We start from the raw sequence: 550182 nt of genomic DNA on the forward strand, positions 1-550182 counted from the left end.
CATGGCTATATACCTGCCACCACTTCCTAGAGGGTCAATGTGTCTCCAGAATCTGGGGGAAAACATTAGCTTCTTATTAAAACATATGAGGATAGTCCGGACTTGACGGCTCACACTATAATCCCAGCTCTTTGGGAGGCCGAGGTGGGTGGATCACCTGAGGTCAAGAGTTTGAGACCAGCCTGACCAATGAAGGGAAACCCTGTCTCTACTAAAAATACAAAAATGAGTCGGGCATGGTGCTGGGCACCTGTAATCCCCAGCTACTTGAGAGGCTGAGGCAGGAAAGTCATTTGAACCTGGGAGGCGGGGGTTGCCGTGAGCAGAGAAGGCACCATTGCACTCCAGCCTGGGCAACAAGAGCGAAACTCTGTCTCAAGGAAAAAAAAAAAAAAAAAAGAAACGTGCATTTACTAACTACTTGGGCCATGGATGCCGGATACCTCAGAGAGTACAAAAATCTATTATTTTACTTTATAGAAAAGTTTTTAAGCAGAGAAGTAAGCCTTCAAATAGGCTCCACAAATGTATCAGCTCTATTTGTGGAGGTAGGTCTGTAGCAAGTAGGAGAGGGACACTATCCTTGTTTCCCTTGTGCTGTTATCATTATTATTTGTTATTTGTAGGTGTGACCAGTGCACAGAATATAAAAGAAAACACTTAAGAAGCCTCTGTGAGGTTACGGGTCTGGTTACTGAGACCTCTCTATAATATGCAGATTTGGCTGGGCGCAGTGGCTCACGCCTGTAATCCCAACACTTTGGGAGGCCGACATGGGTGCATCACCTGAGGTCAGGAGTTCGAGACCAGCCTGGCCAACATGGTGAAACCCCTCTCTACTAAAAAATTAGCCAGATGTGGTGGCGGGCACCTGTAATCCCAGCTACTTGGGAGGCTGAAGCAGGAGAATTTCTGAAACCTAGGAGGCGGAGGTTGCAGAGAGCCAAGATCATGCCACTTCACTCCAGCCTGGGGGACAGAGAGAGACCTTGTCTCAAAAAAAAAAAAAAAAAGCATATTCATTCATTTTAGCTTTCTGAGGATATTGGTCAGTCCTTCCCAAGAAGCCGGCTGCATGATGGACCTTCATTTCCATTGCCTGTAGACTGGCTTTACTATCTGTAATTAACAGTGAGGAACTTCGTGGATGGTATTCTTTTATAGGCATGAATTTCTAACCGAAGAACATCTTTCAGCTCTCAGCATTGTTCAACTGAATGTTGCTATGAGACTGCAGCTATTTATTCCTCTAAAGATCTCTTGCGTGGCTCTGGTGAGAGAGTGTATTTTTCATAGCTACGCAGTCTTTCTTCTTATTTAAAAAAGAAATAGGAGACTCTTGTCATTTATTTAACATCGCCTATGAATACATAAGAATATTAGATGGGGGTGGACACCAGAGGTCTTGGGAGAGTAGAGGCCCTTTCAACTGTTTAATTTCTGTTTTATTCCAATGACGTGGTAGAAAGTTGATTTGCCTTGAAGAATCAAAGATCATCAAGCTCTCACTGAATGTTCCAATAATGTGCTTAAACTGTTAAAAATAGATATGTTTTGGAATAATAATAATCAATGGGTTTGGAATAATAATAATGGGTTTTAGAGTAAATAGGCTATAAATATTCTTATCAATCGATAGTATGGGGGATACCTATCTCACAATAGAGAGGCGTGGTTTCACCTGCCTATTAACCTTTTCTTCTTTTCAGCTTGAAAACCTCAATTTTCTTTTTCTTTCTTTTTTTTTTTTTTTAAATAGAGTTTCACTCTGTTGCCCAGGCTGGAGTGCAGTGGCATGATCTTGGCTCACTGCAACCTCCGCCTCCCAGGCTCAAGCGATTCTCCTGCCTCAGCCTCCCAAGTAGCTGGGATTACAGGTGCCCACCACTGCATCTGGCTAATTTTTGTATTTTGTAGTAGAGACAGTGCTTCATCACGTTGGCCAGGCTGGTCTCAAACTCCTGACCTCAGATGATCTGCCCGCCTCAGTCTCCCAAAATGCTGGGATTACAGGCATGAGCCACCACACCCCGTTGAAAACCTCAATTTTCCTCTGGGGATTTACCCCTCTCTCAGGGTGATAGTCAAAATCTGTAATAACTGGAATGACTTGGGCATGACCACATTCAACCAACCAGAATGGATGCTCAACCCTGCCTTTCTCCGCATACACTTTTGGGGAGTCCTGAAATCAGAATGTCCTGCCCTTCTTTATCCAAAGGCTGGACATGAACCAAGCGAGGCCTAACAGACTCTCTATCCCCAGAATTTGTATACTGATCAGTGACACAGGCAGGGCTGAAAACAATTGTCCCAAAGGTGTTGCCCTGGAAACACCAGCTTCCTGGACACCTAGTACCCTGTTTCCTGTCCTTTGTGAGATGTCATTGTTCAGCTTGTACTCTTTTTCTATAAGCTACCACCATCTCCATCTAATACATTTCCTTTGTTTATTTCTTTTTTGCTTATATTACCTAGAATCTATTTCTATTTACAAACAAGGCAACAGAAATGAATGTATCAGGTGTTTGTGGGGAGAGCACCAGTCTTGCTTCCCTTGTGCTGTTATTATTATTATTGTTATTATTATTATTGAGATGGATTCTCGCTCTGTGGCCGAGACAGGCGTACAGTGGTGCAAGTTCAGCTCACTGCAACCTCCACCTCCCGGGTTCAAGTGATTCTCTTGCCTCAGCCTCCTGAGTAGTTGGGACTACAGGTGCATGCCACCATGCCTGGCTAATTTTTGTATTTTTAGTAGAGACGGGGTTTCACTGTTGGCCAGGCTGGTCTTGAACTCCTGACTTCATGATCCACCTGCCTCGGCCTCCCAAAGTGTTGGGATTACAGGAGTGAGCCACCACGCCTGGCCGTGCTATTATTATTATTTGTTATTTGTAGTTATGACCAGTACACAGAACATTAAAAAAAAAAGCACAAAAACACTTCTAAGAAACCTTTGTATTTTGAAAAATACGATCTTAAAGCAAATTTTCTGTAATGGGAATCCTGTTTTCCTATCATTTCGTTATAGAATCGTAGGAATATTCCTCTGGGAGGAAAAATGTGTTCAATAGAATAAGTAGAAAACAGGATAAAAATGAAATAAGAAAAACTGTTGTGGGGCGATAGGCCTGTTTATGCACTGGCGTTAACGAAAGGCTTGGACCAGAAACAGCAGAAGTGCCAAGCTTTCTGTGAGTTGCTAGCCCTATGTGCAGCTAAAATTCTTTTTTTCAGCCAGGCACAGTGGCTCATGCCTGTAATCCCAGCACTTCGGGAGGCTGAGGTGGGTGGATTGCTTGAGCTCAGGAGTTCAAGACCAGTCTGGGTAACATGGTGAAACCTTGTCTCTGCAAAAAATACAAAAATTAGCCAGGTATGGTGGCTCGTGCCTGTGGTCCCAGCTACTCGGGAGGCTGAGGTGGGCAGATCGCTTGAGCCTGGGAGGCGGAGGTTGTAGTGAACTGGGATGGCACAATAACACTACAGTCTGGGTGACAGGGTGAGATTCTTGTCTCAAAAAAAGAAAAAAATTTTTTTTCTTTAACGTAGCTTCCTCCTTAGAGTCCCCCTTTGACGCTTAATCGCTAGATTAAGTCCTCTAGAACACTAGAACATGTTTCTTTCACTCTAAAGCACACACGAATCACTTGGAGGATCTCATGAAAATGTAGAGTCTGAGCCAGTGCCTGTAATCCCAGCAACTCAGGAGGCTGAGGCGGGAGGATTGCTTGACCTTAGGCGTTTGAGACCAGCTTGGGCAACATAGCAAGACCCGGTCTCTAAAAGAAAAGTGTAGAGTCTGATCCCACATTTACAAGCTCCTAGTGATCCTGATACTGCAGGCCCTAGGACCACACTTTGCGCAGCAAGATTGAAGGTCAGGATTTCTCTCCAGCCTCAGCTTCCCGGGTACTCTACTCAGGTTCCAGACCATCTCCGTCTGTCTAGACTAGAACACACTTGTCACACCATGCCTAGCCAGCAGGTGTCATCAGAGTGCTCTGAGAGTCACACCAGATCACATTTCTAAGGACCCTTGATATGTTTCAAAAAGATTCATGTATAGGAGCTTTAAGAATCTCCCAGGTAAGCATATTCCATAGCTTTGGGTTATAATTTGAACCCCCAAGCAAAGTGACCAGTGAGGGAGACTCTCACTAAGTATTTATTTTTATTTATTTTTGAGACGGATTCTCGCTCTGTCACCCAGGCTGGAGTGCAGTGGCGCGATCTCAGCTCACTGCAACCTCCGCCTCTGGGTTCAAGTGATTCTCCTGCCTCAGCCTCCCGAGTAGCTGGGATTACAGGCATCCGCCACCACACCTGGCTAATTTTTGCATTTTTAGTAGAGACGGGGTTTCACCATGTTGGCCAGGATGGTCTGGATCTCCTGACCTCGTGATCTGCCCGCCTTGGTCTCCCAAAGTGCTGGGATTACAGGTGTGAGCCACCACGCCTGGCCAAATCTCACTAAGTATTTTTATAACTGTTTTTTTTCTTTCTGATTTTAAAATCATCTGTCCATGCCGTACTGTGGAGATTTGGCTCTAGACATTTGTAATTGGTAAGAAGTGCTTTAGCAACACTTGCTACAGTTCAATTTTTAGACAGCTTTCTCATGCATTTATCTTATTGCTAGAAGAATCTTTGCTATTATTATTATTCCCACTTTACAGATGAGAAAACAAAGGCAGAGAGGAGGATGTAGTGATCAGTTCAGTGCAACAAAGATAGAGATGAGATTCAACCTCGAGCTTCTACTTATAAGTCTCTTCTTATCCTAGTGTTTATGGAGAAGGAAAAAGATGGCATTTGGGCTTTCTTTTGCAAAGAAACTTTATTCTTCTTACCCAGATTGAAAGTTAACTAATCTCTGTAGGGGATAATGGTCTACACTTTAGGAGTTCCTGGGTTCCTGATCAAAGGCGCTGGGATACTGATAGTTCTCAGCATAAATCCTCCCCAAATAAAATTACACAGTTTGAATTGAATACAATGATCTGAGATGCAAGAGTTCTATAAACATTGTATTTATTCATAATAACCAAGGACTCCCTCTCCTACATATGGTATCAAAACCCCCTTACAAATTTTCTGGGGAGATTAGAAATTAGTGAAGAGGTAACTTTTTTTTTTTTTGAGATGGAGTCTGGCTCTGTCACCCAGGCTGGAGTGCAGTGGCGCGATCTCGGCTCACTGCAACCTCCGCCTCCCGGGTTTAAGTGATTCTCCTGCCTCAGCCTCCTGAGTAGCCGGGACTACAGGCATGCACCACCACGCCCAGCTAACTTTTTTTGTATTTTTAGTAGAGACAGTGTTTCACTATGTTGGTCAGGATGGTCTCAATCTCTTGACCTCATGATCCACCCATCTCAGCCTTCCAAAATGAGCCACTGTGCCCGACCGTGAAGAGGTAACATTTTGAGTGTATTGAAACAAAGGATTTCATGGTGCCTGAGTGGAGAGGCATTTAGGGGAGGTGAGAAGTTATCTTTGAGAACCTGCTGCAGGTTTTGCAACCCCAGTAATCTCCTCCCATGCCCCACACTCATCAAATCCGGAAGAAAAGACATCACTGTCATCATCAAGGCCAAGAAGAGCAGGTTTGTGAGCATCCAATCTCAGGGCAGGAGGGGCTGCTGTGGGTGGCTGCTAATGCCTCTTCTAGCTCCAGGGACCTCAAGACCATCGACTTCAAGCACTTTGCAAAATGGGTTATATGGGGTATTAATATGGAGAATTGGGGAAAAAATGTTGCTATGGTCAAATACATTTGAGAAACTGGTTGAAATGAAGGCACATACGTTTCTTGCTTTCAACAGGGCTCTCTGGCGCAGTTCATGTGCATTTGGAATCTTCAACGAAGGGATGGGGAAATGTGCCCCACTTCTTAGAGATGAGATTAAGGAATCTTTTGTTTTTGGAATATCTGGAGTTTATAAAACACCTTCTGAAAATCCTGATCTAATTTATTAGAGCCGGCTTCATGGGCATGTGACCTTCACGGTCGCACAGGGCCCCACAGTTGGTTTAATGCTGTGCTGCTGCTGCTTCCAAATGTTGAATACATTTTGAACAAAGGGCTCCACATTTTGATTTTGTATTGGGCCCTGCAAATTATGTAGCTGGCCCTGCCTATGGATGCCCCAGAGGAGGAAATGGAGGTCCAGAGAAGAGAAGGGTCTTGAGACGGAGTTGCACTCTTGTTGCCCAGGCTGGAGTGCAATGGCATGATCTTGACTCACTGCAACCTCCGCTTCCTGGGTTCAAGCGATTCTCCTGCCTCAGCCTCCCGAGTAGCTGGGATTACCAGCATCTGGCACCACACCTGGCTAATTTTTGTATTTTTAGTGGAGACGGGGTTTCACCATGTTGGCCAGGCTGGTCTTGAACTCCTGACCCAGTGATCTGCACACCTTGGCCTCCCAAAGTGCTGGGATTACAGGCGTGAGCCACCTTGCCTGGCTTTTTTTTTTTTTTTTTTTTTTCTGAGATGGAGTCTCCGTCTGTTGCCCAGGCTGGAGTGCAGTGATACGATCTTGGCTCACTGCAACCTCCGCCTCCCGGGTTCAAGCAATTCTCCTGCCTCAGCCTCCCCAAGTAGCTGGCACTACAGGTGTGCGCTACCATGCCCAGCTAATCTTTGTATTTTTAGTAGAGATGGGGTTTCACCATGTTGGCCAGGCTAGTCTCGAACTCCTGACCTCAGGTGATCCACCCGCCTTGGCCTCCCAAAGTGCTGAGATTACAGGCGTGAGCCACCGTGCCCAGTCAAGAGGAGTCTTGATCTAAACACTCCCTAGTTCTCTCCTCCTTTTCAGACTTGGCTTCCTGCTTCTGCCTATGCTTGCTCTATTCTCTCCTGTCTTCTACTGCAGCCCTTCTTTCCACCGCCATCTCTTTTTCTCATTTGCATTTTCTATTCTACTCCTTCTCTCTTTTTATCCTTTCTCTTCCACCTCTAGACATAGGAGATTTTCTCCAGCCCAGTTTTATAAGTCACTAGAATAATGTTCTCTGTGTTTCCTTGGTTCCCTTTTGGGCTTTTAATTATGAGAAGAGCCCGCATACTTTATCAAATGTCCACAGTTTAGAGGACGGCCATTTATATAAAACTGCTGTTGTAATACGGCTGGATGTTATAACTCTGCTCTGGGCATTGCAACATTCCCTAATTTGCATGTGGGCATTCAGGGAGGGAAGAATAGAACATAGTAGAAAGCAGAAAAAGCACATTTCAACGATAATGAAAGCAACACCTTCTGAGGCTAATAAACTCTTCTGTCTAAACTTATTAAATTAATGGTTTGGAGTGAAATGTGGCTGTTACCCTCTTCTTACAGTTAAAGGAAAGAGTCTTCTTAGTGCCCCTCAGCACATCAAGGGAAGAATCAGAGCTAAAGGTGGATAACAGCATTTCTCACCTCTTTCCAGAAAGGATTTATGTATCATAATAAGGCAAGCTTCTCTGCCTGGCTTTTAGAGCCCTCAGAGACTGCCCATCCTGTCCAACCCAGTCTCCATCTTTCTCCTTTACTTTCCATCTTTGTCAAGGTGTTTTTTTGTTTGTTTGTTTTTTGGGTTTTTTTGTTTGTTTGTTTTTGCTGGTGATATAAATGCAATTCAAACCACTGTAAGGAAAAAAAGAGATGTATTAGTTCCCCATATCTGGGCAGCATAAGTAAGGAATAGGAATGGCTTCAGGTAGAGTTGGATTCAGGAAGCCAAATTATGCCATTTAGACCCCTTTCCTGTATCCCTGCCTCTCTGTCATCTCTGCTTTCCTTTGGGCCATATTCTCTGGCCAGATAGCTCCACATGGAAGCCACAATCATCTCTGACAGCTTTCAGCTTAGCTTAGCTTCATGGCTTCTGCTCTAGAGAACATGTCATTCTCCCAAGAGTTCCATAGGAAAACTGGAGGAGCAATTCTGACTGGCCCAGCCAGGTTCTGACTCACAGCTTTTGAGCCCACCTCTCAACCCATCACAGTAACCCGGAAAATGGCATGCACTCTGATTGGCCTGGGAGGGTTGGCTACGTGCCCACTTGTATGATGCTGCTGGAAGAACTCCAGCTAAATCACACGGGAATGGGTTAATGGGTTCTCCGTGAGAAAGAGGGTTCCTAATACTAGAAGAAAGGGAGGAGATATGTGCCAAGCGGACAAAACAATGACACCTCTAGCCGACTGTACCCTCTCTGTCTTGTTCCTTAACGGGAGTTAAGAAGAAATTACTTTGGGAGGCCGAGGTGGGTGGATTACATGAGGTTGGGAGTTCGAGACCAGCCTGGCCAACATGGTGAAATCCCGTCTCCACTAAAAATACAAAAATTAGCTGGGTGTGGTGGCGGGCGCCTGTAATCCCAGCTACTTGGGAGGCTGAGGCAGGAGAATCACTTGAACCCAGGAGGCAGAGGTTGCAATGAGCCAAGATCGCACCATTACACCACAGCCTGGGTGACAAAGTGAGACTCCGTTTCAAAAAAAAAAAAAAAAGAAGAAATTACTTAGGCAGATAGTAAGGGCATGGGAGTTCTCCATAAGGCTTTTCTATTGATTGATTGATTGAGATGGAGTTTCGCTCTTGTTGCCCAGGCTGGAGTGCAATGGCGTGAAACATATAAGGAAAAGTCACTCATCTTTTAGATTTCCATCAGCTGGCCAGAGAAATGACACAGGAATGAGAAGTAAATACAGGGGAAAATGCCTGGCTAGCTGTGGTTTGCTACGCTTTTCAGCTACCAGCTTATACGTCAGAATACTGAGGCTTGACCTGTCATTTGCAATGACAGGGCCTGGAATGTTGCTTCTTACATACCATGAGTTTTGAGAGGATAAAAGCAGTACTTGTTTTAGACGGGGAAAAATTAACTTACATGCTGAAAGGAATGAATAATGTAGCTATTGAAGGACACCTATAGACGGTAGCAGAGTCACAGCCATGGATTAATGCGAGGTATGTGGAGGGCAGTCAGAAAGGGCTAGGGCTCCTTTCCCAAGCAGAGGAGGTCTCTGCCCTGAGGCTCCCGGCACTGCGCTCCTGCACCCTGCCTTGGGCTCTTCTCTTTTTTGATACGAATCTTCATAACCATTGTTCTCCTTTACTCACAGGCTTTTAAATGAAACCCTTGAAAATCTCAATAATGTATTTTCCCATTCTTTTTTTTTTTTTTTTTTTTTAAAGAAACGCCTCTGAGAAGAGAGGACACTTTTTCCATGACCCTTTGCTAACCAACCAAAGAATTCAATTCAGTTCAGCAGTTACTCAACTAAAAAAAAACAGGAAGAAACCCGAAGGGAAGGGGTATCTATATAGCTCCAAATACTCAGTTGTGGTGTCTTTCTTCTTTTTCTTCTGACTTCTTTCCTCTTCCTCCTCCTTCTTTTTTTTTTTTAGACAGAGTAGTTTCACTCTTGTTGCCCAGGCTGGAGTGCAATGGCGCCATCTTGGCTTACTGCGACCTCCACCTCCCGGGTTTAAGTGATTCTCCTGCCTCAGCCTCCTGAGTAGCTGGGATTACAGGCATGTGCCACCACACCCGGCTAATTTTGTATTTTTAGTAGAGATGGGGTTTCTCTATGTTGGTCAGGCTGGTCTCAAACTCCCAACCTCAGGTGATCCGCCCACCTCGGCCTCCCAAAGTGCTCGGGTTACAGGAGTGAGCCACCGTGCCCAGCCTATTCTTCTTATTTATTTATTTATTTTGAGACAGGGTCTCACTCTGTTGCCCACACGGGAGTGCAGTGGCACTATCATAGCTCACTGCAGCCTCAACTTCCGGGCTCCAGCAATCCTCCCACCTCAGTCCCCCAAGTAGCTGGGCCCACAGGTGCACGCCGCCACATCTGGCTAATTTTTCTATTTTTGGTAGAAACGGGGTTTCACCATGTTGCCCAGGCTGGTCTCAAAACTGCCTAGGCTCAAGGGATTCACCCGCCTCGGCCTCCAAAAGTGCTGAGATTACAGGTATGAGCCGCCACGCCCAGACTGCATGCTTATTCTTTACAGCATGTAGAAGACACGGGTGGGGTGTTGGGTACTTGTTATGGCTTGAATTGTGTCCCCTCAAAATTCATCTGTTGAAACCCTAACCCCCAGTTTCTCATAATATGGCTGTATTTGGAGATAAACCTTTTATTTATTTATTTGAGATGGAGTCTTGCTCTGTCGCCAGGCTGGGGTGCAGTGGCGCAATCTTAACTCACTGCAACCTTTGCCTCCCTGGTTTAAGGGATTCTCCTGCCTTAGCCTCCCAAGTAGCTGGGACTACAGGCATGCGCCACCACACCCAGCTATTTTTGTATTTTTAGTAGACATGGGGTTTCACCAGAATGGTCTCGATCTCCTGACCTCGTGATCCGCCCACCTCGGCCTCCCAAAGTGCTGGGATTACAGGCGTGAGCCACCGCTCCTGGCCGGAGATAAGCCTTTTAAAGTGGTGATTCAGTGAAAATGAGGCCATGATGGTGGGCCCTAATACAATCTGACTGGTGTCCTTATAAGAAGAGGAAGTGGACACAGAGAGACACCTGGCCACGTGAGGACACGGCGAGAAGGCCTCTCTTCTTGCCAGCCAAGAAGAGAGGCCTTGGGAGAAACCAAATCTGCTGGCACCTTGATCTTGAACTTCTAGTCTCCAGAACTGGGAGACAGTGAATGTCTGTTGTTTAAGCCACGTGGTCTAAGGTACTCTGTTATGGTAGCCTGCAGCAAGTAATATAGTACTTAACGAGTAAACTCAAACCTCAACAGAGTGAGATTCAGTCTAAAAAAAAAAAAAAAAAATTAAAAGGCATACTAGGATTCTCTTCCTAGAGCCCCCAAAAGTCTCCTGAAATCAACCTGTCCATCATCTCATATCCACCCCACCCCATTCCCCAAACAAGAACAAACAAATCCCACTGATCTCTTCTTTGGTTTCCCAGGCAGGCAGTTCTTAGCCTTACCATCTAAGGACCCCGCTGTTGGGCATGATCATCGGGAGGGCATTGCTGATGTGGGAAACTGAAGAAAGCGCCCACCACATCAGCCCTTGTGCAGCACTGAGCTGCCTGGCCTGGCAGTATGTTAGTTCTTGCTTTCCCTGCTGACCCTCCTCTATCACCGCATGTGTCTGCAGTGCATCTCTGTATTTCTCCTTTCCTTCAGCCCCGGTCTGTTACATTGCACAAAACAGGCAGTTTTAAATGTTTGTTAAATCACCACACATCTCTAATCAGTGCACATTCTGTACCTTCTAAAGAAGGCTCAGGGCGTGGTGTGTCACACCTGTCATCCCAGCACTTTGGGAGACGGAGGTGGGAGGACTGCTTGAGCACAGGAGTTCAAGACTAGCCTGGGGAATCTAATGTGACCTCCCTTTCTACAAAAAAATTAAAAAATTAGCCAGGCTTGGTAGCTCCTGCCTGTAGTCCCAGCTACTCAGGAGGTTGAGCTGGGAGGATCACTTGAACCTGGGAAGTTAAGGCTGCAGTGAGCCATGATCGTGCCACCGCACTCCAGCCTGGGTGACAGAGCCAGATCCTGTCCTAAATCTAAAATCTAAAATAAAGGAGGCTCAGGGAGCAGCAGAAGCTTGTGGAGAAATGGGGTCCAGAGTCATTCTGAAGAGAGATCCAGAAACTGCTTCAGCATTTATTAGATGAGAGGTAAAGGGGGAGGTTAAGTCAAAGCTGCCTCCCATTCTTCCAGCCTGGGCAGTACCTTGTTAGATGGTAAGGCTAAGAACTGCCTGTCTGGGAAACGGAAGAAGAGATCAGTGGGATTTGTTTGTTCTTGTTTGGGGAATGGGGTGGGGTGAATATGATGAGATTATGGACAGGTTGATTTCAGGAGACTTTTGGGGGCTCTAGGGAGAGAATCCTAGTACACATTTTTTTTTTCTTCTTTTTTGAGACTGAGTCTTACTCTGTTGCCCAGGCTGGAGTGCAGTGGTGCAATCTTGGCTCACTGCAACCTCTGCCTCCCAGGTTCAAGCGATTCTCCTGCCTCAGCCTCCTGAGTAGCTGGGACCACAGGTGTCTATCACCATGCTCTGCTAATTTTTGTATGTTTTGTAGACATGAGGTTTCACTATGTTGGTCAGGCTGGTCTCGAGCTCCTGACCTCAAGTGATCTGCCCACCTTGGCCTCCCAAAGTGCTAGGATTTGGGAGGCCACCACACCTGGCCTTAGTATGCCTTTTGATAGTGAGTCTGGCTTTTTGTAGATGAGCCAGGGATCCATAGTGTCTCTAACATGGGCCAGGTACTAAGTTCTTTACTGTATCAACTCATTCCATCCCTATAACATCCCTATCAGAAGTACACTATTATAAGCCTCATTTTTTTTTTTTTTTTTTTTTTGAGACCGAGTCTCTTTCTGTCGCCCAGGCTGGAGTGCAGTGGCCGTGATCTCAGCTCACTGCAAGCTCCGCCTCCCAGGTTCACGCCATTCTCCTGCCTCAACCTCCCGAATAGCTGGGACTACAGGCGCCCGCCACCACGCCCGGTTAGTTTTTTGTATTTTTAGTAGAGACGGGGTTTCACCGTGTTAGTCAAGATGGTCTTGATCTTTTGACCTCAGGTGATCCGCCCGCCTCGGCCTCCCAAAGTGCTGGGATTACAGGCATAAGCCACTGTGCCCGGTCTATGAGCCTCGTTTTACAGATGAGGGCAATGAAGCACAGAGATGTTAACTAACTTGCCAAGGTCGCACAGCTGGTAAAGGACAGAAGAAAGGTCTGATTTAGGGAAGAGTCTGCTTTTTAATCACCAGGCTCTTTGCCTTGAACTACTACTGCCTCTTTAGGGAGAGGGAGAGAAGCAGAGAGGTGGGAGGGAGAGAGAGAGAGAGAGAGAGAAATAACTATATAGATAGAAACTGAAGCTGTCACTTTACCCCCAAGAAGAGGCACATTTCTGTGGCTCCACTGTCCCAGTTTGCCTGCCTGTGGAGAGCAGCGTCTCTAAGCCTAGCGATTGTTTTGCTGAGGCAGTGTGGCTACATTCCAGCCTTTTCCATGTCATTCGGTTAGGCTGGGGGAGCGATGACACTTCTACAGGATAGAGAGTAAACACATGGTTTGAGGCAGGTGGAGCTGCAGGCACGTGCCCTGCGTGTCCCTGCATCATGCCTTGTCCAGGTGCTGGAGGAGGTGGGAAAGGGGGCAGCTTCAACTCTCACCTCAAAGTGGAGGGGCAGGAATATTGAACCTTGTGTGTCAGTGAAGAGAAAGCCCATTAGGCCAAGATCTGCAACATCATCATAGAAACCCACCCCATGTAGTAGTTACAGTTTGTTCAGAGGAGCTTTTGTTCTGTCCCATGCTGATGAATTAATCATCAGGCAGGAGTGCAGAAGCAGAAAAAATGAAACCAAATTGGTTTTCTTTTGGAGACCCAGGGGTCCCTTCCCAGTGAAAGTTCTTTCCTCTGAAAATACATTTTGAGGGTGTTTTTGTTTTTTGTTTTTTTTGGTTGTTTGTTTGTCCCTTTGCCTTGAAGTTTCTGAAATATTCCATAGCACTGTCCCTGCCAATTCTGCAGAAGTGTTGCTGTTGCTTAGAGCCTGTTCGCAGCCAAGTGGGAGAGTTTCTCCATAAACTGCCATTTCAGTGAAAACACAGAAAATAAAATGCAATAAAGCAAATTACAAAGAGGGGGCACTGCTTAGCTCTGTGAATGTAGTGTGGTCTATTTACCCAGCCCTGCCTCTCTGACCTTGAGTTTATCTGTATTAGTTGGATATGCTACTTTGCATATTGAGGATTCCTTGGTCTCTTTTTTATAATTGAAGACCTATCATTGCTGGGAAAATATCCTGCCTTCTTGATTTCTTTTCTAGGTCCTTTCACCTGACTCCCAAAAATCTGTCCTCAGGTAAGAAAGCCTTGATTAAACACATTCCTTTACCAAGCAATTGTTTTTAATATTTTTGTTCTTCCCAGGTGGTTTTGCATTTTCAAAGAAGTGATGATGTGGCCTGGCGCGGTGGCTAACACCTGTAATCCCAGCACTTTGGGGGGCCGAGGTGGACAGATCACTTGAGGCCCCGAGTTTGAGAACAGCCTGGCCAACACAGTGAAACGCTATCCCTACCAAAAAAAATACAAAAAAATTAACTGGGCATGATGGCACGTGCCTGTAGTCCCTGCTACTTGGGACGCTGAGGCAGGAGAATCGCTTGAACCCAGGAGGTGGAGGCTGCAGTGAGCTGAGATCACACCACTGCACTCCAGCCTGGGCAACAGAGTGAGACCCTGTCTCAAAAACAAAAACAAACAAACAAAAAACCCCAAAGTGTCCAGGTGTGGTGGCTCACACCAGTAATCCTAGCACTTTGGGAGGCCGAGGTGGGCGGATCAGCTGAGCTCAGGAGTTCAAGACCAGCCTGGGCCACATGGTGAAACCCCGTCTCTACTAAAAGTACAAAAAATTAGCTGGGCATGGTGGCATGTGCCTGTAATCCCAGCTACTTGAGAGGCTGAGGCAGGAGAACCGCTTGAACCAGGGAGGCAGAAGTTGCAGTGAGTCGAGGTCCGCCACTGCACTCCAGCCTGGGTGACAGAGCAAGACCCTGTTTCAATATAAATAAAAAATAAATAAATAAACCCCAAAGAAGTTATGATGTACTTCTCAAACTTTATACACACGTATATCACCTGAGTGTTAAGACGTAGATTTGAGTTCAGTGTCTGGCTTGGTGTCTGGGATTGTGTTTCTGACACCAGGCGATGCCACTGCTGCTGATCCACAGACTACACTTTGGGTAGCAAGTCTGCAGAGGAATATTGAATGGTTATGGGAAAAACTATTGGGATGTGTATTAGGGTTCTCCAAAAAAAAAAAAAAAAAAAAACAAAACAGAAGACACACACACACACATATGTCTATATATATAATGTCAACCAAAATTAAGACTGAAATAATTTGATAATGCCTTCTTGGAAGCCAAATGTGAAGACTGATGATGGGGGAAGTCACATCAACAAAGTCGGGAGTGTTCTGGAGTCTGTTACAGGGTGTTTGGGAGAAGGGAGGGAGACTCCTCATACCGGGTTGTCCTTTTTCATTAGAGGGTGCAATACAGAGGTTGTAAGAACTGGCTACAGACTGCAACATACAGGCTAAAATGTCCCCCTGAAAGACAATCAATGAAACTTTATGACTCAGAAAGAAATCAGCATATTTTTCAGTGTCAGTGGGGTGTGCATTAATCAGCACATCAACAATCTCAGGAACTCGCGACAAGGTTCTTTACCCAGGGAAAAGACGTTGCCATGCATCACAAGAGCCTCCCAAGGAACGTTAATTTGGCTGCCTGTGTATTTTTTTTTTTTTTTTTTTTTGAGACAGTGTTATGTTACTCCATTGCCCAGGCTGGAGTGCAGTGGCGCTACCTCGTCTCACTGCAAGCTCTGCCTCCTGGGTTCAAGTGATTCTCCTGCCTCAGCCTTCCGAGCAGCTGGGATTACAGGCACCCGCCACCATGCCTGGCTACTTTTTTTTTTTGCATTTTTAAGAGAGATGGGCTTTCACCAAGTTGGCCAGGCTGGTCTTGAACTCCTGACCTCAGGTGATCCACCCACCTCAGCCTCCCAAAGTGCTGGGATTACAGGCGTGAGCCACCATGCCTGGCCTTTTTTTTTTTTTTGAGAGTCTTGCTCTGTTGCCAGGCTGGAGTGCAGTGGTGTGATCCTGGCTCACCGCAACCTCCGCCTCCCAGGTTCAAGCGATTCTTCTGCCTCAGACTCCCAAGTAGCTGGGAATACAGGCACCTGCCACCATGCCCGGCTAACTTTTGTATTTTTAGTAGAGACGAAGTTTCACCATGTTGGCCAGGCTGGTCTTGAACTCCTGACCTCAGGTGATCCACCTGTGTCGGCCTCCCAAAGTGCTGGGATTACAGGTGTGAGCCACCACGCCTGGCCCAAGATCTATTTTTGTATAAGCTGCCTCCTGTCCTTTCTTCAAAGAGGGCATCACAAATAGATGACAGAAAATAAAATAATTAAGTGCCAAACTCCTCGTAGAGAGTGCAGAAGGCTAAACTTCAGTCATCCAATTGATATTTATTGAGCATGTACTATGTGCTTGGCACTGTTCGAGACACTTTATGAATACAGCAGTGAATTAAACAGGCCAGAGTCTAACCCTGAGGGAGCATCTGTTAGAGGGAAAGACCAGCTCAGGAACACAAGTGAGGCAGGGCTGCACAGCACGCATGTGTAGGTATCTTCGTACTGGGGAAGACCATTTGTTGTACCTCAGCTATGATTGTTTAGTCAGCCTTTCAATAATCAGTGGGGAAGAAAATGTTGACTCTTAGTTGCAGCTAGGGTCATGTACTAGAAATGTAACTTCTGCTCATTCTCCTGCCCTAAACCTTGATTCTGCCTTTGACCACCCCATTTTTTCCTTTAATTCCAATTCCATGTTCTCTTTAGATGTCAACAGTGCCCTCAGGAGACAAGATGTCAGAATACTCGGCCAGATGGCATTTGTCTGTATTTTAATCAAAATGCCCCATTCTCTTTGCCAGTGTGAAGTAGCGATGTACCGTGTAGGGCGGAGACAAGAAACAGCACTGAAGCCCGCAGTAGCTTTTTAGGTTTGCGAGGTCAAGAAAGATACCCAGGCCGGGCGCGGTGGCTCACACCTGTAATCCCAGCACTTTGGGAGGCCAAGTGGGCAGATCACAAGGTCAGGAGTTCGAGACCAGCCTGGCCAACATGGTGAAACCCCGTCTCTACTAAAGATACCAAAAATTAGCCAGGCCTGGTGGCACGCACCTGTAATACCAGCTACTCGGGAGGCTGAGGCAGGAGAATTGCTTGAACTCGGGAGGTGGAGGTTGTGGTGAGCTGAGATTGTGCCATTGCACTCCAGCCTGGGCGACAGGGTAAGACTCCGTCTCAATAAATAAATAAATACAATAAAAAATAAAGGTACCCAAAGGCTGGATTGGCATAATTCTATCAACCTCAGTGGCAGCACCCAGCACCACGATTGTGGGAACGAAGCCTCCCACAGTCAGCTGTGAGCAGATTCTGAGAGCCAAAGTACTGACATGTTGAAGTAAGTGGGGTTCAGGGAGAAAGTGAATGAGAGAAAGGGCCCGAACGGTGGTTTCCTATGTATCTATCTCCCCTATGGGCAGTGAGTATTTCTCCTGCATCATCTCATCCAGGTCTTTCTTTCTTTCCTTCCTTCCTTCCTTCTTCCTTCCTTCTTTCTTTCTTTCTTCTTTTTTTTTTGAGACAGTCTCACTCTGTTGCCCAGGTTGGAGTGCAGTGGCCGGATCTCAGCTCACTGCAACCACTGCCTCCGGGGTTCCAGCGATTCTCCTGCCTCAGCCTCCCGAGTAGCTGGGATTACAGGTATGCACCATCACGCCCGGCTAATTTTTGTATTTTTAGTAGAGAAGGGATTTCACCATGTTGGCCAGGCTTGTCTCTAACTCCTGGCCTCAAGGGATCTACATGCCTTGACCTCAAAAAGTGCTGGGATTAAAGGCATAAGCCACCACACCTGGCCTCATCCAGGTTTTTCAACCATTTAATGAAATGTTATTATCCCATTTTTCACTAACTTAGCTGAACCCGATCACCAACTTTGATGAGTTCGTACCATGTGCCATGCGTGACCTCTTTTTAACTGTCTCCATATCCTTATGGGTTAGGTGTTACTCCCCTTATTTTAGAGATCAGTAAACTGAGGCTTAAGAAAGATTAAGTAACCTTCTCAAGGCTACAGAGCTGGTAGGTGGTGGAGCTCAGATTCAACCCAGCCAACCTACCGCCAGGATTCTGCATCTCAAAGTGCTTTTCAGACGTCTTAGGCACAAGGCAATCAGATGGCTGCTGTGATGATTCATCTGAAGCTCACCTTACAGTAATGTCACCTCCTTAACAGGAGACCCTAAGGCAGCAGCCCTCAGATGAGGCAGGGAAGAGAGATGCCATTACTCACCTTCAGGGAAGCCTCTAGTAACCCGCCACTCCCTACCCATCTGGGTAGTAAGGACTCCCTACCCATCACACACATGTCCAGTGGAAGCTGTTTATTTATTCAGTAAACATTATTAAATGTTACTATGTGCCAGGTACTCTTCTAAGCACATTTTTTAAAAAATTGTTTTTTTTTTTTTTTTTTTGGAGACGGAGTCTCGTTCTGTTGCCCAGGCTGGAGTGCAGTGGCGCAATCTCGGCTTACTGCAACCACTGCCCTCAGGGTTCAAGCAATTCTTCTGCCCTCAGCCTCCTGAGTAGCTGGGACCACAGGCGTACGCCGCCATGCCCGGCTAACTTTTTGTATTTTCAGTAGAGACGGTTTCACCGTGTTGCCCAGGCTGGTCTCAAACTCCTGAGCTCAGGCAATCTGCCCATCTCGGCCTCCCAAAGTGCTAGGATTACAGGAGTGAGCCACCGCGCCTGGCCAGCACATTGTTAATATTAACTCATTCATCCTCGTGCCAACTGTATGTGGTATGAAGCACTATTGTTATCTCATTTATATAAATGGGGAAACCAAGGCACGGAGGTCTGAAGTAACCTGCCCTAGGTAACAGCTAGAAAGGAACCCAGCTTGAAATTAGGCAGCCTCACTCCAGGGTCTGTTCTTTTAAGGATGGCCAGATGTACTTCTAAACTTCCTTAGGGAAAAACCCTCTACTCATTTTCAAATATATGTATTTCCCCTAGATGGTGGCTTGTAACAGGTGAAGAAATGGCTCTTTGTCCTGGGATGAAAAGCTTCTCAAGGGAATTATTCTCCATTCCAAGCTGTTGGCTGAAACGAGGCTGGTTTTGGAAGGGATGTCTTTGGAAAATCTCTCAAACTTGACTCAAAAACCTCCCTGTAATACTGATCATGGAACCTGGTGGACGCATCTGTTCAAGAGCTACCATGCTACCCATTCTTCTCAAACTGATGTTTTAGAAGCACTTCACATCCTTAAAGCTCTTGCCTATAATTATAGCTCCTCTATAATTCATGCATTCCATGTTTTTTCAGTGCCCCAAATCTGCCAAACACTGTGCTAGGACTGGGATCCAGCAGGGAAGATAGATAAGATTCCGGCTTCCATAGAGGGCTGCAGTGCAACAGGCAACTTCAGCCCCGTGTAATACAGGCTGTGAGGGGAGTACAGGGGGTGGAAGCACTGGAAGTGGAAACGTGGCATCTAACCTTGACAGGGTACAGGAGGCTTCCTGGGGTCTGTAAGAGCAGGTACTGCACAGCAGGGGTTCAGCAACGCCTACTGCATGGATGCCTTGGCGGCCAAGCTGGAATCTGAAGAAGGGTAGGAATTAGTGAAGGGAGGGGCTGGGGGTGGACGTGTTCTGGGGAAAGAAGAGACCCAGAGTTGAGAGCGCAAAATGAGACTTTTCTGCTTAGAAGGATCATTCTGCAAAGTGGAGAACAGATTTCAGGGGGCAAGGCCTGGGACAGAAGGACGATGGGAGCCCTTTACTGAGGTCCAGGTGAGACAGGATGGGAGGAAGGGGTTTGGGAGTTTAACAGAAACGGATGGGAGAGGGTTAAGGAGAAGGAGGAATCAGGGATGACTTTCAGTTTTCCGGTTTAGGTTTATCTTCCACAGCGTGGGCAATTCTTTTTGTTTTCAACAAGATCACCCCGGGAGCGCAGACCTTCCCAGCTCCCGGGGCGAACATGTGTGTATGGAATCAAGGTCTAAGGAACATACATCGCAGCCTTTGTTGTAAACGGGGAAGTCTAGAGCTCTTCAGGAGAGGAGGAAGCTCTGGCCTCGTGTAGGTAAAGGTTTCGCTCGAGGCTCTACCGCCAGCGTCTCCGTTTCCGCGTTCCCCACAACCTTGCGAAAGGTAAACTGCAACTGTCGTTTCCGGATTTTACAGAGGAGCCCAGGAGGTCTGCGTGAACCCTGCCCGAGTCACTTACTCTGCCCAGCAGGTGAGCGTAAGGCCCAAACCCCACGCTGTTATTCCAAGTTCGCTTGCTGGGCACGGTAAGTGAACCCTGGGAGTCCTGGACTCTGGTGAAGGCCACCATGCCCTACCTGGAGGCTGCTCAGGGTCTAACATCCTCTAGCATCCACGGGAAGGGACTGCGTTAGGATTTTTTCCTCTCGTAAAAAAGTTCCTGTCTCCCCCTAGAGCCAGGCACACGCCTCCCGAGCCAGACCACTTGTCCCAGGCACAACGTTTTTCGCCTCCCCCGTTCCGATCCCCCTTCCTCTCCGCCTTAGTGGTAGGAAAATCCTTTACCTCCGACCAATCCCACCGATGCCGAGCCGCGCGCGCGCGCCAACTCGAGCTCCGTCTGTGCACGCCATTGGCCACCTCCACCCATGCGGGGTGACAGGCAGCTTCGCGGACCTATCGCCGAGGGAGGCAGAGGCCTCCGGCCCTCCCAAAGCTGCTTTGTTAGGGGCTCCCTGGTCGTCCCCCGGCCCGCCGCGCCTCCGCTGCCTGCGGGCGATCTCCCCGGGCCGCGCTGCCGGAGCCTCGCAGGAAGGCATCTCCGGAGCGTGCGCGGCCCGTGCCCCTCCACCCGCGCGCTCCGAGCCTGGCTGCGGCACGGATACCCGGCGTGCGCCCGTAGTCGCTCTCCAGCCCAACTCCGAACGCCCCGCTCCTGCATCCACCGCCTCGGATTGGCTGGCCGGAGGCGGAGCGATTGTCAGGCGGCCCAATCGGAGCTCGGTTTCCCACGGGCTCCCGCGGCCCGGCCCCTGAGGCCGCAGGCGGAGGCGCCCTGACAGCTCCCATTGGCAGACAGCGAGAGGGTTCGAGCGCGGCCGGCAGAGCAGCGCCGCCGCCGTCGGGCGCGCAGCTCTGCAGCTCTGCGAACGCCTTGGCGCCCGCAGCCCCAGGGGCCCGGCTGCCCCGCATCGTGCCCGGCCCCTTCGCGGAGATCCCGGACGACCGTCGCGGGTGAGTACAGCGGGCCTGGGGGGCGCGGGCGTCCGGCCGGAGCCGCCCCGGGGGACGGCGGCGAGGATGCCCGGAGCCTCGGTGCCCGTGCCGGGCACGTTCTGACCCCCGTCTCCCGCACACTGGGGCTCCCGGCGGGTCCTAGCTCCCCCCGATCGGGCTTTCCACGTATTGTTTTCGTGTTCACACACACGGGAGGTCGGGAGATCCGGGGAGGGGAGGCAGGAGGAGGCATCCCTCGAGCGAAGGAGGGAGACGAGACCGTGCAGCCCAGGTGCCTTCGCTGGATGGAAATGACAGCGTTCGGACGTCGGCATTCGGTCCTCTCGGCAGCGGGAGGTCAGCGCTGACCTGCGGCGGCCGCGGCACTTTGTATTTTATCGGCTGATTTTTGTCAACTTCGGGGAGGGCGTGCGTGTGCATGCCTGTGTCTCTGTTTGCTTCTTGGTCCCTGATCTAGGCACCTCCGGGCCTGGCTTTTCGGCGACGCTTCCTGGGCGCTCACCTTGGCGATCCGTGCCGCGCTCCGGGCCGGGCTCACCGGGCGGAAAGCCCAGGGGCCGGCGCACGGAGCTGGGGACCCGCGACGAACCCCCGGAGGGGGGCATTAAAAGCGGAATCCTGCGGGTGCGGAGACAATGCCTCATCCGGGCGGTCGGGTCCCGGGGGCTGTGCCCTGGGTCCCCGCGCCCGATCCCGTCCCCGCCTCGCCCTCTCACCAGCTCTGCCGCTGCGATGCTGCTGCGCCGCGCCCCTCGCCACCCGGCTGGGGACCTGCGTGGGGCCCGCTTTTGTTTACAGACCTCGCCATTGGGCGAGAGCAGCGCGCCGTGCGCCCCCAGCCCGGGCGGCTGCCGCCTGCCCCCTCCAAACCTGGAGAAGTTGGTGCGCGCTGTCAGGTGACGCCCCCTCCCCCCGGCCGCGGGGCGGGATGCTGCAGGGGAAAGATGCCGTCTCGGCGCCTTCGCGCCCAGCCCCCGCCGCGCACGGCGCCTCTAGGTCCCCTGCACCCGGGGGCGCCCGTGTCCCAGCCTGGGGCCCAGGCTGGCGGCCCTCGAGGCGCCGACTCGGCCACACTCACCCGGCTCCAGTCGTCGCATCTCCTGGTCGTGCCCCCGGGTCAGCCCAGGTGGTCTCGGAGCCTACCTTTTCCCGCGCGCTGGCAGGTCTTGAAGGACGCGCGCGAGCCCCTGGGCACACTGTGCAGTCTGTGCCCGTCTCGGTGACACCCGCGCGGCCCCGCGGGGCAGCTGTGCCGCATCCCGAGTCAGAGCCGTCCGGATCGGGTTACCCATGCACGCTGACTTGGCGCATACTTTGAGTTGGAGCAGAGGTTGGGAGCCTGTGCGCTGAGGTCAGACAATCCCGGGTTCCAGTACCTGCTCGGTGTCACTCACAAGCTGGGTGATCCCGGCCGAGCTATTCTATCTTCCTTCGTCTCAGTTTGCGCATCTGTAAAGTGGGGATAAGGAGTAACCTCTAGTGGGGCGGGGCTTAAACGACGATATAGATTAACTTCGTAGCACAGTGACTGACAGCCACGTATGAAACATTAGAGTCCTGTTGATTCTGTGTTAGAGGAAATCTGTAATGGAGGATGGCACCTTGTCGTTTTCCTTTTCTGCGTTCTTCACTCCCCCAGCCCCGATTTCTTTTTATTATAAAAGGCATGAAGGACTGCTGTTCTCAGCTTCAAACAGGACTTGTTTTACTTGGCCTTAGGTTTACTTAGATTTATCTAATCGCTTGCAGCCTTTTTAAAAATGTGTTTGAATTTCCATTAGGTTTTAGTTGTTCTTTCTTCTTCAAGATTCTGCTGGGACCCAGACCTGGGTTTGGAGAAGGAAAAACCCTTCCAGGTGGAAAGCAGTTGCCAGTGAACCAATGACTGCTGTGGAAAGTGATGAAGTCCAGGAAGGAGGGAGGTTTGAACAAAGAGATGTCTGGAGGTTAGGAGGGAACACTTTCTAGGAGAGATGAAATTTAAGCTATGCTTTGTAGCTGAAGAAGTTTGGTAAATTGTTGGTCTCCAGCATATGCTTTTTTGTATCTCAAGGTAAAAAGCTGTGCTAGGGAGGGTGGATGCCTTTGAGTGGTAAACATCGACGTTGCTAAGTAATTATCTTTGACAAATAGAGGAAAAATAAAACTTAAGGAAGAGGCTGTTGACTAAGCAGGGAAGGTAGAAGAAGAGAATCAGTTTCATTGAGTATCTTCAAAATGTTGTGAATGTGTTTTGACTTGTTTTTCCTCCACTAACTCTGCACTGCTACTTTTCTTTAGGCAAAAAGAGAAATCAGTTTCATATAGAAATAAACAAAACAAAATAATAACAGTCCATAATCAGATAAATAGTTTCAAAAGATGATCTCAGGCTTAACGACAGACTAAGATTTTACTGAAAAAAAAAAACCAAACTTCCTGTTTTAACACCCTTTTGCCTGTTGGAATAAATTATTGGGTCCAACAACACATTTTTTGAATGTAGGCCCCAGGGGCCATTGCCAGCCGAAACAAGCAAACAAACAAATATAAACTCGACTTGTAGGCTGTCCAGTGGTTGGAGAAGCCCTCAGGATTGCGCTCTGTCTCTTCTGTTCCCCTGGGCCTGCCTCAGTTACCTCAAGTGGAATCTGACTCCCGTGAACCCCTATTCGGCTGTTGATGTGGAACGCGGCCAGTAGCATTGTTGCTAGATGTCAATTAATAAATATGATAACCTATTTAAAGTTGAACTCTCAGAAATGATTCCCATCCTTCTTGTACTTGTTCTGGGAATTCTCGCGCCCTTAGGGATGCTGAAGGCCTCTTTTCCCCCTGCTGTTGTGTGGGGATCAAATCAGTTGGGGGCCTAGACTTAAAAGGGAGCACGTGGTTAGGAAATCTCATTAGCTGACAATTTAACTCCACTCTAATGCTCGTCCAAAGAGCCTGGACAAAGACTTCCTCTCCTTTCCCTTTGCAGTTCTCTCTCCTTGCTCCTCTCTCCTCCCCTCCCCCTCTAAACCAGAAAGGAAAAGCAGCGTTGGGCCTGTCTCCTTCCCCTCAGATTCCTGCAGTTCTAGTGTGCCGACTGAACCCCAGGCATTCTGGAGCCCTGAGCAGGAATTCCTTGGAAGAGTTTGCTGAGGGCCTACTAGGTGTATGTGTTAACACTTCTGCGATTTCCGCAAGGATCATACTGTCTAAAGGAGAAACACGTTTTATGAGACAACACTTTCATAGATGTGCAGCAGAAGCCTCTGGTTTTTCCAGATGAGGAAGGCAGGTGAGAGCATGGGAATCACATCAAAGCCTTGCCTAGAAATCTGTGCCGGGAGAGGGGGCTTCTGTCTGTTTGAGGAGGACAGAGGAGTGGGAGTGAGAAGCCAGAAAGAGAATTCAGTTCCTCTGGGCCAGGTACAGATTCTCATGAAAGTGCTGAACACCACGGACTCAGGCTTGTGGTTAAAAAAGAGCCTCGTTTTACGATCTCCAGTCATTTGGTCTTCTGTATCAAAAACACACTTTCACTGGGGATGTGTGTGTGTATATATTATATACACACATGTATATTTACATGTACATTTTCTTTCTAAATTAAGCAAATAGGTAGAACGTATGTTTCTGATGGTATCTCTCTTTTTGTTTTTCCTCAATTCCAGACCAGAAAAATCAGATTAGCAGGGCTCTAGTAAACGTTTCTGTTTTTCCCAATTCCAAACTTCAGGTCTTTTCATCTCTAAATACTCCATTTTATATCAACTATAACTCCTGTGTAAAAAAAAAAAAAGAACAAATTCTCTCTCATCATCATTGTAGGCCAAATCATTTATTAAAAAAAAATAAAAGAGACATTCAGAAATAAAGCAGTACTCAGCAAGGAACAGAGTGTTTTTAAAAATAAAACAATGTTCTAGTGTAAAAGGGTACACGATATTAATAGTTAGGTGGAGTTTTCCCCTTCCATTCCCTTCCCAACCTCTGGCACCGTCCTCCACACCCTCCAGCATAAGACATTCCCTGTTCCTGCGGTCTCTAGGGACCTCATTAAGACATTCATAAGGGCCTAGACTGTGGGCATGGGAAGCCACAGAGATTCCTCCAGTGCGTGTGTGAGATTCTTCTAGAAGACCTTGAAGCTCTTTCACTAGGTGAAGAGGTTTTTCTCCCTCTGGGCTGAGGCAGAGCTGGGAGACTTTGCATCCTACCACAGAGCCCTGGAGTGGGGTCTCAGCTCACTGAAACGATTGCAGAGCTGGAGGGGGTGTGGGTACTACGCAGGCATGATCTGAGAGCCGATCAATTGTCTGCTTTCAGAGGATGTTAAACAAAGAGTGATGATTCATCGAAGAACTCTGTGGGAGGAAGTTTCTTTCAGCTGAGCACAATCTCAGTTTCAGAATGGGCCCAGGGCGCTTTGAGGCTTGGTCCTGTCACCAGGTATTTCTTTCCTTAAAGGAAGACTTGGGTGTAGTTGGAGCGGGGGCATCCTAGCCTTTTGCAACCCAGCAAAACCGAAGTATAATATGGATGTTTTCTGTTTGGGACCACTTTGAATTCATGAAAGAAAGATGAAAGGGAGGGGGAAGTGTCTTTGGTTTTAAGAAAATAACACCTGTATTATTTATTCCAGCTTCTGCCCCACTAGAGTATGATTTTATTAAAGAGCAAAGGATTCTAATGCAGTTGTGCTGGGAAAAAGATCTAACTGGGAGGCAGCGGGGCTGAGTGTCCAAGCTTGGAATGGGTGGAGAAACTGATTGGAGATTGGGCTATGAGGATTCAGTTGCTTTTCCTTAAAGACCCAAAACACGCTTCTCTGTGACCATGAGGAAGACAGGATATCCTGCCAAAAAATCCTGCCTTTGCAAAGCCTGTTTCCAAAGGAGTGTCCTCCTGTCTCCCTTCCACTGTCCCTCCCACCTTGCCTGAGCGCTGCTAACCTTGTAAACATAGATCAATCCATCAATCCTAGTTCCTGCTCTTGGTTTCCTCTGCCCACTCTGCAGGGGTAATAATGAGCCCCAGAAAGCCACCACGTCATCTGGGGGCAGGGGGAGGTCACGATGAGGAGTGGGTCTTGGAATCCTCTCTGCTAGGGGAAGGGGAGATGTCAGGACCATGGAAATGGGGTGAACAGGATTTGCTACCCATTGCTTGCTCAGGAGGGAAGGTGGGATCGGGACAATAGTGACGTCTGCTTGTTGAGGGGCCTTGGGGTAGGGGTGAGGGTCTGCCCTGCAAAACCTCTCCTCTGAGCCTTGTTGGAGGCCTCCAGTGTCTGTTGGGAAAGATTGCAGCCCAAGGCCTCATCTTCCAGGGCTTCTTCAGATCCTGGGGACAAGATCTCTATCAACCCAACCCTCTTTTGGCCATCACCTGGGCTGGGTGGCCGCATTCCAGGCAAATGATAATTTCTTGCAGGAAAGTCCAGGAGGGTCTCATGAGCTCGTTCCCACTCACTCTTTGGGCAGTGTTTTCAGAGGCTCAGAACCATGGGGCTTATTCTTGCCATGACCTTATGTGGGTTTTGTTTTGTTTGAAACCTAACAGGACCCTCACCCAACCAATTGGAGTAAAGTGTAAGTTCTTTCCTTCTTGCAGAATGTGCATCTCCGTCTCCTCACAGGACACAGGATATCTTTGGAAAGTGATAATTTGGAGGGCAAGTTCTTCAGCATAATGTGGGCTACCTGGGTTCTGATAACCACAGGGGTGCATCTCCACACTGCTAAGGCCCCAAGCTCCCTGGGGTACCCCAGGACACTCCTCCTTATGCCTGTTGCCTGGTGTCATTATTAATTCTATCACCTGACATGCTGAAAAATGACCCACTTTGGTCTCTCAGAATCCTGTGTCCCAAGTGTCCCAGCTCTCACTCTGAGTATGTTTTAAATAACTCTGTCTGGTGCTGTTCTGATGGCAAATTCGGCTTTGTTCTGGTGGTTAGCAGCATCTGCCTTTTGGTTTCAAAATGTGTTCTAACTGGGGTCGGCTGTGCTGGTTGGTGGAGAGATGAAGGTGGTGCCACGGTCACTTCCTTTCACCTAAAATTTTCTTTGGATCCCAAAGTTATTAAGGCATTTGGATGCTCATTCTTGCCATGGCAGAGTTTTGACCTTTTTATGATGATTCTTACTGTCTGCCCTACATGTGGTGTGGTAGAGACTTTCGACAGGTTTCTTATTCTCTCTCTCTTTTTTTCTTTTTGGAGATAGAGTCTTACTCTTGTCACCCAGGCTGGAGTGCAATGGCACAGTCTTGGCTCACTGCAACCTCCGTCTCCCAAGTTCAAGCAATTCTTGTGCCTCAGCCTCCCTAGTAGCTGTATAGGCGCCCGCCACCACGCCTGGCTAATTTCTGTATTTTTAGGAGAGGCAGGGTTTCACCATGTTGGCCAGGCTGGTCTCGAACTCCTGATCTCAGGTGATGCACCTGCCTCGGCCTCCCAAAGTGCTGGGATTACGGGTGTGAGCCACCGCCCCTGGCAGAGGTTTCTTGTTCTCTTAAGGATCCAACCTACATCTCTCAGCTACCTTTGTAGTAGGGACACAGTTTTTGTCTATCAAACTTGAGTTGGTTTTGCTTAAATCACACTTAATTCACAATTTTACTCAGTAATAATGATCTAGTTTAATATTTTTTCTGACATAAATTATATTTTTATTTCACGCAGATACTTCAACTCAAGTAATGCAAAGTTCGATTTGATTCTAAAAACAATGTGCAGGCTGGGCGCTGTCTCTACTAAAAATACAAAAATTAGCCGGGTGTGGTGGTGCACGCCTGTAATCCCAGCTACTCAGGAGGCTGAGGCAGGAGAATTGCTTGAACCTGGGAGGCAGAGGTTGCAGTGAGCCAAGATCACACCACTGCACTCCAGCCTGGGCGACAGAGTGAGCCTCCATCTCAAAAAAAAAAAAAAAAAAGGCAGAGTAATAATTCCATATAGCATTAAGAGACTCAGAACAGATGCGCTTCTCTTGAAAAGTATTGTAACAGTCTTCTGCCCCGGTCCTGTTTTATTCCCATCCAGCCTGATATTCTCTGGAAACAATTACATTTGTTCATTTTTGTTTTTAGTGCCTCTAGTGATTATCTTTATATCTCTAAATAATATGAATATATGATTTAATTATCAGCTTCCTGTTATAATGAGTGACAATTGCATCTCACCTGCTTCCTTCATTCTCCACATTTTTGATAATTATATTTATGGTTCTTTTTTTCTTTTCTTTGAGATAGGGTCTTGCTCTGCTGCCTAGACTGGAGTTCTGTGGCGCAATCACGGCTCACTGTAGCCTCAAGCACCCAGGCTCAAGCGATCCTCCCACCTCAGCCTTTGGAATAGCTGGGACTACAGGTGCACGCCACTATGGCTGGCTAATTTTTAAATTTTTTGCTATAGAGATAGGGGTTCTACTATAGTGCTCAGGCTGGTCTTGAACTCCTGGACTCAAGCGATCCTCCTGCCTCAGCCTCCCAAAGTTCTGGATTACAGGTGTGAGCCATGGCATCTGTTTTTTTATGGTTCTTTTTCTTTTTTTTTGAGACAGAGTCTCACTCTGTTGCCCAGGCTGGAGTATAATGGCACGATCTCGGCTCACTGCAACCTCTCCACCTCCTGGGTTCAAGCAGTTCTCCTGCCTCAGCCTCCCAAGTAGCTGGGATTACAGGCGTGCGCCACCACGCCCGGCTAATTCTTTTGTATTTTTAGTAGAGACAGGGTTTCACCATGTTGGCCAGCCTGGTCTTGAACTCCTGACCTCAGGTGATCCACCCGCCTCAGCCTCCCAAAGTGCTGGGATTACAGGCGTGAACTACCATGTCTGGCCATTGTTCTTTTTCTTTTATTCTTTTTTTTTTTTTTGAGACAGAGTCTCACTCTGTTGCCCAGGCTGGAGTGCAGTGGTGTGATCTTGGCTCACTGGCTCACTGCAACCTCTGCCTCCCTGGTTCAAGTGATTCTCTTGCCTCAGCCTCCTGAGTAGCTGGGATTACAGGCACCTGCCACCATGCCTGGCTAATTTTTTTTGTATTTTTAGTAGAGACGGGGTTTCACCATCTTGGCCAGGCTGGTCTTGAACTCCTGACCTCATGATCCACCCTCCTCCAAGCCTCCCAAAGTGCTGGGATTACAGGCATGAGCCACTGCGCCTGGCCTTATGGTTCTTAAATTGATTATTCTTCAGTCTTTATATTACTGACATAGACCTTTAATTTAGTTCCATCAATCAATGACAGTGACTTTTAATCCCTCCCTGCCATTGTGAAATTAGAAATGGATGTCCTGATCTTCTCTTTTTCTCCTTAACTTTCTTCCTGGCTCTACCCCCAGCTCCATCAGTGGTCAGGAGTGGTAATGTTGTGTCGGTACATTGTATTTCTGTAATTATGATTAAGTCTTCTAGGTTTTCTCTATAGATTGTTTTTATTTTTACAACCGTGTTATTAAAATATACTTCCACCTCTTTTTAAAGTAGACATTTCAGTGGTTTTTGATATATTTACAGAGTTGTACAACCATCGCCACAGTCGATTTTAGGACAGTTTCATCACCCCAAAAGAAACCCTGTACCCATTCACAGTCACTTCCTTTCTGTACCCTTCCTCCCAGCACTTGGCTACCACTAATCTACTTTCTGTCACCATGGATTTGCTTAGTCTGGACATTACCGAGAAATAGAATCCTATAATATGTGGTCTTCTGTGACTGGCTTCTTTCATTTAGCATCATGTTTTCAAGGTTCATCTGTAGTGTAACGTGTATCAGTACTTAACTCCTTTTTCTGGCTGAAAAATACTCCATTGTATGGGTATACTACATTTTGTTTATCCATGTATCAGTTGATAGACATTGGGTTATTTCCACCTTTTGGCCTTTGTGCATAGTTACTGTTATGAATGAATATGGCACAAGTATTTGTTTGAATATCTTTTTTTTTTTTAATTCTTTTTTTTTTTTTTTGAGACGGAATCTCACCCTGTTGCCCAGGCTGGAGTGCAGAGGCACGATCTCAACTCACTGCAGCCTCTACCTCCCAGGTTCAAGCAATTCTGCCTCTTCCTCATGAGTAGCTGAGACCACAGATGCATGCCACCATGCCTGGCTAATTTTTGTGTTTTTAGTAGAGACAGAGTTTCACCATGTTGGCCAGCTGGTCTTGAACTCCTGACCTCAGGCGACCTGCCCGCCTTGGCCTCCCAAAGTGCTGGGATTACAGGCATGAGCCACCACGCCTGGCCTTTTAAAAAAATACTCTTTTTGATGTAAACCTAAGAATGGAGTTGCTACGTCATACGTAATTCTATGTTTAACGTATTGAGGAGCTACCAGATTATTTCCCAAAGTGGGTGCACCATTTTACATCCCACCAGCAGTGCATAAGGAGTCCAATTTTCCTACATCTTTGCCAACACTTGTTATTGTCTGTCTTTTTGATTATAGCCATCCTATTGGATGAGCAGCTGTATCTCCTCGTGATTTTGGTATGCATTTCTCCAATAAATAATGTCATTGAACAGAACATCGTTTCTTGTGCTTGTAGGCTAATCGTATATTTTCTTTGAAGAAATGTATCTTCAGACATGTTGCTCCTTTTTAATTTTTTTGTTTTTTATTAGTGAGTTGTAAGAATTCTTTATCTATTCTAGTTATAAGTCCCTTATCAAATATATGATTTGCAAACATTTTCTCCATTCTGTGGGTTGTCATTTAATTTTCTTGATGATGCCCTATGCATATTTATTTTTAAAAGCTGAAAGTCAATAACAAATGTTTACTTAGTCATGATTCTGCCAGTACTTTTCACTACATATGTAGGTGGTGTGCTAATTTACATTTCCTTTTCTACACTTCTGGTGTGACTAATTAAGTTATAGATCAAGAACAGGAACACAGGAAACATTTTGTTTTAAAACATCAATTTCACACTTAAAAAAAGCAAAACTTTGTTTACTTAAAAAACTGAATCACTCAGTTATTTTATTTATCAGAGCTTCTTGAAGGAAATATTTGCAATGAGATTCGGAAGTGAACTACATTTGGGTATCAGCTTTTGGGTGTTAAACTTTGGCAGGGTGGTAGTTTTTGTTGTGTTTTATTAATACAGAGGTTCTCAACTGGGGGCAGCCTTGCCTCCAAGCATTTGGCAATATCTGGAGATATTTTTGGTTGTCATGGCTAGAGAGGTTCTAGTGGCATCTAGTGGGTAAAGGCCAGTGATGCTGCTGAACATCCTCCAGTGCATAGAACAGCCCACCAGGACAGTGATCAGGTCCATAGTCAATGATGTTCAGCTTGGCCTGGCATGGTGGCTCATGCCTGCAATGTTGGCACTTGGGGAGGCTGAGGTGGGGGGATCACTTGTGGCCAGGAGTTCAAGACCAGCCTGGCCAACATGGCGAAGACCCATCTCTAGAAAAAAATACAAAAATTAGCTGGGCATGGTGGTGCATGTCTGTAGTCACAGCTACTTGGGAGGCTGAGGCAGGAGGATTGTTTGAGCCCAGAAAGCAGAGATTGCAGTGAGCTGAGATTGTGCCATTGCACTCCAGCCTGAGTGACAGAGCGAGGCTCTCGTCTCAAAAAAAAAAAAAAAAACAAAAACAACAAAAGGTTGAGGTTGAGAAACCCTGCATTTAAAAGACACAGATGGCCTGGCATGGTGGGTCACGCCTGTAATCCCAACACTTTGAGAGGCTGAGGTGGTCGGATCACTTGAGGTCAGGAGTTCGAGACCAGCCTGGCCAACATGGCGAACCCTGTCCCTACTAAAAATACAAAAATTGGCTGGGTGTGGTGGCACACACCTGTAATCCCAGCTACCGAGGAGGCTGAGGCACATGAGAATCGCTTGAACCCAGGAGGCGGAGGTTGCAGTGAGCTGAGATCTCGCCACTGTACTCCAGCCTGGGTGACACAGCGGGACTCTGTCTCTGAAAAAAAAAGACACACATAGCAAATACTATTCGAGATCACATGTTTAAATGTCTTAGGAAAGAATCTTGTACTTTCTAGATATTTGGAACTGAGCTATCTTGAGGCATCAGCTTTTGGTTATTATTTTAGCTGGAATTAAGAAAGTATATCTTCCTTTTATACAATAGAAAGTTCTTTAAAGCTAGATAATAATTTCAGGTGTTTTGGGCTTTTCTGTGCTTGAGCAAGTTCTTTCAGTTAATGTCTGGATATTGCTAATAACTGTGTCATGCAAAGCTCATCCTTAACCCTCAAATCTGTTATGGTTAATATATCGCTGGGTGATTATTACAGAATTACTCCTCTTAAGCAGTTTATCGAGCATTGAAAATATTTTCAGAAAACGTTCCGAGTGTGGTGCATGGTCTACCATGACATTTTAGAAAAGATGTATGAATGCTCAAATAATTATCTCATCTTGAAATCTCTGTGATTAGAAGTTACAATTTCAGTGCAACAATTATATCAATTGAACTTTAACATTTCATTGTAATTATAAAAATTAAAACCTTGTAACTGGTTCTTAGTTAGCTAAACAATTTAACAATCGAATTCCTTAAAAGTAGATTGAAAATCCTCACCCTGAAGTTTTTTTCCTTTTTTTTCCCCCTCCTGATGGACGGCTAATTGCTTTAATTTTGAGGGTTGGATCCGCCTGCCACCTTGGCCCTGTGAAACCTCACCAATTGTATCAAACAATTCAAATTATCTTAAAGGTTTGTGGGAGTCTGTTGCCACAATTTCAGTGCACTTCAAGTAAGAATACACAAATGACTGTCTCTTTCTTGGAAGATGAGCTCAAAACCAGGTATACTTCGTTTATAAAAGTTGCTGGTTAGCATGAGGAACCGGCAGTCTTCATGCCAAAGACTTGAGAGATCCCAGTTAACTGCCCGTTCTTTAAAACAGGACCAGTTAATGTAGCTTATTAGAGTGGGAAGGGCTAAAATTGTTCCTTTTGGACAGACTGAATTTTGATTGTAGTAATCCATGTCTTCTCAGCCTGTGATACAGCAGTTCTGAATCTCATCCAAGTCAGGAAAAGTGAATTTATGAGCCTCCTAGCAACTAGCAACTAGTAAGCTGGAGTGCCTGGACCTTATCTTTATTACAACATAGGAGCCAGCCCCACTATGGGGCACAGCCCTGCAGCCGAGACAGGGCTTTGGGGAAACTGGTTTCAAGGGTATAAGATATGGTCTTGGTTGCTGCATTATGGTTGCTAGAGAACTTTAATTTGGGAAAAACTTGAAAACTCTCAAGGTTTTTCAAGCTTCAACAAGTTACTTTGTGGAATTCTGGAGCAGAGGGGAGTCGGGTTTAATAGTTTTTACTCCCACTGTAGATGCTGTGACATGCATATCCTTGAATTTTTTCCTTTGCCATGAATAAAGTATTTCTGATCTCTAGCAGTGTTAAAATGGTTAATAGCCTTTGATTACATGGGCCCACCCTTCTCCATTTTTCTCAGGCATGCTCTGGTTTCTTTCTTTCTTTTTTTTTTTTCTTTTGAAATGGAGTCTTGCGCTGTCACCCAGGCTGGAGTGCAGTGGTGTGATCTCAGCTCACTGCAACCTCCGCCTCCCAGGTTCAAGTGATTCTCCTGCCTCAGCCTCCTGAGTAGCTGGGATTACAGGCGTGCGCCACCATGCCTGGCTCATTTTTGTATTTTTAGTAGACACGGGGTTTTGCCATGTTGGCCAGGCTGGTCTTGAACTCCTGACCTCGTGATCTGCCTGCCTGAGCCTCCCAAAGTGCTGAGATTACAGGTGTGAGCCACTGAGCCTGGCCTGTGGTTTCTTTTTAACATTTTTTTTCCTTCTTCTTTTTTTTTTTTTTTTTTTAGACAGAGTCTTGCTGTGTCACCAGGCTGGAGTGCAGTGGCGTGGTCTTGGCTCACTGCAACCTCCGCCTCCTGGGTTCAAGCCATTCTCCTGCCTCAGCCTCCCGAGTAGCCGGGATTACAGGTGCCCACCACCACGCCCAGCTAATTTTTGTATTTTTAGTAGAGACGGGGTTTCACCATGTTGGCCAGGATGGTCTCGATCTCCCAACCTTGTGATCCGCCCGCCTTGGCTTCCCAAAGTGCTGGGATTACAGGCGTGAGCCACCATGCCCGGCACATTTTTTTTTCCTTCTGCCTGGGTAATTCTTCTGGAAGATTCCCTCACAGTTTTTTTGTTTTTTTTTTAAATTACAAATCCTTCTTTTCATTACATAAAGTGTGCCAGAATATCCATTATAAATATTCTTTAGTGTTGAGATTAAGGGTGGTTATTTTCTTTTATTTAAACAACTAAAAAAAAATTAATTAAAAATTTTTTTTTCTCTTCCTATATAAAAGCAGCTTATTTTCTTCTGTATGATTTTCTCTAACTTTGAAAGATTTTGCGATGAGTAGGAGTTACTTGTATAATCAGAAAAATCACATTAATGAATATACACCTTCATCTTTGAATGGGTGTGACTAGTGGACACTTAAGCCCCCCAAAGTCATATTTTCTTGTTTTGTAATCCACTTTACACATGGAGATTAATCGCAAAGTGCTCCTCTTAACAAGGAAGAATAAAGAATATGTGGGCTCTGTCAGAGTGAACAAAGATGAGAAAGCCAGTTGGGGCCACAGAGGAGCCCAGTGATTGAATCTCAATAGAAGGATTAGCGCTATTAATGGATCCTTTCAGGCTGGGATTGAACCAAGACCCTCACACATCAGAACATTGTTGACCTTGGAAGGTTGAGTGCCTCCCCTTTTTTCCGCTTTCTCTTTAGATACTAGTCTTATATCCACAGTCCCAACCAAGGTTGTGTCTCATGACCTCAGCTTTTCTCTAGGATTGTCTCCTGGTTGGTGAATGATCCCATCTTCTCTGAATGTTCCAAAGCATTGATGATTTCCAAGACATTTAATTCATGTCTGTGTTAGTTTCCTCGCTGTAACGAGGTACCTCAATCTGGTGACTTAAGACAACAGAAGTTTATTCTTTCACAGAACTGGAGGCTAGAAGTCTGAAATCAAGGTGTCAGCAGGGCCACACTCCCTCTGGGAGCCCTAGGGAAAATTCTTTTCTTGCCTCTTCCAGCTTTTGGTGGCTCCGGGCAATCATTGGCTTGTCACATTATCACTCCAATCTCTGACATTATCATATGGCTGCATTCTCCATGTGTGTCTGTGTGTCTGTTTCCACATCTCCCTCTTTCTCTTATAAGGTTATCAGCTATTGGCTGTAGGGCCACGCCTAATTCAGTATGACCTCTTCTTAACTTGATTACATCTGCAAAGACTCTGTTTCCAAAGAAGCTCACATTCACAGGTACCAGGGATTAAGGTTTTGACATATCTTTTTTTTTTTTTTGAGATGGAGTCTCACTCTGTCGCCCAGGCTGGAGTACAGTGGTGTGATGTTGGGTCACTGCAAGCTCTGCCTCCCGGGTTCACGCCATTCTCCTGCTTCAGCCTCCCCAGAAGCTGGGAATACAGGCGCATGCTACCACGCCCGGCTAATTTTTTGTATTTTTAGTAGAGACGGAGTTTCACCGTGTTAGCCAGGATGGTCTCGATCTCCTGACCTTGTAATCTGCCTGCCTCGGCCTCCCAAAGTGCTGGGATTACAGGCGTGAGCCACTGCGCCTGGCCCGGATTTTGACATATCTTTTTTTGAGGGCTGCAGTTCAACCCATAACCATGCCCAGCTGCTCTGTTAGACTGCCTGTTTGTTTGTTTGTTTTTTTATTTATTTATTTTGAGACGGAGTCTTGCTCTGTTACCCAGGCTGGAGTGCAGTGGCGCGATCTCAGCTCACTGCAGCCTTCACCACTGGGGTTCAAGTGATTGTCCTGCCTCAGCCTCCTGAGTAGCTGGGATTACAGGTGCCCACCATCGTGCCTGGCTAATTTTTGTATTTGTGTAGGGATGGGGTTTCACCATGTTGGCCAGGCTGCTCTTGAACTCCTGACCTCATGTAATCTGCCCGCCTCGGCCTCCGAAAGTGCTGGGATTACAGGCGTGAGCCACTGCACCTGGCCCATTTTTAAATTTTTATTTATTTATTTATTTATTGAGACCGTCTCCCTCTGTCGCCTTGGCTGGAGTGCAGTGATGCGATCTTGGCACTGCAGCCTCCACCTCCCAGGTTCAAGTGATTCTCCTGCCTCAGCCTCCTGAGTAGCTGGGATTACAGGTGCCTGCCATCACGCCCAGCTAATTTTTGTATTTTTAGTAGAGATGGGGTTTCGCCGTGTTCGCCAGGTTGGTCTTGAACTCCTGACCTCATGTAATCTGCCCGCCTTGGCCTCCCAAAGTCCTGGAATTACAGGCGTGAGCCACTGTGCTGGGTCTTAGGCTGCCTATTTAAATTGGTTAAGGACGTGTAATATGGATGTGCCCTCAATGCTAAGAAGCTTGATTTTCTGAAACCTTAGCTCTGATATGCCACCTTGTGTTTTAAACTTTCGGTGGCTATGGCTAGCTCCCTGGTCCAGACCTTGGTTTTCAATCTTGTCTGACAGGACTCCTTGTTCAAATCCTTTGAGCCAGTGAAACAGGAGTTCCTTCTCCTCTGCGATATATCCTGTTTTCTTATTCTTTTGCTCACACGGTTTCCAGATCTGGGACATTCCTATTTCTGCATGTCAAAACTTACCTCCTCTTCTAGGTCTGGTTGAAATCAGCCATCTTCTTACAGTTTTTCTCGATGTTCTGCTTCCTCCATGACTTGAAGTCGTCCCTTCCCTTCTGAATCGTCATAATGTTTCATGACTCTTTTCTGTGTGTTGTTATAGTCTAGCTTGGGTCTCTGTGGACACTTGCTAGACCGCAAACTCTTAGATGGCAAGTTCTCAGCCAAATTCATCTCCCACGGCACTGCTGTGGAGGGGCTTGGCCTGTGTTTGGATAAACTTGCCCCGATTTGTAACTCAGCAGTCTGTATGTACGCATGATGCACAGATCATTGCCAAGAGTGTGAGCTTGGAATGGTGGCGGCTGTGGGATGAGAAGCCCAAAGTGAAAAGGGGATTTTACTCAGGAGAGATCAGAGAGGGCAACTTTCCTATGGGCCCATTGGAGAAGAAAGTTTCTCTTAGTTGCTGATGAGCAGTTTCCAGCCAGGGTGAAACTGATGTATAGGAAGAGGCAACATGAGGCAGCATGTACTCTGAGGGGGAAGCAGGGTAGGCAAGCAGTTTGGAACTAGCAGATAAACAGAAACCAGAAAACCAAGAAAAACATTGCACCGATATGCCTTTGATTCCAAGGTGAGCTCTTCTGGACCTGTTTTTATTTTTATTTTATTTTTTATTTTTGAGATGGAGTCTTGCTCTGTCACCCAGGCTGGAATTCAGTGGTGCAATCTCGGCTCACTGCAACCTCCGCCTCCCGGGTTTGAGTGATTCTTCTACCTCAGCCTCCCGAGTATCTGGGACTACAGGTGCGCACCACCATCCCGGCTAATTTTTGTGTTTTTAGTAGAGACGGGGTTTTGCCATGTTGACCAGGCCTTGGTCTTGAACCTCTGACCTCAAGTGATCTGCCCTGCTCAGTCTCCCAAAGTGCTGGGATTACAGGCATAAGCTACTGTGCCCAACCGTGGACCTGGGTTTTTAAAAAGTGTCACAGGGACTGAGCAGCCCAGGACCTAACCTGCAAATGGTTGCAGAAGAATTTGTACCTGGATACTGAGACTATGTGTAGAAAATCATGGATGATCCTTGAGGGAGTAGTAAGGGTTGGGAGGCAAGTAGAAATAGAGAGAAGCTGAGTTCCCTAACCTCAAGGAGAAAACATTTTGCCTCGGAGGTGAGATGATCCCACAATGCTGTACCTATTACTTTTTTTTTTTTTTTTTTTTGAGACAAAGTCTCGCTCTGTCTCCCAGGCTAGAGTGCAGTGGTGTGATCTCGGCTCACTGCAAGCTCCGCCTCCTGGGTTCACGCCATTCTCCTGCCTCAGCCTCCCCAGAAGCTGGGAATACAGGCGCACACCGCCACGTCTGGCTAATTTTTTTTATTTTTATTTTTAGTGGAGACGGGGTTTCACCGTGTTAGCCAGGATGATCTCGATCTCCTTACCTCATGATCCGCCGTGATCCACCCGCCTCGGCCTTCCAAAGTGCTGGGATTACACGCGTGAGCCACCGCGGGCCCGGCCTGCTGTACCCATTACTAAGCATTCAGAAGAATGAGGGAGATCTTCATGGGAGGAGCCTGGCTTGAATGCCTGTGGTTGGGTCAAGGGTTGAGGGCATAGTCTTCATTGCGCATGACCACAGAGGGAGGGGTGAGGGCATTGGTTTTAGGGAAAGTGAGGAAATTGGTAATTGAGATCTGATAAGGGTTCAGGCCTTTGCTTGACTTTCCCAACCTATTTTTCTAGGCAGCTGGGCAAGCACTTAGTTTCTAAAGGGATTTTGTGCTGCACATCCATCAGCTTACTCTTTTAAAATGTATTTTTATAGACTGCATGATTTTTGTAAGAACAATAAAATGCATTTAAAAGGCGACATTCTTCTACATTCCTAGGATAGGAACACATTGGTTGCTTTTGGTTTTCTCTGTTTTTTCTTATCCATATTTTGGATGTACTTTTTATATAATTGTAACTCTTAAATAGATACAGCTTTGTATTTTGTTTCTTTTCAGGTAATGTTGCACCATCAGTCTGTATATTGTAGCCACTTTATCCTCATACTTCTCATTTATAATGGTCATACATTTCAGTGAGTTCATCATTTACTTAACTATTCTCCTGTAATTGAACATTTATATAGTATTATTTTCATCACTATTTTAAGAATCTTTTTTGACCTTTTTCTTTTCTTTCTTTTTTCTTTTTTTTTGAGACAAGGTCTCACTCTGTTGCCCAGGCTGGAGGGCAGTGGCATGATCTTGGCTCAGTGCAGCCTCAACCTCTGGGGCTGAGGGGATCCTCCCACCTCAGCCCTCCGGGTAGCTGGGACTACAGGCGGGCACCATCACACACGGCTAACTTTTGTATTTTTTGTAGAGAAGGGGTTTTGCCATGTTGCCCAATCTAGCCTCAGACTCCTAGCCTCAAGTGATCTGCCCACCTCAGCCTCCCAAAGTGCTGGGATTAAGGCATGAGCCACCGCGCCCAGCCTGACATTCTTTAAGTGTGTATTGTTTGCTTGCTTTCTTTTCTAAGCATATTTTTCTCAGGATAAATTCCCAGGATGTGGGGTCTGTATTCAATAGGTATTAAATATGACACTGTAAAAAACAGCTCTTGATTTGAATTGCCAAACTGCCTTCCAGAAGTCTTGATTGGTCTTCATCAGTTGATGTATATATCCATATATGAATTTATCAATAATAAGTATATTGGACTCACCACAGCCTAACTAGCAACGGAATCAATCATTTCACTTTATTTCGTTGCTGTTAATTGAACAATATCTCCGGCTCTCTCTCTTTCTCCATTTCTTTACTTTTCAGGTAGACTTTACTTTTCATGTTTATTACTTTAAACATTGTTTTAAACGTTTACAAAACACTATCATTATCTTATCACTTAAATCATTCTTACGCCTCAGAGCAAAAAAAACAAACAAAAGAAAACTATAAACAACTGTCTTTGGATTCCTCATCTGTGAGACGTTGTTTCTGAGGTCCTTTCTAGCTTCCAGTGTCTTGAGCCTTTGATTTTATGAACCAGAAGTTTAAGAAGTGAGCAGGCTGGACATTAAGAGAGCCTCATCTGCAGAGATGGGGGTCCCTGTATGTTGTCCAAGCTGGTCACAAACTCCCGGGCTTAAGCGATCCTCCTGCCTCAGCTTCCCAAAGTGCTGGGATTATAGGTGTAAGCCACCTCTCCCAGCCACTTGAATACTTTTATAAGTGGTGTTTAGGACTATAACCATTATACTCGCTACCTTTTTTTTTTTTTTTTTTTGAGATGGAGTTTTGCTCTTTTTGCCTAGGCTGGAGTGCAATGGTGTGATCTTGGCTCACTGCAACCTCCTCCTCCTAGGTTCAAGTGATTCTCCTGCCTCAGCCTCCTGAGTAGCTGGGATTACAGGCGCACGCCACGACACCCAGCTAATTTTGTATTTTTAGTAGAGATGAGGTTTCACCAGGTTGGGCAAGCTAGCCTTAAACTCCTGACCTCCAGTAATCCACCTGCCTTGGCCTCCCAAAGTGCTGAGATTATAGGCGTGAGACACTGCACCCAGCCTGTACATCCTACCTTTTATTGATCCTTTCCTTTCTGCTAGGCTTTAATTTTTTTTTTTTTTTTTTTTTTTTTTGAGACGAGGTTTCACTATGTTGCCTAGGCTGGTCTTGAACTCCTGGGCTCAAGTGATCCTTGTGCCTCAGCCTCCCAAGTAGCTGATACTACAGGTGCGTACCACAGCTTGCACTGGGCCTTTTTGATACTTTACATGTTATCATTAAGAAGTCTTCAAAAGGTGAGTACTGCCATCCCATTTTGCAGATGAAAAATTGGAGAAGCAAAGAGATTAGATCTGTGACAGGCCACACAACCTGGATGCGATAAAATCCACTCTTATCAACTGCTAGCAGCACTTGGGTGGTTATGTGGCTGGGATTCACTGATTCTCACCCTCCCCTTAATTCTGCGTCTGTCAGGGCCACCACATTCCCCTCCCCCTTCTCATTTCGTGTCCCTCTGTGAAGCAGTCCGGAGTGTCCACGTGACTCTGCTAAACTGAGCAGAATGTTTAGTACAGAATAACTAACCCATTCTGGCCGGGGTGCGGTGGCTCACGCCTGTAATCCCAGTACTTTGGGTGGCCGAGACGGGCGGATCACAAGGTCTGGAGATTGAGACCATCCTGGCTAACACGGTGAAACCCCGTCTCTACTAAAAATACAAAAAATTAGCTGGGCGTGCTGGTGGGAGCCTGTAGTCCCAGCTACTCGGGAGGCTGAGGCAGGAGAATGGCGTGAACCCGGGAGGTGGAGCTTGCAGGGAGCCGAGATGGTGCCACTGCACTCCAGCCTGGGTGACAGAGCAGGACTCCATCTCAAAAAAAAAGGAAAAGAAAAAGAATAACTAACCCATTCCCTCTTCCCCTGTCATTTAATACAATCCAGTGCCTCAGAATACTCTGTCAAAGGTATTTTATTTAGTCGAGACCATTTAAGAATGGAAGAAATTTCCTGTTGAGAGATTTAATGTATGTGGTGTGTGTGTGCTCTTGGAGGCAAATGGACGTTTAAGAGTGTGTGAGGTGAAGGATAGCAGACTCCGGAAGTCTGGGGACCACTTAGGTCTGTAACCTTCCCTTTCGCACCAGCTGTCCAGCTCCGAGAGGCCTCCTGGGTTTCCCATTTATGGGGCCCCTTTACTGTTACGACACCTGTTTAAATGTGGTGTTTCCATTACGGGAGGCATGGTAGGTGGCTGGAATGAGCGGCCGTGCAGGGACGATGTGTGCAGCCTGCCCCTCCTCCCACCACTTCTTGGGGAAAGTCCATTTTTGGTCTTTTGTTTCAGCGAGAAATGCATAAAAACGTTTTCAGGGACCCCTCCCCCTTGCTTTGCAGCTAAAATTTCAAGCTTTGACAATAGGGGCCAAATCTCTTTCGAAACCAAGACAGCATTAATGAAAACATTGTCATGTCCGTATTTCTTTTGGAAAAATCTTTTAGAGCATGTGACATGGACATGCATGACATTGGGCTTGAATGATGACAGCCTTCTGTGTTCTCCCTTGGAATTCTGGGCGTCCTCAGGCAGGAGAGCTTTGCTGTAAACGGGATGATATCATCCCCATTTTACAGATAGGAAGCTATACACTAACATTATGTATATATTTACTTATTTTAAAAAATACTTTTTAATTTATATAGAGATACGGTCTTCTCCCATCTCAGCCTCCTGAGTAGCTGAGACTACAGGTGCATGCCACGACACCTGGCTATTTTAACATTTTTTTGTAGAGACAGGGTCTCACTATGTTGCCCAGGCTGGTCTCAAACTTCTGGCCTCATGCATTCCTTCTGTCTCAACCTCCCAAAGTACTGGGATTACAGACGTGAGTAACCGCACCTGGCCACATATTTATTTAATTAAAAAATTATTGAAATTAAATATAACATACATACAGAAAAGTGTACGTTATTGTATTTGTACAGCTTGATGAATTCTTACAAATGGGATAAAACCATGTAACCAGCACATGGATCTAGAAACAGAACATGCTGAGACCCCAGAAACTTTCCTGTTGGGCCTCCTTCAGGGCAACCCCAATCCTGATTTCTAACCCCATAGATGTATTTTTGTACTTGATAGTAAGGAATCGCACAGGATGTACTTGATTGTATTTGGTGTCTTTCGTTCACTGTTACGTTTGTGAGATTCATCCATTTGTAATTTTCACCTCCAAAACATTGTTTTTAAGTTTTCTTTGTTTGGATACATAATGCCTTTACATGGTTTCATGATTAAAGAGATTATAATGAAGTACACATAGAGCAGTCTTGTGCTCACCCCCTCCCTTAATACCCTAGTTTTCTATCCCCTTGGGTAAATATTAATTCTTTCTTTTTTTTTTTTCTTTTGGAGACAGACTTGCTCTGTTGCCCAGGCTGGAGTGCAGTGGTGCGATCTTGGATCACGGCAACCTCCGCCTTCCGGGTTGGAGCAATTCTCACGTCTCAGCCTTTCAAGTAGCTGGGAATACAGGCATCCACCACCATGCCTGGGCAATTTTTGTATTTTTAGTAGAGACAGGGTTTCGTCATGTTGTCCAGGCTGGTCTTGAACTCCTGGCCTCGAGCGATCCACCCACCTTAGCCTCCCAAAGTGCTGGGATAACAGGCATGAGCCACTGCTCTCGGCCCTATTAATACTTTTTTTTTTTTTTTTTTTTGCGATTTCTTGCAGTATTGGTTTATATAAGCACAGGTATGCTAATTTTTGCACCCCCCCCAACCAAAAAGATAGCGCATCTTCTTTACTGTCGTACACCTTGCTATATTTTTTCCCTTTGTTTGCTCCTCTTCAGTCCCAAGACCCATGACCTATGTTCAGCCATATGCGGGTGAGTTGAATACTGTCCCTCCAAATACTCATGTCGCTGGAACTTCAGAATGTGGCTGCCTTTGGACATAGGGTCTTTGCAGGTAGAAATTAAGATTCTTAAGTGCTGATTTTGGATTCTTTTTTTGAGAGAGAGTCTTGCTCTGTCGCCCAGGCTGGAGTACAATGGCGTGATCTCGACTCACTGCAACCTCTGCCTCCCGGGTTCAACGATTCTTCCGTCTCAGCTTCCCGAGTAGCTGGGATTACAGATACACACCACCATGCCCAGCTCATTTTTGTATTTTTAGAAGAGACGGGTTTCACCATGTTGGCCAGGCTGGTCTTGAACTCCTGACCTTGGGTGATCCACCCACCTCGGCCTCCCAAAGTGCTGGGATTATAGGCATGAGCCCAGTTGATTTTGGATTCTTAAGTGCTTCTTTGGTTTGTCCTGGAACTTAGAACAAGACAGGCCATTAGGCCAGGGAGCTCCGTTTCCTGTTGTTAAGTCTGGTTGTTCTCGATGTAGGCACTGGATTTAATGACTTTTTAATAAGGCATAGAGATCCATAGAAGACAATGTCTCCTGGCCAGCATGTTAGGCTTACATGTTAATGGTGAGTTTGAATATGCTTAGTGTCAGCCCTTAGCATGGTTTTTGTACCTTGGAGTTACTTGCTTTCTCTTCATTGTGTTTTCCATTATATGGAGCGGATGAGGTTTTGGATCTGCAACTCAGAGCCCTAGAGAGATTCTCTGGATGCCAGGCGGGTATTTCTGAAAGACCACAGGGCGTGTGTGTCCTTTGGAGGGGCTGTGTGAAAGGAAAGCTAAGCACATCCTGTAATTGAGCACTTAAGAGATCCTGAATCCCTCATGCTTAGGAACTTCTTTATCTAACCTTATTCCCTCCTGTCCACACATTTCCATCAGAGGGTCTGTAGCTGTACTGGCCACTATGTTGACATGTGGCTAGTCTGAATTAGGAAGTGCTGTCAGTATAAACTACAAACCACATTTCAAAGACACAGGAAGAAGGAGAAGAATGTTTACTATCTCAGTAATAATTTTTTATTTTATTTTTTTAGAGACAGGGTCTTGCTCTGTCACCCAGGCTGGAGAGCAGTGGCATGAACACAGCTCGTGCAGCCTCAAACTTCCGGGCTCAAGTGATCTTGCCACCTCAGCCTCCCTGGTAGCTGAGACTACGGGTGTGCACCACCACCCCTGGCTAATTAAAAAAAATTTTTGTAAGTGGGCTTGTCTTGAACTCCCGACCTCAAGTGAGCCTCCTGGGTTGGCCTTCCTAAGCGCTAGGATGACAGGTGTGGGCCACTACACCCAGCCACGTGAATAATTTTTTGTGTTGATTATATGTTGAAATGATAGTATCCGTGATATACCTGGTTGAATAAAATAGGTTATTAAATTCTGTTTAACCTTTTAACTTTTAAAAACATGTGGCTACTAGAAAATTTATTTTATTATTATTATTTTTGAGACAGAGTCTCACACTGTTGCTTAAGCTGAGTGCAGTGGTACTATCTTGGCGCACTGCACCCTCTGCCTCCCATGTTCAAGCGATTCTCCTGCCTCAGCCTCCTGAGTAGCTGGGATTACAGGCACGTGCCACCATGCCTGGCTAATTTTTGTAGTTTTAGTAGAGACAGGGTTTCACCATGTTGTCCAGGCTGGTCTTGAACTCTTGGCCTCAAGTGACCTGCCCACCTCGGCCTCCCAGAGTGCTGGGATTACAGGCATGATTATGTTGACATATGCCTGGCCTGGAAAATTTAAAATTATGTTTTCCCCTGGCCTAGAGAAAGGCTGTCCACCTATCTTGCTGGGATAACCTGCTAGGGTAGGTATATTTATTTATTTTTTTCTCTTTGTTGCCCAGGCTGGAGTGTAGTGGTGTAACCACAACTCACTATGGCCTTGACCTCCAGGACACAAGGATCCTTTTACCTCCCCATCCTGAGCAGCTGGGACTGCAGGCATGCGCCACCATGCCGGCTAATTTTTTGTAGAGATGGGATTTGGCCATGTTGCCCAGGCTGGATAGGATGGGGAAATTTCTCTTATGTCAGGAATTTCTTAATTTTAATGCGCCCCTTCACCCCACAAAGCGTGTTTGAAGCTAGAGTGTGGGGAGATTAAAAAGTACCAGGCTAAGTGGTTTCCAAAAATGAGTTTTCATCACCAGCCTATTGGAAAGATAGGAATTTTCTCTGCAGCAAAATTAATGTAGGCACATTTAGAAGATTAGGTAGACATTATATCAGTGCCTATTGTGAGTAACAATAGCTCTGTGTATTTAATTGCTTGACTCCCCTTTAAAAGTCTAAGAATAAAGAAGTAAGAGTAGTCATAAAACCCTAAAATAGTTTAGGAAAAATTAATGAAGGACATAAAAGCAAGCAGCATAGCATTCGAGGGGGAGGCTCAGCCTATCAAGAAGAGATTTTGTATGTTGGTTGGTCATGTGTGTAATTACCTTCAGCACTGGGCTGTTTTGGTGTGTGTAGCCAAGGCTGTGCCTAGTTTTAGTTGGACCATGGAGGTGCTTCTGTGTAATCTCCTCCACTCTTACTCCACAGCCAGAGATAGCATGTAAGTCGTTGCATCATTAAATGGCTCTGTAGAAGAGTGAACTGTAGGCCTGTTTGCATTGCTTGCTGTTGGTTTCTTTTTTTCTTTTTGAGACAGGGTCTTGCTCTGTCACCCAGGCTGGAATGCAATGGCGCAATCATGGCTCATTGCAGCCTGGAACTCCCAGGCTCAAGCAATCCTCCTACCTCAGCTCCCTAAGTAGCTGGGACTGCAGGCACACGCCACCATGCCTGGTTAATTTTTTTATTTTTCATAGAGATGGGGTACCCCTCTGTTGCCCAGGCTGGTCTCAAACTCCTGGACTCACGCAATCTGCCTGCCTTGGCCTCCCAAAGTGCTGGGATTATAAGCGTGAGCCACCGTGCCTGGCCTTCTGTTGGTTTCATATTTGTTTCTCTTGCTGTTGATTTTGTTTCTCTCAAGGAGGCATCTTTTTTTTTTTTTTTTTGTAACTCCTGTATAGTTGAATGTAAAATGGATATTCAGTTTAGTGGTTTTTAATTAGTATACTTAATGGTGAGTAAAAAAAAAAGCAGATTGTTCCCTTCCCTTCTCTCCTGCCCTCCTTTCTCCTCTGGGTCCTCTTTGATCCTCCTTTGTCCATTTCTTTCACCATCTCATTCCCTTCTATAATTTATTCTACTGTTTCTTCCTCTTTTTTTTCTTTCACGATAGGGATCACATGGAGAAGTCAAGAGAAATATGTGTTTAGCCAGTTTGTCTCTGTTCCCTGACTTTTACTAATAATGCCTTGCTTACTAGGGTGTCGTTTTTTGTTTTTTTTTTTTTATTTGGTCACCTCTGCCCTTCCTTCCATACAGTCTCCTCTCACTAGGCAGCCCCCAGGGGTTGCAGCCCTTGTGTGGCACCAGTGGCTGGCTCACAGCATAGACCTGCCTTGGACTGGGGCCAATCCTACGGTTGGAGCTGGGCAAACACTGTTTTTCACTGGGGAGCTGATTGGACAGAGGCCCAGGGTGGAGTACCCACGGGCTCAGTGGAGGCCTGGTTTTACTTAAGATATTCCAATCAGAGAAGGGGGGAGTAAACAGTCTGCTAATTAAATCTGTGGGTGGCAGTAAATTTGGAGGTGTTGCAAAGCCCTCTGTGCACAGAGAGGACGCTGGGAAAACACAAAGAGCTGTAGAAAGGTGAGGCAAGGCTTGGGGAGATGAGATTCTGCCTGGAAAAGTACAAGCCGCCATCTGGAGAGAAATTAGCCATGGTTGCTGCTCTGTGGGGCATAAGTCAGTGGCACTGTGATTGACTTGGAGCCAGAACTGTTCAATCCTCTTTCTTGTTCTTGATACTCACTAGGAATCATTTTTTTTTTTAACCTCTAAATTTATTACTCAGGAATGAAGCCAATCCTACTGTATTCTGGGGATTATAAGGCTTGGGTATTCAAGTGAACAGATAGGAGAGTGTCTTCCAGAAACATTTGCCTACCCACTTACATTTCCAGGCCAGGGGTCTGGGGTCTTGGAGGTTGGTTCTAGGGATGCGAAGTGCGGCTGACCAGCTGGTGGGGACAGCTGATGACTCAGTGTGGATCAGAAGGCGCCTTGCTTCCACCTGGAGGCGTCCAGGTGTGTGCCCACCGGGGTCTCATACAGTCGGGCGCTGGGGTGCCCCACAGTTTCATTTGTAGATCTCCATTCATCTTCGTGGCTCTGCTTCCTCTGGGAGTTTGGTAGCCACACAAATATGCGTTAGTACATTGAGCTGGTTTCCATTTGCCAGCCTGAAAACCTACACTGTTGTGATGGGAGACAGAATAGCATTGACGGTGAAGAGCAGGGATTTGGGGATTTGGAGATTTTTGGAATTCCATCACTGTTCAAGCCTCTGGACAGTGTTCAGGCCTCTTGGCCAAGTTGCTGAATGTCTCAGCCTCAATTGCCTTGTCTAAAAAGTGGTGCTGAGAGGGTTAAAGAAATGTTGTGTAGAGATAACTTTGCTTGGCAGCAAACTTCAGGTAGATCGATGATAGTTATTCTTGAAATACGTGGAGGTCATCTTCAAAACCTTTTCAGTATGAATTCAGAGGAGACCCTCCCAGATGAGGTTGCCCTGGGAGATGGCATTGACGGTAGCCTGGAACTGGGAGAATAGTGGTGACATCAGGCTCTAAGAAAGGAGTTAAGTTCCTCCTTGAGTTTCCTGATATGGTTGTTTGAATGCCAAGTTATCTTCTTGCCTTCCAACATGTTAGTAGAAATAAACATTTGCAGGGGGGTCGCAAAAGCAGTGCTAGGTCCTGGCTCCAGCAAAGATGGCAACAAGAGAATGCTGTAATGTCCGTGACACTTCCCTGGAGATGACAGAAACTGACAGGAGGCCAAGCAAGGTGGAATCTTCCCTGGTGAGAACATCTTACATTGTCTCTGCAGACCTTCCTCGAGAGGGAAGGGGCATGAGGTGAATTTTCTCTGGAGTTAAAAGAGGAGAGATGCTACCAGGTTGGAGTTCATGGACTTTAAGTTTATAAACACGTGTCTGCACAGCTGTCTTGCAATGACAGTTGCTCTCTGCATTTGAGGAGGAGGTATTTGGGAAGGAGTGATGCTGGATGGGTGACCTAATTTATCGCCTTTGTTTCCTTCTGGCCTGAACTGGGCAGGTAGTCGTGACCCACAAGGTCTTCAACTCCCTGAAAGGAAATCCATTTGCTGATAAAGAAGATACATTGAAGAGATAAAGAAGAGAATGTTTGGTTTCCTGCTTCCTTCTCTGTTTACTCAAGGTATTCAAGAGCTACTGAAGGGAACATACTCCTCGTTTCTGAAATCTTATCCTTGGAACTCAAAATTACACTAGTAATTGTTACAGTAGTAACAACCCATAACTACACTAGTTATTGTTTTCTAATTGTTTTACCCGCATTAATTTTCTCTCCCCAACCTAATAGAATGGAAGGCTTTTTGAGGACAGGTTTTGTGACTTTTTTTTTCCACCTTTCCCCATTGGACTCAAGTATCTGTTTGAAAGAATAAAAAGACATTTCGGCTGGGCGCGGTGGCTCACACCTGTAATCCCAGCATTTTGGGACGCCAAGGCAGGCAGATCACGAGGTCAAGAGATCGAGACCATCCTGGCTAACACAGTGAAACCCCGTCTCTACTAAAAATACAAAAAAATTAGCTGGGTGTGGTGGTGGGCGCCTGTAGTCCCAGCTACTCGGGAGGCTGAGGCAGGAGAATGGCGTGAACCCAGGAGGCGGAGCTTGCAGTGAGCCGAGATCGTGCCACTGCACTCCAGCCTGGGCGACTGAGTGAGACTCTGTCTCAAAAAAAAAAAAAAAAGAATAAAAGACATTTCATTTTCATAATACCTATTCTTCCAGTTTCCTGAAAGGACATGATAAATAGAACTGAATTTTAATCTTGAGAGTTTTTTGTTTGTTTGTTTTTGTTTTTTTTTTTTTTTTGAGACGGAGTCTCGCTCTGTCGCCCAGGCTGGAGTGCAGTGGCGCAATCTCGGCTCACTGCAAGCTCCGCCTCCCGGGTTCACGCCATTCTCCTGCCTCAGCCTCTCCGAGTAGCTGGGACTACAGGCGACCGCCACCACGCCCGGCTAATTTTTTTGTGTGTGTGTTTTTAGTAGAGACGGGGTTTCACCGTGGTCTCGATCTCCTGACCTCGTGATCCGCCCGCCTCGGCCTCCCAAAGTGCTGGGATTACAAGCGTGAGCCACCGCGCCCGGCCAAGAGTTTTTTTTTAATTTGTTTGTTTACTTATTTATTTAGAGTCTTGCTCTGTTGCCCAGGCTGGAGTGCAGTGGTACAATCTCCACTCACTGCAACCTCTGCCTCCCGGGTTCAAGCAATTCTCCTGCCTCAGCCTCCCGAGTAGCTGGGATTACAGGCACATGACACCATGCCTGGCTAATTTTTTTATATTTTTAGTAGAGACAGGGTTTCACCATGTTGGCCAGGCTGGTCTCAAACTCCTGACCATGTGATCCGCCTGCCTCAGCCTCCCAAAGTGCTGGGATTACAGGTGTGAGCCACCGTGCCCTGCGTATTTATTTTAATTTTTATTTCTGTTGCCCAGGCTAGAGTACGGAGGCGCGATCCTAGCTCACTGCAGCCTCCATCTCTTGGGCTCAGGGAGCTTCCTGCCTCAGCCTCCTGAGGAGCTAGGACTGAGTAGCTAGGTGCATCACTATGCCCAGCTAATTTTCAAATTTTTTGTAGAGATAGGGTCTTGCTGTGTTGCTCAGGCTGGTCTTGGACTCTTGGCCTCAAGCAATCCTCCTGCCTTGGCCTCCCAAAGTGCTGGGAGTATAGGGATGAGCCACTGTGCCTGGCTTTGAGAAGTATTTGAAATAGAGGTCACATACTTGGTGCATTGATAGTCCTGCCTATTCCCTGGAAGAAATCTTTTCATTGATTGGCATCCCCCCTCCCTGCTCCCTTAATCTCCCTAGTTATCTCTTTCTCTTTGTCAATGAATGTGGTTTAAACACTGAAGTCTCATCAATCTTGTTGTATGCTGGAAAGCCTAGAATCACTAGTTTAGGGCTTCCCATCTCAGCTATATTAACACTGTGACACTTGTATCAACAACAGTCTATCACTCTGTTGGAATTAACACACATGGTGCTCCCACTCTGTTCCTGTGTAGGGAGAAGGAGACATTTCCTTGGGAGCAAATCTATTTCTGAAGGGTAGTGATGGGCTTGATCAGGGGACTCAATGTGATCAACATTGAGAGACTGTTGACCACAAGTGGCCCAGGTGAGTGGAGACTGGGACACACTGAGGAGATTCTAAGCATTGGGTTGGGACTGGTGACCTTTAAGATCATATCTGTATTTTAGGCTTTTGTGACAGGTGACAGGGTGGGATGGGGTGGGGCAGGTGGCTGATAGATGGGTGATTTTAGCCCCATCCCTTCCCTCTTCGAATGTCTTAACACCCAATCAGAAGAAAATGGTTAAAACTGGAGAGTCAGCTGTGAATTTAGTAATCCATCAGGGCAGATGGAGAGCTGGCAAAAATGCATGCTAGGTCCCCATGCTCTTCGAATGACTCACTCATCTTTATCTTGATCTTTTAGATACTCAATGTAAGTGTTTGCTATTTAAATAATAGATTGTAGTTTAAAATCACTTCTGCTTGAAATGAGGCCCTCTATTTTTGGAACTTTCCTGCAAAGTTGAGAAGCACCTAAATGTGGTCTTTTTGTGTCTCCGGGCCTCCTCTAAGATTCTGATAACCTGAGTTTACCCTACTCATTCTCTACCAAAAATTTCTATTTAGAAAATGCTTGTGTGTCAGCATGAGTAAGTCCCACGGAGGAGTTTCAGCTTAAGACAGGGGGAGGAAGCTGAGTTAGCAGAGGCTGGGTTAACAGAGGCAGGAGGCATGGAGAGTTTTGCAGGCTCTGTATTGGTGTGCAGAGCTTCTAGGCTCTGGCTGTTGCCAAGCAGGAGTGGGTTAAATCTAGTCTTTGTGTTGGAGCCCAGTTTCTCCAGTGTTTGTTCCACAGTGTGTGGCCCGGACATCTCTGGAAGTCTTTGGAAGCTTGATGGAAGATCAGAAAAGAGTATACAGCTTTTGGCCAGGTGTGGTGGCTCACACCTGTAATTCCAGCACTTTGGGAGGCTGAGGCAGGTGGATCACCTGAGGTCAGGAGTTCGAGACCAGCCTGGTCAACATGGCAAAACCCTGTCTCTACTAAAAAAACAAAATTAGCTTGGCATGGTGGTGCGTGCCATTAGTCCCAGCTACTCGGGAGGTTGAGGCAGGAGAATCGCATGAACCCGGGAGGCGGAGGTTTTAGTGAGCTGAGATCATGCCCTTGTACTCCAGCCTGAGTGACAGACGGAGACTCTGTCACAAACAAACAACAAAAAAAGAGAATACAGCTTTTGAGATTCCCATAGATATATGATGAAGGTAAAGTACATGATGAGATATGTGACCCCAGGCTCGCTATCACGATTCCCACCTATGGCCATGCGGGGTCTGCATTGTAGTGGGAAAGCATTGTCATGTTGTCTTAGAAAAAAACGGAGTTTTCTCATGAGATTTCCTCTCAAAGTGATTTGCTGAGCAGTTCTTTTTCTGTTTAGAATGACTTAAAAGGTTTAGAAGGTCATTAATTTGCTAAATGAACTCAGCTCATGGAGCCCCTGAGCATAGAAAACATAGTTACGGAAACCAGAAGTTTCTAGAAGTTTCCGCCGTGCATGCACTCATCAAAGTCAGCAGTAACAGTCAGTGGAGCCTTTGACCTCTTTTGGTTTTGCTGCTTGCTTCCCGCTGCCTTCCGTCTTCCCTGGTCACTTGTTTCTTGTCCTTCCCTCTTCAGTCTCCTGCTATGAAGACCCAGATCTGATCCTGTTTGCTTACTCATCTGCCCCAGGGCTCAGTGCTGCTATGGGGGTGCCACCCCTGCCTGCCAGGCCTGAACACACAGCATGGTGGTGAGTGCCCAGACAGGGAGAACTGCAGACCAGGTTCAAAGCAAGTTGTGCTCACTTGGATGAGATAATTTTTTTTTTTTTTTTTTTTTTTTTTTTGAGATGGAGTCTTGCTCTGCCACCCAGGCTTGAGTGCAGTGGCGTGATCTCGGCTCACTGCAACCTCTGCCTCCCAGGTTCAAGCGATTCTCCTACCTCAGCCTCTCAAGTAGCTGGGACTACAGGCGCCCGCCACCAAGCCCAGCTAATTTTTGTATTTTTAGTAAAGGCGGGATTTCACCATGTTGGCCAGGCTGGCCTCGAAATCCTGACCTCAAATGATCCACCCATCTCAGCCTTCCAAAGTGCTGGGGTTACAGACATGAGCCCCTGCGCCCGGCGTCGGATGAGATAATTAATGTCTCACCCTCTCATTTTATTTCTTCATATAATAAGAGTCCCTGGTACGGGGGTTAATAGCATGGACTCTGTCGCCAGACTGCCTGGGTTTGAATTCTGGCCCTGCTAGCAGTGTGACTTTGGGGAAGTCACTTGGCTCTGTGCCTCAAGTGCTTGTCTATAAAGTGATGATTCCTAATAGTTGGGGTATTTGTCCCCTCCAAATCTCATGCTGAAATTTGTTTTCCAGTGTTAGAGGTAGGGCCTAGTGGGAGGTGTTTGAGTCTTGGGGGTGGATCCCTCATGAATGCCTTGGTGCCATTCTCACAAGGAGCAAGTTCTCGCTCTATGAGTTCCCGTCAGATCTGATTTTTTTTTTTTTTTTGAGGCGGAGGCTGGCTCTGTCGCCCAGGTTGGAGTGCAGTGGCGCGATCTCAGCTCACTGCAACCTCTACCTCCTGGGTTCAAGTGATTCTCCTCCCTCAGCCTCCGAAGTAGCTGAGATTACAGGTGTGCGCTCCCACGCCTGGCTAATTTTTGTGTTTTTATTACAGACGGGTTTCACCATGTTCGCCAGGCTGGTCTCAAACTCTTGACCTCAGGTGATGGGCCTCCCCAAGTGCTGAGATTACAGGTACGAGCCACCGCGCCTGGCCTCAGATCTGATTATTGAAAAGAGTCTGGCCCCTCTCTCGTCCTCCTCCTTGCCATGTGACATGCTCGCTCCCCCTTTTCCTTCCATCATGAGTGGAAGCTTCCTGAGGCCTCCCCAGAAGCAGATGTTGCTGCCATTTTTCTGGTACAGTCTGCACAACCATGAGCCAAATAGACCCCTTTTCTTTATAATTACACAGTCTCAGGCATTCCTTTATAGCAACACAAATGGACTAAGACAAGGATGTATCTGCCTCCCTGAGATGTTGGGAAGAGCAGATGAATCACATGACAGAAGTTTGGAATGGTACAAGGCACACACTAAATGCTATGTAAGTTTTTGCTGTAATTATCTAGCTAAAGGAGCGTTGCATGATAAAATGGATATAAAACTCTTGGGCATAGTGCTCAGTACACTTTAGCTCTTTTGCTTATAACCTTGGCAGAGAGTAAACTCTGATTATTCCTCCTGATTTCCCATTAGATTTTCCATTTTTCTATTTCAAAGCTCTCAGGATCAAACCTTCACCAGCAAATGCTTTTTGCCATCTAGCAAGAGAATATACTTTTGAGTCCAGGTTCTGGGATTCACTAGCTAATATAGTTGGATGTCCCCTCCAAATCTCTTGTTGAGATTAACTCCTGGTGTTGGAGGAGAGGCCTGGTGGGAGGTGTTTGTGTTTTGGGGGCGGATCCCTCCTGGCTTGGTGCAGTTCTTGCCATAATGAGCCAGTTCTTGCTAGATCTGGCTGTTGTAAAGTGTGGCACCTCCTCCTCTACTCTCTCTTGCTCCTCCTCTGCCATGTGAGACTCCTACCCCCACTTCACCTTGCACCATGAGTAAAAGCTCCCTGAGGCTTTCCCAGAAGCCCTGCTTCTTGTACAACCTGCAGAACCATGAGCCAATTAAACCTCTTTTCTATATAAATTACCCAGCCTTAGGTATTTCCTTACAGCAATGCAAAAATGGCCTGACACACTAGTCTTGGAAGTGTATCCTGAGTCTTAGCTTTTTTTCACCCGAGCATTGGTAATTATCACGCCTGCAGAGCAGGCAGAATACATACTATTTTTTTTTTTTTTGAGTTGGGGTCTGGCTTCGTCACCCAGGCTGGAGTGAGCATTGGGAATTATCATGCCTGCAGAGCAGGTAAGAGTACATACTAATTTTTTTTTTTTTTTTTTTGGAGACAGAGTCTGGCTGTGTCACCCAGGCTGGAGTGCAGTGGCACAATCTCAGCTCACTGCAACCTCCGTCTCCCGGGTTCAAGTGATTCTCGCACCTCAGCCTCCTGGGTAGCTGAGATTACAGGCCACCATGCCCGGCTAATTTTTGTATTTTTAGTAGAGATGGGGTTTCGCCATGTTGGCCAGGCTGTTCTCGAACTCCTGACCTCAGGTGATCTGCCCGCCTTGGCCTCCTAAAGTGCTGGGATTACAGGTGTGAGCCACCTTGCCCCACTGAGTACATACTATTATCTCCAGTTTATTGATGAGCAAACTGAGGTTCAGAGATGAAGAGATTTGCCCACAGTCACACAATTAGTAAACAGCTGGGTGGAGCCTAGAGGCACTTCAGGCTGTATGCCTCATGGCTGGGAGCTTTTGCTATTTCATGCTGCTGCCCTGAACTATTAGTCTTCCTTCCTCACTTTCAAAATCCAGACATCTTTCTGCATTTTGAAGAGTCTCAAATGAATGGTGCATATGACTTGTTCTCAATTGGGAAGAAGATTTCTGCTGCTTATATAAAATCATTGTGTTGTTTTAGATTTTTCTTAATTGCACTACTTGGGACTTTTTCTGCAAAAGCATTGAACTATTCAGTTCATTAAGCTACATTTAGTGAAAACTGCACCCAGTAAAATTTCAAGGCATCCATTTTATGTCTCGATGCTGTAGCTCTGTACTTTGATACCGTTTGTAATGGAAAAATAAACATAACTTATATGTTTTGTTTGATTTACCTCTCTTTGCAGGTACCTTTTGTAAGGTGTGAAAAGTTGCAAAGAGAAATATTGCTTTGCAGAGGAGTTACTGCTGCTTAAAAACATGGCATTGGGTGCTGTTGAAATCTGTGAATGATGACAGTTTATTGAGAATGATTGAGATGTGCTAAAAATTTATTTTACAGCTGGACGGTGAATTATTGTGACTGCTCCTAAATTTAAATGACAGAATTTGTGGTTGTAGCTTAAAAACTTATCACATTGAAATACGGGGTAGTATTAGATATGAGAATGGGAAAACAACATTTTAATTTGTTGTTTTAATTGGTCAAATCAAAAGAAACTTCCTGGTCATCACTATTTTCAATTCTTTTTTTTTTTTTTTTTTGAGACGGAGTCTTGCTCTGTCGCCCAGGCTGGAGTGCAGTGGCGCAGTCTCGGCTCACTGCAAGCTCCGCCTCCCGGATTCACGCCATTCTCCTGCCTCAGCCTCTCCGAATAGCTGGGACTACAGGCGCCCGCCACCACGCCCGGCTAATTTTTTGTATTTTTAGTAGAGATGGGGTTTCACCGTGGTCTCGATCTCCTGACCTCGTGATCCGCCCGCCTCGGCCTCCCAAAGTGCTGGGATTACAAGCGTGAGCCACCGCGCCCGGCCTATTTTCAATTCTTGATATGTTATAGCCAGTGATCCCTTTTGGATAGAACTTTACAAAGGACTACTTCGGTTGGACAGATGGGCCTTAAAGTGTTGTGGAACATTCGTGTTAGAAGCCTCCTTTGAGAGAACTGGTGGTCTGGCCAGTTTACTACGATGGGAAGCCTGAGGCCCAGCCCAGGAACACGGGCTCCCTGACCATAAACAATTATGTTTAATAGTTTCATGGTGGGGGCGTGATTAATTATTATTATTTTTCGTTTTTGTTTTTTTATTTTTTGGGATGGAGTTTCACTCTTGTTGCCCAGGCTGGAGTGCAATGGTGCGATCTCGGCTCACTGCAACCTCTGCCTCCCGGGTTCAAGCGATTCTCCTGCCTCAGCCTACTGAGTAGCTGGGATTACAGGCATGCGCCACCATGCCTGGCCGAGTTTTTTTGTATTTTTAGTAGAGACGGGATTTCTCCATGTTGGTCAGGCTGGTCTCGAACTTCTGACCTCAGGTGATCCGCCCACCTTGGCCTCCCAAAGTGTTGGAATTACAGGCATGAGCCACCGTGCCCAGCAATTTCTTAATAATTAAAAATTATTAAGAATAAGAATTATTAAGAGCCAAGATCCTGCCACTGCATTCTAGCCTGGGCCACAGAGTGATACTCTAACAAACAACAAAAATTATTAGAGTTCTTACTGTCCTTTGTGTGTGTGTGTGTGTGAGGCAGGGTCTTGCTCTGTTGCCCAGGCTGGCATGCAGTGGTACAAGTCATGGTGAGAGGTGACAGCGTGCTGGCAGTCCTCAAGGCCCTCACTCGCTCTCGGTGCCTCCTCTGCCTGGGCTCCCACTTTGGTGGCACTTGGGGAGCCCTTCAGCCCACCACTGCACTGTGGGGCCCCTTTCTGGGCTGGCCAAGGCGGGAGCCGGCTCCCTCAGCTTGCGGGGAGGTGTGGAGGGAGAGGCGCAAGCGGGAGCTGGGGCTGCGTGCGGCGCTTGCGGGCCGGCTGGAGTTCCGGGTGGGCGTGGGCTCGGCGGGCCCTGCACTCGGAGCACCCGGCCGGCCCTGCCGGCCCCGGGCAATAAGGGACTTAGCACCCGGGCCCGTGGCTGCGGAGGGTGTACTGGGTCCCCCAGCAGTGCCAGCCCACTGGCGCTGCGCTGGATTTCTCACCGGGCCTTGGCTGCCTTCCTGCGGGGCAGGGCTCGGGACCTGCAGCCCGCCATGCCTGAGCCTCCCACCCCTCCATGGGCTCCTGTGCCGCCCGAGCCTCCCCGACGAGCGCCACCCCCTGCTCCACGGCGCCCAGTCCCATCGACCACCCAAGGGATGAGGAGTGCTAGTGCACGGCAAGGGACTGGCAGGCAGCTCCGCCTGCAGCCCCGGTGCAGGATCCACTGGGTGAAGCCAGCTGGGCTCCTGAGTCTGGTGGAGATGTGGGGAACCTTTATGTCTAGCTCAGGGATTGTAAACATGCCAATCAGCACCCTGTGTCTAGCTCGAGTGCACCAATCGACACTCTGTATCTAGCTGCTCTGGTGGAGATGTGGGGAACCTTTATGTCTAGCTCACGGATCGTAAACACGCCAATCAGCACTCTGTATCTAGCTCAAGGTGTGTGAACACACCAATCAGCGCCCTGTCAAAACAGACCACTCGGCTCTACCAATCAGCAGGACGTGGGTGGGGCTAGATAAGAGAATAAAAGCAGGCTGCCCGAGCCAGTACCGGCAACCTGCTCGGGTCCCCTTCCACCCCGTGGAAGCTTTGTTCTTTCGCTTTTTGGGTCCACGCTGCTTTTATGAGCTGTAACAGTCACTGTAAAGGTCTGCAGCTTCACTCCTGAGCCAGCGAGACCACGAATCCACCAGAAGGAAGAAACTCGGAACACATCCGAATATCAGAAGGAACAACTCTGGACACGCCACCTTTAGAACTGTAACACTCATCGCGAGGGTCCGCGGCTTCGTTCTTGAAGTCAGTGAGACCAAGAACCCACCAATTCCGGACACAGTGGCTCACTACAGTCTTGAACTCCTGGGCTCAAGCGATCCTTCACCTCAGCTTCCTGAATAGTTGGGACTACAGGTGCACACCACCAGTACTGGCTAAGTTTTTAAATTTTTTGTCGAGATATGGGGTATTGCTATATTAGCCAGGCTGGTCTTGAACTCCTAGCCTCATGTGATCCTCCCGTCTCCACCTACCAAATCAGTGGGATTACAGGTGTGCACTCTTTTACCTTTTTAAGAGACTCAATTGTGTGTATCTGGTTTACATCATTTGTGATGTAAATATCAAGGCTCTGAGGATAAGTACTTTGCCCAGGGTCATGCAGCTAGTGACTGCCAGAACCTTAGGTTTTCTGGATCTCTAGAATGTGATCTTGGAGAGAAACTCTAGAAACCTTTTTCTAATTTAAATGAAGCCTTCCAGCTTGATATTTTGCCAGCTCTCTGGTCATTTCCAGTTATCTGGCCATAAAATAGAAAGCTGACCTCATGAAGAGTTTTAGGATGAGGGTTTCTTTTTAGAGAAGGTGGCGGAGTTGAGGCAATTAAGAGTAAATCTGGCAATCTGTTCCTTCTTAAGAAGTTAAGGAACAAGCATAAAGCCACCTGACGTGTGAGTGCCTGCATGGATGGAGTGAAAGGAAGCAAGCCTTGGGCATTTATTAAGCACCTGCTCTGTGGCAGGCTGTGTTCTTTCACACATGCTGTGTCTAAACCCCTGACATTTGCCAGGCGTGAGTTTTTTGCAGGATTTACGGTTACCTTATGAAGCAGGTGTTCTTTCACCTTACGGAAACGGCAGCAGAAGCCTGGGGAGTTTTTAATTGGTCCAGTGGTGGGAATTGCAGGGCGAAGCACGTCTTGAATTCAGCTTCTGACCCACGCCTCCTGGCCCACAGCTTAAGTTACATAATGTTTCTTTATGTTGATGTGCAATATAAATCTCCAATCACACGGCTGGGAAGTGCTTTTGACTGGCTTTGTTGCTTCAGCTGTCCTAAAGGAATGGCTTTCATAAACACAGAGAGGGAATTGGATTTTCGCTTTGCGATCATTCATATTACAGAAGTGGGGAAGGTCATTGCCACAGGAATTCCATTAATCCCTGAAGCTGTGGGTCCTAAATGAGTTGGCCTGCTGTAGGACAGCGCATTTCTTTCCTTTTGCTGTTTATACCACAAATGCCTTTTCTTTTTTTAAGAGAAATTTCATGAATGAAAATTTAGGACTCAAAGGAAAAAGCAAAACCGCACTCAAAAACCTATTCTTAAACAGTTATTGCTAGTACTTCCTTTTTTTTTATTGCAGTAAAATATGTATAACATCATTTGTCATTTTAACCATTTCTTTTTTTTTTTTTTTTTTTTGAGACGGAGTTTCGCTCTTGTTGCCCAGGCTGCGGTGCAATGGCGTGATCTCAGCTCACCGCGACCTCCGCCTCCCGGGTTCAAGCGATTCTCCTGCCCCAGCCTCCCGAGTAGCTGGGATTATAGGCATGCGCCACCATACCCAGCTAATTTTTGTATTAGTAGATACAGAGTTTTTCCATGTTGGTCAGGCTGGTCTCGAACTCTCGACCTCAGGTGATCCGCCTGCCTCAGCCTCCCAGAGTGCTGGGATTTAAGGCGTGGCCACCGTGCCCGGCCCATTTTAACCATTTTAAAGTGTCAAGTTCAGTGGCATTAAGTACATTTAACAATGTAACGTTGCCTCACCACCAGCCATCTCCAGAACTTTTCATCTTCTCAAACGGAAACTCCGAAACTCCGTACCCATTCAACAATAACTCCCACTTCCACCCTCCCTCCAGGCCCTGGCATTACCGTTCTACTTTCTGTCTCTATGTATTTGACTGCTCTAGGGACCTCATATAAATGGAATCTTAACAGTATTTGTCTTTTTTGGCGTATTTCTCTTAGCATGATGTTTTTAGGGTTCTGTGTTGCAGCATGTGCCAGAATTTCCTTCCCTTTTAAGGCTGAATAGTATTCCATTGTATGGATATGCCACATTTTGCTTATCCGTTCATGTGCCAAAGCACGCTTGGGTTACCTCCATCTTTTGGCTGTTGTTAACAGGGGTGTACAAATATCTGTTCAATTTCTTGCTTTCTTTTAGGTGTTTACTCTGAAGTGGATTTGCTGGATCATATCGTAATTCTGTTTAATTTTTTTTTTTTTTTTTGAGACAGAATCTCGCTCTGTGGCTCAGGGTGGAGTGCAGTAGTGCGATCTCAGCTCACTGCAACCTCTGCTTCCCAGATTCAATCAATTCTCCTGCCTCAACATCCTGAGTAGCTGGGATTACGGACACAGGCCACAACGCCTGGCTAATATCTTGTATTTTTAGTAGAGGCGAGGTTTCTTTCTTTCTTTTTTTTTTTTTTTTGAGACATAGTTTCGCTCTTGTTGCCCAGGGTGGAGTGCAATGGCACGATCTCGGCTCACCGCAACCTCCGCCTCCCAGGTTCAAGCAATTCTCCTGCCTCAGCCTCCTGAGTAGCTGAGATACAGGCATGCACCACTACGCCCAGCTAATTTTGTATTTTTAGTAGTCGGGGTTTCTCCATGTTGAGGCTGGTCTCGAACTCCTGACCTCAGGTGATCTGCCTGCCTCAGCCTCCCAAAGTGCTGGGATTACAGGCGTGAGCCACCGTGGCCGGCCAAGGTGGGGTTTCACCATGTTGGCCAGGCTGGTCTCGAACTCCTGACCTCAAGTGATTCTCCTGCCTTGTCCTCCCAAAGTGTTGGGATTACAGGCATGAGCCATTTGTCTTTTATTTGAAATCCAGACTACATTTTCTGTAAAAACAATGTTACCAGGATGATTGTTTTCCAGGCTATCCCTAAAGGCCAGAAAGCAACATGTGGATTCACTGGAGCCAGCCAGGCATGCTGGGAAGATCAGATTGCTGTTGCTTGCACCTGGCTTTGTCCCATCTGCATGATGTGAGCTGCCACCCCACCTTCCCAGTGTAAGCATTCCTGTGCTTACAGTGGGGGTGATACTGGCTCGCCTGCATTATTGTTGAAAAAGATGAAGTGACTGATGATGGTATTCGTTTCCTAAGCCACAAATTCAGTAGCTTAAAAAACACTCATTTAGGGCCGGGTGCGGTGGCTAACACCTGTAATCCCAGCGCTTTGGGAGGCTGAGGTGGGTGGATCGCTTCAGGTCGGGAGTTCGAGACCAGCCTGACCAACATGGAGAAACCCCGTGTCTACTAAAAATACAAAATTAGCGAGGCGTGGTGGCGCATGCCTGTAGTCTCAGCTACTCGGGAGGCTGAGGCAGGAGAATCACTTGAACCCGGGAGGTAGAGGTTGTGGTGAGTCAAGATTGCACCATTGCACTGCAGCCTGGGCAACAAGAGTGAAACTTCATTTCAAAAAAAAAAAAAAAGAAAACCCACAAAAAAACCCCACTCATTTATTCTTTTTAAGTTCTGAGACCAGAAGTTCCAAATAAATACCACTGACCCCAACTGTAATTGGCAGGGCTATGCTCATACCCAAGGCTCCGGGGGAGAACTGTTGCCTCTCCAGCTTCTGGTATGAGAGAGGGAGAATCTTTTTCCTCTACCCATCTCAGGATTTCTGGCTGAGGCCTTATACGTTAGACTAGCAAAAGACAGATTAACAGGAGAAAAGCATGCATATTTTATTGAGTTATTTTTACAAGTCCATGGGAGCCCTCATGAGAAAAATGAAGACTCGAAGGGGCAGTGAGAGCTGAGAGCTCATATACTTGTTTGGACCAAGTGCAGTAAACTATGGAAACGTGGCTAGACAGAGGGGTTTGGGCTAAGGAAGTTGATCATGGAGGAGTGACTAGGAAGATAAGGGTTAGTTTAACAAGGTTTGTTTGTACAGATTTCTCTTGGCCTCGACTCGCCATCTCTGTTGATAAGAAAGTTTCCTTCCTCCTGGTACAAGAAGGACATCTTTTGCATGGTTTTATTTCTGGCTTGCAGGAAGAAAATGGAGGTCAGAGTGCCCTTCTTGCATCTGCTGTTTAAGTGTCTTTAATTCAAAACTTTCCTTAAGCCAAAGTGGCATATTTGGGGGTTTCATAGTCTACCATCGTACCAGCATTCCTTGGCCTGTGGCTGTATTGCTCCATCTCTGCCTCTGTGGTCACATAGCTTTTTCCTCTTCTGCGTGTGTTTTCTTCTCTTAGATCTACGTGGAATCTCCCTCTGCCTCCCTCTTTAGGGCCTGGGGATACCTTTGGGGACAGTTTTAGTCTTCCACAATGAGTAATCATAGTAATAGTATCATCCATTAATATTTTTATATTATAGAACCGTTTTAAAGTTTTAACTATTTATTTACAGAGATGGGGTTTCGTCATGTTGCTCAGGCTGTCTTGAACTCCTGGCCTCAAGTGATTTTCCTGTCCTGGCCTCCTAAAGTGCTGGGATTACAGGCACGAGCCATGACCCTCAGTCTGTTTTAAAGCTGTTTACACAGGTCTCCTGAGATCGTGTGATGGAGCAGGGAACACTTGTGTCGTCTGCCTTTAGAGTTACAGCCTTAACCGCTGCACTGTGAGCCTTGAAGACCCTGACATAGTGCCTGGCAAAGAGAGAAGCCTAGAACATGTGAATTCATTGTATTCTTTTCTTTTTTTTGAGACAGAGTCTTGCTCTGTTGCCCAGGCTGGAGTGCACTGGCGTGATCTTGGCTCACTGCAACCTCCGCTTCCTGGGTTCAAGTGATTCTCCTGCCTCAGCCTCCCGAGTAGCTGGACTACAGGCGCCCACCACCACGCCTGGCTAATTTTTGTATTTTTAGTAGAGATGGGGTTTCACCATATTGGTCAGGTTGGTCTTCAACTCCTGACCCATGATCTGCCTCGGCCTCCCAAAGTGTTGGGATTACAGGCGTGAGCCGCCAAGCCCGGCCTGAATTCATTATATTTCTAAGGATTTTGTGCTGTGCTGCCCTGTTAGATACTCAATTTTATTCTGATTTTTATCTATCTTTTCTTCTTCTATCTTTTCTTCTTCTTCTTCTTCTTCTTTTTTTTTTTTTTTAGGGTAAGTCCAGTTGTATGAGCACCAATAGTGTGCTGAGTTTTGCAGGGTGGAAGCTTGGAATCAGTGGCTGTAATGAGGCAAGAGGACATTACACCAAATACTGTGGGTTAATTTCTCTTAGAGAATTATCTTCCTTAGGGAGTGGTTCAGCTCTGCTGTCCCGATGGAGCCAGTGAAGACTCCTTTTGAGACATAAACCAGTGTCATTCCCAACATTTCCCTAGTGTGTTTTATTTTTTAATTTTATTTATTTTTTTGAGACAGAGTCTCTCGCTGTCACCCAGGCTGGAGTGCAGTGGCGAGATCTCAGCTCACTGCAACCTCCACCTCCTGGGTTCAAACAATTCTCCTGCCTCAGCCTCACTAGTAGCTGGGATTACAGGCACACGCCACCACTCCTGGCTAATTTTTGTATTTTTAGTAGAGATGGGGTTTCACCATGTTGGCCAGGCTGGTCTTGAACTCCTGGCCTCAGGTGATCTGCCTGCCTTGGCCTCTCAGAGTGCTGGGATTACAGGTGTGAGCCACTGTGCCCAGCCCCTATTTTTTTTTTTTTTTTTGAGATGGAGTCTCACTGTGTCTCCCAGGCTGGAGTGCGGTGACGCCTTGTTGGCTCACTGCAACCTCCGCTTCCTGGGTTCAAGTGATTCTCCTACCTCAGCCTCCTGAGCAGCTGGGATTACAGGTGCGCACCACCACACCCAGCTAATTTTTGTATTTTTAGTAGAGACGGGGATTTGCCATGTTGGCCAGGCTGGTCTCGAACTCCTGAGCTCAGGTGATCCGCCTGCCTTGGCCTCTCAAAGTTCTGGGATTACAGGTGTGAGCCATGTGCCCAGTCCCTAGTGTGTTTTAGAATCTTACTGCAGACAATCGTCATGAACAGGAGCCACACATTAATTTTTCTCAAATCACTTGCTCCATGGAAATTCTGACCGAGTCCGGTTTTATTCTGCAGGATTTTATTCTGCAGGATTCCTGGGTGCTGCTGGCGCTGCATGCCTGAACATGGTGGTGGAGGTTCAGTAACCTGTAAAGTTGTCGATTTCACACTGCCCTTTCCAGTTTTAGAAGAGGTTATTTAGCTTAATTCAACAATTGGGTGTTTATAGGGTGCCTAACTTGTGCCAGGCTCTGAGGGACTCACAATGACAAGAGTCCTAAGCTAAGCAGGGAGGAGGTAAAGCAGTGATTATGACTTGAAGTGGGCAAAGCTTGAGCGGGCATCAGCACCCCCGGAGGGCTTGTGAAAGCACAGATTGCTGGTTCACCCCAAGCTTCTGTTTCATTAGATCTGGGATGCAGTGCACAGATTTTGATATTGATGCCACTGGCCCAGGGACCACACTTTGAGGATTTCTGTGCAATAGGATGGAGGATAGAGTATCTAACTCAACCTAGAGGATGGTGAGATTTTCCTAGAGAGACAAAAGAAGAAGCGGCATTCCAGGCACATGAGGGCTGCGTGGGGAGGGTGGGTCATGATTTTGGAGTCAAGGCCTGTGGGTCGATAGCGAAGAAAGGGAAAAGGTGGAGAACAAAGGGTAGGAGTAGTTTATGGTCCAGGGCCAAACTTGGGTTTCTGCAAAAGTGTAGTCAAATCCACAGTGTCCTTTGGCAAAGAGTCACTGAACCAGGCAAGGCCCGTCTGCCTACTTCTGGGTCTGGAAGCTGTCGTGTGCCTGTGTAATAGACATGATGAGAGTTGGAAGCAAGAAATAAAGTGACTCTATCTTGCTTTCCATCTCTCCCAACTCCTAACATCGGCTTTCCACTGGAACAAAGTCTGCTTTGTCCCGTGGTTCCACCCAGCTGCGGGCTGCAGGAGGCCTGTTTCTTGCAGAGAGAGGGCAGCGCAGCTGGATCAGCAGCGACCACACTCCAGACCTCCTGGCATGCACTCTGCAGTTCAGAATGCTGGAGGTTTTGAGAACTGTGGTTGTATCCAAATTCAGGTCAATGTGATTTTTTTTTTTTTTTGAGATAGAGTCTCACTCTGTCGCCCAGACTGGAGTACAGCGGTGCAATCTTGGCTCACTGCAATCTCCACCTCCCAGGTTTAAGTGATTCTCGTGCCTCAGCCTGTTGAGTAGCTGGGATTACAGGCGCAGTGCCTGCCACCACACCTGGCTTTTTTTTTTTTTTTTTTTTTTTTTTTGTATTTTTAGTAGAGATGGGGTTTTACCATCTTGGTCAGGCTGGTCTCAAACTCCTGACTCCAGGTGATCTGCCCATTTTGGCCTCCCAAAGTTCAAAAATCAATATGATTTTTTTAACTTTCCAGCTTGTGACTTAACATTTTCGGCAGCGGCTTTGCTGGCCCTGAGCAATTGGTGGCTAATCTTTAGAACCCTAGAAGGAAGAACCTAGAATTTGTAAATTCTCTCATTAAACCAGATTGGTTGGATAATTGCCTTTTTGGTCTTAAACAGTTTTTACTTTCTTTAATCTTGGGTTTGCATTACGTTTGGGGGCAAACATCTTTGATTCTACAAGTCAGGGAGTCTGTTCTTAATTTCACCTCTTAGTTCATGAAATACAATTGAAGGTGGGATGAGGCAGGAGGATGGGGTCAGAGCCGCTTTTGAAATACAAGGGAATTTTCCTTCCAGAAATGTCCCTCTGTCGCAGGCCTTTGGGGGATGTGCCAGAACCTTATTATTATTTTTTTGAGATGGAGTTTCGCTCTTGTTGCTCAGACTGGAGTGCAATGGCATGATCTTGGCTCACTGTATCCTCTGCCTCCCAGGTTCAAGTGATTCTCCTGCCTGAGCCTCCGGGGTAGCTGGGATTACAGGCATATGCCACCATGCCCGGCTAATTTTGTATTTTTAGTAGAGATGGGGTTTCACTATGTTGGCCAGGCTGGTCTCGAACTCCTGACCTCAGGTGATCCACCCGCCTCGGCCTCCCAAAGTGCTGGAATTACAGGCGTGAGTCACTGCATCCGGCTCCAGAACCTTATTTTTACAAGTAGGTCCAGATTGACCCTAAAGAAAATAACTGAAGGGCATGGTATCTGTACAAGAGTTTCCATTAAAACAGATCCAGAAGTTAGCTCTTTCAATGTAGGTATATTCTGGTTTCTAAGGAGCTGATTTTGACAGTCTGATTCTACTGCTAAAGAACATGGAAGGGATGACGACTGCTGAAAGGGTGAGAGCTTGTGGGTCACCCTCCTGAATGGCAGGGCTGTTTGTTTAAGAGTTTGCATTTCACAACATGGTAGCATTGAAACTCAAGAGGAAGTTCGCTTAATAGCGAACAGGGGCACCTGAGATAGTGAGAAAATTGATGAAGAAATCAATTAGAGCAGCACAGACTAGTGGACTGGAATCCCAGCTCTTAACTTTGGGCAGGTAGCTTCTTTGGGCCTCAGTTTCCCCACCTGTAAAATGGTGTCCTATAGTTTACCTATTTCATAGGGTCATTGTGAGGATTAAATGACTTAATATTTGTGAAGTGTTTAAAATAGTGTCTGGAACGTGGTACGGGTATATGTATGGAACATATATATGGCACGTGTGGAAATGTTTATTAAACAAAATAAATAGCATTGCTTTAGACGTTAAGAATTATGTTAAAAAAGAGTAAATGTTAAACTGCACTGAATTTTTAGCATAGAGCAGTTAGCCCTCTGGAAGCCCTGTTTCCTCATAGTCTTTAATGTCCAGTTTCATATTGTTTATTTTAGAACATTATAGTTTTCCCTATGGTTAGAAAAGACTGTCTTTGGCCAGGTGCCTTGTGTCGTGCCTGTAATTGCAGCACTTTGGGAGGCTGAGGCAGGAGGATCACTTGAGCTCAGGAGTCTGAGACCAGTCTGGGCAACATGGTGAAATCCCATCTCTACCAAAAATACCAAAAAAAAAACAACACCTAACTAGGCATGGTGGCATGCAATGGTTGTCCCAGCTACTTGGGAGGCTGAGGTGGGAGGATTGCTTGAGCCTGGGAGGTGGAGGTTGCAGTGAGCCAAGATCACGCCACTGCACTTTAGTCTGGGTGACAGAGTGAGTCCCTGTCTCAAAAAAAAAAAAAAAAAAGAAAAAAGAAAAAGACTGTCTTTGACTCTGGAAAAGAAAAGAAGGTCCCAGGAGTTTTCCTCAGAATTTAGTCCCTGGAGTTAAATATTCTGAAAAAATGAAGTAGGAAGGATTTTGCAGAGGGCCGTGTCCGTAGTTTTCAAACTGGGTCACAGGCCATTCATTGGTTTATGTAGTGCTGTTGTGACAATAGTAAAAATAAAATTGTGGCCAGATGAGATGGCTCACACCTGTAATTCCAGCACTTTGGGAGGCCGAGGCGGGTGGATTACTTGAGCCCAGGAGTTCGAGACCAGCCTGGGCAACACAGGGGAGGCCCCACCTCTACAAAAAGTGAAAAAAAATTAGCTGGGCATGGTGGTATGTGCCTGTAGTCCCAGCTACTTGGGAGGCTGAGGTGGGAGGATCGCTTGAACCTAGGAGGTCAAGGCTGCAGTGAGCCAAGATTGTGCCACTGTACTCCAGCCTGAGCAACAGAGTGAGACCCTATCTCAAAAAATAAACTAATAAAATAAATTGCAGTAGGATAAGGAAATTCAGTGCATCCCAGGCAGCTTAGGTAAATCTCTTGTCAACGTTTTTGTGTGTGACGTACCCAGGAGTTTGTGCAGCAGGTTGCCACGGGCTGTGGTTTGCCACTTGACCCTAACCTGCCACTCTCCTTCGTGCCCATGGCTGAGGTGGTGTCTCTCTTGTCTATTTCTGCCTGTCACTTCCAGCTGATTTTTCAAATAGATTCTCAAATTAAATTTTGTTGTTATAATATCTTTCCCTTGCCCTAGTAACGAGGTGTAAACTTGGGACATTTTAATCATTTAGAAATATTTCCTTTGTATTATTACATTTTCCCTTTCTGCAAAGTGCCTTCCTGGAACTTTGGTGAATTTTAAGGTTACACATGATCAGTCCAGGATCGGGGAGGCCCGACCCAGGATTCTTCGGGATGTCACATACAACTGAGAGAAGCATACTTCGGTGGCATAGCTCTTTGTCAGGACTTATCAAACCCTTGCATAGCTTGGACTCGGTGCCAGGCATTGATTGCTGCGTAAGTATTGCCTCCTGTGATTTTCCTGGCAGGATGAGCTAGATACTATTATTATCATGCCCTTTTTACAGATGAGGAAAACTGAGGCCCGGGGGGTGTGTCTTGGCCAAGGTCAGATGTCTGGTAAGGGACAGAGCAAGGTTCTGAACCCAGGCAGTCTGGCCACAGAGTCTGCACTGAGAATTCCTCTGCTAGGCTGCATTGCAAGTCAATCATGGAATTTTATTAGAAGGAAATAATGTTGATGGAGGCTTTGTATGTGTGGCTAAGTGGCCTCAGAGGTCTGAACCTTTAGTGCCCAGCCAACTGCTCACCCTCGTTTCCTAGGGCTGAGTGTCCTAGGGTTGCCCTAACAAAGTGCCACCAACAGGGTGACTTGGAACAACGCAAGTTTATTCTCTCGTTGTTCTGGAGGGCACAAGCCCAGAATCGGTGCCCGCGGCACTGGTTCCTCCTGTGATTCTGTGTAGAATCCTCCTTTGCCTTTTCCTAACTTATGGTGCTTCCCAGCAACCTATGGCATTCTTTGACTTGTCTCTCTTCTGTTGCCACACGGCGTTGTCCTGTGTGTCTCTGCTTTCAAATGGTTACCTTCCCTGTGTGTATCTTTGTGTCTTTTTTCTGCCTGCAAGGACACCAGTCATAGGAACTGAGGGACCACCCTACTCCAATATGTCCTCATCTTAATGAATTACATCTCCAAGACATGATCATAAAATGTGAACAGTTTTTTTTTTGTTTTTGTTTTGAGATGGAGTTTCACTCTTGTAGCCCAGGCTGGAGTGTAGTGGCACGATCTCAACTCACTGCAACCTCCGCCTCCTGGGTTCAAGCAATTCTCCTGCCTCAGCCTCCCGAGTAGCTGGGATTACAGGTGCCTGCCACCACGCCCGGCTAATTTTTTGTATTTTGAGTAGAGACAAGGTTTCACCTTGTTGACCAGACTGGTCTCGAACTCCTGACCTCAGGCGATCCACCCGCCTTGGCCTCCCAAAGTGCTGGAATTACAGGTGTGAGCCCAACAGTTTTCAAATGAGATCTGTTGTGGGCTGAAATGTGTCCCCCAAAACTACCTATGTTGAAACTTCATATGTTGAAGCCCGAACCCTCATTATGCCTGAATGTGATTGTATTTGGAGATAAGACCTCTAAAGAGGCGATGAAGTGCAAATGAGGCCCTTAGGGCGGGCTCTAATCCATCTGACCGTTGTCCTTAGGAGAAGAGGAAATTTGGAATAGAGGCACCAGGGATGTGCACGCACAGAGGAGAGGCCGTGTGAGGACACAGCGAGAAAGAAGGCAGCCATCTGCCAGCCGAGGACAGGCCTCAGGAGAAACCACCCTGCTGGCCCCTTGGTCGTGGACTTCCAGTCTCTAGAACTGTAAGATAATAAGTTGCTGTTGTTCAAACCACCTGGACTCTGGTATTTTGTTATGGCAAGCCTAGCAAACTGATGCAGTTACATTTACAGGTACCCCGGGTTAGGACTTCAGCATATCTTTTTGGGGGACACACTTCAGAACCATGGCACCAGGGTTTGCTGTTAGGAGGTCCTTTGATGGCTGTGCCTCATAAAAGATGCTAGTTCTGGTCTGGGGTTATGATTTTCATGTCTTTTCTGCCTGGGCACTAATACCTCTGCTTGAGATAGATAAACACACTCTCATGGTGGGGAGGTGCCCGGCGGTAATCGGGTGACTCATCCCTGAAGTTCAGCGGCTCTCCAGGCACGTGGAACTTACTGGGAGAAAAAACTGTCCTTCCAGGTAGGGGGTGCCCCTGAGAGAGAAACATGCAGCCCCGTCTTTGTTGCAAGGGAAGGGCCTCTGACTTTTATCCCTTTTAGAGATGATCTCTGTCTGACAGTGTAGACAAAGCACAGGGCATGGAACTGTCTAACTCCCTGCCTCTCTCCCCTCTCTGTGGTTCCTTGATGCCTGCAGGGGACTGAGAGAGGCGTGCCTTGGGAAGGAGATGAGGCATGAGACATGCTATGAAACGGCTGGTTATTTTTACTTCCTGCCTGGGTGTGGGTGTTTGTGTTGACAGTGGCGGAGGAGGTGCGGTGATGGGTGCTGGAACAGTTGGGTGCCCGAGGAGCGGGTGGGAAGTGGTGCCTGTGCCAGGCAGGTGACTTGGCGCTCACATGGCCCTTGAGTGGGTCCTGGGGGCTTTGCAGGACTCCAGGAGAGCTGGGTTTGCACCTCTGTGCCGGGGGATGTCTGCTTCCTTTTTCCATGTCATATTCAGGAGGCTTCCCCATGCCATGCTTGATGCATCCAACAGGGTGAGACACTCCCAGCTGTAGTAGTGGTTCCTTAAGTGGGTGATTCTCCCTGGGGTGACCTCCCAGTCTCAGCAGGTAGGGTTTGTTGGGTAGTCCTGAAGAACCATTGTGCAGGGTGCACTCCATACCCCATAATGTCCACCACTGAGGCACGCAGATACTCCAAATGTATTCAAACATAGATCTCATGGAAAATCAGTGGCCTGCTCTATGACCCAGCTTTAAGACTCATTCCCTCCAGGGGGTCTCACCTCTTGCTGGCTTCTCTAGAAATACGGGTGGAGGCATTTTTGTTCATGACAAGGCACAGGGAAGGGGCAGGGTGAGTTCCTAGCACAGCCCAGTTTGCTAAATGTCCTGCAGCAAGTCATATCTTAATACCAATAGTGTGCCCATTGGTCTCCCATGGGGATGATCGGGAACTGCCCTGTGGGCCAGCTTGAAAAACATTCCATGGGAATCTCAGGACCACTTCAACGCTAGGTTCTCGGATATAGTCTTTTAAGGGCACACTCACCCTACAGAGTCGGAAGCTGAGATTCAGGTCCAGGTCCACAGGCCAGGATCGAAAGCTGGTTAGAAATTTCAAGATGAGTCTGGGCGTGGTGGCTTATGCCTGTAATCCTAGCACTTTGGGAAGCAGAGGCGGGCAGATCACCTGAGGTCAGGAGTTCGAGACCAGCCTGACAACATGGAGAAACCCCATCTCTACTGAAAATACAAAATTAGCTGGGTGTGGTGGTGGCTCATGCCTGTAATCCCAGCTACTTGGGAGGCTGAGGCAGGAGAATCGCTTGGACCTGGGAGACGGAGGTTGCGGTGAGCCGAGATCGCGTCATTGCATTCTAGCCTGGGCAACAAGAGCCAAACTCTGTTTCAAAAAAAAAAAAAAAAAAAGAAATTTCAATATGAAAACCTAGTTCTTTATTTCTCTCTCTCCTCCCCACTCCAGGGAAAGGTAGAAAAGAATCCAACCTAGGACTACGTTCCACCCTGTAGGGTTTCCTAGGGCTGTGCTAACAGAGTACCACGGAGGGGAAGTGTCAAGCAATGGAAATGTAGTCTCCCACAGTTCAGGAGGCTCGAAGTCCACAATTGAGGTGTGAGCAGGGCCACGTTCACTCTGAAGGCTCTGGGAAGAACCCGTCCTTGCCTCTTCCAGCTTCTGGTGGCTTCCTCAGTGTGCAGCTGCATCCTTCCTGTCCCTGCCTGTGTCTTCCATGTCCTCCTTCCCCATGTCTGTCTGTGTCCAAGTCTCCCTCTTTTTATTAGGACATTGGTCATTAGAATAGGGCCCACCTTAAGCCAGTATGACTTCATCTTAACTTGATTATGTCTACAAAGACACTATTTCCAGTTGGGTTACAGTCACAGGTTCTGGGAGGTAGGACAGGTAGGACTTCAGCATATCTTTTAAGGCACTCAGTTCAACCCACAGCACAGACGCACCCCTGGGCTACCACTCTAAAACACCTTCCCATAATATGATTGATGGCAGAGTTACTGCTGCCTGCGTCAGTTTCACTGTTGTCTGTCTGCTCCAGATAGCTGCCTGTGATCTCATTCCTGTCTGTCCCTCCTGCTAGACTGTGAGTCCCAAGAGGACGGGGACCATGACTTTAGGTCATGATTGATCGTATCCCTGGTACATAGCCCAAGGCCTACCATATAATTGGTGTTGAATAAACATTAGTTGAATAAAAAACATACTTTGCTATTAGTTGTAGTTGTGGAGGAGTGTGATATAATTTTAAAAGGGACCAGGTATGGTCCCTTTTACAGGCTCACACCTGTAATCCCAGCACTTTGAGAGGCGGAGGTGGGCAGATCACTTGAGGTCAGGAGTTCAAGACCAGCCTGGCCAACATGGTGAAACCCCGTCTCTACTAAGAATACAAAAAAAATTAGCGGGGCATGGGGGCAGGTGCCTGTCATCCCAGCTACTCAGGAGGCTGAGGCAAGAGAATTGCTTGAACCCGGGAGGCAGAGGTTTCATGAGCTGAGATCCTTGCATTGCACTCCATCCTGGGTGACAGAGAATGACTCTGTCTCAAAAAAAAAAAAAAAAAAAAAATGAAAAAGGTGCATGCACCTCAAAAAATTAAAAATAGAATTACCATATGATCTAGCAATTTCACTTCTCGGTCTCTACCCAAAAGAATTGAAAGCAGACACTTAGAGAGATATTTGCATACCCACGCACGTAACAGCATTATTCACAATAGCCAAAAGAAGAAGCAACCCAAGTGTCTGCTGATTGAATGGGTCAACAAAATGTGTATACATACAGTGGAATATGATTTAGCCTTAAGAAGGAAGTTTTTTGTTTGTTTGTTTGAGACAGGGTCTCCCTCTGTCGCCCAGGCTGGAGTACGGTGGCACGATCTCGGCTCACTGCAACCTCTGCCTCCCGGTTAAAGTGATTCTCCTGCCTCAACCACCCAAGTAGCTAGGATTACAGGCTTGCGCCACCATGCCTGGCTAAGTTTTATAGTTTTAATAGAGACGGGGTTTCACCATGTTGCCCAGGCTGGTCTTGAACTCCTGACCTTGAGTGATCCAACTGCCTCAGCCTCCCTGAGTGCTGGGATTACAGGCATGAGCCACTGTGCCTGGCCAAAAAGGAAGGAAATTCTGACCCATGCTACAACATGGATGAACCTTGAAGACATTACGTTAAGTAAAATAAGCCAGACACAAAAAGAGAAATACTATGTGATTCCACTTGTATGAGGGACCTAGAGTAGTGAAATTCAAGGGAGTTTGTGTTGGATGGGTATAGACTTTCAGTTTAGCAAGATGGAAAGAGTTTGGAAGATGGATGTTGGTGATATTTGCACAATAATGTGGCTGTACTTAATAACACAACTGTACACTTAAGAAGGGTTAAGATGATAAATGTTATGGTATATGTATTTCCTATACCTTAAAAAAAGATATGGAAGGGAGGAAAAAGATGCGTATGCATGTGCGTGTGTGTGTGTGTGTGTACGTGTGTGAGAGTGCGTGAGTTTAGAGAGAGTGCTATTAAGGATGGGAAGAGAGATGGAAATGGGGAGGGAGCCTGTGTAGGTGGCTGATTTCCTGCTGTGAAGAGAAGGAGTCGTGCTGGGCAGAAAACCATGAGGGCAGCCATCAGTGCCTGGGTTGTAATCAGAGCTCTGTCTCCAGCAAGCTGGGGGACCTTGAGCAAGTTGGTCGTTTCCTGTTGTGCACATCAGCTTTTTTTTTTTTTTTTTTGAGACAGAGTCTCACCATGTCGCCCAGGTTGGAGTGCAGTGGCCCAAGATCTTGGCTTACTGCGACCTCCGCCTCCCGGGTTCATGCATTTCTCCTGCCTCAGCCTCCCGAGTAGCTGGGACTACAGGCACCCATCACCACGCCCGGCTAATTTTTGTAATTTTAGTAGAGACGGGGTTGCACTGTGTTGGCCACGCTGGTCTCGAACTCCCGACCTCAGGTGATCCGCCCGCTTCAGCCTCCCAAATTGCTAGGATTACAAAAAAAAAGCTGATGCCGTGCCCGGCCTGGCATCAGCTTTTAAAAGGAGCTGGAATAGTAACCTTTGATGATCTTTCCAGCTAAGAAAACTGCAGAGGCTTTAAACATCTAAGATGGTAATGCTGATTCACTGATTTTTTTCACCACAATTCTCTGCAATATCTACACTCAATGGGTGCTCTCCCAATCCATGGGCTCCAGAGTGTGCTGGCTGAAGTAGTTATCTTAGTCATCTTTTTGGTCAAGAATTCCTTGTGTTTGTGAATGACCCCAGTGAGCTTGGCTTAAGAAGAATACATTTACTTTTTTTTTTTTTTCTTGATCTCTCTTTACTCTTTGTTTATCCAGTTTCCAGGTTCTTCTAGTTTTGAAATTTCCTTGACTTTTCATATCTTTTAACATTTATACTTCTTGGTCTTAGAATCTAATTATTCATGCTGATGATAATATCTCCTGTAGAGAGCTAAGCTTTTTTGCATGAGTTATATCATTGAATCCTATGTCAACACTGTGAGGTGGATTCACAATCTCTACCTTGTAGGTGAGGAAACTGAGGGTTAAGTAGCTTGCTTGGCCTTGTGGTCACCCGGCCAATCAGTGGCTGAGTTGTGATTGAATCTGGTTTGTTCTTAGCTACACACCATGGGATGCTGCTTTAGGCCCATGGGGTCCTCACTCCTTCTGCGTCCTAAGTCCCTGTATGACAGGGATCGTATCTTTTTATTTTTGGTGCCTCTGAGGTCTCCAGTGCGGGGCTGTCAGAGGCTAATAACAAATTTGTTGAACGTACTTGCTAATTTCTTTAAAAGAGGTAATTTCTGTCTTGCAGTATCAGGGCAGGAGTATCTATTATGTGGAGGAGACCATAGCTGCTAAGTTCTTAGCTTCTGGGAAAAGGGTCAAGTTTCTCTAAAAGCTTTTTTTTTTTTTTTTTTTTTTTAAGTAAGAGTGGTTATTAGCAAGCATGAGATAATAAAAAAATGAAGGCTGATGAGTACTACTTTAACATCCAAAGAAGAAAGGGATGACTTGGGATCTGAACGTAGAGAAACCAGATTGAGTTCCTGCATTTCCCCCTCACTGCAGAAGTCATCAGCCCTTGGTGCAGTCAGAGACATTGACCTGGAGAGCTAGCCTTGGTTCCACTGGGTTGAGCTAACTGGGGAGTAGGAGCTTTCCCAGCTTTGGAAGTTTTCATGTTTTAGTCTTTTCAGATCTAACAGACGAGCGACCTAGATCCCAGCTCCCCATATTGCTTCTGCTTCTTACAGTGGAAGCAAGGAGGGGTGCATTGCTCTCAAGGTGGCTTCTGAAATTGCCAGGTAGCGAACTTGTTGTACCTTCTTTCTGACATAGTGGCAGCCCATCCTTGAAAATTATCGGGGAATGAATTACCCCAAAGGGTTGGATTCCTCGCTTCTCAGCAGACATGCCCACTCTTCTGGATGCACCCTTGCATTTCTGTGAAGATTAAATCAGATCTCCCTTTTACCTGCAAAGGCAACCCCTCTCAGGCTTGTTCGTTGTAGGCCTGGGTTGCCTTGTAACACATATGCCAGCAAGCAGGAACCTGTCAGTCCTCAGCAAGTCAAGACAGACAGCATGCCAGCCCTCTGCACGCCCATGCTTAACTTGGAGAGCGCCCATGCTTCATCTGGAAGATCTGGGCTCCTGTTCACTCTAAGATTGGGCAGGGATTGGCAGGAGGGACAGTTACTCTTTTATCCCTTTGTGAATGATACCATGTAAGCATTAGAGATCTGCTCTGGGAAAGTGGATGGGCTGATCCCAACTCTTCCATTGGAATACCCAGGATAGTTAGTGTACCAAATCGTGCTTAGAATTTTGGACGTGGAAGGGGTCATAGTCTGGTCTTCACTTTTTTTTTTTTTTTAACATAAATTAACCTATTTATTTTAGGCTAGTGATGTCTCAAATGGTGGTGTTTCTCCTAGTCTTTCAACCTCTCCAGTCTTCTGAGGTGGACTTTACTGTGATGATGAAGAGTTATTGTGGGTCCTGACACTATCAGCCACTGTTTTCATGCAGGATGCACAGTGCTGGATCCCTATAGCCTGCCATCTTGGTTTTGTCAGAGAAAAAGCAAGTGCATTTTGGAGTGCTGATTTCAGGTCCCTCCCCTCCCCTCCCCTCCGCTCCCCCTCCCCTTCCCCTTCCCCTTCCCCTCCTCTCTTTCTCTTTCTTTCCCTCTTTGCCTCCCTCCCTCCCTTCCTTCCTTTCTCTTTCTCTTTTTCTCTTTCTCTCTTTTTCTTTCTCTCTTTCCCTCCCTCCCTCCCTTCCTTCCTTCTTTCCTTCCTCTCTCTTTCTCCTCTTCTCTTCTTTTTCTTTTCTTTCCTCAGTTTGTTCTGTTTGCCAGGCTGGAGTGCAGTGGCACAATCTCAGCTCACTGCAACCTCCACCTTCTGGGTTCAAGTGATTCTTGCGCCTCAGCCTCCTGAGTAGCTGGGATTACAGCCACGCACTACCACACCTGGCTAATTTTTTTTATTTTTGGTAGAGATGAGGTTTTGCTGTGTTGGCCAGGCTGGTCTTGAACTCCTGACCTCAAACGACCCACCCACTCAGCCTCCCAAAGTGCTGGGATTACAGGCGTGAGCCACTGCACCCAGCCTTCTTCACCATTTTCCTAAGGGAGACACGATAGCGGATTACCAACAATTTTGACCTTGGTGCATTTAGCCATGTCACTGCAACATACATCAGAGCCCAGGTTGTGGCTCTCACAGCAGGCATGAGCCACTGCACCCGTCCTTTTTTTTCTCTATTTTTGAATTGGCCCCTGCCAAGTCAATTTCATCATCCTAACTCAAGTTAAGAGCTTGGAATGTGAGGGTGCCTTGCTTGACTGATTGGCTTTCTTTAAACTTCCTTTGCTCTCCCTTTGATGAGATGCTCCTAAGCAGAGAAATGGCAGGCAGCCAAAACTGGAGAGTATGGCCACCTGGATTAGCAATCCTTGAATCATTAGGATCTGAGCGTAAAGGGAAACTATGAAATGCTTTAAAGGGTGCAATCCAGAGTGAACCAGGAAACTCAAGACAGATGATCTAGGCAAAATACATCTTAAGGCGGCTTCCTGAATGGAGCAGAAACTCCTCTCACCTGACTCATTATCTAGGCTTTGTGATCTCCTTTTTTTTCTAGCTGAAATCCTGTCCTTAGTTCCGTTTTCCTCATGCTTGGTGCTGACCCAGATTTGGGGGAGGGAGGTAGGAAGTGGTGGGTGATGGTGGTGGTTGTGGTAGTAATGGCCATGGAAGTCAGTCCTCTCTTAAAATTGCTTCCAGGCTGGGTGCGGTGGCTTACACCTGTAATCCCAGCCACTTGGGAGGCTGAGGCCGGGATAATTGCGTGAGCCCAGGAGTTCGAGGCTGCCGTGAGCCTAGATTGCCTCACTGCACTCCTGCCTGGGCGACAGAGCGAGACGCTGTCTCAAAAGATAAATAAAAAACAAATAATGAAATTGCTTCCTTCCTGACAGTGTTTGTCGGCCCCTAAAATGTCCTCTCTGGTATTTCTCCTTTTACCTTTTTTTTTCTTTAAGATACGTTACTTGGCAGACTGGTTTGGTAACCTTATTAGAACTGAAGCTATTGAGTCATTAATTCTGCCAGCTGAATTCCTTGACACTGGAACTTTCCCCCAGCTCTCAAAACAGCTAAGTGAAACCTGGGGGAGAATAAATAGGATGGACAAGGCAGTGCCTACTCTTAGTCTTACTCTGATTGAATTCCCAGGTGGCTGCAGATGGGGCATTCAGCCCGTTGGTCTCAGTTTTCAAGCAAATGGCTTCTTTCTTATTGGTAAAAACCACTTTACGAGGCTGAGCGCAGTGGCTCATGCCTGTAATCCCAGCACTTTGGGAGGCCAAGGTGGACAGATCATCTGAGGTTAGGAGTTCCAGACCAGCCTGACCAACATGGTGAAACTCCGTCTCTACTAAAAGTACAAAAATTAGCCGGGCATGGTGGTGGATGCCTGTAATCCCAGCTACTCTGGAGGCTGCGGCGGGAGAATCGCTTGAACCTGGGAGGTGGAGGTTGCAGAGAGCCGAGATCACGCCACTGCACTCCAGCCTGGGGAACAGAGTGAGACCCTGTCTCAAAAAAAAAAAAAAAAAAAAAAAACCCTCTTCATGGATTTGGTGGGTTCCAGTGAGAAATACCAGCTTTGTCTTGAGAGAACAACAGGTAGATATGAAAGGCCAAAGAAAGCCGTCGAGCTTGGGTCACTTTGGTCAATCAGGCTCAAAGGTCACTTTTTTTCCTCCTAGCTGTGTAGATGCTTAGAAAAGTGATTTTCTGCTTTGCATTGACTCCGCCTCTCTTCTTTCCATCCTGATTGACCTGTGGCTTGCTGAGAGCCCATTACATTAAAAAAAAAAAAAAAAAAAAAAAAATCCAGCCCCCCGGTTCTTCACCGTTGTAACTAAGCAGCATTGGTAAGGGGCTTCTGGAAGGTGCAATGTATGTGCGGTGTGAACCAGCCTCTGCAGTAATGGAGTGTGTGGTCCTGACCTTCTGGACTGCATTTGAAGGTCCTTGTTTAGCTGTATCTTTATCCCTTGGGGGAATCATTAAACAACCTCAAATGGTGGCAGGTCCAATATGAGAGGGGCAGGGAGGAAGAGAGAGGGGAAAAATAACCAACAAAACACCCACATTTCTCTTTCTATTGCCAGGGCGTGTTAGCAAAGATAGCCTTTCCTGAAATGTTACTTATTAGTTCCTTTTGTAAAAGTGTCCTGTTTTCTCAGGCAAGTCAAGAGTTTGTTTTTTGTAGAGGGGAGGAGGATGTAGCTGTTTCCTCCTACTGCCGTTATAACAGCACAAGCTGGTAGCTTCCAACAACAGAAACGGATCCTCTCACAATTCTGGAGGCCAGAAGTCCAAAATCAAGATATTGGCCAGGTAGGTTCATTCTGACGGCTCCGTGGGACCGTCAGTTTCATGCCTCTTCCTAGTTTCTGGTGGTTTCTCTGCAAGCTTTGGAGTTCCTTGACTTGTAGAGGCCTCCCTCCATTTTGTGCCTCCATTGTCCCTGTGTGTCTCTGTCTCTCCTTCTCCTCCTTCTGAGGATGCTAACCATACTGGATTAAAAGACTGCTGTGCCCCAGTGTGACCTCTTAACTTGATCACATCTGCAGTGACCTTATTTCCAAATAAGGTCACATTCCAAGCTACTGGGGATGTAAAGTAAGGACTTCAACGTATCTTTCTGGGAGACCCGGTTAAACCCCTAACAGAGGACTTAGGTGCTTGGCCTGATGTCAGCTGACAAAGGGGAAGAGCCTCATTGGCCAAGGGTCTACTACATGGCGGATGCTGTGTTAGACCCTTGCAGCTTCACCTTTTTGAAGGTCGCTGTTGTTCTTTCCAGAGAAAACTGAGTTTCAGGAGTGAAGTAGCTGGCCCAGTCACATGCTGCCTGTCAGTGAAGAGCTGGGCTCGAATCCAGCTTTCTGACAGCGAACTGACCTTTCCAAGGGTGTACTTGTCCTCCTTTGCTACCACTCCTCTTTGTTTTTATTTATTTTATTTTTTGAGATGGAGTCTCGCTCTGTCACCCAGGCTGGAGTGCAGTGGTGCGATCTCACTGCAACCTCTGTCTCCTGGATTCAAATAATTCTCCTGCCTCAGCCTCTGAGTAGCTGGGAACACAGGTGCCCGCCACCATGCCCAGCTAATTTTTGTATTTTAGTGGAGACGGGGTTTCACCATGTTGGCCAGGCTGGTCTTAAACTCCTGACCTCAGGCGATTTGCCGCCTTGACCTCCCAAAGTGTGGGGATTACAGGCGTGAGCCACTGCGTTCAGCTGTTTTTTTTTTTTTGTTTTCTTCTTCTTTTTTTCCCCTAAGATGGCGTCTTGTTCTGTCGCCCAGGCTGGAGTGCAGTAGCTCGATCTTGGCTCACTGCAACCTCTGCCTCCCAGGTTCAAGCAATTCTCCTGCCTCAGCCTCCTGAGTAGCTGGGATTACAGGGGCACACCACCACACCTGGCTAATTTTTGTATTTTTAGTAGAGATGGGGTTTCACCATGTTGGCCAATCTGGTTTTGAACTTCTGACCTTGTTATCCGCCTGCCTCGGCCTCCCAAAGTGCTGAGATTACAGGCGTGAGCCACCGCGCCCAGCCTTTTTTTTTTTTAGTCTTAATTTTTTTTCAGAGACAGGGTCTTGCTTTCTGGTCCAGGCTGGAGAGCAGCAGCGCAACCGTTGCTCACCGTAACCTTGAACTCCTGGTCTCAAGTGATCCTCCTGCCCCCGAGCAGCGTGTACTGCCATGCCTGGCTAATTTTTGGTATTTTTTATAGAGATGCAATTTCACCGTGTTGCCCAGGCTGGTCTCAAACTCCTGGGCTCAAGTGATTTGTCCACCTCAGCCTCCCAAAGTGCTGAGAGTACAGGCGTGAGCCACTGTGCTTGGCCGTATCTTTGTTAAAGTATGTCATTTACGTGTAAATGTGCCTCCTTCGTAGCACCCCAGGGAGATGGGTGAGGACCTTCCCCATCCATTATGATTGGTGTTTGTCTCCCTCCACTGGACTAAGAGCTCCTCAGCTGTGTCTTTCCAGGCTTTGTTCACTGACTGACAGAGCCAATGCTCAAGGTCTCTTTGCCAAATAAATAGATCCCATCATCTTAATGTTCTGGGGCAAAAGGACCCCGTTTCCTTTCTTCCTTTCCCCCTCCCCTCCCTTCCCCTCCCCTCCCCTCCCCTCCCCTCTCCTCTTCTCTTTTCCTTCCTTTTCTTTCTTTTCTTCTTTTGATGGAGTCTCGCTCTGTAGCCCAGGCTGGAGTGCAGTGGCACGATCTCGGCTCACTGCAACCTCCGCCTCCCAGATTCAAGCAATTCTCCTGCCTCAGCCTCCCAAGTAGCTGGGATTACAGGCACCCGCCATCACGCCCGGCTAATTTTTGTAATTTTAGTAGAGATGGGGTTTCACCATGTTGGCCAGGCTGGTCTCGAACTCCTGACCTCAGGTGATCCACCTGCCTCAGCCTTCCAAATTGCTGGCAGTACAGGGGTGAACCACCCTGCCTGGCCAGGACCCTGCTTTCTCATTCCATGTCCCACACCTTTTTTCAAATACAAATATCAATCACATTTCAGGCTACAGTTCATGTGGTACAAACATACACAGGTGTGCCCAATCAAATCCTCCCCCAAAACACTAGAGACTGGGTCATGGAGCTGGAATCTTGGCTGGGAGAGCAGCTGTGGGTTTCCTTAAGGGAGAGTGGGGTGCTGCGGGGAGTCCCTTGCCTGGTGTTCTGACAGTTGGAAAGCCAGATGAGCTCACCATCTTCTCAGTCTGGCTTCTGCAGACAGTAGTACCTTCTTACCTTTCTATGGTTGTCTGAGAGCTTGCTTAAGTCCCATAAAGTTTAACATGGTGAGTCTGGGCTGGTGAGAAGGTTCATTTCTCCATTCACAATTGCTCGCTGCTGGAATCATCTGTGATCATCTCGGAAAGCTCTTGCATAGATCCAAGAATCTCTTTCCTTCAGTGACACACGACCAAATGGCTTGTTGGCTGTTATCTCCAAAGGAGGGAGGCTGCCACTGAAGAGGGTTGGATGCTGTTTACATTTGGGTGTGTCCTTCCAAGGAATAGGATATCCTCCTGAGGGCTTAGCAGGTTGTGACAGTCAGATGGAGGACAGAGGTGCCAGTGTGTCACATGATTCAGACACAGTACCAGCAATAATCAGCTTGGGGGAACAGGGCTATGGGGAATTGGTGGCTTGTAAGTCAATCACATGATTTATTTTATATGAAAGTTCTGTCCAATTTAGGCTGAAACTTGATAGAACATGTTTTTCCAAGCCCCCAGCTTTACTTGTCTGGAATGAGCCCTTTCTAAACAGGCAACTCTCCAAGCACAGTGGCTCATGGGGTCACATCTGGGCAGCACTCTGCCAGGTGGCTTTTAGCTGATTTCTCATGTGTCTCTGGCCTAAGCCACTCCAAACTGTCTGCTCACGCTATTATTTTATTATTTTCCTTGAACATATTTTCAAAGTAATTGTATTTCCTTTATTTATATTTTGAATACACAATATGTTCACATGGTTCAAAATTCAAAATATATAAAAGTAAATAGTGAAAAATCTCCATTCTACTCCATCTCCAACTACCCTGTTCCCTTCTACAAAGAGGTAGTAATGGTACCAGTTTCTTATCTGCCATTATGGATATAACATCCAAATAAATACATATCAGTAGCTTTTCCTCTCCACTTCTGAAATGAATGGTAATATTCCATACATCTCGTTTTGCATTTTTTTATTTTGCATATTTTAAAGATCTTATCAGTATAACGCTTCCTTACTCTTATAACTATTTGTTTTGATATTTCAATTTCAGACTTACATAAAAGTAGCAAGAATAATATAAAAAACTTTCATACAGAGTTATGCGTTGCTTAACGCTTGGGATATGTTCTGAGAAATGTGTTGTTAGGCAATTTCATCATTGTGCAGACAACATAGGGTGTATTTTCCCAAACCTAGGTGGTATAGCCTACAACACACCTACGCTGGATGATAGCCTAGGGGATCCCCAACCCCTGGGTATCGACTGGTATCGGTCAATGGCCTGTTAGGAACAGGGCCGCACAGCCAGAGGTGAGCGGCGGGTGGGTGAGCATTACCGCCTGAACTCCGCTTCTTGTCACATCAGTGGTGGTATTAGATTCTTACAGGAGTGCGAACTCTATTGTGAACTGCTCATGAGAGGGATGTAGGTTGCGTGCTCCTCATGAGAATCTAACTAATGCCTGATGATCTGAGGTGGAGCAGCTTCATCCTGAAACCATCCTCCCCAACCCCCACCCCAGTCCATGGAAAAATTGTGCATCTAAACAAAGGAAAGATACAGCAAAAATACAGAATCAAAGAGAAAAAGTGCTACACACGTATAGGGTGCTTGCCACGAGTGGAGCTTGCAGGACTGGAAGTTGCGGTGAGTGGGTCAGTGAGTGAGTGGTGAGTGAATGTGAAGGCCTAGGACATTCTGGACACTAAAATGAGACTATAAATATTGGACACTTAGGCTACACTAAATTTTCTTTAATAATAACAATAGCTTACTGTAGCTTTTTAACTTCACAGACTTTGATTTTTTAAAAACTTGACTCTGTTGTAACCCTGTTTAAAACATAAGCACAATGTACAGCTGTACAAAAGATATTCTTTTTTTTTTTTTTTTTTTTTTGAGACAGAGTCGCCCAGGCTGGAGTGCAGTGGTGCAATCTTGGCTCACTGCAAACTTCGTCTCCTGGATTCAGGCGATTCTCCCACCTCAGCCTCCCAAGTAACTGGGACTACTGGTACATACCATCACACTCAGCTAATTTTTGTATTTTTGGTAGAGATGGGGTTTCACCATGTTGGTCAGGTTGGTTTCGACCACCTGATCTCAAGTGATCCACCTGCCTCGGCCTCCCAATGTGTTGGGATTACAGGTGTGAGCCACCACACCTGGCCAGTATTCTCCTTCTTTACATCCTTTTTCTGTACACTTTTTTCTATTTTTAAACATTTTATTTTATTTTTTTAACTTTTTAAACTTTTAGTTAAAAACCAAGATACGGACATACTCATTGGCCTAGGCCTACACAGGAGCGGGGCCAGCGGTATCACTGTTGTCCACCTCCACGTCTTGTCCTTGTCTTTTGGGAAACTCTTCGGGGCAGTGAGAACTCCATTGTAATCTTTTTTTTTTTTTTTTTTTTTTTGAGACCCTCACTCTGTCACTCAGGCTGGAGTGCAGTGGAGCGATCTCGGCTCACTGCAACCTCCAACCCCTGGGTTCAAGTGATTCTCCTGCCTCAGCCCCCTGAGTAGCTGGGATTATAGGCGCCTGCTCCTGTGCCTGGCTAAATTTTGTATTTTTAGTAGAGACGGGGTTTCACTATGGCCAGGCTAGTCTTGAACTCCTGACCTCAGGTGATCCCTCCGCCAGCCCCGCCTCGGCCTCCCAAAGTGCTGGGATTACAGGCGTGAGCCACTGCGCCTGGCCTCCATTGTAATAAGACCACTGTCGTATATGGTTCAGACCACTGTCAGTGACTGAAATGTCATCGTGCAGTGCATGAATGTATTGCTGTGGTTTGAATGTGGCCCCTCCAAAATAAAGGTGTTTCTAGTATGATGGTATTGGGAGGTGGGGCCTTTAAGAGGCGATTAGGCTGTGAAGGCTCCTCTGCCATGGAGACTCCTCTGTCATGAATGGCATTAAGGCCCTTATAAAGGAGACTTTATGCAGCATTTGGCTCTCTTGCCATTCCACCTTCTTCCAGGTGAGAACACAGCGCTGCTCCTCTCTGGAGGATGCCACATCAAAAGGTGCCATCTTGGAGGCAGAGAGCAGTCCTCCCCAGACAACTGAATCTGCCGGTGCCTTGATCTTGGACTTCCCAGCCTCCAGAACTATGAGAAAATAAATTTCTTTATAAATTACCTAGTCTCAGGTATTTTGTTGTAGCTGCACAAGCAGATTAAGACATACACGTTACCAAAATTCACCAGTTGTTTGCATTTCATCCCATTTGCTTTATAATTCTCTCTCTATATATATAAATATGTATCCACACACTTTTACGCCTAACACATTTATCCTCATACACATTTATATATGCACACTTATACACACACTGTTTTTTCCCTGACCTATTTTAGAGTATTTTGGCAACATCACGTCCCTTTGCTGCCTAAGTACTTCAGCGTGGTGGCCTGAAGAATGAGGACATCCTTGCACGTTCTCAGAGAACCTCTAATTCTATTGCACTTTTCTGCAGGTGTTGCTTTGTGCTAGTTAGGTGAGTATACATTTTTGTTAATTTTTAGGACTCCTTTTTTTTGAGACACAGTCTTGCTGTGTTGCCAGGCTGGAGTTCCGTGGCGCGATCTAGGCTTATTGCAATCTCTGCCTCCCAGTTTCAAGCAGTTCTCCTGCCTCAGCCTCCTGAGTAGCTGGGACTACAGGCATGTGCCACCATGCCCGGCTAATTCTTGTATTTTTAGTAGAGACAGGTTTTCACTGTGTTGGCCAGGATGGTCTCGATCTCTTCACCGCGTGAGCCACCTGCCTCGGCCTCCCAAAGTGCTGGGATTACAGGCGTGAGCCACTGTGCCCGGCTGATTTTTAGGAGTCTTCTATGCTGACTTTTCCTGCGTAGGGAGCAGAGAGGTGGAAAGCATCTTACTTTTTCATATCAAGCTGATAAGGTATTCTTTCTTGGACCCATAGCCCTTTCCTGGAGTGTTTGTTAAGCTTCTGTGCTTTCCTCATGTTTGCTTTGGGAGAAAGAGGATTCTTCATTGGAAATAGGAAAAGGGACGGTTTGTCTTGATCTTGGTGCTTCATCTGTGTGCTTTTTGGATTGGATCACTTGTAGAAGAAGAAGGGGGCAAGAGGAGCTGGCATCATTAGTGCCTTATGTGTGTTCAGAGCCTGTAGAGGGTAGAGAAATAAATTATTAGATGGGCCAGGCATGGTGGCTTACACCTGTAATCCCAGCACTTCGGGAGGCCAAGGTGGGCGGATCACTTGAGGTCAGGAGTTCGAGACCAGCCTGGCCAACATGGCAAAACCCTGTCTCTATAAAAATACAAAAATTAGCTGGGCATAGTGGTGCACGCCTGTAATCCCAGCTACTGGGGAGGCTGAGGCATGATAATCCCTTGAACCTGGGAGGTGGAGGTTGCAGTGAGCTGAGATCTCGTCACTGTACTCCAGCCCGGGCGACAGAGTGAGACTCTGTCTTTTTTTTTTAAAAAAGAAATAGATCTAATTCCTGCCCACAAGAAACCTAATTCACTTTAACAAATATCTGTGGAGATGTCTATGCTTTACCCACTGTGCTGCCAGCCGTGGTTATACACTCCCTACTTCTGCCCTGACTGAGTGCAGATGCCACCGGCTGGTCCCTTCTCCAGCTCCAGACCAGGTCACCTGCTGCTGCTGGATCCATTTATTTCTAAAGTACAGCTCCGATGTGTCACTGCCAAGCCAGCCTGTTCTCCTAACCCTTCGTTGCCTCTCAAACCAAGGCAGCCTGGCATCTGGTCCTGCAGGTCTTGCCATCTGCTTTTTTTCTGAACCCATGACTTGCCTATACATACCCTGCACTCCAGCTTATCTTGATACTCTACATTGTTCCCAGAATTCTTGTTAAAGTTTTCTGTTTTTGTCTTTGCTTAAGCTGTTGGTACCCTCTGAAAATGCCAGTCTAGGTACCTAATTTCCATCCTTTGGTTTCCATTTACGATGCCGCCTCTTCACGATACCTTTCCTGAAATTCTCCATGCGATCTCTTCCTCATTTAAAGCTATCATTTCATATCTCTTTTTATCATTGATTGATTGTGTGTCTTACGTTATATTTGTCTGTATTTACCCTTCACATACTCCTCCCTGCTCCTAATTAGATTATGCATTCTTAGAAGGTAAAATTCATCTTCCTTCATGCTTTCCCTCATTTCTCACCTTCCAGAAAGAGTTCAAGGCCACTAGGGCTGTATGTGAAATATAATTGAATTCTTTGCAGAGCCTGCGTGGTACCTGGAATGTAGTTGGCCCTCAGATTATGCAGGATTGAGCTTAATAAAGGTAAGAAGGTCAGTGAGTGGTTTTGATGAACTTACAATTCCAAGCACTGGAGATGTCTGAGAACATACTCATCATCAGCTTAACTTCATTAAAAATAAATATATATGTTAACTATTAACTTCGTTAAAAAGGCAACTTCATTAAAACACACCTTAAAAATTATTTATTCCTCCAGATTCTTTCTGGTCTTTTCACTGAGCACATATGTATTTTCTTTTGGAATCAGTATATATGTGATAGATGGATTTTTTTCACTTAACATTTTTATGTGTATACGTGTGTGTGTGTGTGCGTGTGTGTGTGTGTGTAGAACCCAAAATATCTCAGGTCTCAATCAATGTAGAAAGTTTATTTTGCCAAGGTTAACGACGTGCCCATGACACAGCCTCAGGAGGTCCTGACGACCTGTGCCCAAGGTGGTCGGGGCACAGGTTGCTTTTATAGATTTTAGGGAGAAATGAGACAGCAATCAATATGTGTAAGATGTACATTGGTTTGGTCTGGTAAGGTGGGAGAACTCTAAGCGAGGGGCTTCCAGGTCATAGGTAGATAAGAGACAAAAGGCTGCATTCTTTTGAGTCCTTGATCAGTCTTTAAAGTTTTCTGTTCTTTGTTTAAATTTACACAATTTAATCTGGCTCAGTGAATCTGCATTCTTACATAAACAGTGTGGTGGAGGAAGCAATCAGATATGCCTTCATCTCAGGTGAGCAGAGGGATGACTTTCCTTCCTGCACCTGTGAAGATCAGCTTTCAGTTCAGAACTGTTTTAGGGTCAAGATCTTGAGGCCCACCAGGAAATTCCAAACTGTGAGGGAGGTATGTAGCTTTTAAAAATCTTTTTAGCTATCTTATTTAGGAATAAAATGGGAGGCAGGTTTACCTGATGTAGTTCCCAGCTTGACTTCTCCCTTGGCTTAATGATTTTGGGGTCTTGAGATTTATTTTCCTCTCTTTCTTTCTCTCTCTGTGTGTTTATATACATATACGTATGCATATACATACATATATATACACACATATATATATACACACATATATAAGTAATTATTTTTAATGCTTATGTAGTCTCAGGAAGTTAGTTCTTGAAGAATAACCTTGCAGACACATAGTAGAGAAATTTTCTATCCAGTCAGATGGTGTTATCTTTTGTTTACGTCTGTTTCCTGAGCATGGAGAGTCCTACGTGAAATTCTTTAACAAGATGATTCATGTACTGATTTATCTAGCACTGTCTCCCCCACCAACCTCCATCCTTGAAAAAATTGCTTTGGAAGATTTTCTTCTCCACAGTCTCATAGATTCATCAATCAGTTTTATTTAATGTCTAAACTCGGGGATGACATTTAGCAGTGGGTAGTCTATAAACTGCGAAAGCAAAGAGCTTTTGAATCCTGGCTTTCACTGCTCCTTCTCAGATGGCCACAAAGCATCAATTTTCTACCTCTTGAATATGTCATAAAAGATATCAGTTGGTCAGCCTTCTGTTAGGATGAGTTACAGTCAGAGTGTGAAGAAAGGAGGGTTGGAAAACAGGTTGGTGACTGACAAGAAGTCATCATGAGGTCTTGGTCACCTGTCCTCTCCGTTCTTCTCTGTGCCTTGCTGGGGATCTGGTCCAGACAATCTGACACATTGTCTTGGCTTTAATATGTTTGTAAGATTCCAGACTCTTAGTAATGAGCCTTGGTATAGGGTTGTATCAGTTGGGATGGTTTTGGCTGCTAGAAACAAAAGACCCAACCAAACATACCTTAAACAATATGGGGTTTAGTATCTCACATGATGGTTCCAAGGTTAATTCATTAATGCAGTGATGGCATCAGAATCATGAGTTCTTTCCACTTTTCTACTCCACTGTCCTCAGGTTCTTTGCTTGATCCTTGGGCTTTCTTTCTTTTCTTTCTTTCCTCTTCCTTTCTTCCTTCTTTTCCTTCTTTCTTTCTTTTGACAGAGTCTTACTCTGTCACCAGGCTGGAGTGCAGTGGCGCCATCCCGGCTCACCTCAACCTCCGACTCCCTAGGTCAAGCGATTCTCCTGCCTCAGCCTCCGCCTCCAGAGTAGTTGGGATTACAGGCACGAACCATCACACCCGGCCAATTTTTGTATTTTTAGTAGAGACGGGATTTCACCATGTTGGCCAGGATGGTCTCGATCTCCAGACCTCACGATCCGCCTGCCTCGGCCTCCCAAAGTTCTGGGATTACAGGCGCGAGCCACCACGCCCGGCCAATCCTTGGGCTTATTTCTACACAGTAGCAGGGGTGGCAGCTGGAGTTGCAGCACTGCCAGTAATTGCAACAACACTTGAATGAAGAGACAGGCATTTCTACCACTTGGCCTCTTTTCATCTGCAAAGAATCCTTCCTGGAACTCCCCGGTCTACTTCCTGTCTTGTTCCATTGGTGGCAGCTGAGTCACATGGCCAGCCCTAACCCAATCACAGGCAGAGTAATGGGAGGCTCCCATTGGTTTATATCTGGCTTATTTCTGGCTGGGTCTGAGCAGCGGTGGTTCCCTGAGTCTGTCCTGGCCTGAGAATGTGAACTTGGATGATCAGTGTTCTGTTGACAGGGAGGGAGGCATCCAAGGGGTGCTCTTGGGAAGGCAACTAGAGATTTATTATTATTATTACGTAAAGGCTAGGTCTAGTCCTGCTGGCAGTCTAAAAAAAACCATTTTATTTCGTGCTTTAATCAGTGGTGACATTTGGGTATTTTTTATCTCTGCATTTTTGGGTGCGGTATCTTAAACTTTAGAGATTTTTCTTTAAACTTGAGGATGTCTGTAAGAAGTTTTTTATAAAGCCACCTAATTATTTTACATAAAGTAGAATTAGAGAGGGCCTCACAGTGACCCCAAGTCATGGTCACAGGGCAGGAATAGAAGAACCCGCCTCTGTGAGTTAACAATAATAATAACAAAAAAGATTTATTAGATAATGGGCACCTTTGCATACAGTAGGTTTTTATGGTGGAAGGAGACTCCAAACAGAATTAAGAGTAACACATGTACAAGTTTTTTGGGAAAAAATTGGAAAGGCACACTTTTCAGTGAATGCTAGAATTCTTTTCCTTTTTTTTCCTAAAACAAACTTTCACATGAAGGCCTGGATAAAAAAGTCTTCTTTTTCCTCTTACTCCTGCCAGTTAATAAAACTGCTGAAAGACAATTGTAATGATCTGGAAACCTTGTTTTTCTGGAGGTTTCTTCAAGTGCTTTGAGCATGGGCATAAACAGCCAGATGAAGTGGGATGGGGAGGGGAGGGGGATTTGACCTTCCCCTCCAGGGCTCTCCCTCTGGGCACTTTCTGCCCTGAGATGGATGAGGAGCTGACATGCTGTCTCAGACTCCAGGGAGTGTTTTTCTTCAGGACCGGATCCCTTACAGGTGTGTTGTGAGCGTGGCCTTCTGAGGATGGCTTCCTAAGGTCACGGTTGTGGAGCTATGATGGGTCCAAGCAACCCAGGGTGGCCCCTCCCATCTGCCAAGGTGGGGGTCTGCACTTTTCCCTTAGCACAATTTTTCCTTCCTTCCTTCCTTCCCTCCCTCCCTCCCTCCCTCCCTTCCTTCCTTCCTTCCTTCCTTCCTTCCTTCCTTCCTTCCCTTGCTCCCTCCCTCCACCACTCTCTCTCTCTCCCTCCCTCCCTCACTCCCTCTCTCCCTCCCTCTCTCTTTCATCTCCTTCTCACTTACTTTCTTTTTCTTTCTTCTCCTCCTCCTCCTCGTTCTTCTCTTTTCTTCTTCCCTCCCCCTCCCCCTCCCTCTCCTCCTCCCCCCCCTTCTCTGTCGCCAACACTGGAGTGCAGTGGTATAATCATAGCTCATTGCAGCCTTGAACTCCTGGGTTCAAGCCATCCTCTTGCCTCAGCCTCCCAAGTAGCTGGGACTGTGGGTGTGCACCACTATGCCTGGCTAAGGTTGTAAAAGTTTTTGTAGAGATAAGGTCTCTATGTTGCCCAGGCTGTTCTCAAACTCCTAGACTCAAGCATTCCTCCTGCCTCAGCCTCCCAAATTGCTGTGATTGCAGGCGTGAGCTACTGCACCCGGCCTACAGTTATTATTGTTACCGTTTAGTTGGCTGGTGCTGATGAAAATCTTGAAATATATGCTTGGCAAGTATTTTTTTTTTTTTTCTGATTGTAGCATGCATTTTCCTTGGAGAGAATACAGACAATAAAGGAAGGCATAGAGGAGAAAATAAGAGTTATCCATAATTTTGCCACTTATAATAGCTGCTGTGAACATTTTCACCTATGCTTTTGCTGTCTTTTTTTCTCCTGTATATATCTATGTTCTTCCCTTGTTCTCCTGTTTCCTCCTGTCCCCTCTGGATAAGGTTTGTGTCCCCACCCAAATCTCACCTTGAATTATAATAATCCCCACATGCCAAGGGTGGGGCCAGGTGGAGATAATTGAATCATGGGGGGCGGTTTCCCTCCTGCTGTTCTCCTGGTAGTGAATAAGTCTCACGAGGTCTGATGGTTTCATAAATGGCAGTTCCCCGGCATACGCTGTCTTGCCCGTCGCCATGTAAGACATGAGTTTGCTCCTCCTTCACCTTCCGCCGTGATTGTGAGGCCTCCCCAGCCATGTGGAACTCAGTCCATGAAACTTCTTTCCTTTATAAATTACCCAGTCTCGTGTGTGTCTTTATTAGCAGTGTGAGAGCAGATTAATACACCTCCCGTTTCCCCTTCCTCCCCTTCTTTTTCTTTTTTCTGTCTGTACATATGAGGATCACACAGAATACAGATATAATTTTGTATCTCCCTCCCCGTCCCCCTGAATACACTGACTGGGGTCGGACTGCCTGGATTCAAATCCCAGCTCTTCTAAGCAGAATGTGATCATTATGTGCCTCAGTTTCCCAGTCTGTGAAACGAGAATAAGGGTAGCTATGAGGACCAATTGTAAAGCTCTCTGGAGTACTCAGTCCTGTGCCCAGTGTCGGCATAGACGTTCCTGGTTGACAGTCTCCTGCGTTCTCAGCGACTGCTCTTTCACGTGCCCTCCCTGTGCTGTGAAGTGGGGATGAAAACCCTGGTTTCCTTTAATCCCAGAACTTTGGGAGGCCGAAGTGGGTGGATCACCTGAGGTCAGGAGTTACAAATAGACTGTAGATTTCTTCATACATTTTTGTTTTTTAAAAGGATCAAGTGGCCGGGCACAGTGGCTCGTGCCTGTAATCCCAGCACTTTGGGAGGCCAAGGCAGATGGATCACTTGAGTCCAGATGCTTGAGACCAGCCTGGCCAACATGGCAAAACCTCATTTCTACTAAAAATACAACAACAACAACAAAAATTAGCCGGGCGTGGTGGCGGGTGCCTGTAATCCCAGCTACTTGGGAGGCTGAGGCAGGAGAATTGCTTGAATCCAGGAGGCAGAGGTTATGGTGAGCCGAGATCGCACCATTGCACTTAAGCCTGGGCGACAGAGCAATACTCCTTCTCAAAAAAAGAAAAAAGAAAAAGAAAATCCTGGTTTCTGGCAAAGGAAAACTGGATGTCACGGGTTGCTTAGACTGGGATGTGTGAACCGCGGCAGTATTGAGCTTTTGGGCTGGAGGATTCTTTGTCGTGGGGGCCGTCCTGTGCCTTGTACGGCTCTGCTCATTACTAACAGCCCCCACCTCCAGCTGTTTTCAGATACCACCAATGTGCCCTGTTGGAAAAAGCTCCTTGAGTTTTAAACCCCTGCACTGGACCAGTCGGGATTTATCACCTGGATTGCCCACAGCCCTGAACAAAACTGATGGACAGCCAGGTTGTCAAGCACCTGTGAAGCCAGGCGTGACGTCCGACGCCTCCTTTCCCAGCCTCTGAATATCTGCCACCCCACATTCCAAGGAGAGACCTGCCGTGGCTGTGTCACCAAGTCTTAACTAGCACCACTGCCTGTCCTCTCCTGACCCTAGGTGGAGACTCCTGTGGCCCTGGTGAGGAGTTGGGCGAAGCGGCCACACAGCAGAAAGGTCTCAGTGCTCCCTCATGTGACATCTGGGGGCCTGAGTGGTGATATGACTCTCATTACATCTCAGGCTGTGGATGAGGCAGCTTTGCACAAAGTGCTTCTGCCCTGGGACTGCCCCACATCAAAGACCACCAGGCTTTACTGGTCCTTGGGCTTCCCATCAGGAAGGATGGCCCAGCCTGTTGCCCTCCTCAGTGGAGAGGGCGGATGCAGGAAGCTTCCACCTGAGCCTGGCTGCCAAGCCCGTGACATGCGTGATTGGTAAGTGGTCACTGAGGAGCAGTTGAATATAAAAAAGCACAACCAAGCCCAGAGCAGCACCTCAGGACACAGAATATTTGTCAGACCTAAATGAAATGCTTTGTAAATCTTGCTGCCCAAGGAGGGACAGGCTGGTGGAGCTGCTGACGCACCCTTTGTCCCCTTCGTCCTGACCCTGTAGGATGAGGCAGGACAGCGGGATGCTCATTTCTGCTGCTGCAGGTTCTGAATGCAGCCTCAGACTTGAGGGCTGGATGATGGCAGTGCAGCTGGCTTTCAGAGGGATGGTGGGGAGTTCCTTGGGGGCCGCTGATTGGCTGTCAGAGGGCGAGGGTTTTCATTTTTTCCCCAGGATGATCCAGAGTGGAAAGTGTCCTGTGTTCCAGTGCTGGATGGCTGGGACTCCCAGTCCTTCTAAAGGGACACTGGTTTCACAGTGCCCCATGGCACCTCCCTCCCCACAGTTCATATTTTATTGTGGGCAAGAACTGGTTTTGAATGGTGAATCCTCGGGTGGAAGAGGGGTGGGATGTGCTGTTGTATTCCACTCAGTGGCGTGCAGCTTGTTCCTGAGCCCACAGGGAGCAGATCGTGTATGTGAAGATGGTTGCTTGGAATCAGGGAATCAGAGAACCAGGCACTGCGAACATGTGGTTAGGCGGGGCGTAGAGCTAAGAGGAAAGGTTCTGGAGCTGGACTGTGACCTTGTACAGGGAACTCACCCTCTTCATGCCTGGGTTTCCTCATCTGCAAAGTAGGAACATTAGTAGGACCTACCCCTCAGGCAGGTGCGAAGCTTTAGTGCGCCAATACACATGGGGGCTTAGACCAGTATCTGGCCCTGGTTGGCACCCAGTGGCTGTTGCTTGTGGTGGTGTTGGAATTGTTGGCACCTTGCTGCTTCCCTGGGACACAAGCCGTGCAAGCCCCTCCCTTCAGGAGTGTGCTGTCTCTAGAGGGCAGGCTGTCTTTGAGGATGTGAGAGCTTATTGAGGTTCCTGGCACAATGGAGGCTGCTGGAGTCCAGCAGAGAGAATATGGTCATTAGGTGTTGGAGATTCCAGGTCTGAATTTTGATCTGTTATCGCAGAGTTAGCGTTTTGCTTTCTCTCTGCCTCCTGTCTCCACACTCTCAGGCAACAGTGCATTAAATGTTTTCATTTTTTGTCTCTGGATTAGCATGTGAATTTTATAGGCTCCTAGACAATGCTACAGTGAGTTATAAATTGTCCACCCAGCAGCGCCATCTCTTGGTGTCACAGTCATTTTATGTTCTGTGTTGTAAGATGTGAGGATGAGAATAGCCCATGTCTGAGAAGCCCCTGGGACTCCTTTCTGGGGATCAGTTGGAATGTGTGCGAGCCATGGAGTGAGGCATGCCCTGGTTGGTGGGAAGGCAGCGTGGTGCCCTAGACTTGCTCTTCAGTCTCTGTTCCTCAGTGGATGTGTTATGCTACGATTGGTGCTTGTCTTAGTCTGTGTTTTGCTGCTCTGAAAGAATAGAAATTATTCACAGACTGAGTAATTTATAAAGAACAGAAGTTTATTTGGCTCATGGTTCTGGAAGCTAGAAAGTCCAAGATCAAGGGACTGGCAGATTTGGTGTCTGGTGAAGACCTGCTTCCTGGTTCATAGAAGACTGTCTTCTCACTGAGTCCTCACATGGTGGAAGGGACTGGCTTGTATTCTGAGGCCTCTTTTATAAGGGCACTAATCCCATTCACAAGGGCTCTGCCCTCCTACCCAGTCACCTCCGAAAGGCCCCACCTCCTCATACCGTCACCTAGGGGGCTAGGATTTCAGGGAGATAGGAATTTGGAGAGGTGGGGCACAAACATTTAGGTCACAGCACTGGCTGTACTGGGGGAGCCTCAGAACATGAAGATGGCCATGGCTGGTGTCAGGGTCCTAGAAAGTCTGTCAGGCCTCCCTTCCTGGAGGAGCAGGAAGCTGAGATTACAGGACGCACAATGCTGTGGACTTTGGGGCCTGCTTTAATAGCTGGGCCTTGAGTAGGTTTACTACTAGAAAGTGGTGGGCAAGGATTTGAAACCCATAGTAGTTTGCTCTTTCAGGCTTCCTCAGTCTTTTCTTTGTGTGTTTCTCCCTGATTTTCACATTGGTTAAGAGTTGCTGTTTAAGTAATGTCCTTGCCCCGGAGGCAGAGGCAAGCTGGGTTTGGAGGCCACCCACAGTGCTAGCTCCGTGGTGCTAATTCAACCAGCAGGTGTTGACGTATTGAGCTCATACCTGCGGGTATGTGCCTGCAGATGAACCGGGGAGCAAAGCACACACAGTCCCCACCCCAGAAGCCTCTTTGTGGAGTCCTGTGGGGGACACACAAAGTGACAGGCAGTTGGGGTACAGTGTTCTTAGTGGGTGTCTTCATCTATTTGGGTTGCTGTCACAGAATACCACAGACTGGGTGGCATATAAACAACACAGTTCTGGTGGCTGGGAAGTCCAAGATCAGGGAGCCAGCAGATTTGTGTCTGGTGAGGGCTGGCTTCCTGGCTCATAGCCAACTTTTGCCGTGTCCTCACGTGGTAGAAGAGTGAGGGAGTTCTTTGGGGTCTCTTTTATAAGAGCACTAATCCCATACATGAGGATTGCACCTTATGGCTGATCACCTTTCAAAGGCCATCACATTTCAGGTGAGGATTTGAAAGTGTGAGTTCTGCAGGGGACCCAACCTTTCAGCCTATGGCAGTGGATTTTCTGACTCCTTTTCCAGCAATGACCAGGGTTCCATAATGCCTTGGTTCACTCCCTTTTTCCAAGGCTGCCTTGGATCTGCTTGGGAGTTTCTTATATTGGACCCTACTTTCCCACCAGATGGGGACAAGGGACATTGTCTCTGGTCCTATGTGCAGATTTGTCAGGCTGCTCCTCGACTGGATGCATGGACTCTGTCATGAAGCAGTGCCTCTTGCGATATCAGCTAGATTGATGATAGTGTCTCATTTTTCTTGATTTTGTAGGTATCTTGAGTGCTCGCAGAGCTCGCATTGCTCTTGCCCTGCATATAAAACCAATCTTGGCCCCTTGGGATCCTCTGGCTGTCCTGAAATGAATGGAAGAGACTGTCAGTAGAAGCAGCTGCTTCTACTCTTAGAAATCCACATAGCAAAAAATGAGTCTCACCATGTTGAAACTGTGACATGTGTTTGAAAATAAAGTTTTAATTAGAAGGAGCATTTCTCAGCCTCAACCTGGTGCTGGCTGTCTTAACATTGAGACTAAAATAAACTGGCTCCAACTTCTTGGCACAAGACCCACTCTGTCTTTTACACACTGAATCTCGGGTTGAAGCGTGGGGTGCAGTGCGTATGTGTCTTTTCAAGACCTCAGATTTCATAAAACAAAGGAGTGGGAGGGTGCTTGATCCCATGGTGGTGGGGACTGCAGCACCATTTGCTGCAAGTCCTGTTAGTTTTGGCCTACTTATGTTTGCTTATGTTTATAAAATATCTCCTTCTTTCTAAACATAAGTCTGAGGACTTCATGGAAGGAGCCAGAGAGACAGCCCACCATGGTGTGATGCCAAGACCATGGCCTTTGCAGCCAGATACACTTGGGTTCCTGTCCTTCATTTACCAGCTGTGTGACCTGGGGCAGGCTGCTTAGTGTCTGAGCCTCTGTATCCTTATCTGTAAAATGGGTGCAACACTTTCATTACAAGTTTGACAATGATTATATACACACAGTGCCCAGGGCCTGGCACAGTAGCTACTCAGTAAGTGGTATCTGTTCTTCTTATAATCTCATGATTAGCACAGTCCTTACGTTGCTCTGGGTCACTACCAAGGGCTCCCACGCTGTTTTCAGTGTTACGTTGGCCTTGACTAGGGGTGCCTCTGGTTCAGCTGAGGACTGGCAAGCTTCAAATTCACTTTACCAGATGCACATGGGCAGGCAGGGGGGCGTGTCCTGAGCGTCAGCTTGCATATTGCATCACCCTTCTGTTGTGCTTCTGGGCTCCCACTCTGCACTCTGTCCTCCCACCTCCCACCAGAAGCCATCACCAGACAGAAACAAAACAAACTGGTACTGCTTCAGAGCCAGAAAATAAGCCCTTTCTTGATTCCCTCATGCTAGGCTGATTAAGCCCAGGTGAGAAGAGGGTACCATCTTTAGGTTGGTGTGCAAGGCAGAATTTCTGGTTAAGATGGGTGTGATGGGCCAGGTGCGTGCCTGTAATCACAGCACTTTGGGAGGCCAAGGTGGGTGGATCACCTGAGGTCAGGAGTTTGAGACCAGCCTGGACAATGTGGTGAAACCGTGTCTCTACTATAAGTACGAAAATTAGCTGGGCATGGTGGCGGGAGCCTGTAATCCCAGCTACTTGGGAGGCTGAGGCAGGAGAATCACTTGAACCTGGGAGATGGAGGTTGCAGTGAGCCAAGATTGCACCACTGCACTCCAGCCTGGGAGACAGAGCAAGATTCCAACTCAAAAAAAAAAAAAAGGAAAAGGATGTTTGTTATAGTAAGAAAAAATATATATATATGTATATAAATATCTATGTGTGTATATATATGTATATATGTATACACACACACACACACACACACACACACACACTTTGTCCCAGTTCCTGGCACACAGTTCTCCAAACCCTTGGAATCTCTGGAGCGATAGAATGTCTTTCTTTTGTACACTGGGGACCTCCTGATAGCTTCAGGATGAGGGCTGGTCTCCCGAAAGACCAAATCATGTGATTAGAAGGTTGAAACTTTCAGCTCCATCCTCTCCTTAGGGAGAGGAGAGAGGGGCGAGAGAGAGATTGAATTAATCATCAGTGGCCAATGATTTACTCACTCATGCCGTAAGATCTCTAAACAAACAATTCAGAGAGCTTCTGGGTTGGTGAACACATGTTGGTCCTGTGAGGTGGCATGTCCAGAGAGGGCGTGGGAGCTGGGTGCTCTTCTCCACACCTTGCCCTGTGCATCTCTAACATTTGGCTGTTTCTGAGTTGTGTCCTTGATCATAAACCAGTAATAGTAAGTCAGGTGTTTTCCTGAGTTCTGCGAGCCATTCTAGCAAATTATTGAGCCTGGGGAGAGGATCATGGGAACCCCAGAATTTGTAGTTGGTCAAGCCAAAGTGTGGCCACTCCATTTGTAGCTGGTGTCTGAAATGGGGGCGGGCAATCTTGTGGGAATGAGCCCTTAACCTGTGGGTTCTCTGCTAACTGTGGATAGTTAGCGTCAGTCTTGAATTGAATTGTAGGACCCCCCAGTTGGCGTCCAGAGAGTTGGAGCATTGGTTGGTGTGAGGAAAAACCCCACACATTTGGTGTCAGAAGTGTGAGTAAAAGCAGTTCATGATGTAGGATAGAAACAGGTACCCCAACAAGGAGCTATGGCTTAACTTGGAAATGTTGACTATACCTTAGGCATCTGGGTTAAATCTTATTGTTGAGTGTATAGGACCTGTACACACTTTTGTGTACAGAGGAAAGGCCATGTGAGGACACAGAAAGAAGGTGGCTGTCCACAAGCCAAGAAGAAAGGCCTCACCAGAAACCAATGTAGACAGCACCCCGATCATGGACTTCCAGCCTCTAGCACTGTAAGAAAATAAATGTCTGTTGGCTGGGCGCAGTGGTTCATGACTGTAATCCCCGCACTTTGGGAGCCCGAAGTGGTGGATCATATGAGGTCAGGAGTTTGAGACCAGCCTGACCAACACGGTGAAACCCCATCTCTACTAAAAATACAAAAAAATTAGTTGGGCGTGGGGGCTCATGCCTGTAATCACAGCTACTCCGGAGCCTGAGGCAGGAGAATTGTCTGAACCTGGGAGACGGAGGTTGCAGTAAGCCAAGATTGTGCCAGTGCACTTCAGCCTGGGCAACAGAGTGAGACTACTCTGTCTCAAAAATAAATGAATGAATGAACGAATGAATGAATGAATGAATGTTGTTGAATCCCCCAGTCTGTGCTATTTTGTTATGGCAGCCCAGGGAGACTAAGACACTTTCCCTCCTTCCTTCCAAAGGTGATAGAAGGGTGTGGCTCCATTTGCAGCCACTGCCAAGGTCAGGGCTGGCTGGTGTCCCTGCCTTTACTCTGGCATGGGGCAGTGTGGTGGTTTCTTTTTTGTCTGTGCTATTTCTAGTCTTCTGTCTTCATTTAATGGATTGGGTAGCTAAGGATGAGAAAGCTTAAGCAGTTTGCTCTAAGTCACTTTAGTGTATTAGGCAGTAGAGCCCAAGGGTGCATCCCAAGCCTCCCTTGGGTAAATCCAGGACAGAGATAGTTAATTCCTTATTTAAAAATGTAACTCATAGTCACATGTGGATGTCATTGAGTAGCAAAGAAATGAAACAAAGTGGGCCAGTGACACACTACACTGCTTTGTGACAAGAGTAGGTTAACTGATTTAATGGCAAACCACAACGTAAGGGAAAGTGGACCTGAAAAGCTTAAGCTACCCAATGATGACCAGGATAGAAGTGCTGCTCTTGGAGGCTGAACCTTTTATCATCAGATGTTTTTGCTCTGCCTTGCAGCTAAAACCATTGCTTTAATTTAAAATCGATTGATTGGATGGTGGCTATGTGCCTGTCTTTGTGCTGGGCGTTAAGCACCAAGAGCTAAAATGCATAGTTGCTGTGCAGAATTAGCTGATGCTTTAGCAGGGCTGACTAAATGGACAATGGCTGCACTGCGTAGTAGGTGTTCCCTAGGAAGGTGGAGAGGGGTAATTACTGCATGCTGTGAGAGCACGTGTAGGGGCATCTCAGGTGGAGGGCAGATGCCGGGAATGGCTTTTCTAAAAGAGGCAAAACAGGCAGGGAATCCCAGTGGGGAATAGGGTTTCAAGCAGAGAAAACATGAAGTGTATCAGTGTGGAGAAACGGGGGAACAGCCCACTTGGAGGACTTTGTAGGCACTTACAGGTACTGTTTCTTTGTCTTTCTTCTCCCTTTCTTACCCTTCCTTTTTCACTTCCATCAGTGGCGTGTTAGTAAATTGGCTCCCAAGGTGAATAAAGAGGCCTGATTTGTAGTGTTTTGTCGATTTCGATGGTATAAATTTTCCCATCATGGCCAATTCCAAGCTATCAGCATGATATCAACTGGTCTACAAAATTCCTAAAACTGTAACAATTGGTCACAAGCCTATATGGTCCCACTCCAGCAGACCTCTGCCTCTCATCCATCCTTCCATCCATCCATCCATCCATCCATCCATCCATCCATCCATCCATCATTCCACCCATCCATCCATCCATCTTTCCATTCATCCATCCACCCCTCCGTCCATCCATCCATCCAATCATCCATCCACCTGCATAATTATAACCAGACAGAATCACAGGAATAAATTATGTTGCAGATTTTAGAGTTTTTTTTTTTTAATCAACTCCTCTCATTTTATAGACAAGAAAACTAATGTCTAGAGAGGGGAAGTGGCTTTTTAAAATTCTGTTCATTGAGCTATTAGGACCATTTTCTCCAGAATTCAAGTAAAGAATATGGTTTAGCAATTCTTGAGTTGAAGCAATGTGGAATCTAAGTTGTGCAGACCACAGTTGTGACAGTCCTAATGCTCACGAAGCTGTTTTTGTGCTTGTCTCAATAGTTGCTTGTTCCCAGCAGGCTCACGATTTCTTTCGCAGGTGGTTAAAAATGTCCTTGTAGAAATCACATTCTTTTCCTAGTGCATAGCAGATAGTTTCAGAATCTAATTTAGCAGTTGGCTCTTAATATTTCTTGAGTCTTCGGTGTTTCTGGGTTGCATTTATCTCTTTTTGGGTGACGTAGTCATCTTTCCTTTAGGATTCCAACTTAAGCTACGCATTTGGGATGTCAGCTAGCTGCCTCTACCCCATTTGTGTTGGGCTGGGTTTCCTTGACACATCTATGGGGTTGAAACGCTTTGGCTTCTAACAGCCTGCTTTGGAACTTTTGGAAACATGAATAGTTAATCATTGTTTTGGTGATCTTTAAATTGTTGTAAACTCATGGGTAGGGGGTGATTCTTACCAACTAAGAAGCTTTATTTTGAACAAAAAAGACAAAAAAAGAAAAACAAAAAGAAGCTTTATTTTGAAATTGTGGACACATTGGCTGGTGAATACTGAATGTTCCAGAGGACTCCATTTACAAGTAGTTTCTGTGCTATAATGTTGAGTGAAAAAGCAAGTCGCCAGGATATATATTACGATGTGACTTTTGTAAAAAGTAGGCAAACAAATTGGCAGTTACCTCTGGGGAGTGACAATGAGGATATAATTTGTTCACTTTTAACTCTACATGTTTCTGTATGGATTCATTTTTTTAAACTTTGTAATTACAAGTAGGTAGTAAAGCAAATCCAGACTAAACAGAAAGCTTGGTTCTATTTTAAGAGGCCTCATCTGGGAATGGGTGATAAACTTTCTATTGTCCTTTTAAGGCAATTTGCCATTTGCTCAATGCAAAGTTTATATGTGTCTAGTTTATAAATTGTTACGTAGTAATCCTAGAAACAATTGATTTTGCTTGCTAAAAATTAAAATTGCATAGCTGTTCACATCTGCTCAATAAGGCCAGCAATCTAACCTTAAACTTCACTGCGAGTTCTCCCTTCACCTCATAATTTTTTCCCAATTCTTTCCTAATGAGGTTAATCACCTGTGCGCACGCACTGCCTAAGCTGGTTGTTATTCTGTACTCCCAGTGGTAATTCATTCTAAGAACCTCCTGGAGATATTCTGTAAACTAACATAGGGCCATTCTGTTTCTTTAGCATTTCTTGACTGTGAGGCTGTCAGCTGCCTGGGACACGGAGAGTCATTAGACTTCACTTGCTTCCCAGGAATAGCATCATGCCATGATACCAACGTGCTGCCTTCCTTCCTCTTTCCTCCTAAATGAACTTCTTTCATGCAGTTGGCAGTTTCCGTCCTCATCTTCAGGATGTCCTCTGGGGTTCCGGATCTCAATTTAAAAAAAATGCATTTAGAGTTCAAGACCAGCCTGCTGGCCAACATGGTGAAACCCCGTCTCTACTAAAAATACAAAAATCAGCTGGGCGTGGTGGCGTGCACCTATAATCCTAGCTACTTGGGAGGCTGAGGCAGAAGAATTGCTTGAACCTGGGAAGCGGAGGTTGCAGTGAGCCGAGATTGCGCCACCGCACTGCAGCCTGGGTGACAAAGCAAGATTCCGTCTCAAAAAAAAAAAAAAAAGAAGAATGCATTTAGTTCCCTTTCCTGAGTCGCTGAACCTTTGAAAAGGTAGGGAATGCATGGATATTGTACAAGAATCGGTCAAATCAGATTGTGTTAGTCTAAAATGGAAAAATAACTGTGACTTCTTATTCAGGCATTTGCCAGCAGATTCCCTCTCCCAACTCTTTCTTATAAAAAGAATTTCAGGAAATATGTGACTTAGGTAAGTGATGTGTTATTGATGCAAAGCCCAAATATGATTACGCTTGTGGAGGAAAATAGTTCTTCTATTTCACAGACTCTGGAAGCCTCCCTCTGATTAGGTTGACCCATATGAATTGCCAAATTGAGCTACCAAAAGGGCAATTTCCCCCAGTTCAACCTAAGATTGCTTATTTGCTAAGTCGTAAGCGCAGGAAATACATGTCTACATTAAGAAAGGACATGAGATGGATGTGCTCTAAGGAAGTCAGACATCCCTTTTTTATTTGAACCTGTCTCTAATGGTTAGTGTTTACTTAGTTGACACTTGGTTGTTGCCTCACTAGCTTTCAGAAAATATCTAGAGCAAAATTGGTTGCCTAGCAACATGTTCCAGCCCAGAAGCGTTGGAGAATGGGTCAGTGATTAACAATTATATACAATCAAGCTTAAAAATGCATAGCAGCCGGCAACATTTCTGCTCTGACCACCAGGAAGCATCAGCATTCTACTGCCCTGGGTTTTGGGCTATTGTAAGTAAATTTATTGCAGTTGTGATCTTGACCTCATGGTGGCAATTAAGAAAAACTGTTCTGGACTGAAATAGGCTCATGGCGCCCCTCCGTGCATGGATCGATTTTGCAAAAGCATCTGACACCCATCATTTGGTTGGCTGCCTGTCTGGACACTCATCCCCATGGAAAATGAGAAGAGAAAATGAAGAATCTGGATATTTATGATTGTTGTCATCTCAACAAATTGGCCCCTATTAGTGAATCTGTAATTTACTAAAGAACAAGTACACACAAAATGAGTGACAACAGCTCCCTCGCTCAACCCAGATCGTTCTTTCAAGAATTACCAATGCAGTGCAGATGTTCTTCCTGAAATGGCCCAAGCCCTTAATCGTTTTTCTTCCTTCCGTTACAGCAAAAGAGAAGACAAATTTTGCATCAGCCAGTCCTTAATCTTTCTGTCAGCACAAATATCAATGGTGTAAATCGTGAAAATGGCAGTAAAGCTAGGAGACATTTTTATAACTCTGGCAAAGCTAATAATGCACATTTCATTGTTGAGAATCATTGAGTTTAATTGGCTAATCAATTTTTAGGCCCTTTCCATTTGTATTTTGTTTAATCAACAAAAATAAATCGCCCTGCCAACCTTGAAAGACCCAAGTTGGAGAACAGTGGCAGATATTTCGTTTGTCCTGCCAAAAGTGCTTTTCCAACAGAAATGTCTTAATTGAAGATGATTTATATTCAGAAGTGCTGATGTTTTATCATTTGTCTAAAGAAGGAAAAAGCTGTGTAAGCAGGCAGTAGGCAGCCATTTTAGGCATTGTTTTTGACATTTATCTACACTCTTTATCCTTCAGATGCTTATATAAAAATGACCTGCCCTAGCCTTTCTTGCTAATGATTCGGACATCACCTCATGAAGTAGTTGTCAAGTTGTTCCCATAACTTTAGGTTAGAATCAGGATTTGCTCAGGAGGACTCCAGGCCCAGATCGTTTTGCTGTTTCCTCTGCGTTTCCTGATTCCTGCTCTCTGGGCCATGGGTGGAAAATGGCTGACATCTCAGCACTGGAGGACAGGCCACATGGGTGTGCCCTGGTGAAGTGCTGTGATTCTTGGTTTCTTGGCAAGAAAACATCACTAGTCCCAGCTGGCCATGATGTATCAGGGCACCCTGAGGCCTTGATCTGGGAGGGTGACAAGCTTTCTGAGAGTTGCAAGAATGTAGCGTTTGCTTTGATTGCCTCCTTTGCACCCCAAGGAAGGGGAAGAGATGAAGAAAATAACATTTATTTAATACCTACATGGTGTAGTCTCATTTCTTACAACAATTCCAGGAAGTCGCCAAACCCTATGTAGCTGGTGAAGAAGAGGAGTTTCAGAGAACTTCATAACTAGAATAGCTCAGTGCCGGATGCAGTGGCTCACTCCTGTAGTCAGTAATCCTAACACTTTGGGAGGCTGAAGAAGGTGGCTCACTTGAGCCCAGGAGTTTGAGACGAGCCTGGGCAACATGGAGAAACCCTGTCTCTACAAAGGAATACAAAAATCAGCTGGATGTGAGATGTGCACCTGTAGTCCCAGCTACTTGTGGGGCTGAGGTGGGAGAATCACCTGAACCTGGGGAGGTCAATGCTGCAGTGAGCTGTGATCAAACCACTGTACTCCAGACTGGGAGACAGAGTAAGACCTTGTCTAAAACTAATAATAATAATAATAATAATAATAAACTAGCTCACAGTAAGTTATATGTGGAACAGCTGCAATTTGAATCCTGTTCTGTGGGTCTCCAATTATCTTCCCATTTCACCGGCTGCAGGAAGCTGGAAAAGTTCCCCGCCTTACCCTAAACAGGTTTTCCCTGTAGGACTCTCAGGGCGCAGGAACTGAAGAATAATAAAGGCTAAAGGTTGGCTGGGAGCGGTGGCCTGTAATCCCAGCACTTTGGGAGGCCAAGGCGGGTGGATCAACTGAGGTCGGGAGTTCGAGACCAGCCTGACCAACATGGAGAAACCCCGTCTCCACTAAAAATACAAAATTAGCCGGGCATGGTGGCGCATGCCTGTAATCCCAGCTACTCAGGAGGTTGAGGCAGGAGAATCTCTTGAACCCGGGAGGCGGAGGTTGCAGTGAGCCGAGATTGCATCATTGCACTTCAGCCTGGGCAACAGGAGCGAAATTTCGCCTCAAAAAAAAAAAGACTAAAGGTTTGTGAGTGCTTGTTGTGTGTCTGCCACTTTTCCAAGAGCTTCATATATATTAATTCATTTACACCTCACTTGCCTGTTAGCTGCTGCCATCCTCATCTTACAGATGAGGAAACTGAGGTACAGAGTGCCTGGGGCTGGACCATGGTTGCATGGTTAAGTGTTGAGGGAACCAGGATTTGAATCCAGGTGTCCTGACCCAGAGTCCATGCTCTTAGGATTCTGCCTTTCATTGACTGTACCCTTATTGGTTTAATATTCTCTGATACGGTTTGGATGCTTGTTCCCTCCAAATCTCATGTTGAAATGTGATCTCCAGTATTGGAGGTGGGACCTGCCAGGAGGTGTTTGGGTCATGGGGGTGGATCCCTCACAAATGGCTTGGTGCCATCCCCATGGTGATGAGTGAGCTCTCACTCTGTTAGTTCACAGTAGAGCTGATTGTTTGAAGAGCTTGGCACTTCCTTCTCTCTCTTGCACTCTCTCGCCTTGTGACATGTCTGCTCCCCCTTGGCCTCTGCCGTGAGTGGAAGCTTCTTGAGGCCTCACCAGAAACAGATGCTGGTGCCATGCTTCTTGTGCAGCCTGCAGAACCGTGAGCCAAATAAACCTCTTTTCTTTGTAAGTTACCCAGTCTCTGGTGTTTTTTTATAGCAATGCAAGAACAGACTAATGATTCTGCAAGTCTCCAGTGCAGCGAGGCACCAGCTAAGGTGACAGAGGAAGAGAAAATAGTGATTTTATGGAACTTATTTCAGACTTTGTTATGGACAGTGGAGGCCACTGATTTACTGATTGTCTCATTTCCTGGCTCACTCACTGATCTTTGACTGTACTGGGATCCCTTTCCTGCTACTTTTTCTCTCCACTTCCGGTTGTTTTCCTTGTGTGCCCCTGCTAAAGGTTTATTTTCCATGAGGCCCTCAGACTGACGGGAGGCCAGCTGTGCTCCAGGGGCCACCAAGAAGCCAACATAGTGACCTGAAAATTACTCCAACAGCAAAAAAAAAAAAAAAAAAAAATTAACCTTAAATCAACCTGGGCTCTAATATGCAACTAAGCAACTTCTAAGCCATGTTCTTTTTTTTTTTTTTTTTTTTGTTTTGAGATGGAGTCTTGTTCTGTCCCCCAGCCTAGAGTGCAGTGGCACGATCACAGCTCACTGCAAGCTCTGCCTCGCAGGCTCACGCTATTCTCCTGCCTCAGCCTCCCGAGTAGCTGGGACCACAGGTACCCACCACCACGCCTGGCTAATTTTTTGTATTTTTCAGTGGAGATGGGGTTTCACCGTGTTAGCCAGGATGGTCTCGATCTCCTGCCTTCGTGATCCGCCCGCCTTGGCCTCCCAAAGTACTGGGATTACAGCGTGAGCCACCGTGCCTGGCCGCCATGTTCTTTTTGTAAGTAACTAATTCTGGGAAGCCAACAGAATGGGAAAACCCCAGAAAATGCCTGAAACTCCACAGCATCTTTCTGTTTACCGAGGCCATTCCCTTGGCAAGGGAAGAGGTGGCATTCCTGCTCATGGAGCTGACCTGGGTGCCCACCACCGCTGGTTCCTCTCTCTTCTCCTGGGGAGGCAGTGGCCGTTTCTACATGGTTTTTCTAGCAGCATTGTCTCTTAAAATTTTTGGTCACCTTTTGAGGATTTAGAAACATTTTGACCTTTTCCTTTCTGGATTTCTCTTTTCAGAAAAATGCACACATACACACAATTTTGTGTAGAAAATTCGAGGTTTTAGCCAGGTGTGGTGGCTCACGCCTGTAATCCCAGCACTTTGGGAGGCTGAGGCGGGTGGATCACCTGAGGTCAAGAGTTCGAGAGGAGCCCGACCAACATGGTGAAACCCTGTCTCTACTAAAAATACAAAATTAGCCAGGCCTGGTGGCATATGCCTGTAATCTCAGCTACTTGGGAGGCTGAGGCAGGAGCATCGCTTGAACTCCGGAGGCAGAGGTTGCAGTGAGCCAAGATCGTGCCACTGCACTCCAGCCTGGGCAACAAGAGGGAAACTGTCTCAGGGAAAAATAAATAAATAAATAAATAAATAAATAAATAAATAAATAAATAAATAAAATTTGAAGTTTTCAGCCCGGCGCGGGGGCTCACACCTGTAATCCCAGCACTATGGGAGGCTGAGGTGGGCAGATCGCCTGAGGTTAGGAGTTTGAGCCCAGCCTGGCCAATATGGTGAAACCCTGTCTCTACCAAAAATATAAAAATTGGCCAGGTGTGGTAGCATACGCCTGTAGTCCCAGCTACTTGAGAGGCTGAGGCAGGAGAATCACTTGAACCTAGGGGGCAGGGGTTGCAGTGAGCTGAGATCGCGCCACTGCACTCCAGCCTGGGTGACAGAGCCAGACTATGTCTCAACAAAAACAAAAATTCAAGGTTTTCACTGACACTCTTAACACTTGGAGCCTCCTCAGACAGTGCTCCACACCTGCCGCCTACCCATGCCAGGAAATCTAGCTTGAAAATCAGGTTTTCTATTTCTTCCCTCTCCATTGAGGACAAAGATAGAAAATTGATTTTTTTTTTTTTTTTTTTGAGACGGAGTCTCACTGTGTCGCCCAGGCTGGAGTGCAGTGGCGCGATCTTGGCTCACTGCAAGCTCTGTCTCCCAGGTTCACGCCATTCTCCTGCCTCAGCCTCCCGAGCAGCTGGGACTACAGGCGCCCGACACCACACCTGGCTAATTTTTTTGTACTTTTAGTAGAGACGGGTTTCACCGTGTTAGCCAGGATGGTCTCCACCTCCTGACCTCGTGATCCGCCCACTTTGGCCTCCCGAAGTGCTGAGATTACAGGCCTGAGTCACCTCGCCCGGCCTTCTTTTGTTTTTTTTTTTTGGGAGGTAGTCTCACTTTGTTGTCCAGGCTGGAGTGTAGTGGTGTGATCTTGGCTCACTGAAACCTCCACCTTCTGGGTTCAAGCGATTCTCCTGCCTCAGCCTCCCAAGTAGCTGGGATTACAGGCACGAACCACCACGCCCGGCCTTCTTTTGTTTTTTTTTTTTGGGAGGTAGTCTCACTTTGTTGTCCAGGCTGGAGTGTAGTGGTGTGATCTTGGCTCACTGAAACCTCCACCTTCTGGGTTCAAGCGATTCTCCTGCCTCAGCCTCCCAAGTAGCTGGGATTACAGGCACGCACCACCACGCCCGGCTGATTTTTTTTTCTATTTTTTCAGTAGAGACGGGGTTTCACCATGTTGGCCAGGCTAGTCTTGAACTCCTGACCTCCAGTGATCCGCCTGCCTTGGCTTCCCAAAGTGCTAGGATTACATGCGTGAGCCACTGCGTGTGACCAACCCTTCTGGATTCTTAAATAACTTCTGCCTAGCCAGTAGATCGCACTTTTGAGATCAAGGAAGGCAGTTGTATCGTCTTTACTTATTTCTACTTTTTTTTTTTTAAGAGTTTCGCCCTTGTAGCCCAGGGTGGAGTGCAGTGGCGTGATGATCCTGGCTCACTGCAACCTCCACCTCCCAGGTTCAAGCAGTTCTCCAGCCTCAGTCTCCTGAGTAGCTGGATTACAGGTGCCCACCACCACATCCAGCTAATTTTCATATTTTTAGTATAGACAGGGTTTCACCATGTTGGCCAGGCTGGTCTCGAACTCCTGACCTCAGGTGATCCACCTGCCTTGACCTCCTAAAGTGCTAGGATTACAGGCATGAGCTGCCACACCTGGTCTATTTTTACTTTTATTATTATTTTAGAAATGGATATTCTGTAACCTTGAACCCTGGACTTGAGCAATACTCCCACATCAGTGTCTCAAGTAGCTAGGACTACAGGCATGCCACCATGCCTGGCTAATTTTATTTATATTTATTTATTTGTTTATTTTTGAGACAGAGCCTCGCTCTGTTGCCCAAGCTGGAGTGCAGTGGCGCGATCTTGGCTCACTGCAACCTCTGCCTCCTGGGTTCAAGGGATTCTTCTGCCTCAGCCTCCCAAGTAGCTGGGATTATAGGCGTGTGTTGCCACGCCCAGCTAATTTTTGTATTTTTAGTAGAGACGGGGTTTCACCATATTGGCTAGGCTGGTCTCGAACTCCTAACCTCATTATCTGCCCACGTTGGCCTCCCAAAGTGCTGGGATTACAGGTGTGAGCCACTGCGCCCGGCCTTATTTTTATTTTTTAAGAAACAGGGACTCTCACTCTGCCACTCAGGCTGGAGTGCAGTGTTGTGAAGGTAGTTCATTGCAGCCTGTAACTCCCGGACTCAAATGATCCTCTTGCCTCAGCCTCTGAAGTAGCCAGGGCAACAGGCATGTGCCACCACATCCACTTAATCTTTAAAAGAAGTTTTGTGGAGATGGGGTCTTGCTATGTTGACCAGGCTGGGGTCAGCTTTAAATGCTCTCCTTTGGATTTTAGGATCATGGAACTTTGTTTAACTTTGCTAGGGTAGTTTAGTAATTCTGTTAGTGATTGCAAGCTTCTTGGTTTTTGCCAGAGGCTTTTAAATCCAGTCTTTTAGTTTCAGTTTTTTTTTTTTTGGCCTATTTATATGCCTGTCATTACAAGGCCACTTTGAAAAGCCTCGTTATCCTCATGATGATGAATCAATCTGCCTCGATATCACAAGAAATTGTATATAAATTGCTCACACGGCATTATGTGCAAAGGTAGTTTCCCCTTATTGTATGGTAGCTTGATGTTTAGAAACGGCCATTTCTAGATTTTGCAAAAAAGCGCAATTATATGTGGGAAGAAATGGAGAAACTAGAAGGTGTTATGCGGTGTCAGGTATTACTGGGCACCAGCTATAACTCACCCCACTGAGGTTGGGGCTGGGACGTCTGGATTCTGCTCTTTGCTCTGGCTAGTACTTCCCTGTTGCCTTGGGCACCACCTCGAGGTATCAGGACCTCTGTTCCCTGGAGTTACTATTACTGATGAAGACTTGCTCCTTGACCAAATTTGAATCTGGCTTCTCTGAGCCCCCTTCTCAGCTAGGCCTTTAGCCCACCTGAAAGGGGCCGGGCGGAGACCAAACTACACCAGTTGCGGTCAAGAGATCTTCATTGGAGGTATCGAGCGGCACCACGCAAGGAGAAGGAAGAGGAGAGAGAGGGCTGCTGGTGTGCTGGGTTTTATATCCCTTGGGCCTACATGGATTGGGCTAGGGGCGGGCCCAAGGGAAGGCGGGAGATGCTTCTTTCTGATTGGCCCTCCTTTGGCGGGTTCAGACAGTGCCCAGTCAAGGAGGGGAGAAGAACCCAGAACCGGCCGCATCTTAAGGTACGGCGCCATTTTAAGGTACCCCATGTTACCTAACATTCCTCCCTTTTTGTTTTCTTAAATGGGGGAAAATGGGCGTCGTGGTTCATCTGGCTGCTTCCTGCTGAGTGGGGGCGCTGTGGGGAGGGGGCACAGGGAGAACTGTCAGGGTTGTGCATGGGGTAATGTTCCTTGTAGGTATAGGTCCTCCAGTGCCGTGAGCCAGTTGAGGGGCAGGGATGGGTTGGCGATGAGCCAGCTGTCGGCACAGAGAACGTTGAGAAATTTGTGGAATCGGTTGGCGGTTGTCATGACTGGCTTGGGTTAGCAGGTTGTGAGCCCGTCTGTGGAATCTGTCCCGTCCTCGCTGGTGGCTAAAAGTTGGTAGTTTCGGAGGAGAAGCTGGTTAAATGTTTGGTTAGATATGGAAGAGAAACTTAATGAGGCAGGGGAGTAGTGCGCAGAAAGCGAGGATACCCATTAGGGGGCCTAAAACGGGAAGGAGCCAAGCTAAGAGGGGGGTTTTGAGGGTTTCCCAAAGGGAGGGAGTAGTGCTAGCATTCATTAGTTTACGTTTTATCTGATGTAGGTTTTAATGCTAGTTTCAATTACTTGGGACTCATTAATGTAATAACAACAGTTCTCCTGTAAGAAGATGCAAGTACCGCCTTTTTCGGCTGTGAGTAGGTCGATGGCGCGGCGGTTTTGAAGGGTGACACCAGCTAGAGATGTGATTTGTCGTTGGAGGGCGGCTAGAGACTGAGCCGTTTCCTCAATGGCCGTCTGAAAATTGGGATACGCTGTATACCTATGAGAGAGGTTGTTAGATTCCAAGCATGATAGGTAGGAAGATTGCTTTTTTTTTCCGACGGTCCTCGGGAGAGTTGGGTTTAGGGTGATTAAACTTATAGGCTTGAAGGCCTTCAGAGAAGGAGAGCAATGTGAGTTGAGGGAAAGTTGGGGGGGGCGGTGACAGTTTGTTTGCATGTTACATTGTGGGGCGATGGGGGGTGGTAGCTGGTGTTGTAACAGGTAGGAATAGGGACGCTGAGGTTGGCAAGGAGGGGGACATGGGTGATTACAAAGCCGGTGGTCCGGGGCGGGGAGGAGTTGCTTGTGTTTATGGAGAACCGCAGCAAGAGGGGTTTGTTGATGTTTGCGCATAAGAAACAATCGGAAGTAGGGACCTGAGAGGTGTTGTGTTAATTTCAGCTAAAACCTGTTGGGAGTCAGTTTTTAGGGTACGGGTGATGGTTACGGTTTGTGCTGGATAAGACCAGGCGTTGCTTGGGTATATTCCCCCTGTGGCTGCCTGGCCCCAGATTGCGTTGGCTGGGTCGGTGATGTGAATTGCTTGAGATGAGGCATTGTTTTGGTGACATAATATATGAATGGGGTCTGTCTTTTTTTTTGGTGATTTAATTCATATCACAGCTGGTCCAGGGACACCCATAGTTTTGGGGCCATTCTGCGGGATTGTTGGTGTGGAAAGCAAATGGCAAAGTGGAACATGCGGAAATAAGGGTCCTGGTTAGGGTCCTTATTTATTATGGTGAGTTTAGGGAGGGGAAGGTTTACTGAGGATGCGTCGATGGCGCATCGGGTGTAACTGATGACATTGGTGTGTGACCTCTGGTTAGCGTTGTAGATTTCTTTGAGGGTGAACGGTAGTAGGGTTGTGAAGGGGGCCTGTTGGTGGAGGAGGGTCCGTAGAAGATGTAAGAGGTGGAGAGCCAGAAGAGCGGGCTCGGAGCAGGCATGAGGGCAGCAGCTTGCGCCTTAGGAATAGTAGGAAGGGAGGGCGTTTTAGAAATGCGAACTTTGAGAGGGTTGTGGGGTACGGGTGTGCCTGGCTTTAGAGGGGTTTGTGGGTTCATGTTTAAGGAGAGACAGGCAGGAGGGTGGCGGGATTGAGGGGTGCACATGTTTGGAAAGCTACAGTGGAATTGTGCAGGAAGGAAACTAGGAGAGAGTACGCGGCAAGGGGGAAGGGTTTGTAGACTTTTGTAGGTCAGGAGTTCCTTGAGTTGACGGGGGGAGGTAATGACAACAACTGCCCTAAACGTTAATTTCTTTGACTCTTGAAGTAGTAGGTAGGCTGCAGCCGGGGCCCGAAGGCAGGGGGCCCACCCTCGCACGGTGGGGTCTAGTCGGCCGGCAGGGATGCAGAGCCTCCCATGGTGAGAGAGGAAGGGGTATATGTATATGGCGGCTGGCTGAACAGGGCGTCCCCTATTAGCCGATGGCCGTGTTGCGAGTCAGAACCTTCGAGCTAGTCGTCACCAAAACGAAAGAACTGATGGGCCTCTGTAAGGCCGAGGGCCGTGGGTTACCTGGTGCCGGGATTTTTTGAGCGAGAGAAGGGAGGAAACCCAGGCCGGACGAGTGAGGAGGGAAAGGAGAAAACTCAGTTCCCTGCGGGCCAAGTTCGCTCTCAGAATTGTTTGGATAGGTATGCAGCTGCCGCAAAGGTGGGTCCGTGCATCTGACCTACGACTCCAAGAGCCAAGCCATTGTGCTCATGTACATATAGAATGAAAGGTTGTTGTAAGTCTGGAAGATGTAGGGCCGGGGCTTTGAGTAGTGCCTGTTGGAGTGACAGGAAGGGCTTCTTGACTGTGGCCTCTACAGGCTCGGATGGGGTACCTCGGGAGAGATCACATAGGGGCTTTGCTAATAAAGAGTAGTTGGGGATCCAAGTTCTAAAGTAGCCTGCTAGTCCTAAGAAGGGGAGTATCTCTTGTTTGGTTTTTGGGATGGGAAGACTTCTAATGAAGCACTTTCGGTCTAGGGTGATGGCCTTTGAGTCATGGGAAAGGAGGACTCCTAGATAGGTGACTTGAGTGAGGGAGAGCTGGACCTTTTGGGGGGATACTCGGTAGCCTCGGTCAGCAAGGAAGTTGAGAAGAGAGGTGGTGTCAGTTTGTGAGACAGAGAGGGACCGCATAGGAGGAGGTTATTAATGTATTGTAGGAGGGGTGGACTGGGGAAAGTGTAATTTTTGTAGGTCTGAGGCAAGAGTTTAACCAAAGATATGGGGGCTATTTTTGAACCCTTGGGGAAGCACTGTCCACGTGAGCTGTTGTGACTGTTTAGTGTCTGGGTCAGTCCAAGTGAAGGCGAACAGGTCTTATGACTGAGGGGAGAGGGGAATGGTGAAACAGGCATCTTTAAGATCTATGACTGAGAAATGTGTGGCACTAGGAGGAATAGAGGATAAGAGCTGAGATCTTGGATGAGGTGGAACGTACCATTGGGTTTTTTTATTGCTAGAATGGGGGTGTTGAATGGCGAGTGGGTTGGTCTAAGGAACCCCTTCCTGAGGAGATTGGAGATAACTGGTTGTAATCCCCTCAGACTAGAGGTGGGGAGAGGATATTGGGGTTGGCTGGGAAAGTGATGTGGATTTTTGAGGGAGATTTGTATGGGGGTGCATAGTGCTAACGAAGCAGTGGTAGTATCCCAAACTACAGGATTGACACCTGTTGGGAGTGAAGGTGGAGGAGGAGCAGGAGCCTGGTATATGGAATGTAATGAGTGAGGTGGATTTTGGGGGGGGTGGCTGGATTAAAGGTGAGAGGATGTCCCTTCCTAATAGGGGGAGAGGGCATTAGGGCATGAGTAGGAACCGATGAGAGAACATGTGACCGGAGAAGGTGCAGGAGAGCGGAGGGGGTGGCTCTTGGACGTATGGTTTGGCCTCCAACCCTGACTATAGAAGATACAAAAGGAGAAATGGCGTCCCAAAATTCCCTTAAAACCGAGAAAGCAGCTCTGGTGTCTAGGAGAAAGGTGATGGGACGTCCATCCACTGTTAAAGAGACCCTGGGCTCCTGTGTGGTGATGATTTGTGTCGGGAAGGAAGTCCCAAGGCCCCATCAGTCTTGAATGGCCAATCCTAGAAGATCGGGAGTTGGGATGGTGGCCGTCCCGGCCCCCCTTCGGGAGCCGGGGCAGTCTATGCCCCAGTGGCCAGATTGGTGGCATTTAGGACATGGCCGGTTGGGGGGTCTGGGATTTGGGCACTCTCGGACCCAGTGCCCTTCCTTTCCGCATTTGAAACAGGGCCCTGGGGGCTGACATTGGGATGGATGGGCAGATGACAACTTATGGCCGTGTGATTGAGGGGAGGCTTGAAGGGCTTGTGCCAGTAACTGGTACTTTTGCCTCTTTGCCTTCTCATCTCGATTGTGATACACCTTAAATGCCGTCACTAAGATCTCGGTTTGAGGGGTGAAGGGGCCTTTGTCCAGTTTTTTTTAGTTTACCTTTGATATCAGGAAAACTCTGAGCAAAAAAATGGGACATGAGGAGTTGCCTACCGTCTGGGGTTTTGGGATCTATGTTGGTGTATTGTTGGAGTGCCTGTGTAAGACGATCTAGAAAAGCGGACGGGTTTTCATTTTTTTTTTTTTTTTTTTTTTTTTTGAGACGGAGTCTCACTCTGTCACCCAGGCTGGAGTGCAGTGGCGCGATCTCGGCTCACTGCAAGCTCCGCCTCCCGGGTTCACGCCATTCTCCTGCCTCAGCCTCTCCGAGTAGCTGGGACTACAGGGGCCCGCCACCATGCCCAGCTAATTTTTTTATATTTTTAGTAGAGACGGGGTTTCACCGTAGTCTCGATCTCCTGACCTCGTGATCCACCCACCTCGGCCTCCCAAAGTGCTGGGATTACAGGCGTGAGCCACCGCGCCCGGCGGGTTTTCATTTTTATCCTGTATGACTTCATGAAGATTTTCAAAGTTAACTGCCTTTTGAGCTGCCCTCCGTAGACCAGCTATGATGCAAGTAGCGAAATGGTCTCGGGCTGATACTCCATTTTGGGTGTTATAATCCCAATTGGGCTCATGCTCAGGTACTGCCTGCGCTCCTAGCAGTAGGGCTGGGGTTGTTTGATGAACATCATCTGCGTAAGTTTGAGCTTGTTCCTAGACTCACCTACGCTCCTCGGGAAGGAGGGTGTTAGAATCATATAGATGTCATGGAAGGTAAGGCTATAAGCTTGGATGAGGTATTGGAATTCTTTGATATATAAAGCAGAATTGGAAGTGTAGGAGCCTTGGCGTTTTTCTATTTGTGATAAGTCAGCCATAGAAAAGGGGACCTGGACTCGGAGAATACCTTCAGCTCCTGCCACCTCTCCAAGGGGGGCAACGTGGGGGGTGTGTGACTTTGAGTGAGTGGTGGGGGAGCTGAAGGCCGGGGCTGACGGGATAGGTGGTTGAGGGCGTGGTGGGGGAGGGCAGCAGGAGGCTGGGTGACTTCCGGTTGGGTGGCGGCCGGAGGGTGCGTCGGAGGGTGGTGGTATGCGGGGGCGGGGGGGGGGTTCGTCGGCTGGGTCGAAGTTAGGGGCAGAGGGAGAGGTTGGCGGTTTAAGAGCGTCAAGGAGCTGCTGCAGTTTGCAAGGGAGACAAAGGTTAGGTCTATCCTGTAGGAGAAAGAAGCCGTGGATATATGGGATCTCTACCCATTTTCCTGTTCGCTCGCAATAATTGTAGAGATCCTGGAGAATGTTAGGATCGAGAGACCCATAAGTGGGCCATTTGCTTTGGTTGTCTAGGGGATATGTGGGCCAGTTTTGCTATTTGGGGTCTACCGTGGCCTTAGGGGCTTGAGGCGAGGCGCTTCGTGGGGTCTCTTGCCTGCCTAGAGAGGTAGACCCTGGAGGGGAAGACTTACCGAGACGAGGCCGGTGTTGGGCGAACAGCTTGGCGAACAGGAGAATGGGTGAAGGCCGGCCGGGGTCTGGACTGAGCCCGAAAGGGATTGGGGTCCCACCGAGGGGGGTGGGGAGTCCTGATCCGAGTCACGGCACCAATGAAAGGGGCCGGGCGGAGACCAAACTACACCGGTCGCGGTCAAGAGATCTTTATTTATTGGAGGTATCGAGCGGCACCACGCAAGGAGAAGGAAGAGGAGAGAGAGGGCTGCTGGTGTGCTGGGTTTTATATCCCTTGGGCCCATGTGGATTGGGCTAGGCACGGGCCCAAGGGAAGGCAGGAGATGCTTCTTTCTGATTGGCCCTCATTTGGTGGATTCAGACAGTGCCCGGTCAAGGAGGGGAGAAGAACCCGGAACCGGCCCCATCTTAAGGTATGGCGCCATTTTAAGGTACCCCATGTTACCTAACACCACCCCCACCTTCCAGGCCTTACCAGTTAGTTTTAGCAAGAATCCTGCTAAAGTTAGAGAGCTGCTAGATGAGTTTAGAGAGATATCCTCTATTCTGGAGATCTGAATACACCTGATGAAGTTCCTTGTCCCTATCCTTGTTGTCTAAGTCAACCTGCCTTCAGCAGGAATCATGTTAAGTTGATTTAGCAAGAATCCCCCTGACTTTAATGTCTCTTCTTAGTAATTTCCCCTCCATGGACGCCTCCCTCTGCTCATTGGCTACCGATCTCCAGATGTCTTTGCTGTATTTGGAGTTGAGCCCGATCTTTCTCCCTGTTGCAATGACCTTGACACCTGTTGTTGTAATCCTAAATAAAGTCTGCCTTACCATTTGTAAAAAGTGTCAGAATAATTTTTTGCTTTGACATGACCCATCATAAAACCTTGGAATTGATTGAGATCCTCAAGGACCTCCAGTTCAACCTCGCCTGATATCAAGACCTGTAAGAAGATCTCTACTCACTGCCAGGGGACCAGTAACCGCCCTTATAGGCTGCTTCTCATTGTTAAGAAGCCCTGCCTTGGTCTCAAGCCTGAAATCTGCCTCAGCTTTTATTCATTCATCTTAATTCTGTCTTTCTTTGAAAGCTGTTCCCTCCCTTATTAAGAGAATATATTAGCTTTTAACCAAGCTTAGTGGCACAGGCCTGTAGTCCCAGCTGCTTGGGAGGCTGCGGTGGGAGGATCGTTTGAGCTCTGGAGTTCGAGACTACAGATTGTGCCACTGCACTCTGCACTAAAAATAAATAAATAATAAAATAAAATAAGAATATATTAGCTTTGAAATTTTTAACCTTTTTTTTTTTTTTTTTTTGAAACAGGTTCTTGCTCTGTCGCCCAGGCTGAAGTGCTGTGGTGCAATCACGCAATCACCGTTAACTGCAGCCTTGACCTCCCAGGTTGAGGGAATCCTCTCACCTCAGCCTTCCTAGTAGTTGGGACTACAGTTGCACACCACTGCACCAGGCTGATTTTTTTCATTTTTATTTTTAAATATATTTTTATTTTTTTAGGCAGAGTCTCACTCTGTCCCTCAAGCTGGAGTGCGGTGGTGCCATCTCAGCTCATTGCAACCTCCGTCTCCTGGGTTCAATCGGTTCTCGTGTCTCAGCCTCTCAAAGTACTGGGATTACAGGCGTAAGCCACCACATGTGGTCTTTTTTTTTTCCCGAGACGGAATCTTGCTCTATCGCCCATACTGGAGTGCAGTGATTCGATCTTGGCTCACTGCAACCTCTGCCTCCCGAGTTCAAGGGAATCTCCTGCTTCAGCCTTCCAAGTAGCTGGGATTACAGGTGCGTGCCACTACGCCTGGCTAATTTTTGTATCTTTAGTAGAGATAGGGTTTCACCATGTTGGCCAGGCTGGTCTTGAATTCCTGACCTCAAGTGATCCACCCACCTTGGCCTCGCAAGGTGCTGGGATTACAGGCATGAGCCACTGCGCCCGGCGTATATTTTTATCTTTTGTAGAGACAGTGTTTTGCCGTGTTGCCGAGACTGGTCTTGAACTCCTGGGGTCAAGTGATCTGCCAGCCTCAGCCTCTCAAAGTGCTGGAATTAGGGGTGTGAACCACTGCAGCTGGCCCAATTTTAACCATCTTAAGAAAATAAAAATAAAAATAGAATAAAAACGTATTACTCATCTTGTGTCCTTGGACAGGATTCTGAGCCTGGTTGAACCTGTGTTGCCGACCTAGGAATATTATTACTGTAGAAGGCTGTTAGGGTGATGCGCCGGGGTTGACTCTGTGTGGACTCCATCTTTATTTCAAGGTCCTGGATGGTTCTGCTCCTCTGCTTCTAATTTTAAGGCCTTTGTTTCTTTCCTCTGTTATTAGCAATGGCTGTTGCCTCCTCTGGTAGAGTTTTATAAATGATGTACTTCTTTTTTTTCTATGGAATAAAATGGATGGGCTTTGTGGAAGCTGTTTGTCACTCAGAAGTTTTTTTGTTTGTTTGTTTTTCTTAACTTCCAGGTTGAGGGTCACATTCCAGATTTAAACAGCTTCAGAAGCCTGACCATCATCATATGGTGAGCAGTTTACACTCTCATATACGCCCTGTCATGTGCTTTGAAGGACTTTCTAGGGGCATCAAGGGTATGTGAATAAATTTGCTTTTTCACTTACTTGTCTGTTATCTAGCCCCAGATCTGTGCCTGCTGTTTGCTGATTTTCACCCCCTATTCTTTTTTTTTTTTTTTTTTTTGGAGATGGAGACTTACTCTGTTGCTGGAGTGCAATGGCGCTATCTTGGCTCACTGCAACCTCCGTCTCCCGGGTTTAAGCCATTCCCCTGCCTCAGCCTCCTGAGTAGCTGGGATTACAGGTGCCCACCACAATGCCTGGCTGATTTTAGTATTTTTAGTAGAGACGAGGTCTTGTTATATTGGCCAGGCTGGTCTCGAACTCCTTACCTCAAGTGATCTGTCTGCCTCGACCTCCCAAAGTGCTGGGATTACAGGCATGAGCCACTGAACCCAGCCTCTTACTTCTTTTTTAACATGAAAATATTCTGTTGGAAGTGAGGCAAGGGCAAAGTCAGGGAGACCAGTTAGGAGGTGACAGTGATGAGGGTGCTGGCGATGTAGCTGGTACTGGTGATGGAGATGCGGCAGATTCTGGAACCCTTTGAGTGTCGAATTGACAGGGTTTGCTCCGGGTGGAGTGTGAGGTGTGAGAGGAAGATGTGTCCAGGAGAAGGAAGAACCCATGTATTTGGGGTTTGTGAAGTGACAGTGGTTGATCACGGCTGCTCTGGGCTCCCTGGGCTCTTCTTGGCCCTTCAGCAGGTAAGAGTTCAAAGCTGGAGTGGAAAGGCTTATCTCTTGAGCTCTCATCAAGTTGTTGATTAGTTCCTGGGTAGGGTAATTCCCTGGTAGACCAGTTACCTCTTTTGAATTGGTGACCACAGCCTGCATCCCCAGCTCTGGTGTGCTGCTAGACACAAGAAGAGGCAGGCTGGCCGGGCGTGGTGGCTCATGCCCCTATGGTCCTAGCACTTTGGGAGGCTGAGGTGGGTGGATCACCTGACGTCAGGAGTTTGAGACCAGCCTGGCCAACATGGTGAAACCCTATCTCTACTCCAAATACAAAAATTAGTTGGGCACCTGACCCTATCTCTACTCCAAATGCAAAAATTAGTTGGGCATGGTGGCAGTTGCCTGTAATCCCAGCTACTTGGGAGGCCGAGGCAGGAGAATGGCTTGAACCTGGGAGGCGGAGGTTGCAGTGAGCCAAGATTGCGTCACTGCACTCCAGCCTGGGCAATAGAGTGAGACTCGGTCTCAAAAAAAAAAAGAAAAAAAAAAAAGTGGGGTTAGGTAGGCAGTTTGGAGAGGTCACTATAGAATCTCCAGTGGACATGCAGTTCAGGGGACAAACCCCGTGACGGAATGTTGCTGCTTCTGTGAGGGAGAGGCCCTCGTGTCTTGAGAGTTCTGGTTGTTGAGAAATGATGCCTCCCTGGTATTAGATTGGTGCAGAAGTAATTGCAGTTTTTCCATTATTTTCAGGGGCAAAAACTGCAATTACTTTTGCACCATCCTAATACCTCTGGACTTGGTTTTTGTCTTACAAGAATACTCCTGGTTGTAATCGGCTATGCCTGGTGGATACATTCGGATCAACTGGATCTCTTTGCCTATTCCTGCTATATTCTTACAGGAGTGTCTTAAGTGTATCTTTGCTTCACTCCTCCTTTCTACCACCCTAAGAACTAGAATAGGGGTCAGCAAATCACAGCCCATGGGGCTATTTTTGTAAATAAAGTTTTATTGGAACACAGCCATACTCCTTTGTGTACGTGTTATTTATAGCTGTGCCTTCTTGGTACAACAGCAGAGTTGAGTAGTTGTGAAATATGGCCTATAAAGCCTGAGATCGTTACTATTTGGCCCATTATTTAAAAAAAAAGTTTGCTGATCTTTGGGTTAGAAGAGAAACAAAGGATAAAGAATGCTGTAGTAGATGGATCACACAGAAATACTCCTCGTCCCCGACACATTGTTCAGCCTTAGTACATGTGAATGTGAAATTTGTAGCTCACAAACTGTGGCTTTAAAGTATCAAAACTGGCTGCAGATGGTGGCTCATGCCTGTAATCTCAGCACTTTGGGAGGCTGAGGTGGGAGGATCGCTTGAGCCCAGGAGTTCGAGACCAGCCTGGGCAACATGGAGAGACCCCGTCTCTACAAAAATATAGAAAAATTAGCCAGGCATGGTGGCGCATGTCTGTGGTCCTAGCTGGCCGGGAGGCTGAGGTGGGAAAATCACCTGAGCCTGGGAAGTTGAGGCTGCAGTGAGCCATGATCACACTACTGCACTCCAGCCTGGGCAATAGAGCGAGATCAGGTCTCACACACATACGTGAAAGGATCAAAATTATTTAATTTTCCTTGTTTACTGTTGTACATGTGAGACATTATCCTTATATTTGAAATGTAATTCAGCATGGATAGGCTCACGCTAAATAATGGTGTCCTTTTACTTCATCGATAATTGAATGCTGGCAGTCCCCAAATTCAGCATTTTTAATTTTTTTAACTTTTATTTTTTTGAGAGAGGACCTCTCTTTGTTGTCCAGGCTGCAGTGCACTGGCGTGATCTAGGTTCACTCCAACCTTCGCCTCCCGGGTTCAAACAATTCTTCTGCCTCAGCCTCCCGAGTAGCTGGGATTATAGACATGCACATCACGCCCAGCTAATTTTTTGTATTTTTAGTAGAGACGGGGTTTCACCATGTTGACCAGGCTGGTTTCAAACTCCTGACCTCCAGTGATCTGCCCGCCTCGGCCTCGTAAAGTGCTGGGATTACAGGTGTGAGCCACCGCACCCGGCCTCAAATTCAGCATTTTGAGACCAGATTTGCTGTCCCCTCTTCATTTACAGAGTAAAGCTTTCTCTTTCACAGGAGTATGCTACCATGTGGTTTGTTTTATCTGTGTTTGGTTGGGAGTTCCCCATATTTTTATTGACTGTTTCATGCTAAGGGCTTTCAAAGTAAGTAGACTCTTATTTTTTTCCTCCTAAATGGAATTCATCTTGTTTTATCTAAGTTATTCATTTTGTCCTTTGGCTATATTGTGTGCTACATTATAATGGATGGCTATTGAATTCTTTATGTAAGAAAAAGAAATAGATTGAAAATTTAAAGGACTTTTCTTTTTTAATTGCATCTTAATATAAAAACAGGAGTTTAATTATTAAAAATGGTGGAAGCAAAGAATTAAAACAGTAAAATTGCTTAGCAAAGATTCTGTTTTATAATGCATTCAGATATAATTGGTGTCATAATGTGTAATTAACAGTCTTTGAAGTGTGAAGCTTAAGTTTGGGTGGATGAAGGACCTCTTAGGATGTGGGGATGTCTATACTTGCTCTTGAACAGTAGCACTTCCTTTTTCATTTTTGTTTTTGAGACAGTCTCGCTCTGTTGCCCAGGCAGGAATGCAGTGGTACGATCTTGGCTCACTGCAACCTCTGCCTCCCAGTTCAAGCGATTCTCTAGCCTCAGCCTCTCAAGTAGCTGGGATTACAGGTGCCCACCACCATGCCCGGCTAATTTTTGTATTTTTAGTAGAGATGGGGTTTCACTATGTTGACCAGGCTGATCTCGAACTCCTGACCTCAAGTGATCCACCCGCCTCAGCTTCGCAAAGTGCTGGGATTACAGGTGTGAGCCACCACGCCCAGCCTTGAACAGTGGCACTTCCGAAGTGGTGCCCAGATTGTGGGGTTTTGCTACCTGCCTTTATGTGTGTGTGGTCGAAGGAGATGGTAGAAGAAAGGCTAGGACAGAGGATCATCCTCCGATGCTTGACCACCCACCCACTACTGCCTGGGGTTTGTCAGGGAGGAGAGGACAAACTCCTTAATATGGGCAGTGGCTTCAGCTTCAGATCTCAGGCTAACTTCCTGGGGAGTTGGAGTCTACCATGTGCTAGACTGACCTGGGGCTTGTCGTTTAAAACCTGCAGAGGAGCCTCCTTGGTGCATTTTCTAGATCCACACCGTAACCTGGGTGTGGGTCCCCCATGGAGCTTGTTGCTATGCTGGCTGGGAATAAGAAGTATGAGGAAAAGCACCCTGAGGAAAAAGGGGGGAAGATAATGGAACCTCAGGCTGAGAGTCTCAGCCTCCGTTTTTCCCATGCACCATCCGGCTCCAGTTGGCTCTTTGAAGACTGGGAGACCAGAACACTCAAGAACACAAATAAAATATGAGAGAGAGTATACCACGCAGATCTGAACTTATATTCACTGTTACTCTGGTCCAAAAGTTCCTTGTGCATTGCTCCCTCTGGCCAGGCTTCTCCCAGGCGGTAGGTGCTCTTCACCACCCCCTGATGGTCAAATCCCAGAGTCCCAGCCTGTTGGAGAAAGTTATTAATAGCTTCACACCAGAGTTTCTGGTTGTGGACGCCATCTAGGGTGGGGTGGAGAGGCAACACTGCCCAGCACCCTTACTGGAAAGAGACCACTAATAATTAAACATCTGGGGCCTTTTCTCTTCTTTTGAAATAGCTTTTAGAGTGTGAATTCTTCTTTGGAATATCTTCATCAATGGCAGATATTTCTCTTTTTGGGTGGTTTTGATTTTCAGTAAAATTCTTAATGCAGTTGCCTCTCAGTTGGTTTTCTTCTTCATTCTTGTCTGCATAATGTCTATTCTCCACAGAATAGCTAGACGGATCTAAATAGTTGGCATCCAGAAGTTCGAGACCAGCCTGGGCAACATAGCCAGACAATCTCTACGAAAAAATAAAAAAAATTAACTGGGCATGATAGCACATGCCTGTAGTCCTAGTTACTCAGGAGGCTGAGGTGGGAGGATCGTGTGAACCTGGGAGGTTGAGGCCACAGTGAGCTTTGATCTGCAGTCAGCCTGGGTGACAGAACAAGAGCCTGTCTCAATCAGTCAATCGATCAATAGCAACCCAGTCTCCTTACTCCTCCGGTTGAAATTCCAATGGCTTCCCATCATAGTTTGTTTGAAAGCTAGACTTTCTGCTGGGACTAGGAGGCCTCAAGGGATTTGGCCCCGCCTCTCTCTCACCTCCTATCCTGCTCATTTAGGGCACTTCAGAGGCCTTCCTTCTGGGACTAGAATACACGCAACGTGCCCCTGTTGCAGGCCTTCTCACTGCATGCCCCCAATACTCTCCTTCCAAGCTCTGCCTGGCTAGCCATTCACTTCCTTCAGGTCTTGGCTGAAATATCGCCTCCCCAGCAGGCTTCCCTGAGAACCTAAGCTGAAGTAGCAGCCCTCTCCTCTTTCTCCAACAGGCTGGGACTCTGGGATTTGACCATCAGGGGGTGGTGAAGAGCACCTACCGCCTGGGAGAAGCCTGGCCAGAGGGAGCAATGCACAAGGAACTTTTGGACCAGAGTAACAGTGAATATAAGCTCAGATCTGCGTGGTATACTCTCTCTCATATTTTATTTGTGTTCTTGAGTGTTCTGGTCTCCCAGTCTTCAAAGAGCCCACTAGAGCGGGATGGTGCATGGGAAAAACGGAGGCTGAGACTCTCAGCCTGAGGTTCCATTATCTTCCCCGCTTTTTCCTCAGGGTGCTTTTCCTCGTACTTCTTATTCCCAGTAGTAGACCCCTCCCTCCCCTCCCCTTCCTGTTCCGGCTCTGTTCTCATCATGGCACTCATGGCCATCTGACTCTTTCTCATGGACATATTCATTGTCGGTCGCTACCATTAGAGTAACAGGTTCCCAAGGATGCAGGTGCCCATTGTCTAAATCAGCGCAGGTGCTGTCAATTCAGAGACAGGTCTGCTAAGCAGGTAAATTCTTCAGTTGGACAGTGTCTGGTAAGTACAGTTTCCCAAGATGAATACATTGAGGGAATAGTTCAGATTCAGAAATATATATTGTGATCTATCTCAGTAACAAAACCAAACCAGGACAGTTTTCTTTTTTCTTTTTTTTTCTTTGAGATGGAGTTTCGCTCTTGTTGCCCAGGCTGGAGTGCAATGGCGTGATCTTGGCTCACTGCAACCTCCATCTCCCAGGTTCAAGCGATTCTCCTGCCACAGCCTCCTGAGTAGCTGGGATTACAGGTGCCCACCCCCTATGCCCAGCTAATTTTTTTGTATTTTTAGTAGGGACGGGTTTCACTATGTTGGCTAGGCTGGTCTCAAATTCCTGACCTTAGGTGATCCACCCACCTTGGCCTCCCAAAGTGTTGGGATTACAGGCATGAGCCATCGCACCCGGCCAATTTTTTTTTATCGAACCTCCTGTGTTAGGGTAGCCCACAGTGTGGAGGATTATAATGCAGGGTGTCTGACTTCCTGTGCCTTCAGGCCTCAGTAGCCTCCCCAGTCCCCTTGGCCTAGTACAGTTTCACCTGGGTAACAAGGGGACTTGCCTATCTCAGGATCTCTAAGTTTCTGAACTACTGACATTATGGGCTGGATAATTCTTTGTGGTGCAGTCTGTGCCAAGTATTGAAGGATATTTCAGCGCAGCCTTGGCCTGTGCCCAGTAGAGGTCAGGACACCTTCCTAGCTGGGACAACCAAAATGTCCCCAGACATTGCTAAATGACCCCTGGAGGCAGGAGGTGGGACATAAGATCACCCTGGTTGAGATCCACTGGCTTAGTGAAACACCTGCATACCCAAGGTTCCACCATTATTAACCTTTTATACCATTCTTTATCATTTACCTATTAGTGTGGCTGAGATTTGCTAATGTATAAGAAAGTGCTTTGAAACATAGCATGTTATTCAAATTTAGATATGTCAATGACTGTAGTTTTCTTTTGTCATCTACATTCGTGGTCTCCGTTCTTTTGTTACCATTGTCTTACTTTTCATTTGTGGTTTATGAAATATCTCCCCCCTAACCAGAATGTTGCTCTTCACTAATATATTGAAGTGTGTTTGATACTGAAAATCACAGAGAAAGTCTTGACTAGAAGGAATCTTGAGGGACCTTTGGACAAATATTGAATGTCCTGTTAATGTCGTTGTCATTGCTGTCATTATCATGATCTTTTTCAATGCCTTTAATTTAAAGATGAGGAAGCTAAGAGGGACAGTGGTACACGCAAATCTTGGCTAATGGTAGAGCAATGACCATCTGGGTGTTTCTGTGGAATTTACTTGCACTTTTGTTTTCTGTGAAGTTGTTGCTGGGATTAGCAGAGCTCTCTACCTCCTCCTCTGAGCTCCCTGCCGGAGCCTGAACATAAAGTGCCAGTATTCTGGGCCCATGGAAGATTTGTTAATAAGAAATTTTCTAAAAAAATGATCAGGGAGGAGATATGGGGAGTCAGTAGAAAGGAGGGAGAGAGGAGCATCTTAAACTGCAAAGATGTTGAACTAGAAAAGGAAAACTATGAAAAACATTGCAAAAGGAAAAGCAATAGAAGGAATCGGTGGAAGGAACTGAAGAATCAAATCAACCAAGTGCAATGTTGGGTCTTGTATGGATCCTGATTTGAACACAACAACTATGAGAGAAGGAGAGAGAGGGAGACAAAATCAGGGACATTTAAACAGGGAATGGTTAAGTGGTGGTGGTAAGGATTTTTGGGTGGTGGGTGGGATGATGTTTAAGTAAAAGGTCCTTCTCTTTTAGAAATAAGTGTTGAGGTGTTAATGGATGATAGAATAGGATGCTTATTTTCTTCAAAATAAATAAGCCAGTGTTGGGGGAGTATAGCAAACTAGGATTGAATAGTTGAAGCTATATCATGAGTACGTGGGGATTATGTACCTACCATAAAACATTTCCAAGTAAAAAGTTTTAAAAACATGAAAGTTGATCAACTGTAGCACATCACAAACCTCTTTTCAACCTAAAATAATAAAGAAACAGTGTGAGAAATTTGCCAACTTTTTCATCTTATCTTAAAAAATCTTCCAAATGCAGCAGACGTTTCCCAGTTTCCCTGGCAAAGGCCCTTTGCCCTGAGTGACAAGCGGATATGGGAACAGGAGCTTGAGGAAGCTCACCTTTGCCAGGGCAGCAGGGAGGCTACTGATCCTCATGCACCTGGTCCTGGGTTCCGCCAGGTATGACCCTCTCTGTGCCAGCAGAGAACCCACAGTGTCCCTGTGGAGCTGATAGGAGATTCTTCCTTCCTGAGCCTCCTCCATCTCTCCTGCACCCTTCCAGAAATGATCTGTGGACCAGCCTACCTTTTTTTGCAAATGTGTTATTCTTTAGAAAATATGCAAATTTTAAACAGTCACAGAAAGATAAGAATATAATGCAAAAGAGATTTCTCTTCCAACAACCCCCTTCTGGAACCACTTGAGTGTAGTGACATATTGATGTTCTGCTACCCTGGAATTATCAGTGTGTGCTTCCCACAACCAGGAACGTTCTCCTACGTAATCGCAAGATAGCCATTGATATCCAGAAATTAACACGGACACATTGCCACCCTCTAGTCCTCAGACCCCAGTCAGATTTCTCCCGTTGTTCCTGGAATATCCTTTGTAAGCAAAAGGATCTAGTTCAGAATCATGCATCACATTTAGTGGTTTCCTTCAGTTGAGATCAGTTCCTCAGTTTTTCCTTGACAGCCATGATTTTCCTTAACACTTTTGAGGATGGCAGGCTATTGTTTTCTAGAAGATTCCTCAATTTTGGTTTGCCTGATAATTTTTCCACAATTAGAATCTGGTTCTGCATTTTTGGCAGCAGCATCACAGAATTGCTGTGTTCTAGTGCTTCCCATCTGGTGGTCCAGATTTTGAGCTGTTCTACTATTAACTCATAGTTGACTGTGTCTTGTTCAGTGGCCTATATTCCATTACTCTCATTCTACTAAAAATACAAAAATTAGCCAGGTGTGATGGCAGGTGCCTGTAATCCCAGCTACTCAGGAGGCTGAGGTAGGAGAATAGCTTGAGCCTGGGAGGTGGAGGTTGAAGTAGGCTGAGATCATGCCACTGCACTCCAGCCTGGAAGACAAGAGTGAGACTCCATCTCAAAAAAAAATTAAAAAAAATTATTTTGATACTCATATTGCCACTCATCTGGCTGAGAGGAGCTTGTTTCTCTGTGCTATCATTCTTTGAGTACTTCCTTACTTTCCAGCCTATGTTCTAGGGTCTTTTTTTTTTTGAGGCAGAGTTTCACTCTTGTTGCCTAGGCTGGAGTGCAATGGTGCGATCTCGACTCACTGCAACGTCTGCCTCTTGGATTCAAACAGTTCTCCTGCCTCAGCCACCCAAGTATCTGGGATTACAAGCATGTGCCACCACGCCCGGCTGACTTTGTATTTTTAGTAGAAACAGGGTTTCTCCACATTGGTCAGGCTGGTCTCGAACTCCTGACCTCAGGGAATCTACCTCCCTTAGCCTCCCAAAGTGCTAGGATTACAGGTGTGAGCCACCGTGCCTGGACTCTAGGCTCATCTTATTCTTTGCTTGCCCCAGCAGGAGAACCAGCCATTTCTCTAAGGAGTCGTGGTTTCTTTTAGTGGACACTGGGATGTAGAAACCAAAATCTGGGCTTAAGGTGTGCTCACTGCTTATTGGGGAGTCATTGTCCCGAGATGCTCACTAGGGCGTTACATCTTCACACACATGAATTCACACTGATGCCTTCAATTCTGATTCAGCTCCACAAGGTTCATTCTAGGTTCATTCTAGTTTTCTCCTTTTCCACATTTAAATGGCTTCTCCAACAAGCAAAACTCTGGTGGTGCCCATTATCCTTTATATCTGTACTTATTTGGTCAATTGGCATGTATGTAACCAATCTCTCTTTCCTGGCTCTACCTCCTCCCACGTGGATGCCCTCCTTGTCATGCTTGGCATGGACATGTGTGCTGGGCTGCTGTTCCACATGGCCCCTTCCTCACCCTGCTGGGTTGGGTTGGACACCCTACTCAGTGACACTATGGCCTCCCCTTCCTGTGTGAACGCCTACTTTGCTCTGGCCCATGTTAAGACTTCAGGAATGGATTGCTTGGAGAGTTTTTGTTTTATACATATATAAGAAAGGATCATAGTACACATATTGTTTTTTGACATGCTCTTAAAATTTTTAACCTTATGAGATCTCATGGACATCTTACTACAGTAATACATGTAGACCAATCTCATTGCTTAATGACTGCCTTGAACCATTCAGTAAATATTTTCCTGAGCACGTGTTTTGTACTATGTATTGTTCTGAACTCTTGGAATTTATCAGCAAAAAAAATAGACAAAAATCGGTCTTTGTGGAGCTTGCATTCTAGCAGGGGGAGACAGAAAAACAATCAACATAACAAATAGTAAATCTTATAGCATGGCAGAAGGTGATAAATGGTCTGGATAAAAGTACAGCAGCTCATGAGGTAACTGGAGTGCAATTAAAAATACATTGGTCAGGGTAGGCATTTATGGGAAAGGCTTTGGGCAAACAATGGAAGGAAATGTGGCTATGGAGGAAGAGCATTCTGGAAAGAGGTAATAACAGCTCGTGCTGGAGTGGGAGCAACAGAAAGGTGGCCAGTGTGCCTGGACCAGGCTGAGCAAGAAGGAGCATATAGAAGGTTCAGTGAGGTCAAGCAGGCCAGGTCATGTTGGTCTTTGTAGCACATTTATTTTTCCCCCTTTTTTGACCATTTCCTTTTTAACCCACGGAAATGTATTCATTTTACTGCACTTTATTTTTTTATTTTTTTAAATTTTATTTATTTATTTATTATTTATTTGGAGATGGAGTCTCACTCTGTTGCTCAGGTTGGAGTGCAGTGGCGCAATCTCACTACAACCTCTGCCTCCCGGGTTCAAGCGATTCTTCTGCCTCAGCCTCCCCGAGTAGCTGGGACTACAGGCATGCGCCACCATGCCCGGCTAATTTTTGTATTTTTGTAGACATGAAGTTTTGCCATGTTGGTCAGGCTGGTCTCAAACTCCTGACCTCAGGTGATCCCCCACCTTGGCCTCCCAAAGTTCTGGGATTACAGGTGTGAGCCACCAGGCCCTGCCCCCTGGCTTCTTAATGGCTGTCAGCTGGAGGCCACCTCAGTGCTTAGAGGCCATTCTCACTACCTATAGACACCCACAGTTCCTGCCACGCAGCCCCTTCATGGGCAGTTCCAACATGGCAATTTTCTTTTTTTCTTTTTTTGGCCCCTTCCTCTACCACTAGAAAGCAGCTTTATTGCTAAAAAGCAATCTATTTAGACATTCTCTTCCTAGGCAACTTTAAGTTTTTCCACTGCTATAACACCACTATATTTTTCACTTTCAGTCTTCAAACACTTTTTTCAGGAGAATCCTCATCACTATCTCGATTCCTGCTTCTTTATCCTCTCCAATGAGAAGATCCAATATATCTCCCAGATACACTGGATCCAGAAGATCTCCAATGAGAAGATCCAGTGTATCTCCCACTTTGACCGTTCTGTTTTTCTTCCATAACTTTTCCCCATTCAGCCTGAGTTCACTTTTGTAGAACGCCATCTTCCACTTTGTTTCTCCCAATATCTAGGCCTGTCTTCAGGACATCATCGTACCAAAAAGACTGCACTGCTTTTTCCACGTCTTGATAGTCTTTGACTATAATAGGGTCATCCTCAAGCTCCTCTTCCTGCTCACTCATCTCATCATGATCGCTTTCTTCATCAGAGTCCTCTTCATCTTCTACTTTTTGCGGTGACTTTGTAGTAGATTTATTAGAGCTTTTATTACTTCTGAGTCTTATGGAAAATGGAAAAATATATTCTGGAGATATTAAAAGCCCTGAGAATTTCAGTGAGAAAATATTATGGATAAGTCTTTTATAATTTGGTGCATGTAACTTAGTGCTGTATCGATTCCAGGAAGTACAGAGTTTGTGTGATGAAGGTGTCCCTCGGAGAACACCCCAGAGTCCAATCGAGGTATCTGGCTTTCTTAAAACAATGGCAGGCAATTTGACACTAATCATAGCCATGGTGCTTATAACCTTTCTTTTGTTGTTGTTGTTTCAAAATAGGGTCTTGCTCCATGGCCCAGGCTGGAGTGCAGTGGTGCAATCTTGGCTCACTGCAATCTCCGCCTCCCAGGCTCAAGCGATTCTCATGCCTCAGCCTCCCGAGTAGCTGGGACTACAGGTGTGTGCCACCATGTCTGGCCAACTTTTTGTATTTTTAGTAGAGACAGGATTTCATCATGTTGGCTCGGCTGGTCTTGAACTCCTGAGCTCGGCAGTTTGCTTTTTCAAGGCCCAGCCTGCTTAGATAAGTCTTACATAATGAAATATATCAGTGGAGTGACACCTCATCATTTTGTCATGTCCTGCCCACATTCAAGGGGAGGGGTTATACAAGAACATGGATCATTTGGGATCGATCACCTTAGGATGTGCCCTCTGTAAGGTGGTCTGCCAATCTTGGAAGTTCAACCTGAAACCCAAACTTACTGTTTTCCCTCTTCTAACTTCTTCATCTCTATTAGCATCACCTCCAGTCTTACAGCCACCAGATTTTTAGTCTGGGTATTAGCACTGACCCTTCTTTTTCTTGATCATTTTCAGTATCCTTGCACTTACGAAGTACTCTCAAATTTTCCTGGGCATGTCCCTTGTAAACCATCTTCCTAAACACTAGTTTTTGTATCTCTCACTCTCTCTTTATCTCTCTTTCTCTCTCTCTGACACACACACACACACACACACACACACACACACACACACACACACACGCTTTCACTCCGTCTGGTACTGAGTTGCTTCCAGAGCCTGGTGCTGGTGTTGGCTTAATTGTCCACCCTTTTCTCTATGAACAAATTGCTTCACTTCCACATTTGTGCTGTGTTGGTTTGGAGCTTGTCTGTCCTTCCCTGGGATGTCCTTGGCCACATTTCCCATTATCCCTCCCAAGCCACTGCGTTTGCTCTTTCTCTGAACTGCAGACTCCGGTCCACTTAGGCCCAGTGCCTTTCTTTATGTTAGAATCATCAAGGTCATTGAAATTGGATTACTCAGCCATGTGTAGACTTGGCTAACTTCCCTGTATGCAGTGTGTATATATACATCTATAAAAGCAATGCAGGGTGAATTATCTGAATTTAAAAATTCATGAGAAAAATATGATAATACTAAATCAAACATGCTGCTGTTTGGCAGCTGGAGTCACCAAGCCCTCCTGTCCCCGTGACCTACTCTGCTGGTGGCCGGGCAGCCACCATGTGATGGATGGCACTGTGGCATGCCTGTGGCCCGGTGGGCTGGCCGCGCCTATGGCTCTGTGCGTGATTTATGCTGGCCTTGGAGCCGCATATTGCTCCATGGCATGACGCAGATGCCGGGGCCTGTCCTAGCATGTGGGACCTCAGCCATATCCATCCAGCTCGAACCTTTTTTTTTTCCTCTGAGAATCTCAGTTTAGCTTCTTAGCTTAATTGACCACTAGATGGATTAGGAGCTGCTTAATGATGTCTGAAGCCCACAAGGACTGTTTTGATGGACTCTTGATATGGTTTGGCTGTGCCCCACCCAAATCTCATCTTGAATTGTAGCTCCCATAATTCCCACATGTTGTGGAAGGGACCCGGTGGGAGGTAATTGAATCATGGGGCGGCTTCCTCCATACTGTTCTCGTGATAGTGAATAAGTCTCACGAGATCTCATGGTTTTAAAAGGGGAAACCCTTTTCGCCTGGCTCTCATTCTCTCTCTTGCCTGACACCAATGTAAGACGTGCATTTCGCCTTCTGCCATGATTGTGAGACCTCCCCAGCCATGTGGAACTGTGAGTCCACTACACTTTGTTCTTATAAATTACTCAGTCTCAGGTATGTCTTTATCAGCAGCATGAAAACAGACTAATACAACTCTCAAGGAGGGAAGAGAGTCCCCCTGTCCCCCTGGTGCCTCTGTGGGTCAATGCTGCCCTTCACTGAGGTCCTTTGAGTATGTGCTCTGCATATTCCCAGGCCCAGGAAAGCAATGTGCAGAGAGAAAGCACCTGTTCTGCCTTGAAGAATCTCAGATCTGGGTGGGAGGCAGGATGCCCAGGGGCAAGAGTGACACTTCCTAACAATAGAGCTACAGGAGGAGCTGGCACCGTTAAACACGACCTGCTTCTTGCAGAAAGTCAAGGAAACATTCCAAGAAAACATCTCGGACGTGCTTCTCTTTGGAATAGGAGAGAGGCACTGTTGTTTCTGTAGGGAAGTTGGATGGGGCCTCTCTGAAAAGAGGTAATTTGGAGGATTCCATTTATGATAGGATACAGAGTTGTCTTGTATATTCTGGGAAGAAGGGAAATTGCATCCTGCCCTTGTCCAATAACAGGCAGTGGGGAAAAGGGTAGCAATGCTTTCGGGGCCCAGGAGGCCTGTTTGCTGCAGCTGCACGATTCATGAGCAGCTCCTTCCATTATCCCTTATATTCTGTGGGGAGGGAAGTGGCAAGGCCAGTTACATGGTTGCTGCCTGATTATCGGCCTGGCTGCCCAAAGGAAGTCCCCCAGGCCCCTCTGGCCTTCCTCTCAACCAACCTGCCAGGTATTTGCTTTTCTGCCTAATTCATTTATGCCTGAGTGTGAACATTTTCTGCCTAGGCTTGGTCAATCTGTAGGGACCTCTCTTGGTACTTGACATAGTCAGTTGCCTGACTGCAAACCAGGCCTACCATGGATAGAAAGAAAAGGGAGTTGTGACAGTTGTCAGGAAGATTTCTCTGTGGAAGTGGCTGGTGTTTTTCTGGGCAGAAACTTTGTGGAGGGAACAAGCATTTAATTAAAAAGCAGACTGGGCGCAGTGGCTCCCACCTGTAATGCCAGCACTTTGGGAGGCTGAGGCGGGCAGATCACCTGAGGTCAGGAGTTCGAGACCAGCCTGACCAACATGGTGAAACCCCATCTTTACTAAAAATAAAAAATTAGCTGGCGTGGTGGCACATGCCTGTAATCCCAGCTACTCAGGAGGCTGAGGCAGGAGAATAGCTTGAATGTGGGAATTGGAGGTTGCAGTGCACTGAGGTTGTGCCACTGTACTCCACCCTGGGAGACAGAGCAAGACTCTGTCTCAAATAAATAAATAATTAAATAACTAAAATAAGAAACAAAACAAAAAGAACTATGACTGTTTTTTTGAGCACCTAGTATGTGTCTGGTATTGGGCTAATTCCTTAGTATCCATTGCTTCTTTCTCATCTCATAACAATCCTGGCCAGTCACGGTAGCTCGCATCTGTGATCCCAGCACTTTGGGAAACAGCAGTGTGAGGATCACTTGAGCCCAGAAGTTCAAGACCAGCCTGGGCAACATGGTGAAACCCCATCTTTACAAAAAATACAAAAATTAGCTGGATGTGGTGGTGTGTGCCTGTAGTCCCAGCTACTTGGGAGGCTGAGATGGGAGGATCACCTGAGCCTGGGAAGTTGAGGCTGCAGTGAGCCATGATGGCACCATGGCACTCCAGCCTGGGCGACAGAGTGACCCTGTCCCAGAAAAAAAAAACAAAACAAGCCAATCCTGGCAGATGGGCACTGTTATATTTGCTGTTGCAAATGGGGAAACTGAGGTTGGGAGAGGTCAAGTACCTAGGCCACAGGGACTTTCAGAAGTAGATGCCAGGGGACTTCACTTGGTAGAGCTGGACTTTCTGACCCAAAACCCACGCCTATAATTTGGGGATTTGCCATCCTGTCTTGTAGAGGTTCTGAGAGCTCCACAGTTCTGATTGTGGAGTCTTGAGTGACAGGGAAGTTGCAGAGTTGCAGCCTGAGGTCTGTGGTGGAGCTGGGAAGGAATATTTGCAAGACACTTCCATGCTCAGCACCTTCCTTGGGCTTCTCCAAGTTGCCAATCTCTGCTGCCTGGGCTCAAGCAATTCTCGTGCCTCAGCCTCCCGAGTAGCTGGGACTACAGGCACACAATACCACGCCCGGCTAATTCTTTCTTATTTTAATAGAGATGGGGTTTTTGCCATGTTGGCCAGGCTGTTCTCGAACTTCCGACCTCAGATGATCCACCTGCCTCCACCTCTCAAAGTGCTGGGATTACAGGCATGAGCCACCGTGCCTGGCCTCCAAGTTGCACTTCTAATTTAGATTCTGTCCTCTAATCTTGGTCAATGTAGATGTTTTAGGAGTCACCAGTGTTCCTCATGTGTCTTTATTGGGGCCTATTACACAATGAGTGCTGTGATGGTTAATTTTGTGTGTCAGCTTGACTGGGCCACAAGGTGCCCAGATATCTGGTCAGATATTCTGGTTGTTTCTATGAGGGTGTTTTTGGATGAGATGAACCTTGAAATCAGTAGACTGAGTGAAAGAGATTGGCCTCATCTCTCCTCCTCTCCTTTCAGTTGAAGGCCTGAATGGAACAAAACTCTGGCCCTACCCCTGAGTGAGGGGGAATTTCTCCTGCCTGGCTGTCTTTGGAGCTGGCACATCATTTTTTTCCCTCCTGCTTTCAGCCTTGGACTGGAACTCCACCATTGCTCTCCTAGTTCTCCAGTTTGCCAGCTGCAGATCTTCAGATATGTTAACCTCCATAATCATATGAGCCAATTCCTTATGATAAATCCTTTATGCAGATATATACATGTGTGTTGTGCATATATGTACATATGTATAGATTCTGTTTATCATGAGAACCCTGACTAGTACAAGCACTCATCCCTGGTCACTGTCCACCTCCTCATTTCTCAGGCCGGCAGGCATCTGACCAACATTCCTGCAGATGCTTCAGGGAAACACGTGAGCCACAGTCTCTTCACTTCCATTTGCTTTTGCCCCTCTTATCTCCGAACTCACAGCTTAGTTTTTAACACATTCAGACCGTTCTCATATTCTTCCTCCTTTATTCTAGTTTATTGATCTTAAGAGAATTTCTTTCCTCTTTCTCTACTTTCTCCATTTTTCTTTCCTTTTTTCCTTCCCCTTGCTTTTCTTCCTTTTTTTAATCTCCTTGAGATAGAGTCTTGCTCTGTTGCCCAGGCTGGAGTGCAGTGGCATGAACACAGCTCACTGCAGGCTTGACCTCCTGTGCTTAAGCAGTCTTCCCACCTCAGCCTCCTGAGAGCTAGGACTACAGGTGCACACCACTACACCCTGCTAATTAAAAAAAAAATTTTTTTCCCAGTTGCTAGCAGCTATAGTAAAATAAAGAAAGAAAAATTTTGTAGAGTTGGGGTTTCCCTTTGTTGGTCAGGCTGGTCTCGAACTCCTGGGCTCAAGTGATCCCCTTCCTCAGCCTCCTAGAGTGCTGGGATTACAGGTATGAGCCACTGTGTCTGGCCTACTTTTCCATCTTTCTTATTATCCTACCATATCCTGTCCTACCTTAAGGCCCATAATGGCCGTAATAATTGTGGTTCATAGTGGTAAGAATGATACTGATATCATTTGTCTTAACACAAAATCCCTGACAGTAAACAAAACCAATGGTTTTGCAAACCAGAATTTCCAAGAATGTCTCCAGCTCCCCTACTTTCTTCAAAGTAAATCTTTTCTTTAAGATGAATAAAGTATTTCTATTTGAACTTTACTGTTTTGCTTTTACTGCAAGATTTGCAACTTTTCTGTGCTTAGCACTTGTTCTCACGGAAGATGTGCAGCACATCGATAACATTTTGCACGAAAAGGCTCTGGTGGGTTGGCTGAGAGTGGCCCGGCTGCTGCTATGGTGCCTGCCACTGTGGCTAGAGGTCTTCCTTGTTCTATTTCCTGTTTGTGGTGAGTGATTATCTCCCATCGTTATGTCAGGGACATATGCTTTGTGTTTCTTTTCTGGTTTCCTTGCCTTCTCTACATCTTTTGTATTCATACTTCATCACTCTCCCTGGCCTTCTCTCAGTAGTGCCCATAAATGCTGACCTTGCAGTCCACCATGAAAGTGTGGTGTGTAAGTTTTCAGTGTGTAAAGTTTCACTGGAAGCTCAGTGTGCTCTCTGAAAGTGATCACCAGTGAATCTTAGCATGAGACAGATGGAATTATGCATGCTGCCTGCTGCCTGTGCCCCTAGAATGGCTGGGTCATGAGGCATGATGTAGCCAGGACTTACATACCTATCTTAAGTAGAAAGCAACTAGAGCTTGCTTCTATTTTTCAGCTGCAGAAATTTCAGCCAATGGTAGGGTTAGTTAAAAAACAAACACAGTGGCGGGGCGAGGTGGCTCACACCTATAATCCCAGAACTTTGGGAGGCCGAGGCAGGTGGATCACCTGAGGTTAGGAGTTCAAGACCAGCCTGGCCAACATGGTGAAACCCTGCCTCTACCCAAAATACAAAAATTAGCCGGGCGTGGTGGCGGGTGCCTGTAATTCCAGCTACTCAGGAGGCTGAGGCAGGAGAATAGTTTGAACCTGGGAGGCGGAGATTGCAGTGAGCTGAGATCATGCTACTGCACTCCAGCCTGGGCAACAATAGCAAAACTCCGTCTCAAAAATAAAAAATAAAAATAAAAACAAACAGAGTCCTCAAAAAACAAAAGCAAAACCATGAAACCAACCTTCCCAAAACCCAAATGTTAAAATACAACCAACAAAACCCCAATCTCTCTTTTATCATCTCTCCTCCCCTCCTCCCCCTGGCTGTACTCACGTCCCTGAGTCAGAGAGGGCTGTTAAAATGTAATGGGTAGAGTCCGCTCCAGGAAACAATGGTTGATAGTCTTGAATAAACTCTTGAATTTTACAAGGATTAGAGATCTCCTGGGTCTCCTGATGAAGAGAACAGGTCTTTGGATACTGCCTGCAGTTTGAGTGCCTGAGATTTCTGCAGGGTAGGCAGTGAGAGGTGAGCATTTGGGGTGATAGAATTCCGTGCAATCACCAGTGAGCTGTGTCCCTATTAATTGGAATTATAGACGACATCCAGAATGGCAAGTGGGAATATAACATCTCCTGGATTTACTGGATTACTTTCCACAAAGTTTGGAACTTACATAAAGGAGTCTTTTGGAGTGGCCATTGCCCCTCTTTCAGCAAAACCAGAAGAAATGTCATACAGAAGAACCGTGGTTAAAGAACATTCTGAAAGACACATGTATTAAACAGAGTAAGGCTGGTCTTAGCATTACAGAAGGTTGAAGCCAGCAGGGGCACAGTAATACAATGAGCCTAGATTCTTTATTTTTATAGATTTAAAAACAAAACCTGAGGCCTTGGAGTTTCCATGTCTTGCTCAAAGTCAAGATTCACTCATCATCATAGACTGTTTCTCACATTAGCCTGTGACATTTGATGTTGTATCTCATATGCTAGGAGACATTTCCCACAGAAACATTATCTACTTGTTATTGGGCATAAAATTGCCTGTAGCAAAAGCAGTAGTTGTCTTTGCATTCTGTTATTTCTTTCTTTCTTTTTTTTTTTTTTTTTGAGATGTAATTTCGCTCTTGTTGCCCAGGCTGGAGTGCAATGGCACAATCTCAGCTCACTGCAACCTCCGCCTCCCAGGTTCAAGCAGTTCTCCTGCCTCAGCCTCCCAAGTAGTTGGGATTACAGGCATGTGTGACCACACATGGCTAATTTTGTATTTTTAGTATAGATGGGGTTTCACCATGTTGCTCAGGCTGGTCTCAAACTCCCGATCTCAGGTGTTCCACCCACCTCAGCCTCCCAAAGTGCTGGGATTACAGGCGAGAGCCACCACACCTGGCCTGCATTCTCTTATTTCTTAGAAAAGTTTGCTGACTTTTTAAAAAAAATTGTCACATATTTAATGGCAGACTGCAGTTCTTTGGATATTGGACCATTATTTGCTGAGGTCCTGATAATTAGTCCAGTCTCATTTCCCTCAAGCTGACAAATTTTGCTTCATGTCTTATGGGGAATGTAAGTATGAAATTAATATTATAGCAATTAGTCGTCTATCCCTCATTTTTTTCTAGTAAAGTCCCAGAGCACAAACATGAAATTCATCAGATCCAACCCCTTATGCTTAAAAACCATTGTGGCATTCTAGATATTTTACCCCTCCTTTGAAATAGAATGCAATAAGGAATTTAGCAGAAACTTTCAGTAGAAATTTACTGATTTATTTTTAAATCAGGAAGCTGTATTTCTCAACAGCTGTTTTCTTGTGTGGTTGCAGGCTGACTCAGCGCCACGCTGTGAACGACAGAACAGCCAGTGCAAATTCTAAATTTTAGTGCCTCTACTTAAGAGTGCATTAAAGTTGTTTGATAACTGCTGCTGTAATTTCCGTGGGACAGCTTATCTTTAATGCTGTTCATATAAACACAGGTCCCACTGCTGGGAGCTACAGAGGTTAGGATTGATTTTCATGAAATTTTTTACTTAATGAAATCTCATCAATTTCTATCCTCCTGGATATTTTAATTTGAGACCAAGGAGGGTCTAAGGATGAACTGCAGCTTTGCTTTGGCTTTGAGAGGCTGCCTCCCATGAGGTTCAGCTTTTATGGAACATGTTCTAAATGACTTGAATGGAAGCCAGCTCTGTCTGATGTTTTATATTATGTAACCAGTCAGATTTATATTGCATACAATGAATTTCAAATTCCAGTTTTTAGGGATTTGCAGGAGGAATAGGGATGCTCTGAGCTTATTTGAGAATGAAAACTTGGAAAACCACAATAGTTCAGGGCTCATTGTAGAAACTGTGGCTATAAAATATGATTCTTTTTGCCTCTAATAAATATCAGAAATTATATTTCAGAAGCTAAAAGAGATTCACCACTGATGGACCACAGGAGTCTGGTATCAGGGGATTTTATTCTAGTGGTGGTTGTGGGTCAGGTGAGACTTCTTACATGAGGGCATTTAAACTGGTCCTTGATGGTCAAGGAGGGCTTCAACAGGCAGATTTGCAAGGAAGGCAAGAGAGGCTAAAAAGCAGGAGAATGCATCAAAAGAATATTAACACTTAGCTCTGCATGATAACATTTAAAAAACCATGAAAATATCAGATCTTTCCTTAAAAGGAAAAGAATTATACCACTGACATAGCAGCATGGTCCATAGACTCTGAACCTAATTCTATAAAGCATTTTGGGTTGTGGGCGCATCTCTACTGTAATTGTCTTGTGGGAAGATGTTGCCTCCCCTACTTCCCATGCTTTTATAATATCTGGGGAGCTGGCCCTGATATGTCTGTTCATTATTTCTTGTCTGTTACTAGGGGGTTTAATTATTCCCAATGACCAAAGCAGCTGGGGAGTCCAACAGGCCTGGCCTTGTCCCACATTGGGCACTTTTGTAACCCATTCCTTTCCATCTTCTTTTCCCTTTGTTTTTTTTCCGAGTTAAAGTTGTAAAATGAAACTCCACAGTCCAAGGTTTCTACTTTTCAGGCAGATACACTGTCTGTGGAAATTGCTCCAAGGCAGTTCAAAGTTGCTTTCAATCCTGGGTAACATGTACGTAGGAGCCGTATTGCAATTTGGTATTTAATACACTAGTTCATTGAAACACTGGATCCAACCTGACCAATCCCTGGGGACTTCTTCAGGTCCTGGCTGTCTCATATTTGCATATGTGACCTGGTGCACGGTCTTTCTCCTTCCTCAGCTTATTTTTCTTCCTAAATCTTAATGAGCTTGTTAAAGACAGAATTCCAGACCCGTACCTTGACCATAATTCCCTCCTTGATGAAACTGTAGTCAGGCTCCTCTGAGCCCTCTTTTTGACTAGGCTGTGACCCTGGCCCCATCCTCTCTTTGGCCTATCCATTCCAGTCTTAGCAAAGAATCCTGCTAGGTTATCCTCTCATTCTTGATATCTGACCACCCTTGATAATCTGATCAAGTTCCTCATTTTCCACCTTTGATGTGTAAGTCCTTGGCCTGTCTTTAGCAAGAATTCTGTTAGACCAGTTTTGCAAGATTGCAGGAATCTCCCAGCTGGGCGTGGTAGCTCACGCCTGTAATCCCAGCGCCTTGGGAGGCTGAGGCGGGTAGATAACTTGAAGTCAGACGTTCCATACCAGCCTGGCCAACACGGTGAAACCCTGTCTCCACTAAAAATACAAAAATTACCCAGGCATGGTGGCATGCACCTGTAGCCTCAGCTACTCAGGAGGCTGAGGTAGGAGAATCACTTGAGCCCAGGAGGCGGAGGTTGCAGTGAGCCAAGATCGTGCCACTGCACTCCAGCCTGGGCAACAGAGGGAGACTCTGTTTAAAAAAAAAAAAAAATCTCCCTACTCCTGATGTTACGTCTTAGTAATTGTCCATTGACTGACCCTCTCAGCTTCACTCCTTGGCTGTAAGTTCCCACTTGTCCTTGCTGTGTTTGGAGTTGAGCTTGATCTCTTTTCCCTGTTACAATACCCTTATTGTTTTATTTATATATATATATATGTAACAAATATATATATAAATATATATAACAAATATATATATAAATATATATATAACAAATATATAAATATATATAACAAATACATATAAATATATATAACAAATATATATAAATATATAAAAAATATATAAATATATATATAACAAATATATATAAATATATATATATAACAAATATATATAAATATATATATATAACAAATATATATATACATTTGTTTGTTTGTTTTGAGATAGGGTCTCATTTCATTGCCCAGGCTGGAGTGCAAAGGCACTGTCTCAGCTCACTGTAATTCCCACCTCTTGAGCTCAAATGATCCTCCCACCTCAGCCTCCTGAGCAGCTGAGACTCCAGACATGTGCCACCCTGCCTGGCTAATTTTTGTATTTTTTTTTTTGTAAAGATGGAGTTTCACCATGCTGCCCAGGCTAGTCTCGAACTCCTGGGCTCAAGTGATCCACCCACCTTGGCCTCCCAAAGTGCTGGGATTACAGGCACGAGCCACCATGCTCAGCAATAGTTTTGAATTAAGTCTTCGTTACTCTTTTAATGTGTCAATTTTTTTCTTCAGTGACCTCCACATCTTACTTGCTATATCTAAGACAGGAAGCCTGTATGTTAGGTAGGGAAGGCTCACTCCTGGAACAAAGTCTGAAATTACAGTGGCTTAACCCAACAAAAGGTTATTTCTTGTCCACATAAAAGTTCTTTACCAAATGGTGATTCCAGGACCCAGGCTCCTTCCATATTGTGGCTCTGCTGTCGCCAACTTGTTGCAGGTTTGTGAGAGGGAAAGACACATCTTTCCCACTCACATTCCTTATTGGCTAGAGTCAAGCCATGCAGCCACATTTAAGAAGGAATGAGTTTGTTGAATACCAACACATGAATCTGCATTTTAAACAAGTGTCACATATGATTCTTAGGCAGGGGGATGCTTGGGCCACACCTTGGTAAATGCTGTTTATAATATTTGCTAAGTTCCTTCCAACCCTAATGGGCCATGATTCTGTTGTGCTGTGACTTTTCACATGGAAAAAGGCAAGCATTTCCCTCTAAGATGAAAAGATAAATTGAACCAGTAAAATCACAATGGATTCTTCCCATATCCTGAGTTCATAAAAGCATGGTGACCTGTTAAGACCAGCTGATTAAATAGGCACCATAATCATCTTGCTGTGACTCTTCTGCTCTGGGAACCCACTGAGATATTACCTTATGTGTTTCCTTCCATGGTGGGGTGCTGGGAACTAGAATGGGGAACACAGAAAATGTAAATGCTTGTTTTCCTCTGCAACTAATTAAAGTGGACAGTTTACCACTTCATTTGTCTTTTTTTGTTTTTTTTTTGAAACGGAGTCTCCCTCTGTCACCAGGCTGGAGTGCAATGGCATGATCTCGGCTCACTGCAACCTCTGCCTCCCTGGTTCAAGCGATTCTCCCACCTCAGCCTCCCCAGTAGCTGGGATTACAGGCACACGCCACCACACCCAGCTAATTTTTGTATTTTTAGTAGAGACGGGGTTTCACCATGTTGGCCAGAATTGTCTTGATGCTCTGACCTCGTGATCTGCCCGCCTCAGCCTCCCAAAGTGCTGGGATTACAGGCATGAGCCACTGTGCCCAGCCATTTGTCTTTCAATCCATTGGAAATCTAAAGGTTTTCTTAACCTATTCTGCTAAGAATCACTGATCTGGGACCAGAACAACCCTGATAGCATCTGTATTAACTTGGTCATTTGTGTTGTGACTTTTTTTTAAAGGCCAAGAATTTAGGTTTATTTTGTGTCAGGAATTAGGCTATAATCAGATATGTGGGGCTTGGGGATTGGGGGAGTCAGCAGTGTGGTGATCAGATTTTCTTAATTCCACTAAGGACTAGGTAAGAAGAAATATTTGGACCTGCATGAGATGTAGTTTGAGCACACTGAAATTATAAGGGAAGCTAGATTGTGAATACAGCCTTTGAGTGAGACTTTTTCTGAGTTTCTCATTTCTTAACACCTTCAGTTGCTAAGCCGCTGGCAAATATGACACAAGCTGTTGGATGCTTTCTCGATTGAATATGGTTCTGACATCACACAATATTAGCTAACATTTGTAGAATACTTACTGCATATGGCTTTTGTTATTCTCTTATTTCTTCATCCTAACAACACTAGGAGGTATGAGTACTATTTTATCCCTGTTTTACCAAACGAGGGAAACTGAGACACAGAGAGGTTAGGTAACTGCAAGGTTACATTGCTGGTGATCAAGACCCTATTGACAATCGGAAGCATCAGCCATCCATGGTTTTGTTCCATCTCAGTCTGGTTTGTTCTACACTAGCCGTTATATTCTTAGACAACCAGTGGTTCTTCGAGAGAGCCCTCCCTCTGTTTTAAACATAGATTACATGGTTCAGCAGAAAGTGGTTCTATTTCCTTTCATGATAATTATGGTTTCTGGGTTAGCACTCAGTGCTGCCAACTTTTTGAGGATGTGGGTAAAGTAAGTTCTATTTCTTACCAGCCTTTGATGGCATACAGCGTGCTTGGATAGAATAGGAAGCTTATACATATTAATGACTGGTCAACTGTAGTTTCTTCCGGGGATCATTTCGTAGGATGTTACAATCAAATGCATGTTAAAGAATACAATACTGTATGGGTGTGGTGGCTCATGCCTGTAATGCTAGCACTTTGGGAGGTCAGTGCGGGTGAATCACTTGAGGTCAGGAGTTCAAGACCAGCCTGGCCAACATGGTGAAACACTGTCTCTACTAAAAACACAAAAATTAGATGGGTGTGGTGGTGCATGCCTGTGATCCCAGCTACCCGGGAGGCTGAGGCACAAGAGTCGCTTGAACCCAGGAAACGGAGGTTGCAGTGAGCCGAGATCGTGCCACTGCACTCCGGCCTGGGCGACAGAGTAAGATGCCATCTCAAACAAACAAAAACAAAGAATACAATGCTTTTTAAGGTTTCTGTTATTCTTCTGTGGGTTCAAGGGAAGATGGCATTGGGTCTGGGTCTCTTGGGGCCAAGTCTAGTTTTAATCACTGTTGCCACCCCCTGTTCCTGTTTAGCTGCCTCTGGTGAGGTGGTGGGGACGGCAGGCTGCCCTTCACCAACCTGTGGCAGACATCCCCAATCAACGGTAGCACTTTCCCCCGCATGATATCAGGTAATTGCTACCAAGTGATTATAGTCAGCGTGTTAATATAATTGAAACTGAATTCTCACAGCTCTAGTGGATCTCATCCTTGCCTTTATTATCAAATAAGTAAATGATCAATTTAGATTATTGTTTCTCAACTGGGGATGAAACTGCCTTCTAGGAGACAGACAGTTGGCAATGTCTAGAGTTGGTTTTGGCTGTTATAATGGGGTTGTTGTGGGTTGCTACTGGCATCCCAGTGGATGGAGGCCAGGGATGCTGCTAAACATCCTACAATGCACAGAACTTCTCTCTTTCCCTGTGACAATGAATTATTCAGCCCAAAATGTCAATAGCACTGAGACTGAGACTTTTGACCTTTGGAGGGTTTCTTAACAGGTAATTGGTAGTAAGAAGTGGGATACAAAAGAGGACTTGGGGGAGAGAGCAGGACACATGCAAGAAAAAGAGGGAAAAGGGTTACATCATAACAGGTTAGCTTATGGTACGTTTGTGCACAGATCTTTTCATTCTCTCCAGTGCCCTATTTGACAAACACAGCACAGAGTGTCAGCTCAAGGAAAAGATCACAAATATGCTGGGTGCAGTGGCTCACACTTGTAATCCCATCACTTTGGGAGGCTGAGGTGGGTGGGTCACTTGAGGGCAGGAGTTCGAGACCAGCCTGTCCAACATGGCGAAACCCTGTCTCTACTATAAATACAAAAATTAGCTGGGCATGGTGGCAGGTACCTGTAATCCCAGCTACTTGGGAGGCTGAGACAGGAGAATCACTTGAACCTGGAAGGCGGAGGTTGTGGTGGGCCCATATCGTGCCACTGCACTCCAGTCTGGGCAACACAGTGAGACTCTGTCTCAAAAAAAAAAAAAAAAAGATCACAAATATGCAATTACATATGTGTGGCCTAGTAACATGGTCACGTCTTGGGACCTTTTGTTGTCTTGTGCTTAAGGGGTTAGTTAGTAAAAAGTAGTTGATGAGGGTAGCTGCTCCATTCATGAATTCCTGCACCATCATCTTGGAAAGGTTAACCTCTTACTAAGAAAGCAAGCTGAGATAATTTTGTGAATGTTCAACTACCAGAGATGATCTCACTGTCCAAAAAGAAAGAAATGGTTAAGTAAGTTATGGAATATCCATATGTATTAGTCTGTTCTCACACTGCTATAAAGAAATATCTGAAATTTGGTAATTCATAAAGAGAAGAGGTTTAATGGGCTTATGGTACTCCAGGCTATACTGGAAGCATGGCTGGGGGATCTCGGGAAACTTACTTTCATGGCAGAAGGTGAAGCGGGCAACTCTTACATGGCCAGAGCAGGTGGAAGAGAGAGACGGTGGAGGTGCTGTACACTTTCAAACAACCAGATCTTGTGAGAACTCACTCACTATCATGAGAACAACAAGGGGGATGTCCACCCTCATGATCCAGTCACCTCCCACCAGACCCTTTCTCCAACATTGGGGATTATACTTCAACATGAGATTTGGGTGGGAACACAAATCCAAACCATACCACCTTATTATGTAGTTGCTTTTTTTTTTTTTTTTTTTGAGACAGGGTCTCTGTCACCAAGGGTAGAGTGCAGTGACACAATCATGGTTCACTCCAACCTCAACCTCCCAGGGTCAATTGATCCTCCTACCTCAGCCTCCCTGAGTAGCTGGGATTACAGGTGCCTGCCACCATGTCCAGCTAATTTTTGTACTTTTAGTAGAGACAGGTTTCACCATGTTGCACAGGCTGGTTTTGAACTGGGCTGAAGCAATCCCTAGGATTACAAGTGTGCACCCGTGTGCCCAGCCATAATATTTTAGTGACATGGGAGTATGTTTAAGATATTGGATATAAAATAAATTAGATCAATAACTATGTATAATATGAGCTTAACTTTGATATATTTACATTAAAAATAGACTGGAAACCTATAGTCTGAACAGTGGAGAACTATTTTCTCCATAATGTGCTATTTTACTAATTTTTTTCTTTTACAAAGACATTACTTTTGAGATGAGAAAAAAGTAAATATTTCGGAGTTTGCTACAGTGGTGAAGTTTTTATATTGTATCGTTTTTTATTTTTATTTTTATTGTTGAGATGGAGTCTCACTGTGTCACCCAGGCTGGAGTACAGTGGAGTGATCTCAGCTCACTGCAACCTCCACCTCCTGGGTTCAAGCGATTTTCCTGTGTCAGCCTCCCGAGTAGCTGGGATCACAGGCATGCACCACCACACGCAGCTAATTTTTGTATTTTTAGTAAAGATGGGGTTTCACCGTGTTGGCTAGGCTGGTCTCAAAACTCCTAACCTCAGACGATCTGCCTGCATTGGCCTCCCAAAGTGCTGGGATTACAGGTGTGAGCCACTGCTCCTGGCCTATATTTTTTAAAATTAATTAATTAATTAATTTTTATTTGAGACCGAGTCTCGCTCTGTCACCCAGGGTGGAGTATAGTGGTGTGATCTCCATTTCGGCTCACTGCAACCTCTGCCTCCCAGGTTCAAGCAATTCTTGTGCCTCAGTTTCCTGAGTAGCTGGGATTACAGGCATGTGCCACCAAGCCTGGCTAATTTTTGTACTTTTACTTGAGATAGGGTTTCACCATATTGGCCAGGTTGGTCTCAAACTGCTGACTGCCTGCCTCAGTCTCCCAAAGTGCTGAGATTACAGGCATGAGCCACCGCACCTGGCTCTGGCGTATACTTTGGATAAATAAATTTATCTTTTGGGAACAAGAGTCCTTTGCTTATTAAGTGGCTGCCATGTGCCAGAGGCAGTGGTGGACACTGGTGATTGAATGACATGTGTATATTACATGGTGCTTGTCCTTGGAGGAGCCTGCAGTCTATAGGGGAGGCTGATAAATGAATAGATAGATCCCACCATAGTGCAGTAAGTGTTGCTGTAGGGATGAGAATAAAGTTCTATGGGACAATAGAGGTTGAATAGCCAAGTTTCTTCACAGATACAAAATGAGGCTTTATGGAGGAGGTGGCATATGTGAAGGATCTTGTCTTAGTTTTGGGCTGCTATAACAAAATATCATAGACTGCATAATTTATAAACAATATAAGGTTATTTGGCTCATGATTCTGGAGGCTGGGAAGTCCAAGATCAAGGGGCTGCATCTGGCAAGGGCTTTCTTGCTGCCCTGATGCAAGGCATCACATGGTGAAAGAGAGTGAGAGAGAACAAGAAGGGGCCGAGCTTGCTTTTATAACGAACCCACTCCCGATTCAGTGACATTAATCCATTCATGAGAGCAGAACCCTCTTGTTCTAGTTACCTCTTAAAGGTCCCACCTGTCAACATTGTTGCATTGGAGATTAAATTTCTAACCCTTGAATGTTGGGGAACATATTCAAACCATGGCAGATCTTGATGGCAGTGTAGAAGTTTATGAACCAAAGAGGGGCCAAGAAACACTAGGCCAATTTTTCATTTGCTTTCTGTAATATGAATGGGAGCTGCCTACTTAGTTTCATCTCATAATCTATAAATTGCTGTGTGAATGAAAATTAGTACTATTGTCATTAGTACTACATGCAGCAAACGTGTGTGAATGATGCAGGGCTCAAATTCCACTGGGCCTTTTTATATGAAAATTAGATTAATCAATTTCCTGGAATTAATTAAAATCTTGTTTACAACAATTGACAAGGCATCTTGTGACCTTATAAGCATGTATCTTTAGAGTAACTTTAAAGTTACTCTATAAGCATGTATCTTTAGAGTAATTCCTGGGTGCATAAAATAAACCCTTTTTATCTTCTTGCCTTAAACTTGAAGACGAAGAGCGTTTTAAAGACTAACTTGAATGAAGCAGGATGTTAGTTTTACAGACATGAAGGCTGAGACTGCTGGTGTGCAATGTGGGTTCCAGTGTTCTTCTACAAACAGGTTCAGTTCAGGTAAAGGGGTGGTGTGGCCAGTGGCCCCGAAGTTCTTGGCAAGAACCTTGGGGATCACTCTTAGGGAAGGAAGCCAAGAATCTGCTCAGTACCAAAGACATCTCTGTAGTCTGTTTAGACTGATCTAAACATGAACAGCATATGAATTTAGCAAAGAGGATACATGCTGCCTGAGAGTTTTAACCATAATACTTTATTCATTTACTAAGTAATTAATTAATTCAGTGGTTATTCATTGCATGCCTACTGAGTGCCAGGTCAGAAGTCACTTGTTGGCAAAAGTCTCCCTGGGACATTACAGAGAACTGGGACGGCCAAGCTGTTAACACAGAGATCACCACAGTCCTTGTAGTAGCGCTTCACCCTGGAGAGTCACTGTGTGTCTCACCTAGAGCCTGTCCACACACTCAGAGCTACTGCGTTTGGGACTCAAAAGATGGAAGGTGCAATTAACTATAACGGCAATGAAAACACTCTTGTGGTTAGTTGCAGTGATGGCCTGTTAGGAAGTGAGGAAGTAAAAATTCATTATAAGAGCATGTCTGAATTTTAAAAAGTTCAGCAGTATTGAGAAGAAATCTTTCCAGCTCTTAACCATGGTCTTCACAATATTCGAGCATAACATAGTATACAAGTGACCATTTGCCATCAAGAAGCAAATGCTTTAGCATGCCCATTTCAAATGGTGGCATGGTTATCTATTTCAGCTTCAACTTCTCAACTCCAGGGCACCACAGGTTCTATTCGAGTTCCCTCTCCCTGTGCTAAGGCCTAGCAGCCGGGACACTGGGGCAGATCATAATGCTCATCTGCTTGGTATTTAGTCTGTTACAGATCAGTGTCCTGTGCTACCTGTTGTTCAGTGTCTGAAAACCATTGTTTCCTAGATTTTGTCCAATTTTTAAATTGTTTCAGGTGGGAGTATAAATCTGGTCCTTGTTAACTTCATCTTAGCTGGATGTAGAAGTTCTGCAATATATTTTACAATGCCTTTTTTTTCTTTAAAAATAGGGATTTAAACACATTTAAACAAATAGTTGGACATTTAGGCCAGGCACGGTTGCTGTAATCCTAGCACTTTGAGAGGCCGAGGTGGGTGGATCGCTTGAGCTCAGGAGTTTGAGACCAGCCTGGGCAACATGGCAAAACCCTGTCTCTAACAAAAATACAAAAATTAGCCGGGTGTGATGGCACATGCCTGTGGTTCCAGCTACTTGGGAGGCTGAGGTGTGAGGATCTCTTGAGCCTGGGAGGCGAAGGTTGCAGTGAACCGAGATCAAACCACTGCACTCCAGCCTGGGAGACAGAGCGAGACTTCGTCTCAAAAAAAAAAAAAAAAAAAAAAAAAAAAAAAGGACATTTAGAAATATTAAGCTTCAGTTACGTGGTAAATTCACGTGTGTGGAATAATATATTCCCTGACAATCTGATCATTAAGTTGTGTCTGTGTATGAGCGCTGAGTTAAGATGTTTCAGAGTATAAGTCAATTACCACCCTCATCTTAAAGGATAATTAAAATCTCTCAGCCTCCGAGGGATCAATCCTTTTTTTTGTTTGCTTCCTCTTATTCTTATGTTCTGAGAAATTGTTCTAAAAGAATTATTTGAGTTTCCAGAGTTTGGTATGCATTGCCCTAGCTTCCAACTAAAAGAATGGACCATAAAGCATTATTGCAGTTGAAGTATAAATCTAATTATCTAATTATTCCATTTACTTTCAGAGGTTGTATCTGCAAATGGCATAACTGATGTATTCGTTTTCATTCTCCTTCTACCCAGTTTGCTCAACCTAATCACCTGAATGATGTTAATTTGGGTTTAAGGCACATTTCAGAAGATTTTGGCTGTAAAGAGCAAGGCAAACTTAGCTCTTCTGCATAGCTCTAAATGATACCAATAACTATAAATGGCATCGTTCATCCTGGTGAAGTCTTTCTTACTTTTTAAAGGCTAGGATCAAATCTAGGAAGGCTTGGGCGACTCCCCTGCTCCGAAGAGCTCTGGCTCTCAATTTCTGTAGTACCTATTGCTTCAATTGGTTATTTATCTACCTTATGTTGTTTTGGAAATGAAATGAGAGAGACTGAAAAGAGAACACAAAAGGCCTTTACTTCAATGTTGGATAAAGACATACCCACATACATTTTAATTTGTTACATGTTTCCCTTGCAGTTTCATTTGGCATTTCTTTATCTGTAATGCACAGAATGTCCCCTCCAATGCCCCTTTAATCATTCATCCAGCCATTAGAGTTGTTTTCCAACATGTAATTCTAATCATTGCCACTCCCCTTTGACGGGAGCGACCACATACAGATTAAAGTCTGATCTTTGTGATAGGGCACTTCAGACCTTCCACAGTCTGGCCCCAAATTATTTTCTGCTCCCATCTGCCATCACACATTCTATTTCATCCACAAGGCACATTTCTTGACACTGCAGGGGCATGTCATTTAACACCCCTGTGTTTGTTTCTACTGTTTCCCTGGAAAATCTTTATCACTGTGCCTTCCCCTCCCACTTCATGCATGTTGCCACATCTTTCCAGCCTTTACAAGTGGAGTTGCTTCTCTTCTCTGCATTCCTATGGCTTTTTCACAAACTGGCCGGAGGGTGTGTCTGGGAAGGCCATGGTCACTGTTACCAGGAAGGTAATTTAGAAAGCAGGCCAGAGCACCCGAGTCTGGCTCCTCACTTTTGTACTGCCAGCCTGTCATCATTATAGAGGTAGAAACGCAGGGGCAGAATAAAGAGTATGGAAGGGCCAGGTGTGGTGGCTCACGCCTGTAATCCCAGCACTTTGGGAGCCTGAGGCGGGCAGATCATGAGGTCAGGACATCGAGACCATGCTGGCGAACATAGTGAAATCCTGTCTCCACTAAAAATACAAAGATTAGCTGGGCATGGTGGCATGTGCCTGTAGTCCCAGCTACTCAGGAGGCTGAGGCAGGAGAATTGCTTGAACCCGGGAGGCGGAGATTGCAGTGAGTTGAGATTACGCCACTGCACTCCAGCCTGGTGACAGAGCGAGACTCTGTCTCAAAAAAAAAAAAAAAAAAAAAAAAAAGAATCTTAGATTTTTGACATTTTCACCCCATATTTATTAAAGTTTCCAGATTTCACAAAGATATGATCAAGGAATTAGTTGTAAGATGGCATGTAGTTCTGCATAGCATGCGATGTGGCATTCTAGTGATGGCAGCCATATGTATGGGAAAGGATTTTGTTTACAGTCGTTTTGCAGTGCATGTTGCATTTCGGTTGATGGATCACATACATGATGGTGGTCCCATAAGATTGCATATATAATGGTGGTCTCATATTTTGACTGTATTTTTTTCTTTATTGGGATATGTTTAGATACACGAATACCATTGTATTACTGTTGCCTACAGTATTCAGGACAGTACCATACTGTACAGGCTTTGGCCTACAAGCAATAGGCTGTACCATCTGGGTTTGTCTAAGTACACTCTCTGGTGTTCGTACAGTGATGTAATTGCCTAACAGCATTTCTCAGAACGTGTATCTGTTGTTAAGTGATGCGTGACTATATATGACTGTATTTTAAAAAGTAAAATAAATAAAATGATTTCTGAACGATCTTGCACTAAGTGTCAGGTACTGTTCTTGGGCCTCAGGATGCAAGATTGAATAAAAGTCCCCACCTTCACGAGTCTCAGAGTCTAGCTCAGTGGTTCTCCCACTGTGGTTCCCAGACCATCAACATCAGCATCATCTGGGAACTTGCTAGAAATGCACATTCTTGCCCACCCCCACCCACCCCCAATCTACTGAATCAGAAATTCTAGGGGTATAGCCCAACAACTTGAGGTTTAACAAGCCCTACAGTTGGAGAGATGGACACATTCAGTACAGTCTGGTAAGAGCTACTGAACATACGTGGAGTGCATCTCAGAGTAGTTTGGGAGGTGAAGTTGAAGGCGGTGCAGAATTAGGTAGGTCTTCAGATGAGCCAAGTTCAAGTTAAGTCCCAGATGATGAGTCCCCTTCCCTCAGAGAGGAAGGCACAGTGAGAAAGATTTTCCAGGGAAACAGTAGAAACAAACACAGGGGTGTTAAATGACATGCCCCTACAGTGTCAAGAAATGTGCCTTGTGGATGAAATAGAATGTGTGATGGGAGATGGGAGCAGAAAATAATTTGGGGCCAGACTGTGGAAGGTCTGAAGTGCCCTATCACAAAGATCAGACTTTAATCTGTATGTGGTCGCTCCCGTCAAAGGGGAGTGGCAATGATCAGAATTACATGTTGGAAAACAACTCTAATGGCTGGATGAATGATTAAAGGGGCATTGGAGGGGACATTCTGTGCATTACAGATAAAGAAATGCCAAATGAAACTGCAAGGGAAACATGTAACAAATTAAAATGTATGTGGGTATGTCTTTATCCAACATTGAAGTAAAGGCCTTTTGTGTTCTCTTTTCAGTCTCTCTCATTTCATTTCCAAAACAACATAAGGTAGATAAATAACCAATTGAAGCGATAGGTACTAGAGATATCCGGTGGATAAGGGGGAGAAGGAAAGCATTTTCAAGCCAGGAGACCCATACATGCAGAAGTACAGAACAATCAAAGGGCTTGGTCACCTCTGGGGATGACAATCATTATTACTGTCATTATGTCCTTATTATTACTATTACATATTCTTAAGTCAGGGTTATAAGATGAGCTAAGCTTGCAAGATCATGCCAAGAAGTTTGGCTTTTCTTCTGGAAAATAACCAAAGATATTTTTAGCAGTGAAATGAAGTAATCATATTTGCAATTCTGTTGCATATATACAAAAAATAGGGCTTTTTTTAAATTAGAAAAATTACTTTATGATACACTCAAAATCTAAGGAGAGTGGAGGAAAAGATACAGAACAATAAGGAATTTAAATGAAGAAAACAATAAGGAATTTAGAACCTAATTCTTAGAAATTCATACAAAATCTTCAAAGAATTTTAATTCTAAAACAAATCCATACAGAAAATCTACAGAAAACTTTAAGAACGGAAGAAACAAAAGCTAACTCAGTTCAGCCTAGACTGAAACTATTTTTATTTTGCAGGTATACTTTGATTTCATCTTTTTTTCCCCTTTGTCTGGTCTTTGTTTATTATACATAATACATAAGTATAAATGCTAGCTTGATGTTTTTCCCATTTAATGGTAAAAATGGTTATGTTGCAGGTGGCCTTAAATCATTTGTAAATATTCATTTAACAAGTGTTTCCTATTCCATGGGTGCTGCACTGGGGTTTACTTAGCTCTTGTTTGCATGCATGGTAATTATCAGTTAGGGTTCGGTGAGGGGCATGGCAGAGGGATTTATCACGGAGATTCCCCACTGTGCAATATATGTCTGTGTGTGTGTGTGTGTGTGTGTGTGTGTGTGTGTGTGTGTATATATATTTTTTTTTTTTTTCTTTGAGACGGAGTTTCGCTCTTGTTGCCCAGGCTGGAGTGCAATGGTGCGACCTCGGCTCACTGCAACCTCCACCTCCCGGGTTCAAGCGATTCTCCTGTCTCAGCCTCTGGAGTAGCCAGATTACAGGTATGCGCCACCATGCCCCGCTAATTTTTTGTATTTTTAGTAGAGACGAGGTGTCACCATGTTGGCCAGGCTGGTCTTGAACTCCTGACCTCAAGTGATCCACCCGCCTAGGCCTCCCAACGTGCTAGGATTACAGGCGTGTGCCACCACGCCCGGCTCCCCCTGTGCAACTTGGGAGCTGAAAGAAGTCTGTGGAAGACTGTTGTCTCTGCCTCTGGCTGGGCCAGGAGTCAAGAAGAAAAGTAGCATGTGGAGTGGGCGGAGCCAGTTCGCCGTGGAGCCCATTTCTGTTTCTTCCACTTCCCATCTGGATGACTGGGAGCGGCACACAGAAGACTCCACGCCCTGGCCGTTGGACTGCACAGTGCCTGACCCAGGAGCCCAACGGACTGTGGGAGGCTGCAGCCACAGGTGGTGCGCCCCCGCCTAACTCTGCTTGACCTGCTTCTCCCTTCCTGCCTTCACATACTGTGCAAACTCCCCCATGGCTGCCACTCACTCCCTGCCGTCCAGGAGAGGGAATTCTGGGAAATGAGGTCCCACTTACCTACAGTGGCAGGGCATACTCCTCCCCCTCCCCAGGGGGTACTGACAATTTTTATTCTCTTCCTAGGAAATACTGCAGTGGATGTCTTTATTTCCATGTGCAACATTTTCTAAATCTTGGATCATTTCCTTGGGACAGATTCTCAGAAAAAGAATTAATGGGTCAAAGGTTCTGAATATTTTTGACTCTTTAGATGTTACCAATTTACTTTCCACAAAGGTAGGTTGGCCAGCGCTGTGGCTTACGCCTGCAATCCCATGCAATTCCAACACTTTGAGAGGCCAAGGCAGGCGGATCACTTGAGCCCAGCAGTGCGAGACCAGGCTTGGCAACATAATGAAACCCCGTCTCTACAAAATATACAAAACCCAGCCGGCCGTGGTCGTGTGCACACCTGTGGTCCTGGCTACTCGGGAGGCTGAGGTGGGAGGATGGTGTGAGCCCAGGAGGCGGAGGTTGCAGTGAGCCATGATCGCACCACTGCACTCCAGCCTAGGGGACAGAGTGAGACCCTGCCTTAAACAAACAAACAAACAAAGTTAGGTTGTATCAATTCCGCCACCAGAGTAGGATATGAAGCATGTTATCTTACCTCACCTTGGGTAGTACTGAGCACTGTAAATGCTTTACTTTTCCTTTTTTTGTTGTTGTTTTTTGTTTTTTGAGACAGGGTCTGGCTCTGTCACCCAGGCTGGAGTGCAGTGGCATGATCTCAGGTAACTGCAGCCTTGACCTCCTGGGCTCAAGAAGTCCTCCCATGTCATCCTCCCCAGTAGCTGAGACTACAGGCATGTGCCACTATGCCTGGCTAGGATTTTTGTATTTTTTGTAGAGGTGGGGTTTTGCCATGTCGCCCAGGCTGGTCTCAAATTCCTGGCCTCAAGCCATTTGCCTGCCTCGACCTCCCAAAGTGCTGGGATTACAGGCATGAGCCACTGTGCCAGGTCTGTCCTTTTACATCTTGAGGTTTCCATTTGAATTGTTTATTTCCAACCTTTAAAGGGAAGAGTTGTGTGTATTGTGTGTATATATATTTAATTAAATTGACTTTGCGACAAGTAAACATTACTGGCTTTGAACCTTGAGAGAATTGCTTAATATATATCATGAGTAATAGGTATACCACCCTCTCCTGTCCTGGGGACTTACTAATCATAATAACAATAAAACGAGAAGGTAAATTAGCTGACACATATATAGGAAGGGGTATTAACAAGTGCAGTGGAAGTTAGAAGCTTATTTGGTGCAGAGTTAGTTTGCCACATTCAGTCTTTCCTTCCTTCCTTCCTTCCTTCCTTCCTTCCTTCCTTCCTTCCTTCCTTCCTTCTCTTTTTTTCTTTTTCTTTTTTTTTTTTTGAGACGGAATTTCGCTCCTGTTACCCAGGCTACAGTGCAATGGTGTGATATCGGCTCACTGCAACCTCCGCCTCCTGGGTTCAAGCGATTCTGCTGCCTCAGCCTCCCAAGTAGCTGAGATTACAGGCCACTAGGCCTGGCTAATTTTGTATTTTTAGTAGAGACAGGGTTTCACCATGTTGGTCAGGCTGGTCTCGAACTTCTTACCTCAGGTGATCCACCCACCTCAGCCTCCCAAAGTGCTGGGATTACAGGCATGAGCCACCGCGCCTGGCCACATTCAGTTTCTATAGAGGATTTTTGGGCTGGTTTTTGGTTGCAAGGAATCAATTATTTGCTTTCTGTTTTTAAAAAGTTTTTCTTTCCCTTTCTACAAGAAGACTGGTTTTAATTTAATGTATTTAAATTTATTTATTGTTTTTGAGATGGGGTATTGCTCTGTTGTCCAGGCTGGAGTGCACTGGTGTGATCACAGCTCACTGCAGCCTCAATCTCCTGGGCTCAAGCAATCCTCCCGCCTCAGCCTCCTGAGTAGCTGGAACTATAGGTGCACACCACCACACCTGGCTATTTTTAATTTTTTAAAAAATTTTTCATAGATATGAGGTCTCGTTATGATGCCCAGTCTGGTCTTGAACTCCTGAGCTCAAGCAGTCCTCCCACCTCAGCCTCCTAAAATACTGGGCTTATAGGCATTAGCCACTGTGTCTGGCTCCATAATGTTTTAAATTTTAATTGGTGATCTTTAATCTTTTTTTAAATTTATTTTAATTTATTATTATTTTTTTGAGACAGAGTCTTGCTGTGTTCCCCAGGCTGGAGTGCAGTGGCATGATCTCGGCTCACTGCAACCTCCGCCTCCCGGGTTCATGCCGTTCTCCTGCCTCAGCCTCCAGAGTAGCTGGGACTACAGGCGCCCACCACCACGCCTGGCTAATTTTTTGTATATTTTAGTAGAGACGGGGTTTCACCATGTTAACCAGGACGGTCTCGATCCCCTGACCTCATGATCCGCCTGCCTCAGCCTCCCAAAGTGCTGGGATTACAGGTGTGAACCACTGTGCCCGGCCGATGACCTTTAATCTTAAAGACATAGTATATTGCCAAGGCGGCAGGATTGCTTGAGGCCAGGAATTTGTCCAGCCTGGGCAACATTGCGAGATCCTGTCATTACAGAAAATAAGACATGAACCAGGCATGGTGGCACACACCTGTAGTCTTAGCTACTCAGGAGGCTGAGGTGGGAGGATTGCTTGAGCCCAGGAGTTGGAGGCTGCAATGAGATATGATTGTGCCACTGCACTTCAGCTTGGGCGACAAACACTATGAATAAAAAAGTAGTAATAAAATTAAAATAAAAACTAAAAACACCCACCCCAAACCCCCCAAAAACATAGCATGTTATTAAATATTCTAATTTCCCTCAAGTGCTTCTCTTTACAGCATCTGTCTTGTTGGTTGATGAGGCTCTGGGCCTTACAAATCGCTTTTTCTTGCTGTTCTGATGACTTTTCTTTCTAGTTAATTTTCACTAAGAACTGGCATGGAACCCCAGACTTCATGAAAACCAAAGTTAAAAAAAACCGTGCTATGACTCTCTGCAAAGCGGAATGTTTGGTCTCTCTTTCAGTTGTAGCTCTTGACATTGTGGCTTACCAAGGAACCTGAGTGAGTTTCTGAATCAGTTATTAGACCACATTCCACTGACTTCTGAGTTTTAAGTCCTATTTCATATTTCCTTTAGAAACAGACCACAGTTGGTTTCTTTCCTTCCCCTGCAATCAAGCAACCAATCCACTGGCCTGATTTTAACATAATGAAGATTTCATTTTCACAAACTGTGGAAGTAAATATGTATGTTTTCTAACTCAACCTAAAGTGAGCTGAAATGTATTGGCTTGTCATTGTGTGCTTAGATATACTGAAAATAGAATGATCCCATGGAGCCCCAAGTCTGAGAAGGTGGCTTCTCATTTGGGGTGAGGAATGTGATGTAGTTTCATTGCTACCCAGCTACTCAAAGTGTCAAAAAGTGGGCCCTTATGCAAAGACATAAGAATGATACAATGGACTTTGGGGACTCAGGGGAGGAGGAAGGGTGGGAGGTGGGTGAGGGATAAAAGACTACATACTGAGTACAGTGTACACTGCTCGGGTGATGGGTGCACCAAAATCTCAGAAATTACCACTAAAGAACTTATCCATGTAACCAAAAACCACCTGATCCCCAAAAACTATTGAAATGGGCTGGGCCCGGTGGCTTACGCCTGTAATCCCAGCACTTTGGGAAGCCGAGGCAGGTGGATCACCTGAGGTCAGGAGTTTGAGACCAGCCTGGCAAACATGGCAAAACCCTATCTCTATTAAAAGTACAAAAAATTAGATGGGTGTGGTGGCGTGTGCTTATAATCCCAGCTACTTGGGAAGATGAGGCAGGAGAACTGCTTGAACCTGGGAGGCAGAGGTTGCAATGAGCCGAGATCTCGCCATTGCAACCCAGCCTGGGCGACAGAGTGAGACTGTCTCAAAAAGGAAGAGAGAGAGAGATAGAAGAAAGAGAAGGAAGGAAGGAAGGAAGGAAGGGAAGAAGGAAGGAAGGAGGGAGGGAGGGAAGAAGGAGGGAGGGAGGGAGGGAAGGAGGAAGGAAGGAAGGAAGGAAGGAAGGAAGGAAGGAATTGAAATAAAAATTTTTTAAAAAAAAGCGCAGTCCCTGGACCAGTATCATCTAGGAGTTTGTTAGAAATGTGTAATTGCAGACCAACTAAACCAGAATCACAGAATCTCAAGATCCCTAGTGGACTTAAACTCATTTAAGTCTGAGAAGCTGTCTGACCTGCTCGGCACTCAATACCAGATTCTCTTTTGCTGCCATCCAGTTACCTCTTGGCAGGGCTGTGTTTTGGGAAGACAGACCTGTGGAGTGACCTCCATTTTATTGATCTGTGTACTGATTGGTCCTGCTGAGAGTTGTTAAAATTCTTGAAATTCCTTGGAAGCAGTGACTTGGGCCTCTCTGATTTCTCCATTGTGAAGTCTGAGCAAGCAGCCTGCTTTCCTTTCCATCTGTGCATTCCACTGGGTCTGGGAAGGGCCACCGTGGAAGAGAGTTCAGGATGGGAGTTAGGAGACTTGACTTTGGATTTTAAAAAATTGTTTATTTTTAATTACTGTAAAATAATATAAAATTCACCATCTTAGCTTTTTTGTTTTGTTTTCTTTTTTTTCGTTTGAGACGAAGTCTTGCTCTGTTGCCTGGGCTGGAGTGCAGTGGTGTGATCTTGGCTCACTGCAACCTCTGCCTCCCCAGTTCAAGCGATTCTCCTGCCTTAGCCTCCCTAGTAGCTGGGATTACAGGCATGCACCACGTCACCCAGCTAATTTTTGTATTTTTTAAGTGGAGACAGGATTTTACCATATTGGTCAGGCTGGTTTCGAACTCCTGGCCTCAAGTGATCCGCCTGCCTTGGCCTCCAAAAGTGCTGGGATTATAGGCGTGAGCCACTGCGCCAGCCCATCTTAGCACTTTTGAGGTGTATAGTTCAGTAGTGTTAAGTTGATTTACATTCCGGTGCAGTCAGTCTCCAGAACTCTTTTCATCTTGCAAAATGGAAACTCCGTGTTTAATAAATAATTACTCCACATTCTCCCTCTGCTCCCCCAGCCCCTGGCAACCACCATTTTCCTTCCTTCTCTATGAATTTGGCTACTCTAGGTACCTCATACAAGTGGAAGCATACAGGATTTCTCTTTTTGCAACTGGTTCATTTCAGTTAGCATAATGTCTTCAAGGTTCATCCATATTGTAGCATGTGTCAGAATTTTTTTCCTTTTAAGGCTGAATAATATTCCTTGGAATGTCTATACCGCATTTCGTTTATCCACACACCTGTTGATGGGTACTTTGGTGGCATCCACAAATCCACCCTTTTTCTTCTGTGAATAGCTGTGATTGAGTTGGAATCTTAAGCTTCCTCACACTGGCTGTGAGATCGTAGACAAATCACTGAACTTCTGAGTCTCAGTTTTTATTTCTTTAGAAATGAGCAGCTCAGACCAGATGTTCACAAGCATTTAAGCTCTAGTTACAGGATACTAAATAAAACCGAATCTGCATCTATTAAAAACAAAAAAGAAAGAAGACCATGCGTCTTCTGAAAGATTTCCATGGTTTCTCCCAATTAGACCATTTTCCTTTTCTGAGCAGACTTAATTTTCAAATATCTGTAACAGCAGAACTTCTATAACTTTAACAGCTTTATTGAGATATAATTCACACACCATGCAATTCATGCATGTAAAGTGTACAATTCAGTGGTTTTTTAGTATATTCTCAGTGTTGTGCAATCATCACTACAATCAACTTCAGAACACTCTCATCATGCCCCAAAGCATTCCCTATTTCTCCCCAAACTCCCTTGATCCCCAGATAATCATTAATGTACTTTCTTTCTCTGTGGCCTTGCCTATTCTGGACATTTCATATAAATGGGATCATAAAATGTGTGGTCTTTTGTGACCGGCTTCTTTCACGTAGCGTAATGTTTTCAAGGTTTTTTTTTGTTTGTTTGTTTTTTTACAACTTTCTAGGATGCCAAATGATCTCACATGTGAAGGATTCATTTATCACCATGAGCTCGTTATAGGGCTAGGGCCTAGAGGTACAGCAGTAAATATCAGACACAGCCCCTGGCTGCAGAGAGCTCACAGGCTTGTGGGGAAGATGGACATTAAGTGAATTAGTACACTGATATTAATCACAAGTGTGCTAGTTTCTATAATGGAGAAACTGTGGGTTCTCTGAATGTGTATAATGATGGGGCAGGGACAGCGAGGGTAGGCTACTCTTGACTTTTATTTCACATCTTCAAGATAGTGCCAGGCCGGGCGCGGTGGCTCACGCCTGTAATCCCAGTACTTTGGGAGGCCAAGGCAGGCGGATCACGAGGTCAGGAGATCGAGACCATCCTGACTGAAACGGTGAAACCCCGTCTCTACTAAAAATACAAAAAATTAGCTGGGCTTAGTGGTGGGCGCCTGTAGTCCCCGCTACTGGGGAGGCTGAGGCAGGAGAATGGCGTGAACCCGGGAGGCAGAGCTTGCAGTGAGCCGAGATTGCGCCACTGCACTCTAGCCTGGGCGACAGAGCCAGACTCTGTCTCAAAAAAAAAAAAAAAAGTGCTGTCACAGTTCTGTTATCAGGAACCCCCTCAATCAGTGTGTATTAAATGACTTTTAAATGACTCTGTTAGGTGACAATGATACAGTAAAGAGAGAGAAAGAGACTGTGCCTGCAGGGAGCTCCCCGTGTCATGGGGCAGACAGCTGTCTATGCTGCAGGCTGGTCCAGTGTGCTGCAGGAGCAATGGATGATTCTCCCTTAAGCATGCTAGGGAATCTTTAGGGAGTGATGATGCTTAATTGGGATTTTGGAATGTGAACAAAATTTCTTTAGAAAGCCAGTATGTCCATGGGGAGGAGAGGAACTTCTGAGTAGAGATCATGAGCAAAGGTACAAAGATACTCAATGTGTTCATGAGAGGTGCCCATTGGTGCAAAGGTGGAGTGCAGGTGGAGGCACAGGACATTGCTGGCGGCAGTTGTGGATGGTGTGAGCGCAGGCATCGAGGGGTTATCTGGCTTTGGGTTGCTGGATAGGGAGTTTGATGAACATCCCCAGAGGATGTTTTTGTTATATGTATGTTCAACTCCCAACAGACTTCTCGTAAATGTGATCAGGAGGCCAGTGTCACTGGAATCTAGGGTTCCTTGTTAAAAATGCCATCCGTTGCATCAGGATCTTGGGTGGGGGCTTGGGAGTCTGCACTCTAATGCTCTTGCCACGTAACACTTATGCACACCGATGCTTAGGAACCACCGCTCGGAGGAACAAGAAAACCGCTTATAAAATCTTAATTTTAGCTTTCAGCATTTCTTCAGAAGTATCTTCCATCCTTAACACGTATCCTGAGACGGAGCTGTAAAGTGACATGTGTTGTTAATATTCTCTCCTCTCAATAATCCCTCTTTTGTGTGATTTTCTTGTCTTTACTTTGAGACTTTTGTTTGTAGGTTGTATTAGTTTTCTAGGGCTGCCATCACATATTACCACCAACTTGGTGGCTTACAAAAGCAGGAATATATTCTCTCGCAGTTCTCTGGAAGCCAGAAGCCTGAAGTCAAGGTGTTGGCAAGGCATGCTACCTTTTTTGTTGTTGTTGTTGTTTGTTTTTTTTAGAGACAGGGTCATTCTGTCACCTATCTAGGCCTGTGGAATTCTTCTTTACCTGCAGCAACTCGACTAGAGTGCAGTGGTGTGATTATAACTCACTGCAGTCTCGACTTCCTGGGCTCAAGAGATCCTCCTGCTTCAGCCTTGCGAGTAGCTAGGAGTACTGGCATGCGCTACCATGCCTGACTAATTTTTTTTTCTTTTGTAGTAATGGGGTCTCACTGTATTGCCCAGGCTAGTCTTAAAAGTCTGGCCTCAAGCCATCCTCCTGCCGTGGCCTTCCACAATGTTGGGATTACAGGCGTGGCCGCTGCAGCCGGCTGGCATGCTCCTTCTGAATGCTCTAGGGCAGTGTTCCCCAAGCTTTTTGGCACCAGGGACAAGTTTCATGGAAGACAGTTTTTCCCACGGACCCAAGGTTTCAGAATGAAACTGTTCCATCTCAGATCATCGGCATTCGATTCTCATAAGGAGTGCACAACCTAGATCCCTCGCATGCGCCGTTCACAACAGGGTTCATGCTCCTGTGAGAATCTGATGTCACCGCTGATCTGACAGGAGGTGGAACTCAGGTGGTAATGCTCGCCCGCTTGCCCACTGCCCACCTCCTGCTGTGTGGCCCCACTCCTAACAGGCCATAGACTGGTATCGGTCAGCAGCCCGGGGGTTAGGGACCCCTGCTCTATGGAGGAATTCTCCTGACTCTTCTGGTGGCTCCTAGCAATCTTAGCGTTTCTTGGCTTGTAGCTGCAATGTCTAGTCACTGCCTCTCTCTTCACTTGGCCTTGTCTGTATGTCCTCTCTTCTTTTTTTTTTTTTTTTTTTTTTTGAGACGGAGTCTCGCTCTGTCGCCCAGGCTGGAGTGCAGTGGCGCAATCTCGGCTCACTGCAAGCTCCGCCTCCCGGGTTTCCGCCATTCTCCTGCCTCAGCCTCTCCGAGTAGCTGGGACTACAGGCGCCCGCCACCATGCCCGGCTAATTTTTTTTTTTTGTATTTTTAGTAGAGACGGAGTTTCACCGTGGTCTCGATCTCCTGACCTCGTGATCCGCCCGCCTTGGCCTCCCAAAGTGCTGGGATTACAAGCGTGAGCCACCGCGCCCGGCCTGTCCTCTCTTCTTTGAAGGCCACTAGTCATTGGATTTAGGGCCCATTCTAATTCAGTATGACTTCATCTTTTTTTTTCTTTTCTTTTTTTTTTTTTTTTTAAGAGGAAGTCTCACTCTGTTGCCCAGGCTGGAGTGTAGTGGCACGATCTCGGCTCACTGCACTCACTGCAACCTCTACCTCCCAGGTTCAAGCGATTCCCCTGCCTCAGCCTCCCAAGTGGCTGGGATTACAGGCACCCGCCACCATACCCGGCTAATTTTTGTATTTTTAGTAGAGACGGGGCTTCACCAGGTTGGCCAGGCTGGTCTCGAACTCCTGACCTCAGGTGGTCCACCCACCTCAGCCTCCCAAAGTGCTGGGATTACAGGCGTGAGTCACTGCACCTGGTCAACCTCATCTTAACTTAATTACACCTGCAAAGACCCTATTTCCAAGCAATGTCACATTCTGAAGTTCTGAGTGGATGTGAATTTTTTGGGGAGACCCTATTTGACCCACTATTTTGGGGGAGACCCTATTTGACCCACTGTATAGAAGTTTGAGTTCTGAAGGCAATTCTGCTCTGCTGGACAAAGTTTGAAAAGTACACACTTGGTTAAAACCACATCCAACACTAACGATGATATAGACAACAGTAAAACAAGTCAGGTGGTCATTTCAATGAATTCTAAATTGTTGCATCATTCTGGACAATCTTATATGCTTTGCTTTGAGGCTTTATTGCATGTACTCACCTTTAGACTCTTTAGGGTCTGGGATACTGGAAAAGTTTTTCACAAATTTCCCTTAAGTAAGCCTCCCTGGAAAGGTCAACTGGTTCTTTCTATTAGGTCCTGGAGTTTCTGTGGAGCTTGTATTCACTGATGTCCAGAGGAGATGCAACAGAAGAGGAGGAGGCTCTGGCGCATGGGTATTTTTTACAGACGTGGAGGCTGATGTGGCTGTCCTGGGCTATGAGGTGTTTTGTTCCTTTCGAGGCTTGTTTTCTATACTATGACATATCATTATTATTATGTGGCAAAGTCAGGAAATTGCATCTCATCCAACCTTGCCCATTTGCTAGGTTCTCAGGTAGCTCAGGTTCTCCTGACAGATATTTTTCCTAAAGTCACTTTTTCAAAAATTGCAGAGAAGTTTCTTATAAGGATGTTATATAGTTTATTTATTTTTTAGTTTTAGTTTTTGAAACGGAGTTTTGCTTTTGTTGCCCAGGCTGGAGTGCAACAGCACGATCTTGGCTTGCTGCAACCTCCACCTCTCAGGTTCAAGCGATTCTCCTGCCTCAGCCTCCCAAGTAGCTGGGACCACAGATGCGCCACCACGCCTGGCTAATTTTTGTATTTTTAGTAGAAACGGGGTTTCACCATGTTGGCTAGGCTGGTCTTGAACTCCTGACCTCAGGTGATCCACCTGCCTTGACCTCCCAAAGTGCTGGGATTACAGGTGTGAGCCACCGTGCTCAGTCTAGGACGTTATATAGTTTATTTAATTGCTTCTTTTTGCTCCTCATTTTGTTTTCCACGTTTGTTTTTCTACTTGTGGGGTGTATTAACTTCTTTGTTTGTATCTTTTATTCTATCCTTAGATTAAAAATTTTAAACACAGATTTACTGGATAAAGAATTTAAACTGTTAAATGCATCTAATGCATATTATTCCTGAATTAGTGTCCAGAAATAGGGTTTTAAATGCTGTCATCAGTGTCTGAACATACTAGTATTAACAGCTCACTTGTAAGTGTTGCTGAAGATTTTGTATCTCTGAAGGATCAAGATCTTGGGGAGGATGGCATTTAACTGAAGGTGAGTCTTCTGTTCTTTGAATAGATGTTTTAGATGACACATCAGTATACAAGGTGCGTCACCATCCTGTTTTTATCACTCTATTGTTTAATGATGATACATCTATTGCTTATGGTACCAGTGAATGTTTCCATTATTTTACTTTACTTAACATGAATTTCTCACGCATTCATGTGCAGGTGAAGAGAATTAGCAATAATGATCCCAATAATAACTCCCCGTTGCTGAGTACCATCCTTGTGCTGAGTGCTCTTCATATGTGAATCTCATGGAATACCGAGTTTTGGAGGAGAAGCGAAGAGGTTAGAGGAGTTTAGTTACCAGGGTCTCAGGCTGAGTTGATTCCAGAGTTGAAGCTCCTTCAGGAGGGTCACTGGCCAGCCCTGGTGTGCCCGGCAAATCTCGTGGAGACCATGGGAGGCGCAGAGAAGAGCAATTTGCATACATCTTCAACCTAGGATTACTGGCTAGACTGCTCGGTGGGGGGGCGGGGCTTCAAAGCCACCTGAGTGTGTGACCTTGACTCCTTTTTCTTTCCTTCAACTGCAGTAAGAGAAGCGGTAGTTCTAAGAGGCCTCGCCACCCTGCTTGCTGCAAAGGGCCTCTCTCTGAAGCTGATTCTGTGCAAAGTCCAGAGTCGTTGGTATTTTCAGGGCGCCTTTCTTCTCTGGCGGTGTGTGTTTTCCTCTGTTTCCAGAGGAGCTCCCAAGAGAAGGTTGTCTCTCAGTCTCCTTTTCATTTGACGTGACCCCTCTAACTCCTGTGTTTAAAGCTGGGCCATGCTTATTGCTTACCTTTCTAATAGCTTATGTGGAGTTGGCCTAAAAAACTACAGAGAGCTCTCCTTTCATCCCTCGCCAGGGTGCTGCAGGTCTTTGTATCTGCAGCCGCCGGGGTAGGGGAGAGTGGACACCCTTGGCCATTTTCTTAAATCCAAGTTGGTAGCTGGTGTTTTCAGTCCCTGCCTGAAAACAGAAACTGTTTAATTTGCATTTGGATGCTGCTTTTTCTCTTGCCTTCCCACCACCCTGTCTCTAAACAGTAGCCAGAGGGCAACTTTTTTTTTTTTTTTTTTTTTTTTTTTTTTTGAGACAGAGTCTCGCTCTGTCGCCCAGGCTGGAGTGCAGTGGCATGATCTCGGCTCACCTCAACTTCCACCTGCCGGGTTCAAGTGATTCTCCTGTCTCAGCCTCCTGAGTAGCTGGGATTACAGGTGTGTGCCACCACGCCCTGCTAATTTTTGTACTTTCAGTAGAGATGGGGTTTCACCATGTTGGCCAGGCTGGTCTCAAACTCCTGACCTCAAGTGATCTGCCAAAGTGCTGGGATTACAGGTATGAGCCACCGCACCTGGCCTAGAGGGCACCTTTTTAAAAGTCAGGTAGTGTCACTCTGCTCAGTACATTTTGGGCCTTTCCAATTGCCCCGAAATAAAAACTGGAGGGCTCACTGTGGTTCCTGGCTGACTTGAGCTGCCCCTTCCCATCTTCAATTTCTCTTTCTCTCTCCACTCAGCTGTTGCTCAGTCATATGGCCCCAGGCAAATGCCTGCCTCAAGCCTCTTGTCCTTGCTGTCTCTCTACCTGGAGCACTCTTCCCCAGGTAGTTACATAATGTACCCCCTTAGGGTGTAGGTTCTGTCATGTTTCTTTTTCAGCGAGACTGTCCCTGGTCATCCTGTTGAAAACCTCCATGTCCCTGGCTGCGCAGGTAGAGTGCGGCAGGAACTGACCTGCAGGTGTACATCTGTTCTTTTCTGTCCCTCATGGCAAGTGCTTGCTTTCTGCTTATTAGGGCACTGATATGGTTTGGCTGTGTCCCCACCCAAATCTCATCTTGAATTGTAGCTCCCATAATTCTCATGTATTGTGGGAGGACCCAGTGGGAGATAATTGAATCATGGGGGTGGTTCCCCCGTGCTGTTCTCGTGGTAGTAAATCTCATGAGATCTGATGTTTTTATAAGGGATTTCCCCTTTTGCTTGATTCTCATTTTTTTCTTTTGCCTGTCACCATGTAAGGCGTGCCTTTTGCCTTCCGCCATGATTGTGAGGCCTCCCCAGCCATGTGGAACTATGAGTCCATTTAAACCTCTTTTTGTCTATAAATTACTCAGTCGGCCGGGCGCGGTGGCTCACAACTGTAATCCCAGGACTTTGGGAGGCCAAGGCGGGCAGATCACCTGAAGTCAGGAGTTCAAGACTAGCCTGACAAACATAGTAAAACCATGTCTTTACTAAATACAAAAAATTAGCCGGACGTGGTGGCGCATGCCTGTAGTCCCAGCTACTTGGGAGGCTGAGGTAGGAGAATTGCTTGAACCCGGGAGGTGGAGGTTGCAGCGAGCCGAGATTGTGCCATTGCACTCCAGCCTGGGCAACAAGAGTGAAACTGTCTCAAAAAAATAAAACGAAATGAAATAAAATAAAATAATTACTGAGTCTTGGATGTGTCTTTATCAGCAGTTTGAAAACAGATGAATACAGACAGCGTCCCCATTAAAGACATTCCTTTGACTCGTGTGATTCGTTCCCACACCAAGATCTTTGCTTGGATCATATCAGATGTTAATTTGATTCACTTTAGGGCCCACTACATGATGTCCCAACATATTTTAAGGAGTACCCCTTAATATGTGTCATGTAAGCAAAGTGGTTGATAGCCCTGAGCAAGTGATCACTTTTATGTGGATATTAAACTTCACTTTGTGTGCACATTAGCCAATGAGTAGATAAAGAAAACGTGGCATATATATATACCTTGGAACAGCCATAAAAAGGAATGAAATCATGTCTTTTGCGCAACTTGGATGGAGCTGGAGGCCATTATTCTAGGTGAAGTAACTCAGGAATGGAAAACCAAATATTGTATGTTCTCACTTGTAAGTGGGCACTAAGCTATGAGGATGCAAAGGCGTAAGAGTGATATAATGGATTCTGGGGACTTGTAGGGGAAAGGTTGGGAAGGGGGTGAGGGATAAAAGACTACATATTGGGTGATGGCTGCACTAAAATCTCAGAAATCATCACTGAAGAACTTATCCATGGAACCAAACACCACCTGCACCCCAAAACTATTGAAATTTAAAAAATTTCACTATGTGGAGTGCACAGTATTTGAGGCATATCTTGCAGGGTGCTTCGAAGACTAGCCAGAATTGGGAGGCATGGGGTGGCAAAGGCATGCAGGGAAATGGTGGAGTGTGAAGGTGCGGGGCACGATAGGAGAGGAGTTGTCCTATGGGGCTGGTATGTAGGATTTGTGAGGATTTGGTGAGAGGGGAGAAGAGAAAGCCCCGTTGGCATCACATTATGGAGGCCTTTTTAAAGGTAACCCCAAAGAGCTTGAATTTTACTAACAGAAAGTTAAAGCCACTGAAAGCTTCTCATTAGGAAAGAATGAAATCTATGTCCTGCCTTGGAGAGAAATCCCTTGGGTAGCATTGGGAAGGCTGGTTGGTCAGAGGAGGCCTAGAAGGCAGGGATGTCTGTTAGGAGCCTGTGGTCATAAACTAGGATAAAGATGAGCTTGACCTGGGAGGTGGCCGAGACAGAGACATGGAGGAGACAGTGTGGGGAAGGCATTCTGTTGGGTCATGGCCAAAAATGAATGAGAGGCCAGTTTTGTCCCCACATCACCCAGGAGCTCAAACGTTCAAATTATCTTCCCTGACCAGTAAAATGTAGTCATGGAGCCCTTGGAAACAAAGCAATGTGAAGAAAAGGGCGTGGAAGCTGAGAATGGTAAAACCAGAAGAGGCCACAACAATCGTATCATTTCTTCATATAGTGGAGAAGCAAAAGAGGAGAGAAAAATTGTGGTGACAGAGAAAAGCAAGCTGGGTGAAGGTAGTGTGTTGTATTTTAGTTGCAATGAGGACATTGGGTCCTAGCATCAGTAACTGATCACCCATATCCCTGATTGCTGGGTTAGAAATGGGAGGGGAAGAAGGGACAGACACTGTGAGTGTTTGCACATGGGTGATACTTGGCTTTGAAGGAATATTTTGAATAGCTATGATTTCCAGAAAGTGGTTCATTAGCTAACTCAATGGGTTTGCTTAGACGGTAACTGAGTTTTTAATCTCCGGAGGGAACACCTGCTTCATTGGCAGCTATGAATATTATTGTTGTTGTTAATAAGATAACCAATAACATTATAAACTTTTGTTAACTTTACTGAGAATTCCTGACCTTGTGCTAAGCACTTTGTAGAGACATCTTATATGGGATAGTGGGATTTTCTCTTACGCTTTGGGGCCTTTGTGTAAGAAGACATTCTATAGCTGAGGCTCTCCCATTTGTTTTATATGGACTGCTGATTTTGCCTTAGCTTTAGTTTTATAGGTGGAAGGAGACACTCAATGTTGGAAGAGTCACAGAACATTCCTCATCCCTCACGGGTACACCCTTTCTGTGACTTCCTGCCTTCTAGGGCCATCTGACCACCTGACCACACAAACTTTCCCAGGGGCCATTTGTGGGAATGTTCCTTGGAGTGTGTGATGATTTCAAATCAGTGGTGGCTTTCTCCTATTGTGGGCGGTGTGTGTCCGCCTGTGCCTTTTGGGACTCTCTTCGTTTGGTTGACATATTTGTTTGGACGTGACCTTTTTCCAGTTCCTCTTCCCTGGGTTTTTGCCTGCTGAGGAAATGATCCTCGGATCTCATCCATCTGCACCGGTGGCAACAGAAGAGAGAATTTCTTTTTTCTATGGTTCGGGTCCAACTGCCCAGACACCTGTCCTTCAGAGGCTCATATTGTTCTGGTTGATATCACTTCCTGACATAGACACTCTTTAATATTCTAGTTCTGGAAGTCATCAAGTTGGACAAGAGACAGGAGGAAACGGTGGAGGGTCCTCAGCTGACCTGGGATGCTTTTTTGATTGTTGATTGGCCACATAGAAAGGGGCCGTTGCGCCCACCTCCATCTGCCACTGGCCCCTAGAAGTGGCCCTGTTAGTAAGCTTTTCCCAGTGGTGGCTGATTCATTCTGAGAGCTTTTCATATCCTTTGGGATTCTTCACTGTTAGATTTGAGAAGAAAAAGGACCGCTTCGCTTTTAAGTCTGATGAAAACCACCTGCAGAAGACATGTGTACATAAGCTGTATATTTATGCTTTTCTTACGGACACTTGACTGCTCCCTTGTTGTTAAGGAGATTCACAAGAGGACAGGTACCTTTACATGGGGACCCTTAGCTTGTGTGTTCTGCTGTCACAAAGAAAATGAGTTCTGGCCATTTTCGAGGCTTGCCAAAGATTTTTCTCTGCAACTCTGGAATTCTCTTTCTTGCGCTTTCAGACTGGCAAAATCCATGGGCTCCTGAGAGCCTGAGGTGGTAGGGGATGAAGTACAGAGTTGAACCAAATCCCAACTCTCCTTTTAGGCCTTTGTCATCTGCCAAGTGTCATGTCTGCAGTTACCTTGAAGTTGGAAGAATGCTCCCTGAGCACCACTCCCATCCCCGCGGTTGCTCTGCTGCTTTCCAGATGTTGACCTTGTGCAGGTGACGTAACCCCAGCTAATGTTGCAGGGGGGCTGGCTGAATCACACTCACAACTTTGGGACTGGATCTTCGTCTCATTTAGCGGCATTGGAATCCTGTGGAAGGAGATGGCACCTGCTTGGTCTGTTTGCATGTTCTTTGCCTGGGACTTCAAATCTGATCTGGAGCTGGTATCAAGAAACAGCATATCTGTGATGAGGGGTCTGGCGAGTGCTAGATAATACATTTTACCCATTGTTTTTTAATGAAGCAGGATGATAATCAATTTAATCGTATTCCTTTCTCAGGGGCACAAAGACAGGAGCAAAACTGAGGGAGAATGGAGTGCAATGAAATATGCAGAAAAAGGGCTGGGCGTGGTGGCTCACACCTTATAATCCCAGCACTTTGGGAGGCTGAGGCGGGTGGATCATGACATCAGGAGATCGAGACCATCCTGGCTAACACGGTGAAACCCTGTCTCTACTGCAAATACAAAAAAATTAGCCAGGCGTGTTGGTGCGCGCCTGTAGTCCCAGCTTCTTGGGAGGCTGAGGCAGGAGAATGGTGTGAACCCAGGAGGCGGAGGTTGCAGTGAGCTGAGATCACGCCAGTGCACTCCAGCCTGGGTGACAGAGCAAGACTCTGTCTCAAAAAAAAAAAAAAAAAAAAAAAAAAAAGAAATGTGCAGAAAGAGGAAGACGTGCACAAGCCAGGAGTAAGGGAGATACAAATTAGTGGATGTGGGGAGACCTTCCCATCCAGGAACAGAAGCATCTGAGAAAGGATTACGATATTTGTTTCTTTATATTTTAATTTATTGGTCTAAATTTATGGAATACATGTATGATTTTGTTACATGCATAGATTGCAGCATAATGTTGAAGTCAGAGCTTTTAGGGGAGGGGTCCGCAATCCCCAGGCCATGGACCAGTACCTGTCTATGGTCTGTTAGGAACCAGGCCACGCAGCAGGAGGTGTGTGGCCTGTGAGTGAGCATTACCATCTGAGCTCTGCCTCCTGTCAGATCGGCATTAGATTCTCATAGGAGCACGAGCCCTATTGTGAACTGCACATGCGAGGGATCTAGGTTGCGTGCTCCCCATTTTTTTTTTTTTTTTTTTTTTTTTTTACCTGAGACAGTCTTGCTCTGTTTCCCAGGCTGGAGTACAGTTGCGTGATCTCAGCTCACTGCAACCTCCCCGTCCCAGGTTCAAGTGATTCTCCTGCCTCAGCCTCCCAAGTAGCTGGGATTCCAGGCGTGCACTACCACGCCCAGCTGATTTTTGTATTCTTAGTAGAGACAGGGTTTCACCATGTTGGCCAGTCTGGTCTCGAACTCCTGACCTCAGGTGATCCACCTGCCTCAGCCTCCCAAAGTGCTGGGATTATAGGCGTGAGCCACTGTGCCCAGCTTCGTGCCCCTTATAAGGATCTAATGCCTGATGATCTGAGGTAGAGCAGTTTCATCCCATCCCCCACCCCCTCATCCATGGAAAAACTGTCTTCCATGAAACCAGTCCCTGGTGCCAAAAAGGCTGGGGACTGCTGTTACGGAGTGCCCATGGCCCAAATAACATACATTGTACCCATAAGTAATTTCTCGTCATCTACCCCCTTCGCACCCCGCCATCCTTTCAAGTCTTCGTTGTCTGTCGTTCCACACTCTACAGCCATGAGTACACATTATTTAGCTCCGACTTAGAAGTGAGAACTTTCTGTGTCTGACTTAAGATAACAGCATCCAGTTCCATTTAGGTTGCTGCAGAAGACATGATTTTATTCATTTGTACAACTGAATACTATTCCATTGTGTATATATATCACATTTCCTTTATCCAGTCATCTGTTGAGAGACACCAAGGTCGATTCTGTATCTTTGCTACTGTGAATCCTGCCGCAATAAATATAAAATGCAGGTGTCTTTCTGATATAATGATTTCTTTTCCTTTGGGTAGCCGTCTTGCTTCTTTAAAAGAGCCGAGGAAATTCACTTTCTAGTGCTGTCCGATTGCCCATTACATACATTCTTACACTTGATACCCAGCAATCGGCAAACCACAGCCCGCATGCCAGATCCCACCTGTCATCTGTTTTTGTAAATAATGTTTATTGGGGCCGGGCACGGTAGCTCATGCCTGTAATCCCAGCCCTTTGGGAGGCCAAGGCGGATGGATCACTTGAGGCCAGGAGTTTGAGACTAGCCTAGCCAACATGGTGAAACCTCATCTCTATTAAAAATACAAAAATTAGCCGGGCATAGTGGCAGGCACCTGTAATCCCAGCTACTCAGGAGGCTGAGGCAGGAGAATTGCTTGAACCTGGGAGGCAGAGGTTGCAGTGAGCCGAGATGGCGCCACTGCACTCCAGCCTGGGCGAGGCAGTGAGACCCTATCTCAAAAAAACAAACAAAAAAAAGCTTCTTGGGAAATGGCCACATCTATACATTTATCTTCCATGGCTGCTTTTGCGCCTGTGTGGCAGGGTTGAGACATGCTGAATGGCTCCTGGAGTTTGAGATACTTCTTTGCTGGCCTCTCACAATAAGTTTGCTAACTTCTGCTCTGTAGTCACCTTTATCCAGACAGTGAAATCTAGGACATCCCTTGTATTTAAAATCTCTAGCTTTTAATATTTGCTGCGTTTTGTTATTATTATTATTTTAAATTCAAGGCACAGCCCCAGCTTCTTACTCTCCTCTTTGCCCTTGGATTATTTCAGGAGTTTCATTTTCTGTGGGATGCTACTTCCCTCTTGAGGACATTTATGATTATGAGGTGGGTGCTTTTATGATTGAGGTGAGAGGCAGAGAGAGGTTCTAAATCATCCCTAGTGTGCAGGACAGTCCCGTCCTCAATGTCAGGAGACCACTCACCCTTGGAGCCACTTGCCTTGTGGCCGTGATGTAACATGGAATGTTTTTCAGGGGCTCTTTGTAACATCGTCCAGTGAGGGGCTGGCCCCTAATGCTCTCACTTCAGCTGAGTTCATGCTTTTGTATGCCTTATTTTAGTTGCTGTCAGACACAGGAAACCACCAGGTAATTTATCTGCCTGCCAGTGGGAGGACTCACGTTGACCGGATTCAGACTCTCCCTTTCTGTTGGTCCCTCTCTTCTCTCTGCCCTCCCTCTGCCTCTCTCTCCTCCCTTTCTTTCTCTCTGTGTCTCTCTCACATACACACTCACACACACTCTCACACCCTGTCTCGTACATATACACATGAGCACACACGCTAACACTCATACACTCTCACACACAGTCTCATACGCGTATACACTCACACATACACACACTCTTACACAGTTGCTCACACATGCTCACACTTATACGTAAACTCAGTCTCATGCGCTGTCTCACATACACGTACACACTATCAGACACACTCTTATGCAGTCGCTCACACACGCTCGCATCCATAACACTCACCCTCACACAGTCTCATACACATACGCACCCACGTACTCTCACTGTCTCATTTACACACCGTCACACAGTCTTACACGCAGTTGCTCACACATACACTCACACTCGCAGTCTCATAGTCACACACACACTGTCTCATATTACACATACACTGTCAGACACAGTCTAGACACACCCACACAAATATATACACTATCACACACATGCTCACAATCACATAATGCAGTCTCACACAATCACTGTTTCACACTCACACACCCTTTCTCACACACATATATACTCTTTCACATATACACTCACACTCTCCACACTGTCACACTCACAGTCTCACACTCACACACACACACTGCTACGCCCTCAGTGCTGCCTCCATTGACCTCAATAACTGCTTCAGTCAGTTCCCAGGACAGGATGTTGCTGCGTTTCCCTGGCTGTCTCGTGTAGTGCCAGAGAAAACTTGGATCTCCTTTTTTCTCTCAAAGGAATCAACAGCCAGTCTTTATAAATCCTGCTTAAAACAAAACCCCAAGCCCCCAAATAAAAAAAAAAAAGGCCTCCTTAACCCTTTGCCCTTCACCTAGCTGTCATTGCTTTTGGGGACAGGGTTAGAACTTTTAGCCAAAAAAAGCCAGCTGTCCCCTGCCCCCCACCAGGGAGGGAGGCCTTGGGGAGAGCATGGATTTTTCCTGCAGCCCAGAGAAGGCCCCAAGGCCACTGGAGGAGAGATGGAGAGGGGCAGGGGTGTACTTGCAGAAGTGGGGGGTCAACCTCGGCTGCAAGGGAGGCGGGCCGGTGGTGTGGAGGTCTGAATGGGGCTTTGAGAGGGGTGATGATGCTGATGTGTGGAGCTGAGTATGGAGTCCCATGTGCTTGGCATCCGAGGAGCAGGAAGTCAGTGTGCAGAGTGACTGTTGGCTGTGGAACCCCAACTTAGAGAGATGTGGGGAGCAGGAGGTGGGATGGAGGGGCAGCCTGTGAGGAAACTCAACTTTGAGACTGTCAGAGAGATCTAAGAAAGGAGAAGGTCTGGCTGGGCATGGTGGCTCACGCCTGTAATCCCAGCACTTTGGGAGGCCGAGGTGGGTGGATCACGAGGTCAGGAGTTCAAGACCAGCCTGGCCAACATAGTGAAACCCCGTCTCTACTAAAAATACAAAAATTAGCCGGGTGTGGTGGTAGGTGCCTGTAATCCCGGCTACTCGAGAGGCTGAGGCAGGAGAATTCTTGAACCCAGGAGGTGGTGGTTGCAGTGAACCAAGATTGCACTCCAGCCCGGGTGACAGTAAGAGACTCCGTCTCAAAAAAAAAAAAAAAAAAAAAAGGAGAAGGTCTGAGTTGCTGCCATTTAGGGGAGTGAGGAGCATGAGTGTGGGAGCAATGTGTTTACAGAGACATTCTTAGGACCCACCACACTGATGAAGCCTGGGGGGGGCGGGGCATGTGGGTGACACAGGTGATGGTGTTTCGGTGGCTGAGAGCAGTGGCACTCAAAGTGTGTTGCATCACAGCCACCTGGAAGCTTTGTAAACCATAGATTGCCCCACTTCTAGGTTTCTGATTTATTAGGTCTCAGGTCAGGCCCGAAAATGTGCATGTCTAACAGTTCCTGAGTGATGCTGACGCTCTTGTGGGGACCATACTTAGAGAACCACTGTCCTCGTTTGAGAACAGTAAACAGAGCTCATCAATGTCCTCAAAATAGAACTAATCTAAGACATGGGGAGAAGATGCAAAATAAAATTGATTAGATATTAAGAATAGGAATTTGCTCCCCATTCACGTTGATGAGAGTGTCAGAATTTTCTAGGTTCTGGAAAGGGTTAAGCCAGTTTAACCAAAATGTTATTGAGCAATAGCATGATAGTGGAGACTTTCATTAAAATCTAATTCCTCTGCATTTGGGGAATTTATTCACTATAAACAGGAAGAGTGTTTCAAAACTGGAGTTTTGGCTCTTTGTAATTTTGAATCCTTTTAGCTGACTCGGGAAAGAGAGTCCGTCATTTGAACTTCTCTTTATAAAAGAAGAGAATTCAAGGGCCTGAGCGGTTCCCATCTTTCACCGTCCTGGCTTGTCCCCTTGGTATCAGGATGACCACTTGATGTCAGTGACCTAAATTTTCCGTTGACAGACTCTCATTTCTTCTCTTTTTCTTTCTCTTTTCTTTACAAGTGTAAGATTTTGGCCACAAGTGTAAAAATAACTAAAATATAAACAAAAGAAGGATAGACAGACACATAGTAAACAGTGTAACCCGGTGCTTCAAGAATGCCCTGAATGATTTAGAAGTAAATCCTAGGTTTTTAACAGAACTGATGTCTTTGCCCTAAGTTTGGATTTGTTTTCTGTAATGTGAGATACAGCAAAATTTCAAGGAGCCTTTTCAATTGCAAGCATGCAGATTTCCAAAGAGCTCTTACTTCCTTCTGTGGGCACATTGGACAGGTCAGCAGCCATTCACTGATTCCTTAAATATCCTTAAAAGGATTGATTTAGGCCGGGCCCGGTGGCTGACGCCTCTTATCCTAGCATTTTGGGAGGCTGAGGCTGGCCGATCACCTGAGGTCAGGAGTCCAAAACCAGCCTGGCCAACATGGTGAAACCCCGTCTCTACTGAAAATACAAAAAAATTACCTGGGCATTGTGGCAGGCGCCTATAATCCCAGCTACTCTGGAGGCTGAGGCAGGAGAACTGCGTAAACCGGGGAGGTGGAGGTTGCAGCAAGCCAAGATTGCACCACTGCACTCCAGCCTGGGTGACAGAGTGAGACTCCGTCCAAAAAAAAAAAAAAAAAATTTAAGAGCAAATGACTTATTTGAAAAGGACGTATTGAAATCCTTAACCTTAGAACTGGAGCCTGCTCCCGATAGCTTGAGCCACGGACTTTCTTTTGTTTTTGTTTTTTGTTTTTTGTTTTTTTTTGAGACGGAGTCTCGCTCTGTCCCCCAGCCTGGAGTGCAGTGGCGCGATCTCGGCTCACTGCAAACTCCGCCTCCCGGGTTCACGCCATTCTCCTGCCTCAGCCTCCCGAGTAGCTGGGACTACAGGCGCCCACTACCATGCCCGGCTAATTTTTTGTATTTTTAGAAGAGACGGGGTTTCACTGTGTTATGCAGGATGGTCTCGATCTCCTGACCTCGTGATCCACCTGCCTCAGCCTCCCAAAGTCCTGGGATTACAGGCGTGAGCCACCATGCCCGGCCCTTTCTTTTGGTTTTAACCAGGGTATCCAGTGGCTCACCTCAGCACCAGTGGTAGCAGTAGTGCTTGGGAGGGGAGGTTGAGACTTCTGGGTCTTTTAGAGCTACGTTTATTTACAAGTTGTTGGGATCTTTGCCGAGGTGCTTGAGCCACTTCTTCGTGTTTCGGTCCCACCATCTGTGAACTCCACTGATGGTGTGTAAATTAATAAAATGCTCCGTGAGCCCAGGATAAGAGACTTTGGAGGTGCCAAGAGGAATCGTAATAAATAATATTAAACAACTCCAGGGATTTTAGCAGCGTTTACAATTTTGGCTTCACACACTTAGAGGTTTGGAATCGTTTTATAAAACTGACTTGAAAACCATGCATTAGGCTTTCTTTGTGTGATTGGCAACACTTCAGAAACCGCAAAGATCCCTGCTTTTGAGATGTTTCGAGAGAACCTCATCAGTATGGCATGGAGCTCTGCCTCCTTGTGAGAGCTGTCACTTTCCCAGGAATCCTACCCTTGCTCATGAATGTTGGGGATGTCATTGGTATATGACCATAAAAGTGTCCTGGGAAAGAAGGACAAGAAGGGAGGAGAATGGTTGTGGCCAGTAGTTGCAGTGTTATTGGTACGTCTGGTGTTTTAATAGAATGATCTGCAGAACTTCAAAAACTCGTCTGATGGCACAAACTTTGTGTGAAACAGGGCAGTGTATTTGGGAATTTGTTGTTTTTTTTTTAAGGTGAAAGTTGAATGAAGAGGGGCAGGGTGACGCATACCACTGATATTTCACGTCTGCTTTGTTGGAGTTTTATTTGTGACTCGTAAGTTCTACCTAGAGGGCTGACAGCTCCGTTGGGCTGGCGGCACCAGCGTGGTCTGACTTTTCTCTGTCTGAATATTTAGTAACATGCAGATTCTTCCAGAATCATGGCAGTGCTTTCTTTTATCTTGGATTCGTAGAGTTTGGGACCCAGGTGCTTGATGAAAGTTTATTGTGTTAGTAATGATAATAGACAACACGTGCTTGCTATAGGGCGGGCCCTGTTCTAAAGCTGTTTTGTATTAATTATTTAATCTTCCCGAGAATTATAATGAAGCAGGATTCTAACTAATCCTATCATCATCTCCATTTTGTAGAGAAAGTTGAAGTAACTTGCTAAAGGTTATTCAGGTCTTAAAGGGTGGGTTATATATGCATCTGGCTAAAGGGTTTGACCTCTTTAGCATCAAATTCCTTCCCTTAATCATTGCTCTATAGGCATAGTATTAAAGTTCTCAAAAGTTTAATAAATGATAATGACGTCTGGATTTTATCTTGGGAACCTGCTCAAGAGTGACAATGTTAGGAGTCATTTTTTTTTTTTGTTTTAAGATAACATTTAAGCCATGGGACTCAATTTGTGTTGAGTGGGGTGGGGGTGGGGGTTGAGCCATACTAATGACTGCTAAGCCAGTGATCACCAGCAGGGCTTGCACGTTTGTGTATCTTTGAGAAGAATTTAGGATGACGGCAATCTCTTTATGTCTTGTGTTTTGAATTCCACAGGAGCCCAGTCTTTTATACTCTTAAAGCAAATATGGTTGAGGTTCATTAGAGTTAAGGCTTAGGAAGGTGGACGTGAGTTTTGTGGTTGGAGACTCTGACTTGGTTTTGCTTTTCTTAACATCACTTTTAAATGTCTCCCATCTGTGTTGTGTGTGTTGGGAGGTGATATGGTTTGGCTCTGTGTCCCTACCCAAATCTCATCTTATAGCTCCCATAATTCCCATGTGTTGTGGGAGGGACCCAGTGGGAGATGATTAAATCATGGGGGCGGGTCTTTCCCTTGCTGTTCTCGTGATAGTGAACGGGTCTCACGAGATCTGATGGTTTTAAAAACGGGACTTTCTCTGCACGAGCTCTTTTTTTTTGCCTGCTGCCATCCATGAAAGATGTGACTTGCTCCTCCTTGCCTTCCACTATGATTGTGAGGCCTCCCCAGCCATGTGGAACTGTAAGTCCAATAAACCTTTCTTTTGTAAATTGCCCAGTCTCAGGTATGTCTTTATCAGCAGTGTGAAAACGGACTAATACAGGGGAAGTGGGCTCGGGAAGGGGAATTAGTGGCAGAGCAAAGCAAAGGAACTGGTCCAGGGTGGGGATAAGCTGAGGACATTGACTTTCTTGGACTCTTGAAGAGAGTGAACTGTGCTGGAAATGCCCCTTTCTGGCTGCCCCTCCCAGGAGCCAGGGTCATGTGTTTGCTGAATTGTAGCTGCAAGTTTTTTGTTATTGTGATTTATCATTTATTTATTTTTGAGACACGGTCTCGCCCTGTCACCCAGGTTGGAGTACAGTGGCATGATCATGGCTCACTGTAACCTTGACCTCCTGGGATCAAGTGATCCTCCTGCCTTTAGCCTTCCGAGTAGCTGGGACCACAGGTGTGCAACACCATATCTGGCTAATTTTTTATTTTTTGTAAAGATGGGGGTCTCACTCTGTCACCCAGGCTGGTCTCAAACTCCTGGGCTCAAGCATTCCTCCTGCCTCGGCCTCCCAAAGTGCTGAGATTACAGGCATGCCCACTATGCCTGGCTTGTATCTGCAAGTTTTAAGGGCCAATATCAAAGTATTAGGATCTAGGAGGAAAAGGGAGCTGTTGGATATTGGTAGAGCTCTGCAAAATGATAAATGCCATGAGTGTTTTTTTAAACTTTTTATTTTGAAATAATTGTGGACTTACTTACAAGAAGTTGAAAAATAATAGAGAGGTCCTGGGTACCCACAACCCAGCTTTCACCAGTGGTGACATCTTACTTAGCTATACTGCATTATCAAAACCAGGAAATTGAAATTGGCACAATGCAAGTCACAGAACTGCAGACAATAGGTGGAAGTGGTGGCTCAAGTCTGTAATCCCAGCTACTCAGGAGGCTGAGGTAGGAGGACCACTTGAGTTAGGAGTTCCAGACCAGACTGGGCAATATAAAGAGACCCCATCTCTTAAAAAAAAAAAAAAAAAAAAAAAAAAGACCATACTGGAATTTCATTAACTTGACATACACTTTTTTTTTTCCTCTTTAAAATAGGATTTGGTGTAGAATTTGACCAGTGTTTTTTGATGAGGGACAGAACCTCTGTCTAACTGTAATAAATGTTTTACAGATACATGGCTTTTTAGCATAGCTCTGTTTGCTTAAGTGTTTTTAACACGGCAAACGGTTGAGTGGAATGTGAAGTCCAGCAGCTCAGTTATGGGATAAAGACCAAGCAATTCGGTTATTTTCATTTATGGCCTTGAACTCTTTGGGGATATTATCTTCACTTTTTTGTTGCCTTTTCAGAGGGAGGATATTTTCTAAAGATAAAAGGATAATTCAAGGTCATTGTGTCATCTTAAGAGCTCTTGGAGGAAATGATAAACAAATGTTGTTTTTCCTGGAAAAGGGTGGGATTTCAATTAATCAGATAAAAGGTATGGACTGATGAGACTCAAAGATCATGGATGCAATTTCATGATAACTGTTGAGTGGATTTCCTTTTACAGTGACAGCCCTGTGTGAGTTGCGGCTAAGTGTCGCCTGCCTGGCTTGCCGGTGATTAATTGCTCCTGCCTCCGTGATCCCATCACACTTTGCTGAGACTTCCAATTAGCCTCTGTCACTATCTGCCCTGGATTTGAGCTATTTGTGAGGGTGACTGTCTTCTCAGCTAGACTAGGAAGTCTTTGAGGGCAGGGACTGTCTAATTCATTTTTTGACTTTTCTCCTCATTCTTTCTCCCAGTATCAAGCAAGATGCGTCGAGCAGAAGGGATCTCTCTATTCTCCAGCCCCCAGCAATTTTTAGACTATTCCTTATTCTAGCTTCACTTCTTTATGTATTTATCTGGGCATCTGTTTGTATGTTATGTGTATTTGAAACCAGTAAGGCTGAATCCATGGTAGATTATTTTATAATTTTGAGCTATCATGAGTCAGACTGGCCTTGTTCTGTAGTGCTACCTGAATAGCCGAAAAACAGCCTGAGAGCTTGGTAGATTTTCTTCAAAAAAAGCAGTGGGGAGTTGTTTTTGTTTTCTCTGTAATATGGAATTTTTTCTTAAAAAAGTATGTCATCGGCCGGGCGCGGTGGCTCACACCTGTAATCCCAGCACTTTGGGAGGCCTAGGTGGGCGGATCACGAGGTCAAGAGATCGAGACCATCCTGGCTAACACGGTGAAACCCCGTCTCTACTAAAAATGCAAAAAATTAGCCAGGTGTGGTGGCACGCATCTGTAGTCCCAGCTACTCAGGAGGCTGAGGTAGGAGAATCACTTGAACCCGAGGGGCGGAGGTTACAGTGAGCCGAGACCGCGCCACTGCACTCCAGCCTGGATGACAGAGTGAGACTCTTGATGTCTTAAAAAAATAAAAAAGTATATCATCTTTATACTTAACTGTTAACCTTGGGATAATTCAAATTCTTCTGAGTCATGCCGCCTTTTGGGATTTGGCATTTCAAGGATGTTGGCAATGGTCTATAATTATGAGCCCTGCACATCAGCCATGGTGCTGTGAGCCCCTGTCTTCTTGGAGATATACAGGAAGATACATTTTTTAGTCACTTTTTCTTTTTGAGACGGAGTCTCACTCTGTCACCCAGGCTGGAGTGCAGTGGCACGATCTTGGCTCACTGCAAGCTCCGCCTCCCAGGTTCACGCCATTCTCCTGCCTCAGCCTCCCGAGTGGCTGGGACTACAGGTTCCTGCTACCATGCCCAGCTAATTTTTTTGTGTGTTTTTAGTAGAGACGGGGTTTCACCGTGTTAGCCAGGATGGTCTCGATCTCCTGACCTCATGATCCCCCTGCCTCGGCCTCTCAAAAGTGCTGGGATTACAGGCGTGAGCCACCGCGCCCGGCCTTTAGTCAGTTTTTCTAATGGGGAGAAACTGAGGGGGGAAATACTATGTTCTTGGGATCTTTTGGTTATGATGAAATGTGAAGAAGCTCTCTCAAGTGAACTCATGTAAAAATGGTGTTACTGAAGGGATATGGGAAATGCCGTGGACGGCCAGGGATGTGCGGGCCTTGTAAAGCAGGAAAATCAGGAAGAAACGCTGGTCCTGCATCTCTCAGAGGCCCACATAGTGTAAATTTTTGCTTTTCTCTGCAAGATTTTGCCATTTTCTTGTTCCTACTTGCAGACTGACTTTCTTGCTTGGTCTCTGATGACATCTCAGATTTACTGCTTACCAAATGGCTTTGATTTGGTGCAACGTTGCTCTAGTCCAATACTACCTGACCTTTCCTCTAGGTAACTGTCTTAGTCTCCCAGTGTCTCAATTCCAATTTTGTTTGTTTGTTTGTTTGTTTTTTGAGACAGAGTCTCACTCTGTCGCCAGGCTGGAGTGCAGTGGCTCAATCTCGGCTCACTGCAATCTCCGCCTCCTGGGTTCAAGCGATTCTCCTGCCTCAGCCTCCCCAGTAGCTGGGATTGCAGATGCACACCACCACACCCGGCTAATTTTTTGTATTTTAGTAGAGACGGGGTTTCACCAAGTTGGCCAGGATGGCGTCGATCTCCTGACCTCGTGATCCACCTGCATCAGCCTCCCAAAGTGCTGGGATTACAGGTGTGAGCCACCATGCCCGGCCTCCAATTTTTTTTTTCTTTTTTTTTTTTAAGAGATAGGGTCTTGCCTTGTTTCCCAGGCTGGAGGGCAGTGGTGTGGTTATAGCTAACTGCAACCTCGAACTTCTGGGTTCAAGCAATCCTCCTGCCTCAGCCCCCTGAGTAGCTAGGGTTCCAAGCGTGCATACCACCATGACCAGCTAATTTTTATATTTTTTGTAGAGATGGGGTCTCGCTGGTCTCGAACTCCTGGACTCAAGCGATCCTTTAGTCTCAGCCTTTCAAAGTGCTGGGATTACAGGCATGAGCCCAATCTTTATTCCAGATTTTTAAATGAGAGTCTGTTTGGCCAATACTGAGTCATGTATTCACCTAGCTTCTGCTGGGATGCAAGGGTATATGTATGATGGGTGGTCTCAGACTTGCCCAGGCAGGCTCTCCAAAAGGTGGGATTGTTGGGAAGCAATGATAGACCTGGCTGCCATATCCCAATAAAGGAACAGTTTACCATTGTTTATATTCAACTCTAGGTTACAATAGGAGGGCAGGGCCCATTTTTTCCTGCCTAGTGTTAGCTTCCAGCTTTTCCCAGTTAAAATTTCAGGTCTAGACAGTAGAATGAGGAAGAGGTACAGAAGTGCTGGAGTCTATCTGTAGCTGATGAAGAGCTGGTTACTAACACTGACTAGGGACAGAAGTCATTGGATACATGACATCACCAATGAATATTTAGTTTAAAAAATACTTTCATTCATGCTTTTGAATTAAATTAGTGCATATGAATTCATCTTTTCATATGCACTTGTTTACTTTTTGAGTTCCTAACTTCGACTTAAAAAATGCAGACTCACCCTGCAGTGATTCCACTTTATTTATTTATTTTGAGATGACGTTTTGCTCTTGTTGCCCAGACTGGAGTGCAGTGGTGCCATCTCGGCTCACCACAACCTCCGCCTCCTGGGTTCAAGTAATTCTCCTGCTTCAGCCTCTTGAGTAGCTGGGATTACAGGAGCCCGCCACCACGCCCAGCTAATTTTGGTATTTTTAGTAGAGACGGGGTTTCTCCGTGTTGGTCAGGCTGGTCTCGAACTGCTGACCTCAGGTGATCTGCCTGCCTCGGCCTCCCAAAGTGCTGGGATTACAGGCTTGAGCCACCGTGCCCGGCCGGGATTCCACTTTAATAGTCAAGGACTTCTGATGTGTGTTGAAGTCATTGGATGACAGGAATACAGTAACCAAATGGTAAAGACAGAGAAGAGGACTGGGCAAGACCTAAAGGCTTCTATGCCCCACTAACCAGCTGTGTCACTTTGGTTACAAAGTTCTTTGAATTTCAGTTCCTTATCTGTAAAGTGGGGTAGGAATAGTACCTGTCTCATAATGTCGTTGAGAGGATTCCATGAGCTGAAATCCATTCAAAGGCACTTTACTAGGCAGTTGGGATACAGGAGTGCACAAAATTCACAAAGATCTTGCTCTCCTGGAGTGTATATTTCAGCATGTGCTGCCACCGCTCTAATTTATAAATCAGGAAGTGTGGTGTCCGGCCGGGTGCGGTGGCTCATGCCTGCAATCCCAGCACTTTGGGAGGCTGAGGCAGGCAGATCACCTGAGGTCAGGAGTTTGAGACCAGCTTGGGCAACATGGTGAAATCCTGTCTCTACTAAAAATACAAAAATAATTTGCCGGGTGTGGTGGCAGGTGCCTGTAGTCCCAGCTACTCGGGAGGCTGAGGTAGGAGAATTGCTTGAACCCAGGGGGTGGAGGCTGCAGTGAGCCAAGATCACGCCACTGCACTCCAGCCTGGATGGCAGAGCGAGACTCCATCTCAAAAAAAGAAAAGAAAAGAAAAAAAGAGTGGTGTCCTTATATTTCCCCTTATATTTCCTTCCAATTCTTTAAAATTCTGGTTTAGCTTTTGTTTTTTGTTTGTTTGTTTGTTTGTTTTGGTAGATAGGATCATATATAGCTGACAGTCAGGCTTCTCTGACTTAGAAAAATCAGGATGTGTGAGTGAGCGTATGTGTGTGCCCACACGCTATCAGGAGCCCTTAGAAATCAATGAAAGTGTCAACATTTCTCTGAAAAAGGTCTGTTTTCCAAGGCAAACGCGAAGTTAGCTTTATTTGAGTTAGGGGAATAAAGAGAACTTGTGAGAGACATTTACAAGCTGGTATATTGGCTTTGATGATCCAGGGAAAGGCATGCCTATTTGTGCAGGGGGCCACTCATTTCGCTTGTATCAACTCAGAGTCAAAAATCTTAATGGGTTTTAATAATCCTAAATGTCATATTGAATTTAAGCTTGGAAAATTTCAGATAACACCTCTTTGTAACAGCTATGGTTTACTCATCTCTTGGGCTATAACATATATCTCAAGACACAAAATTCTCCCCCGTTTTAGAAATGTTCACATTTTGCAACCTTTGCTGTGAGCAATAGAAACTTTTGGGGCAAGCTCTTTTAGATGAAGAAAGTATTTCCCACCACAGTGGATGCATACAATTCATTCTGTCAGCCAGAAGAAGCAATTTCCTTTCTTTGCCTTGGGATTTAAAGCAATAATGTATTGTATATAATTATTTAATTTAGTTGACCTAAACGTTAATTTATTATTTTTAAAACTTTACTAGATTGTAATATATCTTAAATCAAAATCAGTTTGAAATGGCACGAAGTATTTAAGGGTATTCTGGTATAAATTTTAAAGAGAGAACTTATCCAAGCCAATATTTAAAAAAAAATTTCCTTGCTTTATAGACAAATTTTAGTATATCTCAGGGGGCATTAATGTTATATCTAAAATGTCAAAGTAAGATTTATAATAATAGAAATTTATTACTCTTTATTATACATAGTATAAATGAGTAAAGCAATCAATTCTGCCTTGTGGAATTAATTTTCGCTTTGCTGTTTCTTTTTAGTTCCTGGCAAAGGCTATTTTTATTTTATTTATCTATTTATTTTATATTTTTAGTGGAGATGGGGTTTCTCCATGTTAGCTAAGCTGGTCTCGAACTCCTGGCCTCAAGTGAGCTGCCAGCCTCAGCCTCCCAAAGTGCTGGGATTATAGGCGTGAGCCACCGGGCCCATCCCAAAGGCTATTTTTAATAGTTTGAGAAGAGACAGAGCCTGGGTGATAAGAGATACTGACGTTTACATTTCTCTTTCTTCTTCAGTTTCACAAGATAAGTGATCAACTCTGTATTCTCATATCACGCTAAATAGTTCTCCATATCTGCTCAGGCGCAGACGAAAGCCTGCTTAGATATTTATCAAAGTGGCTAATGCCCTTGTTATTGTAATTGGTCATAATTTTTCTCCTTTACTGAGGGAGCACAAAGAATTTTCCTGTCTGGGAACTGTGTACTGTGCTATGAGGGTGGCAAAGTTCTGCCTGTGTACTGTGCAGTGATAGCACATCTGCTATTTCTTTACGTGCTTGGTCAGGTGTTTAGATATTTGAAGTGTGATGGAGAATACAAAAGATGTGGGCTACTTCCCATGGCTATGTTATTTCTCATTTTTAGTGGAGTAAAATTATGTGGTGGTTTATTTAAGAAAAAATTTTTGACATTTTCTTCAGTAACACAAACCATTACCACTGTGTGGGAAAACTGACCAGGTCTCCCCCAGGCCCAGCTTATCCACAGTTCATCATTCAGAAGGATGGCATAAAAAGTAAGATTGTTTTACAATTTTCCATGCCTTTCTGAAAACAGGTGCTTCCTTTGTGAATTCAAGTTAGTGGATTTATGTGGTCATTTCAACCTAGTTTCAACTCTGGTTCTAAAGAACAAAGCTTTTTTTTTTTTTTTTTGCCCTGAAGATTGACATTTGCTTGCAGAGATTAGGCACTTCCTGTGCCCCTGGGTCCCATTCTGCTGGTGCAGAGGGGAGGTTGGGGGAGGTTGTAGGGGGGAGGTCAAAGGGAAGCCAACACATTGGTCCATGTACATCCCATGGCAGTGGGAGGTACTTGGAGTCTGTGCAAATCTGCACAGGGGCAGGCTGAAGCTTGCTTAGAAGTGTATCAGGTATTCCGTGGTTCATCCATTCTACAAGGTAGCAGGGAAGAATTCTCCAGTTCCTTTGTTATCCGTAAATGGTTAGTGTCAGACCTGTTGCCTCTGCCCCTTCTCATTTTCCTGTTTTCCGTGTCTTTCCTTCTGCCCTGGCAGAAAGCAGCCCAGCATCTTCACATTCTGACTTCTGGAATGGAATGAAAGAGTTTCTTTCTGTATAGAGAGGTTTGTTTTACACAGAGCTGCCTTTGACTGGGAAGACTCACCCTAACAGATTTGGATCATAACGTGTTGGCACCAAGCCAGGAAGGATGGCCATAAATTGTCATTTGAATGAGGTTTCACCAACTTTTTGTCCTGTTATCTCATTTCTGGCGCGGGGATATTGGGCAACTGAAACCAGGAGCTGATTTGGTCAATGTGATTTTCATGATTTAAATTAGAAATGTTCATTTTGGGTGGCAGTTATCAAGATTTTTGTATATTGGTTTCTACTTCTGAATTTTTTTCAAATGAATTAAAATGGGAGGAAAAGAGGAGAGAAAGGAAGAGAGGAAGGAAGCTGTTTGAAACATGGACCCTTAGAGCTTTTGGATGCAAAAAGATCTGTATAGGAATTTGGCACTTGCTGTATATGTGACTTTGGCCAACCTCTCTGCCTCAGTTTTTGCTATTTATAAAATGACACTTATAAATGGGCATGGTAGTTCTTTGTTAAGAGATCATATCTTTTCAGAGCCAAACATAGTGCTTAGTATATAAAAGATACCTAAAAAATCCTAATTCCCTTTCATTACCTCTTTGATGTTACATCTAAAGATCTGCTGCTAAATTGAACACAGACTTTATCACTTCCAGGCTGGTCTGAATATAGGTCTTGCTAGAATGTTGTTCACTTAAATAAAATCACATCACAGCGATCAAAGGATCCCTTTGCTTTGGATCCACTATTAGAAAAGTGGAAGGGCATAAAATATTATTTAATTTTTTTTGTGTGTGACAGAATCTCATTCTGTCGCCCAGGCTGGAGTACAGTGGTGCGATCTCGGTTCACTGCAACCTCCACCCCAGGTTCAAGTGATTCTCCTGCCTCAGCCTCCTGAGTAGCTGGGATTACAGGCATCTGCTACCAGGCCCGGCTAATTTTTGTATTTTTAGTAAAGGCGATGTTTCACCATGTGAAGCCAGGCTGGTCTTGAGCTCCTGACCTCAAGTGATCCGCCCACCTTGGCCTCCCAAAGTGCTGGCATTACAGGCGTGAGCCACCGTGCCTGGCCCAATATTTTGCGTTATATTAATATTATTAAATATAATATTGTTATAATTGATAATATAATTAATATTATATATTTTATTATATTAATATTAAACATTTTACATTTATTATTATCTTTTTAAATATTTATCGAGGACCAACTCAGAGCCAGACAGTGTTTCGGGAGCTACAGTGGGGCAGGTAGGAGAATAGACATGGAGGGGGTGATGGGTGTCTATTTTAGACAGGGTGGTCTGTGGATAGTTCTCCCAGGAGGTGTGATCCTGAGGTCTGCATGGAGGGAGAGACCCCGTGGAAATCTAGAGAAAGAGCATTCCAGGCAGAGGGACCCGTGAATGTATTGAAGATTGGCAGGAGGCATGCGTGGGAAAGGCAGGAATGGGGCAGGCGCCGAGGTCACAGCCCAAGTCACCTGCAGGAGCGAGGTTCTTGTTTGGATTTTGGGCAGTAGGAATCGGCATAAGTTGAACCACAAAACAAGCCCCTCTACTCCTCTTAAGAGACTTTGTTAGATGTGTTTTGCAGAGAAGATGGAAAATAATAGTGTATCTGTTACTTTGATTACAATTCCCATCATATAATAATTAACTGCTAGCTGTAATTATAGGACTTCCTCTAATTTAGTTTAGCACTCTGGGGACCTCCATTAGCCTATATCCCAATCAATTTCACAGCCATTACGGAAGAAAAAAGCCATGTTCCTGTTGAATTTTAAATCTAGCGGGAGAATGATGCCCCCGTTTGCTAGACAGCCTTATTTTGTTTTCGCTCCTTATTTTCTTTCCGTTCAGGCCCTCCCTGCTGGCCTGCTGTTTCAGGCATGTACATGTTGTTTCCTAATTAGGATAGATTTTCACAGATAGTTGTTCATGAATTCCATGCATCTCATGTCCTTTTAATAACTTCCCCAATTTATAAAGCAAAAATTTTCACGTGACAGCCAGGAGAATGCATGCGTCCCCTCCCCAAGATAGATGTTTTAGTCAATATTTATTCTCTCGTCCAGCACCTTTTACTACCCCCGTGCCGTCTGTGTCAGTTTATTTATGTGGAGAAATGTAACGCAATCTGCTTTCTCAGTTGGAGAGAACAATACATTCTCCTGTGGCAGAAAATGCAGGGTTGGGCCTTCTCTTCGCCTCTGTGGCGTATCTGGTGATTGGCTGTGTTTAGATGACCTCGATCTCGAGGGCCCCTCTTGTCCAATTTTCTCTGCTGCTCTGGTGTGAAAGCCATCCTTACTGTCACATGGCTGCAGCGGCACCGTGTCCCCAGTGGTCTGCTTCTCTCTGGAGGCAAGCAGTGATCTGTGTGTGGGGCCATTTGTCACTTCTCTAGAAGTAGCCCTGTGAGATGTAGTGACATCTCCAGAGAGCTCCACTTACTAGTTTTGTTCTCCTCCCTTCTCCTTTTTTTTTTTTTTTTTTTTTTTTTTTGAGGCAGAGTCTTACTCTGTTGCCCAGGCTGGAGTGCGGTGTCGCGATCTCAGCTCACTGCAACCTCTGCCTCCCAGGCTCAAGCAATTCTGGTGCCGCAGCCTGCCAAGTAGCTGGGACTACAGGCACACGCCACCATGCCTGGCTAATGTTTGTATTTTTGGTAGATACGGGGTTTCACTGTGTTGGCCAGGCTGGTCTTGAACTTCTGACCTCAAGTGATCCGCCTACCTTGGCCTCCCAAAGTGCTGAGATTACAGGTATGAGCCATCATGCCCGGCCCCACTTACTAGTTTTATAATAATGCCTGTAGCTCGTGGGTAGCAACTAGAATCGCTTTATATTATAGAAGAAGAAACCAAGGCTGTGGGCAAGGAGGTGGAGGGGATGGTTGCCCACTGCTTCAGGCAAGTGGCCATAAGCATGAGCCCTGTGTGTTTGCCCTGGCTCCTCTGGCAGTGTGTGTGCACGCGCGCGTGTGTGCATGTGAGAGAGAGAGAGAGAGAATGAGTAGATTTTCATTTTTAGAGCAGTTTTAGGTCGCCAGCCAAATTGGATGGAAAGCGCAGTGTTCCTATACACCCCTTCCTCTCTCACTCCTGGCCCACCTCTCCCACCACCAACGTCCTGCCCCAGACTGGTGCATTTCTTACAAACAGAAAACCAACATTCAACTGTCATCGCCACCCAGAGTTCATAGTTTACACCAGGCTTCACTCTCAGTGTTGTTCCTTCTGTGCGTTTGGACCAATGTATAATGACCTGTGTTCACCACGTAGTATCCCACAGAATTAGTTTCACTGCCCTAAAAATCTTTTGTGCTCTGCCTGTTCATCCCTCCTTTCCCCCATCCCCTGGCAGCCACTGCTCTTGTTACTGTCTCTATAGTTTTACCTTTTCCAGGATGTCGTGTAGTTGGAGTCATACAGTGTGCAGCTTTTTCAGATGGGCTTCTTTCACTTAGTAATATGTCTTCAAGATTCTTCCATATTTTTCTGTGGCTTGCGAGCTCATTTCTTCTCAGTGCCGGATAATATTCCTTTGTGTGATATACCATTGATTATTTATCCCCTCACCTACTGAAGGACATTGTGGCTGCTTCCGAGTTTTAGCAATTATGAATAAAATTGCTATAAGCATTCACATGCGGGTTTTTGTATACACATAAATGTAAACGTATATTCACATAATATATAAATGAAGTTTATTTGTTTCTGATTATGAAAAAACGTGCTTTATTGTATAACATTTGGAAAATATTAAAAAAGAAGAAAATCTTTAAGAATCAGTATAAGCCTATTTATTTATTAATTTAATGTAATAAGATACATGAAATTGGAACTCTTCTGGAAATGCAGGCCATATGGTTATTATATAGTATAACAGTCAGTGGTAAAGACAGGAAAGATTTAGGGCATTCCGAGTGCTGGTTCTGTTTCCATTAAAACCACTTCTTAAGTGACTTTTTTATGATACCCCACATTCAAACAAACACTCTCAGCTTTAGAAAATGCCTAAGTTAGAAGTCCTCACAAACAACTGAAGTCCAAGGAGGTACTGAAATTCTTCTCTTAAAAAATTCAGATATACTTTAGCCATGGTTCTCAGTGGTGGTGGAGGGGATTTCCGACATTCATGCGGAATCTAGCAGTTCGGACACACAGGTTTTATAAGGCTCGATGTGACTGCATTCAGCTCTGGGAACCTCCGTGTCTCTTGGGCATGTTCTGGGTGCAGAGGCAGAGGATGCTGCTGGGGAGGACAGGGTGGTGTTGAGCTCATGGAATAGTAATGCCTCAAATGCAGCCTCAGAAGTGGATGTCAGTGGGCAGCCTGTTGCATTCATTTTTCATGTTTAAGAATTCTGGCAAAGTACTGTGTTAATCGGTTTTTCATTGCTATAAAGCAATACCTGAGGCTTGGTAATTTATAAAGAGAGGGCTGGGCACGGTAACTCATGCCTGTAATCCCAGCACTTTGGGAGGCCAAAGTGGGAGGATCACTTGAGGTCAGGAGTTCGAGACCAGCCTGGACAACATGGTGAACTCCTGTCCCAACTAAAAATACAAAAATTAGCCGGACATGGTGGTGGGCACCTGTAGTCCCAGCCACTTGGGAGGCTGAGGCATGAGAATTGCTTGCACCCAGGAGGGGGAAGTTGCTGTGAGCTGACATCGCACCACTGCACTCTAGCCTGGGCAACAGAGTGGGACTCAGTCTCAAAAAAAAAAAAAAAAGAAGACAGGTTTATTTGGCTCACGGTTCTGTATAAGCAAGGCACCAGCATCTGCTCGGCTTCTGTGAGGCCGCAAGAAGCTTTTACTCATGGCAGGAGATGAAGGGGCAAGCATGTCACATGGCAAAAGGGAACAAGAGAGAGCGTAGGAGGTGCCAGTCTCTCTTAACCCACTCTCGCTTGACCTAATAGAGCGAGAACTCACTCATGACTGCAGGGATGGCACCAAGCCAAGGGATCTGCCCTTGACTTGACCAGAACACCTCCTACCTGGCCCCACCTCCAATATTGGAGGTCACATTTCAATATGGGATTTGGAGGGGACAAATGACAACACTATATCAGGTATTAGAGATCATTTTCGACTTTTTTTTTTTTTTGAGACAGAATTTCGCTCTTGTTGCCCAGGCTGGAGCGCGATGGCGCGATCTCAGCTCACCACAACCTTTGCCTCCCGGGTTCAAGCGATTCTCCTGCCTCAGCCTCCTGAGTAGCTGGGATTACGGGCGCCTGCTACCATGCCCGGCTAATTTTGTATTTTTAGTAGAGACGGGGTTTCATCATGTTGGTCAGGCTGGTCTTGAACTCCTGACCTCAGGTGATCTGCCCGCCTCGGCCTCCCAAAGTGCTGGGATTACAGGCGTGAGCCACCGCGCCTAGCCTCATTTTCGACTTTTTAACAAGGCAGACAATACCAAATTAACCTTAAAATACCGTGTTTTCATGGCTTCTGAGAATGGGAGTACAAATGCTCATCAACTTACAATGAGGATATGACTCAGTAAACCCATCGTAAGTTGAAAATATCTTAAGTTGAAAATACATTTAATACACCTAATCTACCGAATATCCTAGCTTAGCCTAGCCTACCTTAAATGTGCTCAAAACACTTATATTAGCCTACAGTTAGGCAGAATTATCTAACACAAAGCCTATTTTATAATAAAGTGTTGAATATCTCATGTAATGTATTAAGTACTGTACTGAAAGTGAAAAACAGCATGGGTGTGTGGGTACCTAAAGTATGATTTCTACTGAATGCTTATTGCTTTTGTGCCATTGTCAAGTCAAAAACTGTAAGTCTAACCATCCTAAATCAGGGACTCTATATGTCTAGCAGAAAGGGGCGTGGCTGGTAGAAGGCCAGAGAAGTCCCTTTGATGTGAGTGCCCAGGTCCTACTACGAATCTTTGAATGCTGGTCTGGTTTTGATCCTGGAAAAGCTAGTCATCACTTTCAGCATGAAGAAAGGAGAATGAGAAGCCTCCATTTGGAATGTATGAGAATTCAGCAGCATGCAATTAAAAAGTTGTTTTTAATGGGTGAACATCAGTGTTTCCTGGCGTAGGTTCATTTAAAAAGCTCTGGGCTTGATCAAACAGCAAAATATACAATACATTTATACAAGGTGGTTTGTTGTTTTCAGACTTTACTTTTCAAGAACCATAATGAAGTTTTGCTTAAAAACTGTCAGTCTTTGATCCCACGGATCATGGCTCTCTTCTGAGTTTGGCCTTCTTCCTGCTCATAACATCTGTGATTGTATAGGTGCTCCTGCATTCTTAATTCTTACTTTCGAGGGGATGCTGATGAGAAGAGCTAATGTAATTTCAATACGTAGGAAAAGGCAAAGCTAAGATCAAGTTTAAATTGGAAGATATTATCTTAAATGGTATGATGGTGAAGTGAACGTGTATACTGGTAAATCACTTGTCATTTTTGATAACAGTAATACAAAAGTTTTACAACTTGTCCATTAGTGAGATTCTCAAATTGCTTTAGAGAATACAGAAAAACAAGAAAGTTGGAGTCCTGAGGTTCTGTTCTCCTGGTGATTGGAGAGAATTTAAATAATACCTTGTTTTTACATCATTAATTATTTAATCAAAACTGAAAACATTATGTCCCTAATACTGCATCCACAAAGTGGGTACTGAGGAATGAGTAAGTGTAAATTCTCCAAAAATCTTTCACGTTTTCTTACTCTTGCCTAAGAAAGTCTTTGTGCTTTCTAAAAAATTCCTCTTAATGGATTTTTTAAAAATATATCTTTAAAATGAGGAAGCTATACTGAAAAGTGATATGTTCCAAGGCTTTTTCCCACCACTGGAAATATTCCTGATTACTGAATGTAATGAAATAAATTTGTCATGTTGGACATAATGTGTGGTGGAGTGCAGAATGAAGAGCCCAAAACTCAGAGTGGAGGCTTGACATTTATAGTTACAAATATGTGCTTTAGGAATTGATTTATTTAGAGAAATACCAGGGCTAAGATAGATAAATTGAAGCTTGTTCTCACTAAGTAGGTTAGACAGTTCATCAAATATTGGTTAAAATCTTTCTCTCTCTAGAGGTCGAAAATAAGAGATTAAATGGCAGTGTCCAACGCATGGGACTTTGATTGTCTAGCCAACCAGTCTGTTCATATGAATATAAATGTAGTTGGGCAGCCTGTGTATACCTGGTGTGTGGCATGTGGCTCAGCAACCTAGCTAGCCACTGCCTTGTTTTGATACTTAGGCTAAGAATAGACTTTATGGTTTTAAATGATTGGGGAGCCTGGGGGCAGTGGCTCAGCCTGTAATCCCAGCACTTTGGGAGGCTGAGGGGCGGCAGATCACCTGGGGTCAGGAGTTCCAGACCAGCCTGGCCAACATAGCAAAACCTATCTCTACTAAAAATACTAAAATTAGCTGGGTGTGGTGGAAGGCACCTGTAATCACAGCTACTTGGGAGGCTGAGAATTGCTTGGACCCGGGAGGCGGAGGTTGCAGTAAGCTAAGATCACACCACTGCACTCCAGCCTGGGTGACAGAGAGAGCCTCCGTCTCAATAAAATAAAATAAAAATAATAAAATAAATGGTTGGGGAAAACATCATGAGAAGAATACTTTGTGATATGGGAAAGTTATATGAAATTCAAATGTCAGCATCCACGAATAAAATTTTATTGGAATGTAGCCACACCCTTTCATGTATGTATTACCCGTGGCTCGTTTCATGCTCCAGTGGTGGAGTTGAGTGCATGTGACACCGACCTTATGGCCAGGAAGGCCTGAAATATTTACCATCTGGCCCTTTGCAGAGAAAGTTTTCTGAACCCTGGCTTAGCAGAGCCAGTGCTTCTTGCTGCTGGCATCCTGTGGCCAACCCTTTTTTCCCCTTGTCTTCTTGCTTTTACCTTAAATTTGTGTTAAATTACAGTGATAGGTAATGCTTTTGCTGAGTGCTTACTATTTTTAATTTATTCAATTCTCATGTGAACTCTGTGATGTAGATTCAATTATTATCCCCATTTTACAGATGAAGAAATTGAGGCATAACAACATAAGCAGCAGGGCTTAATGTCCAGCCTCCTGGCTGCCTCCACTTTCCCTGTTTTTATTTTTATTTTTTATTTTTTAAGAGACAAGGTTTTGCTCGGTCACCCAGGCTGGAATGCAGTGGCATGATCATGGCTTACTGTAGCCTCCAAGTCCTAGGCTCAAATGATCCTCCTGCCTCAGCCTCTTGAGGAGCTGGGACTATAGGTGTGCATCACCATGCCTGGCTTTATGTTATGTTATGTTATGTTATGTTATGTTATGTTATGTTATGTTATGTTATGTTATTTTTTTGTAGAGATGGGGTGTTGCTTTATTGCCCAGGTTGGTCTTGAACTCCTGGTCTCAAGTGATCCTCCTGCCTCAGCCTCCCAAAGTGTTGGGATTATAGGTGTGAGCCACCATGCCCGGCTCTGCACTTTCTCTTGACCACCTTGTCCCCTGCATCTTGGAGATCAACTTCTGGCATTTGTACCCTTCTTTATCAGATTCAATGTATTCACGTAAGAGGTGTGCGTGTACGTGTGTGTGTGTGTGTGTGTGTGTGTGTGTGTGTGTGTGTATTTGGGTCTTCTTGCATTGGATAAAGAAATACCTAAGACTAGGTCATTTATAAAGAAAAGGGCTTTAATTGGCTCGTTGTTTTGCAGACAGCACAAGAAGCTTTTTGCTGGCGTCTGATAGGCTTCTAGGGAGGCCTCAGGAAACCTATAATTGTGGCGGAGAGTGAAGGGGGAACAGGCATGTCACATGGTGAAAGCCTGAGCAAGAGAGTGAGAGAAGGTGCCACACACTTTTAAACAACCAGATCTCATGAGAACTCACCACTGTGTCACAGAAGTCGTGCTCGGGCAGCCTGCGTGCTTGCAGCAGGAACCAGGCTGTAGGCCTCCTCCTCAGGGCCACTGGGGGGAGGCGACTTCACTCCATGCACCTGGCCCTGGGGAAGGTGCACGTGGGAGAGACCCACACACTGCTGCTGCCGGCTTCCCTCCAGGCCCACCTCCTCTCCAAGTGACAGTCACCACGGGCCACCATGCATGGCCACCTGGCACCAACTCACTGAGCCTCCCACCACTGGGGCTGGCACCCTGCGCCTTGGATCAGCGACTGCAGCCGTGGAGAGAAGTCCTTGGTCTTCCTCTTCATCCTCGCTGGCTGCCTCTACGGGACAAGGACTGATTCCGACACAGGTTCCTCTTTTCCCCTCCCCAACATCGTCAGAAGACAGTGTCCCTGCACACCATCCATATATAGCCCCTCGTTGAAAAAAGACAGAGGCCAGGCTCAGTGGCTCACACCTGTAATCCCAGCACTTTGGGAAGCCAAGGCGGGAGGATCATTTCAGGTCAGGAGTTCGAGACCAGCCTGGCCAACATGGCGAAACCCCGTCTCTGCTAAGAATGTAAAAATTAGCCGGGCATGGTGGTGAGTGCCTATAATCCCAGCTACTCGGGAGGCTGAGGCAGGAGAATTCGTTGAACTTGGGAGGCAGAGGTTGCAGTGAATTGAGATGGTGCCACTGCACTCCAGCCTGGGCGACAAGAGCAAGACCCTGTCTCAACCACGCCCACCCCCCCAAAAAAAAGAAAATAAGCTTCTACAAAAGCCCTGTATTGAGCTTCAATCTGCTCACGGTGTGGGATGGGGGCTCCCACATCTCTGGGAGAAGAGAAGGCTGTAGCCACCTGGGGGGCCCAGGGTGGTGGGTCTGGCAGGTGGTGCCACAGCTAAGAGAGCAGATACCAGAAGTTCTAAGAGGTGCTTAGACAAGGGCTGGTGCCAGGCCATGGGTGCCCAGCCCAGCGGGGCCATGCCACAGCAGATAAAGCTCAGGACGTCAAAAACAGCCTGGACACCAAGGCAGAAACCAAGGACCTTCCGTAGGCAAATAAGCTCCCAGTATCCATTCCGGCTGTCAGTGCTCCTGTATCCTGTAGTTATTCTTTGAACAATAGCAAAAGCCGTTTATGGATTCCACCTAGAAACAAAACCTTGTTTCAGTCACCTCTCTCTGGCTGTTACTTTCCTTCCACCCGCGCCCTCCCTAGGATGTGTGTACCTGGCCTGTCCTCCCTGGGCCATACCTGTGGCACATGTTGCACATGTGCACAGGCACAAGGATGTCTTTGGGTCCCTTGCCCTGCAGTTTCCAGGGGTCTCTGCTCCGAGTTCCCGAGCAGGCCCCTCAGGGAGAAATAGTCTCATATGCAATATGGGTGTCTTAGTGGCCCGTCTGGAAGGGCCACGGCAGTTCCTCCATGTCTCCAGGTAGCCACTTACCTCTTGGGCTTACACACCTTTGCACACGGTTGCATTTCTTTAGTCCTCTATGGGTCTTTTGGTGTGGGTTTGATTTTGCTTTTGCTTTTCTGGGTGAGATTTCCCAAATGCATCCTCAGAAGCTCTGGGCATGCCAGAGGACCCCCAGAACCAAGAAGGGAGGGTGAGTGGGTCTCCATTACCTGAGAAGCCAGGGGCAGAGTTGAGCCTCACAGAAGCCAACACAAGTCTCTGCTCAGCACCCGTGCCAGGGCTGCGGGCCCAGGGAAACAGCCCTATTTCATCTCAGCCCCTCTCAGAGCCTCGAGATGGCTGGCGCAGGCTGCTGGCAGGAGAGGGATGCCCTGTCCCTGGCAGCCCCTCCACATAGCATACCCCAGCATCTGCCACCACCTTCGTCCTTGCTTTGACCTTGAAGTTAACTCTCTTAGAGTTTAACTTTGGTTCATTTCTGCATAGGTACAATAGATTTATTTGTTTAAAATGTTTATTTTATATATTATATATAATATAATATATTAATACCAGTATAAATAACATTAATATATTATCAATTAACATATTAATTATATTAACGAATATAATTATATTAACTAGTTAATTATATTAACTAATATAATTAATATATAATAAACAATATGCATTATATATAAATATATAATATATTAAACCTTTTAATTTTAAATTAAATATTATTAAAAATTTATTATATATACATATTTGTTCATAAGATTTATGTTTTAAACAGCTGGTATAGGGTACCTTTTTTAAAAAAAAAAATCTTCCAGTGCAGTATATTTTTTAAAGCACAAAATTGATACCAAGACTGGGTGAGGAATATACATTTCCCCCTTATTATTTTGTAGTTTTGGGACCTTACCTGTAAGACTCTTAAAGATTTTCCTCCCTCCTATTTCAGGGTGGGTCACATTCTGATGCATGTTTCACTTGTACAGATCCTAGCTTATTGCCTTGACCCAACTGTCCCCACAGACACTGGGTGACTCTCAGGCTGTCCCTGCATCTCCCACCCCAAAACGCCTTGGGACCCTTGACCCCACCCTTCTTTCGTACCAGCCCATAGCCTTGTGGCTTATATGATTTTGAAAGTCCCATTCTATTTTATGATGGTTGATAATAGTCATTAACCTCATAAAGTTTGTTTTTTAAAAATCTCTATCTATCTATCTATCTATCTATCTATCTATCTATCTATCTATCATCTATAAAGAACACACTATTGAAAGGACAGCATTGCCTGGTCAAATGGTGACACCCCGTCTCTACTAAAAATACTAAAAATTAGCCAGGCATGGTGGCAGGTGCCTGTAATCCCAGCTGCTTGTGAGACTGAGGCAGAAGAATTGCTTGAACCTGGGAGGCGGAGGTTACAGTGAACCTAGATCGCGCCATTGCACTCCAGCCTGGACAGTAAGAGCGAAACTATGTTTCACACAAAAAAAAAGACAGCATGAAGCCATGTGGAATCTCCTCCTATGACCCAAACACCTCCCACTAGCCCCCACCTCCAACAGTGGGGATTCCATTTTAACAAAAGATTTAGAGGGGACAGCATTCAAATCATATCAGTGTGTGTGTGCTTGTGTGGGTGTGAGGTTACTTTACCTAGTCCTGATGTCATGGGCTTAATGTGCTACTAATACATTTTTTACACATTGAAAAATAATTATAACTATAAAGATGAAACATGGTTTTCCATGTACCACTAAAAATGGTTTCCTGTTCCATTAGTGGTATGTGTAGCACTTCTGTGCAACCCTCTTGGGTCTCCACTCACAGCTCTTGACCTATTTGTGGGACTTAAGGTAAGATATTTTGTAGATTCTGGTTTTTAAATTTAAAGCAAATTCAAGCTGTATGATCCTGAAGTACAAGAGATGATACAGAATAATCCAAGGGGGTTGGGAAAGCTTGCTTTCTTTTGTTTTTTAGACGCAGGGTCTTGCTTTGTCACCCAGGCTGGAGTGCAGTGGTGTGATCATAACTCACTGCAGCCTCAAGCTGCTGTGCTCAAACAATCCTCCCACCTCAGCCTTCTGAGTAGCTGGGACTACTAATGCGTGCCACCATGCCAGCTAATTACGTTTTTTTTTTTTTTTTTTTATAGAGATGGGGTCTTGCCATGTTGCCCAGGCTGGTCTTGAACTCTTGGCTGCAAGCAGTTCTTCTGCTTTGGCCTCCCAGGAAAAACATTTTTAATTTGGGTACCTTCCCCCTTGATCTTTGACATTTTTTTTTTTCATTTGATGATGTGTTTGCTTGATTACTTCTATTTCCATCCTCTTCAGATGTTATATATTTCCTTGAGTATCTTAATTGCCTTATTCGTTCATTAAACTTACGAGGTGCCCAGTCCCCTGCTTGAGACTGGAAGTGCATCTATGAACACCACAGGATATGTGGCCCCAAAGTGCGTTACAAGAATATGGTCATCAGCCAGCAAATGTCTTCACCTGCTCTACTTAGATTTTAGCAATTTGCATTGCTCCTGAGGTGCTCGATTGCATATGATAATTTCAAAACAGCAGGTCCCAGCAGATAGAGGAGCAGCTGTCAGATCAAGAAACCTGTCCATTGGCCCAGATTGTTCTGATGATTTGCAGCATAACCTTGGAAACGTCGTTTCAGTTTCCGTTCCAGGTTTTCACTCTGGAAAGTGGAAAATCACAGCAAATGAAGCTGGTCTTAAAGAAATCAAGTGCCCCCCATACTGTAATGAGCTCGCTTTTCATTTCTCATGCCTGCCTGCTTTACATGGACTCGGCCTGTTGGTGTGTAACCTTATGTAGTAGATAGATACAAGGTATGAAGATACATATATACAATGTGATACCTGCAGTCCCGTGTAGATACAGGAGGTTTTCTTTCCCAAGGCACGTCAGGAATTGTCCCTGGAAATGACAGCCTGAAAGAGATAGGTGTGCAGTGTTGGTGGACAAGGCCAGTATCAGTTTGGCGAATCTGTGAAAGCCCATTTTGAGCCTGTTTGTAAGGTTGAGTGAAAGAACTGTTGAAGTGTGAAGAGGTGCCTAGGAAAGGACTCATCCTACCAACTTTTGAGTTCCTGGGGAGTGATATATAGCCTAGGGTCGGGCACATAATAGGTATTCACTGAACATCATTTTGCACAATTCTTGTAATGCTCAGTGGCCCCTGGCACTGAGAGAATCACTGTATGTTTAGATCATGACAGGGCTGGGATTAAAAGCTTTACTCTTTTAAGTATTCTGAATTTATGGAACTATTATGTTTAATACATTTTTTTTTTTTTTGGAGAAGGAGTCTTCCTCTGTTGCCCAGGGCAGACTGCAATGGCACGATCTCTGCTCACTGCAACATCTGCCTGTTGGGTTCAAGTGATTCTCCTGCCTCAGCCTCCCGAGTAGCTGGGATTACAGGCGCCTACCACCACGCCAGGCTAATTTTCATAGTTTTAGTAGAGATGGGGTTTCACCATGTTGGCCAGGCTGGTCTCAAACTCCTGACCTCAGGTGATCTTCCTGCCTTGGCCTCCCAAAGTGGTGGGGTTACAGGTATGAGCTACCACACCTGGCCTATGTTTTACACTTTTAAAAGATATTGATAATATTGAGACATCTAGTTTAAACATAAGTGCATAATGGTTATTTGCCAAGGTGAAATTGATTACTTTTCCATATTGAAGGCATAAAAGCATAGTTCTTGAACCAATAATGACACATGGGTTGTTGTTTTACACTAGAATCACATGCTTTCATTAATTTTTTTAGTTTGCCATGTTTTTTGTAGCAAAGACCTTGACTTTTGTGATCTCATTTAAAATATCACCAATTGACTGACATGTTAAAAAAATCTGTTTTATAAACTGTCAAAAGAAAAAGCATAGGTACTTCAATCCTCTCATTCAGTGTGCTACATCTGTCTCATTAATTGCCTTTTCAGAGAGCAGTGTCATTGGAGGTAATCAGTCTTTCGGAAAAAAACAGACCAAAGAGTTGTCAGGAGGTTGTTTGGTTCTGAGATAATTCATTTTTTGCTTTCTTTCATGAGATACATAGGAGTGTGGTAGCTAATGATCAGAAATGTGGAAATTGGACATTGAAATTTATGTATTTGATCCTTGTACCTTGGTCAAAATATACAATTAATCTGTCTGCTTTTCATTTTCTTCTGCTCTTATGTTCTAGACATGGCGTAAATCTCAAGTCATGCCTTTTGTCACCTATAATTTTAGCCAATGGTTTCTAGTTACCTTGTGGTTTTTCATACGGATATACAGTGCGCTGATAAGCGTTGAAACATCTAGCCCCAGAGGTCTCTGGTGTTTGGATAAGAGTTAGCAAAAGCATATTGCATGGGAGATGTGCTTATCATTTTGTTCCTTTCCTTCCCTGTTTTCATTCTCTAATTCAAGAATTTCCGCTTGACCCAGTTTAAATGTCTTCTGCACAAGTCTCTCCTCATAATGCTTTATTGGTCTTTGTCTTACGCAGTTTGAACTGCTGTAATGAAATACCACAAACTGGGCAGCTTAATCAACAAACATTTATTTCTCACAGTTCTGAAGGTGAGGAAGTCCAAGACCAAGGTCCCTGATGATTGGGTTCCTGGTTTGAAGACAGCCTCTCTCTCTCTGTATCCTAACATGGCAGAGAGAGAGGATCTCTCTAGTGTCTGTTCTTTTTGTTTTTTATTTTTGAGACAGGGTCTTACTCTGTCACCCAGACTGGAGTGCAGTGGTGTAATCATGGCTCACTGCAGCCTCGACCTCCCAGCCTCAGGTGATCCTCCCACCACAACCTCCCAAGTAGCTGGGACTACAGGTGTGCACCACCATATCTGGCTATTTTTTTGTTTTCTTTGAGAAAGAGTCTCACTCTGTTGCCCAGGCTGGAGTGCAGTGGCGTGATCTCAGCTTACTGCAACCTCCGCCTCCCATGTTCAAGTGATTCCTATGGCTCTTGAGTAGCTGAGAGTGTAGGCATGTACCATCATGCCCAGACAATTTTTGTATTTTTAGTAGAGATAGGGATTTACCATGTTGGCCAGGCTGGTTCCGAACTCCTGGCCTCAAGTGATCCACCTGCCTCGGCCTCCCAAAGTGCTAGGATTACAGGTGTGAGCCACTGTGCCTGGCTGCCTGGCTAATTTTTTCTATTTTTTGTAGAGGTGGGGTTTCAGCATGTTGTCTAGGCTGGTAGTGTCTCTTCTTATAAGAGCACTAATACCATTCATGAGGGCTCTACTCGTGTCTAATCACTCCACAAAGGCCCCACCTCCAAACACCATCACCTTAGGGATTAGAATTTCAACATACGGATTTTGGGGGGACACAAATCTTCAGTCCATAGCATTCTTATTATTGCAGCACTAAACATTCAGCTTGGTGTCATAATCTAATTGAAGAAAGGGACCGTATTATCTGTGTCTTCTAGCAAGGTTTAGTATATTGCACACAAGTACTTGGTTTTGTTGTTGTTATTTATTTACTTATAAAGTTACTGTTTGAGTGCTGCGCTGTGTCAGGTACTCACTCATTGGTGAAAGAAGCACTGTTATTTTCCTCATTTTACATCTAGAGAAGCTGGGGCTTGGAGAGGGATCCAAGGTCATTCAGCATGTGAGTAAAGGGGTTGGGACTTAAACCTAGTTTTATTCCAAAGCCCCGTCCCTAACCAATCTGATACAAGGCAAATTATATGGAATTAACTATGTAAACTGCTTTATGAATGTTGTGGATATGTTAAATTTAGGATTTTGACCCACATTTTAATGAAGTAAAAAAACTAGGGTGTTGAGTCTATTCCTTTCCTTTATACTGTGGTAATAGATTAATTATCCTTTAATGGATTTTTTAAAAAATAGCTTTATTGAACTATAATTCATACCCCTTCCAATTCATCCATTTAAAATGTATACTTCCATAATTTTATTTTTTATTTTTATATTTACTTTATTTTATATTATTTTATTTTTTTGAGATGGAATTTCGCTCTTGTTGCCCAGACTGGAGTGCAATGGTGTGATCTCAGCTCACTGCAACCTCCACCTCCTGGATTCAAGTGATTCTCCTGCCTCAGCCTCCCAAGTAACTGGGATTACCAGCATGTGCCACCATGCCCGGCTAACTCTGTATTTTTAGTAGAGATGGGGTTTCACCATGTTGGTCAGGCTGGTCTCGAACTCCTGACATCAAGTGATCCACCCACCTCGGCCTCCCAAAGTGCTGGGATTACAGTGTGAGCCACTTACATTTTTTGTCTGAGACAAAGTCTCCCTATTTCGCCCAGGCTAGAGTGCGGTGGCGTGATCTCACTGCAACCTCCACGTCTCAGGTTCAAGCGATTCTCATACCCAGCCTCCCGAGTAGCTGAGATTACAGGTGTGCACCACCACGCCTGGCCAATTTTTTATATTTTTAGTAGAGACAGGGTTTCACCATGTTGGTCAGGCTGATCTTGAACTCCTGAGTCAAATGATCTGCCTGCCTTAGCCTCCCAAAAGTGCTGGGATTACAGGCATGAACCACCATACCCAGCCGGTTCCATAATTTTAGTACATTTATAAAGTTTTGCCACCATCCTCAAAATTGTTGTTAGGACAGAAGAAACTCTGTACCCTTTACCAGCCATCCCTATTTCCCTCCACCTCTTCCCACCCAATCCCCAATCCCAACTGTTTAATTTGTCTCCATAGCTTTCCTGTTCTGGACATTTTATATAAAAGGAATGATGCAGTATGGAGTCTTTTTTGACTGGCTTCTTTCACTTGGCATGTTTTTGAGGTTGATCTTTGTTGTATTGTGTCTCAGTACTTCATTTCTTTTTATTGCTGAGTAATACTCTATTGTATGGCTGTACCATATTTTATTTATCTACTCATTAATTAATGGACATTTGGGTTATTTTTCTTTTTGGCTATAACAGCTAATGCTGCTACGAAACATTTGTGTACAAGCTTTTGTGTGGACATACGTTTTCACATTTTTTTTTTTTTTTCTTAAGGACAGGGTCTTCTATTATCCATTTGGAGTCTAGAGTTACTTATAACTTGTCTAAAGTCCAACCTTGGGTGATTCTTTGGCTAGGGCACAGTGCAGTGTTTTTGGAAGCAGAAATTATTCATTGCTATTATTTCATTAATGTCACCGTATAGTCATCCCTCGGTATTCTTGGGGAATTGGATCCAGACCTCTGCTCCCCCACAGATACTAAAATCCACGGCTGCTCAATTTCCTTATATAAAATACTGTAGGCCAGGCGAGGTGACTCACGCCTGTAATATCAGCACTTTGGGAGGCTGAGGCAGGCAGATCACCTGAGGTCAGGAGTTCAAGACCAGCCTAGCCAACATGGCGAAGCCTTGTCTTTACTAAAAATACAAAAATTAGCCGGGTGTGGTGGTGGGTGCCTGTAATCTCAGCTACTTGGGAGGCTGAGGCAGGGGAATCGCTTGAACCCGGGCAATGGAGGTTGCAGTGAGCCAAGATTGCACCATTGCATTGTCAACTGGGTGACAGAGCGAGACTCCATCTCAATTAAAAAAACAAAATAAACCAAATAAAATAGTTTAGTATTTGCACAAAACCTATGCACATTCTCCAGTATATTATAAGCAATCTCTAGATTACTTATAATACCTAATGCAATGTAAATGCTATGTAAATAGTTGTTATACTGTATTATTTAGGGAATAGTGACAAGCAAAACAAGCCTGTACATATGCAGTACAGACGCAATGCAACCGTCTATTTTTTCTTGTTAAAAATATTTTGGATCTGTAGTTGGTGGAACCCAGGGATGCAGAACCTATGGATACCGAAGGCCAACTCTCTTGGCCAAATTGTGTGGCAGCAAGTATGAGTGGGAAAAAGATTGTCTTCAGGGAATCAGGGAAGCCAAGTAGAAATGGGAGTAAAATGGTTAAAGGCCTTGAGGGTTAAGATAATAAAACGCCCTTTGGAGAACAGGGATCCTTGTGGATTTGAAGCAGGCTGGAACGTACCAAAGAAAGTTAACTAGTGAATCACACTGGCAGGACAGACTGCCCAATACCTTAATAGTAATTGGCAAGGTACCTTATGTGGGACACTGACGTTTTCTACCAGAATAGTTTCTATGTTAGATAGGACTCCTGTTTGCAAATAACATACATCAAGCCAAGATCAAGTGAATTTTTTTAAAAGGAGGTTGGTGTTAATTTTTTTTGAAGACATAAGGTGCCTCCTGGCCAACATGGGCAGTAATGTCACCCGTCCAGGGATTGTGCTGGATGGTGAGGTCCCAGGATTCTGGGCTCTGTGGCGCTTTTGGCTTACCTTGTTTCTGCTTATTTATGTCATTCTCTCTCCTGCAGCTTTTAATGCTTTTTTTTTTTTTTTTTTTTTTTTTTTTTTTTTTTTTTTTTTTGAGACAGAGTTTCGCTCTTATTGCCCAGGCTGGAGTGCAATGGCGCGATCTCAGCTCACCGCAACCTCCACCTCCCAGGTTCAAGCGATTCTCCTGCCTCAGCCTCCTGAATAGCTGAGATTACAGGCATGTACCACCATGCTTGACTAATTTTGTACTTTTAGTAGAGACGGGGTTTCTCCATGTTGGTCAGGCTGGTCTTGAACTCCCGTCTTCAGGTGATCTGCTCATCTCGGCCTCCCAAAGTGCTGGGATTACAGGTGTGAGCCACTGCGCCTGGCCCACTTTTTTTTTTTTTTTTTTCTCATTTCTCAATGGACACAGTCAAAAATGTAGCTGCTGATTGCTTCTGAACTGGATATCGCATCTGGATGGGAGATGTGGTATCCAAGAAGACCTCTGCAGGATCTTCAGTACAAAGTCTAAATACCCTTAGTAGCCCAGGATGGCAGACAGAAACCTGCTAGATAACCTTTAAAAAGCAGGAATGTGATGTCCTGTACAGTTTGAGGACAATGAGACAAAAAGAATAAATTGTTTTACATATACGGAAGGGTTTGGCTTGGCATCAGTGTCTGTCAGAGGCGTGATGTAGTCACTGCAGATGAATGAGCCCACTCTTGGGCTAAGGGGAGCATAGTGTCCTGATCCCACTGACTTTTCAGGAGAGCACTCCAGCCCTTGAGGACTAGAGCCAGCTCCATGGTCAGCGTTTTAAGGAAGACCTTGAGTGAGTTGAGTAGTCAGACGAGCAGAACCAAAATGGTGACAGGAAACCCTCCCAAGGGTAGCAGCTTACCCGGAGGAGGAAGCAGTAAGGGAAGACAGGACCATTTTCTTGTTTTATTTGAAGGCTTACCATACAGAAATGATAGAGAATTGGTCTGAGTTTCTCCAGCAGGTGGGAGTTGCAGAAAGGCATCTCTTAAATCTATCTAAAAAAAAAAAAAATGTTTCAGCCGGGTGCAGTGGCTCACACCTGTAATCGTAGCACTTTGGGAACAGGGATCCTTGTGGATTTGAAGCAGGCTGGAACGTACCAAAGAAAGTTAATTAGTGAATCACACTGGCAGGACAGACTGCCCAATACCTTAATAGTAATTGGCAAGGTACCTTATGTGGGACACTGACTTTTGGGAAGGTGAGGCGGGCGGATCACTTGAGGTCAGGAGTTCAAGACCAGCTTGACCAACATGGTAAAACCCTGTGTCTACTAAAAAAAAGAAAAAAAAAAAAAAGAGCCAGGCATGGTGGCATCTGCCTGTTATCCCAGCTACTCATGAGGCTGAGGCAGGAGAATCGCTTGAACCCGGGAGGCAGAGGTTGCAGTGAGCTGAGATCGTGCCACTGCACCCCAGCCCGGGTGACAGAGTGAGACTCTGATTCAAAAAATAAAATAGAATAAAATAAAAATTTCTATCTCAGAAGCAGAGCAAGGAGTTGCCTAAAATTTTGTGCTTTCTAGATTGGAGCTCCATCACTTACCATTCATCCAGGATATTATAGAAGGTATTCTAGATTGCCTCTGCACTTTTAAGACCAGTTGAACATGACATTAGTCAGCAGGTAGGCATTGAGTATGGAAAAGGTTCTTTTATTTGAGGCCGATGTCACAGTTTAGCCATCCCTCCATCACCCACAAGTCCTTTCAATTGGCATCTCCTCCTCCCTCTGCTGTGCGTGTGTTTGGGGGAGCACTAACTAATTTTGATGGTAGCCTAAGCAAAATGCTATTAGGGAAATCTCGTGCCAAACACGCATCTGTGCCAATGTTTGCCTTCATTAGCGTGCATAATCAGGAGTTTGCTTTAAACACTGTATGTCTTTTCCTGTGGAAACATGAAATGGAGAGGGTGCAGAGGGAGACCTGGGTACCCTGCATACCGTGCAGTGCGAGACAGTGAGCCCAGGAGCCCGAGATAGCACCTGTGGTTTGGGAAGAATCATGTTCTTGGTGGTTGGTGTTATGGTCAGAGACTGAGATGCACATATCAGGGATGGTGTGTGAGTGTGCACACGTGTACATGCATGTGTGAGTGTGCACATCCGTTCATGCTACTCATTTTAGCTCTATGTGGGGAAGCACAATTAAGGAAATAGAGAACCAGAGATCTCAAAAAACAAAGGGTAGGATGTGGCGGTATCATTTATGAAACAACTTGAAGGATACACATAACAATTTGACACAAAGGACTCTATCTTTTTCTACTCTTTTTTTTTTGAGGTGGAGTCTCACTCTGTTGCCCAGGCTGGAGTGCAGTGGCGCAATCTCAGCTCACTGCAACCTCTGCCTCCTGGATTCCAGTGATTCTCCTGCCTCAGCCTCCTGAGTAGCTGGGATTACAGGCGCCCACCATCACGCCCAGCTAATTTTTGTATTTTTAGTAGAGATGGGATTTCACCATGTTGGTCAGGCTGGTCTGGAATTCCTGACCTTGTGATCCTCCTGCCTCAGCCTCCCAAAGTGCTGGGATTACAGGTGTGAGCCACTGCACCCGGCCTTTTTTCTATTCTTAATAAAAAGGTTTGCATATAGTAAAAAAAGAGAAACTCAGCTTCACTTCCCAATTTATGGGTTTTTTTGGTGGCACAGGGTGTATGGGTTTCTATTTAGTGCCTGGCTTTTTTGATACAAGAAGATGAGCATACCTTATAAAAACATACATCTTCATATGTGTGATAAAAATAAAATTGTTGATTTTTCCTTTTCTATATATGAATGATCATGGTGGGAAGTTTGAAAAAACAGAAACAGTGGAAGAGGGGGAAAATAATTGTTATTTACTTACCACTGAAAGTGATTCTAATAATTTTGGTATTTTGCCCATTCTTTAGTCTTTATTACTTGAACATACACATGTATATGTGTATACTACACGGGGATATATACATATTCATGCACAAATGCATGTACATTTCTGTACCCAAACACCACATTTGCCTGGATGTAGATGACTTTGCTCTGTTAGTGTTTGTTAGAATGTTGGTGGTAATTGGAAATTAGTTTTTTTTTCTATTAAACAGTGACATTCTGATGTTTTATTTATCTGAAATGTTCGTGAAAGCCAACCCCATACTGGATGTTTCTTAGAATATTATTTAGTAGTAAAGAATAAAGAGCCAAAATTAAGAGTTCAAAAGTGGGCATATTTCTCTGCTGTGTGTAAAAAACAGAGAATTCTAGTATAAGGTCAAAAACTAAAGAATCTGAGTCACTGTGTCTAATGTAAAGACCATAAATTTCACCCTTTCTCTGCCATTTCTTGCTAAATTTCTCTCTGCTTCTCCTCATCACTGAACTTATGCCAAACTTCATTTTTAGTGGTTGAAAATAGAAATTTAATCTTTTTTTAAAGGAGGGTATTATCTGTTTAAAATAATTTAATGGCCCAGAGGAATAACGAATATTTGTTTTTGTTTTATAAATATATTCCAAGATTATCAGTTGGCTGGTTGTCGCTTTGGTCCTAGAAGTTGAATAAATAAATTCTGGGAACCAAGTCTTATCCCATATTGCCTTGGAACAATCTGTCCCCCTGCTGGGAACCTGATGTTTTCCTTCACTTTGATGGGATGAACTTCTTTGCAGGAGCAGCGTGATGGGTGGGAACCCACAGCAAGTGTCAGCTTGCCCCAGGGAGTCCTGGGTTTCACAGCCCCTCCTGTTCCTGTCCATCTCTTCCTTCCACCCTGAGATTCAGGTCAATTTGAGGAGTCAGGGAGGGAGATACCTGATCCTTTAGTCCTGAGTGCTGGATTGCAGTGGATGTGTGAAGTTGCTGAGAGTTCCAGTGGGCATTTGGAGGGACAGATGCAGAATATTCCGTATATGTAGGTATATGAGGTGGGAGAAAGAAAGGGAGCCGGGGGAAGTTTGGGAAGAAATTGTCAAAGCTATAGGAAGGAAACTTGGATGCTGTAGTGGATATTTTTTGATCGTTTGCCCAGTGGTTGCTTCCCATCCTCTTCTTACCAGCACCTAGTATCTGTTTTTATGGGATCGCCCCCTGCCCGCTGCACACCAGCTGTGCCATTTGGGAGGAATGGGTTCCATACTCGGTGTTGGCATTCTTCACAGCGCCAAGCACTGAGCGAACTGGGCCTGGAACTTACATGGAATTTTCTGTAATTGGTACAGAATTTAAATGAGAGGCTTCCCCAACAAGGGCATGGCTGGTGGTTTCAGGGGCTACCCAGATACCAAGGAGGGGAAAGGCCATTTAGAGTGACAGATGTGGTGGGCGTGGGGCTTCTGGTGACCTTGGTTGGGGCTGTGCTTGAGTGAGAAGAGAGGATGCTGCTACTTCCAGAGGGAGCTGTTGTAGATGATGGCGGCTTTGAGGATATGGGAGGAGTGGGGAAAGGAAGAGGGAACGACCAGATAAGAGGAATTTTGATTTAAACGATGGGGGAAAAGGAAGTATATTTATGTAGACGCATGGCTAGATTTGATCATTTTCTTGAATTAGTTTTCTCTAGCTTCTTCTGCTCATCAGCTTTCTCTTTAACTCAGCATCTCTCTGAATGGGCTTATTACTCTTCTCTCATCTCTAGTACTCCCTTGAAAGAAAAAAATTCCAGACACCCTCCTGCCTCTCTTTGTTTCTTCCCTGTTCTTTTCTGCTGTCTCTTGTATCTTAGTGTTTTGCACAGTACCTGCCATATGTTAGGTGCTCAAGACATATTTGTTATATGAGCATGATATGGTTTGGCTTATAAATAAGTCTCACGAGATCCGATGGGTTTATCAGGGGTTTCCACTTTTTCTCTTGCCGCCACCATGTAAGAAGTGCCTTTCACTTCCTGCCATGATTCTGAGGACTCCCCAGCCATGTGGAACTGTAAGTCCAATTAAACCTCTTTTTGTTCCCAGTTTCGGGTATGTCTTTATCAGCAGTGTGAAAACAGACTAATACAGAGCAAAAGAAAGGAAGTTTTATGACAGAGTCTCATCCTGTATCCCAAGCTGGAGTGCAGTGGTACAGTCTCACCTCACTGCAACCTCTGCCTCCCGGGCTCAAGTGATCCTCCTGCTTCAGCCTCCTGAGTAGCTGCGGGACCATAGGCACATGCCACCATGCCCAGCTAATTTTTGTGTTTGTTTTTGTTTTTGGTAGAGAAGGAATTTCTTTTCTTTTCTTTTCTTTTCTTCTCTTCTCTTCTCTTCTTTTCCTTTCTTTTTTTTTTTTTTTTGACGGAGTTTTGCTCTTGTTGCCCAGGCTAGAGTGCAATGGTGCAGTCTCGGCTCACCACAACCTCTGCCTCCCGGTTTCAAGCGATTCTCCTGCCTCACCCTCCCGAGTAGCTGCTATTACAGGCATGTGCCACCACGCCTGGCTAATTTTGTATTTTTAGTAGAGATGGGGTTTCTTCATGTTGGTCAAGCTGGTCTTGAACTCCCAACCTCAGGTGATCTGCCTGCCTTGCCCTCCCAAAGTGCTGGGATTACAGGTGTGAGCTACCGCACCACTGAGTTGCCCAGGCTGGTCTCAAGTGATCCTCCTGCCTCGGCCTTCCAATGTGCTGGGGGATTACAGGTGTAAGCCACCTACGCAGCCAGTTTTGTATCTTTTATGTCATGTTGGTACATAGCCTCTCTAGCTACCTAGTTTTTCAAACCCTGCCCCCACCCCTACCCTCCCCTGCCCCTTCCCGTCCACATCTTCTCTTCACTTCTGTGGCCACTGTCTCAGTTTCAACTTTGGCCCTCTCTTGCCAGACTGATTTCTGTGGCTCCTCTCCCACTGCTCTTGAGGTTCTTAGGTTCTGGCTGAGCAGGGATTGGCCACAGATGCCCCCCTAAGGCTCCAAAGCCTCCAGATTTCCTACTGGGCACTCAGTTCAAACCTTTTCAGCTTACAGTGGTGGTGAGCGATTATGAGTCATAACCCGTTCATTTGTCAGACTAATTAATGTGATATAACCTGTGACCACTGGCCCAGACGGAGCTCCTCAAGCCCAGTTTTTGTTGCCCAGAAAGCTGGGGAACCCCAGCCAAGTGATTGCTATGGTGCCTATAGACCTTGGATGGCAAAATCTGATGAAGTTTTCCTACATTTTTAATGGGAGAAAAGAGTTGCTAACTTAAAGCCCATCAGAAGTGATGAGAAAGCTGATCGGATGTGCCAGCCCATGAGGTGGAACTAGAGGAAAATGAGCCTTCCACGTTGGGGAGCTGGGAGTATTACATGTATTCCACTGTCCAAACCCATATTGCCTCAGGGTTGCTTTAATTTCTCTTCTTCTGGCTTGTCTGCCATTGAATTAATTAAATTTCAAGAATAGTCTATTGTTAACTGGGTGAGTTCATTTTGGGAAGAACCCAAGTTCACCGAGGGTGGGCTCTGCAAATATGGCGGCCACTGTATGACCTTGAGAATTTCCTTTGACTCAGCTGGGCTGAAGGGGTGAATGAGTCTGAGAGTCATTATGAAGAGCCTAGGATCTAAAAGAGTCTTCAGAGAACCTGAGGAGTTAGAAGGACTTTCCTGTCCTTCCTCTTATTTGTCTTCTTGCTTGGTGACAAGTAATTGTGCAAGTGAGGAACATCAGTTAGGTGCTAGGAGACCTCATCAACAGTCATTCCTCTTAGAGTGGTCCATTAAACAGGAATATCAGGACCCAAGTGGTTCAACCCTTAGTTCTTTTTAAGGTTGAAAATCTATCTTTTTCTAGAGAAGCGTTGTTCTTGTTCCATAATCATACTGGAAAAGTATTTTGCAGGGAGTAAAAACGTGCAGGAACAAATTGTCATCCAGTAACTCTGGGATGTGTATAGGAGCTGTCAGCGCTCCATCTCACATTACATTTTCATTCCCATCTCTTCCTCCAGAGACCCCTTGGAAAGTGGTTGGGTGAATTACTCAACCTCCCTTGGCTTGAGTCTCATCGTAAAATGAGGAGGAAGGTACTAAATGAGCTCTTAGCCCCCTTCCTGCCTTTGCATTTTGGGAGTCTGTGGAGCAAGACAGGAGCCAGTCCTGTTGCCTGAATGATAAGGAGAGTCGGCGGAACCGGCCGGAGATCCTCAAGCCAAATAAACTTCAGAAACTCTGGGGTTTTCTTTTGCAGTCTGTTGACTACCCATATGTTTTGAATCACCGCTTTGTGTAATATAAACTAAAACTCTTCAAGTGCTTGAATTGAAGTTGTTGTCAGGAACTTTTGATGACTGGTCAGAAAACAAAGCTCTAGGAGTCTGGGCTGAGAGAAGAACACAGTCATTCTCGAAAGTTTGTCCCTGGAGGTTGGCACTGAGTTGCTGCTCTGAAAAGCCCGGGACACTGGGGGCTAAACTCAAATAGCCACAGACCAGGGAGGCCCCAGAAGTGTGTGGGTGCTGGGTCTGAGAGAGGGCGGCACAGGCTGCATTCCAGGGCTTGTTGCTATAGCCTACTGTTGCCAGATCTTTCTGTTTTTTCAAGATTAGTTGGAAATCCTAATTTTTATGTGAAGTCTTCTTATTTTTAAATATTGGATCAAAAAGGGAACAACATTTTTTTAAACAGTCCACTGTCCAAACAAAATATGTCTGTAGGCCACACACACCCTCAGGCCACCCAGAGGTATAGTCTGGGCATATAGACCACAGTATGTCTTGTACATATTGTTTTATGAAAACCTTTTTATTGTGGGTAATTTCAAACATTTACACATTGAGAGGATAGTATATAAACCCCCACAGAAACTCTCACAGACTCATCACCCACCTTCGGGGAATATCAACCTGTGGCCAATCTACTTTGGCCTGCAGTCACTACACACACATGCGTGTGCACACACACAAACACACCCACATACCCATACTGGATTGTCTGGATACGAATCACAGATACGCTCTCATTTCATCTGTATGTACTGCTAAAGATAAGAACATAAAAAAGCCATATTGTTCCAGCCTCTGTCTGGGTTCAAAAAATAAAAAGAAAAGCCATATTGCCTATATAGCTCAATATTATCATGCATATGGTCAGTTTTCAAACTTAACCTCTGTCTCATAATTTTTTAACAGCTTATCTTTTTGAATCATGATCCAAATAACACTCATACATTGTGTCTTAGTCCATTCGGCTCCTATAACAAAGCACCCTAATGTGGGTAACTTAGATACAACAGAAATTTATTTCTCATGGTTCTCGGGGATTGGAAGTCCAAAACCAAGGTAGATTCAGTGCCTGGTGAGGGCCTGCTTCCTGGTTCATAGACTACTCTCTTTTCACGGTGTCCTCATGTGGTGGAAGGGAAAGGGGTCTCTCTTAGGCCCCCTTTATAAGGACACCGATTATTTCCCAAAAGTCCTACCCCAGGCTGGAGTGCAGTGGCACGATCTCAGCTCATTGCAACCTCTGCCTCCCAGGTTCAAGTGATTCTCCTGCCTTGGCCTCCTGAGTAGATGGGATTACAGGCACGTGCCACCATGCCCAACTAATTTTTGTATTAGTAGAGACGGGGTTTCACCATGTTGAGCAGGCTGGTCTCAAACTCCTGACCTTGTAATCCACCTGCCTCAGTCTCCTAACCCTTCTTCTTCTTTTAAATGTATTTTTCCTTTTATTTTTAGTTGACATGTAATAATTGTACCTATTTATGGGACATAGAGTGATATTTCGATACAAGTATACAGTGTGTAATGATCAAATCAATGAGCATATCCATCATTTCAAACATAATTTTTTTTTACGTTGGGAACATTCAGAATCCTTTCTTCTAGCTTTTTGAAAATGTACAATAAATTATTGTTAACTATAGTCACCCTACAGTGGTGTAGATCACTAGAACTTATTCCTGCCATCTAGCTGTAATTTGGTATCTGTTCAGCAACCTTTCCTTATCCTCCCTTCCCTCCTACCTTCCCCCCATCTAATATTTAACCTTCTAATACCATTGCCTTGGAGGTTAGGAGTTCAGCATATGAATCTGAAGGGCACACAGACATTGAGACCAAAGCACCTTGCAACTGATGCGTACGTACCTTCAGTCTCATGTAGCTTCCTCATTATCATCTCTTTCTTTCTTTCTTTCTTTCTTTCTTTCTTTCTTTCTTTCTTTCTTTCTTTCTTTCTTTCTTTTTTTTTTTTTTATGGATTCTCGCTCTGTCGCCCAGGCTGGAGGGCAGTGGCACAATCTCGGCTCACTGCAAGCTCCGCCTCCCGGGTTCACCCCATTCTCCTGCCTCAGCCTCCTGAGTAGCTGGGACTACAGGCGCCCGCCACCATGGCCGGCTAATTTTCTGTATTTTTAGTAGAGATGGGGTTTCACCATGTTAGCCAAGATGGCCTCGATCTCCCGACCTCGTGATCCGCCCACCTCGGCCTCCCAAAGTGCTGGGATTACAGGCGTGAGCCACTGTGCCTGGCCTATGATCCCTTTCTTTCTTCTCTTTTCTCTTTACTTAAGAGTCCAAGTCCTTTGCTTTGTAAAGGATCTTACATTCTGAAGTTTGCTGATGGCATTATTGTAGATTTGTTCAAAATTGACATGCTAATTTAATATCTTTAGTTTTATACTAAAGAGAGTCTAGATGCTTGTATTTTACCAGTTTTGCCATATTTCCCCCTGCTGCTATTCTATGTAGTTTATCATTATGAGCTGCTGTTTTACTGAGTTTTTCTCCCGTCCTTTTCCTCTTACAAATATAAGTATACCAGAGACGGTCAAATCTGAAGTCTTGTCAGCCTATGCCTGCCTTTTGGGATCTGTTCATGAATCTATTTGAAGCTTGTACGCTTTCTTGAAATGCTTTTTTCTGCCTTGTGATGTGAAAGTTTGGTCGCTATTTTTAGCTTTTTAGACTCCTGGCAGCAAATCCGAAGCCTCAGAATAATTTTGGATTGGGATATTTTGGATTTGAAGTCAACTATGGCACTCTAATTAAAAATGTTATGCGTGTGGCTCAGCCAGCTCAAATGAATAATTTGTTGAGCTACAAACAGTAACAAATTGCAGAAATGATTCACCTGGAGTTTGAGAGAAGGTTATTAAGAACGCGTTAAATAAATTATTATGGAATATTAAAGCCGTTTTAAGAATGGGGCCTATGGAACAAAATAGGGAGTTATTAATATGTCTTAAATAGTTCCCCTTAAAACCTTTGATGAAGTTAAAATAATTGGCAGACATCTTTTGTTAGGTTTGCCGTCAAGTTGGTTAAAATCCCTTTAACATCATATAAATAACTGAGTTTAAAATCAGAGAACGTGTTTTAAAATGAATTCTTTGAAAGTGAAACTTGGTATGAAGTTTCCAGTTATACTGAGAGGCCTCTCATGAATATTCTAGAGTGGTTATTTTTGGGTTCAGCTTATTGATCCATTGAAACTGAGCATCAGATGTTGTTTTTTAGGTCTTCTTTTGTGGTCCATGAGCAGTTTAGGGAAGATAAACACCCAGTAAAGTAATATTGATTACGTGATTCCAAATTAGATGTCATTTGAAGTTAAAATATTATAATTTACTGGCCCATGAGGATGTGGAAAATACAATACCAACACACAAGAACAAATAGGTGACGAATGGGAACGAACCTGTCAAGGACTGTAATTGATAAAGGACGGAGTTACCCAAATGGCGAAGAAATGGAATGTTGCTGCTTTTGCTGATAAACAGGTCTCTTGGTTGTCTGCTGTTTGGTCTCAGGTAGAATGCATGAGGCCTGTCGGAATTTCTGGATCCTCTTAAATGTGGCCTTTGGTACGAAAAGAATAAAAACATTCTTGCCAAACTTATTAGGTAGGTAAGCTTGGGTTCAATACCAAGGTATTCAAGTTCAGTTGCTATGGAGACTTCTTCACAAAGAAAAAAAGAATCAAAATACCATTTAAAATGGATAACTAGTGAATTTCAAAAATGTGCAGAATGAGGTTATTTCAGCCTGTTGGTCTGGGTACTTCTAGTCCCATTCTGTTGACCGGGAAACTAAGTCTTGGTGCAAATCAAGCAAAGAGTTACTGACAGACCTACCTAGGGAAAGGCAATAGTGGCATTCTTTAAGCTCTGTGTCCCCTTTGCTGTTCATAGGGCTTTCAACTGAAAGATACTGCTGGGGCAGGTGGGGGTTGAGGATGAACCAGGTGAGTTGCTCTGTTTGTGCCCTTCTTGTCTTCTTCACTTCCTCCATTCCTGTCTCCCCTCCTTCCTTCCTTCTCTCCTTACTTCTTGCCTGCTTACCTGCCTGTCTGGGATTGCAGTTATGTTTCTGGAGCTATTTTCTGGGACCCATCTAAATCTGAATACTCATGAGCCATTTTCCTTACAGATTCTCCTGTGGTTCTTTGTATTCCCTTTGTATACAGATTTGACCCTTGCATACTTCTATTCAAGATTTCCAGTAAAGTGTTAAAAAGAGGCTGGGCATGGTGACTCATGCCTGTAATCCCAGCTCTTTGGTAGGCTGAGGCGGGTGGATCACATGAGGTTAAGAGTTCAAGACCGGCCTGGCCAACATGGCAAAACCCCGTCTCCATTAAAAATAGAAAAATTAGCCAGGCATGGTGGCGCATGCTTGTAATTTCCAGCTACTCGGGAGGTTGAGGCAGGAGAATCTCTTGAACCTGGGATGTGGAGGTTGCAGTGAGCCAAGATCGCGCCACTGCACTCCAGCCTGGGTGACAGAGCAAGACTCTGTCTGAAAAAAGAAAGCCCCTGAGCATTCTCTTTTTAATAGTCTTTGCCTTCCTTGGAAACTTAAGTATTGCAAAGAAAGCCTGTAGGATATGGCTACCTAGTGCTCACCATGAAGATGACATTGAGCTTTCTCCTGATGGATGGCCTGGAGGGAGAGACGGATGGCAAAGAAAAGGAACCAGGAGTGTGTTCATTGCCCATCAATTCCCAGACTGAGGAGCCAAAGGGTGACATGTTTTTCATGCTCTGCTAATGGATGGATACGTTTCTTTCCATTTGGGATATGCATAAATTAAGTAACATCTGTGTGGTCATGGCAAGAATAAGGTAACTGGTTTCCTGCCTTTTACAATGTGACAAACTAAGAATTGCTTTTTGCAAAGGGTGAAATCCAACTTCAAGGTAATGAGTACGGTTTACTTCCTATGACCTCTGTCAACTATCCCAAGGGCATAGTATTCATGGCTGTGATATCAGATAGGGGATGCCTGGTATCAAGGTGGATTGCCCTTCAAGTCACACTTTTTTTTTTTTTTTTTTTTTTTTTTTTTTGAGACAGAGTCTTGCTCTGTCTCCAAGCTGGAGTGCAGTGGCGCTATCTCGGCTCACTGCAGCCTCCACCTCCCGGGTTAAGCGATTCTCGTGCCTCAGCCTCCTGAGTAGCTGGGACTATAGGCGCAGCTAATTTTTGTATATTTTAGTAGAGACGGGATTTCACCATGTTGGCCAGGATGGTCTCGATCTCTTGACCTTGTGATCCACCTGCCTCAGCCTTCCAAAGTGCCAGGATTACAGGGATAAGCCTCTGTGCCCGGCCTTATGTCATACTTTGACAGTGAAATCTTGCAGTTGTTGGGGAATATGGTTTGATTCAGGGAATATCTCTCGAGCACCTGTTATGTTCCAGGTACTGTGCCAAGTGCTGAAGATTTAGAAATATGTGAGACACAGGCTGGGCGCAGTGGCTCACGCCTGTAATCCCAGAACTTTGGGAGGCCGAGGCGGGTGGATCACGAGGTCAGGAGATAAAGACCATCCTGGCTAACATGGTGTGAAACCCCATCTCTACTAAAAAATACAAAAAATTAGCCAGGCATGGTGGCGGGTGCCTGTAGTCCCAGCTACTCGGAGGCTGAGGCAGGAGAATGGCGTGAACCCAGGAGGCAGAGCTTTCAGTGAGCCGAGATCACGCCCCTGCACTCCAGCCTGGGCAACAGAGCAAGACTCCCTCTCAAAAAAAAAAAAAAAAAAAAAAAAGAAATATGTGAGACACAGACCCTGCCAGCAGGTGCTTCCTATATCCCAGTGGGCAAGACAGAAACATCAGCACGTCCGTGGATAATTATGCAATAAAGACAGAAGGAGAAGTATATACAGAGCACAGAACAGAAAATGTGCGTTGTGTTAGATCTCTTCCCAGGATCTGCTGGTGAGATCTTCTTTCCTGATCACTATCCTGAGTGACTGGCGTGTTTGGAGACTAGATCTGGGGTCGTTGAATTCTGGCCTGAGGGCTAAATTCCACTGATTCTTATAAGATCCTTGAACTAAAAATGTCTTTTACATTTTTAAGCAGCTGGGGGGAAAAGAAGAATAATTGGTGTCATGTGAAAATCATATGAAATTCAGATTTCAGCATTCATGAATAAAGTTTTATTGGAACAGTCATTTTCATTTACTTACTGTCTTTGGTTGCTTTTACATAACAAGGGCAGGGCTGAACAGTCACAATAGAGAGTATATGGCTCGCAAAGGTTGAAATATTTATCTGGTTCTTTAAAGAAAAACTTTGCCCACTCTGGACTGTGCCATTACTCAACAATTATGGTGTGGTTGACCTGTCCTCTGTCCTTCCTCCCCCATCAGCACACACCCACTCAGTTGTAACTGCCACCATTCTTTACTCAGTCTATCCGTTCATCCATCCATCCATCCATCAATCAATCCATGCAGCCATCCATCCATCCATCCACCCATCCATCCGTCCATCCATTCCCTGGCCATCATGGTGTCAGCTGTTCCAAGATTTGTTAATAGAAATTTGTTATAGAACTCTTATTAACAATTCCTATAGGTAGAGCTGCTCTTTCCTCTCCATCTGTGGCTGATGTCTCAGTGCTTTCTCAATTCTACCATCACGTGCTCAAACATAACCTTCTCCACTCCCCCACAGCCACTTCAGTTGCTGGGGGCTCATTCATTGGCTCCCTCTGCAGAGGCTTGAGTGTAAGTGAGGTATTCAGCAGAGGTCTTTGGAGGGTTCTCATTTGATCACAATCTTAGTTTGAGAAATGGAGCCTCATTCATGCTGTAAGAGATCTCTCTACAAGCAATTTTATTTTTAAGTAGCCCTTTGGTTGACAAGTTTACTCCACCTGGGATGCTTTTTATTTTTGGTGGCCCACAGAAATCTGAAACAGTGCAGTGCTGGGGCCTCTAATCTGTCTTTAGGAATGGGGGATACTGTGAAGCTCACCATGCAGTTACTTAAGAAAGCTACTGGCTAGTGCTATTGTGAATGTGTTTTTACCTTCCTGTAAAATGCTGAAATCACAGACTTTATTACTAGGATAATGGAGAAATGTATAAGTTCAATGCAAGTGACACCAGCAGGCCTGTGTGTTGGGCAGAGATGTCCTGGGGTTGTTTTGCTCTGCACTTTTCCTCATGGGTGTTTCTTTCTTGAAATTGAACACCACTGATCTCTCTTAAAGCAAAATGCTTCAGCAAATACACAGGAAGAGCCCCCTCCCCCTTTTTTTCCTGTGGTTTCATTGCATGTTGTGTGGTTTCAGAGGTACTTCCTTGGGTTGCCCCCAACCAACCAGAGTTTCCTCAGAAACAGAGAGCTTTCTTCTGGAAGAACTCTAAGATTGTAATCTGGATGCTAGCAAAGCGTCTGCAGCTGCTCCATTTTTAATTCTTAATTTGGGAGTGATCAGCAGTTTCACAGAAGAGAGAAAAATCTAAGACGTTCATCTTGTGATCATTCAGCATTTGGAAAAGGGAAAAGGAGGATTGAATGAGGTAATAAACAAGGGTGTTAATCAAGGAGAAGACATGTAAGGTGCAGTTTTAAAAGACATCATTAGAGGAAGCTTAGGGACTAACAAGATGTTTTTGCACAAATATGTGGTATGGAGGAGTGTTGTGGATCACAGGAGCAGATCTTCTCTGCTTCTTACCCCTGCAAAACAACATCAGCAATAAAACCGTTTAAAAAACCCAGAAAAAAACAAAATCCCGGTCCTGTTAGAATGTTGGGTTGTAAGGATCAGAAACCTACGTTGATTTAGGGCCAAAGTGGGAATATGTTTGGCTGTGTACCGATCAGGGTAAGGCTGGGGTTAGGGGGCAGTTGGACCCAGGGAAGTTGACACGATCAAATGCTGTCTGTCTTTCATCCCTGTTTTCCCTGGATCAGATTAGTTCTTCTCAGGCCAGCTTGAACCAAACAGAAGCAAGGCTGCCAGCAGTTTTAGGCTGACGTCCGCAGTTTTAAAAGAAAAAAATTCCCAAGGAAGTTCTCTGATTAGCTAATATCGATCGTGAACCCACCTCTGGACCAATCACTGTGTACAGAGCTGGAGGTTCAACGACGATCCCAGCCAGATGCTGTGCCCATTCTGCGGTTAAGGATGGTGGAAGAAGTATGGAGGTACAGTACAGAGGGAAACATTACGAATAAAGGGGGAATGGAATGGTCTCTTCCACCAATCCTGTGCAAAAAAAAGTACCCATCAGAGAACTCGATGTCCTGTTCTGTAGGGCATCCTAATCAGAAAATACAATGATAAACCGCCTCACAGTGTAAGTAAGAATGAGAGTGAGCGCTCCCTGCCCTAAGGGGTGATGGACTAGCATTGCTTTAAAAATAATTGTTGGCTGGGCACAGTGGCTCATGCCTGTAATCCAAGCACTTTGGGAGGCTGAGGTAGGTGGATTACTTGAGGTCAAGAGTTCGTGACCAGCCTGGCCAACATGGTGAAACCCCTTCTCTACTAAAAATACAAAAATTAGCCGGGTGTGGTAGTGGGTGCCTGTAATCAGCTGCTCAGGAGGCTGAGGCAGGAGAATTGCTTGAACCCGGGAGCCAGATGTTACAGTGGGCCAAGATTGCACCACTGCACTCCAGCCTGGGTGACAAAGCGAGACCTTTTCTCAAATAATAATAATAATAATAATAATTGTCACCATATTAATGGGTAATGGATCTATGACTCTTTGTGAAGAGTGAAGGTGAACCTTGGGTGGCTGGTTTGAATCTCTGGGCTCATTGTGGGATAAGTCATCTGCCCCCTTCTCCCTTACTTTCTAGTGCCTTGGGCTGGAAGTGTCATGTCCATAACTCATCCAGTCCAGTGACACCAGAGAGAGAGTGAAGGAAGAGGGTGGATGCACTGAACTCACTCTTATGCTGTCTTCATTTTCAAATAAAGTCACAGGAAAGAGTATATATATATATATACACATATATACATACACATACTGTGATATATATGCACATATATATATCACAGTAAAGAGTATATATATACACATATATATATCACAGTAAAGAGTATATATATATATACACACACATATATATATATATATACACACATATATATATATATATATATATATATTTTTTTTTTTTTTTAAAGGGACAGGGTGACAGCTCTGTCACCCAGGCTGCAGTACAGTGGCACAATCATACCTCACTGTAACCTTGAATTCCTGGGCTCAAGCAATCCCTCTGTCTAGCCTCCCTGGTAGCTGGGACTATAAGCATGAGCCACTGTGCCCAGCCAAGGAGCATGTTTTTATGTCAGTCATATATGTATACTTGCATGCACATACATGTGTATATGTATATACACTTGCATGTATATGTATATATGTGTATATGTATACATGCCAAATGCATACACGTCTGTTTGTCTATCTATCTATCTATCTATCTATCTATCCATCCTTTCTTCCTCAAAGGAATCTATGATAATATCATCTGCTATTAGTTTAATAGTTGGAAGAGGAGAATGTCTTAATGAACTAAGTATCACCTTTATTTGTCTTATCTGTCATTAAATATCTTACACATTGGGCTTTTGAGTGGTTTAATGAAGCAGTGATATTTATACAAGATGTTATATCTATAGCCAAAATCTAAAAGGCTTTCTTATTTGGGGAGGGGTTACTATTCAGTGGGAAATACTTGTCTACAAGATAGTTTATGTGGATTTTATTAACTCTTCTTAAATTGTGAAACATGCCACACATTCAGAACAGTGCACAACACGTGACTGTACAGCCTACTGGGTAATGTGGCCATCACCAGCTCGAGAAATGCAACATTGGCAGCCCCCAAGAAGGCCTCCCCTCCCATCCTCAATCACAATTTTCTCCCTGCCTCCTACAGATAACAACTGGGCTTGATTTTTATGGAATCATATTTTTGCTTCTTGTCACACATTTAGTACTTGAGTGTACATTCTTAAGCACTGTAGTTTAATTTTGCTTGTTTTTGAACTGTGTATCAGTGGAATCATACTTTATTAAGTATTCTGGGTCTGGCTTTATTTCCTCAACTTTTCTCTTGGGTGTAGCTCTAGTTTGTACACTTTAATTATCATACAATTTCATGGTATAAATAGGCTATAACTTCATAATCCATTCTACTGCTGATGATCATTTGGATTAGTTCCAATGTTTGACTATTGTGAATAGTGCTACAATGGGCTTTTTTTGGAGATACCTTCCCTAGCACTCATGTCCATGTATTTCTTGGGGTCTATTTCTAGAATTGAAATTGCTGATTTTTCATCTTTACTAAAGTGCCTGACCCAATTACACTCTCCCTAGTAGGATAAGGGAGTTCCTCTTGCATTATGCCCTCAGAAAACCTTGGTGTTATTAGTCATTTCAATTCTAGCTCTTCTGGTAATAAGTGGATTTCCTGGTTTGAATTTACATTTTGTAAATTGAAAAACCAGCATGGCCAAGCTCCTATTCATAGGTTTATTGGTCATTGGAATATTTTTTTTTGCAAACTGCCTGACAAATGTCACTTGTCATTTTTTATTTGGTAGTTGATGTTTTTCTTATTGATTTGTACAGTTGTGTGCATGTGTGTGTTTTAAATTATTCTGCATAATATCTCCTTGCTGGTTGCATGAGTTGCAAATATTGTCTCTCCGTGTGGCTTGCATTTTATTGTCTTGTTTATTTTTTAAGTAAATAACTAAGTCTTTACCCGGAATGTAGTCAGAACGATCAGTTACTGGCTTTTTAATGTCTATCCTATTAAAAAAACCTCAGGATTACCCATAGCTACCTTGGATTGCAAAGTCTAATATAAATTAGTACTTTGAAGCCTTCCTAGATAATACAAGGACATTAGAGTATATTAACTCCTTTTAGTTTCTACTGGATTATAATATATAGTAATTTTTTTTCTATCATACTATTCTAAACATCTAAGACATTATTGGTAATTACTATTATTATTATACTTATGTCCATCTTAAATTATCTTTATTTCTGCTGCATATAGAATTCTCAGTTGGCAGTGATTTTCTTCAAACACTTAGAAGATACCAGTTCATTATCTTCTGGCATCTGTTCTTGCTGAGAAGTCGGCTCCCTGCCTAATTGTTGCTTCTTTGTACAGTAGCTCATCAGTCTCCTTCTTGTTGCTTTTATGGTTTTTCTCTCTGCCTTTGGCTTTCCAGTTCCACTATGACATGTCTAGGTGTAAATATATTTTTATCTTCAGTCCAGTTCTCTTTTTTTCTTCATATTACATCCTTTCATTGTCTTTCCTCCCTCCCTCCCTGCCTTCTTCCCTCCTTTCTTTCCTTCCTTCCTTCCTTCCTTCCTTCCTTCCTTCCTTCCTTCCTTCCTTTTTCTTTCTTTTTCTTTTTGACAGAGTTGTGGACTGTCTCCCAGGTGGTGTGCAATGGTGTGATCTCGACTTGTTGCAACCTCTGCCTCCCGGGTTCAAGCAATTCTCCTGCCTCAGCCTCCCGAATAGCTAGGATTACAGGCACTCGCCACCATGCCCTGCCAAATTTTTGTATTTTTAGTAGAGACAGGGTTTCACTATGTTGGCTGGTCTCAAACTCTTGACCTCTTGATCCTCCCGCCTCGGCCTCCCAAAGTGCTGGGATTACAAGCGTGAGCCACCACGCCCGGCCCTTTCACTGTATTTTCTATGTCTCCTATCTTCTCTTTCTTTCTTTGTTTTATTTTTGTCCCTTTATGCTTCATTCTGCCAACCTAATCTTGTGAAGAAGAAATATTATTTGTTCACTCAATGAATGTATTTATTTTTAGGTCCTACTGTGTGCTAGGCAGTGTCCTAGGTACTTGGGATACTTTGGTGATCAAAAGAGGCAAAGACTCTTGTCTTTGTGAATTACTATTAAAAAATAAATAATTGTTTATTAATTGTAATGAGTTATGTCTTCATTTTAAATGAATTAATTAAGTTTAACTTAATGATTCAGTGTGTTGGAAGTGGGAAATGATATTTTAAAAAAGCAAAGTAGACCTGCTTTGGGTGGGTGGGCAGTTCTGGGAGGTAAGCGGGGTAGATTAGTGATGAGATGGTACCATTTGAATGAAGACTAAAAGAATGTAAAGAAATTAGCTAGCAGCCTACCTGGAATGTTCCAGAAAGAGGGAGTGTGTCTGGAAAGTTCAGGGAACATTGAGGAGGCCAAGTGTGGCTTCAGTGGCATGAACAAGGGGAGAAGCAGCAGGAGATGAAGACAGAGAAGTAATAACGAGGCCAGAGGGGTGACATGCTTTGTGGGTCCCTCTAGGGAATTTGGCTTTTACCCCTTGAGCAGAGGAATGATGTGATCTGATTTATACTTTAAAAGGATCCCCATGGTCCTGGATGAGGATGGATTGTAGAAGGACAAGAGTAGAAACAGGGAGACTTGTTAAGAGGCTTTGTCGTAATCTAGTAGAAAGAGAATGGTGGCTTGGATTATAGTGGCAGCAGCAGGAGGGGGTGAGAAGAGATTTGGATTTGCACATATTTGGAGAGTGGGTGCAACAGAATTTTCTGACTGATTTGATGTGGGATGTGAAAGAAAGGGAAGGCAAGTATGGCACCAAGTATTTTGGTCTGAATAGTTGGGAGGGTTCAATTGCCCTTAGCTCAGCTGGGAAAGGCGCCTGGAAGATACCCAGAGGGTGTAAGTGCACAGTGTGGTATTTGATTGCGGAGTCTAGGGGAAAAAGCACTGGCTAGAGACATGCATTGGGAGTTGTTAGCATGTGGACGGTATTCACAGTCATGAGACTGGAGGGGATCTCCGAGAGTTGTAGGTTGATTTCTCCAGAAACAGGCAAGAAGATGGCATTTAGATGATCTGCAAAAGAAAGAGGAAGGAAGCAGGACTGTGTGGAGAAGTCAAACAGTGATGTAGAACAACCTGGCTGGAAGCTCTGGAATTAATACTGCCCATCATCCTTGTCCTGAAGAGGCTGATATGACCAGTCCTTTATCCCTACCTCACTCAGTCACCAGATATGGGCTACCCTGGGATGCCGCCCTCTGCCCTGAGACAGATCCTGTAGGAACTGAAGGCTCGAGGCTGCCTTCTGACCACAGCCCCCATAGCTGGACAGCAAGTCTTTCCTTGGGTTAAGATTGGGACAGTGGATCTACATATCTCCCTCACTGAGGACCGCAGTGTAAAGAAAAGAGAGAAGAGGGCCAAGGACTAAGCCCTGTGGTTCTCCAACATTAAGAGGTCAGAGAGAAGAGGAGGAACCAGCAAAGGCAGCCAGCAAGGCAGAAGAATTTATGGTGTCTTGGAGGCAGTTGAAGAAAGTACACCAGAGCAGAATGAGTAATCAGTGGTGTCAAATGCTGCTGATAGAATAGGTCAAGTACAATGAAGACAAGAGAGAAACATTGGCTTTACAAACCGGGAGGTCATTAGTGCCCTTGAGAACAGCACGTGGTTGGATGGAAGACTCACTGGAGTAGGTTTAAGAGAGAATGGGAAAAACAAGGGAACATGGCAAATACAGATGCCTCTTTTAATATTTCTGCAAAGGAGAGGGAGAAAGCAGCAAATTTTCATACTTATAATTTGATGATGTGACCAAGTAAAAGATGGGCCAGGGAGTTGAGGGAGGGAAATTAATGACAGATGATGGAATCTACACTTCTTTTTAAAAAATTTTAAAAATGTTTATTCATTCATTTATTTTTTAAAGATGGGCTTTTGCTGTGTTGCCCAGGCTGGTCTCGAACCCCTGGGCTCAAGCCTCATCCTCCTGTCTCAGTGTCCCAAAGTGCTAAGATTACAGTCCTGAGCAACTGAGCCCAGCTGGAATCTACATTTCTTAAGGAGGAGCATGAAACATCGAAGATATGAAGGGATTCTTGGAGTGTGTCTTATACCATTGGTGCTGCTATAACAGAATACCACAGACTGGATAATTTATAAACAACAGAAATGTATTTCACAGTCTGGAGGCTGAGAAGTCCAAGATCTAGGCAACAGCAGATTGAGTGTTTAGTGAGGGGCTGCTTCCTCTGGACAGCGCCTTGTGGCTGTGTCCTCATGCAGCGAAAGAGATGAATGAACTCTGAGACCTCTTTTTAAAAGAGCACTAATCCCAATCCTGGGGGCTCCGCCCTCATGATCTAATCCTCTACCAAAGGCCCCCACCTTAGAATGCCATCACCTTGGGGGTTAGGATTTCAACATATGAATTTTGAGGGGACACAAACATTCAGACCCTAACAGTATGAGATTGAGTGGTCTGCAAAGATGGGAAGTGTGAGCTGTGGGGGGGATGCATGACAATGATGACACACGGGCAATTGGTATCTTTACCTCTTTTTGTTAATAATCTGTGTATTTCAGAGATTTGGCATGCGGTATCTTGAAAATCCTTAGTGAATGTATAAGTAAGTGTTTGTGTATTATTGACATAAATGTCTATTTCTCCTATTATTCCTTATTTCTTTGTTTGCTGTTAAGGATTCAGAAGGAATTGGTTAAAAGGACTTTTTTTCTATGGTTAAAGAAGAGACCTCAGACCTAGGTGGTTTTGATCATGCTTCTTATCTTGTATTATCATCACGGGGTAATGAATGACCGTTATTCAAATCATCCAATATTTATTGAGAATCTACCATGTATGAAGCCCTCTTCTAGGCACTTGCAATAGAATTGTGAGCAAAATGGATAAAAGCGCCTGCTCTTGTGGGGCTTATATTCTAGTGGAGGAGAGAAACAATAAACAAGAAAAAGAGTAAAATAAGAAAATATTCAGTATGTGTATAAAGGAGAGAAAAATAGCCGGGCACGCGGTGGCTCACGCCTGAATCCCAGCACTTTGGGAAGCCAAGGCGGGCAGATCACTTGAGGCCAGGAGTTTGAGACCAGCCTGGCCAACATGACAAAACCCTGTCTCTACTAAAAATACAAAAATTAGCTGAGTGTGGTGGCACATGCCTGTAGTCCCAGCTACTCAGGAGGCTGAGGCAAGAGCATTGCTTGAACCTGGGATGTGGAGGTTGCAGTGAGCCGAGATCACGCCACTGCATTCCAGCCTGAGCAACAGGGCGAGACTCTTTCTCAATAAATAAATAAATAAATAAATAAATAAATAAAGGAGAGAAAAACAAATCAGGGAAGTAAGAAAGGAAATGTGCCAGGGATGAGGGGCGGAGGTGGTGGGGTGGGGCCACTGGCCAGGAGGACACCTTCATTGAGAAGGTGATGTTGAACAAAGACTTCAAGTCTAAGGTTACCTTTATATTCGGAAGAAGAACAAGTTTGCACGGGAGCAAATAGACCAAGTTGGCCACTATCCTTAAGAAAACAAAAGCCCGTATTCATGCCAAAGGCCATATTGTTTTTGGTTATTGAAATGGAATGAGTCAGTAGTATCTGTGTGTATGTGTCTGCCAGACGGGTAACGGGCAGTTCATTAGCCGCTACCTTTTTTTTTTTGGTGGTGGGGAACAGTGTCTGGTGGGTGTTTCTGCAGGAGACTGCTGACCTCAGACCCAGCCGACCTGACTAATTTTTGCCAATGGAAAGTTATGTGTGTAAGGGATTACAGCTGTTCTTTAATGGGCTGAGTTCATCTGTGGCCAGAAAAAGAACAAAGGCTCCCAGGGTACAGGGCTTTGGGAGGGGTGAGAAGTCTGAATCATAAGCCTGGGCCTAAGCAAGGTGTGTGAAGTTGTTGAGGCTGAGAAAAATAAAAGTCAGAGATGGCTTATCTTGGCGTCCACCAGCCCACAGCAAGGATTCTCAGCTGGGCAGGTTGTCAGCGTCATGGCCCCATGCTGAGAAATTCCCTTTCTCAGAAACCAGGCATCCGAGAGTATAGGGTTGAGCTTTGGTGTTTTAGGTAATGTGAAGTGTTTGTCAACTTGCTGGCTGAGCCTACTCCACACCAGTAGTAACTCTTGGTGCCTGTGCCAGGAACTGTGTCATCCCCGTGAGTCACCTGTCATGTTTTACTGGGAAGTTGGGTGGTTCAGCTGCGAGCAAGATTCTGTTCAGTATGTATTTCTCTTGATTGTGAACCAACATTAGTACTTCAGGGAGGTATTATAAATAGGTCAGTGTAAAATATCCACCAGCCGTTAATTATCTCAGTCCAGAGTTTGAACTTGCCTCTTTGTGTGGTGGGGGTGTGGAGGGGGGGTCCTTGGTTCTGTGAAAGGGCCCCGGGAATACATTTAGGAATCTCCCACACATGCATTATGCATATTATTTGCCTCTTGTGCAATTTAGCTGGCTCACGTTAGATACCTTGTTCACTCACCTTTCTCGGACGGAGTGACGATTAACTTCCAGGAGCTTCATGACAAACCCTAAAATATGTTGCTTGCCTGCCACATTTGTCCTTAAGAGGGGATGAGGTTCTCCATGAGTAAGTGTAGGCTTTGGGAGTCACACTCAGCCCTCTGACTTTGTGAACCCAGAAGCTGAGATTCATGATACAAAGGGTAATATTAGTAATAATAAGGCCGGGCGTGGTGGCTCACGCCTATAATTCAGCACTTTGGGAGGCTGAGGTGGGCAGATTGTGTGAGGTCGGGTGTTCGAGACCAGCCTGGCCTACATGGTGAAATCCCATCTCTACTAAAAATACACAAATTAGCTGGGCTTGGTGGCGGGCACTTGTAATTCCAGCTACTTGGGAGTCTGAGACACAAAATCGCCTGAACCCAGGAGGCAGAGGTTGCAGTGAACTGAAATCACTCCACTGCACTCCAGCCTGGGCAACACAGTGAGACTCTGTCTCAAAAAAATAAATAAATAAAATAAAAAAATAAATAAAAACAAATAAATCAAATGTACGGATGTCAAGGTTGATAATGACAAGATTGTAGCCCAAATGCAGTAGTGAGGTTGGAGAGAACCCAGCTTCTCAGAGACTAGGTTAGAATTTTAGACCTGCCTCTTACTTGTCGAGTGGCTTTAGGCAGTTCATTTAACCTCTCCGTGCCTCAGTTTTCTTTATCTGTTAAAGGGGTCTAGTAATAAGTAGTACCTTGCTGAGTTGTCTTGAGGACCAGGTATAAAATTGAATGAGCAGCCCCTAGCCTAGTGGCTTTCACAGAGAAAGTGCTCAGGAAATGTCAGCAACTCATTGTCATCAAAGTTGTCTTCACATAGCTTTATGAGGGGGAAATGCTCTTATTCCCATTTTACAGATGAGGGACTGAGGCTTTATGAAGATTAAGGGATAGGCCTGTGACTGGAAGAGGAATTCCTGGCTGACCCACAATTCTCACTTAGACTGCCTGGCACCCCTGCTTAAGTCTTAACTCCTGAAATTACTGCGGGTTGAGGGTACACCTAAATGTGGTCAGTTAACATGTGTACCATTTAATATTTGCAATTAAGAATTTGGGTTTGATTCATTTCCCCCACTGTTGGGGTTTTGGACTCATATCTGACCCTTTTTGGTTTCTTGATATGCTTTGAAATTTGGGGTTGGGATGGGTTGGTGGAAGCAGCTGTTCCCTACTACTGTGCCTCCAGCATACTGTGCAAAGGTGTGCCTTGTTTTATCTTCATAATTGTGAAAGATTTACCTTGATAGGTGAGGCAATGTCATTTTATCTCTTACAATCAGAGAAAATCACTTATCTGGGCGTGCGAAGATCATGGTGATATGACAGGAAGAGTTGGCTTATTGGAAGGCTTGTGTGTAAAGTTTTGATTACTTTTGTTTTTAGTAGCACCTTTTTTTTTTTTTTTTGAGACAGAGTCTTGCTCTTTTGCCCAGGCTACAGTGCAGTGGCACCATTACAGCTCACTGCAACCTTCGCCTCCCAGGTTCAAGCTGTTCTTGTGCCTCAGCCACCCAAATAGCTGAGATTACAGGTGTGCATCACCATCCCTGGCTAATATTTATTTATTTATTTATTTATCTATTTATTTTTAAGTAGAGATGAGGTTTCACTGTGTTGGCCAGTCTGGTCTTAAACTCCTGACCTCAAGTGATCTGCCCACCTCGGCTTCCCAAAGTGCTGGGATTTTAGGCATGAGCCACTGCACCAGGCCAGCAGCTTTTTTTTTTTTTTTTAAAGCTACATATATGTGAGCCAAAAGTTATTTTTGGAATTTTTTTTAAAAGTTGTGGTAAAATATATATAACATAAAAGTTGGCATGTTAACTATTTTTAAGTACATACTTCATTGGCATTAATGTACAGCATTCACAATGTTGTACAACCATCACCACTATCTATGTCCAAAACTGGGATATAAGTGGAATTATGCAATATTTGTCTTTTTGTGTCTGACTTCTTTCACTTAATATTTTGAAGGTTGATCCATGTAGCAGCACAGATCAGAACTTCAGTATTTAAATGGCTGAGTAATATTCCATTGCAGAGATATACCACATTTTGTTTATTCATTCGTCTGCTGATGGGCACATAGATTGTTTCCACCTCTTGGCTATTGTGAGTAATGCTGCAATGAATATTCACAGACAAGTGAAAATGATGGTATTTTGTAGCATTAGCAAAGATGCACTTTTTTTTTTTTTTGAGACACAGTCTTGCTCTGTTGCCTAGGCTGGAGTACAGTGGTGTGATCCTGGCTCACTGCAACCTCTGCCTCCCGGGTTCAAGCGATTCTCCTGCCTCAGCCTCCTAAGTAGCTGGGAGTACAGGCACACACCACCACACCTGGCTAATTTTTGTATTTTTAGTAGAGATGGGGTTTCGCCATGTTGGCCAGGCTGGTCTTGAACTCCTGACCTCAGGTGATCTGCCCACCTCTGCCTCCCAAAGTGCTAGGATTATAGGCATGAGCCACCACGCCGTGCCAGAGATGAACTTTAATTTCTTGGTATTCCAGGGGTAGAGCTTTCCTACCTGAGGAAGTCTGTATCTGTGACCAGGTTGCTATCTTAACCCCTTGGGCACATGTGGATCTTTCCCCTGCATTCTTGCTGAGCCTGCCACTGTAATTTGTTTGGGAGGACGCTGGCTGCTGGTGAGTCAGACTGCCTCCAGCCATCCGGGTTTGACTGCGTCCTCCCTCCCAGGTCTCTGGGCCCCTTGCTTGCTTGTCTGGGGCTGAGCCAAGAATTTCTCATGTACCCACTTTTTATGGTTTGCTTATTAATTCTAGATGGGCTCAATTTATATTGTTTTTTATTTGTATGTGCCTTTTGTACTAGGTTTGGGCCCCAAATTATGAGTTCATACACTGCATTGAATGTTCATTTTATGGAAATATTTTTTTAAAGGAGGTAATAATTGAGTGGAACATACAGCAAGTTTATTTCTGTTGACCTGGGTACTGGGCTGAAGCTGTCACGGTTTTATTATGTGAGCTTGAACAAGTCACTCACTCCTTCTGACTTCAGATGAATGAGTGATTTATAAGACCTCCTTTCTGCTCTTACATATAGAGGTGTATGACCCTAAATGTGTCACCCCTATGTTAGGCCCTCTAATATTTTGAGATACAAGTTTGTTGTATTCTCTGACTGAAAGGAACTTTTACATGTTTAGTTTTCGTTTACATTAGGGAAGATGGCAGCAAGTACTCCTAGAGTGAAATCAGATGCCTATGTTAGTGGAAGGGAACACAAGACAAGTGGATTCTCATCAACATGTTTCCCTAGCCATTATTCATTAGAAGTCACCTAATTTTAATTGATTATGTGCCTGTGGTTAGTACAAAACTCTGTAAGGTGTCATGTGTTACAAGCAGGTCTATAGGTGGGGTCCTTTTCACTTCACCACCCTACCCCTGTGCTAGATGTCTCCTGGCGTATTGGGCCATTCTTGCATTGCTATAAAGAAATACTTGACATTGGGTAATTTATAAAGAAAAGAGGTTTAATTGGCTCATGGTTCTGCAGGCTGTACAGGAAGCATGGTGCTGGCATCTGCTTGGCTTCTGGGGAGACCTCAGAAAACTTACAGTTATGGCAGAAAGAGAAGCAGGAGCAGACATGTCACGTGCCAGAGCAGGAGCAAGAGAGAGATGCGGGGAGATGCCACAAACTTTTATACAACCAGATCTTGCAAGAACTGAGTATCACGAGAACAGCACCAAGGGGATGGTGCTAAACTATACATGAGAACTGACTCACTATCACGAGAACAGCACCAAGGGGATGGTGCTAAACTATACATGAGAATCCACCCCCGTGATGTAATCACCTCCTACCAGGCCCCACCTGCAACACCAAGAATTACAATTCAATATGAGATTTGGGTGGGTACAAATATCCAAACTATATCACCTTCTTAGCCAGTGTCATTCTCCACTCCCTGCCCCATTATGTTTTGGTCCCCCAAAATTTTAAAGTGACAGTTACTGTATCTTAGTATAAAATAAAAATCAAAATGATTCCCACCCATGAATACCATTAAATACCATTAAATTGGTTGGACCTGGTTAGTGCCGGGCCTTTGTGGCTCACCGTGTCCACCTTCACAAGGGTGGCCTGCTACTTCCCCACAGTAGGGACTCTCTGGGGAAGGCTTAGGGCTCAAGAGGGTGAGCCCTCAAGAGGGTGACTCCACCGGGAAGGGCCTCCGTTTTGTTGTCCGACACATAACTAGTGCCAGAACTGCACTTTTTACCAAAATAGCACTGTCAACGTGAAAACATTGAGAACATTATAAACGCTAAGATTGTTTAAGATACAGAGTTGGCTTATTTCCTGATTGAAAATTGTCTTGACAAGTTTAGTGCCCATTTGCCCATTTAGAGACAGTGTTGGGCATGTGCCCAGTCCAAAGCCTGTTAACCCATGCATTCCATTGCCAATAGGCATCTATTTTTTTTTTTTTTTTTTTTTTTTTTTGAGACGGAGTCTCGCTCTTTCACCCAGGCTGGAGTGCAGTGGCGCGATCTCGGCTCACTGCAGGCTCCGCCCCCCGGGGTTCACACCATTCTCCTGCCTCAGCCTCCCTTGTAGCTGGGACTACAGGCGCCTGCCACCTCGCCCGGCCAATTTTTTGTATTTTTAGTAGAGACGGGGTTTCACCGTGTTAGCCAGGATGGTCCCGATCTCCTGACCTCGTGATCCGCCCGCCTCGGCCTCCCAAAGTGCTGGGATTACAGGCGTGAGCCACCGCGCCCGGCCCGCCAATAGGCATCTATTATTTTAAGTTCCCACTTTACCGAAGGGTAGGCAGAGGGTCTTGCTCTGAGTTACTCTTCTGCTTGTTGTTGGACCCTGGACTTGAACCAGCTCTTCTCATTTTGTATCCTTGCTTCTCTCATGACCAAATGAGGCCTCCCTGATGGGATACTCCCTGACCCAGCTTTTTCAAGAGGCTATACTGAGGATTATAAAGCTATCCTGGCATTCTTTGAAGAAATGGCAGGACTGAAATTAGAACTTGACTTTTTGTCTTCTTAGTTATTCTACATTATCTTACTTCTAGTGCCAGTAACAATTATTATTGTTTATTGCTGCCGAGCAGGGAGGTATCTGAAAGGTCCCTAGGAAAAACTTTGATGCTTTTACCCCCATGAACACATGCACCATTTGTGCAAGGCACCCAGGGCCCTTGAAATCAAAAGCCTTACTGTGTGTGTGGGTGGGACAGCATCTGGCCCCGTATTGTTTATTGCTGGTGGGAGCTAAGAGCTCACGGATGTTTCCTCGGCCTTCTTTGTTACCTTTGTCTAACTCTGGTTGCGCTTCCTCCCTTTTCCCTTCACCCTTTCAGTTACAAACCTGGCTTTGCTTACAAGAATGTGGGCTACAAAGGAGTCCTGACCCTGTTGACTTTGACTTGTTTGGTGAAAGTTGTTCTTCTGTAAGGAAATCTAATTTGGGGTAATGAAAGCAATGGGGGCTTTAAAATCATGGAAACATACACTTGGAAGATAGAGCTCAGAAGGCAGAGAAAATTAAATCGAACATCATCATTTTATAGTCAAGGAAATTGAAGCCCTTGGATTTTAGGGAATTTGCCACACAGTCCCTGCAATGCATTCTGGAGGTGGTGTTTAAAAGCTATTAGAGTTTCCTGGCCTCTTTTTGGCTGGCCCTCTATTTTTTAAGAATATCTCCATGTATTTGTTAGGTATTCTGTTTTCAGATAGAGAAAACTATGTAAAGAGTCTCTAAGTTTGGTTGGCATAAGGTTTACTTTGAAGTTGTAAAACATTCTTGTATCAAATCAGATTTAATGAAGACTGTGTTTTAAAACTTTGCCTAAAAAGGTGAACCTTGTTTGTCTGTCAGAGAAAAGAAAGACCCCATCCAGGGCTGAAACAAGTGTTTGCAGTGTTTTCAAACAGGTCCGTATTCCCGAGCAGACCCTCAGATTACCTAGCATGGGAGTGTGTCGGATGGATCCATATTTAGACCTTTCATCAGTTTCAAATATAAAAAATTGATTTTGGCAAACCGTTGGTAGTCAACCACAAAATGTATTTATGAAAAACCTTCTGCATTTCTGTAGCAGTTCCAAATATGGATTCCATTAACAGGATGCATATTTGGAACTGCAGTTATGCTGGGAAATCATGTTTGGATTCAGGTAATTTGACGGTGTTAACACCCCTGTTGCCTATCACCTAACATGAGGAGGAGGAGGAGACCCTTCTCTGGCCTTGCTGCTGATAACATTGTTGCTAGGTGACATAGATGAGGACAGGTTGGTGCCAGCACTTCTTACCTTGTTTTTGTTCAATGAAGGCTTGAAAAGGTGGAGGTAAGCTCCATTGTGGCTGATGGCTTCAAATTCGCAGATCTTGAAGACACCTTGATTCCTGACCAAGTTGGTTCTGGAGACCCCTGAAGAGAAATCCAGAAAATGCTTGCTTTAGGAGTCATCTCTGTCACTGAGAATGGAATTTGAAAGGAATTTCAAAGCCCAGCTATTGTAGATCTAATATATATATAGAGAGAGTGAGCAAGCTAAACACTGAGTTAAAATTTTTGGAGAGAATACGCTTAAATAAGCTCTCCATACTTTTTCATTTCTGAGTGTAAATCCACTTGACAAAGGGAAAAAGAAGTTTAACCCTTTGTGACCTTTTCCCCACATGCCACATATTGTTTTCCAACATGAATTTATTTTTTATATAGTCCTCTTCTGTTTAGCCAGCTCTTGTGCAAATATCCACTAACAATTCACATACCTGCTAAGGGTGTCCTGGTTTACAGTTTCTCTAAATGTTCGTGCATAAATCTTTTCTTTTGCGGTGATGTGTATTATTTTTATATCATTTAGCATCATCCCCAGGTTCATCTCGATCTTGAGAAATTAACAGCAAAAGGCAGGTGTGCTCCCTCTACTGGTTGCATTTCTTTGGAGCAGAAATACTGTCCATTTGTGTATAAGTTCATTGCCGCTGATGGGGCTTGGACCTGTGTTCACATTTGCTTTTCCAAAATTCGCATGACTTTTAAAAAGCAAAACTAGTGGCTTTCAAAACTGCAGGTTGAGAAACTGGTACCTTTAGAGGGATAGGCGTCTTCCTTACTGCCCACTTGTCTACTAGTGTTGTGAGGGAATCTTCCTGGGCAGGAGGACACAGCCCTTCTGCTATAAGAGTAAATTCTTGGATGCTAAGTCCTGCTTCCCTCTGAGGTCCAAGGCCAATGCCTGGGGCCTCTCCAGTTCTGATATTGCTGTATTTTCACCACTGTCAGGTAAGCCGTTCTGTTCAGATCTGTGAAAACCTGCCCGCCACTGTATGGAGCCAGCAGGGTTTATGTAACGTGTTCACATGTTGCTCGGACTCTTGATCTCAAGGTGTTCTTCTCTAGAAGCATCTACAGGGGACCCTTTATTTTTAGGCCTGAGAGATAGGGAAGAAGGTGGGGACTATTTAGTTTAATCCAACATGTATGTATTGCGTCCCCACCGTATATGTGGCTTTAAGAAAATTCAAGATGAGCAAACCTACTGTTTCCTACCTCCCCTTTTGAGAAACACTAAGTAACAACAAAAAGCCCTTCTCCTCCTCCATGCAGAAGTTAAATAATAATATCAGAAAGAAGGGGAAAAAAAAGTATATGGCCCCCCCCTCCCACCCAGAGCTAAAAGAAACCTTCTTAGATAATCATGAGACCAGAAAACCTGTAGGCAAGATGTGCTCCCTGTGTAAGCCCACTGCTCTGTTGCTGTGACCACTGACTTCATGGTGCTTACCTTCCTCTTCCCACGAGTGATTTGTAACATTCTTTTCTATGTGCTGTAATGAGATGAAGCGCCTTCCTGTTCTGTGTGGAGTAGTTCCAGCATAGACTCATAATTGTCAATGGAGAAATGACTGATGGGCCTCGATGAGGCTGCTTTGTCTCTGTATCTGTCACATGTCTCGCTGCACACCATGTCGGCTTCCCCGAAGTACGTGATCTCTGATTCTCAAGCCAGTCCTGCCTGGCTTCACATCCTGCTTCTCCCATCCCCTTCATGATTGTTTTCATCCAGATTCAGCGTAAGTCAGTAGCTTGGTGAGTGCATGGATGCCAAGGCTGCACCCAAAACCACGGGATGCTTTCCTGCCTCTGATCTCAGTGTCTGCTTTCTTCTGACCCCATATGTATGGTTCTCAGCGATTGAATGCTGCACAGTGGAAAAGGAGAAGTGTTGTTTCATATTTTTTAAGTCCCTGGAGAGTCTCTTCAAATTGATGATGCTATATGGAATAGGTGGAATACATTAATTAAATGACAGGTGATAGTGAAACTTCTAAATCAGAGTTTCTCAGCAGCAGCACTATTGGCATTTGTGGCTGGATAATTCTTTGTCATGGGGGCCTGTTATATGGCCTGTTATATGCATGATAGGATGTAGAGCAGCATCTCCGGACTCTACCTACTAGATGTCAGTAGCACCCCCCAGCTGTGACAACCGAAAATGCCTCCAGATATTGCCAAATGTTCCCCGGAGGCAAATTCACCTCCAACTAAGGACCATTGCTCTATCCAAACATTCTTCTCTTTCTTCATTCTGTTTATTTATTTATTTATTTTCAAGACAGAGTTTCACTTCGTCACCCAGGCTGGAAGTGCAGTGGTGTGATCTTGGCTCACCTCCGCCTCCCAGGTTCAAGCAATTCTCATGCTTCAGCCTCCCGAGTAGCTGGAATTACAGGTGCACATCACCATGCCTGGCTAATTTTTGTAATTTTAGTAGAGATGGGGTTTCGCCATGTTTCCAGGCTGGTCTCAAACTTCTGACCTGAGGTGATCCACCTGCCTCGGCCTCCCGAAGTGCTGGGATTATAGGTGTGAGCCATGGTGCCCATTCTGTTCCTTTAGATGTGTTTGTGGGCACTCTTTTGTTTATTTGCTTAATTCATTTATCAGGTAGTTATTAAATTTTCTGCTATACCAGCCTTTATACCAGCCTATATTCTTTACCAAGAATATAAAGATGAACCAGGCATCTCTTTCTTCATGTTCATATACATATGAATATATATATGTGAATACATGTGGATATATATGAATATATATAAAATATATATGGATATATATACATATATATTTGAGTCAAGTTTAAATGTATCTGAAAGTTCCCTTTTTGGCGTACTGTTTCCAGGCTGCATCCCTGGCTGGCATTTGAGTCATTATGACTTCTTTAATGAATGTTGGGTTTTTATTTTTGCAGCCTGTGTCTTTGAGGAAAATCCCTTGCAGTATGGATGAGTATCCTTAGTTTTTGGCACAGCTTTTAACCTTATAAAATGATAATACTCTATTAATCTATCAATTTCATCCATGAATGCTTCAACCCTTTCAGATACAGCCTCTCACTTGTCACTTCAGATTTACTGTTTTCTTCTTTTGTGATTCCTTTCATTCTCTTTAACCAGCCACCTGAGGCTTCATTTAACCTGAGGTCATTTAAAGTTTTATTTAAAGAAACTTCTGTTTGGAAACCAAGGTCAAGCACAGCAGAGGGATGTTCATTGCATGGCTTTCTGGTAAACTTTAAGTTAGCATGTTCCCTTTAACATTTTTAGAAACTGATATATAAATTGCTCATGGGAAATCAAATTTGGGGCAGTTTTCTTTCCAGGGGGAAGGAAAGACGGATGTATTTCAGCAAGGAAGAGGTTCACAGATAGTTTCCACTATGTGAGTAATTTTAATTTTTTATGCTACATGGTGGGCACGTGGGTGTTCATTATATTCTTTTCAAATACATGTTATATATTGGAAATACTTTCTAGTACATATTAAAGAAAAGGCAGCCAACTGAAAGTTTGGTTTCTGTTTTTCTGCCCTCCACTCGTTTTCAATAGATGTTTGGGAGTTAGGTCTCCACTGAATCAACTACCCACGTTTCTGCCCGTGAAGGGGGCTGGTGGGGGGCGCTTATGTTAACATTGCTGGCCTTTTATATCTTTTAAGAGGCGCTGCTTTTTTGCCATGTGCTGTAGAAAATTATTTGGCAGGCACTCATGCTTTGTGCAGGGTGACCAGGTTCATCTGTAAAATGGTGAAGACCTTTTCGAAATACATTGCCCTCAAGTATGTGGTGGGGAGGGTGCTGGGATTCTGAGTGACAGCCGGCGAATGCCAGAGGGAAGAATTAAATTGGAGAGGGAGGCGGAGAGGAGGGAGGTGATGATGGGAGGAGGAAGGGAGGAGCGACCAACCCTCTCCAACACACCCAAGTGACCAGATTCATCATAGCACGAAACTTCACAAGTTACACCCACTGCCTCCGCCAGCAGCCGGGGAAGGCTGCTGCTTCCTCATTTCTGTTACTGGAAGTTTGAGACATGTGAAGCCAGACGGGGAGAAACGTGCGCGCCTTGTTGAGCAGGGGTGAGCTTGAATTTTGAAATCGATTCTTTCCACCGGCGAATCTCTTTGTGTCGGGTGGTCAGGGGAGGCAGCCGAATGTGGCTCTGAACGAGGATAGGTGAGAGCCCCGAGCTGAGATGTGCAGCTGGGGCGGGGGAACCGTGCGCCCCGGTGCCCCTTCCCAGAACGAGCAAGCGCGTCTCCAAGCTGCGCCCCGAGGCTCGGCGCGCGTTGCCGGCTGAGCTGCAGGGGACGCCGGCGACGTTCGTTCTGGCTCCAGGGTAAAGAGATTCGGGCTTTGAAAGTCATCTTTCCCCCTTGACTTCTGTAAGCGAGGATCATTGTATGGGATATGGGGTCGGGGAGGAGATTGCGGGATCACGTCACCCACCCAGGATGCGTCCTGCCCGGGGCTGTCCCGCTGCGCGTTGGGTAATTGCAGGTCAGTGCCATTGAAAAAGAACCCCATGACGGGCTTGGGAATCAAGTGAGAAAAAAGTTCCGAAGGAATATTCAGAAGCTGTGGCTGCCGACCGCACCTGGATGGGAGTTCTGGAGTGGGACATCGGAAGTCTCGGGGTTCTCATTAATTTTACATCTGATTAAATTAGTTCGGCTCTAGGTTCCTGGCTGTGGAGGTGTGATTTGTTTATCTGGATCACTTTTTTTTAAATGTCTGTCTTTCTGTGAAAGCTAGCTTATCTTTGGATCGATTGCCTAAGTCAATTTTGTGAGAGGAAGTTTGGGTGGAAGGTGGCGCTGGGGGCTGGGATCATTGCAAGCGGCAGTATGTCCCAGCAAAGGATAACCTTAGCTCAAATGAGGCTTCTCACAGACAGGCTTTAGGTTTTATTTCAAGTCTGGAGCTGTTCAGTGGGCTTCCATCTGGCCTGTGTAGCTTTTGCTCAGTGTGTAGGGGTCAGAGGGAGGCTATTGGGTTAACTGTTACCTGTTGCACTTATTTCATACCTGATCAACAACTTAGTAATACACCAGCAGTTGGAGCTGGCTTTTGTTTTTTTGTAAGCGAGTCCTTCATGAGAATGTTTACAGAATCATCTTACTTTTAGGGGAGGAAATGAAGGTGGAAAATGTGTGGTTCCTGTTGTATTTATAGCAAGCCAAATGTTCTTTCCCGGGTCTAGGGTGTGTACAATCAGGAAAATGTCAGTAGCTGATTTTATCATTTTTCTAATATCAAAGTGGAATTGCCTGACTCTCTCAGCATACCTTCCCTTGAGCTTTGGGGGTCGGGAGGCAGGTTGCTGGGACCGCAGTTCACTTAGCTTGCTCTGACTCTCCCACTTTCTTGAAGTTAAAGATACAGATGGAAAGGAAATTACTTTTAAACCAAATCAGACATGGCTTAGGGAAGAACAACAGGTTGCATGATCCAGGGCTAGAGCCCTGAGTTCTAGCTCATTTTGGGCTCAAGAAAGGACCCAGCAGCAGGTAGTTGTGAAATTGATGCAGACATGAGGTCTGTGACCTACTCCCTCACACCCCTCCACCCCACAAGGAACCTTTAGTAACTCACTCAACAAGAAAGACAACCAAATTGGATCTCATGATAATGCTGGTGAAACTGACTAATAGACAGAGTTTTATGGAACAATAATTCTTAGCTACAAAAAGGGGAACTGCATTGTGCATAGAGCAAAGGTTTTTAGATATTGTCACATGTGACTGTTAGAAGATACCATCATGAGGACATTTGAAATTGGGGTTAATGCTACTATATGACCGTGTAGATGTGAGAGAAAGTGGCAATTTCTATGTCATTATCTTTTCATATTGTCTCCCCACCTCTCCCAGTAAATAAGCTGGTTTGTCTCTGGTTGGTTATATTTTTAAATTTTATTCACTTATTTCTTCTTTTTAGAGATGGAGTCTTGCTCTGTTGCCCAGGCTAGACTGGAGCTCCTGGGCTCAAGTGATCCTCCTGCCCCAACCTCCTGTATAGCTAGGACTATAGGCATGTGCCACCTTATCTGACTGTTTTTGAATTGTAAATTTGTTTAATAGATACCAGATCATTAAAATTGTTTGTTTTAATAACTAATTTTTACAGAAATGTTCCCATTTTATGTACAATTTAAAATTTTTTGGTATAATATTGAACGTGCTGTCTCATAATATTTTTAAAGACTGTAGTATCTGTAGATATGTTTCCTTTTTCATTCATGGCGTTATTTGTACGTTTTCCCCATCAGTCTTGCTAATGTATTATCAATTTTATTGGTCTTTTGGAAGAACCAACTTCGATTTTTGATGGTATCTTAATTGGAACACAAAGGCCGCCTCCTTTCTTGAGTTTATATTCATTTTTAAAATTCTGCCCAGTGGAACTCTGTCAAAAAAGGCCTTAAACAGCCTTTGAAAATGAGCAACTGAGTTCTTTAGCTGCAAGTAGGAGGACACCATGTATTTGTCTTTGTATCTTTGACATAGATTATGTTTTTTCAGTTTTATTAAAATATACTTTCTGTTTGGAAACACCACACACAGTGGACCAAATTGTTCCAAGGTGGGTTTTTTGTATTAATTGAGGTACACCCTGTGATATTGTTCTGGAAAAATGTAACTAGAATTTACATAAGACTTACTGGTAATTTAAAGTGAATTGTAGGTACTTTCAACCCACTTGACGATACAGATTTACCTTGTATGACAGCAGAACAAATTTGCTGTAATGACTGGAGAAGACACTTCGTTTTGGTTCATATTTAATGCATGAGTCTGAGCATTTTAAAGTTTTCTCAGAACAGATTCTTTCTGACCATATCAGAAAGGATGCTGGAGTGAGAAATACCTGGCTTTGAATTCTTGCTCTGCCACTTTTGACTGTGTGGCCTCAGGAAAATTGCCTAACCTCTCTGAACTTGTATTTCCCCAAATGTGATCTGGAAACTGATTGTGAAATTGCACTGTGAATTCAGCGTATAATGAGATTTCATTATGAATATTCATGTAAGGTTTCTATCCTTCATTTGGCACAAAGTAGGCATTTAATAGTGACACTTAGTGTTTTCAGTGTAACGATTAGTCTTTTCTGCCTCCTACCCTTTCTTGTCCTACCTCCAACCTTACCACTTCTCTCAATGGAAGGTGAAGGAAGGTGAAGTTACTGCCTTAGAATAAAACAGAAACCACTTCCCCCATTTGTTCTCTCTTCATTATGGGCAAGTTCCATATTTTCAGTATTTTTATCTTGTTTTCCTAGTTGATTATCTTACCATTTCTTCCCTCCAATTTTTATCTCACTTTCCCAGGGTTGTTTTTTTTTTTCCTCTCAGTTTGTCTCATCTCCTGAGGATCTTACCCGCTGCTCTGCTCTATTATTTTTTTCTTTCCTTTTTTTTTTTGCCTGCCTTTAGTGTAAAAATGAAATCAGTACAAAGCCCGAAACTTGGCAGCGACTGAGATGTAAGTTAGTGGGTTGCTTCTATGAAGGCAAAGTGTGTTAAATTTAGTTACTCAAGAATTTAACTTGGAAGCTGGTCATGGCGGTGTGTGCCTGTAGTCCCAGTTACTCAGGAGGCTGACATGGGAGGGTTCCTTGAGCCCAGGAGTTTGAGGCTGTCCTGGGCAACATAGTGAGACCCCATCTCTAAAAATTAAATTAAAACAGGAAAAGCATTAAACTTGAAGATGGATGATGCTGGTGACTGCCATAGCAGTTTCGTGCCACAGACCTTGGAGTACTTTTTCAGACCTTGGAGTTTCCAAGCACTTTTGGGGAAGTGTTGATTGTTTGATATTATGGTTGATGCTGTAACCAAAAAGGGACAATAAGAGCATAGGACAGAGGAGCTTGGCTGGTTAGTATTCCCCGACAAGGGAATATAGCATTATTGAGTTTAACCGACCCTGAACCACTGGTTCTTCCTAGGGTCTCTCGGTTGACAAGGTCCTAGGGCATTAGGACCTTGTCCTATGTAATGGCATAATTACTTAGCATTTATTTATGCATCTAGTATTGCAAGGGACTGGACTGGGGATGGGAAGGGATTGTGAGCTGGGAAAAGGCTTCATTTGCTTTATGGTGCTATGCTAAAGTCATTCTGCTTTGCTCAAGGAGTGAGTCTTGGTTTACATTTTGGGTAGTGAATCAGCTTCAAGTGTGGAATTATTTTCAATGAAGACAGATTGACTAGCTGCACCTGGTCTGGCCTGCCCGCTATGACTTGGTGGTGCTATTTTGTTCTAGCCAATGCTTTCATGAGAATAGAGAACAAGGAGGCGTAGTTTTCATGAGTATTTTGCAACACCCGCTTCTCCAGTTTATTTTGATGCCGTTGCTTGAAAACAAGTGTTAGCATGGCTTTCATTGGTAACACTTTTAGGGAAGAGATCTTCACTTTTGGAAAGTTTTGTTTCTTGAATGGTTCACGGTGGATTGATTTGTGAGCTCTTGTACTGAATCATAGAGCTTCCTCTAGTACCTTGCAGCCACATGCTTCAGTGTTTCCATTAACTATGAGATTTTGGTGGGCAAGAATCTCTACAGTCGAGGTGCTTTCTACAAAGCTATAGATAACTAAACCTGGTAAATGCTTCTTTATTAAAATATGAACTGCTTATCAAAATATCCATACTCTAATGTATTGAGTGTCTACAACATGTAAGGTACTTTTCCTGTGTTATCACGTTAATGTTTCTGAGGATAATCTTGCAATCTCTAGAGGTATATAAAAAAGAAGCACAAAACCCATTATTTTCTTATGTTGCTCTTATAGGTAGAATCACTGTGGACTGAGACCCACCTTTCTAGACCTGAAGCCCAGGAGGAGGGAGAGGAGGCTGGTTGGTACCATGGGGCATAATGCTCTGAATCCTAGTCTCTCACCTAGTATGTGAGCAGTCCCTGCAGATGGCACATTTGGAGATCTTGACAAAGCCTCTTCTGTTTCCAATGGGGTAAGTGTGGCGTTTGCAAAAGGCTGGGGAATGAGGATTGAAGCTTTTAAAGTCTTTATTATCTTGATCCTGCCCAAATCCACCTTTTTTGGGACAATAGAAAGTTCATTGTTTGTGACGATTGTTTTGGTGGTTAAAGGGTTGCTGAGTCTCCCCACTTGCAATCTGAGGCTTTGAAATGGGTTTCCTGGGAAGCTTTCCCATTCTTCCTGGGTGGTTCCCATGGTTATTTTGTTTTGGAGTTGGCTGCGGGTAATCCTCTGTCTTTCTGACTTCTCTTTTGTCTGTCCCCATGATACTAGGAAAGGGGAAGAAGGAATTGATTTGGATGCAGCTGGGGAAACTTGGTATCAACGTGCTGGTTTGGGGGCTCTTGGGTGTGGGTTCACATCACTTTTAACGAGACAGGGTGAATATTGATGTAAACTGCTAAGTGGTTTTGTTCAAGTGGAGTATTTCATGCGGCCTCCCTGCTGCGGTGAAACTGGACGTCTTTATTGCATGACAGGCTTGGGGCTTTCACAGAATGGATCAAGTGGTCGCCGTGCAACGTTCGCAGTTACTCCAAGAGAACAAATATCCTGCAAAGACACCCTCCCTACTTCCTGTATGTGGCACAGACCCCTTCTAGGGAATTCCAGCAGAAAGGACTGTGCGTACTTGAGTTTCCCTTCTTCTAAGTGGGAACGGTCATGTTAGCTCATGCAGTCCCCGTTTACTTCCTAAGAAGAGAATGACAAAGACCAAAAGGGGCTTTCTAGCTATGCGAAGTTGCTCTTGTTCTTTTCAACTTTGCCTTCCTCTCATGGACAAACGTACCTCGACCTTGTTAGCAGGTGACATCGGGATGCATTATTTAACCTTTACCAGGTTTGGCTCCTATGTTGGTTGGTACAGAAATTGAACACAATAGGAGACTGTGGACTTGAGAGAGAGCAAGAATCACAGATGCTTCCTGAGGAATGCATGATTCCTGTAACTTTTAGAGTTTCCCACCCTGCATTCCGGGTCCTGCTTTGCAGATCTGCGGTGACTTGTTCCTCCAGTCTTACCTGCTGCTCCGCTCTGCCTGCATCCAGACGCACAGCGGCGTAGCCACTCCTTTCTCTGCATGTACACAGTGGCTTGGAGAAACCTTTTTTTCAAGGGCTGTCTGGACACGGAGCAGATAAGACCTCCGGGTTGACCTGGAATATGTGCATCCTCTTCAGGGTTAGCCCTTGCTAGGGATGCCCTGGGGGTACAGGAACTCCCAAGTAGCTGGTTAAAGGGAATCCAGCCCCTAAGGGCACCCTCCAACAGAGAGTGGAGCCAAAGCACTCACTTTCCCTGTGATAATACAGATACATTGTATTATCATAATTAGGTTACATGCCTTTTTCAAGGGGTAAAAATAATCATATAAATAATAGTAGGCTGGGTATGGTGGCTCACGCCAGTAGTCCCAGCAGTTAGGGAGGCCAAGGTGGGCGGATTACTTGAGGTCAAGAGTTCGAGCCAGTCTGGCCAACATGGTGAAACCCTGTCTCTACTAAAATACAAAATTAGCCGGGTGTGGTGGCGCATACCTGTAATCTCAGCTACGTGGGAGGCTGAGGCGGGAGAATTGCTTGAACCCAGGAGGTGGAGGTTGCAGTGAGCTGAGATCGTACTACCGCACTTCAGCCTGGGCAATAGAGCAAGATTCTGTCTCAAAATAATAATAATAATAATAATTAATAATAATAATAATAAAAACAACAACAATTAACCCTTTGGAGCACCAGCTGTCCATGTTCAGCCCCTATCCCTTTGGGGTCCCCTTCACCTGTCTAGTAAATTCCCTCTCCCTGAGTGCTTTCGCTCCTGCTGTCTTTGGTGGAGGGTACCCTTAGGGGCTGGATTCCCTTTGGCCAACTACCTGGTAGTCTCTGTACCCCCAAGGCATCCCTAGCAAGGGCTGACCCTGAGAAGGGTGCACATATTCCAGGCCAACGCTGAGGTCTTATCTGCCCTGGGTCTACAGTGCCCCCAGGGCTTCCTTCCCTTCAAGATCTCCCCTACCTACTTTCTGGTTTTCTCTGAAAACACTTCCTAATCAAAAATGTATACATGACTTCTCACCTCTGGCCTAAGTAACCTATTCAAAGCAATAGCATTGGAAAGTGAGGTACCGGGATTTGAACCAGGCAGCCTGGCCTATGGAGTCTAGTCTCTTGATCACTGTGCTATTGTGTGTTCCTCCAGTGTGGGCTGCTTGGATTCTCTTTATACTTGCGCCAGCATGGCTACAGTGACTGCCATGGTGTGCCTAGTAAATGTTAGCTGAACGAGTGGCCACACAGCCCGCCAGAGTCAGCTTTCCTGAGTCCTGTCTCAGGGCACCTGTCCTTGTTGGTTACCCCCATTGGCCTCCTGCTCTCTGCCAATTCAGATTTTACCTCTCCTTCAGGGTCAGTTCAAGTCCACCTCCTCCCGGCTGTCTTTCTGGACTGCCCCAGCCACTGTGATTTTTGCCCCTCGGAACCAGTGTTCCTTCTCAGATGAGGTTACCCGTCCGAGCTCTCCCTGAAGTGGGATCATGAGTCCCTGAGAGCTGTGATTGTGCCCTGTGCCACATGTGCCACAGTGTTGAGGGATTCTTTTTGGGAATAAAACCCGGTCAGAGCTGTCCAAAGAAATGTCAACATTGCTTCCAGGTTCTGTGAGCAAAGGAAAATAATGAGGTTAAAGAGCAAAACTAAAAAAAAAAAAAGCAAGGGGCAATTCTAAAAATGGTTAGCCCATTTCTGTGTAAGCCTGTTGTGTATTTTCACACTGCAGCTGCTCAAGTTGAGTCATAGAATGGATGTGTCATCCCTTGGCTTCAGGCACAGTGGCTAGACCATCTTCCCCCTGGAGGGAGTTTAAGCACATTTATGTGATGAATAATGTGGATTCTCCCCCAATACTTGGGATGTAGTTCAACAGATTTCATGCAAATGGTAGATGAAACATGTCAAGCATCTTTTGTCCCCATTCGAAAGATAACAGAAATATGTCCCAGCACAGTCAGTGCACTGAGTCTTAGCTGATGGCCGGCCGAACGCTCCCCAGTGGCATCTCTCTTCACTTGTGCTGTCTTGGACATCTTCTGCCTCCTGGGTGCGCCTTCCCATTGTAAGGCTATGGAAGGAGGGCCAGGGCTGGAAAGGAAGATGCAAACATTGAGCACCTACTGTGTGCCTGGCATTCTTCTCTTTTGTAATCTCTAACAGAATACATGATTGCACCTCACAGCCCCTCTGGGCCTGTGGGTATTCTCATCTCCAAGTCTACTTGGTGGAAACTAGGTAGCTTGACTAAAATCACTCTATTGTGGCAGTGACCCTGGAGTTGAACTGTTTTATCTGATTTCCAAACTCATGACTGTTCCCACACATCTTGACCTCTGGTTCTGAATATAAACAGAGACATTTAGATGAGGATGTCTAATGGTCATATTAACTCTAGAATTTGGAGACTCTTGAGTTTATTTCTTTTTTTTTTTGAGACAGAGTCTCGCTCTGTCACCCAGGCTGGAGTGCAGTGGTGTGATCTCAGCTCACTGCAACCTCCGCCTCCCACGTTCAAGCAATTCTCCCGCCTCAGCCTCCCAAGTAGCTGGGATTACAAGTGTGCACCACCATGCCCAGCTAATTTTTGTATTTTTAATAGAGACAGGGTTTCACCATGTTGGCCAGGATGGTCTTGAACTCCTGACCTCAGGTGATCCACCCGCTTCGGCCTCCCAAAGTGCTGGAATTACAAGCATGAGCCACCGCACCTGGCTTGAGTTTATTTCTGATCTAAATCTTTTCTACATTGGCCAATTCCTCCTACCACTTCACTGTTCATGAACTTGTTGAAGTCATTATTGTCTGAAATACCATGTTTATTTTAGGTTTAACTTTGTTGGGGGGGGGGTCAGGTAATATTTTAAAAACTGCAAAATTAGGGATCTCATTTTAGTTTTAGATGCTCATCCACAGATGAAACATATCAGGCTGAACACCCTCAGGAAAGTTAAGGAGATTGATGCTTCTCTTTGGGAACCAGGAACCTCTCCGGTTAGACAGAGGACTCTTCTTTCACTGACTTGTTTTGTGGCACAAACGGCCTGGGATGTTGATGCCTTGGGTCTGATGCAAGATACCCTGGAGCCTTCCCTGGCCTGTCCTTCTCCTACCCATGTCGCGTAAACATTGGCATGGCAGGGACAGATGGCCACTCCGGGAACTCCTTGGATGTCACATTTGGTTGCCTGGGTGGGGGGTCGGGTGGTTGCAGCCAGTCTCCACTGGAGGGAGGAGAGACTGACTGGGAAATAGTCCCGTGGCAGTGGGTAAACACAAGCTCACATCCGGAAAGGCTGGGCGCCCTGGTACGTGTGCAGGCTGGGGCGGTAATGGAGTCAGATGCACATAAGTGTGTTTAGCTTGGGAAGGAGCCAGTCTGCTCAAAGCACACAGCCTTTTCTCTCTGCCCCTAATTGATGCTCAGCAGAGTTCGGTTTGCTTATGGGGATGGGAGTGAAACGTGCGGGGTCTGCGAAGGGAGGGATGGGCTGCAGATAACTACTTTCAGAGCTAGAAAAAAATTCTTTCCAGAGGCCTGGGTTAGCTTTACTGGAGGGGCAGGTGAGGGTATCTGAAATCCCCGAGGAGTCAAGATAGAGCAGTTAGGTGCCCTTATCAGTGGGATTTTTTTGCTGATCAAATAGCATCAGTATGTTAATGAGGACTGAAGCGTTGATGAAGAACAGCCGAGTGCAGTGTTTCCTGCATAAAATCCCATGGATTCCGGAGGCTGAGCAGGGGGAGAATCCCTTGAGCCAAGGAGCTTGAGGCTGCAGTGAGTCAGAACCATGCCATTGCACTCCAGCCTGGGCAACAGAGTGAGATCCCAAGTCAAAAAAAAAAAAGTGGGGGTGGGGATGATAAAGAAACAGCACCCAGGTGGGGAGGGCTGGAGGCAGCAGAATCCCTCTTCAAAGAAAGCACAAGAGTTGACATTGGATGAAAATAAAATGGGTTTTTCGTGGTTTCAGCTTTAGGATGGAACACTAGGGGCTGTTGCAATTGCCTGCATGCAAACCAAGCGTGGGGTTGAATCGATGTGGAAAAGCCTATAGCCATAAGCGTTGATTGGAAGCGTTTCCGATTCTCACCTCTAGGTAGTAACTGTTGCTATTTATCTTTCTAATGTATTTGCAGAAGTCTCAACAAGCCAAGGTAAGGTAATGTATTCAAGTTAGCAGAGTGACATCTAGTTACTATGCTTCATATTAATTTTTTGGGGGGGTTAGGGTGGTGTGGTTAGCTCATTTATTCTTTCAACAAGTCATTTGTTGGGTAGCTATGAATATCATCTTTGGGGTACAGTGTAGAATATCATCTTTGGGGTACAGTGTAGCTTACAGTGTAGAAGGGAAGAAAAGATATACCATCAAGAATTCCTAAGTGTTCAGGCCAGGCATGATGGCCCATGCCCATAGTCTCAGCACTTTGGGAGGCTGAGGTGGGAAGATCACTTGAGCCTAGGGATTCGAGACCAGCCTGAGCAATAAAATGAGGCCTCATCTCTACAAGAAAATAAAAAACTTAGCCAGGGTGTGGTGGTGCATGCCTGTGGTCCAGCTACGCAGGAAGCTGAGGCAGGAGGATTGCTTGAGCCCAGAAGGTTGAGGCTGCAGTGAGCCATGTTTGCGCCACTGCACTCCAGCCTGGGAGACAGAGCCAGACCCTGTCTCAAAAGAAAAAACAAAGAGAGAGAGAGTTCATATAAGGGTTCAAATGAGAGGTACAAACTAGAAGTTTGATAAATTTGAAGAGTCAGGACATTTAATCTTCAAAGTAATCCAATGAGCTGTTATCATTCCAGTTTTACTGCTGAAAAAAACGGAGGTGGAGAGAAGTGCCTCAACTAGGCTCAGCAGCCCCCAGGCAGACAAACCACACCTACCCAGATCCTCAGCCCTCTGGGCAGCCGAGAAACCCCTGGCTCTGTGGTCCTAATTTCCCTGTGTTGGTAGCTCAAGCAGTGAACAGTGAGTGCATCTACAATCTTTAATTATTTATTTAAAATAAAAATTGCTTTTGAGAGATGAGGTCTTGCCATGTTGCCCAGGCTGGCCTTGAAATCCTGGCCTCAAGGAATCCTCCTGCCTCAGCCTCCTGAGTGGCTGGGACTGCAGTCACACATCACCATGCCTGGTTTATTTAGTTCTTTTTAAGAGTTGGGACAGAAAACCAATGTGGACTCTTAGTATTTCTGCTTCACCTTTCTCAATATTTAGAGGAATCTAGTTTGCGCAGATGTCTGATGAGCCATTAAGTCATGAAGAGCTCTAACCAACAGACTTTTTTTTTGTAGGTCATTGGAGGGTGATTTTAATGATCACGTACATTGTGTGAATGTGAGTGTGGGCGTTTTATCGCGAGTTCCCTGGTGGTGGTTTGAGCATTTTCTCTGGGTGGTTCCAGTGGCAGTGTTGATACTGCTAGAAATGGTTCCTGCTCAGGGCACAGTGATTTTTCTCTTTTGGTGGAAAAAAAAAGTTTTTTTGAATGAGGTGAGTGAGGGTATTTCTGGTAAGCTCAGTCATGTATGTTTAAACAAAATGATTATCATTATTTGCTAGTTAGTATTTCATTAATATGAAATATGAGAGGGTGAGCACTGGACTAGAAAGAGGTCAGGAGACCGAAGTTCTTATCCTGGGCTCTTCCTGACTCTTCAGCCTTAGTTGAGCCAGTTACTCAGGGCTGTGAGTTGCATCCTTAGGTTCCTTGAGATGTATAGAAGTTTCTCTCTGTATAGTTGGCAAAGCCTGTAATATGGATATTATGGACCAAGACTCAACTTTTAGCTTGATAGTGCTGCATTATTTATTTACACATTATTTATTTGTTTCTTTCAGTCTCAGATGCCGTGGCTGGATTTTATATTTTTGGTGTTGTATTTTAAAATACCGTGTTAACTTCTGGTTGTTTTCTCTTTCTTTCTTTCTTTCTTTCTTTCTTTCTTTCTTTCTTTCTTTCTTTCTTTCTTTCTTTCCTTCCTTCCTTCCTTCCTTCCTTCCTTCCTTCCTTCCTTCCTTCCTTCCTTCCTTCTTTCTTTCTTTCCTTTTTACTCCAGGAGTAGGGGGTTTCATGTAGGATGAAAATGAAAACTAAAGAAAAAATAGGATCTGGAAGTAATTTTGAGAGCAGAAAAATTAAACAAAATGGAAAAATATACCGTTTTGTTACTAGCCAGGTGAAGAGAACACAGGAGCGTGTACGTGCTTTTTCTCAGTAATTGGATACGTTAGACACGGATTATGTTTTCACTGGGACCTTGCAGTTAAAAGAAAGCAAAAAGCAGATCTGGATGTTCAATATTTCCCTTTTCTCAAGAGCACGTGAAGTTGGTATTGAAATGCGAGTTGCCTGCCTCATATTTCCATCGTTTGAAATCAGACTGAAATCCGGCACGTGGGACCCTCATTCTGTGACCCCTGTCTGTGTATCCACCAGGCTTCCTTGCCAGCCCTCTATTTGACTCACAAATGGCAGTGGGTGTGAGTGCCCAGGAATACTTAGAGTGGTAAATACAGGATTTGGGAAATTTATCTGCAGAATGTCAGCCGTCAGTGGGAAAGTAGTGCTGTCCAATGGAAGGCCTGTCAAATGCCTTTTGGTTGGATGTTTCAAGCTGGTGTGGCGTAGCCGGAGATTCCCAGTCCTCAGGAGTGTGGTAGGATAGGCTCTGTCCTACCAGGAATGCATTTGGATTTTAGAGATAGTTGAGAAGTAGTTTCTTTTGGAATAATATTTAAGACACGTTTGGGTTCTGGGACATCCTCCTTCCTCATTTTTCCCCTGGGAGTCATTGTGGCTGGTTGGGCCTATGGTCCTGCAGGCAGTGTTTGATGTGGTGAGCTCCCCTTTTCCAAGGGATGAACCTATCTGCCTTGAGATGCCTACAGTTTTGCAACTTTGGTTTAATAATTATATATGGATTTTGAGACATAATTGGTGGGATGGATGCTTACTTTCATAATTCATTTCTACTCCTATGTCCAGAAATTTGTAGGCATCTTTGTTTTAAAGTTTGTCATCATCTTCGTTGACTACTTGGTTGAATCTTTGAAATGCATTCAACCCAGCATTTTTTTTTTATTTTAGCACTGGCTCTGTATTTCAGAGCAGTGGGTCCTTCAGAGAACATGTGGGCTGGTAGTACCAGTTGGGAAAATACAGCCTAAGTATAATGGAATCTACAGCAAAGTTCCACAGACATGTTTATTTAATAGGGACAAAAGAAAATATTCAAATCACATTTTACCTTTCCGAGTTTATAAATCCATCTGAAGTGCTTGAAAAAAAATCATAGTATTAGAAATGGATGCATGTATATATAAAACTAACACTAGACTTCTTTGCCAAATTTAACTTCTCAAAAGTGTTCTTAGAAAGAGGTACTTTCTTGGAGAGTACGAAGTCTATTTTGTCTCTAACTCACTAAGGTCATTCTTTTCATTTCTCTTTTGGTGTGTCTCCCCACACCAACTGCTATTAAAAACATACAGAGAACCTTGGGAGGCTGAGGCAGGTAGATCACTTGAGGTCAGGAGTTCAAGACCATCCTGGCCAACATGGTGAAACCCCGTCTTTACAAAAATACAAAAATTAGCCAGGCATGGTGGTGCATGCCTGTAATCCCAGCTACTTGGGAGGCTGAGGCACGAGAATCACTTGAGCCTGGGATGGGGAGGTTGCAGTGAGCTGAGATTGCTTGCACCACTGTTACTCCAGCCTGGGCAACAGAGGGAAACTCTGTCCCCCAAAAAGAAAAACAAAAACAAACAAAAAATACAAAGAACCATGCAAAAAAACAAAAACAACCCTGCACACGGATGCTTATGGCAGGTTTATTGGAAACTTGGAAACAACCAAGATGCCCTTCAGTAAGTGAATGTATAAACTGTGGTACATCCAGATAATGGAATATTATTCAGCACTGAAAAGAAATGAGCTAGTCATTAAAGAACATGGAAGAACCATCAAGGTGGTTGCCAGGGGCTAGGGAGGAGGGAGAGATGAACAGGCAGGGCACACAGGACTGGTGCTCCCAGGGTGGTGAAACTACTCTGTATGAGACTGTGATGGTGGATACAAGTCATTATACATTCATCCAAAGCCGTGGAATCTACAGCTTCAAGACTGAACCCTAATGTAAACTATGGACTTCGGGTAATAATGATGTGTCAATATATGTTTATTGATTGCAACAAACAGACCATTCTGTTGAAAGATGTTGGTAGTCGGGGAGGCTATGCGTATGGGGCAGGAGGTATACGGGAAATCTCTGTGCTTTCTGTGTAATTTTGCTGTGAACCTTAAACTGTTCTATAAAATGGTTTTATGAAACAGCAACAACATTCAAACCAAAGTTGAGGAGACACAGCACTGCATTCTACTCATGACATCTAGTGAAGTGTCTTTTGACCTATAGTACTTGAAGTTCTTTGCAGCCCATCGGCTTGGGCAGCAGTCACTGGGCAGCAGGGGAGAATCCCTCATCAAGCAGGAGGCTGTGATACTCTAAGAATGGGATTTTCCCTGGTGGCTTCATAGCTGTGAAAGCACTGACTTCACGTTCCTGTTTTCTTCCTTCTGGCCATGTGCCGCGCTGTGGACACTAAGGATGCATTTTCTGGTGAGCTGATTCGTATGGTAGATGCCGTGTTAGCCACATTTTCCTACATCAAGGGTGGTTACGGAGAGCAGGGATTTGGTCATATTTGAAAGTACTGTGACATGGGGACCAGAAATGGTCAAATCCTGCCTCAGTCTTATCACCCTTCCCACAAGGAGTCGCCAGGACTGTGCACAGGCACCTTAGCACGAAAGTGAGCAATTATGAGGATTTTTCTGGGAGCCGACCTCAGTGTTTCTCCTTGTGGATTGTCTTTGACTTTTGAAGTCAGCATCTGTGTGTTCACTGCGTTCACATGCTCAGTTGCAGGTAGTAAGGAGACAATAGGGCAGAAGGCTGGGAAGCATCCTTACCCTCAGGGAACTGACATTCTGGATACAGACATATCAAGAGATGTTGTCCCTGCGTATCTGTGGGGGGTTGGTTCCAGGACGTCCCCTCCCTGCCCTGAGGACACCAAAATCCACAGATGCTTAATCTCTTATGGAAAATGGCATAGCATTTGCATATAATTTAGGCACATCCTTCCACACATTTAAAATCATCTCCGGATACCTAAAACAAAATAAATGCTATGTAATAGTTGTTATACTGTATTGTTTAGGGAATGATGACAAGAAAAAAAGTCTGGGCTGGGCATGGTAGCTCACACCTGTAATTCCAGCACTTTGGGAGGCCAAGGCAGGAATATCCTTTGAGCCTGGGAGTTCGAGACCAGTCTGAGCAACATAGCGAGACCCCACCTCTACAAAAAATAGAAGAATTCATCACAGGTTCTCACTCATAAGGGGAAGCTGCTCAATGAGAGCACATGGACACAGGGAGGGGAACATCACATACCCGGGCCTGTCGGGGGGTGGGGGTCAAAGGGAGGGAGAGCATTAGGACAAATACGTAATGCATGCAGGGCTTAAAACTTAGATGACGGGTTGATCAGTGCAGCAAACCACCATGGCACATGTATACCTGTGTAACTAACCTGCACATTCTGCACATATATCCCAGAACTTAGAGTAAAATTAAAAAAAAAAAAAATTAGCCAGGCGTGGTCCCTTGTGCCTGTGTTCCCAGCTACTCAGGAGGCTGAGGTGGGAGGATCATGTGAGCCTAGGAAGCTGAGGCTGCAGTGAGCCGTGATTGTGCTGCTGCTTTCCAGCCTGGGCGACAGAGTGACACCTTGTATCAAAAAATAAAATAAAATATTTACGTGTTAAGTACAGGCACAATCATTTCTTGATTTATTTTGAGTATTTTTGATCTATGGTTGTTTGAGTCCACGGATATGGAAGCCATGGATACTGAACCCGTGGTTAGGGAGTGGTGACTGTAGTTACAACATGTACCATGTGGGAAGGTGATTGTTACGGTGGAGGCCCTTGAAGCAAGGAAGTGTTGAGTGTGTGAGCTTTTGAACATAGGGGAGTTAGGAAGGCCCCACTGCATGGGTGATATTGCAGCCAAGATGGCAAGGGGTTGACGAAGCAAGCCCTGTGCTGACAGAGGGAGCATTGACGCAGGGCTGGGCTGGGCATGTTGGGAGTTTGGGTGGAAAGAGCAAAGTGGGAGAGCCAAGGAGATGCAGACAGAGGAGGGTCGTCAGGGCAGGGTCTGCAGGACTGCTGGTGAGATGGGAAGGCTTTGAGGGTTGTGGGTAGGACTAGGGAGACACGATCTGGTTTAGGTCCATAGGTTCTCCCTGACAGCTGCGTTGGGAGGTCCACACCATTTCATGTGGACCATGGTTCTCAGTAAGCCTGTGTTTGGGCATCGATTAGGCTTTGTTATTGCTCACACAGTCCGGATCCCACTGGTGCAGGGTGGTGGAGGAGTGGTCTTTATTTTTGCAACTTCTCTAGGCACAAATCTTTTTTCTTCTTTTCTGTTTTCTTTTCTTTTTCTTTTTTTTTTTGAGATGGCGGCGTTTCACTCGTGTTGCCCAGGCTGGAGTGCAGTGGCGCATCTCAGCTCACTGCAACCTCTGCCTCTCGTGGGTTCAAGCGATTCTCGTGCCTCAGCCTCCCAAGCAGCTGGGATCACAGGTGTGCATCACCACACCATGCTAATTTTTTCTATTTTTAGTAGAGATGGGTTTTGCTATGTTGGCCAGGTTGGTCTCGAACTCCTGACCTCAAATGATCTGCCCACCTCAGCCTCCTGAAGTGTTGAGATTACAGGCGTGAGCCACTGCGCCCAGCCCACAGATCTCTTTCTTTACATAAGATGAAGAAAGGGACTTTTTATCCTATAAGGATACTTAGCTGATGAATTCTAGAATGAGTTCAAGCGTGGCTAAAAAATACTTGAAGATAATTTTGGGTTCTCCGCAGCCCAATGTTTCATTTACCTTCGAAACAGAAAGCTCCTCCTCCCTGCACATGCTCTGTGTTGCCCCCTTGCCTTGCCCCTGAGCAAATTTGACCCTCTTTTCCATTGATCACTTCCCCTTTTGGTTCAGGCTGCTCCTCTGGGGTTTTAGTTCTGAAATAAGCAAACCATTTGTCATATCTGCTTCCTTCTCACTGGAGCCGCATGTTAAATCGCAGCCAGAACACATCTGTCAGATCTCTGAGCTTTTCAAAAATGCAAACCTGAACGTTTTGGCATATGACCCTGTTAGCCTGTTTTAAGTGGCGTGTGGTAAACTTGCCCACAGATGTTAGTGTACCCGTCTACTTTGAACAAAATAATAATAACTTTCACATCTGGTCCTCTTTTCATCTAGGGATCTTAAAACCCCAAGTGCATATTAATTAAACTTCACATCACTGGAAGGTAGGGAAGGGATGGAGGGCAATCACTTTAATCACCACTGCAAGAAACTAAGAGGGATTGCCCCTGGGTAACACATGCCTTTCATCTAGCATCTTAAATACTTCCCGAGTATTACCTGGTGGGAAGTGTATGATCACGCACATCTGCAGGGCGTGGGGAATACCCTGAGATACTAGGGACTTGCCCTATCTTTTTGTTGTTGTCATTGCAGAAGCCTTCTTTCTTTCCAGTTCATGGGCTTTTACCACTTAATATGGATTATTTGGAGTCTGATGGTGTGCACTGAAGGATGGTATCGTTAACTGGTAAAGCTGTTTGGTTTTCTTTCCATCTTTTTAGTTTGGTATACAGATAGGCAGGAAGTTCCTTTGAAAATTTCAGCTGCCTTCCAAGCTGGTCATTGGGAATTCTCCATGAATGGCATGGTACATCCCCTTCCCTCTAAGAGTCCCTTCCCAGGAAGTCTCTCAGGTGAGCTGGGACAACAGAAAGATAGGAGAGGACCATGACTGATCAGAGGACAGAGTGGCAGCTGCTGAGGTCCATTCCTAGAGAATGGGGTGTTCTATAAGAAAAATGGAACAAAACAAAATCAGGAAATGGTATGGTCATGTCATTAATAGGTGAGGAATTCAGCTGCTCGCCTGTGGGAGGGGAGTTGGGGTCTCGCTGAGGTCAGGATGTTTAGATGCACAACAGTTGTTCTCCAGGGGGACTCTGCCTGACAGTGGAAAAGCAGAGGCCTCAGCAGGGTCTGGAGGGTCTGGAGGGCGTGAGATACATGGTTGATTTGCAAAGGGATGCGCTTCTTCAATTTTAAATGGAAAGTCTTTAGCTCCATTTTAAACAATTTCTAAATGCCAGTGTGTAGTATATCTACTGCTTTTATTTGCAGTTGCATGTGAAAGTAAACAGTAAAGGGGAAAAATATTGAAAAGTGTGGGTTCTTCAATGCCCCCTCCATGTGATACCTCTTGACTCACTGATGGCTGGTTTCTTTCCAGCTTTATGACTTAAAAGGTAGAAACATATCTATATTTCCCCAGATACACGATGAATATTTATGTTATTTTAGATGAACATTCTTCTGAATACATTCCTTTTTTTTTTTTTTGAGACAGAGTCTCGCTCTGTCACCCAGGCTGGAGTGCAGTGGTGCCATCTTGGCTCACTGCAACCTCTGCATCCTAGGTTCAAGTGTTTCTTATGCCTCAGCCTCCCGAGTAGCTGGGATTACAGGTGAGCACCACTACACCTGGCTAATTTTTTTATTTTTAGTAAAGACAGGGTTTTGCCATGTTGGCCAGGCTGGTCTCGAACTCCGGACCTCAAGTGATCCACCTGTTTCGGCCTCCCAAAGTGCTGGGATTATAGGCATGAGCCACTGCACCTGGCCCCTTCTGAATAAATTCTAAAAACATACTCTATGAGAATGTACCTTTCCATGATTCTTCTCGGTAGTATGAAACTAAAAACTAATTTTTTTTTTTTTTTTTTTTGAGACAGGGCCTCCCTCTGTCACCCAGGCTAGAGTGCAGTGGTGTGATTGATCACAGCTTACCGCACCTCAACCTCCCAGGCTCAAGTGGTCTTCCTACCTCTGCCTCCCGAGTAGGTGGGACTACAGGTGCACACCACCATTCCTGGCTAATTTTGTATTTTTTTTTGTAAGATGGGGTCTTGTCATGTTGACCAGGCTGGTCTCGAACTCCTGGGCTCAAGTGATCTGCCTGCCTTGGCCTCCCAAAGTGCTGGAATTACAGGTGTGAGCCACCGCGCCTGTCCTGTAAAAAAATACTTCTGTTCTTTTCTTTGGTTATTATAGTGTTGGTGTACTCATTGTTTACCCTTGTGGCCCTACTGAGGGATGCTGGTGTGGAGTAGGTATTCACCATTTCCCTGTACTTTGGGGGCAGTACAGGGAAACACTACCAAAATATTTCTTAAATATTTTTGAAATATTTAAAGAAATGATTTTGTTGTTTGGAAACCAAATCAAGCGAAAATCTTTGTCTTCAGCCTGACTGTCACATATTCTAGTTGGGCAGTTAATCTCTTTGCTTTTGGCAATGTTAGGGGCCCTGTGGATGGAATCCTAGAATTCAGAGGTAGGCTAGAGGCAGCTGTCTGAAAGGTACAGGCAGAAAAGATGGCTGAGAGCAGCACCATGGGAGTAAAAATCACTAGCCCTTGGATAAGTTGCCTAAGTTCTCTGTGCTTTGGATTCTTCATTTATAAATGGGGATAAATACTTTCCTGATAGAATTGTTAGAAAATTAAGAAACTTCTTCAGCGTCTGACTTATAGTAGGTCCTCTACAAGTGTCAGTTACTATTACTGTTGTTATCACCATCATGGAGAGCATCCCTCTGCCCATAAGCAGGCACCAAATGAATTGTTTTTTTTTTTTTGAGACAGAGTTTCTCTCCGTTGCCTAGGCTGAAGTGCAGTGGCGCCATCTAAGCTCACTGCAACCTCTGCCTCCCAGGTTCAAGTGATTCTCCTTTACAGTATCCACCCACAGTCTGCCCATTGAATTGAGTTATTGTTGAGTGTTAGGTCCCAAACGCAATGAATTAAACTTATCCACACATGCAGTCATGGTTCTGTTTTTAAGGGGGTCAAGCAGCCATTAGAGTACCCACCATTACAGTATCATTCAGAATAGTTTAACTGCCCTAAAATCCTCTGTGCTCCACCAATTCTTCCCCTTTCTTGCTAATTCCAGGAAGTCGCTGATTTTTTTTTTTTTTTTTTTTGAGACAGCATCTTGCTCTGTTGCCCAGGCTGGAATGAAGTGGTGTGATCATAGCTCACTGTAGCCTTGAACTCCTGGGTTCCAGTGATCCTCCCACCTCAGCCACCTGAGTAGCTGGGACTACAAGCACACACCACCACACCCAGCTAATTTTCAAATTTTTGTTTCTTTCTTTTTTGAGACAGAGTCTCACTCTGTCACCTAGACTGGAGTTCAATGGCGCAATCCTGGTTCACTGCAACCTCTGCCTCCCAGGCTCTAGCGATTCTCCTGTCTTAGCCTCCCAAGTAGCTGGGATTACAGGCCTGCGCCACCACCCCCAGCTAATTTTTTTATTTTTAGTAGAGACGGGGTTTTGTCATGTTGGCCAGGCTGGTCTCAAACTCCTGACCTCAGGTGATCAACCCACCTCGGCCTCCCAAAGTGCTGAGGTTACAGGCGTGAGCCATCATGCCTGGCCTAATTTTTGAATTTTTTATAGAGGCAGTGTTTTACCTTGTTGCCCAGGTTGGTCTTGAACTCCAGGGCTGAAGTGATTCGCCCATGTTGGCCTCCCAAAGTGCTGGGATTACAGGCATGAGCCACTGCGCCTGGCCTACCACTGATGTCTTTAAATAGTTTTGTTTTTTCTGAAATGTCATAAACTTGGAACCCTACAATGTATGGTCTTCTCAGACTGGCTTAGCACCACTTTTTTATGGCTTCATGCACTTTCTTTTTTTTTTTTTTTTTTTGAAGTCTCCCTCTGTTGCCCAGGCTGGAGTACATACAGTGGCGCGATCTTGGCTCACTGCAAGCTCTGCTTCCCGGGTTCAAGCAATTCTCCTGCCTCCCGGGTTCAAGCAGTTCTTCTGCCTCAGCCTCCTGAGTAGCTGGGACTACAGGCGGGCACCACCATGACCTGCCAATTTTTGTATTTTTAGTAGAGACAGGGTTTCACCATGTTGGCCAGGATGATCTCGATCTGTTTTTTTTTTTTTTTTGAGATGGAGTCTCGCTCAGTCACCCAGGCTGGAGTGCAGTGGCGCGATCTCGGCTCACTGCTAGCTCCGCCTCCCGGGTTCACGCCATTCTCCTGCCTCAGCCTCTCCTAGTAGCTGGGACTACAGGCGCCCGCCACCACGCCCGGCTAATTTTTTTGTATTTTTAGTAAAGACGGGGTTTCACCGTGGTCTCGATCTCCTGACCTCGTGATCCGCCCTCCTCGGCTTCCCAAAGTGCTGAGATTACAAGCGTGAGCCACCGTGCCCGGCCTGGTCTCGATCTCTTGACCTCATGATCCACCTGCCTCGGCTTCCCAAAGTGCTGGGATTACAGGTGTGAGCCACTGCGCCCGGCCTCTCATCTTTCTTTACTTCGGCTCTGGAGCCCTGAAGTGCACCTACAGCGTTCTACCATGGACTCCACCAAGGAACCGAGTTCCCTGAGGGACGCTTTGTCTCACCTGCGGGAGTTCTGTGGGAAAACCGTGAAGTAGGCCCCGCCTTGCTGAAGTGACCAGTGGCTGCTTGACCCCCTTGTGGAAATAGAAATACAATTGCATGCGTAGATAGGTTTAAAATGTCATTGCGTTTGGGACCTAACATTCAGCCATAACTCAATTCAGTGGACAGACTGTGGGTTAGCTATTTCGGGTAGGGCCACAGCCCCTGCTTCACAGTGTGGTGGAGGTGAAAGAAAAGTCAATGCATCGTGACACAGAGACAGGCAGTGGCAAAAGTAGGAACACCCACAGGAGGGGCCAGGTTGTTGAGGCAAGAGGCTGGGTTCAGGATTCAGTGTGGGTTTGAAGCCAGGTCTGTCACAGGCGAGCAGGGTGCCCGGGGGCAAGTTGCTATCATTCTCTGGGCTTCAGTTCCATCCCCTATAAGATGGCAGGTGATGGCACCCCCCCACAGAGGTATCGTGAGTAGGACATGAATTTACGTGTGTCATGACTTAGAGGAGTGCTCTCCACAGGTACACCTTTGTGAATACGAGCTAGAATTGTCCTCCCCATCATTATGAGGCAGATGCAACACACAGAGTGAGAGGGAAGACTGTGGTCAGGGAGGAGAAGAAGGAGCAAGGAGACTTGGGAGAAGCTGGACTCCAAGCTAGTGTTTTCTTTCCTTTTTGTATATGATATTCTTAGATAATCATGCACATTCATTATAGGAACACTAGAATATATGGCTAAGCAAAAAGATGGCAATCAAAACTATCAAACGTATTCACTATTCCTATTTAGATGATTTCTTTCTAGATTTTTATTTCTTTCTCTGCTGAGTTGGTTTTTTGTTTGTTTGTTTGTTTGTTTTGATATGGAGTCTCATGCTGGTGGCACAATCTTGGCTCACTGCAACCCTGCCTCCCAAGTTCAAGTGATTCTTGTGCCTCAGCCTCCCGAGTAGCTGGGATTACAGGTGCCCGCCACCACACCTGGCTAATTTTTGTATTTTTAGTAGGGATGGGGTTTCACCATTTTGGCCAGGCTGGTCTTGAACTCCTGACCTCAGGTGATCTGCCCACCTCCCAAAGTGCTGGGATTACAGGTGTGAGCCATTGTGCCCAGCCTGAGATGGTTTTTGAAGGCTGTCGAGGAGGGTTGAAGTTTCAATCAGTTTGGCTTCTTATGTTATAAGGAGCAATTTTTACTTGCTTTTAAAATTCTGTCCTGAAATATTTTTAAAACACAGAAGAGGCTGGGTGTGGTGGCTCACGCCTGTAACCCCAACATTTTGGGAGGCCAAGGCAGGTGGATCACCTGAGGTCAGGAGTTTGAGACCAGCCTGGCCAACATGACAAAACCCCGTTTCTACTAAAAATACAAAATTAGCTGGGTGTGGTGGCACGTGCCTATAATCCCAGCTACTCTGGAGGCTGAGGAAGGAGAATCGCTTGAGCCCAGGAGGCGGAGGTTGCAGTGAGCCAAGATCACGCCATTGCACTCCAGCCTGGGCAACAAGAGCGAAACTCTGTCTCAAAAACAAACAAACAAACAGCAGAGCATGGGAAATAACGTACTCTAAGAAGGCAATGTGGACCGGCCTCAGATTATGTGGAGGAGCCTCAGTCTGAGGCGGAGGTGTAGGCCTGCTGATGCTGAATGGCTTCTTTGGCCAGTCCCTGCACTGAGCGCATCACTTAGGGAATTTCCTCTATCTGTCCTGTAACTCTCAGGTCATCCCCCCCTCCCCTTTTTTCTGTGGCCCAGGCTGGAGCGCAGTAGCACAATCATAGCTCACTGTAGCCTCAAACTCCTGGACTCAGGTGATCCTCTTGCCTCAGCCTCCCAAGTAGCTGGGACAACAGGTGCACACCACTGTCCCTAGATCTCCTTTTTTCTTTTCTTTTTTCTTTTTTTTGAGACAGAGTCACTCTGTCACCCAGGCTGGAGTGCAATGGTACGATATCAGCTCACAGCAGCCTCCACCTCCCAGCTTCAAGCAATTCTGCAGCCTCAGCCCCTCAAGTAGCTGGGATTACAGGTGCGTGCCACCAGGCTGACTAATTATTGTATTTTTAGTGGAGACAGGTTTCACCATGTTGGCCAGGCTGGTCTCAAACTTGTGGCATCAAGTGATCCGCCTGCTTCGGCCTCCCAAAGTTCTGGGATTACAGGCGTGAGCCACTGCGCCCAGCCCAACTCTCCTTTTTTTCAATTCCACATTTATTGAGGCTCTGAGAGGTAGAGGGAGTCACCTACCATTGCTCACTGGTCAGTGTGCAGCTGGGGTTGTCCTAAGCTTCTGATACCACATACCCTGAATGCCATTTTCTGGCTCACTCCTGCCTGGGAGACCTCAGACTCAACCATCGTTGACCAAAGCCATTATTTTTTTTAATGTCGTGGATTTTTTTTGACTAATGATATTTAGAAGTACAAAGTGACTTTTGTGCATCTGATAAAATATCTATAATAAAATTTACCACTGGAGCCATTTTTAAGTGAACAGTTGCACAACCATTACCATGATCTATTTCCAGAACTTTTTCATTATCCCAAACAGAAAATGTACCCAGCAAGCAATAGCTCCCATTTCTCATCCTCCACCTCCCTGCCCCTGGTAACCTCCATTCTACTTTCTGTGTATGAATTTGCCTATTCCAGGTACCTCGTATAAGTGGAATCATACATCATACTTAGCATCGTGTTTTTAAGGTTCATTCATGTTGTAGCATGTGTCAGAATTTCATTCCTGTTTTGGGTTGATGATATATATATGTATCTTTTATATATATGTTTATATACATGTAAGCATAGGTGTATATATACGTATGTTTTGTTTATTCATCTGTAAATGAGCATTTGGGTTGTTTCAGTTTTTTGGCTATTGTGAATAATGCTGCTATAAACAGTGATGAAACAGCTCAGCAACAACAAAAAGACATGTAATTTAAAAAATAATCATAGGACTTGGATAGACACTTCTCCAAAGAAAATATACACGTAGCCAAATCAGCACATGAAAAGATGCTCAATATCTGTAGAGGATTACAAATCAAAACCATGGTGACGTACCACCTTATGCCTACTAGAAAGGTTATAGTAATTTTTTTTTTCTTTTGAGACAGTCTCACTCTGTCACCCAGGCTGGAGTGCAGTGATGCGATCTTGGCTCACGGCAAGCTCCTCCTCCCGGGTTCACGCCATTCTCCTGCCTCAGCCTCCCGAGTAGCTGGGACCACAGGTGCCCACCACCATGCCTGGCTAATTTTTTTTGTATTTTTAGTACAGACGGAGTTTCACTGTGTTAGCCAGGATGGTCTTGATCTCCTGACCTCATGGTCCACCCACCTTGGCCTCCCAAAGTGCTGGGATTACAGGTATGAGCCACTGTGCCCGGCCAGGTTATAGTAATTTTTTTTAATGGAAAATAGTAAAGTATTGGAAGGAATGTGGAGAAATTGGAACCCTTGTGCATTGTTGGTGGGAACATAAAATAGCACAGCTACTGTGAAAAACAATTTACTGCTTCCTCAAAATGTTAAACATAGAATTACTGTGTGACCCACAATTCCACTTCCACGTATATGCCCAAAATAATTGAAAATGGGGACTCAACTATGCACTTGTACACCAGTTGAGCAGCTTTGGAACATGTATTTTTTTTTTTTATCAGTTTACCTTTCTCAAGGCTGGTTAGTCACTGGGTGTTTAGCCTGTTGCACAGCAGAAAGTAAAGCTCCAGAAACAAGAGGCCTGGCAACCTTTATGCTGTACTTCATGATGGGAAACCAAATGAGTAGAAACTGAGGCCCAATTATGATGCGCTGGAGACACAAAAAAATTTGATTCAAAACTCAGAGGTTTAGCTGGGCATGATGGTACAGGCCTGTAATTGTAGCCAGCTGGGAGGCTGGAGCAGGAGGGCCTCAGGAGCGTAGGAGTTAGAGGTTGCAGTGAGCTGTGATTGTGCTACTGCACTCCAGCCTGAGTGACAGAGCGAGACCCCGTCTTTGTGTAAAACAACAAAAACAAAAACCACCAACTCGAAGGGCATCTTGTAATGTTGTGTTACGGAGGAAGCATCCTGAATGAGAAACCAGGCTGAATCAAATTTTATCTTTCTAGTAACATTATCAAGATAAAGACAAAATAACATCAAGAAGATTTATGTGCAGAACTCTTTCCATTTTTTCCCCTCCCAGACTCAAAGCCAGAAAGAACTATTTCCAAAGTAGTAAATTTTGTTGGCTTTACCATGATGAAATTGACAGATTTTGCTAATCAGATTCATAAATAGAAAATCTAAGTAGGAACCAGTAGGTTTTGGGTTCTTGGATGCTCTATATACAGAGTAGAGTCTCTTGACTGCCTACCAAATTGTTGATAATTCATCCTGGATTTTATTAGGCTGTGGGAATGTCTTGGGACACTCACCCTTGATATTTGTTATTTTGGAAATTCACTTTGAATGATAGAATTTGATCCTCTGGCTGGGCACGGTGGCTCACGCCTGTAATCCCAGCACTTTGGGAGGCTGAGGCAGGCGGATCACTTGAGCTCAGGAGTTCGAAACCAGTGTGGCCAACATGGTGAAACACTTTCTCCTGTCTCTACAAAAAATACAAAAAGTAGCCGGGTGTGGTGGCGTGTGCTTGTGGTCCCAGCTACTCGGGAACGTTGGGTGGGAGAATCACTTGAGCCTGGGAGGCAGAAGTTGCAGTGAGCTGAGATGGTGCCACTGCACTCCCACCTGGGTGACAGACTGAGACTGTCTCAAAAAATAAAAAGGAATTTGATCCTCTTTCTGCGAAGACCTGGGAGCTGTACCCAAAGTACTGTTTAACTCACTCTGCAAAGCTGCTGTTACTCTGGGATTGTGCAGTAACCTAAAGAAAAATGTCTTCTTTTTGAAATCCTTTTGAGCTGGGTCATTAGTTATGTTTTGATTTCTAGGAACTTCTCTGCTGTATTGGGGCTGCCTGAAAATATGAATAAGACCTATAGTTGTCTCATCAAGTAGGCATATGTAGTTTTGTCCTAAAATTGGAAAGTCACAGATGAGTTAAGCAGTGGTGGGGTTTTTCTTGTTTGTTTGTTTTTGGGGTTTTTTTTTTGAGGCAGAGTCTCACTCTGTTACCCAGGTTGGAATGTAGTGGCGTGATGTTGGCTCACTACTCCCTGTGCCTCCTGGGTTCTAGGGATTCTCCGGCCTCAGCTTCCTGAGTAGCTGGGACTGCAAGTGCCTGCCGCCACGCCCGGCTGATTTTCGTATTTATAGTAGAGACTGGGTTTCACTGTGTTGGCCAGGGTAGTCTCGAACTCTTGACCTCAGGTCATCCACCCACTTCAGCCTCCCAAAGTGCTGGGATTACAGGTGTGAGCCACCGTGCCCGACCAAGCAGTGTTTTTTTTTTTTGAGATGGAGTTTCACTCTTGTTGCCCAGGCTGGAGTGCCATGGTGCGATGTTGGCTCACCGCAACCTCCGCCTCCCGAGTTCAAGCAATTCTCCTGCCTCAGCTTCCCGAGTAGTTGGGATGACAGGCGTGTGCTACCACGCCCAGCTAATTTTGTATTTTTAGTAGAGACGGGGTTTTTCCATGTTGTTCAGGCTGGTCTCGAACTCCTGACCTCAGGTGATCCACCCACTTCAGCCTCCCAAAGTGCTGGGAGTACAGGCTTGAGCCACCATGCCCGGCCAAGCAGTGTTTTAAGTGTTGTCAATCCACTTGAAATTGAGAAGATGGAGAGGACAGCGCTTACTGGGATTTGAGAAGCTCTTTTTCCTGCTTAATTTCTAGACCAACTGAGACAAACAAAGGGTTCAGCAAGTGGAGACCAAAAGCTCAGCTTTATTATTGGTAAATATAGGATTTGAGGTTGTGACTCAGAGGTACAGCAATGTAGGTTTCCTGGACATTCCTGACCATTTGAGTTAGGTAGACTTACCCACCTAGGCAGACCTGGCAGTGGATAACAGGCCTCCCTCTCAGGGGGGCAGGATCTCTCCAGTTACCTCACGATCCACGGTGGTCCAACCTTGAGTTCCCCAGAGGCCTGGATTCCTAAGCAAGTGGAATAGAAGGGCTTGATCTAGGCATGTGTGGGTCATTCTCCCGAACCCTCTCCTCTTTTCACATCAATGACTCACCTTCCCAGAGCCATCCTGAGGGGTCAGAGAGGCCAGGAAGTTTACTGTAGTTGCACATCCTTGATGTGGAAGGAAACGAGGCATAGGCATGCCCATCACACAATCCTATCTTGGCTCAGAACACCTTAGATCCGATAAGGGTCAAACTACACAGTCTTGATTGCTTCTTAGCGACAGAGCTTATTGTGCCCCAACCATAGGGTGAGGAGAAGAATGCACTGTTAGTGTTTTAATGGACCTTCAAGTGGAAATGCAGTTTTTGATTTAGCCCTCACAAAATATTCTCCTTTATGAAAAATGCTCATGCCTTTTCATCTGAGGGTGGCTACATCTCACCATTGTCTCAATCGGTATAAACCTTTCCTTGAAATACTTTGGCTGTTAATTGGGAATAAGTGGTGATAAAATGATATGATTTTGGGTTTAAACTCATCCTCTTTCAGAGCATTCTGTCAGCTTCTCTGTGGGAGGCAGGAAATGGCTAGGTGACAATCTTCAATTTTGTGGATTTCAGAATTGTAGTGTAATTATACTAGAACACTGCAGAGGACATCAGGATACCTCTCATTTAACTTCCTCCTTTTCCAGTTTAACCCAGAATCTTAATACAGTGGATCACCCTTGGTAGGCACTCAGTATGTAGAAGAAATGAATGAAGGTTATTGACAGTCGGCCGTATTGCCACTCTTTGTTTTGTGACACAATTTCAGGGTCGTCATGGTTGGGATGATCTCCTCTCATTGCAGGTTTATTTTCTGAGATGGAGTCTCACTCTGTCTCCCAGGCCGGAGGGCAGTGGCACGATCTCGGCTCACTGCAACCTCCGCCTCCCAGGTTCAAGTGATTCTCCTGCCTCAGCCTCCCGAGTAGCTGGGATTACAGGCGCGCGCCACCACGCCTGGCTAATTTTTTTTTTTTTTTTTTTTTGTATTTTTAGTAGAGATGGGGTTTCACTGTATTGGCCAGGATGGCCTCAATCTCCTGACCTCGTGATCCGCCTGCCTCAGCCTCCCAAAGTGCTGGGATTGCAGTTGTGAGCCACTGCACCTGTCCTTTTTTTTTTTTTTTTTTTTTTGAGATGGAGTTTTGTTCTTGTTGCCCAGGCTGGAGGAGTGCAGGGCGCTATGTTGGCTCACCTACAACCTCTGCCTCCCTGGTTCAAGTGATTCTCCTGCCTCAGCCTCCCAAGTTGTTGGGATTACAGATATGCGTCACCACACCTGGCTACTTTTTTTTTTTTTTTTTTTTTTTTTTTTTTGAGAGGGAATCTTGCTCTGTTGCCCAGGCTAGAGTGTGGTGGCGTGATCTTGGCTCACTGCAAGCTCCGCCTCCTGGGTTCACGCCATTCTTCTGCCTCAGGCTCCCAAGTAGCTGGGACTACAGGCGCCCACCACCACGCCTGGATAATGTTTTTGTATTTTTAGTAGAGATGGGGTTTCACCGTGTTAGCCAGGATGGTCTCGATCTCCTGACCTCGTGATCCACCCGCCTTGGCCTCCCAAAGTGCTGTGATTACAGACGTGAGCCACTGCACCCGGCCATGTGCAGCTACTTTTTTGTATTTAGTAGAGATGGAGTTTCACCATGTTGGTCAGTCTGGTCTCGAACTCTTGATTTCAGGTGATCCATCTGCCATGGCCTCCCAAAGTGCTGGGATTACAGTGAGCCACCACGTCCAGCCTCATTGCATGTTAATTTTATTTATATTTAACCAAAATGTGGTTTTGATGTGAAGTTTGGCGACTCTAACCAAAAAATTAAAGTAGTTAAACAAATAAATACGTGAAACTTGGATGGATCCCACTTTTATAAAGCTGGTAGAAGCCATGGAACTGCTCTTTATACAAATGCAGGTATGTCCCTGCACATAATTTTTACACTCAATTCCAGAAGGTTCAGATACCTTTGAAAGTCCTCCAGGGATTGTATGCTAAGCATCCTTGTCCTGGGTCCATTCCCAGGGCCTATGCAGAAGTGCTGAAATTAGCAAGTCTGTGTGACCCCTACCCTTTACAAGCATGCATATTTTAAAAATACAAATAGCTCCGTGTGCAAAATTGTAATTTCTGTCTGGGTAGCGCTTTTCAGCTGAGGGTTGAAACCTTTTTGGAGTTTATAAAATAATTTTAGTGGTTTGTAGCCAATACTTCTAAAAAATATATTGGAATAGGATAAAAAATAAACCAAGCTATTATGTGTGTGTACTGGGGTTGAGAAATAAAAATATGGGTCCCTGTTTAAGAAAAACTGATGTATGTGCTGCTTGTTTTACTATATATTTAGGGCAGTGGGAGCAATTTAAAGAAATATTTGCTTTCTTTTCATTATATGCTTTGACTATGTTGGCCCTTTTTCTTCTTCATAAGTAGGGTCAAAGAGTTTAGTGGGCTTACTAACGTTTTATATAATATATCCTACTGCCAATCATCATTTATCCACAGTTATTCTCAGGATACCTCTAATATCAGTGAGCTTAAATCTGCTGAATGTTCTGATTTTCTGTAATAGTAAAACTTAAAAAAAAAAAATATCCTCGCCAAGGATTCAGTGTGATCGGCCACTAGTTACCATTTCATCTGGGAGACTTCTCCTCCTTGGCCTCACTTTTCTCATTTGTAAGTGAGAAATGGTCCTGATGATAATGATATTTTTCTCTCTGGATTGTTGGGAAAACTGAATGAGCTTTTATATGTAAAATTCATAGCGTAATTCCTCCATAAACATTATTCTTCTTAGTAGTAGTTGTACTGTTTGTCTACCATGCAAGAATCACATCTTAGACTCCCTTTAGGATTTCTGAGAATCTGTTAAGTTGTCCATTCTGGCTGCATTAACTAAGTGAATGGGCACTCTGGCCTTGTTTCAAAAGCATCTGTTTAATCTTTTTTTAAAAAGTGTGCTGGGCACAGTGGCTCATGCCTGTAATCCCAGCACTTTGGGAGGCCAAGGCGAGCAGATTACTTGAGGTCAGGAGTTCGAGATCAGCCTGGCCAACATGGTGAAACTGCGTCTCTACTAAAAGTACAAAAAATTTGCTGAGTGTGGAGGTGCATGCTTGCAAATCCCAGTTACTTGGGAGGGTGAGGCAGGAGAATCGGTTGAACCTGGGAGGCGGAGGTTGCCGTGAGCCGAGATTGTGCCACTGGATGCCAGCCTGGGCGACAGAGCAAGACTCTGTCTCAAAAAAAAAAATAAAGTGTGCTCTATTGAACTCCTGAATTTTGGTATAAATTATTTTGCCCCCACACATCATGAGTGACATTAAAAGAACAATCTGTCTTTCTTTTCTCTATATTGTGAACCAACAGTCTGTTCACCTACAAATGGTGCAAATGGTGATTATTTGGAACCCAGATGGGAGCCTCCCAGAAGACTCAGAATAACATTGAAACTCGACTGCAAGGATTTGTTATTAAAGTAAATGTAGTGGAAAAAAAACACACACAGAGCTAAACATTTTTCCTGGTGTACTCCTCTCCACCCCCGTCCCCCTCCGGAAGTACTTTTTGTAGGTATCATGTTGATTTTTAAGGAAAGAAACATACTGAATTTCCAGGATTATTAAGTACACTAAAAGCAAATGTCTGCTGCAAATAAATGTATTCACATTCTTAGAAAAGAAAATTACGCATGAAAACTTTGCTTCTGCACCACTCTGAACAATTTGCAAGAAGAATGTTTGGGCTTGTCATATCTTATTAAATAATATATAGGACACACTATGCACAGAAACATTCTTTTTGCACCGGGCAGGTGAGTAGCTGCCGTAATTTAAGGGTTGTGTGTGATGTGGGCTGGAGAAGATTGCTGAGCTATGTCTCAGAGGGCCTGACCTTTGTTAAAAGGATGCCCCCCGACGCAAATTTCTGTATCATAGCTTAACCTCTTTCATTAATCTTTTTTACCTATTTTCATATTCTTTTTTCTTTTCTTCCCGTCATTCTGTCTGGCTATAAAAACCTTCCCTTAGGGAGAATGCAGTTACTGTATCTAGCAGAATCCTCCAGGAAAGGAGCATGAACTTAAGAGCAAGTGGACCTGCATTGGAATTTCTACTCAGCTACTTTCGAGAACTTGGGCAATATAGTTGACCTCTCCAAGCCTCAGTTTGCTCATTGTAAAGTGTCCCTATTACTATGGATGGATTCAGTGAAAACACCTTCATACGGATAAGGCTCAGACTTTTTTCCTTTTGGGTGTATGTATGTTTCTTAAGAGGAGAAATAATTTAAAAATCAAACAGTGAAATCTTTGGTTAGGGAAAGTGTTTTGTGAACAAGGAGGGTCTTTTTTAGAACTCCTGAAATCTCATTATTCCTCATCTTCCCATGATCTGTAAGGGATCTGCCACTACATGCTGCATATACTAATGACGCTAACTCACCTGTTATATTGTTTCCCTTCCAAGACCAGTATTATGTGCTTAACTCTCATAGCTCACCTGGGAGGTGGTCATTATTAGGAAACTCATATATGGATGAAAAACTGATGTTTAGTGTGGTTAACTCCCTTGTATTAGGGTTCTCTAGAGGGACAGAAATAATAGAATAGATCTATATATGAAGGGGAATTTATTGGGAGAATTGACTCACACTGTCATAAGATGAGGTTCCTCAATAGGCTTTCTGCAAGCTGAGGAGCCAGGAAGCCAGTTTGAGTCCCCAAACCTCAAAAGTAGGGAAGCCAACAGTGCATCTTTCAGTCTGTGGCCAAAGGCCCAAGGGCTCCTGGCAAATCACTGGTGTAAGTCCAAGAGTCCAAAAGCTGAGGAACTTGGAGTCTGATGTTCGAGGGCAGGAAGCATCCAGCATGGGAGAAAGATGGAGGCCAGAAGGCTTAGCCAGTCTAGTCCTTCCGTGTTCTTCTGCCTGCTTTTATTCTGGCCGTGCTAGCAGCTGATTAGATGGTGCCCACCCAGATTGAGGGTGAGTCTGCCTCTCCCAGTCCACTGACTCAAACGTTAATCTCCTTTGGCAACACCCTTGCAGATGCACCCAGAACAATACTTTGCATCCTTCAATCCAGTCAAGTTGACACTCAGTATTAACTATCACACCTCTCATCGTCTTTCTGGCCGCAGAGGTTAAATTCTCAATCACTGCTCAGTCCATATGAAGAAGTGGGTACTAGAGACTTTTGTAGAAGTAAGTACCAGGCATAAATAGGCTGGTGAGGAGATGTAGTGAATCCTCTTCTCCCCCTCAATTCATGGACTGATCATCACACACTTATACATTCCAATGTGGCAGAAATGGAGCTGTTTTGGCTTTCTTTTTTTTTGAGACGGAGTCTGGCTCTGTCACCCAGGCTGGAGTGCACTGGCGTGATCTCGGCTCACTGCAAGCTCCACCTCCCGGGTTTATGCCATTCTCCTGCCTCAGCCTCCCAAGTAGCTGGGACTACAGGTGCCCACCACCACGCCCGGCTAATTTTTTGTATTTTTAGTAGAGATGGGGTTTCACCATGTTGGCCAGGATGGTCTCGATCTCCTGACCTCGTGATCCGCCCGCCTCAGCCTCCCAAAGTGCTGGGATTACAGTCGTGAGCCACCGTGCCTGGCCCTGTTTTGGCATTTTTGCTTAGACCCAGGTAGGTGTCAGATGGTCTTCAGGAAATTATTTGGGCAAGGGTGATGGTAAATCACCTTCCATTCTGTTTGGGCCATAATCCCTGGAACCCATGGTGGGCATATTTGAAATGATTTGACTTAAATATTTAAAGATTTAGTCTTTCATTGGGTAGTGTCTTAGAGAAAACAATTTCTTAGTAATATGAATTGTTCCCAAACTGAAGTCCATCCCCTTTTTAGGAAACTGGCAGGCCCTCCTGCCCGCCTTTGGAGGGTCTTCGTTCCCCCTCGAGTTAGCAATTTTGACAATATTCCTCCAAATTTGAGAAAAACAAACAAACAAACAAACAAAAAAACATTTCCTGACGGCAGAGACATCAGGGAGAGGAATCAAATTTATTCTCCTTTGTTCTGGAACAAGCTTATTGGCGGTTCATTATTTACATATCGTGAGAGAGTCCTGCCAAGCCAATGCAGGTGTTGCTGACTTGCTAAGACAAGTTTGCACTCTATTTTCTCTTAAGAAAAATTGGAATGCGTCCCTTTGTCAGAGGATTGCATTGCGCGAGTCACTGAGCTAAATGTAAATATCCGAAAATGCAAATTATGCTTTGCTGTAGAAATAAACATTTTGACATCCTGCCTTAAACGATTTTCCTCAATGATGGTTGTTAGTGCTATCCTTCTTCTCTCGTCCTGTGTTGTGTAACCTTTCCTTTAGGGTTTTTGGCTACGCTAACAAGAGCACTTTTCTAACTTGTCTGCTTTGTCATTGTGGGGTCACCAAATTGGTAGTAGAAGGAAATGCAGTAGGTAGCGTTTTCCATCAGGGAGTGGTTACCTTCTGCGTCTGAAAGGCAGTGAGTGACCTGGATTTTCAGGAATCTGGTGTGTCCAGGTTGTAAGTCTGTGAAATTAGTTTAACCTCCATGGGGGTAAATTTCCCAGACTTTATTGGAGTGGTTTTGGTAGCTTTGTGACTACCTAGAAGATTCTCACAAAAGTTCCTTAACCCAAGGCCATTTTTCACCCAGGTGGGCTGACTCCTGTAACGCACAACCCCAAATTTCAGTGGCTTCGTGGATTTATAGGTTTACTTACTGCCTATGTCACAGGCCAAAGCTGGCTGGCTGTGGGAGGGGACTGCTTTCTTTCTTGCCATGTGGTCATACAAGGACCCAAGCTTCCTCTATCTAATTGGTTCTAAGCTCTCAGAATCCTCACCTCGCTTCTCTGCATTTGGTGTGCAGGGAATACTAGAGATAGAGCTTGGAGGCCTTCAGGGACGTGACTGGGGCAGGGTCTGGAAGTGGCCATCATTCCTTGCACCCACATTTCACTGGCCTGAACTCAGACGTGTGGTCCCCACATAGCTGTGATGGGCCTGGAAATGTACATTTCCTTACTTCCCAGGTAAAAAAGGAATTGATTTAGCATCTCTGCCACTGTTGGATATTTAAACTTAATCTTAAAGCGAAGTGTATCTATTAGGAAGACATTAGCTGTGCGATTTACTTCACTTGGTAGCTGGGTATTTGATTTGCATTTCTGGACTTATTTTTGCCTTAGGTGGTTATGAGCTTCTCACAGATAGGAAAGAAGGGGATTTGGGTTTTTTACTTTTTAAAATGCTGTACTGGAGACTTTTCTTCTTTGCCTGATGATGTCTTTATATCCAGCTCAGAGAGCCAGAATGAATGTCTGGTCATGCATGATGGATTTTAGTTGAAATCAGATTTGGTTTTTCATATAGTTTCTTATAGGGATCTATGCTGACTTCAGAGATGCCCTTAAGTTTGTCCTGAGTTTCTCACTGATCCTAGCTTTCCAGGGCTTGTGGGCTGCATCTTCATTTTTTTCATTTGTGAAGCATTCTCATGACTTTTCAGGAGGACGCCAGCCAGACTTTCCAGTTTAGGACTCTAGAATTCTAGGTACATGACTCTTCCTGCTGAAAGATTTTTTTCCCAATAAGTTTGAAAGCTTTTGACCTTTGAAATAATTTTACAAGAGTTTTGTTTTATTTATTTATTCAGTTTTGAGACGGAGTCTCACTCTGTCGCCCAGGATGGAGTACAGTGGTGCAATCTTGGCTCCTTGCAACCTCAGCCTCAGAGGTTCAAGTGATTCTCCTGCCTCAGTCTCCTCAGTGGCTGAGAGTACAGGTGCATGCCACCGTGCCCAGCTAATTTTTGTATTTTTAGTAGAGACAGGGTTTTACCATGTTGGCCAGGCTGGTCTCGGACTCCTGACCACAGGTGATCTGCCCGTCTCAGCCTCCCGAAGTGCTGGGATTACAGGTTGAGCCACCACACCCAGCCCAATTTTGGAAGACCTTTAAACCTTTCATCTGTTACTAGTCATCTTTGACAGAATATGTTAAATTACTCTAAATTGATCTTTAGTCAGATTTTCCCCCCTCCCACAGGATTGATCGGTATATCATGCAGAGATTTGGTGAGGTGGAGGTCGCTGAGCTTGTAAGGCCCAGAATGGTGACGTTTTCAAGCTAATTGCATTTGCTTCCTATAGTTGCTTCATTTTTCATCCCTGTTTTCTCCTCTGCATCAGCACTAACCCCCCCAACTCCCAGTATTTAGTTTGCTTTAGGCTGTCAAACCAGATAACCAAGCTTGTTAAATTGAGAATCAATAGACTGTACATAGGGACTACAACAGAATGACTCTCATTATCGACAGAATCAAGTTCAAACTCCTTGTCCTGGCATCTGTTGGCCTCTGGCAGCTGGATCATCTGGCCTTAGCTGGTTGCATGAGTTGCTGCAACCCTCCCACCCCCATCATGCACACACTGCATCCCCTTCCCAAATCACACCAAATTATAATGGATATTATCATCATAACAAATTACAACACATTTATTGCGTGCATACAATACGCCAGGTCCTTTTATTGAGTATACTATAGTAAACATTCCTGGTGACTGAAGCAGTTAGAATATAGTAAATTATGAAATACAGATTAAATTATGAAAGGTTTTGAAGGGCGACAGGCTAGTCAGAGACGACACCGGTGGCAGCCAAGAGATCTTTATTGGAGAGGTAGAGGTCAGGTTGCGCGGGGGAGAGAGAGAAGAGAAGAGAGAGAGGAGAAGAGAAGAGAAGAGAAGAGAGAGAGCTGCTGGTGTGCTGGGTTTTATATCCCTTGGGCCTACGTGGGGTGGGCCCAAGGGAAGGCGGGAGATGCTTCTTTCTGATTGGCCCTCCTTTGGCAGGTTCAGACAGTGCCCGGTCAAGGAGGGGAGAAGAACCCGGAACTGGTGCCATTAAGGTACCCCTGTTACCTAACAGGTTTAAAATAATTATATGTAATTAATATATAATATAAACCATATATTAGTGATTTAATAAATATAGGTTAAATATTAAATATATAAAATATATAGGCATATGGAATATATGAAAACATTTAACCCTCCTCCCAAGGATGAGTTAGATAATGCCATTATCTTCCTTATACAAATGAGGAAATGAGACGGAGGTTACCTACCTTACCTAAGGTCATGCAGACAAACCATTGTGCAGCTTTTAGTTTTTTGTTTTGAGATGACATTTCACTCCACCTCCCAGGCTGGAGGGCAGTGGCGCCATCTTAGCTCACTGCAACTTCCACCTCCTGGGCTCAAGCAATCCTCCCACTTTAGCCTCCCGAATAGCTGGGTCTGCAGGTGCACACCACCACGCCCAACTACTCTTTGTAGTTTTAGTAGAGATGAGGTTTTGCCATGTTGCCCAGGCTGGTCTTGAACCCTGACAGGGATTCCGATTTCATTTCTCAAGCGATCTGCCTGCCTTGGCCTCCCAAAATGCTAGGATTACAGGTGTGAGCTGCTGCACCCAGCCCATTGTGTAGTATTGACTCTGACTGAAGTAACTTGGCTCTCTTCTCCCCATCCTTTTATTTCACTTAGGGAAACCTCTATTTTTTATCTTGTAAATTCAACTGAGATTCTCCATCTTCTTGTAGCCTTCCCTCCTCTCCAGTGTCTTCTTGCTGAACAGGATGGAGCCTGTGCTGTCTAATGAGATAATGACCCATCTCCCCTTACCCCTCAGTTGTCCAGAGGCATCTGTTTGCAAGCCTGTCCTTGCTAGACTTGAGCTTCTTGAAGACAGAACCAGGACCTGGCAAAAGGGGAGACCTTTATTAAATGCTGGTGGAGTTGATCAGAAGTAGATGATTGCACCCACCTCCCCAGTTTCCAGATAGCAAAACCAAGGCCCATTGCGATACTGCCACAGGGTTCTCTGGGGTAGATTCGGGACTAGAAGCCATGTGACAGTCTGTGACAGCATGGCCTTGGAAAGCAGAAGACCTGACAGGGATTCCGATTTGGTTTCTTAGTTCTGGCTGTGTTCTGGATGGTGTCCCGGGACTCTTGGATGCAGGAGGTGTTTCTGAGCCGTCCGTGTACTCGGAGGGTTGGTAATGGTCATAAAAGTGGCTTGGCATGAAAAGACAGAGCAAAGCCCTGAATTTGCAGAACCTGCTGGCTGAGGGTGTGGATACTCTGGTGAGGACAAGAAGAGCACGTTAACCCATGTGGCTAAAGGGCCTTTTGTTTTTTCTAATATGAAATTAGCAAATTTTATACATTGTTGTTAATTCTCACGTTAGTAAAATAAGTGATGTGGTAATTTGTGCCTCATTTCATTATATCAGTTATCCATATCTGTTTTCACCTGTATACATAACTAAGAATAAATCAGCTGTCAGGTTTAACATTTTGTTTTTGTTTTGAAATTGCCACAAACTTCTAGAAAAGTTGGCGATGCAATACAGTAGGAAGAATTTTATTTTCTCTAAATCATTTGAGAGTACATGGCTCTTAGCAAAGACATTAGTGTTTTTCAAGGCCACTGTTGTATACAGCCACCATACAGGGGTCAGAGTCACAGCATGAGCTGACCCATTCCTGCCAGTCGGTCGGGGGCACTGGAAAACAGCGAAGGTTTCCAGTGGAGGATCATGCCTTGCATGTGACTGTCTCGTGTCTTTAGACTCCTTCAGTCAGGACCAGTTGCACAGTCTTTCCTGGACTTATGACCTCGATACTTTGGGAGAGTCCAGGCAAGTTGTTGTGTAGAATGCCCCTCAGTTTGGTTTGCCCAGATGTTTGCTCACGATTCACCCCACATTGGATCGTTGCATCACTGGCAGATGCATCACAGGCCACGATGTAGGGTGTCCTCCTCCTGTGTCTTCTCTGAGTGCTCCCAAAGTTGGCCTGTCCCACTTCTGATGCTGTCTACTCACCTTGGCCACTTGGTTAAGACAGCATTGCCAGCCTTCCCACTTGTGAAGTTATTCTTTTCCTCTTTGTGAAGGAAAGAAATGTTAGTAAATGTTTTGTGGGGGGATACTTTGAAATTATGTAAGTGTTTTCTTTCTCATCAGACTTCCAATTTTATTTCTGTCTATATGGACTCTTGGTTTCCTGTTTTATTCAGTGGGTTATAATTTGCTAGAGGTATTATTTATTGATTTTTTTTAGAGACAGGGTCTTGGTCTTTCACCCAAGCCAGAGTGCAGTGGTGCAATCAGAACTCACCACAGCCTCAAACTCCTGGGCTCCAGCAATCCTCCTCCTTCAGCCTCTTAAGTAGCTGGGACTACAGGTGCATGTCACCATGCCTGGCTTACTTTTAAATTTTTTGTAGAGATGAGGTCTTGCTGGGTTGCCAGGCCATTCTGTTTTTTATTTTGATACTCAAATTGTCCCTGATTTGGCCTGTAGGCACCCCTTCAAGTGTGCTCCTCTGTCTCATTGTGTCCCACCATCCTGTGCTCTGCCTGGATTGTGAGGACACTGGCGGTTCCTCCACTGGGGGGGCTTGCCCTTTGGGGCTTCTGACACCACCATGGCAGTCACTCCCGTGAGCAGACACCTTCCGGCTTCAGTCACCACGTTTTTAAAAAAAGTATATCTTGTGGTTAGGTTGGGTTAAATAAGCCATAGACATTTCTTTTTTTCCTGGAGATTTTAGGGAGAATTGTTTTTGTGCCTAAATCGAAAAAAATGAGGCCTGTTTAGAATTCATAAACTGGCACAGAAGGGTAGCTCTGCGCCTCCAGGCAAATTCTCATACAAATTATTAAAAGACTCAGGAGGGGTTCAGTCATGTTAAAACCCCAGTTTGAAAATGTCGTAATCACTTTTCTCTCAGCAACTGGGTGTTGATAAAATTTCCAGGGAGCTAGGAGGGCAGCTTTTTAAAGAGAGGTGTGGGTGAGAGAGAGGAAGGTGAGCCCCGTGAGGGGCAGCTATCAGTGGAACCTTTGGGGATTGTTTTAAAATTCTCATCCAAGTTCCTGTAAGGAAGGAAACAAGCTGAGAACTGTTTTTTTTTTTTTTTTTTAATTTCAGGAGCCCATCGCTCCTTCCCAAATCCATTTGCTACCCCCTTACTGCTAAGTCCTGAGATCCAGCCTTTTTGGCCAGTTGTAGAACCAATCGCTCATTCAGTATCACCTAATTTTCTATATGGTTTATTCTCATTTATCACATTGAAAGTAATCAGTGAAAACTCTTGGCTCCAAATTTAATTTAAAACATTGCTTATAGATAGATTTTTTAAAAATCAACATTTTAGTGGAGTGAGGTCCTAATGAACACTTCCAGTTGCACATCTTTGTTGAGTAAAATATTTTAAATTTTTACCATTTATTTTATAAATGTTGTCTCTCTGTCTCTTGCACATATATACAGTTACTACAGAGCAGTGTGATGAAAGATATTTATTGGAGACAGGAGTTGGGTGAATTTAGAAATTCAATGGGCTGGGTGTGGTGGGCTCACACCTATAATCCCAGCACTTTGGGAGGCCGAGGCGGGTGGATCATTTGAGGTCAGGAGTTCGAGACCAGCTTGGCCAACATGGTGAAAACCCATCTCTACTAAAAATACAAAAATTAGCCGGGCATGGTGGTGGGCACCTGTACTCCCAGCTACTTGGGAGGCTGAGGCACGAGAATCGCTTAAACCCAGGAGGCGGAGGTTGCAGTGAGTAGAGATCGCGCCACTGCACTCTAGCCTGCGCGATAGAGTGAGACTCAGTCTTAAAAATAAATAAATAAATAAATAAATAAAAAATTCAAGACATACCAATGATACAATATTCTAATCTGTTGTCAGGATTTACTAAGACTGAAAAATTCTGTTTGTTTTACTGAATTTTCAGCAACCACAACCACATTTTAAAAAGAATCTCAACCATGTTCATATTTTAGCACAATGCTCTTACCTGTGTCACACGGTACTTGCTTGGCTGAGTGGAATTGAACTGGGCCCCTAATTTTGAGGCTGTAAGATGGATTTCTTAAAAGCAGCTTTTCCTGATAACTTCCAGTGAATAGAGAGCATTTCAAAACTTCAGACTGAGATTTAATCTGTGTATCCTGATTCCCTTTTGACAAAAGCTTCCAAGATTATTTTGTCTTTTACTTTTTAATTTTATTTTCTTCCTTCTCTTCGTTTTCCTTCCCTGTAACTACATATTTGCATGGTTGCTATATTTACCATTTCTTATGCCTCTGGTACTAACTTAGATAGGAAACCTTTAAGTTGGCCTGGAGTTTCTGAGAAAATTGGAAAAAGAACTTTTTCTTTGCTAGAGGAGTAAATGAAGTATATGAACATGTGTGTAGCTCTCACAGCCAAATGAAGGCCAGAGCTCTCAGAAGCCCCATCAAGCCAGCGTCTTTTATTTCATTGCTTTTGGAAAGTAGAACCTTGGGACAGAGCTGTGTCATATTCAGTATCTCATTTGCTTTTTCTTTTCTCTTTCTCTTTTTCTTTTCTTTTCTTTTTTTTCTTTTTTCTTCTTTTTTGAGATGGCGTCTCACTCTGTTGCCCAGGCTAGAGTGCAGTAGTGTGATCTCGGCTCACTGCAACCTCCGCCTCCAGGGTTCAAGCAATTCTCCTGCCTCAGCCTCCTGAGTAGCTGGGATTACAGGTGCATGCCACCATGCCTGGCTAATTTTTGTATTTTTAGTAGAGACAAGGTTTCACTATGTTGGCCAGGCTGGTCTCAAACTCCTGACCTCAGGTAATCCACCCGCCTCAGCCTCCCAAAGTGCTGGGATTACAGGTGTAAGCCACCATGCCTGACCACTTTTTGTTTTCTTTTGGTGATTTTTTTCCCTAAGGGTATTTTTTTAAAGGTCTAGTTCTTTTTTGTTTTGAAAATTATAAATCATTTTGATGCTAATTATAATGAAGACAATGCTGCCCTGTAAGCCAGAAGGTTTAAGTTCAAAAGTTACTTAAATATGACAACATTACAAGAAAAAAAATAAACCAATTCTTTGTATTCAATTTCCTAACGTGGTGCCATCAATAAGCTGTGATACAGCCCTGGAACTCAATCAGCCACACCTTCCAGCATCCTATTGGCCTTATTCATTTAAAATGAGTTAATGAATCCGCCAGATCCGTGAATGACAGAGATTATGCTAAATTAATGCTGATTCTTTGTGTGTGTGGGAAACCTCTGTAGAGCACCTTTTCTTTCTTAGAGTAGGTAACCCAGTACAGTAGTTGTGAAACTGAATAATTAAAACTTTGGCTTCTCTTAGGAAAAGAAGAGTTCCTAGTCATAGGTGTCCTATGGGGAAATTTACTTTTTTTAATGTCCTGTGCGTTATTGCTGCAAATTGTCAGTATTTATAAAGTAACTGATTTTATATCACTTTTTTGTTAGTGTGAACAATGTCTCCTAGACTATGTCTATGTAAACTTGTTAGAATGGTATCTTGTTCGTTTTAGTGATATGAAGATCACAGCTAGCAACTTACACATCAGAGTTTGCCAGTTCAAATTCAGCATGGCTGCAGCTGATTAAGAAATTGATATGATTATTCTTTGCTAGTCTGTCTTACTAATGGAATTATATATTGGCCAGTAAAATGGGCCTCCCAATTGCTGTTTCAGGAGATTTTAAAATCTTCAAGGAACACCAGTTAGGAAAATAGCTCCAGAAAATATAGATAGATTTTATTTTTATTAAAATGGCAGTCTACATCATAATTATCTTTTCCTGAGACTGTCTTTACCAGAATCCGTGTGAAATAATTCATCTTTTTCTACAGAAAGCAGTGAAAGCAGTCTAGTCTCCTTGAAAAGAAAAGCTCTTGGATGTTTAGGAAGGCAGACTTGGCCGTGATGCGGCATCCTGGCTTTTGTGGTGCAGTGCTGTGCATTTGGAGTTAGTGTGAAAACACGGATTACACTAAGTGGAAGAAATGTCTTCTTGCCCAGCTCATTCTTAGAACTTAAACAACACAACAGCTTCCACTTTGGCAATTACGTTGCAGCACTAGAGCCTTTTATGTGGAGGACAATGAGGGGTTGCGGTATGTCAAAAACAGCATTAATACAGCATTAATGTGTTACGCTTGCATTGGAATCTGAAGGTCCTTAAGACTTCTTGGGTTTTGTTTTTAAACAAAACAATGTGAAAACATTCAAGATTGAAATGTTGCATTTGAAGTTATGATAGTTAAATATATTCATATTACCAAGACTATTATACTGGAAGTGGTTTCTTTTTGTGTTATAAAGATTTAATTTTATATAAGACAGTTACTTAATGTGATTTTTAACCCTTAAAAAAGTGGAGATGTATACATTTGTTAACAATGCCATGAAAACATTTTCTTTCTCCTGAGGAAAAGTGAATTTCTTATCAGAATATCAGGCTGGCCCTGTAATTTAAATTAAAATACAATTTTGGAGAAACAAAAAGTAACTTAAAATTGACTCTGGATAGCATTGCAGGCTATTTACATCTCCATTTTATATATGTTTTATAAATACGCATATATACACACACATATATATACACACACATTTTATATATATTACATATGTATTTATTACACATATATACACACACACGTTTTATATATATTACATACATATATTTTATTTATTTATCTATTTATTTTGAGATGGAGTTTAACTCTCGTTGCCCAGACTGGAGTGCAATGGCGCGATCTCAGCTCACTGCAACCTCTGCCTCCTGGGTTTAAGTAATTCTCCTGCCTTAGCCTCCCGAGTAGCTGGGATTACAGGTGTGTGCCACAATGCCCAGCTAATTTTATATTTTTAGTAAAGAGGGGATTTCACCATGTTGGCCAGGCTTGTCTCGAACTCCTGACGTCAGGTGATCCACTCTCCTCTGCCTCCCAAAGTGTTGGGATTACAGGCTTGAGACACTGTGCCTGGCCTCTATTATATGTTGAGTAATATTTTTATTCTCTAAGCCAAAATCCCACCTAGATTGCACGGATGGATAACTACCTATTTATTCTATGTTTTGATTAATTTACCTAGAATGTAATTCCTGTCTGGTCTTATTTTTGTGCTGTAGAATCCCAATGGTGTCTTGTTTTAATACCTTCATCTGTGTTCCGTAGTTATGGGCTGCTTATTAAGAGAATCTAGAGAAGAATGAGAAATTGAACTCAGGGTTTTTATTGTAGAATTTTAAATTCCACTGTATTAATCTCGTTCTTAGGAATTAGGCCTTCTAGAAACAGGCCACTGGCTTCCTGGCCTTGTTGTGGTCTGGGTCCTTCCAGGAGAACTCGTGAGGATAGCACATCTGTATTCGAGTTGATACAACTTCCATTCTCGCCCCTGTCCTAAGCACTGGGAATATTCATAATAGCTGTTGTGTATGGTTGTTAACAAAAAGTCATTACATCTCATAATCTCACTCGGCTCCAAAATTCACAATGCAGTTTCATCCTTACTGTTACTTTTATACATAACTGGGGGTTGTCTACTGTAAGCCATGTTTTTGGTGCTGCCTTTCTTGAGTCAACTTAGCAGCAAATACATTTTACTACTGGCACCTCCTACCATGAGATAGCTGGAATTTGATTATGAGTTGATTTGATTATGAGCCTCAGAGGTGTGACTTTTAAAATCTAAATATTATAGAATTAGCATTTTACTATATCTCTGTTTGGTAACTCTGATTTGCTTTGTGCCTTTCTGATAAGTTCTGGAGCAATAAATAATGTTTGCCGTTGGCAATGTTCTTTCCAAGATCCTTACATTTTTGCTTCTATTTATCTTTAGTCAACAATGGTTACTTATGTTTAGAAGATGAACTGTCTGTGACTTTAATCTTGAGCAACAATAATCTTTTGCAAAAACTTGTAGTAAAGATGTGAAGAAGCTAGAGAATTGATGTATTATTACTTTACAAGTCAGTGGTCCTTTGCATTGTCACTTCTTATCCTTGACGTTTATCATTGACGAGGGGTTCAGGATGCCCCCATCTCTGTTCTATGTTGTGCCTTCCTCTGGCCATGAAAGAGTTTGTGTATTTTCATTGTAATCAATAAGGAATGAGATTCTGTGAATTCAGGCACTAATTTCAGAGAGCATTTTTCATATTTGTTTATTTTTTGAAAAATTCCAGTTATTATGGCTCATGCCATTCTTCCGTTGCTATAAAGAAATACCTGAGACTGGGTAATTTATAAAGAAAACAGGTTTAATTGGCTCACGGTTCTGTACAGGAAGCATGATGCTGGCATCTGCTTCTGGGGAGACCTTAGGAAACTTCCATTCATGGCAGAGTGTGAAGTCAGGGCAGCAGGAGCAAGATACCGAGTGGGGAGGTGTTACACATTTTTAAATGAATAAATCTCACGAGAACTCACTCACTGTCGCAAAGACAGTGCCAAGGGGGGTTGGTACTAACCCATTCATGAGAAATCCTCCCCCCTGGTCCAGTCACCTTCACCTGGCCCCACCTCCAACACTGGGAATGACATTTCAATATGAGATTTGGGCAAGGACAACATCCAAGCTGTCAGCTCAGGAGACTGGAGATTCTGATGACCAATCAACATGCAGATGTAAGGAAAGATCCCACATTTTTTTTTTTTCCAGGCTGCCATTTATTGATCACTTCTGTGGCTCAGGCAGTGGACTGTGATTTGCAACAGATTGTTCCGTGTACTCTTATTATTCCCATTTTACCAGTGAGGAAACCGAGGCTTGGTGATGTGAAGTGACTTTCCCGTCATGTGAGCATCAAGCAGCAGAGGCAAAATCCCCACCGATTCTGCCTGGCTCTGAAGTCCATTCCCCAAGCACGGATCCCTTACTCCCTACCACGTAATGGCTGATGTCGTGCCGTGGGGTTTGAGGCTGCTCTCGTCTGGGAACAGTCCCTATTTGGACTAATGCTGTTGGGTCTCTTTCACAGTTGCTCAAGACCTGTTCATTATCTGTTTCAGATTTCAAGATTAATAATTAACCCGTAAGGGCTTTTCCCATTGTGTCAAGTTCAAACAAAATAAGCTGACAAACTCCATTATAAATTGAACATACGTAACAGACAGTGCAAGCCCCAACAAGAAATAACAGTTGATAGGTTTAGTGTTTCCTCCACTGAAGCCTGGGCCAGTGTCAGCAGTTAATGCCTTCTCAGAAATGTCATGGAAGGGAGAGGGTGGTGACGTGGTAGCATGGCCAGGTTTACAACTTCAAAAGGAGGGCTGCGAAAGGCATAGGGAGGGGCATTTATTTTTAACTGAATCCCAGAAGGAGCTATTGAAGTCTCTTCAGTAATTAAATATGCCTATCATATTATAAATTATTTTTGAACAAATTGCTGCTTTGTCTTAAAGGTTTTTGGATGCACAAACAAAACAAGACGAGAAACCCATGATTAGAAATTTTGGTCTGTGGTTGTTGATGTTTTTGTTTCCATTAGTGTGAAGAAACTGCTAATGAGGTATATTAAACTCCAAATCTAAGTATTGTTGTTGAACCTGTGTTCCTGTTCGCCCTACGCCTCCCTCCTCCGATAACATTTATTTAACACGGAGTGATACATTTGCTTCTTTTTCTGATTCATTTGTAGCAGGCCCGTGAAAAGAGGTTTGAGGTGGGGAGGATATATACCATTATACTTCTCATGGCCCAGTTCTTTCTCTGTCTGTTTCTCTCTCTCTCTCTCACACACACACACACACACACACACACACACACACACACACGAACCCTCAATTGGATCTGATCTGATCCATGCTTGGTGAGTAAGAAGTACAGGAGCCAAGGATGACGTCTGTCAGGTTAGTGATTACCTTCTTCATGGTCTATTATGCGTGGTACTTTTATGGTTGATGGAAAGTTTTAGATGAGGGAAGACAGATAATTAGAGAGGGAAGAATACCAGATGAGAGTAGAGCTGGCCAGCCATGACATTGATATTTGGAAATGCCAATTAAGTAAACACCTTGATCACTTGATTATTGCAAGTAGATGGAATCTGTAGGAGTAGAACTGAGCACATTTCATTAAGATTATTTCCCACAGTAGTCACCATGACACATTAACTCTTTCACAGGTTTTCAATAGACAGTTTACAAAATCAGTTTTCATGATTAAGAAAGTTTAGAAAACACTAGGTTAAATAAAGTGAAATCCATTTCTTTACTGTTGGAGTTCCCAACTTTGGCCATAGAATGCATATTTCTTGGAGCACCTGGTAACATTCCTGTATTTCTACAGAAATATGCACAGTTACTGGAAGGCAGGGTGGAGGAGTGAAGTGGGTACTGCAGGTTTGGAAGGAAGCCCACCTGGGTTCTGATGACAGTCAAGCCACTCCATCCACTCATCTGTGGACAGGCCACTTACACAGAAATGGGTGTAAGAGTAAGTCACGTGCCCTCCCCCACCCAGGTGGCTGTGATGATTAGATTATCTAATGTACATAGAAACCTTTTTCAAATTATGAAGCACCCTGCAAATAGTAGTTATTATTACACCCTCTAATGTTTTTATTGCCATAATATATGTATCGTCATGCTCGGGCAATTGGTATTCCTTTTGAGCACTAGGATAACCTGTTAACTGTTCATCATAAAGAATTTCATTAAGTTGCACCCCTCCCTCTTCATGGCCCTCTGAGTTCATCGTATGGCACTTAACTCTTGAGCATTATATTTTTGGGGTCTCAAAACCCTAACATAAAACACAAAATTGGCCATTGTAACTGTTTTCAGGTGAACAGCTCAGTGGCATTAAGTACATTCCCACTGGCCGGGCGTGATGGCTCACGCCTGTAATCCCAGTACTTTGGGAGGCCGAGGCGGGTGGATCACAAGGTCAGGAGTTCGAAACAGCCTGGCCAACATGGTGATACCTAAAATACAAAAATCAGCCGTGCGTTGTGGCGGGCGCCTGTAATCCCAGCTACTCAGGAGGCTGAGGCAGGAGAATCTCCTGAACGCAGGAGATGGAGATTGCAGTGAGCCGAGATCTCGCCATTGCACTCCAGCCTGGGTGACAGAGCGAGACTCCGTCTCAAAAGAAAGTACGTTCACACTGTTGTGTGGCCATCACCACCATCCATCTCCAGAACTCTTCTCACCCTGCAGAACTGAAAATGTGTACCCATTCAACACAGCTTGCCATCCATCTTTCTATTTCTGCCTCAATGAGTTTGACTGTTCTAGGTACCCCATATTAGTGGAATCATACAGTATTTGTACTCTTGTGTCCGGTTTATTCAATTAGCATAATTTTTTCAAGTTTACCCTCTAATGTTATATAATGTGAAATTTTAAGTGAGTTTTATTCATTTTCTTAATTTACTCACCCCTAGTGCCACTCTTTTACATAGCATGAAGTTGGAAGGGTGCATGTATCCCTAGAGTGTTCCTCTAGAACAGCCCTGAAGAGTTAGTACCATGAGTTTAGGAGAAGGGATGTCAAGGATATGCCTTTGAGAAATGCAGATCAGAAATCCAGTCCAGGCTTGATGCAATGGCTCATGCCCATAATCCCAGCACTTTGGGAGGTCAAGGCGGGCGGATCACGAGGTCAGGAAATTGAGACCATCCTGGCTAACAAGATGAAAACCCATCTCTACTAAAAACACAAAAAATTAGCTGGGCATGGTGGCACATGCCTGTAGTCCCAGCTACTCGGGAGGTTGACGCAGGAGAATTGTTTGAACCCAGGAGGCAGAGGTTGCAGTGAGCTGAGATTGCACCACTGCACTCCAGCCTGGGTGACAGAGTGAGACTCTGTCTCAAAAAAAAAAAATTCACTCCAACCTCAAATTGAAACTAAAAGGACCCTGGACTCCCCTTATAAGAAGACTCATTTTGTTTCTTCTTCAGCCAGGGATTTGAAAGGGAAGAGACATGAGTGTCAGCACCTGTTACTTTTTCTCTTGTGGATTATCTTGCAGATGATTCATGCATAAGCGGGAGTTTTTAAAATTATGTATTTTGCCATTTCTACCTGTCTTAAAATGGTTATTTTTGATTTGGGGCTCTGTTGGGGAAGTCCTCTGTCACTTTTAGGTGAAGATCATCCACTTCAAATTTAAATAGTCGAAAATTTGAAATTGTCTGTTTTTGTTCATTTAAATAAAGTTTAAACCTTTTGAATATGTGCATATTTTTTTGGAATGAGTATTCTCTTCTATACCAGGATTTTAGGGTAAAAGTATATCCAAATACTCCTTATTGCCCCCAGAAATAGAACAGTTTCCTTTCCCAAGGATTTCGATAGTATTCTGATTATACGTTAAATAGTATACCAAAATGATCATATTCTTTTCCTGAGTAATCATCAAATCCAGGTTAAAAAAAATCAGAGTTGGCCAGGTGCAGTGGTTCATGCCTGTAATCCCAATACTTTGGGAGGCTGAGGCGGGCAGGTTACCTGAGGTCAGGAGTTCGAGAGCAGTCTGCCCCAACATGGCAAAAACCCATCTCTACTAAACATACAAAAAATTAGCCGAGAGTAGTGTTGGATGCCTGTAATCCTAGCTACTCAGGAGGCTGAGGCAGGCGAATCGCTTGAACCCGGGAGGCGGAGCTTACAGTGAGCCAAGATCGCTCCGCTGCACTCCAGCCTGGGTGACCAGAGTGAAACTCCATCTCAAAAAAAAAAAAAAAATAATAATAATAATCAGAGTCAAGAATCTTAGAATCCTAATGTGCATATTCTCAAAAGCTACATGTATTCTTTACCTTTGTCCTGTTAAGGGCATCTATTGAATTGTAGAGACTCTCAGCTGTATTACCACACTGTGGCAATTGGTATTCCTTTTGAGCACTAGGATAACCTGTTAACTGTTCACCATAAAGAGTTTCATTAAGTTGCACGCCTCCCTTTTCATAGCCTCTGAGTTTATTGTATGGCACCTAACTTTTGAGCCTTAGATTACATTTTTGGGGTCCCCATCTCATTTCTTCATTGCTACCCACCCAAATAATTTTTTTTTTTTTTTTTTTTTTTTGACACGGAGTCTCACTGTGTCACCCAGGCTGGAGTGCGGTGGCGTGATCTCGGTGCACTGCAAGCTCCACCTCCTGGGTTCACGCCATTCTCCTGCCTCAGCCTCCCGAGTAGCTGGGACTACAAGCGCCTGCCACCACGCTCAACTAATTTTTTGTATTTTTAGTAGAGACAGGGTTTCACTGTGTTAGCCAGGATGGTCTCTATCTCCTGACCTCGTGATCCGCCCGCCTTGGACTCCCAAAGTGCTGGGATTACAGGCGTAAGCCACCGCACCTGGCCCTTCAAGACCCTTTAAGAAGTCTTAAGCCTTCCTTGTCCTACCATCCTGTGTGGAATCTTGAACCATGCCATCCACAAGGTGGGCGCTAAGCATATGGTAACAGTGAATGGGGTTGAGTTGAATTGAGATGGAGGTTTGGAAGCCATAAATTGAAGGGAAATTTTTAGATGAAAAATAGCGCCAGGATCTTATTTACCTTTATGGAAAACCGAGCTGTACTGGGTGGTGCAGCACAGATGGCAGGCTGTTCCTGTGAGTGTGGGGATGGAGTGAGAGAAACAGAACCAAACAGGTGGCCCAAGAGCTGCCACCCTGGTGCCAACATGCATTCAGGCCATATGCGGGGCCCCCTTCCCCGTTCTTGTGCGAGTGAGGCAGCCGCAGATCCAGAAGGCTGATGTTATTTTGATCACCAAGCTCTATTTAGTGAATACACTTGATTAATTTCCCTCCTTCTCATGGATGCTATTTTGAATGGAAAATCACTACTGGAAAAATAAATCTCTACATTAATGATGCCCACAATCCTGTTTTTTCTCTTTACATACCATACCCAACGGCTCTCTTTTCTGTGAAGCCCAACATTTTTAAAGCCCTTACTAGGTGCTAAATTTTACTGAGGAAGAACCTGAAACCATAGAGAAATTAACTGATTTTCTACAAGTTAACAGGTTACCCTAGTGCTCAAAATGGAATACCAATTGCTTGCCCACTATGTATGTTCTTTGATTTGACCCTTGAAAATTCAAACTCCCTGCTCCGTGGTGGAGAAGCAGAGTTAGAAAGGACTCCTAAGCCAACACTCTCAGCTTGTTTTCTCTCTAGATGGATATTTTCAGAAAGAGGTATACTTAGGGCTTGGAGGGGCTGAGTTTCTCCTGAGCCTTCTTGGGATTGGTTTGGTTTAAATGTGACTTGTCAGTTCTTACTAGCTGGGAGGAAATGCTCTCCCAGTGTGATGCATTAGTCATGAGCAGGGAGTGGGAGGCTGTTGAACAATATTCCAACCTCCCTCCCCACTGCTGGCCTTTCATGCTGAACTTTAAGCCCAGCTGCATTGGAATTGAGGGCTTGCTGGGGACACCCCCCACCCGCACCATGCTGTGTGCTTGAAGTCTTGGCTTACAGGTGGGAGACGGTGATGATTTCAGATCCAAGACTAGAGCAGAAATAACACCAACAGGGTAGCTTATGTACCCAGGGCCTCCATAATTTATGTTGCTTGAGAGGGGAGGGAGGGTGGTTAAAAGTAGGGGCTGTTTCAAGAACCAGAAGCTGTGGTTTAACTACCACATTGTTCCTGGATATGTGTGTTTTCCAATCTGTAAATATATTTTAATACAGTTTTCCATGTTTAAATAAAAGGTAGTCACCACTCGATGATGTTGGCTACCAAGAGACATAAGCTTGGATGGTTGCAATTGTCTTGAAATATATGGAAAGGAAGACATTCTGCAAGCCTTGCCGCCCTTCTCAGCGACCTCTTCATGCCCCGGAGACTGTGGCTACCTGGAATACCTGAGCTGACCTCCCTTCAGAGCACAGGACAGGTGGCCTTGTGGGATGGAAGAGAGTTTGTCAGGAGCACCTGTTGGATATTGCATTGCAGACATTCTGTGGGAATAGATTTTATTCTCTTTCTTCCTTTGGCTAATATTGATGGCATTACTAGGCACTGGAGAAAAAGTCTGTTGTGTGGGGAATGATGGTTCTTTTGATGTGTCAACTTGGTAGGTTGTGGTGTCTAATTGTTTGGTCAAATACCAGTCTAGATGTCTAGATGTTGCTGTCAGTTATGTTTGGATGTAATTAACATATACATCAGTAGTGGTTGAGTAAAGCCAATGACCCTTCATAACATTGGTAGGCCTCATCCAATCAGTCAAAGATCTTAAGGCAGAACACTGAGGTCTCCAAGAAGGAAGAAGTTCTGCCTCCAGATGCCCTTGGACTCAAACTGCAGCATCATTTTTTACCCTGGGTCTCAAACCCTACCTTGCAGATTTCAAACTTGGCAGCCCCCACAAACGCATGAGCCAATTCTTTAAAGTAAATCTCGGCTGGGCACGGTGGCTCACAACTGTAATCCCAACACTTGGGAGGCCCAGAAGGGCGAATCACTTGAGGTCAGTAGCTCAAGACCATCCTGGCCAACATGGCGAAACTCCATCTCTACTACAAATACAAAAATTAGCTGGGCATGGTGGCGGGCGCCTGTAATCCCAGCACTTTGGGAGGCTGAGGTAGGTGGATCACCTGAGGTCAGGAGTTTGAGACCAGCCTGGCCAACATGGTGAAACCATGTCTCTACTAAAAATACAAAAATTAGCTTGGTGTGGTGGTGCGCACCTGTCATCCCAGCTACCTGGAGGGCTGAGGCATGAGAATCCTTGAATCTGGGAAGTGGAGGCTACAGTGAGCTGAGATCATGCCACTGTATTCTAGCCTGGGCTACAGAGCAAGACTCTGTCTCAAACAAACAAGTAAATAAAGTAAATCTCTTTCTTTCTCTCTTCATATAGATGTAGAGGTGTAAGTACATATCTCTCTATATAGGTTTTCTTTAACACAGAGGGGCATGCGCCATCCAGCACTATGACAAAAAGTGATGAGCTGTGGTCCCTTCTGTCATGGAACTTGTGATTCTACCAGATGATAGGATTAAGTCAAGTATTCAAATATCTGATAACCATAGGGATTCAGAGGAGAAAAGTGATAAAGACAGTTTTGGAAGGTCAGAAGTTTGCAAAGTTTTCCAGTAAAACATCCCGACATAAAAAGAGAACGAGCTTCTAACCATTCCATGTGCCATCTTATTTTTAGGGGAAGATAGATATTTCATTTTAGAAAGTCATACATATTTAAAATTGTATTCAAGCATCAATCTGCCCCACCTCCCCTGCTCACCCTAACTTCCAAGTAGATCTTTGAGTAAAATGGATTCTTCTGAAAGATGCTGCCCCTCTCTGCTGTGTATGCTGTGGTTGTTTGCACCTCAAGTTTGCAGAGCGGGGATGGGAGTGGTGGCATTTTTGAAGACAGTCAATGCACTTTGAATGTGGATTAGTTTAGTTGTACAGTGGCATATGCATTGGGCAAATAGGACAGAAAAGAGATATTCACAATGGCAATTGAGGTCTGGGCATGGTGGCTCACACCTATGATCCCAGCACTTTGGGAGGCCAAAGTGGGCAGATTGCTTGAGCTGAGGAATTTGAGACCAACCTGGGCAATATGGTGAAACCCCGTCTCTACCAACGATACAAAAATTAGCTGGGTGTTTTGTGTGCACCTGTAGTCCCAGCTATTTGTGTGGCTGAGGCATGAGAATCACTTGAACCCGGGAGGTGGAGGTTGCAGTGAGCTGAGATCATGTCGTTGCACTCCAGCCTGGGTGACAAAGTGAGACCTTGTCTTTAAAAAAAAAAAAAAAAAAAAAAAGCCAGGCACAGTGGCTCACGCCTGTAATCCCAGCACTTTGGGAGGCTGAGGCGGGAGGATCACTTGAGGCCAGGAGTTTGAGACCAGCCTAGCCAACATGGCGAAACTTCGTCTCTACTAAAAATACAAAAATTATCCTGGCATGGTGGCGCATGCCTGTTATCCCAGCTACTCGGGAGGCTGAGGCATGAGAATCACTTGAACCCGGGAGGCAGAGGCTGCAGTGAGCCCAGATCGCATCACTGCACTCCAGCCTGGGCCACAGAACAAGACTCTGTCTCACAAAAACAAAAAACAATGGCAATTGAAAGCAAGGTGACCTGGATTAGAAGGGTGGGAATAGAAGGGACAAGATGTAGAAGATACTTCAGGGACCTTGTGGGGGGAACAAGGGGAAGAAGGAGACAAGAGGAAAGAAAGAAATGAACATTCCTGAAGCCCCGACTAAATACCAAGGAAAGGTGTGTTTACATACATTGCCTCGCTTAATTCCCAGCACAGACCTGCAGGCAGGTATCCTGTTTTGCAGATGGAGAAAGTGATTCATAGGGATGTTAAGTGGCTGGCTTAAGGTCACAAATGCAGTGAATGGCAGGTTAGGGTCAGGTCTCAGATCCTAAGCCTGTGTTACATTTACCAATCACGCTGTCCTCATAAGCGTGGAAGGTTTTGACCCTAAGTGGTGGATCATCAATAGGATAATCCCAGGAGGTGAGAAAGAGGGATTTGTGCTGAAGAAGGAGAGTCTGGAAGGAACTAGATGGAGCCACAGAAGGCTGTGGGCAGAACCTACAGTTGGGGCAAGAGGAATATCTGAGGGGTATACAGGCATGGAATTCAGCCGGGCACAGTGGCTCACGCCTGTAATCCCAGCACTTTGGGAGGCCAAGATGGGCAGATCACCTGAGGTCACGAGTTCAAGACCAGCCTGGCCAACATGGCGAAACTCCGTCTCAACTAAAAATACAAAAATTAGCCGGGTGTTTTAGCGCGTGCCTGTAGTCCCAGCAACTCAAGAGGCTGAGGCAGGAGAATCACTTGAACCTAGGAATGGAGGTTGCAGTGAGCTGAGATCGCGCCATTGTATTGTCACCTGGGTGACAGAGCGAGACTCCATCTCAATAAATAAATAAATAAATAAACAAATAAATAAATAAAGGCATGGAATTTGAGGGAAGGGTGTGTATTTTGGAGGGGGTGCAGATCAGCAGGATCAGATGCAGATGGGAGGTCATAGCCATATGAGTTCCTAAGGAGAGCTCCTTCTGTCATCAGCAGTGACTTTCTGGATTGGAAGCTGGCCAGAGACAGGTTTCTGGAAGATTAAGCTTTTTTGTTGTTATTGTTTTTTTCTATGTATGAGGAGAAAAGTTCTGTATAACTTTTTTTAAAATAATTTTTCATTGCCTGTTATTGTTAGCCTTTATTCTTCCAGACTATAGAACTGAAATTTCTTGGCTCCTTACCCTGGCTGTGTCTGAAATCACTCACACTGAGAAATACAGTTATGGTTGGAAAGGTGCTTTTTTGTTTACTGCATCTTGGTGAATCACAATACACAGTATTGTCTTGACTTGTGGTGGGTGGGGATGAGTCCTTCTGTCTTATAATTTTCTTCTTCTACATATGGTGTGGTTTTATTAACTACTGGTGAAGGGATAATTTGTTATTATCGTTGTTGCAAAAGCACAACTGAATTTAGTGGTCCCTAGTGAGCGCTAGTGCTATCACCAGATGATTTCAGAGCAGCCAGAGGATTTCAGCACATGTCTCCTGAATGGTGATGTGCTACCTTCCTGAAGATTCTGGGAGATTTTGGCTCTCGCACATCATGTGACTTCGTAATAATGCTAAAATGTGGATAATATTTTGACTGTACAGATGGGGAAACTGAGGAAACACAGGTGGGGTTTGCTAGTTGCAAAAGCAGTCTCCATCAGCAGAAAACAGATCCTCTTTGGTAAAAAGCTGTTCCACAATCTGTTGTTAATTTTTTTTTTTTTTTTTTTTTTGAGATGGAGTCTTGCTCTATTACCCGGGCTAGAGTGCAGTGGGGCAACCTCAGCTCAGTGCAACCTCTGCCTCCCTGGTTCAAGCGATTCTCCTGCCTCAGCCTCCAGAGTAGCTGGGATTACGGGCACGCGCTGCCATTCCTGGATAATTTTTGTATTTTTTTTTCTTTTTTTTTAGTAGAGATGAGGTTTCACCACGTTGGCCAGGCTGGTCTTGAACTCCTGACCTCAAGTGATCTACCTGCTGTGGCCTCCCAAAGTGATAGGATTATAGGCGTGAGTCACCATGCCCAGCCAATGTTTGTTTTTTTGAGCCTGAGTTCTCCACAGGTTGCCTTTCCTGATTTTTTTGGTAGGTCCCAGATTGGCCCTGTATTTCCTTGAGCACTAGCCTTCAATATCAGATGAATGTGCAAGATGAATTCATCAGGGCATGAAAGGAAATTTCAAAATTTATGTTTCTTTTTATCTTTTGCCTTTAGATTTCTGTTGGTTCAAATAAATTATGTGCTATATAAATACATACAGAAAATTGAAATGTGCATAATGCATTTGAACAGTACTTCATGTATATATACATTAAATAAATAAGCAGTGGTAGACATACTCTTTGGGGTGGGCATGCTTAGAACTGTTTTTTTTGAATGGTGATGGCAATGAAACCATTTGCATCATAGTGCCCTGGACAGGAGTATACTCACTGATTCTTGGAGGGCAAGCCTAGTGTCTATTTCACTTGCCTTGTGTGTGGTCCCATAGATATTACTTGGCAGTGAATGTCAAGCTTTTAAAGCCTCTTGCTGTCATACTAGAAACAGATTTGCTTTGTGAGTTTATGTATTGGTTTTCTGCATGGGGACTTTGATGTATCACTATTTGAGAAACGTTCCCATGACTCCCCAGGAATTGCCTTTATATTAAAAGAGGCTGATTATCCTCTTACGATTTTTAGGGTGGGGAATATGGGCTCTGTTTGGTTTTTGTTTTCTTCTACTTTAACAAATCTGATTTGCAATGACTTCATGTGCTTTTTATTCTCTCCCAATTTGTCATTTGGCTAGGATGAACAGTAATTGTTGCACAGCCAAAAAATCTTGCACCGGCTTTTAAATGAGCTTAGGTCACTTTTCTGGGGTCCAGCTCAGTGGTACTTTTGCCTTAATTGAATCACCTATATACTGAAAAAAGAATACCCAGTAGAGAAAAATCTCATGGTGGTTACCATTGTGATGCCTGTGGGTTTTGACTTGAGCAAGTTAAAGAAATATGGACTTCTTTGCAGGTGTAGGGAGCACAAAAATTTCCAGACCATCCTCCTAACTTTAAAAAGAATGGGTGCTCAGGAGAGTTGGGCTGAGTCACTTGTGTCCCATAGTTAACCCATGTCTTTCTTGCCATCCCTCTGTGCCCATCACCATGTGCTCCACTCTCAACCTTTGCTGGTCTGGTCACTCACATAAACCAGAGCATTGCCTGAGATCTGCTTGGTGTTGCAAAGCTATTGACTTCTTATTTTATACACTCACAGAAAAGTTAAATGATCGTTCTTAAATGCTACATGTGTTTAAGTGGCACTTGGGCATGCTTATTTATGCATTGCAGATATATCGCACTGTGATTTGTACAGCTTTGATCATTGCCTGCATTCAGTGATCTTATTTAAATAATAAGAGTGAGTTCAAGGTGTGAGTCAAGAGCATGGTGGGTTTCCTGCAGCCTGAGAGTATTTTGGAGGCTGAATCCAAATCTGATTTACTTTTTAACTTTATGACGCCAAGGTTGAGGCATCCCATTTTTATTTTTGCATTAAATTATTGAAGCTGTTAAATCCATTTATTATTACAGGTATTGATTTAGTCCATACAAAGTCTGGTTGAGATGGTGTTTGAAACTTCTGGCCTCTCATGGAGAATTAGAGGGTTTGGTTTTTGTTTTTTTGTGTGTTTTAAGTTCCATAAATCTGCATTGGAATTGGCCATTATTTGTGTCTCCATTCCAATATCCTTCCTGATCTAAGCTTTTTGGGAGGTGCTATGCTCTGAATGTTGGTGTACATTCATATATTGGAACCTAATGTGATAGTATCATGCGGTGGGGCCTTTAGGACTTAATTAGGTCATGAGAGCTCTGCCCTCTTAAATGGGATTCGTGCCCTTATGAAAGAGACTTGAAGGAGCCTGTTTGCCCTTTCTGTCAGGAGAGGATGTAGCAGGAAGGTGCTGTCTGTGAGCAACAGGCCCTTATCAGATGCTGAATCTGCTGGCAACCTGAACTTGGACTTCCCAGTCCCTAGAACTGTGAGCAAGAAATTTCTGTTGTTTATAAATTACTCAGTCTAAGGTATTTTGTTATAGCAGCCCAAACACACTAAGGCAGGAGGGTTTTTTTTTTTTTTTTTTAACTGTATTGCTGTTCTAGTGGGTTCCAGGCCTCTGTTTTTGAGGTCCTTTGTGGAATGGACACCGAATTTCCAGTAAGATCACTGTAAGTGAGTTGTGGCCTCTCAGGGATAACATTTGAATCCGGTGCTTGAATATACCCCAGAGTGGAAGGTGTTATTGTCACCTTCCATTTCAGTTACCAAGCCAGGAACTTCAGAGAAGTCTATACCTCCTTGTTCTTCCTCCTTCTTTCCTCAAAGGATGTATGTGGCCACCGAGTCCTGGTGATCCTACCTGTCATTCTCACTACTCCAAGGCACTCACTGTCCCCGTTGGGCCATCCCATGTGATTGATGGCTTGCAATAAGTCTTTCCCTTCTCTCCCAAGCTACCCAGGTGGGAAAACTATGTTTGATCATGTAACTCCCATAATAAAATCTCAACTCGCCTAATCCCATCAAATATAATCATGTTCAGTTCCTTTGTGTAGCATCCATAGCCCCAGCCCATCTTTTTAGCTTCATCATCTCCAGCTTTGTCTCATGCACTTGCCTCCGTACGACATTGAGCTAATGATACTTTCATTCCTCAGAGTCTTTGCTTATACCCTTCTCTTTTACTGGAAATTTCTGTCCTTTTCTTTGTGTAAACTCTGTCCTATCCCTGTTCATTTCCTCTCATCCTCCTAAGCTAAGCCAAATCCTGTTAACCTGTTAGGACCAGGTTCAACCGAGAGCCTCTCCTTGCAGAATTAGTCTATTTCTTCACATCCTTCACTATTAATAATGCCAGACTAGCTGTTACACCCCTGTCTGAGTGGGTAAATGTCCACTGTCTTCCCAGATTATACACATCATAAAGAAATGGTCTATTTCCTCATTCCAAACATATAACAGGTGCCCAGTAAAATGTTGGTTGAGTTGAACTGAATGTATGATCATCAGTAAAATTCTACATACTCTGCCTTACCCAAACAATTCGTAAGCAGTTTTTAGATAGTCCTAAGCGTAGCTATTTAGAAGCCTATTTTTATATACTCCTTTTCATAAGATGCTGTCATTTGTAAAATGCACCACTATTTTGCATACCACTAAGAAGCAGAGAAAATGGCACCACTAAATCCCAATACACCATTGTGATTGTAAGATATATTCAATTTCAGAGATGTTAAGAGTGAAAAATGGTGTTTCTTAAAATCAATGAAATAAAGAATTAGTTTTTACATGTTAGAGCTTGTAGTCTTAATTGTATAACTGTGAAGCAACTTGAAATGATTTGCAAATAAAAACTTAAGGTCATTTTTTTTTTCTTCCATTTTAAAATGAGGAGTGACTAAAGGAGAATTTGGGACCAAGTGCCCAGGGAGTGACTTGGGACTCAAGGCCTTTTGACCATGGTTACGTCACTCTATCTTGTGGTACCTCTGACAAAGTCCTCAAGTTTCGTTCTTCTCTTTCAAAAGAGGAGGATTTATGGGTAAAGAATCACCTGTATTTTGAAAATGTGTGGGAAGAATTTCTTTAAATAAATAAATGCACATACACAAACACACACACACATTTGTTGAGACAGGATCTCTCTCTGTTGCCTAGGGTGGAGTACCATGGCACAGCCACAGCTCATTGCAGCCTTGATCTCCTGGGCTTAAGTGATCCTCCCAGGCTAGCCACCCCAGTAGCTGGGACTACAGGTGCATGCCACCACATCTAATTTTTTTTTAATTGCTTGTACAGATGATGTCTTATGGTGTTCCCCAGGCTGGTCTCGAACTTCTGAGCTCAAGTGGTCTTCCTGTTTCGGCCTCCCAAAGTGCTAAGATTACAGGCATGAGCCACCAAGCCCAGTCCTTTAAATATTATTATTTTAAAGAAATAGAGATGAGGTCTTACCATGTTGCCCAGACTGGTCTCGAACTCCTGGGCCCAAGTCATCCTCCTGCCTCAGCCTCCAAACATGCTAGGATTACAGGCATGAGCCACTCACTGTGCCTAGACCCTTTAAATACTTTTTTAAATCATTAACTTTAAAGTGCAGTATTCTTTGCTGCACTGTGATGTTTATTTGGTTTTTGATTAAAATCCTTCTGTTAGGTTATGCCACCTAAACACATATCAAGGTTGATGATGTTCATAATATCCCCCTAGCAATGGTGCAACACAGGATCCTATTACAATTTCACTTTTTACATATGGCAACTCTTATTTCCCAGCTATCATACTTGCCCAGTGCCTTTTAGTTATTAAATTAAGTTGCTGATCAATTATATACACACACTTACACACTTAATATTTCTAGATTCTCTTTCTTCCTCTCCACTCACAATGTCATAGCCTTAAAAGCTTTCTCATTATCTGGAAGATTGAAATCTCTGTTTTATTTTAATTAATTAATTAATTAATTAATTCATTTATTTATTTGTTGAGATGGAGTCTCACTCTGTGCCCAGGCTGGAGTGCAGTGGCGCAATCTTGGCTCACTGCAGCCTCCACCTCCTGGGTTCAAGCGATTCTCCTGCCTCAGCCTCCCGAGTAGCTGAGATTACAGATGTGTGCCACCACACTCAGCTAATTTTTGTATTTTTAGTAGAGACAGGGTTTCACCATGTTGGACAGGCTGGACTCTTAACTCCTGACCTCAAGTTATCCATCCACCTTGGCCTCCCAAAGCGCTGGGATTACAGGTGTGAGCCACTGCGCCTGGCCTGAAATCTCTCTTTAACCATGTTCTGTTAAAAGAATTTCATGCTGTCAACACAAGGGCAACAGCAGCAGAGACAGCCCCAAGGTGGAAGCAGCAAGTCCACGGAGGGAGTGATTCTTTTTGGATGGGCCCTTTAGGCTCAAAGCATCCAGGGACAACAAGGCAGATTTTCACACCCCATCCCTGTGACCTTTCCAGCAGGGCTTGGGATTATCTTCTCTGTTGTCTGGATGCAGGCAGTCCCAGCCCTTGTTGCCAACAGGCTTAGTTGCCACACTGGCCTCTCGAGTGCATGGCCTCACTCCCTTCCGCCCCACAAGCTCTTCCCTGATTCCAGAGTGGCCACACCCCTCTGTGTGCAAAGGCAGCTCTTGGTCAGGAATTGGCTTGGGGGGTGGCTTGGGGAATGAAATCATGGCTGATGACCACATCCTGTTCTGCTTCCTGATGAAGGAAGGGGACCTCTTGATATCCTGACTGTATTTTTGGGTGAAAGACTTTCCTCTTGGCAGCATGGTAAGGAAACAGGTTATGGGAAGCCAGGCTGTAGGGGTCAGAGGCCATCAGGGAAATTGCAGGTTGCACTTCCATGCTTTTGGGTCACTGGGGCAGGTCTGGAGAATGTCTTGGAGGTAGACAGAAGCTGCTGAGTCTGAGAGTCCCTTGCGGTGCCTTTTTCCCTGACTTCCCATGTTGGGCCATGTCCCTTAGAATGGAGACTCCCTTGTCTCCAGGCTGGCTCAAGGCTGAACTTCAGGCTTGGAAAACAGAGAATTAGAACCAAATTCCTCACTTTGGGAAGCCAAGGTGGGCGGATCACTTGAGGTCAGGAGTTCAAGACCAGCCTGGCTAACTTGGTGAAACCCCATCACTACTAAAAAATTACGAAAAAAAATTGGCTGGGTGTGGTGGCACATGCCTGTAGTCCCAGCTACTCAGGAGGTTGAGGCAAGAGAATCGCTTGAACTTGAGAGGTGGAGGTTGCAGTGAGCCAAGATCACACCACTGCACTCCAGCCTGGGTGACAGAGCGAGACTCCATCTCAAAAAAATAAAAAATAAAAAATTCCTTTCCTGGAACTTCGGTCTTTGACAGTGAAAGAGGAGCTGTCTTTACCCTCCACCCACCCTGCTGTGTGTCCTAGGAAGTGTGGCTTCCTCCTATGCCTGCTGCAGCTTCTACAACTTACATGGGAGTGGGAGGCAGCTCTGTCCAAGGGAAGAGATCTAAGGGTGGCTCAATTTTGGAAAATGAGTTGTTGGGTAAAGTGATTTGATTTTGAAATCTCTTCTAAACCAAGGTGTTGGTATGTTCTTGAGGCGATTATTTTGGTGTGCGGTTTAAGGATTATTACTCTCCTATGTTTCATAGGAGGTATGAAAACACTGAGAATGAATACTGTCCTCTCCCACTGTCTTCTTGCACAAGCTTAGATTACCTAGTTCTCTCACAGGGAACACCATGTACATTAAGCCACAGTGTGGCGAAATAGCAAAGGACAGATCTAAGCATTAGAAATTAATGACATTCAGCTCCATTTCTATTTTCTTTGGGGATCAAATGTTCTACCCTGCCTTACAATGTAAGCGTGCTTTTTTGATGTGACTGAAACTTGGAATTTAGGAGCCAAGAGCGAGCCCAAAGCTGTGTTCTAGCATTCCATGGAAACTACTCTTGGAGTGTTGGGTGGAATTCCCAAGTGTTCAGTAGCTTTGCGGCTTTAAGAAATGGGAAAAGGAGAATGGGCACGGTGGCTCATGCATGTAATCCCAGCATTTTGGGAAGCCGAGGCGGGTGGATCACCTGAGGTCAGGAGTTTGAGACCAGCCTGACCAATATGGTGAAACTCCGTTTCTACTAAAAATACAAAAATTAACTGGGTGTGATGTGCGCTTGTAGTCCCAGCTACTTGGGAGGCTGAGGCAGAAGAATTGCTTGAATGCTAGAGGCAGAGGTTGCAGTGAGCAGAGATCATGCCACTGTACTCCAGCCTGGGCAACAGAGCAACACTTCATCTCAAAAAAAAAAGAAAACGGGAAAAAGAGATGCTGCTTGGATTTTGGAGAAAGCACATGATTCTCATGTGTGTCCTGAGAAAGTTATTACATCCATTTCAGCGACCTGGGGCCCATTTGAACCATTCCTAGAGTCAGGCTGTATGAGTATTTGGGAGATTTGGACACTGGCCGTGTGACACAGCCCTTGGGGGTCGGGTGGCTTCCAAACCCTGTTGGGAGCAAGCTTTGCAGGAAGTGATGTGGTGTCAGTGTTGCAGTACATTGGCAGCTGTCAGTCAGAGATGTAGTTGCAAGGTGATAAACACCAAGAACTTAGGGGAAGTCTAAAGGGTATTTTGGCCTGATGCCATGAACACAGTGCCAGCCAGATAGTGAGCTTTCCATAAATGGTAGCTCGCCCTAAGTTGAGATACATATTAACTTCACTTTGAAATGTACCAACTTTACTTCTAAGAAATATGGTAATGTCTGTCCTGGCTGAGCCTGTTGGTTAAGTATTGCCAAAGAGTTACTGCTCTAAAATTAAAGTTATGATTTTAGATAGTTCCCGACTTGTGGTTGACTTAAACATATTGATTGTATAAATCTGTTTTCTTGCTTAGTTTATTTAGGATATATTTGGATACATTAGGAAGTAACATTGCCCAAAACTAGGGCAGCCTATGGATATGGAAAGTTCTGGGGACTTTTTAATAATTTTCTGATTTGGGTGTCTTTTTATACCTGCCTTTGAAATATGGTGGGGCTAAAACTATTTCATTCATGCTTTATGGAGTAGGAACTTAGGGCCCTTATCATGGCTCATTCATCTGTTCGGAGGGATTGGTTTTTCACTGGGAGTGCTGGCCCTGCCCCAGGGCCGTCAGTGGGAAGGCAGGAAGCTTTGTGCATGAATCCTTATTGCTATCTCAGCTTTCACAGAAGCCAGACAAACACACCCTTGGTGAAACAGTGGCTTTACACCAGATGGGGTGTGGTCATCTGTCAGCATGTCCCAGCTACAATCAGCTGTGAGCCAGAGAGTCCATCTCAAGGTCACCCCCCTTCAGTCATGCTTCTGCACTCCATGGAGGGCAGACAGTGCTCAAGAAGAATTTCCTGGAAGGAACACTGTCTGTCCACTCTGCAGCAGTATCCTACATCTTCAAGACGGCTGCTTGCTGCTGAATTGCGGTTTTTAAAAAAAAATTGTCAAGACAAGAAACATTCCTATGAAATTTGTCACTGAGCCTTCGTGGAAGGATGAGGTCTAGAGCATTGCTCATCACATCACAGTGGCCTCAGAGGACCAGCAGTGGAGGCGCCTGTCTGATCCAAGTACCAAGAACCAAGAACTCCTGTGCTTCCTTTGAGCCATCGATTTGGACATTGTGAATTTTACAACTGCCATGTTTTTCCTATTTGACTTGGCTATTATAAAGCTTACTGTTAAATGGAGCTAGGTATGTAGCTCAACAGGATATGCATGGTTACCATCATTCCTCCTATTAAATTGTGTATCCTTAGAAGTCATTCCCAAGTTTTTTCTTAAGTAACAGTTTAAAAAGTGATGAAACTTCTTTAATTTCTGAGCCACTTAAAATTTTCTAATGTGCTAGATCCATCCATCTACATCCATCCATCTGCCCATCTACCATCCATCTATCCACCTACCACCCATCAGTTATCCATTCACCATCCACTATCCCTCTATCCATCCATCTACCCATCTACCATTCATCCATATCTCTATCTCCATCCACCACCCATCCATCCATCTACCATTCATCCATATATCTATTATCCATCACCGTCTGTCCATCCACCATCCATCCATCCATCCATTCATCCCGCCATCCATCCATCCACTTATCCGTCCATCCGTCTACCCATCTACCATCCACCTATTTATCTGTCCATACTGATTTGGGGTCTAAGTATGACTATTAAAAACTAAAGGCGGTTGGTGCTTATTGCATATGAAATAAATGTTTAAGATTTTGATCCAAGACCTCTGCCCCCACCGTTTAAGCTCAATGTAAAGGAAAACCTCCTGATTGTCATTAAACTACTGGTTATGGAAAATTTGGGGACACTAAATCATAGTAAACACAGTAAGAATTTACATACTTATATAAATTTTATAGTTTATAGTGTTACATGTTGATTATCTAATTTCTTTCCTGTAAGAAAAGATATTAGAGGTAAGTATTGGTAAGGCAAATAATATTACGTCCTCATTTTTTCTGATGGTTTTCAGAATGGGTAATTTACTATCCAAAAGTCACTTATGAAGTAATAGCACCTGGTAATTGAACCTGGGTATTTTGAGGGCAAATACAATACAGTATCCTTTTCTCTATACACTGATGCCTGGAACTTGCAAGGACTTAAAAATGACAGAATTTCCCTTATGAGTATGTTTTTTTGTTGTTGTTTGTTTGTTTTTTGAGTTAGGGTCTCACTTTGTTGCCCAGGCTATAACCTCAAACTCCTGGGCTCAAGGGATCCTCTGACCTCAGCCTCCCAAGTAGCTAGGAATACACATACGCCACCATGCCCAGCTAATTTTTTTTATTTTTTGTAGAGGTGGGTGTCTCACTGTTTTGCCCAGGCTGGTCTTGAACTCCTGTCCTCAAGGCATCCTCCCACCTCGACCTCCCAAAACACTATGGTTACAGGCATGAGCCACTGTGTCTGTCCCCTGCCCCCCATCTGCAAGTGTCTTTGACACTTTGAAGGTGAAAAAGAAAGTTCTGGTTTGGCAGACATTTTTGGAAAAGCCAAGGATTAAATGCTGTGGACACAGTATTTCTTACACCATATTTTCATCTTAAATAATATTACAGGAGTGGAGCAGTGGGACTTCTCAGCCCCATCAATTTTTGCAGGTATTTGAAGCCTGAGATTAGTTTTGGTAATACTCACTTCCAGTACATGCATTTTCCTGTGAAAACTGGTTATTTGACACGTGACACAGAAATTGACTATATGAATTGAGGATTGTATTAGTCCATTTTCATGCTGCTGATAAACACATACCCCAGACTGGGCAATTTACAAAAGAAAGAGGTTTAATTGGACTCACAGTTCCACGTGGCTGGGGACGCCTCACAATCAAGGCAGAAGGCAGGGAGGAGAAAGTTACATCTTACCTGGATGGCCACAGGCAAAGAGAGAGCTTGTGCAGGGAAACTCCTCTTTTTAAAACCATCAGATCTTGTGAGACTCACTCACCAATTGGGAGAACAGCACAAGAAAGACCCACCCCCATGATTCAACTACGTTTCAGTGGGTCCCTCCCATGACACATGGGAATGTGGGAGTTACAATTCAAGATGAGATTTGGGTGGGGACACTGCCAAACCATATCAAGGATGCCTCAGAGTGAGACTGAAAAACTTGGTAATTTCAGCATTCGCTTCCCTAGGAGTCATCTTAACGTAATGTAAGCAGGCCTACTGGTACTGCTGGATTTCGTCAGTATGGCTGTGTGTGTGTGTGTGTGCGTGTGTGTGTGTGTATGTGTGTGCTGTAGCCAATTGAGTAGACCACATGCATCTTCTAGCTGGATTAGTTAATTCTCCTTGTTCCACAGCAAATTTAAGGTGACTGATGTCATTCAATTTATAACATATGATTCAGTTTCAATGAGTTAGATATCATTTTGTTAAGGAAGCCTGCATAATAGTGGCCCATTCTGTAGCACATTCCTTATGGTTTAAACATTTTAAATAGTCGTGGAAATAATAGCTAATGTTTATTGAGAACCGATCCTGAGATAGAGTAACATTTATTGAGAACCGATAACGGGATAGGCACGAGGCAAATTCTGTAACATAGATGATCTTATTTAATGCTCATGACAACCCAATGATTTAGGAATCTTATATCCTCACTTGTTAGAGGGATAGGACATTTAGAGTTTGCCCTAAGTCATACTGAAAGTAAAGATTTGACTTGCAAAGCCAAGATATGACTGGATGCGTGCAGCCCGACTCCCAGCTTGGACTCCCAGCACTGAGCTTGGTACGTAGCTGTCTCCCAGTGAAACTGAGTTCTTTGCAGCTCTTGGAGAAAACCCAGAGTACTGATAGTTCCCAGATTGCCATGGTGGCATCCATTCACAAGGCCATGATACAATTAACCTGCTGTAAGGGAAATGGATACGTACTTGTTGGCACATTGTGACCTTAGCATATCTGCTGATTGTGGAGCTCTTCATTAGTCCACATTGTGGATCAGTTCCACAACCAGGGTCATAGGCAAAATTTTTCCCTACCAAAATCAGAAAGAAGTTATACCAAATCAACTCCGTTTTGCTTTCTTTCGTGTTTTTCAAATAATGCCCTTTCTCTCTGTATAGTTTTTTTTTTTTTGTTTATGTATTTATATATTTTTTTGTTCAGGGACTAGAAGAATATAGAGAAAAAATTTTATTCTATCTGAATATGTAATTTTTTTAAAGTATAGAAAATGCATTATCAGCCTCCGTTGTGCAGGTGGAAGGACAGCCGCCTGCCGGCCTCCTTTGCCAGCAAGAATCCAGCCTTGCAAATTATTGGCAGCTGGCATCGTAATGAGTCCATTTCAGCATAAATGGGCTATTGCTTATTAATTTCTGCCAGTTCCTAAGCAATTCAGGAACTGCTTTGGAAATTTGGAAATTTGCAGAGAGCCATTTAAGGAGGATGCCCAGGGAAAGGGAGCGAACCGGTTAGCAATGGGGGAATTGTGGAAAGGGAACATATTGTGGGGTAATAATGGGGTATTGCTGAGAACTCGTGCTCCTTTCCCTGCAAGCATGAGTCACTAACTTCATGGTTAAATAGCATATTTTCCAAGATAAGGAAGAACTGTCTTTGCTTATTGTTCCATTCTGGATAGACATACATATTTATTTACTTACTGCCTATATGTGGCTCCTTTCCACAAAATAGGCAGTTTTCTTCATATTCCTTCTCAAAATATTTGTCATCTCAGGTTCCCACCTGCTGAAACCACCAGCAGCGGGCAGCCCCAGGGGAATGTCTGGGAAGAAAGTACCAAAATGAAGCTACCCAAAGAGGCCCTTCAGGCCTTTCTCTTGCTTGTCTTAGTATTTGTAATTTCCCCTCTACCAGCAGGCTTTAAAAAGATGAAGGAAATAAAACAACCCCATTAACCCCACGTGTTCTTGGAGCTCTTGTCCATTGATTTTCCATGTTAAATTACGGTTTGGGTCTTTTACCTAAATTTTTTCCTGTGCATATTCTTCATGCATTTTCTCTGAATTTGATGTTTGCCTTCGTAAGAAAACGTGTATACAATGGAAAGTTCTATGTAAGTGATTTGGGCTTCTATTTTACTCTATTTCAGCATTTTCTTCAATGTTTGTTATAAATACAGCACTACTTTGAGAATAACTGAGGGTTGCTGGTTTCCTTTCATTTCTGTTTCTTGAGACTCTGAAGATTGAGTGGGACAAGGGAATCATTCTGTAGTAACCTGTTTCTGTTGTCCAACACCTTAATATACACAGATAGATTAAAATAATAAGATAACTTAGTCTGTAGGGCTATGTATTACCCTAAGTGTAAATAGGCTGGTATGTATGTATTTATTTATCTGATTTAAGCCTGTCATTTTATACCTGTATCCAAATGTTACATCATTTGATTTGGGATGTCATATTGTTACAGGAAAGAGGTCCCGATCCAGACCCCAACAGAGGGTTCTTAGATCTCGCACAAGAAAGTATTCAGGAAGAGTCTATAAAGCGAAAGCAAGTTTATTAAGAAAGCGAAGGAATAAAAGAATGGATACTCCATAGACAGAGCAGCCCCGAGGGTTGCTGGTTGCCCATTTTTATAGTTATTTCTTGATGATATGCCAAACGGGGTGGATTATTCATGCCTCCCAGGCTGGAGTGCAAAGGTGTGATCTTGGCTCACTGCAACCTCCATCTCCTGGGTTCCAGCGATTCTCCCGCCACAGCCTCCTGAGTATCTGGGATTACAGGCATCCACCATCATGCCTGGCTAATTTTTGTATTTTAGTAAAGATGGGGTTTCACCATGTTGGCCAGGCTGGTCTTGAACTCCTGACCTCAGGTGATCCGCCTGCCTTGGCCTCCCAAAGTGCTGGGATTACAGGCGTGAGCCACCAAACCCAGCCCATGCCTCCCCTTTCTAGACCATATAAGGTAATTTCCTGACATTGCCATGGCATTGTAAATTATCATGGCGCTGGTGGGAGTGTAGCAGTGAGGATGACCAGAGGTCACTCTTGTCACCATCTTGGTTTTGGTGGGTTTTAGCAGACTTCTTTACTGCGATCTGTTTTATCAGCAAGGTCTTTATGACCCGTATCTTGTGCTGACCTCCTGCCTCATCCTGTGAGTTAGAATGCCTTAACCATCTGGGAATGCAGCCCAGTAGGTTTCAGCCTCATTTTACCCAGCTCCTATTTAAGATGGAGTTGCTGTGGTTCAAACGTCTCTGACAGTATTTCACAAAAAGTTGATGTCATAGAATTGATGAAATGGGTTTGACAGAAAATGCCCATTTCCTTCCTTCTGCCTCATCATTTTCTTTCTGTTTTTCTATCTCCTCTGACCTGCTTCTCTCCAGGTTTTTGGCACATTCTCACAGACTTAGATGAAACTGTGATGGCCACCGCAGGAGGCAGGTGCTGACATCGTCCCCAGCCCTGTGGCTGTTCATCCAGACATCATTTCCAACCTCAATATCTAAATGCCACAGTGCTTTTGGAGCAAGCCGGGCTGGGGACCACTGTTGCCTTTTAAGGTAGGTTTGCATATGTATATTTGAGCCTATATGTTTGTATGAATTAATGGAAATGCTTCAAAGGTGGTGGGACAGATACATTTTACTATCATTGTTGTGTGTAGCTCATGGGAAAAAGAATTTGGAATCACTTCCTTGGATTAGGGTTACACCTATCTGACAATTCAAAAGCATTAGCGTTAAAACAAAACAGAAAAGACAAAGTAGGTGCCTATGAAATCCTTTTCTCCGCTGTGAATTGCCCTCAGGATCTCGTAAATTTATCCCTGGGCTTCACCATCTTTATATCGGATTATGTTTGAAAAAAGGCAAACCCGAGCTTCAAAATCTGACTTGAAAACAATGATATGTTTTGTTTCTGCTTTGGATAATCTTTGAAAAGTAAAAATAAACACAGTCAAAATAATAATCTTTTCAAAATCAAAGATCATCTTATATTTGTTGCAAAACTTTCCTGCTTAGTCTCTGGTGTTCAGGGTATTTGTGTGTGACTTGGCAAAACTCTTTTCATGGGTTGTAACGATTTAGTGAAAACTTTCAGAACTTTGTCTCAATTTAATCTTAGCTCTCCCTCACCCCCACCCCCCAACACCGTCTTCAAGCTCAGCCTCCAGTAGAGAAAAAACAGGCTTGAAACCAAGACCTCCCACTAGAATCTAATTTTAAATTTGCAATCTGTTGTCTTGTGATTTCGCTTCAAATTTAACTTAGAAATAAATACATTTCATCCTTTCTCCTGCAGTTTTGGAGGCCTGTTTTCAAGTCATAGAAGGGTAATGATTACATTTATTTTAATAAGTTTTTAAATACCTCAGGGGAGTGAAAATTTATATTATTAATCATTATAACTTACATCATTAAATGCCTTATGGTCAGATTTCACAATGTCCTTCCCAACGACAGAGAAACCTTGCTTTCACGGTTAACTTTTGGCTTGAATATGATATGAATTGGATTATCATGGGCCCATCAGTGAGATCTAAGGTTTTATGTATTTGAAGTGCCCTTGTTATAAGGCAGTGTCGGTGTTGAACATTCCCACTCAGAAGAGCTAGACTAAAACTTCCGTATATTTAGGTTACCATCACAAGTAAGATATGGTTTCTGCCATTGAGATTTTATAATAAAATGAGAAGAAGGTACTTAAAAACAAGACAAATGTGCCAGTGTACAAATAACCCTGCCATAGATACAAGGAGAGGAGGTCAGTGTGCCATTGAAATATAGCGAAACAGTAGAATAAGTCCAAGCTAGGTAGTATTTTCTTCATCTTAGGTAATTTTCCCAGGCCATCTGTTTTAGAGTTTGAGTTTGATGCCGTTTTGTTGTAGCTGTCAGCATAGTGCCCACATCCTTACTCTCTTCAACTGTAAAAAAAAATACAGTGACTTAAAAACCTGTTGGCATGTTCTATTTATTTTACTTTCCTTAAAATGAATTACGTATTTAGTATAAAAACATTAGAAAATACCAAAAAAAGGTATAATTGTGAAAATTAAAATGCCCTACAAGCAATCCATCCGGAATAATTGCTTTTTAAAATTCTTACACAGATTTATCATGTGTATATGCATGTGAAATATTTACATATTAATATTCTTTTTCTTTTTTTTTTTTTTTAACCTGAGACAGCATTTTGCTCTGTCACCCAGGCTGGAGTGCAATGGTGCAATCTCGGCTCACTGCAATCTCCGCCTCCAGGGTTCAAGAGATTCTCGTGCCTCAGCCTCCTGAGTAGCTGGGATTACAGGCACCCCTGCCCACCCCCTCCACCACACCCAGCTAATTTTTGTAGTTTTTAGTAGAGATAGGATTTCACCATACTGGCCACACTAGTCTCAAACTCGTGACCTCAAGTGATCCACCTGCCTCAGCCTCTCGAAGTGCTGGGATTACAGGTGTGAGCCACCACCCCCAGCCACATCTTAATATTCTTGGAGAAAATTTTTAGCTGTCTCAAGGTCTGTATGTTGAATGTGCATTTCAAATCTAAGATTTTAATTCTGGAAGATGAGAAGAATTTTGCACTAGAGATGTTTGACCCCAGTGGTAGAATCGCCTTTTGGATTATTTACTCCCACGCAGGGCAGGCCCTGGCCAGCTGACCCACAGGGCTGGCCATTGTTCATGTGGAACTTTCCTATTCTTCAGCTAGGGGGTGAGGCATCCTGTCCTGCTGTCTGCTAGGAGCACCACTGGAACCTCTAGTGTAATTGAGGGCATTAGACATCCTAAACCATAAAAATATTATTATAACCTCCTTAGTCCTCAAGGTGATGAAGTTGTTTCCAGATTCCCTTGTGTCTTTTTCTTTCCTTCCCTGTTTTCCCTCAACAATCTGTGGTTGTGGAAATATTTTTCTATGTTCTTTATGCCCAGGACTTTGACCACAGGGTGGCTTTCTATTAACTGGAATATTTTCTTATGCAATACATGTGGTTTAAAAATGCAAGGTACGTGCTGTATCTTGGGTCATATAGGGTTGACCTTTCTTTTTTATGTGCGTTCTATTTGTTTACTCATGTATTATTTTTTGAGAAGGAGTCTCGCACTATTTCCCAGGCTAGAGTGCAGTGGCAGGATCTTGGCTCACTGCAGCCTCTGCCTTCTGGGTTCAAGTGATTCTCCTGCCTCAGCCTCCCAAGTAGAGCTGGGATTACAGGTGTGTACCATGCCTGGCTAATTTTTGTATTTTTGTAGAGACGAGGTTTTGCCATGTTAGCCAGGCTGGTCTCGAACTCCTGACCTCAAGTAATCCACCCACCTCGGCCCCCCAAAGTGCTGGGATCAGGCGTGAGCCACCATGCCTGGCATTTACTCATGCATTAATATAATCATTGATGTTCATAATGATTTTGCACAGGCATTGCAAGCAGTTAAGTTTCTCATTAATTTCAAGGGTGTTTACCTTTACTCAGGAAGCACACTTGTAATAGTTGCTTTAAAAGTCCTTGTGTGATAATTCCAACATCTGGGCGACCTTGGGATTGGCATCTATTGATTGTCCTTACCCATGAGAGCTAATTAAATTTTCCTGGTTCTTTAGAATGTATTGTGGGCATTTTGAATATTATGTTGCGATACTCCAGGTCTTGTTACATCATCTGGAGAATATTGATTTTTCCTTGTTGTTATTTTGCAGGCAATCAACCTGACTGGGTTGAGATTGTAAGTGCTGTCTCACCTCCGTGGGTGGAGGCTCTAATGTCAGTTCAGTTTTCAAAGCCTTTGGTATACTGCTTTGAGTTTGTCACGTTTGTGTGCCAGTCAGGGGTTAGTCTGAGGGTTGGGCTGTGGTTTATGTCGTGATTCAGTTCTCAAAGCTTTTGCTGTCTTGCTTTGGGTCAGTCCTAGGCATGTGCATCTGAGGAGTGAGCCTGGCACTTGTGCAGATTTAAACACACCATTATGGGATGTCCTTTCCCAGTTCTCTTTTCCCTAAGATCTCCACACTCTCTCTGACTTACAGGGACCATTCTTGATTCCTCTGGGTGGAGCAACAAGGTCTGATCCAGAGTTTTTGTTGCCTGTGCCATAGCGTCACTGGAGCCGTACTCACCCTTGCTATAAGGCTGGGTGAGAAATTAGGACAATAAAAACAAAATAGGAAACTCACCCTTAAATGGGTGGCATCCTCAGGTTTTGATCTTTTTTTATTTTTTTTATTTGTTTGCTTTTGTTTACTTTTTGGTCCAGAGTTTTTAGTTGTCATTAGCTGGGCCTTAGTTGGTTTACTCCAACTTGCTGGCAGCAGATATTAACAACTTACTTTTTTTTCACTAGTTTATTAAGACAGAAGCTTTATCCTCAGATAATCAACCTCACCTCTTTATTTAACCTCATTTTGGACCACTGTTCTGTTTGCTTTGTACTTTCAGATCACATTTTGCTAGATGATGCTAAATGCTTGCTTTTTTGTTGTTGTTGTTGCCTAATTCATTGAAATTATGTTAGAATATTCTAGATGCTTTTCAGCTAAAAATAAGGGGATTCAACTACATTTCTTTTGGAAGAACCCTCATTTTAAACTACAGTTTCATTAGAATATTCAGTTAGTTAGCTAAGACTCGCTTTGTTTGTTCAACTTTTTATTTCAAAATAATTATGATTCACAGGAAATTGTATGCAGGAAATGTAACCATCACCCAGTTTTTTCTAATGGTTGCATCTTACATGATTATAGTAAAATACTAAAGCCAGGAATTTGACATTGTTTCAATGTATGTATATAGTTCTATATCTTTTTTTTTTTTTTTACAAAAGGCTTAGTAGCCTAATAAATCTATAAAAGCAGTCCCTGAGAAATGACCACCTACCTGATATATATATGAATCACCCTAACTAATAAGTATTTCTGCATATTGATAAAGTTTCTTAAAATACCTTTGAACTCCTTTACTATGTATAGACAGTCCCCAACTTCGGGTGTTTTGACTTGTATTTTTTTAACTTTACGGTGGTACACATACAATCTTTTGTTTTTCACTTTCAGCACAGTATTCAGTAAGTTACATGAAATATTCAACACTTATTATAAATAAATATTCAACAAATATTCAATACTTAAAATAGGCTTTGTGTCAGATGATTTTGCTCAAGTGTAGGCTAATGTAAGTGTTCTGAGCACATTTAGGGTAAGCTATGCTGAGCTATGATGTTTGGTAGGTTAGGTGTATTAAATGCATTTCTGACTTAGGATATTTTCACCTTACAATGGGTTTAAGAGGATATGACCCCATCATAAATAGAGGAGCATCTGCATTTAATTTGATGGGATTTAAAGGCCTTTAAGGTGATTACTTATTGAAAAGTTTAAATCATCACTTTAAGAGAGGGATCATGGTGTTGGTAAGAATAGAAAAATCACACTCATCCTATTGTCTTTGATCCCTGGCCCTAAGCACTCCCCTGGGAACTCCTGATGCTTTGACCCCATACCACTTTCAGATGACACTCTTGCCCATTATGCCACTAAGCCTCCTTTGCCCTCACTTTCTCTGGATCGTCCTAGGCCTGAGCAATTCTGCACTTATTACCCTGACTATGGGGAGAGGCGCCCTCTCAACTCTTAACCTCATTCCTGAGCCTCTGCACCGCGGCTCCAAAAGGAAGAGGAAGATAGGAACTGGAGGTAAGAATTCAGTGGAATGAGACAGGTGCAAGCCTTAATTCTTTCCTCAGGAAGAATTGGGGGTGGGGAGGGGAACACACTGGAGCACAAGCTGAACACCCTCACCCCTAAGTTCATGGATCAGGGTGACCTTCAACCCAGTGGTCCAGAGTAAGAGACTGACACAGACCTGCAGGTGGAAGAGACCCAGAGAGCAGCGAGCTGATTGGGATGTTCTTCCAGGCATCCTGAGAGAAGGGGCTAGTGTATTTAAGACTGATGTGTGCTGTGTCTCATTTGCATTGTGGCCACGTTCTCACCTGTGTTTCATTGTAGTTGTATGAGTTTTCACATCTTAGATTAAAGCGTCTTTGTCATTCATTCATTCCAGTATTTTTTTTTCTTTTGGGTTTTTGGTGTTTTTTTAATGGACCACCTACAACCTTTCAGGCTGGGTTCTAGGCAATGAGGATACAGCAGGAAACAAGACACTTCCCGCCCTCCTGAAGCTTAGGCTTTAGTGGGAAAGGATAGAGAATAAGAAAGACCAGTAAGTGAAATATATGTTGGTTACAATTATGATCAATGGGAAGGCGAAGCAAAAGAAGAGGGGTAAGAAATGTTGAGTTCTGAAGCACTGGTTGTCATTTTAGATGGAGGGGTCAGGAAAGGCCTCCTTGACTAGGGGACATTTGATTGAAGGTCTGAAGGAACTTGGTGGAGTAGGTGGAAAGGCAGAGCGTTCTAGGCAGAGGGACAGGCACAGGCCCTGAGGCAGGCTAAGGAAGCCAGAACTTAGAACAGGGATGTCCAATCTTTTGGCTTCCCTGGGCCACATTGGAAGAAGAATTGTCTTGGGCCACACATAAGATACACTAACATTAACGATAATGGATGAGCCAAAAAAACCAAAATCGCACTTTTAAGAAAGTGTACGAATTTGTGTTGGGCTGCATTCAAAGCCATCCATGTGGCCTGCGGGGTATGGGTTGGACAAGCTTGACTTAGAAGATTGGAAAGAAAGAAAAGCATGAGAAGCCAGACTTGAGGTTTGAATATGCAGAGTTGTTCTTAGGCTAAAAGCTTGTCCTACCTCCCTCCTACCTAGTCCCTAAACATGAGAGCTATCTGGGACCACTAACATTCTATATAAGTAAATCATAGTTTGAAATTAAGAGTTTAATGAATTTAAAACTGGTAATGTTTCCAAGCTTGAGATCTAGTACCAGTTTTCTGGCATCCTCCTTTTCAATGTCAATCCCAATTTTTGCATTTCAGCCTGTCCTCCTTGTCCCAAATATTCTGTCTCCTACCTAGTGACTGTGTGATGATGTTAGTGAGGTGCTGGTCCTTCACTTTTTGCTTTTGTTACTAACATGCACCAATATTTATTGGTTCTTTATCATTCGTGGAATATTTCTAGTTTTGTGGAAGCTGTAAAAAAAGTAAAAGTTAATTTCTGCTCTGAATTTGCTTTCTTTGTGCTACAGGAACAACAAAACCCACACAAATATAAAATGCAAATCAGGTTTTGTTTGTTGAAGATAAAAATAAAAAGGGTTAAGTAAGAATCGGAAGAAATTAAGATGATGGAAGTAGCTGGCATTTTACATTTGTATATGGAAAGGTTAAAACTTACAATTCATCAGCCGGGCGCGGTGGCTCACGCCGGCTCACGCCTGTAATCCCAACACTTTGGGAGGCCTAGGTGGGCAGATCACAAGGTCAGGAGATTGAGACCATCCTGGCTAACATGGTGAAACCCTGTCTCTAATAAAAATACAAAAAATTAGCCAGGCGTGGTGGTGGCCGCCTGTAGTTTCAGCTACTCAGGAGGCTGAGGCAGGAGAATGGCGTGAACCCAGGAGATGGAGCTTGCAGTGAGCCAAGATCGCGCCACTGCACTCCAGCCTGGGCGACACAGCAAGACTCCGTCTCAGAACAACAACAACAACAAAAAACTTAAAGTTCACCAACTTTCTGGGGGTTGCCAGTGGGGCAGGGGTTGTCCCTGAAGCGGAGATTGTGTCTCCTGTATGCAGTGAGCAATTTCAACTTTTCATGCTGATGTTATTTCAGAGTCCTCCACTGATCCCACATGGGCTTTCATCGTTCTTACTAACCTCTCAGGAACAGCTTTCAAACTGAAGGGTGTTTCAGCAATCCCTAGAAACTTACTTTCCTTAACTTCAGTTGCTTCAAACTCCCTGCTCACTCTCCTTAGGCCATCCCCTGAGAGTTTCTCTTAGTAGGATTTAGGAGATTTGGCATTCCTCTCTACATTCTAGTTCTGAAGATAAAAGTGGCTTTCCTACCTTGGCCAGCTGAAAAGAATCTTGCTACTAAAAATGCTATTAATATAACAGACCCATCAGCGTGATGCATGGAGTGCGGTAATTCTTGAAGGTTGGGGCCATTTACTTCAGGAAACATCTCCTGAGGCTTTTAACTTGATGAGTTTTCTGTTGGCAGAAACAAGCCTTACCAGAAAGCTGTTGTTGAAAATATATGTGTCAATTTATATTTGCAAACTTTTGATATATGTGCTAGAGGAGGGTAAATCTTAGCATATTTGAGGCGACAGTTTTGCCTTTTCTTTTACTCAATTTATTTCATCATAGTTCTTTGCTCTTTTAAATTTAAACCTATGTGATTCTTAAAATGGGGCTGTGACTAACATTGGTTCTAAGTCTTTATTTATTGGCAAAACATATAGTTACATAGGCACATCCAGGTATCTTAGTATATACTTTAAAAAAATAAAGAACTCCAAGGCCTTGGTCAAAGCCTTTAGTGTTATTGAAATGCATATTTATTTATTTTACTTGTAAGAAATGTAGCATGTGCCATTCTTAGGAATTTAGATAATATAAATGGTTGTGCACAGACCGTTGATCTTTTTGTTTTTATCTTTTTTCTTGCTTCTTAAAGATACCAGAGAAGTGTGAACATATTGCTTTGAAATCTACTTGCTGCTAGTAAAAAAGAGATTGTCTTTCTTGGAAAATTCCCTCTGAGATTCCTGTGATGTGTGACCTGGTGGGGAATATTCCAGCCTGGGAATAGCTTAACATCTGGTGTCTGTATGAGTTACCCCTGAACTCACTGGAACATTCAATGGAGGGTTTCCCTTTGTGTTGCCACAAATTTTATTTCAGGAAAGATGTGCTGGTGATAGTTTCAGCAACGTTTTAGCCTGAACAGTGGAATTATAGAGTAAGTCCAGGATCAATGTGAAGGTATATTGTGTTCCAGGCTCTTTCGATCTCTTTGCAATGATCACGGTAATATCACTTCCTGCTTCGCCACGATGCCTTTTACTTTTTTGTCTATTGCGTGCCTTCCCTGGCTAGAAATTAGCTTCATGAGAGTAGGGGATGTGTCCCTTTTGTTCACTGCTGTATCTCTGGCTTCTAGAACATGGTACGTGCTCAGTGTGTATTTTCTGAATGAATGGCTCTATAGGTGGTTAAAAGAACCACTTCAGAGATATGCCCAGTTACTCTGTTTTTCTTCTTTCCTTTCCAGCTATTTTCATGTGCGTTATCTTAAGTGCATATAATTTGAAGTGCGCTAGAGAGACCTCATGGAACAAGAACAGGCTAAGTAGAGTCACAGTTGTCGAGCTTTGAAGATTTTTCTCTTTCCCACTGTGGGTAACAGAATTGTGTCATCAGGTCAGTGAGAGAGACTGTAAAAATATTAAGGAGGGACTTGAATTAACCTGGGGGGCCCCAGAAGGCTGAATCACACTTAGTGGTTTCACAATGTGAATTTCTGTTTGCAGGGCACGCTGTACCAGATTAATGTTCGCAGGTTGGATTTGCTCCCAGAAATAAACCCATTAATCTACTGCTAAGCAGAGAGCGGAATTTCTATTTTTTTCTATTTTATTTTGCCCATCCCCACCACCCCTCCATAGCCCTCCCAAAATGCCCCTAAAATCCAGGTTCTCAGAAGGCTGTGACCTTAAAGGGCAAGGCTTTTTTTTTTTTTTTTTTTTTTTGACTTTGATTTACTAGGAAAAGTTGATCAGACTTACACCTTGAGGTTTTCCATTTTTGATTGATTTTGAAGTATCATTAGAGCTCAAATAGAGCCAAAAAAACCGAAAAGTACTCATTGGCAGGGAGGGAAGGAGGTTACCAAATGCACCTCTAAGTTTTGTTTTTTGAAATATGTATATCATTTCAAACAGAAATTACTCCTTTGGTGAACATTTTGGTTTGTACTTTCAGAGTTTTCAATGTATAGATAGGAGCAGAACTTCAAATGTTTAGTAAGGAAGACAAGGTCAGCGGAGTTTCTGGCTGTCCAAAAGCAGTGCTCTCAGCTGTGGCCTGTGTCCGTCTTCCCCCTGGGCAGAGACAAGGCTAACTCCCTGATGCTCATATTTATGAGCTCATTTCATATCTCAGGGGACAGTCTCAGTAGATGATGTTATTGTTCACCTGCTCCCAGGTAAGAGTCCAAGAACCTACCAGGTGCATATAGGAAGTGATGCTGTTACTTACCCAACAACCCCTGTGAGCCAAGGTGTTCTGCCCTCCCTGCAGGCTGAGCTCTTTCTCTAAGATGCCTATACCTGTACTAATAGTAACTCAATTCTCCCCTTTTCCCCCGCTTTGCTGCAGACCATAAAACCATGGGAAACGCAGAAAGTCAGCATGTAGAGCACGAGTTTTATGGAGAAAAGCATGCCAGCCTGGGGCGCAAGCACACCTCCCGCTCCCTGCGCCTCTCACACAAGACGCGGAGGACCAGGCACGCTTCCTCGGGGAAGGTGATCCACAGGAACTCTGAAGTGAGCACCCGATCCAGCAGCACCCCCAGTATCCCCCAGTCCCTGGCTGAAAATGGCCTGGAGCCCTTCTCCCAAGACGGTACCCTAGAAGACTTCGGGAGCCCCATCTGGGTGGACCGAGTGGACATGGGCTTGAGACCTGTGTCTTACACTGACTCTTCTGTCACTCCCAGCGTAGACAGCAGCATCGTCCTCACAGCAGCCTCTGTGCAGAGCATGCCAGACTCTGAGGAGAGCAGGCTTTACGGGGATGACGCTACATATTTGGCTGAGGGAGGCAGGAGGCAGCATTCCTATACATCCAATGGGCCCACTTTCATGGAGACGGCGAGCTTTAAGAAGAAACGCTCCAAATCTGCAGACATCTGGCGGGAGGACAGCCTGGAATTCTCACTCTCTGATCTGAGCCAAGAACATTTAACAAGCAACGAAGAAATCTTGGGTTCCGCCGAAGAGAAGGACTGTGAGGAGGCTCGGGGGATGGAAACGCGGGCGAGTCCGCGGCAGCTCAGCACCTGTCAGAGAGCCAATTCCTTGGGTGACTTGTATGCTCAGAAAAACTCTGGAGTGACAGCAAACGGGGGGCCAGGGAGCAAATTTGCAGGCTACTGTCGGAATTTGGTGTCTGATATTCCCAATCTTGCAAACCATAAGATGCCACCAGCTGCTGCTGAAGAGACTCCTCCGTATAGTAATTATAACACACTTCCTTGTAGGAAATCTCACTGTCTCTCTGAAGGTGCCACCAACCCACAAATTAGCCATAGCAACAGCATGCAAGGCAGAAGAGCTAAAACAACTCAGGTAAAGTGATTGAAATTTGTTTCAATATTTTGGGAATGGTGCATGACTCTTTAAGTGCATGACTTTGCTCTTAGATTTCCATCTTTTAATCGGGTTTTACCCTGTTTGCCTGGTAGTTGCTGCAGCTGGTGCTGTTTTGGGAGGATTTCTCTTTCTTCTGCTTTGCCCCTCTTAGAGTTCTGTGGTTAAGAGGTGGGGATTAAGGGAAGTGTGTGGGGGGAGTGGCGATGTGATAGGAGTGGGAAAAAAGCTAGTAAGTTCATATTGGGAAACTGCTTCTACATCTTAGTTCTTCACCAGCATCCCACTTACTCAAGCTTCCTTTCTAACTTGGTCCTTCCCGTAGAAAAACAGGCATGGTGGGTTGCAGACTCTTGGAACTTATTTCTTCACTGCAGCAGGTGGGAGGAGGTTAGTCGGCAACTCCTCTGAGGAGGCATTTTAAATTCTGGGTGGGTTTGGGTCACTTGTCAGCTTCTCTCGGTGGTTGGCAGGCTCGCTGCCTTACCGGGAGCCATTTCAATTTCCTGTTCCGTGCGATGCTGGCCAGCCCTGTCTCTGGAGGGAGGTGTAGCGGAAGGAATAACATGGGTAGCTTCCAATTCTTACTTTGCAACCAGCTAGTTGTTTGACCTTGGGCAAACCCTGACTTCTAGTCATTCCTCTGAAAAATGGGGATAAAGATGCTCAGCTTGCCTGCTTCAGGGTCTAGTGCACGAAACCGTGGGGAGGAAACTAAGAGACTTCACTCCAGCCTGGGCAACAAAAGCGAGACTCCATCTCAAAAAATAAAAATAAAAAATAAAAAAGACTTTGAAAGTGTTTTCCTAGTGAATGGAGGCACCATTACCTTAGTTGGCAGTGATAATTAAAATTAGGATAATAAAATGTTGGGCAATTGAGCCGGCTTGGTGGCTGAGGCAGGGGGATGCTTTGAGCCTAGGAGTTTAAGTCCCACCTGGGCAACATAGTGAGACTCTGTGTCAATAAAAGAAAGAAAGAAAGAAATGTGGAGTAATCCTGCATGCATTGGGCCTTTCCTGGTACTTCTGTTCTCTGAGGCAGAGTTCAGGGAGTCTTGGCTTTTGCTGAGGATGTGGTGGTTTGTAGATGGTGCTTCAGGTTAAAATTCCAGACTGGGCCCGTTTGCCTTGAATGGCGGAGCAGCCTCAAGGTTGACCAGCAAACTTCCCTGCAGCTAGCACTCTGATTGCCCAGTAGGAGGTGGTGCTGCACCTTCTAGCCTTGCTCCAGTGCAAATCAAATGGGCATTTCAAGGGTATGTTCTGCTGGAAAGGGGGTCTAAATATAATGGGCATAGGATGGAGGACGTAGGGGAAGCCGAGAAAAAGAAAATTGGCATTAGACTCTCTGTGTTCCTGCCTGAGGATAGGTTTTGCTGATGGTGTCCAAGCCAGGTATCTTGGCTCCACCTCTTCTTACCTGAGTGACTTTGGGTAAGTTGTTCACGTTCTTGTAGCCTTAATTTCTTCATCTGTCAAATGGGGATGATAAGGTTTTTTGAGAAAGTAGAATGAAATAATATGTGAAGCATAGTGCGTGGTTCTTAGGAAGCAGCCAGTAAGGGCAACTTTGTTAGCTGTTGTAATTTTCATCATTGTTAGTGGAGGCATATGGGTTGAGGACCCGGGATAGTTGTTTGGATCAATATCCTGAGTACCTCATAAAGGTGGAAACAGTAGACACTGGGGACTCCAAAAGCTGAGAGGGAGGGGAGCAAGAGTTGAAAAACAAATTATTGGGTACTGTGTTCATTGTTTGGGTGATGGGTTCAATAGAAGCCCAAATCTCAGTATTGCACAATATATCCGTGTAACAAACATGCACGTGTACCCCTTGACTCTAAGAAAAGAAAAAAAACACTTGTGTCCTAGAAACCAAGTTGCTACCAAGGCTGCATCTGTGGTCTGAGAAGGTAAGCCCGAAGCTTGCCTCTAGATGCACTCCCTGAATTTTAAACCCATCTCTTCTGAATTGAGATTATGACACAAATGACCAGATAACCCACCTGCAGCCCCTCTGTCTACCCTACAAGGGCTACTTCTGCACTGTCAATTGGACAGATCATGAAGATATGTGACCTATTAAAGAGTCACCTGAAAGGGATTGAAGGGCTGTCTTGAAGGCATTGTCAGATTGGTACTGCAAGGCTGATTCAAAGAGATGATCTATGGGGCCTTCGGAGCTTAGAGAAGGATACAGTGACACAGACTGTTAAAAACAGAACAACACCTTCGACTTTCACTTTTACCTGAACAGTGCTCAGTTAGTGCATATGCTATGTAAGATTTGAGAGGGGTGCCCTGTTGTGTTTTGGCTCTCTGTGGTTCTGACACTAGGGATGGCTAGACCCCTGCTCTCCCCCACACTCGATGACTGATGGGGATTTGAGCCTTTGAGTTATAGCTACCCCCAGAAAATGGGCAAAGCAAAGGATAGTTCTCCCCTCCAGGTCTGGTACCACTGAAAGCTCTCATGTGTTGTTGTTATACGAAATTTCTATTCTTTGGCTTGTCACCTTCTAAAATTGTGAATATATGGAAGTGAGATCATCTAAAGGTGGTGGCTCATAAAATCACTGCTTAGGCAGCTTAATGTAATGGGAAGTGCCATTGGCCATGAATCCTAAGAAGTGCATTTGCATCCTGGCATGTGTGCTTACCCAGTGGTGACCTTGGGCCAGTCACTCCATCTTCTGTGCCCCAGGATCTGTTGCTGTCCAGTCTGAGTGACACCAGCCTCCCACAGGGCCATTAAGAGAACCAAATAGGATACCATGCATGGAAAGCTCTTGTGGAGCCTATAAAATGCATGGAAGTATTATTTTTGTATTGACTTCATATGTTGAGTGAGGATCTTTAATGACTTGAAACAAACCCCAGAATTATGCACAACACTATCCACCCGCCCACATTTCCTAGTCTAAGTTTGGCGTGTTCATCCAACGCGATTTCTTGAGAGCCCACTATGTTCCAAACAGTGTATTTTAAGAGGCAGTGGGTGTGGAAGCTTCCTTGAAAAGAATGCTTTTTTAAAAAAAATTTTTTCTTTTTTTTGGTAAAAGTTTTTGACCCAGGGGACCTCTCCAGTGAGCTTGAATCATAGATATTAAAGTCTCCTTGGCTGCCCTGGTGATGTAGTTGAATCTGTGATCATCCTGTCAGCAGTTTTACTCCCCAGAAAAGAGTTCCTGGCAGACATTTGACCCAAGAGCATGACCTCTAAGCCTGGAAGAAAACACATTTTATCTGAAATAATGTGAACAACTTCATTTGATTTGAAAATGATCAAAAATGGGTTTTTGGCCCTTTTTCCTGTTTTTGGATTTTTTCAGTAGTTGGATGGATTATTGAAATGTGAAGTCACTGGAGTTCACATTTAAGTCTTGAACGGTGGCACATACGTGCTACAGGGTCTGCTGGCAATTTTTGGTTTAATTCATGTATTTTATGAGCATGTTTGTTGTGCATACACATGTGCACTGTGCAGAAAAGTTTGTCTTGGGAGTCAATATGAGTAAAGCCTCATGCTATTTGAAGCAGAATTTATTTCTGTTGGTTTCTGTAAAAGTACTTAATAAGTTACTCCTTAGATTTAATTGATGGCTAGTTTGTCTTTGGGCCTGAACTTTATGAATTTCTTTGGTTACAGACAGAGGAGGGGGCTGCCTAGTGTCAGACAAAGAAGTTAGCAGCATATCTGAGCTTGCAACTTTGAGGTTGTTACCTCTTGGTTATTTGACTTCCATGGATCTCAGTGCCTCTTAAATGAGGCTGGAGATACTGCAAGGGAATGAGTGGAAAACTCTGGCACAGTTTTACACATACAAATGCTTAATAAATAGGAGTTGTTAGTTGTGATGGTGAAAATTGCCCTCATTGTTCTAGGGTTCAGCTCTCCCGTGTCTCTGAAACTTTCAGCGGGTGAGTTGGAGAGAGAGAGAACTCTGCTGTTTGATGGAGTCTTATAGCCAGGTTCTGTGTTCTGTGGGAAGCTTTGGCGTGGAGCCGTTGGTGCATGCTTGTGAGGAGAGCTTCATTCATCCACTTGGGAGATGAAGGAACACGGCCAGGTTGTACTGAGCATGTCTCTGGGAACCTCAGCCTCAGGAGAGCAGCAAGGAGCCCTGCTCTCGGAGCGTCCCTAGCCAGGTGTGGTGCTGGTGAAAAGGTTTGTGAGTTTCACTGGCCAGTTTCAGACACAGCAGCATTCCCAGAAAATAAAGAGATTAGGAGATAAGGTGTCACAACTGGACGAAAACCCAGGTATTGTTTTTTTTGAGACAGAGTCTCACTCTGTTGCCCAGGATGGAGTGCAGTGGCACAGTCTCGGCTCACTGCAACCTCTGCCTCCCAGGTTCAAGCGATTCTCATGCCTCAGCCCTCTGAGTAGCTGGAATTACAGGCACGCACCACTGCGCCTGGCTAATTTTTTGTATTTTTAGTAGAAACAGGGTTTCACCATGTCGGGCAGGCTGGCCTTAAATTCCTGATCTCTGGTAATCCTCCCGCCTCAGCCTCCCAAAGTGCTAGGATTACAGGCATGAGCCACCGCACCTGGCCAAAAACCCAAGTCTTCTGACTTGCTAATCAGGGAGGGCCTTTTCTTCCAAAGCACACACCCACACTGACTACCTCCCCCTGCTTGAAAAGGTTTCAGCTCAATATCCTCAGATTTTAAGATCAAAACCCTCAATTGTGGTACAGACATGAAAAAAAAAGGACTTGGCTGAAAAGAAAATTGTTACTGCCCACTCTTGTCACCTAAACCACTGATTACGGAGATAGGATGACTATAGCACAGCCATCCCTCACGGCTGCTTTCTTTGATAAGCAAGTAGTCGCATTGATGATTTCATTAATAACAAGGTAAAGAGTGCAGCATTGTCAGAGGAGGAGCTTGGGTTCCTAGAAAAATTGTCTTGATGTTTAAAATTTTGTGTTATTTTGCAACTGAGCTTCAGTGACTCAGAGATAAGTTTGTTTCCTGGGCTGAAAATGCACATCAACAACCATATGATTCTTGACCTTTGGTCACAGACTCTTGAGAATCAGATGAAAAATGTGGACGTTTTCCTTAGATAAAGACAGGGACCACCCTTATGCATATCATTTCAAGGAATCCATAGGTCCCGTAAAGTCTATCTAGAGGCTTCTTTCTGGTTAAGAACCTCAGGTTTTTATAAAACAAATTTTTTCATGTAAAATCGATTTTTAAAACACCCCCCTTTTTTTTTTCCCTTCTCCTCTGTCTTCTGTTTGATGCTTTTTTTTCTTTTCTCTTTATCTTTCTTTTTCTGGCACGTAAGTTAAGCAATGAGATATTTATTTTGCAAACAAATCCATGCATTTTTCAACAAGAATATATATCTTCTTTGCCAAGATATTTTTTTGGGAAGTGGGAAGGTGGGTAGGTAGTTGAGAGACAGCTTATGTCAGCCATTCTTAGACCTTTTTATACTCTTAAAAAGTAATTCAGGAGGCCGAGGTGGGCAGATCATTTCAGGTAAGGAGTTCGAGACCAGCCTTGCCTACATGGTGAAACCCCCGTCTCTACTAAAAATACAAAAATTAGCTGGGCGTGGTGGCGGGTGCCTGTAATCCCAACTACTTGAGAGGCTGAGGCACGAGAATCATTTGAACCCAGGAGGTGGAGGTTGCAGTGAGCCGAGATTGCACCACTGCCTTCCTGGGCGAGAGAGCGAGACTCTGTCTCAAAATATCTATATATATTTTATTAATATATATTTATATAAAAATATATATTTATTTATATTAAAAATATATTTTTTGACCAGCCTAGGAAACATAGTGAGACCTTGCCTCTAAAAAAAGAAAAGGAAAAATTAACTGGGCATGATGAGTACCTGTTGTCCCAGCTACTTGCAAGGCTGAGATGGGAAGATGGCTTGAACCCAGGAATTCGAGGCTTTCATGAGCCAGATCACACCACTGCACTCCAGCCTGGGTGACAGAATGAGAACCCTATCTCTAAAATAATACAATGTTTTATTCTCTAAAATAAAAGATGTGGGACAGAGGCATTGTTTTCCATTTTTGCAGATATCTATGATTTCTAGCTTAACAGAAGACACTAGCGTCTCATACCTACTTTTGCATTCACTCTCTTGCTATATGCTGTTTGGTTGGACCCTATGAGCAGAACCTGGACTTGCACAGGGTAGTTGGAAAAGGAAGAGCCTCACGGACTCCCTGGAAGTTTTTTAGGGACCCCTAGTCCATACTTTGAGAGCTGGTCATTTATGCTAATACAGGTTGGGAACATTCAGGATTATTATTATTATTATTATTTTTTGAGATAGGTTTCACTGTGTTTCCCAGGCTGGAGTGCAGTGGCTATTTACAGATATTATCATAGTGCACTGCGGCCTTGAACTCCTGGGCTCAAGAGATCCTCCTGCCTCAGCCTCTTGGGTAGCTGGGACTACAGGCATGGACCACTATGCCCACCAGTTCAGCTTTTGAGGATCACATTCTTAGGTCGGGTGCATTGGCTCATGCCTATAATCCCAGCATTTTGGGAGGCCGAGGTGGGAGGATCACTTGAATTCAGGAGTTCAAGACCAGCCCGGCCAACATAATGAGACCTTGTCTCTACCAAATTTCAAAAAAATTAGCCAGGTGTGGTGGTGTGTGCCTGTAGTCTCAGCTTCGTAGTGGGCTGAGGTGAGAGGATTGCTTCAGCCTGGGAGGTTGAGGCTACAGCAAGCTATGATCATGTCACTATATTCCACCAGCCTGCATGACAGAATGAGACCCTCTCTCAAAAAAGAAAAAAGAAAAAAAAAAAAAGATGACATTCCTAGTATAAGAATAGAGGAAAGTTGAGCTCCTTGACTCAAATTGTGTCATAACAACGTGTAATCATTGGTTTTTTACAGCATAACTGTAAATGTGTGACTGTTGGATGTGTCCATGAAGCCAGCCTGCCCTAAAGGCCTGACAGGGTCTCCATGGATCCCAATGGAGAACTTAGGAAACACCTGACAGGCCTGTCACATTGTCATTTGGGCCCAGTTGGCTTTGGACCACCAGTTGACCGAGTATCTAGCTTGGGCCATAAGATAGTTCAATATATCTTTCTGGTTTGTTTGGTTTTTTTTTGAGACGGAGTCTCGCTCTGTCACCAGGCTGGAGTGCAGTGGCGCAATCTCAGCTCACTACAACCTCCGCCTCCCGGGTTCAAGCAATTCTCCTGCCTCAGCCTCCGGAGTAGCTGGGACTACAGGCGCATTAATATTTGTATTTTTAGTAGAGACGGGGTTTCACCATGTTGGCCAGGATGGTCTAGATCTCTTGACTTCGTGATCCACCCGCCTTGGCCTCCAAAAGTGCTGGGATTACAGGCATGAGCCACCACGTCCGGCCTAATATATCTTTCTTACTTTCTCAATTTTTTTAAAAGAGTTTAAGAACAAAAATTTAAGTGAACTCCGATTGCATCCACACAAGACATAATCCAACTAGGCTGCTTGAAGCCTATAAATGTAAGCTTTATAGCTAGGACTCATTTGTCACCTCAACTTTAGTTGAGCATGAGCTGAGTTTGGAAATGACAAAACCTTTAACTCCAGCTGCATGCATTCCATGAGAAACTGTTTTCCTTGTTTTGAGATTGTGGTGGAAAATGAGCAGCAGTGAGTTCATTCAGCAATTATTTTTGAAGTGCCTTCCCCATGCCAGGCTCTATTCTTGGCACTTGGGATGCGTCAACGAGGAAAGATCCACAAGCTCGTGGAGCTCGTTGGGGTGAAGTGGGTGTGTGTGTGGCAGAAAACAGTTAGCATAATAAGTAAGCGATGTGCTGTGGAAGAAAGGGCATGTTGAGGAAGATGGGGTGAGGGGGATGTGGGGGGCAATTTCTGACCGGGTGGTCAGGGTGAGGGCAGACCTGGATAGGGACTTGAAGGAGAGGAGAGGAGGAGGGAGCTGGCTCCTGAGTTGCAATGTGGGAGGGTGCACAGCACATTCGAGCAAGGATGAGGAGCTCAGTGTGGCTGGGGTGGGGTGGGAGTGGGAGAGGAGATGCTGTGGAGAGGTTGGCATGGCAGTTGGAGGAAGCACAGAGAAGTCTTCTGGTTGTAGTAAAGGGGGGGACGTGAGTATTCTTGGGAGCGAGAAAGGTTGGGAGTATGCCCTGGAATGAGTTCTTCAATTTCACTAGTGGGTGGGGACATAGAAGCTCAAGTGCTAACGCGGGACACTGGGGGAGGGTCTTGAACAGCAGTCTGAGTCCTCCACATTGCTCCTGGAACATTTACCTGGCAGTGGTGTGCCAGATGGATTAATGGAAGGAAGATGGGTTAGGAGAGAGAGCTTATTGCTCAACCAGTGATGTGGCACTCGGAAGGGAAGAGGAAAAACTGAGTCTCTGATATATTATGGATAGTGAGGAGGGAGGGGAGGGATGACCGTAAGGTATAAGCACATACATAGAACAGCAGATGAAAGGAGAGGCAATGATTCATTTAACTTAGACATAAAGCGTCTCCAATCAGGAGTTAACCTGAAGGAACATTTCAAGCTTTTGCCAACTTACTTTGGAATCTCTTTTTAGTAACAGTAAGAATTTTGGTTCCAATGCTTGTAGCTGAAATTGTGAGTCACTCCCATTGGAAATTGTTAGAAGAAAAGGAATGGGTATCGGAAACATAAAAAGAAAGGCATAGAGATTTTGCCCTAAGAAAGGAAGGGGAGGAAAAATAGAGTTGATTTCCTATTCTGGCAAATCAGGGATGGCAATTATTAGTAATTGGTAATAGTGACCAGTAGTTACTAATTTACAACGTAGAGAACATCACCATTTTCCTAGTTTAGTGTGCTGTTTTGTGAATGTGAGAACAATTAACAAGCCTAATTCGTATTAGGCTGGCACCAGCCTTGGTATGCCTGTGTTTTTCCCAGGTTTCTCAGAGACCTTTCTTCCATGTTGGTGCAGGAAGTTAGCAACTGAGTTCAGGCAATGCCTTCTCTCCTTGGGCCAAGATGTAAGTAGGGCTGAAGGTAGAGATGACCGTAATTATAGTTAACATTTTTGAGCAGGTACTATGTACTGGGCTCAGTTTAAGACACTTTTCCTGGGTTAACTCAATCTCACAGTGTCTTATAAAGTGTCTTACAAAGTAGATGTGTTGCTCTCCCCATTATACATATCAAGAAATTGAGGCACAGATTGGTTCAGAGTCATTTACCTAGAATTGATACTTGCTGTACTGAGATTATCAAAGGAGAGTATACTGAGAATACCAAGGAGATAATACTGAGAACCAAAGATGATATTCGTGTGTGTGTGTGTGTGTGTGTGTGTGTGTGTGTGTGTGTGTGTGTGTAGTGAGGGGTACTTAACATTCTGGGGTTAGGAAGATGATAAATCAGAGGAAGGACATGTTAGAATTTAGCAAGCCAGAAACAGTTCTAATTCAGGGTTTCTGCAGGTCCACATCTTTTTACCCCCTGGAATTCAGTGAATTCTGCATTATAGTTAGCATCTTAACACAGGTGTATTCAAGCTAAGCTGGATCTATCAGGGAAATTCAAGTGACAAAGGAAACAGTATCTAATTGCATTCGACTTATAACTTAACTACAAGTGGCCAATTGATTCTACTGGTCCTGGAATTGTCCCAGAGCCTTTGCACTTTCTGGCTAATTGCATTTTCAAAATTGTGTTCGCACATCATTAGCACAGAAAACCTCTCCCTTTGGTAGTATTTGAAGTCTCCTGTCAAAACAACTGGAGCCTTACCACAATGTGTCATTAGTCTACATTCATGCTGCGTGACCCTCCAGTTTTCAAGGCAGTGAAAACAGGCTTTGAATTTGCCTCTTGCCTCCCTCATTTTAGCGTGGGAGCTCATTTAAGCATTTGTTGCCCAGCTCAAATGCTAAGAAAACTCTTGCCCACAGCTGTTGTATGTATTAGGCTACAGCTGGCCACTTGTGCATACATTCATTTTTGGGGAAGCTGCCAGTGGAATGGAAACTGGTGAGTGCCCTGAAAATCTGGCTTCAGAGAATTTGTCCTGGGAGAAGAGGATTGAAGAGCCTCTTGGCCCCGTCAATGTTGTTCACGATCGGAAATCTCTTCAACAGAGTGGTTCTAACATGGAGAATTTATTTTGAGCTGTTTTCTGGAAGTCTCGGCTAGATCATGAACCATGTGTAGAATTATTTCTCTGTCTAGCCAGGATCTTACCATCTCCCTTGATGTCCTCTGCCTTTTTTGATTAAAATTTAGTATTTGACTCTAAGAGGGAACCTACCTTGCAGTTTTTACAAAAACTGCTGAGGCTCCCCTGGGACTATTCCGTGGTGTCAGTCTTCTGTATTCCTCACTGCTGGGAAGACTGGGGAGGTTTACACGTGCTTCTGGGGTAGGGGGGAGGATCAGGATTCTCAGGTGGATAGTAGGAGGAGCCCCTCTGAAAGATGACCACTAAGTAAGTTTGCAACACAATGAAGGAAAGAAAGAACGGTGTTGAGTATCACCTCTGGCTGGGTCATCACCATTTCCAGCAATGCTGGAGAATGGACTTCTGGGAATTTGGGACATCCCAAGCTTCATGACTGAATAAGGGCTGGGGCTGGGCAACCTGCATCCGTTTCTCGATGGGCTGGGTCACATATCAGTGGGGGCATGTGTACCACTGAGCCTGAATAACCACTTAAGGAGACAAGGTGGAGTTGTCTTGGATCACAGATGACAAGAGCATTCCCTGGTGATGACACGGAGCTGTGTGCTTCCAAAGCATGCGAGCTCACCTGGGGCCCGCAGGTCTTTTACCTGGAGTAATCACTTCCTTGCTCGGTTTAGTGGTTGTCCCAGAGTTGAACGCACATAGTCTGGCCATGGCAAAGCTACAGCGTCAGTTGGCATGAGCAGATGTTCAGGTCTTATACAGAGGTGAGTATCCATTGAGGCCTTACTCTTAGTTTAAATAGAGACAGATGTCGAGAGCCTTCTGTAAAGGGATGGATGGTGTTGGCAATGTAGTGAACTCTTATGAGTCATGCTCTTGAGAGTTGGTCTTTCGGGTTTCTGCCTCGCTTTTCCTTATCCTCTCTTCCCATCCTCCTTCCCCTTTCTTGCACTTGCAGGTTTTAGCTTTTTGCCAGGCAGGTCAAGGCAACTGGATAAACAGTCACTCAGCTTTTGCTGAAAAAAGCTAGAAGAGCCATTGTTGGTAAGAAAAGGGGGAAGGCATGGGATTGATTTGTTTGTTTGTTTTGTTTTGTTTTGAGACAGGGTCTCGCTCTGTTGCCCAGGCTGGAGTGCAGTGGTGCAATCTTGGTTCACTGCAACCTCCACTTCCTGGACTCAAGCGATCCTCCCACCTGCCTCAGCCTCCCGAGTAGCTGGGACTACAGGTGTGCACCACCATGTGCGGCTGATTTTTTGTAGTTTTAGTAGAGAGGGGGTTTCACCTTGTTGCCCAGGCTGGTCTCAAACTCTTGACCTCAGGTGATCCACCCGCTTCAGCCTCCCAAAGTGCAGGGATTATAGGCATGAGCCACCATGACCTGCTGGGATTGAATATTTAGACAGAATCTGGTCAGGTGCTACCTGCAGCTGAGCCATGAGGTCGCCATGTAATAGTGGAAAGTGTACTTGGAAGGATAGGTTTCAACTTCCCATCTGCCACCAACCAGACTTGTGATTTCCTAAGCCACAGGCTGTTAATCAATGAGATGGCTTTGCCAAGTCCCTTCCTCTTCTGGAGCTCTGGGAATTACAAGATGCCTGGGATCATTTTTTCTCCTTTGTACCAAAGTCTGTCTTATGGAATAGGGATGTTACCTGTGTAGCTAAATTTCCCTGTCTTGTAGAGAAGCATTTCACCTCATTGCATTTTAGAGGAGAGTACTTAATAGCTGATTTTTTCACGCATACCAAACCTTCTTCCCAGAAGGACTGAGACATGAAAATGAATCCAAAAGTTTGGAAAATTCACGGACTCATCTTGTATAACTCAGTGGTTATCCTGAATAATCAACAATTGTCAAATTTTCTTTTGTCTTATATCAAGAGGGAAGCATATGGTCAGTGTCCCTGCCAAGGAGAAATGTGGGTTGATAACAGTATTTTCCTGTTTGTGTAGAGGATTTTTACCAATTGGCTCTAGGTCTTTCATGACCACCCGTGGATGTTAATAAGCAGGATAGCAGATAGCAAAGCTGTGGGAACCAGCAGTTATAGGGGTCTGCATCTGAGCTGCATTCGTGGTTTCTTTCTTTCCCTTAAGTCCCTCTAACTCCCAGGGGTCTATGCTCCATTTATAATGGAGTTGATCCCTAGAAGCTCACCCAGCATCTCCTGCTGCCATTCTACTCCCACCACCCTCTTTTATCCATGTCTTGCTATGCATCTCTTTTAGTTGCTCACTTAGTATTTCTTCATGATGAAGGTGAACTTTGAACAATTCTTAGAACTAAGTGAGGTTCGTGGAGATATGGGCACAGTGTCTGTCTGGGGCCTTGTGTAGGCCAGTATTAGTTTGTGGCATGGCTCATACTGCCCCCATTGCCTCTCAGCAAAGATAGGAGCCCAGAGCATTCATTTGTATGGTAATTCAGAATATCTGGCTAGTTTTTACATGTTTGAACCAGAATTAGCCATTTGTGAGACTAAAGGCCCCCAAATTGGTGAAACCGCCAAACCATGTATTACTTTGGCATCTTCTATATTAGACTCAGCCTCCCGTTCTTTTCCTTGGAGAACAATTAGGCTCCTTTCTTATGCATAAGACTTTGAGCTGTTCTGTCCAATATTGCAGTGAGTATCCTTCCTTGATGACTACCATTATTTAATTATTGTTTATGGAAATGCCTGTAGCTCTTTAGAGCAATTAAGATACTGATTTAAGAACAGACCTGTCTGTCCCGGAAATGTTCAACTTCAGAGCAGAAGCAGCTTTGGAAGTTCCCAATGTTTTAAAACTGGGAACTGATACCCCCAGTATCTTGGCAGTTGCCCTGAGCTGTCACTTGGCCCTGGGGCAGCAAGTAGCCTGCCCAAGCCTCCTAGCATCCCAGCTTTGAAAGGGCAAGGTAATTGGAGAGCTCAGTGGAGCTGTGGGCCCCACACACTTATTTAGCACAATGCAGAGTGAGAGGCTGCTTGTTTTCAAGAAGCGAATCTGATTAGAGGATGAGGATTCTTGCCTGCTCCTGGAACACGGGGCCGTGCTGGGTGAGTGGGTGAGGCGGTGCACTAGCTATCTTTTCAGTCACTCCATTATAAAAGAGACTTCTAAGCAGGCCTTTTATTTATTTATTTTTAAAGATATCAGCTATAAAGACCTAGTTATTCATTGTCACCCCCTACGTCTGGAACAATTAACTCATCTGCCTGCAGAATTTCCTGGAGTTCAGGGCAAGCTGATGAGGCTGAGGGTGCTGGGTTCTCAGCATGGCAGTGGTAGAATCTCAATCGCGAATTTGTCAATTCGTTAATTATCTTAGAGAAATAATAAGCTCTTTGAAGTGTTCCTTATTTCTTTTATATTTCTTGAACATTCCAAATCGCTTGCTCTCACGGAGGGCAGCTGAAGGTTTCCTGAGCAGCTCTGCTGGGTCTGTGCGGGTCCAGGTTTGAGCAGGACCTAGTCCAGGAGCTGTCGGGAGTGGCCGTGCCTTATGTGTATCCCGCTGCTACAAAGCCCTGGCTGGACCCACAGGAGCTCCTGTTTCCTTCTCCACGTGACGCTTGTCTTCTTTGCTCTCTCTTTCTGCTCCCAAGGATGTTAATGCAGGCGAGGGCAGTGAGTTTGCAGACAGTGGGATTGAAGGGGCCACTACTGACACGGACCTCCTGTCCAGGCGATCTAATGCCACCAACTCCAGCTACTCACCCACCACAGGCCGGGCCTTTGTGGGCAGCGACAGCGGCAGCAGCTCCACCGGGGATGCGGCTCGTCAGGGGGTGTACGAGAACTTCCGGCGGGAGCTGGAGATGAGCACCACCAACAGCGAGAGCCTGGAGGAGGCCGGCTCGGCGCACAGCGATGAGCAGAGCAGCGGCACCCTGAGCTCCCCAGGCCAGTCGGACATCCTGCTGACCGCCGCGCAGGGCACAGTGCGCAAGGCCGGCGCCCTGGCCGTCAAGAACTTCCTGGTGCACAAGAAGAACAAGAAGGTGGAGTCAGCCACCCGGAGGAAGTGGAAGCACTACTGGGTGTCCCTGAAAGGTGAGAGCGGGAGGGCCCTGACTGTGTGCCAAATGCACCAATAGATGTGCCCCGTTGTGCACATACTCACAGGATGGGTGGGTTTGTTGTTGTTATACAGAATTTGAAAATCATACTAATTTAAAACATTTATCATGATAAGAGCAGTTCACATGAAATCTACCCTCTTAACACATTTTAAAATGTGCAATATGGCATTATCGACTACAAGGGCAATGTTGTAAAGCAGATTTCTAGAATCTAGTCATCTGGGCTGGGCATAGTGGCTCACGCCTGTAATCCCAGCACTTTGGGAGGCTGAGGCAGGAGGTTCACTTGAGCCCAGGAGTTCAAGACCAGCCTGGGCAACATAGCAAGACACCAGCTCATAATAAACAAGCAAATAAACAAACAAATAAATAAGCTAGAACCTATTCGTGCAACTTAAGTGAAACTTTATGCCCCCTGATTAGTACCTCTCCCATCCCCACCCCTGCAAATGCTGTTTTATTTTCTTTTTTCACAGTTATGCTAGAGGAGCATCTCATGTCTAGTTTTGGCATATATGCAACTGGTTTGATGACAATTTCAAAGGATGAGTTCCAAAAAAAACAAATCTTTTTGGACTCATTCAGCTTTTTGTCTTTCAAAGTGACTGTTTTGGAGGGAAATTTATTAGCTTGAATTCTATGAAATTGCCATTTTTTAAGGTAAAAAATTGGTAGAATAATGTTAATTTCATAGGCCTCAACCCGATATTAATGGATTGTATAGACCGTCATGTTTATGAAAAAGTAAGTCACTATTTAATAGTCAAACTTTGTGTTTTTGACTGTGTATATATAGATACAGACATGCATGTGTAGATCACTTTATTTTCTGTTTATATAACCATGCTTGTATTTGTCGGTATTTGTTGTCATTTTGCACATTTTTGTGAAGTATATGTACGTATTGTTGCACGTATCTGCATACGTCCTGGTAGCCTAGAAAATGTAATATATTTGTGAGCTCTATATTTTAAAAAGAAAAACACTTCTCAAACACACAGAGTTTTCGTCTCAAGCTAGACTTGAAACAGGGTTAATACATGGCAGGCTAGGTTAGATAGGTCAACAGGATTGATGGAAGGGCACAAGAGGAAGAAGCCTGGGCTTATCAGTATCAAACTAGACCATTTGATACTGGATTTCACAGACTGTGGTTGGTTTGGGAACATTCAATCCTAGAGACATGGAGCAGCTTAGAGCTCTGCTCAGTGAGGTGAACACAAATGCCTATGCAGTGATGTGCAGGTGCAGGTCAACCCTTGCACAAGTAGGACTTGGGTTGGCCCAATTATTCTTGGTGCCAGCTGTTGCTCAGATGCCTGATGACACAGGAAGGGAGGATATTGGTCAGGATATAGGTTTTGCTGCATGTGCCAGAGACTCGCAATGCCAATCCCAATGCCATAAGCAAGACAGAACTTTATTTCCCTCCCACCTATCAAAAATAGACGATCTAAGGCTTGTGTGATAACTCTTTTCTATGAAGTCACTCAGAGGCCCTGGCTCCTTCTGAAGTTTTGTTGCTCAGCTATTCCTACAGCATTATCTTTTTCTTTTTTTTTTTTTTTTCTTTTTGAGACAGGGTCTCACTCTGTCTTCCAGGCTGGAATGCAGTGGCACAGTTATAGCTCACTGCAGCCACAAATTCCTGGGCTCAAGTGATCCTCCTGCTTCAGCCTCCCAAGTAGCTGGGACTACAGGCATGTGCCACCATGCCTGGCTAATGTTTTTATTTTTTGTTGAGACAGGGTCTTGCTATGTTGCCCCAGGCTGATCTCCAGCTTTTGGCCTCAAGCGATCCTCCTGCTTCGGTCTTCGGTTTACAGTTGCATTGGTGCCCGGCCTCCTAGAACATTATCTTTTGATGATTTTTTGCCGTAGTGGTCTTGCCTATGAGACATAGATGTGCATCGTATGGAAGCATCTTGGAGAACTGCAGTGTTCTTTCTCATGTGTGACGTGCCTTGGCTTAACTTGGAGGTGCTATAGGGTTATGTCTGAGGGGCCTGGATCACACCAGCTGCTCTGTTCTGGGGGAGTGAGAGGAGATGAGGGGAAAGGCTTCTTCCTCTTCCACTTCCCGCTTCTCCCCTAGATGGGCACACCACTGGATGCTGCAGCCTCTTATCCTTGGCAGCCCACCTTAGCATTCATTTTATTAATTAGTGCCAAGTTCTTAATAGCTTGATCCGAAGATCACCTTCATCACAGCCTCTTGAGGGTCTTTCTGGGTTGTACCCCATACCTGCTGAATCACAAGATTTGGAGGTAGGCCCTGGATGAGTTTGCTGGGGCTGCCATAGCAAAGCATCACAAAATGGATGATGGAAATAACAGAAATGTATCATCTCACAGTCCTGGAGGCTGGAAATCCAAGATCAAGGTGTTGGCAGGGTTGGTTTCTTCAGAGACTGCTCTCCTTGACTTGGAGATGGCTGTCTTCTTCCGGTGTCTTCACACAGTCTTCCCTTTACTTGTCTGTTCAAATTCCTTCTTCTTATAACGGCACCATTTATATTGGATCAGGGCCCACCCACGTGACCTCGTATTATCTTAATTACCTCTTTAAAGGCCCTATTTCCAAATATGATCATATTCTGAGCTAACTGGATTTAGGATGTTTGGAGGGCACAATTCAGCCTCCAACAGACCCTGACTTTGTGATTTAAACAAGCTTACCAGGGGATTCTCACTCTCAGGTTGACAGCAGCAATGTTAGTGGCGTAAAATAAAAATGATTAGTTAGCTTTTTTTACTTGGGACATATCAGAGGGGTTTATTTTGTTTCTGCCATTCCCTCAGAGAGTAAATGACACAGAAGTCAGGGTGCAGGTGTCCAGGAGCACAGCCCACAGGCCCTTTAGGGAAGGGAGTCTTTACTTTCTTGGTGACGCAGATCTGAGTGACACAACCTGTTGGAATTCAGGCCCATAACATGGAGCCACCGAGTTCTTTGCTTCATCCTGATGGGTTCCCAGGATTTGTTGACATCCTCAGGGCTTTGTCCTTGCTCAAAAGCAAGTCTTGCAGCTGACTTTTTCTTAGCAATGCTTGAATATTGGGAAATAAGAAGCAGAACACGTTGGAACTGTGGGATAGAGATTTTTATTTTCCCAAAGATTCTTTCCCACTAGGCAAAGTAATTGATTTTTTTTAAAAAAGATTTCATTTGGAATTAGTCTCTGGAGTGTTTCCATGGACAACGGAAGAAGGTACAGATTATGTTCCAGGGAAGATGAAGGTAAACAGACTTTCATCAGGGAGAACGTGGTTCTCAGATTTGCTGCTTTGCGTTCATCTTAAAATTGGAACAAGTTGATCATTGAGTAAAAGCTGATTTTAATCACCTTTGGTGGTGCTTTGTTGTGGATGATTCTAAATCAAAGTTGAAAAAATATACGAACAATTACCTGATAGGACCATACAACATTCAATAGGTGCATGTGTTAGATTTGTGAGTGTCCCCTAATTCATTATCCACAGGCTTCTTTCTCTCTTCTTAACCTATGCTAACGTGTGTTGCTCCTTTTATGTTAGGAATGTACTTTTCATTAGTGTTGAATTAGTCGTAAAAACTATTTAGAGCAGGGTTTCTCAAAAGTGACACTGTTGACATTTTCTGGATAATTATTTGTTGTGAGGGCTGTCCTGGGCATTATAGATGCTTAACAGCTTCTTTAGGCTCTGTCCACTAGATGCCAATAGCACCTTCCCCTAAGTTGTGACAACCAGAAAGGTCACCAGACATTGCCAAGTTTGCCCCATCATAAGAACCTCTGACTTAGAGGAAAACGGTTTCCCCCTCCCATTTTTGTTATTTCTTTAGCTCTCTAATCTGTGCTAGCCTAAGGCATGGAAATAGGAGGTACAGATGATTCTGCTTTTTGATATAAGTGTTCGCGAAAAGCCTTGAGATCCTCAAAATAATTGGGATTTGAGAAAAATAGAGTTGGGGCAGACTACTCTACAGGAATGTATTTAAATTATACCATGCAACTTTTAAACCCCAAACTAAAAAAAATTAGCTTGGTGTGGTGCCTCACTCCTGTAATCCCAGCACTACAGGAGGCTGAGGCAGGAGGATCACTTGAGGCCAGGAATTTGAGACCAACCTGGGTAACATAGTGAGACCTTGTCTTTCCAAAAAAATACACAAATTAGCCAGGTATGGTGGTATATGCATGTAGTTCCAGCTACTTTGGAGGCTGAAGCAGGAGGATCACTTGAGCCCAGGAGTTCAAGCCTGCCGTGAGCTATGATTGTGCCACTGTGCTCCAGCCTGAGCAACAGTGGGACCCCATATCTACAAAAATAATGGTAATAAAAAATAAAAATAACCGTGCAGAACGCCACTAAAATTTTTTAACAATAAGCAACATAAAACTTTATGTTTCATTTTTATTTTTTTGTGAAAGGGTCTTGCTCTGTTGCCCAGGCTGGAGTGCAGTGGCATGATCATGGCTCACTGCAGCTTCAACCTCCTGGGCTCAAACAATCCTCCCAGCCACCTGAGTCGCTGGATCCGCAGGCATGTCTGGCTAATTTTTTTTTATTTTTGGTAGAGATGAGGCCTCACTATATTGCCCACGCTGGTGTCGAACTCCTGGGCTCAAGTAATCCTTCCATCTTGACCTCCCAAAGTGCTGGGATTACAGGCGTAAGCCACTGTGCCTGGCAAACTTTATCTTTCAAAAAAGCATTAGCATAGGGCTTTACCTTTGAAAAAACAAGCAACTGTAACTTGAATGGGTAGAAGGAATAATTGAGACTGCTGAATTATGGAGACAAGGACCACAAGTATGAAATCATGATGCTCAGCAGCACCATGCAATAAGGACTCGTAAGCAGAGCCCATGGTCAAACTGTGCCAATAGAAAAAATGTGAAATGAATGGGCAGGGCATATCAATATGCTACATTCATCTGTGTGGAGGGACGTAGAGTTCAACAGCTGTTCTGTGGTAATGTGAAATATTATAGGCTAGGAAAAGTTGCCCTTGAACCAGTGTGACCTTTCCATTGATCTGCATCATTCTACACTACTAATCACATATAAGCAAATTTGCTTTACAGATTCCCATTGTAGCTGAATAGATTGAACTTTCAAGGGTTGTGCAGTTCACAGGAAGTGTGGCACTTGTTTGTGGTAAGGAAAATGATGAAAATGGACGGACAGCTTATGTTGAAGCTGAGGAAGAGTCATAAAGTTATATACCCTGGCTTCCCCTGAAATTGATTTCAGTTAGTTCAGAGTAAGTGTTCAGCTAATAATTGCTATTAAAGTGAGCCTCAAGTTTAGATGATAATGGAGGGAATCTATGGAAGCAGCCATCTTGCCACAAGTCTATAAAATATTCTGTTGCTACCGTCTTGTTAGTTTCACAGTGCAATTATGCATGGACCAGGACTCCAGCTTCTCCAAGGCCTCTGTATGTGTGCCATAGATTTCCTCTTTCAGTAGGAACAAGGGCATGGTTGGCTTCTAGAAAAAAAAAAATTATAGATGTGAGACCAAAAATGTGTCATTGTTTTTCTTATCCTTAAAGTACTTAATGCTGGTATTATATATTGTTTTATCCAAGGGCATGGTCTGGAAACTAAATACATTTTCTAGATTTTTCTGGTTGCATATCATATGAGACATATTTGAATGGGCTTTAATCAGACGGTAGTGACTTCTAATCCTCACATAGTGCCAGGCAAAGTTCTGGCCTGGAGGACCATGTTTGTATTCGCCTCGGAACAGAGGAGTCACAAGACCCTATGTCTGTGAGGAGACCTGTAATGAATCATTCTAAAACCCAAAGGAAGGGTTTGGGAGAACTTGAGGGCATGCAGGAAGGAATCCCGGGCAGGCTGAGAAGCTGCAATTTAAGATCTTTGTCCTTCTTTAGGCCCATCCAAGACTTGAGTCCAAGCCTGGCTCCATTCTCTTTACTTCCTGGGTTCCACGTGCTTTGATTTTCAGCCTCTGACAGGGTGCACGTGTTAGGTTCCACTATGGGTTCTTTTGTTTCCCAAGCACTGAATACTCATGCACACCCCTGTTCTGTTTCCTCAGGATGCACGCTATTTTTCTACGAGAGCGACGGCAGGTCTGGGATAGACCACAACAGCATTCCCAAACACGCCGTCTGGGTGGAGAACAGCATTGTGCAGGCGGTGCCTGAGCACCCCAAGAAGGACTTTGTCTTCTGCCTCAGCAATTCCCTGGGTGATGCCTTCCTTTTTCAGGTTTGTTGGGCACTTCCTTTGCAGGGCATTTCAAACCTCTGAACTGGCTACCGTCTTTTCTTGCCTAGGTACCCAGTCTCCCTCCACTGCTTTTTTTTTTTTTTTTTCAGTGGTGAGATTAATCTGTTGCTCATTATAAAAACAAAAACAGTGAATGACAAAATGAACATTTATACTAAATTCCAGGAATAGGTACATTCAGAAGTTTTCCAAGTGAAGGCTAAGGAGGGCTATGAGTTGGATGTGAGAAACTTGCTCTGTTTGTCATAAGTAGGATATCTTTGTGTGGTCTCAGTACCATTTCTGTTGCATTTAAGAAAGGGATCATGAATTTCTTCCTTTAGACATGATTTGAGCTGTCAAAAATTTTTATTTATAATATGTTCTTTTCTAATATTAATCATAAAGTAAAATAATGACATCTCAGAAATGACTGGCATCACCTAAACAGTTTCTCTTCCTCATCTGATCAGAACTTTCTCCTCAGCATCCTTGAATTTCAACATTTTTTTTAAAAAGGTACTTCTCTGCTAACTGCTTCAGGATTAACATTTTCTTTGATAGGGAATCTTTTGAGTTTGGAATAGTTGTAATATACTCTGCAAGAACTTTTTTATGTTATGTAGGAAGGCTTTCTTTATTGATTCCATTGAAGAATTAATTTCTCAAACCTTTACTCTGTGCTTCCTATGTGCTCTGCATAGTGCTATTGAGAATACTAAGAAGATTTTGACAGTTCGTCTTTTTTTTTGAGATGAAGCCTTGCTTTGTCACCCATGCTGGAGTGTAGTGGCATGATCTCAGCTCACTGCAATCTCTGCCTCCCAGGTTCAAGCAATTCTCCTGTCTCAGCCTCTTGAGTAGCTGGGACTATAGGCACCTGCTGCCACGCCTGGCTAATTTTTGTATTTTCGGTAGATATGGGGTTTCACCATATTGGTCAGGCTGGTCTCGAACTCCTGATCTCAGGTGATCCACCCACCTCGGCCTACCAAAGTGCTGGGATTACAGGTGTGAGCCGCTGCACCCAGCTGACAGTTCATCTTCTTAAAAGTGTTTGCATATAACGGAGGGGACAGACATAGCAAGTCTTTATAATGTGGTAAAGCCTACCAATGACTTATTAAAGAAGAGCACGTATAAGTGGCGTGACAAGGACAGTAAGAATATAACATGCAAGGAGGGGGCTGGAACAAAGGTATAGAGGAAAGAAATCATTTATTTCACCAAGTTTCTGGCTTTGGCTTCAGAAGCTGTTTCTATTTGGACAATTAAAGTAAGAAATATAAAGTGCTAATTTTGATTATATAAAGACAAAGCATCTGTGTTTTCTTTTTTAAAAATCTGTGATGTAAAACACAGAAAGAAGAGTGCACACAACATAAGTGTACTGCTCAGTGAGCTATCATAAAGTAAATTATGCAACCACCAACCAGGACAAGAAATAGAAGTTTCAGGCACCTAAGCCACCTCCCCCAACCCCACCCCACTCACAAATGCAGCCTACTAGTTGAATTGAGTATGTCTTTTATTATCTAAGTCAGGACACTTTTATTTATCTGGGAATGACTTAATTTCCCTTTCATTTTTGAAGGACAGTTTTGCTGGATATAGAATTCTTAATTGACCATCTTATTTCACTGCTTTGAAAATCCCACTGCTTTCTGGCCTTCATGGTGTTTGATGAAAAATCAGCTGTTTATCCTGTGAGGCTCCCTTGCTGATTTGAAGATCATGACTTTGTCTTTAAACAGTTTGCGTATTATGTGTCTAGGTATCATTCTCTTTGAGTTTACTTTACGTGGAATTTATTGTCTTTCAGATATGTATCTTTTAATATTTTTAAATTTTAAAAATTGTTGTGGGTACTAGTAGCCACAAAATAAAATGTGTATATATTTATGGGGTAGTGTCTTTTGGATCTGTACATTTGTGTGCATGTGTTTGTGTATTTAAATCACATTTGGAAATTTTTTAGCTATTATTTCTTCAAATAGTCTTCTTGCTCATTTATCTTGCTCCACTTGTTTGGTGACTCCTGTTCTGTTTACATTAGTATGCTTGATGAAGTCCCACAAGCCTCTGAGACTCTGTTCATTTTTTTTTTCATTCTATCCCTTAATCTCACTTGATCTGTCATAAGTTCACTGGTTCTTTTTTCTTCCAACTCAAATCTTCTGTTGAGCTCTTCTGGTTATTTTTTTTATATTTATATATATGTATATAAAATATACATATATATATATATTTTTTTTTTTTTTTTTTTTGAGATGGAGTTTTGCTTTTGTTGCCCAGGCTGGAGTGCAATGGCATGATCTCAGCTCACCACAACCTCTGCCTCCCAGGTTCAAGCAATTCTCCTGCCTCAGCCTCCCAAGTAGCTAGGATTACAGGAATGTGCCACCAAGCCCAGCAAATTTTGTATTTTTTTTTCTAGTAGAGGTGGGGTTTCTCCATGTTAGTCAGGCTGGTGTCAAACTCCTGACCTCAGGTAATCCACCTGCCTTGGCCTCCCAAAGTGCTGTGATTACAGGTCTGAGCCACTGCACCTGGCCATTTTTTCTTTTCTTTTCTTTTCTTTTTTTTTTTTTTTTTTTAGACAGTCTTGTTCTGTCCCCCAGGCTGCAGTGCAGTGGTGCACTGATTTTGGATCTGACTTTTCTGAAACAGTTTCTGTTGACTACTATAATGTCAATAGAAGCAGTCCTCCCATTTTGGTCTCCCAACCCACTTTATTGTTGTTTATTGTTTATTTGCATGTCTCATAAATTGCCAAGTCTCTGCTCAGCAAGTTTAGTAGTCAGCTAATTATTAGAAAGAGATTTCCTTAAATGTACAGAAGCAATAAGTTTCCTAGTCTTTCCTAAGAACAGAAGTTTGCAAGTTCAAGCATATCATCAATACTCAGGCAACTAGCTTCCATCTCTGCCTTAGCCTTCATCTCTGCGTTCACTGAGCAGTAGGGTCAGTAGTGCACTGATCACAGCTCACTGCAGCCTCAGCCTCCTGGGCTGAGCAGTCCTTCCAGCTCAGCCTCCTGAATAGCTGGGGCTACAGGTGTGCACCACCACAGCCAGCTAATTTTTTCTATTTTTTGTAGAGATGGGGGTGTCACTTTATTGCCCAGGGTGGTCTCAAACCTCTGGCCTCAAGTGATCTTCCTGCCTCAGCCTCCTAAAGTGCTGGGATTACAGGCATGAGCCACTGTGCCTGGCCTGGTTCTTTCAAACAAAAATTATATTTCTTTATTGATATTCTCTAATGTGATATTAGTCTCATACTTTATTTCTTTAGACATGGTTTATTTTAGTTCTTTGAATACGTTCAAAATAGTTGCTTGAAATCTTTGTCTAGTATACTCAACATGGGACTTTTCTGAGACAGTTTCTATTGACTACTTCTTTTTCTATATATGGGCCATACTTTATTTAATTGTTTTAGAGATGGGGTCTTGCTCTACTACCCAGGCTGGAGTACAGTGGTGCAATCATAGCTCACTGTAACCTTGAACTCCTAGACTCAAGCAATCGTCCCACCTCAGCCTCTCAAGTAGCTGAGACTACAGGTGTACACCACCACACCTGACTGATTTTTTAAAAATATTTTTTAAAGACAGAATCTTGCTATGTTGCCCAGGCTGGTCTCAAACTCTTGGCCTCAAGCAGTCCTCTCATTTTGGTCTCCCAACCCACTGGGATGATAGGCATGAATCACCATTCCTGGCCCATACTTTATTGTTGTGTATTGTTTATTTGCATGCCTCATACTTTTTTGGTTTAAATTGTACATTTAAAATAATATAAATGTGGCAGCTCTGAAAGCAGATCCACCTCCCAGCCTCCAGGATTTGCTATTGTTGTTGATTATTGGTGGTGATAGTGCTTCTTTTGTTTAGTGACTTTCTTAAAATCTGTAAAATATTTAGGCTTTGTTATGTGTGCCCACTGAAGTCTCTGCTCAGCTAGTTTAGTAGTCAGTGAATTATTAGAGATTTCCTTAAATGTACAGAAGCAATAAGTTTCCAATCTTTCCTAAGAACAGAAGTTTGCAAGTTCAAGCACATGATCAACGCTCAGGCAACTAGCTTTCATCTCTGCCTTAGCCTTCATCTCTGCTTTCACCAAGCTGTAGGGTCAGTCATAGGGTGAGCTTAGGAACTTCTTGGGACTATCTGGGCTTGTGGACAGCCTTATACATATTTGTGACTATATTAGTCAATTCTCACACCACTAATAAAGACATACCCAGGACTGGGTAATTTATAAGGAAAAGAGGTTTAATGGACTCACAGTTCCACATGGCTGGGGAGGCCTCACCGTCATGGCAGAAGGCAAAGGAGGAGCAAAGTCTTCTTACATGGCAGCAGACAAGAGATAGCATGTGCAGGGGAACTCCCCTTTATAAAACCATCAGATTTCATGAGACTTACTATCACGAGAACAGCATGGAAAGACCTGCACCCATGATTTGATTACCTACCACTGGGTCCCTTCCACAACACGTGGGAATTATGGGCATTACAATTGAAGATGAGATTTGGGTGGGGACACAGCCAAACCATATCAGTGACCTTCCAGATTCCAAGGACCGTGTCATAGCTTTTCAGAGCCTTTTGTGGAAATCGTATTCCCCAACTTTTCCTCAAGTTTCTTGGTCAACTTCTTACTTGTTCGACTGTTATCACTGCTTCAGGTGACTGCAGTGTTAAACAATTGTCATTAATTGTTTTTCACAAGCACCCCCTGGAGTGAAGAGTGTTTGCATGAATGAGGTCTGAGTCAGGTCAAATAGCAACAAGCTCGTGAAGAGGTTTTTCTGGGACCTGCTAGACAGGTTGCTTAGCGATGTTTCTCTGAGAAAGGTGTTTTGGGGAAGATGTAGAGATCTACATTGGAATGCCATGTTTAGTTCCATGTGTCAGACTTGAGGAAGGTTGTTCCCTCCTGTGGTGCTACACAGCTGGTTTTCATGTGATTGTATAGATGAGGAGACAAAGATGGAAATAGAGCAATTTAAAATATCACAAAACTTGCTGTTTTTACTGAGGTTCAGCCATTTGTCTTTAATAAATGCAGCTCAGATTGTTGCAGAACTTAATTAATCTAATTTCTGGAATTGTGAAAAAGTTGATTTTGACCATTTTTTTACCACTGTTCTTGTTGCTTTTGTGAAGGAATGGCTCTTTGGAAGTTCTTAACCCTCCTACCCCACCCCAACCCCCTTTGATGTTGATGGCATTCACCAGGACACTTTAGAGAGTAGACACTATTAACAGTTATGCCAGTATACCAGGTACAAGCGAGGACAGTCCCAGGCCAACTGGAACATATAGCAACCATTCCATAGGTACATTTGAGTTGTTCCCAGGTGTTAAGGATCACAAGCAATGTTGTTGTGAGCACTCTTGTACCTGTTCTCAGGTTGTGTTTGTCTACATTTCTGTTGGACAAACACATATACCTAGGAGTGGCATTGCAGGGTCATGGGTTAGGCACATATTCAGGATATGCCAAACAGTTTTCAAAATGATTAATGTAATTTATACTCTCATTAGCAGCCTAGGAGAATTCTAGTTATTCCTCATCTTTGCAAACTTGATATTCAGATTTTTAAAAATCCTTCTTAAGATATTAATATGAAATTGAGCACATATTCATGCGCTTAATGACCATTTCAATATCATCTTTTGTGAAGTGCTTATTTTACTCCCTTGTCCATTTTTTTTCCATCAGAGTTTCTTTGTTAATGATTTATGGCAGCTCTTTGTGTATTTTATATATCATTGCTGTTGATTATATTCATTGCAAGTATCTTTTTCTACTCTGTAGCTTGCTTTTTACTCTCTTAAAGGTGTCGTTTGCTGCAGTGAAACTTAATTGTAACCCATTCTCACTTCTTAAGCCTTCCTTAATGGGTAATGCTTTGAGTATCTTATTTTTTAAATCTACATGCTATAATGTCATGAAAATTTTCTTGTATATATGTTATAAATAATTGTTTTGGCTGGGCATGGTGGCTCATGCCTGTAATCTCAGCACTTTGGGGGGCCAAGGCAGGCAGATCACTGAGCCCAGGAGGTTGTGACCAGCCTGGACAACATGGAAAGACCCTGTCTCTACCAAAAAATAAAAATAAAAAAATTAGCTGGACACAATGGCATGTACCTGTAGTCCCAGCTAGTTGAGAGGCTGAGGTGGGAGGATCACTTGCACCAAGGAGGTCAAGGCTGCAGTGAGCTGTGGTTGTGCCATTGCATTCCAGCCTGGGTGGCAGAGCGAGACCCTATCTAAAAAAAAAAAAAAAAATTGTTTTTCTGCATCTGACATAGTTTTTAATTGTTAATTGGAAATCTTGCAAATGAGGAAATGTCTAACTATCTGACAGCAACAGTAACATTATTATGAGATTGGTGGCTATGTTTTACTTAGCCCTTATTGTATACCACCATCTTAATGTGAGTCACATGTAATTCTTAGAGGAGTGGTTAGTTGGATTATGTATCCACATTTTAATCCATTGATGTGTGTTGTATACCCCATTTGTTGAAGTCGAGGCTTACAAAAGCTAGTAATTGAACCCAAACTCAACTCAAATCAAGCCTATGTTCCTCCAAAGCCTTTTATTGTCTGAGTATACTATTTGTCCTATTACTATTGACCCTAAGAAGAACATGGGCAAGAGTCAGTGGCTACAGTAAAAAGTGACTAGCTTTTTCTCATTCCTACAATTAAGCTACTCATTGGAAATATTTCTAAAGTGAAACCTGATTTTGGTTATTCTTGCCTTACTACATAGGTTAGATGGTTATCAGATGGATTTCAGAAAGGCTTGCTTAGACATTTTTTTAACCCTCAAGTGGAATCAGAAGGTTTTCTTTTTCACTTACACATTTCTGATGTGAATTCCTTTTGAAAGGACCTTCATGGCCATAAAATTACTAGTAGAATGTAAATACCCAATAGATCACATGAAGTAAACTTTTTTGTATGTGACAACATAAGATCTTGTTTTTGAAAACCTTTGTGTCTTCTTGCTATGGTGAAATCTTTATGCTGTTGATGAGGGATAGAGCACAAAATGAAACTTTTGAAGGAAATTACTGCTGTTTGGATACCATGAAGGCATTCTCTGCCTTCTGCTTATTATAAATCCATGTAACTCTGGAGCAGCCACATCAGAATGAAACCTGTTTGTGTAGGGGTGAGGCTAAAGCACAGGCGATCAGCCATGATTATGGAAGTAATTTGTAGGTTATTCCAGCCCCAGGGCTCAATTCAGTGCACACAGTTTCCAGAGCCTGTGTGCTGCTGATTCGACACTGTTACTCAAATACCCACAGATGCACCCATGGAAAGGAGATTCATGTTACCAACAAAAGTAGAAAAGGAATTTATATGTGTGAGGCCGGGGGAAAGTGGGAATGAGCAGGAATGTTGGAGTCATGTGTACGGAAGAAGTGCTATGCTGTCTGCACTATTTTAATTTAAGCTCTTTCCTTCAACTTGAAGCCAGAGACAGTACCTACCACCTACAAAGTACAACTTCCTATTGGGCCTTCATTCATTCATTACCTTAGGATGTCACATACGATTCCAAAAAGCTCACCCACCTTTAATGGTAACATATCCTAATATTAGCTATTAATTTGTCTGTTAAACGCCTTGGGAACACAGCTACCAGGCAAATAAGAAAGATGATAGAGTAGAAAATCATATGCAGTTATATATCTAAAGGGGTATAGAAAATGTTATCTCTAGGAATTGATTGCCTTTTCCTTCCATAGAAAGTTTTCTCATCATTTAGAAAGTCACTTGTGCAAGAGTATTGTATGCATATTAAGAGACTCATATGCCATTAAGTTGAGTTGAAGATTAAGTGTGATAATGATGGTAAGTGTCTGATAGATAGCGAACGCTTAACAGTTACCATTTTAGTAACAAAGAAAAAAAGACTAGTTCCGTGGGCTCCTCTTAAATAAGCATCTTTACAAAAATTAAGTGTGGCTTCACTGTGAAAAGGCTAAGGTCTTGAGTTTCGTCAGGCTCAAGAGAACTACCTTGGAAGCCATGTCTAGCTGTGTGTGTCAGACTTGAGGAAGGTCATGACCACATGCCCTGGACAAGGGCAGCCAGGTTAGGGAAAAACCTGTAAATCATCTTTCATAAGGAGGTGTCAAGTGGACTTGTGGTAGAAAAGACTTTAATGGGGATTTGGCATCTTGACCCAGTGCCCCTCGCAAAGGAGGTGCGGTCCCTGCAAGACCCTGGCCAACAGGTGAGCCTGCCCACTGGGAAGCCGCTCCCATTCCTGGAGATCTCCCAGCTTTCAACCATCGGTTTTGTTAGGCAGCCCTAAGTCCTTGAAAGTTCTTCATCATGTTGAGATAATATGTTCTTTCTGGTGAGTCTTGCCATTTCTCTTTGTTTCTATATTCACCCCCAGAGTCCTGTGCAAGTTTTCTGCTTATCCTTACTCATCACCTTTTAGATACTTAAAAACAGCTTTCATTTACCTCCTGCCACGTCTCTTTGGGCTACCCTGCCTACGGTTCCCAAGCCATTCTCCCTGTTCTTACTTGTAAGCGTGCCCAGGAGCTCAGCATCCTGTATGAGCCTCTGTGTGGTCTGCCCCATGCAGGCTGCAATGAGGTTCCCATTGTCCTTGTTTCCTCTAGAGTCAATTCCTTTTATTAAAAGCCACATCAAACTGTTGACTCAGACTGAGCTCGTGGTATCTTAAACCCTCAACATCAATTCTTACCCAACAAGGCCTTCCCCATCTTACTTTAATAGATTTTTTTTTCAAAAACCCAACTCAGAACTTAAATGTACCTCTTTGATATGTTATCCTTGTGGCTTTTATCCTTCTAATAAACTGTTGAAATCCTCTGGGATCCTTATTTGATCTTCCCTAGTGTTTATATTCCTCTTAACTTCACATCATCCACTGATATGACAAGCTGAGTGCGAGGTCTTCGTTCTCTTTGTTGGTTTCCGTGTTGACTTAGTCTGTAGCTAAGTCCTGTTTTCCCCACACCGTAGATTATATCCCTGCCCCTAGCCAGCCACTGTAGAAATATTTACCTTTGATTTTGGCATGGATTAGTTGTGGAGAAGGGCCAACTCTAGGATATGTGGAGCCCCAGGCAAATATTTTTTTATGGAGGCTTTATCTATATAAAGAATTTGGCTCACTCTGGATCAACTGTCAGCACCATTCTGGTGGCCCAGTCTCAAGCAGTCTGGTGAAAGAAATACCACACAGTCTGGTGGGTGCAACTCACTAGCCACAGACTCAAGTTCAAGAGCTTCGGGCATCTTTTTGACACTGAATAGCTGGTACAGGGTGAGAGAGCTCCCTGAAGGGGAGAAACCTCCTGAAACCTCCCCTTTCCAGGAGACAGAGGACGACTTGGAAAATTTCAAGAAAAGCCCTCCAAACTATGGGACCTCCTGAGGTGCAGAGCCCTGGCAGGGGCCCCACTTGCCTACCTCTTAGGAGACTATTAATGGAGAATGTGGATGTTGAAGTGCAAAATGAATATACAAGGCTGGAAATCAGCTAGATTTTATGCCTTCTTGTGGGTGCCTCAGAGGTTTCCCCACACTGCAGAGGTATAATTGTGGTTGAGCTAGATCTTCCTATACAATTTCTATACTGTTATGTATCATACAAATTATGTTACTAACCGTATTCTTCCTTTTCTTACATTAGTTTAAATTTGTATTAAATCAATATCCCAGCATAGTTTAAAAGAATTCAGCTAACATTAAAAGGCTTAAAGTGAAATTATTTTCCTCCTTTTGCCCTCTTCGCCTCATGAGGCTTATTCCCTAGAAGCAACTATACAAAACTACTTTAGCTGATGTTTTTGTTTCTTTGTTTTCTTGCATTTGCCCTCATTAACATGTTTATACTGCTGTTTCTAATGGATTTTAGATAATACTTCTATTATGATAGATGAACATTTAGCTGTGTTAGCTATAAATTCTTCTTCTTCATCTTCCCATATAGGTATATGAACATTTAGGATTAAAGCACTAATCAGTGTTATTACATTGTTACGACCATATAAATAGTATTGGCTGCTGAGTCAAGTAGTGTACTGTGATCTTATTTCTTTTCTGTAACAATTTCTTAATTGTTTGTTTTTTTTTCTGTAGTTAATGACTGCCCCCCTTTTTTTGGAGAAGGCTCATATTGCTTATTTTCCTGGTTACGTGGCAGTGATATTTTCTAAATCTCCAGCGTGTTAGCTTGTTCATCAGTGATGTTTTCCTTTGAAGCCTGCCCTCCCCTGGCACATTGTCCTGCTCCCATATGGCTGCTCTCCGGGCCTCATGTACAACAGCCTCCCTAGAATTACCAGCTGCTTCGTTTTCATGAAAATAACCTGTAGTAACTTCCTATAAAATGATGCATATTTAAAAAGTCTTCATTCTACCTTTTACTTGCATAATATTTGAGTAATTTGGAATTTTGGCTTGGAGATCATTTCCCCTTGGTTTAATTATTTTCTGATAATGTTCCCATTTCTGATTAGCATGTTTGTGTTTTATTTTCTTTTTTTCTCTTTAGCATCATTTCCTTATCACTGGTGTTCTGATCCTTTTTTAGTATATATGCTGCCAAAGCAAGCACAATTTCTTTTCTTTTTCTTTTCTTTTTTTTTTTGGAGATAGGGTCTCACTCTGTCGCCCAGGCTGGAGTACAGCCTCAGCCTCCCAAGGCTCAGATGGTTCTCCCACCTCAGCCTCTCAAATAGCTGGGATGACAGGTGCACACCACCAAGCTTTGCTAATTTTTGTGGTTTTTGTAGAGACGGGGTTTTGCCATGTTGCCTAGGCTGGTCTTGAACTCCTGGGGTCAAGTGATCCACCTGCCTCGGCTTCCCGAAGTGCTGGGATTACAGGTTTAAGCCACTGCACCTTGCTGGTGTTCTGATCCTTCGTAGTGATTTCCTTCTATTGACATTTTAATTTTTTTTTTTTAATTCCTGAAAGAAGCTTTCTCTCTCTCCTTTCCTTCATCCCTCCCTCCCTTCCTTCCTTCCTTCCTCACCTCCTCTCTCCCTTCCTCCTTCCCTCCCTCCCTTCCCCTCTCCTGCTTTCTTTTCAATCTCATTGTTCCTTTTTATTGTAACCTGTACTTTTCATTCACTTGTTTATAGCTTTAGATTCCCTTGCATCTCCAAGGGTTGTGTAGATTTTAGGGAAGCTTTCTCTGTTTCAGGCATGGCTTCTCCTTTCTCCTAGTACATTTTCTCCTGTGTGCTTTAGTCTCTGCCTTTCATGCTGGGGGCTTTCAGCAAATGTCTGGTGATCCTTGACTGGTCAGATTTACATGGGAGATACGAAAAAGCTGCGTATATCATCTGTGCACATTAGAAGTACTGGGACCTTTCATAGCATGGACAGATAGTAAATGGCCTTGTGGAGAGACTTCGGTTGACAGTATTTGTGAGTCTTTTCTTGGAGGCAACTGAGCTTTGCCAGAGATGAATCCTGCCACTGCCCTCCATCAGGCAGGCTGCCATCTGTTTGCCTCTTTGCAGCACACGGACCCTATTTTCCTTGTGTCTGTCTTCCTGGAGTCCAGAGTTTCCCTTCTTTTCCAAAGAATGAACCTGGCATGGGTGAAGGTGAGAGGGATCCATTATATCACTATTTTCAGTGGGGAAGGGAAACCTTAAATTTAAAGTTGTCTTTTTTTTTTTTTGAGACGGAGTCTCGCTCTTGTTGCCCAGGCTGGAGTGCAGTGGCGCCATCTTGGCTCACTGCATCCTCTGCCTCCTAGGTTCGAGCAATTCTCCTGCCTCAGCCTCCCAAGTAGCTTAGCTTACAGGCATGCACCACCACACCTGGCTAATTTTGTATTTTTAGTAGAGATGGACTTTCACCATGTTGGTCAGGATGGTCTTGAACTCCTGATCTCAAGTGATCTCACCTCAGCCTCCCAAAGTGCTGGGATTACAGGCCTGAGCCATCATGGCCTGGCCTTAAGTTCTCTTTACAGATATTAAAAATAATAGCTTAAATAAGTCTTCTGTAAACAAAATATGATGAGTATAGAATCAACAAGAAAAAAGCCTTTTCAGAATTCACACTGGAGCTTTATTCCTATCTAGCCTCTTAAAAAATGGTAACTTTCTTTTTTTTCTTTTAAAATGAAAGCGTTTGACCTACTTTACAATTATTCTTGTGCTTCTATAAACTTGAATTATCTAAAATTTTAGTTTCCTAGATTTGGCATATATTCCCTAGTATTTCTCGTGTTTAAAATGAATTTCCCTTTTCCTGCCACTTACGTAAACCATTGATTATCTGAAATCACCAAGTGTCCTCCATGCCGTTGGATAATTGAAGCTGGATCTATTTAAATACATAATGAAGCCCTGAGCTTCATCTTATCTCTGCACTCAAAGGGGCTGTTATGCAAAATGCATTTTTTTGCTGATTATATTTGTCTGTTGGCAAGAACTTTGCTTATTCCCTTCACTGAACTGTATACAGTATTTATAGCATCTCCAGAAGGCAAAGGAAGAATCACAGAATTCACTCTCTCTTTACCTGTCTGCTGTTGTTTGTTTAATGGAAGGTGATTTGTAGTTAGCAAGTTGAGGGGGCACCATTGGGTGGTCTCTCCTTCCTGCCTTCTTGGCCTCTGGATTCTGATGAAGGGACCCATCATGAATCTGATGTCCCTAACTAACCTTGCCCAGTTCAAGAAGGGGAGGCAAGGTTAGTGGCTTCGGATGGCTTTTTCTAGCATGTCAGAATTTAAATCCTGGAGAGACCTTGAGGAACAACATTGTGTCAGGTCAGGAGTCCACTGTGAGCAGTTGAGGTGTTAAGCCAGTAAATGGTCATGAAATGTTGCAAGACTTTTCTCCACCCAACTAGCTTTTGAAAGCAGTCAGCGGAGAGTTTGTCTCCTCTTGTGGACACATAGCTCCCTGTGTGCCGCTGCAAAGGGACAAACTTGCAGAAAAGCTCATTTATTGAATTGTCCTTCTGAGAAATTGATTTGGCTTCATGATAGAGAATGGTAGGGACTGTCGTTTTATTTAGACAAGACAGTGGGAGCAAAAGTTCTCTCTAATGGAACTGCCTTCAGCCATTGACAGGTTTTTAAAAAGTTTGGGGGGCTGAGGCATACTTAGTTGAAAGGGCTGATGGCTAAGTGTTTCATACAGCTGTCATCACACGTTTCTATATATGTTTCTCTAGGTTTTGGGGATTGTTATGCTTTTTCTCTTTTTATTTTATTATTATTTTTTCTTTTAAATTGAGGTACACCACACATAAAATTTACCATCTAGCCATTTTTAAGTGGACAGTTGAGTGGCGTTAAGTACATTTACACTGTTGTGCAACTATCACCATTATTCATCGCCAGAACTTTTTTTTTTTTTTTTTTTCAGATGGAGTCTCTCTCTGTTGCCCAGGCTGGAGTACAGTGGCATAATCTTGGCTCACTACAACCTCCATCTCCTGGGTTCAAGCGATTCTTGTGCCGCAGCCTCCCGAGTAGCTAGGACTACAGGCATGTGCCACCATGCGCAGCCAATTTTTGTATTGTTAGTAGAGACAGGGTTTCACCATGCTTAGGCTGGTCTCGAACTCCTGGCCTCAAGTGATTCGCCCACCTTGGCCTCCCAAAGTGCTAGGACTACAGGCATGAACCATTCCACCCGGCCCATAACTCTTTTTCATCATGCAAAGCTTAAACACAGTCCCCATTACATAACAACATTCCATATCCCCTTCACTCTGGCCCATAGCAACCACTGTCTTTCTTTATAAGTTCCAGGACAGCTGCTTTGTCAAAATTAAATATATACCATTCAAAGGGTGTTTAACGTTGGTCAGCTTCCTTCATTTTTACTTCTTAATTGGAAGACAAACGTGAACTCTCTGACATCAGAATGGATTGTGTTGCTATTGGCTGAATTTGGCTGGGGTCCTCACGGGGGGAATAAGACCCACTTTCATTAAATAAGGAGAGCAAAAGGCTGCTGTTCCACAGAACATATCAGATTGTGGTCTTTGTTGGGATTCCAAGCGCACTACACAGACTCCGTTATTTTTGAGGCATCCCCTGTTTTGCAGTGGAATTCTTACTTTGCTGGTAGATCAGTCAGGATGGGTAGAATTAGGCTGAAGTAAGGAGCACTTAAATCTCAGTGGCTTAACATGCTTTCTCCTTCCTGGCATGATGGAGGCTGGCTCCAGAGCCGTACTCATCCTGGACTCTTATGGATCCAGGCAGACAGAAGCTCTATCTTGACACAGTGCTTCTGTGACTGTGGCAAAGGGGCAAGAATGGGGCGAATCAGGCTTTTGTTGAGTAGTGACGTCACTTCTACTCACATTTTACTGGCCAAAGCCGAGTGCCATGGCCATGCCTGGCTTCAGAGGGGGCCAGAAAGTTCTATTCTCCCATATTCCTAGAATGCAAAGAGCTCAAAATATTGAATGGTCATGCCTGTAATCCAAGCACTTTGGGAGGCCAAGGCAGGGTGATCACCTGAGGTCAGGAGTTTAGGACCACCCTGGCCAACATGGTGAAACCCGTCTCTACTAAAAATACAAAAATTACCTGGGCTTGGTGCTGCATGCCTGTAATCCGAGCACTTTGAGGCGGATCACTTGAGGTCAGGAGTTCAAGACCAGACTGGCCAACATGGTGAAACCCTGTCTCTATTAAAAATACAAAAACTAGCTGGGTGTGTGGCTCCCTAGTAGCCTGTAGTCCCAGCTAGGGACTAGGGAGGCTGAGGCAGGAGGACCACTTGAACCCAGGAGGCGGAGGTGGCAGTGAGCTGAGATTGTTCCCAGGCACTCCAGCCTGGGCAACAGAGTGAGATTCTGTCAAAAAAAAAAAATAATAATAATTATCGAATGGGTAATGCTTGTGACCCTGCAGCCTGGCTTTCAGAGCAATTAACAAGAGCTGGGGGGTCAGGATCAGTATGTCATATTAAATAAGAAGAAAACAGAACCAAAACCTTTTTTTTTTAGGAACAGGGTTGGTGGAGATTGCGATTTATAATAAATGACTGTGTTCTTCCTAATTTTTCTGGGCTTTTTTTCCCTCCATCTGTGAAAAATGGTCATCTGAGTCCCTTCTGGGTAAATATTTTTATTTAAATTCTTAAGTTCATAACATATATTCAGCCGAGCTTGCTGTCAGAAATTTCAGATCTTTCTATCCATTGCTCAGGTATTAGGTCAGGGTTGTAGGTATTTCCTTTTCTTACTCCATGAGTTAGGGGGTGAGGGTAGGGGCTGGGAGTTTCTAACTGAGGCAGAGATGAGAGAGGTTTGCCTTGAAGAGATGGACGTGGACCACCCCTGAGCTTCCACCTGCCAGGTGTTTGTGCAGGAACCATAGCCTCTCCTTAGTGCTGCGTGCACCTCTGCAGGGGATTGCATCTGGATGCCCACACATTATCCTTTAAAAATGGGTGAAGATGGCTGGGCGCGGTAGCTCACGCTTGTAATCCCAGCACTTTGGGAGGCCGAGGCGTGTGGATCGCCTGAGGTCAGGAGTTCGAGACCAGCCTGGCCAACATGGAGAAACCCCATCTCTACTAAAAGTACAAAAATTAGCTGGGCGTGGTGGCGGGCACCTGTAATTCCAACTGCTCGGGAGGCTGAGGCAGGAGAATTTCTTGAATTCGGGAGGCGGAGGTTGCAGTGAGCTGAGATTGCACTGCTACTGCACTCCAGCCTGGGCAACAGAGAAAGACTCCGTCTCAAAGAAAAAAAATTTCTGTTCTTTTACATTTGCTGAGGAGAGCTTTACTTCCAACTATGTGGTCAATTTTGGAATAGGTATGGTGTGGTGCTGAAAAAAATGTATATTCTGTTGACTTGGGGTGGAGAGTTCTGTAGATGTCTATTAGGTCCACTTTATGTAGAGCTGAGTTCAATTCCTGGATATCCTTGTTAACTTTCTGTCTCGTTGATCTGTCTAATGCTGACAGTGGGGTGTTAAAATCTCCCATTATTATTGTATGGGAGTTTAAGTCCCTTTGTAGGTCACTGAGGACTTGCTTTATGAATCTGGGTGCTCCTGTGTTGGGTGCATATATATTTAGGATAGTTAGCTCTTCTTGTTGAATTGATCCCTTCACCATTATGTAATGGCCTTCTTTGTCTCTTTTGATCTTTGTTGGTTTAAAGTCTATTTTATCAGAGACTAGGATTGCAACCCCTGCCTTTTTTTGTTTTCCAGTTGCTTGATAGATCTTCCTCCATCCCTTTATTTTGAGTCTATGTGTGTCTCTGCACGTGAGATGGGTTTCCTGAATACAGCACACTGATGGGTCCTGACTCCTTATCCAGTTTGCCAGTCTGTGTCTTTTGATTGGAGCATTTAGCCCATTTACATTTAACGTTAATATTGTTATGTGTGAATCTGATCCTGTCATTATGATGTTAGTTGGTTATTTTGCTCATTAGATGCTATAGTTTCTTCCTAGCCTTGATGGTCTTTACAGTTTGGGATGTTTTTGCAGGGGCTGGTACCGGTTGTTCCTTTCCATGTTTAGTGCTTCCTTCAGGAGCTCTTTTAGGGCAGGCCTGGTGGTGACAAGATCACTCAGCGTTTGCACTCACTCAAAACCGCTCAACTACATGGAAACTGAACAACCTGCTCCTGAATGACTATTGGGTACATAATGAAATGAAGGCAGAAATAAAGATGTTCTTTGAAACCAATGAGAACAAAGACACAACATACCAGAATCTCTGGGACACGTTCAAAGCAGTGTGTAGAGGGAAATTTATAGCACTAAATGCCCACAAGAGAAAGCAGGAAAGATCCAAAATTGACACCCTAACATCACAATTAAAAGAACTTGAAAAGCGAGAGCAAACACATTCAGAAGCTAGCAGAAGGCTAGAAATAACTAAAATCAGAGCAGAACTGAAGGAAATAGAGACACAAAAAACCCTTCAAAAAATTAATGAATCCAGGAGCTGGTTTTTTGAAAAGATCAACAAAATTGATGGACCACTAGCAAGACTAATAAAGAAGAAAAGAGAGAAGAATCAAATAGATGCAATAAAAAACGAAAAAGGGGATATCACCACCGATCCCACAGAAATACAATCTACCATCAGAGAATACTACAAACACCTCTATGCAAATAAACAAGAAAATCTAGAAGAAATGGATAAATTCCTCGACAAATACACCCTCCCTAGACTAAACCAGGAAGAAGTTGAATCTCTGAATAGACCAATAACAGGTTCTGAAATTGTGGCAATAATCAATAGCTTACCAACCAAAAAGAGTCCAGGACCTGATGGATTCACAGCTGAATTCTACCAGAGGTACAAGGAGGAACTGGTACCATTCCTTCTGAAACTATTCCAATCGATAGAAAAAGAGGGAATCCTCCCTAACACATTTTACGAAGCCAGCATCGTCCTGATACCAAAACCTGGCAGAGACATAACCAAAAAAGAGAATTTCAGACCAATATCCTTGATGAACATTGATGCAAAAATCCTCAATAAAATACTGGCAAACCGAATCCAGCAGCACATCAAAAAGCTTATCCACCATGATCAAGTGGGCTTCATCCCTGGGATGCAAGGCTGGTTCAACATACGCAAATCAATAAATGTAATCCAGCATATAAACAGAACCAAAGACAAAAACCACATGATTATCTCAATAGATGCAGAAAAGGCCTTTGACAAAATTCAACAACCCTTCATGCTAAAAACTCTCAATAAATTAGGTATTGATGGGATGTATCTCAAAATAATAAGAGCTATCTACGACAAACCCACAGCCAATATCATACTGAATGGGCAAAAACTGGAAGCATTCCCTCTGAAAACTGGCACAAGGCAGGGATGCCCTCTCTCACCACTCCTATTCAACATAGTGCTGGAAGTTCTGGCCAGAGCAATCAGGCAGGAGAAGGAAATAAAGGGTATTCAATTAGGAAAAGAGGAAGTCAAATTGTCCCTGTTTGCAGATGACATGATTGTATATCTAGAAAACCCCATTGTCTCAGCCCAAAATCTCCTTAAGCTGATTAGCAACTTCAGCAAAGTCTCAGGATACAAAATTAATGCACAAAAATCACAAGCATTCTTGTACACCAATAACAGACAAACAGAGAGCCAAATCATGAGTGAACTCCCATTCACAATTGCTTCAAAGAGAATAAAATACCTAGGAATCCAACTTACAAGAGATGTGAAGGACCTCTTCAAGGAGAACTACAAACCACTGCTCAATGAAATAAAAGAGGATACAAACAAATGGAAGAACATTCCATGCTCATGGGTTGGAAGAATCAATATCGTGAAAATGGCCATACTGCCCAAGGTAATTTATAGATTCAATGCCATCCCCATCAAGCTACCAGTGACTTTCTTCACAGAATTGGAAAAAACTACTTTAAAGTTCATATGGAACCAAAAAAGAGCCCGCATCGCCAAGTCAATCCTAAGCCAAAAGAACAAAGCTGGAGGCATCACGCTACCTGACTTTAAACTATACTACAAGGCTACAGTAGCCAAAACAGCATGGTACTGTTACCACAACAGAGACATAGATCAATGGAACAGAACAGAGCCCTCAGAAATGATGCCGCATAGCTACAACTATCTGATCTTTGACAAACCTGACAAAAACAAGAAATGGGGAAAGGATTCCCTATTTAATAAATGGTGCTGGGAAAACTGGCTAGCCATATGTAGAAAGCTGCAACTGGATCCCTTCCTTACACCTTATACAAAAATTAATTCAAGATGGATTAAAGACTTATATGTTAGACCTAAAACCATTAAAATCCTACAAGAAAACCTAGGCAATACCATTCAGGACATAGGCGTGGGCAAGGACTTCATGTCTAAAACACCAAAAGCAATGGCAACAAAAGCCAAAATCGACAAATGGGATCTCATTAAACTAAAGAGCTTCTGCACAGCAAAAGAAACTATCATCAGAGTGAACAGACAACCTACAGAATGGGAGAAAATTTTTGCAACCTACTCATCTGACAAAGGGCTAATATCCAGAATCTACAATGAACTCAAACAAATTTACAAGAAAAAAACAAACAACCCCATCAAAAAGTGGGCAGAGGACATGAACAGACACTTCTCAAAAGAAGACATTTATGCAGCCAAAAAACACATGAAGAAATGCTCCTCATCACTGGCCATCAGAGAAATGCAAATCAAAACCACAGTGAGATACCATCTCACACCAGTTAGAATGGCCATCATTAAAAAATCAGGAAACAACAGGTGCTGGAGAGGATGTGGAGAAATAGGAACACTTCTACACTGTTGGTGGGACTGTAAACTAGTTCAACCATTGTAGAAGTCAGTGTGGCGATTCCTCAGGGATCTAGAACTAGAAATACCATTTGACCCAGCCATCCCATTACTGGGTATATACCCAAAGGACTATAAATCATGCTGCTATAAAGACACATGCACACGTATGTTTATTGCGGCACTATTCACAATAGCAAAGAGTTGGAACCAACCCAAATGTCCAACAACGATAGACTGGATTAAGAAAATGTGGCACATATACACCATGGAATACTATGCAGCCATAAAAAATGATGAGTTCGTGTCCTTTGTAGGGACATGGATGAAACTGGAAAACATCATTCTCAGTAAACTATCACAAGGACAAAAAACCAAACACTGCATGTTCTCACTCATAGGTGGGAATTGAACAATGAGAACTCATGGACACAGGAAGGGGAACATCACACTCCGGGGACTGTTGTGGGGTGGGGGGAGGGGGGAGGGACAGCATTAGGAGATACACCTAATGCTAAATGACGAGTTAATGGGTGCAGGAAATCAACATGGCACATGGATACATATGTAACAAACCTGCACATTGTGCACATGTACCCTAAAACCCTAAAGTATAATAAAAAAAAAAAAAAAAGAAAAAAAAAGGGGGGTGAAGACACGAACTCCCCTAAAATCTAAAAGCTCCTCATTTCCACTGAGCCATACAAACAGAATGGAAAGCATGTTTCGGGTCAAGGAACCAGGTTTTTATCAGGTACTACCAGGCACTTGGGAGGACAAAGAAATAGATGGTGGAGAAGGGTGAAGCTTTTTGGAACTTCCTTTTTAGTTTTGTAAGGACAATTTTTAATGAAAACTGGAATATGAGGTATCATATTTTTAGCATAGTTATAGAAAAATTTTACTAAAATATTAGGATAATATACCTTGGAAGGATGCTCTTTGAAACTTTCTATGATAGTTTAACATATACACAGAAAAGGCATATTTTGATGGTGTTTAACAAACTGAACACACCCGTGTCATACACCAGCACCCAGCACCATGTAACCAGCACCCAGATGAAGAAACAGAAGGTGGCCAGCACCCCAGAAACCTTACTGTGCTTCCTACCAGATTCTACCCATTGCGTCTCATCCCATCAAAAAAACCTGCCCTTTCGACTTCTAATAGTGTATATTAGTTTATCCGTGTTGGTGCTTGATATGGTTTGGCTGTGTCCCCACCCAAATCTCATCTTGAATTGTAGTTCCCATAATCCCCACTTGTCGTGGGAGGGACCCATTGGGAGGTAATTGAATCATGGGGGCGGTTACCTCCATGCTGTTCTTGTGATAGTGAGTGAGTTCTCACTAGATCTGATGGTTTTGTAAGGGGCTTCCCCCCTGCTTTGTTCTGCACTTCTCGCTGCCACCATAAGAAGAAGGATGTGTTTGCGTCCCCTTCTGCCATGATTGTAAGTTTCCTGAGGCCTCTTCAGCCGTGCTGAACTGTGAGTCAATTAAACTTCTTTCCTTTATAAATTACCCAGTCTTGGATATGTCTTCGTTAGCAGCATGAGAATGGACTAATACAGTACTTTATATAAATAGAATCCTACAGTATATACTGCAGTGCATCTGATTCCTTCCCCAACAAGATGTGTGCAAGATTTATAGGTGTTAATCTATAGTTATAGGTCCTTCATTCTTGCTGTATAGTATTTCATTGTGTGATTATCTCACATATTCATCCATTCCCCCATTGGTGGCATCTGGATGGTGTCCAGTTTCACCTATGATTTGCTGCTGGGCATGTTCTTATGTGTATATTTTTGTGTGCATATGAATGCATTTCTCTTGAGTGTGTACCCAGAATGCATTTTCTGGGTCACAGGGTATGCATATTTTCAACTTTAGTAGGTAATATCCAACAGCTTTCTAAAGCAGTTGTACAAGTTTACTTTCCAGCCAGTGGCCAGCAGTGCATAGGAGTTCTGGTTACTCCATATCTTTGCCAACACTGGGTATTTTCATCTTGGAAGTTTTTTTTTTTTTTCTTCCTGTTTTTCTTTTTTTTTAAAGGAAAAATCCTTATCAGATTATTTTTCCTCCTTTTTTTTTTTAAAAAAACAAAGGAGGCCAGGCACGGTGGCTCACACCTGTAATCCCAGCACTTTGGGAGGCTGGGGTGGGCGGATCACGATGTCAAGAGGTTGAGACCATCCTGGCCAACATGGTGAAACCCCGTCTCTACTAAAAAAAAAAATACAAAAATTAGCTGGGCGTGGTGGCACACACCTGTATTCCCAGTTACTCAGGAGGCTGAGGCAGGAGAATCACTTGAACCCAGGAGGCGGAGGTTGCAGTGAACTGAGATAACTGAGATTGCTGAGACTGCACCACTGCACTCCACAGACTCCGTCTCAAAAAAAAAAAAAAGGGGGGGGGCTGGGGGTATAACCCCACCTAATGAGATACCCATTTATTGTGAGGCACTGGGAGATCCAATGATCAAGCTTTGTACAGTACACCAGCAGGAGCAAGCTTGGTGCTCTCATTAGATGCAGGAGGGCCTCTCTTTTTCTGTTGGAACTTCAGGGTGATACATAAGGACAAACTATAAGATAATGACCTGCAAAGAGGAGATAACTATAAAATAAAGTGAAGCAAATTTAATCTCATAAATAGACATGCATTTTTTCCCCCTAAGTTTCTCAATCTACAAGTCCTCACCTGTGGCTTCCAGTGTCTTTATCGCCTCTCCTCCTCCCACTCAGTCTTTACAAAGTGATTCCATTGGCTTTGTCGGGTGGTACTTCTGCTGTTTCTTCTTCAGATTGTCTAGCGTATTGAAATCTTCTTTATCCACAGGCAAAATATTTGTTATCCGCATAACAACTGCTAGACCAGTTAGGTTTGCCCAGTGGGAGGTGACTTTGTTGGCTGACACCATTTTTAATATTTGATGCTGTTTCTTCTGTGGAATACAAAACTGATGAGATTCAGAAATAATAAAGATAAAGTACTATCTTGACTTAAATTCCAGCTGCCAGCCAGCACAGATTCACGTGCTTGTGGGGTCCTGTTAATAGAATGTTGTTTACAAGTGGCTGGGCGAGGTGGGTCACATCTGTAATCCCAGCACTTTGGGAGGCCAAGGCCGGTGGATCACTTGAGGTCAGGAGTGCAAGACCAGCCTAGGCAACATGGTGAAACCCTGTCTCTACTAAAAATACAAAACTTAGCTGGGCCTGGTGGCACACGCCTATAGTCCCAGCTACTCGGGAGGCTGAGGCATGAGAATTGCTTGAACCTGGGAGGCAGAGGCTGCAGTGAGCCAAGATCGCACCACTGCACTCCAGCCTGGGCAACAGAGCAAGACCCTGTTTCAAAAAAAACAAAAAAACAAAGCAAAAAAACCAGAATTGTATTTACAAGCCATCACTCAAATGAGTTAGAAAGCTAAGAAGGTGCTTCAAAGGAAAAAACAATGAAGTGTTTTTGTGCATGAAAAATGATGTTAGTAGCTCCTTTAGTATTGTAATGGCTGGATAGACTATTTCTTGAGATGGGCTAACTTCTGAGCATTTATTTCACCTCTCTGGGCTTAAGGGAATATCTAGAAAAGTCCAGTATCTCCTCACTTGTAAAAATTCATTGATTGAATTCCTAAAGAATCATTACTAGTGAGTTATCACATATGTGCTGTCTCTTGAAAACTATTCTGACTTTTGCCTTTCAGAACACCAAGTCACACCAAGCCCACGTAGGTCACTATTGGTGGGTGTTGCTCCGCATTTTCTTAATGCCCTTCTCAAACAGGCCACTTTTAGCACATGGAGTGTTGTTGGGCGGCTGCAATTCTTAGAGGCTCCCGTGGAGTCCCCAAAGACAGTATTTCTTCTGGCTACCTGACCACTTCCCCAACCCTAGTTCTGTCTTGCTGCTTAGCACCAGGATAGGACCTTTGGATTTGGGTGGCATTGATTCACGAGGGGCAGGGCTGTTGTAGCTTCCTCTGTCAGTAATGTCCCTCAGTCCCACTCATGCCCTGTAACTGACCAATCCTATCTGGACGCTGACGTTTGCTTCACAGCAACCCTCCTGAGTAGACACCAAGTTGTCTGTGTTAGGAGTATCACTTTCACAAGTGAGTTCAATAAGTACATTGAGTGAGCAGACATGGTGGCTTGATTCAGGACAGCCCTTGAAAGGGAGGAGGGGAGAGTGGGCATCTGACCTGAGACTCACTTTTTGTTACTGATTTCCTGAAGGAAGAAGAGGTCAGGTTAGCCTTATCCATGGGTGTCCAGACCTGTCATCTCTACTCCCAGGCATTGCTTCTCTGGAAATGCTCCAGTTCATTTCTCTTAAGTTCCTAAGAGGTGCCTTTTTCTTCCTGCCCCTTCTTCCTGGTACAGACCACTAGCCAGACGGAGCTTGAAAACTGGATCACCGCCATCCACTCTGCCTGTGCCACTGCAGTCGCGAGGCACCACCACAAGGAAGACACGCTCCGACTCCTGAAATCAGAGATCAAAAAACTGGAACAGAAGATTGACATGGATGAAAAGATGAAGAAAATGGGTGAAATGCAGCTGTCTTCAGTCACTGACTCAAAGAAAAAGAAAACAATATTAGATCAGGTAATCGTTCTTCCATGTTTAGATCCAGACAAAATTGTTAGGTCTCTAAAAGGGTTTTATTTTATTTTTTTTTTGCTGTTTTGGAATCGTGAAACATCATCGGATATCTCCTCGACAGCCTGTCATCCAGGATGCTAAGTTCTTTATTGTGACTGTCAGTGTTCTTCACCCTTTGTTCATAGCTAATTGTTAACAGCTAAACGGAACAATATTACATTGAATGAAAGACAGAAACCCAGTAGAGGAGCCTGGGCCCCCACCAATGATGTGCTGTTCTAGGGGATCTGTGTAATTAGAAAGTTTGCAATTTCATTTCCCATGTTATCAGACTGACTTGGAGTTCTCTTATGGTGGGGACTCATAGTTCTGACTCCTCAGTAAATTTTGAATTCTTAATTTGGAAAAGGTAATGTACATTCAAAAAATATATCTGACGGGGTGTGGTGGCTCATGCCTGTGATCCCAGCACTTTGGGAGGCTGAGGTGGGCATATTCACTTGAGCCCGGGAGTTCAAGACCAGCCTGGCCAACATGGCAAAACCCTATCTCTACACAAAAAACACAAAAATTAGCTGCAGCTGTAGTCTCAGGAGGCCGAGAGGAGAGGATCGCCTGAGCCTGGGAGGCGGAGGCTGTGGTGGGCCAAGATTGTGCCATTGCACTCCAGCCTGGGTGACAGAGCAAGACTCTCTCTATATATATGTAGATATATCTAGAGATATATCTCTAGATATATCTAGAGCTAGATATTTATATGTGCATAAGTATATTTCATGCTAAACAAAAAAGATTTAGTGAAATGAACAAAGCACATTTTTGCCTGCTATTCAGCTGTCAGTAACAGCCATCTGGTAGTGCTTTGACACTTTGTCCTAATGCTTAGGAAATAATTACATGAATAAATGATATTTGAATCATTGAACAATTGACATGGGCCTTCCACATTTGTCTCCCTCTGGGGTTTCCCTTTGTTACCTGACGTTATATTTTTTTAAATTGAGGCAAAACTCACATAATGTAAAATCAACCATTTTAACACGAACAATTCAGTAACATCGAGTACGTACACGATGTGCTGCAACCACTCACCCATCTAGCCCTGAAATGGTTAATCTGCCCAAAAGCTAACCCCGTACCTGTGAAGCAGTTGCTCCCCTCTGCCCCCGGCACTCTGTCTTCGTGGATTTGCCTATTCTAGATATTTCGTATGAATGGAATTGCACAGTACATGGCCTTTCGTGTCTGGCTCCTTCCCTGAGCTTCATGTTTTGGAGATGGATCCACATGGTAGCATACATCAGCACTTTACTCCTGGGTTCTGGCTGAATCGTATTCTGTTGCATGTATACACCATGGTTTGTTTATTGGCCATTTGTTGATGGACATTCAAGCTGTTTCCACCTTTTGCAACCAGTGCTGCTATGAACATGTGTATACAGTGATATATATTTTGTTGAAGCAAAAAGGGAGATTTCAACCATTCGTCATTATCTGTACCACTGTCAGCATCACTGAGCCTTCACTCTATGCCAGACCTTGTACTTATGCTTATATTATCTTTTTCAAACATCCCAACAGCCTAAGGAGATAGGTATTATTTTGCCACTTCGAAAAATGAGGGAATGTCTCAGAGACATGCTACAGTTGGAACTTTGTATTCCAGAGTCTAGGTCTCTACCATCTCATGTTCCACTTCCACCCTGTGTTCCAGGCTACCCTCCTCTTCCCAAAAGCGCTTGGTCGATTGCTTCTAGCCTTTCATTGGTCTCACTTTTCTTTGTATGAAAACCTACCTCTTGTTAAGTCATATAGTTCTATGGTGATGGAAATCTCTCCATTTTTACTTCTTGAGTCTAGAGTTTGTGGCCCAGATCTTGGAGTTGATAAGCCTATCATGTCCCCAGTACGAACTCCAAGATAGGAGGGAACAGAGGAACTTGTCACTTCCTATTTATGATGCTGAATTTATGGCTATAGATCTTTGCAGAAGAAACATAAGTAACTAAGAAACTTAGGTACCTGTTGTTTATTCCTTAGGATTATAATGAATGCCTTTACTACATGTAGATCTGTACAGGATAAAGATATTAGCATTTGTTTCCCATTTTCTCACTTTTTCTTTTCCCTTGTTTTCACTACCATAGATCTTTGTCTGGGAGCAAAATCTCGAGCAGTTCCAAATGGACCTGTTTCGTTTCCGCTGTTATTTAGCCAGCCTTCAGGGTGGGGAGTTGCCAAACCCCAAAAGGCTTCTTGCTTTTGCAAGTCGACCAACGAAAGTGGCCATGGGCCGCCTTGGAATCTTTTCCGTATCATCGTTTCATGCCCTGGTGAGTAGAAGCTAATGAATTTTTGAAAAACATTAAGCTTGACGCTTAATCGTGAGCAGGAATTGACAAGAGTCTCTTAAGTGTTTTTCGAGCTTTCTGCTCTATGTGGATTTCTGAAATGCCCTCCCTTGGCATTGGATGCAAATTTCCATTTAAACCTGTCTGAAATATATTACTTAAGCATCTCTTGATGGGGAGGCCTAAGCTATTGTGCAAAGAAAATGTGAAAGGTACCATCTTCAGCGCTGTTCACGTGTAGTATTTGTTGATAGCTCTTGTCATCTTTAGGCAGTGTCATGTTTGGAACCCAAATACATATTTTTTTATATAAACTTTGTGGGAATGGTGAGTGGAGTGCTCACTCTCATACATCAATGCATTCTCAGGCTGGGCGCAGTGACTCATGCCTGTAATCCCAGCACTTTGGGAGGCCGACGCAGGTGGATCACTTGAGGTCAGGAGTTCGAGACCAACCTGGCCAACATGGTGAAACCCCGTCTCTATTAAGTGTACAAAAATTACCTGGGTGTGGTGGCATACACCTGTAATCCCAGCTACTCAGGAGGCTGAAGCCTGAGAATCACTTGAACCTAGGAGGAGGTTGTCACAGTGAGCCAAGATTGCACCACTGTACTCCGGCCTGGGCGACAAAGTGAGACACTGTCTCAAAAAAAAAAAAAAAAAAAAAAAAAAAAATATATATATGTATATATATATACACACACACACACATACACACATACACCATATATGGAACACATATCTCTTTGGAGATCTCCATTTTACTTTATTTTTACCATTGTTTTGATGACCACGAATACCCGATGCATTAGAGCAAGACGAAGAACTCTGTGATTCGCCAGCTGAACATATGCATTGCTTGAGGAAGGGAATTTCCATCTGACCTCTAGGGCGGCAGATTGTATAGTTGTGTTGTGTGTTTATAATCTGTAATTTCATGTACTTGCTAAATTGCGAGCAGCTTTGTGTACTTTTGGCTCCTTCTCAAAAATTGCTGTATGAGTAACATGGTTTTAGTCTATCCAAGTCGACACCCACTTAGAATGTACTGCACCTTAGCACATTTGCTAGGGAATTAAATGTTAAGTCTCAGGTTCCAGAAACTGCTTTGTAAAACCTTAGCTGTGCTGTTCTTCTCTTGCTTTGTCAGCTGTACCCTTCAATTGCATTCAGAGCTATAATTCAGTCAGAGGCGTTTGTATTCTTTATAAATAGATTAGCATCATCATTCAGATAATTAGGGGTAGATTTACATTTTTAAAGAAGTCTTAAACCAATTTCTGGAGTTATTGAAACTGGCATCCTGATTTGTTCTGCTAATTACAGCTCAGCTCTTGGTCTCCCTGGCTACCACCTCTCCATACAGCTATTAAATCCTGTTTTTTCAGTAGTGATGGGACAAAGTGCTGTGTTGAATAAACTTACAAAAGGTTTTCAGTTTTTGACTCCGGATCTATTTCTCGGAGACCTGGACACCAGTTTTTAACTTAGCCAAATCTCAGTTCACCTGTTCTGCAAAACAAAAACAAACAAAAAAACTAGGATGGAAATTCTTCTTTATCTCCTTGTGAGAATATCATCCACTGAGGATGCATTTTTATGAAGGGAACTCGTGATGTCATCGAGGTACCATCTGTATTAATACCAAACTCTGAGCATCGAAGTCGCTCCCTCCTCTTACTGTACCTTGCTAGATTTTGGAGAAAATAATTTTGCTTTCTCCCTAAAACTCGTATGCTTTCATTATTTTCTTCAAAGCCACTGGGCGCAGCCTCCCTGAGAAGGTTACTGTTTTACTCTTCCATAATTCATCTCGGACCCTCTAATTTCCTTCATCTCAATGTCTGTGATGTGTGTGTACTTTTCTTTCACGGGGTAGGCTATTAAAATTTGGCCAGCTGAAGATGGGGACGGGAGAGTTAGTTACTCTGAGGTGTTTTGGTCAGTGGTTTTAAAGAACGTTGAAGTCCATATGTTCAGCTCTCTGTTCCTTTCTTGGGTTTTTGCTCGCTTTGTCAGTGATACAAGTCTGGGTATTTCAATATGTTCCTGCAACTTCTCTTTTCTATGAGGGGTTTCATTTCAGCCAGAACAAGTCAGGCGAGCGTGTTGGGTGTCTGTTCCTATTTGTTGCTTTAGCTCCTGTGGAAGATCCCGGGCAGGGAGTTTTGCAGTCTGATTTATTAGGCACTCTTATTTTCTTTCCCTCCCCTCCTTGTCATTTGACCCCTGGGATTTCTTTTTCTCCTTGGGGTTGAAACAGTCTTCAATTTAGTCTTTGTCCAGAAATTTTTTTTTCTTCTTTTTAGTGGGGGAGGAGGAAGGAGGAGGTGTGAGGGTAACAGGGCTGGGTAGATTGGGGAGCTACAATTGAAGTAGCATTCACTGAGAAAGCTTCCCATAATGCTGAGTGATTTGCCGTAATTAACTGAAGGGTCCTCGCTGTACTCTTTGAAAGAAGGTTATCATTGTTCTTGTTTGCACAGATGAGCAGAATGATAGAGTAATCAGGTTCAGGCCACAAAGGGAGGCATTGTCTGGGCAAAGATCATTGAGAAACTCTTGAGCTCTGGTCCGGCAGTTCTTCTGCCAGCCCTTTTCTAAATCCCTTTGCTCATTTTGAGTTATTATTGTCTTGGGGATAGTGGTTACTTTTGCAGTTTACAAGGCCCCAAGCAATTTAGAATACTGCTTATAAGAAACTTAAGTAAAGTGTTTGTTAAAACAGACTAACTAGTCAGCTGATAACTGAGAATATTTATGGGTGTATGAATTTCTCTTTCATGCTCTCTTTGTCTGGAAATTATAAACTGAAGAGTTTTCTTTTTTCATTTTTTAAATTATACTTTAAGTTCTAGGGTACATGTGCACAACGTGCAGGTTTGTTACATATGTGTACATGTGCCATGTTGGTGTGCTGCACCCATTGTTGTCACCATGTTATATAGGATATGCTTTTGCTTTGTGGTATTTATGTATTTATTCGTTCAAGCAACAAATATATGTAAGTGCCTGGCATCCGTCAGTTTTATCCTTGTAATTAGGACTATAGTGAACAGCACAGAGATCCTGTCCTCTTGAAGCTTATATTCTTGTGGGAGAGAAGGGTAAGAAATAAGTAAACAATTAACTAGACACAGTAAGTACAGGTATTGCTGTGTGTGTGAAGAAAGCAAACGGTAATATATGTCGACGTATTTATACAGCTGCCTCTATGTATGTGTCACTATTAATGACTGGATTTATTTATAAAATGACTATATGACTGTAAGGCCAAATGGACATTTTTTTCCTCTAGAATTTAAAATATTTTAACACCATTTATTCAGTGTTGACATAGTCATATGAGCATATGCGTGTCTGCATGTTATAATTTATTCCTTTTACAACCTTTGTTTACCTTTAACTGAGAAAGTGATGAAAATAGAGAAGAGAAAATTTTTACATATTTTACGGTGTGTTTGTCTTGTGATTTTGTTCCCTGTGACACCTCCAGTGTAATCTTAGAATAAGATCTTTCTCATGAAAATTCCCACCAGTGTCTTGGATACCACATTTTTCTATACCCTGACCTGGGTTTTTTTGTTTTGTTTTTTTTTGTTGTTGTTGTTTTAACGTGCTAAGCTGAGAAAATGCAAAATGCAAGACCTCTCATCTCCCTCATCTTCCTATTTTCATTTGGGTCCAAAAACCTTCCCTCTAATACCCTTGTAGAGAAGCTGTTTTGATTCCTGTTTTTAATGTACATAGGGGTCCCTGCCACCCATGGGGCTTCTGCGGTGTTTACATTGTCAGTACTGAAGCCCCAGAGAGGCATGCCTTCCAACCAACACGCTGACTGCTGGGGAGGCCCCTCATGTTACCAACAGTGCCTCATCCCCTGCATTGCTGCCAGTTGGCATCTGTCACATCAGGAGTTGCCTGTGTGGGAATCTACAAGTAGGTTCCAAGACATTCACCTCTGGCAACAAAAGAGTGGGTGGAGAAGTTTCATTTCAAGTCTGACTTGCTGTTCCTCCTGCCACTCCCTTTTTTGAAAGGCAAGCCCGTGGGTGGCCCATGGAGACCTTCTGGCAGAAGTTCCCTTAAGTTCCTGGGACTTTGCTTGCCACCTGTAGGATAAAGTTCAAGCCTGAATGTTTTGCCTGTGAGGACTTTCTGGAGTCTTTTTGGAGATTCTACTTGAGCAATTATCCTGGTGACAGATTTACATTTAGGGTGTTCCCTTGTGAAATGCTTCTCTGGGATCACGCCACTGGACCCCAGCCTGGGCGACAGAGCGAGACTCTGTCTCAAAAAAAAAAAAAAGAAATGCTTCTCTGGGTTTCTGGCACATTGTAATACCTCGACAGAGTTTAGCTTTTGTTTAACAAAAAAATACAAGTTTTCTTTCCCATTTACTTAAACATAGGACATGTAAGTGATGCAAGTCTGGTAAGGTGCCTTCATCTTCAGTGAGCCCGGTCCCTTTTGTCTTGTTATTCTGCCATCCTTGAAAAGACTTAGGTAGGGACATCCTAGACCACACCACAGACCTTCCTTTTATCAGGAAAAAGAAAACAGATAGGATAGCGGAAAGGATAACAGCAAGCCCCCTCCCATTGAGCACAGTTCCTGGAAGTTGTAAATAGTTTTTTTGCTTATATGCCATTGACCAGAACTTAAGCCCAATCCATGCCCTACTGCAAGGAAAATAAGTCGTCTTGGACTTAGTGGCTGCATGCTCACTTACATTTGGGATTCCCCTCCCTGCCGCCTTTTTTTTTTGAGAAAGAGTTTCACTCTGTCGCCCAGGCTAGAGTGCAGTGGCGTGATCTCAGCTCACTGCAACCTCCACCTTCTGAGTTCAGGCAATTCTTCTGTCTTGACTTCCCAAGTAGCTAGGATTACAGGTGCCTGTCACCGCACCCAGCTGATTTTTGTATTTTTTAGTAAAGACGAGGTTTCACCATGTTGGCCAGGCTGGTCTCGAACTCCTGACCTCAGGTGATCTGCCTGCATCTGCCTCCTAAAGTGCTGGGATTACAGGCATGAGCCACCGCACCTGGCCTACGTTTGAGATTTTTCTGACTAAGATGGAATAGAGAATGGATATTGGGGGCCAATGATCACTTGTCTGATTTTAAAACGTGATTTTATATATCCTAAGAAAACAAAATAGTAGAGATTGGTAATTTTAGATTTAACCTGGAAACCCAGGAACCAAAATCTGTTGTTTTTCCACTATTGTTGCTGACGCTTGAGCACCATTTTTCAATAGAATGCAGAAACAGCTCTGTAGCATTTGGAGAGAAAGCCTGGCTCATTTCCCTTGCTGTAGTTCAAGCCTATGACCAGAAGGACATGTCATTTTTGGAAACAGAACATATATATTTTATTCCTATATCATGTATTTTTGCTGATGATTTCAAACAAGGATTGAATTTGCCAACTTTTCATTTCCATTCTGAATCCATGAAGGGCTCTCAAAGTCCCAATATGTCTAGGTCATGGATTGAATACTTTAGGCATTGGGGTCAGGGTTGGCTGGCATGATGGAGGAGGGTTTTTTGAAGAGTGGGACTTACGAGGACCTCAAGTCACAAGTGGGTGGTCCTGACGCATCTCCCTTGTGGCTGCTTGTCCTTGCCATCCTCAGGTGGCAGCACGTACTGGTGAAACTGGAGTGAGAAGACGTACTCAGGCCATGTCCAGATCCGCGAGCAAGCGAAGGAGCAGGTTTTCTTCTCTGTGGGGTCTGGATACTACCTCCAAAAAGAAGCAGGGACGCCCAAGCATCAATCAGGTAGGTTCCAGAGCAGATGAAAAGCGAGACCGCACAGATCGCTTCTGTGGCCACCTCAATTTGGGATGTGTGTGTTTCTTTAGTGAGGCTGAGTGTTATTTAAAATCAACTAGTTGGCACAAAGAAGCTAGCTGTGGTAGACACTTTTAATAGATAATGCATACCCATAACATTGAACTCTGCTATTAGTCTATCACCAAGCTTCAGTTTCCCACCTGCATCCTTTCCAAACCCTCATTAATTACAGACCTACTCAAAGCGCACAATTCACCCTGAGTCTTCAGGAAAAAGCAGGGCTCTGCAATGAAGCCAAGTGCAGTTCTTTTTTTTTTTTTTTTGAGACAGAGTCTTGCTCTGTCACCAGGCTGGAGTGCGGTGGCACAATCTTGGCTCACTGCAACCTCTACCTCCCTGGTTCAAGTGATTCTTCTGCCTCAGCCTCCCGAGTAACTGGGACTACAGGCGCCTGCCACCACACCCAGCTAATTGTGTTTTTAGTACAGATGGGGTTTCACCGTATTGGCCAGGCTGGTCTTGAGCTCCTGACCTCGTGATCCACCCACCTCAGCCTCCCCAAGTGCTGGGATTACAGGCGTGAGCCACTGCGCCTGGCCATTCAGAGTCTTTTTAAGCTGCCTCTGGCACTGGATGAAAGGCAGCCTCCAGGGAAATCTGATTATTCTCTGCCCTTTACTTTTTGGAGCTGACATTAAATGCGCAGATCCTCTGCTTACTGGAATGAGGAGCCAGGAATCTGAGAGTGCTCGCCCACTGCCACAGCCCCCTTCTGCTCGGGTCCAGGGGCTGGAATGGGATCTCGGTATGTCATGAGGGTGCAACATAGCCTGGTGCCATGACGGGTGTCCGCTGACCATGTACAACTGCCCAGTTCTTGCCCATTAATTTGACTTCTTCACTCTCCAAGGCCAGTCTCCTGCTGGGGTTACTTCCGGGAAGCTCACTGTCTGTTGTTATTGTCTTCCTTGTCCTTTGGCTTTGAGAAATGAGTAGCTGCAGAACTGCTTGCTTAGATTTCAGGGACTAAAGGAACATGAGCGTCTGTAGTCTTTCGGAAGAAGAATGTCCAGTTTGTGGGCTACAGTGGCTGGAAAGTTAGGCCTTCGGCATTTTGGAGGTCATGACTAAGACTGCTAGTTTGACCTATTCACCCCGTGCCCTTATGCAAAGTGAGAAGACGTCATCAACTGACTTGATAGAATGATCTCTCCTTGTTCGCTCTGACAGTTCCAGCCGTTAATTTACTTAAGAAATGAATTTTAGAGAAGAGATTAGTCCTGAAAGCTGATGCACTGAGTCCCTTAGCTGACTGTGATACTCATTGGTTTTTTTGGTTTTGTTTTGTTTGTGATAGAGTCTCGCTCTGTCATTCAGGATGGAGTGCAGTGGTGCAATCTCAGCTCACTGCACCCTCTGCCTTCCAGTTCAAGTGATTCTCCTGCCTCAGCCTCCTGAGTAACTGGGATTACAGGCACTCACCAGCACGCGCAGTTAATAGCTAATTATTTTTATATTTTTAGTAGAGATGGGGTTTCACCATGTTGGCCAGGCTGGTCTCGAACTCCTGACCTCAAGTGATCTGCCCACTTCGGCCTCCCAAAGTGCTGGGATTATAGACGTGGGCCACCGTGCCTGACTGATACTCACTGTTTTAATGTGGCATTTCCCTATCCTTGATGGAACCTGCAGAGAGCAGATGAGAAAATGCTAAGCGAGTGTGAGACTGAAGCAGTTTCGCAGTTTGTCCTGTGATCTTTGGGGAGAGCAGATCATCAAACTTGCTTCCATGGGTTTTGCTTTTATGTAAATCTAAAGAAAAAACTGTGGAAGAAAGTCAACATTTCATCAGAAAAATAACATAAGAGACTTGATAGTTCTCAGTTAAAACCTGCAAAAGGAGGACATGAACGATCAGCATTTCTCTTCTTTTTTTCTTTTTGAGACAGAGTCTCACTCTTTGCCCATGCTGGCGTGCAATGGCGCAATCTCAGCTCACTGCAATCTCCGCCTCCCGGGTTCAGGCGATTCTCCTGCCTCAGCCTCCTGAGTAGCTGGGATTACAGGCGCCCACCACCACGCCTGGCTAACTTTTGTGTTTTTAGTAGAGACAGGGTTTTACCATGTTAGTCAGGATGGTCTCGAACTCCTGACCCTGTGATCTGCCCGCTTCGGCCTCCCAAAGTGCTGGGATTATAGGCATGAGCCACAGTGCCTGGCCCATTTCTCTTCTTCTTTTGGGAGGTGGTGGTGTCGTTGTGTATGTATCTTCAGCCCACTGCTTCTGGACTTCACAGTTTGGACTTGTTTTCTAGCAAAACCCTTTGTTCATGTGCATCTGCTTGATTGGCACCAGGTTATGTTACCGCCCATTTCTACTGAAAGATATAACTGAATTTAAATGAATTCAAGAGAATGTTTTAACATTTTTCTAAAATCAAAGCACAATGTAATGTCTTAGAAACAATTCTTTTAATTGTTTTCTTAAAGTATGAGTTTTTAAGAACCTTTTGCTTAGCCATAAACATACCAGTAGAAATTTAGTCATTAATTCTGTAATTTGAAATGGACAAAAACTACGTCTTTTTGGCCAGGGGTGGTGGCTCATGCCTGTAATCCTAGCACTTTAGGAGGCCAAGGTGGGAGGATTCTTTGAGGCCAGGACGGTTTGAGACCAGCCTGGGCAACACAGCAGCACCCTATCTCTACCGAAAAAAAGTTAAAAACATTGTGTGTTTTTGTATGTTTTATTTGCATGGAGGAAAGGCTTTTTCTTAATTGTGTACATTATCCTGATACTACATTCTTGTTTTAGGGATAATCACAAAATTCCTCATATCCATGAGTTTCCTTACCTAGTGACATTGTTACCCTATTCTAGTTTTCATGGTATCTTTAAGTTAGCAGGATTGATTACATTTCAAGGAGGAGACAATTTTCTTTTTTTTAATTAAAAAAGCCCCTATGTTGCCATGTTGAGGTAAAAAACTATAATATTCTCACATTCTACTTAAGAAAGTATTACAAAGCAAGCAGACTTTTACCTATAAGTATCTGGTCGGGTATATGAGGCTATAGGAGAAATGCTTCGTTGTGAGTTTATCTAGCTCATTGCTTTTGCTAGTTTCTTTTTCTTCTTCTTCTTCTTTTTTTTTTTTTTTTTGATTCAAGGTGTCAGTCTGTTGCCCAGTCTGGAGTACAGGGGTGTGGTCTCAGCTCACTGCAACCTTGACCTCCAGGGCTCAAGTGATCCTCCCACCTCAGCTTCCCAAGTAGCTGGGACTACAGGAGCATGCCGCTATGCATGGCTAATTTTCAAATTTTTTGTAGAGACAGGGTCTCACTCTGTTGAGCAAACTGGTCTCAAACTCCTGGGCTCGAGCAATCCTCCTGCCTCAACCTCCCAAAGTACTAGGATTACAGATATGAGCCACCACGCCTAGCCTATTGTCTTTCTTTCTTTACTTTTTTTGAGACAAGGTCTCCCTCTGTTGCCCAGATTGTAGTGCAGTGACGTGATCTTGTGATCCTCCTGCCTTAGCCTCAGGAGTAGCTGGGACCGCAGGTGCACACCACCACGCCTGGCTAATTTAATGTAATTTTTTTTTTTTTCTGTAGAGATGAGGTCTAACTATATTGCCCAGGCTGGTCTCAGACTCCTAGGCTCAAGCAGTCCTCCCGCCTCAGCTTCCCAAAGTGCTAGGGATTATAGGCATGAGCCACCATGCCCAGCCTATTTTCTTTAAGTAGAGATGAATTATCCAGACTTGAGAGCAAACTTTTTTTTTTCCAGCTGTCAAAGACGTAGGGAAGTGGTCTAGATAGAGGGATGTGTTTTTCCAGATCTGCTCCCATAAATTATTGTACCTGCTTTGGGATTTGATGTAGGAGTATCTGAACACGTGTGTAAGGTTTCATCATAGCCATGCCCATTTCTTTCCCCCTTCCTACGTTTCGTTTGCCCTGTTGCCCAGATTCCTTTTTAAGATGGTACTTTTGTATATGCAGGTGTTTGGAGAGGGAACCGAAGCTGTAAAGAAATCTTTAGAAGGAATATTTGATGACATTGTTCCGGATGGCAAGGTAAAAATAAACATGTGTTTTCTTTTCTAAAAGTACCGCAAGTGCATCAACATATACATGGTGCAGGGTTGTCTTGAGCTACTAAAATTAAGTAAACTCAATATTAAAAACTGAAATGATCAGTTTTTAAAAGTTATGTAATAAGTCAACAAGAGATGGAAAATCATTTTATATTTAAAACTGAGTGGTAGGGGGAACATTCTCTTGCTGACATAACATTTCCCATACTTACCATTTGATGTGTGAGTTTCTAACTAGAATGTAAGAGGAAATTTGGGTTCTGAATAGCTGAATATTTTATGCCATTGCCAATTTCTTTCCACGTACAGCTTCTCTTCCCAAGAGGTGTGTTCTTGCTACCCTCCCTCTCTGCCCACACATGCTGTTTTGCTCCCATTAGTTTCAAAGAACTGTTCCAATAGTGTGTTATTTAAAAAAAGAAAAACAACAAAAATGCATTTGCCTCCCAAGTCAAGTATTCAATTAAAGATTCGGCCGGGCATGGTGACTCACACCTGTAATCCCAGCACTTTGGGAGGCCGAGGCGGGTGGATCACGAGGTCAGGAGATCGAGACCATCCTGGCTAACATGGTGAAACCCCGTCTCTACTAAAAATACAAAAAAAAAAAAAAAAAAAAAAAAAAATTAGCTGGACGCCTGTAGTCCCAGCTACTCGGGAGGCTGAGGCAGCAGAATGGCATGAACCCAGGAGGCAGAGCTTGCAGTGAGTGGAGATGGAGCCACTGCACTCCAGCCTGGGCAACAGAGCAAGACACTGTCTCAAAAAAAAAAAAAAAAAAAAAAGATTCACAGACTTGGTTCAGCCTTGTGCTTGGATTTAACAGGGGCTTTCAAACTGCTCTGATTGAAAGCCCATAAAAATACTGATTTTTGGGGGTGGAGCCAAGATGGCCGAATAGGAACAGCTCCGGTCTCCAGCTCCCAGCCCCAGCGACACAGAAGACGGGTGATTTCTGCATTTCTGCTTGAGGTACCGGTTTCATCTCACTAGGGAGTGCCTAACAGTGGGTTCAGGACAGTCGGTGAAGCGCACTGTGCGCGAGCCGAAGCAGGGCGAGACATTGCCTCACTCGGGAAGCGCAAGGGGTCAGGGAGTTCCCTTTCCTAGTCAAAGAAAGGGAAAACAGACGGCACCTGGAATATCGGGTCAGTCCCGTCCTAATACTGCGCTTTTCCAACGGGCCTGGAAAACGGCACACTAGGAGATTGTGTCCCGCACCTGGCTCGGAGGGTCCTATGCCCACAGAGTCTCGCTGATTGCTAGCACAGCAGTCTGAGATCACGCTGCAAGGCGGCAACGAGGCTGGGGGAGGGGCGCCCACCATTGCCCAGGCTTGCTTAGGTAAACAAAGCAGCCAGGAAGCTCGAACTGGGTGGAGCCCACCACAGCTCAAGGAGGCCCGCCTGCCTCTGTAGGCTCCACCTCTGGGGGCAGGGCACAGACAACCAAAAACTCAGCGAGAACCTCCACAGCCTTAAATGTCCCTGTCTGACTGACAGCTTTGAAGAGAGTAGTGGTTCTCCCAGCACGCAGCTGGAGATCTGAGAACGGACAGACTGCCTCCTAAAGTGGGTCCCTCACCCCTGAGCCGCCTAACTGGGAGGCACCCCCCCAGCGGGACAGACTGACACCTCATTCAACCGGGTACTCCTCTGAGACAAAACTTTCAGAGGAACTATCAGACAGCTGAATTTGTGGTCTCACGAAAATCCGCTGTTCTGCAGCCACCGGTGCTGACACCCAGCCAAACAGGGTCTGGAGTGGACCTCTAGTAAACTCCAACAGACCTGCAGCTGAGGGTCTTGTCTGGTAGAAGGAAAATTAACAAACAGAAAGGACATCCACACCAAAACCCATCTGTACATCACCATCATCGAAGACAAAAAGTAGACAAAACCACAAAGATGGGGAAAAAACAGACCAAAAAAACTGGAAACTCTAAAAAACAGAGCACCTCTCCTCCTCCAAAGGAACGCAGTTCCTCACCAGCAACGGAACAAAGCTGGATGGAGGATGACTTTGATGAGTTGAGAGAAGAAGGCTTCAGACGATCAAACTACTCTGAGCTACGAGAGGAAATTCAAAACAATAGCAAAGAAGTTAAAAACTTTGAAAAAAAATTAGAAGAATGGATAACTAGAATAACCAATGGAGAGAAGGGCTTAAAGGAGCCGATGGAGCTGAAAGCCAAGTTTCGAGAACTACGCGAAGAATGCAGAAGCCTCAGTAGCAGATGCGATCAACTGGAAGAAAGGGTATCGCTGATAGAAGATGAAATGAATGAAATGAAGAGAGAAGGGAAGTTTAGAGAAAAAAGAATAAAAAGAAATGAACAAAGCCTCCAAGAAATTTGGGACTATGTGAAAAGACCAAACCTACGTCTGATTGGTGTACCTGAAAATGATGGGGAGAATGGAACCAAGTTGGAAAACACTCTGCAAGATATTATCCAGGAGAACTTCCCCAATCTAGCAAGGCAGGCCAGCATTCAGATTCAGGAAATACAGAGAACGCCACAAAGATACTCCTCGAGAAGGGCAACTCCAAGACACATAATTGTCAGATTCACCAAAGTGGAAATGAAGGAAAAAATGTTAAGGGCAGCCAGAGAGAAAGGTCGGGTTACCCACAAAGGGAAGCCCATCAGACTAACAGCTGATCTCTCAGCAGAAACTCTACAAGCCAGAAGAGAGTGGGGGCCGATATTCAACATTCTTAAAGAAAAGAATTTTCAACCCAGAATTTCCTATCCCGCCAAACTAAGCTTCATAAGTGAAGGAGAAATAAAATACTTTACAGACAAGCAAACGCTGAGTGATTTTGTCACCACCAGGCCTGCCCTAAAAGAGCTCCTGAAGGAAGCACTAAACATGGAAAGGAACAACCGGTACCAGCCCCTGCAAAAACATGCCAAACTGTAAAGACCATCGAGGCTAGGAAGAAACTATAGCAACTAACGAGCAAAATAACCAACTAACATCATAATGACAGGATCAGATTCACACATAACAATATTCACGTTAAATGTAAATGGGCTAAATGCTCCAATCAAAAGACACAGACTGGCAAACTGGATAAGGAGTCAGGACCCATCAGTGTGCTGTATTCAGGAAACCCATCTCACGTGCAGAGACACACATAGACTCAAAATAAAGGGATGGAGGAAGATCTATCAAGCAACTGGAAAACAAAAAAAGGCAGGGGTTGCAATCCTAGTCTCTGATAAAATAGACTTTAAACCAACAAAGATCAAAAGAGACAAAGAAGGCCATTACATAATGGTAAAGGGATCAATTCAACAAGAAGAGCTAACTATCCTAAATATATATGCACCCAACACAGGAGCACCCAGATTCATAAAGCAAGTCCTCAGTGACCTACAAAGGGACTTAAACTCCCACACAATAATAATGGGAGATTTTAACACCCCACTGTCAGCATTAGACAGATCAACGAGACAGAAAGTTAACAAGGATATCCAGGAATTGAACTCAGCTCTACACAAAGTGGACCTAATAGACATCTACAGAACTCTCCACCCCAAATCAACAGAATATACATTTTTTTCAGCACCACACCACACCTATTCCAAAATTGACCACATAGTTGGAAGTAAAGCTCTTCTCAGCAAATGTAAAAGAACAGAGATTATAACAAACTGTCTCTCAGACCACAGTGCAATCAAACTAGAACTCAGGATTAAGAAACTCAGTCAAAACCGCTCAACTACATGGAAACTGAACAACCTGCTCCTGAATGACTATTGGGTACATAATGAAATGAAGGCAGAAATAAAGATGTTCTTTGAAACCAACGAGAACAAAGACACAACATACCAGAATCTCTGGGACACATTCAAAGCAGTGTGTAGAGGAAAATTTATAGCACTAAATGCCCACAAGAGAAAGCAGGAAAGATCCAAAATTGACACCCTAACATCACAATTAAAAGAACTAGAAAAGCAAGAGCAAACACATTCAAAAGCTAGCAGAAGGCTAGAAATAACTAAAATCAGAGCAGAACTGAAGGAAATAGAGACACAAAAAACCCTTCAAAAAATTAATGAATCCAGGAGCTGGTTTTTTGAAAAGATCAACAAAATTGATGGACCGCTAGCAAGACTAATAAAGAAGAAAAGAGAGAAGAATCAAATAGATGCAATAAAAAACGAAAAAGGGGATATCACCACCGATCCCACAGAAATACAATCTACCATCAGAGAATACTACAAACACCTCTATGCAAATAAACTAGAAAATCTGGAAGAAATGGATAAATTCCTCGACAAATACACCCTCCCAAGACTAAACCAGGAAGAAGTTGAATCTCTGAATAGACCAATAACAGGTTCTGAAATTGTGGCAATAATCAATAGCTTACCAACCAAAAAGAGTCCAGGACCTGATGGATTCACAGCTGAATTCTACCAGAGGTACAAGGAGGAACTGGTACCATTCCTTCTGAAACTATTCCAATCGATAGAAAAAGAGGGAATCCTCCCTAACACATTTTACGAAGCCAGCATCATCCTAATACCAAAACCTGGCAGAGACATAACCAAAAAAGAGAATTTCAGACCAATATCCTTGATGAACATTGATGCAAAAATCCTCAATAAAATACTGGCAAACCGAATCCAGCAGCACATCAAAAAGCTTATCCACCATGATCAAGTGGGCTTCATCCCTGGGATGCAAGGCTGGTTCAACATACGCAAATCAATAAATGTAATCCAGCATATAAACAGAACCAAAGACAAAAACCACATGATTATCTCAATAGATGCAGAAAAGGCCTTTGACAAAATTCAACAACCCTTCATGCTAAAAACTCTCAATAAATTAGGTATTGATGGGACGTATCTCAAAATAATAAGAGCTATCTACAACAAACCCACAGCCAATATCATACTGAATGGGCAAAAACTGGAAGCATTCCCTCTGAAAACTGGCACAAGACAGGGATGCCCTCTCTCACCGCTCCTATTCAACATAGTGCTGGAAGTTCTGGCCAGAGCAATCAGGCAGGAGAAGGAAATAAAGGGTATTCAATTAGGAAAAGAGGAAGTCAAATTGTCCCTGTTTGCAGATGACATGATTGTATATCTAGAAAACCCCATTGTCTCAGCCCAAAATCTCCTTAAGCTGATTAGCAACTTCAGCAAAGTCTCAGGATACAAAATTAATGTACAAAAATCACAAGCATTCTTGTACACCAATAACAGACAAACAGAGAGCCAAATCATGAGTGAACTCCCATTCACAATTGCTTCAAAGAGAATAAAATACCTAGGAATCCAACTTACAAGGGATGTGAAGGACCTCTTCAAGGAGAACTACAAACCACTGCTCAATGAAATAAAAGAGGATACAAACAAATGGAAGAACATTCCATGCTCATGGGTTGGAAGAATCAATATCGTGAAAATGGCCATACTGCCCAAGGTAATTTATAGATTCAATGCCATCCCCATCAAGCTACCAATGACGTTCTTCACAGAATTGGAAAAAACTACTTTAAAGTTCATATGGAACCAAAAAAGAGCCCGCATCGCCAAGTCAATCCTAAGCCAAAAGAACAAAGCTGGAGGCATCACGCTACCTGACTTTAAACTATACTACAAGGCTACAGTAACCAAAACAGCATGGTACTGGTACCACAACAGAGACATAGATCAATGGAACAGAACAGAGCCCTCAGAAATGATGCCGCATAGCTACAACTATCTGATCTTTGACAAACCTGACAAAAACAAGAAATGGGGAAAGGATTCCCTATTTAATAAATGGTGCTGGGAAAACTGGCTAGCCATATGTAGAAAGCTGCAACTGGATCCCTTCCTTACACCTTATACAAAAATTAATTCAAGATGGATTAAAGACTTATATGTTAGACCTAAAACCATTAAAATCCTACAAGAAAACCTAGGCAATACCATTCAGGACATAGGCGTGGGCAAGGACTTCATGTCTAAAACACCAAAAGCAATGGCAACAAAAGCCAAAATCGACAAATGGGATCTCATTAAACTAAAGAGCTTCTGCACAGCAAAAGAAACTATCATCAGAGTGAACAGGCAACCTACACAATGGGAGAAAATTTTTGCAACCTACTCATCTGACAAAGGGCTAATATCCAGAATCTACAATGAACTCAAACAAATTTACAAGAAAAAAACAAACAACCCCATCAAAAAGTGGGCAGAGGACATGAACAGACACTTCTCAAAAGAAGACATTTATGCAGCCAAAAAACACATGAAGAAATGCTCCTCATCACTGGCCATCAGAGAAATGCAAATCAAAACCACAGTGAGATACCATCTCACACCAGTTAGAATGGCCATCATTAAAAAATCAGGAAACAACAGGTGCTGGAGAGGATGTGGAGAAATAGGAACACTTTTACACTGTTGGTGGGACTGTAAACTAGTTCAACCATTGTGGAAGTCAGTGTGGCGATTCCTCAGGGATCTAGAACTAGAAATACCATTTGACCCAGCCATCCCATTACTGGGTATATACCCAAAGGACTATAAATCATGCTGCTATAAAGACACATGCACACGTATGTTTATTGCGGCACTATTCACAATAGCAAAGAGTTGGAACCAACCCAAATGTCCAACAACGATAGACTGGATTAAGAAAATGTGGCACATATACACCATGGAATACTATGCAGCCATAAAAAATGATGAGTTCGTGTCCTTTGTAGGGACATGGATGAAACTGGAAAACATCATTCTCAGTAAACTATCGCAAGGACAAAAAACCAAACACCGCATGTTCTCACTCATAGGTGGGAATTGAACAATGAGAACTCATGGACACAGGAAGGGGAACATCACGCTCCGGGGACTGTTGTGGGGTGGGGGGAGGGGGGAGGGACAGCATTAGGAGATACACCTAATGCTAAATGACGAATTAATGGGTGCAGGAAATCAACATGGCACATGGATACATATGTAACAAACCTGCACATTGTGCACATGTACCCTAAAACCCTAAAGTATAATAAAAAAAAAAATAAATAAACCATAAGATAAAAAAAAAAAAAAAAAAAAAAAAAAAAAAAAAAAAAAAAAAAGTACTGATTTTTTTTTTTAATTGGCCACTTTTTTCAGCCTCTAAATAAATAGACGTCTCTTGTTTTCAAGACCCTGGTAGTGATACTGGGAGCCTGTTTGTGTGGGGGATGTGGGGTGGTCTGATGTTGATAATGTGACCTTGGTGTGATCCTCTGGTTCTCGGGCTCAGAATCAATATGACAGAATTCAGCCCTCAGTTGCCATGCAACCAAGTAGTGTCAGTCATCAGTGGCTCAGCCCCGTGTTGTAGATGCAGCTGAGCTTCAGAATCCAGAGTGCCATGGGGAGTTCTGCTACTGGAGGGGGAAGAGAGAAGAGTGGCCATGGGAAGGCCTTTTCTTTCCTTCATACCCAAACTACTCATGAATGATGCTACCCTGGATATAAAGGCCACTGTCCTTGGAAATACTTATCCATGGCCACTGTCTGAGCATCTGTCTCTGATGAAATTTGAAGAAATTCAGTTTTTGGGCCTATGTGCAATCCAAGCAGTTTTTGATGTTAACTTGGTCATTTCTGAGGTTGGCCAGTTCATCTTGCATACCATTATTAGTCCACATTTAATACTGAGATATCTTCTCTAGACCACAGAACTTGGAAACTGCCAAAGTTTTTCCATTGGATTTCTGTGTAACATTTTTGGTTTTCCATTTTTCCAAGATACGTCTTTCTCCCACATCCTGGCTAGAATGCCTTGTTCTCAGAGTGTTTCGATGCAAAACTTGGGTTGCTCCAGTGCTAAGGGGCATTTATTTAATGTGGCACACTGGAACAGAGTCTGAATATTCCAATTATAGTTAATGGGATTTAGGTATGTTGGTTGCTTTTTGACAGTTCCTTCCCTGGAGTCCAACTTATCTGCTAAAGCAACTCTGTTCAAAGGCGAGGCTGAAATTATCTTCCCCAGTTGGATTTAGTTTAATGGCTTTTACGAAAACGTTCCCCCGATTCTTGGATCCCATTCTTCTTTCGAATGGAGATTATATTACCACCTCTCAGCCTTCATTGGGAAATTTCTTCCTTCTTGTAATTTGCTGATACCAGCCTTGTTCTTGGTCATCAGTAGATACATATTTACCAACTAGTGGCCTGGTTATAAATCAATAATGAAGGCCTATTACTTAGCATATATTGAGCATCAATATTATGTTTACATTGCTGAAATCGAACATCATTCTTTCCTTGCTTATTTCGGCGGGCTCCTAACATTGTATCAATCTAAGGAACATAACATTGTATCAATCTAAGGAACATCCTCTGCTTCATCTGCTTAGCTTGCTTAGGTTTAACCCAGCTGCTAAAGGAGAACTTCCGACCCTTCTCCCACGTTCACAAACTTCATTCCACTCCCTGGTCCTCAGGCAGAGTGATGGAGAGGATACAGTGATGGCAGCAAAGGAGGCTTGTTTTTTCTACATTGTGCCATGAGGTTATCCGTTAAGTTCTTTGACCTCCAGAAAATGGAACTGCCTCTGTCCCCGGGTCGGGTCGTGCTGAAGGTCCAAGGAGAGCACAAAAATGATGCTGTCTATAAATATAAATATGTAGTGCTAAAACATTATCTTTTTGAAAAAAATTGAATGGGGCTTCATCATTGCCTTGAACTGTGAAGTTCTCATGGCAGATGTGCTTGCTTTAGGAATTCTCTGCTTGAAACTTGAAATGAGTTTGTGGAAGAAACAAGAACTTAAAGCTGAGCTGAATGGTGACTTTCTTTCTCTTTCTTTCTTTCTTTCTTTCTTTCTTTCTTTCTTTCTTTCTTTCTTTCTTTCTTTCCTTCCTTCCTTCCTTCCTTCCTTCCTTCCTTTCCTTCCTTCCTTCCTTCCTTCCTTCCTTCCTTCCTTCCTTCCTTCCTTCCTTCCTTCCTTCCTTTCTTTCTTTCTCTCTCTTTCCTTCCTTCCTTCCTTTCCTCCTTTTTCTTTCTTTCTTTCTTTCTTTCTTTCTTTCTTTCTTTCTTTCTTTCTTTCTTTCTTTCTTTCTTTCTCTCTCCCTCTCTTTCTTTCTTTCTTTCTTTCTTTCTTTCTTTCTTTCTTTCTTTCTTTCTTTCTTTCTTTCTCTTTTTCTAAATTTTGATGCCCACTCAATTCATGCCGTGATCACCTATGGATGCTGTGGGCCAGGTGTGACGCCTGCCTCACACCTGAAGTTTGCACCATAAATCTGCTTTCTCAGTAGTTTCTCTCTCTCCAAGGGTTCCCCTGCCTCCCACCACTGCCTCCACTTCTGCCCTGGGCTGTTTTCATGGGAATCGGTGATTCCTGTGTGCAGTCTGGGGATCTAGGGTTGTCAGAGCCTCACTGCTGCTGCCCTGCTAACTTTATTTCTTGTTATAGAGGGAGAAAGAAGTGGTCTTACCTAATGTTCACCAGCACAACCCTGACTGCGACATTTGGGTCCACGAGTATTTCACTCCATCCTGGTTCTGTCTGCCCAATAATCAGCCTGCTCTGACAGTCGTCCGGCCAGGGGACACTGCACGGGACACCCTGGAGCTGATTTGCAAGGTATGGAGCTGCTTTGGGTTGTTTCTCCAAGAAGAGCAGAATGGGGTGTAGGAATCTTCTAAGGCACGTGTGGAAACCCAGAGTTATGTGGGAGAGGAAGGTGCTTAAAACACACCTCCCTTTCATTTCGGAGCAGCATTGCATTCCTTTGTGATAATATTCATAATTGTATTAGTGAATGCTTCACCTTTGAGAGGAGAGGAAGTCTTCTCAGCATCTTTCAACGTGTGTGTTTGATAGATTTCTAATGCACATATCACATGCTCATTGCAAACCTTTTATAAAATCTAGGTGAAGAACACAACAGAAAATTAAGGCCACTCTTATTCACGAAATCCAGAAATAACCATTGCAAACATTTTGACGTTTGACCATTCATTCTTTTTTCCACACACATACAGATACATGTGTTCAATGGCATCATATTATGGGTACTGTTCTGTCACCTGCTCTTTAATCAGTAACCGATACACTATGGGCATCTTTAGAATTGGGGAAAATGGAAGGAAATATAAGTTTGACCTTCATTGGTGGGAAATTCTTCTTTTGTAAACACAGAATTAGCCTTTTTAGAAACATGACAAATGATTGAGCTCCTTTTCTCTACTTTCACCTTAAACCATGGAAGAAATGCCTTGATATTTTTATTTTTATTTTATTTATTTTATTTTTTTGAGACGGAGTCTCGCTCTGTTGCCCAGGCTTGAGTGCAGTGGCGTGATCTCAGCTCACTGCAAGCTCTGCCTCCCAGGTTCACGCCATTCTCCTGCCTCAGCCTCCCGAATAGCTGGGACTACAGGTGCCCACCACCACACCCGGCTAATTTTTGTATTTTTAGCAGAGACGGGGTTTCACTGTGTTAGCCAGGATGGTCTCGATCTCCTGATCTCATGATCCACCCGCCTCGGCCTCCCAAAGTGCTGGGATTACAGGCGTGAGCCACCGCGCCTGGCCGCCTTCATCTTTTTCAAAGTGAACCTGGTTTCATTTTTCCCCCTGAAGGGGCAGCCAGCTGAATAGCCCTGAGTGAGGGGAGAGAGAGGAAAGAATAACTTTACTTGTATGCTTGTTTTTATTTTTACATAATGAGTAGCATTAATAGTTCTATGTTGCAGTCACATCAGGTCTGAGCCTGAGAAAGAGCTGAGACTTTGCCATTGTACACATGGAGGAAGTGAAGCTCAGAGGGCCTTAGCTGCTTGCCTGAACTCACATCACAGTCAGTTGCGAAGGAGAGACTGAGCCCACGTCTGGCTTCTCTACAGCTGTGTGCATCCTGCAGTGCTGGGTGTCCACAAGAACTCTCAGAACCTGGGTTAGTCTTCAGGAAGGAAAATCAGTAAGGCTCAGAAGAATCTAGAATATATTCTTAGGGGAGTGAATTGGTCTTCTTTGGGGCTGTTAACAATAGAAATGAAAAGCTTTTCTATCACAATTTTATCCTAGAAGAAGTTGGATGGATAAAATGACGTTTTAAAGATCTCATCATTCAACACAATGTTTGTAAATACGGAATGACTTTCACAACCTCCGCAAGTACCTCAATTTTGTAGTTCTACTATCAGCAATTTTTGTATTTTTAAAAAAGCAAATCACAGATGGCTTTTTAAAGAAAAAACATGGCTCTTCATATGAATCAGGGAAATGGACAGTCCAACTCAAATTAGCCTCTTAAAATGTCTTATGTATGTGGAAGAAAAATAGAAGAATCACTTGTTTTGGGCCATAACCAAAGTCAGCCCTGACATGGATGTTAAAAATAAATGATATCACCTCTCTGTGTGCTTTGAATCCTTCATGTATGGGGGTTCTAGCTTTTGGAGATAATGGTATCTCAGTTCACAATTTTTTCATGTTAATTACTTAACAAAATTGGTCTGTAGAGGATTTCTGCATTTCTTTATTTATAATTAGCACAGTTCTTTAGAGACCCATTAACATTCTGCAGAGCTGAAGAGTTATTGTCAGATCTGCAGATGAAGGTGTTAGAAGTAGGACTTTCTGGCTTTTTTGTATAAGCCCAACTCTGGAAGGTGTTTCCAGAGGAAAAACATGGCTTTGGAGCATCCTGTGCACATTGGCTTTAAACTCGATCAGGAATCGAAAGTTAAGCCAAAGTTTTCCAATTACCATTAATTGGTGGAAGATTGATCAGTGAGTGAAGCAATGAATGATTGGCCCACTTTACGTATGTTTCAAGGTTTTGCTTTGGAAAAAACTAGGGGAATGAAGAATAATATTGTCATTGCCAGTTAGAGACCATATCTAGATAATGTAGTGGACCTGATCCCCTTTAAAGTGTTTATTTCTGTCACCTGAAAGGTTTCCGATGGCATCATTAAGGTACAAAATCCCTTTCTCCAACAGTGAAAGTTAGTCCTGTCCAATTTTCCCTGGGCCTTCTTTCTTTTTACCAAGACACAGAAATAAAAGCAAAGACAACGTGGTGTGGAACAAGCTTCTATCTCATGAGTTTATGCTGGGCACGGTGGCTCACACCTGTAATCCCAGCACTTTGGGAGGCTGAGGAGGGCAGATCACTTGAGGCCAGGAGTTCGAGAGCAGCCTGGCCAACATGGCAAAACCCCATCTGTACTAAAAATACACACACAGAGAAAATCTCATGAGTTTAAAACTGGAAGACTTGTGTGTGCATTTCAGAAATTGATGGTCTTTGGAAAAGCACCCATGTAGGAAAAGTGATATAGTATGCTCAGGGCCAGATGCCTTCTAAAGCTTGCTTCTTCCTTGGAAAACACCTTATTGTAATTAGTGGATCTGATTTTATTCTTAAGAGGGAAGGAGATAATGGGGAAAACAGTGCCCCATGTTATTAACAATCTAATATAATGGTGAATGGTTTTTTTTTTTTCCCCATTGAAAACAAAGATGATTGTAAAAATGCCTGTCTTTTGTTTCATTATTGTTATTCTCAATGTTTGGTGATAGATGCCTTCTCTAATATTTAATAATCAATCTGTTTCTTCTGTCTCCTGCATTCAGCTCATTCTCTTTCCTATTCTATCTGATCCACATCATTTCACATCAGTTTGCCATCTGCCATCTGAGCACCAGTCAAGTTCTGGTATAGTAAATGTTTCAAGATCGTCATTTCATGTACAATTCATGTCAGAGATGTTACTGGAATGATTGTTGCTAACTATAGCAGGTAACCATGTTGGCCTATAGGTTTTGGATATATTCTGATCGTTACAACTACAAAAATAATTGCAACATATTTTCATTCATTTATACCTACTGATATTATTCACATATGACCATGTGTCAGTTTTATTTCATGCTTTTACTACGTCAGCCATGGCTTTGGATATGCTATAACCATTGGCATTTAAAGAAAGAAAAGGTTACTTTGAAGGGGAGGGAAAATATCTTTAGAAATTCTACAATAGCACTTTGGTGTGTGTGTGTATGTGGATACATATTTCTGTATGCAGTGACTACATGTTTGTATTTCTGTATGCAGTAATTGCATGTTTGTGTGTCTTCTAGAAGTTTGACTGAAATGGAAGAATATGAAGAGAAATAGAAGAGCAAAACATAATGGATTAGGAGCTCTAAGGCAGTAAATTCTGAGACATGTTATCTATTTTAATTGGTGCAAACTATTTACTGAAAATATCTACATTGTGTTTTGCTGTTTCATCCTTCGAAATAGTCATAGTAAGATGCGAATTTAAAAAATTATGCCAACTAAACTAAAAATTATTGTACTATATTACTTAGGGTATAATTTGTGGCTGCATTGCCTCAAAATGAATCAAATGCTAAGTAACTTAAGTACATGTACATTGGAAAACAAATTTATACCATTTAAATTATTTCCTAACTGAATTTTCCTTGAATGTTTTACAAGTCTCAATTTTCTTTTGAATTTTCACTTGAATGTTTTATGTCTAAAGCAAGGCCACACATTTATGTCTATGTCTAAAGCAAGGCCACACATTTAGAATTACTATGTTTAAATATTCATTAAGGAAATTCTTTTGCACAAAGATGTATTCTGAACATGGTTAGTTGTTTGACTTGCTTTGATATTGACTAACAGATATCTAAGGAGCATAAAATTCTTCTTGATCGTTCTGAGGATCTGATTTAATTAATTCATTAGGATTTTCTTTTTATGTTAGACCAGCCGTGATTAACAAGGGCTCATAATTCAGAAACTTTTACCAAAATAATAAGACACACTGGTATATATTTTGATCCAATGTCCTGTTTTGAGAGTAACTATTTACTGACCAAAATTAGGGCTCTTAAGTTACAAGTAAGACCATTATAATTTTCATGTTTGCCGCTTGTGCTGATTTTTATTTTTTAAAGTTATCAAGACATTATCGTAACTTAAAGAAGTTTGAAAAATATGATGGTTGGTGGCAAGAATCTTTTTTTCCTTTTACTTATTTATTTATTTTTTTTGAGACAGGGTCTCACTCTATCCCCCTGCTGAAGTACAGTGGTGCAGTCATAGCTCACTGCAGCCTTGCCCTCCCAGGCTCAAGCAATCCTCCCGCCTCAACTTCCTGAGTAGCCTACAGGGACTACAGGCTCACCCCACCATGCGTGGCTAATTTTTGTATTTTTGATACAGACAGGGTTTCACCATGTTACCCAGGCTGGTCAAACTCCTGGGCTCAAGCAACTAGCCCACCTTGGCCTCCCAAAGTGATGGGATTACAGGCATAAGCCACCGCACCCAGCCAAGAATCATTCTTATTACCATTGCTATATTTATCATTCTTTAGTTCTCTGCAATGCATTACACAATTTAAATGAGGTGCCTTGACATTCTCTGTATGTTTGTATAAATGTTTTCAGTACTGTAGCATTTAGGGGATGCTGGAGTTCTCCGCGGTCCACACCAGGAACACCTTAGGCTATTTGTGCCTGACAGTGGGCTGTCTCTCACACTGAAGTTTCAGGAACCAGAATCTTCTTAGGTGAGGTTGCTGTTTTGGCCTGATTTCTGGAAGACAGTCTGTTTCAGTGGCAGTCTCATTAAGGAGTGCCCACAAAGTGTTTATTAATGATGATGATAAGGTTTCCAAGTGAATTGGTTCCTGTTACTAAGAACCCATGAAATTTCATTTCTTTCCCTTCCGCCTCAGTCGGAAACAGATGGTGAACCAAAATTTTTGCTTCTAATTAAAGATTTCAGTGAGGGCCTGGGTAGGTGGGAAGCATTTGCAGCTTCGATCTCTCTTAGGAAAACTTTTCTTGCTCATCACTTCACCCTAAATATTAGTATTTTGTTGTTGTTTATTTATCTTGATGATTCTCCGGCAGTAAGTAGCACACTTAAAAAGTCCCTGTTTTATGTTTCCCTGGGCTTTCGCCTCCAGCCTTATTATCTTTGACATCAACAATCTTGGATCTGTCAGACATTGAGCATCTGGTCTCAAATATAGGCAGTGAAAGGACAAAAGCCAGGTGCACTGGGACTTGTTCAGTGAATGGCATCTGTGTCTGGCACAGCAGGCTGCAAACTATCATATTACTCAGGAGAGGAGAAAGGTTGGGGTTCCCAAGAAGCACTGATAGAAAACTTTATCCTTCTGCTATGTGTTCAGAGTGAACTCATTTCCACTTTCTGGAAATGTGCTTTTGCAAGAATGCAGGTTGCCTGTCCTGCATGTACATATTTATTTAAAATGCTAAACCACTGCTGCCTCACCTCCCACATCTACATAGCTTTTACCTGCAGCTGCAGACACTCCTGAAGACTGCATTTATGTTGTATTAGTTTCTGTATTCTCACTACTGCACACGATATCTGGTGTATCTAAGAGTTTGTTAGGTGTAACTGAATATATATTACTGGAATAATTATTGGAATGCTGTTAGTTTGGCTTTAAAAATATTATTTTGAGGGTGGGGTAAGTAGAAAGAGTACTGAACCAGTTAAAATTAATTTTATTTATTTTGAAATAATTCTCACCTGCAAAGCTTTGAATGTGAAGAGGTTTTATATTTATTTTGTGAAAAATGTCCAATTTGTATAAAAGTAGGGAACAATGTAATAAACTCTCATGTATCTATCACCTAGCATCTGTAATGATCAAATTAAGTTTTATCGATTTACTCACTCACTCCCACCCCCAACTCTTACTTATTTTGGAAGCAAATTCCAGACATTATATAATTTCTATCTATTAGCGCTTTAGGATGTATCTCTAAAAGATAAGGACGCTTAAAAAAATCACTTGGTTTAAACATTTTCTCTCTAGCAATATATTTTCATGTTGCTGTGTAACTTTCGGAAAGCATTTTCTTTTTTCCCTGTATCCTCTTGACGCTCTACTGAGAATGATTTATAAAACCATGTTGGTATTATTACTTATTCCTCAAAATTAATTCAAGGATTACTTTTTAGACAGAAAAAAAAAAATCTATTGTCCCATCCTGGACCAAAGGAGAAGCCTTGAAAATTTCAATTTTAGAATTGTTTTCTTTGAGCGAGTCATTCAGTGTGTTTCCATAGTTGGACACATGCCTATTAGCACTGCCCCCGGAGGGAGCCTCACTTGGGGAGTATATAAATAAGACTGAAGTCCAAAAGCCTTGTCTTCACACTGACTCGCTTGCAAATGAACTGTTAACAACTGTCCCACTGTCCCCATGTGGTTAAAAAAACAACTTTGCCCGGGCACAGCTTTTTTCTCTCATTGTAAATACAGTATTTTCTTGCCTTTCTTGTTACCCTTTTCTTTAATCACCTATCTATGAAGTTATATTTAAGAACCTTTTTGATCTGCTCTGTTTTGTTGAAAATTTTACCAGTGTTAGAGAGCACAATGAATCAAATAAGGAGACGTGGAGATGTGAGTCCCTTGTTTCCATTGAATCCTAAGATACCCTTGGAATGTTACCAATGTGTTCAATGAAAGTTATTTTAAAAGTTTGCATTTACGATGCAAACTTTTTAAGAAGTATAGAAACCTTATATCCCCATTTAGTATCAAATCTCTATTGGGCCGGGCGCAGTGGCTCACACCTGTAATCCCAGCACTTTGGGAGGCCAAGGCGAGTGAATCACCTGAGATCAGGAGTTCGAGACCAGCCTGGCCAATATAGTGAAACCCCATCTCTACTTAAAACACAAAAATCAGCTGGGCATGGTGGTGGGTGCCTGTAACCCCAGCTACTCAGGAAGCTGAGGCAGGAGAATTGCTTGAACCCAGGAGGCGAAGGTTGCAATGAGCCGAGATTGTGCCATTGCACTCCAGGCTGGGCGACAAGAGTGAAACTCCATCTCAAAACAAAAAAACAAACAAAAAAAAACTCTGTTGGTCGTGGGAATACATAATATGTTGGTGGAGAACTAATTATGCCTATTTACTATTGAACAGGCATTGTCTTTCTTTCTTTCTTTTTTTGTCCCAGACACATCAACTGGATCATTCTGCTCATTACCTGCGCCTGAAATTTCTAATAGAAAACAAAATGCAGCACTATGTTCCACAGCCCGAGGAAGACATCTATGAGCTGGTAATGTTATGACTGTGGTCCAAGCACATTTTATGGCAGATTATCTTCAAATTATGAGTGTTCTTGTGTTAATTGTAGTTGGTGGAGTGGAACGAGTTCAAAAATAAATGAGCTTCATTCATAGCGCTTAAGTTGGTGGAGATGGCCTTACTTAGCTCAGTGTTCCAGAGTGGAATGACCACCTTTGTTTACGCACGAAGCAGTGCAGTGCTATCATGAAAAATCAAAATCTAGAGCTATCTCTTAGATAGAACTTTAGTCATTATTATAATACTAGCTTTCCTTGCACTGGCAATCTTTTATTTTATTGTATTTTAGTATTTTTATTTTGTTGTTTAGAGAGAGGATCTCATTCTGTCACCGAGGCTGGATGGAGTACAGTGGTGTGATCATAGCTCACCTCAACCTTGAACTACTAGGCTTAAGTGATCCTCCTGTGCCAGCCTCCTGAGTAACTGGAACCACAGGCACACAGCTCCATGGCTGACGAACTTTTATTTTTTAATTTTTTTTTTTTTTTGTAGAGGCAGGATCCTGCTTTGTTGCCCAGGCTGGTCTTGAACTCCTGGGCTCAAGTGATCCTCCCACCTCAGTCTCCCAAAGTGCTGGAATTACAGGCGTGAGCCACTGCGCACGGCCAGTCTTTTATTTTAAATTGGTGACTTAAAAATCAGCTGGTTGTCATTACAGAAAACAGTGCTAACTCTAATTTTGTGTGACATCCGTAGGCATGTTGAAACTGCTGGGTCAAATCTTGTTGGGTGAAAAAAGCTGCCATCTATGTCCTAGTCTTTTGGAACTGTATTTATGTAGCTTCTTGGGGACATTTACATATATTTGAGTTTGAACATACTTATGGGACTGGGGTTCTGAATTAGACCTGCTTACTAATCATATGGAACTGGCCAAGAAAAAAAATGAAATGCTAATACTCAATTTCTAGGATTTTACAAAGACTAGAGATAATATGCTTATTTGGTAAATTACAATGGTTGTTATTGCAATAAGCCCAGTGACAAGCTCTTTGCTCTTTAGCAAAGTGGTGTGTTTGTCAGTTCCAGGAAAGGAACATTTTGGGAGCAAGGCGCCTCTATTTTGGAGTTCCTGTGTTCTCTCTGTACTTAGTCATTCCTCTGGGGGCTCTGACTGCTTGCCATGGATGTGTGAATAACAGTGACTTCAGACAGGGTTTCACTACAGAAAGCGGAACTGAGCATTTAAACCCAAGTATTATTCTCTTTTTGGAAAAGGGAAGCATGATTTAAAAATGAGTAGGAAATTGTGTTTTTTGTCAACTTTATTGAGGTATACTTTACATTTAAGAAAACTCTCGCCAACTTTAAGGACACAGCCCGATGAGTTTTGACAGATGTATGCAGTCTTGTTTCCACTGCTGCCATCATGCTTTGGAACATTTCTGTTACCTGAAAAGTTACCTTGTGCCCCTTTAAGGGCTTTTAAGGAAATAGAAGAGAGGGTGTGCTTTTGTAACACTTTTAGCATATTATGCAATAGATTATCAAAATAATGAGCCCTTTTTCAACTGTCACTTAAATCAGTAACTGTTCTGTGTTCAGTACATTTAACAGAGAGGGCTGATGTATTCTTTTTTTTTTTTTTTGAAACGGAGTCTTGCTCTGTCGCCCAGGCTGGAGTGCAATGGCGTGATCTCGGCTCACTGCAAGCCCCGCCTCCCAGGTTCACGCCATTCTCCTGCCTCAGCCTCCTGAGTAGCTGGGACTACAGGCACCCACCACCACACCCGGCTAATTTTTTTTGTATTTTTTGAGACGGGGTTTCACCGTGGTCTCGATCTCCTGACCTCGTGATCCACCCGCCTCGGCCTCCCAAAGTGCTGGGATTACAGGCGTGAGCCACCGCGCCCGGCCGCTGATGTATTCTTTTTCTGGCCTGGGGAAAAGGCCAGTCTTGGTGCTGCTGTATGAGTAAAGGAAAGAAAACCCTTTTTTCTTACTTAAAAAAGGGAAGTGCTTTCCTGCTAACACTGGAAGAGTTACTAGATTATATATTTTGCATCTTGGGGTTAATGAATATTTTGCATCCTGAATTACAGGGATCATACCTAACCAGGTTCCATGTTCCTCATATTTTACACATAAGAGGTATAGGTACTTCAGACATAGTTTTTGAAATTATATGGACTCATTTATTATTTTTAAGCCTTGCCCATTGTGTGGTCTCCTTCAACATAGGAAACTAAGGTGTGCCAAGCTTAGTCTGTTTGGATCTACAATTTTTGTATGCAGATAGCTATATATGTATTTTAAAAGAATCTAAAGTACAGAGAGACCATCGTATTATTTCTTGGCCTGTTGCAGAAGGTCTCCAGCCCATAGATCTCTAAGGATACAAATGCCACAGTCTTGCAAAACCTCTTTTTCGACCAAGGTTCTTAACTATTTTGTCCTTTGGATACTTTTGGTAGCCTGGTGGAGCCTCCAGACTCCTTCTCAGAATGATATTTTCAATCGCATAAAATAGAATACATAGGATTATCTGTGCCCTAAATATATTGAAATCGTTCTCAAAAATATTTTTTGAATTATAGGTAATATATGTTCTTATTTATTAGCTCATTAAATTATAAGACTTAATAGGTAGACATAGACCTAATAGCTAGACCATTAAGTTACAAGACCTAGCGGTAGATCTAATAGCTACCACTGTTCTGAGGTAACGATGAGCATAAATAATATTTTGAGACATTAGCAGCAGCTAAAACATTATATGAAAATAACTGTGATTTCTATTCGTGATGGAGTCACAGGCACTGCTACTATTACTATGTTTGTTGCCTACATTCATTTAGGATAAAAGGAAATGCTGATTTTCAGTTTAAGGTTTGTAAACATAAAGATATCACTTTTTTTTTTTTTTTTTCTGTGATGAAGTTTTGTTCTGTCACCCAGTCTGGAGTGCAGTGGTGCAATCTTGGCTAACTGCAACCTCTGCCTCCTGGGTTCAAACAACTCCCTGCCTCAGCCTCCCGAGTAGCTGGGATTACAGGCGCCCACCACCACGCCCGACTAATTTTTGTATTTTTAATAGAGACGGGGTTTCACCATCTTGGTCAGGCTGGTCTTGAACTCCTGACCTCATGATCCACCTGCCTTGGCCTCCCAAAGTGCTGGGATTACAGGCGTGAGCTGCCGCGCCCAGCCAATATCACTGTTTTTTATCATCCACATTCACACACCACTTGAACTCTATCCATGGGTCCCTGGTTTTCAATCCCTGCTTTAGGCCATTAAGCTGGGCATAGCATCATTCTGAGACTGGGGGTTTCTGAACAGCATTCCTGGATGCTTTTTGAGAGTCTGCAGGTATTCAGTGTCTTGTCCCTTACTGAGTATGCATCAGACCACACACGGTTAATTGGTTTCCCTGGCTCACCTCCATTTTGATTTTGATGGACATGGGAAGCTTCAAGTGTTACAAGCCATTTCCGTACAAATGACTCATTCATGTATGACTCTCCCAAAATATTTTATTCTATGCCATTGTTTTGTCAAACAGTCTTTAGTAGTAAGACCAATAGTTATTAGCAAAAGTATGTACTATATTTTAAAGATCTTTTTGGAGGGTCTAGTATGTTTATTTTGGGGGTCAGGGGATTCTCTTGCTTATGAATAACCAGGAATAGTTAGCCGTTGATTTATCTGCTTTGCTGGTTGTGTTTCTAATAGAAGTAATACCTGTTTGGCCACTTTTTCACGATGACTTGTTTGTTGGGTCCGGTCCACGGAATGATCATATACATGATTGTAGTCTATGGAAGCTCTTTTCAAAAACCCACACTAAATGTGTTTTTTTATAAAGTGACAGGTAGAAATAAAGTTTGCAGAAACACTGATCAATTTATTTATTCACTCATCCAGCAAATATTTTTTTAATTATTTTTTATTTTTTTGAAATAGAGTCTCATTCTGTCGCCCAGGCTGGAGTGCAGTGGGACAGTCTCGGCTCACTGCAACCTCTGCCTCCTGGGTTCAAGCAATTCTGCTGCCTCAGCCTCCCAAGTAGCTGGGACTACAGTTGCCCCACCACCACACCCAGCTATCATCTAGCAAATATTTATTTAGCATTTGTATGCCTGGCTCTATTGTAGCTGTTCTAGGCACTGGGGATACACCAAAACAATTCTGCCCTGGTGGAATCTGTATTCAAGTTTGCAGAAACAAGGAAAAATACATGTGAATGTGTAATATGTCAGGGAATGTTCAAAGCCTGGAGAGACAAGAAGTTGGGGCAAGTAGAGAGAGGGAGATGGCACATCTGCAGTGGGTCTTGTTGCTATTTTATTTTATTTATTTTTCGTGTTTCTTTTTTTTAATGTGATGTTTGAACAGGGTGAGTGAGTGAAGTGAGGGAGTGGAATCATAGAGGTATTTTGCAGACAAGTGTTCTAGGCTGACCAGGCACGGTGGCTCATGCCTGTAATCCCAGCACTTTGGGAGGCTGAGGCAGGCGGATCCCCTGAGGTCAGGAGTTCGAGACCAGCTTGGCCAACATGCTGAAACTCCGTCTCTGCTAACAATACAAAAATTAGTCAGGCATGGTGGCACACGCCTATAGTTCCAGCTATTCAGGAAGCTGAGGCAGGAGAATTGCTTGAACCCGGGAGGCGGAGGTTACGGGGAGCCAAGATCGTGCCACTGTACACCAGCCTGGGTGGCAAAGCCAGATTCTGTCTCAAAAAAAAAAAAAAAAAAAAAAAAAAAAAAAAAGTTCTAGGCTGAGAGAACAAAGCTGGCTACGGCCCAGGCAAGGGGAGGGTGGCGATGGTGGAGGTGGCTTACCTGGTGTTTGAGGATTGGTGGAGAGGGCACGAAAGGGGGATGCAGGAGATGGTGGGGAGAGGGAAAAAGGATAGGCCATGTAGAGCCTAAGTGCCGTGGGAAACCCTAGAGAGAAACGGCATTGTTGGCTTTGAAAGGCTCACTGTGGCAGATGAGTGGCCCATAGGGCATGAGAGGATGAGCAACCAGGGCCCATAGGAGGCTGTACAGAGTCATCGTCAGGCAAGAGCGTGACGGTGGCTCAGACCAAGCCACCCAAAGGAGACAGAGGAAGAAACGATCCTGATTTTGTGAGAACTCAAGAGTCCTAGGTAAGCAATTTGTTTCTTAAAATCTGGTGATCTTCTCATCCAGTTTTTGAAAACAGGGAAAGTTGCAACATTATCGATTTAATAAAAGAAAGGGAAGATGTGAGCTATTTCATCATTAAGTGCATTTATGTATAAAACTACTGAATTTCCAGATTTCTAGTTCCAGATATTGTGGTTGCATTGAAAATATATTTTAAAGTACAAACCCTTCTTGAAATTTTATATAGTTTTAGTTTTGTTCACTAAACCTGGCTTTAGTCCAACCAGCCTAAGGATGTTGTGGCCAGCGGGCCTGTCTATATGATACTGAGTTATTGTCTGAGACCAGCAAAAGACACAATGATATTCACACTAATTTCAAAGAAAACTAGGAAGTAGTATTATGAAAATATAGGAAAGATTATGCACAAAGCTCTATTCCCACTAGATCCTGTGGAAATGATTAAAACAAACAGTTATATACTGCCACCTGGAGGAAGGATTTGGCTCTTAAAGTTTTAAAAAATAAAACTAAGGCTCCTAATAAGTTGAAGTGTACGTGGTTGATAACGTTTCCTTGAGCATTCTGTGGTGTTAGGTTATATATTGTAAACCTTATTGAATTTAGTATTTAGAGTTTTGGTGGCTATTTTCTGAATGAAAAAGTGGTATAACTGATTTCTTCTCATTTGTAAATTTATTTGTATGAAACATTTCTAAAGTATAACACTAAAACCACATTCAGTCATGCCCTTGACACGTTGCATTTGGTGGAAGTTGCATTAAATTGAGGTGTTTAAAAGGATCCAAGCTGTCCTGTCCACGTTCCTATCCCCCACATTCCTTGGCATTCTATTATAGCAAATGCTTTCTCAGGCTCCTGAGTCACAAGTATTATGCTGACCTCTCAAATGCCCCAAGCAAATAAAGAGAAGAAACTGGCCACTCTTTTCTACCTGCCTGAATAAAACTGTTTCTGGACGAATGGCTGTGTGGTCAGGGATGCGGGCAAGTTTAGATCATCATCAAGACTTCTCTTTAGTGTTAATGGCCACATTTTTTGTTATTGACCTTAGCTCAAAATTGGTTTTCATTTCAAGATAGAGTAATAATTTAAAAAATCTATATGAGCATTTGACACATCTATTCGTTTGTGAGTTTTTATTATAAATTTTGGATTTGAACCTTTGACTGACCTAAGAGGGTAGGTTCCCTTTGCTTTCATACCCTGTGTTCCAGTGAAGGCTGATCTGGGAGGCATCGTAGTGTAGTGGAAAGAACACGGCCCTAGAGCCAGTGAGACCTGGGTTCATGATCCCAGCTGTGCATGAACTGGTCTTCTGAATTTAGGAAAGTACTTTCTCTTTAGGCTCTTGCCTGTATTTGTAAAATGGACATCACGCTTGTCTCATGGAGTTAGTGTGAGAGGCGTGACACATGGCCAGAACTCCGTATGTTATTGTCTTGATAGATCTTGACATATGAAAATGAAATATCCGGCCAGGCGCAGTGGCTGACGCCTGTAATCCCAGCACTTTGGGAGGCCAAGGCGGGCGGATCAGGAGGTCAGGAGATCGAGACCACGGTGAAACCCCGTCTCTACTAAAAATACAAAAAAAAAAAAAAAAAAAAAAAAAAAAAGCCGGGCATGGTGGCGGGCGCCTGTAGTCCCAGCTACTCAGGCGGCTGAGGCAGGAGAATGGTGTGAACCCGGGAGGCGGAGCTTGCAGTGAGCTGAGATCACACCACTGCACTCCAGCCTGGGCGACAGAGCGAGACTCCGTCTCAAAAAAAAAAAACCAAACAAAAAAGAAAATGAAATATCGATTAATTTAAACAACGTTTATGATGTGTGAACTCTGCATGATTCTTATCTTGACTTTGTACAAAGCTCTTTTTCCAGCCTTTTTCGTTTAAAAAAATTTTCTAATAATTTTAACTCTTACTTTAGATTCAAGGGGCACATGTGCAGGTTTGTTACCTGAGTATGTCGCATGATGCTGAGGTTTAGGGTACTGTTGATCCTGTCACCTAGGTAGTAAGCCTAGTGCCCAGCAGTTAGTCTCACAACCCTTGTCCTCCTCCTGCCTTCCCCCTCTAGTCATCCCCAGTATCTATTGTTGCCGTTTTTATGTCCATGAGTACTCATTGTTTAACGCCTAGTTGTAAGTGAGAAGGTATTTGGTTTTCTGTTCCTGTGTTAATTCAAGTAGGATAATGGCTTCCAGCTGCATCCATGTTGCTGCAAAGGACATGATTTTGTTCTTTTTCACGGCTACATAGTATTCTGTGGTATACACATGTACCACATTTTCTTTATCCAGTCCACCCTGGATGGGCATATAGATTGATTCCACATCTTTGCTATTGTGAATAGTGCTGCAATGAACATACAAGTACACGTGTCTTTTTGGTAGAATGATTTATTTTCTTTTGGATATATACCAAGTAATGGGATTGCCGAGTCAAGTGGTAGTTCTAAGTTCTTTGAGAAATCTCCAAACTGCTTTCCACAGTGGCTGAACTAATTTACATTCCCACCAACAGTGTGTAAGCGTTTCCTTCTCTGCCGGGCATGGTGGCTCACGCCTGTAATTCCTGCACTTTGGGAGGCTGAGGCGGACGGATCATTTGAGGTCAGAGTTCGAGACTAGCCTGGCCAACATGGCGAAACCCCGTCTCCACTAAAAATACAAAAAAAAAAAAATTAGCCAGATGTGGTCCAAACGCCTGTAATCCCAGCTACTCAGGAGGCTGAGGCAGGAGAATTGCTTGAACCCAGGAGATGGAGGTTGCAGTGAGCCGAGATTGTGCCACTGCACTCCAGCCTGGGCAACAGAGCGACAATCTGTCTCCAAAAAAAAAAAAAGAAAAGAAAAGCGTTCCCTTCTCTCTGCAGCCTCACCAGCATTTGTTGTTTTTTGACTTTTTAATAATAGCCATTCCGACTGGTGTGAGATGGTATCTTATTGTGGTTTTGGTTTACATTTCTCTGATGATTAGCGATGTGTACATTTTTTCATATATTTATTGGCCACATATATGTCTTCTCTTGAAAAGTGTCCATTCATGTCTTTTGCCCGTTTTTTGATGAGATTATTCATTTTTTGTTGATTTAAGTTCCTTATAGATTCTGGATATTACACGTTTGTCAGATGCACAGTTTGCAAATATTTTCTCCCATACTGTAGGTTGTCTGTTTATTGACAGTTTCTTTTTCTGTGCAGAAGCTCTTTAGTTTAATTAGGTCCTACTTTTCCATTTTCATTTTTGCTGCAATTGCTTTTGAGGACTTAGTCATAAGTTATTTCCTTTCTTTGGCTTTTAGAGGGCTGATTAATTTGTGTACTTCAGTTTTCTAGCTAATTTCAATACAGTTCAGTGGCTAAAAAAAGAATACTCTCCTTTACGTAATTTGTTTTCTGTTTCAATGCTATCATTTGTCTCTTATTTGTACTATGGTGAACTTTTTGAATGGAAGCATAGAGATTTATCTTATTTCCATGAATTCCATACCAAGATCTTTATAACCTCTAACTGATTTTAATAAACTTTTTTTCTCCCCACAACTAGAGATCTCCATTACTTTAGCATTATTTTTCAGGTCTGTGATAGACATTGGGTAGGAATAGACAGAGAGAGTGATGTGGAGGAATTACTTAGAAACCAAACTGTGCTACGTTTGAGGATGACAGCTGGAAGTTTTTACTTTTAACTTTTTACTTTTAATGAGTTCCGTTTAATGATAAGATTGTAAAGTGCAAATTCACGTATTAATTGTGAAAAAATAGATTTATGAAATGATGACCATTTTTAAAAGTTAGTTATAATGAAATTCTAATTAGATTCCCCTTTGTAACTTTCAGCTGTACAAAGAAATTGAAATCTGTCCAAAAGTCACTCAGAGCATCCACATTGAGAAGTCAGATACAGCTGCTGATACTTATGGTAAGTTTATTTTTCTTTGTGTTTTAAGGTAAAGAATTTCTTATGTAAGCGTGCATTTATTTACAGTTCAACAAAATGCCTTTGAGTCCTATCTAAAACAGATAGTATATCTGGTTCCTGTTCTGTGGAGGGCAGCCACACTAGGGAAAAAAGGGATATTTACTCTGGGTACGATGTAGACTTTGGTGTTAAATTTCATAACTTTAATTATTGGGGTTCTACTGTCCTAAAAAGGAAGTGGGTAGATTATTTTATATGTCAAAAGATAAAATTACAACAAGTTTAGTTACAAATCTGATTGGCTTTTATTTGTGATTCATGCATGGGACAGCCTCCATTCTACAAAATAGAATGAGAGCTCCCTCTGGGCAATGGCAGAACAGTGATTTTTGTAAGGTGGCGACAAGAAAACAGAACAGTGGAAGAAGGAAACTGATTGTTTAACATTAGCTTACTTCGGGTTACTTTTTTGTAAGGGTTAAAGCAGAGGGGACCTACTTATTTTGTTGACTCATGTAGACTGGAATCTCATGTTTTCAGGAAAAACTGGTCTGTTTGGGGATCTACCTGCTTCCTGAAAGTTTTAGTTTGATTATGTGGCATCCAGCATGAGTGATTCCATTTTTATTTGATCTAGCCTTTTGGGCGTAATGCAGGAACTCACTTCACAACAATGGCCTCCCATAATTTTTGTTTAACATATACTATGGTGTACCTTAGTAATGTAGGAATTATTCTTTTACACCCCTCTCCCAAAAACATAGACATTATCCTCCCTTCCCATACAAATAATGTTAAAGGAGCTATTTTGGTGGTGTGTTGGGGAGTCCCCAAGACCATCCCTAGGTTTGCTGATTCACTAGGAAGACCCACAAAGCTCAGCATCTGGTCATACTCACAACTATGATTTTTTTTATAGCAAATTATACTGAAGTGGCTTCGTTATCTTGGGTAAATACCCACGGTTCATTGTCTCATGCCAAGGGAATCGAGGATGTGGACACACAAGAAGTGGGTTTAGGAGTAGAGGTTTAATAGGCAAAAAAGAGAAAAGGACAATAGCTCTGTCTCCTGCAGAGAGAGACGGGTGCCCGAGTGGGTCTTCCGGCCAGCAGCGGAATGCACCGGATTTTGTAGCCAGGCTTGAGGAGGCAGTGTCTGATTTACATAAGGCCCACAGATTGTTTGGACCAGGTGTGACGTCTACACAGCACGCATGGAAGCTGGCTGCCCTATCCTAATCTTTATTATGCAAATGGAGTCTTTGCCTGGCCGGGCCACGTTCACTGCTCCTTACTGTATACGTGGCTGGCAAAGAGAAGAGAGGATGGAGCCACCATTTTGAACATGTTTAGTCCCAGCTAGCTTTTTCCTATTGGCACAACTGCCGGCATTCACCAGTGTAAGCTTCCAGCTTGCTTGTCTATGTGTGCAGCTTGATTTTACAGGCTGCTTTTTGTTACAAAAAAAAAATTATTTGGGGGCTGCTTTTCATTAAAAGGAAAATGTTACTGAGGTCTTTCTTCTCCTCACACTCTGCCTAAATCATTTCATTTTAACTCCTATATCAATACAAAGCAAAGTCAGCAAAGGGAAAAGGCGCATGGAGCGAAGTCTAGGGGAAACCAGGTGTGAGCTTCAGCGAGCCGTGTTTCAGTGGAGTCACGTAGAATGAGGATAACTCCTCCAGCACCAAGTTGTGATGACACCTGAGAAATGCTCCCTCCTAGGGAAGGTGGTTAGAGACTCAGTGCCCAGGGCTTTTCTGGGGAGGCTGGTTCCCTAGGCACCCTCTGCCTAGCATGCACCGAAATTCCAGACTCCCAGGAGGAAAGTAGGCATTCACCATAAATCCCATTGTTTGTACCACAGTTTAGGCACTGTGAGCCACTCAGGGTGTTGGGAACCCTCCCAAAATCCAAGTTCTCAGGATGCCAGCCAAGGTTCAAATCTGTAAGCGGGCCTTTCAAAGAATAGCAGTCATGCCTGCTGTGTTAACGCTTTCCTATGCGGTTGTCTACATTCTGGCAGAGTTAAATATATATTCCTTTCCATATGTTTAAGACCAGTCTTCTTTACTTAGCATTACACTGTATGGCTTGAATAGTAACAGAGTTGGTGCCTGAGTAAATTAAGTGAGGAAAATCCACACTGTGCTATATCAGTCAGGAGCGGTGAGGTTAGCTGAGGTAACAGCCAGCCACCAAAGCCCCGTGGCTCGAAACAGTGACATTGATTTCTCACATTCACCACGCGTCCCTTATGGGTTGGCTGGGACTCCATACGTTGTCCTCATTCCACACCCAGGCCTGGAGCAGCTGCCACCTGGGACAGTGCTTGTCACTCAGGAGAGGGGGAAGGGGAGGTGGGAAAGCAGGTGTTGTCCCACTCCCAATTCATTGGCCAAAGCAAGTCACACAGCCATACCTACCTACGAGAGAGCACAGAAGTGTGATTCTACTGTTCGGTAGAAGGAGAACAAAGTTCTGGGTGGAAAGACATAAAGACTACCGCATGTGCTTACTTAAGATTTCTGTCTGAATCAAGTTATTAAGCTTTCTTTTTTTTTTTTTTTAAGACACAGTTTCCCTCTGTCGCCCAGGCTGGAGTGCAGTGGTGCAATCTCAGCTCACTCCAACCTCTGCCTCCCAGATTCAAGTGATTCTCCTGCTTCCCGAGTAGCTGGGATTACAGGCATGTGCCACCATGCCTGGCTAATTTTTGTACTTTTAGAAGAGACAGGTTTCACCGTGTTGGCCAGGGTGGTCTTGAACTCCTGATCTCAACTGATCCACCCACCTCAGCCTCCCAAAGTGCTGGGATTACAGGCGTGAGCCACTGCACCTGGCCCAGGTTATTAAGCTTTTTAGCATTTGAAAATCTTTAAACTCTTTTCTGAGCAGTGGGATATTATATTCCTTCTGCACCTTCCCTTGTAGGCCACCAGTCTTCATCTCAGAATACTCAATAGAGGATTTGGGCCTAATGAAGAGAACCCAATTTTGAACCCTGGCCACTTGCATTATAACTTTATGCTGTTTATTTCTTGACCTTAAAACTAAAGACATAATAAAGCCAGAAGAATGTTTCTCATGGCAAGGAATAAATGTTTATGAGCAGCTTATTATGCAGCAAAAAGCCAACCTCAGTAATTAGAGCTGTAATTGGTAGCAGTGAAGTGCCTGGATCCTCCAAAATTAGATGCTTCATAATGATTATTCTTTTTCTCTTCAGTTTACTTAATTGTTGTTGAGTAAGGATAAACTAGCAAAGATCAAGTTCAGAAGGCTGAATTTCGAAGCTCTTGGACTCTACTTCTAAGATTGAGTGATTCAGGGACTCAGAAATTGGAACTGGGCATAAAACTGCTATCGTTTGTATACGTTTTAATACTTTTTATTAAAGTCACTGAATTACTCACAGAACCCATTTACTTTTACCCCCTGAGGAGGGTATGACAGGGCACCAGGCATCAGTCTTGAGAGTATTACAAACAGTGCTTCTCAACCCATCCAATGTAAAGAAGCAGGTATTTTGTTTTGTTTTAATTTCCCCTCTTTTGTGACCACCACTGCTTTTGTGAAATATAAAATCCCATGCTTGGAGATTGTGGCAATGTCAAAGCTCCAAGAGGTTCTCAATGCTTAGTCTCGATTTCTGTCCTTACATTACTGACATTAGCAAACAGTTGGCACCTGTTCCTGGACTTTGAGAAGCCCTGCCACAGGCTGGACGCAGAGGCTGACACCTGTAATCCCAGCATTTTGGGAGGCCGAGGTGGGCGGATCACGAGGTCAAGAGATCGAGACCATCTTGGCCAACAGATCGAGACCATCTTGGCCAACATGGTGAAACCCCATCTCTACTAAAGATAAAAAAATTAGCTGGGCGTGGTGACATGCACCTGTAGTCCCAGGTACTCGGGAGGCAGGAGAATCACTTGAACCCGGGAGGCAGAGGTTGCAGTGAGCTGAGATTGTGCCTCTGCACTCCAGCCTGGTGACAGAGTGACACTCTGTCTCAAAGAAAAAAAAGAAAAGAAAAGAAAAGAAAAGCCTGCCACTCATGGCTAATAAGCTCAGTTAAATCATTTCTTCTCCGTGCTCGGGTTGGTTTTGGCATGTGATGTTCCAACAGCATATTGATTGAAGAGGTGAAAGATCCCCACCCCCCCTCCCCGTCCTCAGAGATCTGATTGCCTCTGGATTAAAAGCTACCACAGAGTCAAAATTCAGCCCATCTGCATCTAATATTAACACCTAGCTAAGTGGCTTCCGGTTAGATACTGAGTTCGGTACAAGTAAAAGCTACTGGCACAAACACAGAAACACCTCACAATACAGATCAAATGCTGCTTTCTATTTTAGAACAGTTTAGGGAGGAGAATATAATTTAATAATCCAACTGACTGAACACACTTAAAGCAGGAACATTTACTTAATTTCTCTCTCTTGCCCCTGTCTCCGTCTCAACCCTCAGCTCACTCCCACACCTTACTGTTGAAATTAGTTCACATATCCAGTTACATGATACTTACACTAAGCATGAGGCCCTAGGCTGCCTTGAAGTAGAAGGATGCGTCATTTCAGCAACTTAGTGTTCCTTTTCTCTGGGTACTTCTAGCACTATTATATTTTTTAGTCATGTGTTCTCCTCATGTTGTAGGTGCCTATGCTTGTTATCTGAATTTTCATTGTATCCTGGACTCTAGTTTTGAGTAATTCTCTACTGCATCATGTTATGATTTTTCTAGGGTGAGGAATCTTTTGGTGGTTCATCTCATGAGTTTGTTCTTAGTTTCTTTCTTCTTTTTTGAGACAGGGTTTTACTCTGTCGCCCAGGCTGGAATGCAGTGGTGGGATCATGACTCCCTGCAGCCACAACCTCCTAGGCTCAAGCCATCCTTCCCACCTCAGCCTCCCAAGTAGCTGGGACTACAAGGCACGTGCCACCATGCCCAGCTAATTAAAAAAAAAAAAAATTTGTAGAGACAGGGTCTCACTATGTTGCCAGGGCTGGTCTCAAACTCCTGGGCTTGTGCTTTCCTCCCACCTCAGCCTCCCAAGAGTGCTGGGATTATAGGCATGAGCCACCATGCCCAACCTTAGTTTCATCACTTAGTTTTAAGCACTTCCTTCATTCTCCTGATCATTATTCCAGTTGCCACTCATGATCCCTTCCTGTGTTTAAAGCTATCAGCCTTCCAGTTGGTGGCTACATCGATTTATATTGAATAATTTCCCTCTGCCCCCTGTTGGCAATCATTTTGGACTATATTAGAGTTGTCTGCTGAGAGTTAGAACATTGCTGTCCTATTTAAAAGATACAGATCTGACTTTGCTGATTAACTGTTAAAATCATTATGTTCTTCATTCAGCTCCACATAATCCAGCTGTAGGATATTTCATAATTTTCTTTATATTTGTTCATATAGGAGATAGTTATAAGGTTTTCCCCCAGTGTGCAAAGTGTTGGCATCTTTAAATGGAAGCCGCTCACGTTTGTTGCAAGGCAAGGTGTGGGGAGGGCTGCCTTCCTGGAACAGTGAAAGGGGCTCCTGTTTGACCCCTAAACCAGTGTCCAATATGAATTCCAGTACAGAGCTAATGTGCTATTCACTTTTGTAAATTTTTGGCTTTCATTTGGGTGATCTTCAAAAAAGGAACGTAAGCCCATTATCCTTTTTCTTCCATCCTCTTTCCTATCATGGAGATTTCCCCACTAATTAGAGATGTCTGATCTGTTTCTCAGACCTCTTCCTTTTGCCCAGTTGTCTGGTACAAATTACATAATCAATTGCAGTCCTCAGACTGGAAGTCTCCTCTATTTAACCTTTTGATTATACAAAAAGAGGACCAAGAAAAGAGGGAATGGCTGGGTGTGGTGGCTCACACCTGTAATCCCAGCACTTCGGGAAGCCGAGGCAGGTGGATTACTTGAAGTCAGGAGTTTGAGACCAGTCTGGCCAGCATGATGGAACCCCATCTCTACCAAAATTAGAAAAATTAGCTGAGTGTGGTGGTGTGTGCCTGTAATCCCAGCTACTAGGGAGGCTGAGGTAGGAGAATCGCTTTAACCTGGGAGGCAGAGTACGTTGTAGTGAGCTGAGATCACACCACTGCACTCCAGCCTAGACAACAGAATGAGGGAGCCTAGACGACAAAAAGAGGGAATGGAGCAAATCAATACCTGAGGTGTCTCCATGTCTCCATCTACTTGGCTTCAGGTGACTTACAGCAGGCCGTCACCATGTTGCCTCTCCTGCCATCTTCCAGTTAAGCAAAGATGTTTCCTGGTACCCCACAGGGGTGCTAATTTTTTAATAGAAGAAAAACTGGGGCCAGGCTCAGTAGTGCACGCCTGTAATCCCAACACTGTGAGAGGCTGAGGTGGGAGGATCGCATGAGGCCAGGAGTTTGAGACAAGCCTGGGCAACATAGTAAGACCCTATCTCTACAAAAAAAATTAAAAAATCAGTCAAGCATGGTAGCACTCATATGTAGTCCCAGGTCTTCTGGTAGATGAGGTAGGGAATTGTCTGAACCTAGAAGTTTGAAGCTACAATGAGCTATGATCACACCACTGCATTCCAGCCTGGGGGACAGAGCAAGACCCTGTCTCTTTAATAACAAACAAACAAACAAAAATTGGTCTCAGAATGTAATAGAATGATGGCATTTCAGAAAGGAAATTCCAATATTTAGATGAATCCTATTCATTCTTTCCCATGACGTAGCTCTTGATTCTATCTTTCCTAACAGATTTTTTTAAAAAAATTTCCACTAAAATGCAGATAAATACACCTGTGTTAAGGCTAATGTAACTTAAATGGTTCTTGTGTAAAAATATTTTGATTTCAGCAGGGCTTCTTGACACTTAATCTGAAAGTTAGAAGTTGCTGAAAGAAGAGAATTTAAAATAAGAGAATGAAATGAAGACTTTGGAAAGTCCTCAGGGGTGGCCCTCTGCCGTTCCCTGTCTGAGGATGTTACAGTACTTGAGAGGGCGATGGCAATGAGCTCTTTTGCCTATGTGAGGTTATCCATTTCCTGGTCCTGTAAACTAAACAAAAAACCGTGTGTTCATCATGACATGGCCTAAAAAGGCTCAGTGACTCCTGGGACCCAATCTTATAAAATTCTGTTTTGCTGTTTGCCTGTTTGTTTTTTTTCAACCACTGCTCTCCCCTCAGCAATACGATGGGTATCTATATTATGGGATGATTTTTCTCCCAGAGCTGAAATTCTTGCAGATATATACAATGACATGTGTTCCCATTGTCCTTTTTAGAAATATCTGCAAAGGTATTTCTTTCCTTTAGCAAAGTAGGTATTCACTGTGGACATTCAAAGTAATTGATTAGGAAAGAGTTTTACATGAGGCCGTCTGGAAACAAGAGTGACCAGGACTTGTAACCATAGAGTTTTGAGTACCTGGGATCCTCAAGCCACCTAGAATACCTCGGCCTCACTCTGCTTTCCTCTCTGAAGGATGTAGCAGAGCCCAGGGTTAATTAGCAAGTTGGCTTTGAGCTCTGGGAGCCCAGAGAAGTATAAGATAATCTTATGATCAGATACTGCTAGAGTGTGAAATCAGGTAGTTTCTGTAATGTGTAACTCACATTACAGATGCGTAATGTGAGTTGCATCTAGCTCCTGTTTGCAGAATTGTATTAAATTAAAGCAGTGTCCATATAGTCATACATATGGATGAACACACAGCCTCCAACAGTACAGTTGTTAACATATTCTAGGACATAGATTTGATGAAAAATGTCTGGGGACTCTGAGGTAAGCTAATCTTTCTGTTTTCTGGTTTGGTTGGAGAGTATGGAAAAGAAAAAATGATGGCGTTTACCAGGAAGCAAGGTTAAACAAAATAATTTGCTTTCCTTTGAGTAGATTGGTAGGTAATATGAAGATAGACGTACCTAGTAATCTTTATTTTTACAAGTAGTGACTTCCAGAGTGATCTAAAAATACACTTCTCTGCTTTGTAAAACAAGAAAAAACAATCAGTCCAAACTATAATGACAAACATGAAACATACCTAGTTCACAGCAGGCACTTCCTGTTGTTTGCTAAACATTCAGAAGGTGTGAGCCCTGCCATTCTGTCTTTTTGTGTTTCACAGGGTTTTCACTTTCTTCTGTGGAAGAAGATGGTATTCGAAGGCTGTACGTGAACAGTGTGAAGGAAACTGGTTTAGCTTCCAAGAAAGGTAAGTCAATGAAGGAGGGCTGGTCTGTCTGTCTTAAATGCCCTTTGGGGCTTCTCTAGTTTTTGAGTGAGAAAGATAGGCCCAAAGAATTCATTTGTGAAAAGCATTTGAACATTTTCTCATTGAAAACCCTTGCAGGGAATATGCATTTTATTCCATTAACTTAAGTGTACCAGAAAGGTTATATTCTTTAGCTGTTTTTTTCTTTTTTTAATTTTTAGAGACAAGGTCTTGCTCTATCAGCCAGGCTGGAGTCCAGTGGCACAATCATAGGTCACTGCAGCCTCGAAATCCTGGGCTCAAGCCATCCTCTCCCCTCAGCCTCCTGAGTCGCTAGGGGAGTACAGGTGCCTGCCACCACACCTGACTAATTTATTTACTTATTTATTTTTCAGAGTCAGGGGTCTTGCTGCATTGCCCCAGCTGTTCTTGAGCTCCTGGCCTCAAGCGATCCTCCTGTCTCAGCCTCTCAAGTCACTCATTTTTGGATTTTAAATCTGATTGAGCCCATTACCATGGGGCTGGTGGGAAATTCCATTCTAATCATGTGGTCGTCCTTCTCCATCTTCTAGGATGGTGTGGGGATCCTGGGGGGAGAGGTTCTTCCTGGAGCAGAGCATGGGGGAAGACCCCTCTATACTTTGGTCCACACTGGTCAAAGCTGACTTTGGCTATTGCCTGAGCCTGCAGAGCTCTTCAAATCAGTTGTTCTGTTGCTTCCGTTCATAGAAGAATCTGCGAAAGTTGAGAACCTAGGGATTTGAGATCCAGCCTCTCTCCCCTTCCTTAGAGAGCGCTTCCCTGCTACATCCTGCCTGTTTCATTTTAGCCCTTAAATGGCCCATAATGCATTTGGGCTACTTGGAGAACCCCAACTCTCCATCCTTTTTCTACCCCTGGAAAGTCTTTGCAACCTAGATGATTTGCTCACAGTGCTAATTTCTTAGAGCTACTATAATAAACTATTATACACTGGGTGGCTTAAAATAACAGAAATTTATCCTCTCACCGTTTAGGAGGCCAGAAGTCTGAAATTATGGTATTGGCAAGATTGATTCCTCTGGAGCCTCTGAGGGAAGAATGGCTTCATGCCTCCTTCTGGTTTCTGGTGTGAAAGCAGCACTTGGCATTCTGTGGCTTATGGCTGTATCACTCTAATCTCTGCCTGAAGTCACATGGCTTCTGCCCTGTGTGTCTCTCTGTGTCATTAACATGGCCTTCTTATAAGAACACCAGTCATTGGATTTAGGACCTACTCTAAATCATTATGAGTGCATTGTAACTTTCATGTGTAATATTATATAATTATGTGTAATTATTATATAATTATAATGATGATATTGTAATTATAATTATAATGATGATATTGTAATTATAATTATATAATGATATATAAATATATAATATAGTATGATATATAATATATAATGATATATAATGACATAATATATAAATATATAATATATTAATACATTATATAATAATCATTAATATAATTATATTTAATTATATAACATAATTATATATATAATTATTTAACATAATTATATATAATTATTTAACATAATTATATATATAATTATGATGTGTAATTATATATAATTACAATGATTATATTATTATAATTTCATCTGTGATATATATATCTATCCCTATTTCCAAAGAAGGTTGCATTCTGACATTCTAGGTGGACATGAATTTGCGGGGGGACACTATTCGACCCACTATACTCGCTGTAAATAAACGGGCCGGGTAGGTAGGGCTGGAAATCCACCTTTGTTTCTTTCTTCTTGCTATGGGATTTGTAGTTTCATGCAAGAAGTGGCAAAATAATACGTGTTGAACGTCAGAGATCAACACATCCGGGTCAACTGTCCTTAGATGTACTTACCTTGCATCTGTTGTGTTAACTACTGCCAAATGGAGCAGAGAAGGGAAATTGAGTGCTGATCTTCGCCACTGTCTTTTTCGTCCTGGTTCAGCTGAGTTCTGGGTAGTTCGTGGCTTGCAAAGCTACCTGTGCAGGTTATATTGACCTGTCCTGTAAACACTGGAAAAGTACAACCGCAGACCTGGCTATGCATGGAAAGGCAAAGGTGTGACGAGTGGGAAATAAAGTCAGGATAATTTATCTGCTGCTGACTGTCACAGAGGAGCATTTTCCTTCTTTTTCCTTCTATACTTTCTAGGCCATAGGCAGCCTGGGGCCAGAGTTTGACCCAGTCACTGAGCTGTATCTCAGCTAAGAGCACAGATGACAGGATTTCTTCCCCTTCAAGCCCAAAGACTGATTTTTATCTCTTTCAGCACAGTGAGTGTGCCGGTTTGCGTGGCACGGGGGTGGGGAATCTGCCGCCCTGGTTTCAGTCACATCCTGTTTTAGTTCTTTGAATCTGAGAGCCCTGGTGTTAAATGAAGATGAACGGTCGTCTGTACCAACCCCCTTGCTCTGTTCTCAACAGATGCAAGAGTGATGTCCATTCTGTCCTCCTGGTCCACAAACACGATCCCAACACCTGGCGTGTCTAGAAAGATATTGGGGGTATTTTATGTTAAATTTAGCTGTGAATTGGCTGGGCACGGTGGCTCACACCTGTAATCCCAGCACTTTGGGAGGCCAAGGCGGGCGGATCACCTGAGGTGAGGAGTTCCAGACCAGCCTGGCTAACATGGCGAAACCCTGTCTCTACTAAAAATACAAAAAATAGCCGGGCGTGGTGGTGAGTGCCCGTAATACCCAGCTACTCTGGAGGCTGAGGCAGGAGAATCGCTTGAACCTGGGAAGCAGAGGTTGCAGTGAGCCAAGATCGCACCACTGCACTTCAGCCTGGGCAACAGAGTGAGACTCCGTCTCAAAAAACAAAACAAAACTGATTTCAGATATTTTAGAAACCTGAATAAGGATGTCCAGGGCGTGTGACTCTGTGAAGCTGGGAAGTGAGAACTTCTTTGTAGGGTCATTTTCTGCAGAATCTGAGTGGGAAGCCTGAGGGCTGGGAGGCTTCTCTTTCCTGCAATTTATCATTTGTCTTTGCCTGCCCTTCACTCACTCCCTTTTTCAAGTTGGTTTTTCCATATTGGTGTATAAAATTAGAAATTGGGCTCCTTTTCTCTTGCTAGCTGAAATGATTATTTTATTTTCTTTCATGCTCTTCCCAACCTCTCCCTTTCTGAGGCTGCTGGAATGTTCTTCCAGTGCCAGTTTGAACTGCACCTCAGTGTCTCAACTTCCTGTTCTTCTAGGTTGGGCTTGTTCATGGTCATTCCCTTGGGTCCCAAACTTTGCCAATTCCCCTAGCAGATCCTTTGGGGATCTACCAAAAGAGATTCATCCCAAGGTTCTGATGTAGTTTGAAAACAAAACAAAAAAGGACAAAAATGCGTGCACTGGGTTCTTGAAACTGTCATCTCTAAGTGTATTTGGAATGAGACATTCTTACTTCTGTCCTCATAGCCAGAGTGAACGCCCTGCATTTTGGTTCCTTGGAAATAATCAATAGATATTAGCTGGCTGTGACTTAAGTGTGCACTGAGGCATGAACATGTACAAAACACAGTGATGGCAGCCATCAGAGAGCACTGCCATTCCCTGCTTGCCCCGCCCCAAAAGTGTAGGAAGATAGCCGGAATTCATTAGCATTTGTGAGAAATTGACAGATGCTTGGAACACATAGATTAATGAAGGAGTGGGTTTGTTTGCTTGATGTATGAAGGACCCGGCTTGGCATGTTGTAACCTGCAAATCTAGGACCTTCAGAACCTGAGGCCCATGTCCTCTCCTGAGGATCACTGCTGAGCACCGCAGCCTGTCTGCAGCAGCACCTGGGGCTGTGAGACCCACAGCAGGTGTGCCCTTTATAGCAGACCTCCTAAGCTGTTGTGTTCTGATTATGTGTGTGAAATTAAAAATTTTCCATCTTGCGTTGGCAGGCCTGAAAGCGGGAGATGAGATTCTTGAGATCAATAATCATGCTGCTGACGCCCTGAACTCTTCTATGCTCAAAGATTTCCTCTCACAGCCCTCGCTGGGCCTCCTGGTGAGGACCTACCCCGAGCTGGAGGAAGGAGTGGAGCTGCTGGAAAGCCCGCCCCACCGAGTGGACGGCCCTGCGGACCTTGGCGAGAGCCCCCTCGCCTTTCTCACCAGCAACCCAGGTATGGCTGTTCAGGGTGCTGGGGGCGAGTCTGAACTCCGTTGTGCCACGACCCAGGGAGTTTATCATGCGGCTTGTGTGTTTCAGTGAGTGCCTCTGTCTCGCAGGTGGTATAAAATGTGTGCGCAAGATGGGCTGATGACTGGCCCTGCATTTCCTGTTGAAATTTCAAAGGCGCAGGGAACTTTATATTCTCATAGAACTGTTTTGCTACAAATCCACCTGTCACCCATGGGCAGCTTTATAATGCTTCTGCTGTTTCTCATTTTGGAGAAATGTGACAATTTAGAAGACTTTGCTGTGGATAGAGATACAGAGGCACAGAAGTGTTGGGAATTGGGCCATGTGTGGTGGCTCGCACCTGTAATCCCAGCACTTGGGAGGTGGAAGCAGGAGGATAACTTGAGGTCAGGAGTTTGAGACCAGCCTGGGCAACATAACGAGACTCTCTCTCTCCAAAAAATAAAAAAATGAGTTGGGCATAGTGGAGAGCACCTGTAGTTCCAGCTACTCGGGAGGCTGAGTCAGGAGGATCGCTTGAGCCCAGGAGTTTGAGGCTGCAGTAAGCTGTGATTGCACCACTGCATTCCAGCCTGGGAGACAAAGGCCTGACTCTTAAAAAAAAAAAAAAAGAACAAGTGCTGGGAATCACATAAGATGCTGAAACTAAGTCCTACCTGTGTTCCTGCCTTCTCTGTCGTCATCTTCCAAACCACTCAGCCCTGCTTTCCTACTATCTGAGAGAAGGGTGTGAGTTGAGATGCTGAGAGGCCCAGAGTGGAAATGTGTGCAGAGCTCTTGTTTGCTCTGTTTGTCTTTTGGACTTTTTCAACCTGAAGGCTGAACCCAAGCCCGTCGGTGACCCCCCTGCCCTGCCCTTGCTTCCTCTCCCCCTCCTTCTGGCAACCTGTGCTCATTCTACTAGAAGCAGCGTGAGTGCCACCTGCCTTTCGAAGTCTTCCTGGGACCCCACAGAGTTAGCTCTCTCCTCTGGGCCCCCACGACCCTGCAAATTTGACTTCCATATGGGTCCTCATTAGATCCTGCAATTCTTATTTGCTTGTGTCTCTCTTTTTGCCTGAATGTGTTTTCTGAGACTGGGTTTGTATTCCTCATTTTTGTCTTCCCGGCTCTTTACATGTGGTTCGCTACATGGGTGGCCCCTTCTTGTTCAGCAAGAGAGTGAGTGAATGATGGAACAGATGAACAGCGTAGATTGCTATCGTTTATTTCTCCATGACCGGGTTCTAGGGTTTGGGTTGATTTAGTAAGTTGGGGTTTTGTCATTATTTTGTCTTTTCAAAGCTTGGGATAAAAAAGGAGCGTTCCCTTCAAAATCTGAAATGGAAGGCCCTTGGGTGCTTGGATATTCTTGCCCTGCTATTGTTGTTTTTTCAAATCATTTTCTGAAGCTTGGCTTGCTGAGGAAGTTGGAGCCCTCATTCTTTTGTTCATTGGCTCCTTGGAAGATTTTGACAAGTTGAAGCTTCAGAAAATTGATTGCTCTCAGTTACAGTTGACTTCCTTGACTCATTATGTTATTGTGGTCCCCACATCCCAATCAAATTTTTGAAAAGTGGCTCCAGTGAGTTGTGTACCCTTAATAAAGGAGAATGAAGACCATAAAGGCTGTTATTTCATGTGACCACAAGATGGCAGACTCGATCCATAAAACGGTTCACAGATACAGTTGTTCCTGGAATATGACTTTGAATGAGACATCTTCTGTTAGATTAGATTATTTAAAGGATTTTATAAGCTTGCACATATGTGCTATAAGCAACAGTGTGTATTCAACTTTCTTTGGATTTTTTTTCTTCTGTCTGAGCCCTTCTTCTGGGTTACAGATACAAAAAAAAAAAAAAAAAAAAAGAAAACAGTTTGGTAAACTATAATTCATAGACTAAAAGCAGCCCACCGCCTGTTTTTGTAAATAAAGTTTTATTGGAACACAGTCATGCCATTCATTTACACCTTGTCTCTGGCTGCTTTCCTTCTGCAATGACAGAGTTGAGTAGTTGTGACAAGGACTTAGGGTCTGCAAAGCCAAAAGTATTTACTGTATGGCCCTTTACATATAAAATTCGCTGTGCCCGATGTAAAGTATGACTGAGATTGCTCCCAATTTGTTTTTTTAAAGATAGACACTGTTAATGTTTTGGTCTATTTCTTTCTTCTTTTTTAAAAATAATCTACCGGGCACAGTGGCTCACACCTGTAATCCCAGCACTTTGGGAGGCCAAGGCAGGCGGATCACCTGAGGTCAGGAATTTGAGACCAGCCTGGCCAACATGGCGAAACACCACCTCTACTAAAAATACAAAAATTAGCCGTCCGTAGTGGCAGGCGCCTGTAATCCCAGCTACTCGGGAGGCTGAGGCAAAAGAATCGCTTGAACCCAGGAGGCAGAGGTTGCGGTAAGCTGAGATCGCACCACTGCACTTCAGCCTGGGCGACAGAGCAAGACTCCGGCTCAAAAAAAAAAAAAAAAAAAAAAACTGTGCATGTATGTGTACGTGTGTTTGCTTAAACTCTATTAAAATATATTTAATAGAGTTTAAAATGCATTGAATAAATCTTGAAATGCATTTAAAAGATTTTTAAAATGCATTTTATATATATCTGTTTTAGAAATATCTGAGTATTTCTGTGTATACAGTTGCTGTCTGGTCTTTTGTGTGGTGGAGTTTTAAACTAAACAACTGGACTTTACAGCTGACCACGTTACCTCCTTCAGACCACTCGCCTTTGGAGGCTGTGCTCTAAATCCATGGACCCTGCCATTATTTTAAAACACATTGAAACTGCAATTTTGGGATCATCTTTGGCAGGTTTTTTTTTTTTTTTTTTTCAATTAAGTGGCCATAACTCGGAGCTGATATTTTTTAAGTATTTACTGTGTGCCAGGCATGGAGCTGAAAGTTTGATAACTATGACTCAAATTTTGTCCTCCAGTTTATGTTTTAGTGTAGTTTTTTGTTTTTTCATTGCTTTATCTTTTTTTTTTTTTTGAACGAAGTTGTGGTCTTGTTGCCCAGGCTGGAGTGCAGTGGCGCCATCTTGGCTCACTGCAACCCCCGCCTCCTGGGTTCAAGCGATTCTTCTGCCTCAGCCTCTTGAGTAGCTGGGATTACAGGCACCTGCCACCTCGCCCCGCTAATTTTTGTGTTTTTAGTAGAGACTGGGTTTCACCATGTTGGTTAGGCTGGTCTCGAACTCCCGAAATCGGGTGATTTGCTCGCCTCGGCCTCCCAAAGAGCTGGGATTACAGGCATGAGCCACTGCGCCCAGCCACATTGCTTTATCTCTTAAAATTTTGCAGTTTTACAATCATCAAAAATCCTTCAGGCTGGGCACGGTGGCTCACGCCTGTAATCCCAGCACTTTGGGAGGCCAGGGTGGGCGGATCACCTGAGGTCAGGGGTTCGAGACCAGCCTGACCAACATGGAGAAACCCCGTCGCTACTAAAAATACAAAATTAGCCGGGCGTGGTGGCGCATGCCTGTAATCCCAGCTACTAGGGAAGCTGAGGCGGCAGAATCGCTTGAACCCAGGAGGCAGAGGTTGTGGTGAGGCGAGATTGTGCCATTGCACTCCAGTCTGGGCAACAAGAGTGAAACTCCATAAAAAAAAAAAAAAATCCTTCAGAACAGAGTCTGCTTTGTCAAGGTGGGTAATCAGACTGACTCAAGAATAAAGCTTGAAAGTAAAGCCACTGTATTGTTTTGGCTTTTGTTTTTGGTAAAGTTTCTAAACTGGCTTCAAAATTAGTAAATTTCAGAAGAATTCCTGGCCGGGCGCGGTGGCTCACGCCTGTAATCCCAGCACTTTGGGAGGCCGAAGCGGGCGGATCACGAGGTCAGGAGCTCGAGACCATCCTGGCTAACACGGTGAAACCCCGTCTCTGCTAAAAATACAAAAAATTAGCAGGGCGTGGTGGCAGGTGCCTGTAGTCCCAGCTACTCAGGAGGCTGAGGCAGGAGAATGGCGTGAACCCGGGAGGCGGAGCTTGCAGTGAGCCAAGATCGTGCCACTGCACTCCAGCCTGGGCAATAATGAGACTCCGTCTCAAAAAAAAAAAAAAAAAAAAGAATTCCTGAATACTCGGTCAAGTAGCAGCCCAATTGGACCTGCTGGCGGGGAGAAGGCACTTCACTTGCCCACCTGGGTCTCTGCCTATCTGCCTTCTAATTGCTTCTGCTTCCTAGTCCTCACTTAACAGTGGAAGATAAAAGTGGAGGCAAGTAAACAGGATAAAATAACTGAAAGATTGCTCCGTGATGGGGCAGAGATAAAGCAGTATCAACAGACAGCTGCAGTTAAAATAGAAAACAACCAAGAAAATTTTGTACAATGGGCAGGATGGACTACAGCCTTAGTCTAAATTTAGAAGTAACAAAAATAGGAAACATCCTGAGTGGCAGGTTTGAGGTTTGATGGGAGTAAGTTAAGGTGGATGATTGGTGTCCTCTACAGGGAGCCTTGCTGGGTCTCAGGGAGCCTGGGGTCCACGTGAGTGCTAGCTGCTGCCTGGCTGCTGGAGGCTCCTCCTGCAGAGCTCCACCGTCTCACAAACTCAAGGGGTCAGACTTGGCCAGGTCCTCTCTTAAGGGCCCTGAGTGAGTATGGGATTAGCCTTCAAAGTTGGATTATTTCTGAACGGCTTTCTGAGAGGTTTGTTTCTTCTATGTAGAAGCATCACAGCCTAGTGGCTAAGAGTAGGGCCTGGAACCAAGTTCTTTGGAACTTAGTCCATTTCTTTGGAACTCAGTCATTGGTGGGGGGGACAGAGTCTCACTCTGTTGCCCAGCCTGGAGTGTAGTGGCAGGATCTCGGCTCACTGCAACCTCTGCCTCCCAGGTTCAACTGATTCTCCTGCCTCAGCCTCCCAAATAGCCGGGATTACAGGCACCCACCACCATGCCCGGCTAAATTTTGTATTTTTAGTAGAGACAGGGTTTTACCATGTTGGCCAGGCTGGTCTCGAACTCCTGGCCTCAGGTGATCCACCCGCCTTGCCCTCTGAAAGTGCTGGGATTATAGGCATAAGCCACCGTGCCCGGCCAGAAATCAGTCCGTTTCTATGTTTATCAGCTTCATGACCTTGACCTGGTCATGCTTAATCCCTCTGTGCCTCAGTGTCCTCACCTGTAAAATGGGGATAATGCCACCCTCTCATCTCACTGGGCTGTTGTGAGGACCAAATGAGGCATAAACGTAAAGCATTTAGAATATTACCCAGTAAACGCTCAATAAATGTTTTGTACCTGAAGCCATTCTCTTATGGGGGACATGAGGAGTCCCTGGCCTATGATCAGAGATTGCTCTTTTTCAGTCTTCTCCCTGTCTTCTATGCCACCTCAGTCTGCAACAGGTGAATTACCTGATAACTAAGTTTATGAATTACACCTTGTTTATATTTTCCTTTCTCAAGTAGAAAGAAATGAGTGCTGTAGTCTAGAATGCTGAGGTTCCTGGGCCCTTTTTCAGAGCTCATGAGTCACCTAGTCTGGGATGGGTCTGGGTCTGCATTTGTTCTGGCAGTTGCTTCTAATGTCCAGCCCTGGTTGGGAGCCACTGCCTTAGGTCACCAACTCTTCCTGGTTATTGTTCCCCATCCTTTTTCTTGTCTTGGTGGAATTATAAGATAATTGGAATTTTACGGTGACATGCAAACCTTCTATAGTTCCTTGATCACATTTTGTGATCTGCTTCACTGAGATTTTTTTGTAATGAAAATTTGTTAGGTGGTCCTGTAGTACATTCTCCGTTCTCCCGTTCCTTGGTTTACGAGGGAGAATGGGTTGCCACATTGGCTTAGAAAGCCAGGATCTGCATAAGGAGAGTCTAGCCTGAGTGTTCTCTGCAAGACTCAGTTTCCTATCCTTGGCTGTTTGCCATCCCTGAGTTCTGGTTGCAGTCTTACTGGAGCTACTTTCATCTGTTTGGTTTTTTTTTTTTATAAGCATTTGTTTTCATACGTATTGGTAGGAAAAAAAGGGAAGGATGTCTAGGACAAAAAGATAGTTCCTTCAGTGGCTGTTTTTATAAAAAGATCTTAGCAGTGAAGGGGAAGCTAGAATAGGAAGTTACAGAACTGTATTTGTGTGAGGTTTCAAAAAAGTCTCTCTTGTGTTCTTGTGTGATTTATTTTGAATACTGATCTTATCTAGCAATATTAACAATCTGGGCTAGGTAATGCTTTGCTGTGGGGAGCTGTCCTGTGTGTTGATGTTTAGCAGTACTCCCGCAAGCCACTACAAGACAATAGTACACCACCTCCCCAAGTTGTGCCCATCAAACATATCTTCAGACATTGCCAAAAGGCCACTGGGCAGCAAAATCTTACCCAGTTGAGAACTACTGGTCTAATTTATTAAAAGGTATAGCTCTATCACCCTGTTAGGGAAATGTTGCAGGGAACATCAGTATAGGAAAGCAAAGCAAATCTAGATGTAAAACAGTTCTTAAAAAAAGTTTTATAGGCCGGGCGCAGTGGCTCACACCTGTAATCCCAGCACTTTGGGAGGCCGAGGCAGGTGGATCACCTAAGGTCAGGAGTTCCAGACCAGCCTGACCAACATGGTGGAACCCCGTCTCTACTAAAAATACAAAAATTAGCTGGGTGTGGTGGTGGGCGCCTGTAATCCCAGCTGCTTGGGAGGCTGAGGCAGGAGACTCTCTTGAACCTGGGAGGCGGAGGTTGCTGTGAGCCAAGATCACACCGTTGCACTCCAGCCTGGGTGACAGAGGGAGACTCCGTCTAAAAAAAAAAGTTTTATAAAGCATTTATTAAGAGAATTACAACACAAATCCCCATTTATGGCCTTGTTTTTCCTTTTTACATCAAGGAGAAAGCAAAGAAAAAATAAATGGCATTATGTAACAGTAATTATGCAAAACCTCAGCTTTTATGCAAATTATAAGAATCGTAGTTCAAGTGACACCATTAGTGTCTTTCCAAAGTTTCAAACGCCTGTTTATCTCTCTCTTTGGGTTCACGTTCACTTTATTTTTGTGGTTCATACCGCTCTGCTGTGATTGTCCCTAGAATTCCACTTGACCAGTTGGGGCGAAGCAGGTGCCTTGATTTACTTCAATGAGTAGCCCACAGGATTACAATAAAAGTGCCAGAGGCCAGGCGTTTGTTGTGGCTCACACCTGTAATCCCACCACTTTGGGAGGCTGAGGCGGGAGGATTACTTGAGCTCAGGAGTTTGAGACCAGCTTGGGCAACATAGTGAGACCTTGTCTCTACTAAAAATTTTAAAATTAGCCAAGCATGGTGGTGTGCACTGGTAGTCCCAGCTACTCAGGCAGCTGAGGCAGGAGGATCATTTGAGCACAGAAGATTGAGGCTGCAGAGATCCTTGATCATACCACTACACCCAGCCTGTGGGACAAGCAAGACCCTATCTCTAAAAAAGAAAGTAACAGGCTGGGCACGATGGCTCACGCCTGTAATCCCAGCACGTTGGGAGGCTGAGGGTGGATCACCTGAAGTCAGGAGTTGAAGACCAGCCTGGCCAACACAGTGAAACCCTGTCTCTACTAAAAGTACACAAAATTAGCTGGGAGTGGTGGCAGGTGCCTATAATCCCAGCTACTCAGGAGGCTGAGGCAAGAGAATTGCTTGAACCTGGGAGGTGGAGGTTGCAGTGAGCCGGGATTGCATCACTGCACTCTAGCCTGGACAGAGTGGTGGCAGGTGCCTATAATCCCAGCTACTCAGGAGGCTGAGGCAAGAGAATTGCTTGAACCTGGGAGGTGGAGGTTGCAGTGAGCCAGGATTGCACCACTGCACTCTAGCCTGGACAAGAGCGAAACTCTCTCTCAAAAATAGAAAAAGAAAAAAAGGTAACAATTTTAAAAATAATTAAAGTTCCAGCGTTCCAAGAGCTGCTTCTTGTTCAAAAAATGGTTATTCCTGCTGCTGTGTTGGAGAAAGCCAAGTGTGTGTGGCCAACAGCAGGCCCATGGCATGTTAAAGGCAATTAGGGCCAGCGCTGGAGTTGCAGAGTCAGACCCTTTGATAAACCTCAGGCGTGTCTGTCTGATGCCAAGTGGAAGCTTGTGCTCTGCAGTCCAGACCAATGTCCCTCCTGCAGGAAGCAGATTAAGCAGCGTTTGTTGAACAGGAAAGGCCTCTGTGATAGCCGTGAAAGTCGAAGGCACCTTGCTTGAAAGCGAGGAATTGCCAAGTGCTGAGCACGGACAGCCGCTTGGTCTGCATGGGCAGGACGTGCTTCTGTGCAGTACCCGTGAAGTGTGAGGTTCTATTTTGGTCTGATGTTCCATGGAGATGGCCTGGAGCTCAATTCTGAAAACTGAAGACAGTCAGGCGGCAGGGAGGGGCAGCAAAGGAAGAGGAACTGCACAGATTTCTCTTCCCACAAACAAATATGGTCCAAGGCTTCAGATTCTCTGAAGTCTCACAGATACCCGGCGGCACATGGTCCTCTGTTTGTTTGTCGCTAACATTTGGAGCCACACACGCCTCGTAAACTGTTGGCCTGCTGTGCTTCTTGTCACACAGCACATGGCCTGCCTGGGTGGGCCCTGCTAGGGCTGGGGGCGGGGTAACTTCCAGTGAGATTTGATTGATGACACCATCAAATCCTGCGTGTGAAAAAAAACATGTTTCGGAGACTGAGATGCTCTATATTGATATTTTTAAAGATTATTAATGTATATTTGACTTTCACAACAAGCTAACAGGATTAGTCAGTTTTTATGGATTTTTAAATTTCTCTCTGTAGGAAACAAAGACTGAGATTTTGTGACATTTAATTAAAAAGAAGTTACTATTTTAAATCTACAGTTTTAATGGAGTTTTAAATTTCTCTTTATAGGAAACAAAAACTGAGATTTTGTGACATTTGATTAAAAATAAGTTATTATTTGTCTACCAAGTTCAAGTTGTAACATTCCTTTCCTTCTTTTTCTTTCTCTTTCTTTCTTTCTCTCTCTGTCTCTCTCTCTCTCTTTCTTTCTTTGTTTTGGTTTTTTAGCTTTGTTGGAGGGGTGAGTGTTTATGCTGATCTTATTATGGGTGTTTATATGGAATTTTAAAAATCTTATAACAGTAAAATGACTGAAACGCAAAATAAAATTATATCCTAACGGTTGAGTTCCAGCTAAATATCTTTATTGACAGTGTCTAAGCTTTCTTTTGCCCCCACCCCCAATCGTTTTTTTTCCATCAGGGATTTAAACTCAGGCATTAAAAAGACCTTTTAAAAGTTTAGTGTTATAATTGTTTCTCTTTGTCAGTGTTTGAATTGGAGGGTCTGTTTAGAACACATTGTTAAGACATCTCACAAGGCCAGAATTTTTTTTCTTCCTCTTTAAACTTAAGTCCTACATGGACTTGAATGAAACCAAAGTAGATGTGTGTAATCTGGGTAAATGAAAGGTAAATCTCAATGTAAACTACACTAATATGTTTGTACTTCCTCAAATCTCCTCTTTGTCTGTCCTGTTGATGGTGTGTCGGAGGTACGGATTGCAAATGTTTTTGCAGTCACAAAAATATTATTGGAGGTAACTTAAAAGGCAAAGCATTGATTTTACCTGTTCACAACAATCAATTCTATTTACAGCGTTACCGCAGTTTTTTTTTTTTTTTCTTTCAAATAGAGTTGGGGTTTCACTCTGTCACCCAGGCTGGAGTGCAGTGTCACAATCATGGTTCACTGCAGCCTTGAACTCCTGGACTCAAGCGATCCTCCTGCTCTAGCCTCTCAAGAGTTTGGGATTACAGTTGTGAGCCACTGCGCCAGGCTCTATAGCGGCTTTTGACTTGGCCTATGATCCCTGTCTGAGAGAGTCCACAGTCCTGCTCTGGGCTTCTTCATTCCCTGAGACTTTGTCTGTCTAGATTGAGCCCTCTTCCTCTCCCCTGGGCCCCTGCTGCATGCCTGGCAGTGTGCTTAGTACTGGGATATGGATGGGCATCCTGCTTGCTCTGGCTGCTTCTTTGGCCACCCCTGAGCCTTATCTTCAGCTTTCTTCTCTCTCTGATTGGTAGCAGAGCTGTCGTGCTTTGTTTCCTGGTAAGTAGGTAGGGACAGGAATGTCCAGAACAAAGAAGATAATTCCTCCAATTTCTATCATTGGGGGAAAGCCACTCACCTACTACTATTGTGAGTAGTACAGGGGAAGCTAGAGTAGGAAATTGCAAAACTCTGTTTGTATGGGATTAAAAAAAAACAAACAAACTTGACAATGTTGTTGTCTACACTTCTTAAGCTGGGAGTGTTTAGAGAAGGCTCTGAAGTATGGGAGTGAGAACAATGCCCTTTCCCACTTGAATTCCCTCTTCCTCCCATGCTGGTGTCTCTCCTCAGCTTCCTTGAAGCATACCTCTGTCACCTCCTGCTTTCTGGCTTTCTAGTATCATGAAATTCCCCCTAACCACTTATTGGTTATCTACTACCACCTAACAAACCACTCTGAAACAACTGTTTTACTTGCTCACTCTTCTGTGGCTCAGCAGTTTGGGCCAGGCTCAGCTGGTTGGTTGTTCTGCTGACCTTCCCTGGAGTCACTCATGTGGCTCTGTGATCCAGTGGCCTGACTGGGGCTGGAGGGTTTAAGATGGCCTTAGTCATTCCCATGTATGGTGACTAAACAGCTGGGTCTCCTCTCCTTGGCGTCTCTCAGTGGGAGGCTAGCTTGAGATTTCTTTGTATGGTGGGCTCAGAGTTCGCAGCAGGGCAAGACCAGAGACTGCAAAGTCACTTGAGGCCTTGGCACACAATTAATTTATTATCTATTAAGTTGCATTCTATTGGTCAAAGCAAATCACAGCACCAGCCCAAATTCATGGAGTGGCGAAATAGACACAAAAGTCTGTGCTTAAAGAGATGAAAGAAATAATCACTGTCATCTTTGCAAACCATCTGCTACAAACTGCATTGCCCATTTTAATTCATTTTATTGATTTTTACCTTCAATTAAGGATAGAAAACATGACATATGGGGGTAAGAAAAATATGCTTTAGAATCAGATACACCTCCAATTATTGATTTGTAGGAGTTCTTTTATATTTTAGATGTTAATATTTTGCTAGTTATATGTATTGAAGATAACTTTTATCAGTCTGTGACATGTCTTCTTGTATTTATGGTGCCTTTTTACAAACAGAAGTGTTTAATTTCAGCAAAATCTGAATTTTTAGTCTTAATATGGTTTGTACTCTTTATATCTTGTTTAAGAAATCTGTCTCTCCCCTGAAGTAATAAACACTGTCTTCAATATTTTCTTCTAAAAGATTTACAGTTTGGGCTATTCATATACTGATTTATATCTCTGATACTGATTTTTGTGAATGGTGTAAGTTAGGATCCAATGTTATGTTTCTTCATGTGGGTAATCTACCGTCCTAGCATCATTTATCAAATATTCTATTCCTTTCTCACTGGTCTGCAATGGCACAACTGCTGTATTTCACATTTCCATATAGAGATGGCCCCCAGTGTTGTTTTTTTTTTTTTTTTTTTTTTTTTTGAGATGGAGTCTCACTCTGTCACCCAGGCTGGAGTGCAGTGGCACAATCTCAGCTCACGGCAACCTCTGCCTCCTGGGTTCAAGCGATTCTCCTGCCTCGGCCTCCTGAGTAGCTGGGATTATAGGTGCGTGCCACCACGCCTGGCTAATTTTTGTATTTTTAGTAGAGATGAGGTTTCACTATGTTGGTCAGGCTGGTCTTGAACTCCTGACCTCATGATCCGCCTGCCTTGGCCTCCCAAAGCGCTGGGATTGCAGGTGTGAGCCACCATACCTGGCCAGATGGTCCCCAATTTATGATGATTTGACTTAATGATTTTTTGACTTTATGATGGGTTTATTGGGACATGACCCCATCATAAGTTGAGGAACAGCTGCATGGGATGGAGGCACTGTTTCTGAGCTCTCTGTTCTGTTAGCCTGTTCTGCACTGCTTTAGATCACTGTAATTTTATAATATGTTTTGAGATCTGGTAGGTAAAGTACCCTAATCTTGTTTTTCTTTTTTAAAACTGTCTTGGGTGTTATTGGCCTTTTTTTCTTTCATAAAATATTTAGTTTCAAGAAAAATGTTGCCAATGTGGTCTGCATCCATACAGATTCTTTGGTATTGCTTGAAACTTACACTGTGGCCTAATATGTGGTCTATTTGCATAAATTGCTAATTCTTATGGAAAATGTATATTCACCAATTTCTTGGGAATAGGTTTGAAATGCATTCATGGATCAAGCTGTATAATTACTGATTTTTACATCTTCTGTATCCTGACTAATCGATTGTGTCTGACATTTTTGAAGCTTTCTTTATGTTTGCCTAATATAGTTTTCCAACCTTTTAATCTTCTGTGTCTTTTATGTTTAAGTCTATTGCTTCCATATAGCATGCAGCTAGGGCTTTGTTTTGCACTGTTTTTTTCTATAATCTAAACATGAAGTTTAAGTATTAACGTTTAGCCTGCTTTACATTTATTTAGAATATCTATGTATTTTTATTTGTTTATATTATCTTGTTTTGCTGAATTTGTCTTGCTTGTTTTTCTTTTCCTTTCCTGTCCTCTTCTAGGTTGCATTTATAAATTCTGCTTTCTCCTTTCAACCTATATAATCTATTTCTGTTCTTTTAGTGTTTGATCTTAAAATTTTAACATGATTATTAACAGAAACCAAAGTTAGTGTTTCTAGTTCCCTCTTGCATAAAATTACGAAATGGCCTTAAATATAGTCACTTCCACCATTGTTTTAGTTACAGTTTGTATTTTTTTTTTTTTTTGCCCCCAAGTACCTTTTTTGGGGAGTTGGGGGGGTTGTCATATATACTAAGACTTATCTGTGTGTGTATCAGCTGTTTATCATTTTCTCTTGTATACCCGATCTTTTTCTTTCTTTCCCCATCTGAAAGTACATCCTTTAGAGAACTTTTTCAGTGAGATTCTGTTCATGGTAAACTTTCTCATTCTTTGTTTCCCAAAAGTCTTTATTGAAGTCTCCTTCGTGGATGATATTTTAGCTGAAAATGCAATTCCATTTTGATAGTTTTAACATTTGAAGGTTTCTTTAGGAGCTCTAGTAAGGTAATGTCTTCGGATAGATGTTCCAGTCTTTTCTCACTTCGTCAGTTTACATCTCATCTATTGAGTGTTCATTTCATTGGTTATAGTTTCTATTTCTAAAAATTCTATTAATTTACTTGATGTTTTTTGAAATTAGCTCTTTCTTCTTCTGTTTTAGTATTATTATTATTATTTTTTGAGACGGAGTCTCACTCAGTCTCCCAGGCTGAAGTGCAGTGGTGCGATCTTGGCTCACTGCAACCTCCGCCTTCCAGGTTCAAGTGATTCTCCTGCCTCAGCCTCCCAAGTAGCTGGGATTACAGGCATGTGCCACCACCCCCGGCTAATTTTTGTATTTTTAGTAGAGAAGGCATTTCACCATGTTGGCCAGACTGGTCTTGAACTCCTGACCTCAGATGATCCACCCACCTCAGCCTCCCAAAAGTGCTGGGATTACAGGCATGAGCCACCATGTTCAGCCCCCTTTCTTCTTTTAAAAAAATATTTTAAGCATACTTATTTGACATTCTACATCAAATCATTGCAGTATCATTCCTTGGGGGTCTGATTTTGTCAGTTATTGTGTCTGTTGCCTCTTGCTCGTAGTGATGTGTTGCCTCTTGTGTTTTATAATATGGGATTATGGATTCTTGTTTGACCAAGCTCTATCTCTGGGTATTATATGATATCATCATTAAGAGTGAATTCTTCCAGAGTAGATTTGTTTTTGCTCCTACCAGATGTCTTGGAATACAAACACATGAAGTCAGTCCTATGGTTAGAATCTCAGGGGGCTGGGCGTGATGGCTCACGCCTGTAATCCCAGCACTTTGGGAGGCCGAGGCGGGCAGATCACGAGGTTAGGAGATTGAGACCATCCTGGCTAACACAGTTAAACCCCGTCTCTACTAAAAATACAAAAAATTAGCAGGGCATGGTGGCAGGCGCCTGTAGTCCCAGCTACTCAGGAGGCTGAGGCAGGAGAATGGCGTGAACCCGGGAGGTGGAGCTGGCAGTGAGCCAAGATTGCACCATTGCACTCCAGCCTGGGGTACAGAGTGAAACTCCGTCTCAAAAAGAGAAGAAAAGAATCTCAGGGAACAGGCGGGGCCTGGTGGCTCATGCCTGTAATCCCAGCACTTTGGGGGGCCAAGGTGGGCAGATCACCTGAGGTCAGGAGTTCAAGACCAGCCTGGCCAACACGGTGAAACCCCATTTCTACTAAAAATACAAAAATTAGCCAGCATGGTGATGGGCATCTGTAATCCCAGCTACTCAGGAAGCTGAGGCAGGAGAATCACTTGAACCCATGGGGCGGAGGTTGCAGTGAACTGAGATCACACCACTGCACTCCAGCCTCGTCGACAGAGTGAAACTACATCTCCAAAAAAAAAAAAAAAAAAAAAAAAAAGAATCTCAGGGAAGAAACCTGCTGTGTTCCTTTTCCACCCTCCTACCCCAAAGTATAGGCAGAATTTCTTTTTCCATCTCTTTTTCTTTTGCCAGTGAGCACTTTTTTCTTTTAGTCTGTGTCTTTTTAGACTGAGGGGTGTAGCCTCTCAGGGGAACCATATGAATGTGGGAGATTCACTTCTAACTCCTGAAGTTGTATGACCTGTTTTCTGTATCATGTATCATGGGCTTACAGTTAAAACCGAAGGCTCCAGGGAGTGGGTCTCAAACTGGGTGGTGCTGCTGTTGGGAAATGTGTGGGTGCATTTTTGATTGTCACAGTGGCAATCAAGTCCTAATCATTTGGTCCTCAGGAGCCACGAGCCTAGTGCCAAGTGTACCTACCAAGTGCACAATTCTGTCCCAAAAGAATTGTCCCCCTGCTAACACCAACAGGTTCTCACACCCTGTGGGAAGCGCTGTTTTAGGGCTTGGGGATTGATGGATATACTTTGGCTGCCATAGCATGGACACTACCCCACTTCCTTTATCTACTTTATCTTCTTCATTTGGGCTTTGGAGAGTTTTTGGAGCTCAGCTTTGTTTAAAAAGGACATTTGTTTTACTTTATTTAGCATTTCTAAGTGTTTTGTAGAAGTAGATTTATTTGTTTGTTCTTCAGGAAACCTGGCTCTCACGGTATTATTAAAAATGAAAATCCAGCTGGGCACTGTGGTTCATGCCTGTAATCCCAGCACTTTGGGAGGCTGAGGCAGGAGAATCACTTGAAGCCAGGACTCAGAGGTTGAATAGAGCTGGGATTGTACCACTGCACTCCAGCCTGAGTGACAAGAGTGAAACTGTCTCAAAAAAAAAAAAAAAAAAAAAAAAAGGAAATCCTTTTATTTGCTTTCCCACTATTTTATGAGCATCAGCTATCCTAGGCATTGTGAGCGATGGGATGTGCAGGGTTACAGCATTTCTCTGCACAGTCTATGGGTTGTTCAACTCCAGGAGGTTGTGATTCTGCAGACCACAGTGTGAAGGGGGCCCCTGTCAGTCGTGCGTCCTGGCTGCTCTGGACGTCCCACTGAGGATACGGTGGTTCCTGTGATCAGAGCACTGAGTGCTGTTGCCATTGTGTTCCCAGATGAGCTTGTCAGCTGTTTCACATCAGGGATCAATACCTGTACCTAGGTCATTGCCCCTGTGCAAAATATTAAAGCACTTTTGCTTCAGCAATGACAGTTGACATAGATGATATCTGCCAAGTTAACTGAGCTTCCTTCTTTGACCACTACCACCTTAAGAGCAAGTAATGGGTGATCAAATAATGAAAAGAAACACAAGAAAATCCAAGAGCCAGAGCCAAAAGGTGGGAAAACAGAAACCTCTAAGCCATTCAGGGTAGACTCACTCAGTTGGTGCTTCATTCCAGAGAAGAAAGGGACAGTAGGAGGCAGCATTGGTGCCAGGTTTGCTCAGGGGTCCACTTCCTCCCTAACTTTCCTGGCCAGCTTGGACCTGAATAGAAAGTGTTGCTAGGCAGCTTACAGCTGTAATGGTGTCATTGGAGTAAGGCAGCCGCTTTGCAGATGGAATCTTTCATCTAAAGCATCAGAGGCTCCTTCTGCTCCCATTTCTTCTGTTTCCTTCTCTCTTGCGTGGTTATATTGATAGTGCTCTAGTCCGTGATCCAGTGCCTCATATTTTAGGACAGTGGTGCTCAATCCACTGTCTTCTCAGATTCAGTTAGAGAAGGTTTTTAATGTTCTAGAGTCTTTCTATTCCAAGTGTGGTCCATGGACCTGCAGTTTTGATTAGTATCATTTGGAGCTAGTAAGGAACACAGAATCTTAGGCCCAACCCCATGCCTGTTGAATGAGAATCTGCATTTAACATGTTCCCCTGGGGATCCAGATGCTCTGTCAGTTTGAGAAGCATCCCAGGGGAAAGTGATTCTCATATTCTCTTCTCAATGCAGAGAACCACTATAGAGAACCACTGTGGTAGGCACTCAGTAAATAGCAAAGGAAGAAAGTTGCTTGCACTTTTGCACAGAATATCATGGGAAGAGCATGTATTGTAAGATGTTTATTGTTTGCCAGACTTGGCAAAAACAGACGTTGCAGGATTTTTCAGGTAATGGATATGGGACAGTCTTTTTTTGTTGTTGTACTGTTCTCAGTTTGGCTTATTTAATTATTTTAGTAATTAATGAATTAATTTATCAATTTGCTAATTGTAAAATCAAAATCAGTTAATTTTTTAGTATATAATATATATATTCTTTTATTATAAATTATTTATTGTCTTAACTTAGGCTGTTGTAACAAAATACTATAAACTGAGTGGCTTAAACAACAGTCATTTATTTCTCATGGGTTTAGAGCCTGGGAAGCCCTATCATCTGGGTACTAACCAATTCAGTTCCCTGGTGAGGGCTCTTTTCCTGGCTTACAGACAGCTGCCTTCTTACTGTGTCCTCACATGGTAGAGAGAGAACGAACTCTGATTTCTGTCTCTTCTTACAAGGACACTAATCTCATCCATGGGGACCCCACCCTCATGATCTCATCTAAACTTAATTACTTCCCAAACATCCCTCTTCCAACTACTATTACATTGAGGGGTAGATCTTCAACATAAGAATTCGTATGGGGGGAGACAAAGACATTCAATCCACAACAATTATTATTTATTGTGAAAAATATAAAGTAATATTACTAGTAGTAACAGTAACAACTATCATTTTAATTTGATTGAACCCAGGTGATGGAGCTTGTACTTGGAGGGTCTTACAGTATATGTACACGTCATGAGCGAGATTCCTCGTCCCCCTCACACAGGGGTGGCTTTTAGCAATTACTATCCATGTTGACCCACATTTTCTTCTGATTTCATCTGACAGGGCACAGCCTCTGCAGCGAGCAGGGCAGCAGTGCTGAGACCGCTCCAGAGGAGACCGAGGGGCCAGACTTGGAATCCTCAGATGAGACTGATCACAGCAGCAAGGTGAGAGATTTTCATTTTCGCATCCCATGCTTTGAACCACTGAAGAATCACAGCTGACAATGTCACCTACACAGCTGTATGTGGTTACCAGGCCTCTCCATGGATGAAGTGTTTTTGCTTCTGAGATGTTGCTGAATAGCAGGATATGAAATCCAAATTACAGCCTTGGTAACAAACCTGTATGTGAGAATATAGGGCAGAAATCACTCGTAATGAAATAAAATCCCTTTTCTTTAATTTCTGCTACTGCTGGAGCTCCCAGTTAATGCCATAATTTTATTCCATTTCCCTATTACATCTTCATTTGTGTAGGATGAAACAGCATCCAAAGTATGTGGGATTGAGTCAGCTATGCTTTCTTGCTGCTTAGGGTTTCTGTAATGAACTCCTTTTGAATTACCTGCATTCAGCTCTTGTTTAAAGTGAGCAACTTTTATGTTAAAGGGAAAGAAACCATATTTTAAAATTAATCCAAATACACTTTCCCTTAGTTGAACATAGTAAGAAAGTTCTCCTTCTGACTTTTTGGTGCAAGACACTGAAATTATTGCCCATAATTTTTTTTTTTTTTTTTGAACAGAGTCTCGCTCTGTTGCCCAGGCTGGAGTGCAGTGGCGTGATCTCAGCTCACTGCAAGCTCCGCCTCCCGGGTTCACGCCATTCTCCTGCCTCAGCCTCCCGAGTAGCTGGGACTACAGGCACCCGCCACCACGCCTGGCTAATTTTTTGTATTTTTAGTAGAGACGGGGTTTCACCTTGTTAGCCAGGATGGTCTCAATCTCCTGACCTTGTGATCCACCCGCCTTGGCTTCCCAAAGTGCTGGGATTACAGGCATGAGCCACCGCGCCCAGCTTGTTGCCCATAATTTATCATGCTTCTATTCCACTTCATAAAGAGTTCCATGGGTCAGTAGCCTCTCTTCACTGCAGTCTTCAAAACACAACCCAACTTAAAACCTCTGTGTTACCTGAATCCAAAAGATACTCCCCCCCGACAAAAAAGCAATTGCATGTGATTATGTTTCCATACTTATTCATCTTTTTCTATAATGTTGTTGAGATATTTTTATTCCTCTACGATCTCTCATTTTTTTTGCTTGACACTTACTAGTCACTTAACCTAAGCAAATCACATAACTGTATACTTTTGTTTTCTCATCTGCAAAATCAAGGTCATACTTACTTTTGCTTGGAGATTGGATTTTGGGATGGGTTAAATAATATAACTATGAGAAAGCACATTGATAATGGAAAAATGCTTTTCAAACATGAACTATTATTTTGAAAACTTACATTTGTACATTTCCTGTTTTTATTCCCTCTGTATGTGTATATTCTGTAGGACTTTCTTGTGTGCACATACTTGATTCTTCAGTATCTTTTATCCATATTTGTTTCTGTTTCCTGACTGTAGGATCTTCATTCTCAGTGTCTTTTTAAGTTGGGCACAATATAAAATTTAATATTTAAAGCAACATTAATATTTATAAACTGAAAGGCATTATGTTGTTGGTTGTTAATTAAAAAGCAGATCATTGGAAATGCACATGTTTCCTTTTAAGGCAAATTAAAAAAACCAACTGCTTAAAGTTCCTTTTTATTTAGGTGACCCTTATATTTCTTTTACCCACTTACTTTTGTGGGGTCGGTCAGTTGTCCTCAGGAGAAACAGATATTTCTATACTGATGTAAGACAATTTGAAGGGTATCTATTAAGTTATAGTATTACAATAACTAAAAATATTAATTTTCAATTTCTAACTGGGTTTAGGCAAATAGCTATTTTTCCTGTATCTAAAACATTTATTTCTGAACACTTAAAAAGTGTTGGATCCAAAATGATTGGGTCATTTTTACTTTACTGTGATAGGTCAGTGTTCTCATCTCCTTGTGGATTTCGAGAGAGATCGTTTCCGTGTTAAATATAGTGAGTCATGAGGTCATAAACAGAGTCCTGTATAATATGAGGTTCTGGCAGTGGAGAGCACGGAAGAGGCTCCGGGGCTTTGTGGACTGGTCCCATGTGTCGCTCTGACTCCATGGTTCTTTTTCCAGAGAACAAGGCTCTTGAACTTATCTGGAACATAAAGGGTCAAATATAGAAATAGATGGTGCTGTTTGAAGATTTTCTTGTAGAAATTCTTAGTGGGCTTTCTAAAAAGGGACAGAATTTTCTCAAAATTATTGACAAGGTACTTGGGAGGCTGAAACAGGAGAATTGCTTGAACCTGGGAGACAGAGGTTGCAGTGAGTCAAGATCGCGCCACTGCACTCCAGCCTGGGAGACAGAGTGGGACTCCATCTCAAAAAAAAAAAAAATTAAGAAGTTTGGGTGATGATTTGAATATTTTTAAAGATCATGCAGTAGACTGCATTCAAACCATAAGTTCATATTTCATTCTGCTAGGTTGGATGTGGGGAGCACTGTGTAATTCTGTGTCTGAAATACTTCCTGGTTTTGCTTTGATTCAGACTTCATCTTCTTTATTTGGAATTTTGTCATGCAACTCAAATTAATTAGCTAAAATAACCTTTGGTCAATTAAATTTCTCACTTAGGATATTTGAACGCAAAGGCTTAAATGAGCAGTTCTTGGTGACTGGGTTCTACTGTGTGTTATTAATAATAAATGAGAAGTAATATTTAAGGTCTTGTGTATATTAGGCACTGTTCCATATTAACTCATCTTAGCCTCACAACACTCTTGAGAGAGATACTATTATTTGCCCTATTTTATAGATGAGGGCACTGGAACAGAGAGGTTAAGCGACTTGCTGAAGGTCACACAGCTCTGTGATGACAAAACCAGGATGCAAACCCAGTTTGGCTCCAGGTCTTATGTTGTTAGTGGCTATGTTAAAACTACCTTGTGTCCAGATTGTTAACATCTGGTTTTAAATACCAGGCTTCATAAAAAGGAATTAATTTATTAGTGGTGCTGTAGGCCATTTATATATACAGCCATAAACCACTTAAATTTTTTCCTAATGCTTAATGTTTCTGTGTGTCTCTTTTTATGATTTAAAGTAAGAGCAAGCAAACACCTTAAGTTTCTTGATGAAGGCTAAATATTTTTTGATGCATCTCCTATATAAGTGTGAAATTTTTCTTGAGAATAAGCTGAAAATTAATTTTTCAATCGTTAGCTGTCTAAACTTGGAAGCATGATTTAGCCTTGTCTGAATGTACCAGGCTGAGTGTAGAGATGTAAATGTGTAAATAACTAAATAAATAGAAACAAATAATCACTTTTTATTGCAGCTGAATATGTTAGAGCTGCTGATTTTGTTTAATATTCTTGGTTTCTTTCTAAGTGGACTGTTTTACATAATGTTGGTCAGGATAAAGAAAAAGCATGTTGGAGTTCTGTATGTTTTCACTTGTGTTGAATAGCAGTTTTTGCTATGTGTGGCCTTTTAGAGTTGAGCAAGTAAATGTATGCTTGTTGAGCGTGGTGGTACTGGAATGTCACAGCCACTGGGGAGGGGCAGGGAAACGTCACACTGCAGGGACAGTCTAGCAGCCTTTCTCTTTCTGAGCCGCCTCCTTTCTCCTATGACTGTGGGTGACAACCTCAAAAAGCCTCATCATCACTGGCTACTTTTTTCTCTGCTTCTCATTGAAAACTCTTGTTTCTGGAGATGAATGCTAATTAGCTTCGGGGCAGTGCGGTCATGTGTCATGCATTCCAGGCCTCCTGGCAGCTGTGATTTTGTTTTCCATTTAGCAAATGTATTAGAATAATTTTCAGGACCTTTCCATTAGCAATGACTTTTTCTTTCTCATCCATATTGTTTTTGTCTCAGAAATGTCTGCTTTTATAACAAAGCATGAGTGGAAAAATGTGAAACTTATCAACTGTTACACACACACACTGTTACACACACACACACACACACACACACAACTTTTCTTAGTTGCCTGCTCTTGACTCAGTGTGGAATGCCTTGAAAGTTGTCGGAGCCGGGCAGGTTTAATATTCCTGAGCAGTGCAGGATGCTGGCCAATCAGCTGATCTCAGGCTGCAAGGCAGAGACGCTTACATCCCGGGGAGGCATTTTGTGCTTTGTTTTCTTGCCAGTTTCAGCTCTCCCTTTCTGGAACTTTTATTGTTTAGCCAGGTGAAATCAAAGCCCGAGTTCTGGTCCACAGTTTAGCCTTTGACAGCTTCCCAGAGGGCACTGGTGGGAAGCGAGTGCAGCTCCAGGGTCGCACCGTCGCTGTCCTTGCTGTGTTGAGACGTGGCCGTAGATTTTCATGGGAAAACCAGCATGGGATGTCCATATGAGAGGATGCTCTCTTCAGAGCTAGGAGGCGTTTGGTGCTCTGGGAATATTTTAAGAAACTTCTGTCTCCGTGCTGAACACGTCAGGTGGTAGAATTAATTACCATGAGAATACATTCCTGATGATGTCTGCACTGTGGAAAATAAAGCGCAAGCCCAGGATTGAAAATAATGACAAGTCCGGTGACTCTATATATCGAACACTGCATCTGGTGAGCGCCTTTGCTGTTTGAATCCTATCTGGCTAGGTTTGATTATGTTATGACTTTCTAGCTCAGTTGTTTTTCAATCCAAATGACAGTGATTATACCTTTCCCATTTCCCCATATTCTGTCCTTTTACCCTCTGGATCCCCTTGTTCATAAAGTCTGTATTGTGGCTTTTGGTGGGGGCGGTGGGGAGGTTCGCAGTTGGTATGGAGTTGAATTTGCCTAGCATCTTTACATTTTTCTACTCTTTTATACTTAAATGGCAGAAAGATGTAATCTGCATTTTTTTGTTTAATTAATGGTCAGTTGCATTTTTTGCCTTTGTTTTGGTTATTGAGATTTTGATTGTGTTTTGTGTTATGTGCATGGTGAGACGCTCCCATCCCCCCTCACAACGGGCTGTCCGAGTGATCGGCAGGGAGGTCTGGAAATAGGATGTTCAACTTGTTTCCTTTTGTAAGGCTTGAGGTGTTTTTGACTTTATTTCTGCTTCCTTGAGAAGGAGATAGATATAGAAGGGTTGGCTCAGGGGACGTGTTACTGGTTTGACAGCAACTGACCTATTTGGACAGGTCTATTCCTACAGTAAATATTAACTCTCCAATGAGGAAGTGTAGTGGGGTAATGGCAAGAAATAATTTAGCAAAATCAAATTCAACCTTTTAATAGTTTATTATTAATAGCTCAGTCTGTCCACTATTAGATATTGTGTCATTTAATCAAACTTAAACTTCTACAGCACGTACACCTGATTTGCTCAAATAAGCCTTCTTCCTTCTTGGATATTTCTTCTTTGAAGTTTGTTCAAGAGGAAACTGAAAAGGTGATCGAGAACTGTAGGGATTACCATTGTACATAATGTCTCTGAAATTATGGAGCGCATTGTCCCCAAAAAAAGCTTAAGTAGGGGCTATAAGATTTTAGGCCACTCTGGCCCCTTTTAAATCTGTGGGATGTGTTAAATCGGTCAGACTCAAAGAACAGTTTTAGAACTGTGAACTCATCTAGAGTTAGAAATTGCCTTTGGTGGTTGCATAACAGGAAGAGCTTAAACAGCTGGGTGGCTTGAGTTGATAGTGTGTACTTAAAAGTCTACCCCCCTCTTTTTGTACTTTCTTTTCATCTTCCACAGGAGGAAAGCAGCATTATAAACATTGAGCATCACGCCGGTCTCAGTAAAGTGGCCCATTTCCTTTTGCCATTGTCCTCTCCTTGTCTGTATGTTGGTTGGATAATTCTTAGTCCTGACAGTGGAAAAGCTCTGCTACCCTTTAACAGTTTTAAACTCTCAAAATGCCTGTAAGTGCTTTTTTGGTTTCCAGGGTGACTGATTACAGTACTCAAGTAGGGGAGAGGCTTGTACTTTCCCCACTGGAGAAACCTTGTCTGCCTTTCCCTTGCTGGAGTCCTAAGCTGCTTGTCCCACATCCAGGATACTTGGCTTTTGGGAGCATGTTGAGAACCTCCCATTGAGGGGACCTTTCTTGGCACTTGTGGCTACAGCGCTTGGTGTGGGAATGACTAGGATGCCATCTCTAACATTCAATGGTGGAGCAGGGCAAAGCCTTGCACCCAACTCCTCCTACATTCTACATCATGGCTAAGCTGCATGGAGAAGGGCCTGATGGATTTTGATGTAAAGAAGTTTGGCCACAGTAAAGAGGGAGGGGGATTTAAAAGCAGAGCCCCACAGTATGGAAAAATCTCTAGCTTAGAGGTATTCTAAAGAAAACCTGCATTTCATAATTCCTTCCAAAAAAAATTTTGGGGGGTATTATTTTAATAAAACAGAATTTTCAAACTTGATGACATCCTTTTAAGTTGTTTCCAAGCAAATTTTAAGAGCCTTGTGTATAACACCCTTTAACAACATGTATGTGCATTATAACTTGTAATTATGAATATGGTACCTTTTTATTCTTTATTCAGATAACGTGCAGTTGACAGTAAAGAGATTACATCTATTTGGACTCAGTTCCTCGTACTACACCTGAGGGTTGGTGCCTTGATTCGTTGAATAGAGTTGCCAGTGGAGAAACTGCTTTGCCCCTTGCTCAACTTGAGAGACCACTCAGCTAAGTCTATCCTAGGCTTAGGTCATACCTAATAAGGAAGGGATACTTAAGGCCGTGAAATGTCCAAAGAGGACCCAAGGGAATTTTAGCTGTCCCTGAGATGCTAAAGGTGTTTCCTAATATAAGCCAGAATTTATCTCTGGCTGTCTGAGGGTGAGGTTGGGGTAGGAGACAGCTGGATTTAGAGCACTGAAGCCGTAGCCTGCATCCTACTAACCCGAGCTCACCCCACAGGCCTGCTTCAAACTAAGGATGCCAAACCTCAGGCGTGGTAAACTTACATAGACCAAGTCAGAAACCCTGTTCACACTCTTAAAAATGGAATTCTCAAAGTATTTATGGTAGAACAGATGGAATGAAAACCCAGAGGTAGTGAGGTGTGAATTGGAAGCACAAAGGAATGTGTTAGTTCCTTTGTCTTTTGGAATTTCCTGCCTTTGATATGTGTCATATCCCCATGTTTGCCTTTCGTGAATCACCGATTTCACACGGACAGTTTGCCTAAATGATAAAAGGTGTGCTCTGCCTCTGTGGCAGGTCCTCAGATAACGTTTTTTTCAACATCATTTCATCATAACGTTTATGTGAAAAAAATTGATTTCTAGCCAGGACCACTGTCTGTGTGGAATTTGCATGTTCAATCCAGGTCTTCATGGGTTTTCTCTGGGTACTCGGGTTTGCTCTCACATCCCAAAAACACGCACGTGGGATGAATTGGCATGTCTCAGTGGTCCCTGAGTGAGTGTGTATGTGTGTGCATCCTGTGATGGAATGGCATTCTATTCAGGGTTGGTTTCTGCCTTGCCCCCTGAGCTTTCAAGATAGGCTCCAGTCACCCATGATCCTGAGCTGGAATAAGTGGGTTGGAAAATGAGTGAATAAATGAATACAAATCATTATAAAATAAAAATTTGTAAAGTATACAATCATACAAATGCAGGAAACTATGCAGTACAAAAGTGTTCAGAGATCCTGCCAAAGTTGTTCTTGCTAGATTTTGAACTGCATGATGGTAGGAGGTGCCCCTTACAATTTTTGCTTTGCAAACATTTATGGCTTGACTTAACACACTACCACTACGACCACCGTCACTCACCAGTTCACCAAAAGCTGGGTAAATGGTTCTTTTAACTTGTTTTTATTTATCTTACTTAAATGTATATCTGGCTTACATTTATTTCAGTGTTTAATATTAGAAGTCTTTTGGTCTTTATTTAGAAGCCTGGTGATTTTTTCTGTGACCAGAAATGTGCTATAGGAACTTAACTTGTTTGTATCAATTAGCCTACAGTAAAAATGGTTTCTTTATGCCATTTAGCTTAAAGTCAGTTTCCAAGAGCCTATAAACCATGTTAAGTGAGGACTCACTGTAATAGACTGCAGTGAAGAATATATTTGCTATGAGCAGTAGCTTTCCTATTAATTCTGTCAAAAACAGACAGCTGTGATTACCGTTGGAAGCTTTAGAAAAGGATGGTATAAAGAGAGGTGCCAATTATACATTTGTTGTGTTAGGTGCCTTTGCCAGGTACCAAATCAAAGCAACCAAGGAGAGTTTGGGATAAGATAGGGGCAGGGCACAGTTAGTTGTCAGCTGTTACCACTGTCTGTCCATGGATTTTCATTTTGGCAAGGGTTTACTTTCTTTCTCATTGTGACTGTGTTATAATGAGTTTTCTATTACAGTTATCACTGGATCATCTAAAAGACACATGAAAATTTTTGCTAAAATGGATGTATTTGTTCCTTTGTAATTTTTAAGACAAAGCCTTACTTGACTGTATATTTAATGATGATTTTGAGTTATTGAAATTCTAGCATAACTAAATAAAATAGTTTATTTCTACTGAAATAAGCTTTGATCAACAACACACAGTTTTTCTTTTTTAACAGCCTTGTTGAGATATAATTTACATACCATACAGCTCAGCCTATTTCGGTCAATTTTTCCAGTCAGTCACCTAAGGGAAAATTGTTTGTGGGGTTATTCAGTGTCAGAAACATGCATTTCCACAGAAAACATTGAGTAGTGCCACTGACAGGTGACTGACACCTTCTGGCACATAAGACCAGGGTTAGTGCTAGCAACGAATAAGCTGTGGTAATTGTAAGAGAATTAGAATAATAATTATGTGGATGTGGGTCCTGGCTCTCCTCTGTCCTGTCATGCCACTGCAGCTAATGCATCCTTCTTAGGTTCTGATTTTCCCTGTCCTTGCCTCATCTTTATTCCAGACTTCCTTCCCTTTCGGATATGCTAATGAGGGAAAGGCTCTTCAATGTTGGCTGCCTTCCTCTGTGTTTAAAACTCCTCCATGGCATACACTTGATTTTAGCTTTTCTGCCCTACACAAAACACGAGCCTTGACTTTTAGCTCTGTGCACCAACTATTGTTTTTGGGAGGATATTCTCATGTTCTTGCTAGGTAGGTGGGTAATAGAAGAAGTTATTCTTTATTTGCACCGGTATTTCCTGGAAATGCTTTGTGCCTAGAGTTGAATTAGACAATAGAAGCAGAGAGAGAAGTGTGAGAAGGGCAGCCACTAGCTTCAAGAAAATTTCCGTGACCGGGCGCGGTGGCCTATAATCCCAGCACTTTGGGAGGCCGAGGCGGGCAGATCACGAGGTCAGATTGAGACCATCCTGGCCAAAATGTTGAAACCGCATCTCTCCTAAAAATACAAAAAATTAGCCGGGCGTGGTGGCGGGTGCCTGTAGTCCCAGCTACTCAGGAGGCTGAGGCGGGAGAACGGCGTGAACCCGGAAGGTGGAGCTTGCAGTGAGCCGAGATCATGCCACTGCACTCCAGCCTGGGTGACAGAGTGAGACTCCGTCTCAAAAAAAAAAAAAAAAAAAAAGTAAGAAAATTTCCATCAAACATTCATTGAGTGGTGCATTGGAACAAGTGTTAGTGAATTAAATTTTGTGTTACTACATAGCCTCTAGAGCAATTACACGGAGAGCTTTAAAACATATTGATATTTGCATATCTCGCCCCAAAGATTCTGATGAAATTGATCTCTGATGTGCACGGGCATCGGGATGTTGAAAAGCTCCCCAGGTGATTCTCATAAGCGGCCAAGCTGGAGAACTACTGGTCTCATGGGTTTTTTTTACAGCAGCCTATGCTTTGGAGAACTGTTTGTGTAACTGGAAGAGTTGGAATTTTAGAATCCTGGAATCCTACGTTTCAAATGCATGACAAAATGTGTGCAACCTTTATGGTCTGCACCTGATTCATCCCCGGTAGATGTGGAGAGTGGGATCTCCTGTTGAGGCCTGTTTTAGGGCTAATTCCGTTATTCTTAAAGGGGAGTGGTATCTTTTTGCCTTTGGAGAAGCTGGAGAGGGAGCAGCTTTTTTTTAAGTATGGGTATCTTTCTTAATCTAGAAAGTTGACTCAGTGTCCATTTTTAACAGGAAGAACCTTAGCTTATAAAATCATCTTTGCAACATTGCAAAGTAGATAGTGTACTGAACTGGGAGTCTGATAATAAGGCTTGTACCTTGGGTGAAATGCAGCTAACTTTTATGTCTCCTGATTTATCAACTTCTTGCTTGGAGAATGGTTAAGATACATAGGCTTTGGAACCAGATTGCCTGGTTCAAATCCCAGCTCTGCCACTTACGTACTGCATCATCGTGGATGAGTTACTTAACCCCTCTGGGCTTCCGTTGTCCTTACCGTGTGGGCAGATGAAATGCCTCAGACCGGCACTAGGCGTGTGGTAAGCAATTAGTGTATGTTAGCAATCATTATCCTGGTTGTTTTGAGCATTCAAGAAGCTCTCCTAAATGTGGAGCAACTTGTGGAAACACAAGTCAACATTCATATGTGACAGTTCATTAACCAGGAAGAACACCTCTAGGAGGTCCAGGTGTCAGGTGCGTCTAATGAGGGATAATGACCTCTGCCTTCCCTTCCCCACTGTGCTCCAAAGAGTACAGAACAGGTGGCCGCATTTTGCCGCAGTTTGCACGAGATGAACCCCTCTGACCAGAGCCCATCTCCTCAGGACTCCACGGGGCCTCAACTGGCGACCATGAGACAACTCTCAGATGCAGATAAGCTGCGTAAGGTGATCTGCGAGCTCCTGGAGACGGAGCGCACCTACGTGAAGGTATGTTTCTCGTTTCTCCCCCTGTCCTCCCTCTGCCTCGTAAAGGAGTGAAGTTGGTGTGTCTCTGCTGGTTTTCATTAACAGCTGAATCAAACTGGTCATGAAGAGTGTCTTGGTTTCTCTTGGAATTTTGCCTTTACTCTGAATGTTAAAAGCTTGTTGTGAGTTTTTTTTTTTTTTTTTTTTGTCTTCTTTTTTTTTTTTATAAGATAGTCTCACTCTGTTGGCCAGGCTGGAGTACAGTGTTGTGATCATAGCTCACTGCAGCCTTGACTTCCTGGGCTCAAGTAATCCTCCCTCCTCAGCCTCCTGAGTAGCTGGGACCACCATGCCCAGCCCCGTTTTCTGTTTTTTGTAGAGAGGGGGTTTCACCATGTTGCCCATGCTGGTTTCGAATTCATGGGCTCAAGCGATCCTCCCACCTTGGCCTCCCAAAGTACTGGGATTATAGGCATGAGAGCTACCATGCCCAGCCTTCTTGTGATTTTTAAGGAAGCCTAGCAATTTTTACAGCAATTCATTTATATATATATAAATATATATATATGTATGTGTTGACCTAATAAGAAAGCTAAATTTAATTTTTTAAAAAGTTGAGGATATGATCTTCATAATCTAATTAGAGTCTAGCCACAAGAGTGTCAGGTCTGTTGTCTTTGTGTTATTACTTGTTTTGACACCTGGTCACATTCCCCATGCAGAGGCAGGGTGATCTGTTTAAGTATCTATATTTTAGTCTTTAAATCAGGGGTTAGCAAATGATGGCCCTTGGGTCAAATCCAGCCCGCCTCCTGTTTTCGCAAATAAAGTTTGATGAGAACACAGCCGCACTCATTCCTTGACGTACTGTCTGTGCCTGCTTGGGTGCTACAGTTGAAGAAGTTGCAACGGAGACCGTATTTTAGTCCTCGAAGCCTAAAATATTGACAGAAAAGGTTGGCTTACTCCTGCTTGAAATGGACCTTAATCACCTAAAGTCTCTAATGTTAGCCTTCGGGACAGGATCTGTTTGTTCTCTTCTAGATCCTTTTATAGACGTTAACATATGCTTTATACTTTAAGTTCTAGGGTATATAAAAAAATAAAAATAAATAAAAAATAAAAAAACACATAAGCTAATGAGTTCTCTTTTCAATTCTTAGGATTTAAACTGTCTCATGGAGAGATACCTAAAGCCTCTTCAAAAAGAAACTTTTCTCACCCAAGATGAGGTATGCTGGAAATGGTTTCAACTTTGTGACCATGATACTGTGGTTTGGCTTGTTGGTAAAAAGGAAAAAATGGGGGCACGCGTAACACTGAAAACATTTTGAATGTATTTAATTGTAGTAACTAGGTGAAATTACTGCCTGCTAAGCTTTGGTGTGCTCATGGAGAGTAAAAAACTGCCCCGCTCTCTGGTATGGGATTCTCTTAATTGATAAGAATTGATAGAAAAACCTTGTAATCAGATATAAATAACGTTTAGGAAGACTAATGAGATATGAGGTGCATTAAATTCTGTTTCATTTCTAGCTTGACGTGCTTTTTGGAAATTTAACGGAAATGGTAGAGTTTCAAGTAGAATTCCTTAAAACTCTAGAAGATGGAGTGAGACTGGTACCTGATTTGGAAAAGCTTGAGAAGGTCGACCAATTTAAGGTAAGTAGTGCAAAGCTGCCTCCAGCGTCAGGGCTATAGTGTGGCTCAAGTTGAATCCCCTGATCGTGTTAATGTCTTCATTGGAGGGCCACAGTGGGGTCCGTTCCGTAAGGGTGTCTGAGAGGGGAACGGAGTGTATCTTGCCTGTCTGGCTAAGGAAGACCAATGCCATCAATTTACATTAAACTGGTGCAGCTGCTGGCTTTTATATGCGAGGAAGTACCAACCTTGACCTTTTGTTTGGTTTATGTGGGGGCCTTTAATGTTTTAGCTATCGGTGAATTAGAATAGGCACTTCTGGCTGGGCATGGTGGCTCACACCTGTAATCCCAGCACTTTGGGAGGCCAAGGCGAGTGGATCACCCGAGGTCAGGAGTTCGAGACCAGCCTGGCCAACATGGCAAACTCCCATCTCTACTAAAAGTATAAAAATTAGCTGGGCATGGTGGCGGGCACCTGTAATCCCAGCTACTCAGGAGGCTGAGGCAAGAGAATCATTTGAACCTGGGATGCAGAAGTTGCAGTGAGCCGAGATCGTGGCACTGCTTTCCAGTCTGGGGGACAAGAACGAGACTCCATCTTAAAAAAAAAAAAAAAAAAAAAAAAAGGCACTTCTGGTTACCCAGTAAACAAATTAATTTATCCTGTTCTGGGAAACTTTGCTTAATGGAAATGCTTATCATCATCCAGGGGAAAGACAATCTTCCAGCACACAGTGTCCTTGCAGCCTAATGAGGATTTATGACTAGTGCCTTAGCAAGGCTGCTTATTTCCTCTTCCCTGCTTGGCTTTCTTTTATTGCAGATTTCCTGTGTTGCACCTCCAATTAACAAAGCACATTGCTTCATATATTGGCTTACATGTCACCCTCATGTGCTTTAACAAACAGATTAATTGAGGTATAATTGTGTAGTAGAATATGCTGCATATATTTGGTATGGAATTTGATGAATTCGCACACACACACCCCTATGAAACCATGGCCACAATCAGGACAGTGCACATAATCATTTCTCCTGAAAGTCTTGTCCTGCCCTTTTGTGGTTTTTCTCTCCTGCCTCTTACTGCCTTCCCACTCTACCCCTGCTCCATGCTCTGCTCCCTGTTGTTATAGATATGTTTGCATTCTGGAATTTTATATTGGTGGAATCCCATACCAAGTACCTGTTTTTCTGGGGCTGCTTCCACTCAGCGTAGTTGTACTGAGATCGTCCATATTGCTGTGTATCAAGAGCTCATCCCTTTTCATTGCTGCATTGTCTTCCATTGAGTGGATAGACCACACTTTGTTATCCGTGCACCTTGGGTTGTTTCCAGTTTTTGGTAATTACAAATAAAGCTGCTGTGAACATTTGTGTACAAGTTTTATTATGGATATATGCTCTCATTTCTCTTAAGTACCCAGGAAGGGAATGGTTGGGTCATATGGTAAGGGTATGTTTAACTTTTTAAGAAACTGCTAAACTGTTTTACAAAGTGGTTATACCATTGCAGCTCCCTCCAGCAGTTCCTCCTCATTGTTCTGCTGAGGTCAAGTCACTTTCTCTTTTTCGCTATTCTAACAGGTGTGTAGTAGCACCTCATTATGGTTCTAATTTTAATTTCCCTAATGACGTACGATGATGAGCATCTTCTGTTATGTGCTTGTTTTTTGCCGTCAGTATATCCACCTTGGTGAAGTGTTTGTTCAAATAATTTGCTCATTTATTTTACTGGGTTATTTGTTTACTAATACTGAGTTTTGAGAGTTCTTTGTATATCCTTTATAAGTCCTTTATCTGATACATGATTTGTAAATATTTTTTTCTGTATTTGAGGCCCGTCTTTTCATTTTCTTGACAGTGCCCTTCACAGAGCAGAAGTTTTTAATTTTGATGAAGTACAGTTTTTCAAATTTTCCCTTTTTGAATCGCACTTTCGGTGTCTTATCTATGAAATCTTTGCCTAAAGATTTTTTCCTGTGTTTTCTCTTAGAAGTTTTGTAGTTTTCTCTTAGAAGTTTTATAGTTTTACATTTAGACTTCTGATCTATTTGAACTTAAATTTGTTATGGTTTAATGTAGGAATCAAAGTTAATTTGTGTGTGTATGAATATCCAATTTTTCTAATCCTGTTTGTTGCAACGACTGTCGTTTGATCCTTTTTCCACTCAATTTCTTTCGCATTTGTGTTAAGAATCAGTTGTTCATATGTGTATAGGTCCCCATACGCTTTGCCTGTCTTCTAACACTTGCATGAATCTAGCTGTGTAATATTAGGGTACAAGTTTCGGAGCTGAGGTAAAGACTGCCTCACCTCGATATTCTACCTCAATATATGTTTTTTTGTGTGTGTGTTATCTCTTTACATTGCCTCTCTGCAACAGGAGCTACTAAGAATTACATACAAACACACATAAGTATGTGAGTATATTATAGGTGTTCATTTTTGTTTGGATATAATTTCAGACTTACAGAAAAGTTACAAGAATAGTGCAAAGAATTCCTGAATACTCTTCATCTAGATTCCCCAAATGGTAACATTGGGATACGTTTGCTTTATTCTTTCTTTCCCTCCCTGTCTCCTATGTGTATATGTATCCATATGTGCATGTGTGTACATTATGCATGTATGGTGTGTCTGTGTGTACATATAAAATATTTTCTTCCCAAACCATTTAAGAGAAAGTTGTAGGCACAATATATCCTTCACCCTAAATACTCCATATAGTTCATTTTTGTGTTCAAAAATTGCTTGTTGGTGGTTATGCTCTTCATTTGAAATACAGTTAGGTTCATTGTAGTGATATCTGTTTTCTAAATTAGTAAATTAATAATTTGCACAGTAGAACACATGATGTGGCCTGATAGATAAACAAAAAAACTGCTTAATAAAAATGGATGTATTCTGGAGGCCAGGGTTGGTTAAAATATGGTTATAGACATACTTTAAAATACTACGTTTTAACCTAAAGTAGCTAACATTCATTATATTCATTTACAAGTCTTTTGCTGTGGGGCTGGTTCTTTGAGTTTGGGTCCAGTTAATCGCTAAAAGGATTCACAAGAAGGAGACTTTGGGTACCAGAACTTTGATATGGACTTGAGTGTACTGACAGCAGTGTTATTCTAGGGAGAGGCTGGTACATTGCTTCTTTTAGTGACAGGTGGAGCATCTCAAATCTGAAAATCTGAATTCCGAACTGCTCTAAAATTGGAAACTTCTTGAGTGCCAACATGATGCTCTAAGGAAATGGCCATTGGAGCATTCTGGATTTTCGATTTTTGATGCTCAACCAGTAAATAGAATGCAGATATTCTCAGATATGAAAAAATATGAAATCTGAAATACTTCTGGTCCCAAGCATTTTGGATCAAGGATACCAAACCGGTACTTCCATACTCAACTGTCACTCTTCTCAATTCCACATAAATGGGACCCTCTTCATATACCTTCACTTTGCTGCTTATGGCACAATCTGATTGTCTCCATTCCATCTGTAAGGCGAGATGGCTCATGAACACTAGTGTGCCTGCCTGCAGGATTCTCTCCAGGCTCTCTGAGTTGGTTTCCAGACAGTTTTGCTCCGAAACCTGTTGCTATTGATTTCCACAATTGCTGCTCTTTTTAAAATCCTCATTGTATATTTGACAAAAAAAAAAAAAAGAAAAAACTTGTTAAATTCTTCAAACTGTGTTGCATAGAGCACTAGTCTCAAGGTAGTATCAGAAGGAAATAAATTAGTTGTGATGTCAAATAAGTTTTGATAAAATTTTCATTTGGAAATTTGCAATGTACACTAGCCTATGATAAGCGTTCTGAAGTCCTACAGAACAGAAACATTGGGGAAATGGAGTCTTTGTGTATAAACCCCTCATATTTGTGTGCACTGTGTTCCCTGAGAATCAATTTTTAAGGCGGGAGGAATAAGTGAATACCTTAATGTTTCATCTGTGGTTATGGTAGGGTAAATAAACACTTAGTAAATATTAAGTTAAATAAATGGATGGCTAGAGGGAGGGGTTACATTTAGCACATTTTCTTCCACAACTTTTTTTGCTTAATTCTTGATTATGACTCTGTATTAGTTCATTTTCTCATTGCTATGAAGAAATACCTGAGACTGGGTAATTTGTAAAGAAAAAGAGGCTTAATGGGTTCACAGTCCCTCATGGCTGGGGAGGCCTCAGGAGGAGCAAAGTCACGTCTTACATGGCGGCAGGCAAGAGAGCGTGTGCAGGGGAACTGCCCTTTATAAAAACCATCAGATCTCATGAGACTTATTTGCTATCATGAGAACAGCACAGGTAAAACCTGCCTCCATTATTCAATTACCTCTCACAACATATGGGGATTATGGGAGCTACAATTCAAGGGGAGATTTGAGTGAGGACACAGCCAAACTATATCAGGCTCCAAGGATAACTCCCTCACAGAGTCTGATGGCAGTACCCAGGGTACTCCTGCTGACACCCTCCAAGCCAGGGTGGAGATTTGGGGAGGGCTTGGAAAATAAAGGAGGAAAAGGAGAACATGTAAGAAGAGAAGTGAGGCATCTAATTACCAATTATGTATGGTTTAAAATAAACCTCTTTTTTTTTTTTTTTTTGGTCATGGACAGACTCAGAATCCTCTGCATTGTTCATTAGATAAATTGCACTTTGGGGAACCTAGTTTGTTACTCAAATTCAAAACCTTATTTCTTTGCTTGAAACCTGCCTTTTAATTCTAAGCCTCAATAAGCTAAATAAGGCCCCTCTCTAAACAAGACTCTTTCAGTGTGAAACTCACAGAAGATGTTTGTCTGAGGCCATATATATATATATATATATTATATAATATATTATATAATATATATATAAAATATATATAATATATTATGAATATATAATATATTAAATATATAATATATTATAAATATATAATATATTAAATATATAATATATTATAAATATATAATATATTAAATATATAATATATAAAATATATATAACAATTATATAATATATAAAATATAAATATATAATATATAATATATAAAATGTATTCTATAAAATAGATAATATATAATATGTATTATATATTATATATTTTGTATATTACATATTGCATATAATATATTTATATATAATATATAATATATTTATATATTACATTTATATTTTATGTATTATATATTTATATATCTATATATTATATATTTATATATAATATATCTGTCTATATATATAATATGTGGGATACAAAGTATCTTCTCAGGCATAGTAAAATCTTAATGAGAAGGCCTCTACCCAGTTGTGATCCTACTGGGACAGGGCAGAGAGGCTGGGGAGATGATACCTGATTTCCATAGTTGAGCGTGTTTCTTCCTTTAATATTGCTTATGTTCTTCGCTGCTAGAGGAGAGGGTGGTTTTGGAAGGCATGAAGATAGTGATCAGAGGAACATGTTTTCTGCTTCGGGGGCGGGAGGTATGAGCATTTCCTGCCTTTATTTAGTTTGCCAACAGGAGCTAATGGGAGAATTGAGATTTCTGACTTTTCCAAAATATATACTTTCTCATCAACATTCAAACAGCCTGGATAGGTTATTAAAAGACACAGACCTGGAAAACCAGGGACATCTCCCCTATAAATACTAAGAAGACAAAAAGTCCAACACCTTTTACACAAACTTGTATGAGCACATACTTTGTAATGGGCAATTTTAGGGCATTTGATAGCAAATAAAGGCTCTGACAGACATGGAAGATGTTGATTTGTGGGGTGGGCCAGGCAGATGTGAGCTCCCTGCCATAACCTGCTGTTATTTCCAGTGGAGGAAGGAAACAACCAACTGTTTCCTTTTCTCGTCAAATCTAGAAAGTGCTGTTCTCTCTGGGGGGATCGTTCCTGTATTATGCTGACCGCTTCAAGCTCTACAGTGCCTTCTGCGCCAGCCACACAAAAGTTCCCAAGGTCCTGGTGAAAGGTAAGGCCTCTGAGGATGTGGAGGTGGGGGTGTGTTGCTTGTCAGTTGTGTGGCTGACAGTGGTTGGGGGCTTTTGGACAGAAATCTAAGAGTCATTGGTTGCCAGATAGGTGTTCCAGCAAGCCACTGATATGGGTGCTGAGCAATGCAATGCATTCAGTTTTTTTTCTTTCTTTCTTTTTTTTTTTTTTGAGACAGTGTCTCACTCTGTTGCCCAGGCTGGAGTGCAGTGGCATGATCTCGGCTCACTGCGACCTCTGCCTCACAGGTTCAAGTGATTCTCCTGCCTCAGCCTCCTGAGTAGCTGGGATTACAGGCGTGCACCACCACACCTGGCTAATTTTTGTATTTTTAGCAGAGATGGGGTTTCGCCACGTTGGCCAGGCTGGTCTTGAACTCCTGACCTCAGGTGATCCACCCGCCTCGACCTCCCAAAGTGCTGGGATTACAGGCATGAGCCACTGCTCCCTGCCTTTTTTTTTTTTTTTTTTTGAGACAGAGTCTTGCTCTGTCACTCGGGCTGGAACCTCCACCTCCCAGGACAAGCGATTCTCCTGCCTCAGCCTCCCGAGTAGCTGGGACTACAGGCCCCTGCCACCACACCTGGATAATTTTTGTATTTTTTGGTAGAGATGGGGTTTCACCATGTTGGCCAGGCTGGTCTTGAATTCCTGACCTCAAGTGATCTGCCCACCTCGGCCTCCTACAGTGCTGGGATTACAGGCATGAGCCACCACACCTGGCCAATATCTTGAATTAATGGTTTTGTCAATTTTCTTGTAATGAAAGTTTTACCTTGCTATTTGGGGCCAGAATTGATGGGTCTTTTTGCAGTTATGTAAAAACGTAGGGGGTTTAGAAATTCCTTGCTTTATTTCTGTTTTTCTTTAATTTTGATTATAACCTACCACACTTCATAACTAAGTCCTCACTTCACATTGTTGATAGGTTCTTGGAAACTGTGACTTTTAAGTGACACGATGTACAGCAGGTTCCCAACTAATGTCATTTTGTTCAACATCATTTTGTTACAATGTTGATGAGGAAAAAAATTGGTTTCATTATACGTCATTTTGCATAAAGTTGCAGTTTCCAAGAACTTACTACATTAAGTGAGGACTTACCGTATACCTTTTTGTGGAATTTTATCTTCCTTCACCTACTTTTGTTCCTGGGAGTGTGATAACGGCTCCCAAAAGCACTTCTAAAGTTGTCTCAGTTATCCTTGAAAATTGCTGCATTTGTAGTTATTTTTGTGCAGGACAAAGTAGAATTTTTATATTGGCAAGCTGCTTTTCCTTAAGTGCTCTGAGAAGACGGTGGAACATTCTGAGAGTCTCCAGAAAGTGGTTATGTCTCCATAGTTCATCATATGGTGGTTTTTGATGGTAAAAGGATTAAGGAAACATTTTCTTGGCAAACAGTAGCACCAACAGAAAATTTGATTTCAAAGAATCTCTGGAAATCAGCTTGCTGTTCCTTAACACTTCACTGTAGCTGCCAAGTAAACAGCTGCTGATCAGGTCCCCAGATATGTAAATAATATTCTTGTGTTTGTTTATGTTTGCTGCCAAAGAGAACTAGCTTGACTTAATTTAAAACCTATTATAGGAAGTATTAGCACAATACAGATCTCTGGGTAACAAAGAGCCTGCCCCAAATAAAAACAGTCTGAAGGGTAGTGGTGGTCTGTGCAACAGAGTTCTGGTGGAACCTCAAATGAAAAGGGGACCTGGGATTCTCTTTGTCATGCTGCCTGTCCTTTCCCGTGTGCTGTGTTGGACATATGGTTCTACGTGTGCAGTGTGTTTCTTTTAAAACCTTTATTGAATGTTAATTTTATGAGATTGTTAAAGTAACAATTTTAGAGTGCTTTGCTCCACAGTGAAATTTTATACCCATCTCGGCCCTTGAGCAATTTGTTATTTTTAATCACTCAATTAGATTAAATTCTGCCCCCATGGATTTTTTCTTAATTCAGTAAGAAAAATATTATATTATCTTTCAAAACTATCCCTTAAAACAGTGGGTATGACCCATATTTTTCTTTTCTTTTTTTTTTTTTTTTTTTTTTTTTCCTGAGATGGAGTCTCACTCTGTTACCTAGGCTGGAGCGCAGTGGTGTGATCTCGGCTCATTACAACCTCCGCCTCCCAGGTTCAAGTGATTCTCCTGCCTCAGCCTCCTGAGTAGCTGGGATTACAGGTGCACGCCACCATGCCCAGCTAATTTTTGTATTTTTAGTAGAGACAGGGGTCTCACCATGTTGGCCAGGCTGGTCTTGAACTGACCTCAGGTGATCTGCCCGCCTTGGCTTCCCAGAGTGCTAGGATTACAGGCACACGCCACCATGCCCAGCTAATTTTTGTATTTTTAGTAGAGACAGGGGTCTCACCATGTTGGCCAGGCTGATCTTGAACTCCTGACCTCAGGTGATCCGCCCACCTCGGCTTCCCGGAGTGCTTGGATTACAGGTGTGATCCACCGTGCCCAGCTGACCCATATTTTCTAATTGTCTAATGAGCCCAGAGGGTCAGGATAACTCTGAGAACAGCAAAGTGCATGTTCATGTTCATCGCGGACTCACAGCTGGCCTGGAAGAGTGATGCTCCTGGACTGCGCCAAGCATTGTGAACTGTGCACTGTTTTGCTCTGATATGGAATTCAGTCGATGGGTGAAATACCCACAGCCATATTTTTGGACGAAAATATTTTGCTGGGGAAGAGTTCCTGGGTCCCTTCTAGATGTGGCCCTAGACTTGGGATGCCCCACAAAATCCATCACTTCCTCATATGCTGGGCCCCAGCCCAGCCCAGCTCTCCTATCACATGGGGCCAGTCGGCCATTCTTCCCAGTGTCCTTTCTCTTCAGGAATTTGTACTTTGGAAAGACAAGAAATGATGCCAACCCAGGGAGTCTGTTCTCTTAATGGGGCTTAAAAGGGATAACAAGATTGTGGTCTTATGAGGTCTTCCCCCATGATTGCTGTTTTTTAAAATTAAAGACAGGGCCAGGTGCAGTGGCTCACACCTGTAATCCCAGCCCTTTGGGAGGCCGAGGTGGGCAGATCATTTGAGGTCAGGAGTTCGAGACCAACCTGACCAACATGGTGAAACCCCATCTCTACTAAAAATACAAAAAAAAAAAAAAAATAGCCAGACCTGATGGTGCATGCCTGTAGTCCCAGCCACTCAGGAGGCTGAGGCAGGAGAATTGCTTGAACTCAGGAGGGAGAGGTTGCAGTGATGCACGATGTGCCATCGCACTCTAGCCTGGGCAACAGATTGAGACTCCGTCTCAGAAAAAAAAAATAAAGACAGAAGCATCATGTTCCGATGCCCTTTTATAGCATCTTTAGTCTTAGCTCATACCCCTAACCACTGAGGATGGAAAGACATTTTTATTAGACATTTTAAAAGTTTAATATTTATATATTTTAAACTTTCTAATAAAATCTATAAATATCATTAAACTTTTAAATTTTTATATTTTAAGCTTTCTAATAAAATATATATCATTAAACTTTTAAATTTCTATATTTTAAACTTTCTAATATACGTGTGTGTGTGTGTATATATATATATAAATTATATATACACTCCCACTGTTTTTTGCGGGGAGAGGGTATTTATTTATTGAAGAGATTTTTGAGTTCCTGTGACATTCCAGGTGCTGTTATGAAAAGTATCGAGTCACTGGAGTGCCATGTAAAATTTCCAATGGGGGAAAGTCATCCAGATGAATATTCCAATGGGGGAAAGTCATCCAGATTAATATTCATTGGAAATGAATTTCCAGTGGGGGAAAGTCATCCAGATGAATGTGAAGAATGTGCTTTTTCCAGTGTTGATTGTGTTTATTTACTGGTTTATCATAAAGGATGCTGCTCAGGAATAGCCAAATGGAGAGGTGACTGGGCGAGGTATGGAGGAGGGGTGTGTGGAGTTTCTGTGCCCACGCTGGACGTGCCACAGCCCCCATCACCCCCAGGTGCTCACCAGCCCAGCGGCAGCGTGTGTCCACTGTTACGTTGCTTGGATACACTGTCCCTTCCTCTTCCCATATTTTGCCCTCCCCTGACATTCTTTTGCACCTGGAAGACATTAGCCACAGCTTCCTATCATCCCCTGCCAGGTACCTCTGTTTGGGGCCCGACAACACCCCAGGGCTGCTTCCCAAACCAGCTGGGACACCAAGGAAGGAGGCAAGGCTGGTGAGGAAAGTGCTGCCTGAGCTGCATCAGATCAGAGCCCACAGACGCTCACAGGTGGTGCCACTGAGTTAACTTTGAGCAGATCACTGTGGGAGATCCTGCCTCGCTCTGCTTCACCGACACTGCGAGGTGCTGCTGCTTCTGCATCTGCTTGCCTTTTTTTTTCTTTTTCTCTTTTTTTTGAGACAGAGTCTCCCTCTGTCACCCAGGCTGGAGTGCAGTGGCACGATCTCGGCTCATTGCAACCTCCACCTCCCGGGTTCAAGTGATTCTCCTGCCTTCGCCTCCTGAGTAGCTGGGATTATGGGCGCCTACCACCAGCCCGGCTATTTTGTGTTTTTGTTTTTTGTGTGTGTGTGTATTTTTAGTAGACATGAGATTTCAGCAGGTTGGCCAGCTGGTTTCAAACTCTTGGCCTCAGGTGATCCACCTTCCTCAGCCTCCCAAACTGCTAGGATTATATTCATGAGCCACTGTGCACGGCCTGCTTGCCTTTTTCAAAAGAGATTTTTCCAGCAGTGAAATGCTTGAAAGATTAGGAAAACCAGGGTGAGGAGTGTTCAGAATGTAGGTTTGTCATTATTTTGGGATGACAGGGCCAACAGCTTAGGGGATGGATGATTACTAGTTTGTCACTCACAGTTCCCAAGAGGCAGGGGCACCCCATGCCATGCGGGCCAGATGAGGACATGCAGGGTCGGTCAAGAGGCAGTGGGAGTGAGGGGAAAATGTGGCCAAGAGCCTTTCTTGGGGTTTCTGAGGGAAGGAACTGGGGAGGCCAGGCTCTGTGGTGCCCTCGAAGCCGAGATGTGTGCCCCCCACCCTGAGATGATAAGGACAGGGGAATGGTGGCCCAGGATGTAAGAGCCTCAGAGAGGAGGTGGCAGTGTATGGGGACTCTATAAAAGGCACATTTCCTGGCAAGTCTTTTACTATCTCCAGGAACTGGCCAGCGTGGGCAGGGCAGTCTCCCCATGGACAGTAAGGCCCCAGGTGTCAAAACATCGGGATAAAAAAACATGTGTAATAGGAGGATAAAGAGCAGCCGCTGGAAATCCGGGTGTCTGCAGTCTACACTCCGTCATCCTTTAACTCATCAGGCTTCTCCCCAGCCCACCCCCAACACATAAATACATAGAGCTGACTGCCTGTGGTCTCCCTGACCGCCCCCTCCCCTACCTTTCCCTCTTCCTGCCACCCACTCTCTGCTCAGTCCTGAAAAAAGGCACCTTGGAGTCACTGAGGAAGGGAGAGAAATTGTGGGAAGGAAGTCACATGGGCATTCCACCCCCATGACCTGTGTTTAAACCCTGCCAGCCAAGACAGACACGGCTTTCAAGGCGTTCTTGGATGCCCAGAACCCGAAGCAGCAGCACTCATCCACGCTGGAGTCGTACCTCATCAAGCCCATCCAGAGGATCCTCAAGTACCCACTTCTGCTCAGGGAGCTGTTCGCCCTGACCGATGCGGAGAGCGAGGAGCACTACCACCTGGACGGTAGGCCTCGGCCCGGGACCCCCCACAGGCCTGGGTCTCCATGACAGTCTCTAAATAGCCTCTCATTTCACGACCTGTTTTCTTCCAGTGGCCATCAAGACCATGAACAAGGTTGCCAGTCACATCAATGAGATGCAGAAAATCCATGAAGAGTTTGGGGCTGTGTTTGACCAGCTGATCGCTGAACAGACTGGTGAGAAAAAAGAGGTGAGAGTCCTCATCTTCTCAGGACATCTGTCAGGAAAGCTGAGTTTGAGTTTGCTTTTATTTATTTATTTTTTTAAAAAAAGGTGTGACTTGTAAGTAAAATAGTTAGGATGCTATTGTTTTTCTTAGTGGAACATCTGTGCTTTATCCAAGGCTGCAGTGTGAATTTTCTTCCTCAGCTGGACTATTTCTTCCTGTAGGAAATGTTTTCCTGATGTTCAGCTCCTCAGCCTGGGGATCTGTGGCTTTATTCTGTGTTAAGTGAAAGTGAACTTCCATGACCACAATCTGGGCTGTTTCTAGAAGTGTCATGAAAGTCCAAGGCTCTACCTCCAGAGATTAGAATGACACCAGGCACGTAGTGGGAGCCCGATAAATAGTTGTCAAAGGAATGAAAATTTCAAATGACTCTGAATCAGTTAAATCTACCCAAAAACCTACTTAGAAGAGCAGTGGCAGGAGCAGATACACCTGAGAAAGACGTAAGGTGAGCTAAAAGTTGTGCCTGAGTCATTAACAAGCACTTACCTGAATAAAAGTATGTTGCCAACACAGAGAAGTGGTAGATGTTTGAGATGATGGATAAGTTAATTGCTCTGATCTGATGGGTTATACAGTACATATATCAAAGCATCACTGTGTACCCCTGAATACATGCAATTATTATTTTTCAATTACAAAATGCCAATAATACTTAGAGGAATCATAGGGATATGATATATAGTAACATTCATCAATGCCTCTGTATGCTCAAATTCAACTAGAGATTAGACTCAGTTTTTCTTTCCACCTTAAAAAAGAAAATGTGGGAAGGAACCTAGAGGAAAAACACTTGCTGTGACTAGCAGCAGGGTTAAAAGCAGTGTGGGTGGGGCAAAGTTTGGTTGCTTAGTGTAGACTAGAGAAAGCACCTTATCTCCAGAGATACTAAAGGCCATTATCCAGGCTCATTTTTTTGTCCTTAATGAAACAAAACAAGTTTTCAGGCTGTTAAAGGATAATTTTCTGAAAGAGGTAAAATTGTGACCTCTCATAATTTATTTTACTCATAAGATGTGGGGGACCCAGGCAGGTGTTGTAAAGGTTCATTGGAAAAGTCACCATCACACAAATTTACATATGGAGTGAAGAAATGTTGAGATGAATTGTAAATGAGACAAACTGGTTTTTCCACAGCTGGAGGAAATCAACTAGGCCAGTATCAGACTGGACAGAATTTACACATCTGTCTGTTACCTACACCTTACAAAGAATTGCACAGGCCCTCAAAGACAGTGTACAGTCAGAATCTGATAGCCCAGGAAGGTCTGCTGTAGAGGATATGTAGTTTTCAACTGAAACACAATTTTGTTTTTACGTAACATTACAAGCAGAGCATGAGAATGTTCTGAGACTACTTGGCAGATAATTTAATCTGTCAGAGTATAGAAAAGATGAAGGTTGCCACCCTGGACTTAGCTCTCACTTTCTTATAAAACTTTATAAGAAGAAAAAAATTATGCTTATTAAAGAAGAGGGCAAAATACAGAAAAAGGCAAGAAGAAAACTATAGTTTCAAGACATAGAACTTACCATATTTTGGTGTTGATTTTGATTGTTTTTAATTAATACGTATGTATATGTTATATCTTGAAGGTGATTTTATACCTTGATTTTATGTTGAGCACAGAATTTTAATGCTTTTTTTATTGACTAATATGAATAATACTGTAAACTTTTTTTTATTATAAGAAGTTCTCCCATCCTTTGGTTTATTTCATTCTGACAGAAGTGCATCTTACTGGGCCATGGAAACGAACATTTTCATTACATCATATTATATTTTCTTTATATGCCAAATTAATTATTAGATTTTAATGACCTTAGGAGCAAATGACCATGATGCTAAAGATTAGAAGGCGAAATGGATAGTGGGTTGCAGAAGAATTTAGGAAAAGAAGATGAATATGATCAGAAGTCAGAGACTGTAAAAGGGAATATGGCTTCAATGAACCTGGAAGTCCTTTAAAATGAAATTCTGATACGTAAGAAATCTTTCCAGTGAGGAACAAAGCGATATAGTGCTATACAAAGTATTTTTTGTGGGCTGAGATTGTGAAAAGAAATGTGCAAAAGATGGAAGGAGGGACACTGGCTGAGTACCAAGACTGAAGAGGCAAATCCTACTTTACCAGGAGGTGCAAAGCCCAGAGAATTTCTGGCTTGGAAAAGATGCCAAAGAGAGCAAGAGGAAGATATTGTTGCGGAAGGATAAGAGAAACGAGCAGGAAATAGACCCCCAGTGGGAATCAATTCCTCAAAGGCAGTTGGTTTTACTCAAGTCTTAAGCCCCATTTCATCTCTTTTTCTTCCATTGAGGAGAATGGCCTTTAAACTGGAAAGGATGCAGCAGCCTCAGTGCCATAAGAACAAAACCCTAGGGAGAATGAGTCTTGGGAAATAGGATGGTCTATGCCAAGATCAACGACAATTCTATTCCACTGCTCTCAGCAGTATATTGGAAGAATTATGGAGACTCAGGCAGGTGATTGTGGAGGTACCCAAATTATATTCAGATTTTCACAAAAGTAATTCCTGAATTCCTGATCCTTGTGGTTCCCTCTTAGTGGCAATATGAAGTAACAGCCTAGAATGGATTCATGAAGTTTGTAAAGAGGAATAGGGACATGTATCAGTATCTGCTGGTAACAGCAGGTTTATTGTGAAATGGTAACATTCTAGGAACACAAGGTACCTGAATCCTGTCCTCAACCAATATTCCTTAAGATATCTCTGAAGGCAAATAGGTTCACAGAGAACAAAGCTGGCAAAGAAACAGCTTTTTGATGAAACTAGGCCTTCAACCTCCTTACCCCCATGTTAAACTCTGGGGAGTTGGGCTAAGGAATCCCTTTTGCTTAACTAGGAGGAAGAAGAATGCAAGAGGGCATTTCCCCTTAAAAGAAGTCCTTAAAAATGCTGACTCGGTAGGGCATCCCAGTCCTTAGTAAGGTGGAGGCCTCCCAGCAGAACTCTCTCTTGGGGTTTGGGAGGAGGATTCAGAAGGGAACCAGTGGAAGCCCCAGAGAGAGAGGCTGTGGCCAGAGGGAGCACCCTGACCCCCTAGTCCCCTTGCCATGGGAAGCTTGTCCAGAGAAAAACCTTGTGCACAGGCACAGCATCAGCCCATTTTAAGTTGTGTAACAAATAACTTGAAATCTCAGTGGTTCTCTACAACAAATATTTATCTCGTATGTGGCTTTGTAGGTCAGCCAAGGTTTGGTTTCTGTTGGTTAGCTCCAGTTCTGAAAGTTCTGGTGTGCTCTTTGTCTCTTCCTTCTAGGATCCAGGCTGAAGCAGCAATGGCTGTCTTGGGCAAGTCCTTCCCATGGCTGGAAGGTGGCCGCTAAGTCACATGCCTACACCCAAAGTCATCTGGGCAGCGATGTGTGTACCCTGCCTAGTCTAGTGGGAGGTCCTGGAAAATCACATGGCAGAAGGTGCAGATAATGTAATTCTGTTGGAGGAAGTAGAGTTTGGACAGTCTACCATGTTGGCCTTTAATCAGTTTTAAAGATGTACTCCCAGGGGCTGTGGCCTCTGGGAATTTGACTTTTGTATATAACTCCTCCTCTTCTATGTGGGTCTTCAGGGGATAAGTAGTGGAGACTATGTCATTACCTTGGCTGATCATATCCTGGGAGTTTGGTTGATGAGTTACTTAATATCTACAGACAAAGTAATATGGCTGCTTAAAAATTATTTTAACCCTTTGGTACTATAGCTCAGTAATAATGACAGTGATGATTATAATAATCCCAATCAAGGGAGGCAAAAATACCTCTGTATCCTGTACTGATGGAGCCACATCTTAGCACGGTAGCCTGTTTTGGTGGCTCGAGAAGGGCAATCCCAACTGCACTGCGTTCAGTGGAGGGTTGCCAGGTTGCTGCTGTATAGGAAACCCAGCTAGATTTGGAAGGAGGTCAGTGACTCCAGTGAGAAAAGCAGACGGGACTGTTGTGAGGCATAGACATTGAACTTGCATCAGACTCTGGATCATCGTGTCTAGATGGCTGTGCAACCAGCTCTTGTCTATCTGAGACAGTTTAGCATGTGACCGCTGGGGGCAAGCGACTAAACCTCACGATCTCTTGGGATTCCAGCACTCACACTGCCCGTGTCAATAGAGGAATCTTCAAACTCTTGATTGGCTTCTCTCTCCCTCATCTAAAGTGAAATAAAGTCATCTTTGAAATGGATTGGAAGAAGAAATAATTTGCTTACACTTCCCAAAAGTGGATACTCACTGGTGGAAATGTCTGCAGTTATCTGGGGGTGGATCTTTGTCATGGATGGCCATTAGCATCTCCTTGGGAAACTGTCTCTGTTTGAACACAAAACATCTCCAGTTTTGTAGATCAGTTTTGACAGACTAACTGCACGTGAATTTCAGAGCCCCAGTTTGTACCTATTTGCCATCCTATTCTGAAATTCTAGTAGACAAACATGGAATAAAGGGGGAAAAAAAAGATGAGCCTTTTCTCTCCCCTGTATTCCATGTTTTCTTTGGGAATGGAGAGGATTTATTTTTCAGTTAGGAGATTTCATATGAATTAAAGGATTTTTTTTTCGTTAAAATTTCATTGTATTGTTCCTAGCTCAAACTTGGCTAGAACATAATGATACTATTATTTCCCATTGGAAAGGTTAACTGGATATTGTACCTTCAGCCCGTTTTGATGGGAGGTGGTGTTTATTGAGACAGTCACAAATCGAAAGTATTTTTTAAAAATGTAATCTGTCATTTTGGTGCTATTTCTTTTCTCAAAAACATGACATTGACAAGTAAAAGTTTTATATATTTATGGTGTACAACATGATGTTTTGATATGTTATATTGTGGAATGGCTAAATCAAGCAGTTTAACTTAGCATTATCTCGCATATTTAAGCAAATGTTTTCAGGGGCAGTATTTTCTTGAAGTAAAATTAATATCAGCATGCTGAATTTTCAAACATCATGAAAATCTGAGTATTGATAACACCACCCAGTAAGCTTTGTCACGTCTCTGGCTTTCAGGTTGCAGATCTGAGCATGGGAGACCTGCTTTTGCACACCACCGTGATCTGGCTGAACCCGCCAGCCTCGCTGGGCAAGTGGAAAAGGGAACCAGAGTTGGCAGCCTTTGGTGTGTATCAGAAAAGGGTTTTATGGAGGGGGAAAAGTCTAGCTTATTTTTCAAAAACAAGAACATTTCTTTTTCAAGAACCAATTGATTAAAAATAAAGTTAATTGCAGTTACTTGAATCAGTCTTCCTGCCGTAGCCACCAACATCTCACAAACACTAAATGAAACCTTCGAGTTAAATTGCCCTATGTGGTCACTCAGCCACATGGGTGGGCGGAAATGGCTGTGCCCAAGTCTATCCCAGACATAAACACAGAGGCAGGAAAAGAATTTTTTTTTTTTTTTTTGGCTGCTGCTCTGAGTATCTTTTCAAAATAATGGGTTAATTATAAACCAAGGAAAAATAAAGTGAAACATCAAGACAAAATGGCCTCTGTTTCTGAGACCCCCCCCAATCCGAGATCTTTTATTTTCTTCCTAACTTTGTTGCTGTTTGGTCTTAAGACCAGGATTTAGGATGCTGGTTCTCAGCTGAGCTGTTGTGGCAACTCTGGAGTGCCTGGATCAGCTGTGAGGTGCATCTCAATCACATTGCCACTCAATACTAGTGAAATCAGAGATGTTTGCGAATGACTTATTTTTTAATAAACCAGTTTAGATGGATGCAATTGCTGCAATTAGAGATCTCATGTGATTGTATTGTAATATGCTTTTTGAGAGAGAAAAAACATGGGTTAGCATATAATTTAGGAAACATAGCTTGTTGTTGCAATGTAAGTGCTTATTGGCATATTGCTGTGTTGTTCATGAATATAAAACTATCAACACTCCATGCTTTTGTTTTAGGTTGCGTTTTGTCCTAGCCTCTTGCTAAAAGACTCATGGGTAGGAACATAATATAATGGAAATCTGGCTTATTCTCTTGCCTTATGTTATTTTTGTGGGCTTGCTGGGAACAGAGGTTGCTTACTCCTTCTTAACTAAACTTTTTTTTCCTCCATGATGTGAACAAAGTATCCCCAAATGGAATGTCCTAGTGATTTTAAAATCAAAGTATTTAATGCAAAGATTCATTGGACTTCCTATTTTGATCACTTAGCCTTCATTGAAAAGTTACTGATATTCCCAAAATTTCTGAAGAGCCCCTGTAGCTGTTGATGTCATTTCGTTAAAAATAACAAAGGAGGCCGGGTGTGGTGGCTCACGCCTGTAATCCCAGCACTTTGGGAGGCCGAGGTGGACGGATCACTTGAGGTCAAGAGTTCAAGACTAGCCTGGCTAATATGGTGAAACCCCGTCCTTAACTAAAAATACAAAAATTAGCTGGATATGGTGGCAGGCGCCTGTAATCCCAGCTACTTGGGAGGCTAAGGCAGGAGAATCACTTGAATCCGGGAGGCAGAGGTTGTAGTGAGCTGAGATCGCTCCACTGGACTCTAGCCTCGGTGACAGAGCAAGACTCTGTCTCAAAAAAACAAGACAAAACAAATGTAAGTGCAGAGAAAGCATGTGACTAAATAGGCCATTCAAAGGAATATTGGGGGTATTTTAATAAGTTGTTAGTTTTTGATGGGGTAGATGTTTTGGGGGAGGGAGGCAGTAGTTATTTGCTTTCTTTTCAACATCACCACTTGTGTTTCTTCTGTAGTGATTTCTTCTTGGAGGAGTCTGGGATCTCCTGGATGCTGCTTAATGAGTCATTCATGGGATGCAGGATATTGATGTAAATGACCCACACAGCGATGTGGGACTACAGACTAGCAATTCTAGAGGTCAACATTTAGATTTTTCATGGCTTTGCCCTCAGTTTTACAGATTCACTGTAGTTAGAAATCAAGAGATTTAGAATAAGAAAATAATTTAAGTAGGAGAAAATGGGTTGGCAAACTCTTTTCTGTTTTGTTTTGTTTTGTTTTTTTGGGTTTTTTGGGGGACAGAATCTCGCTCTGTTGCCAGGCTGGAGTGCAATGGTGCGTTCTCGGCTCACTGCAACCTCTGCCTCCCAGGTTCAAGCATTTATCCTGTCTCAGCCTCCCGAGTAGCTGGGACTACAGGTGCGCACCACCATGCCCAGCTAATTTTTGTACTTTTAGTAGAGACGGAGTTTCACCATGTTGGCCAGGATGGTCTCAATCTCTTGACCTTGTGATCTGCCTGCCTCGGCCTCCCAAAGTGCTGGGATTATACGCATGAGCCACCGTGCCCAACCCTCTTTTCTGTTAAAGGCTACGTAGTACATTTTAGGCTTTGGGCCAAGAGGCCACATGCTTTGCCACTGGAGCCAGAAGCAGCCATAGATAACGTGTAAATGAATGAGATGGCTGGATCAGTAGCTGCACCATACAGGCGGCAGCAGGCCTGGGTCTGGCCTGAGGGCCCTTGTTTGCCAACCTATGGTGTAAGTGATTCAGGAAAATGCTGGTTTTGAGGTTGGGGATTTAGGTGCCACTTTCTGCACAGGCTCCGATAGTGGACTCTGCATTACTGTGTTCCCTGCTTCCTGGGCTGTTTATGAGAAGTCGGTGTGGGAGCTGCCTCCAGGAAGGCGGGCCCACAGCACCTGTCCCTGGTGTAAATGGAGACTGCTTACTCCAGCTTCAGGGCATCACACTGTCAGCAAACTCAGTAGGGGCTGTAGTTCATAAGAGAAAAACTGAAGGCTCTGAGATACAAGACATGTTTATCATTATTCAGAATCCTCTCCAGAGTAATAGGAAAGAGAAGGGGAAGGATTAAAATTGGGATTATGAACAAAGGCTGTAGTCATGAGGAGCTTCTGTGGATTCCCAGTCGTTAAAAGAGACAAGTTTGATGGTTTGGGTGTGATTTCAAGTAGCAAGGCAGAACTAGCAGAAAGTCTGAGCAAGGAGTTGAAATAAGGAAGAGGTGCTGTGAAGGAAGGATCATGGTTACCCTCAGTCGGCAGATTTGGGGTTAAAATGTGGTTGTCATCTTGTTTTGGTTTAAACCTCTAACCTCAGGAAATAGTGCAGCTTTCTTCTGAAACCGAAGTTGACTTGCTGCCAACGAAGCACCTTGATGTTTCACAGGATGGCTCATGTGTACCAAATGTTGGTGATCGTTGCCACAAACAAAAATAGAAATAGGCTTCTGCCTTGAAGGGTATTTGACATTGACCTTTTGGGGCACAGAGCAGATGCTTTAGGCTGGCAAAGGTAGCATGAGTTTTGGAGATCATCAAGGCCATGTCTGAAGGGATCGGGCAACACTGTGGAGTCACTTGAGTAACACTAGCTCCAAGGGTTAAGGAAAGTTTCAGGGAGAGGCTGAGGTCCCGGTGCCAGGCTGTAGCTCACTCTCTGGCCCTCCTGCTGTGATCCACAATGGTTAAGATTGAGGGAAATCGAGGGAATCATAGCATTGAGCTGTGGTCCCAGTGGCATGGTGGCGCTTCTGAGATTAGAGTCATTGGGGTAGAGCTCTTTCATTTCTAAGAGGACGTAGCTATCCCAGCCTCTGTGATTTCTGAAGGCTTCATAGTGGGAATGAAGGGCCTTCTCAGGTTGCTTGTGCTCAGCTACTGTGAAGAGCTGGTGTGGCCTCCTCGGGTCAGTGTGAACCTTTGGAGGGAACCTGCCAGTCTGTGCTCTGGGAACCTTGAGGGGTCAGATGCTGTGAGGTGTGAAGGGCTATGGGCAGTCTAGACCGAGCGGCTAGAGTCAGTTTCTTTGCAGCTCAGGGCCTATTTCCCTGCAGTGGAGATTAGCGTGATCTTACACAAAGAGGAGACAAGACCAACCTGCCCTACGTAGGATAGAAATTAAACCAGATGCTTCTGGTTGACCTCCAAAGGGCCTGTGAGCCTGGTGGCCCATCCCTGAGAATTCTCTGAATGTTTGTTCCTTTTGTAATTCTGTGTCTAGTATACAAGGCTGTGCCTCCTTCAGCTGCTGTGTGACTGGCTATTCCTTGGGGTCAGAGTATGAAGGGATAATGGAGACTATCTTAGTCCATTTGGGCTGCTATAACAAAATATCATAAACTGTCCAGCTTCCAAACAACAGAGACTTATTTCTCACAGTTGTGGAGGCTGGAAGTCCAAGATCCTGTTTTCTCCTACTTCCTAGCTGTGGCTTCATAGGGCGAAAGGGTCAAGGCATCTCTCTCAAGTCTCTTTTATAAGGACACTCATCCCATTCATGAGGACGGAGTCCTCAGAGCCTGATCACTTCTCAAAGGCCCACCTCCTGAAACCATCACAAGGGTGATTAGTTTCAAGGTATGAATTTTGGGGAAACACAGACATTTGGACCATAGCAGAGACCCTGACACAGAGAACGAAGGACAGGCAGGAGTCAGTCACCCTTCTATTCCTTCTGGGTGCCAACTCTACTTCCCCTTCTAGGAAGAATCAGAATCACTGCAGGTTAAATGTGCTTGGCATTGCTTAACGAATTCTCTGGAAGATTATGCATAACTCCATTGTATCTCCCCACCCCCAAAAGAATATAAGAATGAAACTACATGTTTACCACTCCTAAAGAGCTTACTCTGATTCAGTCTTTCTGGAAGAAGTACAGTTGAATTCTATTTCATAAACTCATTTTTGTTTCTTTAGGTCAAAAGATGAGTTATATTTCCTAAATATCACTGTCTATGTGCACTATTACCTTAATTTGCATAAATGTAAATCATCTTCAGCAGTTGCATTGTTATTGTGAAGGACGTTTATATTATTCCTCCATCTACTGAATTAGTACATTTTTGTTGAATATGTATCAGCTGAAGTTTTAACCTTGAAATGGTATCATACCTAACATATTTTACCCAAAAGTTTTTTGGGGCATAGGTTATTTCCATTTATGTAGGCTTTCTATGTTTATTTTGAACCTGGAAACTTGTGTCTCAATAGGCTTTTGATTTTCACAGATGTGATGAATGAATGGAAGGTGGGTGGGAGTCAGTTAACTGGGATCTCGACGTCCTCTTCATAACTGTAGTGTTTATTACCACAAGTTAGTGATGTCAAGGGGAAAACCCTACACATGACATACCATAACTGTCTTTATTTTATTTTTTCCAGTCTTCAAAACTGCTGTGGTCCTTGTGTATAAAGATGGTTCCAAACAGAAGAAGAAACTTGTAAGACATCTTACGTCACCCCATGGTTTGAAACTATTTCTCTATCTGCTTATCAGTTATGTCTGCATAATTCTACCATTTTGTCAGTATGAGCCTTTTTATGATCTTTTTTCTTTCTTAAGTGTTGCTAAGGATGCTTGAGATCACCCATCCTGCCTTCTTTTCAGGCAGGCTTATGTTTAGAGCACAAAAATGAATTGGTCTCATTTTTGTGAATGGGAACCAACTGGACTCAATCGGTGATTGGGTCTGCCATGGCCCAGAACCTTCCTAATGCTACTTTTCCCTTTCTCTGTTGCCCCTGTTCTTCTTTTGGGATCCCTTTTCTCCTCTTCTCTGTGTGTCTCTCTTCACTGCATTTGCTTAGCAAACTTCTTTGCACACCCTCCCCTCAACATATTTATCACGCAGCCTCTCACTTCCTGCTGGATGGACAGGAGCTCATGGGGGTGAAGATCCTTTGGGCATGCCTAGAGTTACTGCGTGAGAGTCTGTCGCTGGTTTAGGAAATGCAGGGAACTGGTGTGGGGCAGGTTAGATTCTTCTTAGGCAGCTGGTTCCTTCTCCGCTGCAGGTAGGATCGCACAGGCTTTCCATTTATGAGGACTGGGACCCCTTCAGATTTCGACACATGATCCCCACGGAAGCGCTGCAGGTTCGAGCTTTGGCGAGTGCAGGTAAACTCTCACCTGTGCTGGGTGTTTCACACACATATTTCTGGTGTGTGTAGGAATTATTTGTTTGAATCCACACTCTTGGTCTAACCCTTCTACCATCTTTTTTTTTTTTTTTCCTATGCTTAACTCTTGCCTGTAGGTCTTTCTATTGCCTCTTATTTACCCAACCATTGATTAAATATTGAATGAATGAATGAATGAATGAACCAAGTGAATGAATGAACTGAGTGAATGGATGTGTAATGTCTTCAAAGTTCCTGGAAAAGATTCTAGTTATTCTATTCTATAGGTTAATACTATAGTGATTACCATCTGAGTACAGTGAGCCCGTGCTTCTTGAAAGAATCCTTGAGACTGTGAGCAAACAAAGCCCACGTAAACTACTCACTTGCCTTTCAACTGAGAGATCCAAAAATACCACCAAAAGCACTAAAAAGCATTGACTGCACATGTTTTTTCCCTAAAGTATTACAAATCTTATCTTTGCTATTAGTAAGAAGGCTTTTAAAATGTTGATTCTTTTTTACATTTATCTTAAATTTTTTTTTTTTTTGAGACGGAGTCTCGCTCTGTTGCCCAGGCTGGAGTGCAGTGGCGCGATCTCAGCTCACTGCAAGCTCCACCTCCCAGGTTCACGCCATTCTCCTGCCTCAGCCTCCCGAGTAGCTGGGACTACAGGCACCCACCACCACGCCCAGCTAATTTTTTGTATTTTTAGTAGAGACGGGGTTTCACTGTGTTAGCCAGGATGGTCTCGATCTCCTGACCTCATGATCTGCCTGCCTCGGCCTCCCAAAGTGCTGGGATTACAGGCGTGAGCCACCGCACCCGGCCTATTTTAATTTTTTTAAAGATGGGGTCTCATTCCGTTGCCCAGGCTGGAGAGCAGTGGTGCAATCGTAGCTCACTGTAGCCTCAAATTTCTAGACTCAAGCTATCCTTTCTAACTACCTGGGACTACAGGCATGTGCCAACACACCCAGCTAATTTTTTAAACGTTTTTGTGGAAATTGGGTTTTGCTATTTTGCCCAGGCTAGTCTTGAACTCCTGGGCTCAAGCAAGCCTCCCGCCTTGGCCTCCCAAAGTGCTGGGATTACAGACGTGAGCTGCCACGCCCAGCCTGAAATGTTGATTCTTTTTCTATGATCCACGTAGCAGTGAAGTGAGTTGTTAGTTAGCTATGAGTATACTTGATAATATAATTAGACGATGCTTTAAACACATGAGTAGCAGGGTACCAACTAAGAAAAGTGATATTTCTGTGACTCGGAAGCTCCCCATCCTGGGCCTAATTTGAGGCCAAGTTCTCAAGAGGAGGAGTGGGCTGTGTGGCTCTCCCAGGCGCATCCTGGAAAGAGCATCTCTGGAGAGTCAAGTGGAAACTCTTTAGCCACATCTATTCCCTGTCCCACTTGGACAGCAGGTGCAGCTTTGGTAAAGAAAAGCCCTGGCGGTGGCCGGGCGCGGTGGCTCACGCTTGTAATCCCAGCACTTTGGGAGGCCGAGGCGGGCAGATCACGAGGTCAGGAGATCGAGACCACAGTGAAACCCCGTCTCTACTAAAAATACAAAAAATTAGCCGGGCGTGGTGGCGGGCGCCTGTAGTCCCAGCTACTTGGAGAGGCTGAGGCAGGAGAATGGCGTGAACCCGGGAGGCGGAGCTTGCAGTGAGCCGAGACTGCGCCACTGCACTCCAGCCTGGGCGACAAAGCGAGACTCCGTCTCAAAAAAAAAAAAAAAAAAAAAAAAAAGAAAAGCCCTGGCGGTAGAGACCTGCAGGTGCTTGATCAGGTGAATTTCTATTTTATGCATTTGCCGTCTAAGATGAACATTAAGTTCCTACTATCCAATTTCTGTTGTGTAGCCTCTCCTTGTTTCCACTTGTCATAAGCAGTAAAACTGGATCTGATCCTCAGAAAACCAACCCACCCTAGTCCAACGTCATGAGGAGAACCCTCTTGCCATATTTTGCGCACACTTTGAGTTACTCTTCCAAATTAAATGAGGCATCTCTTCCTTCACAGTTTTTCTGCCTTACAGTAGGAAAACTCAAATGCAAAAACCATGTAGGGCAAATATATTTGGAATGATTATTTGTTTTAGAAGGTTTCTCTCTAAGCTTCCAGTAGAGATTTGCCAGATGCCCTTTTACTTATGATGTGTTTTGCAAAATTGATTTACACATGAATTTGCAGGCACCAGTAAGTTGTGAGTCTAGGGCAGCTACACTAGCGTTTTGAGGTTTGAGCACTTAAATAACTAAAGTCTTACTTAGAATCGTAGGTTATGAATTATCTAGTTCCTTTGTTTCCTCATGCCAGGTTTTCAAATGGGAAAGTTTATTTCTGTTGCAAACTGACAGCTTCTAAGCCAGGAATTTTGCCTGCGTTGAGGAGTAAACACATAAAAACTTCAAATTTTGAAGACAAAGCCATCTTTGTAATACGACATTCCATTCTCACTCTCCATTCTTCATTCAAGTCAAGTTTAAAACCATCAAGATAAAAGCTTATTTTAGTTGAGTTATAAAGACTAGTCAAGATGTCTTTCATTATGAAATCCACTCTAGTGGATTTGAGAATCAGAACGTGGAATTTCTAGGTTTTTATCTTAGTTCGGAAAGTTTGTAAAATTTTTTGCAGATAAAATCATGCAACCACAGTGAGGGTTTGTGACCAGGGTTCTGAACCACTGGATGAAAGTGAGACTTCACAATGTATGGCCTGAATGTCTGCAGTGAATTGTTCCTTTCACAAACACTTTATTCATGACTTAAAGTACTGTGCTATTACAGGCACTACAGAGCTTCAAAATTATTTTAAAATTGTCCCTTACCTTCTTGATATACCATTTTCTGCTGTGTTCAAAGTAGACTCCAGGGGTAGGCTGGGGACGAGAAGCCCCATTAGGTCTCCAGGGCTTTAGGCCCAGCCACCTGGGGGAAGGCTCCCTTAACAGACAGCAAAGGCTTACCTGTCATATCCCTGGCCGGATGAAATCTGCATAGGAGGCTTTGGCTCCATTTAGTCCAACTGTTGCCAAAACAACTAATCGTTTAATTGAAATGCATAGTTCAGCTAAACAGACTGCATGGCTGAAAGAGTTCAGGCCGGGCGCAGTGGCTCACGCCTGTAATCCCAGCACTTTGGGAGGCCGAGGCGGGTGGATCATGAGATCAGGAGTTCGAGACCAGCCTAACCAACATGGTGAAACTCTGTCTCTACCAAAAATACAAAAATTAGCTGGGCGTGGGGTGCACATCTGTAATCCCTGCTACTCAGGAAGCTGAGGCAGGAGAATCACTTGAACCCGGGAGGCAGAGGTTGCAGTGAGCCGAGAACACACCACTGTACTCCGGCCTGGATGATAGAGTGAGACTCCGTCTCAAAAAAAAAAAAAAAAAAGTGAGTTCAGTCAGTATGATTGACTGGCCTTTTAGACCATCTAGAAGATTTTACCAACTGGAAATTTTCCAAGTGTTCTCTTCTTTGCATCAAGCTTTCAGTCGCTTCATCTCGTTAGATCATGGAATAGTAGGAAAATAACTTTGATCTTGTACAGTTCTGCATTATTAATCCTCTATCACAGCTGGAAAATGCTTTTGTAAACATGTAAATAAATCCATTTGAAACATACCGTGATTCATTGTTTTTTTAATTTCTTTAGATGCAGAGGCAAATGCTGTGTGTGAAATTGTCCATGTAAAATCCGAGTCCGAAGGGAGGCCAGAGAGGGTCTTCCACTTGTGCTGCAGGTGAGCCCGGGCCTATAAAGTCGAGGCCGTGTTGACATTTCTGCAGATTGGAACGATGTGGTGTCTTACATTGTGTTCTGGTGTTTGGTACATTGTTTGTACTGTAACATCGCTGAGATGCAGTAAATGGAGAGTCAGCTGGAGGAGGTGACAGCTTGAGAAGGTGTTATCGGGATTCCTGATCATTTGGAGCATATACAGAGGTCGGCCTGTGTTGATCACCTGCACGTCTTGAGAGGAAGCTGGGCTCATGATGTGGGCTTCTACTTATTTCTTGTTGTTTTTCTTCTACCCTGCCACCCTCTTTTTCCCTTCCTTCTCTTCTCTCCCTCCCCCATGAGAATTTGAGGTCTTCTCACATATGAAACCTATTCTTTTATTTTTCTAAAAATATAGGCTGGATGATCCCAACAGATGGCATTTAATATATTTGGCTTTAAATGTGCCCGTATTGAATCATGCTTTTATTTATTTATTTACTTACTTATTTATTTATTTATTTATTGAAACAGAGTCTTGCTCTGTCACCCAGGCTGGAGTGCAGTGGTGTGATCTCGGCTCACTGCAACCTCTGCCTCTTGGGTTCATGCCATTCTCCTGCCTCAGCCTCCTGAGTAGCTGGGACTTACAGGCACATGCCACCATGCCCAGCTAATTTTTTGTATTTTTAGTAGAGACGGGGTTTCACGGTGTTAGCCAGGATGGTCTCGATCTCCTGACATCGTGATCTGCCTGCCTTGGCCTGCCAAAGTGCTGGGATTACAGGCGTGAGCCACCATGTCTGGCCAACTTTAATTTAATCATAGATACTCAGTGATTTACTCAGTAATTACCCAGTACCTCACACAGTGAGTACTAATATACTATGGATTACCTACAAAAGACAATAGAATCAATATTATGATTATTAGCAATATTTTATAATGTTAGTATGGTAAGAAGGTACCTTTACCAAGCATGAACTATGCTAAACACCTTACATTCATTATTTCATTTAGTCATACCAAGGTATTAGGTTGGTACAAAAAGAAACTGCAGTTTTTACCATGAAAAGTAATTAAAAGTGCCATTACTTTTAATGGCAAAAACTGCAATTATTTTTTGCACCAAACTAATACTATTCTTACTCTAGTTTACAAATGGGGAAGCAAGGCTTAGAGATGGTACTTTGCCTAAGGCCTTATAGAGAATGAACACTGGTGCCGGGCATGGTGGCTCACGCCTGTAATCCCAGCACTTTGGGAGGCCAAGGCAGGCAGATCACTTGAGGTCAGGAGTTCGAGGCCAGCCTGGCCAACATGGTAAAGCCCCGTCTCCACTAAAAATACAAAAATTAGCCAGGCCTGGTGGCAGGCGCCTTTAATCCCAGCTAGTTGGGAGGCTGAGGCAGGACAATCACTTGAACCTGGGAGATGGAGGTTGCAATGAGCCAAGATCGTACCACTGCATTCCAGCCTGGGTGACAGAGCGAGACTCTGTGTCAAAAAAAGAAAGAAAAAGAAAATGAATGGTGGGTTTAACCTCAAAACCCATGTTTTGTGTTGCTACATCAGATCTCTCTGTGTTGGGTGACAGAGGTCAACAAAGGGCAGATCCCCGGGAAGCTGGCAGGACTACAAGTGAAATGTTGTTTGTATAACCTCGTGGGGTTTGAGCACCACCTTTACCATCTATTTTGGCTCATCTGTTTGTGATTTTGTTGGTAAGGCCTATGGGGTTTAGTAGCCCTGCCTACACGGATGCCATTACTTATTGTTAATAAGGAATACCAGGTGAAATTTACCTGGGTAAAAATATTGGGAATATAACAAGAAAAATAACTCTCCTAGGAAGAACTTTTTTTTTTTTTTTTTTACCATGAGAATTAGGACTTGGGAAGATTTTATAGTTCTTTACACCCTTAATATATACATGTTGAAATGTGTCGTGGGAACTGTTGATATTTACAGGAGGGAGCTCAGCTCTAGAGGACTTTAGGAACGTAGAGACGTTGGCCTTTTGGTGCTCTGCAGAGCCGCGAGAATCTTGTGGTTCATTTGCCCTCAAAAACATTTTGTAATGAAAAGCTCTGCCTTGAGTGCCAGGAGCAGAATTTGGCAGCTTCTTGGTACAAACTCCCCCTGTCCATAGATCTGTTCGTTAATGGGCTGCTCTGCCCCACATCAGCGGCAGGAGATGGATCACAAAGCATGAAGGGAAAGGAGTTATGTGCTCTTTATCACTGCTGTGAAATCACCGCTTGGCATAGAAATTGGAGTCAAGGCCTCAGTCTTTAGCCTTTGGCCCTAAGGGATATTTATTTGGTTGCACCTGATAACCTTAGAAGTTCCCCATGTGTTAAGCCCTGATTCTCTAACATCTGTAAATCTTCTTTTCCTAGCTCCCCAGAGAGCCGAAAGGATTTCCTGAAGGCTGTGCATTCAATCCTGCGCGATAAGCACAGAAGACAGCTCCTCAAAACCGAGAGCCTTCCCTCATCCCAGCAATATGTCCCTTTTGGAGGCAAAAGATTGTGTGCACTGAAGGGGGCCAGGCCGGCCATGAGCAGGGCAGGTACTGTGGGGATTCGGACGTTCAAGATTCCCGTCACCCCCACTCCGCAGTAGAACTCCAGTGAGCTTGACCTCCTTGTTGAGTGGGGGTGAGGTGTGGCCTGGTGGGGGCTGATGTAGGAGGACGGTTTTTCCCTGGTGTGAAGTTCCTTGCCCTTGCCTCCCTCCCAGTGGCTCCTGGGGATCCGCCCTGTATCTACATTCCTCTTGTCCTCCCTCAAGCCTTCCCTTTGCCTCCCTTCTCCTTTTGGCTGGTGAGCTCCTCCCTCATTTACCAAGTCGGGTTGCAGACACATCCTCTTTCTGGAGAGGCTGTCTCAGCCTGCTTGCAGAATGAGAGTCGCTGCTTTGCATGGCAGCCAGCTTTGTCTAGCAGAAAGCCATGTGTCACATTTCAGCAAGGTCACAGCCCTCTGTTCTGAGGACATGGTGGCTTCACAGCCTGGCAGCACAGCAGTGCCTGCTCTCAGTAGTAAGGATTCTAGGTTTGGTAGCCCACATGACACTTCCAGTTTTTATCCTGGCCTTGTGCCCGCAACTTTATTTTTAGTCTCCATGTTAATTTGGGGAAGCCTTGACCTATTCTTGGAAACAAGAATCTAGAGTTTAAATGGTCCCAGCATAAATATTCTTGTAGGACTTAATCCATTACAGTGGAGCAGTAGAGAAGTAAAATAAATACTACCACCTGTCGATGGTAGCAAAATGTATCTAGGAAGAAAGCTGTTTTAATACTTACGGACTTAATGACATCAAGATACTAACATTTTTATCAAACCTTTCTTAAGAGGCAGCCCAGAATTTTGCAGGGAGGATTTCATTAAAAGAGGCCCCCTTTGCACTTGCCAGAAAAGTTTCTGGTCTTTGTCCCCATTACCATCCTACCTATTGAAGAGGGATGGACAGAAGTGTGAATGCTTGAAGGTTTTCATAGACAAAACCTACCTGGCTTGACATGGGATATTACATTCTTTAAACACCTTAAATTTAACTAATTTAGGGGACTAGTTACTATAAACCTCTTCTCCAATCAATTGATAAATGTTTATTGAAAACTTAGTGCAGTGAACACCCAGCACTTTGCTAAGTTTTCTGAGGTATCCTAAGAGTCTTTCATACGTCCATATGCGCAGTTTCTCATGGGGTCCCCATGGAAGAATAGTTTGTTGGTCCATTATAACTCACTTTAGAGATTTTTATCTTGGATTTGTCTTATCTGCCCCTCTTGTTTGCTAGGGAAATGTTTAAAAAAGTTTGGGAATATGTGTCTCAACCTCAGGGAACTCACCTTTTTCAGTTGTTAATCAATGAACCTAAATTCAGAGCTGCATTTACTTTGAAACTAAGCATGATTAGTCTGTCACTCAGAAGTTTTCCTGCTGAGATCCATTTGGAAAGAAAACGAAACCAGCCCACAATTGAACACCATCGTCCGTCATCATGATTACCAAGAGAAAGCCTTGATGTCATAGCCTGTTGGATTTAGCTGATTGAAAGATCTTTCTGCCTGATGGCTCATTTTTGGCTGAAGAAAGTCTGTATCACTTTGCTTTGGAGGCATCTCACTATCCTCAGAATCTTCATGTCAGAGGATTTTAAAATGGTACCTGAGTAGATCAGCACAGCAATAGCTGGTCAGTCTTAACAGTGACCACTGGAAATAGTCAAAGATTGCATCCCTAAAAGACGGTGAAGAACTCAGTAATGGTAGCCGGGTTCTCAAGCATACTAGGAACAGATACTCATGCTTCATTTTGCTTTGTCTTGAATACCCAGGTAGTTTATTTCTCCCTCTGTTCTGTTTGGCTAGGATAGTAAAGCCAAATACTCTGCTTCCCTATTCAGCCTAAAGTACTATACATCTGCCAGTAATCTGATTAAAAAATTTTTTCTTTGTTCTACCTATTTTCTTATGAAAATGTTTAAACTTATAGAAGAGCTGAAAGAATTCATACCTACCATCTATATTCTATAATGTTTTTCTATATTCTCATTATCACTCATCTGTTAGAATCCATCTGTCATCCATCACCTCATCTTATTTTTTTTTTTTAATTTATTTATTTTTTATTATTATACTTTAGGGTTTTAGGGTACATGTGCACAACGTGCAGGCCTGTCACATATGTATCCATGTGCCATGTTGATTCCCTGCACCCATTAACTCGTCATTTAGCATTAGGTGTATCTCCCAATGCCGTCCCTCCCCCCTCCCCCTACCCCACAACAGTCCCCAGAGTGTGATGTTCCCCTTCCTGTGTCCATGAGTTCTCATTGTTCAATTCCCACCTATGAGTGAGAACATGCGGTGTTTGGTTTTTTGTCCTTGCGATAGTTTACTGAGAATGATGTTTTCCAGTTTCATCCATGTCCCTACAAAGGACACGAACTCATCTTATTTTTGACATATTTCAAAGATGTAGACATTAACACACTTTACTCCTAGATACTTCAGCATGCAAATCATTAACAAATATTTCCAGTAGCTTTGAGTTGGGGTAGTTCTAATGTAGTGAGTGTAGAGAGGGATGCTGTATTTTGCTGGTGCTGAGATAAAAGTGAACAAGAATTTTTGTCTCTTCTCAATAGAAGTTGGTGTTTGTTTTTTTTTTCCTGTTTTCTATTCCCTTTTTCCATTTTGCCTGGAAATGGCTTTTATTCCCATCCTCAACCAACAGTAGTGTCTATTTGTTCCACAGTTTTAGATGCTGGAACACTCAGGAATAGTGATGGATACACAGGGGTCTGAAGCAGAGGATGGCTGCAGTGGGAGACAATTCAGCCCCTCGTTGACCTCTCTAACCTTGTGCCTGCTGGGTTTGAAGTCAAGGCTGCATTTGGCAGTAATTGAGACACGAGGCATCTTCTAGCAGCACTGAAGCAATTGGATGGTTCTGGGGCTTAGGTTTCAGGAAAGCAGCTCCCAGTTGGCATTCAGACTCTTTCCCCTCCACTGGAAAGCCCGTGTTGCATTTCACCTTTTTGTGTCTAATGCAACAACCGCTTCACTCTCGAGGGAGAAGCAGCCTTCCCTGTGAGCAGACTCGTGTATGTGTGTGGTGGGATTGTTGGCTTGATCAGATGGTGTCTTTTGTTCGCTTGTTTTTAATTCTGGCTTCCTAGAGGGCAGTAGGTGAAAGAATGATTTTTTCTTAACTGGTAGTCACTTTATACAGCACTTTGTTGATCAAACTGCTTGGATGTCATCGGTTTTTTATTTCTCATTCCACTGAGGCACTGATATGTTAATTGCTTTGTAGAAGAATGAGTGATACACAGACTGTAATTGGGGGAGACTAAGGCTCACATTTGCTTAGCCTCCTAGCTCATGTGGGACTTTGTCAGAAAGAAGACAGGGAAATAACTGAAGATTCCATGTCTTTGAGAGCCACTCTTTTTCATAGGCTCTCTAAGAGGGATGTGGTGCCCTTAATCTAACTGCAGATCCCAATAAATGTTACGTTCAAGTTCCCAGAAAACAAGTAACTTAGACTGGTGCTTCTGCCTCCGTGATGCATATTCTACAAAGACAGCAAAACCATAGATGCACCCCCACCCTTACTAAAGACCTATTCCAGCTAAACAACCCTGGGACAGCCCTGGGGATCTTCATAGCACTGGGCCATGGGACATGGCCAGGATTGAGGACACTAACTCACTAACTAATCCCCAAATCAGCAGTCTGTCTACTTGAGAGCAGCTGCAGTCTGTGTTACCCATCTCTTAGGTGCACAGGTTAGAATAGTAGATTATTTCAGAGGGAGTTGAGTACCCCTTTGCCCATAACCTACAACCTCTCCTGTGTGCCCCGGTTCCCCCTTGCCCTTGCATCAGTTGCTAGAACATCTTCTAAGTCCAGATACCTCGACAAGGTAAATGCTTCAAGACAGATTGGTGATATGTAGTCTTTAAGCCCCAAAAGACATCAAGGCATTCAATGCATACCATTTCGGTTTTTATTTTCTCCTGTCCTTTGCTTTGTGGATTTTCATCTCACGTAAAGCATGTGGGGGTTTTATTTTTATATTTTTGTGTGTGTGTGCAGTGTCTGCCCCAAGCAAGTCTCTTGGGAGGAGGAGGCGGCGGCTGGCTCGAAACAGGTTTACCATTGATTCTGATGCCGTCTCCGCAAGCAGCCCGGAGAAAGAGTCCCAGCAGCCCCCCGGTGGTGGGGACACTGACCGATGGGTAGAGGAGCAGTTTGATCTTGCTCAGTATGAAGAGCAAGATGACATCAAGGAGACAGACATCCTCAGTGACGATGATGAGTTCTGTGAGTCCGTGAAGGGCGCCTCAGTGGACAGAGACCTGCAGGAGCGGCTTCAGGCCACCTCCATCAGTCAGCGGGAAAGAGGCCGGAAAACCCTGGATAGTCACGCGTCCCGCATGGCGCAGCTCAAGAAGCAAGCTGCCCTGTCGGGGATCAATGGAGGCCTGGAGAGCGCAAGCGAGGAAGTCATTTGGGTTAGGCGCGAAGACTTTGCCCCCTCCAGGAAACTGAACACTGAGATCTGACTGTGTCACCTGCCCCGTAGAGAATGTGTGTAGATACTTCCTGCCCTAACTCTGCCCACCCTCCTGTACCGTCGACAAGAATGTCCCCTTAGGTCGCGCTCTTGCACACACAGTTTTGGCAGCTGACTTGGTTCTGAAGCCATGTAGCCACTCAACTTTGTCATTTTCAACAACATCAGAAAGAATTCCTCAGAATCCCAAATAAGCTTGAGTCCTATCTTCTGTATATTACTAAGGGCTTTTATTTATTCTCAATGAATCAGGGCCTGAACAATTAAAAGAAAAAAGATTCTATAGCACTGGAAAGCAAATCACCCCCAGGAGTTAATGGATGTATGACAGATTAATTTAAGGGATAGTAGCACACACACGATCCTTCTATCTGAAATCAGTCTCCTAGTTGGGGAAACCTCTTTCACACACAAAATGAAATGAAACGTGTACAGCTTGCAGTGTTCTGACTGTACCCTTCCCTCTTCCATGTCTGAGAATCTCTGTGTATTTTAAGAATGTGTGAGGAGAGGGTGGCGATTCATGTTTCAATGAGCCTTTTTTTTTTTTCCTTCCTGTTTTGGTCTATGGCTGGTCTTACTGTGTCCGTGTTCGGAAGCTCTAGTTTTGCATAGAATTATAGAGATGCCAAACTCTTCGAAAAGAGATCCAAATTTATCGCTTGAGAGAAAGAAAAGAAACACTATTTTTTGTATTTTACCTGAGATACAGGGGCACAAATAGATGAGAATTTTACAGTGTTAGTGTATCCCTGAGCCTAAAAAATGAGGATATAACCTTTTACAGAGAGAGTGAGGCGTGGTGGTTTTATATTTATATATGAAAGGCCAACAAGCTCATGCTAAGGATATACTTTTCTTCCAAGAAGCGGATTTTTTTTTTTTTTTTTAACATTTGAATCTATATTTGAGATGGGAGTTTGGTTGGATTAAACATGACACCCAGGTGGGCGGTGTGTGTGTCTGTTGCACATGGCAGGGAGGGGAGCCTCCTTCTCATGGGGTTGCCATGGTGATCACTGGTTTTTCCATCAAAATTGCATCTTCATCCATAGATTACCTTCCCCTTCCCTGACAGTCCATAACCAAACCTTTAAACAGAACAACCTCTTTAAAAACTTCTCTCGTGTTTAACACTTTCTTCATGCCAACGAAACAGGGTAAACATGCTCAAAACGTTAACAGTCTAAACAGATATCCAAATACTAAGAAGAAAAACAAGTTATAGCACTTTCAACTTTTTTTTTTTAAAAGGTTTATAGCTTTTTCTTTTTCCATGTCACAATGTCCACTTCCTAAGAAGGGTTTAAAATACTATGAAAACTTTCTTTTTGGGGAAAATATCTATTTGGTGTTTGACACATCAGTAGGTACTTTAAAGACCTGAATTTTATAGTAGCTTTAGGAGTTATATTTTATAAAAATCAGTTATGACTTTATATTTCCAGACAATAGAGAGTTCAGTACATCATGCTCTTGTGCCTCTGCCTGCTTTTCCTGCGTTCCCACCCTGTATTCCCCCCACCTTTCGGGTTTCCAGGGCTTCGAGCTTGATCTTTTGAAAGTTTTATTCTATTAAATTTTTGCTATATCTTCTGGTTTTCTTAAAAAGCTTTAGAATGGTTTCTATACCCTTTGTATCACTGCATTTTTCCATATCATCTCCGGTTCGATCGCATCCAGATGGAAAACGGAAGCAGAGGCTTCTAATCGTCGCATTTACTGGCTCCAGTGCAACACATCCATCTGAAAACACTCGGAAGTCTGGTGCTTGGAGAGGGTGCCATTGTGTCTTGTACATAAGGTCATGACGTGTCTATGTCAAAAGTTCTTATATATTTCTTTTATAAGCTGAAAGAAGGTCTATTTTTATGTTTTTAGGTCTATGAATGGAACGTTGTAAATGCTTGTCAGACAATAAAAATAATGAAAAGTGTCTGGGCGGTTCTATGCCTTTTTGGATGGGAGGATGAGTGTGAATTGTTGGTGGAAGAGAGGCCGTGGGAGAAGATTCCTGGGAATGCCATTTGTTGAAATAACTCGTGTTCATCAGGAGAACGCTGTTGTGGTAGAGCTTGAAGTTTTAACAACAAAAAAAGGTGCATTACAGTTGCTTGGCATCTTGACCTAACGTTGCCCCTACTGGGCACTGTTTCTTTTCCAGTCTCCTGCCTATCCCGATGGGAGCAGGCTGGGGGGTTCCCGTGAAAATATTGGGGTGAAGTGCAGAGCTCCAACTGGCCTGACTGAGCTCTTGAATCACTCCACATTTTATCACCGGGGGCCTGCTGCCTGAGTCTTTCACAGAATCACAAAACAAGGTAAATACAGTCTTGGGCTGCCTTTCTCTTCCTGTCAGAGTCCTCAGATCTGACCCTTCCCAGTCCCTTACAAATCTTACCTGTCAACGTTACCCCATCCATCCCTGCCCTCAGTGAAAACATTGTCTCCTGTCACTAGAAGAGCCTCTCCCTGGCGCATGGGGAGCCCTGTGGTGTAGCTACTTGGTCCTTGCAGTGGAGGTCCTGACACCAGCAGTGTCAATGTCATTGGGAGCTTGTTGGAAGTGCGGAAAACTGGGAGGCAGGAGGAGCACTTGAGGCTAGAAGTTCGAGACCAGCCTGGGCAACATAGTGAGACCCCATCTCTATGAAAAATAAAATACTTAGCTAGTCGTGGTGGTTCACACCTTTAGTCCCAGCTACTCAGGAGGCTGAGGTGGGAGGATCGCTTGAGCTCAGGAATTTGAGGCTTGCAATGAACTGTGATCACACTATTGCACTCCGGCCTGGGCAACAGAGAGAGACCCTGTCTCAGAAAAATGCAGAAACTTGGGCCTCACCCAGAGGCACTAAACCAGAACTTCCATCTTAACAGGATCCTCTGTTGACTCATCCATGTTCATGTTTGAGTCACGTTCGTTTGGTGGCCTCCAAACATTTTGATGTTGAGCAGTGATTTGGAGCACATTCCTCTTTAAATATATTCAGGCGTTACAGCAACAATATGTACATCTTCAAGACACAAGATGTCTCTCTGTAGCCAATGAATCCGTCTTGGGGGATGACTGAAGCCAGCTTTAACACCTGCTCCATGAAGTTATTCCAGCAGTTTGCACTCTGGTGTAAATGAGATTTAGCAGTTTGGGCTGCTTTCTTCACCAAGAGCTGAGCCTATGTGTGCAGAGGAAATGAGTGCTCAGAGTCAACTATAGAGGAATAATCATCATGCCTTTCTCCACTAGTTTTCGTTTATTTTCAGGCTCATCTCCATCCCACCAGGCTGGCAGAAAACCATCCTCAGTTTTCCTCTCCCTTTCTGTTCTTGAGGTTTGGGGGCAGAGTGCTCCCTTCTGCAGAGATAACTGTAGCAGTGACCAGTGTCCTCATCCATCCACGAGCTCCTTCATGCGTGATGGTGGGCTCTCTAGTGTATCCTTTTGCTCACCCAGGACACTTCTGCAGCCTGGTCCCCAGTGTTCTGTCTCCTCTCTGGGACGTTGCCAGGATGCCTTGCCCAAGTTCTGGTCCCTCCCCTTCCACAGAGCTCTCCTGACTCTATCCCCAGCCAGGGGCTATTGCCTTTTTTTTTTTTTTTTGAGAGGGAGTCTCACACTGTCACCCAGGTTGGAGTGTAGTGGCGTGATCTTGGCTCATTGCAACCTCCGCTTCCCAGGTTCAAGGGATTCTCCTGCCTCAGCCTCCCGAGTAGCTGGGATTACAGGTGTCCGCCACCGCACCTGGCTAATTTTTTTGTGTTTTTAGTATAGACGGGGTTTCACTATGTTGGTCAGGCTGGTCTCTCGAACGCCTGACTTCGTGATCCACCCACCTCGGCCTCCCAAAGTGCTGGGATTACAGGCATGAGCCATCATGCCCTGCTGGCTGTTGCCTTTTCTGTGTATGTGTGGTTATGGGGATGAGGACAGAGAAGCTGGGTTGCAGCGGGGAGCCCTTACCTTGTGTTTTTTTGCAAACTTTTTGTTGATACCCAAGTTTTATAGGCAGTTCTGCTTTTTGATGCAAACCTATTCTGGGATAGGGAACCCTTGTGACAGTTGCCTTGGAAGGGAGGCATTGAGCAGGTTGGGGGGAAGTCGTGCAAATACAAGGAGAGAAATAAATACTCAAAATATTTAGCCACTTACATAGAGAATGTGTGAGATCAAAATTGCAGTGTCATGGCCGGTGGAGGTGGGGCTGCACTGAGCTGAGATTGCCGCACTGCACTCCAGCCTGGGCGACAGAGTAAGACTCCATCTCAAAAAAAGCAGTGTCACAATCCCCCTAGGCTTCTCTAAAGGAAGTCATTGGTGGAAGAAGGAAAAAGGAGTATTCAGAACACAAACCGTGAATGTGTAAGGCTTCTGTAAACACATGGAATATGGATGCTGTTGGCAAGATACTGTCTTCTGCTGAACAGTGCAGGGGTAGAAACCCTCCCAGGTCGTGTTCCTGGGATCACCTTGTTTCCATTCTTCTGCCTGTCATATGCCTCTCCACCCCCCACCACATACCAATAGAATGCATTCCATAGAAAACCTCATTCATCGACAATGGAGTTTATTCTGGTCTATTCTTTCTACATCATGAAACAACCTTTAGCCTATACATTCTACTGTTTTAGTAAGTCAATTTCTACCATCACTGAGTCCACCACCTCGACCTTGTTCCTGAGTGAGATGTGAGTCACGCACATCTTCATGTCACTGCTGTCAAACTGGGCTGACAGCTTCTAACTTGTGTGCAGTAGATCCTCTGCTGTTGTCACTTGGGATTTATTTCTCTCTCTCTCTCTCTCTTCTCACTCTGTCACCCAGGTTGGAGTGCAGTGGTGTGATCTCGGCTCACTGCAACCTCCGCCTCCCAGGTTCAAGCAGTTCTCCCTGCCTCAGCCTCCCAAGTAGCTAGGATCACATGCCCAGCTAATTGTTGTATATTTTGGTAGAGACAGGGTTTCACCATATTGGCCAGGCTGGTCTCGAACTCCTGACCTCAGGTGAGCCACCCACCTTGGCCTCCCAAAGTGCTGTGATTACAGGTGGTCCCTTGAGGTTAAAAATGACAAGGGATTTAGACTATATTTGCACACCTTGCACTTTCTGTACAGTCAACTACCCTCAGGTTGGGGAGGTATGACACTTTTTTAAAAAACCCAAATCCAGGGTCCCTAGTACATTTAAAAAAATTCAGGAATCACATAATCCTTCAGAATTTTTTTTTCCATGTTCTTCAACATACTTCATACCCAGGTCAAGCCGAAGTTAGATTTCTTTAGCCCGTGAGGCCCTAGTGGGATTACTTTCAGCTTTCTGGGCACCAGCTTCATCCTTTTTAACTTCGATACTTAGTTTCTTTTCTTGAACACCACCTGGGGTTTCCTGGGCTGCTCCCAAGAATGATTTGGTTACAGGATGTCCTGTGTTCTGTCCTGCTCTGTGCTTGTGTGTTCGGCCTGGTGCCATTACCTTGTAGTTTAGACATTAATGGTTGGTTAATTATAGGCCCCTCACTTTCAATCAAGATGGTAACATTTGATTGTCCTTGACTGGTTTGTTGAGTATATGCATGGGGTGTGCATGTGTGCACACACACTTAAAAGTTTATATTTAATTAACACACAGTTTTGTTAACCTGATTTTTACTCTTAATGATACAAGTTGTAGACATTTTCATGACATTCTAAAAGGGTCTGCGTCACCGTAAGTCATGGTCACATCCATCATAATGGTCATAGTTCACCGTAATTTACATAACCGATTCCCTGCTGATGGGCATTAAGGATTCCAGGGGTTTTATTTTGTTATTAAGTAAATATGATGAACACCTGTATTGGATATTTCTGTGCACTGGTCCAGTTGCCTCCTGAGGGAATACTGAAGAGGTAGCTTTGGGTACATTTATATACATTTTAAATATCTTGATTGCCATTTCTAAATTCTAAGATGCTGTATTCCTGTTTGGCTTCTGGTGATATGTCAAGATCCTACTTCCTGTCTAGTGTCTCCACTTTGTCACAGAAATGACTTTTCCGCCTGAGTTTGTATTTCGATTATTTGGGCCGGATATTCTTGGTGAGCTGGGCCTTCTCCCACTCCTGTCCTCCTTTCTCTGTTCACACTCAGTTTTTTGTTTTGTTTTGTTTTGAGACGGAGTCTCGCTCTGTAGCCAGGCTGGAGTGCAATGGTGCGATCCCGGCTCACTGCAACTGCCACCACCCAGGTTCAAGCGATTCCCCTGCCTCAGCCTCCCAAGTAGCTGGGACTACAGGCGTGTGCCACCACGCCCGGATAATTTTTTTGTATTTTAGTAGAGACGGGGTTTCACCATGTTGGCCAGGATGGTCTCGATTTCCTGACCTCGTGATCCACCCGCCTCGACCTCCCAAAGTGCTGGGATTACAGGCACACTGAGTTTTACTGTTAGTCTTCAGGGTATTGGGTGTTTCTGGTGACAGGAGTTGAGCATCCATGCACTCCCCTTCAAAGTTTCAGAGATTTTAAATATTCCCCTACCTCATACATGCTGTGTGATGTCTTGCCTCCAGATTTAAATGAAGGTTGAGTTTTTTACGATATTGATAAAATCAGTTTTATATGACAGACATGGCCATTTTGAGGAATAAGGATTTATTGACTTTTTTTTTTTTAAGGTTTGAATAGACTCAATAGTTGGACCAGTGATGTCACAGGACTAGGTCTCAAGTGACCATAATCTTAAAATTCACTCCTAAACTCCAGCAGATGGGAAAGTGGTAATGGCTCCAGGAACAGAGTTGTTTAGTTTGCGGAATGGATAGAAAGTCAAGGTAGGGACGGAGTGTCATTCACTTGAAACAAATCTTGATACCTTTTACTAAAAGCCCTTGCATAAGAGATGCATTTTTGTGGAAAACCAGGGAAACAGACAATGACTGGCAGGTCTCCTATTAACCTTTCAAGTCTCAGGGAGTTCGTCGCCACCAGCTGGAGTAAGGTGCATCAGACCCGATAGAGCAATGATCCTTGAACCAAAATGTGATTTTCCAAGGGTTCAAGGGTGCAGATGGTTTAAGGGGAATCCATATCTAGATACTCAATGTCAAATGCCCTTTCCTAAAACTGATCTGCCTGGGAATGTGCTTGTGATAAACTGCACATTCTCTTCCCTCCCTCCCTTTTCACAGTCATCTTGCTCCCATTTTATTAAAAAAAAGACTCCTCTCAGCTGTCCTGGATTGTACTTCGCGGAAGAACCTCTGGGATACCAAACAAACGGTCACAGAGAAATGCTGTGTTCAGAAAGTAAATGACACCACCGACCAGGGAGTTAATCTTTCGGTAAGTCAGGTGGTTTCTCATTATTTGCTCCTAATCAGTTTGAAGAAGGACCTAATCAAGTCGTCAGGTGATAAATCATTCATTATAGACGATATCTCTGATTTGGTGCAGATAATTCAAGAGGTCAGAGAATTGGGTGACACATAAAACTGCCGTGAACTCCTTTCACTCCCAGTAGTCTTCAAACAAGGCTTTTCTGTGCTTCTATCTACAAAAATGAAAAGTAGAAATAGAATTGATGCATAACTCTGTCTAACTAAAAATAAGATCCACTGATTGGATACAAGAACTAATTGAAAAATAAAAATCTCTATCCATTTCATTAAGAGATTATTTCCAGTGAAATTTTACCCTTTATATTTGATATTTTTATGTATCTTTCTCTCTCTCTCTCTCTCTCTATATATATATATATACACACACATATATATAAACTCCAGCAGATGGGAAAGTGGTAATGGCTCCAGGAACAGAGTTATTTAGTTTGGGGAATGGATAGAAAGTCAAGGTAGAGATGGAGTGTTATTCACTTGAAATAAACCTTGATACCTTTTACTAAAATATATATATATACATACACATTTTTTTTGGCGGTGGGGAGGGGGGGACAGGGCCTTGCTCTGTCACCCAGGCTGGAGTGCAAGAGTGCAATCATAGCTCACTGCAGCCTCAAACCGGACTCAGACGATCCTCCCACCTCAGCCTCCTGAACAGCTGGGACTACAGACACATGCCATGACCCCTGGGGCTAATTTTTACATTTTTTATAGAGACAGGATCTCCATATGTTGCCCAAGCTGGTCTGGAACCCCTGGCTTCAAGCAGTTTTCCCACTTCAGCCTCCCAAAGTGTTGGGATCACAGGCATGAGCCACTGTGCCTAGCTGATATATTTTTATATTGGTCAATCGTGTGCCAATAATAATTGCAGTGGTAACACAATCCATGAGTGATTTTTTTAAAAAAACAGTTGGAGCTTTAGGTCATAGGAAATGCCAAAACTTTTAACATAGACATTTATCTAGATATCTTTCTTCTAAAGAAGTATGATAGGGTAATAGGATATAATAGGATGTTAGAAAATGGGGCTAAAAGAAAAAAGGAATAATGTGAAATTTTCGAGTTTTTAAATGTATCCTTTGAATGGATGATGAGCATCAAATTGATTTGGGATTTTGGATACACTGGATACATTAAAACTGACATAATAGTTTTATTTGAAAATATCAAATTTTATAATATGTAAGTGGATCAATTGCTAGGTAACAAAAGCACCCTAAGGCTTAGTGGCTTAATACAACAAGCATTTATGATGTTCATGAATCTGGGGTTAGCTGGGTAGTTCTGGACTTGGCTGGGTTGGTGGATCTCCGTGGTCAGCTGGCGGTTCAGCTCAGCTGGGGCTGCATGTTCTCACACCCTGTGGCCTCATGTATGTGTCAGTTGGAAGGCTGCTTGGTCTAGGAACCCCAGCCAGGACAGCTCGTCTCTGCTTCACGTGGTCTCTCTTCCACCAGTAGACTAGCATAGGCTTCCTCACATGGTGACCACAGGTTGCAAAGAGTAGCAGGAGCAAGCCCTAGAACACAAGTGATTTTCAGGCTTCTTCCCGGCTCACCTTTTCATAACCCTTGGCGAAAGCAAGCCGTGTGTCCAGTTGGGAAGGAACTCTCCAGGGTCATGGATCCAGGGAAGTGTGACTCCTTAGGGACCATTACTGCAGTAATCTACCATAGCCAGACATAGCATCCTTTGAAACTACTTAAATTGATAATAAAAACATTTATTATGACATTTAGCTGTCAGAAGGAATATATTTTCAAAATTAGGGAGTTTCTGAGAAGAAATTGGAAATTATTACTGAGAAGTCAGAGTTATTGTCGAGGGCAGTCCAGGCTTTGTCACTCTTCCCCTCTCTATTGAGAACAGGGTGTCTGAATGGAGAGGAAGTGCATGGGCTTTGGGGTGGGACCCCTGTGTGCTTGAACCTTGACATTTCCGTTGACCAGCTGTGTGAACCTGGGCAAAATACCAATGCTTCTGTGTCTCTTTCTGCACCTCTGCAGTGGGGATAATAATACCTACTTTATCACTGTGACCAATTAGTGGTCACCACCTGCTGTGTCTCCCTCTCCCTCCCGCAGCCCACATCGACGAAGCCGCAGGGCCTCAATGTTCTCAGTGTTCTGAGATGATGAGATGGTGCCAAGTTCGCTTTGGAAGCTTCTAGCTCTGGTTTTGACTAATCAAGTGAAAACTGGCGTTTGTAGAGAAGCAGCTGGAAAATGCCTTTATTCTAATTAGGGTTTTGTATTCACTTGTAAAGTTATGCACTGCCCTGTTAAATATATAAAAGTCAATCTAGACTTAAAAGTGATCTAAGTGATTAGAATAAAAATAAACATTTTCTTATCGAATTTAAAAAAATGGAAAAGCTACCTTGAAAGTGTGTTCAATTTTTGTACCTTTTTTTTTTTTTTTTTTTTTTAAGATGGAGTGTCACTCTGATGCCCAGGCTGGAGTGCAATGGCACCATCTCGGCTCACCACAACCTCTGCTTCCCAGGTTCACGCGATTCTCCTGCCTCAGCCCCCCAAGTAGCTGGGACTGCAGGCAGTGCCACCATGCCTGGCTAATTTTTGTATTTTTAGTAGAGACGGGGTTTCACTATGTTGGCCAGGATGGTCTTGAACTCCTGACCTCGTGATCTGCCCGCCTTGACGTGCCAAAGTGCTGAGATTACAGGCATGAGCCACTGCGCCTGGCCTGATTTTTAAAGCAAATATGGAAGCTGTAATCAAACTAGCAATTTGTGGGTGAGCCGTGTGTCACTGTTGTATTACTCAATAATTCATGTTCAGATAGGTGAGTCTGAAGTACCCCAGTTTGAGAATTAAAAAAGAATTAAAACCCATAATCTATATCTTAGCTAAGATAGGAAAAATTTACTAAAATATTTTTTTCTGGTTGGATTTCAGATTTCTCCTGTAACTGCACACCAGAAAGATATCTATAGTACAAATACACCTGAAATTCCATTAACTGTTTCTTTTTTTAAAAATTTTTCTTAATCTTGTTCAGGGCATACACAATTTGTTTTACTTAAAATTATATTATTCACTCAATTTTTATAAGGAACGCACTTGAGAATTCTACCAATGTTTTATTGATACTTCTCTTTCTTAAGCAGTTGATCTTGAAATTCTCTTAAAAATTATATTTGAGTTTTAAAACTTGTAATTGCCTGTGAGAGGAAAATAATTTTTCTTTCTATCCTTCTTAGTTTTTAACTGGGATCTGTGTAACAAAAGACAGATTATTAAAAGAAAAGCAAACAGAAGCTGATGAACAAGTATATTTCATATACACATGGGAGAAAACTCAGAAAGAGTAACTGTCAAAGAGGTGACTGAGAACTTTGGTGTATATAGCACCTTTAACAAGAGGTGGCTGAGAACTTTGCTGTATATAGTACCTTTAACAAAGAGCAATACATCTTTAGAGAAGTGACAAGACAAGGAAAAGGACCTTCAGTCTTTAGGGGTGGCAAATTGTGGGAAGGCAAATAAAGGGAAAGGAAACTAAGAGTGCATAAAAGCTAGTTTGTCATGTGGATTCCTCTGGTGCCATCTTCAGGTTGATAAGGCTGTAAAGTCATCTCTTTTTGGTAGAAAGGAGAGGAGGGACCCTGATGTAAATCTATGTTTTGCTTTTAGGCAAATAAGGGAAGGACAGAGAGCTTTTCTCGTATCTGCTTTCTCTCAATTGTCTTCATCTCAGAAGAAGCCTTATGCTGGCCAGGCACAGTGGCTCACGCCTGTAATCTCAGCATTTTGGGAAGCCAAGGCAGGAGGATCACTTGAGGTCAGGAGTTCGTGACCAGCCTGACCAACATGGTGAAACCCCGTCTCTACTAAAAATACAAAAATTAGCCAGCCGTGATGGTGCATGCCTATAATCCCAGCTACTTAGGAGGCTGAGGCAGGAGAATCGCTTGAACCTGGGAGGCAGAGGTTGCAGTGAGGAGAGATTGTGCCACTGCACTCCAGCCTGGGCAACAGAGCGAGACTCAAGTCTCAAAAAAAAAAAAAAAAGAAAAGAAAAAAAGTATCCTTATACCAAAGTGTCATATTTTGGAATGTTATATTTGCTACCCTTCAATTGCTATTTTCTTTTGCTCATTTTTCTGTAATAGCCCAGAAAAGTTAGTCTGGTTTTTATTTATTAAGAGCTCTCTTATGAAGACAGCTGGTCCAGGATAATTCTTATGTTTCAGATCTACAGACTCCAGCAATATCACTAATCCCGGGAGTGCGATCCCAGGCTGCCACTACCATGTGGTGGGGCCTCAGAGGGGATCCCTCTCTGCCATGGAGCTTGTTTCTATAAGTTAAGAAATGGTCATGCTTTCTACAAGGAAATGTCCCTATTGTACCTTGGTAGATATTATGTTTAAGAAATTTTGACATGGCAAAAATAAAATTGTCTTGGGGAGGCAAGAGGAAAGCTGGCATCTCAAGCTGGAAAAGTCCAAGTCATTGGTTAGATTCTGAAATGACTCTGAAACGTTTTATTAATTGTATTAGTCCATTCTCACATTGCTATAAAGAACTACATCAGACTAGGTAATTTATCAAGAAAAGAGGCTCATGGTTTCACAGGCTGTACAGGAAGCATGGACAATCATGGTAGAAGGCAAAGCGGAAGCCAGCTGGAGCAGGAGGAAGAGAGCAAAAGGAGAAGTGATACACACTGTTTTTTTGTTTTGTTTTGTTTTTTTGAGATGGAGTCTCGCACTGTCGCCCAGGCTGGGGTGCAGTGGTGCAATCTCGGCCCACTGCAATCTCCACCTCCCAGGTTCAAGCGATTCTCAGCTTCCCAGGGAGCTGGGGATTACAGGTGTGCACCACCATGCCCAGCTAATTTTTGTATTTTTAGTAGAGACAGGGTTTCACCATATTGGCCAGGCTGGTCTTGAACTCCTGACCTCGTGATCCGCCCACCTTGGCCTCCCAAAATGCTGGGATTACAGGCGTGGGCCACTGAGCCTGGCCAAGATACTCCTTTATAGCAATGCAAAAACAGGCTAACATGCTGTAGGTCCTCAAATACTTGCTAACAAAGGGAGGGTCTCAACTTGATATTTGATAATGTTGGACATTTAGATCATTTACATTTTAGCTATTGTAAATAAAACACTGTGATGTGAACATTACCTTGAAAATAATGACACCCTTGTATAATTACATTATTAATGGTAAAATTAATCACACCTTTAAAATAATTCCACCTGGAGATTGCATTTGTATTATACACTTCAGAACATGTACATACACATTTATCTGGTCCTCACAAACCCTGTCAGATGAATTGGGCGGATATACTTATCTTTTCTCACCATCTTAGAGGTGAGAGAGGAAGGTATGGCTCGTACCACAAACAGCAGCTTTTATGTTTCGTGTTCATGACCGGGATTAGACCACACACAAAGGGAAAGACTGGCAAGCCATGCATTTCCAAGCCAGAAAGTTCATCGATTAGCTATCATAATAGGACTGTATGCTAGAAATCCAAGGATCAAGATTCCACCCTGCTTCCCGTAGTAAGGATAACAGAGCAAGCTCGCCATGTATCAAGGGCTTTTTGCCGAACCAGCTTTGAGGGTATGACGTGTACCCCAGTGCTCCCTGCTGGAGACCTGTAGGATCGTCTCAAGTTTTTTTGGCAATGTCCACAAAGGAGTTAAATCTGACTTAGCAACCAGGCTGTGAGTTTCCGGGGGCCAGGAGTGGGAGGCGAGCAGGAACCCGTCCCAAGCAGGAATCTGTCCCAAGTTCATCTTTTAGCTAATGGGAGGGCTGTGGCCTCTCACGCTGCTCTGGGTTGGGAGCGGAGCATCGGTGTATTTAAGGGCATCCAGGTGATTGTAATGTGCCAACTGGATCTAATTTACCTTGAAAATTCATGCATTTAACTAAGAGATTCTGGCAGTGAAGAGCCGGACAATGCTTTTTGTCTTGATAAAGAAAGGGGATAAATAGAATGTTGGCTGCGGTTGCTGCTTATCGAATGTTTTTCCCAGATCTAAGGGTTTGCCCGAGTAGGAAGGATGCGGAAGGATGGCGTTCCACCTTATTTCCACCTCCCTCACAGCATCCCACCTGGTACCGTGCCTGGCTGGCTCGGGGCACTTTCAGCGCAGTCCTGGGCGAGGACGTTTCTCTGGTGCCCTCTCGCGGTGGATCAGCAAAGTGCTGCATTTTATTTAGAACCAGAATGGACCTAGAAGGACCCTTGGACGTCATATTTTGTAACCCTCTCATTTTACAGATGAGGAACCGAGGCCTAGAGCAGTGAAGCGGTTTGCCCAGGCTCACATGCCTAGTAATTAGGTTAAATGGGGTTTGGCTGGGGACAGTGTTTAGGCATAGGAGAGGGTAACCCAGATCCCTGGAGTTCGATAGCCTGAACAAAGGCTTGGGAAATGAGAATCAGCTGGTGATGGATGGAATTAGAACAGATGCTGGGTGCCACACACAAGGCCACGGGTGATTGCTGCTGCCACCACTGGAGCCTGAGAACCCGAAAATTTACAAAGCCCCTCAAGGCCAATATGTCCCAAACTGAACTTACCATTTCCACCTTCACTTTATCTTCTTCCATCGTCTCAGTAAATGGCCTCACCTTCTCTCAGGTTGCTCAGGCTGGACAACTAGTCATCTCTCTGTAGTCCACATCCAATCCATCACTGAGTCCTGCTTCCTGTAAAATTTAGGCCGGGTGCAGTAGCTCACGCCTGTAATCCCAGCACTTTGGGAGACTGAGGAGGGCGGATCACTTGAGGTCAGGAGTTCGAGACCAGCCTGGCCAACACTGCAAAACCCCATCTCTACTAAAATACAAAAATTAGCGAGGCGTGATGGTGGGCGCCTATAATCCCAGCTACTCGAGAGGCTGAGGCAAGAGAATGGCTTGAATCCTGGAGGCGGAGATTGCAGTGAGCTGAGATCGCACTACTGCACTCCAACCTGGGTGACAGAGCAAGACTCTCTCAAAAAAATAAAAATAATAAAAACAATTATCTTGAATCCTCCACTGCCAAAACATCCCCTTGCCTATGACTATGAAAACCTGGGTAGTGGACATCTTCCAGTCGTGGCTGTCCAAATGTTGAACACCCTCCTTGCATAGATAGCGTCTCACCTCGGGAGCATTGTCCTGCTTTCTCAAGATAGAATCTGGTCGGCTTCTTTTCCCAGCCCTCTCACACACCCCTTGCAACTGGAATGTAGATGTGTGTGCTGGACTTTACCCGATTAGGTGGAAACCCAGGAAGCTGCAATATGGAAGTGAGTGACGTGATGAAGCCTGAGGGTGGAGCCGGCCTTTCATCAGGATTTGAACGTCCTGGAGGGTACAAGGGGATGATTTGGGAGGAAGAGAAGCAAAGGGCACAGAGCAGAAGGAACACAAGGAGAGAGGAGGTATCAGATGATTGTGGGGAACTACATTTTGGGTTATGACCCAGTGTGATGGTTAATACTGAGTGTCAACTTGATTGGATTGAAGGATGCAAAGTATTATTCATGGGTGTGTCTGTGAGGGTGTTCCCAGAAAAGATTAACATTTGAGTCAGTGAACTGGGAGAGGCAGACCCACCCTCAATCTAGGTGGGCACCATCTAATCAGGGGCTAGCTCAGCCAGAATAAAAAATGGCAGGACATGGAAAGCCTAGACTAGCTTACTCTTCTGGCCTCCATCTTTCTCCCGTGCTGAATGCTTCCTGCCCTCAAACATCAGACTCCAGGTTCTTCAGCTTTGGGACTTGGACTGGCTTCCTTGCTCCTCAGCTTGCAGATGGCCTGTTCTGGGACCTCAGCTTGTGACGGTGTGAGTCAATACTCCTTAATAAACTCCCCTGTATATATACATCTATCCTATTAGTTCTGTCCCTCTAGAGGACCCTGGCTAATACACCCGGGGTGACGTAGAGATAACACATGGTGGTGCTGGATTTTTCAGGCTTTTTTCTTTTTTTCAGAGGCAGTCTCTCTCTGTCGCCCAGGCTGGTGTGCAATAGTGTGATCTCGGCTCACTGCAAGCTCCGCCTCCCGGGTTCACGCCATTCTCCTGCCTCGGCCTTCCCAGTAGCTGGGATTACAGGTGCCCGCCACCATGCCTAGCTAATTTTTTTTTGTATTTTTAGTAGAGACGGGGTTTCACCGTGTTAGCCAGGATGGTCACAATCTCCTGACCTCGTGATCCGCCCACCTCGGCCTCCCAAAATGCGGGGATTACAGGCATGAGCCAACACGCACGGGCATTTCTCAGGCTTTCAAACTCTGATTCACAAAAACTGTTGCCTTGGTGCAGAACAAGCTAAGGCTACAGGTGGAACAGATGAGCTGGTGAGGCTGCCACAGGAGCTTGGGGCTGTGGTGGGCACTCTGAAGGCCTGTGCAGAAACAAGCTCTGATTGGAAACAGATAACAAAGCTGATGTAGGAAACAATAAACAAGTAGCTAATAGGCTTTTAAAAAATTTTGCTCCAAACCAAGATGTGACCGGATTGGAATTACAGTGTGTGTGTAGATGTGTGGATGTATGTATGTATGCATGTGTTAAGCCTATTCTGAGAGCAGCAGTTGCCATAGAGAATTTTTGGGTAAAATCATCCTCTTTGGGAATATACTTTCTTCCCCATGGGACGACTTTTGGGATCAAAACTTACTTGGTTGTATCAGCTTGGGTGACATCCTTGCCAAAGACATTATTTCATAGGCATTGTTTTTAGCAAAGATACTAGAATTTTAAAAAGTAAAAATCAAACTCTGCTTTGGGCTTTTACGGAAGTTTAATAGAAATATAAACACCGGTGATTGATTGGATTGATTGAACATGTAAATGAGACAGGTTCTTTTTTTTTCTCTTATTTCCTGAGCAGGAATAGTCTCATTACTTAGACATTTTGTCACGGGTAGTATCTGCTCTCTGACTAACTTGATTCTTCATGTACAGTCACTAGGTTTTCCAGAAAACTTATAAGTATCTGAAAAAAAAGTTGCATTAGGTGTTAAGATCTTTTCAGTTTAGTTATTGAGCAATCGTTTCCCCAGCAGCCTTATTTGCAGAAGTGAAAAAGCTGATTGTTAAATCATACATAACTGCACAGAGCCCCTAAATAGCAAAAACAATATTGACAAAGAAAAATAATTTAAAAATCTACCTATTGGGTACTGTGCTTATTATGTGGGTGCTGAAATAATCTGTACACCAAACCCCCATGCCACTCAATATACCTATGTAACAAACCTGGACATGTACCCCTGAACCTAAAATAAAAGTTAAAAAAAGAATAAAATTGGAAAGCAAACACTTCTGGATTTCAAAACTTAATACAAAGTTATAGTAATCAAAACAATGTGGCACTTACAAAGATAGGCATATAGGCCAAAATGGAATTGAGAGTCATACATCTATGGTGAATGGATTTTTGATAAAGGTGCCAGGTTCATTCAGTGGGGCTAGTCTTTTCAACAAATGGTTAGGAGACAACTGGATTTTTACGTGTAAATGAATGTAGTTGCACTCTTACCTCACTCCATATACAAAAATTAATTCAAAGTGATTTCAGCATTAATCTGAGACTAAAACTAGGTAACAAGACAACAAAAAAAGAAAATGACAGGCCAGTATTCCTGATTAATATACATGCAGAAATCTTCACCAGAATATTAGCAAACTAAATTCAACAACACATTACAAAGATCATTCATTATGATCACATGTATCCCAGGAATGTAAGGATGGTTCAACATATGCAAATCAATAAACATGATACATCACATTAACAGAGTCAAGAACAAAAAACCCTATCATTACCCTAGATGCTGAAAAAGCATTCAATAAAATTTAACATCCCTCCATGATAAAAACTTTCGACAAACTGAGTATAGAAGGAATACATCTCAAAACAATAAAAGCCATATGACTTTTATATGGCCAAAAGTCATATATGGCAAACCCATAGCTAACATCCTACTGAATGGGGAAAAATCAAAAGCCTTTTCTCTAAGATCTGGAACAATACAAAGTTGCCCACTTTCACCACTTTTATTCAGTATAATCCTGGAAGTCCTAGCCAGAGCAATTAGGTAAGAGAAAGAAATAAAGGGCATCCAAATGGGAAAGAAATAAGTCAAACTATTCTTGTTTACAGATGACATGATTCTATATTTAGAAAAACTTAAAGATTCCACCAAAAAACTGTTAGAACTAGTGAACAAATTCGGTGAAGTTGCAAAATACAAAATCAATATACAAAAAGCAGTGGCATTTGTTGTTTATTTGTTTGTTTGAGACAGGGTCTTGCTCAGTCACCCAGGCTGGAGTGCAGTAGCAGGATCATGGCTCACTGAAGCCTAGACATCCCAGGCTCAAGTGATCCTTCTACCTCAGCCTCCCAAGTAGCTGGGACTAAAGTCATGTGCCACCACACCTGGCTAATTTTTAAAAAAATTTTCGTAGTGATAAAGTCTCATTTTGTTGTCCAGGCTGTTCTTGAACTCCTAAGTTCATGCAATCCTCCCACCCTGGCCTTGCAAAGTTTTGGGATTATAGGCATGAGCCACCATGCCTGGCCATCAGCAGCATTTATATATGTCAACAGAGAACAATCTGAAAAGGAAAGCAATCCCATTTATACTAGCTACCAAAGCAAAAACAAAGCCCTAGGAATAAATTTAATCGACAAAGTGAAAGATCTCTACAGTGAAAACTACAAAACACTGATGAAAGAAATTGAAGAGGATACCAAAAAGTGAAAAGATATCCCATGCTCATGGATTGGAAAACCTGATATCGATGTGTCCATACCACCTGTGTTAGTCCGTTTTCACACTGTTGATAAAGACATACCCAAGGCTGGGCAATTTATGAAAGAAAGAGGTTTAACGGACTCACGGTTCCACGTGGCTGGAGAGGGCTCACAATCATGGCAGGAGGCAGAAGGTGAAAGGCACGTCTCACATGGCTGTAGACAAGAGAAGAGAATGAGAGCCAAGCAAAAGGGGCTTCCCCTTATAAAACCATCAAATCTCGTGAGACCTATCAATTACCACGAGATCAGTATGGGGGAAACTGCCCCCATGATTCAGTTATCTCCCACTGGGTCCCTCCCACAACATGAGGGAATTATGTGAGCTACAATTCAAGATGAGATTTGGGTGGGGACACAGCCAAATCATATCACCACCTAAAATAATCTACAGAATCAATGCAATCCCTATCAAAATACCAGTGACACTTGTCTTAGTCTGCTTATGTTGCTGTAAAGGAATACCTGGGTAATTTATAAAGAAAAGACATTTATTTGGCTTATGGTTCTGCAGGCTGTACAAGAAGCATGGCATCAGCATCTCCTTCTGGCAAGGGCCTTAGATTGCTTCTACTCATGGCAGAAGCTGAAAAGGATCTGGTGAGATCACACGACAAGACAGGGAGGAAGAAATCAGGTAAGGAGGTGCCAGGCCTTTTTTTAACAATCAGATTTTGTAAATAGAGCAAGAACTCATTACCATGTGGATGGCAACAAGCCATTCATGAGGAATCTGCCTCCATGATGCAAACACCTCCTGCCAGTCTCCACCTCCAACATCGGGGAGCACATTTCAGTGTGAGATTTGGTGGTGGGGTGGAGGTGTCAAATATGCAAACTATAGCAACATTCTTCACAGAAATAGAAAAAAAAATCCTAAAATTCACTTGGAACAAAAGATCCTGAGTAACCAAAGCAATTTTGAACAAAAGGAACAGAACTGGAGGTATCACACTAACAGATTTCAAAATGTACTACAAAGCTATAGTAACCAGAAATAGCATAGTACTGGCACGAAAACAGACACATAGACCAAATGGAACAGAACAGAGAGCCCAGAAATAAATCTATGCATATATAGCCAACTCATCCTTGACAAAGATGCCAAGAACATACATTGGGGAAAGAACTGTCTTGTCAATAAATGGGGCTGGGAAAACTGGCTATCCATATGTGGAAGAATAAAACCAGGACCTATCTCTCACCATATTAAAAAATCAAATCAAATGGATTAAAGACTTAAATGTAAGACCTGAAACCATGAAACTTCTAGAAGAAAACACCGGAGAAATGCTCCAGGACATTAGTCTGGGCGAAGATTTTTTTTTTTGAGTACAACCTGATAAGTACAGGCAACGAAAGCAAAAATCAACAAATAGGATTATGTCAAGCTAAAAAACGTCTTACACGGCAAGAAAATAATCAGCAGAGTGAAGAGGCAACCTACAGAATGGGAGGAAATATTTACATCCATTTGACAAAGGATTAATAACCAAAATATACAAGAAACTCAAACAATAGCAAAAAACCCGAATAATCTGATTAAAGAATGGGCAAATGATCTGAATAGTCATTTCACAAAAGAAGACATATAAATGGCCAACAGGTATATGGGAAAATGTTCAACATCACTAGTCATCAAGAAAATGCAAATCAGATATTATATACAATGATTATCTCCCCCAGTTAAAATAGCTATTATAAAAAATATAAGAAATGCCAAATTCATGCCAGTACACTGTTGATGAGAATGTAAATTAGTACAGCCACTATGGAAAACAGTATGGAGGTTCTTCAAAAATTCAAAATAGATTTACTGTAGGATCTAGCAATTCCAGTACTGGGTATATATCCAAAAGAAAAGAAATCAGTGGCCGGGCACGGTGGCTCACGCCTGTAATCCCAGGACTTTGGGAGGCTGAGGTGCGTGGATCATTTGAGGTCGGGAGTTTGAGACCAGCCTGGCCAACATGGTGAAACCCCATCTCTACTAAAAATACAAAAATTAACCAGTAGTGGTGGTGCAGGCCTGTAATCCCAGCTACTGGGGAGGCTGAGGCAGGAGAATCGCTTGAACCTGGAAGGCGGAAGTTGTGGTGAGCCGAGATTGCGCCACTGCACTCTAATCTGGGCGACAGAGCGAGACTCTGTCTCAAAAAAAAAAAAAGTCAGGGTGTTGAAGAGATATCTGCATTTCTATATTTATTGCAGCACTATTCACAGTAGTCAAGATATGAAAACAACCTGAGTATCCATCAATGGATAAATGAATTAAAAAATATGGCACAGATACACAATGGAATACTGTTCAGCCATAAAAAGGAATGATTTCTGTCATCTGTGCCAGCATGGATGAATCTGGAGGACCTTACATTAAGTGAAATAAGTCAGGCACAGAAAGACACATGTATCACATATTCTTATTCCTATGTCTCAATCAAAGTTGATTTTATGGAAGTAGAACATAGAAGGATGGTTACCAGAGGGTGAGAACGGTAGTGGGGATTGGGATATATTTCCTTACCCAATAAAGAAAATATGTTAAATAGAAGGAATAAGTTCTAATGTTTGGTAGAGCAATAAAGTGACAATAGTTAATAATAATTTATTGTGCCTTTCACAATAGCTAGAAGAGAAGATATGGCATTTCTATGTTAGAAACACAAAGAAATGATAAGTGAGGTGATAGATATTCTAATTACTCTGATTTGATTACACATTGTATTAATCTAACCAAATATCAAATGTACTCCATAATTATGTGTAATTATTGTATATCAATAAAAAACTATAGAAGAGAAAAAAGAATTTTAGTTAATTATAGAAATTATATTTAATTAAAATCTGTATTTCTTAATAATGAGTAAAAAAATAACAATGCCTCAATTTTTATTCAGGGTGTCTATAGTTCATTCTTCTTTCTTATCAAATTACTGAAAAATTATTGCTTTTTGGTAAGACTTTATCTGTATGTTTGCCTTTTTCAGGGGTTAAGTTACTTTGTTGTATTAAGATACTATCCCAAACCTGAGACATACCCTCTATAAAATACAGAGAAATAAAATCAGAAAATGTTTGACAGATTATGATGAATTAAGGGTATCTAAGTCAGTATTTATAGTTTGAGAATAAAATCATAAGAGAAAAAATAACAACTACTACTTGTAAATATGCAGAAAACCACACAAGTATAATTTTGAAATAAAATGTCAAAAATTTCATTTGAAATTTCATTTGGAGTGGATGTCTCATATAAATGTAAGCCAAAAATATGTATATAAATAATTTTACAGCTCAATAAAATTTTTGTTTTATTTAAAGCCCAAAAGCAGAAAGAAAAAAAATTCACTCAAAATAAATCAATGGCCTAAATATAGGAGCTAAAACCATAACACTCTTAGGAGAAAACAGGGATAAATCTTCATCATCTTGGATTTGGCAATAAGTTCTTATATATGACACAAAAAGCTTGGCAACAAAAGCAAAAACAAACAGATGGGACTACATCAAACTTAAAAACTTGTGCACATCAAAGGAAAGAGTCAGCAGAGTGAAAAGCAAAGCTACAGAATGGGAGAAAATATTTGCAAATCATATATCTGACAAGGGATTCATACCCAGAATATATAAAGAGCTACTACAACTCAACAACAAAAAACTAAAAAATGGGCAAGGTACTTGAATATAAATTTCTCCAGGGATGGTGTCCAAATGGCCACCAAGCATATGAAAAGATGCTCAGCATCACTAATCATTAGAGAAGTGCAAATCAAAACTACAATGAAATGTCACCTCATACCCCTATTAGTATGGCCACTATCAAAAAACACAAAATAACAAGTGTTGGAGAGGATGTGGGGAAACTGGAACCCTTGTGCGCTGTTGGTGGGATGGTAAAATGGTACAGGCTGCCATGGAGAACAATATGGAGATTCCTCAAAAAATTAAAAATAGATTTATCATATAACCTAGCAACTTCACTTCTGGGTATATAGCCAAAAGAATTGAAAGCAGGATCTTGAAAAGATGTTTTCAAACCAGTGTTCATTGCAGAATTATTCACAGTAGCCAAGAGATAGAAGCAACCCAAATGTCCATTGATGGAAGAACGGATAAAGTAAATGCAATGTACACACAAAGGAATATTATTCAGCTTTAAAAAAGAAAAAAAACCGTTACATATGACAACTTGGAGGAACCTTGAGGAAACTATGCTAAGTGAAGCTAGCCAGTCATAAAAAGAGAAACACTGTATGATTCCACTGACAAGAGGTATCTAAAGTAGCCGAACTCATAGAAACAAAGTAGATTGAAAGTTACCAGGAGCTGGGAGAGAGGAAAGGGGGAGTTATTGCTTAATGGGTAGGAAGTTTGTGTTTGGAGTGAGGAAAAAGGTGGTTGCCAGGGGTAGGGGGAAGGAAAACAAAGTTGTTTAATGGATACAGAGTTTCAGTTTTGCACGATGAAAAATCCCCTGTCAGCAACTGTTGGCAAGGGTGTGGGGAAATTGGAACCCTTATGGATTGCTTGTGGGAATGTAAAATGGTACACCTGATGTGGAATAGACTATGGTGGTGGTTCCTAAAAATAAATATATATCTATATATATATCTATATATATATCTATATATATATACACACACACACACACATACACATTAAGCATAGCTGGGTGTGGTGGCTCATGTCTGTAATACAAACTACTTGGGAGGCTGAGAAGAGGATTGCTTCAATCCAGGAGTTGGAGACCAGCTTGTGCAAGATAGGGAGACTCTATTAAAAAAATGAAACATAGAATTTACCGTATGCTCTGGGTACACATACAAAAGAACCGAAAGCAGGGACATGATTAGTTACTTCTGCAACAATGCTTATTATTCACAATAGCCAAAAGGTGGAAATTACTCAGTGCCTATCAACAGATGAATCGCTAAACAAACTGTATATCTACGTAAGGAAATATTATTCAGCAAGAAAAAGGAACAAAGTTCTTTTTTTTTTCTGAGATGGGGTCTTGCTCTGTCGCCCAGGCTGGAGTGCAGTGGTACGATCTTGGCTCACTGCAACCTCTGCCTCCCAGGTTCAGCGATTTTCCTGTCTCAGCCTCCCAAGTAGCTGGGATTACAGGTATGGCCCACCACACCTGACTAATTTTTGTATTTTTGGTAGAGACGGGGTTTCACCATGCTGGCCAGGCTGGTCTTGAACTCCTGACCTCAGGTGATTCGCCCGCCTGGGCCTCCCAAAGTGCTAGGATTACAGGCGTGAACCACTGCACCCCATGTAATAACGTTTTGATGCATGATACTGAGAGGTGACAACTGCTAGCAGCCCTCGCTCGCTCTTGGCACCTCCTCGGCCTTGGCGTCCGCTCTGGCCCTGCTCCAGGAGCCCTTCAGCCCGCTGCTGCGCTGTGGGGGCCCCTCTCTGGGGCTGGCCGAGGCCAGAGCCGGCTCCCTCTGCTGGCGGGTAGGTGTGGAGGAAGAGGCGCCGGCGGGAGCCGGGGCTGCGCGCCGCGCTCGCAGGCCGGCACGGGGTCCTGGTGGGCGCGGGCTCGGGGCGCTTGGCGCTTGGCGCGGCTGGCCGGGGTCTGCTGGGCTTGATCGGGGAACGAGCTCCCTCTGGGCTGCCGGAGTGCCCAGGCTAGGTGCCGCAAAGTCCCATGGGAGTGCCAGTGAGAGGTGAAGCCGGCTGGGCTTGTAGGAGGGGTGGGGTCTTGGAGAACTTTTCCGTCTAGGTGAAGGATTATAAATGCACCAATCAGCACTTGTGTCTAGCTAAAGGTTTGTAAACGCACCAATCATTGCTCTGTGTCTGGCTAATCGGGTGGGCACTTGGGGAACTTTTGTGTCTAGCTAAAGGATTGTAAACACGCCAATCAGCACTCTGCGTCTAGTTAAAGGTTTGTAAGTGCACCAATCAGCACTCTGTCAAAATGGACCAACCAGCTCTCTGTAGAACGGACCAATCAGCTCTCTGTAAAATGGACCAATCAGCAGGATGTGGGTGGGACCAGATAAGGGAATAAAAGCAGGCCACCTGAACCGCTGAGGTTTCCTTCCATGTTGTGGAGGCTTTGTTCTTTTGCTGTTTGTAATAAATCTTGCTGCTGTTCACTTTTTGGGTCCCCACCGCTTTTATGAGCTGTAACACTCACTGCGAAGGTGTGCAGCCTCACTCCTGAGGCCAGCGAGAGCGAAGGGCTGCAGCTTCACCTGAGGCCAGCAAAACCACGAACTCACCGGAAGGAACCAACAACACCAAACGTGCAGCCTTTAAGAGTTGTAACACTCACTGTGAAGGTCTGCAGCTTGGCTCCTGAAGTCAGCGAGACGACGAAACCACCAGAAGGAACAAACTCCAGACACACCATCTTTAAGAACTGTAACACTCACCGCGAGGGTCTGCTGCTTCATTCTTGAAGTCAGTGAGATGAAGAAGCCACCAATTCCGGACGCACTACAACATGAATGAATCTCAAAAATAGGGTAAGTGATATAAACCAGACACAAAAGGACAAATATTGCATAATCCTAGTTACATGAAATATATAAAACAGGCAAATTTATAGAGATAGAGAGTAGATTAGAAGTTACTAGGAATGAGGAGGAGGGGAGGAGGAATTATTTCTTAACGGTTACAAAGTTTCTATTTGGAGTGATGAAAAAGTTTTGGAAATGGATAGAGGTGATGGTTGGACAATATTGTGAATATAACTGATGCCACTGAAATGTACACTTACAAATGGTTAGAATGGCAAATTATATTTTACCAAATACCACGTTTTACCACAACAAAAGTTACAAAGACGATCTTTATTTTTATAAATGAGTAAAGCAAAAGAAATACTCAAACATTAGACATACAATTGAATGAGCGACGAGCTATATTGGACTTAGTGGTAGCAACAGGAAGGGGCCCTGACGTTGTCAAAATTTTTCCTACATGCTTAGTGCTTTGTGTGTGCTTCCACTGCATCTGCAGAGAAGCCCTGAGAGGTGCTATGGGGCCTGTTTTACAGATGGAAAAACAGACCAAGTCCTGGCCCAAAGTTATGCAGCTCTATAAATCCAGCATTCAAATCTAGGTCTACCTGTCTCCGAATGGAGTACAAGCAGACCAACAGTGACCGTTTTGGGAAAATTGTTTTACCCTGGAGGATAATTTTCAACTTTTACTTAATTTAACTAGGGAAGATCACTGTGAGGGAGAATAGATTAAATGTGAGCAAGATCCTATCCAACTCTAATTTCTCATAGGATTTTTGCTGGAACTTATCACCCTCAGAACACAGATTTTGGGTTGAGTTTTCTAGTTTATACGGTTTTAGTGCACAACGGCAGATTTAGTAAATGTTGAATACAGTTCTTTTCCAATGTAATAATCCATCCATTTTCATAGTTTAAAATTGACTTTGGTAAGAAAGAGAAGTTCTTGAATTTCCTGCCTGTGACCAGAGGAGGCCGCTGTTTCACTATGAATGTTTTTAGGGTCCAACGCAAACTCAAGCATATTGCTGGGTCCCAAAATTATCGTTATTTTCATTCTCTCTCTCTCTCTCTCTCTCTCTCCCTCCCTCCTCTCTCTCCTTTCCTCCTTTCCTTTTCCTTTTTTTATTTCCTTCTCCTCTTACTATTTCAATAAGTCAGCTCAGATGTGATAACAGGAAGGGGATGTTTCTCTTCATCACATTCTTTGAACATTTATTCACCTCTTCCCAGACGAATAACTGTTTCCTTTATTTTGTTTATTTATCTTTTTGAGACGGAGTCTTGCTCTGCTGCCCAGGCTGGAGTGCAATGGCACGATCTTGGCTCACTGCAACCTCCGCCTTCTGGGTTCAAGCGATTCTCCTGCCTCAACCTTCCGAGTAGTTGGAAGTACAGGCTAACACCACCATGGCTGGCTAATTTTTGTATTTTTAGTAGAGACGGGGTTTCGCCACATTGGTCAGGGCAGTCCTGAACTCCTGACCTCAGGTGATCCGCCTGCCTCGGCCTCCCAAAGTGCTGGGATTACAGGCGTGAGCCACTGTGCCCGGCCACTGTTTCCTTTAATAACAAACTTGCCAAGAAAATGGACCAAATGGAAAAGATGCTTTTCCTTCCCCTTTACTGTTTTTAAGGATGGAAATGGATTTTCATTTTTGGGTGTAGATTAATAGTTGAACAGTCACATGGCAGAGTTCAGTATTCCTTTCCTCAACTATTCATTTTCACAGTTTATTTAGCCTGCCCTGGCCCCAGAGAGGGCAATGTGGGAGTTTAGAAAAATCCATTGTCAAATCTGGAGAGCATTTAGATTTTGACATTTGATAGCTAAAACTCATTTTCTGCTTGGAGAGTATAGCTTTCCAGAAGTTCTTTTGTTAAGCAACTGAAAAGAAATTTAGGTCTTCTTTCTTTCCTTCTTTCTTTTTTCTCTCTCCCTCCCTCTTTCCCTTCCTTCCTTCTTTCTCTCTTTTTCTCTGTTCCTTCCTCCCTCCCTCTTTCTATCCCTCCCTCCTTCCCTCCTATCGTCTTTTTTTTCTGTCTGATCACTAATGAATCTTTTTAGAAAACAAACATTTCAGTGCTTTCACCAATGTTTCTGATCTTTGCTTTCCCCTATCTCCATCTGTGTTACTTTAAAAAGTATCCAGCCAGGGCATTTAACTGGGAGAGTTAAGGAGCAAAATCAAATTTTATCAATTAGAAAAAATATTTTTTAAAAGGAACTTTGTAGCCAGATGAGGGGATCAAGGTGCATGTGTGTTGGGGTCAAGAAAGGTGTGTTACAAACACAATCTTCTTTATTCTAAATTACCTTGTGGGGGCGGGGGGGTGGTGGTGGGGAAGAATTATTTAATTTAAGGATGAGATGATTTAGAGCTCCAAAAAAAAATTCATCTGCAGAAGTGTCTCATCACACAACTTGGTTAGTGAGACCTTCAATGGACTTGGTATTTGTGTCTTGGACACTACCTTTTTTTAAAGGGCCCGAAAGATCTTTAGGGAGTTAGGAGGCAGATGAGCTTTCCTATTTCTAATTGGTATTACTGCTGCTTTTCCTTCTCATGCAGGCTATTCAAACTAACAAGAGGAGGTTGGTAGGGGCCCTCCTACTAAATTGGTTTCAACTACGCTTTCCCTTGCGTGTGTGACCTTGAACTAGTCCCTGAATCTGTCAACGTTTCAGCTGTCCAAATCACACAATGACATGTGGAATGATGTGATCTGCAGTGTTTTTTTGAATGCCAGCTTAGGATTCTCCCTGTCTTTATTGTCTTAGAAGCACCATGTTCAGATTCTGATTCACTATTCCAAGCAACTGTCTCACCTGACAGTAAAAGTAGACAGAATATCAGTTAATACAATATTGTCTTTTGTTTTGGTTCTGGAAAGACCTTTGACACAAATCCTAGCCATTAGTTGAACAGGAATGGGGAAAAAAGGAAAGTAAATCAATAAAATGATAGAAGACTTTGGAGGGCCTGACTTCCTGGGTTCAAGTCCTGGCTTTGCTACTTCTACCAGTAAGTGGGCAAGCTTTTAAAATTCTTTGTCCTTCCATTTTCTCATCTCAAAAAATAGGATAAAAATATCACCAACCTCGTGGGTGGGATTGTTGTAAAGACAGCTATAACCATAATAATTATTATAGGCTGGGTGTGGTGGCTCACACCTGTAATCCCAGCACTTTGGGAGGCTGAGGCGGGTGGATATCGAATTGAGGAGATTGAGACCATCCTGGCTAACATGGTGAAACCCTGTCTCTACTAAAAATACAAAAAAATTAGCTGGGTGTGGTGGCATGTGCCTGTAGTCCTAGCCACTTGGAGGCTGAGGCAGGAGAATCTCTTGAACTAAGGAGGCGGAGGTTGCAGTGAGCTGAGATTGTGCCACTGCACTCCAGCCTGGGCAACAGAGCGAGACTCTGTCTCAAAAAAAAATTATGTAATTATTATTTCTGCCAACTTATAATTATGCCTTTTATTCATTTATTTATTTATTTTTTGGAGATAGGGATTATAGTTCACTGCAACTTTGAACTCCCAAGCTCAAGTGATCCTCCTGCCTTCACCTCCCGAGTAGCTGGGACTACAGGCATGTGCCTGGCTATTTTTTTTTTTTTTTTTTAAATTTTAGTAGAGATTGAATCTTGCTGTGTTGCCCAGGCTGGTCTCAAACTTCTGGGCCTAAGTGATCCTCCCACTTTGGCCTCCCAAAGTGCTGGGATTACAGGCATGACCCCCACCCCGTGCCTGGCCTATGCTTTTTGGAAGATAAGCATCTTCCATTTTTCTCTGTGACTCATTAACCAATGTGAGAAACTACTTTTTGTGAAAAACACTGTCCTGGGCCCATTTTCCTGCCTTTGTAGTGTATATTTACAAACGAGTTGGAAACATAAGACTGCCATAAGTAAAATTGAGAGGTGAACCTGGCTGGGCTTCTGGGTCAGGTGGGGACTTGGAGAACTTTTCTGTCTAGCTAAAGGTTTGTAAACACACCGATCAGTGCTCTGTAAAAACAGACCAATCAGTGCTCTGTAAGATGGACCAATCAGCAGGATGTGGGTGGGGCCAAGTAAGGGAATAAAAGCTGGCTACTGGGCCAGCAGCCACAACCCACTCGGGTTCCCTTCCACGTTGTGGGAGTTTTGCTTTTTTGCTCTTAGCAGTAAGTCTTGCTACTGCTCACTCTTTGGGTCCGCGCTACTTCTAAGAGCTGTAACACTCACTGCAAAGGTCTGCGGTTTCGTTCCTGAAGTCAGCGAGACCAGGAACCCTCTGGGAGGAGCAAACAACTCTGACGCGCCGCTTTTAAGAGCTGTTAACACTCACCACCAGGGTCTGCAGCTTCACTCCTGAAGTCAGAGAGACCACGAACCTACTGGGAGGAGCAAACACTCAGGACTCGCCAAGAGCTGTAACACTGCTAAGGTGTGCGGCTTCACTCCTCAAGTCAGCGAGACCAGGAACCCTCTGGGAGGAGCAAACAACTCTGAGGCGCCACTTTTAAGAGCTGTTAACACTCACCGCCAGGGTCTGCAGCTTCACTCCTGAAGTCAGTGAGACCACGAACCTACTGTGAGGAGCAAACAACTCAGGACTCGCCATTTTTAAGAGCCGTAACACTCACTGCTAAGGTCTGCGGCTTCACTCCTCAAGTCAGCAGCTTCGCTCCTCAAGTCTGCGAGACCAGGAACCCACCAGAAGCAAGAAACTGGGGACACGTCTGAACATCTGAAGGAACAAACTCCAGACACATCATCTTTAAGAACTGTAACACTCACCGCGAGGGTCCGCTGCTTCATTCTTGAAGTCAGCGAGACAACCCACCAGAAGGAACCAATTCCGGACACAAAATGTAAGTGGATAGCCTGAGAGGGGACTGTTGGGGGAAGGTGCTTCCGAGGTAATGGATCTCCACTAGTGGCTGTTTTGCTGACGTTCCTACAGGGAGCAGGGACTGTGCAGCCTCTGTTCAAAAGACGTAAGCAAACCATTCACCTGGTGTTATAGGCCGAAAACCACTCAACAGGGTGGGCTTGAGACCTTCATGTGGGCTCCATTCAAAGGGCGGTCTGAGGGCCAACAGCATGGGCGTTTGGCATTACCTGGGAGCTTGTTGGAAATGCAGGATCTTGGTTACCACCCCACACCTGCTAGATCAGAATCTGTATTAGGACGAGATCCCTAGATATTTGGGGAGATTTCTAGGCAGTTGCTGAGCACATTAAAGTTGAGAAATGCAGCCAGACCTATGTTCTGTTCTTTTTTTCTTTTATTTTTTTTGAGACAGAGTCTCAACTGTGTCGTCCAGGCTGGAGTGCAGTGGTGCGATCTCTGCTCACTGCAACCACTGTCTCCCCGGTTGAAGTGATTCTCGTGCCTCAGTCTCCCGAGTAGCTGGGGCTACAGGCATGCCACCACCCCCAGCTAATTTTCTTTTTTTTTTTTTTGTATTTTTAGTAGAGACGAGGTTTCACCATGTTGGCCAGGCTAGTCTTGAATTCCTGACCTCAGGTGATCTATCCGCCTTGGCCTCCCAAAGTGCTGGGATTACAGGTGCGAGCCACTGCGCCCAGCCGGTCTATTCCTTTGTTTTGATTTTACCTATTGAAGTAGATTGTCAGTGATGATAAGTGACATGGAGCAGAAACTGACAAAAATTACCTTAAGGATTTCACTGAAGACACAGCGACCACAATTACAATAGTCATCAGCTAGATTCTCCAGTTTGGAACCTGTGAATTCACGAGAGAAATTTGCATTTCCATGAAGTCAAAGCAACTCATCATTTTTCCCCTTGCCCTATCTTCCACTATTATTATAGGGGTAAGGAAAATTATTCTGCATTTCTGTGTGAAATGAAAAGGGAAAAAGATTTTGGATATCTTAAAAATGCAATATTCAAAATGGTAAATTTTGCGCTGTATACTTTAATTGCCTTTCAGTCTCACAGTTCTATTTTTCTTTTTACTTGTTTTGATTTTGAAAGTAATATATACCTATTTTAGAAAAGCTATGTATATAGAAGAAGACAAAGAAAAATCAGACTGCCTTTTGTCCCGTATTACTATTAATGCTTATACTTTCTATGCTGTGAATATTCCACACCACAGAGGTTCTCAAATATGAGTGAGTCTCAGAATTGCAGATTGCTGGCTCTACCCCAGAGTGTCTGTTTTAGGAGTTTTGGGGTAAGACCTGGGAAGTTGCATTTCCACTAGTTCCAGGAGACCACACTTTGAGAACCACTGCTATATAGCAGTCTCATTAAACTTGGAATCTGTGTTTTTTTCTCAGGCATTTTTTTTTTTTGAGACATAGTCTCACTCTGTTGCCCAGGCTGGAGTTCAGTGGTGCGATCTCGGCTCACTGCCATGTCCGCTTCCTGGGTTCACGCCATTCTCCTCCTCAGCCTCCTGAGTAGCTGGGACTACAGGCTCCCACCACCACACCCAGCTAATTTTGTTTTTGTATTTTTAATAGAGACGGGTTTCACCATGTTAGCCAGGATGGTCTCGATCTCCCGAACTTGTGATCTGCCCACCTCGGCCTCCTGAAGTGCTGAGATTACAGGCATGAGTCATCATGCCTGGCCTCTCTCAGGCTTTTAAGGTGATTTTGATGGTCCATCAGGTCTGAGAACTATGACTGAAGCATCATCATAGCACCGATCTGATGATGCAGTGGCAGGAGGAGAGAGGCAAGTGTAGGCTCTAATCAGGCTGCCCTTCTAAAGATGATTTGTTTTTAGAAAATGCACAGGTAAAGGGGGCCTTGGCCATTTTGGTTTAGTCTCATGAAGGGTTTTTTAAATAGTTGCAAACTTTGTACACCTTGAATTTCAAAAAATTGTTTTACCACAACTGTGTTGGCTCAAAATGAAGGGAAATTGATTAATGATCATGGACTGTTATTACTGTTACAAGAAAAGAAACAAGTGGGACAGATTTTATAAAAGCAAGCAAGAGCCAAAAAGCCAGGGGAAAACTGTAGAATTGAGTAGTCATTGGTGAAAATTGACTTCCTATGCTGATCTTCCTGTATTGTCTGATACATCTGTTTCCAGCTTCTTCTATCATGCCAAGAAAACAATAACACATTTCATAAAATCTATGGGTCAGGAGTCCAGGCATGGCTTAGCTGGATCCTCTGTAAAACTGCAATTAAGGTATTGACCAGGACTGTGGTCTCCATCTAAGGCTCAGCTGGGGAAGGATTTGCTTCCAAGGACGCATGGTTATTGGCAGAATTCAGTTCCTGGCAGGCTGTTGAATTGTGGGCTTCAGTTTCTTGCTATTAGCCAAAGGCCACTGACACGCGCCCACTCCATAGACAGTTCAAAGCCACCATGGGAGAGACAGTCTCCTAGCAAGGTGGGCATCACAATCTTATGTTACGTAATCCTGCATACATAGTCATGTTGGTCATTTTCTCTTGAACTGAGCAACTTATTTTACTTTCCAGAGCTTTGATTTCTTCATTTACACAGGGAAGAAAACAATGCCTTCCATAAAGGAGCTGGGTCATCAGCATTAAATAAGATGACACATAAGTGGCAGCTGGTGCAGTAAAGGGTACCTGGATTATTCCCTCCTTTTTCCCAGCCCACCTCTCTCTACCCTGGCTGTCCACCCCTATACACACAGATACTCCCAATGCCCAGTGCCCTGCAGTTTTCATTCCTGTCCTCACTCACATTCAAGTTGGCTCTTAGGAAGCCTTGCATTTGGGGGCAGGGGGTGAGGGAAGAGTAAAATGGGAGGCTGGTGAGAAGTCATCGCAAATGTAGGTGAAAGGGATGATTGTGGGGCGATTTCACAGTTACGGTGAATTCCTGCTTGATGTTACACAGTTTTTTTCTTTTCAGTCCATCTCTAATGGTGGAATAAAAGGCTCTCTTGCTCCAGTTTCAGATGTAGTGGGAGCTGGGGTGTGGAGGAGGTAGCTGGGGACATAGGGCTTTCTCAGCTTTGGAATCATGCAGTAGACTTACTCTCTTTTCATGTACAGCTGTAGTCAGCCAAGTCAAAAAGGAAAAGCCTACCCAGGCCTTTGTTTAGTGACTTGGGAGATAGTGGAGGGGATGCAAAACTTCATTGTTCTTATTGAGGAAAAGGAAGTATTCCTTAGATTCCTTGTTATATCATGATGGCATGGGTCTTGTTTTTAGAGTCACCAGCTGTTTGGCCTAGAACAAACCACTCAACTTTACTGAGCCTCAGTTTCCTCATCTGTAGCAGGCCAGGGTACCATTCTGTCTTTGCCTACCATTAGAAGGCTGGAGGTGGAGGAAAATTAAATGAGAAAATAGATAAGAAAGCATTTTGGCTATGAGCAATGGCTCAGGCCTGTCATCCTAGCACTTTGGGAGGCTGAGGTGGGAGGATTGCTTGAGCCCAGGAATTCGAGACCAGCTTTGGCAACATAGTGAGACCCCATTTTTACTGAAAAATAAAAATAAATGTAAAAAGAAAGTACTTCATAAGCTATAAAGTGCCATACACATCACAAACATTGAGTATCTTTGCTAACAGCTTGGACAGATTCTGTCTCCAGATAAGAGTAATGTAACTTTGACCATTGTTTCCAGCAAGACATGAAGCAATGTCTTTACCTAGTTAACGTCATGTTTGGTACGTTCTGCTCCTCTTTTCCCATGTCAACAAAGTTATTACTTTGTACACCATTTCCCTGAAGGCTGGAAGATTGGCTAGAGATGCTGATAGGAGGCAAGATTGAATTACCAACTTTGAACTGAAAAGATGGGTGACTCAAAGCCACAGTAGCCAGGACTGGGTGGGGAGATGTCATAGAAAACTGAACCACAGATAAAATTCATGTTTTGATTTGTTCTTTCACTTTCTCTTGGACTAACTTTAAAACCAAAAACCGATGAGAATCATCACTCAAATGAATATTGGCCTTCAGGCTGTTCTCACAGAAAACCTCAGGCATTGCTTATGTTCTTGGGGTCTGCGTTGCTTTGTGTCCTGAATCAAGTCAGTTGCAAGTGAAAAAAAGGTCAATACACTCTAATAAAGCAAGGACATATTATCTCACTTAACTGAAAAGCTCGGGGGTTCCAGGGGTGTTTTGGGGTGTTGCCTTAATGTCTGTGTTTTCAGTTCTGCTCTTTTCTGTGCTGATTCTGATCTCAGCCTGATGTCCCTCTGTGGTCTCAAGGTAGCTCCCGACAGCTCCCACTAATCCCCTGTCCTCTCTTCCCACCAATTTCAACAAGAATCCCATACTGAGTCTTCTGCTGGCACTGAAGGATTATTATCTGCAGAGCGACATACAAATAAAACTTTTCAGAAGATGATGGTATTGGCAGTAGTGTTGCTAACGTGTATAGGCCTGTGTATATGGCACGGCAGGCAGTGGAAGAAGAAATGATTAACAATGGTTTAAGTTGTCTGCTTAAAACCAGGTGTATTCGTTTTCTGTGGTTTCTGTCACAAATTATCACAAATTATGTAGCTTAAAACAGAAACTTATTCTCTCAGAGTTCTGGAGGCCAGGAGTCTGAAATGGGGGTGTCATCAGGGTTAGGGCTATACTCCTTCTAGAGGCTCTAGAAGATATTCCATCCATTGCCCCTCTGGCTTCTGGTTGCTGTCGGCATTCTTGGGCATGTGGTTGCATCTCTCCAATCTCCACCTCCATGGTTACATTGCTTCCTCCTATTCTCTGTGTCTTCCCCTCTTCTGTCTCAAATTTCCCTTTGCCCTTTGTTTATAAGGACACTTGTCGTTGAATTTAGGGCCCACCTAATTATCCAGGATCATCTTATCTCAAGATTCTTAATCACAACTGCAAATATACTTCTCTCCAATAAACATTTACAGGTCTTGGGAATTAGGATGGGAAATCTTTTTTATTTTTATTCATTTTTTTGAGACACGGTTTCCCTCTTGTCACCCAAGCTGGAGTGCAGTGGTGTGACCATAGCTCAGTGTAGGCTTGAACTTTTGGGCTCAAGAGATCCTCCTGCCTCAGCCTCCCTAGTAGCTAGTACTATAAGCATGCAACATCACATTCAGCTAGTTTTTTTTTTTTTTTTGTAGAGACGGGATCTTGCTGTGTTGCCCAGGTTGTTCTTGAATTCCTGGGCTCAAATGATCCTCTCACGTTGGCTTCCTAAAGTGCTGGGACTACTGGCGTGAGCCACCACACGTGACCCTATTTTTGGGGACCACCATTCCACCTATTATACTATACCAGGATATGTGTAAGTGTTCTCCTGAAATTCTCTCTAGGTCTTGAATATTTTTCTCTGGTTGCTTAAGCTCTAATTTAAGTCATGTTTTCAGAGCCAGTTTCTACAGCAGACCTGTAAAAGATCTAAACTCTACTTTGAATTCTCAAATGGAGGTGGGGGGCAAGACTTGAAGGAAGTGAGAGGAACTGATTTGGAACTGTGATTGCTGAGGAGGGGAAGAAGGGCCTGAGGGCAGGTGGGGAGCAGACTCCAGAGAGTGCAGTTTACCGGCTCCTAAGAGAGGCTGTTTCTTGAGACCATTCCTCACAGACCCTGCCTTGCCCTTAGGCTGATAGTAAGAAACCACGTGTGATAACCTTTTCAAAGTCTCCAGGGAAATTTAGCTTTCTGTAACAGCACAAAGCTCATACAAACCCGTCTCCTATAAGTGTTTGCATGTAGGGTTGCATATTTCATTTACAATAAATTATATTTTTTCTCATCCCAGGTAGGAAATTGTCTCCTAAGAGTTGCTAATCTTACCGGATGAAAGATAATTCATGAGCTTCATGTTTATCTGGTGAATATAATACCATATTGCAAAGAAACAGGTCTTCTGCATTTCATTTTCATGCAGACACTAGTTTTGGGCCCAACTGTGCTCTGCTCATGGCTGTGATCACCATAGCTGCTTCTCCCAGCACCCGGTGGTCTGTGATAATTAGCAAGTGCACCTGGAAAGTTCTAGAACTGCTTGAAAATGGAAGTGCCAAGTGATATGATTCTGCAACTACAGAGGAGATGTGAGGATTAAGGCAGGGCTGGTCCTGAGCCCTCATGCACTGTGTCTTTGGGAGAGTCACAGCGAGTTGAAAGTTTCACACTCATCTATAGCCTTTGGGTGAGCCAAGTCTCATGGTGAGAGCTTTGCACAATCAGTGCAGAAGGGCAAATAGGGAATGTAGTTCCCCTCAGTTGCACTGGGCCACCCGTGATATGCTCCTGGAAGAGCCCCAGGGTTGTCTTCACCCTTCCTGCCATCTTGTTTACTTTCAGGTTTTCAAGGTCACCAGGGCCTCTGTCTTCTTCTACATGGGAGACAGAAGTCTGATTATCTTTCCATTGGTCTCTGCCTTCGTTCTTCATGCCACCAGCAGGATTATCTTCTGAAACTCTATACACAAGTCATTCCTCAGTAGATAACCCTTCCCTGCTTGCCTCATTGTCACCAAATAATGTTCCAACTCGACAGCCCACCTCTGAAGACCCTCCTGGGTCTGGGGGTTATCTACCCCTTAAAAATACATTTTTCTTTTCTCCGTAATGAGCCCTCAACTCTTCCACATCTTTAGCTCTTTTTGCCAGTTTGAATGACCTTCACTAAACTATATTGTCAGCTTCCTTATTAGTTGAATGGGAATGACATCCTTAACTCTTCCAGACAGAGCGGTAGATTTAAACGGACTATTTCATGGAAAGTTTCTAGGACAGCACCTGATGCACTTATGTGATCATAGCATGATTACACAACCTCCATCTTTGGGAATTACTTATTACAAGCTCTTCCTCGTGGCTTAGCTTGAGAGCTGCTGCTTCTCTGATGCTGTCTTTGTCCCCTCAGCTTTGGGAGATTTTTTTCCCACTGAAATTCAAAGCACTTCATTGCCATGTCATAATTTGGTGTTACGTACAAATTACTACATGCATGGATTTGCTATCAGGTCCAATTTTATGTGCCTCTCTGTGCCCCATGTTACATCTTTTCTTTTCCATAAGTCTTGAACCATAACTTCCTCTGTGGCAAGGGCTCTCTGGGCAGCTGTGCCCCTGGCTCACTTCCTCCACATCACAGAGTTCACTGTGACTATGCAGTGTGGCTGTTGTGACCTCCACTGTGCTCATGGATGTAGAACCACAGCAGATCCAGCACTCAAGTGATACAGAGTCTTGGTCCTGTGTGGCCAAGAAGAAGCAAGATGGAAGCCCAGCTAGTTTCCCTGGGGATGAATTGTCTTAACTAGGTTCCTGGGGCCTAGAATGTAGTAGCTAAAGACAGACCAGGGGGGTTTGAGGCCCCATGCTTCCATCAGGGTCTGTCCTGCAAAGGCATCCCTAGAGACAGTGGATCAGTTGAGGTTGAACTTGGAGTTAACTAAGACCAGGTTCACAGGGCTCTGGCCTTCCTACTCCTTCAGAACTGAGATAAAGACTGTGTTCAGGGAGTGATGTCTGGTTTCCCAATGGCTTCCTAGAGGGGCCAGGTAACAGAACTTGTATGAACTTGGACTGTTGAGAAGGGGAGACAAGAACAAGTCTACAGATCAATTGCTCTCCTTCCCTCCCCATGTGGTTCCAGTTTCCGTGTAGTATCTGGAGGCTGTCCCTGTGATAGGCAGGATATACTTGATGTTGAAGATGTACCCAGCTGGGAGAGGATCCCCTTCTATTGGCTATGTTTTGCCACTCTAATGTCCTTTCCTTTACTCCATATTCCAGTGTGTTGCACTCCTCAAGAGAACCGGATGCAAGTTTTGCCTAAGTTTTTGCTTCCTAAGGAAGCATGCCTTGAAAATTTTTATCTACCATCTCTCTTTTTCCTCCTCTTCTCCCTTTCCTTTTCCTCTCATTTCCTCTTATCCTCTCGTCTTTTCTGTTTTTCTTTCTTCTCCTCTATTACTTATTTTGTTCAAAAACCAAATCATAGAAATTTGATTTTTCTAGGGAGGGCTCCCACATTGCTTCACTTCTGAGGCTAAAGCCCTAAGAATCATGGGGGCAGTAGCCTTCTGAGTGGGATTCAGGATGCTAAGCTTGATAAAATATTCTTTTTATTTTTTAGAGACAGTGTCACTCTGTGGCCCAGGCTGGAGTGCAGTGGCATGATCATAGCTCACTGCAGCCTCAAACTCCTGGGCTCAAGCAATCCTCCTGCCTCAGCTTCCCAAGTATCTGGGATTACAGATGCTGGAGCTTGACAAAATAAACGTGGGTACACCCCAATTTTAAGTGATCCTCTGGTTTTAACTTCGTTTTCTTTATAAAAGAGGTTCCCATAACCTTCTATCACATATAAAAATTATTTGATTAACACATTTCAGTTGGCAATGAACTTTGTAGTTGCAGCCACAGTGTAAGAAGTCAAGGGAGAGGCTGGCCACAGAGGAGAAGACATGTACCCGCTCTCCCCTGGAAGGTGGGGGTAGTGGCATCTTTCCTTTGCTCTGTTTTTATCTCTCTGGTGGAAGCAATGTGAAAAATTCTAAAAATCCTCTGTCAGCACTGGGGAGCTTCACAAATGTCTGACATTGCCACATAGTCATGTGTGTGTTTGTGTGTGTGTGTGTGTGTTTGTGGTGGGGGAGTGGTGGTAGGTAGAACAATGGCCCCTAAATGTCCACATCCTAATTCCTGAAATCTGCGAATATGTTACCTAACATGGCAAAAGGGAGTTTGCAGATGAGATTAAGTTAAGGGTCTTGAGATGGGAACCTTTATTGGATTACTGTGGTTGCCTGTAATCACAATTGTCTTTATTAAGAGGGAGGCAAAAGTGCCTGAGTCACAGAGAGAGATTTGAAGATGCTACCCTGCTGGCTTTGAAGATGGAGGGAGGGGCTATGAGCCAACCAGTGCAGGCCACCTTTAGGAGTTGAGAAAGGCAAGGAACCAGATTCTCCCCTCCAGCCTTCAGAATGAACTTAGCCCTACACCTAGACACCTAGCTCTCCTGACACCTAGATTTTAGTCTAGTTAGACTTTAAACTTACAGAACTATAGGACCTTAAATCTGTGTCATTTTAAGCCACTAAGTTTGTGGTAATTTGTTGCAGTAGCAATAGAAAACTAATATGCGGGGTGTTGAAATACTAACTTTTGAGTTACTTGTAGTTAATTAGTTAAGTATAGTTATTTGTTGAGCTTCTCCTCTGTGTCGGGCACAAAGGTGAATCTTTCCCCTTGGAGCCTGCAGTTTGGGGAAGCAATTATTCTAGCGAGTTCTACTGTGCATATATTAAATTGCCTGTTTTACTTGTTGGGTAGGATATTTTGGTTAGGATATTTCTTTTTCTCCATGTGATTTTTTTTTTTCACTAAGAATTCATTTCTAGTTTAAACCATTGAGCACTTTACATTTATTATGTGGAAGGCATGGTAAATGGTTGCTAGGGAGACAAAAATTCTCTTCAAGGGGTTTCCAATCTATTAGTAAAATTAGAGTTTAAAATAGACAACTAACTCTACAAGGTGATGTGTGATTTTTAATATTGTGGGATTTGGCCAGAAGCAGAACCCAGGACTCCCTGAATCTCCCTTCAGCTACCAGCCTCTGTCCTAGATAGATGCCATATACAGAGCCCTGCAGGTGTAAGGAATTCTTTATTACCTATGGACCTAGTTTCTCTGGAGAATCCAACCCTGCTGCTAGTCTGAATCATGCCCAGCTTCAAGGGCTCTCTGTATCCCTGTAAATTTAGACTTAGACTAGAGGTAGATCAAGGTTATATCAAATGCTGATCTTGACCTGATAAATTTTACTTATAGCCTACGCCACACACAAGAGAAGAAAATCCTTTTAAATCTTTTTAAAAGCGGTCTATTTACCTCATTTTTATTCCTCCAGCTAAACATCTTCTTCGTGTGCCCTGTCAGCTCTGTGCGCCAATTGTACCTCCGTTCTTCAAAATATCCCCGGACCATCTGGCAGGGTCCAAGGATATTTTTTATAGGTTGTCTAAACAGGAGGAGGAAGCCTTGGGATTTCCCTCGAGGTCAGAGTGTGTGGCCAGCTATGCTAAGTTCCTCAACAGACTCTTGCAATTTCAGGGGATTCATGGATCCCAGGGGAGGGATGTACCATGAGGTCAGTGGGTCACAGAACCTTTCATGGAAGAAGGGAATGACATGTGCCTCAAAGGACATGGAGGATTTAATCGAACAAAGGGGAGGAAGCGTTTTCCAGGTAGGGGCCTGGGATAAATAAAGTGCAAAGTAGGAATCTGTAGTGTTTAGGGTCCAGAACCTATTTAGAACTGACTTCATGCTTGCAATTCTAGTTATCTGATTTGAGTCTTTCTCAAAATATGACTGGTATTTATAGGATAGTGCTGTAGCCAACATTCTTGGAGTAAAAGTGATTGTATTGAGAAATCTGGGAAACTCAGGGCAGGGATATGTTCTTAATCCTTTTTAATTGGAAGCCCCTGAGGAAACACAGCTGTCTGAGCCCTCTATTCACCTGCAGATTAAATGAGACAGGTATTAATTGACAATTTCTCTTGTCCTTGGTTAAGAAGCCTATTTCATAGAAGAACATAATGAAACGTCTGCAGGATGGTACGGATTGCAGTAGTTTACTCTGGTTATACTGTGAGTGTGCACAGAGAAAAAGAAGCAGCACAAGGTAATGCAGACGGGCCTCAATCCCAGGAATTTATTATTTGAGCAATCTGCAGTAAAACTTGCTCCTAATAGTGAAAGAGTAGATGATACCTTTTAAAAACAATTTGCAGATTTTTCTTTTTGCACATTTTGAATTAAACCCCAATAAATTTGTCTGTACTGGGTATGGAAGAGCATGGAATGGCTGAGCATAAGTTGTCATGGTCTTAGGTACAACGTTCAGTAACTAGTTAATTAAAAATTGATACGGAGAGAGTCCTTGAGTGGGAAATTCCATAAATTGTGGAGGGTCTTGGAAGACACTGTTTAGATTACACAAGATAATTTATTGTACATCTTTTCTTGGCATATGTGGAATTCCACGATTAGTGTCTCACTTTTCTGTGTCTGCCACATTTTCTACTTTTTTGTTTGTTTGTTTTTGTTTGAGACAGGGTTTCATTCTGTAACCTAGGCTGGAGTGCAGTGGGGGAATCTTGGCTCACTGCAACCTGCGCCTTCCGGGTTCAAGTGATTCTGGTGCCTCAGCTTCCCAAGTAGCTTGGACTATAGGTGTGTGCCACCACATCTGGCTAATTTTTGTATTTTTTTTGGTAGAGACAGGGTTTCACCATGTTGCCTAGGCTGCTCTCAAACTTCTGACCTCAAGTGATCCACCCACGTTGGCCTCCCAAAGTTCTGAAATTACAGGAGTGACCCACTGCACCCGGCCACATTTTCTAGTTTTCTTGTGCTTCCTACTGAAATAAAATCTCTTTTAGTAGATGATGCAGCTTTAGCTATTATCATTCATTATCATCTCAGAAGGGATTAGCTGACCATGGCAAATTGATAATAAAAATGCACATCCTGTAAACACAGGTGGAAGGAGACACAAGCATCCAGGAAAGAGAGACCCAGGAAGCCCAATGTCACAATTTGTTCCAGGGCAGTGACCTGTAAATGTCTAACTGGGGCCCTACGTATCCTATCAATGAATGGTTGTATGGTCAGCTCAGGCACTTTGGTTGCTGGCAACAGAAGCTACCTCTAGCTAATAATAGGGAGAGAAAAATAAAGGAATGTACTGGGAGGATATGGGATAGCACACAGAACCAAAGAAAGAAAGAAATAAGCAATAAGTGGGGCAAGCATGTGGGCAGAGTGAGGAGAATAATGGACGGCATCTGTGAGCATCACTTTTGGGATAAATCTGCTCCAAATGTTTTCTGTCTTTGAAGTTTGCTGCACAATATTTGAATCCTTGTTGGGGACAGGGAGAATCCGACCTAGTTTATTGCCCCTGAATCAGGAAAGGGGAGGCATCCTAAATGACAACTCCATCAACACCACCAGCGAGGAGGAGGGGGATTCTCCACAGGAGGGCAAGATGTTGCCCCCAAATCAAGTGAGATGGGCTTTGGGCTCCTCCTAACAATAGATGTCATCTCCAGGTAACTAGAAGTTGTCTAATGCTTTCCAAATGGGAGAAGAAAAAATTTTATATTCACTTTCAATATAAACATCAAGGCTTCCAGACAACTTTTGTCAAGACTTAAACGTAGGGGCACTTGTAAACAGGGTAATAAAAACTAAAGAAGAGGGGACAATTGGTAGAGGCTACAGATGAGTCTGAAGTCCCTTTTGGAGATTCATGACTTTATTTTCATTCTGAAATGTTAAAGGTAAGTGATATATAACGATCTCAGAATTCCTAAGAGAAATTTATATAATATTGTACATAAAGTCAATAGAATATGGTGCAGAAAATCTGGACTTTTGGAGGGGTTTATAAACTCAGACTTTTTTTGCAATTCTTTCCTTCATAATATGAAAATAACCAAATCTCTTAGGGTTGTTTAAGGTACCGGAAGCTCTTGGTATATATTAAGACTTAATAAATGCTAGCTTGCTTCTCTCCTACTGTGTGTTTATGTGTATGTTCCTCTTTATATATGAATCATATATGAACATAGTTTTCCTTTCCCTGTAGTGAGCTGAAAACAAATTATCTTCTCCTCAATTCTATTTTTCTTCTTTGTAGCTGATGTTGGTAACAGGAGTATATAGCCAACAAGCTTGTCCCTATTCTGAGGTTCGTATTACAAGATACAATCATTTTTCCCTTGGCGGTAGATGAGGCAATTTATATCTCTGGTTGTCTTAAACATCTCCTACAGCAAGTCAGCTATAGTTTAAAGTCAAAATGAAATCCTGTGTGGATTTGAATCATAGCTGGAAGCAAGGCCATCAAGTTAGGAGTGCTTGATTGAGCAAAGTGGAAAAAAAAAAAAAGCTTACAACACCTAAATTACAACGAATGGTAGTAATATGTCATCCATGGCAACTTCAGTGTTCTCAAATTTTTTTTTATTTGCTCAACCAATTCCACATATTGAAATGGCTTGATGGGGTGAGTCTTCCTCATTTTTATTTTAAATGGGGCTGAAAGTAGAAACTGTTATAGAAATAAACAAGAAGCTGTTTAAGGAGACAGCCAGAGGGAGAAGCAGCAAATAATCTTGGAACATATAGGAGAAAGAGCAAGTCATCTTGCAAAATATGGTAAGAAAAATCTACCATCCCCACCCCAGCCCAAGGGAGAGAGTAATCCAGGATACCCAGAACATGGAAAAGGAGCTTCAAAGTCAACCAGAACAAAATTGGAATTCCAGCCTTGCCACTTTCTAGTTGCTGATCAACTTTGGAAACATGTCTTAGCCTCTTTGATTTTCATTGTTCTTATCTGTAGGATAAGGCTAAAAAATATCTCCATTTGCAGGACTCCTGTGAGGATGAATTGAGAATGTAAAGCACTTTGGAGTGGCTGGAACATACAAAACATTTGACAAATGATGTAGTGTTATTGTCTTAATATATTTAATACGATATATATTCCAAGATATATTAAAATATGCATGCATTAAGATTTGACCTGAAAAATGGGGAATTATGCTTTATTATGTGAAAGTTAATAATCTTAATTATTTATTTATTTCTTTTTTTGAGACGGAGTTTCACTCTTGTTGCCCAGGCTGGAGTGCAATGGTGCGATCTCGGCTCACCACAACCTCTGCCTCCCAAGTAGCTGGAATTACAGGGATGCGCCACCATGCTCGGCTAAGTTTGTATTTTTAGTAGAGATGGGGTTTCTCCATGTTGGTCAGGCTGGTCTTGAACTCCTGACCTCAGGTGATCCACTTGAGTGGGACTTCCAAAGTGCTGGGATTACAGGCATGAGCCACTGTGCCTGACCCATACTAATTCTTACATAAAAATGCTGAAACTTGAGGGTGATACAGCATAAGAAAAAACACAGGTTTGGGGTCAGTTTCTTCTGATTGGTGGCTGAGATGTTTGAATAAGTCACTACAACTTGCTGAATTTTAGTGTCTTTATCCATAGAGAGGGGATAATAACATTTTTTACAGCTTTGGGAGGATTATAAAACAACTAATGAATATTGCCTGGCATATGGTAAACAAACACCTGTTCTCTTCCCTTTTTTGTATTATTCTGAGACTACTATATAATCCTACTATATCTCGTAGTCACCTTAGAATACAGACAGAATGTAGGGTCTCAAAATCTCACGGATAGCATATAATATGTTGGAATCATCAAATATAAATATAAAATTGAACCTGGCGAATATTCAAACTCCACTAACTGATGCATCAGGGCTTCTGATGTGTCCCTGGTAAGTAAGTTGCCAGGTAATTTCTGTAGTACTAGGCTCTTACTACCTTAGAACAGAGAGGCCATTCCTTTGAGGCAGTTTTAATTGTCAGAAAGTTCTTAATATTGAACTGAAATCTCCTCTTGGCAATTTCCCTTCAGTGGTTATAGTTCTAGGTGCTGATCATATTCACATCACAGCCCTTTGTGTATTTTAAGTCTGCTGTCTTAGAACAGCACCTGGCCAATGGTAGGTACTCAGCAAGTACCTACCTACTGTTTCCTCAGTGAATGAATGAGTGCATGAATGGGACAAGAAATAAGAATCATTTAACAGTGTGAGTGCTTTACTGCCTATGCTGAGAACGTTAGCACAATTTCTTTTGCACAAAATGGTAATATGTTGTATCAGTCATGGTACAATAAAGACAGCAGAACCATTATGAGTTTTATAGAATAAGGGATTTATCGTAGGAATAAGGCCTTATACCATTATGGAAGGGGCTGGAGAAGTATAGTTTACAAGGAGGGGTTGGAGGATCAGAGAAATGTCTATAATCGTGCCTTCTGAAGTGCTAGTGCAAGTGGACAAGGGCAGAGTTCACAAAGGAATGTGGGAAGGCAGGGACAGCAGCTGAGGAGTGAAACTGGGAAGGAGCCTGGGAACCCTGTTGTTGCCTCTGCATCTGGTTATGGGCCTGGAAAGATTGTTGGCCCGAGTGTTCAGGCTCTCCAGAGAAAAAGAACCAGTAGGATCTATCTGCCTGCCTGCCTATCTATCTACCCATCTGTCTGTATATCATCTATCTGTATAACATCTATCTATATAACTATCTATCTATCTATCTATCTATCTATCTATCTATCTATCTTTCTCTCTCTCTCTCCATCTGTCTATCATCTATCTGTTTATCATCTATCTATCCATCTATCCACCCATCTTTCTGTCTATGGAATTGGCTCACATGATTATGATGGCTAGGAAATCTAAAATCTGCAGGGGGACTGGCAAACCTGAGATCTTGGAGAGCTGATGGTGCAGATAAAGGCTGAAGGCAGTCTGTTGGAGAAGTTCCTCTTGGTCAGGGAGGCTGATCTTTTTGTTCAGTTCAGGCCTTTAACGTATTGGATGAGGCCCACTCACATTGTGGAAGGCAATCTACTTTACCTAATAGTTCACTGATTTAAATGTTAATCTCATCTCAAAATGCCCTCTGAGTTGACACATAAAATTACCTATCACAGTCAGCAAAGCTCGCAGTCAGGAAGAAGAGCTAGATACAGAGGAGGGAAAACATGAATGAGGGCTGGAATCTGCCAGCACTTCTGCCTCTATCCCTTGTTGCACTAACAATGATGGTCTTTGAAGAGTCAATGGCTGCCGTTCACTTCTGCCTTCCAAATCTTGCTCAGGTTTCCCAGAAGATAATTCTGGGAATCATAGTGCTAGCAGACCAGTTGGCATGCATAAAGCTACGTAGTCAACCCATTGTTAACTTGGCACCATATATACCTTTTTAACATATATTTAACTTTCTAACATGATGCAACCACCCCCCTAACACCTGCTAACCTTCTTGCCCCAAAGGGATACAAAGTCTCATGTGTCATCTAATCCATCTCTGGGTGATGTTATTACCCTTTTTTTTTTTAATTATACTTTAAGTTCTAGGGTACATGTGCACAACGTGCAGGTTTGTTATGTATGTATCCATGTGTCATGTTGGTGTGCTGCACCCATTAACTCGTCATTTACATTAGGTATCTCTTCTAATGCTATCCCTCCCACCTCCCCCCACCCCACGACAGGCCCCGGTGTGTGATGTTCCCTTTCCTGTGTCCAAGTGTTCTCATTGTTCAATTCCCACCTATGAGTGAGAACATGCGGTGTTTGGTTTTTTGTCTTTGAGATGGTTTGCTGAGAATGAGGGTTTCCAGCTTCATCCATGTCCCTACAAAGGACGTGAACACATCCTTTTTTATGGCTGCATAGTATTCCATGGTGTATATGTGCCACATTTTCTTAATCCAGTCTATCGTTGATGGACATTTGGGTTGGTTCCAAGTCTTTGCTATTGTGAATAGTGCCGCAATAAACATACGTGTGCATGTGTCTTTATAGCAGCATGATTTATAATCCTTTGGGTATATACCCAGTAATGGGATTGCTAGGTCAAATGGCATTTCTAGTTTTAGATCCTTGAGGAATTGCCACAGTCTTCCACAATGGTTGAACTAGTTTACAGTCCCACCAACAGTGTAAAAGTGTTCCTATTTCTCCACATTTTCTCCAGCACGGTTATTATCCTTTAAGCTGCATCACACTTTTCCTTTGATATCTTGTAACCTGAATACTGAGATAAAAGACTAACCAACTATTAACACATCTGATGATCAATACTAGCTTAATCGGAGAAGGGGAAGAAAGGAACATAATTGGTTAATATATACACAGATATTTATATGAAAGTAAGAAAAACAATAGCCAGAATTACTGGTCTTTGTTTTTATAACTGGACAGACAGGCTTAAGTGGTATTATAATTTCCTTCTTCCTCTGCCCATTCCTGCTGGTCATTGTTCTTTCCTAGCGGGATAACTAGAAGTTTAATTCCTTATTATATAATATGATATAACTAGCTATAACTTCCCTGCCAAGTGTTGTCCCTAAGCTGGTGTCATAACTAAGTTCCCCAAAGGTTATTCAATTGTTCTATCAGACTGGTGGCTGATTGGCAGCGTGGTAAGACTAGTCAATACTATACATGTGAGCTTATTGTCATATTTTATTTGATGGAATATGATCTCCTGGTTTGGAAACAAGGCTGTGTGTGACACTTTGATAATTAATGAGGCCTTCTCTGAATCTACAAGCACTGATTTTGGCAGAAGCGTTGTGGGCAGGGAAGGCACATTTACATGCAGAGTAAGTGTCTTTTCCAGTGAGAACAAACCACTGCCCCTTCCATGGTTCCTCCAGATGACTAGAGGATTCTTTCAGGTAGTGAGGCTACATCAGAGACTCAGGGCTGGCCTCTGCTGCTGGCAGATTGAGCACTCAGCAGTGGCTGGATCGGATCCACCTTACTGAGCCCAGGTATAACCTTCAACCCTGCCACTGTGACCAGTTGATTAATGAGGTTGTTGGGCAAGAAGTGGGATAATGTGGAAAAGAGCCAAATGGATATCCACATGCTAGGTCATCTTGTCCATGTTATTAATAAGATCCTCTTCTGCTGAGATAGCTCTTCAGTGAACAGTCACATGGAATCTGAACATTTTTACATTGTGAGCATTCAGAGAACTCCGTTTATATTCCCCTTCTCAATAACTATTTTGTCATTTTTTCTAATCATGTTTCTCCCCCGCCTCCCCCCCGGCAGACTCTGCCCAATCAGTCAAATATTAAGCTACTTCCCATAAATCAGTGTAGATCTCTACCTGCAGGGAGAATTTCACTTCCTATTGTCCCTCACAGCCACACCTGGGTGGGGCTGTGGTGCTATAGTTGTCTGTTTTTGAGTGATGCTTGCATATCATGCAGAACCATCTATAAATCAGGCCTAATATTTTCTTTTTCAGTCAACTGATTATGAGGTACTCCCCATAAGACTACTTCTATTGTTACATGAAAATCACCCCCTACATTTAGTAGCTTAAAGAATAACAATTTTATTTGTTTGCTATTCTGTGGGTCAGGAATTCACAAGGTGCATAGTGGGAACAGCTTGCCTCTGCTCCATGTGATACATGTTGGACTGGACCACATCAGATGACTGACTTGGGATCATTACGTCTGGAGCCTCAGTTCTCACTGTCACTTGCACTCTGATTCTCCTTCACATCCTCTCCTCTTTGTGTCATCCTCACATCATCCTTCTGGAAGAATAGCTGTACTTCGATGGCTGTGCAGAGCTCCTAGCGGCAACAAAGCAGGGATGCCAGGCCTTCTAAAGGCTCAGTTCCAGAGTTGCAAAGCATCACCTCCACTGAATTCTAGTGTTTATTAAGTAACCTGGTTTATTCAGCTTCAATTGAAGGGGCAAGAGCTACACCAGGCCATGAATTTTGGGAGTCATAATTCTTTGAGAACTGCAACTGACTAGTATATGTACTTTTGGAATTATTTTAAAAGAAATTTTTGTTGCCTATATAAAAATCATAGCCTGGGCTGGGCACTGTGGCTCATGCTTGTAATCCCAGCACTTTGGGAGGCTGAGGCAGGCGGATCACAAGGTCAGGAGTTCGGGATCAGCCTGGTCAACATGGTGAAAGCCCGTCTCTACTAAAATACAAAATTAGCTGAGTGTGGTGGTGGATGCCTGTAATCCCAGCTACTTGGGAGGCTGAGGCAGGAGAATCGCTTAAAATCGGAAGGTGGAGGTTGCAGTGAGCCTAGATCGTGCCACTGCATTCCAGCCTGGGCAACAAGAGCGAAACTCCGTCTCAAAAAAAAAAAAAAAAAAAAAATCATAGCTCAGTAGCTCTAATTTATATACAGAGGGATAATGTTTATAGCAATATTCAGGATTTCTCTTAACATCATAGAAATACATTGATAGTGATAGCTCTTGACCGAAAGACAATTCATTCTCTTGTTTCTCTGTTGGAAATAGTAAATGAAATGTCCTTAGCCATGGTCAACGTATTTTTCCTGCACTGTTCATTGGCTGTTACCAAATTTTTAGAATAAACTTGCTCAGCAAGTTTATTGGGCATTGCTTGGTGTCCCAAATTGCTAGCTGATATTTTAGAATCTGATCTCGTGTTTTTCTTTCTCTTCACCACTTGTGACCCTGTAGCTCTTTGGCCATTTAAACTAAGCCACAAATCTTAGACTGTCAGTGAAGGGGAGACCAAAAAGAACACAGTGTGAACAAAGAGTCAAATCCTTGGCTTTTTGTTCTAAAATAAGCTTTTATAATTCTTAGTAGAGTGATAACATTTTGTATTTGTAAAATCTGAACTTTTTAGGGAAGAAAATATGTGGGGCTTTAAGGCAGCTATTGCTTGGAGGATAAAGAATGTAGAACATATCTCTTAAACAACAGAATAGAAGATGATGTGTACTAAGAGCAGTTACCCTCCAAAAAGACTAAGTACAACCACTTTGGAAAACTGGCAGTTTCTAATAAAGCGAAACATTCATCTACCCTTTGACCCAGCACGTTTACATCTTATCTAGGGACACGTAGTGCTAGTAGATCAATTTACCCAAGATAAATAAAAATATATGTCCAAAAATATTTGTATGTAAACATTCATAGCAATTTTATTCATAGTAGTAAAAAATTGGGAATAATCTAAATGTCTATTAGGTGACTAGATAAACTGTAAAATTTTCTTTTTTTTTTTTTTTTTTGAGACGGAGTCTCGCTCTGTCGCCCAGGCTGGAGTGCAGTGGCGCAATCTCGGCTCACTGCAAGCTCCGCCTCCCGGGTTCACGCCATTCTCCTGCCTCAGCCTCTCTGAGTAGCTGGGACTACAGGCACCCGCCACCACGCCCGGCTAATTTTTTGTATTTTTTAGTAGAGACGGGGTTTCACCATGGTCTCGATCTCCTGACCTCGTGATCCGCCCGCCTCGGCCTCCCAAAGTGCTGGTATTACAAGCGTGAGCCACCGTGCCCAGCCTAACTGTACAATTTTCATATAGATTTTAAAGATGTGACGTACTTAACAGAAGAGAAGGTATATGAAATTACTGAATTATGTAGAGAAAGAGAGGATTATTCCCCTGTTATTGTGTTATTGGAAGAGTTTTTTCTTGTGCTGAGGCATTGGTAGAGAGCTTCTGGAAAGCTAAACAACACACCAAGGAAGAACTGAAGTCTCTTCAAGCAAAGGATGAAGACAAGGATGAAAATGAAAAGGAAAAAGCTGCATGTTCTGCTGCTGCTATGGAAGAAGACTCAGAAGCATCTTCCTCAAGCACAGGTGATAGCTCACAGGGAGACAACAATTTGCAAAAATTAGGCCCTGATGATGTGTCTGTGGATATTGATGCCATTAGAAGGGTCTACACCAGATTGCTGTCTAAAGAAAAAATTGAAACTGCCTTTCTCAATGCACTTGTATGTTTGTCACCTAACGTGGAATGTGACTTGATGTATACAACATATACTCTCAAGATCCTAATTATCTGAATTTGTTCATTATGGTAATGGAGAACAGAAATCTCCACAGTCTCGAATATCTGGAAATGGCTTTGCCATTATTTTGCAAAGCAATGAGCAAGCTACCCCTTGCAGCCCAAGGAAAACTGATCAGACTGTGGTCTAAATACAATGCAGACCAGATTCAGAGAATGATGGAGACATTTCAGCAACTTACTACTTACAAAGTCATAAGCAATGAATTTAACAGTCGAAATCTAGTGAATGATGATGATGCCATTGTTGCTGCTTCGAAGTGCTTGAAAATGGTTTACTATGCAAATAGTAGTGGGTGGGGAAGTGGACACAAATCACAGTGAGGAAGATGATGAAGAGCCCATCCCTGAGTCCAGTGAGCTGACACTTCAGGAGCTTTTGGAAGAAGAGAGAAGAAACAAGAAAGGTCCTTGAGTGGACCCCCCGGAAAATGAACTTGGTGTTAAAACCCTGGATTGTCAAAAATCACTTATCCCTTTTGAAGAGTTTATTAATGAACCACTGAAGGAGGTTCTAGAAATGCATTAAGATTATACTGTTTTCAAAGTAGAAACAACAAATTCTCTTTTATGACATACCCCTTTTTAGTGTATGCTGTCACAAAGAATTTGGGATTATATTATGACAATAAAATTCGCATGTATAGTGAACGAAGAATCACTGTTCTCTATAGCTTAGTTCAAGGACAGCAGTTGAATCCATATTTGAGACTCATCGTTAGATGTGACCATATCATAGATGATGCACTTATCCAGCTAGAGATGATCACTATGGAAAATCCTGCAGACTTGAAGCAGTTCTTTGTGGAATTTGAAGGAGAACAAGGTGAGGGAGGTGTTTCCAAATAATTTTTTCAGCTGGTTGTGGAGGAAATCTTCAATCCGGATATTGGTATGTTCACGTACGATGAACTTACAGAAAATTGTTTTGGTTTAATCCATCTTCTTTTCTTTCTCTTTTTTTTTTTTTTTTTTTTTTTTTTGAGATGGAGTCTCGCTCTGTCACCCAGACTGGAGTGCAGTGGCATGATCTCTGCTCACTGCAAGCTCCACCTCCCGGGTTCACGCCATTCTCCTGCCTCAGCCTCCTGAGTAGCTGGGACTACAGGTGTGTGCCACCACACCCGGCTAATTTTTGTATTTTTAGTAGAGACAGGGTTTCACCATGTTAACCAGGATGGTCTTGATCTCCTGACCTCATGATCCGTCTGCCTTGGCCTCCCAAAGTGCTGGGATTACAGGCGTGAGCCACCGCACCCGGCTAATCCATCTTTTCAAACTGAGGGTTGGTTTACTCTGATTGGCATAGTACTGGGTCTGGCTATTTACAATAACTGTATACTGGGTTTACGTTTTCCCATGGTTGTCTACAGGAAGGTAATGGGGAAAAAAGGAACTTTTTATCCCTTGGGAGACTGTCACCCAGTTTTATATCAGAGTTTAAAAGATTTATTGGAGTATGAAGGGAATGCGAAAGATGACATGATGATCACTTTCCAGGTATCACAGAGAGGTCTTTTTGGTAACCCAATGATGTATGATCTAAAGGAAAATGGTGATAAAATTCCAATTACAAATGAAAACAGGAAGAAATTTGTCAGTCTTTATTCTGACTACATTCTCAATCAGTAGAAAAACAGTTCAAGGCTTTTTGGAGAGGTTTTCATACGGTGTCCAATGAATCTCCCTTAAAGTACTTACTCAGACCAGAAGAAATTGAATTGCTTATGTGTGGAAGCCAGAATCTAGATTTCCAAGCACTAGAAGAAACTACGGAATATGACAGTGGCTATACCAGGGACTCCGTTCTGATGAGGGAGTTCTGGGAAATCATTCATTCATTTACGGCTGAACAGAAAAGACTCTTCTTGCAGTTTACAATGGGCACAGACAGAGCACCTGTGGGAGGACTAGGAAAATTAGTGATGATTCTAGTCAAAAATGGCCCAGACACAGAAAGGTTACCTACATCTCCTACTTGCTTTAATGTGCTTTTACTTCCAGAATATTCAAGCAAAGAAAAACTTAAAGACAGATTGTTGAAGGCCATCACATATGTGAAAGGATTTGGCATGCTGTAAAACAAAACAAAACACAAAAAAGGAAGAAAAAAATTTAAAAAAATTTAAAAATATAACAAGAGGGATAAATTTGTGGTGGTGATAGTGTCCCAGTACAAAAAGGCTGTAAGAAAACCACAGTAGTCACCTATGTCTGTGACTCCCTTCTTTACTGGGGACATTTGGGTCGGAACAGCAGATTTCAGCTACATATATGAACAAATCCTTTATTATTATAATTTTTTTGAGTGAAAGTGTTACATATTCTTTCACTTGTATGTACAGAGAGGTTTTTCTGAGTATTTTAAGGGTTAAATCACTTTTGCTTGTGTTTATTACTGCTTGAGGTTGAGCCTTTTGAGTATTTAAAAAATACATACCAACAGAACTACTCTCCCAAGGAAAATATTGCCACCATTTGTAGACCATGTAACCTTCAAGTATGTGCTACTTTTTTGTCCCTGTATCTAACTCAAATCAGGAGCTCTATTTTTTTTTTTAATGATTTGCTTTTGAAACTTGGAAGTCTTGGAAACAGTGTGATGCGATTACTGCTCTTCTAGCCCCCAAAGAGTTTTCTGTGCAACATCTTGAGAATCAATAAAGATGGAAGGGAGAAATTGGAAAAAAATTTCATACAGTGCAATATAATGGAATAAATTACTAGTAGTGCCACATGCATGCATCTCAAAAACATGATGCTGTGTGGATGAAGCCAGACCCTAAATAGCACACCCTGCATGATTTCGTTTATATGAAATTCTGGCACACACAAAATTAATCTGTGATGATAGAAATCAGAAAAGTGTTTGCCTAGGAGTGGTAATTGATGGGGGGTTGGGAAGCATAAGAAAAATTTCTGGTGTGATAGAATATTCTATATCTTGATAAGACTAGGTTACAAAAGGGTATACATTTGTTAAAACTAATCGAATTGTTCATACACTATATGTAAATTATACCATAGTGAAAGAAAGGAGATAAAAGTCTATCCAGCGGGAGTGAGGAGGAGATTTGGAGAGAAAGTAGACATGGTTTGGTTGCTAGTGTGTACTGAAGATACCTCTTTCCCCGCCTTTGTTGACCACACTTTGTTCGTCTTGACCCAAGAATGTCCAACATGGCATCGGAGACTGTATAGCTAAGGTGTCCATAGATGATATGTTTGGCTGTGTTCCCACCCAAATCTCATCTTGAACTGTAGCTCCCATAGTCCTCATGGGTTGTGGGAGGTAATTGAATCATGAGGGCTGGTTTTTTCCCATGCTGTTCTCGTGATAGTGAATTAAGTTTCATGAGATCTGATGGTTTTATAAAGGATAGTTCTTTTGCACACACACTCTTGCCTGTTGCCATATAAGATGTCCCTTTGCTCCTCCTTCATCTTGAGCCATGATTGTGAGGCCTCCCCAGCCATGTGGAACTGTGAGTCCATTAAACCTCTTTTTCTTTATAAACTACCCAGTCTCTGGTATTTCTTCATGGCAGTATGAAAATGGACTAATACACTAGACCTCACTGTGTATGAGGTAGAGCAGAGAAAAGCCACTTAGATTTTCCCAATCCCTTCATTCTATGTCCTCTTTTCCTACTGGAGGTGGGTTGCAGCATTCTGGGACAGAGCTAGTGAACCTAAGGCAAACTTGATTGAGTTTGGAGGAAGTCAGTTGTGGTTGCCAACTCCAGCTGCCTCTTACACCTGGTGCCAGGACAGTGCTGCAAACCCACCCGCCAGTAAAAACCATTCCCAGGGAGAAAGGAGCTGAGGAACAGAGGCTTGAATTGACGGAGTTTAATACTGAGTCGCTACATTTTAAAATGGTAGCAATTGAGTTTAACTTGAATGACAAGGTTAGATGTTTCAGTCGTCAAAGAGAAATGTGTTCTCAAGAGCCAAGTTGATTTTAGTTAGTCTTCTCATCCTCAGTAGATGCTCAGAGCTGTTTATAAGAATCCTCCTCTCTCTTTCCCTCTCTCAAACATTAATAACTTAAGGCTATAATTGTGAGAGGAAATCCTACAGCACCTACCAGTGGGCATGTGAGCTCAGCTGAGGTGGCAGGGAAGAACTCCAGAAATGAAATTGATAGAATTACAAAAATTAAAATGCAGTGACATTTAGAAATATGAAACTACCCATGAAAAATAATTTTTGCAATTATAGACCAAAATATGATTTTTTTCAGGGATGAATGGTATCTGGAAAAAAGCACTGACAATTTAAAAATGAAAATTAAAAATTACTTTGTTAGCAACATTTTATAGATTTTTTTTTAAAAAAGTGAACTTAAACATATTTTTATTTGATACTCTGATAATTTCAATTATTTACTTCAGTGGGCAATTCATCTGGTAACTTTGAATGAATTTTTAATTTGAAGCCTGCACTTACTTATGGAAAAACAAGCTTTCATGTAGGGCTTTGTAAAGCTTCAGTTACTGATCTATATGAACAATTAAAATTATTTAGAGCATGTTAGCTAATGACATGGAAACAGAAATCTTAGCTGCTGAGCTAGAGGAGGGTCTCTTACTATGACTGTGTTTTCTCAGTCCAATTCATGCATTCCTTTGAATTTCTGTAACAATCCATGTATTATTTTTCCAAATTGAACTAGTTTTTTTCTGATAATGTCTTATGAGTATTTCAATCACCTTTCAGGCAAAATACAGTGAATCATAGTGTTTTAAGCACCCGAAGAACATGAATTTTCCAGAAGTGGAGAAGCTGTATTGTTCAGGGATGATATGGTTTGCCTGTGTCCTCACCCAAATCTCATCTTGATTTGTAGCTCCCATAATTCCCATGTGTTGTGGGAGGGACCCGGTGGGAGGTGATTGAATCATAGGGGCAGGTCTTTACAATGCTGTTCTCATGATAGTGAATAGGTGTCATGAGATCTGATGGCTTTATGAAGAGTAGTTTCCCTACACAAGCCCTCTTTGCCTCCCGCCATCCATGTAAGATGTGCTTTTGCTGCTCCTTGCCTTCCACCATGATTGTGAGGCCTCCCAAGCCATGTGGAACTGTGAGTCCATTAAACCTGTTTTTCTTTATAAATTACCCAGTCTCAGGTATGTCTTTATTAGCAGCGAGAGAATGAACTAATACGAGGGACATTTAGGCACTGACAACCCTCACCCCCTGGAGGAGGGTGAGGCCTTGCTAGTGCTAATTTGGGTTCAAGAAGTAGGAGAGCTTGATATTTGTAAAATTTTGTTAAAGGGTAGCACACAGATTTTAATGCATCTCATTTATTTTAATATAAATGCTTCTGAAATGATGATATATATAAGCCATGTATATTAAAAGGGCAGTGGCTTGGCAGTTTTCCACCAAGACCTTACCTTGAGCCAAAAAAGTCAATGGTGACTACATGCCCTCCATGAAACATTTTGAGGGTGAAGTATATATCACATCTGTTTCTGCCCTGCATGGCCACTGTGCTTTCAGTAGGGTTTGTAACCTTGCTGAAGTAGAGTGGGAATATAATCTAATCTCACAGTGGGGTGTGAATTTGTGGTTACTCCCCATCAATATATATAGCCCACCAGAAAAATCTGTAAAATTTTTGGAAAAATTATATTTTTTCCTTTGCAGAAAGAAGCATTATTAAGAATAGGTAGGTTCTATGCTTTCAGGGGCTAAATGTTCAACATAATCCAAGGATATTGGGTATCTCTGGAAGTAACTTGTCATTGTTTCATGGTTGGCTCAACTCCAGTAGTGCAAAGAGACTTTCAATTTAGTGGGAGAAATCCTTTTGAGATCGAGAAGGAAGAACTGGTTTAAATATGACGAACTGAACTGCGTCCCTCCAAAATGTGTATGTTGGAACCTTAACCTCCATTGTGATTGTATTTAGAGATTGGGTTTTTAGGTGGCAAGGTTAGGTGAGGTCGTAAGGGTGGGGTCTAAGCTGATAGAATTAGTGTCCTTATAAGAAGAGAGAGAGACCAGCTGGGCATGGTGGCTTATGCCTGTAATCCTAGTACTTTGGGAGGCTGAGGCAGGCAGATTGCCTGAGCTCAGGAGTTAGAGACCAACCTGGGCAACATGGTGAAACCCTATCTCTACTAAAATACAAAAAATTAGACAGGCATGGTGGTACACACCTGTAATCCCACGTAGTCTGGAGGCTGAGGCAAGAGAATCGTTTGAATCCGGAGGCAGAGGTTGCAGTGAGCCGAGATTGTGCCACTGCACTCCAGCCTGAGTGACAGGCTGAAACTCTGTCTCACGAAAAAAAAAAAAAAAAAAGTGAGCACAGCAAAGCTCTCTCTTTCTCTGTCATATAAGAATATAGGGAGAAGGTGGCTGTGTACAAGCCAAGAGAAGAGGCCTCAGAATGAAACGTATCTTGCTGTCACCTTAATCTTGGACTTCTCAGCCTCTAGAATGGTGATAAATAAATTTCTGTTATCTAAGCCACCCAGTCTGTGGCATTTTGTAATGGCAACCTAAGCAAACTAATACAATTATTGAGCACCAACTTAAGTATTTCGTGAGTCTCACAAGCTATATATGCTTGCTGGGTTGTTAAATTTATTTAGTCAGTTGTTTTACACACACACACACACACACACACACACACACACACACACACACACACACGATACCAGGGTTCACCTTTAGAAGTGAGCATGGTGGTTAAACCATATCACAGATGAAGCCAGTTCTGGGGTGCTATCAGAGTGGTTCTGCAGTCACTGGCCAGGTTACCTGATTTCATCCTCTAGTGACATCCCACAGTGAAGCCACATGGGCCTATACATTATTCAAATCCCTGACAGAGTAATCTGTTCCTCTGTAGTGATGGATTTCTTAACCTTGGGTTTACAGGTACACTTCATGGTTTTATAAATTTCATGAAATTTTATGCCAAATATATCTATGTGCATTTTCAGAGGAGAGGATTTATAGTTTTAAACAGATTCTCTAGTATTTCCAGACTCTAAGGTTAAGACCCATGGCTTCAGACCAACGTGTGGTGGAGAGCTTATCAATAGTGAAGAGTCCAGCTCCAGGTTGAAGTCCTGGGTATGATCTCTCACGTCTGACCAAAGGCAATTAATTGCAAGGCTTTTCCTGGCAGGTCTCATGGGAGAAAGTTGTCCTCCCCACATCGTAGTCTCTGGAGGAGGGAGGTGCAGTCAAGGATTCAAGTCCCCCCACACTTACTGCTCATACTTACAGATATTTGCATTCATAGCCAAGACATCTCCATTTGAGGTCCTCCTTATCTATAGCCCTGCTAGAGGGGGGGCACTTTTCAGGTACATCCACCAAGATGTTCCATATAGGGGGACCTTGACTAAGACTCTTCTCTCCACTGTGTACTCTGACCCAGTACTTTTTAACCCTAGTTCTTCCCCCTCCTTCCTTTTTCTGTTTCTTTGTCTCTTGCCTTTAATGAATAAAGGCCTGGTTGTTTCTTTCAGTTTGGCTCATTGTCCTGTTTGATCACCTCGGGATCTGGCAGCTCAACAGGAACCAAGGGATTTTAAGAGGTCTCTTCTCCTTGGAAAGGTCACACTAAAATAATTATTTAAGGGAGACCTTTACAGAAGAATGTGAATTCTCAGAGACATGGTTAATTCCAAGGAGCCTCGAACTGACTCATGTTCTTAATAATTCAGGTGGATTCTTCTTTACTTGGCCAGTAATCCGATTTTAGTTCTATTTGGCATTTGGAAACTGGTGAACGTACTCCATCAGATTCTGGCTTTTTCTTCCAAATGTTCCACCAGGGTCACCTGTGGCCTCTGGTGTTAGTCAGACTATCCAACTACAATTATAGCACAAAACCATTCATTAGAATGGATGCCAGGCTTACACGATAGGCTCAGAGAACAGCCACACCTGCCCCATGTTAGGAACCTCATCCATGCATTTCTGCACACACTTAGGCTTATATGCATTTATTTCACTCAATAATTTTTACTAATCTATTTGGCATTTTCCAATTCTCTTAGAACCAAGGCCTTACTACTCCTATGTAACCAAGTTGGACAGGAAGATGAGGGCAGGGCATTGGCATGTGTTGAGCAGTGACCTTTAAGAACTATGAAAAATGCTTTTATAAACCTTATCTCCTGTGATCCTTCCATGAGTGTCATTTCATAGAAGAGGATATGGATTCACAGGTTAAGTAACGTGCCCAAGGGAGCAAGTGGTGGCTTTGGGATATGACTGCAAAGTCTGTGTCCTTTACCCCCGCTCACAGCATTTCCCTGGATGGAGGTCTGCTCTGTCCAACTTACCATTGTCTATTGAAGTTATCCATTATGTAATAAGACTATTAATGTTTGTATTAGTCTGTTCAGGCTGCGATGAAAAAATACTACAGACTGGGTGGCTTAAACAACAGAAATTTATTTTCTCACAGTTCAGGAGGCTGGAATTCCAAAATCGAGGCCAGCGGGATTGTTTTTTTCTAAGGCCTCTCTCCTTGCCTTGTAGCTGGGCCACCTCCTTGCTGTGAACTCGTGTGGTCTTCTCTCCATGTGTGCACATTCCTAGTGTTTCTCTGTGTGCCCAAATATCCTTTTTTTTTTAAAGATGGAGTCTTGCTCTGTCGACCAGGCTGGAGTGCATTGGCATGATCTCAGCTCACTGCAACCTCTGCCTCCCGGGTTCAAGCGATTCTCCTGCCTCAGCGTCCCGAGTAGCTGGGACTACAGGTGCACGCCACCATGCTGGGCTAATTTTTTTTTTGTATTTTTTAGTAGAGACGGGGTTTCACTGTGTTAGCCAGTATGGTCTCGATCTCCTGACCTCGTGATTTGCCCTCCTCGGCCTCCGAAAGTGCTGGGATTACAGGCGTGAGCCACCGTGCCCGACCACCAAATATCCTTTTCTTATACCAACTCCACTTAGATTTTGTTAGGTCCCACCCTACCAACCTCCTTTAACCTAATCATCTCTTTCCAGGCCATATCTCCAGAGGCAATCACATTCTTGGGTCCTGGAGGTTAGAGCTTCAACATGTGAATTTGGGAAGGTCATAGTTCATCCTATAACAATGTTCCTATGGCCAGAGTTGGGCTCTGGGCTGTGTAGGACCCAGGATCATCCTGAGGGCACAGTGGGACCCAACGAAAATCAGAAATCCCCTCTTGTCTCCTCCGCTACAAGTCTTTCACACAGGGAAATTTTATTAGAATTGGCAAACAGGCTGGGTGTGGTGGCTCATACCTGTAATCCCAGCACTTTGGGAGACTGAGGTAGCCAGATCGCTTGAGCCCAGGAGTTCGAGACCAGCCTGGGCAAAAAGTCAAGACCCCTTCTCTCCAAAAAATACAAAAATTAGCCAGACTTGGAGGTGTGTGCCTGTAGTCCCAGCTATTTGAGGGCCTGAGGCAGGAGAATTGCTTGAGCCTGGGAGGTTGAGCCTGCAGTGAGCCGAGATTGCGCCACTGCACTCTAGCCTGGGTGACAGCAAGACCTTGTCTCAAAGAAACAAAACAAAAATTGACAGAGAAGGTATACTGTGAGAAGAAGAGTAAGTGGCAGCTGATAGAACCACTTCCTCTTGCCCCCCATCCTTCCACTGCCTCTCTCAGATGCTTACTCATGGATCACTCTGGCACTCATTTAGTCCATTATGATTTATCAGGTCCTCTACTGTGGTGAGGCTGTGTGAGGGGCTGAGCACATACCAGCAGTCCCTGCTTGCAAGGAGCCCCCGCTTCTGGTGGGAGAGCTGGAGGGTAAGGAATACACAAAGTACCCTCTGGGATAAGCACTGTGAGTGGTGGGTGTAGGACCTGTTTGAGGTCAGGTGGTTGGTAAGTAAGCCTTCTTGAGGTGGTGACCTTCAGGCAGAGACCTGAACAGTGAGAAGCAGCAGACTCTTGAAAAGTCGACGGAAGAGTTTCCAGACAGAAAGAATCACATGTGCAAAGTCTTTTAGGAAGAAAGGAATGTTGGAGAAACAGAGAAGAGACCAGGGTGGCTAGAGATGGGTGAGGGAGAGAGATGAGAAAGGGAGAGCAGCCTAGGGTGAGGGTGGAGGATAAAGCAGGCTAGGATGCCTGGAGACTGTCGGCTGTGGCAAGAGGACCTCAAATTGAGAGCTACAACCTTTCTACAAAACCCGTTCAAGAGCTGAGCCTCAGGCAGCACAGAGGCTTTCTAAGGCAGATTAGACCTTGCTTGTGTAGTAGGATTTGAGGGAAGTACTGAAGGACATCCTTATCCAGAAACTCGAGCTCTCACAAGTACAACCCTTAGTGTCTGTTGGTAGTGTGTGTCATTCTATCACTAAAGAATCCTTTTTCAAGTACCTTTGCTTTGTCTGGGAAGAGCCTCCTGCTGAAGTAGATAACCCTGGCAGCATATCCCATGACACCTATAGCATCAATTAGTTTATGAGATCATTCTACCTTGATAGCTAGAGAGGAGCAGCTTGTTAGAGAATGAGGTAGGCTTTGGACTCTGCCTGCACTATTTCCAATTCTGAAATTTGCCCCCTGTTAACAACATTGCCCATCCTGTTCCTAGAGTATTGCTTGTATTATCTTTTCCCTGTCTCCCCACCCTCATCCAGCCACACTTCCTTAGACTGCAGAGCCTTCTGCAATGTCCCAGTCTGTCTCCACTGCCTCCTGGTGTTATTTACCTCTGTACACAGCCAGGACTCCTCCATGCCCTCATTTTTTGCTCCAAATTTCTCACCTTGGGAACTTCACTGCACCTATCACACAGACTTTAGATCGTTGTCAATCAGATCATCTGCTTTTTCTGTTGTGACTCTGTGGTTTCTGAGACTCACAAAAGAAAGAGATCTCATAACCTTAATGGTTGGTCCTGAGATTCCTCTCACTGTTGCACCGTTCCAGCTGCACCACTGTTCTTATAAATTCCAGCTCATTGTTTAACACGTATCTCATCTCTAGGCTTCTTGGCCATACGCAGAGAAGTAGTTGAGCTTTGATGTCATAACCCTGGGTTCAAAACCTACTCTACTTCTTAGTCACAGCTGTGTGATCTTGGTCAAGTTATTTAGCTTGTCAGAACTTTAGCTTCCTCATCTAAACAGATTTACTAAAACATATTTAGTAAAACTTTTCATGGGCTGGGCGCAGTGGCTCACCCCTGTAATCCCAGCACTTTGGTAGGCTGAAGCGGGCGGATTGCTTGAGGTCCGAAGTTTGAAACCAGCCTAGGAAACATGGTGAAACTCTGTGTCTACTAAAAATACAAAAATTAGCCAGTGTGTTGGCGGGCACCCATAATCCCAGCTACTCGGGAGGTGGAGGCAGGAGAATCGCTTGAACCTGGGAGGCAGAGGTTGCAGTGAGCCAAGGTCACACACTGCATTCGAGCCTGGGTGACAGAGTGAGACCCTGTCTTAAATAAAATAAATAAAACTGGTTCACTTGTATAAATTTGAATTAGGTTGGTTGTACAATGCTTAGTATTGAGATGAGTCTGATAATAAAGGATCAAGAAATGCAGATTAATTCCCTCTTTTCTCTCCAGTGCTCAAAGAGCAGATGCTACATTCATATAAAATCCAGGTCCCAGGACATATTATCACAGTCTCTGCAAGCCCTGGCTATGAATCCGTTGGGATCACCAGTGCCAGAGGAGAAGGTCACGTGAACTTCTTCCCTAATATGGTAACCTTGCTCTCTGAAATCACAGTAACTCATTTTGCAGCCTCATAAATTCAAGGAACACTGCTAGATTTGCCTCTTCCTTTGTCCAAAGCCAAAGTTCACGTTGTATTTAATCAGGACTAAAGTGGTATCAGGAATAAGCAACCTGCAAGATATATGTGTAATGACTAATAGATATATTTCAGTATAATTCTACTGTCTGGAGAGGAAAATAGCAACAGGACCATGACAGTCACCACAAAAGGAAAAGTAATTAATGGCAGTGACTAGAAAATGATTCCAACATAATCATTGCTCATGATGCACAGAGCAGAAACATTAAAGGATATTTCTCTATTTCTTCTGGGTAGATGTCAAACATAAAATACAATTAAAACAACGTAGGCATGATAGCCACATGGTTAGCTCTAAATTACTTTTGAATGCATGGAGAGACAAAATTGAAGAGAAAGCTTGAAAATAGTTTGCATTAAGCAAGTAATTATTTAGTACCTACTATATACCTTGAGTAAGTTCTTGGTTAGAGCATATAAAGATGCTGAAGGAAAAACCCTACTGAAGTTGCCAATGGGTGGCCTTGAGCTTGGTTGCTGCTGCCGTCAGAAGATGTTTGGGAAACAGGAAAGACCCATGGACACCTGGGAGACACTGATGAAAATTCTTTTTTTTTTTTGAGATGGAATCTTGTTCTTTTGCCCAGGCTAGAGTACAGTGGCGGGATCTCCACTCACTGCAACCTCTGCCACCCGGGTTCAAGCGATTCTCCTGCCTCAGCCTGCCGAGTAGCTGGGATTACAGGTGCATGCCACCACGCTGGCTAATTTTTGTATTTTTAGCAGAGACGGGGTTTCACCGTGTTGGTCAGGCTGGTCTCGAATTCTTGACCTCAAGTGATCTGCCTGCCTCAGTCTCCCAAAGTGCTGGGATTACAGGTGTGAGCCACCGCGCCCAGCCTGGTGAAAGGTTTTGAATTGGGTTTCAGACTAGAGGGTGATCTTTGTTTCTTAAAGGAACTAAGAAGGAAGCTCGAATACCCCTTATACCCGTGGCACAGTTTTATCAAACACAGTTTTATTTTTATTTTTATTTATTATTTTTTTTTGAGACGGAGTCTCATTCTGTCGCCCATGCTGGACGATCTTGGCTCACTGCATCCTCTGCCTCCTGGGTTCAAGCGATTCTTCGGCCTCAGCCTCCCAGTATCTGGGACTACAGGCACATGCCACCATGCCCGGCTAATTAAAAAAAAATTTTTTTTAGTAGAGATGGGGTTTCACCATATTGTTCAGGCTGCTCTTGAACTCCTGACATCATGATCTGCCTGCCTCGGCATCCTAAAGTGCTGGGATTACAGGCGTGAGCCACCGTGCCTGGCCAAGAAACACACTTTTAAGTAGCTTTGAATTTAAAGGGCATATACAGAGTGATGCCTTTAGCATTTTAGCCTTATTAGAGCCAGATAAATGTATTAGTAGTTGATAAAGTATAGTGAAGGAAAATATAATGTGATGATAATGACAATGTGGACATAAAAAATTCCATTTATTGAGGTCTTATCACATGCCAGACATTTGGCTATACACGTTTCTGAGAACAGTTCATTCAATCCCTATAACACATTTTTAGTCTTGGACCCTCAGTCTCTTCAGCTGTAACTTCTCTTAACTTCGCGGGTTGGCTAATTTCATGTGTCAACTTGCCTGGGCTAAGGGATGCCCAGATAGCTGAGAAAATATTCTTTCTGTGTTGTCTGCGAGGGGTTTCAAGAAGAAGTTAACATTTGAATCAGTCTGCTGAGTTAAAGAATCACCCTCACCAGTGTAGGCAGACATTACCCAATAGTTTGAGTCTCTAAATAGAATGAAGAGGCAGAGGAAGGGAAAATTTGCTTTCTCTATTTGAGTTGGAACATCCGCCTTCTTCTGTCTCAAGAACCAAGGACATCAGAGCTCCTGGTTCTTGTAGCTTTGGACTTAGCCTGGTATACCATTGGCTCCTCTGGTTCTCAGGCCTATGGACTTGGATTGAACCACACCACTGGCTTTCTTGCTTCTCCAAATTGCAGTGGCATATGACGGGGCTTTTTGGCTTCCAGAGTTGTATGAGACAATTTCCATATATGTCTCATATATATATATATGAGACAGAGAGAGGTTTATAAATATATGTACACACACACACACATTCTGTTTTCCTGTTTCTCTGGAAAACCCTGACTAATACATTTCATTACACCTCTGTTTTCCCATCTGAAAAGTGAAGACAGTAATTTTTACCTCTAGAGTTGTTGCAAAGATTACATGAGACAATGGACCCAAGGCCCATAGCACAGCGTCTGTTACTGAGTAAGCATTCACTAGAAATTGTATTTATGTTTATGACTATTATAGGGAAATGTCTTCAGGTGTGTGTCCAAGGGCTGAATTCAGCTGTGTCCCTCACTCCTCCCTGAGGCCCGTGCCATGGCCAGGTGGCTTCCAATCTGTACTGAATTTTTAATGTACAGACTGCTTCTTTTTTAGTGGCAGCCCCTTAGGTCCCATGGTGAATAGGCTGCTACTTAGAAGAATCTCATGTTTTGTGACCGCCCCCCCCCCCCGCCCCCGCCGACATTTATTACCCTATGAGAGTGGGTAATGCCTTGCTCTGGGCCTGAGGGAAGCCCATAAATGCTTTTAGAAGTCCCAGTATTCTGATACCTTTCCAGCCTTCTCCTGCTTTCACTGTTCTCAACCCCTTGGCAACCCACATCCCAAAAGCAAGAGGAGGGAAATTTTCAGATGCATTTCTGTATTAGTGTTTTCTAGATAAACAGAACCAACAGGATGTATATATGTAGAAAGAGATTTATTACAAGAAATCGGTTCGTGCAATTACAGAGGCTGAGCAGTCTTAATATCCGCAGGGTGAGTTGGTAGGCTGGAGACCCAGGAAAGCTGATGGTGTGGTTCCAGTCTGAATCTGAAGGCCTGAGAACCAGGAGAGCCTGTGTTGTGGTACCAATCCAAAGGCTGGCAGGCCGAAGACTCAGGAAGAGCCTATGCATCAGTGTGAGTCTGAAGGCAGGAAAAAACGCATGTCAGTCAAAAGGCAGTCAGGCAGGAGAGATTCCCTCCTACTTGGGGGAGAGTTGGCTTTTTCCTTCTGTTTAGACCTTCAGCTGTTTGATGAGGTCCACTGACAGTAGGGAGGGCAATTGCTTTACTTAGTCCCTTGGTTTAAATGTTAATCTCATCCAAAACACTTTCGCAGAAACACCAGGAAAAATACTTAACTGAATATCAAGCACCCCACGGCCCAGTCAGTTTGCCAAATAAAAGTAACCATCATAATTTTGGTTCTCATCAGTCTTGAAGCCCCCTTCCTCATCCTTCAGTAAACTGGCATTTTGTTCAAAGCTTCTAAGTTATTTAAAGTTTTACACACCAATGAGGGTGAGTTTTTAATCCAAGGGGTGGGAAAGGAAGAATAGGGTGAGAAGGGAATAGCAGAAGTAATTAAAAGTAATTGTCATAATTGCTTCTTGTTAAACCCAGCTAATTGGTAAAAAGTAACAAGGAGGAGGCCATTATGCAAATATATGGTCACTGTGTTCAGCTCCAGTTGAAGATATCAGAGCAGAGAATGGGAGCGTTTTTACTAGCTAGTTAGATGATGATCTGTTCATTGTCCTTATCAGTAACCCTTCACCTCTTGCAGCATCAGACTTCTGCAATCTTGTTAGTTTTTCCCAACCTGTCCAAATCCAATTCAGTATATTCAGTCATTCCTGACCCTTAAGTTGTACTATTTTCCTTTCTGTCTTCCAACTACTACCACCCTTTAATGCCCAGCTCAAATTCTGTCTTCCCCTTGATGCGTTCTGTGACTATTTCAGTCCTTAGTCTTCCATTTTCTCTGTGTTATTTTCTTCTTGCCTTTTCTGTACACTGGCAGCTGCGTATATAACCTGTGTTACTAGTGGCTGCTTTTCCCTGTTATTTCCCCATCAGGAGAGTAAAAAACCTTACAACAAAGCTCTCTTTCTTGTGTACCTTCTTTAGCACCAAGAACAGTCCCAGGAATAGAGTTGCTAATAGATACTTATGAATAATGAGTGACTCTAACATGTAAGCCAAATCATAACATTCCTCTGTGCAACACTTTCTAATGACTTCTCATCTTACAAGAAAAGCTAAAGTTCTATAACAGACAACACAGGATAGTTTGATCGGATCCCTTGTCCCTTCTCTTCTTGTCTCCATAATTCTCCACCTTGTTCACTGGAGCATCACCTAAATTGTCTTCCATGAAAACCTCTCAAGTGTAGGGGTTTCCAGGTACTGTAAGGGCAAATACAAATAAAAATAAGAGGCTGGGCCTGTAATCCCAGCACTTTGGGGGACCAAGGTGGGTGGATCACCTGAGGTCGGGAGTTCGGGACCAGCCTGGCCAACATGGTGAAACTGTGTCTACTAAAAATAGAAAAAATTACCTGGGTGTGGTGGCAGATGCCTGTAATCCCAGCTACTCAGGAGGCTGAGGCAATACAATTGCCCGAACTCGGGAGGTGGAGATTGCAGTGAGCCGAGATCGTGCTATTGCACTCAGCCTGGGCGACAAGAGCAAGACTCCATCTCAAAAAAAAAAAAAAAAAAAAAAAAAGTGTCATTGTTTCTGTTGAAAATAAGGGAAGATACCTCCTTTTTCTTAGAGCATTTGCTTTAGAAAACTTGTCATTGTAAATTCTCTGTCACTTTAGCGGGTGTCTTGATCCCAAACTACCTTCTATCATCAGGATATAAGAAGTTTATTTTTCCTTTGAATAAAGCCAATTGGGAAACACAGATGGCCACTGCAATTACTCAGTGAATCTAGGATGAGCCATGTGTGACAAATCATGCTGCCAAGTCCTCTTATGGGGGCGTAGGTGTTGTTTATTTTGAGAACATGTATGTAACACTCTGTATCTGCCTGGCTATATAAAAAGGTGAGACTTCTTTCTGTCTTCACAATTTCTTAGTGGGTCACCTGTGATGTGCACCACGTTCTGGTTCAATGTTTATTCAATAATGAAATTGTTTCTTCCTCTTCTTCCTTTGTAGGAAGTTTTCTGGGTTGGAGATATGGTGTTAATTGTATTTCTCTAACAGTGCCTGCCTGGATGTTTCTAGTTGTCCTTCATGCTACAGACTTCTATTTTGAGAAGGGGAAGATGAGGACTTGTGTCTACAATTTCTTCCTCCCACTCTTTCTTTTATATTCCAGTGCATTATACAGAGTGAGTGCTACAGTCTGAATGCTTGTATCTCTTCCAAATTCCTTTGTTGGAATTCTAATCCCTGAGATGATTGTGTTAGGAGGTGGGGCTTTGGGAAGGTGATTAGGTAGTGAGGACGTAGGCTGCATGAATGGCATTAGTGTCCTTATAAAAGGGAACCCAGAGAGCGAGCTTGCCTCTTCCACCATGAGAGAACGCAGTGAGAAGGTGCTGTCTATGAATGAGGGAGCAGACCCTCACCAGACACCAAATCTACTGCCACCTTGATCTTAGACTTCCCAGACTCCAGAAATGTGAGAAATAGATTTCTGTTGATATAAGCTCTCCATTTTATGGTTTTAAAAAATAGCAGCCTGAATGGACTGAAACAGTAGGTTTTCTATTTCCTTTTTCTTCTTGGAAGGGATTTCACTATATTATATCCTTCTTCTTCCTGGCGGCATTAATCTCTACACATTTTTTTTAAATAGAAGAAACTCTATGATCTGTGTCTACCAGACACACACACACACACACACACACACACACACACATATTTAGTATGGGAACAGTTTAGTTTGGCTTCTCCCAGAAGTAGATCCTTAGACAAAGATTTGAGTGCAAGTAGTTTATTTGGGAGGGGGAGGGAATAGAGTTAGGGGAGTGGGAAAGTGAGAAATAGAAGGGAAGATGGACAGCAAAGGGTGGTCTATTAAGACAGTTCCTGCAGTGGGTAACTGGCGCTTAATCTCCCATGGAAACTGGAGGAATAGTGGAAAACATACATCATAACTAGCCTATGGAGGGGCCAGGCAGCTGGGTCTTTATTAACTCCCAAGAGTCAGTGATTAAGGGCTGCTGGTGGGTGGGAGGGAGACATTCATTCCCTGGCGCTTCCAAATGTTCTCACTTATGAGCAAAGCTGCTTCAGTGGTTCAGCCAAAAGCCAGCAGGCACAGCAATGTGGATTCCATCCGTGGGAGGTGTATTAGTCCATTCTCCGACTGCTATAAAGAACTACCAGCTCACGCCTGTAATCCCAGCACTTTGGGAGGCCGAGGTGGGCAGATCATGAGGTCAGGAGTTTGAGACCAGCCTGGCCAATATGGTGAAACCCATCTCTACTAAAAACAAATATACAAAAATTAGCCAGGCATGATGGTGCATGCCTGTAGTCCCAGCTACTCCGGAGGCTGAGGCAGGAGAATCACTTGAACCTGGGAGGAGGAGGTTGCAGTGAGCCAAGATCACAACACCGCACTCCAGCCTGAGTAACAGAGTGAGACTCCGTCTCAAAAGAAAAAAAAACTATTAGAGACTAGGTCATTTTAGAAGAAAAGAGGTTTAATTGACTCACAGTTCTGCAGGCTATACAGGAAGCATGACTGGGAGGCCTCAGGAAGCTTACAGCCATGGCAGAAGGGTGAAGGGGAAGCAAGCACCTTCTTCATATGGTGGCAGGACAGAGACTGAAGGGGGAGGTGCTACACACTTTTATACAACCGGATCTTGTGAGAACTCACTGACTATCACAAGAACAACAAGGGGGAAGTCCACCCCCATGATTAAGTCACCTCCCACCAGGCACTTCATCCAACACATGGGGATTACAATTCAACATGAGATTTGGGTGGGGACACAGGGCCAAACTGTATCAGGAGGACTGCTGACATTGAGGGTCTGAGCATACAGGCGGGGCCTGGGCAGCATCTGCAGCAGGAGCCTGGGGCAGCATGTGCTCAGCACCAGGATGTGCTGCCAGATCCCCTCCAAGAACCGACTTGTTCCCCAGGCACTGGGAGTATGGTGAGTACATAACCTGCAGCTGTCAACCCCTTCCAGGATTGGCTCAGCTGCTGAGCTGTTCACCCAAGCTCACACTTCTTCCCACATCTGATGACTGATCAGTATAGGAATATAAAGGCTTGGTCATCTGGCATAGCACTGAAGGGCCAGTCTAGCTGCAGAGGAGCTGAGAACTCAGCCCAAGCTCCGTTCCTTAGGGCGGATCCTAGGGCTCTCCTTACTAAACATCCCACACTCACAACTCCTTTCCCAAGTCGGTTTCCCAGAGAACCCCAGTGCTTTCATGTGATCGCAGGGATTGCTAAGAATGAAAGCACATTGGCTTGATATTCTAGGACTAGTATCCCAGCTAAACAACGATAAAGGATCTACAAATCCTGGTTTCCACAGAGTAAGAGTAGGTCTTTATAAAGGCAATGATTATTTTTAATCATGATTATATCCGTTTTTTTTTCAGAAAAAAAATTATCTTCCAATCTGGGTTCTCTTCTTTGTACCCTGTCTGATTCTTTCATTGGATCTCTTTTCCTCACTTCTGATAGCTTATTTTTCTGTCTTTAAAGGCAGTTTTTCTCTCAATCACTCAACCTTTATCAATTGATTTCTTTTTTTTTTTTTTTGAGACGGAGTCTTGCTCTGTCGCCCAGGCTGGAGTGCAATGGCGTGATCTCGGCTCACTGCAAGCTCCGCCTCCCGGGTTCACGCCATTCTCCTGCCTCAGCCTCTCCAAGTAGCTGGGACTACAGGCGCCCACCACCACGCCTGGCTAATTTTTTTTTTTTGTATTTTTAGTAGAGACGGGGTTTCACCGTGGTCTCGATCTCCTGACCTCGTGATCCGCCCGCCTTGGCCTCCCAAAGTGCTGGGATTACAAGCATGAGCCACCGTGCCCGGCCTATCAATTGATTTCTAAGGACATATTTATTTTTCTGTACTGTCTGCCAAAAGCTGGCTGCCTCCTTAAAGAAATGTTGGCCTGAGACTGCAGCTCTGGGCCTCGCCAGCCTGAATGCTCTGACTCTGTGGTCTTCTTTTTCCAGCTGCATTTGTTTTTCTGATGTGATGGAGGTTCTGTTTGCTGTGGCAGTAGGAGAGGTGTTTGGATTCCCTTGAGTGGGAAGAAGCACTTTCTCCTTGGTGTCCAGGCTGAAGACACACTTCCCTTGGTAGAACATCAGGGCTCCGTACATGTGATGCCACGAATCAGCCCTCTGGCAGAAGCAGCTCAAGAGTATTACCTTGGGGTCACATAGCATCCAGGATTTGGGCTATGCTTTTATATCCTAAAACTTAGTATGGCCCATAAATGGAGAAAAAAAATAAAAGTGCGTATCAATGTTTTTATATAAACACAAAATTTCTGCTTATATACATTTAAAAATAGTCTCCTTACATCACTGACCATGTAGACATGTATATATGTGTATATATATGTGTGTATGTATATATGTGTATGTATGTGTGCATATACATGTGTGTATATATGTGTGTGCATATTTAGTTAGCTCTGCAAGTATATGTAAGTATATGTGTGTGTGTACACTCACACACACACATATATATATGTCTCGTTAGCTGTGTAAGTCAGCTCAGTTTGGAGAAATGATTTTACCATGAATATCAGATCAGTACTTTTCTCAGGTATAATTTATGCATATTACCAAAACTGCACTAGTGCTACTAAATATATTTTAGAATTTATAATTGTTATGCTGAATAAGTGGAACTCAAAAGGACTTACATTTTTAGAAGACGACTTACATTTTTCCTTCTACAACTTCCATTAAGAATTATTTTGAAGGCTATTTTTTTCTCTCTTTTTCAATGACATTTCAGGTGCCATACTATTTCCTTTCTCTTTTAGATGAATAAAAACAAAACAAGCTCTCTGATTATTTCAGTCTCAAGAATGGTTTCAGTTCAAGATTGAAAATGTCCAGCTCAGTGATAATCAAACTTCAAAAACTTTCAGAGACAAAGCTTTCAGAACCCCGTCAGCCTGTACCAGCCATGGCTAAGCCCCAGTCATTAAATATGTTGGAGAGGCTGAGTTAGGAAGGAGAAATGACTTTTTTTTTCTTTCCTATAATCTTATATTAGAAGTGAAGGAAGGAGAAGTCATTTCTTTGGAAAAGGTTTTTTAAGAACCTGGACACCGTCTAGCTGACTGCCACAGAAAGTGTCTCTTATGCTTTCTCCTGTACTGAAATATATTACTTTTAACAACTCTTGTGCAAGAAAGAGTTGGGCTTCACCTTTCCTCTGTAAACCTGTAAACCAGCAGTGGTAAGAAAGGCAGGGTGGACCTTTCCCTTAAGCATCGGTCTCAGCTTTAGGCTGCTGTGACTCTTCCGGGGTTAAAACAGGGAGTAGGGGAGAGACACATGCCTCTGACAATCTGGCAAGAGGGTTCCCTGAATTGTGGATCTTTCGGAGCTGACTCTTGCACTCATGGGCCTCTCATCAGTGCTCTGGTATAACAGTCCCTCTAGTGGACTGCTCACATCCTTCCTCACTTTCTGCATCTCATGGGACCATCCAAATTGCTTTGGCTGAGGTTGCTTCACTCTCTTGACCAGGATCCCTTTGAAATCAACTCAGTGGTATTCCCACCCCAGATTCCTATCTGGTAGCCGGGAACCACGTGTCTTTGAACAGTCACAGATGAGGGCACAGTTACTCTGAAACTCAGCCTTGGCTCATTGCCATGGACCGTTCAGCCTCGTCTCTTACCTGTAGTCACTTTCCCAGCCCTGAGTCAGCAGTTGGCTGTGTCTTCTAAATTCAAGGGATACAGTACACTTCCGTGGAAGTTGGCTAGAAAATGTCCAGGTTCTTGAAAAACATTTCCAAAGAAATCTCTTCCCCTTCCTAACGCTTGGCCTCTCCAGCGTATTTCATGGCTGGAGATAGGAGCTTAGTGTAACTGGCCAATGGGTTCTTGCCCGCTGACTAGACAGAGCTGATTTACCAAGATGGGGGAATTGCAATAAAGAATTTAATTCTCACAGAGCCAGCTGTGTGGGAGACTGGAGTTTTATTATTACTCAAATCAGTCTCCCTGAAAATTTGAGGATCAGGGTTTTTAAGGATAATTTGGTGAGTAGGGGATCAGGAAGTGGGGAGTACTGACTGGTTGGGTCAGGATGAAATCAGCAGGTTGAAGTGGGTTTTCTTGCTATCTTCTGTTTCTGGATGGGATTGCAGAACTGGTTGAGCCAGATTACTTGTCTGGGTGGCATCCCTTGGTGCATCAGAAGGCAAAGTCTGCAAAATATTTCAAGTGCTGAACTTAGGTTTTACGACAGTGATGTTATCCCCAGGGGCAACTTGGGGAGGTTGAGAATCTTGCAGCTGGAGCCTCTGGTGGCATGACTCTGAAGCCATACTTTCTAATCTTTTTTTTTTTTTTTTTTGAGATGGAGTCTTGCTCTGCCGCCCAGGCTGGAGTGCAGTGGCACAATCTTGGCTCACTGCAACCTCCGCCTCCTGGGTTCAAGCAATTCTCCTGTCTCAGCCTCCCGAGTAGCTGGGACTACAGGTTCCCGCCACCATGCCCGGCTAATTTTTGTATTTTTAGTAGAGACGGGGTTTCACCATATTGGTCAGGCTGGTCTCAAACTCCTGACCTCAGGTGAGCCACCACACCTGGCTTCTAATCTTATAGTTCATTTGTTAGTCCTACAAAGGTAGACTAGTCCTCATGCAAGAAGGGGTTCATCTCAGGAAAGGACTGTTATCATCTTAGTTTTGAAGTTAAGCTATAAACTAAATTCCTCCCAAAGTTAGTTTGGCCTACACCCGGGAATGAACAAGGACAGCTTAGAGGTTAGAAGCAAGTAGGAGTCGGTTAGATCAGATCTCTTTCACTGTTATAATTTTCTCGTTGAAATTATCGCAAAGGTGGTTTCAATTAGTTGCAGACTGTGGATCTAGGTTTCTGTAGCTCCCTTTGCAAGTCCTTCTTAGGTAGATTACCACCTCTCTTTGGGACGTGAGAGCTGTTGTCACTGATGATACAGGTTCTCAGCTAAAACTAAGAGTCCCATTTACATCTTGTTTTGCTTTAATATTTATCTCTTAGTGAATACATATACTTTTAACTCTAAGACAAGAAAGAGTTGGGCTTCAACTTTCCACTTCAAAACTTTTGAACCTGTTTTTGTTCCCCCCTCTCAGTTTTACATCTCTTGAACAGTCAGTGCAACAAGCATCTCGTTTGTAATCTCCTTGAGAATAAGTGGATGTGACTTTCAGTTTCCACTTGCTAATTTTAGTCCTTTGAGTTCTGGCCCAAAGGAAAGGAACAGACCAATCAGCATATAGATCAAAAATCAAAATGAGAAAGCTCACCAGCCGAGAAAGCAAAGGAGAGTTTTCATTCTTCTGTTGTGATAATACAATATTTCTTGCTTTTGCCTTTGTTGTGCAACATCTGTAAAAATGTGATGATGAAAAAAAA

General features: G+C 43.7%; 2 protein-coding genes and 2 pseudogenes across 15 annotated transcripts; 2 read left to right on the plus strand and 2 right to left on the minus strand.

The window, feature by feature from the left end:
* Positions 1 to 20150: 20150 nt before the first annotated feature.
* On the minus strand, positions 20151 to 20868 carry LOC129481614 (collagen alpha-2(I) chain-like). Its single transcript, XM_055276735.2, has one exon. The coding sequence runs from the start codon at positions 20866 to 20868 to the stop codon at positions 20401 to 20403; it is 468 nt and encodes a 155-aa protein (XP_055132710.2). The 3' UTR covers positions 20151 to 20400.
* Positions 20749 to 478827, plus strand: TIAM1 (TIAM Rac1 associated GEF 1). Of its 14 annotated transcripts, XM_063640603.1 has the most exons (30): positions 20785 to 20910; positions 117850 to 117905; positions 243092 to 243272; positions 307388 to 307564; positions 316203 to 316351; positions 317309 to 318282; positions 332061 to 332508; positions 338598 to 338770; positions 362486 to 362710; positions 364855 to 365040; positions 370700 to 370846; positions 374870 to 374944; positions 384391 to 384561; positions 391963 to 392067; positions 401044 to 401125; positions 409259 to 409345; positions 413276 to 413500; positions 430866 to 430969; positions 441481 to 441660; positions 442803 to 442871; positions 443176 to 443301; positions 449142 to 449250; positions 454782 to 454961; positions 455050 to 455168; positions 460230 to 460338; positions 465323 to 465381; positions 465956 to 466058; positions 469726 to 469813; positions 472194 to 472366; positions 476411 to 478827. In XM_063640603.1, exons 6-30 carry the CDS (start codon positions 317320 to 317322, stop codon positions 476878 to 476880), a joined length of 4776 nt encoding a protein of 1591 aa, XP_063496673.1. In that variant the 5' UTR covers positions 20785 to 20910; positions 117850 to 117905; positions 243092 to 243272; positions 307388 to 307564; positions 316203 to 316351; positions 317309 to 317319; the 3' UTR covers positions 476881 to 478827. The 14 variants fall into 14 exon arrangements, with proteins under 14 accessions (XP_055135429.2, XP_055135427.2, XP_055135436.2 ...); XM_055279454.2 differs by lacking the exon at positions 316203 to 316351 and having other exon boundaries at positions 20749 to 20910; positions 117850 to 117972; XM_055279452.2 differs by lacking the exon at positions 316203 to 316351 and having other exon boundaries at positions 20749 to 20910.
* LOC129482912 (mitochondrial transcription rescue factor 1-like) lies at positions 125457 to 132474 on the minus strand (annotated as a pseudogene).
* Positions 478828 to 517113: 38286 nt separating the features above from the next.
* LOC129481613 (ubiquitin-protein ligase E3A-like) lies at positions 517114 to 532262 on the plus strand (annotated as a pseudogene).
* Positions 532263 to 550182: the final 17920 nt, after the last annotated feature.

Source organism: Symphalangus syndactylus, chromosome 5, assembly GCF_028878055.3.
Source record: "Symphalangus syndactylus isolate Jambi chromosome 5, NHGRI_mSymSyn1-v2.1_pri, whole genome shotgun sequence".
Lineage (NCBI taxonomy): Eukaryota > Metazoa > Chordata > Mammalia > Primates > Hylobatidae > Symphalangus > Symphalangus syndactylus.

Bases quoted from the DNA above. Each gene is read 5' to 3' on its own strand.
- LOC129481614 (XM_055276735.2), bottom strand. From the start codon at position 20,868: ATGCGGGGCAGCCGGGCCCCTGGGGCTGCGGGCGCCAAGGCGTTCGCA.
- TIAM1 (XM_055279454.2), top strand. From the start codon at position 317,320: ATGGGAAACGCAGAAAGTCAGCATGTAGAGCACGAGTTTTATGGAGAA. The intron at 338,771-362,485 runs GTTTGTTGGGCA...TTCCTGGTACAG, and splicing joins GTGATGCCTTCCTTTTTCAG to ACCACTAGCCAGACGGAGCT. The intron at 365,041-370,699 runs GTGAGTAGAAGC...TGCCATCCTCAG, and splicing joins TATCATCGTTTCATGCCCTG to GTGGCAGCACGTACTGGTGA.